Source organism: Hemicordylus capensis, chromosome 6 (assembly GCF_027244095.1).
Source record: "Hemicordylus capensis ecotype Gifberg chromosome 6, rHemCap1.1.pri, whole genome shotgun sequence".
Lineage (NCBI taxonomy): Eukaryota > Metazoa > Chordata > Lepidosauria > Squamata > Cordylidae > Hemicordylus > Hemicordylus capensis.
The window spans coordinates 47651837-48228552 of record NC_069662.1 but is presented as its reverse complement, the minus strand read 5'-3'; the positions used below and the strand labels follow the sequence as shown (position 1 = coordinate 48228552).

The window sequence follows — 576716 nt, the reverse complement described above, 5'->3', positions numbered from 1 at the left end:
GGAACTCACCGGTAAGTGGGAAGGGTCATCCAGTCAAAAGGGGAGTCTGTTCTTTTCCTTCACTTTGACATGGAAGCTTTCAAATTTTCTGCTTGCAAACACATCCCAAGTTTCACATTTGTTAATCTATATTAAATGAAATTATACCCCCTAGCCACCTCTGTTTTGTAAAATTTGCATGTTTCACTTGAGAGCTATCTTCTTACGCCCTGAACTCAATTTTTGTAAAACCTTTTGGCTTCCTACATTGTTATATTGCTACATTTATATCTCAGGAGTTCATTAACTGGCTGTAAGATATGGCATGCTTTTTACTTCCTACGATTTATGGAATTCCGTCCCTATAGGAACTGCAGTTAGGGAACGTTTTATATTAATATTGGGCAAAATTCCAACTAGTTAGTTATGACTGAACACTACTTAAAGTAATAAGACAAGTTAGTCATGACTCACTTGGTCCCATTAATTTCAGTGGGGCTTAGTCACTTAATCTTATAATGGATGTTGCCCATTGTATTTTTATCGGATTTATATTGAGGATTTTTAGAATTGTTAGCCCTGTGGGGTAAAAAGGAAAAACCTGAAGCAGAAATGGAACACGTTTTGGCAGGTATTTCTTCAGCAATGATGAGGACTAGAAACTTGTTCTCATTTTGTATTTAAAGAAAGACTGCCAAGACCCCGTGTAGCATTGAGGGTATTTCCACACATGGCATTTCTAATGCCATGTGTGAAAATGCCTTGATATGTGGTAAAGGTAAAGTGTGCTGTCAAGTTGATTTCGACTCCTGGCGCCCATAGAGCCCTGTGGTTTTCTTTGGTAGAATACAGGAGGGGTTTACCATTGCCTCCTCCCACGCAGTATGAGATGATGCCTTTCAGCATCTTCCTATATCACTGCTGCCCAGTATAGTACCCGCTGGTACGATATTGGGCAGCAGCGATATAGGAAGATGCTGAAAGGCATCATCTGCTTCTTAGTCAAGCATTTCCCCGCTGTGCCACTTAAGTTGGCTCCCTTGATATGTGACACCCCAGCATATACAAAACTGTTGTGGCTGTTAGATTTGCAAGGTTCACCCCTTTCCTCTCTCCATCTGCAGCAATCACTGTTTCCTGAAGTCATGGTCTCCAGCTGCCTGGATGCAGCCAACAAGGATATGTCGCACTCAGAACTCATACAGGTATGCACCTACTTCTTTATCCCTTCAGTGTTTCCCACCTTCCTGGTTCTGCTTTCATCCAGAAGGATAAAACAGTAACACTGTTCTTGGGTTGTCACCATATGATGCCGAGCACCATCTGCTGGGGACTGATTGAACTGGAGGCAGCCAGGAGATAATGCCATGGAATGCCACCTTGCCATAGACCTCATCCCCCTGTTGCTTCCCATCAGGAGCCAGGGAAAACTTAAATGGTTGATAAACAACAGGCAAACTATGATGGTCCCTTCCCCTATGGATGCATTGCATTATGTGTAGAAAAAGCTAAAGAGTTTGGGTCTCCTGTTTAGAAAAAAAATGCAGTCAAAGGTAAAATGTAATGGAGAAAAAATATGGAGAGGTTTCCCGCTGCCTCCTTTCTCTTGCAATAGTTGATTATTGACTGACTGCCATTCCAGGACAGACAAAATGGAGTATTTCTTAACACAAAGCATAATTAACTTATGAAATTCATAGCCACAAAGATCTGGTTATGGCCATTAGCACAGATGGCTTTAAAAAGCATTAGATAAATTTATGGGAGATAGGTCCAGGGATGGTAGTTTGGCATAATACGGGAACAGCATGGTCAGAGGTGGTATTTTATTTATTTTATTTATTTATCAAATTTGTATGCCACTTGAAACCTTAGTCTCTGGGCAGTTAACGATAACATAAAAACAAGTTAAAACCATACACAAAAACTTTTAATTTAAAATCAAATTATAGGGGCTGGCTCTTTCCATCATGTCTTGAAATGGTACCTTCCAGTTGCAAACAGAGTGTTCAGCTACATGGACCTTTAGTCTGATCTAGTAAGGCAGTTCTGACTTATTTCTCACATTTACAGGTGAAACTTGGAAAATTAGAATATCGTGCAAAAGTCCATTAATTTCAGTAATGCAAATTAAAAGGTGAAACTGATATATGAGACAGACGCATTACATGCAAAGCGAGATAAGTCAAGCCTTAATTTGTTATAATTGTGATGATCATGGCGTACAGCTCATGAAAACCCCAGATCCACAATCCCAGAAAATTAGAATATTACATGGAACCAAGAAGACAATGATTGTAGAATAGAACAATATCGGACCTCTGAAAAGTATACAGTGTACTGTGCTTGATTGGCCAGCAAACTCGCCTGACCTGACCCCATAGAGAATCTATGGGGCATTGCCAAGAGAAAGATGAGAGACATGAGACCAAACAATGCAGAAGAGCTGAAGGCCGCTAATGAAGCATCCTGGTCTTCCATAACACCTCATCAGTGCCACAGGCTGATAGCATCCATGCCACGCCACATTGAGGCAGTAATTGCTGCAAAAGGGGTCCAAACCAAGTACTGAATACATATGCATGCTTATACTTTTCAGAGGTCCGATATTGTTCTATTCTACAATCCTTGTCTTCTTGGTTCCATGTAATATTCTAATTTTCTGGGATTGTGGATTTGGGGTTTTCATGAGCTGTACGCCATGATCATCACAATTATAACAAATTAAGGCTTGACTTATCTCGCTTTGCATGTAATGCGTCTGTCTCATATATCAGTTTCACCTTTTAATTTGCATTACTGAAATTAATGGACTTTTGCACAATATTCTAATTTTCCGAGTTTCACCTGTATATCCTGCCCTTTCAGGGCAGGTATACAGAGGGTTTCCCCCCCTTTTTAGCCTTACAATAAACCTGCGGCAGATTAGACCGGTGTTCCTTCTAACAGGGATTCCCAGATGTTGTTCACTACAACTCCCAGCATCCCTAGCTGCAATGGCCTTTGGCTGGGTATTATGGTCAACAACATCTGGGAATCCCTGTTAGAAGGAACACTAGATTAGACTGAGAAGGAGTGATTGGCTCACGGTCTCATGGTCAGCCAGTGAACTTGATTGTTAAGCAGGGACCCATGCCTCCCTAATCCATGATCAAATCTAACACTGCTCTAACACATGATCAAATCTAACACACTAGTTCTTACATTCTTATGCATCAGCCACCAATCTGAGTGTGTTACCTTAAGTACAAGTACACCACATCTGCTGGGATGTATTCTTTGGACAATTCTTTAGTCTTTAGGACCCATGTGTATATGTTTTGTACCACCATATATTTTGTCTACCTGCTTCACATGCCCAATGAAAGCTTGCCTACAAAAGCTTAGATTGAAATCAGCGAATTAAGTCTCTAAGGTGCTAGCGGGGAGTGCAAGGGAATGTCGTATTATCCAGGCCTGCATCTCTGCAATTCGAAAGCATTACTCTAAAGCAAGTAGGGGAAGAGAATTGCTCTCAGAATAGACTGCTGGTGGAACGTCTAATTCGCTCTGCTTTCCTCATCATTTTTCTGTCTCTCTCTTTCAGAATGTGTTAAATTCAGGAAGCTGCCCTGAAATCCAAGGGTTCCTCCACCTTAAGGAAGTAGGGCGCAAAGTGTGGAAAAGGTTTTACTTTTCCCTGCGACGTTCTGGACTCTATTACTCAACCAAAGGCACATCAAAAGTAAGTTTTGGTGGAAGGACGCGGCAGCTCTGCATTTCCACCTTCCTGTTGGATAATGTGCCCGGCCACAATTGGGGGTGATTTCCCTGTGCCATATCATCAAGAAGAATCCCAGCAGCCAGACCTTCGGGAAGAATCAGTGCCCACGATCAGTGACACTCTATGCCTAGCCTTCCTCCTGACAACTGAACTGAGCAACAGTCTTAATGGTGACACGAAGCTCGAGGCCAAAGCCCAGTGGTTTAGAGCCTGTCATGTCAAAAGCCAAAAACATCATACAAAATGAAATGCTGGAAGCAGAAAAGCCGTGTGAAATTTTCTGGGGAAGGCTGAGAGATAAATATAATACTGAGAGATAAGTATAAGCCACCTAATGAATTCAAGGCTGTGGTGAGTTTTAAATAGCTGACTTCCTGACTCACAGTGCATGCTCTTACCACCTATGCTATACTAGTGTTTACGTAAGAAACATGCATATATTTGCTTGTTTTTATTCTCTGCTAAGGCAAAACAATTAAATTCCACTCCTTAGCCTCTGGAAGTCCAGTTGTGCTCAGTAGCCATATGGACCAGAAACTTGCTTTAAAAAAATTTTTAGGTAAGAGGTTATAACAACGATGAGATATGCATCTTCAAATCTCCACAAGCTTTCTGAAAGACCTCTTTAATGTGTAAAACCCCTCACCTAAAACAGACATTTCAAAGTTAGCAGACGTTTTGATGTGACACATCAGCTTCGGTGCTATACACTAGTGGCTGAAAATAAAAGAGAAGCTGAGATTCCTAAGGGTGTTGCCTTTTGCACCAGGTGCTACCTTCTAGGGATGCGCATGGAACTGGCGGGGGCCGGTTCGACGGCAGAGGATGGTGGTGCAGCTTTAGGGGTTAGGGAGGATGCACTCCCTGCCCCCCCGCCGCTGCATTTCTCTTGCCAGCACTCAGTTTCTTAAACATCCATTGAGGCAGCAGTGTACCTCCCTGCCACCCCCTTCACTATGTTTTCCGGAAGTAGCGGAAGCACCTACGCGTGACATGTGCAGGCGCATCTGGTACTTTTGGGTAAAGTAAAGTGTGCCGTCGAGTTGGTGTCGACTCCTGGCGACCACAGAGCCCTGTGGTTGTCTTTGGTAGAATACAGTTGGGGTTTACCATGGTCTCCTCCCGTGCAGTATGAGCTGATGTATTTCAGCATCTTCCTATATCGCTGCTGCTCAATATAGGTATGTATTTATAGGTATGTAATTTTACATGATCCCCACCGCACGTTAAGGTCATCTGGGGAGGTCCGTCTCCAGTTGTCACCGGTTCGTTTGGTGACGACTCAGAGGCGGGCCTTCTCTGTAGCTGCTCCTGGACTGTGGAATGCACTCCCAGCGGAAATTAGTAATCTTGATTCTTTACTGTCCTTCAAGAGAGCCCTTAAAACCTATCTGTTTGGCCTGGCCTTTCAGGGTTTTTAATCAGTTTTAATTGTTTTAATACCTGGTTTTCAGGGTTTTAATTGTTTTGATAGTTTAATTGTTTTTTAAGTTGTTTTAAATTGGTATTTATATTTGTATCTCTGTTTTAATTGTTTTTAATGTTTTCTGTTTTAATTGTAAACCGCCCTGAGCCATTTCGGAAGGGCGGTATATAAATCAAATAAATAAATATATAGTTTCAATAGAGTCTGGGAAACATACCAGCAGGGATTTGAACTGGCAACCTCTGGCTTGGTAGTCAAGTCATTTACTTCCGGAAAATGTAGCGAAGGGGTCAGCAGGGAGGTACACTGCTGCCCCGATGGATGTTTAAGAAACCGAGTGCCGGCGGGGAAAAAGTTGCGGGGGTGGGGGTAAGTGCATCCTTCCCCACCCTTAAAGCTGCGCGCGCGCACACACACACACACACTGTCGAACCGGTGGAACCACCCACCGTTCGAACCGGTTCGGGGGCCTATAAATGGCTTCCGAACTGGCTCCATGCACATCCCTCCTACCTTCTGCTCTTGGCCTAGATTGACCATGGACATACACTATATACTGGGCACCTATCAAGGCAGCTGAAAAGATAAAGGTGGGCTTGGATTTCATCCTGTGGGATGTAACCTCACACATTGTCCTTTCTTGGTCTTCCCAATGGCAGGATCCCCGGCATCTACAGTATTGTGTTGACATCAATGAGTCCAACATCTACTACATCACCCAAGGCAAAAAGCAATACAGCACCCCTACTGAGTTTGGCTTCTGCATCAAGGTAAGAAAGGTGGGAAAGCACTGCTGGATTGGTTCCCCTGTTAACCATACTTAAGAAAAGCATTGTCTGGTAATATAATGCAAGGATTTGGCGCCCTGTGAAGAATCAGGAAAGGATATGGGTCTTTAGGGCAGCTCCTTTCACCCCAGATTTCTGTACTCCTGTAAAGTTCAAGAGATTGTTCCACTTTTGGTCTGGTCTGGTCCATGCTCCCAGGTAATGCTCTGGATCCCTTTGATGTAAAACTCATGCATGGTGGGAAGAAATGCCCACAGTGCCTCTCTGCCATGGTTACCAAAGCTGGCCAATGTGCTGCCCTGGTTTTCTTCCCTGGGGGGGAGGCAGCACTCTTTCTTATGTTTCATTGTGCCAGTGCATTGAACTCCCCCCCCCTTTTTTTTGGCCTGAACTCCAGTGAGATATTGGTGCAATTGGCAGCTTCATAATTTGGACTGGCAATTTCCCAACTGGAATAAGAAATTACCAAAAGGAAGATGGCATCTGTTTTCAACTGAGCTTGGACACATATTGATGAATGCTAGAAGTTCAGCATCTGAACAAGTCCATCAGAGATGTAATAAATGAGCTGCAATGAATGCCCTTGACCTCAAATTCCCAACCCTCCAATCTGCAAATGGGCAGGGGGGAGGGCAGAGTATGTACTTTTTGCCGAAGAGCATTAGATCAAAAATGCCACAGAAAGCACAAGGATTGCCATAGATTTGCTTCCTCAGTGTACCTCACTACAATGCAGCTCTGCACTGCATAAAATAAACAAGTTCTAGTAAGAACTAATTGACTTACTTTCTTTCACTATCTCTACAACGGGACTAAATTTGGTCCAAACTGGTTAGGCAGTCCACAAATTAAACCACTTGTGCCTCAAACATTCATATACCTGCTATCTTGAATTAGGGTGGCTGACATCATCACAAACTATGCATTTGAGGTATCCCTATGTATCCCTACACCTGTAGCAAATTTGGTTCACAAGTTAGCCCAATTGTGCCTCAAATGTTCATGCATCGGCCATCTTGAATTGGGGTAGATGACATCATCACAAACCATGCCGTTGAGGTGTGTCACTCACTACAGCTGTACCAAATTTGGTCCAAATCGGTTAGGCAGTCCACAAGTTAGCCCTCTTGTGCCTCAGACATTTGCATGTCTGCCATCTTGAATTGGGGTGGATGACATCATCACAAACTACGCTGTTGAGGTGTCTAGTTCTCCCTGTCTCTCCCCCCATCTAATTCCATCTTCAACTCCAGTCCGTTCTCCCCCCCGCCGACTTCAGCCCCAGTCCGTTCTCCCCCGTTCTCCCCCTGCCCTTCAGTCCCAGTCCGTTCTCCCTCCACCGCCCTTCAGCCCCAGTCCATCTCAGTCCTGCTTGTGAACTCTCGCGAGAGCTGCCACACATGGGATTAGCGATGGGTATGCCTAAGAGAAATATATATAGAGAGATTGTTAATGTGATTTTTCTAATATAAAGGGTTTTAAAAGAAATATTTTTGGGGGGAAAGGAAATGTGTAGCCCTAAAAAGGTCTTTCCAAGTTACATAAAAAGGTTAATGTGTTCTTCCTAGGTTAATTAATGCTTAAAAATAAATAGTGCTTTGTCTGGGTTGCTTAAAACTGTTGCTGGCATTTTATTGGGCAAGCGGGTGGGGTACACGGTTACCCCAAATTACAACAGTGTTGTTTTATGGGGCACAAAGTCACACCACAGTGTTTTCATTTTCATGAGATCTGGTGGAAGTTAAAGATGGTGAAGGCGGTGGTGGTGGAGACTCTACCTGATTTTAACCCTCAGTAGACATCGGGGTGGATCATACCCCATTTGAGAAGGAAAACGTTCATAAAATGCTGTGTTTCATGTTCTGCAACTCCATCTTCTAGGTCAGGATCAAACTTAATGAGTTTAAATGCCCTGTGGTATTTCACCCAAATCACCTCCACCCCCGTAATACTGTCTAAATGTGCCCTTTTTATTAATACAGATATTGAGGTACTGAGAACTTCTACTGGATTGCATGGGGAAATGAAAATACTATGCACTTATGGTGATAGGGGTCAAAGAGACCCCACAAAATGTTGTTGTAGTACTGTAAGCATGCTTTATGTCGATAAAGGCTTAGACCAGAGCTGGTTCATTTCATGCCTTGTGGGAAAGAAGCATAGAGACCGAACACAAAATACCTTTGCTGTATTAATAATACCAATAATGCTGTGGGCTGACATGTACCCCGGTGCTTTCCTTGTTTCTCTGTTTCTTCCGATAAACAGTTAAATAGTTAATAAGATGTTCTTTTGTTTTTGTTTTTAATGGCTCAGTCTATCGCTAATGCTTCCAAGCACACCCTGGCATCTTTCAAAAATGATCGGGTGGGTAGTCGTGCACTGTCATTATGTGTGCATTCATATGAGACTTCTCTCTGCTCCACAGCCATACAAGGCACGCGGTGGGGCAAAAGGTTTGAAGCTCTTCTGCAGTGAAGATGAGCAAAGTCGCACATGCTGGATGGCTGCCTTTCGTCTCTTTAAGGTACAGGCCCCATTCACTGACCCACTGAATCTCCCCACTCTGCTGCTGTTTCAGCTTTGTCTCTCTTTTGTCCTGAACTCTCTGATAGAGGGCAGGGAGCTGCTTCCTTGTCCAATCAAAATACTCACACAATGGAGTCACAAAGCGGGGTACATTTAGAAGGCATCCTCCCTTACTACTATGCTTCCCCTCACTCTTTCAGAATTCTGGCTCTTGTTGGGTCTCAAAAATGAAGGGATGCCCATAAGAGAAGAACATTCCATGTAGGCACCAGCCCTCTCTGAGAAGTATGGTCCATCTATAGCCTATTGCCTTTGGATGGGGTGGTCTAGAAATGTGATGGATGGATGGATGGGTGGATAGATAGATAGATAGATAGATGGTAATTTTTACGTGTTTTTGTTCATGCATGCTGCTGCTTCTTCCCAAAAATATAGGTTTAGGGAGAGTTATTTTTATTTTTAATTTTCAAAAATGGTTCTAATTTTACAAAATTGCGCTTTAAATTCTTGACTCTAGCAAATATCAGAATCACTGCCTAGAAGGTCTGGCATGGTGGGCTGCCACACAGACACTAACAAGAATGGTTCTTTCCACAGTATGGCATACAGCTCTACAGGAACTACCAGCAGTGTCAGGCACGGCAAAGGGAACCAGCCTGGATTGGCACTGTGCCCCTGGTAAGTTCCCTGTGATAACAATTCAGAGGTTTCATATTGGAGGATGAAGGCCTTTGTGGTTAGGATGTACCCTCACTGCATCCCATCCAAAGGTACCTTTTCTCGCCAGGACAAGATCTGAGAAAGCTTTCCTGCAGCTTTTTGAATAGTTCAGTTTTGTGATGATAGGCAAATGCCATGGGTATCACCAATATACCTACCTTCTCAAATCCCTAGAACACAATTGCTAGAACACACTGTTTTTGAAATGTTTATGGGTTGTTTTTTTACAGGAAAATGTTAAAGCATAAATGAATAGACCACATATCTACTGTCTCTTTGTTGTTGTTGTTGAAGGTTAGTCCAGTTGAAGCTTGGGCTATCTTTGGCCAAACTGCTTTTACTTTTGGTGAAGAGCCTGTTGAAGCTGCAGTCTAAACGTTATATCCATCTGCACTCTGAGAAGGCTCGCTTACAAGATTTAATTTCTCTGCCTTCAAAGCTATGAGAAACTCAGTTGGTCAGCACTAAATCTGGACTGCTCAACTTGGGCCCTTCTGCAGATGTTGGCCTACAGTTCCCATAATCCCTAGCTATTGGCCGCTGTGGCTGGGGATTATGGGAGACCCTCGGCTCGAGGGCCTAAATTGAGCAGGCCTGCTTCAAATGTAGCCCCAGAGGATCACTATCTTTGTGGTCTTTAGGATCAACCAAGAGCAATCAATGATATCAACTCTGCACCAAGGCATGGCAACAAGAGCTGTCCCACAACCCTGCAGTATTCTCCCACTGGAGATCCACCTAACCTGAACATCTTTGGGAAGGATTGCAATCACTGTTGCCTCTAACAGGGATTCCCAGATGTCATTGACTACAACTCCCAGAATCCCCAACTGCAGTGGCTTTTGCATGGGGATTCTGGGAGTTGTAGTCAACAACACCTGGGAATCCCTGTTAGAGGGGACACTGATTGCCAGACTTTTCCACTGGAAATACTTTTGATTGGGATTTTAAGTTTATCTATTTCAGGTTGCATTAACTGAATTTTAACTGGGACTGTATATGTATTTTTAACTCTAACATTACCTCTCCCTGAGCTTTCAGGATTTCAGTAATAAATAAGAGTTTTTAAAAAACTGAATTGGGATTTGCAAGCAATCATTAGGAACAAATAATGTATTATGGGAGAGATTTGTTGCTGAATGCTTTTTAAAATCTCTTAGCGGAGTGTGTCTGATAACACCCTGGTGGCCATGGACTTCTCGGGTTGCACGGGCCGAGTGATTGAAAACCCCAACGAGGCTCTGACAGTAGCTCTGGAGGAGGCTCAGGCATGGCGGGTGAGTCTGCTGTTTGGCTTCTAAGTAGAGTTTGCAGAGAGCAGGGAGGTGAGTAATGGGAATCACTTTCAGTATGAATGTTTGCCACCCTGAGAGTCTTCAGGCAGTGGAGTCACATACACTCTTGACACCTACACCCATGTGGGAAACCAGTCATCTGTAGCTACTGACCACATGGCAAAGGCACCCATTATGGTCAGGGTGCTGGGTAGAAGCAAGGAATTGCAGAGTTGAGGTTCAGGATTGTCCTGGGAGAAACAGCTCTAGAAAATGGGCGGATACAGCCCAGATGCAGGATTGCCACCCCAGTCAGAACTAGACTCAGGTTCTAGAACTAGACTCAACACACACGGGCTGCCTTTGTGGTACACAATGCAAGTGATGAGCCAGCCTTGGCTCTTCTCTTGCATGTTCCTTAGCAAGGCTACAGTTCCCACCATGCGGGAGAGATTATGAGATTTCTTAATGTCATGGTCATGGGTATTATTATATTTCCTACTGTAACTAAGTTTAAGTACTTGTAACTGAAACATTCACATATTCTTCACCTGCTTACCCCATCGCCATTTCCATCCCCTTCCGCTGATGTTTCCCCTGTGTCCATATCTAGATTGTAATTCCCTTGGGGCAGGGGCCTTATTCTTTGTACAGTGGCATATTCATGGATAGCGTTATAAAAATAGATAAGTAATATGCTTTTCAAGCAACGAAAGTGACCCAAATTTATTTTGATGCTCATGTAGTTATGAGCACAACTTCGTTATGAGGATTACTAAGTATTTTTGTGAGGATAATTAAGCATTTTTTTAACCATATGGTACCGGCCAAACGAAATCTACATGTTGTATTGTTAGGTTTTATGATGATATTCATTTGTGAATATCATGCTACAATCTATGGTCTAGAGACAAAAAAAAACCAAACCAACAACAACCCACCAGAGTCTAATGGCATCAAAGAGTAACAGATTCATTGTGATATAACTAGAGCCCACTTCATTAGGAGCATCTGATGAAGCCAGTCCTGGCCACAAAAGCTTATGCCACAAGGAATCTGTTCTGATATTTGTGTTGCAACAGACGGACACAGCTACCCTTCAGGGCACTTTCCAGATTAGACCCTGCAACGGGGTCCACACTTCCTGCGTTGTGACACCGCAGTCCATACACGGACAGCAGGGTGACTTACATTCACATTTCCAATGCCTTGTTTTGAATTTAATCGCTGCGATATAGAATTAGGACATTTTATATCCAGCATAAGAAAGTTGCTGTTTTTTCAGGTTGTTAGTTTCAGCAAGACTGCTCCCCCTGCTGTTTACATTTCAAATGTGACTTGCCTGAATGGAGGCATTTTGCTGCTGTTGAGCAGCTAGTCTGGAAAGTGCCCTGGAATTTGCACAAATAAGCATGCTGTTAAAACGTTGTGGCAGTCCTGTATGGAGTTGGAAAATCATAATTAGCATGGCAAGCTTAACATAAACACTTCCAATAACCTCCAATATTTTTCTTTCCATGCTCCAGAAGAAGACAAGTCACCGATACAGCCTGCCAACCCCATTCCAGAGCTCTCCACTCAGTGCTGGTGAGTGTCTGTCACAGATCCTGGGATAATATTTATTTCTCCACATGCTTCTTGATTGGCAAATAGTGATGTGCATGAACCGGTCCGGAGGCCATTCTACAGGCCTCCAGACCGGTCCAGACATGGACGGTTCGGGGTTCGGGCGGATTGGGGTGGGGGTTCCTTTAAGGGTGGGGGGTTACTTACCCCTCCCTCTGCTTTCCCCCTCCAGTGCACGTATTTTAGTCAGTAATTGGGGCGGCAGGATACCTCCCTGCCACCCCTTCCCCCGCTCGGCTGCAAAAGGCTTCAGGAAGCCTTTTGCGCGTGCGCTTCACGTCTTTGCGATGTGCACGCGCGGCCACACACACACATGCACATCGTGGAGACGTGAAGCGTGCGTGCGACGTGCGCATGCTCAAAAGGCTTGCTGAAGCCTTTTGCAGCTGAGTGGGGGAAGGGGCGGCAGGGGGGTATCCTGCCGCCCCAATTACTTACTAAAATACGTGCGGTGGAGTGGGGAAAGTGGCGGGAGGGGTAAGTAAACTCTCCCCCCGCCCTTAAAGGAACCCCCACCCCAGTGCCGGACTGCAGCTCAGCGGTTCCGTGCACACCTCTATTGGCAAACATAGCATCATGTTGGGTGAGCAGCAGCAACAAGAAGTCGGGTGGGTGAAGCGTGTTCCCAGCGGTTAAATTAACACTGATCTATAGCAAGCTACTCACTTTGGGTCTTCCTATAAAGGAGTCCAGCTTTGCTGGACTTATTTGAAGCCTGAATATAACCAGTGTTTAGTCTTGGAGCCTTTTGTAACTTCCATGGCACAGCCTTGGAATGTAGGATAAGAGAGTGTCTCTGAACATGGGCAGACTGAAGGGGTTGATATGAGCCATGGATTAGCCATGGAGCCAGATTCCAGAGCCAAAAGCCACCATTGGCACATATTGAAGCTCTTCTCACGATCAGTGAGAAGAGCTTCTTCCGGGTCTGCGGGGAGAGTGGGCTTAGCCGGCTCTCCCTGCAGATGATCCAAAGGCAGCCCCGGGCGGCTGGACTGGCCACCCACACGACTGCAGGCTCCATCCTGGAGCTGGCGGGGGCTGCAGGGATCAGGGGCCGCGTAGCCCCTGGAAGTTCCAGGATATCCTGTGCGAGTGCGCAGGGCATCCTGGAGAGACCTCTGAGCCCCAGAGGCAGCTTGCAGCCTTCCAGTTGGGGATCTACTCATGTGTCACTGCGTGCCGCGGCAACGCACGAGCATAATGGAGCACTCGCTCCGTTAACCTCGTCTAAGGGGAGGGGTGTTTATGGGGGCTAGCTGCCGGGAGCCGCGTTGCTCCTGTTGCAGCACACCGTCATCCAAAAGCGGGCTAGGTTCCCTTAGCCCACTTTTGGGCAATCATAAGAATAGTCTCATTAAGTAATAATGGGGCAAGAAAAATTCTGAGGATCTGCAAACTGCCTTTCCCTGTCCTCCAAAAATCCTGGCCAGCTGCCCATTTCTCAAACATAGAGGTGGGTCATCCAGGCCCAGAATTTCTCACTGTAGGAATTAACAGCTGCAACAGGATATTCGAAACGTTTGAATCAGGCTGAGATTTCCTCAAACGGACTCTTCCCCCTTCCCCCTGCAGCCATCCACAGAACGCAGCCATGGTTCCACGGACACATTTCTAGAGAAGACACCCAGCGCCTTATAATCCAGCAGGGACTGGTGGACGGGTATGTTGCTTGCAGCAATCTCTTTCCAGATCATAGCATTCGTGTAGTCCAACCCTATGCGTACCTGCACAGAAATGTCTGGTTAGGTTCAGTGCGGCTTAGGTAAGTGTGCATGGGATTGCAGAGGAGAAGCCCATCTCTTTTTAATCTCTACCCCCAAGCCTAGAGGTTTCACCTGCCCCCAACCCTTCCCTATCGCTCAACCAAGCCATGCATCCAGACCATAATGTGTATAGCAAGAGATAGATGGTGGCGGACATATTGAGGAACATTACTCAAAGTAGTCCCGTTGAAATTAAAAGATTACTCATGCAGGTGAGCCAAGCCCACACAACAGAGGAAAGCAGTGCACACACAGGAGGCCACCAGCCGATCTGAGTTGGGGTCAGATTAGCTCCTTCCTCCCTTCCTCGGAATATGCTGATCAGCAAGAGCTTGTGTGCAAACCAAATCCAACCTGCAACGTTTTACTGAGTGCCATTCCATGCTGCCCAGACTTCTACCAATAACTGTGGCCATCCTTGATGCCTCAGAGATCCCCTGGAATTAAATATCCTTCCTAACCCCAGAACCTAGATGCAGTCCTGAAGCCAGATCTGTCCGAAACTCTGCCACCAAGGAATAAATAGGAAGATGTGCTTTCAATGAACGACACAAAGTCTTTTGCAGTTGGCTCAGGAAACGGAACTGGGGTGGGGCCGGGACTGAGCAGTGGTGATAGCGACATGGGTCTTGGGCCAGGAGAAAGCACCGCAGCAATGGAAATGTTGGGCGCAGAGGGCTAGGTTGGAGACAGCTGTTGCCTGCTGTCTTGGCACTCTGCGTCTCCTGGTGGGCGTCCGAGATGGTGCTGTGCCTGTGACACCCTCCCTGCGTCTTGTCACCTGCAGGGTCTTTCTGGTGCGAGAGAGCCAGCGGAACCCCAAAGGCTTTGTCTTGTCACTCTGTCACCTGCAGAAGGTGAAGCACTATCTTATCCTTCCGGTAAGTGGCCGTTGGCACCTAGGAAGCAGCCTTCTGTTGAGTCCCATCATTTGTCCACTTAGCACAGTACTGCCTACTCTGCCTGGCAGCCACTCTCCAGATTCTCAGGCAGGGTCCTCCCCCACACCCCCGCCCCGGAATACTGAGGTTTGAGCCTGGAGTCTGTGTAAGGCATATGCTCTTTCCTTGAGCTGAAGAGTGGTCCCTCACCCCACTTCTGCCAATCGCCATTGCCTATTCACCAGGCGTCTTGAACCCCCTTAGACTTATGGGGCAGGGAGAAGCTTCCTAGCTGGAGCTGGGGAAGGTGCATTGATTGTGATAGGAGTTAGAATCAGAGCTTCAGTAGATCCAGGCTGCAGCCCTGGGACCTCTTCAGTACACGAAGGTTCAAGCCTTGCAGATGTGTTAAGAATTAATGACTTGAGCATGCCAGACGTATATTTCCTTCACCATAGCCAGCCCACATACAACTAGGTATGGTGGAGAGAGATTCCTAATCAGAATGTGGCTGCCAGTCTTAAATTCCAATTCCTTTAAAAAAAATAATGAACTGTCTGGTACAAGACAGGAACAACTTCCCTGCAGTCCCCCTTCCTGTCAGCAACAGTCACCACTGGGGAAGTTATGCTGGCCTTGGGCCGAAATAAACAATAACACTGGGGAAGTTGAAGAGTCACCCAGTCAGGAAAGATCTCCTTTCCCAGTGCTTGGTTTTGAAAACAAAAGATGCCAGGGCTCAAGCCAGCCTGGAAACTTGACTCTTGAATATGTGTTTAAATTTCATTCCTTTCCCCCCCAAGGAATTCTGGGCACTAATTCTGTGAGGAGGACTAATTCTAACACAGAATTATTAGGATCTTTAGCATACTAAAGTTTTCAGGATTGTGTTGAAGAAGCCATGACCATCACATTGGTATAAAACAGATGCAGGTTTGTAGTGTGTATGGTCATTCACACAACCTGTGAGTGGGGCAGGGAGAGCAGGTGGGGAGAGGCAGGATCGCACCTACCTTCCCCGCCAGACAGTCCTCATTGTCTTCTTGGCAGCACCGCTTACACACCCACACGAGCAGAGCTGCCGGAAGAAGCACGGCAATCTAGAGGCTGAGGAAACGCAGCCTGCCCTCGAGAAATCCCACAGCGCATTGTGCAAGGAGTACAGTGCTTCGGCTCTGTGGGTGCTAGGGCTGCAGGCTACCCGAGCAGACACATGTCCAGGTTCTGGGGTAGACGGGCACGCTCGCGCCCCTCTACCTCGGTAATAACCCAAGTAAAAAGCTTGGGCGAGCCAGCAGGCAGCCCTACCCAGGTAGGGCTGTGCTAACCTGGGTAAGGCTGCTTGTGTGGACAGCATATGTAGCCTCAGTGCCTAGAACAGGGTTTCTTAACTTTGAGCCCCCAGATGTTGTTGGACTACATCATCCTCGGTCACAAAAGCCGTGTCTGGGGATGATGGGAGTTGTAGTCCAACAACATCTGGGGGCCCAAAGTTAAGAAACCCTGGCCTAGAACATAAGTTGAGAAGCAGCACAGGTCTCTGCTGCTACTACTTAACGTGTTCCAGAGACTGAACCCAGGCTCAACATCAGCCTTGCCCTGTTCTCTCTGCCCTGCCTCCATCCAATGACTCATGATCTTTTCTGGGTTTCAGAGTGAGGAAGAGGGGCGCCTCTACTACACCATGGATGATGGGCAGACTCGCTTTGCTGACTTGATCCAGCTGGTGGAATTTCACCAAATCAACCGTGGCATTTTGCCTTGCAAGCTGAAGCACTACTGCACGTGTGTTGCCTTGTGATCGGCTGTCTTCCCAACTGTGCTTCCCCACACCCCACCTTACAATTGGCTGTGGCCAGAGCCAGGGAACAGACCCTTTGAACTCTGCGCACCAGGACCGACTCTGAACTGTCAGCGGCTCCTTAACCCTGCCTTTGACCCACATTTACAGCAAATGACCAAAGATGGGCCTGGTTTGAACCCTTTCTTTCTGCCACCCTTAGAGAAGACTTGTGGTTCTTAGTGGACTCAAGAATGGATTTGGGGTCACTGTGATAGCAAGTCACTACATAGGAGAGCAATTTTCTGTTGTCCTGTGGCTTTCACTAAGGCCGGCATCCCTCTCCTCATTGAGTCTCCCTCTCCAGGGCGTTTTCCAGATTAGACCCTGCAACGGGGTCACATCGTCTCTCGGAAGTGTGCTTCCACACTTCCTGTGTTGTGACACCGCAGACCCTACGTGGACAGCAGGGTGCCGTTCACATTTCCAGTGCTTTGTTTCGAATTTAATCGCTTCGATATGGAACTAGGACGTCATATATCCGGTGTAAAGAAGTTGATGTTTTTTCTGGTTGTTCGTTTCTGTGAGACTGCTCCCCCTGCTGTTTACGTTTCGAATGCGACTTGCCTGAGCAGAGGCATTTTGCTGCTGTTGAGCAGCTAGTCTGGAAAGCGCCCTGTTCAGGGCTCTGTGTATATTTTGATTCCAGAGTTGGCTTTGTCACCACACTTGAGAGAGATTTTGCTGGTTCAGTCCCCGTATCCCCTTGCCCACAGTGGAATTCCAAAGTCCCCATTTTCTGGAAAAGGTCTGGCATTCCCAGTTTATACTTTGGCACAGAACATGCAAGTGTGGGGAACAATTTCAGAAGAAGGGAGGTCTGAGAGAGCAGGACATTTTCACACATTTTGATAATTGGGAAGCTGACAAGGTAGCAGACGTTCACGGGTTAAGGCCCAAATGGGTTAGGGTTCCATATAACAGGCTACTGTAAATGCTCCCATATCCATTCTGCATCTTGTCTAACAATCAGAAGACTAAGGCTGGAGACAGATGACAATTATTTCAGAGAACTGAAGGTGGCTCAGAAGCAGTACCAAAGCTGCTAATGGGGTATACTCTCAACCCACTAATATATCTGTAAATAAGTGTCTCCGGAAGGGGGGTGTTACTGTTTCAAAAATGTGTTTGATCAAAGGTGAGAGCAGAACGAAAGAAATATGATATACACCATGACAAGTAGTTCCTTTCTCCTACTACTTTCAGCTCCCCTAAAACCCATCGTCTGTCTCCAGCTAAGGATTCTGTGGTTGCTGCCACCTTTGTCAGACAAAGGAATCACTTTATTACTAAATCTCTTCCCCTGCTGCTGAGCATCATCACATTAAAATGGTGGTTCCCAGGTGAGATGTTGGGCAGTAGGCTGGATGGAGAGCATTAGGCAGAAATCTTTGGGACTGGAGCTCGATGGCATCTAGTATGAGCAAGAGTAATAGCTGGGGATGGAAGAAAAGGCCAAGCCCGTTCTTGACTAGGCAAACTAAGCGTATCCACAGAAAGATTCATAGCCTTGCCAGGTCAGGGGAGACTAATAGGCCGCCTATGTGAGCAAAGTCGCCTTTGAGGGGCTCAGTGGTCCATTGCGAGCAGCAAGCCATGCATCCAAAGGGAATGAGACTCTCCACACAAGCAGTGTGGAGAGCTAGATGGGGTTTGACAGGGAGAGTGGGCTTGGCCCGTTCTCCCTGCAAATGATCATGGAGCCCTCCCTGGGCAGCTGGATCGGCTGCCCGCATGATAACCAGCTCTGTCGTGGAGCTGGTCGGGGCTGCAGGGATCGGGGGCTGCCTGGCCCCCGGAAATCCCAGAATGCCCCACGCGAGTAGGGAGACCCCTGAGGCCAGGAGGCTTATGGTAGCCTCCCGGCTGGGGGTCTCCTCATGAGTCGCTGCGGCATGGAGCCACGCTGTGGCGACTCACAGTAAAAAATCTGGGGTTAGTGGAGTGTTTGCTCTGCTAACCTCATTTAAGGGGAGGGCTACTTTGGTGGGCTAGCCACCATTGAACCACTGGGCTCACCCGCAAGCCCGGTTGTTCTCACCATGGCGGAAAACTGGGCTGGGCTCCCTTAGCCCAGTTTTCCTCCATTGTGTGAATAGCCTTTATTAGTTCTAGTTCCAGTTGTTCCTTATACACACTACTAGCTCCCTCTTCTGACACACACACCCCACACACCCATGAGCACATAAGCCCAGAGATCTGTCCTCCCTGCCCCCTGCTTTCTTTGGGGGTATTTGGTGCAATAGGACTTATACCACTGTGCCATAATAATCTCCAGCTGTCTCCCACTTTGTGTCGGGCTTTCTTGTAGGTTGACGAATGCTATTGCATCTAAGCATCACAAATGAGGAATTGAGGTTGGAGGATTTGGTTTTCTCTCCTGCACAAAGGGGTTAAAATAATTTCCTGGGGGTGAGAGAAGTGGAGGCAAGAAGCCCCCACTGTTGTTGTACAAATCCGTGAGGCCAGTATAATTGTGATGAGTTGTGTGTATATATATACATGATGATAATAAATGTTATTTTTTTCATACCTTTGCTTCCGTTTTGTATGTAAATCAGCTGTGAGAGGAAAAAACAAATTAACAGCAACCACTAAAATGAATTGCAAATCTCATTCTGTAAATAATCAAAAGATTATTTTATTGCTCTATTTAACTAAGACACAAAACTTCTTACTCGTTTAAAATAAAAGTTTGTTTCATAACTCTCCTTGTTTCCCGATCCTCAGCAGCCCTTATGGCAGGGAATAAGGGTTAAGACAATAACCCTTTGTTGCTGCCCCTGACGTATCCATTTACCCTTTAACCCCTTGGTGCCACTCACCTTTGAACCTTGCCAAATGCCTGGAAGCGTCTGCTCAGCTATCATCGAAAAGATTACATCAAAACAGAGAATCTGGAAATTTGGTATGGCAGTCCTGAAAGCAAAGCATGATGAGTGATGTTCCTGGCAAGGCATTCTGGGAAATTTCATTTTCCTCTTCCCACACATTCTGCTAAGTCTCATGGTTCTGTTGATGCATCACGAGTGGCTGGGCCTGAAAGGGATTAGGCGGGATTCATTGTGCAAATCCCCTTGGGGTTTAGCAAGGGTGATTAAGGCCTTGGGTACTGGCCAATTAGGTCTCAAGCTGGCTGTTTTTAGGATCCTTGAAGAGGGACGCTCTGGGGAAGATGTGAGGGCGAAAGTCAGAGCTAAAAGAAGCCCACGGCCTTCTGAATTTGTGGAAGCTGGGCCACTGCCTCGTCCCTGGAGGTCACACTTTTCCTTCCTTGGGCTAGCACTTGGGCTAGCATGGCTCCTAAAATTGTATTGATAACAGGATGCTCATCTGGCATTGGGCTAGCTTTGGCTGTGAAGCTAGCACAGGACAAACAGAGGAGGTTCAAAGGTGAGGTCTTTAAATTGTGTTTTGTAATGAACAAAATGGGTTATTGCAATGTATATTATAGATAGCTGAAGAATAACAAAACAAATCAATTCGCTTTCTGTACCTGCCTACTTCTAGTTGGTGTAGTTTACTAAATTGGGCACAACAGCACAATCAGGAAGTTTGCACTCCCAGTTCCTTGTCATTGGGGCCTCTTTTAACTCTCATAATTAGCACAGATTATTTTGGCCACTGTGACCATATAGGTGATAAGACAATCGGTTCCAAAAGCACTGAATGCTTTTCATGGTGTTCAAACCCTCTGGGGGTCTTCAGGGTTTTTGCTTGCTTGTTTGTTTGTTTAAATACAAAGACCTGCCCAATCTGTTTGACAGTTGGCCAGAGGTGAAAGTGGGACCAGTGTGCACACCATCAGTGGCAATCCTTTCAAACAGCCTTCAGTTTTCCAACGAAAAAGCTTGTTTATCCCCATCCTGATGTTCTCAGTATAGGTCAGGCCAGTTGTTGTTTCACTCTGCTGGAACGGGGTGGGGCAATTATTAGGCCAAGTCCTGAAGGCTTGCTGGGACTCGGCCTTCTTCCTGGATGATTGCATATACCCTCAAGTAGAGTACAGGCTGCACAGGGACACCATTTTCGCTTTCTTGAAATAGGAGAGACTTAGAAAGATGGGGTAGGATTCAGCAAAGTCCAAATTCCTGTTCTTGGATTCTTGGAAAGCTTCATTGCAAAAACTAGCGTATCTTTACGACAGACACCTTTTAGTGGGGGGACAATGGAAACTGAGACGTGAGCAGTACTAGCTGCTGTAGGATTTTGGATGCTCTTGGATAAGGCATCTTAACCTGGAGGAGGCAAGATGTGCAAACTGAGGAATCTTGTCGAGTCCTGCATGGGCACCCCGATGAACGTTTTAACCTGCCTTGTTCTAAATTAGAGCTTTGGTCCATCTAGCCCTGTCCTGTCTATTCTTGACTGGCAGTGGCACTCTGGGGGTCTCAGGCAGGGTCTTTCTCATCACCTGCTCCTTGACCCTTTAATTAGAGGTAACAGGGATTGAAACTGGGACCTTCTATATGCACAGTGTATGTTCAAGCGCGATGGCCCCTCCCCTGCGTACCCACTAAACAGATGGCTTTAATTGTTTATAACAGTACTTCATATTTAGGCAGTGAGCTAGTCAGAAATTTGGGAGATCCTGAAGAATGATTGTATTAGGACTCATATGAAGTTGGGGATCAGAAGTATCCTCCCTAAACTGTGCACCAAAGCTGGATGATTTCTTTATGGCCTGTCTGGAATGAGCATTTGACTTTGGTTTTGAATATTTCATAGAGCTAGTGTGTTATTAAAACAGATGCCAGGGTCATTAGTCAACAGTCTAGCTACACACTTTTCAATTTGTTCCTGATAATATTTTGCTAGTGTTTAAATTTGATTCTGATGATAGTTTTAGCCTAGAAGCTTCTTAAGGGATAGAAATCTGTTGATGTATTCTGTTTCTTTCTATTTCTAGTTCCGGTTTTAGTTTTTCAATTCAGATTTCAAGCACATTTTGTTTGCTCAAAATGCCACTGATCTGCAATTTTGCCACTTTGAAACTCTGCACTTTGAAATGTCAAAAGAACAGGACTGAAATTTGGACCTGAATGTAGAGTTGCTAACTGGCCATTAAATGCAGAAATTAGCAAGTGATGCTTTCCATGGCATAAAGACATTATCACCTACCTTTCTCACATCTGTAGATCCAGCTGCTCAGGGGCCAGCTAAAAGAGTTGACAACCTTATAGCACTTGAGAGTTTAGAATGTCTTTCTTTTGCCCTTTTTGTAACCATGGTTTTGATTTCTGGAAACTGAGGAATTGGCAAAGCAAGAGGGGAAACTTCAGTGCCAATCTGGGCCTGTAGTGGTGCTTGGGATGGTTTAGTGAGAGCTGTGATCAAACTCTTGTGTTCCAGTGATTGCCACGATGAGGAACATAGCCAAGAAGGAAAAGCTGGAAGCAGCAGCAGGAGCTGCTCTCAACAGGACGCTGGAGATCAAACAGCTGGATGTTTGCGATGAGAAATCCATTATCAGCTGCATCAACAGCATCCCCAACCGGCATATTGACATCCTTAGTGAGTATCCAGATTGCTGCATTCCCTGTCTCCTAGAGCCAGGCTGACTGAAAGGGGAGGTACACATCAAACTCGGAAAGAGGTCCCTTTATAAGACCAACACTTTCCTAGAAAATGGTAATTTGTAGACAGTCCCTAGACAGACTCTTAAGGTCACTAAGGTCTACCAGCTAGCTGGAAGGTTTTGATCTAGTTCAGGGGTTCCCAACTTTTTAAAACAAATGTTTCCCTTCTGTTGCAAACCTTCAGCTCAGGTACCCTATAGAAATGTGTGTGTGTGTGCGCGCACACATGTGCGCGTACATGCGCACACACATGTTCCAGTTATGAGACTGGCTTACATCCAGGATAAATCAATCATGCGTATTCCCATTGAAATTATGGGACAAGTTCACTTGTCCTATTAGTTTCAATGGGAGTTCTCAGTGCTAATCTTCTGAAGCCTGAGTATGCTGGTTTTCAAAAATTGCATGCTCCCCATTTTTGATCATGTGTTGGATACAAACAAGGTTGGAAGCGGGGAGCTTGATCGTCTGTCAAGCCCCAGCTGGGTAGGACAAGTGCACCCTACCCAGTTTCCATCCCCAGCTTCTGACCGAGGTGGCAGGGAAATCATCCTACCCAGCTGGAGCTTGACTGGCAATCAAGCTCCCTGCCTCCAACCTTGTTTTTATCTAACATATGATCGAAAACTGGGAGCACTGCCAGTTCCTAAACTAGGGCCAGAAGCGTCTCCTACCTGTTCTTGATCATGAGATCTGCCCTATTTACTCTCCAATAGCCTGAACTTCAGAGTTAGGAACATAGGAGGCTGCCTTATGCCAGAAGCTGCCACCATACCATCGGTCCATCAGTATTGTCAATGTCTACACAGACTGGCAGCAACTTCTTCAAAATAGCTGGCAGGAGTCTTCCTCAGTCCTATCTTGGAGATGCTTCCAGGGAGGGAACTTGGATCCTAGATGCTCTTCCCAGAGCAGCCCCATCCTCTAAGGGGAATATCTCACATATTTTTCCCATTCAAATGCAAACCAGGGTGGACCCTGCTTAGCAAAGGGGACAATTCATGCTTGCCACCACAAGACGAGCTCTCCTCCCTGTTATTAATAGTAGCCAAGGTGGTGTGTGTTCTTTTGACTAAAGATGCACTAACAACATGTCATGGTTATGGACCGTTCAGAAGGATCCTCACTAGCTGAAGCTAGTGAGAATTTTTTGGAAGGGCGGTATATACATCAGATAGATAGATAGATAGATAGATAGATAGACAGACAGAAGCTGGCTGTGTGCCACAACGTGCCTTATGATTCATGCACATACATTTACAAGCATGTGCCCTGGAGACCAGATGCATTTTTCTCCAAAAATGTACCTGTTAGTGTTGTGTATTGTGGGAAATGTTAAAGACAAGGTTGCTTTAAGATAGGGCCTCGGCCTGCTTAGTAGTTGTTACACAGTGCTAGGAGGTGTTTAAGGGTTGTTGCTAGGCACCTGTTTAGTCTGCTAGATACAGGCTGAGAATTTGATAGGGACATGCCTAGTTAGAAATCCGGGGAGTGAGTTTGAGCCCCAAGGAAGACAAGTGTAATAGTTCGCACTAACAAAATGTTAATAAGCCATCTCCAAAGGGTAAACAGAGAGATAGCATAGCAGCTGGGACAGTGACTTTACAAAGGATAGCAACTAGAAAAAAGGGCTATCCCTTGTTAAATTGGGTCTGCTGGAGCATATGATTCCAGATGCTCTGAGTGGGATACCATGGTCAGGACTATCGGATGTGCAGGTCTGGGGGACAGGACAGAAGACAGCACAAATTTTGTACCAGGCCCAGGAGCTCCTGATGGCTAGGGTTAGGGCTCTGCCATTCTTCCCATGACATTGTAAACAGGATGAGCGCAACATGGCCAAGAAGAGATCAACTTCTCCCTCATGTCCCTGCTAATGGTGTCTTCTTCCTCACCGGCAGGGCTTTATTGGCAGGCAGCAATTAAACAAATTACACTTCTTCTCTCTTCCCTCCTCCAAAATAACGGAATACCTATGACTGGGAAAGGGTGTATCTGTGGATGTTTTCCCTCCAATCTGTTCCGACAGAAGAAGTCCTGAGCAAAAGCTAAGGGGGAGTCATTTGTGGTTGAGCAGAGGTGGAGTTCTTCACAACGTGAATAGGGCAGCAGGGAGATGGGAGGACGGGAGGAGCTTCATGGTGATGGTGAGAAGCAGTGTGGGGTCACAGGACTGGAACCTGCAGCAGGTCTTGAACTGGGGACCAGAGATGTCTCTGGTGGGAGTCAGTCTGTGCACTACCTGGTAAAGTAAAGGTAAAGTGTGCCATCGGGTCAGTGTTGTCGATTCCTGGAGACCACAGAGCCCTGTGGCTGTCTTTGGTAGAATACAGGAGGGGTTTACCATTGCCATGTCCCACGCAGTCTGAGATGATGCCTTTCAGCATCTTTCCGATATCGCTGCTGCCTGATATGGGAAACATGCCCGCAGGGATTCGAACTGGCAATCTCTGGCTTGCTCTGGCCAAAATTTGAAACTGCAGGGAGCTGAGTGACTCAATTTTCAGATTAAAATTGGCTGCAAATCTTCACATGTATGTTTACAATACATACACACACACACACCCGCACCATCTTGTTTTAGACAGTGAAATCTATATTTAAATTCATTCATTTATTTGATTTCTATACCGCCCTTCCAAAAAATGGCTCAGGGCAGTTTACATAGAGAAATAATAAATTAATAAGATGGATCCCTGCCCCCAGAGGGCTCACAATCTAAAATGAAACATAAGATATACACCAGCAACAGTCACTGGAGGTACTGTGCTGGGGGTGGATAGGGCCAGTTACTCTCCCCCTGCTAAATAAAGAGAATCACCACGTTAAAAGGTGCCCCTTTGCCAAGCTAGCAGGGATAATGTTGCTCCCCATCCCCTTGGCATCCTAGCCTGAAAATGTATATGGATTTGCTGAAGAGCATTTTTGCACAACGCACTAAAAGCACCTTTGAGCTTCAGTTGTGTGCAGTTATTTGGGTGCATGTGTGAATGCCAGACAGCAAGTGGGAAAGATTGGTTTTAATAGCTGTATACTTCTTCATGCAGCACATCTCTAGCGCATGGCATTCATTGCTACAAGATGTGGTGATGGCCACTAGCTAAGACAGAGGATTAGACAAATTCAGGGAGGAGAGATCAGAGAATCACAGAGCTGGAGGGGTCTTCTAAGCCATCTAGTCCAACTCCCTGACCCATGCAGGAAATGCAGAGCTAAAGCATCCCCAACAGCCGGCCGGCTGGCCTCTTACTGAAGACTTCCTCTGTGGATGAGCCCTCTACACCCCTAGGTAATTGGTCCATAGTTGAAATGCTATTAATGTTTCTAATGTCCAACCAAAATCTACCCTCCTGTAACTTAAGCCCCTTAGATCTAGTTCTGCCTCCTGAGGCCACAAGTAACAACTCTTTGCCAGGGCCGGACTGGGGGCACTGAGAGAGCGGTGGAATGTATGTGGGGAGGGTGCTGGGCTTTGAGCAGAATGGGTAATTAAGGGTGGGAGTTGGGGCGCAGGGGTGCTGCATGGGTAGGGTGCACCGGGAATATGCCCTGTTGCCCTGTGGGCCAGTCTGAGCCTGGTCTTTGCCCTCTTCTATGTGGCAGCCCTTCCGATATCGGAAGAGTGCTATCATGGCACTTTCCAGATTACCCACTGCAACCGCGGTAAAATGCTTTGACTTGGCAGGATCGAACTGAAGACGATCCCCAGGATCTACAACAGAAAATACAGCTACTTTTTTGCAACAGATATACAACCTTATAGCACTAAATTGCAGCAATAAAATCCAAAACAAGGCATCCAAAATGTGAACGGCAACAGCGTAGGGACTGCAGTGTCACAACACAGGAAGTATGGAAGCGCACTTAGCAGATACGTTGTGACACTGTTGTAGGGGTTAATCTGGAAAGCGCCCATGTCCCCCACGCAGTCTTCTCTCCAAGCTAGTTCATTCGTCCGTTCGTTTATTTACAGTCATTGACCAAAAATAAAGCCAGAAATTACAAAGGTTGCAATAGCAAAAAAACCCCAAATATCAGACGAACAAACAATATCACAATAGCTGAGTACTAACTAGCACCGTCCTAGATAGATTGTTGGTGCTTCTGTGTTCTTAAAACAGATGACATTCTAACAATGTCATCATAGTGGTAACACTGCATAGCATTATAAAGTGCTTTAGAATCGTCAAAGCACATTATTTACATTACCATGGTTCAGTGACAGAGCATATGGCCCCAATGTGTGTGTTTCTAACAGCTCTGGGACCCCTATAGGTAAAGAAGCCATTTAAACAAACAAACAACAACAACAATAATAATCATTGTTGTTGTTAAAAAAAACATAATGCTTTGCATGTTAAAGGTCCTGGTTTCCATCTTCAGCCCTCTCCAGTTGAAAGGGTCTGGAAAAGACCTGGATCACTTCTGCCAGTTTGAGCACAGTGTAGTGAGCTAAATGGAACAAACGGATGACTCTGCAGAAGTCAGCACTGAATGCTCATAATCCTTACAACAGTCTTGTAAAGTAGACCAAGATTCCTCTCATATTGCAAATGGGGGAACTAAGGCTGAGAGAGCGACTCTAAGGTCACCTGAGAGGGAGGTCATGGCAAAGGCCATGGTAAGGCTTCACATTCTCACATGACAGACCCAGGAAATGCAAAAGGTGCTTTTAGTGTCATGTGAAAACAAGCCTTGAGTGATCCTCGGTAATCCAGATCAGTTGCTAGCAACACTTTTGTTGCTCTTACAACCCCTGGACAGGTGGGGGGAGAGAGGACGCAGGCATTGCAATGCAGCCCTTCGGATTATTCTGATCTGAGAGGCCTATGTAGGTCAGGAATCTGTGCCTGGGAGGGAGTGCAGGGGGGATAAGCGTAGCACATGGGGGCTGTGGGGGTGGGTGGGGCTGCTTTCCTCTGAAATTATAGAACAATGGGGTCCAGTGTGAGAATGCTGCCCCTGTCTCCCATGCCAGGGCATTTATCCTGCTTGTGCTAAGCCACTTTACAATTTTCTGGATTGGATTAGGCTCGAAATGGCACAGCCAGGGCAAGAGTTGCTCAGGTCCTTGGCCAAAGGTTGCTGGCAGGGCATGAGCTACCCACTTACGGGTAGCTCTCTTGCTATTGGATTGTTTCTTCTGTGGATGGAAACATGTCTCTCCAGAAACCACATGGTAGCTGCTTGAAAGCTGACCATGACCTGGTTCACATGTGCATCGTTATCATGTGATGTGTGCACCTTCAAGGGATGACTTGTACATGTGAAAGGCCTTCAGAGGCCAAGCGGCACAGTTAGAATGTTCAGTTCACCCACCAGCTCAGTGCTTTTCCATGCAAGTCATTCCACATGTTGAGCTCATCATGTGTGAACCAGTCCTGAGAGCCACCTATAACCAGGTGGAAAGGAGACTGTGCAACCTCTGATGACTCATTAGGCCCAGTATTGTCAGCTCCCCCTTGCCCCCCCCCCCACGAGGCTGCTTCACACATACATGTGCATCACTTGATTGTGCTACACTTGCTTACTAGACTCTTGATACCTGGCAGCTGAATGTATGAATGTTAAAAAGCATTGCATCTGGGGTGAAGTGAAGCCATAATTATTCCACATTCAGCAAGCACTTTGCATCTGGGAAGCACGTCTGCTTTTTCCGGGGTGGGAGGGAGGGAAGGAGACTGGGAGACCACTTAACTCTTCCCATATTCATTGCTTTTCTACTGCAAATCTATGCTACTAACACTGCCTTGGCATCTGGGTGAAATCACAGGTCTGAAATCCTGCTTGGTGGAAAAGCAGTCAATGGGGAGTGAAAGGATTAACCATCCAGTTCTTTCCTGCTCCTTCTCCTCTGAAAACCACCTGCTGCCATCACTTTGCCTTGGCCAAGTGGCAACTGGTCTTCCCAAACATGTATGTCCACAAAACATGCAGGTCTAGCCTGTGGGGACATGAATCTCCTATGGGACTCAGTCTATATTTCGGATGGCCCACGTGCAAGCTATCATCTGATGTTGCAGTCTTCTAATGGTCTTGATGAGCTTGCATATGTGAACCAGTTCTCCATGTTTCTGAACAGCTGGGGAGAGCTGATCTTGTGGTAGCAAGCATGACATGTCCCCTTAGCTAAGCAGGGTCTGCCCTGGTTGCATATGAATGGGAGACTAGAAGTGTGAGCACTGTAAGTTCTTCCCCTCAGGGGATGGAGCCACTCTGGGAAGAGCAGAAGGTTTCAAGTTCCCTCCCTGGCTTCGCCAATGAATGAATCTTTATTACGGTCAATGACCCAAGGCTTCTCCAAGATAGGGCTGAGAGAGATTCCTGCCTGCAACCTTGGAGAAGCTGCTGCCAGTCTGTGAAGACAATACTGAGCTAGATAGACCAATGGTCTGACTCAGTATATGGCAGCTTCCTATGTTCCTAGGGGAAAGGGTAACATTAACCTTTCCATCTCTGGCCAGAGAGCTTTGCACCTCCACCACTAGAGCACTCATGGGGTATGCTTTTAGGGAGCTACTACAAGGGTTCCAACTGTTTCCTCTTGATACTTCCTGTCACTGGATGCTGAGGAGTGTTAACAGTTAGTTCTCTTGGCCACTTCTCATAGTCAACAACGCTGGGGTAGGCCTCATTGGTCCCATCGAGTGCCAGTCCATTGAGGAGATGAAGGCCATCATGGAGACCAACTTCTTTGGCGTGGTGCGGATGATTAAAGTGGTGCTCCCTGACATGAAGAAGAGGAAGAGTGGCCACATCGTGGTCATCAGCAGTGTTATGGGTTTGCAAGGTAAGATGGTTTTCCGGCATTCATGTGGCCTTGTTCACAACAGCTTTTTCCAGTCTCATTCAAACATCCATATTTTAACAAGCAATTTTCTTTCTCCATAGCATAAGATGGATGAATAGCATCATAAAAAGCCCAGCCAGTTTAACCTCAGACAACAAGGCTGGTATTCAAAGCAAGTTCAAAGCAAGGCTCCACCTGATAAGATATGAAGCTGCCTTATTACTGAGTCAGACAACTGGTCCTAAATTATTGTTAGCCTGTTTTCCTTAAGGAAAGTAAGATTATGAGATCACCCAGCTTTTTGTGTGCCTGTGTGTGTCCCTATCAACTTCGCAATGCCTGGACTGATTTGGACCAAATTTGATACCGTTGTAGTGAAACATAGGGGCACCTCAATGGTGTAGTTTGTGATGTCATGCACCCCAGTTCAAGATGGTGAACGCGTGAACATCTGAGGCACAAGTGGGTTAACTTGTGAACCAGCTAACCGATTTGAACCAAATTTGGTACGGTTGTGGGAACACATAGGGACACCTGAACAGCATAGTTCATGATGATGCCATCCACCCCAATTCAAGTTGGTAGATGTATGAACACTTGAGGTGCAAATAGGGGGCTTTGCCAGCCCTACTTGGAGATGCCAGGGATTGAACTTCGGCATGCAAAGCATAGCTCTACCACTCAATGATGACCTTATTCAAAGTGTACCTTTGACGTGTGTGGTGGTGATGGTGTCACCAGAAATGGCATTTCTTGAGGGCCAAGCTAGATGTGGTGTTAACCATTTTGTTTGGCCCTGTGTGTCTGGTGAATAAAAAAAAATGTAAACAGCCATGCAGGGGCTGTAGCTCACTAGCAGAGCATCTTCCTTGCATGCAGAAAAGGTCCTAGGTTCAATCCCTGGCATCTCTATGTAGGGCTGGAGGAAACTACCATCTAAGAGCCATGGCCAGTCAGTGTGGACAGTAGTTAGCTAGATGGACCAATGACCTGACAGCAGCTTCCTATGCTCCTATGGGCCATTCTGGACCAGGACCACGATGTGGGTGAAGGGTGCTTTCACCCCCTTGTTCCCACCATGGTCCCAGTCTGGAATGGGGACCCTTGCACCTGCTATTTACATGAAAACAATCACACAGGATCAAATGACATGATTACCATTATGTCCCCACTTGGCCCCCTGACACTCTGGACCTGAAGCTCAGAACCAGCACTTTTACAGAGCACTGGAAACAAATGGGGTCTGGTAAACGTGTTTCTGCACCAGTGTAAAATATTCCCTGGGGCTTGTGCCAGATTATAAATGCCCCACTGCAGTCTTTACGAACAGCCTCACACAGACCATGTTATAATAGTTTAGCTACACAGTGTTGCCATCAGAAAGAAAATTCTAGATGTCGTAAGAGATTTCATAACAACTTCTTAATAACCATTTCCCCCCATGAAGGCTATACTTAATCCCTTGGTTCTCATCCCCTGCTGAAACCAAGGCTAAGTATATGTAACTTCATTTGCCCTTATTTACCTATTACCTTTGCTTCTTCCCCCTCCTTTCCTTTTCCTCCCATTTTTAGGTTGCCTCCTTCACTGTCAACGTTTTGATTTAAGCCCCATTTAAGAAACATTTTGATTTAAGAGGCAGGGACTAGGCTTTTAAAGGTTACATTGCTCCAGAAAGTCCACTGTACAGTGATGATGCTAAATATAAGAATTTAGATCCGCTGCCCGCAAAGCACCAAATTGTTCTGGACTAGCCCTGAATATGGAGCCTATCTAATAGACCTGCAGAATTTCCACTCATTTTGTCCTTATCCTGCTTCCTGTTAATCTTTCCTCTTTGGCATGTCTCTCTCTCAGGCATTGTGTTCAACGACATCTATACAGCTTCAAAATTTGCCATTGAGGGTTTCTGTGAAAGCCTTGTCATCCAGACACTCAAGTTCAACATCTTGTGAGTGAGTGATAATGATGCTTTTAGACTCCCTTGAGTGTACCATTAGGACTGCCATATTTGTAGCAGGGCTCCTGCGGCTTCAATAGCCGTGTGACAGGTGGAAATTCAACAGAGCCAGTGAAGCAATATAGTGAAGGGTTGCTGGATTTCTAGAATAAAAAAGCATCAATCTATATAGAGCAGAGTGGCACCACCATTCATCAAATAGCATGTAACCATGAGCCAGACTAAATCCACTATGATTTGTGCAGCCTCTCTCTTCAGGTGCTCTAGCTATTCAGGATGTGGAAGTGGGCAACATAGAAATAAATCAAATTAACTGAGTGGTAATTTCTCTCAGTCTTAGACCCCTTCAACCTTACTTGGCTGATGAACCACATTTAATGCATCCAACTTCCCCCTGTTTACCACAAACAGGAGCTAAAGTTGTAGGCCTAATAATAAGGGCCAAAATAAGTGATTTTGAACTGAGTGTATTTAGGGTTGGCAACGAACATTTCTCTCTCTCCCAATATAAATGAAGCATCCACATTGTGTGCAGGAGCACACTAGTTTGCCCAGACAACTGTTGGTGTGCCATGAGATGTAATATAACTAAAGGCTTGTGTGAGTGAGACCAAACTGCCCGTCATTCAGGGAGAAGGCGCTTGCCCTGCTCTGGCCTTGTTTCCTATTATTCAGCCTGCTCTCTGCTGCCCTCAGAGGGGAGTTTGTCCATTGCTGCTCTGCACAAGTCACTATTCTAGCCTTACCGCCTTCCATTCAGGATGTATGCCTGGAGCACTGACTCATACAGAAACATAAAGGGTAATATCTATTGAGAATGGGTTTCTATCCCAAAGGGTTTCCTTTTGCAGTGTGTGAGAGTGAAATGTGCCTCCAGTCATAATTCAGAAATGAGTATGCCTCAGCTATCAAAAATTGTGAACCACACTTGGATAGCAGCTCTGTGCTTTTAACAGTTTGAATGATGATGAGCGGTACGTTTGAGAGGAAAGTGTTTGTGCCAGTATCAAGGGGCGATGTCGAGACAAACTTCACCTGCTGAGTCCCCGCCATTCCTTCTAAACCTGTGCTAGATCTGTGTGCTTGACTTGCAGCATCAGTTTGATAGAGCCGGGCCCAGTGGTGACTGAGTTTGAAATGAAGGTCTACGAAGATGCGGAAAAAGCTGACTATTCCCAAACAGATCCGGAGACCGCTGAGATATTCACTAAGGTCTACCTGAAGAATTCCAAGGCCATCTTCTCCAGCTTGGGTCAGACCCCTGAAGATATAGCTGAGGTGAAAATCCTAACATCTAGTTGGTTGGTTTGTATAAATGTGAGGAGGGCGGCCATTTTGTTTCCAAAACTGCACATTTACAATAATATTATTTGTTTGTTTATCTTAAGAATGTCTATCTTGTCTTTTAAGAATATGAACCCAAGATGACTAACAAAACCATAATTAAAACACAACGCACACAAAAACCAACATGAATATTAAAACAGCAGCTTAAACATCACAACCTGACTGAATAAAGCCGTAGACATATGGGTGCTGCTTCTGGGGGCTATATGCATGCCCAGATGCCCTCCTCCATATTAGCAGCATTTCACAGACTTGTGAAATAAATAAATAAACTCCTTCCCATGATTTAAAGCACCAACATCATTTGAAAATAACTGGAATATCTCACTGATATTCTGAAATATAACAACGTTCCAGTTACCTGTGAATGAGAAAGTCTTAATGAACATCCATCCACCTTCTCCTCCTGAACAATTTCTCCAGCGCAGGGAAAGATGGAATGTTAGAAAGGTGAGACAAAGGCAGCGGCAATAGACTATATTTTGGAAACCTGCAACCATACCCCCCATTTACTCACTCCCCCAGTTTGGAGAGCTATTTTTGGAGCTCCTCACAATCTGTTTTGGATTTCACATTGTTTAATGTCAGCTGCAAAAGAGCCACCGTGGTGTAGTGGTTAGAGTGCTGGACTAGGACTGGGGAGATCCAAGTTCAAATCCCCATTCAGCTGTGATACTTGCTGGGTGACTCTGGGCCAGTCACTTCTCTCTCAGCCAAACGCTCTGGGCTCCTTGGAGAAAGAGTGGGATATAACATGTAAATAAATAAATAAAATAAATAAAATAAAATAAAATAAAATTTGGCCACTTTGCTGCTTACCCCAATTTCTAAATCATTTATAAACAAGTTAAAGAGCACTGGTTCCAGTACAGATCCCTGGGGGACCCCACTTCTTACTTCCATCCATTGTGAAAACTGTCCATTTATTCCTTCCCTCTGTTCCCTGTCCTTCAACCAGTTACTGATCCACATATGACTCCTTATCCCATGACTGCTAAGTTTACTCAAGATCCTTGGGTGGGAAACTTTGTCAAAAGCTTTTTGGAAATCCAAGTATACAATACAAATACGAATATGATGAATATTTATATACTGCTTTTCAACAAACGTTGCCAAAGTGGTTTACATTGTTATATTAAAAAAATGGCTCCCTGCCCCCAAAGGGCTCACACTCTAAAAAAGAAACATAAGATAGACTCCAGAAACAGCCACTGGAGGAATGCTGTGTTTGAAATGGATAGGGCCAATTGCTCTCTCCCTGCTAAATAAAGAGAATTGCCACCTTAAAAAGTGGTGATTAGCAGGGGTAGCTTAGTTAGCTATGTCAACTGGATCACCTCTATCCACATGCCTGTTGACACTCTCAAAGAACTCCAACGGGTTAGTGAGGCAAGACTTGCCCTTGGCAGAAGCCATGCTGGTTCTCCTTCAACAGGGCCTGTTCTTCTATATGTTTAACAATTTTGTCCTTCAGTATGCTTTCCATCCATTTACCAGGCACAGAAATTAAGCTAACCAGCTTGTAATTTCCCAGATCCCCACTGGATCCCTTGTTGAACCAGTCCTCTGGTACAGAGCCTGATTGTAGGCACGTTACATATTTTTGCTAGGAGATCAGCAGTTTCACATTTGAGTTCCTTCAGTACTCTAGGGTGGATGCCATCTGACCCTGGTGATCTGTTAATTTTTAGTTTTTCAAGACAATTTAGAACATCTTCCCTCATCAGGGAGGGAAGTATCAACATTCAAGCTGAAAACCTTCCCGCTCTTTTGGCTGAAGGCCTGCTTCCCCCGCCTCCAAGCCACAGAGTTCCATTAACTCCACCCACCAGTTATTTGTCTGAGCTCATGAATATTCTGACCCATTGACTAACATGGGGCAGTTTTTGTTTGACCCCCTTAGATTCCACCACCCCACCTCACCCCCGCCTTCAGATTTTTGTGAAACCTGCAGGTCACCTTCAGTCTACCAATACCTCCCATTTGCCTGCAGGCACTCCAGTTCATTTCCATCTCTTTTGGAAATAGATATAAGAAGCATTGCTTTGGACGCTCTTGGAAGAGGGCAGAAAAAGAACCCCTGCATATATTATACAGTTTCCACACACACACACTCTGCCCCGGATCCACATTCCAACCCACATTCCCACCATATGGTGGGCATTCTGTTATAATCTTATTCATTCATTCATTCATTCATTCATTCATTCATTCATTCATTCATTCAATTTCTATACCGCCCTTCCAAAAATGGCTCAGGGCAGTTGCTTGTGTCAGTGAAGTCTCTCACGCAGTTGATTAGGGTGGGTTCATGAACACTCCAGTGCCAACAATCTTTGCAATCCACTATCTGTGAGTGAAGAGAAAATGTAATATTTGGGTGGAATTAACTCCTCCCGTCGGGTAGGGGCAGCTTGCTTTGGATATGTTGAAGACAAGAAAGAAATCCTAGGGATTAGGGAGGTTAAGGGGTAAGGAGCCAAAAGGGAAGTATCTGAGGAAAAGGTTCTGAGTAGACAGCAGGTAAAGGTAAAGTTGTGCCGTTGAGTCGGTGTCGACTCCTGGCGCCCACAGAGCCCTGTGGTTTTTCTTTGGTAGAATACAGGAGGAGTTTCCCATTGCCCTCTCCCACACAGTATGAGATTATGCCTTTCAGCATCTTCCTATATCGCTGCTGCCCGATATAGGTTTTTTCCCTTAGTCTGGGAAACATACCAGCATTCGAACCGGCAACCTCTTGCTCTCCAGGCAAGTTACATTTAGGTGGCTAGGCAACAGAGCCAGACATATAGAGCTAGACCATGAAGCAGAAGTGGGGTTGAGGAAAAGGGCAGAGGCGACAGGAGCTGAAATGGGGGGCGGGGGGGAGATGAAGGGGGTTGAATTTCACTTATTTATAAGAACTAACCAGCATATTATTTGGCTACAGGCTTCCAGTATTCTATAAGAACAGTAATAATGTATGCACATGTTGTATCCTATTAAGTTATCTTTTGCAGTTTCTTTGTTTGTTTGTTTGGACATTTGTCCCAAGGGGGGATCCTGTAGAGAGTGTGGGGAGGAGTCAGAAAGGAAAAGAGAGGGAAAAGAGAAGGAGAAAATTGAGCTGCAGCTGAAATCCACATAAGTTTTCCTTGTGTGTGGGGGAAGCAGCTATAAAACAGCAGACTATGCATTGGTTAGTGCCTCGTGCTTGAAGCTGTCCAGACAAACAAACACACGAGCCAAACCTTCATCTGAAAACATTCAGGTCAAGTCAACTCTGACAGTCAGGCAGCAGAAGAAACAAAAAGGTAACCACCACCACCACATCCTCTGTCCTTTTTCTTTCCCTTGCTGAAACCATTCTACATTAGTGTTATTATTTGCATTTAAGCTCCCATTTCCTTCCTCTGCTTATATCACTTTGTGTGTAATTTAATTAGTTCCATTAACAAATAATCCCTTGTAATCCAGTTCCAAAGCCTGTTAAGCCTCTGTGAGCTTTGCATTGTTGTTTGAGCTTTTGTTCTCTGTATACCCTCCCATCTGTAAACTAAGATGGGGGGCCCTGGTGGAGCTCTGGAGGCATCGCTCATGCTAGTAGGCAGCATACAGTAGATTAGCACAAAACCCATCATGCCGAGTGAGGGACTAAATCTGTTCTCCAATTACTGAGCACAGCTCTAGCCTGAGAGCTGTTTGTGGTAGAATTTGTCGACAAGAGAAGCGCTGGGAAAATGTGGACCAGGATGCCAAGAGCGCAAGGGGTGCTAAAGTGTGATACTGATTTGACCTGGCCAGCCAGATCTTGGGCTGCCGGTTTCTAGTCCGTGTGGAACAACAGTACTCACCATTTAAAAAGGCAGTAGCAGGTGCTGAAGAACTTTAGCAGGAGATACCAAAGCAAAAATATTAATGTGACATTCAATACATTCTTGAAAGGCAATAGCCATTACTCCAAGTACTCCCTGACACTAGTTGTTCTGGATTGCTTAGCACTATCAGTTTATCTTCTAGCAGCAACTAGCTTGGATTTAACATTTAGTTACGTCTGGGGAAGTGTCTAACCTACAGTAGAGAAGTCATTGGTGGTGGTTCAGCTGTGGCAGCTTCTGAGAAATCATCTTCTAGGAAAAGGCAGAGGGTGGAGAAGAGCTAAGCCATGACATGTGTGAAGTACCAACACAAGAAGCCGCTGATCATGTACAAACAATATTGAGTAACTTGTTGATGGACTGTAGCTCCCATCATCCCTGGCCACAGTGGTCAGAGGCTGGGGATGATGGGGGTTGTAGTCCAAAACCAAGTTACTGAAGACTCTGTACAAAGTATAGTGAATGTATTAGCTGAATTAAGTTTGTACAAGTTAAAACTTATTTTGATTACACACATGCCCCTGGTCAGTTGGGCAGCAGATTTTTTTTAAAAGTCTCTACTTTTAATACAAGTGCTGCCATAAACCACGGGTAATAGTAATTGTAGGAGCAGCATTCCCCAGTTCTTATGTTCTTAATTCCAAGATGTTGCCTGCTGTAACATGTGAATGCTTCAGCCAAAGACAAAAACAGTTTTGTCCTTCAGAATGGCTGGTTTTTCTCTTGTGCAGATTTATACATATTTGAGTCAATCAGTTAGAACTAATATGACTAATCAATTAAAATTTCTTTAATGGAGTGACAGCCCTAACAAAGTTCTTTTTGCTCACCAATGAGAAACCACAGCCAGCACCCACATCTAAGTTTAGAGGAGAAAGCCAAGATTGCCAGGCACCTTGGAGTTGTGACATGTCTAGTTGCAAAGCAATTAAACACAGACAAAGGATCAGATATCAGGATGAGCCAAAGTATCTCCCAGCAGAAAATATGAGGGCAAAATTGGGGCTTAGTGGGATGTGAAATACCTCTCTGAAAAAACAACAAATAGTTACCTTCAATCCATTCCCCCACCCCCTGCCGGTGACTATTTGCAGTCACAATTAGCACTGACATTTGCTGGAAGATTGGGAGAGAGATACCTATTTCCATGGGACACATGGGGACACTTTTTCCTGCCTTCTGCTGATGTACTCTACAGCACAGCAGAGGCAGAGAGGGAAGCATCCAGGCACTGCCTGGATAACTGGGCAATTCTCCTGACCTTCTAGAGCTGTGCCAGAAAACAAAATGGTGGTGAGCATTTTTTCTTTGGCTAAACGCAGCCACAATGAAACTTAAAAAGAAATGTTGGGAGGAGGATGTGTTTTGGCATATATAACAATAGGCCAATAGACAGAAGAATGAATCCCAAGGGGAGTTCTCCCTGCTGGAGAAGAACAGGGAGCAGAGGGGCTGTACCGTTTGGAAAGGGGCTGTAGTAGCTCAGTGATAGCCCTTGCTTTGCCTGTGAGAGGTCCCAGCTTCAGTCCCTAGCACCTCTTGAAATAGCTGGGAAAGACTCCTGCCTGAAACCCTGGGGACAGGTTTGTTGCTGGGAGTAGTGGTGTGCAAACCAGTTCGACGTCGAGCCAATTTGACATCGAGCCGGTTCAGTTTGGCGGTTCAAGGTCGAACCAAACCACTCCCTGTTCGGTCCAACCCCGGACCGAGCACCCCTGGACTGTTTGGGGGTTTGCCGAACTTTTTTCACCCCTCCTCAGAAAAGTGCCTTTTTAAGGCACTTACCAACTCTGGGGGAGTTGTTGGAGATGGGGGGGGGTGTCCGTGGAGGTTCCCCGTCCCCCCACCAGCCTCAATGCAGCCCAAACTGGCCCTTTGGGCTGGCTCTTTGGCCCATCTGGGCCTTCCCCCTCTGCATGGCAGCCATTTTGGAAGCTACTGAGCCTGCGCTATTGGCCTCTGAGAGGCAATTTTTTCTGAGGGGGGGGGAGGTCAGCAACTCCCCCCCCAGACTGGACCGAACCGGGGGGTTGCTGACCATTTTTGACCTCAAGTCCAGTCCAGACTCAAACTGAACTGGGCAAGCCGGTTCCGTGCACATCCCTAGCTGGGAGGGGCCTGAAAGGCCTACTCCTCCCAATTTTTATCTGCCTCCCTTAAAAAAAAAAAAGCAAGTATAAGTGCTCCAGAGTGCTTTCCAGATTAGCTGTTCATCATCAGCAAAATGCCTCCATTCAGGCAAGTTGCATTCGGGATGTAAACAGCAGGGGGAGCAGTCTTGCAGCAAATAACAACCTGAAAAACCAGCAACTTTCCCATGCCGGATATACGTCCTTGCTCCATATCACAGCGATTAAATTTGCAACAGGGCATTGGCAGGGGTGTATCTAGGGTGGGGCAGGCAGGGCACATGCCCCGGGCACCACTTGAAGGGGGTGCCATTTTTTAAAATAAAAATGGCTGCCAAAAACAAAATGGCCACCACACATGCTCAAGTGGCCTCTGTGAGGCTCTAGGCCATGCCAGGCCTCACAGAGGCCATTTGAGCATGAGCAGTGTCCATTTTGTTTTCAGTGGCCATTTTGCTTAAAAAATATTTTTTAAAATGGCCACCGCACATGCTCAAATGGTCCATGTGTGAGGCCCTAGAGGCCAGTGGGGGGAGGGGAACCTTTGCAGGCCCCCTGCCCAACGGCCTTTAGGAAGGTCCCCACCCGAAGGGACTACAGATTTTTTTTTTTTAATGTAATATAATCTAAGTCACTGTACACATATTCAGATATGTGACTTGTATGTGACCTTCAGACTTGTATTTTTCAGCTGATATAATGGTAAAGTTATCTGAAAGATGGGTGTCAGATGTTTGGACAGGGGGCGCAATTTCGGTGCTTGCCCTAGGCGCTGTTTTCCCTAGATACGCCTCTGGGCACTGGAAATCTGAACGGCACCCTGCTGTCCGCGTAGAGACTGCGGTGTCACAACGCAGGAAGTGTGGATTGGAAGCACATTTCCGAGGTTCGTCCTGACCCCGTTGTAGGGTCTAGTCTGGAAAGCGCCCAGGGCCTGCCTGGATTGCTGCTCTCTGTAAGTGTAGGCAATACTGAGCTAGATGTACCCCTGGCCTGACTCGGTAGAAGGCCGCTTCCTGTCTGCAAACCAGCGAGTTTGTTCCTAGGCTTCCTGACAGTCATACCTAGGCCTTTTGTTTTCTTTCAACAGCACACCCTGAAGGTCATCACCACAGCCAAGCCTCCCTTCCGTCACCAAACCAATGCCGTCTATACACCCATGACTGCTCTCAAGCATGCAGATCCAACGGGGGCTTTGATGACTGACTCCTTCTACAAGCTGGTCTTCAGATACGACACCCTTTTGCACGTCAGCTTGAAGGCCATCCGGATCCTTCGCTGGCAGGCCCACAAAATGAGGCAAGGCGCCAGGCTGCTGGGCTTCAGATGAGGCCCTCTGGAGTGAGAGCCAGGAATCGAGAGGCAGGAGCGTGACTAGGCAACTGACAGTCCTTCTTCTGACAAGCCAGCACTTCACAGATTAGTGTCACCTTTTCCAAACGTTCTGTTCACCCCTTTTAAAAGCTCCTTTCTGTTTGCCCACTTCTAACTCTCGATTTTGTTTGTGCTGCTTCCACTCCTTGGTGATTTTTTTTTTTTAAACTCACACCCCAGAGACCTGCTTTACATTTGATTGGAATGCTTTAACGCTTCACTTTCAATATCACATTTTAAAGATTTCCCCTTGTATTGCCCCAATGAGGGTCTGAAGGCCTGTGCTAAGGTTCAGCTGCAGAAGATGAGGGGGAAGGGGAAGAGGGAGAGGGAGATCTGATCCTAGGCAGTGCCGAGATAGGAGACCACCAGGGAACCTGGAGAGCAATGGTTCCATCGCCAGGGCTCCCCCACCCCCAGAGCAGGTTACATCCGGACTGGTGCTGTTGCTTCCCAGCACACCTCCTGGGGCAGGGCTCTTTCCACTCGAGCTCTCCACAAGCCCCTAAGGACAGCACGAGGGGCAGTGGCAGGAGGTACACCAGAGAGCTGGGGAGGTCATGTCCTCCAAGTCCTTCCAGCCTCTCTTTTAGTCGTCCACTAACATAATTGAATTGTATACTCTTTTTGTTATCCAGTTTGAATGTGACCTCATAGAAAAGCCGGATCTGATTAATAAATAACCTGCTTTGAACTCCTTGGAGGAGGGGCAGAATGTAAAAACAAGAGATAAGAAACTATTAACATCCTCTTAACCTCCTAATTTCCATATTCTTTTAACGTTCCAGTTTGTGTACTCCCCCACCACCACCACTACTTTAATTTGTACCCCTTTCAACCAGCCTTTTACTTGGACATCTTTATGCTCTCTTTTTGGTTTATAGTCTTTTTTTACCTACAACTCTTTAGGTTCATACCAATTTAACCTTTCTTTTATCAACCAACCAACCAACCATCCTTTGTTCCCACATTTATGGTTGTTAAAAGTGTGGGCTTTCTCCCCCACCAGCTTCTCGAAGCCTCACTGAGAGAGGGTGAGAACGCGCCAGTGTCGTGATTGGTTGTGGGTTTCACTTCACATTCTTGGCTGTTGTGGTGTACTGGCTCGAGTTTTGGACTTGGGTTCACATCCTCTCAGCCTTACTTAAGAGGATTTCAGGGTGTCATCATGCATGGTATCACAAAGCTGCTAAGAAGAGAAAATGGAGTAGCTCTGCAACTCCATGCCAGACCCCCTGAGCTCCTCAGAGGAAAGGCAGGAGAAAATGGAGATTTATAATTCAGAGAATTTTTGCCAGCAAAAGAGGCACAGGCATGATAAAGGGGATTGCAGCTATTAAGACTGCTGTCCACACTGAGTTTTGCATAGTCTTCTACAATAGAGGAGGCAACCTTTTTTAAGTCACCGAGGGAGAGCTTAGGCCCTTTAATCTCGAATCCCTTGTCTCCTACCCTCTTTGACCTTTGATCAAATTAAACAAGTAGATTTTTTTAAAAAGCCATTCAAAATGCTTGCATTCAATCAGATCCGTATTCCTTACAAAGGGCCCAAACAGGGTTGTTGCAAAGAATTTTGCTTTGACCTAGAATTGTGGTTTCAAACTGTTCTGTGGAAGTCTGGTATTCTTCAGAAGCTTATCAGAAGTTCCTTGATTAGCAATGATGGTGGATAAGCTTCTGTGAAAATCAGCTTGTTCACACCACCACGGATTCTTCCTCTGCAATGAGGGGAATGTTGATGGGGTCCATGGGTGCAATCTCGATTTACACAGGTTGACTGTGAGGCCCAGTGGGGCTTGCCAATCTGGGCCAGCGGCAAAGATTTTATCATCCTTGAGCCAAGATCCTAGTACCTCAGAATTCCCTGAGCTGCTCCTTACTACTTCATAGCCTTCCCTCTCCTCCTCTCAGAGGTAGGTGGGATTGATAGCTGCAGTTCCTTTCCCCTGACCCCTCTCTCTTGCATGACAAGGAGAAAGAGCCATCACCATTTTGCTCAAGAACCCTTCCAAACCAGAGCCAACACAGCCAGCATTTTGCATGCACTGAGTGTGCAGCTTAGTTCAGAGGTTCTTTTGGCAGACTCTTAGGGGTTTCTCCATTAACTGACACAAGGGTTCCAGAATGCAGGACATCTAAAACGCCCTGCTCTAGCAAGCTCAGCTGTTGGAACTGCTGTTCTCCCCCTCACCACAAAGCCCAGCTCTCTCTGCAGCACCTTTTCCAGCCATTGCCCATTGGTCGCTGGTGCTGGTGGAGGAGAAGGAGCATGCCGGGACCTGTGAGGTAACATCCCCCTCCCTCCTGGGCAGAGCTCTAGCAACATTGCCATCACTGTACTTGGGATTGTGAGCTCACAGGATAGAGTAGGCGATATAAATAAAAGTATGTTCTAGAAAATTCAGCCAAGATGCACCTGACCAGGACAATGGCACGACCAGACAAACTGTACAGACCCTTCCCCCTTTCCCCCCAAACAACGATGGAAAATAAACAAGATGTAAATGTGTGTGACTTGCTTCATTTCTAGAGGTAACAGGTCTCCTCGGCACAACATGTGGAGTAGCTGAATACAAAGTTGGCTTCTTTTAGCACAGTGAAGACCCACCAGGGAGCACCTGGCTGGAGGGTGCTACTTCCTGACCTAACCACTGAGAAATGAAGGTAAACCTCGGCATGGAAGCAGTGTGCAGTCCCTTTTCTCTTCATCCTTTGAGAGACTCTTGAAACAAGACTCATTTAATAGAAACTGGGATTGCATCTATATAAGCAGAACTGTACAACTTTGGCCCTCCTGCAGAAGTTTATATTATTTTATTTTATTTTATTTTATTTTATTTTATTTTATTTATAAACCACCCTTTCAAAGGTGGCTCAGGGTGTTTTACAATGAAATCAATAATACATAATTAAAATAAAAAACCAATTAAAAGCAGATTAAAATTACAGATTAAAACTAGATAATCTTAGAACTAGTTCAACAACAATGTGGAACGATGACGTTCAACATTGGCCACTGTGGCTGGAGATGATGGAGAGTTGTAGTCCAACACCGGCTGGAGGGCTAAAGTTGTGTAGCCTTGCATATGAGAATTCTTCAAGAGAACTGAATTCTTGAAACTGGGGGCTCTTTCAGCTTCAGTGAAAATTACTATGGGAGATAAAATGAGAAATCCACATGATGTTCAAGGACGTTACATAATATACTTAGCCCCAACTACTGACAACTTGCAGCAATCTGTAAAAAAGCCTTTTATTTTAACTTGGGGGTAAAACACAGCTTTTCCATGGATTGCTGCAGATTACCAGCAGATGGTGCTAAGAATATTATGTGATGCCCATGAATATCATGTGGATGTTTAGTTTTATGTCTCATCTTGATCTGCCTGCAGGTGCAATATATCACCATCTAGAAGAGCCCTGGAACTTGAGAATTTTGCAGTAGAATTATCGGCTGTGCTAACCATTAGCTAATGAATAAGTGGCCAAATGTGGACGTAATGTGAAAGCGGAGTTACATGGGGCAGAGGTTGGAACTCTGTTACATCTGAATGTGTGTGACTGTGGTTTCACGATGAAAGTGACCTGCAGTTTGCCTCGCCAAATTCCAGTTTGAACCTTCAGTTTGCAGTAAGGTTCACCACTGAGACCGGAGGTTTGGCCACTGAAGCATTATGTCTGAATGCATTATGTCTGAATACCACCGTAACTTCAGTTTTGTGCCACTGAAGCATTATGTCTGAATACCACCGTAAATGCGGTTTTGTGCCACTGAAGCATTATGTCTGAATACCACCGTAACTGTGGTTTTGTGCCAATTTTGAAACCGCAATCATAGAGATGGTGGAGACCCATCCAGGATTGTGCCTGCTCCATGCCTGTGGCACATTTTGCTTGTCACCTCTCTGAGAACCAGCCCCCCCCCATCCCTTCTGTTTCTAATGCAGCAATGCAGTTGCCCAGTAACAGGGACCCTGGCACATCCCATCCCAAGCTGCCAAAAGTCAGAGTCACAGAGGGGTATTTCCTCTTCCCTCTGTTTTCCTCCTGGCAAGCTGGAGGGAAAGGAGATGGGATGACAGGATGGGCATCAAGTGCTTTGCTCTCCAATAATAAAGCAACAATGGTGTATGTTCACAAGCACAACTCCAGGTGGCAACATAAGCAGGGTACCTCATTAGAGCACCGGGAAGGAAACGCATCCGGGAGAGGGGGTACCCAGGGTCAGGTTTAAAAGGCAGCACCAGCCAGGGATTCTTGAACAGCCAATTTCTATTTTTTTAACAACTATGTTGGGGAAGGGAGGGGCCCAGCCACTGCCCCTTGGGATGTATCTATGCGGTTCCTAGGCTTACTCATGAGAAGGGCTGGGCAACAGGAAAAGAACTGCCACCACTGAGAGGTGAGATTCCTCAAATGTGATGGCGATGGATGCTGATTCCAAGTGGACTGCTCACTCATGAGAATGTAGGGCCATGGGGACACCCCTTCACACCCCATGAGAAGAACTGTCAATGGAGACAGAGGTGTCGGGCAGAATTGCTAATAATGTGTGATGACAAAACAACCCCATGGACCACTCTTATGAGAGTGTAAGGCATAGGGGCTCTTTATTTAGCCGGGTTGCTCCATGCAGAAAAGCTGTAGGGATGGCAACTGCTCTTCCTGTCTCGGTAACTGCTGCCAAGTAGTTGTTAAAGGATGCCCCCTGCCCACCCAACCACCCATGTGGACATGTGCACCCTTTCTTGCGCCCCCTAAACAGTGACCTTGCTTTCCTGGGGTTGCTGAAAAGCGGGGCTGCCCTCTCCCATGATTCCTTGCAGTGGCAGATCTACATTCAGTGCAATGCTGGCCTGAAACCTGGAATTTTGAATGGGTGTAGAGATCCGTGACCACACCTGGTGGCCCCCCTGTCTGCACACGCAGCTAGAATCTGACACATAGAGCATCACAATCTCCTGTGGGTCCGTGCAAGGCTTCCCAGGGAGGAGGAGGCTACAGAGCAATGGTTCTGTTGTTAACCAGAGAGAGTAGGGGCCCCATGTAAGCATGGCCCCCTTTGTTAGCTCAACTTATGAGCATGCTGTCCAATTGAAGACTGAGGGTGTTTAACCCAATGGTCCTCCCCAGTAGACTGACCCTCTCGTGAGAGTTCTGGTCCACTGGCACCAAACTGTCAGGGGATCAGGAGTATGATTTGGTTTGCATGGACTGCTTTGCTGCAGTGAGCCCTCACAAGAGCATTCTAGGTCACAGCGGAACAGCCCTCCGGGGATTCTTTGCCTTCCCTCATATACATATCCCCTCCTAGGAAGTCATTTTGTTTCCTTCCCTTTCTTGAGCAAAAGGGAAATAGTGCCCCCAAGGATCTGACCCCCCCCCCATAATGCTTATACAGGACAGTTTTGTTGCGGGGCTCTTAGGAGGCGGATGGTGTAATCACTGTAAGAAGCATTTAAATGCCCTTTCCCTGCCAACAGCGGGCAGACTGTTCCAAAAAGGCACGATCGTGCTCGGCACACCCCCTTGAAGTTCATGTCCAATCACAGACATTCTGGTGATGTCCTGGCGCTTGGTCCACAGTCTGGCGATGCAAGCACTACATGGCTTGCTGGGATGCAGCCTCAGTGAACAAGGAAGAGGGAAGGGCTCCCCTCTCCTGAAACCGGAGGTTGGCGGACCACAGTTGGACAAATGTCCACGATGCGATTTACAGTTTAAACTTGAAACCACGGGTTTGTCAACCTTCAGTTTAATGTTACGTGCAAATGTGGCCAGTGTGTGTGAGGACACCTAGTGGTCTATGTAAGTAATTGACTCATCCAGCAAAAAGGTTTCCTAAATGTCACCTCATTTTGCTTTGTGGGAGAGCTACCTTAAGTGGCACAGTGGAGAAATGCTTGACAAACAAGCAGAAGGTTGCCGGTTCAACTCCCCACTGCCATGTTTCCCAGACTATGGGAAACACCTGTATTGGGCAGCAGCAATCTAGGAAGATGCTGAAAGGCATCATTTCATACTGCTACTAGTTTGTGACAAGTGAAAAATGATGCCTGACAAGTGGGGGTGGGGGGGAGTCCTGATGACCAGTGTACCAACATAGCTTGACGAGTAAAAAAAAATTTCTGGCTGATAAACTGAGCCAACATTTCTTTACCCCTGCTTATGGAGCTGGTGAGTGATTTGTCCAGAGGATGCAGTTGTACTAGATTTCTGTTTACCTTTCTGGTGAAATGGTCAATCTATAGATGGACGTATTTGCTATGGAGAGCCCCATCAATGCTGGTGCAAGACAGGAGTCTTGGGAGGAATTTGGAATAATAAGAATAAGAAGAATACAGTGATGAAGAAGTAATTGTACAGAAAAGGTAGCACTCAGAGACTAACTGAAAATATCATTTGATGGTTTGTTTGCATAAGCTTTCGTGGCTTAAATGTATGTATATATGTGTTTGTTCCCTTAATTTACATGGTACTTTGCAGAGTACATAAGCAAAACAATGGACAGGCCCCTGCCCTGAAGAACTTACAGTTTATTCTGGAGCAGTTCTAGAAATCAGTCACCACGTAAGGAAGTCAAAAACTTTAGCCATTGCTCAACATGATCACTAATATGAAGGGCTGCATATGTGGAAGCTCCCTCTTTGTAGGAGCCCTTGGTCATGGGGCAGGAAGGAGGAGCTGCGGTGGGGGGTGGGCGCAGTGTACTCCCATCGTGTTTATTGAGTCACATGATCCTGAAATAGACAGCCCATGACCAGTCTTAGGAGTTTCACTTCCCAGTCCCAGACAGAAATATCTCCAGTGAGCGGTGCTTATTAGACCCTGACTTGATATTTTTAGCCCGCTTGGGGGTTAAGCTGTAAAGAAATTACTTAGCAGTAACTAATTTCCTTTTTTATGATTGTGTGGCCTGAAATGGCGGATGTCCCACAGAGGGAGGGACCAGGGCATGCTGCTTGCAAGGCAGAGGGATCTTCTCTCTGAGCAGAATAGATTTTTTAAATGAGATCTCCAGATGGTGATGGAGTTGGTTTTTCTTTAAGCGATGCTTTGAAATGATATTTCAACGGGAACTCAGCTGTTTCACAGAATTCACATTCAGATGCAAAACCAGACTTGGTTTGCACAAACTGAACAGAAAAGAAAGGCGCCCAGCCCACTTTGTGCCCAGGGCATACGCACATGGTCCATACTGGCCAGAGGCGGTCTTTGTTTCCTGGTAACTTTCCCTGGGAAATCAACAGCCTTTGGGCACCTTAAATACTGCTCACAAGTGTGGCATAAGCTTTTGCGGACTGGAGCCTACCTGGTCAGATGCATTTTTCTGTGTCATTACATGGTATATTCCATCTTTCTTCCATCATAGAACTCAGGGTGGTGTACCTGGGGTTTTAGGCAGTCTCCGATGCAGGTACTGGCCTGATCCAGACCTGCTTAGACCCCTACTAGTTTTATGTCATTTTTTTCTCTGTGGTCATGTGTATGTGGGTGCCCTCCAACCTCAGCTGTAGGTTGCCTACAGGGTACTTCACGAGGCACCAACTGAGGACAAAACAGCTTGCTGAGATCCACTGAGGTGTGTTTTAGTTCTCTTGAAGTATGGTCTCCATTGACTTCTCCAAACAGGTGCCGACTGAGGACACAACATCATGCATTTGGGTGTGGACTCCGCAAATGCTTATGACGAATAAATCTGTCTGTTTTTAAGGTGCTGCAAGGTGTTTTTTTGCAAATGAGGGAACATGGTTCCCTCTGAAATGTGTTACTTGATAAATTACTGGCCCTATTTTGTCTTTGGAGGAGGCATTTTTAAAAACGTTGTTAGAATGCACAAGCTTCCCTTTGTTTGTTTGTTTGTTTGTTTGTTTGTTTTTACATTTATATACCGCTCTTCCTCCAAAGAGCACAGAGTGGTGTACTACATACTTGAGTTTCTCCTCACAACAACCCTGTGAAGTAGGTTAGGCTGAGAGAGAAGTGACTGGCCCAGAGTCACCCAGCAAGTCTCATGGCTGAATGGGGATTTGAACTCGGGTCTCCCCGGTCCTAGTCCAGCACTCTAACCATCCAAATAGTAAGTTGCTGAATATATTTTGAGTTGCAATTATTTTGTAGTAAGTACCACCTGATTCATTGTAGGAAAATAACATTCTTATTAAGCATTCTTAAGTAATTTATTTCTTTTTCTAAATACCAAACCTCATTACGGTCAGCTTACTAACACAGGAAAAAGGGAGTGGCACCCAGTCCAGCCACAAAGAAAGAGGCAAAGTGCATAAAATGCATAGAATTTAATGTGAAAACCATCTCTATAGAGCCAGTGTTTTTCAGCCAGTTATTTTCATCTGGGGCACCATAATAAACAATTTAATATGAATAACCATCGTAGAGTCTCAATGAACAATAAGAAAAATAATGGTGATTGAAGACTTGATTTTGCAGATCAAGATAGCTTTCATTCATCATTATTTTTATCTGTCATTGTTTAGAGAGAGCGGGTGATGGTTATTCATATTTAGTTGTTGTTTATTACAGTGCCCCATAAGTCAACTTGCCAATAAGTCAACTTGGGCCTTAGAGATATGGTGTCATGCATTATTTTCGCTACATTTCTCTACACCTTTTTGGAGTTGGCCTCCTCTTTCTTTCCACAGCTAATTAGCACAGCCTGCTTCAGAAGCCAGTGTAGGGCAAGTTCTTGTACTGCAAACTAATGGGGGCGTGGTGGGCATGGAAGGTCCTTCTGCCATGTGTGCTATAATAGGAGGCTTGAGGGGGTGATCTTTTGCATGACAACAGGGTGTTACAAGCAGGGGTACAGCCACAGGGCAGTGGGGACATTCCAGGCCTCTTCCCTGTATATTCAGTGTTGATTTGGCCTTCAGCAACACTTACAACCGGGATAGACAGCTATGGGAAGGCAGAAGGGAAGCTAGCACACTAATGCAAAGGGGGCGGCCCTTCCATGAGGCATGGTGAGAAAGCCACCGCAGGCCACGGATTATTGGGGCGCCAGCAGGGCGTTAGCATGCCTCCCACTCTCATCACTGGAGCTGTTCTCGGGGAGTGGTCTGACCCTTGTAAGATTTGTAAGGAGTGCATTTCCTCACACTACTAGCAAAGCTTGCAAGAAGCAGGAGGAGAGAAGAGGTGGCTGCTGGCAACCTTCCCTCCTCTCCTGCCCCTGTGCCACTTGGAAAGCTTGCAAGGGTTAGTTTAGAAAGGGGGCTGGTCCCCACCAGGGATATAAGGCAAGGCAACATCTCACACATTAACTCAGGCTCACCAATACCTTGCTCCACCCCTGGTCACATGCATGACATCGTATAGGTTCCTGAAGGTGTCATTTGCGTCAGTGGAGATTTTTTGGGGGGTGGGGGGTTCAGTGGGGAAATGGCATGGAAGTAAAGATCCATGCTGTGTTCCCATTCTGTGTGCTGTGTTCCCATTCTGGACCAAGTCCCTACAAAGCTGCTGTTCTTACTTTAAAAATCAACCTGAAACTAGACAATGACATATCTTAGCATCCCGTCTCGTTTTGGCTCCGAGAAAGTGGCTTGCTTAAGGCTACCTCATGAGTTAATTGTAGAGAAAAGATTTGAATCAGGGGCTTCCTGCTGGATAACTCAGACTCTCAGCCCCTGTGCAAGACTGGGGTCTAGGCTGGGGAAATGAGAGTGAGGCGTAGAGATGAATCTGCTCCACCTCCCTCCAATCTCTGGACTCTGCTGTGAGAACGTGCAGAAGAAGAGGGGGGTGGGAGGATGCGGAAGGTGGAGGCAGGGGCGTCGCAAGGCTGGAGTGGGGCCAGAGACAAGATTTTAAAATGCCCCCCCCTCACTGAAGCTCAGCTCATGAAGTAAAGAAATATTAAATGAGGCTGAATAGTGGTAACAAAAAGCAGAGTAAAATTTACATATATATATGTGCCACAATAGAACAGCATCCTAAATTATCTTTAAGAAGGTTTTGTAAATTGTGGACGATGCAAGTCATTTAAAGGTACTAGAGAAAGACAGGCTGTTCTGTTAGCTCCAGGTCTTAACACTCACATCAGTTTCGGAGGATGAATACAACGGAAGGAAGCCCGCCCCGCATGGGTGCGCGGCTGGGGGAGTCAGTCATGTGACTTGCCTCTGCGGGGCCACCCAAGGCTGTGGGCCCCCAGACAACTGTCTCTCCTTGCCCTATTATAGTTACTCCCCTGGATGGAGGCATGTCTCACAAATGTCCCTCTCATCCTACTGCTGGATCTCAACAACGTTTGGCCACTTAATTAAAACAACAACAACATTGAATGTAAATATGCCATGGACTATCAACAATTTCATGCTTTTCCTGAACCACCAGAGCAGACCTGCATTTCTTCCTTGTTGTTCTCTGCACCAAAGGTGCCCAGGAGGGGTTCGTCCTCCTTGCAGATGTTTATGGGTGCCTGGTACATCTTGCTTTTCAGAGAAGAGGCATAAAGCAAGGAGCATCCTCCTCCCCTGCACTGCAGTTAGCTCCCACCCCCACCCCCACCCGCTGCCACAGTAACAGGAAGCACACCTGCCGGATCCACAGTTCACATGTGTTCCTATCAAATGCCCTGAAAGACTCAGCCACCCCTGACTCTGTGGTTTCTGACAATTTGAATAAAACTTTCCTCTGCTGAGAAACATAGGGAGTGCAGGAGCCTAGATGTCCGATGAGAACCAATTCGAAAGAAAAAAATAGCAACAAGAGTGGGTGTGATGCAAGGGTGTGCCGAAATTTCCAATTGGAATCAATGAGATTCAAACATGCTTAGCATGAGCTGGATCACGCCTAGTATTTTCATGTAGGACGACCAAGCAGAGTTGCAGAGAAGTGTTAACATGTTCAGGTGGAGGCACGTGAGAGTGTATCCCGCCCCCACCCGAGAACTGGAGGGGCCTGACAGAGGCTTTGTTTTGGTTGATGTGTTCACTCATTGCTTTTATCCCTCTCGCATCTCTGGTCATGGATTTTTCAGGGTTTTGTAGTGCAGTAAACATTTCCAAAACATTTTCCACCAGAGCTAACAATAGGGCAAAAGGTGTGAGCTTGCCTGTCATGGGAAACACTGTCATGCCCTTTGAAAAAAGATTGGCTTTGCTCAACATTTACCCCGCAGCATGAAGCCATGTGAGAATAACTCCCTGGGCAAGTTGCTGATTGCAAGCCTGTGGCTAGCATTCCATGGTTCCCCCTACCATATCCTCCTGTTCCCACCATGAACAAAAGATAAAATGCATGTATCTACCCTTGATGCCATATTTGTTACTGATGAATCTCTACACATCTCATGACCCTGATGACATTTGCTCATTGGTCATCCTTTCCCACCCACTGCAGCTGCCCCCACCCCATTCTGCACAGGCTTATCTCCTGCCCACTCAATTTGGGCAAAGGCAGGTGATAGTTTGCCCCAAGAGAGTTGAAAGTGGTATGGCAGAGGCATTGTTAGCTGGGCTATACAAAATATTTTTTTTGTCCTGCTCATCAAACAGGTTCTGCAGGCTTTTGAAGCCCCACAAGAACATGCAAAATGGCTTTGACCACAGGTGACAGATGGGTGCACCAGGGCAATTTCCGTTGTACCTTCTTCAGCAAGCTGGAAAATCCTATTGTTTGAATTGAAGATAGTGACTGGCAGACCACACAAGGGTACACCAGCCCAGGGACATTGCATGCACTCAGTTGTGCAAATTGCCCCAATGCAAAAAGGGTGCAAATGATGATACACAAGAGTAAGCCCATCATTCCCAATTGGTTTGCTCTTATGCAACATCATTTGCACAACTTGCATGCATGCAATGTTACCGGTGTGACATACCCATGATAGAGGCACCGTTGCCCATGGTGTACACACGTATCCCACTGGTGTCTCTGGCAAACAGGTTGGCAGGCTCCTTTGGGACAAAGGAACAAGTGTGTACCCTACCAGTAATGCCTCTTTCAGAGCATCTTCAAGGGTTATCTTGAGGGGCGTTATCTGAGCGAACAGAAACACAATGGATGGAGGCAAATTTGTGCTAACCACTGGAGTGTTTCAAAACCTCTTTGACTAGAGACAATAGTGGGGCAAAATAAATTGCTGTGGATCCTACAAAGGTATGAAGCCGTTCTATACTGAGTCAGGTTACTGAGCCAAGGGCCATCTGCTCTATCAGGCAGCCGCTCCCCAAGATCTCAGGTGAAGGATTTCCCCAGCCTTGTGACCTGAGATGTGTTTAAATTGGAGGTACCCAGGGATCTGGGACCTTCAGCTTCCAAAGCCCTGTGGCTTATGAGCCTTCTCCACAAGCCATTATGTTTCTGTCTTACCACTCCCCACTTCCTTAAAAACTAGTAGGGACTTTTTGTATGTGGCGGTATAAGAAAGAAAGAAAGAAAGAACACACCCAGCTTCTAAAACTAAGTAGGACTTGTCTCCTATCCAATTTATGGTTGTGTGAACGGCCCTCTTGTCTGTCTCCAGCTTAAGAGCCAGCCTCAATGAGACTTTAAAAATGCCATTGTCTAATTTGGTATTTATTTTCACCTTCGAGATCAGGACTGTGGTGCAGAACCATCGAGATCAGGACTGTGGTGCCAAGGTAGGTGGTGTTTACCTTTGCACTGTTTTCCTGCCAAAACCCCCTCCCAAAGCTGCCACAGGCTTGCAAAGGTGACATTGGAACAAATAGCACCTTAGGGCAGGGGTTCCCAGATGTTGCTAGACTACAACACCCATCACCCCTTTGGCCATTGTGGATGGGGATGAGGAAAATTGTGGCTCAACAACATCTGGAGGCCCAAGGTGGGGAACTTGTGCCTTAGGGTAATCAAAGCAGCTTAAGATTTTTGGTGGGAATGGGAAAATGGTGCAGAGATAAACATCACTGACCTCTGCACCTTGATCTGGATTGGGTCCTCATACAATTGCTATTTTAAAGTGAAAATACACTCCAACTAGTCCAGGGGTAGGCAACCTTGACTCTCCAGTTGCTGAACTACAACTCCCATCATCCCAAGCAACAATAATTGGCACTCAGGATGATGGGACTTGTAGTTCAACAACAGTTGGAGAGCAAAGGTTGCCTACTCCTGAACTAGGCAACGACATGTTTGGCACCACATCAAGTTTGATCCTAAGAACACCATTGCCTCTTATGCTTAACATTTCATTTCCTTGGAGCTACAAAAAGTAGAAAGTTGAACTGAGTGAATGCTGGGAGACAAAGCTGGAGTGGTGGTGTTTTTTGTGTTGTTTTTTTTTAGAAATCCTCCTCCTACCCCCATGCTGTGAAAGTGTCTTCTAAGGGCTGCGAAACCCTCTTTAAAGGATATTAGAAGATACAAATAGAGCTTAAACTTCGCACCTCTTCAGTGGTTGCTTGCTCACTCAAGGTGGGAAAGGCTGTGTGGGTGGTTAAGGCAAAGCTTGAACCAAGATGGTTGGCAAGAAAGGAAGATGAGGAGGAGGAGAGAAAAAGGTGACAAGGCATATTCTCAAGGATGCCATGAGAATATGGGAAAGGAATAGCTGGGGTGGTGCCTGACAAGTTTTGTGAGTTCCTCCACAGCAGGGCTGTTAAAGTTAAGGCCCCCTCAAGCCTTCCCAGACTCTTGGCAATATGGGGTACCAGCTGGAAATGTTTTACACCCCATTTTTAGTTTGCATCTCCTCTGGAATGGAGGTGTGTGTTCACATACCATCCAAATTTACCCCAAAGTCCCTACAAGCTATTGGGGAGCACTTCACACACGATTCGGGTTTTTCATTGCACCTTAGCGTGTAGCCCGATTTATATCCAAGATAAATAAATCCACTTTTGGGTCAGCTTTTTGGGGCAACTTTGAACTTGCAGTAAAGCCTCACAGTAAACTTGTGGTAAAGCCTGCTGTCTGGTACAGCTCCTGACCCTGCCCAGCACTTCTGACTGGTGGTTTCTCTGCTTTTGAGTCGATCACCAGGGCGCTTTCCAGACTAGACCTTACAACGGGGTCAGGACATATCTCAGAAGTGTGCTTCCACACTTCCTGCGTCGTGACACTGCAGTCCCTACTGGGACAGCAGGGTGCCGTTCACATTCCCAATGCCTTGTTGCAAATGTAATAGCTGCAATGTAGAGCAAAGACGTTGTATATCCGGTAAGGAAAAGTTGCTGCTTTGGGGGGTTGTTAGTTGCTGCGAGACTGATCCCCCTGCTGTTTACGTTCCAAATGTGACTTGTCTGAACGAAGGCATTTTGCTGCTGTTCCAGTGGCTAGTCTGGGAAGCACCCCGAAAAGCAAATTCCCCTGATAAAAAAAAGTTTTGATTTTATTTCTTATAATTTGTTTTGCTTTACTTGATCTTAGCCAAAAGGCTGAGAAGCCTTTAGTTTGTTAAATGCAAAAATTAGTTAAATGTTTAAATGTTTAAAGTATGTTTGTTAAATGTTAAAAAAAGTTAAATGGTAAATCCCCAAATCCGTGTGCCTATTTTGCATATTATGTGAATTGGCTTGTAAATAATTTGCATATGCAAATTAGCAACTGCACTTTCCAGTTGCCTTGCATCTGGATCCAGCTAACATGGATCCAAATACAAAAAATATTTATCTAAAAATAGCATAGTTGTTTTTTTTTTTAAATGAAAGCTGAAATCCGGGCGAATCCGGGTGGGCTAAGCAATCAAGGTGAGATGCTTAAAATCTGGGTGATACCTGGAATTCCAGAGGGCATGGCAACCCAACTGCTAAGTGTACAGGCCCCAGAAGATAAGTAACAAAAAAAAATGGCCTTAATTTACATGTGTATAAGGGCATCAGAGACTGATGCCCACTGGAACTTTGTGATAAAAATCTTTCAGAATTTTGGACACTTTAAGATTAGTGTTAAGTTTCCTTAATAATTATTTCATATTAAAATATATGCATCATGGTATATCTTTATTGAAATAAAAAATTGTGTGACCCGTAGCTCAGGGACAACCCTTTCATGAGGCAGAGGTGGTCACTTCAGGCAAATATTTTCAGGATTTTAAAACTTTTTATTGTTTAACTTTGTTTTACAGTATTTTAAAATCTCTGTTTTAATTGTTGATTGATTTTAACTGTTTTTGTTTTATCTATAACCCCCCCCCCCCCGAGCCATTTTGGTAGGGCGATATAGAAATTGAATATAATAATAATAATAATAATAATAATAATAATAATAATAATGCATCATGACAAACAAACATCTGCCACACAATACACCAGATATCACTGTAGTCGAGAAGAAAGAAAAACAAGTCAAAATAATCGACATAGCAATACCAGGGGATAGCAGAATAGAAGAAAAAGGAATAGAAAAAATCACCAAATACAAAGATCTACAGATTGAAATTGAAAGGCTGTGGCAGAAAAAGACCAAAATAATCCCAGTGCTAATTGGCGCCCTGGGTGCAGTCCCAAAAGACCTTGAAGAGCACCTCAACACCGTAGGGGCCACAGAAATCACCATCAGCCAATTACAAAAAGCAGCTTTACTGGGAACAGCCTATATTCTGCGACGATATCTATAACCATTGACAATAAAATTCAGCCATCCCAGGTCCTTGGGAAGGATTCGATGTCTGGATAAAACAAACCAGTCAATAACACCTGTCTGACTGTGTAAACAAGAAATAATAAATGTATTTTAAAGGCTCCTCTTTGCATGACATAAGAAGCGCCCTTCTGAGTTCAGCCCCTGCCCCCAGTGAAAATGGATCTCTAAAGAAGGCCCTGTGCCTCCTCCTGGCTCAAGCATCCTGGTGGTCCTTGAAACCACCCCTCCCCACTCCATGCTCCTAAGCTCCACAGTCCTCTGAAAATGCATAGTGTTGCAGCCCTTCAATTTATTCATAAGTGTAAGATTTAAGATATTTATCCCAATGTATGAGTAGTACTTCATGTTATTCTCACTGTACCTGTAACTGTTGCATCTGGTGAGAGGCCATTTTCAAAGCTGAAATTGATTTTAAAAATTGCCTGCACTCTTCTGTGTCACATGAAGGCCTAGTCGGATTAGCAGCACTGATTTCAGCTGAACATAAAATTGGGAGAGGTTTGGATAACAGATTTCACGGAGGATTTTGCATCCAAGAAGGCTAAACAAAATTTAATTTCATTAAACAGTTTACTAGAGAATTGATTAATCAATATACGATTATTTATCAGTGAACTGACTACATTCATCATATGTCCTACCATGATATCATACAATATGCTTTAAAAAACTATTGTCTGTTTCTGTTTAAATAAGCGCATCACATATGGAGGTAACAGCATGTTGCTTTTTGTTTGACTTGAAATCATGTATTTGCAGTGTAATGTTGATATAATGTAGTATTCTCTACTCCAGTTGTAAAAAAAACTAGCCTAACCCGTGCAGAGCATCTGCGCGTTAGTACTTGATTGCTCCCCTCACCCCCTGCCACAGCCCCCCTCACCTCAGAGATCTCTCCACCCTCACCTGAGCCGCACTCCTGCTCCTCCTCTTCCATCCGGTTGCTTCCACCCCCCTCACCCCCTTGGTCATTCCTCCATCCCTTAACTCCATCCCCACACCCCTCTTGGTCACGGCTGCAGCGCTGCTGGCACCTATTAGCCAAGCTGCAGCCCCCTATCCCAAGAGACCTCCCCACCCTCACCCGAACCCCGCTCTTGCTCCTCCCCACAGGAGCAGCAGCAGCAGTTGATCGGGATCTTCCTCTCTGCTGCCACCACCATGGCCGCTCATTCCCCTCAGGCTGCTGACAGGCCTGGGCCCATCCCTTGCCTGCCTGCCTACCTCTGGCAATGGCCTTGGTAGCCCCAAACAGCAGCAGTGGTTGGCTGAGCCCTTCCTTGTTGCCAATAGGAGCCACCATAGGTGCTTGTTCTCCTCAGGCCGCTGACAGGCTCGGGCCCTTCCTTCTCTCTTCCCTTCCCTTCTTTTTCTCTCTTTCGCTCTCCTCCACTCGCTCTTCCCCTTTCTTCCCCTCCCTTTTTCTTCTTTCTTCCTTCCGTCTAGATCTTGTTCATCTTGTTTCCTCATCTAATTCACACAACAGCAGCCTCCTTCTCCTGAAAGGGCTCTTTCCTCCCTCACTCCTCTCTTTGCAGACCACTGCACACTATCTATCTGTCTATCTATCTATCTATTCCATCTCCTTGAATGCTGAAATGAATGAGTCCTAGTATTATGAACACAATTGTTATATTCAAAATTAAGTGAAAGGATATTAAGAAAATTGTTTATCCAGAGGCATAATTAGAAAGCTTGTTCTAAGAACTATTAGAAACTAGGAGGGGCAGCCAATTGTTAACTGGGCAAAGCCATTTTGTATATATCAGACTTATTGGAAAGTTCAAGAAATGAAATATATATAATAGGATATTTTTATTAATGTGCTTGTGAAAGGGAAGTTAAAAAACAGTTTTAAATGTGTTGGATTTCAACTTCAAACATTATTCATTTTATTGAATAATTATTATACATAGTAAATTTGAATCTGAGAAAGATCTGCTGCTTCTCTTTGGCATGATGTCATTTGTGAATTGTCGATCTGATTATTGAGTGTTAAAAGTCTGTAGAGTAGAATGACAGTTAAAAGATTATTATATTCGGTGTTTCTGCTAAAAAATAATTTTTAAAAATCAAACCTTTCACCCAGCATGTTCTGGAATAAAAAGTAGTTCATTCAGCTAATTTCAGTGGCAAGATTGTGTTTGCAGAATTTGGTATATGTAGGTAATCGGGAAGTATGACTTCTCGTCACACAAACACACCCACGAAGAAAACTCTTCAAAATATATGACTAGTAGGTGAGGCCCTTTTTTGTAGATGGGGCAAAGTCATTTTGTGTAACTTTTTAAAAAAAAACTTATTTACAGCTTTCCGCCAGCATATTTCAGTGTAAAAAGTAGTGCATTCAGCTAATTTCAGAGGCAGGTTTGCATATGCAAAATTTGGTATCTGTAGGTAATCGGGAAGTATGACTATTTGCACAAACAAACTCTTCAAAATATATGAGAGATTCTCAGCTCCCCTACCCTGATCCACAGGACCAGTAGCACACAGAGACATCTAGACTATGGGGGTGCCTAAACTGAAGGCAGATCATCCTGGAAAGAATCTATCTGTGTGGTTGCTAAGAGTCAACACCAACTTGACGGCATTTAGTCAATGGATTAAACTTATTTTTCCACACAAATTGCACTCGCTAGTTCAGGGTGTTGTTCTCCTGTTTAGTCCAGAAACCATGCTTTGTCTTCCCCTGTATTATCTGGATGAGGAACAAAAAGAGCCATACATTTGGAAATTGTATTAAAAATACAATTTATTGGAGCATATTGTATTAAAAATAAACCCATCCATTAACACTGAATAAAAAGCTTTTTAAACAAAACAAAACAAGCAGTCCCAACATACTTGATATCAAGTTCTCATCATCTAGCTAGGAAAAAAAGAGCTAAAGAATAAGAGTTAAACACCGTATTTAAAACAGAAACATCATGTCATTGCACCGGCTCATAGAAAGTCACAAATAGCTATTTAAAAGCAGCAATGTCCGCACAGAGCAATCTTCACAGGCAGTAGCAGAGTGCAATGGCATCCTCAGAAGATTGCTGTCAGAGCACTGATTATAGAACAACTGGGGAAATGCAGATCCTCCAACTAAGAATGATTTCGCTAATCTTAAGGAAACACTTCTTGCTTCCCTCAGCATTCCTTGGATGTTTCACCCTAGCAGGAACCTTCAAACTCACTTTGAAATGTCACTTTAGGCAATATGGTGGCAAGTTAAGAGATGTATGGGGTCTCTCCTCTCCAGGTTCACTGAGAGATTTCACTGGTCTTATTGAAATGCTTTCTGGCCCCTTACAATTTTGGCCATTTTATCCAAGCAGGAACCTCTGCAATTAGCTCAACTTTTGACTTCAGCTAAAATGTGGTGGCAACTATTAATTACAAATTATTTCCCAACACCTCCCCCCATAAACAAGATTTTATCTTTGGGGCAAAAGGCAGAGCGTGGACCTGCCTTCCTCTTGCTGTATCTTTAACAGTGGATTCCAGTTAGAACAGTTTATGTCCTCTCTCTTGCATTAATTGATGGCATTTAATCCTACTGCGGTGGTGTCTGAGGATACAGAAACTTGCTTAGGGCTGCTTCACACATTGCACAGCAGCAACAAATCTCAGTTTGCAATCAAGTGTACATTCAAGGATAAGCCATAGTCAATCCCAGCAATCTGACAAATGCATTTGTATGATTGACAAGTTTTCAGAAATCTCATATACATTTTAAGGTGTCTATCTGAAAGTATCATGTGCACGGAAGTCCTAGATTTCTCCTTTACAGGTATTTATTATGCATCCATTTGCTGTTCCTCCTACCTTTCCCTCTGTATCTCCCTGACCTCTGGTCTGAAATACCAAATTATGCTCAAGCTCAGCCTAGAACCAACTCTAAAGACTAGAAAAATCTGTGTGATGTAATACATTAACTCTCTTTTAGAAAGAGGATCCACACCTTTGGTCATTTAGCTTAACTGTTGCTTAGATCCCTGTCCTACCCCAGTCCAGCACCACCCCCGTCCCCTGCCCCACAAAGCCTACTGGCCTCCTTGACAGCACACTGCAATAAATTCCATAAGCCCTACATTAAAAGTGCATTTTATTACTGATAACCTTTTTCTCCTGGGTAGAATGGGCAATATTAGAACTTGCCCTGGGAGAGTTCAGCACTCATTCATGAATTATATTGCCACCCCTGATGGTAGCATTAATATGCAATTGTTATATTTTAGCTTCTTTGAAGTGGTAAGCCTACCAGAAAATGAGTTTATAGAGCCATCATTGCTCACAATGTGCAAAACATGTTTGCCTAGATGGACAAAAATTTAATGCATCACACCATAGGCTAGAGTGGCTGTCTCAGACCAACACTTCAAATTTCACTATGTCTACTGCACAAGCAGTGGCTCACGGGAAGCAAAAATTTCCCAGAGAGATAAAGACAGTATTTTTTCTAGCTTCTCAGTGGAGGGATGGGTGGGAGGAGTGACAAACACCTTAAGATAAAATGTAAGCAGCAATGGAGTAAGTGGATACCTGATGAAAGCTATAAATACTCAGGCTGTTGCGGGATAACTCAGGCCAGGGTATCAATTTCAGATTTCAGGAAAGAAGAGGAGAAAGATTGTAATATAGGGGAGCAAGATTAACTAAGATCCACTGGTCCACTCTTGAAGATACCCAAGGTTAAATTGCAAAAAGATGTCTGATAGCATTTGTTGTAACTATTGTTTAAAAACCTCATTATAACTATGGACAGGCTATCAACACAAGGCAAACAGATCTCCCTTCCCTCCCAGGCTCTTTTTGAAGCAAATGGATTTGTGGCTTTGACATGCACACGTCAGTCCACATCCATTTGATTCAGGAGCCTCGCAAGGCTTCTTCAGAGAGGCGCAAGGGGAGAGCAAAGAGCAAGTTGTCTCCCAGCCGGCAGGGACCCCTCCCTCAGAGGCCCAGGGACATTTGTCCCCTCCCTTTGTTCAGCTGTAGCTCTGCCCCTGATTTGACTGCTTATAACAGCCCTGATTTGCTTGTTTATAACAAAAACGGCTATTACACAGATGATAATTCATGCACAGAAAAACTTTGTTCTACCTGGGTTTGGGAGTTGTGTGTGCTCCCAATTTTTGGTTGAGTGGAAGCAAGGTAGGAGGAAAAGCTAGCCCAGACAGAACACAGTTTTTAATTGTGTGAATGACCTCAGCATTTTACTGATCCAGACAGTACTGAGGCCTGAAAAGGCAGTCCAGATTCTGTCATGCTGTACCCACAACCTGATAGGGATGTGCAAACAGGTTTGATGTCAAATAGGTTTAACACTGAACCAGTTCAACGGACCGGACCCTCCGCCCCTGGCCTTTTTTTGGGGGGGGGGGGTTGAATCTTAAAAAAAAATTTTTTTTTAACTCACCCCCTCTGGGGAGCTTCTCCGAGGCCACAGGGGTGTCTCAGGAGACTCCCCCTGCCCCTGCTGGCCTCTATAATGGTAAAAATCGCCTGGTCCAGGTGGGTCTTTGGCCCATTCCAGGTCTGTCGTGGCCAAAAACCACTCAGATTGGTTGAGTATTACCATTACTGAGGCCATCAGGAGGAAGAGGAAACTCTGGAGACACCCTCCCGTGGGCTTGGAGAAGCCTCTCAGAGGGGATGAGTAAAAAAATTATTTCTGTTTTTAACATTGTGAACCTCACCGAACTGAACCAAATGGAAGGGGGGGGGCGTTTCGAGGGCGTGTAGAACTGAACTGGCTTGGTCTCAGTCCAGTTCAAACACGAACCAAATCGGGCCAGCTGGTTTTGTACACACCCCTACTACCTGATGGATTCAGTGCTTACTTGCTGGGTTCCCTCAGACTACACCCCTGACTCACCCCATATTACACAGGAAGTTGCCTTATACAGAGTCAGACCACTGATCCATCTAGCTCAGTATTGTCTACAGATTGGCAGCGGCTTCTCCAGGGTTGCAGGCAGGAGTACCTCTCAGACCCTATCTTGGAGATGCCAGAGAGGGAACTTGGAACTTTGGAAATCCTCATTTGGCAAATGTGCAGAAGCAGTGAGTTAGCCAGAACCAGAGGCATTCATGAGGAATAATCACATACGATTTGAAACACAGGGAAGAGGGGGGCTGTACACACAAACATATATGTCGATGGGGATGCCACAGAATGACTGCTGCTAGCAGCATTTGCAGAAGCTTTACCAATGCTACAGGAACCAGGAAACACTTCAACTTTGCTACTGACTGGGAAACTGAAGTCACATCTCTGCTATAAACAAGCTGGTTTAATGGTAGTGGTTCCTCACCAAAGGACACTGGGAACTACAGTATTCTGAAAATTAACTGTACACAGATATATCACACACTGCAGCCAGGGACTAATTTGAGTCCAAGATTGAGCACAGTTCTCAGGCCCAGAACCTCTTCTTAATGCCATAGCCTAAGGCAGAACAAAATGATCAATCTTGAGCTGGTTCTCATGATCAAAAGCTGAGCGGAGGAGTTCCCAGCTAAGATTCGGAAGATGCAATACGAGCCAGTTGGTGCAGGCAGCCAACTTTGGTAATCTGGGTGGGATTTGAACTAGGGTGGGGGATGTTGGCTGTCTGAGCTGACCAACCAGTATTGCTCCCTGCAGTCACTTCCCAGACCTCCAACCAGTTTTTCCATCACCCACATGATATTTTATTGGGAGTGTGCACACCTTCTGAATCTCAGCTGGGAGGTCTTCTGCCTGGTTTCTTATAAAACCAGTCCCTTTTCTGGACTTCAGACAGCAGATGGGGGAAATCACCAGATTAAATGTTCTCCCATGTAAAATGCTCCTTACAAACTGAAGAAGTGTGATAGGGAGATGGGCTCTAGTCTAGCCTTCTGCCTGACATGCTGCTGTTCTATATGTTATGCCTGTGTGCAAGGCAAAGCATTCAGGCATGTAAAAATGCAGCTCCCCTGGATGCTTCCCAAAGGAAGTGATACAGTTCGGAGGGGGGGGGGAATGTTTTACTACTTCTTTCTGCAATGATTGTATAAACTGGCCTTCTGACTTGAAATATGTGAATGTTTCAACACGCCTGAGCATTCACAAAGTACTTTCCCATCACAGCAAGGTAAGCCGAGCCATCTTCTTCACCTACAATTAGGAAAGTCAGCCCTGACATGCTTCTCTTTTTCAATAATTAAGTATTATTGTGGGGGGAGCTGTGACCATTTAACCAGTTTCAGTGTGCAATGTAGGTGTGGCCTAACCCTTTTAGAACTGGGAGATACAATTTTTTGAAGCAATTTGTCTCAAGTAAAAATTAAAAATATTTGATTAAGATGTGACTAGGCTACAAGTGTAAAACAGTTTTAACCCAGTTTAACTTTCCTGGCTTTCAACCAAGGAGCCCCTTGGAAACTCTAGTTATATGAAGACTAGGAATCTTAAGAAAATATCCATGGCAGCCTCACAAAAGCTACGATTCCTAGGGTTGTTTGGCAGAAACCACAATGTTTAAACTGGTTCCAGGTGGTTTAGGTTTGCAGTCTAGACACGCACTAAATCTCCCAGAAACTGATGGAGTAGTTCAATTATCATTTCAGTCCCATTCTGTGCTCCCCACGGACTATGTGGGAGGAGAACTCATATTTGTCATGGCTCCTGTGGCCACACATATTACACTCAAAAGGGTCACGGAAGCCGTGGCATCCCATGTGGATAGTGAACATCACATAATCCAGGAAGAGAACACGACAGTGGTCACATCGGTAGACCCCAATGGGTTCACCTTCTTTGTTGAAGACATTCAAGACATCACGAGGACAAATGGCTGGTGGTCTGAATATGTCATATGACCTGGGGTGTTCCTTGAAGGTCAGAAGGCCATTACGGGTTTGCAAATGAGGAGGGACCACTTGGCTTTGATGGTAGGCATGATTCTGGTGCTCTTCTTGGTTGCTGTCTGAGTCTGTAGAATCTTGGCCACTGTTGTTTGGAGAAATACCTCTTTCAGAAGTTACAGTCTTCTCTCTTATCTGGGCATGGCGGGTTGCCTCCTGTGGGTTGCCATTGGGCATTTCAGCACAGGTGAGTGCAAGGGGGTATAAGCTGCTGATCACTGGCACCATTTCAGAAGTTGGGGCTGCTGGAGTCTGTACAAGTGGGCGCAGTGCTTCTGCACCAAGGTACCCGATGGCATTATTGATCGCTTGATCCATCATACACCCTTGCAGCATGACATCCCTCTCCTTCTCATACACAAAACTGGGGCTATAATTTACTTCAAAGCTGGGGCGTTTCTCACCTATGGGAAAAAGAAGGACACTTGAAGAGTTACAAAGTGAGGTTTCAAAACAATATTTCAGCTAGGGACCATTTCCCTTAAAACAGTAGATCAGGGGAGGCCAACTTGAGGCTCTTGAGTTGTCGTTATACTATAACTCCCATCATCCCCCAACCAACAACAAATATTTATATATCGCTTTTCAACAAAAGTTTCCAAAGCGGTTTACAGAGAGAAATAATAAATAAATAAACCACAGTTTATAGTGGCTAGGGATGATGGGAGTTGTAGTCCAATAACAGCTGGAGAACCTCAGGCTGGCCATCCCTGGTGCAGGCAGGCAGAGATGCTACTGAGAAAATTAATCTACTCAACCTGCAATTTTTCAAATGGGGTGTCTATCAGCAGAACTGGGTGCATTATGCACTAAAAGAATTAAAAGTCCTTGTCCAGTCAACTCATCTTCTGTTATATAAAAACTAAAACTGGGATGAATGTAAGTCATGCTGTGCTAAGGACCACTATGTTTTTTGCATGTGACCATATTTTATGGTCACCATCTGACAGGATGCTTGAAAAGTTTCCAAATTAAAACTCCTGCTGCAGTTGTCCTTTCATTAATGTAAAACTAACAGATCCTCTGTGGCCATGATGCAGAAAAGCTCAATGTGCAGATAAGTGAGAACTGTGCACACAGCCAGGAGATCTCTTTGAAGCTGCCACTGCAACTGTTTGTAATGATGAAGAGGCAAGTCACTTTTTAGCCATCCATTTGAAATTTCAACTGGAAGGTGGCTTGCTTCCTCCACATGGGAAGAAAGAAGTCCCCCAGCTCTTCAGCATTCACTTCTATTATTTTTACTGTGGATCCAGGAGCCACCTGAAAGTGCAACAGGAATCACTGGTGGCCACAGTTAATGTACAGCACAAGCCTTGTATATATATTTCTTTATATATAGCACTGTCTGTGCACGGTACATTAGAAAGACTTAAAGGATGGGTCCCTGTCCCAGTGAGCTTACATGATAAAAAACAAAGGAAACAACAGAGAAAGGAGAGACAAGCGGAGACAGACATACACTGGGAATATGTGACTAATTCATTTTCACATACTTACACTTTGTTACAAATTACAACAGGGTATGAGGACTAGGAAGAGAGGGGACAGAGACTTCACTGAAAAGGTGGGGTTTTAGCAAAGATTTAAAGAAAATGAGAGAGAATGTTTTGAGAGGCAGTTCCAGATATTTTAGTCACCGGATCACTCACAGCTCAAGAATACAGTCAACTGTGCAAGCAAATGCTGATTGTGCAACACCCTCTGTCCACACACAGCTACGCAAAAACATTTTTACGTCCTCAGAAGCAGGACTGTGCATACTCTCACTTTTAGGAAGAAAAGCAAATTCTACACCAGGATAACCTATCCTGCAAAAATAACTGAATTCCACAACCTGAATAATTTTTGGAAACTAAGGGGTCAATCCATTCTCATTGCTGGTTCAGCAACCTTGAGCGCTGATTCCCATAGGATCAGCTGCGTCCCATTTTCTGTCCCTCACAACAGGTCATTCTGAAGAATGGAAGATCTGTTGGCGCTTGATGGGAGAAGCAGAAACTGCTTTCCCATTCCCCACAATGGCGCATTGAGTGTGTGTGCACACACTGAGAGAGAGAAGGGGAGAAAGAGGGCTCTGTTGAGCCATATGGGAATCCTCTGACGCTGTGGATCAGAGTGCTGCACACATGCTTGGACAAGATTCTGGCCTTATTCATGGGATATTGATGATCCAGCCCTTACTACTGGGAATTCTCTTCATCCCCCGCCCCGTTTCACTAGCATTGTCCACCCAGACTTTTAAACCTATCTTAAGAATTAACAACTTGCTTTTACACAAAATGAAAGTAGAAATTCTCCAGTTGTTGAATTCTGCCCCCAAAACAATGGAATTCTGCTGACTTGGCCAACGTTTTCATGTGTATAAGACAACAGAGCCTTTTACATTCAGAGCCTCCAGGAGTAATAATAGAAACTTGAATGTCAAACCTTTGAGATCGTTATCACTGTGAATACTATATGACTCAAAGACCATGAAACTCGCCAGGTTGTACTGCGGGTGGGAGATTAAACTAACCACTCACGTTTCTTTAGTAGTGTGTCTGAGAGTGCGCTGAGAGTGCACCAATCTCGTGATCCATCTGATAGTTAAAAGGAATTTTAAAAAGATAAAAATCCCCGTGGCATGACATTTCTCTATGACTCATAATGCCAGTTCTAGAAAAGATGAATCAAAGACAATTCTTAGGCCAGTTTCTCAAGGGATACAAAGAGTTTTCAGTGTTTTGTTTTGAACTTGTGAATATGATTAACTAGCATAAGATAGTCAACTCAGGACACAGGGAGTCACCATCTATCCCTACCTAGACGATAGGCTCCTAGCATCAAAGGACATAAGCGGGTTACGTTCTCAGATCCGCTATGTATTATCAGTCCTCTATGTCTTCTCTGTCCAATCTAGTTAACAGGCGGTCGGAAAAGAACTGAGAAACATGGCGCCCAGCCCACTCTTAAATAGCATGCTCTGCTATATGAGTTTATGTCTCTATTTATATCATGTATATATTATTATATGTATGCTTTAAATTTTGGTCTATGACCATAAATAAACATGATTGACTGACTGGCATGCTCTGCGTGGGGGTGGGGCTTGGACGCCTCGACAAGCTGAGGCATGGCTACCACGAGGGTTCCTGCGCAGGTGCAGAACCCACTCTTATGGCTGTCGACGGATCTCGATCCAGATCCAAACCTGCCCCAGTTTACATAGCCCCATATTTGCATCTGTATAGCCCTGTTCTGGCTTTTGTTTTTTGGTCATGCATGAATGTGATGGAATGCTGGGAACTGGCTTTGTTGTGTATATTATGTAGTCATGGAAGCAGCTCCATAGTTTCAGGTGTCTTGGGTTTGCAGCATTCTACTATTGAAAAACCACCATATAGTCAAGATAAGTGCTTATTACATGAACATCTACATAATAGTACATGATAAGGGCTTATTACATGAACATTTTCAGCGGTTGCAGAAAGCAACAGGCATGCTTACTGCTTCCATGGCATTTAAAACCCTGCCAGAGTGGCTTGCTAAGACTCTGTGCCTACTAAGGAGTGTGTCCTTGTACTCCTGCTGTTGCCCTCATTATTCCCAATGGAGGTACCAGTGAGAGTAAGAGAATGCCCTTCTTAGCAAGAACAGAGCCTCTCCATCTTTGCAAACTGCTCTGGCAGGATTTTAAATGCTAGGGAAGCAGTAAGCATGCCTGTCGCTTAGACAGGTGACTCACTGCGTGATATGGGCCTTTTCGGTTGCCGCCCCCACTTCTCTGTAACTCTCTTCCCCTTCAGATTTGTTTAGCGTCTTCCTTACTGATTTTTAAATCTCTATTGAAGACTTTTCTTTTTCGCCAGGCTTTTGCCCTGTAGTTTACCTATTTGGTTTTTTCTTTTTTGTTAGTTACTTTAGTTTTTAATTTAGAATGTAATTTTAATGTTGTCTTGCTTTGCATGTTTTTGTACACTGCCCAGAGTCTTTGGTGTGGGTGGTATATTAAATGTTATAAACAAACAAACAAACAAACAAACAAACAAACAAACAAAAATATGTAATCCAGTACGTTTAAGTCTTATTAATATCAATGGCAGAGATGTAAGCAGGTACTTAACTCTTACACGGAAATCAAATGAACTCTTAAAAGCACTAAACTGTGGCTAGATAATGCCTTTCAGGTGTTTCAGGAGATATTCCACTCATCTTTGGAAGCTTCCCCCCTCCCCTTTTTCATTCTCCAAATCCAATTGGTGCACGTTTAGTGCAACCCTAACTGCAACACTGAAAACTGGTTCACACGATTATGAAAAGGGTAGGATAAGCATCCTACCCAAGTCTGGAAGCTGTGTGTGCTCCTTTTTTCTGCTCATGTGTGAGTTTAAAAAAAAGGTTGGAGGCGCCTGTAGTAATCATGCCAAGCAGCAACTGGGTCAAAGACTCCCTCCTACCCAGCAGTTGGACCCAGACCGTTAGCGAAGTAGGATGAAAAGCCCCTTGACTCAGCTGATGCTTAGCACACAATCCCTGCTGGCACCTCCAACCTTGTTTTTAATTCACACATCATGAGCGGAAAATAGGAGTGCACACAGCTCTGGAACTTGGATAGGATGTTTCTCTGCCCTATTTGTAATCACGAGAACAGCCCTTGAGTGTTGCCGCTTTAAATGCCTGGGTCCACCTAGATGACAGGAAACAAACTGAGGGAGGAGGAATATGCAGTACACCCACAGGGCCCACTCTGTCATCCACCACCTCAGCAATATCTCCATAAAGACAACTCTAATCTAGAAAAGGTCCAAATTAGGTATGTTTGCAGAAAAGTAGCAGGAAGGTAAAGGCTGAAGAGTTTCCACCCAGAGGCAAACCCCAAACTGGAAAGGACTGAGTCACCAAGTAAAACATAGGACATATAGGAATTACGGTTTCCATCTGCTCATTTGCACCCAGTCAGATTCACTTACTTGGGTAGCTGCAGCTGCACCCATGTGCATTAATCACAGGTGGCAAACCACAAGGTGACCCAGAAAACCTCGGTGCAATTTCAACTGCGATCAAAAACGTGGGTTTTGGTGTGTGTGTTTTAACCCTACGGTGCACATGTCTGTTGTGACATTATTTGGAGTGTGTGCATGCGTGTGCATGGTGTGTGTGTGTGTGTGCGTGCACATGTATAGTTATGATATATTTCCTTGCTCAATTAACCTTTTTCATTGGATTCAGGGGGCTCGGTGCAATTAGCCTATCTCTGTCTCTCCATCAGGGATGGTAAGGCTTGAACCAAGAACCTTGGCTTCTACCTTTTTCTTTGATGTGATCATTTATTACATGCAAGGACTTAAAAAGAAAAAGTGGTGGAGCAGCAGCAGGTGTACTGGGGAGAGGGCTCTAAAGAAATCTGCCCCCACCCCGCTGTCATACCCTCCTTTGCCACTCCCATTTTTGGGGAGCAGCAGATCCCCAGACTCTGTTTTATATCATCAACAGCACCTGATAGTCTTGATCTGTCATTGTGAGAGTAAGAAATATCATCTGCCCATACATCTGCTTTAATTATTGTGAACTGCTATGAGAACTATTATGGTTGAAAAGTGATATACAAATATTGTGAAATAAAAATTAAATAAAACGAGGCAGTGGAATTCTTTTTGGTTTGTTTGTTTCAGTCTACTCTCTCTGCCAATAGCTCAGGATGTTGCCACCTCTTTCCAACCTCCCTCTGCTGCAAGCGAAGAGCAGGCCCAATTCTTTGCCCCTGAATGTCAGCATTCCCCTGCATGGAGACTTGGAAAATATCTTGCAAAAAGAGTTACCCAGGCGAACCCTTGGCCGCATCATGCACATCCTGGAACCCAACCCTGGGGTTTGCTGGGGTTTTCTCCAGTAAAAACCCAGGGAGAGAGAAAACGGCTTCCCAACAAACTTCCACCGTCACCAGTTTTTCATTCCAGTACTTAACAATAAGTCAAGCTAAGATTAGACAGGGGCCATTTCCTAAGAAGCCAGAATCCTTCCTGCTGGGAATAACACAAGGTGTATCTCTACAACTAATTTAACATTTTTTATTTATGCTTCTACGGCAGCCAGAATTATATATGCACGGAAATGGAAGAGTAATGAACTGCCTTCAAAAGAAGACTGGCTGATAAAAATTTTGGAATATGCGAAGATGGCAAAACTTACAGCACTAATAAGAGACCAAAACTTGGAATGTTTTAAAGAAGACTGGAAACCATTCTTGTTTTATCTAAAGAATTACTTTCCTACTATGGACTTTACAGCAGGGTTTGAAATTTAGCAAAAAACTGCTGGTTGGGTAGATTAGCTATGTTTGTAAGGGTTTGAATTTATGTTTTGAATTATTATTATAGCAAGGGTAAATTTTATAGCTGATGATTCATGAAGAGATGTGTGCGGGAAGTCCACCTTTTTGTGTGTATTTGCAATGAATGATTGTTAAAATTAATAAAAATTGAATTTGGGGGAAAAAAAGATTAGACAGGGGCCAGCTGGAGTGTGCCTAGCAAAATAAAAAGTGAGTGAGTCACTCTTTTAGTTGTAATTTACACAAGATCACTACTCAGAGTGATTTTTTTAAAGTGCCAGAAAGCAATCAAATTCACTCTATTACCTCCTTCCTCACTTACTCCACCTTTTGCCAAGCTGCGTGGTTTAATTATTACAACCATTCTTGTTCTAGTAGGGCAGCCCTCAGCCCAGTTCAGTTCACGCTGCTGAATTTGCTCAGACAATTGTGTAGAAAGGTACACAAGCATGTGAAAAAAGAATATTCACATCATGTCCACGATCATAGCTGCTGAAAAAAGTGTACATGATAATATGGAGAAACCCAGCTGTGAAAACCGGCCCTTAGATGTACAGCTGCTTCACACAGAGCTATAGAAGGATGCTGCAGAAGCACAACATTCATACGCAAGAGATTTCCACTACACCAGCAGCTTGCGTTGCTGACTAGTGTTTCCACTTGTCGACTGTGATAGTGCAAGAAATAAACCAGCGTTAACACAGTGCACAACCTGTGCATTTGTACAAGAGCAGTTAGTTGTCCAGATGTGTTTGTGCAAGATAAGTTGCACAACTGTACTGCTTGCACATTTGGACACAATACAGCTACATCATCTTCTTGTGCTGTGCAGATTCCTGGCTTCAACAAGTGTAACATTGCACAACATGTTGGCCGATACATTTTCTGAGTGTACGCTAGTTGGCTCAGATTTGCTGACATTTGTGAAATGGTCCTTATTTTCTTAGTTGAACACTCCACTAATTTAATAGCCTCCCTGTCATAAAACTGGTCCACCCCCCTTGCCTGTATGGTTCTTTACTTGCTAATGCACACATATTACACAGTGGCAAATCTGAATTTGCTACCATGTATATATTTGTGGGAGAGCAATGTCCAGTTCTAGCTCCCCGGTGCTAATACAGGTGTTAATGTATAACACATGTTTGCAAACATGTGTTTGTTGTGACAGATTCTGGAGGGGTAGCTATATTAGTTTGGTGAAGGAGGAGGAGGAGGAGGAGTCTTATGCAACCTTAAACGATTCCTAGCCCTTCCCCTACAGAACTACACTTCTCACAGTTCCCTGGGTAGAGAGAATGTAAAACAAAGGGGCCATTCACAGGACCTACCAGGTGAGTGGGTGGAAGGCTTCCGAAACCTTGCCTTCCCCCCAGACAATCACTGTTTAGCTGATGGGAGCGCAGAGAGCACCCCCACATGATCAGCCCTGCTCCATGCAGTGTGGAGCAGGGCAGACTGATCTGAGGCTGGGTCTCATTGTCCCAGCCTCCATGAAGCCCACAATAAACCGTGCAGCATGCCCACTGCATTGGAGGATTCCCCCCAAGGATGGGCACTCTAGGCGCCCAACTTTGTGTGCAGCCAGGCTGGAAGCAGCCCATGCTTGCACAGGAGCAGGTAGCCGAGGGTAAGGAAGCGCTTGCTCCTTTAACCTCAGCTAACAGCTGGGCTTGAAAGTCAGGCTAGACGGTGCTGGCCCGCCGGGATTGGGCCCGATCCCGGCGGTTCTCATTCATCCCTAGCCTGGGTTAGGCTGCATGTGATAACAGCCTCAGCATGTACATATTACATGCTCTTCAAGTGGCTCATGCAATACTCCACCTACTTAGTTAAATCTCCCCTCCATTGCTCCACGTTGCCACCATATAGCTGTAATATTTACCTGCAGCTCTTCTGAAATGAAAATCCCTGCTATAGAGGAGGCAAAAACTAAAATAGGCTATTTATTAAAAACTCTTCTTACATGGAAAATTTCCACATACATGTTCATCACTTGACAGCAGCTTGAACTAGACATTTGAAAATATGAATGGACCACCACACAGACCAAATTTCTGTATTACAAACACCACTTGTTTCAACAGAATCAGCTCACACATTTAGCTGGCAATAATAAAAAATCAAGATAGATAGATAGATAGATAGAGTGAGAGATAGAGCGAGAGAGAGATACGTACATCCTAGGCGTACCCATCTCTAATCTTATGCGTGGCAGCTCTCGCAAGAAGCTGCTGGACTAGTGACGGGATGCAGAGAAAACGGCTGCTTGGATGAGGAGGCGGCGGGCCCGGCCCAGCCACCAGGATGAGGCGATGTCTGGGCCACCAGGAGGTGGTGGTGGCGGGCCCGGCCCGGCCGCTGGGATGAGGATGAGGCAGCGGCGGGTCTGGCCTGGATGCCGGGATGATGATGATGAGGCAGTGGCAGGCCCGGCGCAGCCACCGGGATAAGGAGGAGGAGGTGGCGGCAGGCCCCGCCCAGATGCCGGATTGAGGAGGTGGAGGAAGGAGGGGATGGGCTGGCTTGAAAGCAGGCCAGAAACCACGGGGCGGGGGGGAGAGAAGTGGGCCGGGCGGGCTGTCAGAGGTGCAGATGCTCTGCGCCCAGCCCAGCTAATATATATGAAATGGCCCATGAGGCCTCTTAGTGTCAGAATGAAATGGGGGGGAAACACATGTATACAAATAGAACAAACTAAATATGTTGATCGAGCAGGGCCAGGTCTAGGCATCCAAGTCCCTGCTTGGTCAAGATTTGTAACCCCTTCCCTTTCCATCCCCAAGATCTGTACCCTCATTCCTTACTCATGGACAGATAAGGGGATGAACTGCAGGGCCCAGAAGTGCACGGTCTGAGGGCAGAGACAGCAGTGGAGTAAAAAACAGTCACTGGTTGCTAGGCTTAACAACATCAAAGGGGAGCACCCAATTTAGATATTTTTTGGAGGGTCTTCACCCTCTTCAGCCCACTCCCTTCCTGTTACTCTTCTGCCCTTTAACTGACTGAACAGAAGTTGAACAGGCATTAGTAAGGGATGGAACATTCTAGTGGGTGGAGGGGTTCGCTGGGGTGAGGGAAATGGAAAGCAGGTGTGAAGAGATCTTCCTTCGGTGGGAGTTGTTGGGGCACAAATGAGGTTAAAGAGGGTTTTTTAAATGAATGACGCAGCCAAAGCACACTGATGACCTGAGCAGAACTTGGCAAGCACATGTTTTTCTTTCTTTATCTGTGGATCTCAGCAGTCTCGAATGGGTGTGGTAGTAGGGACATTTTCCCCAGGGGCAACCTGAGCAAGGGTGCAAATTATGCTTCAGAAGAGTATGTAATTAATTGATATTTATGAACATTAAAAAAAAATGGCCTCCCCACCCCCCACCCCCCCAAAAAATCACGTATACAATATTTACAGATTTGCAGAGGAAAAGCAGGCTTTTTTAAGGGAGGCTTAGTGAGAACAGGAACCAAGCATAATGGCACCACTGCAGCATTAGCCTGCAAATATGGAGTCCAACACAGTAAAGCAAATTCAGACACCAATCTACTGCATGTTATTCTTCCCCTCTTTTAATCCAGGGGTTCCCAACAAGGGGTACTAATACCCTTAGGGGTATTTGATGGTCTCCCAGGGGGTACTCAGAGTCCTCCTGCCTCCCTACATTGCAGCTGTGCTATTAGTAAACATAAGAACAGCCCTGCTGGATCAGGCCAAAGGCATCCTGTTTCACACAGTGGCCCACCAGATGCCTCTGAGAAGCCCACAGGCAAGAGGAGAGAGCATGCCCTCTCTCCTGCTGTCACTCCCCTGCAACTGGTATTTAGAGGCATCTTGCCTCTGAGTCTGGAGGTGGCCCATAGCCACCAGACTAGTAGCCACTGATAGACCTGTCCTCCATGAATTTGTCTAAACCCCTTTTAAAGCCATCAGAGCGAGTGGCCATCGCCACATCCTGTAGCAGAGAATTCCATAAATTATGTGCTGTGTGAAAAAGTACTTTAGTTGGTCCTAAATTTCCTGGCCTTCAGTTTCAAGGGATGACTCCTAGTTCTAGTGTTGTGAGAGAGGGAGAAAAATTTCTTTCTGTCCACTCTCTCTGCTCCATGCATACTTTTATACACCTCTTTCACGTTCCCCCATAGTTCCACACCTGCAGATTGCTGGTTTGAAGTTTGCATGTCCTCAGCAATATGTTTGCTGCAGAAGGGAAGGGAAGAAACCTCCTCTGCTCCTGATTGGCAAGCTACGTGCTGAAGTGTAGCACCCCTCCCCTCAGCCTGACTTAGACGCTTCAGAAAATTGGCACCGAGTACTCTAATTGAAATTAATAGGATTTGTCCCATTAATTGCAGTAATACTGCTTATAAGCAAATTCGTGTGGATATGAGCCAGTGACTATAGTAGCCTGTCTCCGTAACTATCTATATATTTATATCTCCTAGGCATACCCGTTGCTAAGCCCATGTGTGGCAGCTCTCGTGAGAGAGTCTGCGAACAGCTGCTGGACTGGTGATGGGGACAGGAAGAAAATGGCCGCCAGGATGAGGAGGTGGCGGGCCGGGCCGGGCCGGGCCGGCCACTGGGAGCAGGCAGTGGCGAGCAGGAGGAGGGGACTTGCTGGCTTGAAAGCCGGCCAGTAACCGCAACCAGGTGGGGCGGGGGGAAGCTGGCCGGGTGGGTGGGCCAGCAGAAGCGCAGATGCTCTGTGCCCGGCCCAGCTAGTAACACTTTAATTTGTGCTTTTATGTATATATGTGTATGCATATACAAAAATTTATATGTTATGAGATGGGCTACTCACTGGCTTACATTCATATTACATTGCTCATAAGCAGTCTTGTTGAAATTACCAGGATATGTTTACTTGTCCTATTAATTTCAATGGGAGTACACGAGTAACTTACTCTGGGTATGTCAGTGACTACAGTAGCCTGAAGGGGTACACTTGTTGAAATAGGTTGGGAGTCCCTGCTCTAATCTAAGAAATACATGGTGGTTCATGGCTTCTTTTTGTTTTATCCACAGTGTGAGGTAGATCAGGCTAAGAACTTAAGATCAGGCTAAAATGCCCAGAGACGCAAGTTCTGGGAGGTATAGAAATATTTTAAATCGTAGAGCCCAGGTTAGCAGAGCGCTCAACTTAAGGGAGGGCTCCATAAGCGGGTTAACCACTTGAGAGCAACTGGGCTCCCCTGCGAAGCCCTGTGGTTCTCATGGTCTCCAGAAAGCGGACTAGGCTCCCTTAGTCCACTTTTTGGTGATTGTGAGAATCACCTCAACATCATGCTTCTGAGACTCTGTCCTGGGTGTGCTTCCTGATTGGTAGAAGGCAAACTCAGGGCAAAGCCACATAAAGAGACACAACAGACAACCTCCTCTGAGGGTGAGCAACCCTGCTGTATCTCTGTATCAGGAGGGATTCCATGCAAGATCTAACACACACACCCCGTCATGTAACTGTGTCAGAATGTCACAGGGACCCCCACCAGTAGAGGCTGATAGGACAGAGGCAAGGGCAGATGAGTGAACAGGCACAGTGGGCAATCTCTTCAGATGGCAGGGGATTTGGGATAAAAGAAATATTTAATTTATTTTTGACAGCACACAATTTTCTGACATCCTTTATCTGGAGGCACTGGAGACTGAATGTAGGCAAGTGGCAAACCTGGGCAGAGTGGTTCCATCACAACTTCTCATTGGCTTTGTTCCTGCAGCCTAATACAGTTTTATACATTTATTCATTGAAAACTGCTAGAGGGGCAGGAGAAAACCTGCTTAGCAATACAAAAGCTCCCAGGTGATCTTTTCCAATATATATGGTCATAAGTGGCTGGGTGGAAGGATTAAACCCCTTAAGCTTCTAGTTAGGTCCTGAGGAGGAAGCCCAAACCCTGAAACTGCTGGTCAAACTCTGAAACTTGATAACCCTAGGAACAAACAAACATTGCTCACTATGTTTCTGTATTTGGCTGGTGCCACTAGTTAGTAATGTTAGAAAATAATCTTGTGCAGCAAAGTTGCATGAGTTGTAGATGGAAATATAGCTGGTGCAGGATTCCTATACAGAATCCTTCTAAAAGGTTACAAATAAGCACTGCTAGTTGATTTTGTGCAGGTGGCTGGCAGCTCTTCTTTGTGGCTATGGTGCTCCCCCTCTGCATTTGCAGAGTCTGGGGGAAAAATTAAGGTGAACTTTATGTTTGTTTGAGGCAACCATTAAGAGAGAGAGAGAGAGAGAGAGAGAGAGAGAGAGAGAGAGAGAATAGCAGTTAGTCACAGGATCTTCTTGCAAGATCAGATAAAAATGCAGTACTAGAGATCCACTTGTCAAAACTCTGGGAGGTGCCTGCCTATTGAATATGGGGTGGTGGAAGTGGCAGGCAGGGGGTGGGGTGGGGGGAGATGTCCAGCACTGGGTTTGGCATTTTTGCATTGAAGCTAAAAGTCTGCTCCGGGCTTATATTGTTGTTGTTATTGTTATATACACAATTTGAGAACAGAAAAATTTGAGTCCCTTCTGAGGTCTGGTGCAAAGAGCTACTGTTTCTTGGTAAGGCTTATTCTCAGAGAGTCTGGTCAAGAGACCAGCAGGATCCACTAGGGCTAAAACCTCAATTACGGTTGCTAACAAACCAGGAAAACTTCTGCATAGCCTGTTTTTGTATAACAACACTTCAAGTTGTAGAAATCAGTAGGTGAAGCTTTTCACAGCATGGAAATATACATGATAAGGCTCTCCACATGAGCAGTGTGGAGAGCCTGAACGGGGTTTGCGGGGAAATCGGGCTTGACCCGCTCTCCCTGCACACGAGCAGGAAGCCCTCCCTGGGAGGCCAGATAGGCAGCCCAGATGATTACCGCCTCTGTCATGGAGCCAGTTAGGGCAGCAGGGTTAGGGGGCCTCTCATCCCCCGGAAGTCCTGGAATGGCCCGCATGAGTGCATGGGGCATTCTGAGGAGCCCCCTGATGCCAGAAGGCTTGTTGTAGCCTCCCGGTTGTTGTAGCCACCCGGTTGGGGGGCTACTCGTGAGTCGCTACAGCACGGAGCCATGCTGCGGTGACACATGAGCAGATAATCCGCTTTTTGGGCACTCCTGTGCCCCAAACCTGGGTTAAGCAGTGGGCTACCCAAGAGGGTTTGCCGCTGCGCCGCCGGGAGCTGCATGGCTCCCAGCAGTTCTCACGTGCAGTGGGGACTGGGCTGGGCTCCCTTAGCCTGGTTCCCACTGCACGTGAGAATAGCCTCGATCACTTGCTAGCATTAACATGTTAAGCGGCTGCTAAAGCTGATGCTAAAGAAACAATTAGATAATTGGGTTGAAATGTTGGAAAATTGTTTAAACTGGTAGATTAAGACTTGGGGATTCCTAAGAAAGAAAGAAAGAAAGAAAGAAAGAAAGAAAGAAAGAAAGAAAGAAAGAAAGAAAGAAAGAAAGAAAGAAAGAAAGAATTTGGTCTTTTACTCTGATCAGGGTGGTGGTCCGTGGTTGGGGACTCCTGTCAACTCCCCATTGTCATGGACAGACCACCATCTGCAACCACAACCTACCTCTGTAGGGGTGAAGGACCTATTAGTAGGGATGTGCACGGAACCGGCAATGGCCGGTTCACCGGCGGCGGGGTTACCTTTAAAGAGCAGGGAGGGTCCTCTTACCCCCACCCACTGCCGTTTCCCCCGCCGGTGCTGTGTTTAAAAATGGTCCCGTGGGGTGGCAGCATACCTCCTTGCTGCCCTGGTGCATGTCAGTGCTCCTTAAAAGGTACCCGCCTCCCCCTAGCTGTTGAATTAGCCAAACTGCCGGACCTTTGAACCAGTTCAGAGGTCTGTAAAAGGGCCTCTGAACCGGTTCCTGCACATACCTACCTATTAGGTTAGTCTGCCCGAGAGGGTTATTTGATCCAATAGGATTCCAAGAAGCTTTGGAAGGGTTTAGATTTGGTTCTGCTAGTGATACTGTCGACGCTTTGGTGCAAACATGGAATAATGAACTCATTAGAGCAGTAGACACAATTGCTCCTAAGTGTCCTCTCTGACTTGTTTCAAAATTAACCCTGTGGTATTCGGAAGAATTACGGGAGGTGAAGCGGCAAAGTAGACTAGAGTGCAAGTGTAGGAAGACCCGGTGCGAATCTGACAGATCACAACGTAGAGTACATTTGAAGATGCTCTGGCTGTGCAGGCAGCAAGGAAGCCGTTCTTTTCTGTCCACATTGCCTCTGCAAATTCACAACCAGCAGGGTTATCTAGGGTTGTGAGAGAGCTAGTATGTACCCCCTCCCCATTGAATTTGAACTTGGAACCATTCGTCACTCGCTATGATGTTTTCAATTACTTTGTTTCAGATAAAATATCTCGTATTCGGGCTGAACTGGATTCCACAGCTACTGCAGAGTCTACTGTGGAGATGTCCAGCAACTCCTCTTATAGGATTAGACTGGATCACTTTCAGTTTGTGACTCCTGAGGATGTGGACAAACCGCTTCGGACTGTATGTCCTACAATCTGTTCTGTTGACCCTTGCCCAACTTGGCTTAATTTTATCTGATAACTATATTATCAAAGAGGGTCAGGTAAATATTATAAATGCTTCTCCGAGGCCTGGCAGAATGCTTTCATGTTGTATTATTAAATAAGGATGCCTCTTTATCTGAAGAAACCTGCATTGGATTCCTCAGAGTTAGCTAATTACAGACCCGTTTCCAATCTTCTATGGTTGGGCAAGGTGATTAAGCAGGTGGTGGCCTCTCAGCAGTTTTGGATGATACAGATTATCTAGACCAGGCCTGCTCAACTTTGGCCTACCAGCTGTTTTTGGCCTACAACTCCCATAATCCCCAGCCACAGTGGCCAATAGCCAGGGATTATGGGAGTTGTAGGCCAACATCTGCAGGAGGGCCGAAGCTGAGCAGCCCTGAAATTTCAAGCCAGCTTTCAAGGGGGCAATGGGGTTGAGACTGCCTTGGTTGGCCTGACTGATGAGCTCCAATTGGCTACTGACAGATAAAGTATGTCTCTGCTGATCCTTTTGGATCTCTTGGTGGCTTTCGATACCATTGACCGTGGTATTCTTCTCGGTCGCCTGAGGGAGATGGGATTAGGTGGCACTGTTTTACAGTGGTTCTGTTCCTACCTCTCTGGTAGATTTCAGATGATGTTGCCTGGAGACTGCTGCTCTGCAAAGTGAGAAATAAAGTATGGAATTCCACAAGGCTCCATACTATCTCCAATGCTTTTTAACATCTACATCAAACCACTGGGAGAGATCATCAGAAGATTTGGTGCAGGGTGTTATCAATATGCTTATAACACCCAAATCTATTTCTCCTTACCAAGAAATGGCATAACTTCCCTAAATGCCTGCCTGGAGGCGGTAATGGGCTAGATGAGGGATAACAATAAACTGAAGTTGAATCCAAATAAGATGAAGGTACTGACTGTGGAGGGTCAGGACCCGAGAGATGGTTTAGATATGCATGTTCTGGATGGGGTTACATTCCCTGTGAATGATCAGGTACGTAGCTTGGGAGTGCTCCTGGCTCCCAAACTCTCTCTGGTTTTTCAGGTTGAGGCAGTGGCCAGGAGCGCTTTTTATCAGCTTTGACTGATATATCAGCTACGCCCATTTCTGACGGTATATGATCTTAAAACAGTGGTACATATGCTGGCAACCTCAATGGTTGACTATTGTAATGTATTCAATGTGGTGCTGCCTTTGTACATAGTCCAGAAACTACAACTGGTACAGAATGCAGCATCCAGACTGGTCTCTGGGACAACCCAAATGGACCATATAATAGGTATGTGCACGGGACAGCATTTGCATTACATTCTGAGGTTGAGCCGATTGTTCCGATGGAACAAACCTGTTCCAGCTTGAAATGTTCTGAGCACCATTTTGGACTAAAAAATGTAGCTCTTCTGGCATCTGTGCATGTGTGCATCTGTGCATGCCATTTACTTGGTGGTGCTGACCGTGCATGTGCAGAGGCCAGAAGAGCACCATTTGGGAGTCCAAAATGGCACTCTGAACATTTCAAGTTTTCCGAGTCAAAACGGGGTTGCAATTCAGTAAATAATACAATAAAATATAGAAAAAATACCTGAAAAATCACCCCCTGACCCCTGAAAATCATCCCCTGACCCCAAAAAATCATGGGGGGGGGGACACAAACCCAAAATTGACAAAAAATCTTGCCAATCTGCGGATACTCGGATCATGGTTGCCACAATTTCCCAGTCACAGATACTCAAAACTGTAATTGGGAAACCCGCAGTTGGCAAGGGATGACTGTATATCCTATATAATAAAAGGCTAAGTGAGTGGCCATGGCTTTGGAATGTTGGGGATCTGCGTCCCTGCCTCCCTGGGCTGTTCTGGGCCTGCGCGAAGCACAGGCCCAGAAGAGCCCAAGGGACACAGGACCTCAGACACCAGTGTCCCACAGCCACGGGCGGCCATTAGCCGGTGTGTGGCGGCGGGGGAAAGTGGCCGAGGCGGCGGCAGAGCCGCCGCCTCGGCCATGAGCTGCGGCACGGCGAGAGGAGGCCGAGGCAACCAGAAGCGGCCGCCCTGAAAAAGGCGAGGGCAATGGCGGCGGGGGAAGACCGAGACGGGGGACAGGGAAGCTGGGCGAGGTGGCGGCGAAGCCGCCAACGAGGCCCCCGCCCGCTCACAGCCGTCGCCGCCGCCTGCTCACCCGCCCTCCCAGCTGCCCAAAATCACCTTCCCTGCTCCCCCCCAAAAAAGATTAAGGGCCAAAATGGCCCATGAGAAGGTTGCCGCCCCCGCCTATCGCCCTCCCAGCTGTTGAAGACCACCTTACCCGCTCCAGCCCGAGGGAAAAGAGAGGAGCTCACGAGCAGAGCTCCTCTCTGTGCTAAGTCACTGCTCAAACTGCCGCTATGGACGCAAAGGACGCCTATTGCGTCCATTGCGAAAGTATAGGCAGCAGCTTAACACAGAGAATAGCTCTGTTTCCGAGTTCCTCTCTTCTCCTTCGGGATGGAGCGGGTAAGGTGGGCTCCGGCAGCTGGGTGCGCGGGAGGGCGATAGGCGGGGGCGGCCACCTTCTCATGGGCCATTTTGGCCGTTATTCATCCACCCCCCCCCCAAAAAAGTAAAAGCAAAATAAGGAAGAACAAAAACAGAGAACAACAACAAAACAAAAAACAAAAAGAGAGAGGGGACAAGGGTGGGGGGAAGAGACAGAAAGAGAGAGAGAGACAGAAAAGACGGGATAGAAAGCTAGCGCCCGTTATCATAACGGGCTTAAAAATACTAGTTATTATATAAAGGAATAAAAAAAGATTGAAGATGTTCCTTTTCCTCTCAAAAAATGAATGGTAGCTTTTACTGATTAAATTGTTCAGTTTCTTTCACAGGCCCCTAAATTGAGGTTTGGGTAACAGGCAAATGTATGTACCTTTTAATACATAAAAGGAAAATTATTTATCAACATAAAAGTCAGATGATTTATCAATCAGTTGCACAACTGGATAGTTTTTCTCATTGCCTTTCACATATGTTTTGTTCTGCTCTTATAATTTGCAGTCTAAGGGCATAAGATCAGTCTGCTAATACAAACATAATATAATGATACTATTATACATATAAAATATCAATAATTTTAAAAACCCAATATAATGCTATTTATGCTACTGGTATAAATACTCTCTAAAATTTTATTAGCATATTTACTAATTATTCCAGGGATAACTTGGCAAAGTAATTAGTTCTATTGTAAAGAAAATGATCAGAAATAATTTGTGTAATTAGTATTGCATATTCAGAGTAAAAACAATCTGAAGGTACATGAAAGAATTTCTGTGAAGCGGTGTGTGTATGTGTGTGGGCATCTCAAACACACATGCACGCACACATGTTAATTTTGTTTCCCACCTGTGGAAATCCCTCCCTAAAGACATTTCGCTGATATCAAACCCAATATTACTGTTGGTGCCAGGAGTAAACATTTTCCTTTGCCCAGGCCTCATGGTTTGTTTTTATGCTGAAAATTCTAACTGCTTTTCTATTCTGCATTGTTGTATGTTATTGGTTGTGTTCTAAGAGCTTCATTGAAGAGTGGCTACCAATTATAATAAATAAAGTAAAAAAACTGCATTTACGCACACAGGCAGATATATGCATCTCCCACGCATTGCTGTTCTACATACAATTGCCACGAATCAGCAATCAATGTGCAAAAGATTCCAAGACTGCAAGCCCTGAACTAGCTGAAGAGTAATCTACTAAAGCTACACTACATTAATGGAGCTGGGGGCCATGTTTAATCAGTACAGGTGATTTTTAAAATGTGGGCCTTAGTTAATGACCCAATTGTTTATTCTTTTAAACACAATCTGGGTTGTGATATCTGACTTTAATAGGGAATTGGGAGCGGGGAGGAGAATTAAAGCTGCCCTTTCTTCCTCACAATGAATAGCATCTTTAGCTCATTAAGTTGCAAGTTATCTCACACTTCCTTCCACTTAAAAAAAAGTATGCTGAGGTTTTGGAAGTATGCACATTTATTTAAAAATTAATTAATTAACATGCAGTTAATACATCAACTAAAAATTATTTGAGTTGCTGACAACCCTAGCAAAACACATTTCCACAAGGCAGATCGGCCTTAAGGCTTAAAGTTGCCAATTCTGACTGAAGCTATTAATGGAGGTGCCCCCACCCCACCCCAGTTCCCCCAGACCCCATTATTTTTCACAATATCAAGTAATTAAAATCTTCAGGATTGCTTTCAACAGTTCCTTGAATAGTCCAGGCCAATCCTAGAGGGTTGGCTTGCTGCATAGGGGAACACAGTGCACAGTGGGGTAACAGATGCAGAATCCTATGCATTGCCCCACAGAGAGCTGCCTGTATGCATACCAGTGCATCCCGCCCCATTGTCTGTGTGTCTTCTGGATCACACTGTTCACTGAACCTGGGCAACTTACTTGGAATTAACTACAATGCAAATAAATCAAATTATCTTTTGCTGGCACTGGGCGTCAGTATATACCCCATGTGAATACAGCTTATCACTTACCTTCAAGAGCTTTCCTATTAAGTTCAACACAGAGAGCAAGTCTGCACGTGCTAAGGAATACACACAAAGCACATAAAGAGGGAAAAGTCAGGCACAAAGAGGCACCATGCACACATGCTTCAGGGCCAATATAGGATGTTGGATGTGGGAGAATGCAATTTCCTGTATGTGACACAATTTCTGCATCTGATAATTGCAAGCTTCTGAACTTATTTTTGAAGAAGAACCATGCAAAATTACCAATTCTTCTCATGGCTGTATCCAAATGAGAGTTTATTTTAAAAAACATTCTTACCAATAAATTTCTGGGGCATAGAACTTTTCCGTTTGGCCACATTGCTCGCTAAACGGTCCAGCACAAGGGCCCGTTCGGTTCCCATCTCGGTTTTGCTGTGCCTTCCCTCCACGTTTTCTAAATTGGGAAAAGAAAAGAGAAAAATTAACACCAAAGGAAAATAAATGCAGAAAAGGAAGCACAAACGGGCAGAACATGCAGTTGCCTACAACGGTTTAGCCAGGAGAGCTGAATGGAACATGCTGTCTGTTCTAATCCTTGTTCTCATACCTCTACTTCACCCCTGTGGTCAGCAGTTCTGGGGACAAAACACCACACTTCCAAACCCTGCAATTCTCAGGTTCATCAAGAACCTCAAAGAATTAACATCTTGATTGTACACTTCCTCTTGCTAATGAACAGTCTGGACCTGGTAGTTTGTGAAATGTAGAAAGAGACCTTGTCCCTCCCTTCCCCCGCCCAACTTTCCATTCGATTTTGAGTAAGATTGCAAGACACCTGCAAATAGGCCAAACACTTAAAAGGCAACTGCAAAAGAGAAACATCCAACCTTTTGATCATAGTAACACTGCTGTGCTAAGAAAAAGCAATTTAATGAATCCCTAACATCCTCCCGCATGAAGCATACTTTATTTATTATTATTCAAAATAATCAAGGTACACAGTGCTTCACAGTGTAACATAAGGAAAAGACAAGTATCTGCTTTGAGGTGTTTATGATAAAAATTATTTCAGAGTGGGAGACAACAGGGAAGGAAAGAAGGAAAGTGGAAACGGTAACAGGGGGGAAATATGTATGCAAAAAGTCCCACACAATCAGTCCTATTCATGTGCCTGAATGGGCACATAAATTCATGTGCATGGGGTTCATTCACAAACAAGCCCCATGCACCTGGGATCCCATCATGAAGAAGAGGCTCCCACTACAGCAGTGTGTGATGAGGGGACTTAGGCATTGTTATACGGGCTTAAGGGATTGGACCTAAAGATGTGAAGGGGCGGGGGCGGGGTATGGAAACATTAAAAAAAAACAACCACGCACGCACACACAAACACAAACCAGTTTTTTCCCCAAAGGGTTTTTCTGTCCCCGCCCTCCCCCCCAATGAAAAAATTGAGAATTATGATTTTTTAAAAAATTATGAATAAAATATTTTATAAAAGGTGTTTAAATATATTCATATAAGGAAAGGTGATCTGGCCTTTACCCCCCCAAGTTTCTTGCTTGCTTCAGATTCCTCCATCTTCTGCAGCATGTGAAATAAATTGGTCTGTGTTTGAAAATATACCAGTTCACGAAATAAATGAACACGTGAAAAGGTAGAGAGGCTTGTCTCAATCCAGCAATTCAGTTTTCATAAGTCATTATGATGATAAAAATGAAGGATCAGAAGAAGCAGAAACTGCTGATAGTGATAGCTCATAAAATGAGGCTGATCAGACAAAGTTTCATGATGAATATGCTCACCCCACTCTTCAGTTGGCAGGGTGCTACACTGTATGTAAACCATTTTTTTCTTTCTGTTTTCAACATTAACTTTTCGCCTGCTTCTCTTAAACTGTTTTTGACAGCTTGTGAAAAGCAGGCCAAAAGTTATTGTTGAAAATAGAAGAAACTGTCTGACAGAGGATTCTGGATTCCTTGGAGTTCATCAGATTGCAGTCCATTTGTAACAAAAATTACATAACATTTTAAAGGAAATTATTACATTTGGACTAATTGTCTGAATAAACTATATCTTTAAATGTAATATACCAAACATGGTCAATGTTATGAGCAAAGCAGGTTATACACAATAAATGCTCCTAAAGAAGCAATGTGACTTTAGACCTGTAAAAAGCACTTTAAAAGGGCACTCAATAAAAAGTATTGCATATATTTGAATTTCCCCCCAAATTTTCATTTCTTTCTGGGGGGAAATGGGGGAAATGGTTTTTTCATGACTTCAAAATTTCCGGAAATTTTACATCTCTTGGTGGGCCAAAGGAAGACAATACGAAAGGCTTCATGGAAGAGGCATGCTCTGAGGAAGGATTTCAAGGAAGTAAGAGAGAGAGGTAGCACTGCGTAGAGTGTTCTGGGAGGAGGATTCAAATATAAGAAGCAGCAAGTGAGAACCGATGGAGTTTATATGGAAATAAGAGACTTATTGGTTGAGAGTGGTTGTGTTGGAGGAGCAACACAGGCATAGATATATAATCATAACATCAGGGAGAAGGCAAAGTCAAGAAGGGCTTTGAATTTCAATTGAAAGCAAGGGGCCAGTGATTTATCTCTTTTTCAGTACTATATGCTTATTGGTTTACAAGGCTAACAATCTTCAAATAATCATATAAAAATAATTACAAATAATAACTGAAAGTAAAAAAAAAAGGTCAACATTGTCTTCCAAAGATAATATGGTTTACAAAAATCATATGAAGCTAGCATCATATCAACACAGTATCTAAACAGAAGCTTTTCAGGACAGGGAAATGTGTTTTGTCATCATATTTCATTGCTAGAGTACCATATAGCATGGTGTAGTGTTTAGAGTGTTGGACTAATTCTGGCGAGACCAAAGTTCAAATCTGAATTCGGCCATGAAACTCACTGTCACTTATTTCACAGGGTTGTTGTGAGGATAAACATAACCATGCACGCCACTCTGGGCTTCTTGGAGGAAGAGCGGGGTAAAAATGCAAAAATAAACAAAAAAAATTTAAATTACTCCATCATGACAGAAAGACAAATTATTCTATTAGAGGAGAGGTTCTCAACCACAGAGCCCAGTGCCCACACCTACAATGGTACAGACATTGTTGCTGGGGATTATAGAAACTGTAGTCCAAAAATATCTAGAGACTCAAGTTTGGGAAACCCTGTATTAGAGGCTGTATCTATTGAACTGATATACTGTACTTTAGATTCCATCAGTGAGTCTAGTCATATCAAATAAGGCTCACAAATCATATTTAACCAGTGCCAAAGTCATCTAGCACTGTGGTTTTCAGCCTGTGTTCCTAGGATTCCAAGGCTGGGGTTCTTGGAAGCTTAGCAGTAGCTCCTCAATGAGGTTGGTAATAACAGTCAATCTTTTGGAAAGGCAGCATGTCTTTAATGGATCCCCCCTCCCACCCAGTGCAAAGGTATGAGAGAGTGTTGGACATGTTCTAGGATACAGTTTGCATAGGTCAAAAGCAGGCCCCAACAGGCTTAACTACAGCCCCTATGACAAACAGAGGGGTCATCCTAGAATGTGCCTCAAAATGAAGCAAACACAAAAAGAGAATCTTGTGGCACCTTAAAGGCAAACATATTCATTGCGGTATAAGCTTTTGTGGGTCACAGCCTACTTCATCAGATACTCTCAGGGATCCTCAACGTTGGGCCCCCAGATGTTAGTGGACTTCAACTCCCATAATCCCAAGAACCAGTGGCCTTTGGTTGGGGATTATGGGAGATGAAGTCCAATAACATCTGGGGGCCCAACGTTGAGGATCCCTGCTCTAGTTCATGAAAGCTTCTGTTGCAGTGAATTTGTTAGATTTGTTTATCTGTCCATGTCCATTATTCATGCCCATTATTCAAGTCACTTCTCCCTTGGATGATCATTCCCATTGGGAGTACTGGTGGAAGTGTGATGATGTACTCTTTAGCAGGCGTAGAGCCTTCCCAGCTTTGGTAGCAGCTCCAGCAGGATTTAAAGTGCCACAGAAGCAGCAAGTTTATCTCTCCCTCGGATCAGCACCTCGCTGTATAGCATGTAAGCAACTGTAATTTATTTATTTATTTATTTATTTTATTATTATTATTATTTATAAATATTTATATACTGCTTTTTAACAAAAAAAGGTTATCAAAGCAGTTTATACAGAAAAATAAATAAGATGGTTCCCTCTTATTTGGTTCACAAAAGGCTCACAATCTAAACAGAAACATAAGATAGACACCAGGAACAATAACTAAAGGATGCTATGCTGGGTTGGATTGGATAGGGACAGTTTGTATATTCATAGTACATTCATAGTAGTAACAGACAATTGCTAAATATAAGAGAATTGCCAATTTTAAAAGGCGCCTCTTAGGGATGTGCACAAAATAGATCTTGTGTTCTGTCCTGAGCGCGGAATAGAATGCAGGATCCACACAACGTTCTGTTGGAACAACTGGTTGAGCTGGTTGTTCTAACAAAACAACCCCATTCCTTCGGAATGTTCCAAGAATGTTCCATTCTTCTGGTCTGTGCACACTCATGGTGGCCATTTGGGTGGTGATGCTTAACACACAAATCGCCGCTGCACATGCACAGAAGCCAGAAGAGCACCATTTTGGATTCCAAAATGGTGCTTTGGACGTTCCAAATGTTCCGAGCTCAGAATGGGGCTGTTCTATTCCATGCTCGGGACAGGGCCTTCATTTGAAGGGTGTACTGTTCCAGGCTTGAAACAGCCCAGTTCATGACTGGAACATTCTGACTGCGAACTGTTCTACACATCCCTAGTGCCTCTTTGCTTAGTTAGCAGGAGTAGCAACAGCAAATACTTAAAGTGACCCATTATACTATCTTCTATTAATATGAATTACGATTAATCTTCATTCTTCCAGCACAATTTCTCTATGGCAACAATTACGGGCACCACCAGCACTTTGCTGTATTTGCTGACAGAGACCATATCATTCAGAATCTGTGCTATTCCCTTGGAAAACCCCAATAATGAAGGAAACTTATATTTAAAAATAATACTGTATCAACCACAAAGACATAATATAGTATCACATATGAAAATTGCAAAGCTGTAAGTTAACCCCTTTGCTTGTTTTGACAACTCAATTTAAACTCCTCAGACTTATCTGAATTGGCACTGAAATTAGTCACTAAAAAAGACCTCAGGTAGGTTACTTAATTTGCTGGTTTGCACTTTACAAAGCATTTTGAAACTGAAGGCGAAGAGCCATCAAAGCACTTCTCTCCCAAATCACACTACAAAAATGAGTCAAAAAGTATGTGAGGGCAGGAACATGATTAACCACTGCAGTGGCTGTTTCACTTTTAGATTATCGTGAATTTAAAAGGTGGGTCCTGATACATAGAGCTATGCATATCCTGCAACTCTATGGAAATGCATAAAAATAGCAGAATGTGGTAGTGGGTACAGAATTCAGTTTCCTAAGAATCTCAGCTTTTGTTTTGTCTTTGTTTAAAAGCAAGTTTTTAGGTATGATGGCAGTGAACATGTGTTTGAAAGTGTATGGGAAATGCCTTCTGCAATCTCAAAATCCAAAGAGGTGGCTGAATAAGGCTTTTCATTATTGCGGGGCAGTGCTTTCCCCCTGAAAGCCTAGAAAAAGCCAGAATAAATTATGTGTTCATCTCTAGCCTTGGTCCTGAATGAGCTTTGCTTAAGGAGGTCAGCAATCTTGCTGAAATCTCATAGAAATAATAATGATGCCAACAACAATAACAACAGTAATAATACTAAATATTTGTATACATCTTTTCAGTGTCCAAAGCACTTCACATGTGTTATCTTGTAATCAGTTTTGTAATGTATTATTATCTATATTATTTCTGAGGGGGGTCTGAGGCTGAGAGGGTGTGGCTTGCCTCAGGGGTGCAGATCCCCCTGCCCAGCATTTGAGTTGTCCCCTCATTTTACTGAATTCTTCCCCTACAAAACCCAATAACCCATACCTTCAATCTCCAAAACATACTTCTCTCTCCCTCCAAAAAAATAAAGTGAGGAGTTGTTCCTCAAGCTTTCTCTCCGTTTGTACACCTGGCTTGCCTAAGACCACCTGGAGAGTTCATGGCAGAGGTGAGATTTCAACCGGGACTTCCTGATTTACATTTCACTCTCAAGTGTTCCTCCATCTGCCCCAACCTGCAGTGAAGTCTGTTACAGCCCAAAGTTACATAGATAGTTTGGCTACTACAACAAGAACTAGGCCTGACTGTTCCTCCCTATGGGGCATCAGCAGGCTGCCACTTCAGTAAGAATTAGGTCTCAGTCCCAGTATACATATACCCTCTGCAGTGCAATAGTCCTTAAAACCAAAGAACCAGTTCCATATGGCAAGGTGTTTACGTGAGGTGTGCTTGAGCAATTCCAGCAAGTGTCTGGTAACCTTGACACAAACCCTCCTTTTTGTGGTTTGCATTGTTGTGGCGGGGGTGGGGGGAGGATTGCCTAAACTGCATGGGGAATCACTTTCCCCATCGCCAGCTGAGCTGCCTTAGTCGTTACAGTTACTACTGGCTACTATGGCACAGAATGCACATGTAAACTAGGCCTACACCATACCGCAGCAATGCAAATAAGTGCACAGATGGGACTATCCCAGAGACATTAGTAATAGCCTTCCCGCCCTCAAATATCTTCGCTAGTCATTTGCAGCACACAGACAGAGAAAAAGAAGCAAACCTTTTTCAATTTCCAAAGGCTTTCCTGCCTGGGGTATTTCCAGATGGAGGATTTGGGTTTTTTTTTGTTTTTGTGGGAGGTTCACAAAATTGAATTGCTTGTGGGAGCATTTGCGCTGAGCAGGTCTTACACTAGTTCATCCCACTATTTTCTATTGCCACTAAGGCAGACGTTGCAGATTGCAGTCCCTCCCTCTTCCTCCCACTTTTCCTGCCCTGGAGATGCTTAATGTGCACATGAGCAGAAAGTAACAAATTTTAAAATGAAATTTCATTGTTGCTCAATAGTGTACTTCTGATTTACTGCACTCTTGGTTTACCAAACTTCTGCAACATATGTTGGAAGTTAAAGGACTTTGCGCTGTCTCTTGTCTCAGACAGTGGAGGACAGACTAGTGAGTCAGAGGGCTAGAGGGTCAAGACATTGGTCACCCCTTCTCCACTGCTCTGACACTATCCCTTTGAAATGTAGATTGGTACTCTTAGGGATTAACTTCCTTCCTCTCTCTCTTCCTTACCTGCCCTTCTACCTTGCAACATGGCAAGCCTCTCTCCCTGCACCATGTGTGCAGAGAAGATGCAGAATCCATCTGCATCCAGCTAGATAGATAGATTAGAGATCCTAACTCCTCACTTTCCTATCTAGAATGGAGTTCCTTAATAAATGCCTTATATATTGATTTGAAACTATGAATTGGCTCCAAGTTACTTTACTCTCAGCATACACGCATGCCTAACTAAATCCACTGTGTTGTGCCTCTGTGCACTCTGCTATAATGAGAAAGGGATTCTCTCACCACAGAGAATTTCCAACAACATATTCCATCTACCACATACTTCTCTTGAAACTCCTATAGAGCTTGGACTGAAAGAAATCAAGTGTCTCTTTGTTCTTTGGACTGCATTGCTGATATCTTAATACATTACTTCTTGAACATCCCACTGAATTCTTTCCCCTTTCTTCTGCCTGATCATCCCGCTCTAATGACTTGGCTACAATCCTATCCAAATGTTCCTGGAAGTAAGTCCCATTGAAGTTAATGGAACTAACTTCTGAGTTTAAATCATGCTGCAGAATTCATAATTCCATCTGTTTTCAAAACAACCTTAAATTGCTGCTCTTTCATTACTGGGACAGGAAGAATAAACAGCACAGTGTAAATACTGCTTATATTTTTTTAAACAATAAATGCTTGTGAGGGAAGGAACCGATAAATAAAGGAACTGAGGAGGATGAGGATCATTACACATTGCAACCTGAGGAAGACAGCATGGAGGCTGCTTCACGCAGCTGTCCTCACCGCTTTCCCCAATGTTTTAGCCATAGGGTAGAAGGGGCAGTCACTAAAATTGCTTAAAGCTGATTTATACCTTGTCAGAATGAGAAGAAAACCACATGCATAGGTAGACCCTTGTGAACCCATTAGATCATAGGAGTTTTGGACAGATAGCACAAATGGCAAATTTTGATTCAGGTGTGCTTTCAAGTTTTGAAACTTGATTTTGGGCCAATTAAATCTTTCCAATCCAACCTCTGCAATCTCAGATGAGTGGTGGGGGACACAGCAAAAAACAACTCCTTTGAAGTCTCCAAGACTGTCTCCTAGTTCTTTTCAACATTGTTGCTATTGCACTTGATTCAATCGTTTGAAAAGACACAACACAGAGAGAATTCATTCTTTCCCTAAAGAGAGTGCTACTGCACAAGAAAAGCAATACAAGTATTGCTGGTAAGAATTAATCCACCTACTTTCCTTTCATTATAATCTTAATTGATAATTACCATCTTCACAAGTTAGCCCACTTCTGCCTCAAACGTTTACGTGTCTGACATCTTGAACTGAGGTGGATGACATCAACACAAACTATGCCATTGAGGTGTCCCTATTTATCCCTACAACTGTACCAAATTTGGTCCAAATCAGTTAGGTGGTTCACAAGTTAGCCCGCTTGCACCTAAAATAGCAATAGCAATAGCAATAGCACTTACATTTATATACCGCTTTATAGCCGGAGCTCTCTAAGCGGTTTACAATGATTTAGCATATTGGCCCCAACATTCTGGGTACTCATTTTACCGACCTCGGAAGGATGGAAGGCTGAGTCAACCTTGAGCCCCTGGTCAGGATCGAACTTGTAACCTTCTGGTTACAGGGCGGCAGTTTTACCACTGCGCCACCAGGGGCTCAGGGGAAATGTTCATTCATCTGTCATCTTGAACTGGGGTGAATCACATCATCACAAACTACACAGCTGAGGTGCCTCTATGTGTCCTCTACAACTGTACCAAATTTGGTTCAAATCGGTCCAGGCATTGCAGACTTGATAGACACACACACAGATGCACACACACAAAGCTGGGTGATCTCATAAGTTTACTTTCCTTGAGAAAGGCTACAAAACATACAAAGAAAAAAAAATTAAAAGGAGAGAGCAATGATAGACCATAATATCAATCAACAATCAACTGACCTGGGGGTGAGAAATGAACAGCACAAAGTGAGAACCAGAAAATTAATGTGCTCAGGTGCAGAAGTGAGGAAGCATGCAAGGTGTACTCTGGGCAGCCAATACTCCTGTACACCAGTACCTTCGCACAGGTAACTTACTCATGTACAGGCTGAGCTATGGCCATCAATTCCTTTTCCTCCTTGCACAAAATGCTGCACCATGCTTTCAAGTTAGAGAAAATGTAGTAATAAAAATACTCCTTTTTTCATAAATTATGTTGTCTGAATCCTCAGCCTCATCAGCCATAGAAATCAGTTAACAAGATAAAATATATCACTGTCTGGAAAGATCCCTGGTCAATCAGAAGTATGTCTTCCTTGCCACAGACAAGCAGGGAAGTGGCTGTTTACAAATCTGCTGCAGCATGCCCAACAGGACTAAGTGACTGCTCGCAAGGTTACCAACCATGCTAACAGAAGCAGAGGAAGCTGTTTCTGGCTCACTTAAGCCCAGTCAACTGGAAGAGACATACTACTTGTTGACCTATATACCACAGAAGTTCTGGGTCACTTGCAAATGTCAGTCTCCGCGTTTGTCATATCCATTTATAAATATTGTTCCTACAGCTACAGTGGCAATTATGCTGCTCTTAATGAAAGGTTTGTCATTCACACAATAACCTTGGAAAATGCCAACCAAATGACTCTCTCCAAATTTGTTCTGTAGAACATAACCACAGCAGAAATTCAACATTTTCCATTGATGAATAGGTTCAAGAGGAGGCGGTTAATCAATGAATCTACGAGACTGAAATACATACCACACAGCAAAATAGTTTGTGTCCCTAAATCTCAGCCCCATCAATTAAAAGGGCTCTACTGATATATTTTAATTGATTAATCTATACTAATGAAACCAACTAAAGTTTGCAGCCCTAATATTTTTATATATGATATTAGCCTGAAAAGACCCTCATACCTCTCCAGTCAATTACTGAAGTATTGCTGTGTTGAACAAGATGTTCAAGAATGAGCAAACTGTGGAGTAGGAAAAAGAGAGTCATTGAGTTCGTTCACATGATTGTTTCGGCGCGGGAGGGCAGGGGGGGAAGGTAGGGTTGAACCTACCTAACCCCCAGATGATCACAGATGTGTGGTGTAGTGCAGGGCTCACGTGCCAGGAAAGTGAAGCCCGGCCTCCACAAATCCCTTAATACACTGCACAAGAAGCATGGTGCATTGAGAGATTTCCACTCAAGCTTGGTATCTTGGTGCTCTAGGTATCCAGCTCTCTGTCTGCTAGGGCTGCCTGAAGCCCCAGCAGACAAAAAACCCTGGACCTGGGTAAAAGGGGTACTCATGCCCTTTTACCTAGGTAAAAGGACAAGTAAAAAGCTCGGACTACCTGGGGAGGCAGCCCTGGGATTGGGCCAGGATTGGCCCCTATCCCAGCGCTTCACTGAATTGTAAGAATCAGTACAGAAACTGTGAGGGAAGGAAAAGGTTGGTTAGGTGGGGCTGGAGTAGGGGTTTAGGGACAGGACAGGGGCGTAGCTAGGGGAGAGGGGGCCCGTGTTCATCCCTCTCTTGGGCGGCCCCCCAGAGTGAGGGAGACAATGAAGAAAATAGGGAGGGATGGAGCTGGAGGGCCCTCAGGAGCTGTGGGCCCGTGTTCTTTGAACCCTTTCGTTCAATTATAGCTACGCCCCTGGGACAGGAGCTGCTGTGTGCTGCAAAAAGGTCAAGAAGGGAGATGAAGAGAGCCAAATGTGATCCTCATTCCCTAACTTCTAATTGAGAATTTTCTTTTTTTCTTTCCTCTCTGTAACCTTTGATCTATCCTAGCAGTGTCACAATTGTGAGCCTTACTAGGAAGTAATTAAAACTGTTCCCAACATGTGACTTCTGTCACCCCAAGCCCACAGCTTCACATTTTTCAGAGCGAGAGAGTATGGTTAACAAAACCTCAAAAGTGCTAAGTGAGACCTGAATGAACGGCATTGCTTCCTGTCACGCCAAATGATGTGGTCACTAATAGAATGGAGGACGGAACAAGACAACAGGTTAATAACCTGATAAGAATCTTTGTGCAGGCATGGGAGTCACATTGAATGATATGTTGCATGCAGTTTCCCCCCCACCCCTCTTCCCAGCCATGTGGTCACAAATCTTAACCTTTTCACCAGTGACAAATTCCAGAGGAGTAGTCAAGTGGGCTAACTCAGAGAAAACAAGCACTATACAAAATCCTCACCCTCTCTCCTCCAAGTAATCAATCTAGATTCTGTACACCAATAGGGCTACCCTGCTCACAGCAGCCATGATTTCCCCCTCCACCTTTTAGTCACCTAAAAAAAACCCTTAAAAATACAGTTCCACATTTTCATTTGTTTATAATTCTAATAATGCTATTTTTTCTGTCATGATCAAGTTGTATTAAGGTGTTTTTACTGGTGCTGAAATGAACACTGGCAAATATTTGAAATGTATCTCCTGCAAAATGTCACATTCTGACAAAATTCAAGGGTGAAATTTGAAATGTTGAATACGAAATTATACGCCAACATTCAAATGCTTAAGTTTGCTGGAATCTCTTGATTGTTTTGATATGTGGTCGTTAAATATGAAGTGAAGTGTCAAAAGCTGCAAACTACCAAATACTTGTCAACTATTATGTACAGTCAAATATCAAATTCTGAAAACAAATACAATCATATGTTATCTGGACTGCAGAAGCCACAGAATAGACTGTGCCAAACCACTGCAATCAAACCCTTGAATAGGGTTACCAGACCCACACCTGAAGATCCTGGCAGTCCCTTTAAATGCCTCAAGACAGCCATTGTGCTTTCTATCTCATTTCTCCATGGATACCTTTGGTCCACCCTTCTCCATCTGTCTGCTGTGGGGTAAAACAAAGAGATCAGCTTGCTATAGCAGACAGGACAGGTTTGAACTGGCCAAGGGGGACAGTGATTCAGTGAACATATCTTTCCTATTTTGGAGATGGAGTTTCAGTGCATCAGCCTTTCGCACCAACTATTCTAATGACCACGAGGGGAATTGAGAGTAGAAGTAGTTAGTGAGGATCCCCTTACCTGTCCCTACTTTGGCTCTACTCTATGAAACCTGCCTCGAGTCCTCAGGTATTTCCTGTAGCGAGTCAGTTCTACTTCCTTTAGCATCTCTCCCCTCATATTCATAATGTAGCTAATAGTTAGGATAGGTCTTTCCTATCTCAAATGTACTTAACCTAATAAATCTTATTTACTTTATACTGCACTACAATCACCATGCTTGTTTTTTTATTAATTGCAACAATAAGGCTCTGCCCTACTTCATAACTGGAGTGGGCAGCTTGCTTCCTCTTGGTGCTTTGCTAAACAATCACAAATTGCAACACCCCACCATCTCAAGGGGGCATCTCTGTATAAGGCTGTGATAGCCTGTTGTTCGATTATGCACTTTGAGTCTGAACTGGCTCCTGGAAGTTTTACACACGAGGCTTTTAAAGCCCTTTAACTCACATCTCCTCCAAAATGGAGGGGGTGCATTCACATATCGGCCAGATTTACCCTGAAGTCCCTGCAGATTATAGGGAAGCAATTCACACACAATTCGGGATTTTCACTGTGTGTTATAGTGTAGCCCAATTTATATCCAGGGTAAAAAAATCCACTTTTTGTGGCAGATTTTTTGGACAACTTCGAGTTCGCAGTAAAGCCTCCCAGTAAACTCATGGTAAAGCCTGCTGTGTGTAAAATTCCCTGGGAATTATTCGCACATGGCTCCATGCTTTGGGGTAAATGTTGAGCGAAGCCACTTCGAACTACACTCACAGCATTGAGGGAAGCAGCCCCTCCCCTCTGCTCTCGGATTTTGTTTTGAAACAAGTTCACATGGCATGCTCTGTGTTTTCCTTCTAGCTAATGGGGGTGGGTGGGGCAGGGGGAGAGTGAGGGCTTCCTTAAGAGCGATATCTTCGTTTTTAAAGAGAGTATCCCTGTTATCATGCTAATAATTCTATGGCAGTTCCTCTCTCTATTTGCTCCAGCATTTTCAGAAAAAGTAGCTTAAAACCAGCATTTTAGAAATCTGGAAATACATTGAGATAAGCTAGAATTTGCATCACAAAGCCTGATTTGTGTGTGGAGTGGGTCCAAGAATCTCGACGGGACTTTGGGGTAAATTTGGCTGGTGTGTGAAAGCACACACTCTCCTCTGAAGTAGATTTGGAGTAGAAGCCCTGTGTGTAAATCCTCCTGGTGTTATGAGTGTTTGTAGCCATTAACTTGTGCCATTTTTAAAATTTCCCCAGCATCCCTAAAGAGCTTCACAGATGCCACACCTTCCCTCAACAAGAAAGGGAGTTAATTCCTTATGGGGCTGTGTTCCTTCATCTTCCTATCAGCACTGATTTAATTCAGAATTGTCTGTATCTAATGGCTTTTGAGAAGCTCACCAGCTTCACTGAGGCCAGCATTCTGCAAATAAGTCCGGCATCTCTCTTTGTGTTCTTCCAACGAGCTCCTTTGCTTATAGCTCCGTCCACAGAATTCACACTTGAATGGCTTCTCCACTGAAAGAATAAAGGCATAAACCAAAGGCTCAATATGTTCAGTTTATTCATTATGGACATTTATATCCTGCCTCTCTGTTATCAAAACAACACCCAAGATGGCTTACAGAAGCATTGGCTTACAATAACAAAAATAGAGTCATTTAAAAAAAATGAGACAGCAGTTAATGAAAAAACATGCAGCAATAAAAGCAGCAAACATCAATCAAATTACAATATAAAAACGAGGAACAGGAATAAAAAGAAAGTAAAACAATACTCTTATTAATCACTTTACATTTCTCTTTTAACAAATAAAGTGCTTAAAATCTTGATCTTGTTCATGCTACCCTAGAACAAGTCCTGCAAAGTAAATCACATTTGCACCAAGGACTGGAAAAATCCCAGGTGCCCAACTGAGGAATTAAAACTATTCCCACCCTGCCAACACACACACACGCCTGGATGTACCCCTTTTACAGATGGAGTTGGTGAAGAAAGAAGTGCCTTGCATGGGTTACCAAGAGAGTTCATGCCTAACAAGAACATCATTGTGTATGCCCCATAGTCCTCCAAACCTTCCTTGCCTGCCCACTTCCTTCATCCGAACAGTGCACAGCTCCTTTTGTCCCTTGGGTCTACAGCAGGTTTTGCCCCAATCCATTTTAAAAAAAATATTATTTAACATATTTGTATACCGCCCAAAACACAAGTCTAAATGCAGTCCTAGGCTTCTCCTTCCTTCTGTTCCTTGGTTACACCACCCGTTCCACCCTTTTTATCCATTGTTCTATCCTGTCCCACTTTCTTTAGCTTTCCTCCACCAGCCTCACTTGCAGTCTTGTGTTCCTCCCCACCTTTCAGGTCCCCTCCTGGTCACACACTGTGAAATTTAATTAGAGCCCCCTTTTGCCTCAGTTCCTTGTCTCCTCTGCCCTTTCTCTCAAGCCTCCTCTTAACCTTCTTCAGCTTCCTGTTTCTAAAGTCATTGCCTTCTTTGCACACTACTTTCAGCCATTATGCTTCTGCACTCCTTGCTCCTTACTTTCCTTATCTCCGAAGACCTCTTTTCAATCTTCGGTATGTGTCAAAAGCTACTTCTGTTCCTACTGTCTCTGTGAAATTTCAATTCAGATCAAACTGACACCCTTCACTTCTCCCACAGAAGCTGGACTGGAAACGTTTTCATCATTTTGTTCCCTGTGAGGCCAGAATGTTAAATTGACACTGACTGACATCTTGCCTAACAAAGCACTAGGGTAATGAGCAAAGTTGCATTGGCCCAAGAAGATCACATAGTTGCGCTAAAAAATATTTTTGCAATTGCAACTGCACACTTGCTCAAAAGTGCAATTTAAAACAAATGAGATGTGTTGCAGTTGTGCATTGTTGCACAAGCGGAGGCATGCTTGTGGTAGCACAATACTAGTCTGCAGTGCAGCTTTGCACTAGTGCAACGTCTTTCCGCAACCATTACATCAATCAGGATGCCAGCCAGTGCTTTCTACATAGCTATATAAGAATAATGTATTAACATTCTCTATCATCACAGCAGCTCAGCCAATCAGTGTCAGAGGTTTCACTTCCACAAGCACAATGCAGTATAGATTATTGGTTGCTATGACTAGTCATCAATTCTTTTTGCTTACAGCAAAAAAGAGGTTTGCATAGTCACAGTCTCCGGTACGAGTGGAACACATCCGCATCAGCATTTTGATCAGCTTGTGTGGTTATCTGACTCTCACGCAGTCTCTGGGTACAAAAATGATTACTCATAGCCATGGGATGATATAAGGTTTGGAAAACAGACAGTAAGAAAAGAGGCTGAAAGAACTGGGTCCATTCAGCCTAGGGGGAAAACATGATGGTTTTGAAGTCACTTACCAGAATGTGTCCTTAAGTGGCCGGTGAGTGCATCTCTCCTTTGACAAGCATAGCTGCAAAGGTGGCATTTGAATGGCTTTTCCCCAGTGTGAAGTTTAACATGGCGGAGAAGGTTGCCCTTTTGAGTAAAGGAGGCTCCACACTGGTTACAATGGAAAGGGCGCTCACCTTAAAAACAGCATGCATAAGGGGAAGGAAAAGGCATGGCTATCAATAATGTATACTCTTTGCTAATGCCCTCCCTTAACCCATACATTCAAACACTTTTGCTTTAAGAGACCTTAGGGATATGAGAGAGAGCTTCAGCCTGTCTGCCATTACCTATTTCTGGCCAAGGGAGAGAAAGGTATGGCGACCTAATAGAACTGGGAGGGGGGGGGGGCCCGGCTGGAACTGCCATATTTCTGATAGCTGAGCCACATTTTTTTCCTGAATTAAAATTAGTGGCATACAGTTCACTCGTATAGCCAGAAAACATTTACTATTTGTGTGTAAGATTAATGGTTACCCAATCTCAGAGGAGCCCATTACTGTGCTTCTGTGTGAGTTACTGTTTTGTGTGTACCTCCTGACCGGCAGGGCTTCACTTGCTCTGCTTCTGCCTCATTAGTCATCTTGCCCCCACACTCACTTGAACATGTGTGGGTGGCAGCTGGAAATTTACTGGGCTGTTACTGGTTATGGGAACACCATCACTTCAAATCCTGTCAAAATGGACCTTGCCTTGGGATGGTCTAAAAGTAATTACCAGTATGGCTGCGCTTGTGAACCATCAAAACATTAAGGCTGATGCAGGGCAGTCCACAAATGTCGCAACTCAGTTTTCCACTAGTTGGTCTCATGAGGTCGTAGGGCCCAGAATGTCTCTCAAGCTCAATGCTTTCGTACTCTCTGTACTCCCGCCGACAGTTATAAAGGATCCCAGGCTCTCCTCGATTTCCCATTGGCTCAGGATTCAAAACTCCTTCATTCTTTTCAGGGAATTCACCTTTGACTTTCAGCAAGCCATCTTCTGGGGAGAGGACAGGGATAGGGAAGACATAACTCAAAAGTGAGGAGATTGGTATTAAAAAAATCCAAAGAAACATTAATTGCTATAGCAAACTGCAAATTTTCCCCCTAAGAAACAGCATGTACAATAATTCAACTTAATTTTCTTAGCTTTCCTATTTTAGCCAGGCTTACATATTTTGGATGAATAGGGCTAAAGGGCTGAATGCTCATAGAGATTTTTGGCAACTTCTAACCTGTTTGAGATAGAAAATGGGCAACAGCATTGTTGCATTTACAGCTTTCTCTATGTTATAACCCCTTCTTTATCCCCCTACAACCAAACGATTAGGGCAGAACTGCAGTCATTTTTGCACAGAGCAAAGGGTTAGGTTTGGGGTAGGGTAACAATGAACAAATTGTGTACTCTCCATGGAGTAATCTCATTTCCAGCATTGACAGACAACAGTGCTAAAATTTTATAGTAGCTTTTGTGATTTAAAAACTTTAGAAAGCTTTTAAGATACTGTCGCAAATTTGGCCACTACAAGCCCAATAGTCAGGACAATAAAAACACAATAGCACACTGAAAGCTGAAAGTATTGCAATGCTATCATGATGTCTATGCAGCCTTACCGCTAGGTATATAGATCTTTTAAAAATCACAGTGAGCATTTGTCCCCCTAGATGGTACCAACCATGCCAGCTGGATCATGTACGATTTGATGCTTCTACATCTCCTTTTTAAAACACTGAACAAATTTGTACTGGTTTTTTTAAAAAAAGAAGAAGGTAGAAGTCAAATATGAGGCGCCATTCAAGCCATTTAAATCACTTTGGAATACCTACCCTCTTCTAACTCAACCCTTCCTAATCTACAACCGGCAATGAGAGAAAAAAGAGTGAGAAAAGAAGAAGAAAATTAAAAGAAAGAGAAAAGAGGTAAAGCTGAGGATAGAGAAGAAAAAATGGTGACACTAAGATAAGATGAATCTTTTTAGGCTTTGGAGTCTAACATCTGAGATATTTAGAGCTGCAACATGGAAGTGTTTCAAGCTAAGGTCATAGATGACAAGAGTATTTCATTTATTTTACACTATTGTTTTATTGATGCCTAATTCTAAAATTTATTCTACCCATTGATTAATCCATATCTCCTTTAACACTAAGTGACGCTGAAGCCTTGTGGTCAACTGAGGTCAGGAGGGTTCTGAATTCCTGAGTGGCTACAGGACGAAGATAACTGCATGCAGCCAGAAGCTACCAAAGCCAGCTGTCCATGGTATTAGAGCCACCAGGCCGATTTAAGTATGTGGTTATCCAATTCTAACAACTGCTTCAGAAGTTGGAAAAATGGGATGAGTTATCGATACTGAGAGTTTTGTCATACATTCTTAAAAGCAGAGACTTCATTGGGTACTGCACAGTTAGGACTAAGTAAGTCTTGTTTACCTTAATTAGACCACATATATGGATATATGGCCATCTTGAAATAATTATAAAAACATTAATTAAAATAGTACTAACATGCTCCAGGCTTTGTGAAGTCAGTAGATGCACCAAGACTCCAGGGGAGCACAGAAAGGCAACATTGTTCTACACAAATGGGTGTAATGAAGCCCTGGTGGATTTTTATTTATTTTTTAAAAAACATTTTTTTATAAAAGGAGGCTGTAATTTTGAACAGAAGAATTGAGAGGATAGTGCTAGAGAGGAGGGCGCTTAACCCTTTCTCAGCCAGTCTTTTTTGGCTTTTGTTTGCTAAAAATCACCCATGTTTACCCCTGTAGCCCTGCATCTGGAACCCAGAATGAGGAAAAGCAAGAAGGAAGAGCGATGTTGAATGGGAAAATGGCTAGCAGGAAAAGGTTAAGCACACCCACACATGGTTTCTCCAGTCAAAATTGCAGGCTGCTCCTGGGGCTGCTTTTCAGTGGAAACAAACAAATTGCTGGGACTTCTCCACACACATTTGTTTCTAATAAGTAGTTTGCTTCTAAAAGGTTCACGTTTCCCCCCAGTTCCTATACTTGAAAATATAATACTTGAAAATGTGCAGGCAATGGCTGCCAACTTCTAAGAAGCCAGGAAAAGAGTGACTGGGCAAGATTTCCAGGAGGGTGGAATTTCACTAACCTGCATAGTTCCATGCCCCTCTCTATAGCTAGCAGCAATACAAAAATAGTAAAAATGGCACAATATGTTTTGCAAATTTACATCATCTATACAGAATTTTGTTTCTTTTGAGATTTTTTAAGCATAAAATTACACACAACTCTGTCTATAACTGCACACATTCATAAGAATGCCTCTTCCACACGGTCCTTGGTTTATGCCTGATTTTTTTAAAAAAATATTACCAGCTTAGAATATGTATAGTACTTTCAAGTGTTCCAAAAACTTCACACACATTAACTTATTGTAATCCTTACAACTTGGTTAAGAGGTTAATATAGAAATATATTCCTATTACTATTCCTGTATTGCAAATGCAGGGAGATGGTCCTTCAGGCGGAGGGCTTTTTTGCCCTTACTTTTTTAACTCTCGGCACCAAACTACATGTGAAAGACTGAAAGTGACTTTCCCAAGTCCACCTAATGAGCTTGGGGCAGAGGCAATATTCGAAATTGGGGCTTCTTGATTTGTGATTCAGAAGGCTGTTCACACAAGCAGCCCAACCGCAGCATTGGGCAGCCCTACCTGTGTAGGGCTGCTCATGTGATGCACCAGGATCAGCCTTGATCCTGGTGCTGCCCTCCCGGGTAGCCCAGGTTTCTTACCTGACCATTTACCTAGATAGAAGGGCACAAGCGCAAGCGCGCCCTTCTACCTAGGTAAACAGTTGCATGACTGCTCAGGCTGCACACAGCCCAAGCAGACACAGAGCTGCGAGCCTAGAGCGTGACTCGTGTGGTGCATTGTGGGATTTCTGGAGGCTGGACAGCATTTCTCCAGCCTCCAGAATGCCGCATGGCTTACCAGTCTGCAGTAGCCATTGTTGTGTGGCGGAGCAGCAACAGCAGCAAGACAAACATGTGGGGGAAGGTACGTATACTCCTGCCCTCCCTAGCCACCAGGGATATTGTTCATCTGAATGGCCTTAGATTCTTACTTACAATGCTGCACCAGCTCTATTGCTAGTCACCCTGAGATGTCATGACTGGGCAGGATAAAACCTAGATAAAATAAGTACAAAACAGGGGGGAATTTGGCTAGGGTTGGACACCATAGAGAAGGATCAAGGGATTATAAACAAATTGAATCGATATATGACTCAACAATGCAAGTGATGAGTCAAAGGAAAAAATTATTTGGGGTTGTTCTGTATGTACAAACTGGTAGGTCTAATTTACCATTCAGTAGTTCAGATTAAAATTTGCTCTCAAAAATTTCTCAAGGTTTTTTTTTCTATGGCTATTGATGATGAATATTTGTCAAATATTCATAGAAGCCCAGCAGAGAGGAAGGGGGAAAGTCCATACAATTTCCACCCGGTGCTGCCTAGAGTGAGAGACCAGATGGTTGCTGGGGTTCCTTCTGCTGTTGCCTGCCTGCTTCTGCTTCCCCTGTAGGGCTGCAGCCTCAGGGTAACATCTGTGGGAAGTTTGGGCAGGATTGGGACCAGCCCCTGAGTGCATCAGCTGTTCCTTGGGTCACCTGCTCAGTTTTGGGCTTTATAGGAAAACTCCTTGTGGTGGCAGGCCCACCCCTTTGGGGGAGCCACATTGGGGGTGGGTGGGGGCCTCTGTTTAATTAATTTTAAGATGTTTTGGACTTAGGTTGAAGTTATTGTAATGTGTTTGGGTTCATCTTGAGGGGGGCGGGACGGAGATGCCTTTGACTATGGGGCAGCTATCCTGGTGGTGGTGGAGAATAGAAGAAGTAATGTTGTCAGGTCAGCAGGCCATTCCAGGGGAAGGGTAGTCAGAAATTTAATACAGTAGCTGTCTCCCCTTCCAGCTGTCCTGGCAGCTCTTTGACCTCAGGGAGCACTGCCAACAACCCACATAGCCTTACCCTGCTCCTCTGTAATGCCAGGTCGGTCCAAAATAAACCTGAACTCATCCATGTTTTGATCATGGATGAAGGGACCGACCTGGTATGTGTTACTGAGACTTAGTTGGGGGAGGCTAGTGGTCCAGTCTGGTCCCCGCTTCTTCCTCCAGGGTATTCTGTAGAGGAGCAGGTGAGGGGACGTGGGTGGAGAGGTAGAGTGGCTGTGGTCTATAAGGATAACATCTCCCTTACCAGGGTCCCTGTTAGGGTATCAGACCATATTGAATGTGTGTACTTGAGTTTGGGGACCAGGGGTAGATTGGGACTTCTGTTGGTTTACCGATCGCCCCACTACCCAGCAGAATCCCTTACTGAGCTTGTGGACTTGGTCGCGGAACTCACGTTGGAGTCTCCCAGACTCTTGGTGCTGGGGGCCTTCAATGTTCGTTTCAGGACCAATCTGTCCAGGGCAGCTCAGTTCATAGTGGCCATGACAACTATGGGCCTATCCCAAGTGGTCTCTGGACCGACGCATATTGCAGGTCACACGTTTGATTTGGTCTTTTACTCAGATCAGGGTGGTGTTCCATGGGTGGAGACCCATGTGATTTCATTGTCATGGACGGACCACCATCTAGTTAAGGCTGGACTTACAACCACTTCCCACCTCTGCACGGGTGAGGGGCCTATTAGAATGGTCCGCCCAAAGAGGTTATTGGATCCAGTAGGATTCCAAGAAGCCTTGGAGGGATTCAATGTTGGCTTTGCCAGAGATCCTGTTGATGCCCTGGTTAAGAATTGGAACAACTTGTTCACCAGAGCAGTAGACACGATTGCTCCCAAGCAACCCCTCCAACCCGCTTCAAAATTGGCCCCTTGGTATACGGAATATCTACGGGGGCTGAAGCAGCAAGGTACGCGACTGGAATGCAAGTGGAGAAAGACTCGACTCAAATCCGACAGATTGTGACATAGAGGACATCTAAAGATCTATGCTCAGGCAATACATGTGGCAGAGATGATTCTTTTCTGCCTGTATTGCCTCTGTGAGTTCACGTCACGTTCAGGGTTGTGAGGGAACTAGTATCTGCTCCCCCTCCCTTGAACCAGAATTTGGAGTCATCGGTTACCCGCTGCGATGTGTTTAAAGAGTTTTTTGCAGATAAAATCTCTCGGATTCGGGCTGACCTAGATGGAGACCACACAATTAATTTGATGTCTGGACTGGAGGTGCCCAACAATAGCTCTTATGTGATTTGACTGGATCGGTTTCAGTTTGTGACTCCTGAGGATGTGGACAAGCTGCTTGGAGCAGTGAGGCCTACCACTTGTTCTCTTGACCCTTGTCCAACATGGCTTGTTCTATCTAGTAGGGAGGCTGTTGTAGGCGGCCTGGTGGAAATCATAAATGCTTCTCTGAGGGAGGGCAGGATGCCTCCTTGTCTTAAGGAGGCAATCATTAGACCTCTTCTAAAGAAGCCTGCATTAGATCCCTAAGAGTTGAGCAATTATAGGCCTGTTTCCAACCTCCCATGGATGGACAAGGTAATCGAGAGGGTGGTGGCCTCTCAGCTCCAGGCGGTCTTGGAGGAAACTGATTATCTAGACCCATTTCAAACTAGTATTCGGGTGGGCTATAGGGTGGAGACTGCCTTGGTCGGCCTGATGGATGATCACCAATTGGGAATTGACAGAGGAAGTGTGACTCTGTTGGTCCTTTTGGATCTCTTGGCGGCTTTCGATACTATCAACCATAGTATCTTTCTGGAACGTCTGAGGGTGTTGGGAGGCACTGTTTTACAGTGGTTCCGCTCCTACCTCTCGGATAGATTCAAAATGGTGTTGATTGGAGATTGTTACTCTTTGAAATCTGAGCTTAAGTATGGTGTCCCTCAAGGCTCTGTACTTTCCCCAATGCTTTTTAACATCTACATGAAACCGCTGGGAAAGATCATCAGGGGATTTGGAGCTGGGTGTTACCAGTACACTGATGACGCCCAGATCTACTTCTCCATGTCAACTTCTTCAGGAGCTGGCATATCCTCCCTAAATGCCTGCCTGGAAGCAGTAATGGGCTGGATGAGGGAGAATAAACTGAATCCAGATAAGACGGAGGTACTTTTTGTGCGGGGTCAGAAATCTAGAGTCCGTTTTGATCTACCTGTTCTAGACAGGGTCACACTTCCCCAAAAGGAACAGATTTGCAGTCTGGGAGTACTTCTGGATTCATACCTCTCCCTGGTTTCTCGGGTTGAGGTGGTGGCCAGGGGTGCTTTCTATCAGCTCCAGCTGATACACCCATTTCTTGAGATCAATGGCCTCAAAACAGTGGTACATCTGTTGGTAACCTCCAGACTTGACTTCTGTAATGCACTCTACGTGGGGCTGCCTTTGAACACAGTCCGGAAACTTCAGTTGGTTCAGAATGCGGCAGCCAGGTTGGTCTCTGGGTCATCTCGGAGAGACGACGTTACTCCTTGACTGATGGAGCTACACTGGCTGCCAATAAGTTTCCGGACAAAAACCAAAGTGCTAGTTAGTAAACGGCTTAGGACCTGGGTATCTAAGAGAGCGTCTTCTTCACTATGAGCCCCACTGCTCATTGAGGTCATCTGAGGTGGTCCATCTCCAGTTACCCCTGACTCATTTGGTGGCTACACAGAGATGGGCCTTCTTGGTCGCTGCCCCAAGTTTGTGGAATGCACTCTCTGCTGAGATATGATCCTCCCCATCTCTGTCAATTTTCAAAAAACACCTGAAAACCCATCTTTTTGCCCAAGCTTTCTCAGCTTTCTCAAAAAAAAATTTAGGTTTTAATCTCTGGTTTGTTTTTAAATTGTTAAATTGTATATGTTTTTAACTTGTTTATGCTATTGTTAACCGCCCAGAGACGAAAGTTTGGGGCGGTATACAAATTTGATAGATAAATAAATAAATAAACTCAGAATATTAAAATATGCACAGAATATTTGATATCTTAATTTGATATCCTATAGTATTTGATACTTGGCCATTGATATGATTGCATACAACATTATTTCATCTTAACTTACATCAATACTATTATACTATAGACTGCATTTGATGGTTGACATGCAGTGGTATTTAGTAATTTGACAGATATGACAGAAAACATGCAATGGTACAATGTATTTTATAGCAGACCTCTTATGAGATTTCATATTTCAAGCCAAAATCAAAACAAGTGATGTTAACGTCTAAAGCACTGGAATGTCCACATCTAAAATAAACATTTCCATTCAAAACTAAACTTCAACTTTGAATTTTTTTGATTCAATAGTTAGATGGAGAAAGTACACATTTCAACCATTTTCAAATATTGATGAGTATTAATTGGAGTTGTACCTTAAGTGATTTTGTGGGGTTTTTTCCCTTTGAGTGTGCTGCACCTGAGGATCTCCCATTATTTCTCCTGGGTTTGCCAAGTGAGCTACCAGCTGATTGGTGCATATTACCCATGGATTACATGTATCTTGCAAGGATCAGATAAGCAGCATCAGTAAATGAGAATCTTCCAAATAAACTCTGTCGAGGTAGCCAACAGACAGCAGAATGGCTGGCTAGTTGTTTCAGAGACCAAGCATGTTGGGATGCTCAGGCACCTGGACACCTCCTGCTCAGTGGCAGAGATGACCTGGGAAAATCACAGCCTTTCATCCATGGTGGAAGACATACAATTGTTTGTATCACAGTCCCTAATTCAAATGTTTGGCAGGGTTTTGCATGAAGAAAACAAAACAAAACTGCAAAACCAGTTTGACCAGGGATAATGGTTGGGGGTAGGGGTGGATAATAATGCCTGTATACACCATGGAAAGTGATGCTTCTCTTAACTTTTTTTTTTTTTTTTTTGGAAATTTTATTTTCAACAAATACAGCACATGTGTAAAAACTGTGCAGCAATGGAAAAAAAAACAATAAAAACTCAAATATAAGCCAGAAATTAATAGCCATTTTAAATTATTTTGAGCTAATGGTGTCACTATTCCCTGCGATATTATACAAATGTATCCAGTTCATCATGATTTGCTGAATTATGAATCAGAAGTTCGTCTTGGTTTGAAATGTTAGATGAGATTCTGTGCATGCATGAAAAGCATTCATTAACCCCATCCTCTTGATGAAACTCGAATGCCGTGAACTATCGATCTAACCAAGCAGCCTTTAAAAAAATCTAATTAGGTAAATTGTTCCTAGCAAATATTTTATGTGTATTTTTGTCATCCACCCAGATCTAAAAATTTCTCTTTTTCTCAGGGGTGCGTGTGATTGAATTTGCAAGTGGTTCTCCACCACAGCTGTGGAATGGGTGCAAGGCAGGTGAACCAAGCCACAGGGGCCTACAATTATGTGCATGCATGCAGCACCATCAACAAAATGCACCAACATTATGAATCAGGGAGAACTCTCAGAAAACACACAAGCTTCTTCCAAGGGCTTGCCACAGAGGCTCACAAATGCTGAACCAATTATGAATTGAACTGAGGGAGGCTTTCAACCCTCCCAAAAAATAAGTATCTGGCTGTAGTCCAGGAGCTGTGAAGGGCTGTAGTTATTTTAGTGAAAGGAATGTACTCTGCACAACCCAGTGCAGTAATATTCTTTTTTACCATTACTAAGCAAAGATGTACCTTTTATTTGGGGGCACCTTTTATTTCCCTTTCTTTTTTATTTTTTTAGATACACATTTTGGGACACGGAACCATTTTCTGTTTGTTTGTTTGTTTGTTTGCTGTGTCAACTGTGTTGAGCATTTTGTTGAAAAGCAGTGTATAAATATTTGTAGCAATAAATAATAAAAATAATAATAAATATAGGTTCTAGGACTGAGCACCAGCTCAAAAGATAACTTAGGTCTGGTGACCTGGAGCTTTTCCAGATAGCAGGCTTTACTACAGCTTTACTGTGAGTTTGAATTTGCCCCAAAAACCCGATACAAAAAGATGATTTTTTTACCTCTGACATAAATTGGTCCAGGCTGTAACACCCAATAAAAAGCCCAACTCATGTGTGAAGTGCTCCCCAATATCTCTCACAGATATTGGTGCGAAAATGGATGATGTACGAACACACACTCTCCATTCCCATGGAGAAGCGAACTAAAAACCCCATCTGAGAATGTTCCTGGGAACTGCTGCCACCAGGCACTGGCCATTTTGAAACTAGGTGCATTGTATCCATTGCTACCACTGTTTTGGAACATTTAGTAAGCAGTGGAGGTTCTCATGGCCTTTGGCATAAACTAATAAATCACAAGATGATCAGATGAAATTTCAAGACTGGAATTTAAATATTTAAGGGACTCAAAAGCAAAATAAAATTCCGAGAAGAATCATGAAAAGAAGCAATGATCAAATAGGACATACAGCATACACGGGCTGACATCCAGACTTAACACAAACATGTTGCACTAGTGTAAGGATGTTGAGCTAGCTAATTTTGTTCAGTTGTAAGCTTGTGCTCCAGATTAGTGTTGCGTTGGCACAACAGGTTGTGCAATCTTATATGTCCCAGAGAAGGTTGTTGCTAATGCAACATCACAGAACACCAAAACCTCATGCAGCTCCGCAAACTTAAGTGTGTGCAAGCGTCCTCATTGTGCTAGTGCAGCACTAGTAAGGCTGTCAGTCACTGTTCTGCTATGTGTATTGCACAAGCGCAACACTTGGACAAAATTGAAATTAAATTGTAATGTATCTATTGTAAGATGCTTTGAGTATTAAAAAAAAGTGGGTAAAAGTGCTCCAATTTCAAAATTCTAAAGTATGTCACACCTATATTTGTGAAGCTCTGTACAATGATTTTCTCTGAAGGCTTTTGTGCAGTTTGCTAGCTTAAGAAGCATTCAAGGCCTTGACAGCAAAAGACTCCAGGCTGCTAAACAGCACACCACACCTGTTTGGGTGGGGTCAAAGCAGCAGCAGTTTGGCAGTTGGAAGTAATCAGTGAAGGAGAAAACAGTCTGAATGTTTGCAGCTGGCAAGCAAAAAGGATCCTTAAGGGGGAAAACAGACTCAAAAGGTGTGCTGTTCCTTTTAGGAAACTGCTGCTGCTTTATAGACCACTAGTAACAGTCTGTCTGGATGCTTGACTGCTTGAATACTGTAAATACAAGGGATGCTACAAAGCACACCAAAAGTCTCCAGTACAATCTCTCATCTCAAGAAAACTGCCTGTGTAAAAGGTTGCCCCTGGAACCTTTTTGCCACTTGAGGAGCAAGTAGAACATAAGAACAGCCCTGCTGGATCAGGCCCAAGGCCCATCTAGTCCAGCATCCTGTTTCAAACAGTGGCCCACCAGATGCCGCTGGAAGCCCACAGGCAGGAGTTGAGGGCATGCCCTCTCTCCTGCTGTTATTCTCCAGCAACTGGTGCTCAGAGGCATCCTGAGAACCAGAACAGAACAACAATATTCTCCTATTTTGGGAGTTTGCTAGAAACCTTTACAGAGGTGTCATTTGTTCTGCAAGTCCTTCTAAAGTTCCGCCACAGGTGTGTGGGGGGACCCCACCAACTTCTGATAGGAACTGAAAGGATGCATCTGAGTCCTCCTGACTGATGCCTCCATCATACTTTAGCTATCGAAATGTTTCCCCCAAACAAAAGCTTGAGCAGTTTTCAGTTTGCATGGAGGTGCTTTTCAAAAATAAACTCAACAGAAAACATGCTGACTGACATGTACTAGAGACAGAAAGCAGAAGCTGTGAGAAAAGAGGTCCATCTGATCATCAGCAACAGCATGGTATCCCATACTTTCTTAATTGACTGGCAGGGAGAGGAAGGGGGAATAACCGTGCCTTGCTCAGTGTTCATTTCTCAAAAATAAAGAGAAGGCAGGGCTCAAGTCTGCCTGGAAGAGTATCCTCTGCTCTGGAAGTCTAGAACTAGTGATTCCCAACCTGGGTTCCTCCAGATATTGCTGAACTACAACTCCCAGCATCCCCAGCCACAATAGATTTTAGCTGGGGATGATGGGAGTTGTACTTCAACAACATCTGGATGAACTCAGGTTGGAAACCACTGCTCTAGAGCCTGGCAACATGTTACATTCACCACGTGACAAAGAAAGCCGGAGGAGTCACACAAAATGAAGGGGGAACTGTTGGCTGTCTTTCTCCTTAGCAACTAATTGTCCCTGGTCCTCCCCCTCCCAACTCCTAGGGAAGATTAGCTTCTGAGAAGAGAAGTAAAAGGAGATAACAGCTGTTCACCCCTCCCCTCCTTTTACATCTGACTAGAAATTCTTTTTATCTCAGGAGGAGTGCACAACAGTCTCTTTTAAACCTGAAAATAACATAGTGTCTGTTACTGAGTACACTGATGAACATGTCTGCACTGCAGATGCTGGGAAAGCACACAAGCTTCAACAGGGTTGTGTGTGGGATTTTATTATTCTCTCCATGTTTGCACCCATACGCAAACACACCGATGTGGCTCTTTGGATTGTACTCTTAAGTTTGCAAGCAATATAGCTTAATAACTGCAGAAAGCTCAACTTAGATGAAATTCAGCAAAGAATAAAAAAGCCGGTTGTATAGAGTCATCTAGATAACAAAGGAATTTAATCATCATAATGTGACGAGTTAACAACATATCTGATTTGCTAGACCAATTCAGAGATAAAGAGACCTCATCCTTGCAGATGTTCAACCAGCCAGGCCGCCCCCCACCCCCCACAATATATATGATATATATAGTAACTTAATTTGTCTGTTGTCTTGCCTTAACTACCCAATTTAAAAAAATTGTGAGCATAGCTAAATAGCTTAACAATGTTTCGACAGCAGCTAATTAGATTTAGAAGCTTAGAGCAGTAAAGGCCCAAACGAAAACAATCTATAGAGAGAGAGCAAATTAGGAATACACTGCAGGCAGGCAGATGTTCAGCCCTAACACAATCTATAGAATGTTTGCTAGCTTAGATTTTTAGGGTGTATGCATATGTGACACTAAAAGTACATCATATTTGAGCCTCTTTTGCATTATTCACTAAGGATGACTCAAAGGGGTAGCAGGTGCCCCCCCTCCAAAAAAAATTTCCCACTCCCCCATGCAGCAGACTGGAAGTATCAGACAATGCAGTCATCAAGGCTATTCTCATGAGCAGCCTAACCCAGGCTAGGGCAGCCCAGTCTGGGCTGGGTTGCTTGTGTGCAGCACCAGGATCGGATCCTAACCCTACTTTAGCCCCTGCCTTTAGCCAGGATTAATTGTGTGAGCGCACCCTTAATCCCAGCACTGGAGTCATGTGTACACTCAGGCAGTATGCAGCCTGAGCATACACAGAGTCAGGCAGCAAGAGCACCCAGCTGAGGGAGGATCCCTCAACGCACTGCGCTACTGTCACGATGCACTGAGGGATGCCAGAGGACTTCATCCTCCGGCTCCCTGCTCTGCTGATCGCCATGGTGCCACTCATGTACCACTCGAATGGCATCACTTGAGTCTGCCACTCGAGTGGCAGAACCTGGATGGGGCTGGAGATCGTGTGCAGGGAGGCAGGCCTGCCTCTCCGCCAGCCGGCCTGCCTCCCCGCCAGCCCTTTGTCCTGCCAGCAAAAATGGTTGTATGAGTGACTTTATAGTATATTACATTCTTATAGCTTCTAGAATTAATTATTTTTAAAGGCCTCTGTTGTTTAAAGACGCCTCATTCACTCATTCCTTTACCTCAGAACAAGCAGAGGAAGCCAGGGTAGCCAGGTAGGTAGGACTCCTCCAGTCCCCAGAAGCCAGGCCCCTTAGCTTCCTTCCTGGCTAGGAACTGGGTTAGCTGAGACCATGCATGCAGGGTTATCAGTCAGTCAGTCTTTATTGTTACAGTCACTGACCAGAACCAGAAATCAGCAAATAAAAATTTAAAATTAGTTAAGATACAATGTATCAATAACAATAAAATAGATATTATAAATTAGATTAAAACAATACAATTCCCTTATTAATCATCCGCCGACGAGTATTAATGGCAGCAGCACAGTATCTAGCAACTCTAGATGTAACAGCAGACTCCGCGTCGGAGAGCAACAAAGAGCAATAATATTAGGCTTGAGCCCGAAACATTTCGGCGGCCATTGAAAAGGCCGCCGAAACGTTTCGGGTGGTGGGGGCGATTCGGCGTTTCGGCGCCGGCGGGGGTAGGGCTTTAAGGGCGGGGGAGAGTGTACTCACCCCCCCCGCCGCATTTCCCCCGCCGGCGCTCTCGGAATTAGAAGCCCCTCGGGACGGCAGCGTTCCTCCCTGCCGTCCCGTTGCCCCCGTCGGCCGGAAGTGGCCGGAAGTCCCGTTTGCGCGTGCGCCCGTCGTGCGCGCGCGCGCGGCCGTACGCGCGCGCATGACGGGCGCACGCGCAAACGGGACTTCCGGCCACTTCCGGCCGACGGGGGCAACGGGACGGCAGGGAGGAACGCTGCCGTCCCGAGGGGCTTCTAATTCCGAGAGCGCCGGCGGGGGAAATGCGGCGGGGGGGGTGAGTACACTCTCCCCCGCCCTTAAAGCCCTACCCCCGCCGTGCCGAACAACCTTTCGTGCACATCCCTAAATAATATTGATCCTGTCGACCTGGAAATTTACATAATAGAGGTGTGATAAAAAGTTCAAAAATATCCTTATAAAACAAGCAAAATAGTAAAACATGTTCAGTGGTTTCAACCTGGTCCAGCCCACAAGGGCAAAGCCTCTCTGAAAATGGAACTCCTTTATAGCGACCTTCAAGTACTGCTGAAGGTAAACTGTGACAGCGAGCTAAAGTAAGAGCTTTTCTGTACCTCGGGATTTCTAGCCTAATGAAATAACTCATTGCAGAAACTATATATCTACGCTCCTCTGCAATATAAAAGTTAGACACCTTACTGAGATCATTTTGCCACTCAGAATCTAAAACTCGCTGTCTAATCAGCGACTTTGCATGGTCATAACCCACAGTGGACAAGATTGTAGCAGAGAGGCCGAGTGTAGCTATTTTAGCCTCAATATTCTGAGACCATCTAGATCGATGGTCATCTTGTAAAATCAAAGGGGCTAGGCCAACTGGCTGGTAAATTAATCTAAGCCAGTAGCATAATATGGTAATCCAAACATTTGCTTCAACCTTAATCAGGCCTGCCTCCAGACAGATGACAGTATTGGAAACAGATCTTGGAACACAAAGTGCAGTTCTCAAAAATTTTGACTGCACACGTTCTAGGGCATGCAGGGTTATCTCCCCTGTAGGTTTCAGTTGTCTTGTACTGACCTTTCTCTGCATCCCTCGCTTTTCTGTCACATTGTCCTGGGCAGGAAAAGAAAACTAGCCTGGAAAGCAGACTGTAAGGTTTGACCTAATCCAAAAACACAGTGAGGCTGTTCTCACATAGCCTAACCCAAACCAGGGATGCTCAGCCTGGGTTAGGCTGCGTGAGAGAACCGCCAGGATCGGGCCTGATACCAGTGGGGCAGCGCCGCCTAGTCCCGCCATTTACCCCGGCTGTTAGCTGAGGTTAAGAGAGTGAGTGCTCCCTTACCCCCAGTTCCTTGTTTGTGTGCGCGCATGGGCTGCTTCCAGCCCAGTCGCATACAGATAGGCATCTAGAGTGCCTGTCTCTTGGGGGAATCCCCCAATGCAGCACGCCTGTTGCGCTCTCTGTTGTGGGAATCAGGGAGACTGGGACAATGAGTCAGATCAATCCGCCCAGATCAGCCTCAGATCAATCTGCCCTGCTTCACAGTGCATGGAGCAGGGCTGACTGTGTGAGAACACGGAGCGTGCTCCCACCAACAAAACAACAATCATCAGCGGGGGAAGGCAAGTTTTGGGAAACCTTACCCCCACTCGCCCATGGAGTGTCATGTGAATGACCTCAGTATTTTCTAAGAGGAATCTGGCCCATTCTGAATGTTTGAAATATCAATCAAGCTTCATAAGATAAATAAACTAACATCATTAATTACCTTACCTGCATAAGTGCTTAATGTATAGCAAACTCCTACTCCCCTAGTAATGTTCTTTGCCACCCTTTTGCTCCCTCAAACCAGTTGTTCTAGAGTCACCCCTGCCATATTGGGTGATCCATACTGTCCCCTGCCATGGCACTGCTGTATCCTACAAGAACACTGCATCCTGGTGCAGAATGGGTATGAAAAATAGCATCCATAAGAAGGAAACATCATATTGGAGCTCCAGGAGGCTTTACACACAGGGCTTCTACCCCAAATCTACTTCAGAGGAGAGTGTGTGCATTCACAAACTTACCCTGAAGTCCCTTTGAAATCCTTGGGCCCACTCCACACACAAGTCAGGGTTTGTGATGCGAATTCTAGCTTATCTCGCCATATTTCCGGATTCTAAAATGCTGGTTTTAAGCTACTTTTTCTGAAAACACCAGAGCAAATAGGGAGAGGCACTGATGTAAAATCATTAACATGATAAGAGGGATGTTCTCTTTAGAAATGCAGGTATTGCTCTTAAGGAAGCTCTCACTCCACGCCCCCATTGGCTAGAAGGAAAACACAGAGCTTGCCCTGTGAACTTGTTTAAAACAAATTCTGAGAGCAGAGGGGAGGGGCTGCTTACCTCAATGCTGCGAGTGTAGTTTGAAGTGGCTTAGCTCAACAACATTTACCCCGAAGCATGAAGCCGTATGTGAATAACTCCCCGCAGAGATCTATAGTAAGGGCTTATTTATTTCCCCCACTTAAAAAATAATCCCATGAAAACAAATGGCAATGAAGGAGGGTCCCAAAAGCAGATCCTGCATATGTTTCGAGTGATGACCACCACTATGAAAACATTACACTGCCCCATGGTGACACTGCATCCCGTGGCAGAATTTATATTAAAGATAGTGCCCAACAGAGCGCTACATATTGAAGTTCCTATAGGGAGTTTCCGTTACAACTACTTTAGCTCCACCCCACCAAATGTTGTTATGAAAACAAATTGGGACCCTGCAATGGGTCCCAAAACAAATTGAAAGGGGCCAAAATGAAAATAACTGAAGCTTCAAAAAGGGGGGGGGAATCACATGCACACCCTTATTGGAAGCAAAAATAAAATTTAAAAATAACATGCCCCTGCTCTTGATAAGCTTGATGCAGAATTCATCCATACACAGATGCATATCACTTGATTGTTCTAAACTTGAATACTAAATACTTGGAGTTGGTTCACTCATGAATTTTACACAAAGAAGGTAAGTAGTTGAGCAGTTTCTAACAGACCTGCTCAACTACTTGCGTTTTTTGTGTAGTCTAGAACCTGTCTAGAACCAGTGATTTCAGTTTTCTAAAACTGAAAGTTATAATCTCATAATACCTTTACTATGGCTAATCATAATGACCCCCTATCTATCTTCCTTATAGATAGGAAGTTTTTCAGTTTGAGAACTCTGTATCAAGCTTCATTTTAGTACTTCATGACTGCAACATCAAAACATCATGACTGGCTACTATCTGTGCTCCATCGCAGATATGAAAGTTCTCATATCACCTCTTCTTTAAATGGCATCAGATAATGTATGCAGCTGCAGTAGTAAGTTGATATACATATATGAATCAGGTCTTGATGACTTGAAGCTGAATGCGTGGACTGGTTCCACTGAAAAGCAGTATGTTTCAGTGACATTGGACAATATTCAATCCTGTGTGGTGTGAGGTCTGAAGCGACTCATTACACATGCTAACCATTGTTTGATTTTGTCAAAATCAAGGGATGAGTATGCATGTGTGAACCATCTCTATGACATTACACTGGAGGCAAGAAAATGGGATTCCTCTGGAATTTGCTGTCTGAAGTGACTGCTTTATGGTAAAGTCTGGGTGGATTTAAATTACAAGTAGCTTCATAGGAAGCTGGTCAGGGGTACAGCTCACCATGTGCAACTGCTGACCTTCACCACTGGGATTACCAACCAGCCCAGTTTTTCATTAGTTGTCGGAATGCTTGATGTCAAAGCTAGAACCTAAAGGGCATGCCCCGCAGCCCTGTCCCCCCACCACACACATTTGCTTGCTTGTGTGTACAAAATATGTGTGTGCAGTATATATGTACACATATGCTACATGTGTATATGTATGCTGTTGCAGTGATCATGCAACAAAGAGCATTTCAGTTTGTTAGGGTTTCTCTGCTCCATTCTTAGGTTACTACAAATGCTTGAATTCTTGCATAATATGCCATCAAATCACCAGCATTATAATGGCACAGTTTTCATAGGAAGCACACAGAGGCAGCCATCACCATTTCTAATCACATAATCCAAGGCATATGTTTGTCGCTAGTGCTTCAATGAAAGCACAGGCCAGGCAATGCTGACAATCAGGCAGGGGATCAAATGTCTGCAGCTTCTTGCCAGAAGCAGTATTTTGGGGTCACACAGAAGAGCACCCCTCTCTATCTTTTAACTCGCAGGCTGAGTAGCTTCAGTGAACTTTTCACCTCGTGCTGCTCAACCATCTTGGCATGGATGGGTTGTTGGTGAAGGCAGAGTTTGGCTGCATGCCTCCAGGTTAAAGAGTCAACAAACCGCAAAAAGACATGGCTGGTCCCTCCTTTATGGAGGTAAGCCTTAGTAGACCCATCAAAAGGAAATTGTCATAGGTGAGATACTCCCCAAAATATACCACTTGGAATGCTCAGCAGGATGAGCAAGTGCACCCATCTCCCTTCTTGTTAGGTTTAATGAAGTGGCAGGTAAAGATAAGGGAGGAGTCACTTGTAGTAAACAACACTATTTGCACTTTTGCAAATGGAATGTCTTTGTCCGAGAAGGCAGGCAAACATAGAGTTATTCTCACCATAAGCTTGAACGTTTATATAGCCTACACACTCGCCTTTGTCCAAAAGGACGTATTTGCACTGACTCAGTCCATCTAGCAATGACTACTATTGTTTTGCAAGAGTCACCCTGCCCTACAGGGAGGGATGACCCACCTGACTGAATCACAAACTGCCTCAGGGTATGTTTTCAAGTATAACTCCTCTACACAAGCCACATGGTTCAGAGCTGTAGAGGACCCAAATCCTGTTTGGATCCTACCATCCTACGGACTCTCACACTGCGAGCTGCGGCTGCTACCCCTTGCCTCTCATCCCCACTGCAGCCCGCTCTACCCCTGAGGAGGCACCTGGCCCAACCGTCATGAAGAGAATGCACCTGGGAAAGATAGATAATACTAACATCTCCAGCCCATTTCTCTCTCTCTCTCTCTCTCTCTCTCTCTCTCTCCAAGTTTCCTTGCCTCTTTCTTTGCTTCCCTTCCTGCTCTCCAGGCACTTTTCTGTATTAGAAACTTCTAAGTAGACTCTCTTTTTAGAAACACTAGCCAAATTATTGACCTTTTTAACCAAACTCTTTTGCCTTCTGTAAGTCTCCATTTCCCCCCTAAATAAAGCTTTGGAACTAAGAGGGAGAGCTGTTCTTGTGGTAGCAAGCATGACTTGTCCCCATAGCTAAGCAGGGTCTGCCCTGGTTGCATATGAATGGGAGACTTGATGTGTGAACACTGCAAGATATTCCCCTCAGGGGATGAAGCCGCTCTGGGAAGAGCAGAAGGTTTCAAGTTCCCTCCCTGGCTTCTCCAAGATAGGGCTGAGAGAGATTCCTGCCTGCAACCTTGGAGAAGCCACTGCCAGTCTGTGAAGACATTACTGAGCTAGATAGACCTATGGTCTGACTCAGTATATGGCAGTTTCCTAACTATAAGTACATCTCCTCATTCTTTCCAGTACACCAGACTTGCTTAAATTCATGCTGTGTCAGAACTGTACTCTAATTTGAGTTAGTTTCCCCACTTTAGCCCCAAACAGCCTAAAGCCTTTGGAGTCAGGCAGTATACAAATTAATTAAATTAATTTTTTTTAAGCATAGCTGGAGCACCTAACCAGTCGCTCCTGTACAGTTCTTGTAACAGCCTGCCTACCTAACAAGGTACCACCCTGACATTATCCAGAGAGCCAAATGTTTTGAAATCAGAAGTTGGCAGTCCTACCCATCATGTCACAAACTTACAGGAGGAGTGGATGGCAGTGGCATAGAGAGAGAAATCTCAATGGACGACATCATCTCATTAAGTGCATATATCAACACTACATACTTACAGTTGGTTTATACTCTCATGGCTTCCCAGAAAGAATCCTGAGAACTTTAGGCTGAAATTATTTCTTAGAGATCTCTAGCCCTTATTAATATAACTCTTGACCCAGGTCTCTCTACAGAGAAAGAAGCTCTTCTCACAATCTCTGGAAAGTTTAGCCTGCTTTCCAGGGATCGTGGGAACCACTGGGCTCACAGGCGAGCCTGGTGTTCCCAAGGCGGCTAGCCTGCTTAATTCCCCCTCTCCTTAAATGAGGTTAACAGAGCAAGCGCTCCATTAACTTCATTTGGTTGCTCATGTGTCGCCACAGCACACGACGACACATGGGTAGATCCCCAACCCGGAGGCTGCGGGCTCGGGTTTTTTCCCCAGGATGTCCCGCATGCTTGCTGCCCAGGGTTGCCCAGGGCCCGCTTTCCCCACAGACCCAGAAGAAGCTCTTCTCACCGATTGTGCTAAATAAAGAGAATCACAACTTTTAAAAGGTGCCTCTTCGCTCAGTTAGTTTGCTATTTTTAGCTTGCTCTAGCTTTACATTACACCAGGGATTCCCAAATAGGGGCTTGTGTGCCCTTGGGGGGTACTTGAGGGCTTTCCTTGGGAGACCTTGTAGTTCCCTATAGGCCAGCTGCTATCTGCTCCAGGCTTCTATTTTGCCTGTTGCTTAACTGCTGAGGTGAAACATCATTGCTCAAAGACTTTTTTGTTGTTGGGGGCACTTGCAATTGTCTGAGGTCTCAGCATGGGTATGCTACCCCTCAAGGGTTGGGGATCACTGGATTAGATTGTAAACATAAGCAGGCTCAGACTATTGAGAATAATATTAACCCCCAGAAAGGTAGAAAAGGACCATAGAACTGCTGGACACAATTTCCCATGAGTTGCTTTTTTCTGCTTTATTTATCTCTTTTTAGCATCTAATTGTCCCAATTTTCCCTTTCCATCCTAACCCCTAGGGGAAATTAGCCACTTAAGAAGAGATAAGATAAACAATGGAGAAAAGCAGCCAATGGCTTCATAACTCCCTCCAGCTTTTTCTGCCTTAGGGAGCCTGGGCCTTTAGAATTCTAAATGCTCATAGCCTTGGCTTACAAGTTGCTACTTTTTACATGAGAAATGTAGTGTGTTTAGCCAGGCTCTCAGGTCCAGATCACACATTGCCACAGCACCAAAGGAGCCACTTCCCCATGGCTTCTTCCTATATACTCCATACAAACACCAATTTGTCAGAACCATGTCATTCACCCCATACAGAACCATGTCATTCACTGGGGCAACATGGAAATAAATTACAGGCAACCAGTTCCAACGCTGCCATGGTAGGGTGAAATTTAGGCCACACTCTTGCTTGAGCTGCCTCAACTTTTCCCAAAGGGGTGTGCTTCCAGTTTACTGATATACTGATGAGGAGCGGTGAGGGTTACTTTAGGGCTTTTCTTCTTTTATTTAAATAATTCATTTCTAGGGTGATGCCTCAATGAACCCAAACACCCAGTGAGCACCTGGTGGAAATTTCACATACTAAGAACAGCAACAGAACTTTCCAAATTCCCTATCAAGCATGAATGCATATTGCTAATTAGTTCCCCTACCTGCAACACACACACACTTCAGGTAACATAATAATAAAAACAAACAAACCAGATCAGGGTAAAGTATTTGGGAAAAGAATTCAAGAGTCTTCATTGTGGAAGGTCTGGAGGTACCTGAATTCAGGTCTCAGAGAATGTGACTAAATACTGTTTTCTACTTTCAGGAAACTTTTTTTGCATTAACATGCCTGCTGATGTTCCCCTGCATGTTATAGAGTTCCCCAAAGTTCATGTGGAGTGCTCTCCTCTCCAGGTCCGTTGGGAATTATTGCATCAAGAGAAGTATGCAAATATCCCAGAATGCATCCAAAGACGGCAGCTGTCTCTTAGCAAAATTTGTCCACTGTTACTGAGTTTGTCCTTGAAGAACCCCTGATCAGCTTACAAGGAGCCCTGAAATGTAGTTTGAAAAGCACTGTACAACTGTTTTAAACTGTCACTGCTCTTGAACAAGGAACCCTAGGAACTATTGTTCTATACAAAGGGACTAAGGAACTCTACTACAGGAAGTGGTAGGCATACATGAGAGACCATAGCTCTATGAAGCACATGCTTTGCTTCATAAGGTTCCAAGTTCAGTCCCCAGCATCTCCAGTTGAAGGGATTTCAAGTCACAGGGCTGGGAAAGACCTCTGCATGAGACATCTGGAAAACCAATGCCAGTCAGGGTAGACAGCATTTGGCTAGATGGGCCAGTATAAGGCAGTTTCATAGGATGACATGTTTTGCATTGTATAAGGTCCCAGATTTAATCTACATAGTACATACACACAGAGAGGCAAAGGTAGAGTAAAAAAATTAAATTCATTGCAATGTTGCCTCTCCCACTTCTCCCCTTTATTATCTCCCCCAGGGGTGTAGCTAGGGGAGATGGGGCTCGTGTTTGCCCCTCTTCCCAGCAGCCCCTCAAAGTGAGGGAGATCATAAAGAAAATAGGGAAGGGTGGAGCTGGGGGCCCCTCTCAGAAGCTGGGGGCCCCGGGTTCTTTGAACCCATCCGCTCAGTTATAGCTACACCCCTGATCTCCCTTGACAACAAAAATTGAGATTGTAAACTCCTTGGAGACAGGGACATATCTGCTGTAGTACTGTAGAAACAAACAATAATTACTTACAACTTCTAATGGCACAGAATTTTGGTTTCCTTGGTTCAAAACTTAAATGAAACAAAGCAAAATGGAGAATACAGAGCCCTGGCTATGAGTTTAAGATCTGCAACCACAATCTAAGGAAGGCAGTGCTAGCACACACAGCTCAAGTTCCAAAGCCTTTTTGTGTTTTTTGAATCCTTCATGAAATCCTCTCTTAAGCGAACCTCTGCAGAAAAGCACTGCTGAGGTTGCTAGATAAGCCCCACTCCCCCACAACTTTGTCCCACTAGCAGGACGATGCAAGAGATGTACTATTCTGATTAAAAAAAACACGGCACTTCCTTTACAAGCACAGCCACACGGCTTCTAAGGCGATAGCAGCTGGAACCTCAACATAGCACCTGAGAGAGCTTCTGGCAGATTTTCCCACCTTGCTCCAGCCTTTTGTCCGCCCCTCTTTTACACTCTTAGAAAACAACAGCACATCAATTAGCTTAAATAAAACACCAAAGCATGGATGTTTCAATTGTACACCTTTTCCTGTCTTGCACACACAAAATCTAGGGTAGCAAACAAACTTGTAACACTGACAAGCCTCTAACTAAAGAGATTTTTTTAAAAGACCTGCTGCCAGAGTTTTGCTTACTCTGAGGCGATATATGAAATTTGGCTTTCCTCACTTCTCTTGTATCTCTTTCTAGTTTCTACCACAGTGCACAACTCCTAGGTCTGGTGTTGTTTTTCTGCACCCCACATCCTGATCTACTTGCTGCTATGAGTCTGGACTGGAGCTCTATGTGATCCCAAACCATCCTTTCTTTCAAAGCCGTGTGTGTGTGTGTGTGTGTGTGTGTGTGTGTGTGTGTGTGTGAAGCCCCCACATGAGTGGCCATAGGTGTTTGAAAGTCCCATCAAGCCAAGTCTTGGCATGATACCTTGGCATGATTCTCTGTGCTTGAGAAGTGAGTGGTGTGGTCTTGTAAGGGAAGGAACAGATCTACTACTTCTATGCAGTTCTTGCTTGGGGTTCACAAAAACCTAGAGCTGCACTAATATCTTCCCACTCAATTTCCCTTTTGCCTCATTTCCCCCTCTTCATTTCTAGGTTCCCATTTTCAACATTCCCTCTGAAAGAAATGTTTTTGTACAAACCATGCCATAACCTCACAGCAGCTCAGCCAACTAGAAAAAGCTCACACACACATGCAACAGTTTACACTGTTATCCTTTCATAGAAGATGCTCATTTACTCACTGAAGGGGCTTTCAAAATGTTTAACATATTCCTTCCCACAACAAACAGAAAACAGAAATTTGGTACACATAACCCACAATAATCTAGAAAAGTCTGAACACTGAAAACATTGTAACCTCTCTCCCTAAAACCATGCAGTCTTCCTTGAAACAGCAATCAGCAAGCCAAGCTACAGATGAGAAGAAAGGAAAGTACCAAAGGCAAGGACAAAAGAGGAAGAGACCAGAAGCTGCAGAGAAGATAATTGTTACCCAACACATCTTGAGTATTGTCACTCGTCTTCAGGGGCAATTCTTCATTCAGTTCTTTCAAGGAGAGACCAGACGGTCTTCCACACCATCTCAAAATTACAATACTTAAAATGAACTGGGCAACAAATGGCCTTCTCTGTACCTTGGGGGCTCTTCCCCATTTGTTCCTAAGGCAATGTCAAGGCAGACTTAGATGGGGTGGGGGGGCAGACTTGCAATGGTAGCCAGGAACACAAGTCTGAATATGGGACACACCACAACAGTTGTTCTATGATCCAGGTGAGTTCAGTTATGGCAAAGCCTTTGAAAAGATGGCAAAGCAGAAGCTGGAGTTTTGTATGTGTGCCCTCCTCATACGGTTCATGCAAATAGTCCACTTCTGTGCACTGCTAAATGCATGTTAGAACCTATTTATAAAGACATAGATTGGTCCCAATTCTTCTTGGAACCATCTTCGGTGAAACAAAACAGCACTTGTTGCTTTTTAGTTTGAGCCTTGTTTCTGAAAGACAGTGATGTCACTCAGATCTACTGCAGCAGGGGGCATAAAGAGGAAGTTCATGGCCTTCCCCATTATCTCCTTAACCACTTATCTCTTCTCTTGGTGCAGACAGTTACTGTCCTGTTAACTCCACTGATACAAGAAAGATAAAGTCATCTTTTCCAGACCAACTTCTATTGGCACAAGAAAAGAGTTTGTTGGCACTAAGAACGGCAAACAAACTGGGCTAAAAGAAGGTGATGAAAGATGGCAGCTCGTGTTCACCCTACGTTCTATGCTAAGATCGATGACCAGATGGAAAGATATACAAGGTTCCTGTACCTTTAAGTTATGTGTAGAAGAAGGCGTTTTAGTGGGTACGGCATGTCATATGCAGGACTTGAACCACTGCATCTACCAAAACACTGTTTTTTAATTCAACTAAAAATTTCCAATTCCGAAACCCTGGGCTAGTTTGCACTGAGATGGTAAACCTTCATCTAATAGTACCACTTCAAACTATAGGTGAGAACTCCAAGGACAAAATGTTTTTCCATACAGGAAAATGCCCCTCATATAGAAAACTAGCATGTCAGGGAGAACTCTAGTTTATAACTTTTCTTCTTGATACGCTACTTTTCTATGTGAAGAGAATTTTCCTGTATGGAGAAGCATTCAGTCATATGACCCCTCCTGAAGCTTGAAGCGGTACAGAGAAGTCAGAGGTTTAGTGAGAACCAGGTTTTTTGCTTTAGGGCTGACTGGAGACAGTTTAGTACCTGAGGCAAAAAATGCAATGGCTAAGCTAGTTTTCAACTTGTAGGGAGGATTGTTGTGACCATTTATACATGGAAGGACATTCAAACAGGAATCCGCTGTCTACAATCTGAAGCAATACAAGCCATTCTACCACTTCAGCATCCTCCCTTCTCCTCCCCACCAGACATGTGAAAACCAGGCCCTGGTCAATTAAAGGACTTTTCCCCTTGCCAAGTCAACTTTCCCAAGAGTTTTGAACTTCCCTGCCTTTCCTCCTTCTGCATCCTGTCAGCTAAGCAAGGTTGAAGGGTTAGGGAAACAGCAAAACAGCAGGTGCCCATATGGGGGGAGGGGGAGGGAAGGAAGGAGAGAGAGAGAGAGAGGAGAGAGAGATTACTTTTTCTAAAATTGTGACATGTATTTAATCATGTGGAAGGTCTTCCATCAATTAGTTGTTTCCATTAATCAAAGAAGTGGCAGCCTTAGACAGTGTTTGTTGTTTTATAAAATTATTAATGACACAGTTTCTACTTTACCTTCTCTCCCTCCTCCATTAGTCAGAGGATATTCCTTCGTGTCTTCACTGTTGTCAACGTTTTCCATTTCATGGGATGTGTTAGAATTGCCATCATTCGAAACATCTTGAACTTCTGGAAATATATATGTTTTTAAATGATGATGTTAAATCACGTAGGCAGCATTTTTTAATGTGTTTCACGACCTTTAACTCATTTACGTATTCCACCAGCAAAGGGTTCTGAGTTCAACACGGTTTCAATATTCTCATTTTACAGACAAGAGAAACTGAGGCTGAGAGACACTTGACCAAGGCCATCCGGGCAAGCTTCTATACAGCCAAGTTGAAATTTGAACCCTGGTCTTCCAGTTTCAAATCCAAAGCAGTAGCTTTAAAAATATAATTAAAATGCCTTGTCGGCAGCATCCAATTATTAAAGTCTTCCAGATTCTTAGGAATCAGCCCTGTGTTGTGAAAGAATACTGGAGAGATATAAACTTCGCATTTAGGCATTCTAGAACAAGCTGCTAGTACAGTCACTTGTGCTGAATATGTATCACCTCCAGGTGACCAAGCCAAAGAAACTTTCTTAGCTTGAAAAAAGTTGGAGTGATTTTTCCTTTCAATGTACCACAAGTGACTTATATAGATAGGTGAAGTCAGGCAGGAAAGTGGGACAGGGGGCAAGAATTGGTGGCCTAGTAATATTTGTGGGTATACTTGCAAAGTTGGAGTATACATCTAAGATTTTTCCAGTCCTGGTCATACCTAAGCACCCCAGCACCCACTCTTCTTCTCAAGCAACAATCCCTTCACCTGCAAAAATCAGGTAACACATTTAAAAACATATTTCTGTTTAAAAATAGACATTTTAAACCCTTCTAAAGGTAGGGAGTGGAAAGAAGCATTGTGACGTAGTACCTGTAGGCTCTGGCTGTTCCCGACAATGGCTGAGGTCCATGCCAGCTGGTGAATCTGGAAGACACCACCAAAGAAAAATTTAAGCATTTAAACATTGTATACGATCAATGAAAAATTCTGTGAGGGGATCAGAAGGGCTGAAGTTGGTCCAAAGAACATGTAGTCCAACCTTATCTCAAACATAATCCTTATCCCAAACTGAAACATTGCTTACGTTTGTGTACTTGTATTTGCATATATCCACTATATATATAGTGGATATATATCTCCCATTAACATGTCTTTCCCTTTCCTGCCTCTGTGGTTTCCTCAATGTCAAAATTTAGACTGTAGTATCCTTGAGGCGAAGACCTGTCTTTTGCTTATGTTACTCTCTAAGACACAATACACACTGATGACGCTACAGGGCTGCTCAACTTTGGCCCTCCTACAAATGTTGGCCTGCAGCTCACATAATCCTTGGCTATTGGCCACTGTGGTTGGAGATCATGGGAGTTATAATCCAAAACCCGCTTGGGGGTGGGATGTTGAGCAGGCCTGCAAAATAACGACAAAAATTAATAACAAACGAAGAAAAGTAATTAGGAAAAAAACCAACATACTACATTTATATAATGCTATTGGCTCTTGAGTGAGGCTCATGGCAATATTGTCCTTTCAAGATTATGTGAAAAGCTTTTATCACTCCTTGTTCTCCCTTCTTGCTCTGTCCCACAAAAACCCATCTCCCATAAGCTCCTTTTATCTCATATTCACTCTCCAGTCTGCACCATTTGCAAAATCTGGAACAGTTCTTTTCTACTCTTCAAGTCCCTGCTTAAAACCATCTTCTTCTGTAAAACGTTCTGGAATCCATCCACCCATCAGTGCAAACATTTTTATTCCTCTCTCAACACCCCTACCTATTCATCTGTCTCTGATCTCTCTCCCAGTTTGCCGATCTACTGCAGATTTTAAGTCATGAGGACCGGGCCTGCATTGTGTGTGCCTAGCACACTAAAGAAGCTGTTAAGTAGCATCATGCAAAGTTAATACTTTCACCCTTAAATGTGTCCAACACAGTTTTAATAATGTATGTATGTTTTTATTTATAAATCATACTTCTATACCACCTGACATAGTCATTTCTAGGTGGTGTACAAAGTGAAAACATAGTGAATATAAAACAATATAAATCAGTTAAAATTCACAAAACAAGTAAAAACAATCTCAAAAGATAAAAACATTTCAATTTCAGAATTTCGGATAAAAGCCTGGTAAAAGAGGTACGTCTTGAGGTTCTTCCTAAAAACAAGCAAGGAAGATGCTCTTATTTCAAGAGGGAGTGCATTCCAGAGCCCTGCGGATGCAACAGAGAAGGCCCGGTCACGGGTTGCCACCGAACGAGCTGGTGGCAACCATAACTGGACCTCTCCAAATGATCTTAATAGGCGACAGGGATCATGACAGAGAAGGCGCTCTCTTAAGTACTCTGGACCCAAGCCATTAAAGGCTTTATAGGTAATAACCAGCACTTTGTATTTCATTCAGAAAAATATTGGCAGCCAGTGCAATTATTTTAAAATCGGTGTTACAGTATATGGTCCCTCGGGTTGACCCAGAGATTAATTTGGCTGCCACATTCTTTACCAATTGTAGTTTCCTGACTACGTACAAAGGCAGCCCAACGTAGAGTGCATTATAGTAGTCAAACCTAGAGGATACCAGCATATGTACTACTGTTTTAAAATCATTTACCTCTAGAAATGGACATTGCTGGCATATCAGCCGAAGCTGATAAAAGGCACTCCTGGCCACTGCCTCAACCTGAGAAACCATAGAGTTTGGAATCCAGGCGCATTCCCAGACTACATACCTGATCTTTCAGGGGGAGTGTAACCCCATCCAAAACAGGCACATCTAAACCATCTCTTGGGTTCCAATCCCCTACAGTCAGTACCTCCATCTTATCTGGATTCAACTTCAGTTTGTTATCCCTCATCCAACCCATTATCGCCTCCAGGCAGGCATTTGGGGGGATTGGGGTTATGCCATTTCCTGATGAAATTGGTATGGAGAAATAGATCTGAGTGCCATCAGCATATTGATTACACCCTGTACCAAACCTTCTGATGATCTCTCCCAGTGAATTCATGAAGATGTTAAAAAACACTGGAGACAGTATGAGAGTATAATAACAAAGATATATGATCCTAGGTTATGCTAAGGTAGTAATGTTCAAACTTCCTGTCTTCAGGGAACCCTTTTCACTTCAACTTATCCCTCAAGGAACCATCATGCATTGCAGAGGATTCTGGGATATGGTTTTTAGACTCACGCAGATTCTGGCCACCCATTTTAGGCTTCACCATTATGTTTGTTGAATCTTGACTATCATTTCAGTCTCCACACAGGTGTTGATAGTGTAACAGGTCTATTAAACAGGGTTATGTACAACTCTTTAGCGGAGCTCTAAACACAGATCTGCAACAGAGCTCCCTTCAAACACAGGTGTGTTTGCAGCCTGATCCCCAAACACACTTACTCAGAAGTATGACCTTACTCACTGAGAGAGTTTTCAAAATAAGTCTGGGCTTATCCCCATATCAGTGTGCACAGGACTGTAGCCTTGGGATTACAGCGCACCTCAGTGCTGTCGCTTTTTGCAAACTCAGCCCAGATGTACAGTCCAAATCCAAGACTCCTGACCTGGGACTCGAGTACATGCTTTGGCTGGGATTTGGGGATGGCAGCTATTTTGAACAAGATTGATCTATGACAGGCCTGCTCAACTTTGCCCCCCCCCACCTGTTTTTTGACTACAGCTCCCCTAATCTCCAGCCACAGTGGCCAATGGCCAGGGATTATGGGAGTTGTAGGCCAACATCTGCAGGAGGGCCGAAGTTGAGCAGCCCTGATCTATAAGAAAGGTCCATGGGGATCAGTGGTAGAAAGAGCTTGCTCAACCCAGCCCAGCCCAGCCCAGCCCCCTAAGGCACAGCTCCTCTCAACTAAGGACAGTGTTTTGGAAGAATAATTCACTCTAGTCTATGGCCAGGGTCTAAAAATGGGTTGAGCAGTACATTTTGAGTGAATAACGGGGTAGGGTTTTTTGGGGATTGCTTATGACCCTAGTAGAATTATTAGCCATGCTGGCCTTTGATAATGAGTAGCTTTCACAGCCCCGCCCCTTCAACCCAGCTTATTGTGTAAAAAATAGCTTTAAAATACTTCACAAGCAACAGTGACCATATGATGGCCCAAAAACATTACTAATCCAACATTTTCCACCTGAAGTAACAGATTGGGGCCATTCACACAACCTACTGGTCAGGTGGGTGGGGAAAAGACTTCCCAAGCTTTGCCTTCCCCTTAGATCAGGGGTGTCAAACTGTGGCCCTCCAGATGTTGCTAGCCTACAACTCCCATCATCCCTGGCTACTGGCCATGGTGACTGGGGATGATGGGAGTTGTAGGCCAACAACAGCTGGAGGGCCACAGTTTGACACCCCTGCCTTAGAGAATCAATGTTCTACTGATGGGAGCGCACTGTGAGCTCCCACATGGTCAGTTCTGCTGTCTGCTCTGTGCAGCTCTGAGGCTGGGACTCGTTGTCCTGGACCCCAGAAATCCCAAAATGTACTTTGTGGGGATCCACTCAGTGACTGGTCCTGACACACTGTTGATCAAATGGGGTTAAGGGAGTGCTCACTCCCTTAACCTTGTTTAAAAGCCCAGCTTCTTAGCTGGGTTTGCCGAGGCACTGCTGGGAGGTGCGCACCTCCTGGCGATTCCCACACAGGAGTGTATCTAGGGTGGGGCATGCAGGGCACGTGCCCCAGGTGCCACTTTAAGGGGGGCACCATTCTTAAAAAAATTTAAAAATGGCTACCAAAAACAAAATGGCCACCATGCATGCTCAAATGGCCTCTGTGAGGCCCTAGGCCATGCCAGGCCTTGAAGAGGCCATTTGAGCATGTTCAGTGGCCATTTTGTTTTCAGTGGCCATTTAAAAAAAATTATTATTTTTAAAAATGGCCACCACACATGCTCAAATGGTCCCTGAAAGGCCCTAAAGGCCAGCGGGGGGAGGGGGAACCTTTGCAGACCACCCCCCACATGGCCTTTAGGATGCCCCCCTGAATGGGCTACAGGTAATTTTTAAAATATATATATATATAATATAAATCACTGTACACATTTAGTTTGGCACTTAGTACAGAGAATCAGGGCTTGTGAATACTGAGCTGAAGCTTATGAGCTAGGGTTGTATTCATTTGCTCTTACTTTGCTTCTTGTGATAAGTGAGTTAAATGTGATGTCTTAATAATATGGCTATTAATGGTGAGTTTGTCTTTGAATCAGTGTGAAATCCTTAGTATTAAGGCCCACTGGGAGTTTCTTGCTCTCTTGCTGTCATTTTAACTGTCTTTCTGAAATACTAGAATATATTCCAAGCAGTGACACAGTTTACTCTGCATATCCTTTAATTATTTTCAGAGTATCTGGGAAAAGTCAAATTCTCCATTTATTTTTAAAACTTATGTAATAGCTATGCTACAATGCATAATAGAGAATTAGACAGGCACTTCTGTTTAGTTTTCCAAGTACACCTCCACATAGTATTTGGGTATTTCATGAGCCCCAGCATACTGAAATTTGTAGTTTCCCAGCATTTTTTGGTCTGGCTACATCCACTGCTAAATAGTTTTTGAAAGATTAAAAGATTAAAGAGCTTGACTTTTATTTTTCAGCTGATATTATGGTAAAGTTATCTCAAAGATGGGTGTCAGATGTTTGGACAGGGGGTGCAATTTCAGTGCTTGCCCTAGGCTCTATTTTCCCTAGATACGCCTCTGTTCCCACAGGCAACCAAGCCCGAGCTTAGCTGCCCTAGCCTGGTCTTGGCTGCTCACAAGAATAGCCTCACTGACAGGTAAACATGAAAAAGAAAGTTTTCCTATGGCAATATTTATTATTTTATTACTATTTTGAAAGCATTAATCTATAGAAAACACTGTAGGAAACTGCAAAGTTTTCAATAAAGTTCTTTTAGATGATCATAAAAGTCATCCACATCTTTGTCAGCATGGTTGTCACTTTGCTCTACATGGCATATTGCCGTGCATGTCAAACCATTCTTCATACAGCTACACATGAGCACAGCACCAGACTGTAAATGCAAGACAATAGTTCAAGAACAGAAATCAGGAGCTGGTTTCCCAGCCATCCACTGAATCGTAAGTACCTCTTACTATTCTTCCATCCATAGCTGTCTGGACTGGGGATTTCTGGAAACTGGATCAGGCAGTTTTTCCAAATAAATCTTGGTAATTCACATTGTGAATTTGTTTGTTTGTTTGATTTCTATACTGCCCTTCCAAAAATGGCTCAGGGTGGTTTACATTAAAATGTTCTGTTGTGGGGAGTCATGACAAGGTGGCTGCTGATGTGATTCTGCTACACTGGGGGTAGGCAACCTTAGCTCTCTAGCTGTTATTGAACTGTCGTAGTAGTAGTTGAGACTGATGGGAGTTGTAGTTCAACAACAGCTGGAGAGCCAAGGTTGACTACCCATACACTATACCCTTTCTTGCACAGAAGTTTATGTAGCATAACTCATTTATGTTTTCTGTGTTCTTATACAAATAACATGTGAAATGTTCAAGACACTGAAAGAGTTCTGATGGTACATCTACAGTCTCTCCAATTTGTCACATTGCTCAAATGCCACTTGAAATTATTTGCTAGCCTATACAAGTCAAGGTGCAGAAAGTCTGCCACAACCAGCAAGGGTACTGACTTTGCTTCTGTTATGTGGCCAGGTTTTCATAGTAACCTAATATAGATCCTGTTGCATCAACTGGAGGCTTTATGCCCGATTATTAGCAGTTGGGACTGGGTTTAATATTCAGGTGAGAAGTGATATTGATGTGATGTGATGCCAGACAATGTAGGGTCCCATCCTAGAGTTGATGTTCCTTTAAAGATATTTTTAATAAGCTGGAGTGTGTGCATGTGTGTGTGTGTTTGGTGAAAGCTATTCATTATCAAAGGCCATCATGGCTATAAGACTACCAGGGTCATAAGCAATCAAAAAAACACTACCCCGTTTATTCACTCGAAATATACGGATCAACCCTTCTGGCCCATAGACTACTCTAACCTGTGAATACGTTTGAGGCTAGCCCATTTGACCCTTGCCAAAAAGGCAACCACTGTAGCAATGTGTGCCATGACACCACTCAGTATGATTAAAATCAGTCAACTGCTTATTTTCTATTTTTAAAATTACCATAATTGTATTGTTGAATGCCAGCATAAATGGGTTCTTTTAATACAGTATAAATAACCTGGCTGTTAAAAGTTAATGGGAGGGGGAACAGTAGGAGCTTTGCTCCAACAATCACAATTTCTACCAGTCCCAGGAATCCTCGTTTCTCTTGAACCATAACAAGGCCAGTGATCAAATACAGTGTGCAGAGAGGGCAACCTCCACTTATTTCCCTCTATTTTTTATCACAGCGGTCACAGGTCCATCAGCCTCTGCTTTCACCAACTGCTCCCGCTACAAGATCTGGTGCATTGCTTGCTGGCAATCAAGCACTGTTAAAAAGTATTGAGGGAAAGAACTCTTATTGTTAGCACAGCCAGGCCATGTCAGCAATTATTTCACAGACTCCTTGTCTTCTGCCAGGTGTCTCAATAGCGCTATACCTGCCTACACAGGCACTGCCGAAAATCTCCACGAATTCAACTGGAAAACACAGAGGATGACGACTCTGAAAATGCTGGAAAGCAATTAGTCTCCAAACAATATAAAAAGGGAATGACCAAAGGATAGCAGCTCCAGAGAAAAGGCCTAGTATGGAAGCAATTAGAGAACATAGGCTTGTTGCCATGAACTTGGGTAGGAGGCTTCTCCTACCCAAGTTCAGGAGCCATGTGCGCTCCCATTTTCTGATTGTGTGTGAGTTAAAAACAAGGTAGGAGGCAGGGAGCTTGATCATTTGCTAAGCCCCCGTTGAGTAGGACAGTTTTTCCTCTTACCTTGTTCTGAAGTTGGGGATGGAATCTGGGTAGGGTATGCTCATCCTACCCAGCTAGGGCTTAGCAAACGGTCAGGTTTCCCGCCTCCTGCCTTGTTTTTAACTCAGACACAATTAGAAAATGGGAGCACATGCAGCTCCCGAATTTGGGTAGTAGGCTTCCCCTACCCAAGTTCTGATCGCGAGAACCAGCTAGCTGCATGTCTTAGAATGAATCAAACCCATTTCTGTGGTTGCATTTAGGGTTAGAGTAATATGAAAGATCAGGGATAAGTACAATATAATCCTAGGTTAATATATATATATATTCATAAAATAAAAATATAAATGGATATTTTAATAGTAAAAGTTGATGGTACTTAATCCATAAAAATCATTAACAGGTACTTAGGGAAAAAACATTAGATGAAAAGTTATTTACATGTAAGTCAACAATAAATATGCTAAAAATATTGAAAATACGAGTGCATGCAACAGTTAATAGGCCACAATTACTCTCATAGATGTCGTTAGTATCCAAAAATGTCCTCAAACATATATTGACTAGGTCATTGATTCTTATGATTCCTGCTCAAGTCATAGTATACAAAAAGTCCTCAAACATATGTTGACTGAGTCATTGATTCTTGTGTCATAAAAGTCCTCAAACATATGTTTACTGAATCATTAATTCTTGTGGCTCCTGGTGACAGATTAAAAAAATATATGGCTGGCTGACTCCGTTAACCTACAGACCCTTTGCAAGGAGTTTGAATTTTAAGCTTCTGATGGATAAGTCCACTATATATTGATAAGTGGCTCTATCATTTTTTTACCTTTTATAATAAGGCTTTAATATCTTACAGAAGAAAGGTGTGTAAGTTGATTACTAAGAGAGACCTTGGAGAAACTGTGAAAACTTCTTTGGATTAGGAGGAACTTGGAGATTTTTGACCTTGTAAGCACTATATGAAAACAGTCAACTGAGGAAGACCATAGGTCAACACACGTCTGACTTAACTAGGAACTACAAGAATTTGACTTCACCAGGAACTGCAAGAATCAATGAGCCCTTTCTCACAACCAGTGAGAAAGGGCAATAGGGTTTGTGGAGAGGAAGCCCTGAAGAGTTTACATCCCTGCAGACGAGCAGTTCTCCTTCCATGGGTGGGCGGATCACCCACCCAGACAAGCACAGCTGCTGCCAGTAGCTCCAAGAGTTGGGGTGCTGGGACATGTTGCCCCCTGTCACCCAGTTCCCCAGAGCTCTAACAACACACCTCATGAGTGTGCAGTGCATTATGGGGATCCCTCCGCCTTCCCCCAAGAGTGCTAGGGTCTGCTAGCTGCAGCTTCTTGCAGCCATAGCTGCAGGGGCGTAGCTAGGGGAGAGGGGACCCGTGTTCATCCCTCTCTCGGGCGGCCCCCCAGAGTGAGGGAGACAATGAAGAAAATAGGGAGGGATGGAGCTGGAGGGCCCTCAGGAGCTGGGTGCCCGTGTTCTTTGAACCCTTTCGTTCAACTATAGCTAAGCCCCTGCATAGCTGACAGACGATAACAAAAATGCGGTTAAGGTAGTACCAGTTACTCTCCCCCTGCTAAATAAAGAGAATCACCATGTTTAAAAGGTGCCTCTTTGCCTAATTAGCAGCTTCAAAACAACAAAAACTCCAGCCAGGCCATCTCCCCCCTCTCCCCGGTCAGTTGGTAGCCCTAATTGCTCATTGCAGGGTAAGATCAGTAATGGTGGGCAGGCTGGCTTCCAGGAAGTTGATCTGCCATTACTGATGTTCTTATAATCTTCCCTGATAAACTGAGGAATCAGACTGAAAACTGCTCTTTGAGGGAGATTAATAAAGTATTCATCTTTTTTAATGGCGATGCCTTGGTCTCACTGCTTCATTCTCTTTCTGTCTGTTTCTTCCTTTCTCCCCTCCTTTAATCTCCTTATCAGAAAATCTGATGTCTGTTTAAAAAAAAACCAGAAAAAGAAGAAGAAAAACCTGGTCCTGGCTGTTACATAACTGCAAAACTTAGCTCATATGAAGCGGCAGGAAAGTGTTAACCGCTTCCCTTGCTTCACCACCAAGGTTTATGGAACATATATGGGGCCTCTGCAACATCCGAATTATAAGAACTTTGATAACTGAAGACCTTTCCAAACCACTACTCTCTGTGTTGTTTTTTCATGGGCACCAAGATATTGCTTTTCTAGATCCAACACTAGTAGCACAATATTTTGTCCCATGCAACAAACTGGTTGGGGAAGGTGAAAAATAGTCTTGTTGCTGTTCAGCAGTTGTGTAACCCAGTTTTCTTGCTTTCTGGCTAGTTGCTAGAAGAGGAAGGGGTAAGCCTGCCCCCAGGCTTGCTAGAAACAGGTGAACTTTGTCCCCAGACCGTCCAGGGACTTTTACACACAGCAGGCTTTACCATGAGTTTACTGGGAGGCTTTACTGCAAACTCGAAGTTGTCCCAAAAAACCAATGCAAATTGTAGATTGTTTTTACCCCAGATATAAAACGGGCTGCATTCTAACATGTGGTCAAAACCCGAATGTGTGACAGCAGTTGGCTACCAGATGCCCATTTCTGTCTCAAATAACCAACCTGAGTCTTCCTTGCCTGTAATTCATTGAGCATAAGAAGCATAGTTTGAGTCAGGACTCACAGGGGTTTAGCTCCCAAAGTGGTTCTGAATGTGATTGCTTAGTTCTGGAACGTGAGACACAGCAGTATAGACGCACATGCATAGAGTGCTTTTTCCACACCTCTGCATTACCACACCCAGACATCTTTTGCCACACATCTGGGACTGGGTTTCGAGGTAAGAGGGTGTGGTTTCTGAATGCCCTGCTACACTTACTTTAGAAATTAAGCATTAAGTGTTTTCTTTTCATCATTAAAAGAACCAACATATAAATAACAAGGGAGACTCTTTTGAAGTGCGGGGTGGGGAGAGATTAAAACACTGTGATTTGAGAAAGAAGGGCTTCAGTTGCTCTCCACAAGCAGATATTTTTAAAATTAAAACCAAGACTCCCATGAAAGACCCCTGTTTTCATACCAATGATCACTCCTTGCATGGACTCCTCCCATGACTACAATGGCTGGAGGGTCTTCTGAGCTTGCCATACAGGCTGTCCTCAACTTTAAAGTTAAGACCAATGGCACTTAAGACATTTGTAATTTGCCACCTTGTTCCAATGTTACAACTGTGTTTCAACTTTACAACACCTGCCACAGATAGGGAGACACTGCTGGACGGCTGCTGGTGCATGGGCTAAAGGAGGCAACAGTGGAAGCTCGGGCTCACATTGTCATTGAGACTGGGAGTTTTGGTGGCTGCTGCTGCTGCTTCTGAGGCTGCAGGGGGATTGGCTGGTTTGCCCATCCAAGATGCTCTAGCCACTGCCCCCGTTGTTTTTTCAGGCCCCCTCCAGGCTCAGCTGCTGTGCTGTGACAGCAAGAGAGAAAGAGCCTGGCCCGTCCCCAGCCCACATGCTGCTTCCTGCTCACTTGCCTTCTTTCCTAGCAAAAGAGCCAAGAAAGGACTTGGAAGGGAGTGGGTGGCAAAGGTGACAACTTCTGACTCTTCACCATCTACTTCTGTGCTGTTTGTCGGCACATTTATGACTGGCACACCACCAGCTTTGACAGCAACAGAAATAAATAGGATATCTAGTCTTGGTTCAGGAACATTTGACAATGTTTTCAGGAACCAACTGAGGCGAGTCTCACAATCAGTGAGACTCGCCTTTAGGGGGTTTGCAGGGAGAGCGGGCTTAGCCCGCTCTCCCTGCAGATGATCGCTCATGGAGCCCTGGGCGGTCGGATCAGCCGCCCACACAACTGCCTGCTCCGTCATGGAGCTGGTGGGGGCTGCGGGGATCGGGGGCCGTGTGGCCCCTAGTAGTTCCAGGATGCCCCACGTGATTGCGCGGGGCATCCTGGAGAGACCCCCAGGGCCAGGAGGCTGGTTTCAGCCTCCCGCTGGGCATCTCCCTGTGTGTTGCCGTGGCACGGAGCCGCGGCACAGCAGTACACGATCAGGAAGAAGAGGTTAATGGAGTGCTCGCTCCGTTAACCTCGGCTAACGGGAGGGGGAATTAGGCCGGTTAGGTGCCGGAAGCTGCGTGGCTCCCGTGGCAGCACACAACCGCCAAAAAGCAGGCTAGGCTCCCTTAGCCCACTTTTTGGCAATCATGAGAATCGGTTCATTGTGTTGTAAGTCTGAGGACTTGCTATATTAATTTACTCTGCAACAGTACTGGCTTCTGAAGCAGGCCAAGAGAGAAAATTGACTAGAAGAGTTGTCTTTAAAAACAACAACATAACATCCTAGAGAATATTTACTGTCACAATGGACCTGGCTGTACTTACAGACACACTGCAACTTAAACGTATTCAGCAATATTTTACTTGTAAGACTTTCACCCCACCCTTCCCAAGCCCAGGGAAGGCTCTTCTTTCCCTACATTATACATGGCTCTCCTTTCCCCTCATCATACGACCACCTTGAGAGGTAAGCTAGTCTGACAGTGGTGACTGGCTCAAGGTAACTCAGTAAACTTCATATGGCTGAGTGGGGATTTGAATGTGGGTTGCCCCATGTCTTGCCTGCCACACTAATTTCTGCACTACCCTGGCTCCTCATTACTACCCTGTTTCCCTGAAAGTAAGACCTACCCCGAAAGTAAGACCTAGCAGTAATTTCTGATGTACCGCTAATTGCCCTAGTGCATTTTTGGGGGCTAAAATTAATATAAGACACTGTCTTATTTTCGGGGAAACACGGTATCTAGATACTCAGTTATGGAAGAGGGAGTGGAAGGAATGCACTGGTAGTTGGTGTCTGTGCAAATAATGTCTGCACACTAAAATGAAGACGCATCCCATACAGACTCACACACCACTGCTCTCCAAGCAGCAAACAGGGACATTTATTTACCAGAGATAGACAACTGTCAATAGGGACTGTCCCTGATAAATAGAAATAGTTGGAGAAATGTTTGAGATGACAGCCTTGCATGGAAAGCAAGTTTGTTTCAGAAGGGTTTGTAGGCAACGTATATCATGAACAGATATTTCTATCACTGTCTGCAAATATTGGCATTAAGAATATGTTAAGGGAGAACATTTAGTCAGTTCATACCCCCCCCCATCCAGAGATTGTCACCTTTTTTTTCTGACAGAGCTCCTATGCCTTCAAAAGCTGCACCCTAGGTTTCCTAGGGTTGGAATTAGGGTGATACACAAATCTCTCCTTGTTGATGTTCTGGCTGATATGGAATTGTCAAAGGTATAACAGGAAAACAAGAAAAACATGGAAATCCCACTCTGATGGAAGGACCAACCTAGACATTTGGCAGAAGATTCAGGTCTGGGAATCCCAGTCCCTGCTGAACATCTAAAAAGTCATGGGGCACAGGAACAACAATTGTTAACAAAGGAGCGGAGGAAGTAAAAAGCAGCTAGGGGAAACCCATGGGGCAAACCTGCTAGCAGTGCTGGCCTTTGACATTTTGCTGGAGCAAGAAACAGCATTCTTTCCCCCACTTCTCTTTCTCTGTTTTTCTCCCCCAATTTTTCTTTTTCAAATCTCTCCCCCCCACCCACCCCCAAAAGAAAATAAAAGGAAGAAAGGAGGTGAGAAAATGCAGCCTGGTACCATTTCACCTTCCTTCATATGCAGGTCATCTACAGGGAGGGTGATGAGTGGGCTACCGTGCTGCCCCTGAGAACTGGCCCACAATCTGCCACCTGAAGTGGTCCACCTCATCCTGATTAATGGTAGTGCCAGCCCTGCCCACTGGGTGAATTCAGAACCCCATGGGGGGGGGGTGAAAAACAGTTGGGGAACAATTCTGAGTGGAAAAACAGTGAGCACAGTGAGAATTAAGAACCCCTTCTACCTGCCCGGCTATTCTTCCTAGTCATTTGTTTCACTCTCAGCCTCCTGAGGTTGCTTTCAATTAAAACAATGTTAAAACTTCAAAACACATATTGGCACATAATTTGTAGTTTGTTCCTCTCAAATTTTGTGCAATATCACGCAGAAAAAACTAAGCAAATGTCAGAGTAGCCATTTCAGTTTTCAGCTGTGGGGGCAACAAAGAGGTATGGGGAAGAGGTTCACAGAAAGGTTCAAAAACCTGCAAATATTACACTGCGATAAAACTATGGCTGAAATCCAGAGCTGCATCCCTGCAAAGAGACACTGTTCTTAACTTAGCTAGTCTTTCCGAGCAACAGAGCATGAGCAGGGTGAGGGAAGCAATTTTCACTGCTCTCTCATGCCTCCATAAGTGCTCTTTGCCTTCCAAAAATATGTCCCTGAGGGTCACACAGCCCTCAGGGACATATTTTTTGGAAGGCAAGGAGCAATTATGGAAGCAAGGGAGAGCAATTAAAATCACACCTCCCATATGTGGCTGCTTGGGAAGACTCTGGCTGAGTTAAAAGCAGCCTCTTTGCACAGGGACACAGCTCTGCCCCATCCCCAGATAGCTGCTCTAGATGTCAGCCAGTTTTAACAACATATATGCCTTTCTTGAGAAGGCAGATCTGGCCACAGTTACCCATGCCTTAGTCATGTCACGGCTGGATTACTGTAATGGGCTCTATGTGGGGCTGCCCTTAAAGAATACTTAGAAACTGCAGCTACTGCAAAATGCAGCAGCTAGGATTTTATCTGGAGCTGCCCATTGGGATCACATCACACCCATTTTGAAAGAGCTGCACTGGCTACCATTTTGTTTCAGGGTTCAATTAAAGGTGCTGGTTTTGACCTTTAAAGCCCTTAGTGGTTTGGGCCCAGGATACCTGAGGGACCGCCTGCTCCCAAGGCTTGCCCGCTTGATGAGGTCATCTGAGGGGGCTCTGCTCCGGGTGCCGACAATGCGGGATGTTCGGCTGTCTTGCACATGGGACAGGGTGTTCTCTGTTGTTGCCCCCAGACTCTGGAATGCTCTCCCGGTGGCTATTCGCTCCTAGGTCTCCATCACAGTTTTTAGAAAGCATGTGAAATCTTGGCTTTTTACCCAGGCTTTTATATGATTGTTTCTACTGCTGCTTCTTTGTATTTTGTACAGTTCTTGTCAGAGGCATAACTATAGGGGGGGCAGGGGGGGCACGTGCCCCGGGCGCCATCTTTTCTGGTCACGTGGGGGGCGCCGCCATGACAAAAAAATTTTTTTTAATTTTTTTTTAAAAAAATTTTGTTAATACAAATGTTTCCTGCTCAGTGCAGCAGCGCTGCAGCAGTCAAGGGAGCGCGTCGGTGCCCCCACGAGCGGTCCCTTCCGCGCCGCCCGCGCCCCCCCATTGCTTTGCTGGCGCCTGGCGGCCAGTCAGTGGCCTGGCTTGGCGGCGGTGGCGGGCGCTTGTGAGGAAAAACCTAAGTATAATGTAGTATGTTGGGGGGGCAGGGCGCGGGGGGGCACAATTTCAGTGCTTGCCCCGGGCACCATTTTCCCTAGTTACGCCTCTGGTTCTTGTGCTTGTATTTTAAATCTTTTTAGTCAGATTTGTTTTATATTTTAGCTTAATATTTTAATTGTGTCATTTTTATAGTCTTGTTTTTAATTTTTGTGTGAACCGCCTTGGGATTGTTTTAATGAAAGGCAGTATACAAATTTAACAATAAATAAAATAAAACAAAATAAAATAAATATTATAATAAGCTGTAAATGCACATCAGTCACCATCACCATTTCTATTTCTTTGAAGCAAAAACAAGCTTCTGGCATACATAGCCAATACATTGTTTATTATAGCTGTATACAAAACTAGCAAATAGACCAGAAATGTAGATGATCCTGAGGAATAATCCCATGTATTCTGATACAGTGGGTCAGGTCCCTTCTGTCTTCCTTTAATAATGGCATCCCTGGGAAACAGGGCAGTACTTGAGTCATGAGTTGAAATAAAGGTCATTCCTAATCATTCCAAATTCTTCTTCACATGTTCAGAAAGAGAAATAAATTGATAATTTAATGCTAGACCAATTGTTAGCTAACTATCAGCAAGAGAATATGGTTTTAAAAGAAATTCCCTTGCATCTTACATTTAAAAAAACCACAGAGAAATTTGGTAGTGCTATTTTGCCATCTCAAACTATATTTTGAAAAGAAATTATGCACGAGAAATGTGACATTTGAAAGAAGCAGAAGTATCAATTCTTTATTCCCTGGCAATACAATGAAAATATCAAATCCTTCTGTGCATCTCATTTCAGTTGTATATCCCTGTCTCATGGAAGCCCAACAAATAAAAGAGTTATCTGCAGGGGTATAGTGGAGAAGGGATCCGCAGGGATGGAGCGCCAGTTCTCCTTGGCTTCTCTGGCTGTTGGGGTGGGCATGGCCATGGGGCCTGTCATGGAGAGTGCTTGCACTTCTGAGTTTGCACCTACATCACTGGTTATCTGTTTTGTTTTTGTAGTGTGAAAGCCATGTGGAGGCAAGGATCTTGACCCTTCTCCGTAAAGCACTTACCATCATGGTTTGGCACTAAACAAACATTGACTGATCTATAGTAAAGGTCATAATAAAGTTTACTCAGAGAACTCACTCATTTACTTCCGAGGAAGCACATGTAGGATTGAAGCACCCATAAGGAGAAGTAACTAATTCCCTAAGACCATATTTTTCAACACTGAATGAAATTTCACTGATTAAATCAAAAATAAAATCAATCAGGAGGTGGGTTTTCAGAGACAGAAATTAAAGAGAATCAAAATTTCAGTCCCTTGTGCTACATTAAAGGGTAGATGGTAAATCAGAATCTACTAACTACATGCTAAATATAGAGTTATTTGGAAACCACAATCCTGAACATGAACAGAAGTTAAACTAATGAGAGATAACTGCTATACCAATTTAATCTCTTGGGACAAGCTGGCAAACTGCTCTGAACACCGGACAACATTAAACTGTAAGGTTAACATTTCAAAGATAAGTGTCATTCTTGCAATTTTGCATCTGACATTAATTAATATCCACAGTTCAGTGGGGAATATAGAGACAAACATTTTTAAAAGTAAAATAAGCGGAGAGCTCATGGAATCATTAGTGCACATGCAGCTCCATCCCATGAATGCTTACTGAGTTCATTAGGATTTACTCCCAAGTGTGCATAGGATTACAACTGAGTTCACTCTGTATACTAATTCCCATAAATTTGAAAGTTTTGACCTATGAAAACTGACTTTTGTTGGGTATATGTATACACTTTTGTTTGTGTGTGCATACGCACACGTGCATGTGCACGCATGCAAAGAGAAACCAAAACACTTTATTTTTTAAAAAGGAAAATGTGAAAGGGAGAAAGTAATTTCTACATTATAGCTAACAATCAACATGTGTTGCAAATTTACCTCATTTTGTACAGGTAATAAACCCAGAAGGAGTTAAATTCAATTGTCTCCCTGGAAAAGTCTTTTACAGGATGTGTTTGAATATATTTTATAATATTGCCTGTTACTCCAGAAATTCACAACATGTTCGTAGCCTGGTATTGAGGTGAGAGTAGATGGCTCTTTGTAAACACCGTGGAGGGAATTTTATCTTCTTACATATCTTTAAGAGTTCAGTGTTATATTTTACATATTTTGTCTTGAATTGCAGCAGAATAATAGTTGAAGTCAGTAGGCAGGAGGAAAGGAGAGACGAAAACCTAAGCGTACTTTTAAAAGTGAACGCAGTGGATTTTCCCATCATTTCATAGAATGGATGACCTGCTTTAATAAAAATCCAGCTTCTCTCCTAAAGCCCCTCATTCTTTAAATTCTGTCCTGACAAAGTTAACGTTGTGGTGGTAGGAACTTTGGAGATGGGGGTGGGTGGGAAGGAACTATACTTAAGAAAAAAAGGAGATGAACTTTGAAATAAAATCACACGTTAGTAATGGAGGGAATGATCAAAGTACTACTTGAGCAGAAGAAAAGAAAAGAAAGTAAAGACACAAAGGAAATGTGAGTTTTGCTAAACACAAAGTCCCCCAGAATTCCATTAAATCTCTCACCTTCCATTGTAGTCTGTAGCAGTTACTCCAGATACTTCTCTTTTGGAGTTGAGAATTCCTCTGAACTTCAGAAAAAAAGTAAGATTCCCAGCCAGACAGAGATCTGCTTCAAAAGGAGATGGCTTGCATCACAGACAGTGTCATCCAAGCTCATAAATGACAGGAAGCGGCTGTGTGTTGAATAGAAACAGAGCGCCCTCCAGTGGTGGGGGGAGGTGGCAGATTTGGTGCAAAATTACTCTTAAGACACAATAATTTCACAGTTGTTAATTTATTACTAATTTTTTGGGTGCTAGAATCCAGCCATGTTAGACAACATTTCTGTTACAGGGAACATCACTTCTCCAGCACTCAAAACATTTCCCATTTTGGTTTATTTGTAGAAAAAGGAATACTGGCTGGGGTTCTAGTCAGTCAGAAACACCACCTTCTACTCTGGGAGCTCTTTACTCTAATTTTTGGTGGTGCCAGTGGGAGGGGGGCCTTTTGGTGACATTCAACTCATTTAAGAAATAAGAATCAGTGCAGTATAGTGGTCAGAGTGCCAGATTAGGAGTGTGGAGATCCAGGTTCAAATCCTCACTCACACACCTTGGGCCTGTCCCTATCTATCAGCCTAACCTACCTCACAAGGTTGTTTTGACAATAAAATGGAGGTGGAAAGAATAATGTACACTGCCCTGAGCTCCTTGGAGGAAGGGCAGGTTATATAGTTAATAAATAAGGGGGGGAAATGCAATGAGGCAATTGGAATGGCAGCCGCTTTGGGAACATTTGTTGAAAAGCGCTATCTAAACCTTCGCCGTTAGTTTGTTCGTTCTAAATAAGTGTGGTGCTGGACTGTGGATCAAACATGTTCTGAGGCCCACAGTCAGTTAATGCCTGGGTGCCCCTCTGTGGACTGAGAGGGTCACCTAAAACAACACAGCCCATGTTCCCCTCAGCTGCACATTGCAAGGAGCCAGCATGGTATAGTGGTTAGAGTACTGGACTAGGAGAGGGGAGACCTGAGTTCAAATCCCCATTCTGTTGGGAATTCTCTTTGGTTTTTCATTATAGCAGAGTGCACAGAGGCACAACACAGCGGAATTTAGTTAGGCATGTGTGTATGCTGAGAGTAAAGTAACTTGGGGGCAGTTCATAGTTTCAAATCAATATAAATGATATTTATTAGAGAACTCCATTCTAGATAGGAAAGTGAGGAGTTAGGATCTCTAATCTAACTATCTAGCTGGATGCAGATGGATTCTGCATCTCTGCACACATGGTGCAGGGGAGAGGAGCTTGCATGTTGCAAGGTAGAAGGAAGGGAAGAGGAAGGGAAAGCAGGAAGGAAGGAAGTTAGTCCCTAAGAGTAGCAATCTACATTCCAAAAGGATAGTGTCAGAGCAGTGGAGAAAGGATAACCAATGTCTTGACCCTCTAGCCCTCTGACTCTAGTCTGTCCTCCACTGTCACTGAGACAAGAGACAGCGCAAAGTCCTTCACTTCCAACACATTGAGCCATGATACTAGCTGGGTGACTCTGAGCCAGTCGCTTCTCTCTCAGCCTAACCTACTTCACAGGGCTGTTGTGAGGAGAAACTTAAGTATGTAGTACACTGAACTGAGCTCCTTGGAGGAAGAGCGGGATATAAAATGTAAACAATAACAACAACAACAAGTGTGTGTGTGTGTGTGTGTGTGTGTGTGTGTGTGTGTGTGTGTGTAAGCTGTCTTGTCCACCATTACTACTTCATTGACAAGCCTCCAAGAAGTCCCCAAGTCCCCGGGGATACAGACTATGTACACCATGGAGGCAGGAAGGTCGTCATAGTAACCTAAGAGCATGTTGAGCAGACTGTTGGTGTGACAGTTGGAAGTTCCGCTGGATGGGGGGGGGGGATGCCTCTCATTCTCTTTCTCCTCCCCTCCCCCTATGGACAGAAGGCTGAGTGGGTCTGAGCAAGGGGGAAAGGATGGGCTCTCTGTTGCACCATGCAAGGGGGCAGTGGTTGGCTGTCCCTTCCCCTGTGCATCGCCCCCCACCTCCTCCTCTTCAAAGTGTGGGTTATGCTGAATGCTGCCATGGTCCTGACCCAAGGTAACAGGAATCCATCTTACGAATTCAGCACACTGAGGCAGTAGCTCTATAACACACACATGCACCCGCTGCAGGACCAGTCTTTAATTTCAAAAAAAGAGAGGCATGGAAGGTTAAGCTCTGGCCTGGGAGTCACAGCTCCCCTGTAACTAAGGAACCGTTCCTGTTAGCACAGGTCCATGTGAGGGCGTGTTGTGGTTTCTTATCCCATGAATTCTGTAGATGCTCAAAGATGTTCTTTTCTTTAATATCTCTTCACATCCACCAAAGGTTCAGAGTGGAGTTTGCTGAGGGAAACTGCGGGCCGCTTCCCCCCCACAAACTCCAAGTATGTATTAGTATCCCCCTTTTACTACCTTTTCAAGTGGCGATTCTGTTATATTTAGCAGGGGGAGAGCAACTGTTCCTTTCCAGCCCCAGCACAGCATCCCTCCAGTGGCTGGCTGTTGCTGGTGTCTACTTTGTTTCTTTTTAGATTGTGAGGCGATTCTCACGATCACCCGAAAGCGGGCTAAGGAAGCCTAGTCCGCTTTCGAGCAATCGTGTACTGCAACGGGAGCCACATGGCTCCCGGCAGCTAGCCCTCTTAAGTACTCCTCTCCTTAGCCCAGGTTAGCAGAGTGAGCGCTCCGCCAACCCGGGCTTCCGGATTGTGTGTGTGCTGCCACGGTGTGGCTCCACACCACGCTTGTGTGGGGCATTCAGCGAGTCTCACTGATCGTGAGACTCGCCTCTGTGAGTCCTTTGGGAACAGGGAGCCATCTTCAGTTATTACTGTGTTTATATGTAAACCACTTTGATAACCTTTGTCAAAAAGCTGTATATAAATATTTACTACTAGTAGTAATAGTAATAGTAGTTCCACCAGATGGTTATTAGGACCTGTTAACTAGCAATAGCTTTTTAGTTAGTTCCTCTTTTCTTTTGCTTTTTACTTTTTTACTTTACTCTTTTACTTTTAGATGAGTTTTCATCCATTTTATTGCTGGTTTTTAGATGACAAGTATTTTTAAAGGTGTATACACACACACACACACACACACCTTTAATTCATTTGTTGTATGTTGCTTTAGTTACCCTGGAAAGGCATCTAATTAATCTCATAAATGAATAATATAATAAATGGCTCCAGAATGGTGAGATGACAGCTGCACTGATTTCACATTGGCTTAAATTTATGGCCTAAATGTGCTTGAGCAGCTCATGTACATTTTATCACCATTAATTAACACACACACTGTGCCTACCATATGCAAGATAGCAGGTCCCCAGCCAAACTACAACTTGCTGCTTAAATGCCCTCTGGTCTCCTGTGTCTGAGGGTATCAATTTGTTATTTCTCACATTTATATCTCACTCTTTCTCTAAGGAACTTAGGCTAGCAAATATGAAAGCAACTCTTTTTTTATCCTCACAACAACCCTGTGAGGTAGGGTGACAATAAAGGGAATTGACTAGCCCAAGGACACCCAGTCAACTATGTGAGGAGGGATTTGACTTCAGATCCTTGGACCAATTCCAACACTCAAAACATACATACATTATGCATACATAAACATACATTTATTATGCTGAACTAAATTACTTTTATTTTCTCTGCAGTAGAAAATGGAGCAGATGAGGCACAGTATTCTGTTAAGTTAATTAAAAAGAATTACATTTACGGCAACACCACCCACAAAGGTAACATTTATTTTTCATTTCAAGATTATGCAGGGAAGATTTATATATGTTACACAGAATTACCAAGGAGAAGAACACAGATAATTCATAGAAGTCCAGTGAAAGCAACTCATACTCATCCAGTTTTTAAAAAGTGGCATTTTATGGATCAAAATGGTGGCATTTTGGGGGGCCCTGCTCCAGTAGGGTGAGCAGGGCCCCCCTCCATTTTGGGGGGCCCTGCTCACCCTACTTGTCAACAGCAAGATATTAAGTGCCTTTTTATGTAGGAATCTTGTGCTTGTACAGCAGATCCAGGACTACTTGTGAATCCTGAGCAGTGGGCCATCAGCAGCTTGTGGCTGGCTCCAGAGTATGGCAGTTCTCTGAGAGCTGAAAGCCACAGGATCCCACTTGGAATATCCGGGGCGCTTTCCAGACTAGACCCTACAACGGGGTCAGGACAAATCTCCGAAGTGTACATTGTGACACCACAGTCCCTGTGTGGAGTGCAGGGTGCAGTTCACATTTCCAGTGCTTTGTGAATTTAATCGCTGCAGTATAGAGCTAGGATGTCATCTATCCAGCGTGAAAAAGTTGCTGTTTTTTAGGGTTGTTGTTAGCTGCTGCCAGACTGCTCCCCCTGCTGTTTACGGCCCAAATGGAGGCATTTTGCTGCTAATGAGCAGCTAGTCTGGAAAGTTCCCAGAAGAAACTGGATATAATACCTTTTAGCAAAATAATGCTGTTGTCTTTTATTTTCCTTTTGACCATTTATTTTCCTTTTGACCATTGAAGTAGTAAATTTAAATTGAGTGTGTCATCTGAACCCGCCCAAGTCCCATTCCTGCACAGTGTTACTGAGATTCTCCCAGCTCCCACCCAACTTCTGTAACCAAGGTTTGAAGTTGGGTGGAAGAAGTCAGGAGCATCTCAGTAATGCAGCAAAGGAATAAAATTTTGGGGACTTGAATGGCATGCCAGTTGGGAGCACACACTCTCCAGGAACCTTTGGTTGCTAGCTTATCAATTTTCAGGTGGTTGTAAGATGTCCTATATTTGGGTTGTCCTAATTCAGACTGCATGGAGGGGAGGGGATTGAATGAATGCTCCTCCATACAAAAAGTAAAAATAAAAATCCCTGCACCTAGAAAACTGGCACATCATAGAAAAGGTTAGGTTATAACTCTTCTCCCTGACTGTACCTAATCATTTTGTTTGAAAGCTGTGGAAATTGTGTCTTCTCCTTGTATTACAGTGGATGTCTATGTTAAAGTGCACAAAAATAGCCCTTTTCTAGTCTGCATGGACTTGACTCTTTCACAAAGTGATGTCGTAGATCCCAGCTACCTATGGATAGGGCCAGATGGACAGAATCTAAAAGGTGAGGGGTTTTTTTTGTTTGTGTGTTTGTTTGTTGGTAATAGAATCAGAAATGGAAAGAAGCAAGAAGCTATCTAGCTTAATTCACTGCCACAAAGCCTGACCATAAATTTACCTTCTCCCCACAAAGCTCAGCCTACAAAATGTGGACCATAATGTGCCACAATCAGAGAGCAAGTGCACCACCAAAATTAGAAACATACATGCTGGTATTTAAAGAAGCTCAAAACTAATGCCGAGGTGAATATTAGGTTTCTGTTTCTCAAACAGCAGCTTCCTTGCAAGAAGACAAATTACTTTTGAAACTGAATGGACTTTCAAAAGCAGTTTACAATATGGCATGGCGGTCTGCTATTTAAATGGGAAGAATAAAAAATGGTAGTGGTCATGCTTAAAGTAGCTTTTTGGATCCTGGTCAGAAATAATAACTTCAGATTGATCAAGTTAACAAGCCCAGACACTGGCTACAGGGGAAAGCCAATTGGTTTCAGTCTCAAACAGGATCAGAGATCAAATCTGAACTTGATCAGTCCCCAGCTATTGAATAGGATGCTGGGCTATTCGCAGTGTAGGAGTGGATGAGATGACTCGCCATAGCCCTAACTTGATTGGAAGCTTTTAGTCTTACTATGTCAGGGAGAACCAACCGGCTCTCTACATGGGTGGAATCATCCTGGAGCTTGAAAGATGTCATAGCCCTGGGAACCTTTCACTTTGTAGTCCTGAATAGCTAATTACAAGGAGCAGCAGAGGATCCCACCTCTAAGACTCAACAGCTCCCAGCATCATCCAGTGTTTTTGTTCTCAAGATGCTTGCAGACCTCCCTTACGCCTCCCAGCAAAAAGGATGATCAGTTCCTTTGTACCCCTGCAGCTGCTCTAGAGCCCAGGATCTCCAGGAGGTTTTACAGACAGGGCTCCCCCCCCCGCCCCACCGAATCTACTCCTGATTGGAGTGTGCCAGTCCACATATTTGCTGGATTTAACCTGACCTCCCTGCGGGCCAGGACAGATAGGGCTTTGTTCCCCACCCCACCCCGAAGGGAGGCTGTGAATTCTGGCTTAGTCCGAGGTATGTCCAACTTAAAATAATCCTCTATTTCCAGCGGCTTTTGAAAAAAACCTTGATGTTTCTGCTAAGCTCCAACACTTGTCTTTGATGTGTGTAGGGGAGCAGCCGAGGGCTATGTGAATGCTCCAGCTAATCCCCCAGATTAAACTGTCTCGAATCTGCTGCGAAGTAGATTAGCTCCTCAGATACCCCACAGCATAAAGCCCTGTTTGTAAAACCTCCAGGCCATGCTGTGTATCTGTTGACCTGACTTCACATTTCTGTTTTAGGTGCAAACAATGTGAATCTCACAGCAACTGGAAAGCTGATGGTGCTGAATTTTAAAGAGCGCATGTCTGGATCTTATACTTGCACGCTTACTTACAGAATGATCCGAGCTGACATGCAAGAAGAACTAGAAAGATTCAAGACATATAAATTTATGGTTTATGGTAAGAGAAACAAATATTGTCCCTCCCCCGCAGCCCCTACTCTAGGCCATGTCTAATAGTGAGGGTCACAGATAGGACTGAATCAGTCTATTTAAGCTTCAAGCCCAAATCCAAAAACTGACAAACAAAATAATTTTGGGATTCAGAAATACACAGCCACATAATTATTCTGCCATCTTCCCTCCCAGTCTCCTTAAAAGAGATCTTTAGGTAGAAGCTATGTGAATCACCTGGCAACTGGAAAGGTAGCCATTTTAAATATATGGGTAGGCACTGGGTTTAGAAGATGAGTGACAGAGGTTTATAGTAAAGGCACAGATATTTATGAAGGGGAGAGGTATGAGGACCCAGCATGTTTCCTCTCATGGATAGAAAAGTAGTTGGGGATAAATAGGAAGGGTGCTATGAACCGAAGGCAGAAAACAATTGAGTGTGCAAGAGGTTTCAGACCTTTGAGATCCAGGGTCAATTAGACATGACATGAGAGATACAGAGGGTCATTCCAGATGTTGATATATTCCAACATCCGTGCAAATTACCATGGGGGGCGGGGAGACGAGACACGGGGAATTGGCATGAGAGAGGTTGTGTTATATTCACATAGTGCCATCTGCTGGCAATCTGTAGCATTCTGTGAAAGAACTGTGAAAGCACTGCCTTTTTTCAAGTTATAATAATTTCAGTTCCATGGATTGTCAGCAAATGGTGCTAAGACTACAACACAACCTGTTTCTTACTATGGATTTCCTGTGTTTTTCCCTATGGTAGTTTGCACTGATGTTGGAATATATCTTGAAGGACCCCATCTCTTTTTTTAAAAACCCCAAAAATACTTCAGTGAACTTGTTATGGGCTCTGAATTTAATTAGCATGGGGGAAGGTACTTAACTCTTTCTTTATAGGCCTTCCTTCGGAGGATAGGAAATAGTACATAAAACCCACACTGCATGGTTTTTTCCTTCTTTTCTTTCTGTACATCATGCTGCTTCCCTGTACTCAGTGACAAAGGATATAAATATTAAAAAATAAAATTTAAAAAATGATAGCACCACTAGTCTGAGCCATGTGTGGTCGAATTGCAAACAATTTGTAGATCACCCACAACTTACCAGTTGGTCTAAAATACTGATGGAAGCTAGAAAACAGGAATTATCTTTGATTATAAATCTGAGAGTGGGGTCGGTGGCTGACATACTGTGCAATGCTACGTGTGTGTTGCAATGTAAAGTTTGCGATGTGCAAAAGCGCTGCCATTTTAAGCACAAGTATTGAGCAAACACAGTTGTGTAATTGACGGCCACTGGAAATAATGGCCATCATTTTGCACAACCGCATGAGCATTCTGTTGCACCATACACATAATGGTGCACAGTATGTCCATCTTTATGTAAAATTAATAATTATTGCAGTATTATAAAGTATGATTAACAATAGCAGCATATTATATAGGAGATATTTAAATTCATACACATTTCCTCCCCTTGTCTTTTAAAAAGCATATCGGGAACCAGACTACACCTATCGAATATCTGTTCACTATACGACCAAAGACTGCAACCTAGCAGCAAACAAACAATTCTTCCTAGAGCTAATAAAAATCTTGAACAATCTGATTTCTTACCTGACTTGCCACATCATAGAGCCAGCGTACAGGTGTTACTCTGTCAAGCGACCGCAACAGAGATTGGAAGATGAGCTGTTTGTGATTTTTCAAGGTAACAGATTATGGACAGTTCTGTTTTGCCATCATGGCCTTTGGCCATTAGGAGATAGTGGTAGAATCCATGTGGGGCTGGATTGTCTTTGGAGGGAAAATAGCTCAATAGCTTCACACATACTTTGCATGCAGAAGGTCCCAGTTTCCATTCTTGGCATTTCTACATAGGACTAAGACCCTGAGGCTATTCACACAATGGGAGAAAATTGGGCTAGTGGAGACTAGCCCAATTTTCTCCCATAATGAGAACCACAGGGCTCAGCTGCGAGCCCGGTGGTTCCTAAGTGGGTAGCCCGCTAAACTACCCCTGCCCTAAACCCAGGTTTGTGGAGTGAGCACTCCGCAAAGCCGGTTTTTTGAATTGTGTGTTGCCGTGGTGTGGCTCCGCGTCATGGCAACTCATGAGTAGACCCCCGACCAGGAGGCTTAAAAGCAGCCTCCCAGCTCGGGGGTCTCTCCAGCATGCCCTGCGCACTCGCGCAGGGCATGCTGGGCCGCGTGGCCCCCGATCATCCCAGCCCCCGCCGGCTCCGTAACAGAGCCGGCAGTTGTGTGGGCGGCCGCTTTGGCCGCTTGGAGCAGACAGTCTGCTCGTGTGCGAGAAGAGTGGGCTAAGCCTGCTCTCCCCGCTAACCCTACCCAGGCGGCTCCCACTGATCATGGGAACCACCTCCTTTTCTGAAATCCTGAGAGCTACTGCCAATATGCCGACAATATAGAGCTAGATAGATCAAGAAACTGACTCATCATAACACAATTTCATATGTTAATAAAAAGTCCCATAGCACTTAGCGATAGCAATAGCACTTACATTTATATACCGCACTATAGCCGAAGCTCTCTAAGCGGTTTACAATGATTTAGCATATTGCCCCCAACATTCTGGGTACTCATTTTACCGACCTCGGAAGGATGGAAGGCTGAGTCAACCTTGAGCCCCTGGTCAGGATCGAACTTGTAACCTTCTGGTTACAGGGCGGCAGTTTTACCACTGCACCACCAGCAACACTTCCGTGCTCTCAATGGCTCAGTTACTGATGATGTGGCTTCAATCCCCTTAGATAATTCAGTTTCATGCGGCTAAAATGGTATGACCATTGCAGAAGTCAGTACATGAAAATGCTCAAAGTACACAACTGTACAAAAAATAAGATAAATATGGCATGTGTAAAGCCATGTTTTATATAGGAATTGATTGTGCACTGACATACTATAAAAGGAAAACATTCTCAAACAACCTATCTGCAGTTGTTCACTCATAGTAATTGCCTATAGTAAAGTACATAATACAAGAATCACCACAGTCTTGACTGCCATACAAAAGACCTGGAAATTTGTTCTATACTTCTGGTAGTCCTCCCATTTTGATAAACTTCTTCATGTACTTAGAGCAGTGTCTGTAGGTCCATCCATAACTATATGACATTCATGACTATTACTGCAATATCTGAGCAAGTGATGAAGTCAGGAAGTTACCATCTATATATTAGCCTCTGGTTTATAGCATAGACTACTAAATGGAGCAAGGGGCAATTATATTGTCTGAAAAACTTACAAGAGATCTCTGTGAAAAATACGACTTTCTTACCTGAAGCAAACTATTTGGAAAGGAGAAAGAAAGGAATATTTTTCACAGAGATCTCTCATAAGATTTTCAAACAATATAACTGCCCCCAAAGAGAGCCTTTTTGTCCAGAACAAGCTGGGATTTCTATAAAATATATACTATCTTACATTTACAAACATCTTGAGATATTTTCTCTTTTTTTGTTGGCATTTTAGCAGATGCTTTCCAGTTTTTTAATGCTTTCTAAATGGTGTAAGCTCACATAAATGAAGATGTCTATTTGCAATTCAGCTTTGGAGTTATGAATGGAGCTATGGAATCTGCTCTAAGAATCTGAAGAACTGGTTCATTGAAAACAAAGGGCTACTGGATGACCGTACCTACAGAACAACTTCCCAGAGTCTTTTGCGTGCCTATATCACATTTTTTAGGGCTCTTTGGCAATCACAATTGTGGTGATTCTTTCTACCATTGGGTATGATACCAGGGGCAATTACTATTTGTCAGTGAGCAATTGCGGATATCTCACCTGAGAATTGTTTCCTTTTATACCTTATCAGAAGATAATCAATTTTTATATCAAACGGTGTTTTGTACATACTATGCTACAACTTGTATGGGAGGGATAGGAGATAAGTTTCCTTGAAAAAGAGCTTGTTCTCCATTAGAGATCTTCCCCTGCAATGTTCAACACAATCATGGGATGTGTTATGGAATGCACTCTCAGTTCATGTGAGATGGGTACAGCGCCCTACCTAGAATTGTGCTTTGCACCACCTAGTTTTTTTAAAAAAAAAAAAATTTGGCTTTTTAATTTGTTACATGCCAGTGATAGTTTCCAATTTAAAGAATGACAGTTTGTTTCATTCAGAATTCAGGAACTGTAGTTTTTAAAAAATGGTAAGTGCTTCTGGTGCTCCCTCCAAAAGTGCAGTAGTAGGACTCCAAAAGTCTGCTCATTCAAGATTTCCCCTGATTCAGGCTGGACTTTTCATTATCACAATCACTCTATAATTAGTGAAGTGATCAATAAAAAAACACTGGGTGGCATGCACCCTCACGAGGGTGGAGCAAGAGCTTTGCCCTTGCAAGGACTGAACTAGTTACCCTGAAGGACTGTCTCACAAGGTAGCTTGTGGGGAGGGAAATTCAGATGCAATTTTTACTTCTCTCCCCTCCCCACAAAAGTCTCATTCACATGTAGAAATGTGTCCCTGAGGGCTGCTGAGTGATGGGGAGGATTGATGCCTTTCCCTTCACATCCTCCTCTGGCAGTAAGGTGGGGATTGGGAATTCAACTGGCTGCCCCACCTAATGACAAAAGCTGGCTACAGGGCTGGAGAGGCCAACCAGCAGTGCTGGATTTAGGCACAACCTAAGTAAGCTACAGCTTAGGGCCTCACATTATGAGGGGCTTAATACTAAATGCAATACTAAATTTCACATTTTACATAATAAAATTTCATTTAACAGCATTTCTAATGCAAATAGGCTTATTGAAAGATAACTGTTTTTGTTAGCTTATTAGTTTTTTGTTGCATCTTTGCCAAGTAAAAATAAAGCTTTATTATTTCTATTTCCCTTGTCTTTTTTGATAGAATAATATTTCTGTAATGTTCTGGGGCCTTTTAAACTTGACATAGTTTAGGATTTCCACATTTCGTAATCCAGCCCTTCCAACGAGGCCTGGCCACCGCACCCTGTGAATGGAGTGTGTGCTGCGGTTTATGCCCCAGAATACTCTGCAGTGCACAAGGTGGTAGTAGTAGTAGTAGGAGGAGGAGGAGGAGGAGGAGGAGGAGGAGGTTTCCATGGCAGAGAAATCAAGGTGGCAGGTATTCCCTCCTGGTGGAAAGCAACTATCTTAGATGAAGAAAATTCCTTCAGTTGCTGTCCATGGTACTCAGGTATGGTAAAACTAGAATGAAACATTCCCTCATCTGTCACTAGTTGATTCCCTTCTCCCTTTAGGAGTTTGTATTTTTTCTTCTTCTTGTTGACCCAAAGATGGAGCTACAAGTCAGGATATGCATCTCTTGTATTCCTCATCCTTAGTTACACTTCTACAGAGGGCTGAGAGAGCATAGCCTAGAGCAGGGATTCTCAAAGTTGGGTCCCCAGATGTTATTGGACTTCAACTCCCATAATTCCCAACCAAAGGCCACTGGGACTAGGGATTATGGGAGTTGGTCCAAAAACATCTGGGGACCCAACTTTGAGAATCCCTGGGCTAGAGGGAGCTCTTATACCTTTAAGGTTGCATTCCTAAGGATACTTACCTGGAAGTCAGTCCTATTTCAAACAATGGCTCTTAAGTTTAAAAAGCCTTAGGACTGCATGCAAAAATTCCAGCCCTGACCACTGCTAATTTGGCAAAGAGGCACCTTTTAATGTGGTGATTCTCTTTATTTAGCAGGGGGAGAGTAACTGGCTCTATCCACCCCCAGCACAGTACTTCCAGTGACTGTTGCTGGTGTCTATCTTATGTTTCTTTTTAGATTTTGAGCCCTTTGGGTACCACCCTGAGCCATTTTAGGAAGGGCAGTATAGGAAATAAATAAATAAATAAATAAATAAATAAATAAATAAATAATTTAGTAACTTTGGGCAGCAACTGAATTTCTTTCTGCATCAATGCTTGTTTTCTTTTGCCTCTTTAAGTCAACCCATTTGCTCCTGGCTGGGAAACTATTTGCCACATGCTTGCCAATGACTGTGAAGATGTGACCAATAACCGTGTTCAAAAGGTCAGAGATTCCCCCAAATGTGCACATAAATATTTGCATGCCTCAAAATACCCAATAGATAATTGAGGGGGGAAAGGCATCCCTTCATAATTAGCACATACCTTCCTACACACAGAAGATTCATAATTGCAGTGCTACTAAATTAGATTTGTTTGGGAGGACAAGCCCTCCCAAATGCTTTTCTGAGGTCAACACCTGTTCCATGCAGCTGCTGAATCAACAGGTTTCCATACTGTGCATGCAAGTACATGCATATTATTACAAGGAAGCAGGGGTCCTGGGACTAGAGCACTGGTACCCATGATAATCTACTAAACATGGAGGTGGGCAGTGGTAATAGGAAAAGCAGGGGATAAGGGAGGCCAGACAGAGAGACTTATTGAGCCCTAAAGTGACCAGATGCAAGACTCCTATACCTTTAATGGTTGTCTAGAAGGCACATGTGTATATGTGAGTGGGCACGTCTTTCTTATATCACTATGCTGCAGAGAAGAGAAAACCTGCATCTGTCACACTGTTAGCTACTAAAAGAACAGGGAGCTGGAAGCTTAAATGAAGCATAGAAACTCCATGTCTGCAGGAATCTCTTGCAGGTACATCCAAATATGTATGTACAACTCACAGGGACTAGAAACTTGCTCATTTGTAAACGAAACACTTGGGGAAATGGGACAAATGCTATATAAATCTATTGACAATGACAAAATAGGGTGAAGGATCAAATCCGTCTCTTATGCACACATATTTAAATAAAATCAGGAAACTAAAACAATGATGTATCCTGATGGTATAACATGAAAACAGTTATTTTTTTGACTTGGTTGCCTGTATGTTTTAGGCCCGCTGGCTCATTGAAGAATTTTTCCTCAAGCAAGAGTACATCCTGATGCATGAGTTTCAGAATGTCCCTGCAATCCATTATATAGACCATAGTTTCCAAGTCACTCGCCTGGACAGCTGTCATCCAGGGTTCGGGAAAGATGTCGTTACCCATGGTGACTGTGCAAATTGCTGTGGTATTTATTCATTTGCTTATTTATCTCATTTTCTCCAAAAAGCTCAATATACATAGGTGTCTTGCTCCTAATTTATGCTCACAACAACCCTGTGAAGGTTAGGCTGAGAGCCAGGGCCAGCCCCAAGATCACCCAGTAATCATTCCCCACTTAGGTATCCACTCGGCTAGTCTGTTAAAGCAAGCAAAATGAGGGTGGGCATTTAGCTCTGCCTACTGGCCAGGCCGCGGCAGGCCAGCTAGAGGCACAGATGCTCTGTGCCCGGGCCCACTAGTTATAATTATTATACTAACTTGAGACCCAATTACAGAGGGATATAAATGTGCCAAATAAATAAATATAGTCCTTAAACAATACATGGCTATGTACAAACATTTATAATAGTTTAATTATTTTGTTAATTATCGTATAATACAATCCTACTAGCTTACCCGCACAGAGCATCTGTGTGCTATTTGGGGCCGGCTGTTCTCCCCTCCCTCCTGCCCCCTCTCTCTTTTCCACTCACCCCCTTTCCAGTCTCTCCACTGCTTCCCTGGGCTTTGCCGCCCCATTGGCCAGGCCAGGCTTTGCTGCTGCCTCCCCCTTACTCGGGACGGCCAGGCCTGCCATCCCGCCGCTGCCTCCCGCCCCAGCAGCCAGGCCGAGCTTTTCTGCCGCCGCTGCCACTGCCTCCCTGTTACCCGGGACGGTCTGCCGTCCCACCGCCGCCTCCCGCCCCCAGCGGACAGGCCAGGCTTTGCCGCCACCACCTCCCCGTTGTCCGGGACGGCTAGGCCTGCCATCCCGCCGGCAGCAGCCAGTCGAGGCTGCATCCTCAGGCTGTTTTGTGGCCCTCCTCCACCATTTTTCCCTGAACTTTCGCCCAATGTCAAGAGCTCTCGCAAGAGTTTCACCACCAAATTCAGGACACGCATGCCAGCTAGGAGAATTAAATATATAGATGCATGTTTACTCAGAAATAAGTCCCATTGAGCTCAAATGATAAGCATGCATAGGATTACATTAGTCTATGAGATGTAAGAGACCACAAGAGACATAAGTTTGGGGTGGTATAAAATATGTTAAATAAAATAAAATAAAATAAAATTTATTATGTTTACTTGCACCAGGTTCTGCATGCCCAAGAGAATTTTGGGTTGGCATTTCTTAAACAGCAGCACATCATAAAATTTGTCAAACCTCTTCTGATTCAAAGGGGACTTCCAAAAGCGGATTGTGACATGGCAAGGGAACCTGCTGTTCAGACAAAACAAAAATCCCACTGGGCATGCCTAAAGTAGTTGTCTGGAACCCTGCTTTTGTATGAATGACTGCAACCAGACCCTAACTGTCTGAAAGATCAGGAACGAGCCATAGGCTCCAGCATTCCCTCTTTCCCCTTCTTCCCTTCTCCCTTAATCTATGCAGCTTAAACATTTACTTCCTGGTCTAATCGAACCATAGATTATTATTATTATGTCTGAACCAGCAAACTATGGTTGGAGTGAGCCCTCCCAACCAGCAATGCAAACCAGAATCAGACAATGGTTTACAATCCTGGTTTGGAAGGCTTGCTCAAACCATAGTTTGCTGGTTCAGACATAATCATAAACTACGGTTTGATTAGACTAGGAAGTAATTAAGTCATGCACGAGGGAAATGCTTGAGCCTATGGCTAATTCCTAATGCCCAAGTTAAGCCATTCAGTTTTACTTTTTTATTAATCAGATTAGACATGTGCCCCCATGCAGCCACATGCAAACAGAAGCAGACTGTTGCATGAATATCCCTATGTGAAAGAGGAGCTAAATATGCAAATGAGTGCTGTGCATAGGGTTCCTCTCCTAGATTCAACTGCTAGGTCTGTACAGCCACACACAGCCCTCTTCTAAAAGTAGTAATTGCATCTATCAGATGTTTAGGGAGTAGATGAGGTGACTCCCCATATAGCTGACTGATGTGATTACAGCTCTTAAAAGTGGGCTCTATTCATACAGCCCAAACTGCTGCCTGTGCACTCAGCTAAATCAAGTTCTTGATTATATTTGTGATTTAATCTTGTGAATCTGGTGTGCTACCCATTGTCACTGTTATGATGATTTGCTATTGCAAACTCTTGGAGTGTATCCATGATATATTGAAATAAACACTGGCAGTAACACCCTTCCCCCAATAAGATGGAATAAATGCATTACCACAAGATATGGGAACCACCACGAGCTGAGATGGCTTTAAAAAGGGCTCCACTACAAAGGATTATCTTCTTCCAATGCAAAGATTAGACAAATGCTTTGCAATGTTTTTGTATATGGCCCTATAAATATATGCACATGTGTCTTGTTTCATCTTCTGCTTCTCAGTTGTTGCAACAATGACAAGTACCCCTTGCTTGACTTTACCTTTCCAATCTGACATAGTGTCTGTTTGCCCATTTGGTTTGCAGTGGCCTGTAACCCTGGAACCTACAGCCCAAGTTATGAAGTTGTTTGCCAGCCATGTACAAACATTCGGATTCAATACTACGGAGCAACATCTTGCTAAATAAAAGCAGAATGGAAAAGTAGAGAGTAGTTGCAAAATGCCTTGTGTTTTTCCATCATTTCCCACTTCAATTCTGGGGTCAAAGTATATGTTACACTAAATGCAGGTCTGCCACCAAAAGCAGTAGTGATGTATTTAGCTGCCCCCTGCCCCACCCTGGTAACATGTAGTAGCAGTTATCTGTGCCCTGATACCCTAATGTTTTAAATTCCTCCATTCCCACTCCACATCTGTGGCTGCTGATTGCATGGCCAAGAAAAGAAATGAATGCCACTGAGATGTCAGGATACAGGTCAGTCTCCTGCTAGTTCACTTGGAAGGAGAGGGGGAGCAAAATGCACTGCTGCCATTTGCACCGGTAGCAGGTGTGCATTTAGCATAACGTCTAGTCAGGCCCAATGGCCCCAGGAGCCAGATCTTTTATGCATTAAGCAAACCACCCTTCCTTCCATGTCTCTCAACTTATTGTCAGGCTGGATTTTTGCAGGGCATGGCTGGGGAGGGCAACTGAAAGTGCCCAGCGAGTGGATGGGCAGATGGGATGGATTTGGGAGGAAGAAGACAGGCATGAAAGAATAGCTGAGCAGCTTCCCTAGATAATCTATTTGCTCAGACTGAAGAGCAATCACATACTTTATATAAGAGGAAGTGGATGATCCCGCTTGAATCTATCTAGTTAGGTCAAGTCAACTCTGCCTAGAAGTTTCTCCTTACTGATTTGCTGGGCCTCCCTCTGACCAACTGTCCTAGTGGCACAGTGAGTGAGAAGTTGGTGCCTGACTCCCTTGTAGCCCTGTGGCGCCTGATGCTTCCTTTGTGTCTTATACTATTCCAGTTTATATGCTACCTGCACTCATAGTTTCTCTCTCTATTTTCCATCTTCTGCTATGTTTCAAGCCTCCCCCTCCCTACTGGCCAAGACAGTCCATCTCCCTCCATTGTCAAAGGGGGGCAATCGGGTGCCGGGTGGAATACATTACATGTGTCCCTGGGTGCCATGAGCATGGGAGGACTTTCAATAGAGCTCCTGGCCTTTCAGAAGTCATTTTAATTGCAGTCACTATATACCCCACAAAAGCTATTAGCTAAATATTTTTGCTAATAGTAGGACCGCCTGTTTTATGCTAGTGTTCCTCCCACCCATACCCAATCTCCTCTCTTCCAGTTTTGGATGATTAAACTATCAAGCTCACATAGAAATTGACGAAGAATGATGGTTACATTTAAAAAGTGTGCATTTGCAGTGCGGAGGGTGGGGACCAGAATGCATATTGCTTCCACGACTTGCAGTCTGGATGAGTGAAGTTTAAACAAAGAGCAGGGTAAACAGGCTATGCTTCAGATGATGCATCTTGATTTATAAGAGGTAGATCACTAAAGCAGAAGAAGCTAGGAAGAAGTGCCCCCTGACCTTCCCCCACCCCCACATGGAGGTGGCAGAGGGTGCCTTTTTTGCTTTCTGTATGAAATTAAACCTGGATTAGAAGAACAGCAGCTGTTGATTGTAGACTGAATGGAGATAACTGCTGGATAAAAAACCAGGGAATACTGTCAGCAATTAAAGATGGAAATTCAGAAATTCTATTTGGAGGATTTTTGATTATGACATCATGCAAAAGCCTTGCCTGCCTGCAGTGACTTTCAAGACTGATTTGTGGTTGCTTTTCCATATTTCAGGCCTTCACTTTCTGCAAGGAAAATTCATGTAGGCCATTTTCAGCAGAGCGTTATGATTAATGAACGACCTTCTGCACACAGTATACTGCATACCCAGAATTGTCAATTCAGAGGAGGAATCTGTTGCAGTCTAGGGGCTGAGCTGAGACATCCATGCATAGTGGGGCGGGGGAAAGGATGCAGGCAGGCACTGGGAGTAAGACTAGTGAGCCACACAAACAAGACCAGAGTTTGGTTGTTGCCCAGATAAAAACGCAGCCCTGACCCAGAACCTGGACAACTACATTAGGTTAAGAGAGTCCAATAAACTGGGGGGCGGGGGTGGGGAGAAGTTGAGCTATGCTGAGATGTGAAAGGACAGTACTGTTCTTCTTCCATTCTTGTTAGGGTTTGCTGGGGTTAAGCGTCCTAAGCAATAATAGATTCAAGGCCACAAGATCAGGTGGAAGAAGCTAGCTATGGGCCAGAAGCAAGGAGCATAGCCAAAGATACATGTAAACACATTTAATGGTTAGGAGTGGCAGCTATTGGGTTGACAGGCCAAAGGCAAGCTGCCTTATCTGAGCCAAGTAAACTGTCAGGTTCCAGAGGTGGTACCCAATATGAGTGAGGGTGGAGAGCAGCTTCTCAGACTGGCAGAGTCTTCTCATTAGAAGCCAAGTTGCTCAGACTGAAGTACAGGCCCCTGGGCTGAGGCTCTATAGAGACAAATGTAGCACTATTTGTTTGCTGCTGCCCCTGACCTGGTATTGAGTCAAATGGTGGGGCTTATAGCACAGCTTGTGGTGCTTCTGGGTAGCATGATTCAGCCTGCAAGTCCTACCACAGGCATCAGCATCTCAGGAGGTTAAGGCACTGGAGTCTGGCTGCCAGAATCCCAATTTGAGACCCCTAGCACCTTATACCTCTGTGGCCACAGAAGGGCCACCAGGGCATAAACTCCTGGCTTGAATTCCCACTGATCTTGATATTGCAGCTCTTTTTCTGTGGCCACACCACCTTGAACGTGCCTGATCTCAGAAGTTTAGGAGAGTTAGGCCCAGTCTTCTCTCTATTTTTTTCTTCTTCTGTGTGTGCAATGAGTTTTGTTCTGGTTGACAGTAGCAAGGCAGTGTGTGTGCACATGCATTCAGAGTGGAGCCTTCCTAATTCAACCTGAGCGGGATCTAAAATTAATTGAGCGGACATCAAAAGGTTTGTGAGCACTCACACGTATGCATGCCTTAGAGCACGGATTCTCAACATTGGGTCCCCAGATGTTATTGGACTTCAACTCCCATAATCCCCAGCCCCAGTGGACTTTGGTCCATAAAGCAACTGTTTAGATAAGGATGGAGTGCCCTGCTGACAATCACTATCACAGAGGATTTTAGCTCTACTGATTCAAGAAACAAATTTATAAATAATCCCTTTAAAAATGAACATTGCACAGAACACACAACAGAGACTAATCACAAGCCTCATCAATTTACTGCACCTGAGATAAGAGGCAGTGGGTCTTTTTTTCATTTTAGGCAAGTGTCATTACATTTTTGCATCCATTCTCTTACAAGTCCAGGGCACATGAGACCATGTTGTGCTGTCCACATTTCAACAGGAGCTTTCCCAGACAGCTGCCTTTACTGTGGGTTTACTGCAAGGCCGTTATGCGAGTTTGAAGCTGCCCAAAAAAACCAATGCAAAAAGTGGATTTCTTTACCCTGGATATAAATTGGGCTGCACTCTAACACGCAGTGAAAAACCCGAATTGTGTGTGAAGTGCTCCCTGATAGCTCACAGATACTTCGGGCAAAAAGTCAGATGTGGCAAACTCCCAGGAAATGTGTTAAACAGCAGCAACTTCCAAATGTGAATGATGGTACATGACCATTACACAAACATCCTTCCTGATAATGATTGCCAAGGAGAAGGTTCTTGCTACTTTACATGTCTTGGAGACATCTGCTGTCAAGTCATCTGCAAGAACTCTGCACGTGATTATTTTAGAATCTGACTTGGAATCGAGTGAAGCATCTGGGCTGTGTGGATGCAACTCTCACAGATGTAACAGCAGATGGAGAACTCCAGAAACAAGGCTACAGCAACTACCATGTGATTAAAATCACTCCCTAGTACTTGTGGTCTTCTGATCACTCCATTCCAACTGAGAAGTAGGAAGCATCAGCCAGTCTCGAACGGAATGTGTGCAAAAGGGCAGAAGCAATATGTACTGGTGTCTTTTACAACTTAGTCAGTTCCACAGTCCAAGTGACCCCTTGCAACAGGCAATGTCTTTTTTTCAGGATTTGTTTTAGTTCCTACTTCATTCACTTAGGATATGCAGCGCGTACAAGCTGGAGTACAGAGCAGCCAGTTCTGAACGTGGTTTGCTGTTCCACAGATAGGTAATGGAGTCTTTCCCTGTTTCTGAGACCAGCCCACAAGTTTGCAACATCTCAGTGGTTAGCTCAGTGTCTTCATTCATCAGGGGATGGTCTGGACTAGTGAAAACACTACCTTCATCACCAGAAAGAATCCACTCCAAAATGCTATCCATCTTTTGATATCAAGAAAGAATAAGAGACAGCATGAAAAAGGAGGGTTCATACATCCCATTACCTTTCACACATGAACATTCCCAGACATCCCTAGGTACACAGTTGCTTGGGATCTGGACAGTCACAGATACAACTGGCGGCACTTCCTGTGATCATGGAAATTACTGCTAGCTTTAAAGAAAATGGACCAGGGACTATGACCATTCTCCACTCCAAATAGGTGTTCTAGTCCAGGTTCTAGATCTGGAAATGTATGCAACAGAAGAGGAGTCTAGGGAGAGTGGTAGAAACCTCCTTCCTGAACTATTTCAGGTAACAACAAAAAAGGAGCCCTCTCCTACATAGGCCTCCACAGACAATCAAGGAGAAGAATCCCTCCCTCTCTCCTTTATTTATCTAGAATAAGCCCCCTCCCTCCCTCTTTTATTTATTTATTTATTACATTTTATATCCCGCTCTTCCTCCAAGGAGCCCAGAGTGGTGTACTACATACTTAAGTTTCTCCTCACAACAACCCTGTGAAGTAGGTTAAGCTGAGAGAGAAGTGACTGGCCCAAAGTCACCCAGCAAGTCTCATGGCTGAATGGGGATTTGAACTTGGGTTTCCCCGGTCCTAGTCCAGCACTCTAGTCACTACACCACACTGGCTCATTTGAGCCTGGAAGCATCATCTTACCAATATCCTCAGATGATACTTCTCCAGAATCCCCTTTAACTCCTAGCATCCCAGGAGTTACACACATCAGCACTGTGCACATATAAGGAGGACCTTGATATTTGCAGGGGTTCCGTTGCATGGTTGTACCACGGATACAGAAACTGTGAATATGAAGGCATTGAGTGACTGGGGAATTGGGGGTTAGTTTCCCAGTCGCCAGGAAAATACCGATGTTTGGCAAAAATGGGGGGGGACGCTGGGGGAAGGTCCTTACCATGCTTTGCTGCTCCCCCCACATCACACTGTGCCCCCAGAATGCCACCAAACCAGCCAAAAGTTGCTGCTTTGGGGGTATTTTTAAAAAATGGGAGCCATTTTGTGGCTCCAAGAAACAAAATGGTGTCTGGAAATGAGCTCTGTGGTCATTTCCAGCCACCTGACCCACGGATACACGAGGTCGACGTGTTTTTGTTTGTTTGTTTCCGCATATGCCAAGCTCAGGTGTATTTTTCCTGACTGCGGATACGCAAATCCACAGATATTAAATCCATGTAAAATGAGGTTTGCCTGTACTTAGCATAACATGTAGTTTGGCCCTAAGCATCTAAGATATGTTGACATTCTCCCCCCCACCCCCAATTTTATTGAAACATAAGCAAAATAAAAGAAAAACAGTGTCATGATATTTCTTTAAGTAAGTACTAGTAAGAAAACATTCTGTTTTCTGAAAATTCAGCAGCAATGATCAACATTTGATTACATCTGATCAACACGTGGTTGCATAAAGCTGGGTACATAAAGCTTCACAAATCAAATCTAGACAATGGGAACAAATGATGTCCTTGTCAGATATTAAAGTTTATAAAGGGATCCCAAATTGACATAAATGACTCAGTTGAGAATTCATTCATATAAGCTGAAACTTTAGAAATTGAGCCATAATCCCATAATTTCAAAAACCAGTCATTTAAAGAGGGGGCTTCAGAAACACGCCAATTATCAGCGTATAAAATCCTGGCTGCAGTAATCATATATAAATACAGCTCATTACATTTAGAAGGAATATAAAGTTTTGTCATACTTAAAAGAAATATTTCTGGTAAAAAAGGAAATTTAATCTCTAGAATTTGTTCCATTTTCTCATGAATTTGCTTCCATGAATTATCTATCTTATTAATTGTCAGGGGAGTCATGTACCATCTGAAAAAACATCTTATACCAGTTTTTCCTTAGGTTATTACACATTGTAAATTTAATGTTTCTTTTCCACTGGTATTCCCAGTCAGAAAAGTCAATCGTCCTGTTGAAATTCTGCATCCACTTTAGATATGTTGACATTCTTAAGGGACACGTGTTTTATAATGGGTAAAGGAAGAACAAATTAATACCTCCAATAGCTACCATACTTACATCACAGGAGAATACATGTCCCTTAATGGCAGGGGTATAGCTAGGGGAGAGGGGGCCCATGTTCGCCCCTCTTCCCAGTAGACCCTTGGAGTGAGGGAATGAAGAAAGTAAGGAGGGGTGGTGCTGGGGAACCTTAGGAGCTGGGGGGCTTGGGTTCTTTGAACCCATCTGTTCAATTATAGCTACACCCCTGCTTAAGGGTTTTTAACATATCTTAAGCGACTGGCTTAAACTGATTTTTTTTTCCCATTGACCTTGTCATAAACTACATGGAAGGAGATAAGCTAGAAGGGCCTCACCATTTCTAGTTGCTGAGCTGCATTTTTCTTCTCCAACACGATCTCCAGTAGAGGCAGTGTCTCATAGTCTAAGTCTGTGAACACAATTTCCAAAAATTGGAGAGGTTTGTTTATTTATTCAAAGTATTTCTATTCCAGCCTTTCTGCATCCCTAGGGGTGACTAACAACAACAGCTTAAAAACAATGTAAGCTTTAAACAATAAAACACAAGCAGTAGATAAATATTTCAAAACGTCAGGAAGCCAGACAAATAAGACTTCATATAAGTCAGAGTCTGCTGGAACAGATACATTTTTAGTGGCAGTGGAATGCCATCAAAGTGGGCATCAGATGGATCTCGTGGCATAGGGAGTTCCACAGCTGGAGTGCCACAACACAGAAAACCCTCTCCTGCATTACTGCCAACCACATCTCAGATGGTCACAGGTTGAGCAGAAGAACCTCTCAGCTGAATGGATGAACAGGATTGTGTAGAAGAACATAGTATCACAGAATTTGAGAGCTTGGAGATCTTCTAATCCAACCTGTTGCTCAGGGGCATAGCAAGGTTGTAGTGGGCCCAGAGACAAGGTTTTAAAATGCCCCCCCCCCATGGAAGCTCCGTTCATGAAGTAAAGAAATCTTAAATGAGGCTGAATAGTGGTAACAAAAAGCATAGTAAAGTGTGTGTGTGTGTGTGTGTGTGTGTGTGTGTGTGTGTGTGTGTGTGTATAACCTATGTGCCACAATAGAACATCATCTTAAATTATTTTTTAAAGGTTTTGTAAATTGTGGACGATGCAAGTCATTTAATGGTACTAGAGAAAGACATGCTGTTCTGGTAGCTCCAGGTCTTAACACTCACATCAATTTCGGAGGATGAATACAACTGAAGGAAGCCCGGGCAGGTGCGCGACTGGGAGAGTCAGTCATGTGACTTGCCTCTGGGGGGGCCCAAGGCAGTGGGCCCCCAGACAACTGTTTCGCCTTGCCCTATTATAGTTATAGCAGTTTTAAGGTGGTTTGACAGTGGTGGATTCTTCTGGTTGGTTTTGATCATAGTTACATACATCTGCCTTCCCCCAGAAGCTGAGTGAAGAAGGATACTATGGATGACTGACTGCTATGAATGAATGAGCCACCCCATGATGGGTCTAGCAAGAAGCACATTGGACCCACCTGACAGGAGGGGCTGAAGATGACGTCATTCTGGCCCCCTTGCCCCCTCCCCTGCTAGGTCTGTGTGGGTTAAGCCAGTGTGTGAAAAGAGCAGGCAAGCTGCTAGATGGGAGAGCCTGAAGGAAGGATTTCAGAGAGAGCCCACAGTGGAGCATTCAAGGCAGGGAGCTGTAGCATATCTCAGGATGCAGGGTTTGGCCTCTCTAAGGTAATCTATTGCCGTTGCTGACTTTTAAGAATGATCTTAATTTTATCCAATGCTCAACTTGTATATTTGTGTAAATACAGCAAAAATTACACAAAGACACCATAAGTCTGCATACATATTTATGAAACGAAACCAGAATGCAAGTAGTGCTGTGACCCCTTGGAATGTCTCACCACTCAGTTTAACAGTATTTTCTCATGTCAGATCAAAATTTTAAAATTTTGATCTGATTTTAACTGATTTTAAAGAATGTTTATAAAATTGTTTTGTATTGTATTTTGTATTTTCTCTCCCCAACCCCCACCCCGGTCCTTCATGGTCTGTTATTATTTAATGTGTTGCATGTTTTTATCTTATGTTTTAACATTGTGTTGTAAGCTTCCCAGAAAACAATTTGTTATGGGGCAGCTAACCAATTAAGTTTATCATCATCATCGTTGCATTCCACTAACTTACGCTATCACACCATTGTGCTCCATACTAATTTATATGAACTAAAAAAAAAAACCCTCCAGATTCCTGGGCCCTAGGTTAAGAGACTTCACTTCCTCTATAAGCATGCTCTGAAAAGGTAACTAAATAACATTGTCTATGCTATTGTTGTAAGCTGACCCGAGCAGAATTGCACTGGAGGGGCAGGGTATACATATTTTAAATAAATAATAATAAATAAATAAATCTGAAAGTTGACCCCTGCTAACTGAGCAAAGAAGCACCTTTTAAAGTGGCGCTTCTCTTATATTTAGCAGGGGGAGAGTAACTGTCCCTATCCAGCCCCGGCACAGCATCCCTCCAGTATTTCTTGCTGGTGTCTACCTTAACGTTTCTTTTTTTATTGTGAATCCTTGGGGAACAGGGAGCCATCTTTAGTTATTACTGTTTTTCTATACAAACCGCTTTGAGAACTTTTCCCGAAAAGCAGTATATAAATATTTGTTGTTGTAGTAGTAAATCTCAAAGTGCAGGCAATAGCTCTCCCTCAATTACATAATGTAGCAGGTGCCCACAAAATGTTGGCACCCCAGCCAGTCAATTGCCTAGTTTGCCTCAATGGTTGCCCACCTACACTTCCAGGTCTGGCCTTGCTCTTCCTTCCAGCTGGGTTTCTGCCATGCCTACACTCACCAGATGTTTCATTTGGGTCCTAAGGCCCACTTGCTTTCCCTCCACTCACCCACTATTATGTGTACCTACTGTTGCTGTTTCCTGCCAAAAGTGGCACAGCTGCCAAATCCTTCTGATCCATCCACTCCCTAAGTGCCTTGAGAAAGAAACTAGGATGTACAGTCACCACATGGTGTTCTCCATACCATCTATAGAAGAGCAGAGAAAGTGCACTGGTCCACAGAGATCTTGGTTGTCTCTTTTCTCGGTTTCTTCAAAAATCCCTATGAGGGAAAGCAGCTTTTCCACTGGAGGTCGGAGCTCCTCATTCAGTGACTCCAACATGGAGCGGTCAACACTGTCCCCTGTCTGCGCAAGCTCCAACTGGTGAAAAATATCAGTCAATCAACAGGGGTGAAAATAAAGAGTAGCCACTTAAAACACGGCCCTCAGCTCCTAAAGCCTTCCCCCCACTCCCAGAGCTGGAATAAACATTTGCTGCTGAGTACCAGTCAAGGGCTGTTAGGGAACATAAGCCACGTGGCTAGATTAAAGGTTGTTTAGGGAAGTTTGAGTAGGGGCAAGATGTGAAACTCAGGGCAGAAAGGAAGTGCTCACTAAACAGGCAGGGAGCAAGAAGAAGGCTATGCTTCTTCAGTTAGCAATTGCTTTCTGGGAAAAATGTTCACACTAAAATTAAGCTGGGCATGTTTCAGTGTGTATATAAATGTAGGTTGGGTATACACATGAAGTGGCAGAGTTCTGAGAGGGTAGGATGGATTGTGCCACTTCAGACAGCAGGCGAGGAGGGATCCCATACAGGAAAACTTTAGGTAAAACTCTCCTTGCAAGTAGAAGACAGGCACAGAAGGGGCTAGAACCTTTCTCTCCCTGTTGTGCATGTTTTCTCTTAGTATGCAGAATGACCCAGGTTCCATTCTTGGCATCTCTAATTTTAAAAGGATCTCAGCTCATTGGTCCTGTGAGAGACCTCTGCCCAGAGCTTAGAGAGCGGCTGCCAGACATAGTAGGTAGTAACTGGCCTAAACAGACCAATGATCACTCCGTATGTAGCCACTTCATTGTACTTGTTGTTGGTTGTACGGTCAAGTCAGTGATGACTCCTGGCAACCAAAGAGCCATGTGATCTTCTTGGTAGAATACAGGAGGGGTTTACCATTGCCATCTCCCATGCTGTATGACATGATGACTTTCAGCACCTTCCTGTATTGCTGCTGCCCGATATAGGAGTTTCTCATATTCTGGGAAACACACCAGCGGGGATTCAAACCAACAGCCTCCTGCTCTCTAGGCAGGTTACTTCCCTGCTGCACCATTAGATGACTCCATTGTACTTGCAGGATGATTTTTATTTGGGGGGGGGGCATTGAAATGTTGTGTCCTCCACTTGCAGTCTGAACTGGTACAGTCCATTCTGCTACCTCAGGGCTCTCTTCCACCTTCTTCCGTTGCATGTATAGATCTAGCATCTCCCCCCAATCAGTGCTCAAAGAGGAAGGGAAGGTTGGGCTTGAAGGTGGAGTGGGGGGGACTGGGAAAGATGTTGTAAAATACAAAATGTCAAAAAAAAAACATTACATAAGAAAAGAAAAGAAAAGAAAAGAAAAGAAAAGAAAGGGGAGTGGGCAGAGCTAGGAAAGAGAAGAAGAAACAAACAAACAAACAAACAAACAAAAAACCACACACACAATGGACAGATTCAGAGATATAGTTACAGGACACAGTGCCACTATCAAGGGTATAAACTATTGACCAGCTGAGAAAGGGCACATACCATTGACTGAACAGTGACTGCAACATCTCCATCCTGCAGGAAAATTCCTAAGGATTCCAGAAGTAGCCTCTTCAAGGTCTGACTCAGGGACATCAGCGGCTCATATGCCTCTTTCACTGTGTCTTTTACTTGCTGGACAGCTAAAGGTTGTTAAGATTATTCGCATCATTTCTACATCACTTTTAACAATATGCAAACATGCGAAAAAGTACATTGTGATATTTTCTTATTGTATTGAATTAATTGATTGATTGATTGATTGATTACATGTATATACCACCCAATCCAAATGGCTCTGGGTGGTGCACAACAAAAACAAAACCCTCAAAGCGGTCATTTAAAAAATAATCAATACAAATTTTATATATATATATATATATACACACACACACACACACACACACACGAGGAGAATCATGTATTACAGTTCTTGCTGGACAGCATCACTTTCAACAGCACGGAGAAGGTAAAGGCAAAATGTGCCATTGAGTCGGTGTCAACTCCTGGCAACCACAGAGCCCTGTGGTTGTCTTTGGTAGGATACAGGACGGGTTTACCATTGACTCCTCCCATGCAGTATGAGATAATGACTTTCAGCATCTTCCTATATCGCTGCTGCCCAATATAGGTGTTTCCCATAGTCTGGGAAACATACAGTGGGGATTTGAACCAGCAACCTCTGGCTTGCTAGTCAAGTCATTTCCCCGCTGTGCCATTAGGTGGCACTAATAATAATAATAATAATAATAATTATTATTATTATTATTCAATTTCTATACTGCCCTTCCAAAAATGGCACAGGCCGGTTTACTCAGAGAAATAACAAACAAATAAGATGGCTCCCTGTCCCCAAAGGGCTCACATTCTAAAAAGAAACATAAGATAGGCACCAGCAACAGTCATTGGAGGTACTGTGCTAGAGGTGGATAGGGCCAGTTATTCTCTCTCTGTTAAATAAAGAGAATCACCACTTTTAAAAGGTGCCTCTTTGCCCAGTTAGCAGGGGTTTTGCCAGGGGCGTGGCCAGCCCGCCGGCAGCCCGTGTGCGGCTGGCGGCCGCCCCAATAGCCCCGCCCCCACATCTGACGTCAGATGCAGGGGGTAGCCACGCCCCCGCATCAGACGCGGGGGCGTGGTCTGGCTCCCGAACGGAGCCTTGAGGCTCTGTTCAGGAGTTGCTTGCAGTTTAACTGCTGAAGGGGCCGCGTGGCCCCTTCGGCAGTTAAACGAAGGCTGGAGCTGCCTTCGCAGCACAGCCCAGGAGCGGCTCTTCCCTGCAGGGAAGCGCCGCTCCTGGGCTACGTTGCAAAGGCAGCGCCAGTCTTAGCTCCTGAAGGGGCCCCCCTTTGGGTGCTAGTTAGGCTGGGGCTGCGTTTGCAGCGCGCAGCCAGGGGCGACTCTTCCCTGCCTTTGCAGGGAAGAGCCGCTCCTGGCTGGCGCTGCAAATGCAGCGCCAGCCTTAGTTTAGCTCCCGAAGGGGCTGCACGGGCCCCACTCGGGAGCTAAACTACCACCCCCGCATCTGACGTCAGACGCTGGGGGCGTGTCAGGGCCGCTAATGGCAGCTCCTGATTGGCCACCGGCCCGGGTTCTTTGAACCTGTTGGCCCAATAGTGGCTCCGCCCCTGGGTTTTGCCCAGTTAGCATTAGGTGGAAGGAAGCATGTGTCAATAGTTCTCCATACAAATTACCTCTCTACAGAGGTAGGCTTTATATAGACGAAAGGGCTGAGCTAATATTCTGCATCGTGACATGCTAGTTTTTCTGTGTGTCATGGTTTTTAACTAACATGGGTAGAGGAAACCATAAGTTACAGAGGAAGCTGCCTTATATTGAGTCAGACCATTGACCCAATGTACTGTCTACACTGACTGGCAGCGGCTCTCCAAGGTTCCAGACAGGTATTTCCCAGCCCTACCTGGAGATGCCAAGGGTTGGACCTGGCACCTTCTGCATGTAAAGCAGGTGCTCTTTCACTGAACTACAGTGCTTCCTCTAGGAGCGATGCTACCTCTTGATCTGGCAACTCAAGCCCCACCCTACCCCCACCCCACCCCCACCCCACACACTTTTACATGCCATTGTGTGAACCCACACCACTAAGGAAGATGTGTCAATTAAGGAAGCAACCATGTGGGTGGGGCTGATCACAGGGGTTTCTTTCTCACCCAAATGGCACTTTGCTAGGAGGGAACAGGTGCACGGTTAGGGGTGATGGAATTCACAGGTGACTACTGACCTGTAAATGAGGAGCCCATGTCATCCTGGAATGCTAAAGCAAAAACAGAAAATAATGAAATTATGCTCAAGCAGAAACATTTAATGTTCCCTCTGAAACAATGAGTCAAGCTCCCTTGCTCGTATCAAGAAAACATAGCACTGAGCATTTATCCCCAGGGCCGGCTCTAGGATAAATAGTGCCTTCGGCATCTCTCCCAGGGTTATTTTATCCGGAATTTTTCTCCCTAATTCACTGCAGACAGTACATTCAAGCAATAGCAAGCCACCAAGCTCAGTTTGATGCTCCCTTCAGATGGCCACCCAGGGCAACTGCCCCCAGCTGGCCCACTTAAGGCCAGCCCTACTTCTCCACTTTCGCCTTTTATTTTGCCAGTTAAAGGTTTTTAAAAAGCAGAAATTTCCCCACTCTTTCAATCCATGTTTCTGTGCAGGGCCCAAGCATGGCGAGTAGGAAGGGGACACATTTTCCACAGGCTCAGAGGCCCAAAGGGGCTTTGCCTGGCCTGTAAGCCCATTACTGTGAGGGAATAAATCAGGCTAAGCTGTAGGTTATGGGGTATCCAGATCCTGTAAGGTCTTGTGAGATTTGTTAGAGTCAAACAGAAGCCAGAGCCAGGGTTAGAACGGAAAAAGCAACTGTGAGCTGCCGGCAACATACACAGAGAAAAGCCTTCCTTAGACCTTATCCCTGTGTTCAGGCTGAATGCAGAGAAAGCAGGGGGGATGAGAGTGCTTTGGCCACCATGCCCCCACCCTGACACACTCTGTCCCCACCCGTGGCCGTGCTGCCAGCTTTCCCAGAGTCGCTGCCAGCTCTCACAGAACACTTGTCTGCAGGGGCAAGCACTGAACCAGGGAGAGTGGGTTGTGGGGCTAGCTGGCGTGCTCTCTCCACCACACAGACAGACTGGTCTACAGAGAGAACTTGTACAAGAAACTCTAGGATATGTTCTTGAAGCAGGCAGAGAGATGTGTGCCTTGTGCCACTCTATGGGGCATGTGCGCTCTCAAGAATGACAAGCCCCAGGAATTCCTTTGTTCCGGCTGTCACTTGCTAGGAGCAAGTGACCAAGGTGCGGCAACTGAAGAGAGGGGCAAATGCCATAGCGTAGTGGTTAGAGTGTTGGACTAGGGCCAGAAAGACCCGAATTAAAATCCCCATTCTACTAGGAGGCTCACTGGGTGACTTTGGGCCAGTCATGTATCTTTCAGCCCAACCTACCTCACAGGGTTGTTGTGGGGCTAAACATAACCATGTACACCACTCTGAGCTCCTCGGAGGAAAAGTGGGATATAAATGTTTTTTAAAAATTAAATTAAATTAAATTAATAAGGACAATGGCTGATATTCAGTGCAGTATCATGAGGGTGGCGTTGGTCCACCCACACTGCTGCAAGCTTGCCGTGGAGCGCCAGCACACCGGAAGTGCTAGTTAAACAGAAACATGTCATTGACCGTCAGGCAATGGATTTCTGACCTAATTAGTGCTCCCAGAGTGCAGGTATGCTACTCGAAGCATTTGTGCTCTTACGCAAAAGCACAAGGCTGCTGGCATTTCACTGTCAGCCCGCAGCAGCACAGATGGAGCAACCCAGCCCATGTTACGTGTCATCATCGAGATGCCAGGGTCAGTGGGGAGCTAGAGCTGCTGATACAATTCACAGGCCTTGCGCAACACATGTGAGGCAATGAGTTAGATCTCTGGTTTTCAGAGTGCATAGAAGGACTGACATTCGCTCTGAGGAACAAGGAACAGCATCTAAAGGGTATTTGACACTTATGTATAATTGACATACAAATATGCCAGACTGCCATGTCCGGCTATAAATATCAATCCGACAGCCAGAAGTGGAAGGAACTTAAAACAGAGGAGGCTGAAGCAGCGAAAGGGCAGCAATCAATCCTCCAACTTTTCAAAGCAGACCAGGCCTTTCACGACAGAGGGAGAAGGGAGCCTGCCTACTGTTTATGCGTGGAGAAGGGTCTTAAATTCACACTTGCCAAACAAGTGGAAACAAGACAAAGGCAGATATAGTCGTAGTGGTAGTAGCATGTTGTTGCTAAGCAATGCAGCAGCCATTCCATACTGTCCATCTCTAACTGCTGCTGGTTGCTGGAAGTTTTTCACCTGGGGCTTTTAAAGCCCTTTAACTTGCATCTCCTCCGGAATGGAGGGTGTGTGTCACATATCGGCCAGATTTACCCCCAAAGTCCCTGTGAGTTATCAGGGAGCAGTTCACACACAATTTGGGGTTTTCACTGCACTTTAGAGTGTAGCCCGATTTATATCCCGGGTAAAAAAAAAATCCATTATTTGTGTCCGTTTTTAGGGACAACTTCGAGTTCGCAGTAAAGCCTCCCAGCAAACTCTCAATAAAGCCTGCTGTGTGTAAAAAGTCCACTCGTCAAGCTAGAAGGGTCGACAGGCCTTTTCATGGATTCTGATAATGTGGGTTTTCTTTTCATTCACTCCTTATTGTTATATACAGCCCAATCCTATCCATGCTTTCTTAAAAGGAAGTCTCATGAGTTAAACAGGATTTACTCCCTAGAGAGTGTATTTAGGACTGTGGTCTTAGTCTAGAGGCTCCCATTTAAAACTTGCTTTAGGTTTCCATGGCTGAAGCCCCTCAAAGAGTCCAGGGGCATCATAAAGAAATACAAACGTATTGTGGCATAAGGTTTTGTAGACTCAAGCTCAGTTTGTCAGTGTGTTCAGTATCTGAAGTTTATCTGATGAATTGGGCACTAGGCCATGAAGGTTTACACCACAATAACTGTCAGTCTTTAAGGTGCTACAAAATTCTTCATTGTTTTTGCTGCTAGATAGTAACACAGCTACTCCACCGGGATTAATTTTATCCTAGTTTATTTGGCCTTCTATTCTTTCTACCGTTTTGTTTTCTCCCCCCGCCCTCACTGTTGAGAGTCACATTGTAAGATCCTCAGGGCAGAACATAACCCTGTCTTTCCTTTCCATGTTACTTGATAAAGTGCCATCTGCAGTGATAGTAGTATGCATATAGGTAGAAAACAATAAAATAAATATACCATCATAGGTGAGTGAGGAAATCGACTTTCTTCGAGTCTTCTGGAAGAGTAAAGCTGAAAAGAAAAAATGAAAAGCAGATACATTACAAGGAAATAAAGACAGAACAGAGACTTTCAGGTCTTTTGAGTGGAACCTCAGTTTTTTTCAGAGGATCCATAATGTTGGAGGTCAACTTGGGGCTACTTAACCAACAGGTGAGTAGTATACACATACAGTTATGGCCAGATGGAAGGCATGCATGTGGCAAGCCATCCCTGTGCTTACTGGGATCCACATGCTGATTGGATGGTTTCCTCACACTCCTGCAACCTCCCCGCCGTCCCCAACACACACACTTCCGAAAACTATAAGTTATTGCTTTTAAAGTATTGGTTTTTAACTGGACGTATTGTAAATTGTTTTATTTTGGGATGTAAGCTGCCTTGACAACTTTGCACTAGAAAGACTTTAAATCAATAAAGGCTGACATGCAGTGATGTGGTGGTGGTGGTGGTGGTGGTGGTGCGGCTATGGGGAAAAGGCAATCTTCATCAGTCTCCCATTCCTTCTGAATAGAGCCCTGTGCTGCCCCTCCTGAGTAGCACCAGTGAAGTATTAGCAGCACCAGTGCTTTGTTAGTCTGGATATCAGCCAAAGTGTAGCGGAAACTACCCAATCCATCCAGTGATCAACAAGCCACTGCACACCAACATGGGGATATTTAAAATGGCCTCTAATATCAAGCCAGCATCTAGCTCAAGGGCTGCACAACGTTGGCTCTCCCGCAGATAGGGAGAATGCCCATCATCCCAACTATTTGCCATTGTGGCTGTAGATGCTGGGATCTGTAGTCCAACCACAGCTGGAGGGCTGAAGTTGTGCAGCCCTGATCTAACTGACTAGTGCCACTGGCTCTTCAAGGTCTCAGAGGTTGCTCCCAGTCCTACAACCTAAAATCTTTTAACTGGAGATGCCAAGAACCTTCTACATGTAAAGCACATGCTCTATCCCTGAGCTAAGGGACCCCCTAAGGCAGGGCTGGGCAAATCTGGTCCTCCAGCTGTTATTGAACTACAACTCCCATCATCCCCAGCCACAAGATGGGAGTTGTAGTTCAAGAACAGCTGAAGGGCCAGGTTTGCCCACCCCTGCCCTAAGGTGTGCACCAGACTTGAGCTACCTTTCCTAGCAGTTTATTTCATTATTTGTGAAAAAATTCCTTCTGTTTCCCTAATACGACCAAAGCAGCTAACAATAAGATAAGATCAAATAGACCCGAGTTGCATTGTTCAGAGACTTTCCCTAAACATGGTCACCAAAATTCAAAACAAGTTCTGGCACTGAGCCTCAGTTTCGGGGCTGCCCAACTTCGGCCCTCCTGCAGATGTCGGCCTACGACTCCCACAATCCCTGGCTGTGACTGTCACTGTGACTGGGGATTGTGGGAATTGTAGTCCAAAAGCAGCTGGGGGGGGTCTAAGCTGAGCAGACCAAACAACGCTTGCCAGTCTTTGATCAATAAAGCTCAAGCAGACTCGTAGATCTTACAATAATTTTTGGAGATATTTAGACTCAAACTCTAGCAAATTTCCAGATGCAAGAGGGATGGTTTCTCTCTTGCTTTCCTGTTTTTGTCTGTGCACTAACTAGCTTAAAATCAGCAGTCCTTGGTTCCCAAGTCTCTCTCTACTTGCTCTTGCCCAGATTGCTCATACACCAGCCCCTTTACACATGAGAACTGCCCTGCCTTTAGATGTTTCCATATCCCTAGTGAAAGACATACTCATTCCAAAAGGTATGCACAACTGTTTTCACTCACTCAGATCTTCCTTGGGACTGCGAAGCTTCTCAACCACATAGGCAAACACTGTGCCACGGGGGATCTGTGCACACTTCTTTTTCATTCTTACGGCCAGACCCTGGAGATTTGAGCACAGCTTATTAAAGATCTGGTAAGGTGTTTAGAATTGACCATCAATTGTAAAGGATCCAGCAGTCAAGAAATACGTTGCAGACTAGCACTTGCTAGGGTTGCAGTGAAGGCCTTGGAAAGGATATTTAGATGCCATGCCATGTCTACACCTACAAAGATTAGAATTGTTTGGACAATGGTTTTCCCTGAAACACTCTATGGATGCGAAAGCTAGACTTTGAAGAACAAGATAGAAAAAGCATTGACGCTTTTGAACTTTGATTCTGGAGAAGACTTTTGAGGATACCATGGACAGCCAGGAAAACAAATAAATGGATTATAGAACAAATCAATCCAGAATTTTCACTTGAGGCACAAATGACCAGGTTCAAACTCTCATACTTGGGACACATTATGCGAAGACCCAGCTCCCTTGAGAAGTCTATAATGCTGGGGAAAGTTGAAGGAAAGAGAAGAAGAGGACAACCAGTGGCAAGGTGGATGGACTCGACTGCGACAGGAATGAACGCACCACTGAGAGACCTTAAAGGCCAAGTTGAAGACAGATCATCCTGGAGAGAATCTTTCTATGCAGTTGCTAAGAGTCGACACCGACTTGACGGCACTTAATCAATCAATCAATCAAGGTGTTTATACCAATTCATAGAGTCTTTCCAGATTATTATTAGTAGTTTAGATGTAAAGGAGAAGTGCATGTACTGTATATCCATCTAGTCTAGCCACACGCTATATCGGCAACCCCAGAGTAGGGGATGGCATTGTAGCTACCTACAAGAAAGAAAAATGCCTTTCTGAGGAGTGAATGAGGAGTGCTCCCCTTCCAGCGAAGGAATGGGCAATTCTTCATAAGCACACAAGAAGAGCCCCGCTGGATCAAATCAAAAGTCCAGCATCCTGTTTCTGGGAGTGGCAAGCCAAGTTCCCATTCCAGCTGAGAAACAAACAGTACTCCCTTTGCTCTCCCCTTCCAGTCACGAAACAAACAGTGCCCGCCCCCAGCCCCGCAGAACAGGAAGTACTCCCCCTTCCACCCAATGCGTCCCCTTGACTCCAGGAGCAACACATGGCCCCTTGATGCAAACAACAAGCAGATGCTTCCCAACACACACACCCCTTGCATTTCAAATCAACATGGCAAGTGTGCAACAATCCTGCAGAATTCTTTGGGCCCAATCCCACAGTGCTTCTTGTGCCCATTGTGTGGCAAAAGCCTACATTATTTATTTACTTTTTTGTAATTTACAGTTTCAAACAATAATGGCCAAGCCAAAGGCCACAAACCTGTATTTTAATGATCTCCACTGCAGCAACTTCTCCCTTGCCTCCTCCTTGGACAGTCTCCTCGATTAGCACTGGCTCCATTATCTCAAAAACTTCAACCACAACATAGAAACTGAGCTTAGGGTAGATTTCCTGGATCAAGTCGAGGGACGTCTCGATTTTCCTAAAGATGACATGAAGGAATGCAGCAGTTGTGGAAGGGGAGACTGTTTGGAAAGTCCATTCCTTTTCTTCACACCTAAGATAATTGCTCCCTAAACAAACTTATGTAGTGGTTGAAATATTGGGGCATTTATTTTCCCATATGTAATTCCTCCCATTTGCTAGTTTATCAAGATAATTTGATCATCATTTTATATGAAAACCAGTTAATGTCTAAGTTGTATTCCTAGGAACCCTAGAATAACTCGGAAGCTTATCAAGAAGTTCTTCAGTGAATTAGGAATGGTGGACAAGCTTCCCTAAGGAACAAGTTATGCGCCATCACCAACCTTCTTTTGCAATATGCAGTTGCAGGGGAGTGTAGGGTGCAATCTAGAAGGCTGGCTTAAGACATCTTGATGCAGAAGGAGGAAAATCCAAATGGTACTCCCTTCTCCCACTAATGAATATATGGGCGCAGAGTGGTCTCAGCTATCCACTCTGCTGCTCTTCATACTGCCCGAGGCAGCTGTCTCACTTTGCCTCATTGTAGAGTTACCTAGAATTCTAACGCATTCCCAATTTTGCATAAATCAATGGCAAAACCCACAAGATTGGCTGGCATCCTGCATGAGCTGAGAGTGTAACTGGGAATATATCCCAGAATCCTTTGCAGTATTCAAGGGTTCCATAGCAGACAAATAATTGTGGAAAGCGCTCCTTGAGGGTAAGAAGTCTGGAATCCACCAATGTAGCAAACCAACATAGTTCTCTGGTTCTCAACAAATCAGAGAGGTTATTTCTGCCTTCTGGGAGGTTGCCACAGTTTCCCCAATCCTGATTTCCCAGATGTGGTATTTGTGGAGTTTCCTTTAATACTCCCAAATTGCTTGGCTGCTTCTCATCATCACCATCCTACTCCTGCCCTTCCAGGTTCTTACTAAGGTTCTTACTAAAGGTTCTTACTAAGACACAAGGCTTTCCCCAACCAATACCATATCCTTAGCCACTGAAGCTATTAATGCCCTAGAAGAAGAAGGGGGGGGATGTTGGGAGGGGACCCTTCCTAGAACTCAAAAACAATAAATAATTGAAGCACCAGAATGTAATCTCCATGAGCCTTAAAAAACTACAACAATCTAAGCTCTAGAAATCACCACTACCGCTTGAAGTTATGAAATCCACATATAAGGTAATCATATGAAATAGATACTTCCTTACATAGGAAGCTGCCATATACTGAGTCAGATCATAGGTCTATCTAGCTCAGTATTGACTACACAGACTGGCAGCGGCTTCTCCAAGGTCGCAGGCAGGAATCTCTCTCAGCCCTATCTTGGAGATGCCAGGGAGGGAACTTGGAACCTTCTGCTCTTCCCAGAGCAGCTCCATCCCCTAAGGGGAATATCTTACAGAGCTCACACATCAAGTCTCCCATTCATATGTAATCAGGGCAGACTCTGCTTAGCTAAGGGGACAAGTCATGCTTGTTACCACAAGACCAGCTCTCCTCTTGTCAGTCTTGAACCAACTGCCAATCAATTTCATTGGATGGCCCCAAGTTACCTTACTTCTTGTAATACAGGAGATGGTTTTCTCTTCTCATTCACTCCATGCCACTCATGAATTAATACTAATCACTATCACATTCACTATTGAATTAATCCCATAAGACTCTCTGTTCTTGCCAACTTTGCTTTGAAATCAGTGAGGGTTCTTTGTTTGTTTGTTTGTTTGTTTGTTTGTTTGTTTGTTTGTTTGTTTGATCCAGCAAGCATTCTACAAAGAGCAGGGAGAAAACATTTCCTTCTGTTCTGCCTCCCCTTCCCACACCATGTAGCAACAATCTGGGAAACCAATGCTCACCACAGCTCCTTGGGGTCCACATAGGTTTTCCTCACAGACACTGGAGAAGCAGACAAGCATGCTGAGCCCAAGCCACCAATGTCCACCTCTGTGGACTGTATCTTAAGGTTCAGCCTTGCTCCAGATTTGTGGTACATGTTTGCAGAAATCAGGAGCTGCTCAGAGTGTTTCAGCTCTGGGAAAGTGCAAGACAAAACAAAATCTACGTTCAAAACACCTTTATCCAGTTCAGACATCACAGCCAAGCTGAACTGTGCTTTGGACTTATGCACTTCCTGCTTCCCCTACCTTTGCGATTTAGCAGTAATGCACCATCGTTAGGCAAATTATGGTGACCACAGACTATAACCTGCCTCCAAACCAGAATTGGGGGTCACAGTTTGTACAGGACTGGATGCATCAGCCTCAGGCATGGTCCCAGGGGCGTAACTATAATAGGGCAAGGGGAGACAGTTGTCTGGAGGCCCACTGCCTTGGGGGACCCCCCCCACCCGAGGCAAGTAACATGACTGACTTCCCCAGCCGCGCACCTGCCCGGGCTTCAGTTGTATTCATCCTCTGAAACTGATGTGAGTGTTAAGACCTGGAGCTACTAGAACAGCATGTCTTTCTCTAGTACCATTAAGTGACTTGCATCGTCCACAATTTACAAAACCTTTTAAGAAATAATTTAGGATGTTGTTCTATTGTGGCACATAGGATATCTATCTATCTATCTATCTATCTATCTATCTATCTATCACTATGCTTTTTGTTACCACTATTCAGCTTCATTTAAGATTTCTTTACTTCATGAGCTGAGCTTCATTGGGGGGGCATTTAAAAATCTTGACTCTGGGCCCACTACGACCTTGCTACGCCCCTGCATGGTCCCAACAGCTAAACCATGGTTTGTCCTTGAGGTTCGATCTCAGTTACAACATCAGATACCCCAAAATCTAATTCCCTTTCATTGGATTTGTTTCTTTGAAGTTTCAGTGCCAACTAAAGGCCACTTCAACCATTTCTTCACAAGAAAAACACACCTTGAAATGTGTGTGGTTTTGTAGACTCCACTTACACAGCTTGTGACTCATCATCAAGTCAAATGGAGGAGCACACAATCCAAGTTTTGGCATTTGCAGCCCTGGTGTAGCCTATCAGGGGCTTTTGCTGCCTATCTGAGACTGCAAACCCATGTGGGTTGTCAAGCATTTGACAACCTATGGTGCCCTGAGCTATCCAGGAAGGGACTAAGCTCACTCACTAAGGAATATGGGCACAATGTTTCTTCTGGAGCTTAAACACCCCGCTTTTGGAGCTGACTCAAAGCAAGTCAGCACAGCACTCTGGCCAGTGTCCTGCAGCTGTCCCAGACTGTTTGGGAAATGCTGGTCTTATTCTTTTCAAAATCAATCTGAACTATAGAGGCCACCACCATTTCTTGTGGTAATGAATGCTATGTAAGCTATTTTGAGAAAAATTTCATTGCGAAGTAGTAAGTTAATATTTTTAATAAGAATAATAATTATGTACATAAAGGTCCAGTTCAGATACAACACAGATACTCAGTTGAATTAGAGCAGGACTGAACTTTGCTCCTACCCGCCAGCTGGTTTTGGACTACAATTCCCATAATCCCCAGCCATAGTGGCCAATAACCAGGGACCATGGGAGTTGTAGGCCAACATCTGCAGGAGTGTTGAAGTTGAGCAGGCCTAAATTAGAGCATTCTCTGTTTGCTTTTCTGTCTGACTGCACCTCCCTAATTGAATTCAACTGTGGTGCAATGTGGCCAAGCAAACCTAGCTTTGAAACCAAGGTGTGTAGTTGGCTTTTTTTAAGCATGGACGAATCTGCCTTCATGTTGCATTCAAACCGACCCCTGGGCTTTATCCTCAGCTTGTTGCAAGAGGCTCTGCACAGAGCAGCAGAGAAACAGCTGCGGATTGGGCAAATGGAGCAGGGAGGAGCCAGAGAAACCACCCAGCAGCAAAACAAACCACACATCTGGGGAGGGAATTCTCTGCTTGTTTCGGAAGCTTGGTTAGAAGCTTCCGTGACACCATGTTATGTCTGACAGGGCCAAAAGTATGTGTTGTGTGAATCAGGTACTTCCTTTGAGCATCGGAGCCCATTGACAATTTCATTAGATGGCCCCAGATTCTAATATTATATGAGATAGTTCTCTCTACAACCTCTCACCATGCCATTTATGATTTTATAGGCCTCTATCATGTTCTCTCTTTCTTAGTTCCCACAGAACTATAAGTTCTTGCCCAGATTTACTGTGGGCATTACAGTCATCCCTCACCAACTGCGGTTTCCCAGTTAGGGTTAGGAATTGAGTATCCACGACTGCGAAATTGTGACCGGTCTCAATAACCGCAACCCAAGTATCTGCTGTTTGGTGAGATTCATTCGTGATTTTGGGGAAGGGTGTTTCTGCAATGTGTGCGGGTTTGGAGGTTCAATCTACTCATTCCTCTTGCTTACCCTGCCAACTCCTCATGATTTAAAGTGATTTTGAGTGGTATTTGGGGGGTTAGAACTGCTTTGGGGCAATTGGGTTTTTTCCCCCAAAATTTTCCAGAATTCAGTTCCCTAATTCTAGATGGTGATCATGTGAACATTTGAGGTGGAAGTGGGCTAACTTGTGAAGTTGATGTTTATCAATTAAGATTATAGTGACAGGAAAGTAAGCAGATTACTATATCCTGCTCTTCCTCCAAGGAGTCTAGAGCTGTTTATGTGGCTATGCTTATCCTCACAACAAACCTCTGAGAATTTCCAGAGGTTCAGTTTGCTTACTCCTCTTGCTTATTCTTGGTGATTTTAAGGGATTCTAGGTGATTTTTGGCAAAAAAAATTGGTATGTATTCTTTTATTTTTCAGTCTTTTTGCAACCGCAGTTCCCCTAAGACCCTGATTCCCATTGATTTCAATTGCTCACCAGCTGTGAATCTGCCAACAGCGAGGTTTTGCCAGAATGGAACCTTCATGGTTGGCAAGGGATGACTGTATTACCTTCCCTGTGTTCTCTCAAGACAGAACGAGAGGATTTGACTTGGCTTCACCTATGGATCCTGCTCCTGGCTTTCCCATAGCAGTTACTGAACTGATACATAGAGACACTTCAACAGCATAGTTTGTGATGATGTCATCCACCTAATTCAAGATGGTGGTCATGTGAATATTTGAGGTGGAAGTGGGCTAACTTGTGAAAATGGTGTTTATCAATTAAGATTATAGTGAAAGGAAAGTAGGCAGATTACGTATTGTTTATTATTTATGTTTACATCTATATCCTGCTTTTCCTCCCAGGAGTCTAGAGTTGTTTATGTGGTTATGCTTATCCTCACAACAACCCTGTGAGATAGGTTAGGCTGAGAGATAAGTGGCTGGCCCAGAGTCACCCAGTGAGTTTCAAGACTGAATGGGGATGTGATCTAGGGTCTTCCCAATCCTTATCCATGGTGTAGTGCTCTAAGCACTACATCATGCTAGCATATAATAATGAAAAAAACATACCTATTTCCATCGTTGCTCCTTCCTGAAGTATATCTGACAGCTTGAAAGGGATTGGGGAATACTTTGGGGCATGCCAAGGCCACCTTGATTGCTCTTTTGTCACCAGAGAGAGAGGTCGAAAGCTGTTGGTGCGTGCCAGGCTAGTCATAGGAATTAGTCTCCCATCCGAGTCCAGCTCTTGTATAAGCTGCTTGGCCAGTCTCTTAAACATCTTCCAATTATAGGCAAAAGGGGCAGGAAAGAGGGTCAGCAAAAAGATGGTTAGCAACCAACAACCTGCAGGAAGAAACTGACAGAGTTAAATAGATGTGAACCTGATGCATCTGGGGAGTTTGGGGAGATCAGTTATTTAAAAACAGAGATAAAATCCCATATGGGGGGATGCCCCCAAATCTACAATAAAATCTCCTGAACAGAATAACCTTGGCCACTGAAGTCATGAGTCTTACTAGGGCAGGCCCAAGCATCTGGTTGCCCCACACAGTTGTACTGCATACTCTGAGGGCATAGCTATGCTACAGATTTAAGCTGATTTAATAATAATCCATTACCTCTTCCCTAAGGAACCTTGGGAAGGTAGTCTGGGAGAAGTGGAGACAAGACCTATCTCAGTGACCTCAACAAAATATGTTCCCCAAGATTCTTTAGGGGAAGCCATGACAGATAAAGAAGTCTACAACTGATATCAATTTGTAGTGTGGATACCCGGAATCTCCATGCAGTGTCACAGAAGGTGCTACAGTGCTGCACAACTCCTGGGTTGTGGGGTACACTTCTCAGATCACATTTGTTTCAGCAGCACATCTAATATCCAGGCCCCAAGCAACTGTTTGAGATTGCTTGTGCACTTTTGGATCTTCCAGTGCTTCCAAAAAAGTACTTTCCCTACTGGCTGGGGATTGAGGGAGCATAACGCTAACAGCCCAATGAAACATTTCTCAAACAATGTCAAATATTAAAATGTATTAAAAGAGCTATAATATGACATCTGAGTCTGATGCAATGTGGGCTTTCCTGTGGTTTCAGCTGTTTTGGGTAGAGTTTTAGTTAAAGAAAGCTAACCACTTCCCTGCTGACGTGAGCTCCCTCTTGCACACACAGAAGGAAAACAAAAATCTATGGCTGGTAAGACTGAAAGAATTCCAGGTATGTACATGTGGCTGTTGATTTCAGCTGTCTTGCTTTTATCTGAGTGATCGCTCAGTTGGACTTCAACTGATGGATCATGACCTGACTTAAATTGCTCATCAGCAGTATCGCCACAACCAAGTTTTGAGGGCAAAGGGAGAGTCTCTAGTTATAAGAATCTTATATCTGGGTTTCATTTTGCAAATTATCTATCTATCTATCTATCTATCTATCTATCTATCTATCTATCTATCTATCTATCTATCTGTCTATCCATCCATCTATCTATCTATCATATTTTTATACTGCTGATATATACATCTCTAGGTGGTGTACAAAACTTAAAACACAATATAAAGCAGAGTAAAAACAGTTAACATTTTACAAAATACAGTAAAAACAATCTGATAAAAAGAAATTTAAAAGCATGACATTGAGTGATTTGATTTCAGTTAAAAGCCTGTGAAAACAGGTGTGGGCCTTCCTAAAAGAAAGCTGAGAAGGAGATGCTCTTATTTCAGCATGAAGCATATTCCAAAGCCCTGGGGCAGCCACAGAGAAGGCCTGGTCCCGAGTTGCCCCCAAACGAGCCAGTGGCAACCACAACTGGACCTCTCCATCAGATCATAATAGGTGGCAGGGTTCATGATAAAGAAGGCACTCTCTTAAGTACCAGAACAGAAAGGAACACAAACTGTGGCAAAAGAAATGCAAGGTGACAATAAGGGAGGCAAAAAGAGAGTTTGAGGAACATTTAGCCAAAAGCATCAAGGGGAATATCAAAAACTTCTTTAAATACATCAGAAGCAGGAAACCTGCCAGGGAGGTGGTTGGACCATTAGACAATGAGGGAGTGAAAGGGATTATTAAGGAGGATATGGAGGTTGCAGAGAAGCTGAATGAGTTCTTTGTGTCCATCTTCACAGCAGAGGATACTGAGCTTATATATCTGTTCCTGAACCAGACTTTTTAGGGATGGAGGCTAGAGAGCTGAGTCAAATAGAAGTGACAAGAGATGATGTTCTAAACTGTCTGGAAAAACTGAAAACTAGCAAATCACCAGAACCGGATGGCATCCATCCATGAGTCCTCAAAGAACTCAAATGTGAAATTGCCGAACTCCTTGAAAGAATATATAACTTATCCCTGAAATTGGGCTCTGTACCAGAGGACTGGAGAGTAGCAAATGTAACACCAATTTTCAAAAAGGGATCCAGGGGCGATCCGGGAAATTACAGGCCGGGTAGCCTAATTTGCCGTTCCAGGCAAATTGATGGAAAGCATCCTCAAGGATAGAAGTCTAAAGCACCTAGAAGAACAGGCCCTGCTGGGAGTGAGCCAGCATGGCTTCCGCAAAGGTAAATCTTGCCTCACCAACCTTTTGGAGTTCTTTGAGAGTGTCAACAAGTGTGTGGATCAAGGTGATCCAGTTGACATAGTATACATGGACTTCCAAAAAGCTTTTGACAAAGTTCCTCATCAAAGACTCCTGAGGAAACTTAGCAGTCATGGGATAAGGGGACAAGTACATGAGTGGATTGCTAACTGGCTGAAAGACAGGAAACAGAGGGTAGGTATAAATGGGGAGTTTTCAAAATGGAGGGAAGTAAGGTCCCCCAGGGATCTGTACTGGGACTGGTGCTTTTTAATTTATTCATAAATGATCTAGAAGTAGGGGTAAGCAGCGAGGTGGCCAAATTTGCAGATGATACCAAACTCTTCTGGGTAGTGAAATCCAAAACGGATTGTGAGAAGCTCCAAAAGGATCTCTCCAAACTGGGGGAGTGGGTGACAAAATGGCAAATGCGGTTCAATGTTAGCAAGTGTAAGGTGATGCACATTGGGACGAAAAATCCCAACTTCAATTATATGCTGATGGGATCTAAGCTGTCGGTGACTGACCAGGAGAGGGATCTTGGGGTCGTGGTGGACAGCTCATTGAAAGTGTCAACTCAATGTGCGGCAGCTGTGAAAAAGGCCAATTCCATGCTAGGGATCATTAGGAAGGGAACTGAAAATAATACAGCTAATATTATAATGCCCTTATACAAAACTATGGTGCGACCACACTTTGAGTACTGCGTACAAGGTTGCAGGGAGGAATCTCTCTCAGCCCTATCTTGGAGAAGCCAGGGAGGGAACAGGGCTGCGTGGCCCCATTTGGGAGCAAAATAACACCCAGTCCACATATTCGTGTGGATTTAATCCGACCTCCCTGCAGGCTATCAGAGACCAGGACAGACAAGGCTTTGCTTTTCTCCGAAGGGAGGCTGAGAATTCTGGCTTAGCCCAAGTTATGTCCAGGGTAAAAAAATATTCTATTTCCAGCAGCTTTTGAGAAAAACTCCAGGGCTTCTGCTTACTCTGAAGGTGTTGATGGAGGTGCTGATGGTTATTCAAAGGAGATGCTGATAACTATGTGAATGGTCCATCTAATCCCTCAAATTAAAATGCCTCAAATATGCTGTGAAGCAGATTCGCTCTTCAGATAACCCGAGGCGTAGAGCCATGTGTGAAAAACCTCCTGGCAGGCATTTAGGGAAGTTATGCCATTTCCTGATGAAGCTGACATGTAGAAATAAACCTGGGTGTCATCAGCATATTAATAACACCCTGCACCAAACCTCTTGAAGGTCTCTCAGGAGTTGGGGTTGAAGTGGGTTCCTCCTGTGCTTTGGAAGTTTGAAAGTGTAGGCACAGAGAAAATAACAAAAAGGAAAAGTGAAAGAAGGGAAAGGAAGGGGCTTGTAAACAGCCTCTCATCTAATCATCTGAGATAAGGCTAACAACTATATGATTGCCATATGGAAAAGAGGGCAGGTCTCTTGTACTTTTAATAGATATACAGAAGAGGGAATTTCACCAGGTGCAGCTTTTCTTTCCCCTGCCCTGCATGAGGAACTACACCTGCTGAAATTCCCTCTTCTGGGCACTTTCCAGATTAGCCACTCAAAAGCGGCTAAATGCCTTATTGCCTTGTTCAGGCAAATCGCAGTCAAAATGTAAAACCTGCAGGGGGAGCAGACTTGCAAAAACTAACAACCTGGAAAAACAACAGCTTTTTTACGCCAGATAAATGATGTCATCATAGCACTAAATCACAGCAATTAAATTCAAAATAAAGCATCTGACAAATGAACGGCGCCCTGTGGTCAACGTCGGAACTGCAGTGTCACAACATAGGAAGTGTGGAAGCACACTTCAGAGATATGTCCTGACCCCATTGTAGGGTCTAATCTGGAAAGTGCCCTGTGCATTTCTTAAAGGTACAGGAGACCAGTCCTCTTTTCCATACAGTAGCCCTAGGCTAGCAGAAATGTGTGTGGGTCAGTAATATTTTTGGAGGCTGATCTAAACAACAAGTTAAAGTCTGACTGGAATTCTGTACAGTATTCACAACTAGGGTTGTGACTTTTTTTTCCTAGCAGGACTCACTTGCCTTTAACAAACCCATCAATCAGTCACTGAACAGGTGCAGCTTTTCTTAGCATTTTAAAATGGTAGGGGAAAGCTCATTTGTTGAATTTCTGCCTGCTGTGCAACTCTGGCAGGTATAAAAGATCCATTACAGGTCAAAAGACACGATGGCACTCAAGGAGGACTGGGTTTTTTAAAAAAAAAATTCCTTGAAAAGACTGAAACTACATTTCTGCCAGCTTCACATCAAAATAAAAAACATGTTAGCATAGGGAAGTAAGCTTGGCAGAGAAAAGAGCAGAATGAAAATGTGCAACTATTGACTTCTTGTTCTTTCAAATTGGGAGGGAATGGGTTGGGAATGAAGATCAAAGTGTTCTAGTAAAAAGTTTCATTTATTCAATGCGAAAACCAAGCAGATTGCTGCTAAAGGATTTCCTGACCAGCTGGGTTATACTACATCAATACCTTTATAATTAGTAATGATTTGTACAGCACTTTCAAAGCTACAAAGAACTTGCCTGTCTTTGTTTTACTCTCATACAGAGGTGCTCCTACCATGCATGAAGGTGAGGCGGCAGATTTTGGGGTGCTATAAAGTGAGAGGCAAAGTCTACACAGGATGCAATCCACCAGGAAATTCTCCTGTGCAATCCTCATTCAAAAGAACAGGAGCAAGAGAAACACAATACTCTTGAACAGCTCCCATTTATTTCAGTGGTGTTTGCTCAGGAGAACTTCGTTTTGGATTGTGCCTCATGCTAGTGTGTGTCTGTGTGTGCACGCACAAATACACAGGGAGGGCTAATTTGAATTTTTTTGGCGGGGCCAGCTCCACACCCACAGTTACAAGACAGGCTAATAGGATCCACACTTTACAGGCAGGAAACAGACAGACTAGTCTACACATACAACAGAATGAGATGATAGAATCTGGAGGTGGTAGACTGGACTATATCACTTTAGACTGCAGGTGGCGGAGAAGAATGCTTTGTTATGCTCCTCCACAAAGATAAAATTATCTGCAAGTAAAAAATTAACACATCAAGGAAAGGCCTTATTGTGCTGTGATAATTTTCTACTTGCAGGGAGAGGTTTTGTTTGGAGTGTAGCAGCACTTCATTCCTCTGACCAAACCTGAGAGGGATGGTGATATCTCCACCACACCACACAATAAGATCGTTCACACGACCAGCCAAAGCTGGGTAGGAGTGGAAAAACCAGGGTAGAAAGGCTCATGTGGCACCTTGGGACCCACTCCTACTCAGCTACTCAGGGGCGTAGCAAGGTTGGAGTGGGCCCAGAGACAAGATTTTAAAATGGGCTCCTCCCTTCACTGAAGCTCAGCTCATGAAGTAAAATCTTAAATGAGGCTGAATAGTGGTAACAAAAAGCAGAGTAAAATTTGATCAGAGTATATATGTGTGTGTGTGTGTGCCACAATAGAACATCATCCTAAATTATTTTTTAAAGGTTTTGTAAATTGTGGACGATGCAAGTCATTTAATGGTACTAGAGAAAGGTAGCTCCAGGTCTTAAAACTCACATCAGTTTCAGAGGATAAATACAACTGAAGGAAGCCCGGGTGGGCATGCGGCTGGGAGAGTCAGTCATGTGACTTGCCTCTGCGGGGGACCCCAAGGCAGTGGGCCCCCAGACAACTGTCTCCCCTTGCCCTATTATAGTTACACCCCTGCAGCTACTCCAGAGCAGGGCTACTTCATAGTTTTTTTACCTTGATGTTTAACATGTCTATCACACCGATCATGTGGGCGCACGGCGGAGCACAGGTGAGCCTTTGGTTGAGTGTGGGAAGGCAGGTTATGCCCTGCCTTTCCCCCAGCCCTCCCCAGCCCTGACATTTTCGGTCATGTGAATGACCTTAATGTATCCATAGTACAGTTAGGATCTGAATCAAGGTCTCCCAGATCTAGTTCAACTTTTCTCCCTACTAAATCACACTAGCTGGAGACAGGAGTTGGTTTTCTCTTCAAGTTGTTATGCCCACACACACAAAGGGCTGTTTTAGCCTTTGCACTGGAGCTTTCCCTCACAGGAAGCTTCACTCTACCAGCTCGTTAGCACCTGGCTACTTTCCAGACTGTTTGAGATTTGTGGAAGAAGGCAAAAACTATTTTCACAAGTGACTCCAAGAACCGCTTTTAGTCTGGACTGCATGCCCTGAGAATGCTGTTAAGGCAAGATAGAAAGTGGGAGACAGTTGTTCTCAGTCAAATTCTGCTCTATTATTATTATTATTATTATAAATAATAAATAATAATTCATATCATCCAGCTGTAGGAATGAGAGGCATAATTTGGTGTGCCTGCACATCCCACTATTGCCTTTGACACTCAGGTTTTGCAGGCATTTATAGAGCTTTATTATGTTTCATCCTTTTTATATAATATAGTATCTGGATTTTTTAGGTGCATAAATAATAATAATAAATATTCATCAAAAACTTGCCAACCTTGACCAGAGACATCAGTGGGACAAAAGAAATGTGTGAGTATGCCCAGGGAACAACATCACTTTTGGACCACTTTGAGCACCCGTAGAAGCAATTGTATGTATGTCTCCAGAAGGATTTTCACACATGGCTCTATGCCTCAGAGTATCTGAAGACTGAATCTGCTTCGTAGCATCGAGGCATTTTAATTTGAAGGATTAGATGGACCATTCGCATAGCCATCAGCACCTCCATCAACACCTTCACCCTGGAGGTTTTTCAAAGGGCTGAGCCAGAATTCGCAGCCTCCCTTCAGAGAAAAACAAAGCCCTGTATGTCCTGGTCCCTGAAAGCCTGCAAGGAGGTCAGGTGAAATCCAGTGAATAAGTGGACTGGCACACTCCAATCAGGAGTGTATTTGGGTGGTTGGGATCCCTGTCTGTGAAACCTCCAGGCCTTGGCACTTGAAGGACTAGGAGCAGGACTAAGAATAGGAAACCAGTCTTTGATTTACCTGAACTCTCAGACTTTGAGGTTTCTTCTAAGATAATCAACTTCTCTTTCGTTGACAATGGCAATCCTGAACCCAACAGACGGCAGCACCTTCTCTTCAGATGAGCTTTCCAATCACAAATGCAAATACTTTGTGAAAAGGAAACACCAAACTTTTGTTTCTTTCCAGTAAAGGGAAGTTAATTCTCAGACATCCCCTTGTTCAGTTCCCACCCCTTTTCTCATGACTCACCACTTGCCAGTAGCTCCATCCTTCAGTAGGCTAGAGTGCAGGCTGTGATGTCTTTTGCTCATTGAAAGGTGAGAGAGTTCAAGCATGCGAGTGTCCCTCCCAGCCCGCCCTGATCATAACCTCTGATCTGGAAATCTGTCTCCCTATCAGTAGTCCCAACTGAGATGGGGAAAAGGAAAACCCTGCACAAAAATGATTACTGTTGTTATTACAATTATTGGAATTTCTGCAGCTCAGCCCTGTGTTCATGTTGAAATTCTGGGTGTAATGGGCCTTCCTTCCTAATTAGTTTGCTTAGGACCGCAGACTTTATCTGCAAAGTGTTGTTCTGTATTTCCCTTATTTCCCCCCATACAACATTGTAAGGTAGGTCACTTTGACCACCAGTTCAGAAATAGGAGGGGCAAAAAATAGCTGCCCAATTAATTATTGATTGAGCTGGTAATTTAAATCCAGGGCGCTTTCCAGATTACCCGCTCAACAGTGGTAAGATGCTTCAGTGTTGGGCATAGCACATTGAAACTGTAAATAAAGGCTGTTGTGCAAAGCCACCAGCAGGGGGAGCCGTCTTGTGTAAACTCCACAACTGGGAAATACAGCTCTTTATTTGCGCAGCACATGCAATGTTATAAGACTGTAACGTGGCAATAAAATCCGAAAGAAGGCATTGGAAATGTAAACGGCACCTTGCGGTCAGCGCAGGGATTACAGTGTCACAACACAGGAAGTACACAAGCACACTTTGCAGATCCATAGTGACACTGTGGTAAGGATTGATCTGGAAAGTGCCCAGGACTCCCATGTCTTACATTCAACTCATTATTCAAATCCCCATTCAGCCATGAAACTAGCTGGGTGACTCTGGGCCAGTCACTTCTCTCTCAGCCTAACCTACTTCACAGGGTTGTTGTGAAAGAGAAACTCAAGTATGTAGTACACCGCTCTGGGCTCCTTGGAGGAAGAGCGGGATATAAATGTAATAATAATTATTATTATTATTATTATTCAAGGGGGCCACAAGGGCTCTCACAATTTTGACAGACACCACTGTTTAAGAAAGTTGAAGGAGAAGCATAATCCCCTCCCATGGTATACAGTACACATACATTTATTTTGGACCACTCTCTTCTCAACAGTTAAACAGGATTTCTGAGAACCTCTGAGCAGAGATGATAAGCAGGATGAGTCTCTCTCTGAGGGGAAAAACCCTCTGTTTTCTGCTAGAAGAGATTTTACCTTAGAGAGTTGAATGACAAACCCTTTGCTGACATACATACAGCAAGGATGCACCAGTGCAGCAAGAAAGCAGCATAACAGAACCAGTGCAGTGGAGAAGTGGCAATTTGTGACACCCTCCCCTTCCCCATATATGCAGCCCTTGGGGACATATATTTAGGTGGCACAGAGGGTTTCCTGCAGGAAGGGAGGGCGTTAGAATGGCTACTTCCCTGCTGTAAGTCCTTGCTACTAAACAGAGTCTTTCTAAGGACATTTTTGTTTATATATGTTCATATTTAGTTCATTGTTCATTTATTTACTTACTTCATTTACTTAGTTGCTTGCTTATTTGTTTCCTGTCTTACAAGGGTCGCTTGACATCCAGAAGGAACATACTTTGCCTTGAAACCCTAGTGATTATAGCCATAGTATTACATTATGCAAAATGCCACCCTTGGATCCCAAACACACATCAGTATCTGCCATGCAGCCACCTCAGTGACTGCATGGTAGGGAATACCCTATGTTGCTTGGCAGGTTTCTCAAAACGACACAGAGAGGCACCCCTTTGGCTTCTTGATCCTGCATTCTAACATATTTCCCATTATATTTTTTTATTTGTTTGTTTGTTTGTTTGTTTGTTTTTGTTACATTTATATCCCGCTCTTCCTCTGAGGAGCTCAGAGCGGTGTACATGCTTATTTTTATCCTCACAACAATCTTGTGAGGTAGGTTAGGCTGAGGGATACATGACTGGCCCAGAGCCACCCAGTGAGTGTAATACTTTCCGTATTAAAATTTTAAACAGTGGGATATAGAACACTGAAGTGGACCAGGGGCGTAGCAAGGTTGGAGTGGGCCCAGAGACAAGATTTTAAAATGGGCCCCACCTCACTGAAGCTCAGCTCATGAAGTAAAGAAATCTTAAATGAGGCTGACCAGTGGTAACAAAAAGCATAGTGTGAGATATCTATCTCTATCTACCTATCTCCTATGTGCCACAATAGAACATCATCCTAAATTATTTTTTTAAAGGTTTTGTAAATTGTGGACAATGCAAGTCATTGAATGGTACCAGAGAAAGACATGCTGTTCTGGTAGCTCCAGGTCTTAACACTCACATCAGTTTCGGAGGATGAATACAACTGAAGGAAGCCTGGGCGGGTGCATGGCTGGGGGAGTCAGTCATGTGACTTACCTCGGGGGGTCCCCCAAGGCAGTGGGCCCCCAGACAATGGTCTCCCCTTGCCCTATTATAGTTACGCCCCTGAAGTGGACGTATATATGCCAAGACATCTTTTCTTTGTTGCAGTTCCCTCTTTCTATGTTTTAATTTATGCAGTTAAAGGTCTGGAGAGAAGTACTGTATGAAAGCCAGAAAATGGCAAGTGGAGCTTGCAGACCAACTCTGCACCCACCTTGTCCGATCAGCCTCCATATTACAGAGACACCTGTGTGGCTCCCTTTCCCCACTGTAATGAACTCAACATACTTAGGATTGTGAAAGTCTATTAAAAAAACTCAGCTGAACACATGTAAAGGTTAGAAGCAGAGAGGATGATTCAACAGGGTCACTGCACAGGAAACACTCGTGCAACCAAACAGAAAGCAGCCTTTCCTTTCCATGATGCAAAGACTCTTGCAACTTGCTCGGTTCTGCAGCTGACTTCCTGGTTCACTCCAACCTGGCACAGTCCAAGTTCATGTCCATCACTTCCGAGAACCCACAACTGCTTGGGGGATGTGGAGAACATATTACAATGAGAGCACAAGAGCAGGGTCTGGAGGTATATGAAGCTAAGCAGGTCTGAGGGTTGCGTCTGCCATGGGTCTAGCTCTTTTCCCCACCCTTCCTCTCTCAACCTAAATAATAATAAATTAATAAATAATAATTAATGAACCTGTACATGAATTAATGAAGGAACTAGCTGACATCTGAAGAATGGCATCTAGTAAACCACTGTTAAAATCTCCCCCCCACACACACACAATTTTTCCAAATTACAGAACAGGGTCAATATGAATATATGACGTTGCCTTATACTATACTGCATCAGTCTATTGTGTGCATTAGCACATCAGCCGGATTCACACCAAAGTCCATGCCAGATATTGGGGAGCACTTCACACACGATTCAGGTTTTTCATTGCGCTAGAACATTTTCCACTGCACATTACCCCTGCTAACTGAGCAAAGAGGCACCTTTTAAAATGGCAGTTATCTTATATTTAGCAGCGAGAGAACAACTGGCCCTATCCAGCCCCAGCACAGCATCCCTCCAATGGCTGTTGCTGGAGTCTAACTTACGTTTCTTTTTAGATTGTGAACCTTTTGGGGACAGGAGACCATCTTATTTACGTATTTACTTTTCTATGTAAACCACTTTGAGAACTTTGGTTGGAGAGGAGTATATAAATACCAGTAGTAGTAGTAGTAGTAGTAGTAGCAGCAGCAGCAGCAGCAGAAGCAGAGCATAGGGATGTGTATGAACCTGTTTAGAGGCCCTTTTACGGGCCTCTGAACAAGTTCGAACACTGGGTGGTTTGGAGGCTCGAAGGCGGGGAGCAGGGGTGTAACTATTATAGGGCAAGGGAAGACAGTTGTCTGGGGGCCCACTGCCTTGGGGGGCCCCCAGAGGCAAGTCACATTACTGACTCCCCCAGCCGCGCACCCATGCAGGGCGGGCTTCCTTCCGTTGTATTCATCCTCCAAAATTGATGTGAGTATTAAGACCTGGAGCTACCAGAACAGCATGTCTTTCTCTAGTACCATTAAATTACTTGCATCGTCCACCATTTACAAAACCTTCTTAAAAATAATTTAGGATGCTGTTCTATTGTGGCACATAGCTCATATTATATATGCTTTTTGTTACCACTATTCAGCCTCATTTAAGATTTCTTTACTTCATGAGCTGAGCTTCAGTGACGGGGAGGCATTTTGAAATCTTGTCTCTGGGCCCACTCCAACCTTGCTGCGCCCCTGGGGACAACTTTAAGGCAGGAGAGGGTACACTTACCCCTCCCTCCACTTCCCCCCCACCAGCGCTGGGTTTGTGAAGACTCCATCGAGGTGGCAGTATACCTCCCTGCCACCCCGTTCCCTCCTAGGCTGGAAGTAGCCGGAGGACCAGTCTCTGCCTGACTCAGTCAAGGGGCGCAGAACAGAGCGCGAGCAGCTGGGCTGAGCGGAGGGGCCCAAAGGCTGGAAGAGAAGTGGGGCCAGACCGGCTGGGGGGGGGGCAAGCCTGGCAGAAGCGGCAGTTGAGTGGCCTGGGGGCTGCCCCTGTGCTGGCTGGATCTATAGAGAGCCATGCTTGCCTGGGCTGGCCCTGTATTCCGGGACTAGGATGCTCCTGCTCATCCCCCAGCAATGGCTCAGCAGCGGGTAGGGCATCAGCCACTACGGCGGCGGTGGCAAGAACAGGACCAGTCCCGAGCAAGCAGCACCCTGGTGAGAAACAGGGAGGGGAAGGCTTGGGTGGGTTTGGTTGCCCTGCCCCCTTGCGTCTGAAATCAGATGCAGGGGGCATGGCTTGGGGCGCTGGGAAGTGCATGCGCAAAGGAGGCCCCCTGGCTGGACTTTGTCCCCCGGCCCCCGGTAAGCTCACTATGCCCCTGAACCCCTCCTGTATTCTGCCAAAGAAAACCACATGGCTCTGTGGTCACCGGGAGATGAAACCGACTTGATGGTGCAACTTTACTTTATTTTAGCACAAGACCAGCACTATAGTTCCCTGGGCAGAAGTTGAGTGGGCAGGGCCTGTCTCCTAGTTGGTCTCTGGCTTGCTTTCCTCCTCATCCTCTTCCCAGCACACTCTTTCTCTACCCCTCCCTGTGCTCGATGTGCTCTGTTATTGTTGCGGCTGCTCAGGAGCCTTCAACCTGGTTTCTCCCTGACCCCAAACAGGAAATGTGGTGCACATCACAGTTAGCCAGGTTGGATGTGGAGAGAAGCTCCTTACAGTGCTGTTAGAAGCTGCCTCTCTGGCAGACATCATGAGGCTAAAACAAGCCTCCCGGCCTCAGGGGTCTCCCCAGAATGCCCCATGCACTCGCCTGGGGCATCTTGGGACTTCCGGGGGCCAGGTGGCCCCCAATCCCTGCAGTCCCTACTGGCTCTGTGACAGGGCTGGTAGTCGTGTGGGTGGCCGATTCAGCAGCCCTGGGCTCCGTGGGTGATTGTCTGTGTGGGTGATACCACTTTCCAACAAAAAGAGGCTCTACATATGAGCGAGGTATAGAGCCTCTTTTTGTTGAAAAGTGGTATATAACTATTCGTCATCATTGTAATAAGCAGCCTGTACAGCTCAAGTTAAAGTCCGGCTCTGCACATCTCAGCTGGGGGGCACCAAAGCCAGTCTTTGCCTAGGGCACCCAAAACCCCAGGGCCAGCACTGGATGGGATACAGCTGCTGCAGTGGGAGCCATGTTTTGCGGTTGGTGGCAGTGGGGACAGGGAGACTCTAGGCAGAAATATCTGTTCTGCTGCTACTGATGAAATTTCCCCAATTGCCCCTCCTCAAGGATGGCTTCAGACAAAGCCAGACCATTCCTCTAACTGCCAGGCTTTGCCCCGTACCACAGTGCTCTGCTCCTTGATGTGCAAACTCCTAGGCTTCATCTCAGGGTCTGGGACCTCAGCAGGGGTGTGTCTGTGTCTGTGTGTGTGCTTGGCACACTTGCTTGGTTTGGGTTTGTTTTGGAATCCATGTTTTATTTCTACTGTTATTTTCCTGGCACAGATTGTAAATCTAAATGACAAAGATAAATAAGGCTGCCATTCCCAGCTTCTCTCTCTCTCTCTCTCTCTCTCTCTCTCTCTCTCTCTGATATGCCTCTAAATAATGCATGCAATTAATGTAGTGTTTATATATGTATTGCAAATCATACAATTGCGCAGAACTCGGGTCCACCCTTTGCTTGCATTCTGTCATGCATGGGACGTGTGGAAGGGACATGCCAGCCCTTTGTTGGTCCTACCTCTGGCCTCCTTGCATCATGAGGTACCTCAGAATGCTGAAGGAAGGGGCTGTCCAATCACCCTGTTTCCTGATTCTGACCAGTTCCCCCTCCTGGAGAACTCCGGCCCCATTCCCTGAGAGCAGCCCTCATCATCAACTGCCTCAAGTCTAAATAACCCTATGCAGAACTGGCAGGGCTCAAAAACTCCCCTAGACTCTGCCCCTTTCCAGTTCTCTCTTCCTGCTTCCTGTCTTTCCAGTCTCGCGATACTAATGGCGTCGCCATTGGCAGCTCATAGGAACATAGGAAGCTTCCATATACTGAGTCAGACCATTGGTCCATCTAGCTCAGTATTGTCTACACAGACTGGCAGCGGCTTCTCCAAGGTTGCAGGCAGGAGTCTCTCTCAGCCCCATCTTGGAGATGCTAAGGAGGGAACTTGGAACCTTCTGCATGCAAATATGCAGGTGCTCTTCCAAGAGCAGCCCCAATCCCTGAGGGCACGAGCGAAGTCACCATTGCGCAAACAGGTTCAAAGAACCCAGGCCCTGCACTTCAGGGGCTGCACCTCATGCCCCAGACACACTCCTGCATCTGACATCAGACGCAGGTGTGTTATTTCGCTCGCAAACGGAGCCCCATCCTTGGCCGTGCAGGGCGCCTGCAGGACTGGCTGTGGGGCCACAAGGGCATTCCGGCAATGTGGCACCTTGACACGTTCTCTTACTTTCAATAAATACCTACCCCTCTTTTTTTCAGAAATTATTGGCTCTGTGCCCCCCTCTGTGCCCCCTCCCTGCCACGGTATGGGCCAATCTATTCAAGTCTTTTACATCCCATAGTCTAGCCTGCTATCGTTCATTTGTGGGCAGATTATGATAATGGCTATTTCTGTTCTAACTGCAGTAAGTGTATTTGCAATAAATTCTGTGTCAAGACTCCTGCCTCCCCTGCCTACTAGCTCCCAAAATTGCCAAATAACCATGCAGTAGGATTCTTAGGGCCATATATGTCCTTGAATAACCTTTGAACAAACTGGCCCAGTCTGCTTGAATCAGCCAAAGCTCCAAGGTGCCAGACATCAAAATATATGTTGCAATGCCCTTACACTTTCATGCATGAATCACAGCCTGCACACCACTGCCTCCACACTTACTCACTGCTGAATGCTCTTCTCCTTTTGCTGCTCTCTGCATTAATTCATGAAGTGACTTCTGAGGTAGTGGGCAACATCCCAACTAAGTTACTCATGTGACTAAATTCCATTGAAATGAATGGGAGTTATGTTAGCCATGATTAACTTCTCTCATCAGTTTCAGTGGTACTTAATCATGGCTAACTAGTCTGGATGTTGCTAAATATGTATTAGTATCCTCCTTTTGGTACTTTTTCAAGTGGTGATTCTCTTATATTTAATGGGGGCAGCAGCTGTCTCTATCTAGCACTGTTATAGCATACCTCAAGTGGTTGATGCTCATGTCTGCTTTATATTATGTTGCTTTTTAGATTGTGAGTTGTTTTGGGACAGGGGAACCATCTTATGTATTTATTATTTTTCTATGTGAACTGCTTTAAGAACTTTTGTTGAAAAGCAATATAGAAATATTAGTAGTAGTAGTAGTAGTAGTAGTAGTAGTAGTAGACGCCGACTAGGGCACTGGTTTGTAGCAATTTTCTTTTCTTTTTTACAACAAACCCAAAGCAGCTTTACAACAAACCCAAAGTCTAATTTCACTGTTTGTGATAGCTAGTTGTACTTATGAGATAGCTGCACCTCCCAACACATTCAGTAAGACTAGCCGACGCTGCGCGCTCTTTGGAGCCGGCGGTTACCTCTTCCCCCCACCTTCTGCCCCAGTGTCCACTTCCAGGACCACCCACCTCTCCTCCCCACCACCAGTTCTGCCCCCCATTTCTCCCCTCCACCACTCCTGGGTCTTGGCTCTGGAGCCAGGCCGGCTGCTGCCGCAGCAACCTATCCTCCTGGGAGCACCGCAGCCAATCAGGCCCGTCCGCCGCCCAACCAATCAGCTGGGCGCTGGGATGCACATTCCAAGCCACACCCAGGAGAATTAATATAATAGATTATTATTGTTTCATGCAGTGCTGTCTTCTTGCACCATACTTCACTCAAAGAAACAAATGAAGATTTAGTAAACTCCTGCTCTTTATGTATAGAATGCCTCTGCAGCTAATACAGCTACTGCGCGCTCTTTCTTTAAATCTCCTGAACTATTCACTCTGTCCCTTCACTTCCTGACCCTGTTCCTCCTCTAAACTCCACCTCCCTGTTGCTGCTTCTAATACAACATTTTTTTAAAAAAAAAATAAAATTATATCCCGTTCTTCCTCCAAGGAGCCCAGAGCGGTGTACTACATACTTGAGTTTCTCTTTCACAACAACCCTGTGAAGTAGGTTAGGCTGAGAGAGAAGCGACTGACCCAGAGTCACCCAGCTAGTTTCATGGCTGAATGGGGATTTGAACTCGGGTCTCCCCAGTCCTAGTCTGGCACTCTAGCCACTACACCACACTGGTGTATTGCTGCAATTATGTTACACCCAATCCCACTATCTATGTGGTTGCTAAGAGTCGACACTGACTTGACAGCACTTAATCAATCAATCAGTCAGTCAGGCAGTCAGTCAATCCCACTCCTCTAAGCGGTGAGAAGTTCTAGGGGCTTCAACCTCAAGTGCTTCAGTGGTCCTCCTAGAGTTTGCATTCCCGCCTCCAGAAACCTTGTCTCTCCCCTGGCCAGTCTGTCAGCTACATCTCTTTCACTCACTACACACAGACACCTCTGGCTGGGGATGGGGAAGGAAAGAGATGACGTAACCTGACATTTACCCATCAGTCCCTTCCTGGCCAGAGTCTTGATGGCTCCTTTCCTTTAGGGCAGTGGTTCCCAACCTCCAGATCAGGGCTGTTTGGCCCTCCTGGAGGTTTTACGCACAGCAGATTTTGCACCCAGACCCAAGGCAGATTTTACTGCGAGTTTCTGGAGGCTTTACTGCGAACTTAAAGCTGTCTCAAAAAACCGCTGAAACTAGTGGAATTTTTTACTCTGGAAATAAATCGGGCTACTCTCGGGCACTGTGGTAAACCCAAATTGCATGTGTGGACTGATCCCCGATAAGGGACTTCGGGGAAAATCTGGTCAATATGTGTGCTTGCACCCTCCATTCTGGAGGAGATGCGAGCTAAAAGCAAAAACCTTGTGGTAAAACTGCTGTGCATAAAACGCTCTGCAGATGTTGGCCTACAGCTCCCATAATCCCTGGTTATTGGCCACTGTGTCTGGGAATTATGGGAGCTTTAGTTCAACAGTTGCTTTAAGTGGCGCAGTGGGGAAATGCTTGACTAACAAGCAGAAGGTTCCCGGTTTGAATCCCCTCTGGTACTATATCGAGCAGCAGCGATATAGGAAGATGCTGAAAGGCATAATCAGTTGCACGGGGGAAAACAATGGTAAACCCCTCCTGTGTTCTACCAAAGAAAACCACAGGGCTCTGTGGGTGCCAGGAGTCGAAATCAATTTGACTGCTCACTTTACCTTTAGTTCAAAAACAGCTGAAGGGGCAAAGATGCTGGGTGGTGCTGATAGTTGCAGTTCAGCAACATCTGGAGGAACACTGGTTGGGAACCAGCTCTTTAGGGTGATCTGAACATCAGGTTTTCGAAACTATTGGCCAGTGATTCTGCTTGACAGAAGAGTTGGCCAGCTGGCATACATAAATGCAAACCTGTTATGATAGTTACTATCTGGAAAGGAGGCAATGAGAGGAGAGATGCAATGGAAGCTCTGCATTTCACGTCCTTGTGTAAGCCGTTACATGCATGTGCACCAGAAAGAAACCTCTGTGTCCCATGGAGAGATTTAACTTCAAGAGATCTAGGGAGGGGTGAAACCTGGAGAACTCTGGTGAACATGTAAACACATTAATAATTTTTTTAAAAACAGGCATCCTAGATACATCAAAAAGCAAAAATGAGACAGTGATTTAACAAGGGTAACTTCCAGAAAATAAGGCAAGTTAGAGCATCTGCATATATGGATATTAATCTCGTTGACTGAACAAACACTTGAGTCTTCTAACATGATTCCAACACATATTTCAGTTTGTTTCACCATCATTACCTGATTTCAAGGCCGTAATGTGATCTCAGTGGCTCTGATAATGACCTGGTTCTTTTGTTCACAGAAGCCCAGTGGTGGCTGATGTTTTATTCATTCAGGGATAAGGTAGGATTACACACTCTTGCCCACAAGCAGGATTACACTACAGTGTCTTGTTTCTCAAACCTTTGTCCTCTGAACTCAGCAAAAGTGAGAAGCTAGGGATGGCTTTAGCACAACAGAACTGTGAGAGGTTTTATCGGGGGAGTTAGAAACAAACAAATCCTGAAGCAGCTTTCAGAAAGTAGGTTTCCCCTTTTGCTTTGACAGGGATGAAAAAAGATGGAAATTCAGTTATAATGGTTGGTTCTTGGGTTAGTCCATTTTGGGATCATACAAATATTCTACTACTCCCCCGTTGTGTAGGGTAGCACAACATAAATTGTTTATAATGGTCCCATTCCAGAGAAAGGTAGTAAAGGTAGTCGCTTATTGAATATGACTCAGTTATCTCATTGATGTCAATGGTGCTTAAATGTGATGAACTTTGTCTGGATGGGACCACAGAGTATTCTCACACATGATAATTAAATGTGTCATTAAATCTGTTTGTGGCCAAGTGTGAAAGAGCCAGCATGGTATAGTGGTTAGAGTGCTGGACTAGGACCGGGAAGATACAAATTCCAGTCCCCATTCAGCCATGATACTTGCTGGGTGACTCTGGGCCAGTCACTTCTCTCTCAGCCTAGCCTACTTCACAGGGTTGTTGTGAGAGGAAACTTAAGTATGTAGTACACTGCTCTAGGCTCCTTGGAGGAAGAGTGGGATATAAATGTAATGATAATGATGATGATGATGATGATGATGATGATGATGATTGCTGACCCTCTGGCCAGTGCAAGCTTTACTTTGACTTAGAGACCAATTGAAGTGTCATGTATAAAAACACCTTCAGACTCCCAGCTTAAGCTGGACAGAAAACCAGCTGATGGAGAGATTCCGAGGCATGGTCCAAAAGGCACATGGGACAGCCACTTGTTTGTTTCTTTGTTTGTTTGTTTAACACATTTGTATACTGCCCAAAACACAAGTCTTCGTTGAAGCTAAGCAGATAAGGGTCTGGTAAGTGCCTCAGTGGGAGACCACCTGAGGGCCAGTTGTAGCTGCTGTGAGTTAAATGGAAGAAAGGCAGGGGAGACAACTGAATAAAGAAGTAGAGAGGAGTTGAGGGATTCATTTGTCAAAACAAGAGGAGTGGGGTGCTGGCTTTCACATCAGCCTAGAGATTGGAAGCCTCCCCTTCAATCCCAGACATGTGTGCGTTGGATGTCAGTTGGCATCTTGGTGGAGCAGCACTTTGCATATGTTCAGAGGCATGCTTATTTTATATTATAAAACAAAGTGAGATCTGGCAGCAAAGACAAATTATCTAGGGCTACATCCCAGCTCAAACGAAGTGCTGGAGGAATCTCACACTTCATATAGGGGAGGAAATAGTTTTTCCAGGTTCCACACCCTGATCATATACAGCCATCTTCAAATGGCCAAGGGTCACGCACAAGGCAACCCCTTTCCCTCCTGGCCTCTGCTTTTTCTTCTCCCACAGGTCTCTTACCATATTATGGCCCCATGCCTGCAGTACTCTCATTACAAAGGGGATAAAGGGGATTTAGTCCCCTCACCTTTGGCTTTTGCTCTCTTGGCTGCTGTTTTTAGAAGGTCCCAGGGTGGCGGGGGGGGTAATCCCATGATTTGGCTAAAATTAAGGGGAGTCAGGGATGGGGCTGGTGGATTTAATTAAGGGCTCCCTTACCTTCCCCCCCCCTGTAATTTGAGCACATACTCCCTACACACGATCACAAGACCATTTATCTTATCTTCAAGCTTACCATGCATCTCTCAGGCTCCATTGAAGGAAGAGGTATCAGAGAGAGAGAGGTTCCCACTTGAGGGGCTCCTTCTTATAATGTATTTTGACTTGCTTGCTTTCTTCAGCTGTCCCAGAGGCACATCAAAATATAAAGACCCATATGAGGCACACTTTGGTCACATCTGTTTTACACAATCATCAGCCTCTTTTGGATAAAGCTTTCTCTATATCCAGGGAGTGGAGACTAGAGGCCCAACTTAGACAAATTCATGGAAGACAGGTCTATCAATGGCTACCAGTCTGATGGCTATAGGCCACCTCCAGCCTCAGAAGCAAGATGCCTCTAAATACCAGTTGCAGGGGAGCGACAGCAAGAGAGAGGGCTTGCCCTCGCCTCTTGCCTGTGGGCTTCTCAGAGGCATCACTGTGTGAAACAGGATTCTTGTCTAGATGGGCTTTAGGCCTGATCCAGCAGGGCTGTTCTTATGTTAACCGGCCATATACAAATTTTGGGGGAAAAATTTTATATAAAGTCACTGCTATGTTGGCCCAAAAAGAAACATTAAAAAATGGTGATGGCCAACTGGGTTCAAACAAATAGTCTAGTTTTAAAAAGTGGTTCATTTAGCCCAGTACCTAGTAGGAGGCAGCACAGCATACACAAGTGCTGGAAATGTGGAGGACCAGAAATGCAATACTCATCATTGAACCTGGGCTTTTAGGGTAAAATCTATGGGGTAAAAACACACACACTTCCTGATGGACTGTGTCCATTTTTGGGAGAACAAAAAGATTTGGGCCTCTTTATTTCAGAAAAGAAAGTGGGCAAGTAAGTGAGGGACATGATAGAGATGTATAAAATTATGCCAGGGATGGATCAAGTAGATAGAACATCTCTCTCTCTCTCTCTCTCTCTCTCTCTCTCTCTCTCTCTCTCTCTCTCTCATAATATTAGAACCCGGGGTCATCAGTTGAAGCTCAATGCTGGGAGATTCACAACAAAAATAAATACTTAACATACCACGTAATTAAACTATGGAATTTTCTACCACTGGATGTGATGATGGCCACCAGTCTAGATGGCTTTTTAAAAGGATTAGATAAATTAGGAGCATAGGAAGCCGCCATATACTGAGTCAGACTATTGGTCTATCTAGCTCAGTATTGTCTTCACAGACTGGCAGTGACTTCTCCAAGGTTTCAGGCAGGAGTCTCTCTCAGCCCTATCTTGGAGAAGCCAGGGAGGGAACTTGAAACCTTCTGCTCTTCCCAGAGCGGCTCCATCCCCTGAGGGGAATATTTTACAGTGCTCACACTTCTAATCTCCCATTCATATGCAACCAGGATAGACCCTGCTTAGCTATGGGGACATGTCATGCTTGCTACCACAAGATCAGCTCTCCTATTCATGGAGGATAGGACTACCAATGGCTACTAGCCTTGGTAGCTGTATATTTGAATGAGGATCAGATGTGGCATGCCCCTGGACAACCAGCTGCTATGGAACACCACCAGGAAGGAGGACTTGCCTTCTTTTCCCTGCTTGCGGGATTCCCAGATGCACCTGGCCAGCCACTGCATGAAGCAGGGAGCTGACTGGATGGACCTTTGGCCTAATCCAGCAGTGCTTTTCTTATATGAACTATTACTAGAAGGAAGGGAATGTCATCTGGATTTTCCAGGTTGGGCACCAAAATGCCTTGCCTTGGTCCTGCACAGATCAGCTGTGGATCCCTTGCATGCCAACAACCTGGATGGCTTTAAGAGGGGTTTAGATGAATTCATAGAGGACAGGTCTATCAAATGGCTACTAGTCTGAGGCCTATAGGCCACCTCCAGCCTCAGAGGCACGATGCCTCTAAATACCAGTTGCAGGGGAGTAGCCGTTGGAGAGAGGACATGCCCTCAACTCCTGCCTGTGGGCTTCCCAGAGTCATCTGGCAGGCCACTGTGTGAAGCAGGAGGCTAGACTAGAGGGGCCTTAGGCCTGAGCCAGCTGAGCCGTTCTTGTATTCGTGGAAAATCTGATTTAAAAGATACAAAAAACAGAAAGGCACTTTCCACTAAAACCAGTTGAATTTTTTGTTTATTTGTCATGGGAAAAGTTAAATAAATAACATTTGAAAAACAGGAAAGAGTTTATTACCAAGGTGGTTCCCCCCCCCTTTGTGCGCGTGTATAGGTTTTCAGTAACCATTTTGGTTTCTCAGTGTTTTCTCTGAATGCAGCTCTGGTTGCTGCCAACACTGCGATGGAGGAGTCCCGCTGCATACTGGGAATGTAGAGAAGAGGTACTGAGTTTGAAGAGCTCAAGGCATAAGGCTGCTTATCAACAGAGAAAGAGAGCGTGTGCATTCGGGTCTTTCTTCTCATATCCTGTGTTCCCTCGGTACATGGTCACAGTGGAAGGTCAGCTGACTTCTGCATCCTTAAATTCAACATACGGTGACCAATGCCCCTTTAGTCTGACGGTAGATTGTTGCGGTGCGTTCTCTTTCTTCAAAAGAAGGCTTTTCGGCTTTTATTGGTAAGGAAACAGAAGAAGGAACCTCTTGAAGAACAAGGGGAGCATTTTGCTACAAAGTAGGTAGGACTTGCAAAAATGTCCACCCACAGAAAGCCCTGCCCTGGAACACCAGACGATCAAGCTCTGGAGGAAGATGTCTCTCAGTTAAAGGGCACTTGAGAGTATGGCAGGTGGGTGTAGTCTCTATCGCCTGCCCTTCTTGGGTCAGAGCAGAGTATCATATGGTCTAGAAACCTGGCAGGGCATAGTTCCCCCAAGTAGGAACCAGGTAGGCACATGAGGAATACAGGTGGACATCCAGGTCACATCTGCAGTTTTGGGTGTGCCACAGATGTGCTCCTTGGCCACAGCTCCATCTCCAGTTTGAACACCCTCAAGGGTTGGAGTGAGTAGAAATACCTTCCCAAGCCCAGCGTACCTCCTTAAGGTCCTCCATACATGCTTCTTCCTGTGGTTGAAAAAATCTTGACAAAACAACCCTTTTGTGTGGCACATTGGTGTATAAAGGTGGTGCAATGTTGGATAGCAAGAGATTGGATGATGCTTTTCCGTTGGCCTTACATATCACCTGGGGCTTTTGCAGGCTTCTTCCTTCACTCCCAGGAATGGTCTACTCAATGCGAGCAGTGCAATGTGTGAACTTCGATCTTGTGGGTCTCAGCTATGGCAACTTCTGCTACCTGTAAAGTAGACTTCAGACCTTTGGAGACCATGGAAATTGTCACAGCTGAGATCTGAGAGCTTTTGGCTCACAATGATGAAAAGCGGAAGAAGGAACAGGCAGCTGCAGAGTCCCAGCAAAACCATTACAGCAAGGGTGTGAACTTGAGGCTCTCCAGCTGTTCTTGCACTACAACTCCCATCATCTTCAGCCACAACTTGTGGTTTATGAGAAGCAGACCACTTCTGTGAGTTAAGAAAGTAATGGCCAGCTACATGTGAACTGCACCCTGCCTTCGTTTTGCAGGTTCATATTTCTAAATGGAAAGAAAACAATACACTTTTGGAACCCGGATGAGTTCTTTTCAAATTTGGGTCTAAAACTGTTTTCATTTTTCAAAAAGTCTCAAAGGACATGACCCTGTTATTCTATTTGATACCTTACATGTAGATGTGTCTTCTATATCGCATGTCTTACTAATTTTCCAATTATTTATACTATTAATCCATAGATGCATATGCATTTCATTCTGATCACTATTATGGATAGAAGTGAAGCATTCCAGCAAAATGGATATCCGGCTATTGCTACAGTACGTATAAAAAATTGATCCATTTTGAAAACCAATGAAATTATATGTTCGTGGGTTTTTTTTTAAAGTCCAGGAACTTTAGCAAAAGAAAGTTGCAGTCTTCCCCGTGAAAAATGTTGATAGATACTATACATTTCTTGGTAATGTGATATTTTGCCTATAAGTGCCCATACAAATATTCTCAGCTACTAGTTCATGATTTCAGATCAGGAATTATTCCGTGTCTTTAAAAGTTACTTTATCAAAGTGATAAATATCTGTGAATCATGGAGATTTTTGGAGTCCTGTATTACTACTGAAAGGATGACGCAGTCACTTGCATGAAGAGAAAACACTTAAACACAATCACCTCGATCCAGCGAATGCAATCGACGTGTAGAAATTGGTTTTCAGGTGTGAGTCTGCCCAAGTCAATTGCAGAAAAGGCTGTTGCATGGGGGACAACAGACCTCATCCAGCAATGTGCTGACCCATGCATGTGGGTCATGTGCTACTCCTTTAGAGGCCCCCGTGCACCAGCCTCTGTACATGCTTGAGAGCTGGGCAGCGCCTGTCGATGGACATACATGCTGTGTGCAGCCTTCTGCTGTTCCTGCTGTTTTCTGGATCAGGGTGCTTGTGCATGTTTTCCATGTATTTTTTTTTATTCCTTAAGAGTCAATGTGAGCATGAAATTTTTCTACATTGCTTTAGCTAATTAAGATTTTCCATCTCCCAGCAGGTTCAAGAAACAGCCTTAACAGCCGCAAGAACTGTGAGAGCATGGCTTAAAAGTTCAGAGCATTGATTTCCCCTCTCCTAATGGATTCCTGCAAAGAAGAAAAAGATTTTGAAGCGGGGGGGGGGAGAGGAGAACCCTTCTAATCTGAAATATTGGAGGGGAGGGGAAATGTTGGAGCTGGTAACGTGTGTTCAAAGCGAATATTCAGCTTTAATGGGATGGTGTAATTTGTTAACTCTAATCTTATACATTAATAATTGGCTCAGAAGCCTCCCAGCACTTGGTAATTACTTCAGATTGTTTTGGGACTCTTGTACTTCAGGCCTTGAAATAACCTTGAGGGCTGCAATCCAATGCACACTGACTTGAGAGTAATTCCCACTGAACACATTGGGAGTTACTACTTTGAGTAAACATACACAGGATCCGGCTGCCCACCCGCTGGATTTCCCTTAAGCCTGAATTTGAGTAAATCTCTTCCTGGGAAACACAAAGCACAGCAAAATCATCACCCCGCTCCCAATTCTTTTTTATCTCTGGAACAGTGCATGATGGGAACTTATCCCAAGATGCACATCATCAGGATGTTGATACCATGCATTGAGAGAAAGAGGGGTTTGTAAAGTCTGTGTGTAATAGAGTCCCTGCTGTAGGCCTGGAAAATCTGGCATTCATTCCAATTTTTAAGGATGCCACAGAACTGAACCATGGCCCTGACTTTGACATGATTCTTGTTATTCATTGCTCAGGAATAAATACGAAGGGAGACCCTTTTTCTATATAAATAAGGCCCTACCTCCCAAAGTCTTTTTCTTTGTTTGTTTAATAACAGTCTCTTTAGCCATTGTGCATTCCAGCATCTGGTGGACATGAACCACTGGAAGTAGATGTAGAATATTTCCATCTACTCCAGCAGACCTATGATGTTTTGAGGACGCGGGTGAGAGGGTTTGTTTCTTTTCCTTTTTTTGGTCACACCACAGTGCTAATTGTAGAAGATTCTTCAGACTTCTTCTGTTTGCTGGGCAAGGACTTGAGATATTCTAGATGCCGTCGGGCATCTTCTTGGTTCTGCCGGACGTAATAGATCAAGTAGGAGATCACCATGGCGAACCAGCCAAACATGGTGACTAACATGGCAATGTCGGTGGTCTTTTTGTAGATGTTGCAGAAATCTATGTCCCCAACTAGCTGTAGGAAAGGCTTGCCGATATGCTCCTTTCGTGCAGAGGCATCACACACAATCCCATCAGAGGTACCGGCAACCAGCTCTACTCTCTCAATGAGCTGCTGGAGTATACAGTCACACAGCCAAGGGTTGCTGGATAAGTTGGCTTTGGCTTTGAGTGTGTTAAAGACGTCCTTGTTAACCGACACCAGTTTGTTAGAAGATAAGTCCAAAGAGTGTAGATTTTCTGACAAGCCCCGGAAGGCTCCGACTTCCACCCGGCTGATGACGTTGTGGGACAAGTCCAGTTCCATTAGAAGTGGCAAATTTTGAAAGGCGTCATTGGGCAGGAAAGAAATCTGGTTATAATCCAGATACAATTTGTTGGTATCGTTGGGTATATCTTTAGGGATAACTGTGAGCTGAGCTTTGCTGCATCTGAACGTTTTGAAGCCATCTTCATGGGAGGGGTAGCAGCCCTTGGGAAAAGTGGTGGCTGAGTGGAAGCAAAAGGCCATGAGAACAAAACTCTGAAGGAGCAGCCACATGGCAACTGAGTGGTAAAGGAACCAGTCCAGGAAAGGCATGGCAGGGCATCTGGATAACTGTTCGTCCACTCAATCATAGGCTACCTCTTGTACTTTCTCTGCCTCTTAAGGAACCTTGGAGACCGTTGGTTGGTGAGCACTACCTGTGAAAGACAGAATCAGGGGAAAACAAACACTGAAGCAAAGTTTTGTCATTTGAATGATATTTCAGAACAGGGGCTAAGATCCTGATTAACAAAGTGAGGATGTTCTTAATGGAAGGCAGCAGTGGAAGGCTGCTCTTAATACAGCCAGAGGCTTCTCCACTACCAGCATGTATGCATGCAGAGGATGGATTTTCACTTATCTCCCCAGCCTCCAGAAGTCCTCTGTGACTTCCAAAAAAATGTCCTTGAGTGCTGTGCAACCTCTATTTTTGGAAGACACAGAGCACTTCTGGAGGCAGGGAAGATGAGCAAAAATTGTCCCTCCTTCCCCACATGCTCATGCTCCTGTAGTGGAGAAGCTTCTGGCTGCGAGGACCCAGCCTTCCACTGCATCCTCACTTCATGAGTCGAAATCTCAGCCGATATTTTCAATGGGAAGATACCCTGGTTCTTATTTATTTCATTTTTAATCACTGGCTTATATACTACAGTGTCTATTGCCATTTAAAGTGCCATTGCATCTCACTTAGGACGACAATAGTATACATGGTTCCACCACCCCCTGCCCCCACCTCCTGCAGCCGAATACTTATTATAAACCAAGTTAACTTGGACTAAAGATAAATGAGAACCATGTTCTCATTTAGAGATCCGTCTAGAGATGTACATCACTACAGCACCGCCTAGAGATGTACATATCAGGTAGTATAGAAATATGATTGATAGACAAACAAATAAACAAATAAATCCCAGTTACTTTTCCTAAATGAATATGCTATCTTCTCCTTCACTTACAGCACTCATCTTAACATTGCCCTAACAGCCAGAAAGCACAAACCATCTATTTCCTGCATATCTGCACTGCAGGCTTCACATGGTTTCCCCTCTTCCTAAGGAATGCTGACACTTTGTGAGGGAAGCTAGGGATCTCTATCAGATAATTCTCAGCTCCCTCACTGAACTACAGTTCCCAGGATTCTTTGAGGAAATACATGGTGGTTGTCATTAGGCAGGAAAGAAATCTGGTTCTAAATCCAGGTACAATTTGTTGGTATCACTGGGTATATCTAGGGATAACTGTGAGCTGAGCTTTGCTGTACCAGAAGGTATAAAAGCAATATATTGTTACTGATGGATGCTGGCCAGTAGTCAGGCTGGATGAGCTGATATTTCCTGAATGGAAGCGAAGATCTTCTATTCTTAGTGAAGATTTCCTAAATGGTCAATATAGCTGCAGGGAGAGGATCTGAGACCAGTACTCTGCAAGGAAGATTTGAGAGAGTTTATACTTTGAATTTGGGCAAAGGCAGACAACAAAAGCTGAGAGCTGTTAGATGAAGTGGCTTAAAACTAAGGCATTAGTCACTTTAGTAACCTGATGCAGGACTAGTGGTTGTGCTAGCAGCTACAATACAGATCCATTTGTTTCTGCTTGTATATTATACTATGATAAATGGTTACAACAATAAATAAATTTACTTACTTACTATTAGTAAATAAAGAAACATTACACAAGACAACACCACAAGTATTTTGAGCTCTTTAATCCAGAGGCTATTACCTCCATTAGTCAATTAGGACAGGGAAGCAGGAAACATATAACAATAAGTAATTACTGTAGTATAGATACAGTATAACCTGAAGCCATGCCCCTTTTAACACATTTTTGAGAGACTGTTTTACATTTGCCACTGGCTGCTCCAATACTGCTGCACTGATATGGACCCTTTGCCTGTGGGCTTAGAGGCATCTGGTGGGCTACTGTGGGAAACAGGATGTTGGACCAGATAGGCCTTGGGCCTGATCCAGCAGGGCTGTTCTTATGACTGCCAATAAAAGCCAGTTCACATATCTTTGAATAGTTGGTGGTACTCCTAGGACATTCAGGTTTTCAAAATTCCTAGTTCCAAAGAATGGTTCGAGCAGAGGCATGAACTCTCAGATGTTGGCCTGATTTAAGCATAACACTGGATATGTAAATAAAATTTACCTGCGCAGAATTCCAAACGGCTGCCAGTATGCTATCTGTGCATTCAGGTGACTGTACACATGTACATGTTGCGCGCATGTTGTGTACATGTATTCATCTTAACAGTGAATATGTACATGTATTCATCTTAAAAGTGAATCTGGGAACAGACCTTCTCATATATAAGAAGGATACCGCTGTACGTGTGTTTAACATAACATGTGAATAACTGCCCATATGTACAGATACATGTCTATACTTTGCTCAGATTGTACGTGTTGAATATAACATGTGAATAGGGCTCACGTTTAAGTTGTTACGCACAAAGCATCGGAATGGCAGCATGGCATACACCTGGGCCACAGACCTCTAGTGTGCAAATGCTCCACACAACAGGTGTTGGTGAATGGCCCAATTTAAAAATGATGCCCAGGCACCCAGAACCCCACATCAGTTTGCTTATTCATTTTACATGTCCAGTGTCCCACTTGAATTAAGCCTGAGAACCTGGCAAATCTCCAACATCCTCTTTTTTTTTTTAAGGAAGCAAGAAATAAAAGGATCTTGATCACAACAGGAAGTTAAAGCAACAATGAATTGTTTTCTAAAAACAAAACTCTTGCAAGATCGTCAGAACTAAGTTCCATGGCAGAGCATCAAATTCCACCACTTAGCAGATGACAAACTCTGTCCTGGTTGTTGATGAAACAGAAATAGCAGCTCAGATGACTGAACCAGGAACTCAGAAAGTGACACCAGTCAGCAATTGCTTGCCACTGATGCTCTGTGGTAAGACATACTCTAAAGCAGTGGTTCTTCTCAGCCTTTTAAGTAGCAAGTGCCCCCTAACTTCTGCAAAATTCAGGAGTACCTCTGGATTGTACATCTATAGTCATGTGTGCCATATATCGGAAAGAGGGCTGTGTATATCGGGAGCGATGTGACAGGGGTCTGATCTAGTGTGGGTAGGGTGGCCACCTTATACACCAGAGGTGCCTAGCTCACGTATGTAGCTGGGCTCGAGGATATGGTGGGCCAGAGCGAGGGAGGCTGAATTGCCACACAAAGTGTGGCATGCTAAATTATTGCTGGGAACTACAAAGTGCTCTGCATGGCATGGCAGGCCAACAAATTTCCCCGTGATTTTGAGAGGAGGAAGGGGCAAGACAGGAAAAGTGGGAAGGAGCGAGAGGGAGAGAGGCGGGTGTGGGGTGGAGGACTAATTCTAGGCAGTAACCAGCAACATAGACAAAGTAGCAAAGACAAGCGAACACTCTTCTCTCCATCATCCTCCATGAGCTTTCCCCCTTTCCTCCTTATCCCGTACCTTCTGCCTGCACCCCACATATCTCCAGGGATACTTGTACCCCATGCTGAGAAACTATGCTGTAAAAAGGCTCAATGTATGGCTGGAGGAACTATTCCTCACTGGCCTGAAGCAAGCATAGGGCCTGGCTGGCAGCCAATCAAAATAGCCAAAGGAAATGTTACACGTAACCTCTGCTCTCTTAATGTGTTTGCAAAATACACTGACTGTAGTGATGGCCAAGATCCAGAGAACTATGCAGTCAGCTCCATGTGCCTAGCAGGGCTTCGGAGACCTCCCAAAAGCAGCTCCCTCGCTGTGCCACCTAGGAAGCTGCCATATACTGAGTCAGACCATAGGTCCATCTAGCTCAGTATTGTCTACACAGACTGGCAGAGGCTTCTCCAAGGTTGCAGGCAGGGATCTCTCTCAGCCCTATCTTGGAGATTCCAGGGAGGGAACTTGGAACCTTCTGCTCTTCCCAGAGTGGCTCCATCCCCTGAAGGGAATATCTTACAGTGCTCACATATGGTCTCCCATTCAAATGCAACCAGGGCGGACTCTGCTTAGCTAAGGGGACAAGTCATGCTTGCTACCACAAGACCAGCTCTCTTCCCATTATTACCTAAACTGCCCCTGAAACTTGTGGGGGTTGGCGGAGATTCACAACTATCCTCCACGGCAGCATGAGGAGCTGCTGCTATCAAGAAGAAGTGTTATACCCACTCTGTGTTTGCTTAGCCCTTGAATTGCCTTTTGTATCTCCACAGATGAACCTGAGGTTGCCCACCCACAGGAGGACTTGTACACGCTACAGTATTGCAACAACTCTTGAGCAAATTATTTCTAGTTGACTATCGAAGTAGGATATGGGTCACATGGAGAGATTGCCCAGGCTTAGGGGCTCTTCAGGGCCAACCAAGCCAGTGCAAAAGCATGCCAATGTTTCTCTTGTTCAGTCTGACTAACTGCCAACATGGGATGCAGTGTCAGAAAGTTGAGGTCACCCATGCAAAGAGTTGTAATTGTGTTCTCCACCCAATGTTTCTTGTTTTAAAATAAACCCCAACCGGAAAAAGGCGTCAGCAGGGGGAGAAAAATTAACAGAGAAAGGAAGCCTGCTAGAAGTAGGTTCCAGCCATGATGGAACCAGATAAGCTCCTTGTGAAATGTATCCCCACAACAACAGCATCTTTTGCCCTGCAGAGAAACAGCCACTGGGTTTTTCATTCACTAGGAAACATCTTCATGCTAAAATTAACACAAGATGTAACTGACATAGAACTGTTTGTTCATCTCATGACTGTCTGCATGGATGTCCATTTCCTGACAAGTCTGGATACAGCCTAGGCATGGTGGAGGAGCAGTATCACAGCCATTCAACCTGTTCTAAGAACAGCCCTCCTGGATCAGGCCCAAGGCCTATCTAGTCCAGCATCTGTTTCTCACAGTGGCCCACTAGATGCCTCTGAGAAACCCACAGGCAAGAGATGATGGCATGCACTCTTTCCTGCTGTTGCTCCCCTGCAACTGGTATTTAGGGGCCTCTTACCTCTGAGCCTGGAGGTGGCCTCTAGCCTCCATACTAATAGCCATTGATAGACCTGTCCTCTAAGCCTCTTTTAAAGTCATCCATGCTAGTGGCCATCACCACATGTGTTGAATATAACTTGAGTGTTGGGCAGGGCTGCACAACTATGGCCCTGCAGCTATTGTTGGACTACAACTCCCACCATCCCCAGCCACAGTGGCCAATAATCAGGGATTATGGGAGCTGTAGTCCAGCATCTGCAAGAGGGTCGAATTGTGCAGACCTGGTGTAGGGTCTTCATAGGACCAAGTCAGGCAAACATTTCCCAGATTTTTCAAGAGCTGAGCTGACCATTTCAGTTTCAATCCTATGTAAACATCCAAAGTGTGGGTATCTAACAGACCTGGTGGTGGCATAGATGAGCCTGATGGGTAGGGTGTGTGCATGTGCGATCTCATTCCTCTTCCATGCATTACTGGAACCAGATCACTGTTGGAGGGTTTCTGGGAAACCACACAAGTTGCTCAAAAACGTGGACTTTTGCTACATTATATTGAGAGCTAAAAGTGTGATTTATTATGCTGTTTCTTGCGAGTATGTATGTTTTACTAAGTATTGGTCTATGACCGCAATAAAGAATGAAAGAAAGAGAGCTAAAACAAATTCAGGGCAGGGCGGGGGGGTTGGGGCCACAAATACTCAAATGCTTATCTTGTAGTGAGAAGCCTTTTAAATAAAGGCTTTGCTGAAAGCATCCCGCAAAGTCTAATTCCAAAAACAAAACGCAAAGGCATCCAAAATCCAAAAGGCTGAATTTTAATTCTGAAATGCCACTGATCTTGGTGTGAAATTCCTTTTCCAGCTGTAGTTTCTTTCACACTACTTTATTACACTGATGTTTTTCTTAAATGACCCCCAGGCTATCCTTATGATTAGACCCTTGCCTGGGCCAAATGAAACCAGAGCTGCTGTTCCCTGTAATTGCTGCTCTGCAAGGGGCTCTCTGGCCAAGCAGGAATATAGAACTGAACATGTACGACCCAGAATGACAGAATCTGCTAGGGATTTGATGGAGTACAAGCAATCCCCCCCTCCCCTCCAACAGTGGCTTCCACTCGGCTTGGCTGAGGGTCCGGGAAAGCACTCTCCTCCCAGGGGCGAACATAGGAACATAGGGAGCTGCCATATACTGAGTCAGACCATTGGTCTATCTTGCTCAGTTTTGTCTTCACAGACTGGCAGCAGCTTCTCCAAGGTTGCAGGCAGGAATCTCTCTAAGCCCTATCTTGGAGATGCCAGAGAGGGAACTTGGAACCTTCTACTCTTCTCAGAGTGGCTCCATCCCCTGAGGGGAAGAACTTAGTGCTCACACGTCTAGTCTCCCTTTCATATGCAATCAGGGCGGACCCTGCTTAGCTAAGGGGTCAAGTCATGCTTGCTACCACAAGACTAGCTCTCCTCATACTAAAGAGTGTGTGTGTAGAGTGGGGGCAGACCCTCCACCCCAAATTTTCTCTTCCCCCCGCCACTCGCCAAGTTTTTACAAACAGTTTTAAAACTGCTATATGGTAATATAATGGAGAGCAACTAAAGTGGTAAAACCAGCTCCCCCCCCCCTTTTTTTTTTTTGCACCTTCCCTAAACCTTTAGGCCGGCTACAGACCTGCCCCCCAACCCCCACCTTCAGTTTTGCACCAAAAAGAGAACAATTTTCACATGTAAAGATCACCTGTAAAGCACTGGTGGGTTTTGAACCAGGGGCGCCAGCAGCAAGATTTAGGATTCTTAGGAGTGCAGTTTTCACACATTATGGTGTACATACATACAGGTGTCTGTATACATGGTACATCTTTTTGTGTGAATGGCATGCCTTCATTTTTAAAGGGTCTGGATCCCTCAAATGTGGGGCACAGGTTGTGTGTATGCCATATGAGCATTAAACCTAGGCTGCCAACTCTTATTGAAGCTATTCCTGGAGATATTTCCTCCAATACTTTTTACAATATCAAGCCATGAAAGGATTGCTTTCAGGAGTCACCTGGAGAATAATGCTGATCCCTAGAGATTACAGGTCACTCCTGGAGGGTGGGCAACCCTCTTTGAATATAATATGTGAATAACACGCATACAGATCATCAGTCTTCACATGTTGGACACAGAGAGTCCTTCCTCACGGCTGGTCTTTTCTCATGACTGAGGGTTGGGGTGCCAGGACATGCCACTGCCCCGCCCCCTGGAGCGCCAATAATGCATGATGCAAGTGCGCAGTGCATTATGGGGGTCCCCCCTCCCCTCCCCGAGTCTGCCACACAATCACGGAAACGGAGGGTTTTCAACCCCGTTTTCAAGGGGGGCTTCATAAACGGGTTTGCGGCCATGATGCTGCCAGGATCAGCCTGATCCCAGCAGTTCCCACATGCGTGCAAAACTGGGTTGGGCTCCCTTAGCAAGGTTTTGCACTTGTGTGTGTGAATAGCCTCTGCTTGTATATGTATACAGCAAATATGTGAATAACCCTCAAAACTCTCTGCATCACCTTGGCAACTTGCTGGAGGAAGAAACCGCTGGCCCACTGTCAGGGATGCCACAGGCCCACCACAAGAGTTGGCCAAGGGATGGTATTGCAGACCAGTGGGGATCAAGCGATACCAAGAGCTAACAGGGCAGGGATTCTCAACGTGTGGGTCCCCAGATGTAATTAGACTTCAACTCCCATAATTCCCAACCAAAGGCCACTGGGGCTGGGGATTATGGGAGTTGAAGTCCAATAACATCTGGGGACCCACACGTTGCGAAACCCTGCAATAGGGTCTCACTCTGACTAGTCCTCCAAGGCTGCAGACTCTGGCTGAGTTCATACAATTTGTTACTCGGGCATAGGCTGAGCTGTTCATCCCTGCTCGCTTTTAGAGAACCAGCTCGTTTTCAAAGGTAGTGTCAGGACAAGGCTAATGGTCTAGAGGTAAACAAGGACGAAACGGCCTGAGAATACTTGGGAGTGTGAATGGGATTTATTATAAACGTGGGCTTTTTAAAATAACAATAGCATCACAGCTGTTTCTGCATGGCAGGTCCCTCTGTACGCGTTGGAATAGATCCTCATTTTTCCTCTGAATACTGGACAGGGAATAGTTGCAATGGAAGAGGGCCAAGAGCTTTGCGAAGTTGCCAGAGTTCCTCTATGCCATCAAACAGCGGCTTCCAAGCCTTCACCAGGCACTGCATTTTCACAGGGAGTGAATATAACCAGGAAGCAAAATTCTGCTCCGAATACAAAATTCCATTCATGCTCTGAGGAAAACTCTGCAACGGGAGAGAAAGTCCTCCCTGAACTAGCACCAATAGGTCTCTGCCCACTGAGAAACCCAATTACTCCCTTCAGATAATTGTCCTCTGGCTCTTTGAAACTATACAAGGCTTTGAGCCTGTGTGTTTTAGGAAGGTGATTTGATCCAGATTTCCATGAAATGAGCCAAGCAAAGTTGTTTGGGGCTTTCCTCCCTCTCAAGCAAATGGGTGTTTGCCAGCAAGGCAATCCCATTAAATGGTGAGAGGGATTCACTGAGTGTTTCCAGTCTTTGCAAATGATGAGTTGCTTTATCTAACGGTGCCAAGAAGGATGGGAAAACCCTACCTACAATAGAGCAGCCAATTCAAGAGTCAAACTGCTCCTGAAGTGGCTGCTCTGGAACAAGCCCCTCTGAAATAAATAGCAAATGATGAAACCAGAACGCTCAGACATTGTGTGGGGAGGGTTTGTCGGCTAGGAAATGACGTCAGCCTTTGGATCAAAAGTGTCATCCACATTGTATTTCCTGCCTGTTGCAGTTTCACGGTCATTCCCAGTCTCGCAGCAATGCACAGGTCGGGCTTGTAAGTATCCACTCATCTGATCGCCTGTGGCGAGTCAGAATCACTTCCAGGTGACCCAGCAGGAACTTTTTGTGAACTGGAAGAGTCAGTTCTGGTCAGGACTTCAGTGTGTGAGAAATGGTGATTAAAAGGTATGTGTTTAGGCAGATGAGTTAGGAAAAAACATTGCAGGTTAGCAATATCTGTGGATTTATTTGGAAGGTGGAAGAAAAAAGTACAATGGCCAAAAACTGCTTTTTAAAAAAACATAAGAGGTACAGATGTTGCAGGAGTGGCACTGTGCATTGTGGGAGTTACCTGCAACTCCTGCCCACACACCCAGTTCTCCCTCCCATTCCTGCAAATAACACCAATCCACAGTCACTCAGCACCATTTAAACATGAGATAAGGTGGGCAGCAGCCCCACATGGGGGAACTGTGGCAGCCAGCCAGGGTCCCAGTGGCAGTGCTCTGAGAGCACAGCAGTTTTGTAAGTGTGGACATGAAGCTGTCGATTAGTTTTCATTTTGAATAGTTGACTGTATAAAAGCAATGGGGAATGCCCATCTATTTTTATTTTTATTTTATTTATTTATTGGTCAAAGTTATCTGGGGTTGGTGAGGCAAAATGAGCAGAATGGGAGTATTTGTGGACAGCCTACAGGTCTTTTGGAGGTATCCCTGCCAAGAGGAAAAATCAGGTGACAGACATTTAACTAACACAGACACACCCTAGTGGTAGATAAACAGCCGAGCTGTGTGTATTCCACAGTTGTGCCACACAAGCAAAGAATTCTGTGTCGGAACAGAGTTCAGCATCCAGAGAAGATCAGCATTCCATCCCATCCCTACTTTTTAGCCTACTTTCCTGTAGGCTTATGAGATCACCTGGCATTCCCCGTGTGTGTCTGTGTCCATGTGTGTGTCCCCCACGATCAACTTTGCAGCGCCTGGACCAATATGAACCAAATTGCATATAGTTGTAGGGACACATAGGGACACCTCAACGGCATAGTATGTGATGATGTCATCCACCCCAATTAAAGACGACGGACGCATAAACATTTGAGGCGCAAGTGGGCTAACTTGTGAATCACCTGATTTGAACCAAATTTGCTACAGCTGTAGGGACACATGGGGATGCTCCAATGGTGTGGTCTGTTATGATGTCATCCACCCCGATTCAAGATGGTGGACATGTGAAAATGTGAGATACAAATGGGCTAACTTGTGGATTGTCTAACCGATTTAAACCAAATTAGGTACCGTTGTGAGTGAAACACAGGGACACCTCAATGGCATCGTTTGTGATGATGTCATCCACCCCAGTTAAAGATGGCAGATGCATAAACTTTTGTGGCACAAGTGGTTTAACTTGTGAACCGCCTAACCGATCTGAACCAAATTTGCTACAGCTGTAGGGACACATAGGGCTACCTCAGTGGCACAGTCTGTGATGATATAATCCACCCTGATTTAAGATGTCAGCTGCGTAAACATTGAGGAGCAACTGGGCTAACTTTTGGACTATCTAACCAATTTGAACCAAATTTGGTACAGTTGTAGTGAGTGACACACAGGGATACCTCAATAGTGTAGTTTATAATGATGTCATCCGGGGTTCCGTCTAAGGTGTGCACGTGTGCAAGCACTCACAAGTTTTTTGATGTCCGCTCAGTTAATTTTAGATCCTGCTCAGGTTGAATCAGAGAGGGCCCACTCTGAATAAATGTGCACACATATTGCTTTGATACTGCCACCCATAACAAAACTGATTCCACACACAGACAAAAAGAAATAGAGATAACACTGATTTAATCCACCCTGATCCAAGATGGTGGACACATGAACATTTGAGGTTCAAGAGGTCTAACTTGTGGACCACCTAACCGATTTAAACTGAATTTAGTCCAGCTGTAGGGATAGTGAAAGGAAATCAGGCAGATTAATTCTTACTAGAACAACTTATTTATAAGTACGTTTATAGCCCTTAAGGCTACAAAGACATGTCTGCAAGTATGCAGGCAGCAAGAGGAGATGGAGAGAGGGTAGTGCTGGCATACGAGCCCCTCCACCCATTGAGGTCATCTGAGGAGGTCCATCTCCAGTTACTGCCAACTCGTTTGGTGGCTACACAGAGACGGGCCTTCTCGGTCGCTGCCTCGAGATTTTGGAATGCGCTCCCTGCTGAGATACGATCCTCCCCATCTCTGGCAATTTTCAAAAAACACCTGAAAATCCATCTTTTCGCCCAAGCTTTCTCAGCTTCCTAAAAAAGATTAGGTTTTAATCTCGGGTTTATTTTTTAAATTGTTAAATTGTTTTAAGTTTTTGGTATATGTTTTTAACTTGTTTTATGCTACTGTTAACCGCCCAGAGATGAAGGTTTGGGGCGGTGTACAAATTAGATAGATAGATAGATAGATAGATAGATAGATAGATAGATAGATAGATAGATAGATAAGGTCACTGGGGACTCTGGGGCAAAGCCCTGCACTGGACCCTCCATGGCACACTGCACTTGGCACCCTCCTCTTTCCACACAAGCTTCCCAGTGGCAGTACTTCCCTTCCCCTTCAGAGCATGGGGAGAATCTTAGGTAGTGGCAGCTTCTCTCCTCCTGCCCTGGCAGGGTAGGAGGAGTAGTAGCAGACGCATCCTCCCCTCGTTTGCTAAAAGATAGGGAGGGTGCAAAAAGTCAGGGGCCTTTGGGAAGAAGTACACTGGTCAGTGGGGAGGGGGAGGAAGAGGAGGAGCAGGAGCTGTGATGCAGATTTCTGAGATCTCTGACCAAAGGGACTTCTGCCACCGCTCCTTCTCCTACCCTCCTCATAGGAACATAGGAAGCTGCCATATACTGAGTAAGACCTTTGGTCCATCTAGCTTAGTATTGTCTTCACAGACTGGCAGCGGCTTCTCCAAGGTTGCAGGCAGGAATCTCTCTAAGCCCTGTCTTTGGGATGGCCAGGGAAGGAATTTGGAGCCTTCTGCTCTTCCCAGAGCAGCTCCATCCCCTGAGGGGAATACCTTACAGTGCTCACACTCTAGTCTCCCTTTCATATGCAACCAGGGTGGACCCTGCTTAGCTAAGGGGACAAGTCATGCTTGCCACACAAGACCAGCTCTCTTCATTGGCCAACAGGAGCAATGGGCAGGGGCGGCCAACCTGAGACTCTCCAGCTGTTGTTGGACGACATCATCTCCAGCCACAAATGTTGCTGTGTCTCAGATTGGCCATCCTTGGCCTAGGATGCACGGTGTGATGGTGCAGGGTGTGATGATGCAGGGCCCTCTGGAGGGGGTGGAGACAGTTCCATTTGTAAATGGGGTGCCGGCTGTAGCAGTGGCACAAGTCTCTCAGCCAACTCCCACCCTTACTGGGTTCTGGGGGTGGGTGCACTGGGGGTGGGTGGGCTCAGGGGTCAGTCTGGCTGCCTGGGCCCTCTAATGGGCATGGGTCTTCAACTGGCACCCGACCTGGCACTGCCCCGCTGAGTAGGGTTTTAGTGGTCAAAGAGCAAGGCTCCACTGTCTGCCCTCATTAATAGCAGAAACAGAACAAGAGACCCAAAATGTGCAACTTTGTATAATATCCTTGATTTGTACAAGCTGCCTGATTAACGTTGCTTGGTGCGTATTAACTCTGGGTTCTTTCCCCCTATCTTTTTTTGAATAGTGCAGGGTACAGGTGCCCACCAATGAAACAGGGTCAATCCGAAGTCACAAGCGAGGTCCTGGTTCCCATTCCCCCAACCCTGAGCTGCTCAATGGACCTTCAGCTTCAAACTCCATCCTCCTGTGGAACAGTATACGGCCTACCAAAGCCCAAACATATGCCACTGAAAGGCCTGCCTTGGAAATGCACTGCTGTTTAGTCTGACACTGAACACATGGCTGGCTAAATGGAAGAGCTATTAGTGGAGGAGGTCATCGTTTTCCAAACTGTCTTCTGGAAAACCCTGGAATTCCTCAGAAGTTTCTGGATAGGGCTGCCAATTCTCCAGAATGGACTCGGAATTGGCTTCAGTCACTAGTTAACTATTCCTGGGCGTTTTTCACACAGGGTTTTTTAGCTCACATCTCCTCTGGAATGGAGGGTGTACACTCATATATCGGCCAGATTTACCCCAAAGTCCCTGTGAGTTATTGGGGAGCTCTTCACACATGATTCAGGTTTTTCATTGTGTGTTAAGAGTGTAGCCTGATTTATGTCTGGGGTTAAAAAAAATCCACTTTTTGCATCAGCTTTTGGGGGCAACTTCAAATTCACAGTAAACTCATAGTAAAGCCTGTTGTATAAAAAATGCCCTGGTGGTTTTAATGGTTTCATGATGTAAAAAAATATTGTGGGGAGAGAATTTCCAGGAATCACTTCTGTCAGAGTTGACAGAACTCTGACAGAACCTTATTCTAGGGGTTTTGTCATTATTTATTTACTACATTTATTTACTACTTTTATATCCCGCTTTTCCTCCAAGGAGTCCAATGCAATGTACAGAGCTATGTTTTATCCTCACAACAGCCCTATGAGGTAGGTTAAGCTGAGAGATAAGTGACTGGCCCAGTCACTTGGTGAGTTTCATGGCTGAATGGGGATTGGACTCAGGTCTCCCCAGACCTAGGCCAACACTCTAACCACTACACCAAGGAGTAGTGTAGTGTTTTCCAATCTTCTTGCTCAAAGAAGACAGCCTCCCCCACAAGCTGCAGTTGTGGGAGGAGATTGGATGTGTTTAAGGTCACCCTTTCAATTCACACAGATGGACTTTGAGGCCCATGAGACTCAGCGAATATGTTCCATGAATGGTTTCTGTGCCTCAAAACATGCCTCAGAGAATCCTCTGCAACATGTAAGGTGGTTCCTCCGGAACATAGACATGGAAAGGATTCCCTGAAGGCAGTTTTTAAAATATAAAATCCTCTGGGCATAAGGTACATAGCTGTTGAGCTTACTCAAGAGTGCACGGAGTAATTTCAGCTCATAACCAGTTTCGGGATAACTGCAGTGCAGCTCATGAGGATTCTACTGGACGACAGAATTTCCCTAGACCCCAACTCACCTGATGTCTCTAACAAGCACCAGGTAACTTAAAGAAGACCAAGTCAGCTTTGACCAATAGGCCCAAGGTCACCTCTGAGATACAAACACGCAAAATCCATGTCATCTCTGCCAACGTGGGAATTAGGACAAGTGTGTCCATTTCCCAGAGAAGGCATGTATTCTGCAAAAACCTCAGAGACAGCCTGGAGAATGCCCACACTACCTGCAGCATGACACCTTCCCCCGACAATATTTTACAGGCATCTTCAGACTGCAGCACGCATACCTCTGCCTTTAAAAAAACTAACTTCAGAGGACACACTAACCTCAGGTTGTAGCTAACTGAAAAGGACCTGCCTCTCCACACACCCCTTTTTTCATTGCTGCCACCGCTGCTATCACATTTCACGCAGCAGACATAATGTCCTGATAAATTCATTTTCCATGAAGAAGAGGGGAGGAGAAAGATTATTTTATTTTATTTTATTAACAAAACCCAAAAATAATAATGATACTGTTTTCTATGAAAGTGTATGCAAATTGTGATGGCCCATCTTTCGGAGAACCACACGAATGAGGAAAAGAACTCTGACAGATGTGCGTGTCAAAAATTGGAATCAGGTTTGCACCATATGATGGTACAAAATGTATCAAACTGAGCTGTGATCAAACTCCGGAGGCAGCTAATCGCACAGATATTTCATAGGGGGTCTATAGCTATCATGTCCGGATTGCTGATTCTTGCTGTTTCATCCATTCTTATTTGGGGAGGGGTGTTCTGGCATCCTGATTTAGAGCCATAGCATATGGATACAAAGGTAAGATCTGCAACAAGATGTCGAGCGACAAATCAGCAAAGGAAAATCCTTCTTGAACAGTGGGACATCAAGCCTCCAGAAATATGAAAATGCCATTTAGCAATTCTTCTGGAAATTACCTCTAACCCACCCTGGAAAACATACATTTGCTGCAAAGATTTGCATTCAAGAAGATCCACTGGCTTGGAGACAGGCAAATCTCTCTGCCATCAAAGTCAGCAGCTCCCCACACCTTCTTTAAACTTACAATTTAAAGAATTGTATTCTCTTTTCTATACATTGTCGGCATGTACAACATGTTATTTTATAAAATGGGGAACCACAAGAGGGCACCAAATCAGTTCAGAGATAACAGCAGACTCTTTTCATTTGAAGCACATACACACGGACACAAAACCTGATGTAATGATGAGAGAATCAACCCTCTGCTGATAAGAGAACAGTATTCGACATTGCTCCTAGGTGCCAAAACAAAAGTGAAGCACTGTGAGCTTCTGGACGGAAGATTTAAGGTGGACCTTGCTTAGTCTCTGAGCTCTGGGCTCTGTAGATGAATGTCTTACCTGGAAGTTGAGGAGTGGCAGGGATGACCACACACACACACACACCCTTTCCGTCTCTTCCGAAAATCCAGCCATTCCGAAAATCTCTTGCCTCTCTCTCTCTCACACACACACACACACAGACCACACCACATTATTTTTTTAAAGAGCTCTGGAATTCCCTTTCAAACGAGCATTGCTTTGCATCTACCCCACGAATGCCTACCTCTTGAATAGTATTTAGATCTCTGTGTGTGTAGTAAATGGGGTGTAAGCAGCCGGCTGCCAATGATCCTCTGCACACTTTGCTGGGAGAAAGCCGCCCTGGACAGCGTGGGGCTTGCTTGCGAGTAAAGGTGCATAGGAACGGGCTGCACTGCTGCTTTCAGGCGGGGGGCGCCGGGGCAGGGGGGAGAGCGGATCCGACGCAACTTTCAGGGATGCAGACAAAGTTGCACCAAATCTCCAGTCCAGGCAAGGAAGCCTCCCCTTCGCCCTTTTCTCCCGCTCCGTGGCAAAGCAATGGCTGAGCCCTTCCCCACTCGCCTCCCGCTCTTCTGCTCTCGCGGGCTGGGGGATCTCGGACTCACCTTTCGCCACCTGCCTCCAGTAGCCGCTGGCTGTCGCCTTCCTCCGGAGCCCTGCTGCAGCCCGAGGGGGGAAAGGCGATCTGGGGGCAGCAGAGCCGAACAAATCCGCCACGACCCCCTTCCAAGCAACAGGCATTGCGGCTCTTTCTCCAGCCACCACCGCCACCCCCCCTTTTCCCGCCTAGCCCTTTAATCCGCAGGCTCCAGAGCCTCTCGGAATCCGAAGCAGGAGATCCCGACCTTTAGCCAGAGCTCCCATCATGGCAGGGGCAGGCAGCGTGAAGTTTGCCAGCCTCCAGCCACGCGGGCGAGGGAGGGCGGCGTGTGCGCACCGGCGGCGGGTCACCTCTCCCAGCCTCTGCTCCGCTTGGAAGAGATCGCAGCAGGCAAGGAAGTCACACCGATCCGGAGGGGGCGGGGGGGGCACACGAGGAGAGGGACTCCTGCTCTTTGTAGTGTGTGTGGTGTGTGTGCGCCGCGCCTGCCCCCATGTGCCTTTGAGCGAGCCAGGGAGCGAGCGAGCGAGGGTGTCCCCCCCCCCTTCACTGAGAATGAGCTCTCTCCTTTGGGGATCGAAAAACCCCGCCTGGAAGGAGAGAGCGGCGCACAAGTCCGCATGCAGCCCTGCACTCGATTAGTTGGGAGTCAGGCAGAGAAACTGGCAGCTACTTTGTTGGCCTTTCTCTTCCCAAGGGCCATCTTTCCACCCAGGACACGTCGCAAGCCCTCTTCATCACAGAAAACGCCTCGGGAGAAGCCTTGCTGGCCGAATAGGAAACATTCGAGATCGGGGGGGGGGGGCTTGGATGTGTACCAACCTAAATGAGAAATCACGAAGAACCCCCAGAAATTGTGAGGTACTTGTTCACACACCAATCTGTGGAATTCGCTGCCACAAGATGTGTTGATGGCCACTAGGCTAGATAGTTGTAAAAAGACATTAGGAGGACAAATGCATAGAGGTGAGGCTAGCAATGGCTGTTAGTCTTGATGGCTGTATGCTGGCTTGCAGGATAAGTGTGCAACTTACCTTATTACGATAACTTATAAGGGTAAGTGTGCCCCTGAACACCGTTTGCAGGGAAGCAACAGATGGAGACGGCAGTTACCTTTATCTCCTGCTGGTAGGGTTCCCAGTGGCATCCAGCTGGCGTGGGAAACAGGATGCTGGATTGGACAGATCTTTTGTTTGATTCAGCAAGATTCTGCTTATATTCTCATGCTTTAAGCAGTCCACCAGCACTCTTCTTCAGGGTGCGTGGGTGAGCGTTATGCAAAATGGGGAGAAAAACCACACAGCAGCAGGGAAGAGAAAGGTACAGGAGAGATGTCCAGAGGTGAGCAGAAAACCAGGTCCATTCCAAGTGACTCTTTGTATATGGCAAGAGCGTTATGTTTCTCCACCATGCTCATAAGTCATCTACATTGTTTGTACATAGTTTTTAACCCCACTGTAACCTTGATTTTGATTTTAATTGTTTTGGATTTTTTATTTTAGTGTAAACCGCCCTGAGCCAATTTTGGAAGGGTGGTATATAAATCAAATAAATAACCTTTTTGGAAGACAGTTTAGAACATCATCTCTTGTCACTTCTATCTGACTCAGTTCTTTAGCCTCCATCCCCAAAAAGCCTGGTATATGCTCGGTATCCTCTGCCATGAAGACAGATGCAAAGAATTATTATGTGTACTGTATGTATGCCATGATTCTACTAGAGAACAGAAAAGCTTCTGTTTCCCAAATATACTCTGAGGACACATGATACAGTAACCTTGCTGAAGTTTCACATAAGCCAGTCTCAGTCTGATCAACTGCCTGGGAACTAGGGATGTTCCCAGGCAGAGAGAAAAGCTGGTCTTGTGGTAGCAAGCATTACTTGTCCTCTGCTTGCATATGTCTGGGAGACTAGATGTGTGAGCACTCTACGATATTCCCCTCAGGGGATGGAGCCGCTCTGGGAAGAGCAGAAGGTTTCAAGTTCCCTCCCTGGCTTCTCCAAGATAGAGCTGAGAAAGAGTCCTGCCTGCAACCTTGGAGAAGCCGCTGCCAGTCTATGTAGACACCACTGACCTAGGTGGACCTATGGTCTGACTAAGTATATGGCAGCTTCCTATGTTCCTATGATGTACAGAACGTTGCGATGTTGAAATATTTTGACTCAAAATGGGCCGTTTTGAGCTCAAAACAATGCTCTAAAAAAGGGCCTGTTTTGATGTTTTGAGCACCATTTTGGAGGCCTGTTTTCCCCTTGCTGATTGGTTTTCTGGCACTGGGTTCTGATTGAGGAAAGCTCGTCTTGTGGTAACAAGCATGACTTGTCCCCATAGCTAAGCAGGGTCTGCCCTGGTTGCATATGAATGGGAGACTTGATGTGTGAGCACTGCAAGATATTCCCCTCAGGGGATGAAGCCGCTCTGGGAAGAGCAGAAGGTTTCAAGTTCCCTCCCTGGCTTCTCCAAGATAGGGCTGAGAGAGATTCCTGCCTGCAACCTTGGAGAAGCCGCTGCCAGTCTGTGAAGACAATACTGAGCTAGATAGACCAATGGTCTGACTCAGTATATGGCAGCTTCCTATGTTCCTATGATTGGTTTTCCATCTCCTTGCTTTGTGGTTTCCTTATCATACATTTCTCTCTCTCTCTCTCTCTCTCTCTCTCTCTCTCTCTCTCTCTCCATCCATATATTCTTCAAATTTGTAGACTGTCCCAAACTTCCGTCTCTGGGCAGTTTACAACATAAAACAGATTAAAAATGAAAACCTTAAAACAATTTAAAACCATAGTCAAGTTTAAAAGCTTGGGTGAAAAAATAAGTCTTTAGAGACTTTTAAAAAAGTTGTCAGAGACGGGGATGCTCTTATTTCAGCAAGAAGCGCATTCCAGAGTCTCGGAGCAGCAACAGAGAAGGCCCGTCCCTGCGTAGACAAGCTGGTGGCAATTTCTGACGAACCTTGATTATCTCAATGGGCGTTGGGGATCATGGAGAAGAACATGTTCTTTTAATATCCAGAACCCAAGCTGTTTAGGGCTTTATAGGTTATAACCAGCACCTTGTATTTTGCCAGGAAACCGAACGGGAGCCAATGTAGCTCTTTTAGTAAAGGTGTAATATGGTCTCTCCAAGTTGACCCAGAGGCCAAACTAGCTGCCACATTCTGTACCAACTGCAATTTCTGGATGATGTACAAAGGCAGCCCCACACAGAGAGCATTGCAGTGGTCAAATCTGGAGGTTACCAGCATATGTACCATGGTTCTGAGGTCATTTGTCTTAAGAAATGGACACTGCTAGCATATCAGCTGAAGCTGATAGAAAGCACCTCTGGCCCTTAAGCACCTTAACCTGGGACACCAGAGAGAGGTTTGGAGCCAGAAGCACTCCCAGACTGCATACCTGTTCCTTCTGGGGAAGTGTGACCCCATATAGAACCGGCAGATCAAAATAATCTCCTGAGTTCCGATCCCGCACAATAAATACTTTTGTCTTATATGAATTCTGTCTGTTTGTTATCCCTCATCCAGCCAACCACTGCCTCCAGGCAGGCATTTAGGGAGGTTATGCCCTCTCCTGATGATGCTGACATGGAGAAAAAGATTTGGGTGTCATCAGCACACTGATTACAGCCTGTACCAAGTCTCCTGATGATCTCTCCCAGCAATTTCATGTAGATGTTTAAAATCATTGGAGACAATATGGAGCCCTGGGGAACACCATATAAAAGTTCAGATTTTGAAGAGCAACCGTCTCCAAGGGGCATCATCTGGAATCTGCCCGAGAGGTAGGAGTGGAACCACTGCAAAGCAGGGCCTCCCATCCCCAACCCCCTCAGACGTTCCAGAAGAATACTATGGTCAAAAGTATCAAAAGCCACCAAGAGGTCTAAAAGGACCAGCAGAGTCACACTCCCTCTGTCAGTTCCTAATTGGAGAAAGGAAGGGAGAGAGGGAGGTACGTTTGATTTTGTGGTCATCTCAGCACTGAGAAAAATATGCTGTGCTATTGCTGCTATTACTATCCAGTTTTGCTGGATCTCAGATTGACAAAGGCAGAACTTGGGTACCTGCCTGCCTTGAGTTGTGGTTTGTTTGGTTTGTGAGACAGTGAGCCGGGTTTCACGATCAGTGAGACCCGGTTTGGAAGCTCAGCAGGGACCCGCTCACCCCGCAGACGATCAGGACGGGAGCCCTGGGCGGCCAGGGCGGCCACCCACACGATGGCCGGCTCTGTGACGGAGCTGGTGGGGGCTGGGGAGTTTGAGGGCCGCGTGGCCCCCGGAAGCACCAGTATGCTCTGCGCGAGCACGCAGGGCATATGGGGGAGACCCCCGAGCCGGGAGGCTCCTTTTCAGCCTCCCGCCGGAGGTCTACTCATGAGTAACAGTGGCGCGGAGCCGCATCACAGCTACTCACAATTTTTAAAAACCCGGTTTGCGGAGCGCTCGCTCCACAAACCCAGTTTAAGGGGCGGGCTGCTTGAGTGGGTTATCCACTCAAGAACCAACAGGCTCGCAGCCGAGCCTGATGGTTCTCACGACTGTAGAAAATCGGGCTAGCGGAGGCTAGCCCAATTTTCTACAATCGTGAGAATAGCCTCAGTGAGGCGGTTCCCACGATCAGTGGGAGCCACCTGGAGAGGGTTAGCAGGGAGAGCAGGCTTAGCCCGCTCTCCCCTCAGATGAGCAGTCAGTCTGCTCCAGGAGGCTGCAGCGGCTGCCCACACGACGGTCAGTTCCGTCATGGAGCCAGCGGGGGCTTCAGAGTTTTGGGGGCGTGTGGCCCCCAGAAGCTCCAGCATGCCCTGCACAAGTGCGCAGGGCATGCTGGAGAGACCCCCCCAAGCCAGGAGGCGGCTTTTCACCTCCCCTCTGGGGGTCTCCTCATGAGGAGCTTCAGTGAGGAGCCATGCCATGGCTTCTCACATTGGCCAAAACCAGGTTTGCAGAGCTCTCTGCTCTGCAAACCTAGTTTAAGCACCGGGCTACTTAAGTGGGTCACCCGCTTAAGTACCACTGGGCTCGCAGCCTAGCCCAGTGGTTCTCACGATGGGAGAAAATTGGGCTAGCCTCTGCTAGCCCGAATTTCTCCCATCATGTGAATAGCCTCAGTATTGTGGTGAGAAATGGACAGAGGCAGCTCTCTCTCTCTCTCTCTCTCTCTCTCTCTCTGTGTGTGTGTAATATTTCTTGGTGATTGCTGTGATGGGCTCCATGTCTGGCCTTGAGATTAGCTTGTGCTTCACTCACTGCTCTGGTCTGCTCTGCAATCTGCAGTACAAGGTGTACTCAGTCAAAATGTGGCTGAGGACATTGCTGTAGTTGAGCTTATGGCTATGCTTGCTGCTAAGGGTGCTGCTGTGGCAGCTGTTGCAATGCTAGGAAGTAAGAAGTCATGATTTTGTGTGAAAGAGCAACTTGTGCCAATGATGTTGCCCTAGGTGATTTTAAACATTTTTTAACCTTTTCCCCCAAACCCCCATAGGATCCTATGGGGGGTTGGGGGAAAGGTTAAAAACAAATTAATTTGCCCACTTGCCCATTTCTTATGTGGATTGGTGGTAGGTAGCACCCATCATGACCTACAACCCAACAGACCTTGGTGTCCCTGGGAGCTACCCATGAGGAAAAATTGGGTGTTTCATATGGCTGAAACACTCAAAACATTTCGAGTTTTGTTTTGTCAAAACAGCCAGGTTGACCACTGTTTCAACTAAATGTTTTGACCATTTGCATTTCAATTTGAGCTCAAAAACCCCTGTACTCTGCCTTGTGTTCTAGGGTGGAATAAAAATGGAATATAAATAAAATACATTTAAATAACTGAACATTATATAAGGTGCAGAATTCTGCTCTTTAGTAATCTTTGCTTTTAAAAAAAAAAAAAAAAGCAAGTTTCTTGCCCATATGACTGTGGAAATATGATTGAAAGTGTGAAGGCCATGACAGGTGAACTATCAGAAAATAGTGGGGTGGCTGAAAATTAGATATCCAGTGATTGGGGCTCTGCATAGCTCCTTCCTCCTTTACATGACTAGCAAAATTAAGATAAATTATACAGAATGAGCGAAGTATGGAAATTGTCTCAATGTACATAATTTATAGAAAATGAATAGCCTGGAAGCAGCCTTAAAAAAAATAAAAAATCTTGAGTGTGGAATACAACACCCAGCTCTGCTAATACCTAATCCAGGGGGATTGAACAAAAGGATTTCTCCGAGTTATGAAGGTCTTTTGCTTTCCACCATAGAGCTGATGGTGGAATGACAGAACTGTGGAAGAGGGTTACCCATCATTAGGTGTGTGAATTGGTGGGGTGGGGGCATGAGGGCTTTGGAGGCAGAATTCCACTGTAGACTGACAGTCATCAGAAGCAAAACTGCCGCCATCAGAAATGCTGCCACTTGCAGGCTCTTGTGAGTCAGACCTTCGCCAGAAAGGCTGATACCATAGAGAACATATAGAGGCAGCTGACAGGTCCCTTTTGGAAAAGCAATGCCTGGCAATTGATGGCCATTTCTGCAAGGAATGAAATGAGCATGCACATCTTGTGAGGCTATAATTGATAGCAAAGCATCTGTGCACAGATGAACACATCTATAGGTGGCACTGGCACAGCTTAGTTTTAAAGGGTCATAGTCAAGGAGGGAGGTGGGATAGATCAGGCAGCAGTGAGTTCAGGGGCATAGGGTCCATTGGACAAGGGGATGCAATTACACACCAGGCCCAGAGGCTCAAGGCTCTAAAGACCTATGGCCAGGGTGTGACGTTGCCCCCCAAACATTTCTCTCCCTCCATCCCAGTCCAGCTGTGTGACTCCCAATCATGGCCAGTGAGCTGTTTCTCTTTTTTCAGGCAGGAGGGTGATGGCTGCTGAGAAAGGAAAGGGTTAAACAAGCCCATGGATTGGTCCTCCTTGAGTTGTGCTCCTCCCCGCTCGGCAGTTCAATGCAGAATTGGAGAGGGAGCAGGGAGAAAGCATGGCCACAAGGAAAGCTGAAAAGGAAAGTCAAACAAACAAACTAACAACCCTTATCTGTTTTTTTTCCTGTGAATGTGATTTCTTCCCTCAGAAGCCAATGTCTGTTTTTCTCCTTCCCACATTCATGAACCGTGTGTGTGTGTGTGTGTGTGTGTGTGTGTGTGAGAGAGAGAGAGAGAGAGAGAGAGAGAGAGAGAGAGAGAGATCCCATCCCCTACTGAAAGCCTCCCTTGGTGTGCCTCTTCCCTATCCTCAAGTCCTTGTTTCTAGGCTTGTGCATTTCTATTCGGCCACAAAACATTTTGACATTTTGTACACAAATCAAAATGAGAAAATTAAAATCAAAAATTTTTGTAATCGAATCGAAATGAACCTATTAGACCCGAAAGTTTTGTTTTTCAGAAAAACTTCAGACCTCCATTTCAGCATTGCATGAAAATTGTCCTTTTGGTCGCTCCACTCCAGCAACTGAGTGTTTGTCAAAAGGATTAGCAGAAGATGAGATATGTAAAAAGCGCACACAGCTTCCCTGAGGCCAGACATTTCCTTTGGCATGAATAATTTAGTTAAGAATGTATTGTATTGTAATGCAATTGTGTACTAAGGAATTCTGATTAACCTGAAGAGTAGCCATTGCCAACTTAAGCTTCCACTCTGTGCTGCTTGCTCTGATAATGTCGAAGAAGTTGCAAGGGTGGGGGGAGGGTTCGAAGGAGGGAGTGGAAGACCAGGATGCTTCATTAGCGGCCTTCAGCTCTTCTGCATTGTTTGGTCTCATGTCTCTCATCCTTCTCTTGGCAATGCCCCATAGATTCTCTATGGGGTCAGGTCAGGTGGGTTTGCTGGCCAATCAAGCACAGTACACTGTATACTTTTCAGAGGTCCGATATTGTTCTATTCTACAATCCTTGTCTTCTTGGTTCCATGTAATATTCTAATTTTCTGGGATTGTGGATTTGGGGTTTTCATGAGCTGTACGCCATGATCATCACAATTATAACAAATTAAGGCTTGACTTATCTCGCTTTGCATGTAATGCGTCTGTCTCATATATCACTTTCACCTTTTAATTTGCATTACTGAAATTAATGGACTTTTGCACGATATTCTAATTTTCCGAGTTTCACCTGTATATATTATGCAATTTAAATGCCTTCCTAGGATAGTTTGCTGTTGTACTGTATTTTTGGACCTCATGGATTTGCATCCTGGTGGTTCTCTCTCTCTCTCTCTCTCTCTCTCTCTCTCTCTCTCTCTCTCTCTCCTTCTTCTTTGCATTGAAGACTGGGTCATATTGTGACTTCTAGCATCCTGATCATTTTTATTCAAACTAGATCAAATAGGTTATGTGGTGCCACAGGCTCCAACCTGTTGCAGGAAAGTCAAAGAATGTGCCAAAAGTTGTGTGCAATTGTAGTCAGGATCATCACTCTTCTACTTGGGTAGGTGGGAGGAGGGCCAAACCTGGCTGTTCCACTGGCAGAATGTTGCTGTTGTTTGCACCCTTTCTTGCTTAACTCGCTTTTATGGCTGGGTGCCACAGATGTAGCTATGTCTCTGTTGCTTGTGGACAAAAGATGCTTGTGGGAGGGAGGGCGGGGTGCTGTTGTTGGCCCTAGGGCCTATTCTGCTGCATCTGTGTGATCTTGCTTTGGAAACCTAGTTTCCAGCAAAGCTCTGCTGTTGTTGATTATGTATACTGTTATGTTCTTTGGGACAGATTTGGGGCAGAAAGGGGGCTTTGGGGGTGGAAGAGTGGGTCAGGTGGTAGTGCTCCCATGGGTGCCTGATTTCAAAGGAATTGGGCAAAGGGCTGATTTTTTGTGATTTGTTGAAGTTTGAGTGTCTTTAAGCTCCCCCCCCCCAGGGAATAATGGTGGTTTCAGCAGCCCCATAACTGCACTTGGGGGGTGCTGGGGTGGCCCAGAGTGGTGTAGTGCACAGAGGGTGCCAACCACCCCCCATGGATTGCTAACCCATTGGGGTACTGGGTTTTGTTGTTTCTGAGGTGCTGAGTGTAGATTATCTGGTAGCATATGAGATTTTCAATAACAAACCATGAATCCACTCTCATATGCTACCAGGGAATCTACACTCAGAACATCTCTAGAACAACAAAATCTTGTACTTCATGGTTGGCACCTTATGTGCACTACACCATCACTTGCTCTGGGCCACCCCAGTGCCCCATAAGCACAGTTATGGGGCTGCTGAAACCTCCATTATTCCCTATGGGGGGGGATCTTAAACTTCATTGATTCTTTAAAAATCAGCCCTTTGCCCAATTCCTTTGAAATAATTGTGGTAGCTTCCTTGCCCCCATTGGGCACTACCAACAACCACACTCCCCTCTGGGCCACCCCTTTCCCCCTGAGGGAAGCTATACTTTTGCTGAAACCTCCATTATTTGCTATGGGAAAAATCTGAAAGACTCACAAACTTCAAAAATTCACCAAAAATCATCCCTTTGCCTAATTCCTTTGAAATTTTTGTGGTAGCTTCTGCTCATTGGGCATTACAACATTCATCCACTCTTTTGGCCACCTGACCCATTTTTAAATCCAAATTAATTCAGATTCAGATTCGGATTAATTCAGATTCAAATCGAAATTGAGGTGTTTTGGAAGGCTTATTTTCGGACAGAATCCGAATTGGGGGTGTTTCAGATTCAGTCCAAATCAAAACACAGAAAATACAAAACGCACAACCCTACTTGTTTCTGCTTGTGTGAGAGATTTTTTAACTTTTTAAAAATGATTTAATATGACTGAGTTCTTCCCAATAAGTCCTGACGCATGTGATCTTCCCCTCGGAACTTGCAATGAGTTGTTTTCCTCTCCATGGAAAGGAAAGCAGAAAGTAAGAAAGAGAGTGAGGGGGTTGGAGTTTATTGGCTGGCCTGTGGTGGTGGTGGTGAAATATATATTCAATTTTTTTTACAACCAAAAGAGAGAGAGAGATTTTAAACTTTAAAAAATAATTTCAAAGCAGCACAACAAGGTGCCAAATGTAAGCCAAAACTATTCTAATACAAACTCCCCAACCCAATAGTATACCTTCTTGTGAGGAAATTAGTCACTACAAAAAGTATTTAAAGCTTTAAAAATAATAAGAGGGAAGAAAAATGCTCTGATGACATAGATCTTTTCCTGTTTTTTCCCTGATGGGGAGCAAGAGGGCCCATCTTCACTTTTTATCCCTAAGCCCACTCCAACTTTGCTATGCCCCTGAGTAAGTTCAAGGGTAGGAGACCAAATCTTTCTTTCTTGGGGCTCCTTACTCACTTCTAGACCTGTAGCTGGGTGGGCTAGGGCAGGCCTGCCCCCCAAGTTTTTCTCTCCCCCCCCCCCATAATTTTTACAAACAAATAACTTTTAAATAACGGGATATTGCCTGAATTTAGAACTGACAAGGGCCAGATAAGCTGACCCCCTGCTTTTTTTTTTTAACGCCCAACTTTTAGGCCGGCTACCAACCTGCTCACTTGCCACTAGAAGCACATCCATCGCTTGAACGTACCAGACCAGTTCATTGCCTTTCCAAGCAGCAGGAGTGAGACAGCAGGGAATTGAGTCTGCTTCATTCTAACAACATCCTCTTACTATCTCCCCTTCTCCCTCAAGGCACCTGTGAAGAGGTTGGTTCAGGCAAAAAGGCACATAGGTGGCTCCCTTACACTGAGTCACACCTTTGGTCCATTTCAGGGTTTCTTAACCTTGGGCCCCCATATGTTGTTGGACTACAACTTCCAGAATCCCCAAGCAAAAGACGTTGTAGCAGAGGATTCTGGGAGTTGTAGTCCAACAACATCTGGGGACCCAAGGTTAAGAAAACCTGGTCCGTCTAGTTCAAAACTTTTCCAGATGGAGGTTGGGGTGTGTGTGTGTGTGTGTGTGTGTGTGTTTGCAGGAAGTTCAGTAAACTTTTGCAATTAATTCTAGTTAGAGTCAATGGGAGGCGTTCACACTACTGTATTTCTTTGGTATTTTCCCCTCTTCTTTCAATCCACAATAGAGTTATGTGTTATGAAATACTCCTGGTTTTGGTCTCCCCCAAATTATCTTCAAATTATCTTTCACAAATCCCATACACCATTGTCTTTCCTCTTTTGATTCTCGTTCACTGTTTCTGCCCATATTTCCAGTTTGTTATACACCACCTGATATATACATCTCTAGATGGTTACATAAAATAGTTAGATGGGTGCATAGGCATCACAAATATCAATGCAAAACTTAAGAAACAGAAGAGTTAAAATAATTAAAGTGCCATGTTTTTTAAATATAAATTTTATTTTTCTCCATAGTGCTCTTGTGTACTGCTGAGATATTTTTTGCAACTGCTATGCTGGTGGTCTGCCACTATTTTTGCTGGTAAAGCAGTTTAGAGCATGACAGAGGATGTTATGCTTCTACTACACAGACACTTTCTACTCTTCTGAAGGCACCGCTGAATGCTTATGCCACGATCCCCCTGTTGTGTGTATTTGGTTGTGATTTAAGCACTTGCACTACGCTATTTTTGGTGCCTCCTACTTTCAGTGTGAGGATACCTGCTGCTTTTCTTTGAACTGGATTGTCTGTTCTGTTCCACCTTGGATTGATTCATTGCTGATAGAGCAAAGGTCATTGAAGTGCTTGAGTGAGAGTTATCAAGCACCCTGTCTACTCTGACTTACAGCGGCTTCTCCAGGGTTACAGGTAGGAGTCTTTCCCAGCCCTACCTGGAGATGCAATGGGTTGAACCTGGGATCTTCTGCATGCAAAGCAAATGCTCTTCCACTGAGCTAGGGCCCCATCACCCATTTAACCACAAGAAATACATAACTCTGGACAGTTATCCCAGGATCAGACGTGGCCTGATGATGGGTAAGAACCAATGTGCAATAGTAGTGCATAAAGAGTATTGGACTTCCACTGAAGAGTCCAGGGTTCAGGTATTAAGTCTTCTGATGCGGACCCTGCTTAGCAAAGGGGACAAGTTGTGATCCCAATGTTTGATCGTGTCAGGTGCGGAGCCAGACCGCCAGCGGCCTGTGTCTGGCCATGACGGTAGCCCCGCTCACCCTGCGTCTGACGTCAGACATGGGGGGCATGGTCTGGCTCCCGAATGGAGCCACATGGCTCCATTCAGGAGTTAGAATCCAGCTGTCAAGCAAGGGACATGTATTGTGTCCCAGTTAATTTGTGAATGGTCAAGAAGCTACATGAATCCGTTACGGGGAGTGTAGTCTTTGGCAGGGGAGACATATGCACTCTGGCCCAGATCTATGGGTTTGTGGTGAATAATCAAGAAGATGTATGGAACCTTTGGGGTTTGTGTAGTCTTCCCCTGCCCCACCCCAATGCTCTCTGGTCCAAGACCTGTGGGTTTGTGGTGAAATGTATATATACAGAGAGGATGCTTATTTTGCGGGGTGGAGTGGAAGCTCATCATGTCCAGGGTTCATAATTGCCTAGTTGCACCCCTGAAAAAAGCATGAAGACAGAGGGAAACTTTGAGGAATCACCTCAACATGTGGTGGGGCGGGGGGCAGAGGAAAGACATTTGAGGGGAAATATGTTTTGAGGATTGAAGACATGAGTTATTAACCTAATAAGTTATTAGGTTTGGCAGGTGAGTTCAGTAAAATAAGGCGGGGTGTGTGTCTTGTATGTGTGTATGTGGGGGGTTGCTAAAAAATAAAAATAAAATCACTTGGTCTCCAGAGCTTTGGCTTTGAGTCTCCACAGAAACTCAAGTCCTTGGCCAGTGGGAGATCCCACTTCATTAATCCACACTTCAGTTTAAGTGGCAAATTGCAGAAGCTGCTGAACCCAGATTCACCCAACAAGATGGCCTGGGGCATCCGGCGGATGGATGCAAAAGCAAAATGGGTACTCAGAGCCCTGGAGCATTTAAAAATAGCCGGTTGCCGAATGCCATTTTGACAGGTCTTCCATTTAGATCACATATCCTGTTTCCTTGAAACTACCTTGGAACTAACTATACCTGAGGGACCCATCTTGAGCTCATCTTCCAGTCTAGCTGGCAAAGGAAGGAGGCTCTTCTGAAGCAAGTTGTTTTGGCAGCAGCCACAGAAATGAATATACATCGATCGTAGGAGACAAGGTTATGGGACTGGAGCACAACGGTTGGAAAAGTCATTTTCCAAAATGTGCCCGCAGTAGCAGTTTTGCCAGGCACCTTTGCAACAGCAGAGCTTCATTAAAGCTAAACATCAGGCATGGTAAACTGCCCAGAGTGGAGACGTGTGTGTCGCAGTGCTGTCATTGAGCACTCCAGTATCAACCATTACCCCGGTGTTCTGACATCCATGCTGGCTCCCTGTAGTGTCCCCTGCTAACAGAGCAAAGAGGCACCTTTTTAAAGTGGTGTTTCTCTTTATTTAGCAGGGGGAGAGCAATTGGTCCGATCCATCCCCAACACAGCATCCCTCCAGTGGTTGTTGCTGGTGTCTATCTTATGTTTCTTATTAAGATTGTGAGCCCTTTGGGGGCCAGGGAGGCATTTTTATTTATTTATATCTTTATCAACAGCTTGGGGAACTTTTGTTGAAATGCAGTATATAAATATCTGTCGTATTCATATTCCGGTAATGTTCCCAGCTTAAGTAAAAGCGCTTGCTTTATCTCACACAAAGAGATGTCCCCAGCAGGCACTCCCCAGCTTTGAAACACCTAGACCATCTCCTCTGGAAGCAATGCCAGGCTTTAGAAACAACAATAATAATAATAATTCTGATGTGACTGACCCCAAGTCTAGGATCTAAAAGCGGGGTGGGGGGGAAGGAACATGATGGCCTGGTTCACACAGTTGTTCGAATTTAGGTTTGATGTGGACTACTGACATTAGCATGATTGTGTGAACCTGAGCTGGTCTTGTGGTAGCAAACATGTATTGTCCCCTTTGCTAAGCAGGATCCACCCTGATTTGCATTTGAATGGGAGACTACATATGAGCACTGTGAGATATCCCCCTTAGGGTATGGGACCACTTCTACTTGCATGCAGGTTCCAAGTTCCCTCCCTGGCACCTCCAGGACAGGGCTGAGAGAGATTCCTGCCTGCAACCTTGGAGAAGCCACTGCCAGTCTGTGTAGACAATACTGAGCTAGATGGACCAATGGTCTGACTCGGTAGAAGATAGCTTCCTATGTCTCTTTGTTCAAGCCAAGGTGGTTTATGGTCCGAGATGAACCTGAGATTCCCACCTTGGTGTGGATTTTATACAATCAGGCTAATGTTGGCAATTCACATCAAAGCTAGATTTGAACCAATATGTGAATAAAGCCAAGCTTGTATCAGAGCTGGTTCCAGATTGGTGGGGACCCTTGGCTAAGGGCCTTAGTTTGCAAGTCTCCCTTAGTAGTGTGGAGGAAGCAGCTGCAATTGCAGCAATGGCAAGGTGGGGGCACTGTCTTTGAGGAAAAGGAAGATGGCAATCACCAGTGTGACTGCTGCAGAGTGCTTTAAGTTGCTGCCACCGACACCACCATAAAGGGTTTGAGGGAAGCTCACCTTGGTGGTAGCAGCAGCAACTTGGAGCACTTCTGAGGGGCTGCTATGGCAGCAGCCCTCCCCTCCCCTCCTCCACCCACTAGACTCCCAGAAATGGCCGTGGGCCCTCCTCAGTCAGTGTTTGAGCTGGCAGACCCCTGATGCTGGCCCTGCTTATTCTTAAGCAGGTACGAAGGCCCATCCCTTGCGGAATGCAGAACAGATGCAGAAATGGGTGAGCCAGGTACTGAAATCAGGCGGGAAGGGATTCGTAATCATGTTGTTTTCCTGGCTCTTTGCCAGTAGAGTTGCCATGTCCTCCAGAATTTCGGGTTTCACCCGGAATTTAAGCATCTCATCCAGATTGTTAGCCCACCCAGATTTGCCCGGATTTCAGCTTTAATGTAAAAAAAAACAAAGAAAGAAAGCTAAGCTCTAGCCCTTGTAGAAGCGGAGTTATGGAGCAAAATGTGCAGTTGCTATTCTGCTCAAAAAACATTTTCAAGCCAATTTACATAATATGCAAATTAGGTACCCGGATTTAGAAAGCCAGAATATGGCAACCCTATTTGCCAAGGAAGGAGAAAAACAAACCCAACCTCTAACACCCATTAGTGGGTGTTAACATGTATTTAGCCTGCACATGTGAGTATCCGGGTAGTCATCTTTGATATTGACCAGGTCTTTGTTCTATGCATAGAATCATTGTTTAATTTTACATCTTTGATTGTAATTATTGTTAATACAGCAATGGAGTCTGATGGAAAATGCTCCTGAGGAAGCGTTCAGCAAAACGGCCATCTATCCCAGGGCGGCTGTCGTGCTTTTCCAAGTTTCTCCTAGCGTTCAGCCAGCAGACAGAACAGCGTGTGTCGTTTTCCCTTCTCCGGTCCTGAGGTTTTGAGCAGAACTGAATGTATTTACAATCACTGTTCTCAGCTAGCAGACATAACAGAGTGTGTTGGCTTCCCTTCTCCGGTCCTGAGGTCTCTGAGCAGAACTGTATGTATGTACAAACACCGGCGATATATCTAGAGATCATCATCAAATTGTTGGCATCCCTCTGAACTATCCTGGACTTGGTCCTTATAAGAAGAGCTGCAGTTGGGAACTTTGAGCCACTTTGGAGCTCTATATTGTTGCCAATTTTGGCTGTTGGAGTTATCTCCTTGCCTCTAAAAGACCTTGGGTTCTTTAATGGAGTTTACAATTAAACGTCTTCATATGTGTATTGCATTTTATTGTTTATACATGTTGGTTACAGATGTCTGGCTGGTTGATTTTTCTGTATAGGATGTTTCCAGTCATACAGTTTACTGCATGTGTACTGGTTTTTGGTTACACAGTGGTTGTTTTGATTAAACTTTACATTAAGTTTAGTATATAGTTCAATGATACTTTTATTATTAATGCAATTTGCCAGCCAGGCTCCATCCCTTGAGCAGCCGTGATACAAGATCCATCCATTTAGTGTAGCAAGATGAGGATGCTCTTAGCTAAAGAGGTGATAGGCAGGGGGCATTCCTGATACTGTCAGCATGGGAATCCCAATCGTAGGAAAGGCGAGCAGAGCCAGAGTCCTTGCATCTTGGCTGTGGTAGCCCCAGCACTACCTTTAGTTGTCCCCAATGGATGAGGTGGGCTAAGAAACACCAGGTTGAGAAAGGATCTGCTGTGAGCCACAGAGCAGAGCTGGTCTTGTGGTAGCAAGCATGACTTGTCCCCTTAGCTAAGCAGGGTCTGCCCTGGTTGTATATGAATGGGAGACTAGAAATGTGAGCACTGTAAGATATTCCCCTCAGGGGATGGAGCTGCTCTGGGAAGAGCAGAAGGTTTCAAGTTCCCTCCCTGGCATCTCCAAGATAGGGCTGGGAGAGATTCCTGCCTGCAACCTTGGAGAAGCCACTGTCTGTCTGTGAAGACAATTCTGAGCTAGATGGACCAATGGTCTGACTCAGTATATGGCAACTTCCTATGTTCCTACCCTGAGTGCCTCATATTGGGGCAGACAGGTGGGATTAAAATGTGTTTGATCAGGGTAAATAGAGACAAAAGAGAAGCTGCCACACAATCACAGTGTGGATATTAGTCGATACAAGTGACCAAAATGAGAAAGCATCCACAACAGTCTTCAGTACCCAAGTCACCTCTTGTGTCTGAGATGTTTTATTAGTCTGGAACTCTCTGTGAAAGAGAAAACTAGCGCCTCATGTTCAAGAGATCCACTAATCAGTCTCTCTTCAGTCTAATGGTGACATATGTCAGGAAAGTTGGGCTATAAAAACATACGTATAACAAACAAAATTAATAGTAATGGTGTGCCGTTGAAAGCAAAGACAAATACTAGCAGATAGGTTACAAAGAAGAGGTTATGGTCTGTAGCAGTGTTCCCTGTAACAGGGATTCCCAGATGTTGTTGACTACAACTCCCAGCACCCTCAGCTGCATTTGCCTTTGATTGGGGACTATGGGAATTGTAGCCAACAACATCTGGGAACCCCTGTTACAGGGAACACTGGTCTATAGACTGCATATTATCAACTATCCTTTGGCTTAATGTATTTATTTTCTTATTTATTGATTTTTTTATTTTTACATTTATATCCTGCTTTTCCTCCAAGGAATCCAGAGCAGTGCACATGGTTATGTTTATCCGCACAACAGCCCTGTGAAGTAGGTTAGACTGAGAGATAAGTGACTGGCCCAGAGTCACTCAGTGAGTTTCACAGCTGAAAGGGGATTTGAATGTATTATGTACAGGTCTCCCCGGTCCTAGTCCAACACTCTAACCCAGGGGTTTCCAACAAAGGTTCCTTCAGATGTTGCTGAATTACAAATCCCAGCATCCCCAGCCACAATAAATTGTAGCTGGGAATGCTGGGAGTTGTAGTTCAGCAACATCTGGAGGAATCCTGGTTGGGAACCACTGCTCTAACCACTACACCATCACAGCACTGGTCAAACAAAGGGGGAAAGGAGTGTGTAGTTACTAGAATTGCCAACCCTCAAGGATTGGTCTGGAATCTCCATGAATTAGTCTCAAGGTGACCACTGAAAGCAATCCTGAATGTTTTAATTGCTTGATATTGTGAAAAATCTTGGGGGAAAATAGTGAGGAGGAAAAGTCTGCAGGAATAGCTTCAGTCCAGAATTGGCAGCCCTAATGGTTGCAAGTTTTACTTTCAGGATGTAGGTTCTTATTGAATATGCCACAACAGTAACACACAATAGACCATTCCTGATCATTCAACTGCTTATTGTTAACAACTCACTGGAAAAGCCCAGGGCATATCACTTGGACTGATGGAAGAAAAAACAAAAACAAGCATAACTGATCTGTGGACTGTCTCTAGTTTCTAGTTCATCAAGAACTGTTCCGGTCTCTAAGACTATAGAGGCTCAATCATTCACATAGGCTTCTGCACCAAAAACTGAAACTGTCCCCACTGTTCTCTTGTATGGCCTCCTCATCCATCTCAGGGCCTTCTGAGCTTGCTTCTAAAAGAAGCAGCAGTGCACAACCATTCTCATTAGGTTTCATTTCAACATCATCATCCACAGATCACAATTCACTTATTCATCAACTTGGCATATCCAATTTAAATCCGCAAACAATTGCCACAGATGTTTGGGGGTGGGGTGGGTGCTAAAATGGGGATTCCTGAAAAATGTGACCTATTTTCAGAGAAATGGTCAAATATTCGTGGAATAAGAACCTGGAAAATGTCCTTCCTTTTCTACTTTTATTCTCCAGCAATGGCCAAATGAAGGATATCAAACCATGGAAGTGGCAGATTTACTCCCCTCGCACATAAAAGGGAAGGTTGAGAGCTTGAGCCCAAAGCTCATGATGACAACACAAACCATGACTTAATCATGATTTATCATAGTCGATTGCTGAGCACCTGTTTCAGGCTCTGCTTCTTTGGGCTTTTGGGTACTGCCCTTTTCTTTTTCCTGATTAACCTACTCTCAGCTCAAATCCATGCACATCTCACACCTCAGCAGCTGCTTTTAAGCAAACAGATATCCCACAATTTGTCTAATCTGACCTTCAGGTGTCTTTTATTTAAAGAACTAACCAGACAAAGGACCACAGGAAGTGTTCTTATGCAAGAAGACCATTGGTCCATCTAGCTCAGTGTGGGCTGTACTGACTGGCAGTGACGTTCCAAGGTTCCTGGCAGACGTCTCTCCCAGCCATACCTGAAGATGTCAGCGATTCAGCCAGAGACTTTATGCAGGCAAACCTGCATAAGGGAGGTGCTTCAGGCCCCTGATCATCTTGGTTGCCCTCTTCTGCACCTTTTCCAGTTCTACAATATCATTCTTAAGCTATGGTAACCAGAACTGAACACAGTACTCAAAATGTGGCCACACCAGAGATTTGTATAAGCACATTATAAAGTTAGCATTTTTATTTTCAACACCCTTCCTAATGATCCCTAGCATGGAATTTGCCTTTTTCACAGCTGCTGCACATGGAGTCAACACTTTCAACAAGCAGTCCACCACAACCCCAAGATCCCTTTCCTGGTCAATCACCAACAGCTCAGATCCTATTCATGAATATGTGAAGTTGGGCGGGGGGGTTGCCCCAAGATGCATCACTTCACACTTGCTTACACTGAGCCACATTTTCCATTTTGTCACCCACTCCCCCAGTTTGGAGAGGTCTTTTTGGAGCTTCTCATAATCTGTTTTGGATTTAACTACCCTAAATAGTTTAGTGTCATCTAAGATTTTGGCCACTTCGCTGTTTACCCCAACTTCTAGATCATTTATGAACAAGTTAAAGAGCACTGGTCCCAGTACTCCCACTGGTCATTGGGGGACTTCTTACTTTCCTCCATTGTGAAAACTGTCTATTTATTCCCACCTTCTGTTTCCGGTCCAATGAATTATAAGGCCCATGTCACTTATACCCTTTGTTAGGGTTGCCATCTTTTTTCCAGCAAGTTTCCTGTGCCCTTCATAGCTGCATAACAGGCAAGGATTCAACCACTGGGGCTTTCCCCATCACTGCTTCTTCACTGTGGATAGCTAACCGGTTGAATTTCTGCTATCAGGCATATGTAAGGCAAAGGGTCCCTTGCTAGAAAAAGAGGTGGCCTTTCTATTCTTTGTGTGACTGTGGACATCAACTGAGGTCCAGATCCACCCCGATTAATTTAAGGCCTCTTCTTAACATCAGTACCTGTCTGCACCAACTGGAGATCTGGCCCCTGGAGATTAAATGGGTTAGTTTTGCATTCACCTGCTGAGAGCATCTGCTCCTTAATTAAGCCTCATGTAGATGCACTGCAGAAACAGATGAGGGCTCTCACCACAAGCAGCCTCTATTATGGTGCAAGACATGTCTTCTTAAATTACACTGCTAGGTTTGTGTAGACAGCAGAATCAAGGCTCTCTGTTCAACTAGCCTCATTACCATACAGATTATATACGGGCCCAGTGATTGTTTTGGGAGCATTTGATGCTGTAGCATTGTTGAAGCTGAGCGGCAGGTTGGAGGCCACCGGGAGCTCCATGCAAGATGCTCTCAGCATTCCAAAGGAAAAGTGGGACAGAACTACATGAACTGAAACATAAATGCATAGTGATGTATACATAAATAATAATCAGATACTCAGTACATGCATTTTAGGGTTCTGCTTCATGAACAACGAGGCCTTTTCATTGTGCAGCTTCTACTGTGAGCCTGTCAAGGCACACAGAGGTGAGCATTCCTTTCATCCCAAGATGCCAGGGACTGAACCTGGGGCCTTCTGCATGCAAAGCAGATGCTCTACCATGAAACTGCAGCCTCATCCCCAAGGAAACATTTTACATCTTCCAAAAGCCGTCTTGAGTCCTCGGATGGAGGATAAACGAGAAGATTTGCTTTGCACAGGCCACAACTAAAGGTTGTGCTGTCGAGTCGATGTTGACTCCTGGAGACCACAGAACCATGTGGTTTTCTTGGTAGAATACAGGAGGGGTTTACCATTGCCTTCTCCCAGGCCATGACTAAGCCCCATTGAAATCAATGAGACAAGTGAGTAATGATGCACTTAAGTCCCTTTCATTTCAAGTATGGATCCTGCCTTTTGAGGACAAAAAGGAATGAGGACAGTGCAGATGAACAAGGTGATTTGTTAAAAGGTATTTCTGAGCCACAAACTATTTTCTGCTGGAATGGAAGAACACCCTTTGCCTTTACTGTTGTAGTATAAGGCAGTAATAACCTTTGTCTTGAGCTGTTTCATCCAGATAGAAAACTGGATGTTGGGAAGAGGGTAAAGCTAAAACATAAGACGAGCCTGCTGGATCAGAGCAAAGGCCTATCTAGTTCAACACACTCTTTCCTACAGTGTGTGGTGTTTTTGGTTAATCTACTCCTTGACCCAAGCCAGCTTTCGAATGGGGCTTTAGTATTCCAGTCCTGGAGTAGAGGCGAGGCTAACAAACAGCCAGCAGCAAGCGCACTGAAGGCAGACTGCACCAGCTTCTCTGTACATAATATCGATTTCATTAAACTATTAATATTCCTGATTCCACATCACTGCCTTGTCCTTATATACCACAACTCTTTCCTTTGGATTCTTCGCATCGCAGTGGTCAACTAGATGCCTCTGGCTTGCCCACAGGGACATGGATGGAAAGACTCCTCTCCTGCAACTGGTATTCAGAGGTATACTGTCTTTGTACTTGAAAGTAGCATATAACCATCAAGTCTAGTAGCCACTGACAGACTTGTCTTCCATAATTTATCTAGTCCCCTGTGGAAGCCATCTAAGCTAGTGGAAATCAGACCATTACCACAACCAGTCAGAATCCAGATATACTCGTTTTCTATGTGCATGGAACTGTTTGGTATGGAGGAGTATTCAGTCACGTGAGCTCTCACCTGCCGTCCCAAGCGGTATAGCCCAGACACAGACTGACCACCTCAGTGAGCACAAGGCCATACGCAACAGCGGTGGCTGAGCTGGTACCAAAATGAGAAAGGATACCATGGAGTGCTCTAACTAACTTCCAGGCCAGCTCTAAGGCTGCAATCCTAAAACATATACTCCCAGCAGTCCTAAGGAGTGAGCCCCACTGAAGACAGCGGGACTTGCTTCTTCCACATAAACAGGCATAGGGTTGCACTGCGCAGCTGGGGTGCTTTTTAAAAGCACCTTCTCACAAGATGCTGAACATGCCTTTACGTGTAGAATCTGTGCACACATGTGAAGGATGTTAATGCAGGATTGAAAGCTGGTGGGTGTGTCCAAAAAAAATTTGAAAATGTAGAACCCACACTGTCTAGATCTATGTCCAAAGTACAGGAATTGCAGGAAAGCTTTGAGAGAGAGAGAAAACCAACCATCAGTTCAGGTCCAGACTGGGGGCATTGAGAGGGCGGTGGAATGTATGTGGGGAGGGTGCCGAGTTTTGAGCAGAATGGGTAATTAAGGGTGGGAGTTGGGGCACAGGGGCACCTCATGGGTGAGGCGCACCGGGAATATGCCCATGTTGCCCTGTGGGCCAGTCTGAGCCTGCATCAGTTTAAATGTCATTGAACAAAAACCAGCTTAAGCCTTCTTAAAACTGGAAGAGTTTTCCCTGATGGAATGACAATGAAACAAAAAGAGAGCCGTTTCAGTTCACTGCTCAGATCTATCTCACCTACAGGTACAGGATTCAAAGCAAACAAACAGAAGTACAGCTTTGCAGGCCTCTGGGGTGCATTTAGCTCCCCAAAGGAGAGACCTCAAAGAAATAAGCTTCTTATAGAAAATCCCACTGATCACCAGAATCAGGAGAAAGGAAACAGGTATATCCTAAGTCATACAGCTATGCACTGTGAACTGACTTGGTGATGGGCTGGCTGCTGCTGTGTTTTTTGGCTGAATCAAGAAACAAAGCATGTGCAAGGGCTCAGGGAGGGACCACCCACATCTCAGGAAAAACAATAAAGAGCCCTGTGACACCTTACAAACTACATTTATTGTAGGGTAAGCTTTTGCGGACCACAGTTCACTTCATAAGATGTACAAAGTGTTGCCAGGGGTGTGTATGTGTGCACACACACAAACACACACGTATAGGGAGGGGCTGTAAACAGTGAGGCCAAACATCAATGAAATGCCAGAGTGAAAGAGGCAATTCTCACGACTGGCCGAAACTGGGCTAAGGGAGTCCAATTGCTAAGTCCCAGTCCCATTTCTTCTGGTTGTGTGCTGCAACAGGAGCCATGTGGCTCCTAGCAGCAAGCCAGCTTAAATGCCCCCCATAAACGAAGTTAGTGGAGTGCATGCTCCGCTAACCCCGTTTTACTGATCGTGTGTCTGCCGCAGCTGCTTCAAGTTGCGGCAGACGCACCTGGGGAAGGGGGAGGGGTACCCCAGGAATGCACTGGGGCTCCGGGGGGTGGGGTGCCATACGGCAGTGCTTCCCTTCGCCCGACCCCTGGAGCTGCTGACGGCAGGAGAGCCACCGCTCGTCCGCACTACCAATCCACCCATGCGGGGAACCCCCTCAAATCGTCTACAGGGGAGATAAGGTAAACCCTCCTTCCCTGCAATTAACCCTGGCAGCTCTCCTCACTGATCGTGAGGAGAGTTGCATTGTCTTCCTAGGGAAGCCTACTTCAGAGCTGAAGAACCACACAGCCCTAGGCTGAAGGTGTTTCCAGAAGACAGACATCGGCCCATCCGTTCCTTAGAAGAACGTTCAACAACCTCCTCTCCTTTGTGCTGCTCCCAGAATTTCAAAGTTCTCTTTTTGATGTTTCAGAAATTGACACTTTCGTGTTCCCTGGCCACCCAGATGAATTCTATGTAAGCTATCTTTTATCTGATAGCGATGGCAAAGTTATTTACGCAGTTGCCAAGTTCTGTCTCATTGCCATTAGAATTCAGACTTAGAGTGTATCTGTATAGCAGGACTCTCATGAAATCTACAAATAGCTGGATTAGCTATTGTTACTGTTTGAGCTGTAGGTATATATTTCTCTGGTCAATGACCATAAACAAACTGAACTGACCTGACATTTTCATGTCTTACACAGAATGCTTCATAGTCAAAATGGGACTAAAAATGTTATAAATAATAAGCAGGAACATGCAAAAAATTGTGGAGGGGAGGAAGGGGGTAAATGACCCTCTCAAATTCCTTTGCCTTCTTTCTGCCCCACTCCCAAGCAATTAACTGATCCTGGGGGGAAGGGTGTTGGATTTATTTATTTATAATTTATAACAACCTTTTTATCCCATCTTTCAGTGCAGCTCACAACAGTTTAAAAAATAATAAAACATTCTAAATGCCAACCAGCTTAAGCACAGGGCACTAAAAACACTGATCAGTCAAACCAAATGTCTTCCAAAATAGTAAAGCCCTCAACTGTCATCCAAATGGTAATAAAGAAGGAACCAGACAGTTCTCCTGGGGCAGAGATTTCTACAGCCTAGGCACCCCAACAGAGAATGTTCTCTTGTGTGTCCCCATCAACCATACCTCAGATGGAGACAGGATATGCAAGAGGGATGTTCTTTTAGGCTGGGCTCAGAGAAAGTTTCCTCGGAGTCAAAACCCCACTCCCTTGTGATCTCGTTGTCAATGAGGAGAGAAAGCTTTGCTCCATTATGGACGTGACCCTCATGAGAGAGAAGTTCTACACAGCCATTTAATTTTTCCTCTTGCCATTCTTCATACCTCCTAGAGATGCTCACACATCTCCTCTGAATCCCCCACCTTCCAGTTTGTCAATATCCTTTCTGAACTGTGGTGTATACATACAAAGCATAGTAAGATATGACGGGCGGGGGTGTAGCTAGGGAAGAAGGGGCCCGTGTTCACCCTTCTCCCCAGTGGCCCCTCAGAGTGCAGGAGATAATGGAGAAAATAGGGAGGGGTGAGCTGGAGGGCCCTCAGGAGCTGGGGGCCCCAGATTCTTTGAACCCATTCACTCAATTAGAGCTACACCCCTGATGTAGGGTCAGCACTGACCTTAGAGAGCCCTCGTGGAGTGCAGTGCCTGGGGCAAATCAGCCAGTGTGGGGCCTCCTTCCAGTTAATTTTGATGGGGGTTAAAAGAGCAGGGCCTGGGGCAGTTGCCTTGCTTACTCTGCCCTAAGGACAGCCCTGTGTAGAGTACTACTGGCTAGGCAGCAGATCTTGGGGTTCAGGTGGACAGCTCATTGAAAGTGTGGACAAATTCATGGAGAACAGGTCTATCAATGGCTACTGGTCTGGTGGCTGTGGGCCACCTCCAGCCTCAGAGGCACGATGCCTCTCAAGACCAGTTGCCGGGCAGCAACAGCAGGAGAGAGGGCATGCACATACCTCTTGCCTGTGGGCTCCGCAGAGGCATCTGGTGGGCCACTGTGTGAAAAAGGATGCTGGACTAGATGGGCCTTGGGCCTGAACCAGCAGGGCTGTTCTTATATTCTTGCTTCTGAGAAAGATTCAAGGGTTGAAAAACAAACTCAGCACAAGTGAACAATAAGGTAGTTCACACGACCCACTTACCCTGGTGTGAGGAAGGCTGGCAGGGAGACAGGCTCCTACCCCGCACACTGTCATGCCCTCGTTCTCAGATAGCAAGGAGGAAGGGGAAGCTGACAGCCCTTCAGCCAGGGGCGTAACTACCATTAGGCAAGGGGAGGCAGCTGCCTGGGGGCCCCCACGCCTCGAGGGGCCCCCCAGTGGCAAGTCACATGTGAAGTGAGTGTGTGTGTATCAGCAAGGGGCCCATTTTAAAATTTTGTCTCTGGGCCCACTCCAGCTTCGTTACGCCCCTGCCTTCAGCCGATGCAGGGGTGCCTGAGGGGCAGAGCCCGGCTGTCAGTTCCCAAGAGATGGCTGAGGCAGGTCTGGCTGATGTTTCAGAGCAGGCACAGCAATCTGAGGCAGCAGAGATAGTGACAGAAGAACTGGAGGATGAGCTGTGCAGGCAACCCCCACTGACTCCACAGCAGAGGCGCATCACAAGATGGCAGACGCAGCTGGAAACTGTCAGGAGAAGTAAGTGCCTCTTGCAGAGGGCTGATAAGCCTTGAATCCCTGCCAGCTGAGAATTATCAGCTTGGACTATAAAGCACATCTACAGCTTGCAGTTAGTTGCTAGAAGACAACATTTGTCATCCCTGATGTTGACAGCTTTCAGCCTGGGTCAGAGAGAGAGAAATATTTCCGAGCCATGTCTCGCTTCTGCAACCCAGTTTGGTCTTTTGGTGAACTATCATCCTAGACTTCCCTACAGGGTGGCCAGATTGCTGACACACACAATTCTGCCATTCCCTGTCGCTCTGCTGCTTGCATGCCCACACGAGTGGTGCTGCGGTGAGCAGCAGAGTCCAGAGCCGGAGGCATCCCACAATGCACCACACCAGGAGCAGAGAGCATTGGGGGGATTTTCCCCTGCCAAGTGCTCCTACCGCCTGGGCTCTGTGGGGCTACAGGCAGACGGAGCAGCCACACCATTGGGGAGTGGGGTAGAAGGGCATTCCTTCACCCTTCTAGCTCACTGTTAGCTGGGTGGGGTACCACCATGCAGAGCTACCACCATGCAGAGCACCACCATGCTACCACCATGCAGAGCACCAGGATTGGGACCTATCCTGACATTCCACATGACCAGCCCTATCCAGGTAGGACTGTCCAAACCTGGGTAGGGCTGGTCATGCGAACAATCTCAATGTCCGAAGCTCAAAAGGCTAGGGCCATTTTTGGTTATATCAACAGGAACATTTTTGAGCACCTAAGGATTTATAATATCCTGCTCTGGGAAGATCTCATGTGGAGTACCAGATTCGGTTCTGGGCCCAGCTGTTCTAGAAGGCTCTTTACAAGGATTCAGAGAGGAGAGTTACAAAGATCATCAAAGGTCTAACACACAGGTGAAATTTCTAAAACAATTTAGGTATATTCAGAATAGTGTATATTTTGCCGTCTGCAGCCCTGGATATCTGAAGGACCACCTGCTCCCTTGACAAAATCATTGGAGGGGGTTCTGCTCTACTTGCCAGCAGTGAGGGAGGCTCAGCTGTTGAGCATGTGGGACAGGGCCTTTTCGGTTATTGCCCCCAGGCTTTGGAAAGCTCTCCTGGCTGGCACCCACACCTCAGTTTCCATCACAGTTTTTAGGAAACAAGTAAAAATGTGGGTCTTTGCCCCGGTTTTTATATGAGAGAGTGTCTTTAAATGAGATAACTGTTTTTTGCTGTTGCTGCTCTGTGTTTTGCTTTGCTGTTTAATGTAGGTTTTTTAATTTTTAAAATAAGAGGTGTATTTTTATATTTAAATTTAATATTTATTTATTTATTTATTTATTTATTAAATTTAATATTTATTTATTTATAATATATTTAAATTTAATATTAAATTTAATATTAATATACTATTAATAATAATAGTATTGTGTATCCCCTGCTAACTTGGCAAAGCGGCACCTTTTAATGTGGTGATTCTCTTTATTTAGCAGGGGGAGAGTAACTGGCCCTATCCACCCCCAGCACAGTACCTCCAGTGACTGTTGCTGGTGTCTATCTTATGTTTCTTTTAGATTGTGAGCCCTTTGGGGACAGGGATCCATCTTATTTATTTATTATTTCTCTGTGTAAACCACCCTGAGCTATTTTTGGAAGGGCGGTATAGAAATTGAATGAATGAATGAATGTTTTAACTGTGTATTTTAATTATACATGGGATTATTTTAACAAAAAGTGATATCTAAATGAATAAATAAATAAAATAAACAGAGGAGTGGAGTTTGAGGAAGGCAGTCAGGGCCAAGAGATATAAAAGGACTCAGCTGGAGCTAAGATAGGGCTTTTACAAGCTGCAGTTTAACACTGGAATAAGCTACTGAAGGAGGCTATGGTGTGGAGCCTCTTTCCTTTGAAAAGAAACCCATACTGACACTTGAAGGATACCAGATATTTCTTCACTTGAGAGAAGGAACTAGGCTAAACTTTGAGACAACAAGGAGATTAATTATATTGGGTTTTCTAGTCCAGTTTGAGATTGGCCTAGATAACCGAGTAGGTCAATTCCAACTCTATGATTCGATTCTGAATTTGCAACAAACTATCCTCTCTAATAAAATGCTTGGTGTCCGTCCGTGGACGGACACCAAGCGTGCGTTCGTGCCTGGCCTGTTCTGGGCATGCCCAGAACAGGGCAAGGGAGGCACGAACGGCAGGACCCGGCGGCCATGTTGGGGCCGGGAGAAGGAGAAGTGGCCGCCGCCTACGCCAGGAGGAGAGCGCGGGAGAGGCGGCGGCGCAGCCGTGGCCACGGCCAGAGGTGGCGGTGGCCGCGACGGGGCAACTGGCGGCGGGAGTGCGGGTGAGGCGGCGGCAGGGCCAGAAGCGGCCGCCGCAAATAAAGGAGAGAGGCGCCGGGGGAAGAGGTGGCGGGGAAGCTGGCCAAGGTGGCGGCGGAGCCGCCGCCGAGGCCTGGCACCGCCAGTAAAGCCGGGCGGGGGGGGAAACCTTGGGGCCCTATCCCACCATTCCCGTCCCCCCGCCAAATTACTAAGGGCCAAATTGGCCCTGAAAAATGCCACCGCCGAACCGCCCTCCCAGCTGCCCGATCCCACCATTTGTACAGGAAAGAGGAGCTCGCTAGCAGAGCTCCTCTTTCTGCAAAGGCTCTTCTCAAACTGGCGCTTTGAGCGGAAAGGGCGTCCTTTCCGCTCAAAGTGCCAGTTTGAGAAGAGCCTTTGCAGAAAGAGGAGCTCTGCTGGCGAGCTCCTCTTTCCTGTACAAATGGTGGGATCGGGCAGCTGGGAGGGTGGTTCGGCGGCGGGGGCCGAAAGCATTACTAGCGCCCGTTTTTCAACGGGCTAAAATTCACTTGTGGTTTATATTACCTCTAGAGGCGCTTCACACGATCCGTGTGCTGCACCAGACAGGTTTGGCGGGGAGAGTGCGCTTAGCCCGCTCTCCCCGCAGACGATCACCCGCAGAGCCCTGGGCGGCCACATCAGCCACCCACATGACTACCGGCTCTCTCAAGGAGCCGGTAGGGGCGGCAGGGATCGAGGGCCACCTGGGCCCCGGAAGTCCCAGGATGCCCCGCGAGTGCACAGGGCATTCTGGGAAGACCCCTCAAGGCCGGGAGGCTGCTTGTAGCCTCCCAGTTGGGGGTCTACTTCTGTGTCACTGCGCGCTGCAGCGGCACACAATAAAAAAACCAAGGTTAACGGAGCGCTCACTCAACTTCATTTAAGGGGAGGGGGAATTAGGTAGGCTAGCCGCCGTGGAACCACTGGTCTCACCTGCGAGCCAAGTGGTTCCGACGATCACTAGAAAGCGAGCTAGGCTGCCTTAGCCCGCTTTCTTGTGATCGTGGGAATAGGTTCCTAGTTTAGAACCCGAACCATGGTTTGAGTTCCCAAACCTACAGGAAAACCATGGTTTAGAACCAATGTCTGCTTTATGATTCAGGGGCATCTGGAGGCAGAGCAATAACTGTAACTATTGTTTGTCGGTTGAGACATCACACCAGATCATAAGCCAGCTCAAACCATGTTTTATATACCCACTTCCGATCATGGTTTCTAATTCCACTTTGCTAGCTGACTGCAAACCATGGTCCATCAGTTCAGACATCACTCCATACTATAGATAAGTTTCTTCAGCCATGGTTTGGTGTAGCATCTGATTTAAGTCTCCAATGTTATCCTATAAGCAAGAATGAAAACCAAGCAAACTGTCAATGGAGAATTCTACCTGGATCAAAAGTCCACAAACTCTTCCACTAACATAAGCTAGCCCAATATAAAAGGCTATATAATCATGTTACCAATTTGGGATCTCTCATTCTTTGCTGTACAAAGAACTTGTATAATAAACCTTGACAGGTGCTGTAGAGTCAGCATTGTTGTGATCATTTATATGGGAGGGGGAACTTAAGGGTTGTTAGGACAGGCGGCAAACAAAGAATGCCTTCCTTGTTTGTCCCAAACATTCTGCAGTTGTTTTTCAATAAAAGGATGAATGCAATTCACAACAAACAATGGAATTCAACAGTCACTCTGTTGAAACAAGAGGGTGCATCCTTAATGGGGTTCTATAGAATAAAAGCTGACCATTGTATTGTACTTAAAGAACAGATGTATATTTTCACTAGAGTTCATGTGCCCCAATGTAACATTTCAGAGAAAGGAAGACAAGCTACCCCACACCTCAGATTTCATTTTTCAGTTATTTGCTGGACCCACACAGATGTGCACAAAGTTGGGGGATGGGGAGATGTAGGGTCTGTAAAAGGCCTCCAGGGGTCAGCATGCTTCAAGCTGCAGCTGCCAGCTATCCCAAAAGAGCTGTTCTCCTACATTACCCTGCCGTAGGTAGCCAAGTGCACCCTACCCTCTGCTTGCACAATGATTGTGAGACCAATGAGAATCAAGCTAGGTGAGGTCACTGAACCAAGAACAAAACCCAAGATGGCTAAGAGGGCGAAAACTTAGGGAGAAAAGAAGTGGAAAGTGGGCTTCGTTTGAGCAAGTGATCACTAGGGACTAGCATGTCTTTACAATTCCAGGGCTCAGCCCCAGAATGTGTGAATTTATCAGAAAGTTAGGTGGCCTCTGGGCATGTGCAGAATGCCTCCCCTCACGCACATAGAACCATAGCCAGCCCCTCCATATCTCAAATGTCTGGGCAACACAAGGCTTCCAGGCAGAGAAGGTGGCTTTAAGGTAGCCTTGAGCTACCAAGGCTTCTCTTTGGAGAACTCACCACTGCCATCCCAGATTGATCACTACCATGTAACTCCTCATTTGCTCCCTGGTTCTACAGCAGGCGAGCCCCTGCTACTCTAACCAACCTAGACAGGATTGTCAGGTTTCAAGGGTTTCACTTTCTTCTCCCCTTTCACTGATCAGCTTTTATCCTCTACTCCTCAACACTAGGCTCCCTGCCATCCCACCCAGTCCCATCTTGGCTTGGCCAGGCACCATCTCTTAGCTCCCAAGCCCCACCTCCTGCATCTCAGAGGACACAGCAACCCAAACTCAGGTGTTTTCTAGCCCGCCCGCCCCCCAAATAAATAAATGCTGGCATAGATTGGAAAGATCTGATGGACATTACTTTCTGCCCTTAAGTGGCTGCCTGGAAGATACAAGCTAAGGGAAGTTTGGTTGCATAGTTTGGACCTTGCCCTTCCTTGTAATGGCTTCTCACGATGACTTTTGCCTGGATCCGACAAAACACACTTCAGGATCCAGGATGCTTTGTTAATACATTTCCCTGGAATGAGGAGTCTGATCAAAGCTGACACATCACCCTCCTTTCCAACCTCCCAATCAAAGGGGTGAGCTAAGTGAAAAAGAGGAACAGCCAACAGACTGGTTTGTTGACATTAGACTAAAGCAGCCAGGCAAAAAGCTAGCAGAACCTTTTAGAGTGCAGTCTTCTTTGCTCTTTGGCAAACTGATGTAACCTGTTGCTGATTTATGGGGATGCTCTGCTACCTTCAACTCCATCAAACTGAAAGCTTAACTTGTAAATAAATCACATATTACAAATACATCATTTGTCTCCTGTAATCTCTTCTTCAAAGGAAGCCAGGATCCAAGTAGCATTGGACCCCTAGTACTTCTGACTGCTCAGTGGGGTTGGAGGGCATGCACAACGGCATATTCTGTTAGCTGCTTTCCTCTCTCTAAGCAGTTTCAATTGGTTTAAAAACTTTATGTATCTTACAAAAACCACTAACTAGAGCAGTGGTTCCCAACCTGGGGGCCTCTAGATGTAGCTGAACTACAACATCATCAGCTACAATTTATTGTGGCTGGGGATGATGGGAGTTGTAGTTTTATTTTATTCAAAGTGGCTCATGGTGGTTTACATTAAAATAAAACACACATAATAAAACAATTAAAATTAAAAAAATTAAATCAGATTAAAATTAAAACTATTTTTCATTAAAAGCCAAGCTAAAAAGATGGGTCATTAAGGCTCTCCTAGGAGTTATTCGCACTTGGCTTCAGGCTTCGAGGTAAACGTTGAGCAAAACCACTTCGACTCACACTCACAGCATTGAGGAAGCAGCCCCTCCCTTCTGCTCTCGGTTTTCTTCTGAAACAAGTCCATATGGCATGCTCTGTGTTTTCCTTCTAGCCAATGGGTGGGAGGAGTGTAACCTCCTCCAGAACAGGAAGTTCTATCCTGTCTTGCAGTTTATGACTCCCAACAACGAGCACCTCTGTCTTGCTTGGATTCAGCTTCAGTTTATGATTCCTCTCCAGCCCATTACTGCCTATAGGCAAGCATTTAAGGGGCTAATGCCATTTCCTGATATAGATGACAAGGAGAAATAGATTTGGGTGTCATCAGTATACTGATAACACCCAGCACTAAATGCCCTGATGACCTCACCCAGCAATTTCATGTCGATGTTGAAAAGCACTGGTGACAGAATGGGGCCCTGACGGACTCCCTATAGTAGCTCCTGTTTTGAAGAGCAACTGTCACCAAGCACCACCATCTGAAATCTACCCAAGACATCAGAGTGGAACCACTGTAAAACAGTGCCTCCTATCCCCAAATTCCCCAGGTGATCCAGAAGGATGCCATGGTCAATGGTATCAAAAGCCACTGAGGGGTCAAAAAGAACCAACAGAGTCATATTGCCTCTGTCAATTCCCTGGCAAACGTCTTTTATCAGGCCAACCAAGGACGTTTCAACCCCATGGCCCGCACTGAATCCAGTTTGAAATGGGTCTAGATAATCTGTTTCCTCCAAGAACATTTGGAGCTGATCAGCCACCACCCTCCCAATCATCTTATCCAACCATGGGAGGTTGGAGATGGACTTATAATTATCTATTACCAGGGGATCCAAAGTGGACTTCTTAATAAGAGGTCTAACCACTGCCTCCTACAAACAAGGCATCCTGCCCACCCTCAGTATTAATGATGTCAACTAGGCCAGCTCCAACAACTTCCCTGCAAGATGAAATCAGCCATGTTGGACAAGGATCCAAAGAACAGGTGGTAGGTCGTGCCACTCCAAGCAGCTTGTCCACATCCTCAGGAGTCACAAGCCAAAACTGATCCATCTAATCTTGTAAGAGGGATTGCTGGACACCTCTCTAACTGGCCCTGCAGAAACACTGAATTCCAGATCAGCCCAAATGCGAGAGATCTTATCTGCAAAGAACTCATTGAATGTGTCACGGTGAGACACTGTTTCCAGAAACAGATTTGAAACAGATTTGACTCTGGGCCAGTCACTTCTTTCTCAGCCTAACCTACTTCACAGGGTTGTTGTGAGGAGAAACCTAAGTATGTAGTACACCGCTCTGTAAATGTAAATAAAATAAAATAAAACAAGATACTGGAACAGCTCAGCTGGATGATCACTTGCAGATGCAAAGTGTGCAGAATAAAATAGCCTCCTTGCTGCACACATTGCCACAGCATAGGCCTTCAAATGGACTCTATGCTGTGTCTTATCAAATTCAAGATGAGTCCTCCTCCATTTGTGCTTGTCATCTTGCCCTTTAGCTCCCGAAGCTTTTCCATATACCATTGAGCTGATTTTGAAGTGGGTCAGAGAGAATGCTTAGGAGCAATCGTGTCTACTGCCTCAGGTAAATTTCCTGTCCCAGGTATCCACCAGGGCATCGACAAAATCACCGACAGAACCAACTCCAAAACCCTCCAAGGCCCTTTGGAATCCTACTGGATCAACAGCCTTTTGGGGTAGATCACTCTAATATGTTCACGACCCCTGCAAGGGTCAGACGTGACTGTGATACCAACCTTAAGCAGGAAGTGGTCCATCCATGACAATGAGAAAACTACAGGAAACCCCACTGTTGTTAGCAGTGCTTTTTCTACAGGCTCCCAGAAGCCTCTCTGCTTATGTTTGAGACTGCAGGCGAATGGGTCTCACTTTTGACATGCTCAAGAGACTCACAGCATCGAGAGCTCTCCATTTGTTGGCATATTGGGGAACAGTAACTCAGTAGGCAGTGGGACAGTTACCCCTAGATTTAGCAGCTGCAAAATTGAAAGGGAGCTTGCCTTGCGCCTTCCCCATGCTGGAATACCTGAGCAGACTCACCAAGTTAACTTGCAACAGTTAACTTTCCGTTCAAGGTCTCTGCATGATTGACCCTTCGTTGGTTTATCTCCCCAACTCAGGTGCCACAAATGAGCTAAAAACCTATTATCTCAGCAGGGAAGACAGATTAGGCTCTGTGAATGTGCATTCCCTCCTTATCACAAGAAGGCTGGAGTGGGCAATCAGAATCCAGAAATGCACCCATGCTGATTAGTTCACTAGGTGTTTCCGACTGAAAAGAGTTCCTGTGTTTGCACGTGTAGTCACTCCATTTGCATCATCCTATTCAATCATTGTGTTATAGTGCAGCACAGCAGACACAAGCAATGGGATCTTTTGAGATTCCCCGGAACAACCTTAGTCAAGAAATAGGTCGATTGGAATGTTGCCCCAGGACATGTTCTTAGGTATATCAAATCCCAGTTCCATGATCCAGTGTGTTCCTTTGCAAGCAACACACACTTTGGAATTACCAGCAGCTTGGGTGATCTCACACGCCATCACACCAGGTTGTACCCAGCTTTCCGTGCCAATTTCCAGCTCTGTTCTCTGGCCGAACCTGATTTGCCCAGTCGTCCTTGCCAACATAGGATGCTGGTTTCATGGAGGAGGCATCTTTATGGATTCCCCTCTGTCATCAACCCTGCTCCAGCCTTCTCATCCCTGCTTCTGACTGTCCCTGAAGAACAAGGTCCCTCAGTTGTTCGGGCAGCCCCACGGTTTCTGTGCCAGTAGAAGCTGAAGTAATATGAATGTTTGCCCCTCACTGGACCCATCTCTATCCCTGCTCCTTTTTCTAAAATCCAGCTGCCTCCTTCTCTAAGCTTCTTTCTCTAGCCTGCCTGGGAATTCATACAATGAGAACTTTAAGCTAAAACACCTCTTTGCAATTGAACGTACCTTTAATAGGATTGTTTTAACCACACATTTCTTTCCACTGTACCCCTCCCTTCAATAAACCCCTTTTGATTTTTGAAACTTCAACCTTGCCACAGTGCAGTTATTTCCTGGGTCCACAATTTTGTGTAAATGTAATCTGATATGGAACTGTCCTACCCAGAGCTAATTTCCTCACACAAAGCCTGAACGCAATTTTGGGGATGTTTACCAATCACCTGGGGGAAATTCCATGGATACTACCTACAGAACACCCCCTTGATCTGCACAAAAGACCAAGGGGCAATTCTCACAACCAACAAAAATCAGGCTAGGAGAGCCTAGCCCGATTTTTGTTGGTTGTAAGAACCACCGGGCTTGCAGCCGAGCCCGGTGGTTCTTGAGTGGGTAATCCGCTCGAGAACCCCTGCTAAAAAGCAGGTTTGCGGAGCGAGCGCTCCAGAAAACCTGCTTTTTAGGCTCTTGAGTAGCTGCGGCGTGGCTTCGCACCATGCCTACTCATGAGTAGACCCCCGGCCAGGAGGCGAAAAGCCACCTCCCGGCTTGGGTGTCTCCCCAGTATGCCCTGCGCACTCACGCAGGGCATACTGGGGCTTGCGGGGGCCGTGCGGCCCCCGCTCCCCCCACCGGCTCCGTCACGGGGCCGGCCATCGTGTGGGCGGCCGATCCGGCCGCCCAGGGCTCCCTGCCCACTCGTCTGTGGAGAGAGCGGGCTTAGCCCGCTCTCCCCGCAGTTTTAACAAAAGCGGGTCTCACGGATCGTGAGACCCACCTCCAAATCTAGCATGTGACCAGCAATATGCGTAGGTCCTAGGACTAACTGAGATAGGTCCATAGTTGTCATGACCGACATAAACTCCTGGGCAGTACCAAACAAGCCAGTCCCAAAGAGGATGTTGAAATTTCCCAGCATCAAAAACCTGGGCAATTCCAACATGAACTCAGCGACCAGCTCTGCCAGCTCAGTTAGGGAGTCTGTTAGGCAGTGGGGTGGATGGTACACCAAGAGAACCCTCAATCTATCCCAAGTCCCCACACACTCAGATAAATCAATTATCTCACAGGGATCCTGGTAAGAGAGATGTTATTCTTATGGACCACAGCCACTCCACACACCCCCGCCCACTTCCCCATACCTGCTCAGAAACAGAGGACCCTGGGGGAAGATGTTGGGCCCACACAGGACCACTAGCCCCCACCACCACCACCACCACCACCAGGTCTCATTTATACAAGCCAGGTTGGCTTTTGATCCAACCTGGTATTACAAAGGAGCATGGTTAGGTTCAGTGGGAAGTTGGAACTACTTCCTGAAGCCTGAGAGCAGGCAGGGCAGCCGGAAGGGGAAACAGTAATGAAGTTACTAGACTCCCTTCCCCTAATGGCATGCTGGCCTTCTAATGCCTAATACCCTATTCCCCACCACTACTGGAACAGCCGGCCCAATCTCATTGAATGCGTCCCCTGCTCCCAGCGATGCTCTTACCCCTGGACTTTGGGGCCAAAGTCCAGGGCCTCCACATCCCTTGGGGGCCTCCAAATCCTCTTTAGTCTGCCCTGGGTGGTGTGGTCACGGTGCCATGCTGTGGGCCTGTACTGTGCTGTGCGGCTGAGTGCCATTGTGATCTGTGCTGGGCCATTCTTTTAGAGATAGAGGGGGCAGTGGGGAAAGTGTTAAGTTGCATGCTAAAATGTTTCTGGTAATGCATATTTGCATAAATAGACCTGTTTTATATTCTTACATACTTGTGAGTTCAATTGAGGTTCGTGCCCTCAGAAACCCATGTGTTAAAAATAATGTGTCACAGTGTGTGTGTAGTGGGGGTGCAGCTTAACTTGTGGGGGGGGCTCCAATGGGGGAGGGGCTCCAATGGGGGAGGGGCTCCAAAGGCCTTTAGGTCCAGGCTCCAAAATTACCTAGGTGTACCTCTTGCTGCTCCATCCCTAACAAGAGAGCCCAGACTCCTCCTGGTGGGCAGTGGCACAAACCACTATAACAATAAACCAAAACTAAAGTTGGAGGACCTTGCGCATAACTTCCCCTCAGACCTCAGTCCCACACCAAAGGCCCGGCACCAAAGTCGGCACCTTTGGCGGCCTGCAGTGGCAGCCGTAACTCTGGCTTGGCCCAGTCCTTTTAGGCCAAGCTCTCCAGACCCCACCTCTCATGTGGACTCTGGAGCCTGGATGATGGAACTAGCCCTCGCAGCTGCAGCTCGTCGGGGCAATCAGGACAGAGGCTGAAGCTGGCAGAAGGAATTCCAACAGCAGGTCTTCTCTGCTGGTCAAGGCCGAAGGGAGGAGGCAGGACTGGCTCGGCAATCCTCCCGGCTCAGGCCAGAGAGAATCAAGTGGGAAAAGAGTGCCTGGCCTCTCGGCTAGCCCTCCACTCTTCCTCGCTGCCTCTAGCAATCCTTTTAAGCCAAACTCCCCAGACCTCATCTCTCACATGTCCTCTGGAGCCTGGCTGATGAAACTGGGCCTTGCAGTTCAGCACCATCTTGAGGCCACCTAGAGCAGGGATTCTCAGTGTTGGGTACCCAGATGTTATTGGACTTCAGCTCCCATAATCCTCAACCAAAAGCCACTGGGGCTGGGGATTATGGGAGTTGAAGTCCAATAACATTTGGGGACCCAACGTTGAGAATCCCTGACCTAGGGGATCTTAAAGCCAGCGCTGTCCCTTGGGGGGGTGCGGGGCGAAGGGGCCCGCCCCCTGCATCTGATGTCAGCAGCGTCTGATGTCAAACACCACAGGGGGTGGGGCCTCGCTCTGAAACGGTCTGAAGCACATGCAGCATGGCCGGTATTTGCTCTGAAATGGAGCGTGCGGCCCCATTTCAGACCGAAGCCGTCAGGCACAGGGGGGGCAGCCGCAGCCAAGAGCCGAGCGTGCAGGCAGTCTGCGAGGCTGCCCGCCACTCGCTGGCACAGCAGGGCCCCTCCAAACGTGGGGCCCGGGGCTACCACCCCTGTCACCCCACCCTAAGTTCGGGCCTGCTTAAAGCCAATCTACCCATTCAGAATAGGCACATGCTACCGTCCTGTTATGACCGTACCACTTCAGATTGCAGAGGAGGACTTCATGTTTAAATGTTTTCAAGTGCTGTTTGTTTTTTAAAGATCCCAGAACTTAGACAACTGGTGCACCAGGAAGAAAGACTCTAGAATAGCTTTGTCTCTGCTTTCTAAATTCAGGGTGCTGTATTTTTGCCTATGGCAGTATTGAAGCACACAACACCCCCTCCCCATATCTGAAATAGTGTATTCCAGATGTATAGATTAGATCTTAGTCATATCAAAATTAACAGGAGTTGCTGAGAAGGCTCTTCTTCATCCCAGAACATCGTGATGCAAGCTAACATTGTATAACCGTAGCGAGGTGGAACATGGTAATTACATTTATTTTATGGGTTTCTAAAAGTACAAATGCAAGCCAGGCATATTTGTATGCCCTTTGGCTGCACTAAGGCGCTAACCTATTTACTGGCCATCTGGCTGGGATCTTGCCTCAATTAAGAAGAACAAAATGTGACATTTTGAAAAAGACTAAAGCGAAGGTCAGTTCTGGGGAAGGAAGGACCTTTCTTGTTATGTCTGCCTTGGACAGGCTTCAGTCTCTGTAAAATGTGCTCATCTTTCAGACCAGGAAGCAGTCAGCTGGAGGGGTTCAAGGTGGACAGCATGGGCCACGGCAGGTACAAGTCATTTTTTAGCGATAGCAGTCAAAGAGGTCCAAGGCAGGCAAAGTTCACATACCGAGGGCAGCACCATAAGTCCAAAGGACCAGAGACAGGAGATCCTGAGGCCGTTCTCACGAGCAGACTGGCCCAGGCTAGGGCAGGCTGGGCTAGGCTGCTCGTGTGGAGCGCTGGCATCCATGCAGATCTCAACACTCCCGCTCAGCCGAACCCTGCTCCTAAGCCCAGCTCTCAGCCGAGGTTAAGGGAGCAAGCGCTGGCTGCACACAGCCCGAGGAGACACAGAGAAGGGCGCCTAGAGCGCCCATCTGACAGGGGATCCTGCCAATGTACCACACTCATGGTGCGGTGCATCGTGGGATACCTGGAGGCTTGGAAGTATCGTCCAGGCCTCTGGAGCTCTGCGCTGCGTGGCACAGCATGGATCGTCTGGGAGCGCAGTCTGCACTCTCAGTAGCATTTTTGTGCTCATCTGGGGGGGGGAATGAGTTTGAGCAGCCTTCCCTCCTGCCTGCTCACCTGGTCGTGTGAACGGCCCCATTGTTTGTTGTCTGCTGACTGTAAGGCACATTTTGTGTCCAACAGGTTGCTCAGACTGAGGCAACAACTACAATATACTACCAACTACCAGCCAGGCCTCTATTGGCTGCTCAGATCACGTGGTTCTGTCGGGCTGACAAGGTGCCGTGCTCCTCTTGGCCATTAACTGGATACTGCAGGGCAAATGTTCTCAGTGCCTGAGTGGCACAAGCAATAAGGTACCTGAGCGCTGCTGCTAGATTCTTTCAGCTGAGCCCCCTAATGTCTTACAGGCCCCTCAGGTTCAAATCCTCCTAGTCTCATTGAGGCTGTGATACTATATATACTCACTTTGGAGTCAGCCTCACTGAACACAGTGAGGCTCTCCATACGAGCAGTGTGGAGAGCCTACAAGGGTTCTTCTGCAGGGAGAGCGGGCTTGGCCCACTCTTCCCGCAGATGATTGGGCAGCTAGCCCTGGGCGGCCAGATTGGCTGCCTGGCTCAGTCATGGAGCCAGTAGTGGCGGCAGGGATAAGGGGGCCGCCTGGCCACCCAGAATCCCAGCATGCTCCGCACAAGTGCATGGGGCTTTCTGGGGAGACTCCCATGCCAGGAGGCTTGTTGTAGCCTCCCGGTCGGGGGTCTCCTTGTCAGTCGCGCTGCACCAACCCACGATAGAAAAAACACATTCGCGGAGTGCACGCTCCGCTAACCTCATTTAACGGGGGGCGGTATTTAGAGAGGCTTCCTGCTGGGAGCTGCATGGCTCCTGTTGCAGCACATGATCTCCCAAAACTGGGCAAGGCTCCTTTAGCCTAGTTTGGGGAGGTCGTGAGGATAGCCTCAATGTATCCAAGTAAATATACTTATGCAATTAGCATCAGATTGGGTGGGATTGGGCTGTATGGCTGTTTTCATGTGTGAGATTAAAGCAGTTCTTTCCCCTTTAAATGTATTTGTACTGTGATTTTGATTAAACTACAGGTAGACCTCAGTATTTATGGGGGCTCCATTCTCCACAATTACTGCAGATAGCAAAACCATGGCTCCTGAGTCATTAAAAGTCTATGGGATTGAGGGGGTTAGGTTCCTGGAGGCCCCAAAATCTCATTAAAAATGGCAAAAAAATGGGGAGGAAACATAAAGTAAAGTGCACTACCATACACTGTGGTCCTCCAGCAGTCCAGCAGTCCTCCCCCCACCCCCAAGACTGAATTTTGCCATTATTCTGTGATTTTTTTGCGGGGAAAGGTTTTTAAAAAAACTAAATGACCCACAAAATGGCTCCCACACACAAAATGGCAACTGGAAATGACCTCCTAGGTCATTTTGGGGCCCAGCCACCCCTCTGACCCACGGATACACAAATTTAACCCTTTCCCCCCTTTCCCCACATATGCAAAGGTCGACTGTCAGTTCTCTGGCCACAGATATGCGAAACAGTGTATGCTGGATAATGAGGTTCGTCTCTACTGTTATTTATAACTTTCCTTTCAGTTTAAAACCTCTCTAAGGTAGCTTTAACAAATGTTTAAAATGATACAAAATTAACACATATTTTAACAAATGAAACTAAATAAATTTGCCACTCCACCCCCCAAAACACAACTAACTTTCTAGTCAGCAATAAAAAAAAAAAAGCATATCAGTACCCCATTCTCCCTGAGGAGAATATCTCATAAAACTGGGGTCTCACCATTGAGGCCCAGGTCTTCACTGGAAGCAGAATGAGGTGATACAATGGACTGTATCACTTCAGACTGCAGGTAGGAGATGCCTGAAAAAAAAAATGCTACTCCACATAAAAACTCTCTTTAAAAGAGAAACAGCAGGATACTAATAAGAAAGCTTTTAGCCCAGGCTTCTCCCTTGCTGTGCTAGTTTTCTGCTTGCATTGAGTAGTTTTGTTTTTGTTTTGTTTTTTTAACATCGGGCAACATTGAAAAATGTGATCCCCCCCATCTGCAATCTTAAGTTGTACAGTGCATTCCACCATCTCAGAATTCTGCTGCCTCATTGTAGTAGACTAGGCTTGGGAACCTGCTACCTTCAGTTGCCACCAGTGTTCCCTCTAAGGCGTGTGCACATGTGCACGCTCACAAGTTTTTCAATCTCCGCTCAGTTCATTTTAGATCCCGCTCAGGTTGAATCAGGAAGGTCCCATTCTGAATGCACATGTGCACACACTGCCTTGATACTGCCACCCAGAACCAAACTCACTCTGCACACAGATGAAAAAAATTAGAGAGAACACTGGTTGCCACCTCATCAAACCACAGGCAGGGACCATAGGGGGAGCATCTACTTTGCATGCAGAAGGTCCTATTCATCAATCCTTGGCATCTCCAGGCAGGAGCTGAGAAATACCCATCTGAAACCCATGCGAGCTGCTGCCAGTCAGTGCAGACAATACTGAGTTGGATGGATCAATGGTCAGACTCAGTATAAGGCAGCTTCTTATGTAACGGAAGACGGAGGCACCTGGAATCTGACCTCAGAGATCTCAACGAATGAGCAGATTCATATGGGAGCAGGAGGTTCTTAAAAATTTAATGAAAATTAGCAGCACAATGCCCTGCATGTACCAGTAATAACAGTCTCCTATCAAGGGGCACATATTGTACATTCGATACTTATTTTTAGTTTCAACTAAATTTGAAGCAATGACAGCCCCAGGTGTTTCCTTTCCGGAACCTCATTAGGATTTCCCTCCATTCAGGCACTCAGTGCTTTCCCACCAGCAGCTATTTTTAGCACTTTCTGGTAGTGGTAAGGCTGGCATGTGTGGAGGGGGGAGGCAAGAGGGGAAGGGCAAGTGCTTGAGGTTGTAGAGGGAGAGGCAAGAAGCAAAGTCATTAGGGAGAAGCATGAAAAGCCTGTTTGATCTCCTCTTGCAAATCCCCCGTTTCCAGGCAACAGGGAAACTGCATCCCAATTAAATGCTACATGCTTTTTAAAACGAAGACGCAGTGGAGCAACTTTTGAGGAAAATTGTCTAACCAATTTAGAATAATACAGAGTCCTAAAAGTGAGTGAAGTGCACCCTTGTTGTGTAGCTCTGGTGCTTCCCGAATAGCTTTCACCAAGTCTGTTTTGGGATGTACACCACTCTGAGATATTGTGTGTCCCAAGTACGTCACCAAGCGTGTGCAAAACTGACAGTTCTCTGCAGAGATAGTAAGTCTGTGTTGTCAGAGACTTCAGCCAGTTTAGCATTATGCTCCTCAATGGTTTTGCCATACACTAAAATGTCATCCAGGAAGTAAGTGATGCCATCCAGAGTCCCAAAAATTGCATGCATTGTTATTTGAAATACCGCAGCTGCAGAGACTAATCCAAATGGCAGTCTTTTGAATTGAAAAAGACCCTCTGGGGTAATGAAGCCTGTGTATTTGCAAGAATGTTTGAGCAGAGGAATTTGACAATAGGGCGGAGACAAGTCCAAAGTTGTGAACACTGAGGCTTCTTTCAGAGTAAGCAGCACTTCATTTATATTGGGTAATGGATGAAAATTCACTACCATGTTGGAGTTTACTCTCTTAAATCTATGCACATCATACTGTAGTCTTAAAAGCTCCTATAGGTTGGTGCAATGTTATGTGTACATTCCTCACTTTGTGTTGTTCGGGTATTACATTTGCCTTCATCTGAATTTTATGTTCGATATGTATGGCAGCGCCAGGAGTATAAGCAAAAACGTCTGAGGAATCAGCAATCATATCAGCATCTAGATGCTCTATCATCTGTAATACAAGTTCAATGCTATTTGGGTCTAACACTATTCGTAGATCTTTCTGATGTTTCCATCCCAATATTGAGACTCCTTTTTGTGACATATACACTTTTCCTTCGGCAGTATGTCCTTTGTATTCCAAGACAGCAGTGAAGTATCAATTTATGGCAATAGGAAAACCTCCATATCTCCATGGGTGGATGTCTGAAGGCTGCAGGTGCAGATCTGATTTAGTAAGGAATTTCTTGTAAATCAGATGGGAAATGACAGTTTACGGAGAACCAGAATCAGCCAGCATCCACACTTAATGGCCATTAAGTTTTATTTGACAATGTGGAGAAGCAGGCTCTGATTCTGTCACATTTAAAGTGCTGCCAGAAAGTAGTTTATCTGCCTCATCTGTATCATATAGTGAGTCAGTAACGGAATGGACAGCAGACCTCCAAACCTTAGCAAGGTGTCCCCCTTTTTTTTTGCATCTGTTGCAAGTTACCATCTGTGCAGGACAGCGAGCAGAATTGGTATCCGGCAAGGTTGGCTGTCCTTACCTCCGAGGATGGAGTGGTGATGGAGGAGGAGCAGAGCCCTGAAAAGGCCAAAGGGGAGGCGTGGGAGGATAACAGCAGCACACCTCCCGAAGGGAGGGGGTCTGAGCAGGAGGAGGGAGATGCATTGGCAACAGCTGTAAAGAGCAGTCAATTACAAGGAATAAAGAGAGGCATTGGCCTCGTAATTGGGGGTGGTTGATGCATAGCCTGTGAGGAGGCATATCGGGAGCTGGCTGGGGATTAGAGGCTGGCTGGTGGAGAGTGTCAGGGGCCCACCGAGAGGGGCAGACACAGGGAGCAAGCAGCCTGGTGGTACAAAGGAGGCACAGGGTGATGCTCAATCCCCTCCCCGCCCCTGCTCTGAGGCCAGACCCAATAAGCCTAGCCAGGCTTAGTAAAGGGGACAGGGATGTGTAGCCGGACAACTGGCTTTGTGGACAGAGTCTCTACATCTGTAGCATTGGTATCTCTTTCCTTTCTTCCACTGCCACTTTCTGGGACAGTGCCATATGAGAAGATTGTGTTTGGAAGAATTTAGACAGAACAGCCTGGATTTCAGGAGTTTGGGTTTCGGGTACCAAAGATAGCAATTTGGCACAGGGAAGAGCATTTCCCACCCTCCTAGCCATCTCTATAACCTTTTCCAAGGAAGGTTTCCCTCCCAGCAGCAGTTTTCCACACAGTATGGAGCAGTTTGTTTTCATAACAATCTGATCCCAGATCATTTCATCAGTAAAGTTAGCAAACTCACACTCAAACTCACACTCACTCAAGGCACGCAATGCTGTGATACTGGGCAGTTGGGATCTAAAATAGAATTTGTAACGTCCAACAACCACATTCAAAGTAGGGTTGAATCTAAGGCTTAAAGAGCAGCTTCATAAGAACTGACATCCGCTTACAAGTTGGCAGGACAGGGCATATGATTATATATTCTTTGACCTTCAGGGCCCAGGCAGTGAGGCAATATAGCTGTCTGCTTTGCTGGAGTAAAATCACAGGACCTCCATTGTTTCCAGAGAAGAGCAGGTTCTCCTGGTGGGGTGGGGGCAGGGGGACAAAAAAGTGGTGGTGGGATCTGAGCCATGCTGCAGTGGGCATCCAGTGAACAACAAAGTTTGGGATTGATAAGGAAAAAGTACCTTCAGGGGTTGTGCAGAAGAGCTGATTGTGAGAAGAGCTTCATGGACTTTTCTTTAGCGAGCCCTGTAGTTTCTGGGGTTGGGAGGGAGAATCCCTGCACTATAAAAAGAGAAGGGAAGATCCAGTGAGCTTTGCTGCTTGGAAGGAGAAGGCTAGATGATTATATATTGACTCATATAATCAAGAAATAGTTCTCAGTGCTAGTGTGCCAAATGGGGTGCCTGGTGGTGGAAAATCCAAATGGCATCCCCCCAAAACACACTAATTAACACAGAGCATGATCCACTGGAAATTTCTAATGCACAGTCATACGATCAGGGAGCTGTGCAAGAGCTCAGCTATGCCACATGGGTCACATTGGTCTGATCAGTGAGGAAGGAAAAGAGGGTTAGTGAGGAGGAAACCTCAAAAGGTTACCTCCCTGCAGACAAGCAGGTACTACCTTCTGGGTGGCCGCATCACCCGCCCAGATAATTACTGGCTGCTGCCGGTTGCTCCAAGGGTTGGGAGTGCCAGATGCTTTGCCCCGTGTGTCACACACACACACACACACACACACACACACACACACACACACCTGGAGCTCCCATAATGCACTGTACAAGTGCACAGCCACGGCTGGCAGACAATCGAAAAAACGGGGTTAGTAGAGCGCTCACTCTCCTAACCTAATTTCAAAGGGAGGCTCTGTGAGTGGGCTTGCCGCTGCGGTGCTGCTGGGATTGGGCCCGATCCTGGCAGCACATACGCAAGTGCTATACCGGGCCGGGCTTCCTTGGCCTGGTTTTGCACGTGTGTGTGAATAGTTTCACTGATTGGCTAATATCCTCCACAAATTTGTCTAATCTTTTTTCAAAGCCATCTGAGCTAGTGGCCATCATCACAACTTGTGGAAGTGCATTTCCTATCAAAATACAAAATTTTTATTTTATATATATAAATATATATGTATGTATGTATGTGTGTGTGTATATATATATATATATATATATATATATATATATATATATATATATAGGTAAAGTCGTATTTGATCAAAGATCGCAATAAACTGAACTGAACTTAAAAGGCAAAGTGTACCGTCGAATTGGTTTCGACTCCTGGAGACCACAGAGTCCTGTGGTTGTCTTTGGTAGCATACAGGAGGGGTTTACCAATGCCTCCTCCTGCGCAGTATGAGATGAGGCCTTTCAACATCTTTCTATATCGCTGTTGCCCGATATAGGTACCAGTGGAGATTCAAACTGGCAACCCCTGGCTTACTAATTTCCCTGCTGAGCCATTAGGTGGCTTATATACATTTATTACCTGAGAGTAAGTCCCCTTCAAAACAAAGTAACACTTAACTTCAGCAACCATGCACAGAATTGGGTTGCACACTGATTATGCAGTGTGTGAATAAATACTTTATTTTATCAGTCTTGTATCTACTGCAGATCAGTTTCATTGTGTGACCCTGAGCAGTGGTCACATGTATCATTTCGCTAGATGTAGTGCAAACTTATAACAAAGGCTTCATCTCCCCCCAACACACAAAAGTCACATTTCGAAATACTGGAATATCAATTGGTGTCTTTCAGCTGCTTTAGGTCCCTTCACTTAAGCTTCTTGCATTTCTGGCTGCCAAATTTGTATTTATAGTGAGACATGAGAGTATTTACATACCTCCAACTTTTCACCAATGAGAACAGGGACATGCCTGTGAATGTGTAGGGGGCATGCCCAAGCAACCTGGGAGGTGTGGCATATATGTCTGATTACAAGCATAGCACAAATGGAAAGCAGGTGATAAAGTGCATGCAGAGAACATGATTACCAAAGCAGATAAGCCAAGCCCATACCCTCCAACATTTCACGGATGAAATTGTAACAGCCAGTTCTCATCCCAAGGATTATTGCCCAAGCCCCTCACTCACTATTACACATGGCTGAAGAATGGATTCCACCTGCTACATGCTGTGCAATGCATAGTGCCTTAGAGTTGGACACCCACTGACAGGCAGGTGCACTAGAGCAGGGATTCTCAACCTTGAGTCTCCAGGTGGTATTGGACTTCAACTCCCATAATCTCCAGCCCCAATGGCCTTAGACAGGGGATTATGGGAGGTGAAGTCCAACAGCATTGGGGGACCCAAGGTTGAGAATAAGAAGATAAGAACATAAGAACAGCCCTGCTGGATCAGGCCCAAGGCCCATCTAGGCCAGCATCCTGTTTCGCACAGTGGCCCACCAGATGCCGCTGGAAGCCACAGACAGGAGTTGAGGGCATGCCCTCTCTTCTGTCATTACTCCCCTGCAACTGGTACTCAGAGGCACCCTGCCCTTGAGGCTGGAGGTGGCCCACAGCCCTCTGACTAGTAGCCATTGATAGACCTCTCCTCCATGAAGTAATCCAAACCCCTCTTAAAGCCATCAAGGTTGTTGGCTGTCACCACATCCTGTGGCAGAGAGTTCCACAAGTGGATCACGTGTTGTGTGAAAAAGTACTTCCGTTTGTTGGTCCTAGACCTCCTGGTAATCAATTTCATGGAGTGACCCCTGGTTCTAGTGTTGTGCGAGGGGGAAAAAGACTCTCTCTCTCTCCACTTTCTCCACACCATGCATGACCTTATAGACCTCTATCATGTCTCCCCGCAGTCGTCTTCTTTCTAAACTAAAAAGCCCCAGATGTTGTAGTCTTGCCTCATAAGAAAGGTGCTCTAGGCCGCTGAGGTGCTCTAGGCCCCTGAATCTCTGCACTAGAGACACGATTCCTCCCCCTACACACACACACACACACACACACACACACACACACCCTGAGACTTATTTTCTAGAGATTAGTCTGAGGAAGGAGCAGAATTCTGAAGAATAACAACTCCAGCAATATATGTAAAAAATGGAATAAGTTATCCCAAAGAGACAAACACAGGAGCAAAATGGGACAGTGGTTTTCCAGGGGACAAATTCCAGAACTACCCCGAGCTCTTCTATGAACCACTTTCACTCCGTCTTCCCTCCACTCTGGCAGGGCAGCTCGACTCCCGTCCCCAACTACCCCAGCAGGAATGGCAGAGGTCCCACTCACCCTGACAAGGCTTCCTCCTCACCCCCACCCACCCCATGGGGACCCCTTGCTCTTGACTCACCTGATGGTAACTACTGCTTCTGTCGCCACCCTCCTCCTCTTCTGCTCCCAGCTCTGGCTCTTCAAAGGAGTACTCCTGGATCCACTCCTCTCCTTGGTATCTCAGGTTGAGGCGGTGGCCAGAGGGGCTTTCTATCGGCTTCGGTTGATACTCCAGCTGCGTCTGTTTCTTGAGAGGAATGACCTCAAAACAGTGGTACATATATTGGGAACCTCCAGACTTGACTTCTGCAATGCGCTTTATGTGGGGCTGCCTTTGTACGTAGTCCAGAAGCTTCAGTTGGTACAAAATGTGGTGGCCATGTTGGTCTCTGGGTCATCTCAGAGAGACCACATCACACTTTTGTTGATAGAGTTACACTAGCTGCCAATAGGTTTCCGGGCAAAATACAAAGTGCTAGTTATAGCTTATAAAGCCCTAAATGGTTTAGGCCCTGGGTATCTAAGAGAACGTCTTCTTCATTATGATCCCCACTGCCCATTGAGGTCGTCCGGAGAGATCCGTCTCCAGCTGCCGCCAGCTCGGCTGGTGGCCACACGGATACTGGCTTTCTTGGTTGCTACTCCAAGACTGTAGAATGCGCTCTCTACTGAGATATGATCCTCCCCATCTCTGACAATTTTTAGAAAGCATTTGAAAACCCACCTCTTCACCAAAGCTTTTTCAGTTCTTTAAAATCTTAAGGTTTAAATGTGTAGGTGATTTCTAAATCGTTAAATTCTTTTAAGTTTTTGTATATTTTTTAATTTGTTTTATGCTATTGCTAACCGCCCAGAGACGAAAGTTTAGGGTGGTGTACAAATCTGATTAATAAATAATAAATAAAAGCCAAAGGAAGAGAGCAGAAAGGGAAGTGAATAGAGTAGAAGAGGGCAACCAAGATGATCAAGGGCCTAGAGCACCTTTCTTATGAGGCAAGGCTTTTTAGTTTAGAAAAAAGATGACTGTGGCTGGGGAGACATGATAGAGGTCTATAAAATCATGCATGGTATGGAGAAAATGGATAGAGAGAAATTTCTCTCTCCCGCGCGCAACACTAGAACCAGGGGTCATACCATGAAATTGATTGCCAAGAAATTTAGGACCAAAAAAATGAAGTACTTTTTCATGCAATGCATATCAACTTGTGCAATTCTCTGCCACAAGATGTGGTGACAGCAAACAACCTAGATGGCTTTAAGGGGGGGTTGGATAACTTCATGGAGGAGAGGTCTATCAACGGCTAATAGTCTGAGGGCTACAGACCACCTCCAGCCTCAGAGACAAGATGCCTCTGAATACCAGTTGCAGGGGAGTAACAGCAGGAAAGAGGGCACACCCTCAGCTCCTGCCTGAGGGCTTCCTAGCAGCATCTGGTGGGCCACTGTGTGAAACACGATGCTGGACTTGGGCCTGATCCAGCAGGGCTGTTCCTACGTTCTTATGTAGAGTGTTGGCCTAGAGCAGGGGTAGACAACCTTGCCTTCCAGTTATTGTTGAACTACAACTCCCATCATTCCCAACCACAATTTTGTAGCTGGAGATGATAGGAGTTGTTGTTCAACATCAGCTAGAGAGCCAAGGTTGCCTACCCCTGACCTAGAGCAACACTCTGATCTCCTTACTTCCTCTTCTACTCCCTTTCCTTGGCTTTTGAAAAGCCAGAGGCAGGAGCAGGTTATCATGATGGCTCACACTGCCATCAGTTGAGGTTTGGAGGAGGCAGTGGGCAGGTGGAAGCAGCCAGCAGGCAATCTGCTTGCCTCTGACAATCTGCCTCCTGAAGCAGCTGCCTCACCCAGCCTCATTAGTGGGCCACCAGCCATACTTAAAACCTTATCAGCAGTTCTGGCTCCCAAAGTCCTGACTGATTATGATGGGTGTCTCTGTTTATTACCCCTGCGAACCGGGCAAAAAGGCACCTTTTTATTGTGGTGATTCTCTTTATTTAGAAGGGGGAGTGCAACTGGCCCTATCCATCCCCAGCACAGTACCCCTGCAGTGACTGTTGCCGGTGTCTGTCTTATGTTTCTTTTTAGATTGTGAGCCTTTAGGGGACAGGGAATCCATCTTATTAATTAAATCATTCATTCATTCATTCATTCATTCTTCTTTATATAAGCCGCTTTGGGAACGTTTGTTGAAACGCAGTATATAAGTATTTGTTGTTGTATTACAATGCTTGTACCTTCATCCTGTGACCAGTCAAATGCCACACATTTTTGTCTTCTTCTGCCTAGGCCATGCTAGCAGGAACTCTGAGACTTGTACTTTTGGGGATACCAAGGAGAGCATCTCACATAGGGAGGCACACTTCTCTCTGCCTCTCAAAGTTACCTCTACGGGATCTCTCTCCCACCCAGCCACAATTCCCTTCCTGAAAAGAGGGCCTGAGCCTGCAGCTCAGCAAATCTGAAAAGATCTGGGCATCCCATATAGAGTCATAGTTACAAGAGAACAAGCTTGCATACACATTGTCAGTCATGAACTACAATTTAGCCTCATTCCCCCCCCCCCATGGTAATGGGATTACAGCCTAGACAGGACCCAGAGGTTGCATGTTACCAGGAACCTCTGGGCCTTAATAACATATCCTTTTTGTGCCTCATGCTTTGGTCCTGCTAATTTTACTAAAATTTTAATATTACTAATTTTATGACCAAGGGAGAAATAAATCCTTCTCTCTCCACAGCTTTTATAATTTGATGAATTTTGAAGGTGTGAAGAGGATAAACTGAAATACTCTGGATGGCTGCAGTGTTCTCTGAAGGCCAAAATATATTTGTGGTCCTAAAAGACATGCAGACAAAAAAATTGTTGCTTGAGGTTAAGCACTGTGAATGAACCAATCCACATGCAGCAGCTGTGACAGGATCATTTGAGCACAACCGGTTAGAAATTATGAACCCTACTGCAGTCCTTTAGAATGGAGAATGGTCTGAAGCAGGCAGACACAACTTAGAATGCACCAAGTGGAATGCACCAGCTTGGCTTTTGGCCCGAGAGGTGCTTGAGATACGCATACAAACCTGCACCCCATTTCTGAAGTCCCAGGGAAAGGCAGCAGCAATAACAGGAGGGCCTTTGATGGACAGGTGGACCACTGTATGTGCCTGTTGGGCTGTGTTTTGCTCAGTGGATCAGAAGACCTAGTCTGAAAGCTTTCCTTTCTCAAAAAGTAAAGGTAACCTCTCTCATGATACTCACTTGGAATGTCCTCAATGCTTTCTTCAGCAAGGAGTCCCTGTTCTTATGAAACAAGGAGGCATTGGAAGGAAGGTATTTCCGTGAGAATACAGTGCTGTTCCCTCTGTGGACACAGTAGCGAGACATAAGAGGAAAAGGGTAAAATCTGCCCCCAGAGGTCACAGGAAAAGATCTTGCCCAAACACTTCTGTGATCCAACAGGAGAATGCCAGGAAAAAGGAGGTAAGAACCGTCATGCCCCTGCTGACGTGAGCTCAGACTTCCTTTAATGACCGAGATGGTGGGAGTCAAAGAGTAGTGTTATGTAACTCTTGGTCCCCAGAAAGGGCAACATGGGCTGGTTATCCAAACAGGAGACCATACAGGAAATCCCTTGAAGACGTTGTAGTGGGGTTCTGGGTGACAGTCACTTTCCCCTTTGAAGTCATAGAGGCAGTGCCATTTTCCAAAGAGACCTAAAATAGCCACCAGGGTTATCTGCAAGAACAAAATAACAAAGCTGGATGGTACCCAACAGCACATTTAAGGCACAACGTAACTATTTTAAAAATTAATAATTAATTTTCTCATAGTTTGTCACGTAAACTGATTTAAGAGTATTTTTTGGTTCAACGTTGGAATATAAATATGCGTGCAAAGATGGTATGCAGTGGATTTAAGGGCAGTTTAATGTGTCCAAGGTCAGGGGCAGCCCTAGGTATTGTGGTGCCCAAGGCCAGGCACTAGATGCTGCCTTGCCTCAAGGCTTTGGTAGGGGCCAGCTCCCTTCCAAACTCAACCACTGCAAGCTTTGAAAGTAGCATAGCAGAAAAGGAGGGAAGTTGTCAGCAGTCTCCTCTTCTCTCTCCATGCTTCCTGCAAGCTTTTCAAGGAGTATGAGGAGAAGTTCTCCTTGCAAAGTTTTCAAGGGTCAGATCTGTCCCAAAGAGCTACTCTAATGACCACAAAAGAGGACATCTTGCCGCCCCAATGATCTGCCATCTGAGGCAACCACCTCACCTTGCCTCATGAGAGGACCACCCCTATGTGAAAGTGTATTGCTCATCACTGGAATAGCAGAAGGGACTATTTGCTCCAACTTCCCCCTTATAGGTTTCAGTTCCTGGGCCAATATTGCTTTTACTAGTGGTCTTCTTTAAGCTCTACACAATTCTCTTTTAATACGTGACAGAAGATTAATGGTGCGGTTCCAGAGAAAGTCTGAGGAGGTTGGAATTATTGCAGACTTAACTGGAACACTGAGGGTCTCTTGATGCCACTTTTCCCTGCAGCTTTCCTTCCATTTTGCTCTGCACACATCCACCAAGTACTTAATCATGCATCTCTAGATAGCAATTCGTAAGAAGATATCCCAACTGCGTCTGCCTGCATCCATCAATTGATTCATAAGGCCAGAAATGCAAAGCTATCGTCTGAATTTCTGTTTCCTTGGACTGCTTTCTTCTGTCAGGCTTGAATTTCTCTCCCTCCAAAGGCAATTTTATCATTTGCTCTGTCCCCTCCACACGTCCTTATGTTTGCATCACCCTTCCCCTACCTGTTAATTACAGTGAGCTAAAAGCATCCGCTTTCCTCGATGACCACCTTCTTTATGGAGCTCAGGAAGCCCTCTGCAGCCACCCACAGATAAATCAGTCTCCCCCTTTCCTTCCCCTCCCACCCCCGCCAAGCAAGGCTGCAGTGCGGTATGATTGTGCCGCACACCTTTCCCAGCAGCTGAGGAGTCCCCTCATTCTGCATTCAGACAGGGTGGGAGTGTGTGGGAGGCTGGCAGGGAGGTTTATAAATAGTCGATGTCGCTGAAGCAGCTCCGGCTAAATATAGAAACGAATATTGACCCAGACTACAAAGCAGCAGCTGAAGCAGCAGTGACCTTTAGGGCAGGGGGCTGAGGGGTGGGCAAGAAAGCATGCAGGGAGAAAAACAACGGGCCTTCCTGTAAGGGAGGGCTTGAGGAACTGGGAGATGCTGATCAAGTGGTGAGAAATCTGCAATGTCACTGCAAGGATTGGCACAAGGGCCTTCTTTTCATTGTCATTTCTGCCTGGGGCGGCCCTTCTATGGGGCAAGGTGAGGCAGTTGCCTCAAGCAGCAGATTATTGGGGCACCAGTTAGACAGCAAGATGTCCTCCTCCTGCCCCCACTTTAAAAAGAGAGAGAAAGAGGGTAAGGAGAGTGTGTGAAAGAGGGGTGGTATTTGGCATCTTACCTCAGACACACAGAAGTCTTGGACTACCACCATTTCTGCCACAAATTTCCTGAGTGGCCTTGGGCAAGTTTCTGGGTCTCAGTATTCCTCCATACATTGTATTCCTCCATACCTCTGTATTCCTCCATACTTCCATACCTTGTTCTATAACAGAAGACAAATCAGTCTTGTAAGGATGGCCAACCCTTGCTGTCATTATGTTTTCATAACTGGGTTTGCAAAGCTTTGTTATTTTATGTCACCAAATGTTTGGCAAGCAAGTGAGATTTTTGCTAAGTTGCACACACCTGAGTGGGATGGGTGGATAGAATTTTATTGTAATATAACAGTTTGCCATTATACAAAATTGGGCATATAATAAAAATCAAATCTTACATACTAAGGAGAGGAAAAACCCATACAAACACAACTTGTTAATATTTTAGATCAGGACGATCAATAGATGATTGGGGCTGTCACCTAGTTTTAAAAGTTCTAATTGCATGAGTTCTAATTAATCAATTGTTTAAATCTGAATATATTTATATATGAATAAGGCAACAGTAGTTCTGGAGAAGAGAGCTTTCTTTGTTGGTTTTTAGATTATGCATGTTTGCTATAGCAGGTGCCATCTTTTAGAAAAAATGTTCCGGGATGTGTGTGAGAAATGGGAGACTTGGGAGGAAAGCTGGTCTTGTGGTAGCAAGAATGAATTGTCCCCTTTGCTAAGTAGAGTCTGCTCTGGTTTACATTTGTATGGAAGGCATATGAGAGCACTGTAAGATATTCCCCTCAGAGGAAGGGGCCGCTCTGGGCAGAAGGTTCCAAGTTTCCTCCCTGGCATCTCCAAGATAGGACTTAGAAAGACTTCTGCCTGCAACCTTGGAGAAGCCACTGCTAAGGTTGTGCAAACCAGCTCAAGCTCAAGCTGGTTCATCACTGAACCGGGCCTGTTCAATGGCTCACCCTCAAGCCCAACAGGGCCTGGTTCAGTTCGGTTAGGCTGAACTTCGAGCCAATTTCCCCAGGCCAGCTTGGGGGTTCTAGTTTTGTTTTTGTTGTTTAAATTAAACTTACCACCCAGTCCGGCAGCCTCCAGGGGGGTGCTGCCATGATCGCAGGGGAGTCTCCAACAGTCCCCGCGCCCCCCCCCCGCTGGCCTCTCCCTGGTCTTTTTAGGGTGGTTCGGCCCATTTACGGGCCTTTCCAGCCCTCTGCCTCTTCACAGTGGCCATTTTGAAGGCTGCCACACTTGTGCACTGGCCATTTGCATGCCTGGGTTGTGACTGGGGCCCAGGTCAATATGCACGAAACCGAACTGGGCCCGAGTCTTGTTCTGTTCAAACCAAACCGGGCTTCCTGGTTCCATGCACACCCCTAGCCGCTGCCAGTCTGTGTGGACAATACTGAGCTAGATGGACCAATGGTCTGATTTGGTATAAGGGAAGTTCCTATGTTCCTATAATGGCATCTGCCACCTGAAGTGTTGATAAGTACTTGAATTGCAAACTTAAAAAAAAAAAAAAACTTAAATTGTTAAAAAACATGGGGGCCAATTTTTAATCAGTTTAGCTGATTAAGCAACTTCCAATCACATGCATATTTATGCAGTGCTAACTGGCCTTCTACGCTCCATGGGGCTTACACCCTAAGTAAGTAAGTACAGCATTGCATCCTAAGGTTGCAGTCCCTATGTACCCTTACTAGGGAATAAGCCACATTGAATTCTATGATACTTAAATTCTGAGTATGCATCCTTACGTGGTGCACATGCAACCTGAAGGAGAAATAACATTCTTATGATCCTTTCCAGTCCATCCTTATTCTTATTTGTGCACATGATGCTTTACAGAGTTCCCTAAGCAGAAAGGTCCCTGCTCCCAAGGTCCTTACAATTGAAGATTGGCAGTACATAGGAAGCTACCATGGGTCCATCTTGCTCATTAATGACTACAGCTCTCCAGGGCTTCAGACAGGAGTTTCCCCCCAGGCTATGCTGGCAATGTCAGGGATTGAAACTTTGACCTTCTCCTTCTGCATGCAAAGCAAATGCTCTGCCTCTGAGCGATGGCCCTATCATGCCCTTGTATTACTATGACAATATGAAGCTGCCTTATGCTGAGTCAGACCATTGGTCCCTCTAGCTCACTACTCCCTACACTGATTTAACAGCAGCCACCTAATGGCGCAGTGGGGGAGCAACCAGCCTAGAGAGCAGGAGGCTGTTGGTTCGAATCCCTGCTGGTGTGTTTCCCAGAATATGGGAAACTCCTACATCGGGCAGCAGCAATACCGTATATGAAGGTGCTGAAAGGCATCATCTCATACTGTGCAGGAGAAGGCAATGGTAAACCACTCCTGTATTCTACCAAGAAAACCACACGGTTCTGTGGTCGCCAGGAGTCAACACCGACTCAATAGCACAACCAACCTTCCTAGGCAGGCATCGTTCATAGCGGCTAGGAATCGAACCTGAGCCTTTCTGTATGCTAAGCTTCTATTCTTCCACTGGGCTACAGCGAGGAGAGGAGTCAGGATGCTGCCTGAGTGAAGGGAAATGAACCAAAAGCTTTGTATCATCTTCTCCTTCCTCGAAAGAGCTGGGGATGTCAGAGCAAAGAGAATAGCAGCCCCCTCCCTCCTTTTGATAGCAAGTGTTAACAGAAATCCCGGCATCCCCCATCCACTCCCTCCTCCTCCACCACTGCCTGGTTTCCTACACAGAAAAAAAAAAAAAAGGCTGCCTGCCTGAAGGAGATGAATATTTATGGGGGTTGAAAATAGCTCCGGCATTCGGTTTCCCCCTCACGTGCTGAGCCAGCAGGGATACTGCTAAATTGGATGTCAGCAAGGAGAAGGGATTCTGCTCATTCAGGCAGGAGAGCGGATAAAAATAGACTGTGTGTGTGTGTGTGCTGTGGGTATGTCTCCTGAGTGAAAGACTCCTTGAAAAGCCCTCCCTTCTGCTTAGCAATAGGCAGCATCCGGAGGTCCCTGGATCGTTGCGTGTTTGCAGGCTTTTCCCATTCCATCATTCCTTCTGCACAACCCACCCATCCCCCCCCCGCTTTCACTACACACACACACTCCTCCTCCCCTTCCCCACACCTGAACGGTAGTCCAACTGTGCACTCAGTTCCCAAGACAAGCCAGACAAAGAGGTTAGATAGCAAATGAATGAATGAAATGGGGGTGGGGGGCGGAACCCCTGCAAAACTAGGGAGAGGATAGCTATGCTTTAAGATAGGAATACTACACACACACACACACACACACACACACACACACAGAGCGCTCCCCCCCCCTTCTCTGGGACCCAATAGTCCTGGCTCCTAGGTCCTGTTTTCGCTCTCTACAAACAAGGAATAATGGATCCTCATCCCCTTCCTTGAACCCATCTTTGCCTTTCAGAATCCAAACAGAGTCCAAGACATCCATTTCTTGGACTCCTAATTCCCACCCCCAGAATGATTTCATTTTCCTTGCCATTATAGGTTAGCTCTTGCACACAGCACCAGGGACTGTGTTCCATGAGGCAAGGCGAGGCAGCCACCTCAGGCATCAGATCATTGGGGCATTGCCAGCAAGACGGCAGGATGCCCTTCTTCCCCCTGGGGTTTTTTTTTGGGGGGGGAGAGGGTGACCACTGTCTGCTGTGAGGTGTTCCCCTTAAGGGATGGAGCCATAGCGCAGTGGTAGAACATCTGTTTTGCATGCAGGTGGTCCTCGGTTCATACCCTGGCATTTCCAGGTAGGGCTGAAAAGGATTCCTGCCTGAAACCTTGGAGAGCCACTGCCAGTCAGTGTAGACAATCCTGAGCTCCATAAGCCAATGGGCTGACTCAGTATAAGGCAGCTTCTCATGTTTCTATAAAACAACAAGATTGCACAGAATGAGCTGTGGATTTGCAGTACAATGGAGGAAGGGGTCAGAGTTAGGCCCCAGAGTCCATATGTTTGCATCACAATCGCTAGTATTTCTCATTACAAAGGATTGTAGTATGGCTGGGAAAGACTCCTTCCCGAGACCCCACAGTAATGGGTTTGAGATCTGCTGCCAGGCAGGTCAACAGTGCAATGCTAGATGGATTTAAGGTGGCTCCTTAACTTCTGTATCAATGACAAAAGCAAAGCGGGAGCAGCCATTCAAGGATGTGATGCAGGCCCCATAGCACCCTCTATGATGAGTTCCCAGCTGGAACTCTTTGGTATCTTGGAACAGATAAATCTAATAATCTGGCAGCTCTCTGGCTCTAACAGTTGCCAACGGCTGCTGCGAGGAAATCCCTACCGGAAATCCCTACCGGAGGGACCCTCTCTGCACTGGGATAAGATGACGTAAGCCCAACACTTAATAAATGAACAATATACCATAGCAGCTTCACCAGCTCACAACATGACAAAAATTGGTAGGATGTAATGCCACCTATTGGTGAACATGGGAATATATGGTTGAATTAATTTGCTTGTCTTCTGAGGGCTGGTTCACCCTTTATGGAACCAGGAGGATTTTCTCCATTTATACCAAAGGGGAACAGGGTTGTGAACTTTGACTGAAGCTAATCCTGGGGACTTCTTTCCCAAATATTTTTTCACAATACCAAGCCATCAAAATATCCAGGAATGCTTTCAATAGTCTCCTGGAGATCGATACTGATTCCTGGAGACCATCCTGGAAGGTTAATGACACGAGTGAGAAACTTGTAAAGTATGAGAAAGGGGAGATGTGCACTTCCAGACATGAGTAGATTGGGGTAGTTCAAACTTGAACCACCCCAAGGTAGTTCAGCCTTGGATCTCCAGCTGTTGTTGAACTACAACTCCCATCATGCCCAATCACAATATATAGCTGAGGATTAAGGGAGTTGTAGTTCAACAGCTGGAGAGCCAAGGTTGCCTACCCCTGCAGTAGATAAACACAAGGAAGCTGTAACAATGCACCATCTCTGCTTCATACTTCTTGCAACGAATTCCCACAATCCAAGGAGCACCATTGTGAACATTGGGTGACATACAGAGAGACTATTCTCACAATGGGGGAAAACAGGGCTAAGGGAGCACAGTCCGGATTTCCCCCATTGTGAGAACTACCAGGCTCACCCGCAAGCCCAGTGGTTCAATGGTGGCTAGCCTGCCAAAAGTAGCCCTCCTCTAAAGTGAGGTTAGCGGAGCGAGTGCTCCACTAACCCTGGTTTTTCGATCATGAGACGGCGTGGCGACTATGGTTGCCAACTGTCCCTCATTATGCAGGATGCCCTTCATTTCAGGGGTGAAATGTTGGTCCCTATAGGGACAGCATTTGTCCCTCATTTGTCCCTCATTTTTTCAATAGCATATAATTCAATCACATATACATCAATGATACTCAGGCTCTTGATTACCACAGCATACACCTCCCAGCCCCACCACCCCCAGCCAGCCCCCACAAACTTGTGTCCCTCCTTCTGGCAATGAAATGTTGGCAACCCTAGCGGTGACTTGCATGTAGAACCCCAAGCAGGAGGCTGCAGCAAGCCTCCCGGAGTCGGGGGTCCCCCCAGAATATCCTGCACACTCGTGTGGGGCATGCTGGGACTTCCAGGGGCCAGACAGCCCCTGATCCCCACCGTCCTCCCTACCAGTAATCGTATGGGCAGCCAATCTGGCCGCCCAGGGAGGGCAGAATGCTCGTGTGCAGGGATTAGCAGGTCAAGTCCACTCTCCCCGCACAAGCCCTGCAGGTTCTTCATACTGCTCATGTGGAGAGCCTCAGAGTTTTCCTTACTCAATAACAACTTAGAACTCTTACTCCAAAGCAAGACTCATTGTTCCAGATTAAAGAAAACTGTGTATGTCACCCACTTCTTAGAGTGCATGTATCGGCATATCCAGTCTGAGACAAACATGAGGTGAACCAAGATACTGGATTTTTCCATGGCAAAAATGCCAGAGAATATCTGTTCACAGGAATAAGAAAGCATTCATCTACCAGGGGCGTAACTACTATTAGGCAAGGGGAGGCGGCTGCCTGGGGGCCCCCACACCTCGAGGGGGCCCCCAGAGGCAAGTCACATGACTGTATATTGTGAAGTGTGTGTGTATCAGTGAGGGGCCCATTTTAAAATTTTTTCTCTGGGCCCACTCCAGCCTTGTTACGCCCCTGACCTGACCATTCAACTCCAAAGCTATCTTTCTAGAGACAATCCCTCAGAGGGAAAAAGATAGCAATTTCCTGCCCACTGAACTAGTACACACACTCCTTGCCTAAAAATGCAGCAACACCACAATACAGACAAAACTCCATTAGCATCCTTCTTTGCATCATCTCTGCAATCAGCATTTAAATTCTGCCATTATCCAGGCCAGTTCACAAGACCAAATTTGCACACTGGGGATGCAGACTGAGTGGATCCATCTGTGCAGTTTGGCCTATGTTGAGGACTAGCATATGTCTGCTTCAACACCCGACCAGCGCTCTGCTGAACTCACATTTAGCGTGCCCCCAGCACTGATTTACTTAACCAGCAGCAGTCATGCTTGGCAGTTTTTCACCCCTGTCCTTAGCCACCTACAAGTATAGTGGGCAGGTCACCTGAATTGTCTCCTACAAGCACAAGCCAAGGCTTTCCACATTGCTGTTTAAGTCACACCTGGCAAGCAAAGTGGCAATTGGTGCTCATGGTGAATAATTCAGAAAGCCCGTGAGCAGGAGCAGAAGGGGGGGAAAGTTCTCATACCTAGCTCTTACCAAGATCCCAGAGATGACTACAAGGGGTAGTGGGTACTCCCCACAAAATGTTTTCTACTCCCCTTTTCGCAGCCTCATCCAGACTGAAACTGTACAGCAAAGTGTTACACAGTGCAGTCATGGTATATAATGGCCCTATAGTTTGAACTAATTATTTAAAATGCCCTCCGTTGTTTAAAGAAACATCATTCACTCACTCCTCTACCCAGAGGTGTGAAGAGCTTCCTGGTGGCTGCCTGGGAGACAAAGTGCAGCCAGGGGGCTTCCATCACACATGCAAAGCTCACTCACCCCAGGCCACGCCCCCTGCATCTGATGTCAGATGCAAGGGGCGGGGCAACCTAACCCCCCCCAACACCCCCCCCCCCGTTTTTCACCACAGGGCCAGTCCCAGTCTTATTTATTTATTTATTTAGCAAATTTATTGACTGCCTTTTCATAAATTAAAACAACAGTGAAGACAAGAGAAGAAGGGGGGAAGAAAAAAAGAAAGAAAAAGACATACACCCCCAACACACACACACACAAATTAAAAGCCTGGCAAAATAGATAGGTTTTCAAGAGCTTCTTTTTAAAAATATATCTTTTTTATTATTTTCCAACAAAATAACAGAAATAGAAAAGAGACATCGAAAGGGGAAAAAAGATAAAAGTAACATAATAATTAGCAGTTCTTAGTCATCTCATAATTAAATACATCAATTGGGAGGTTCAGCAGCTCTCTGTTCTCCACCTTCCGAAAAACACCCACCCACACAAAACCATCCTTGCCAAGAATTGTAAAACAAACAACCAAATAAACAAACATTAAACAAACAAACAAACACAGAAATGCCACTTTAATTCACCGTGTATTCTAGAAAGAAAAAACAAATCTTGGATGAGGGTGTGCTAAATTGTAAATTATGAAAGGCTCCCAAATAGAAATGTTTTATCTGAAGTATTCTGTAAATAAGCAGTAACCTTAGCCATAGAGGCATATTCCCATAATTTTAATAACCACTCATCTACCGTAAGGATTAAGGAGCTTCTTAAAGGACAGAAGAGAGGGGGCATTACGAATCTCAGGAGGCAGAGTGTTCCATAAGGAGGGAGTGCAACAGAGAAGGCCCTCCCACGAGCCTGGGCCCCACATACCTCCTCTGGGCCCAGAACTCTGAGAAGGCTCACCTGAGACAACCTCACAGGGTGGGTTGAAGTTGAATAGGAGAGGCGGTCCTGAAGGTACACAGGTGCCAAACCCTGAAGGGTTTTATAGGTGACTAGTATTTTTAAGCCCGTTAAAATATCAGGCGCTACTTCCTTTGTTGTTGTTGTTGTTGTTGTTGTCCTTTATTCCTTCTCCCTTTCTCTTGCCCTCCTTTTCTCTCTCTCTCTCTTCCTCTCTTTCCTTTCCTTCCTTTTCTCTCTCTCCCTCTCTCTCTTTTCCTTCCTTTCTTCCACCTTTTTTCACTTCTTTCTGTCTTTTTTCTTTCTCTTGCCTTTTGTTGTGTGGAGTGGGGTATTGTTTTCTTTATTCCTTCTCCCTCTCTCTCGCCCTCCTTTCCTTTTTTTTTTTTTTTTGTCGGGCAGCCGGGCGGAGAGTTCCGCTGCCACTGCCGCCCAGAGTTCTCCCCGGTTCCCGCTTTGCCGCTTGCTCGTCACTGTGGGCGGCCGGGCGGAGAGTTCCGCTGCCTCCGCCACCCAAAGTTCTCCCCGGTTCCTGTTTTGCCGCTTCCCGCCATTGCCGTCTCTGCTCTCCCGGTCCCCCCACAGGCCCGTCTTTTTACTCTTTACTTTTCTCCCTGCCGGGGTTTTTTTTTTTTGTTCCCCGCTGCTCTCCCGGTTCCCCCGCTGCCGCCTCAGCCCTCCCGGTTCCCCCGCTGCCGCCTCTGTCCTCCCGGTCCCCCTGCTGTTGCTCAACATGGCCACCTGTGTCTGGACGGCCGTATCTTTCTCGGCCATTCTGGGCAGAACAGCCAAGAAAGACAAGGGCCGGAAAAGGACACGGGATCACGCTCAAGGCTTTTATTATAGAGGATAACCAGCACGTTGAATTGGACCTGGAAGTGAACTGGCAGCCAATGCAGTGACCTCAGCAAAGGTGAAACATGATTATATTTTCTGCTGCCCATAAGCAGCCAGACCATGGCATTGATGACCCCCAAGTCATGCGCCTGCTCTTTCAAGAGGAGCACAACCCCATCCAGGGAGCAACAACTTTCTCCAAAACCTTCCCCAAAAAGGGAAGGTTAGAGCTAGGTCTAAAATTATCTAATATCTCTGGGTCCAGGGAAGAAGACTTCAGGAGAGGGTGGACCACTGCTTCTTTCAAAGCTAGGGGAACCTCTCCCTCCCTGAGTGATGAATTCACTAGCTCCTGGACCCAGGACCTCACCCCCTCCCGGTCAAACAAATCAACCAGGAAGGGCAAGGATCAAATGAACAAGACGCCGAAATCATACCACAGAGAACCCTATCCACATCATCACAAGACATTACCTCCGTCACCTCAATGGGCATAGCACAATCAGAGTCCAACAGAGTCCATTCTTGCAGCCACTGCCACCATGGTGGCTGTTGCCCGCCACCGAGCCGTTCCTGGCGGGGAGGGGGCACTGAGGTTTGGTGAAGAGCGGGATCTGCAGGGTGGCTGCCACTGTGGCCAGCAGCGGCACTGACTCATTGTTGCAGAACTGGGTGCAGCGCCACTGGGAGTCACCATCCTCTTCCACCGGGGGCTGTGGTGGATCAGGGGCGGGCAGCCACTCCTCCAGTGGCTCTCACATGGCTGCGGCAGCCAGTGGGAGGAGCAGTGGCAAGGGCGGCAAGGGGCAGTCCACTGTGGCCATCCTCCTGGGAGGAGGAAGCGTTGTGGGGGAGGAAGGAAGCCCCAGCCTGCTTCATCTCATCACACGCACGCACCCCAGCTGCAGGGCACCAGCACCACCCAGCACTGAAAGGGCAGTGGTGGCAGGGCGCACCCTGAGCCTTATGGGCCCCTTGACCCTCTGGGCCTGGGGACAAATGCCCCCCCTTGTCCAATGAATGCTACGCCCATGCCTCTACCCCAGAACAAGTAGCAGAATTCTGTGAGTGCAGCTAGGTAGGTAGGAGACTCTTTCAGCCTCCAAGGAGCCAGGCTGAACTGTAAGCTTCCTTCCTGGCCAGAATGGGCTGGGTGAAACCATGTGTGCAGGGTCATCTCCCCTGAAAATTTCAGCTGACCCATTCCAGTCTTTCCAGCCACATGATCTTGGACAGGAAGAGAAAACTAGCCTGGAAAGCAGACTGGAAGGTTTGACAATCCAAAAAGACAGATTCTTAAGAGGAATCTGGCCCATTTTCTGAATAAGTGTGAAAATGTCAAGCAAGCTTCATTAATAAGATAAATAAACTCTCTCTCTTTTCATGTTCCTTCTCCAAATGGGGGATTGGCGACCAGCAAAAGCCATAGATGGTGGTCCCTAGAATCATGGATGATATCTTCTGTGTCCATTTCTAGCCATTCTTTCAGGTCATCCATCCATCCCTTCTTCCTCCTTCCTCTTGAACGTTTTCCTGCTAGCTTTCCTTCTAGAGTTAGTTGTGGTATTTGATAATTGACTCCTCTGAGGATATGTCCACAATACTCTAGTTTACATCTCTTGATTGTCTGTATTATTTGTTTATGTGTTTTTGCTATTTGAAGTACTTCTTCATTTGTTGTTCTGCTGCCTGGTGCATTTAATCTTGAGTATTCTTATAAATAAACTAGCAACATTAATACCTCTTTAAGTATTTAATTTATAGCACACTCCTTACTCCCCTCTAATGGCCTTTGCCACCCCTTTGTTTCCCCAGACTAGTTGTCCCCCCAGAACTAGTCACTCCTGCAAGATCCTGGGCAAAAGAGCCAAAAGAAATAAGGCCCACACAACTGTGTGGCAGAGAACAGCAATGAATTTTTTTCCCCCAGGATCATAAATTATATTTTTATCCTTGTATTTCTGTTGGTTGGTTGCAACCTGTAATAAAGACTGTAACTGTGGTGGCGACTCAGAGGCGGGCCTTCTCTGTCGCTGCTCCTGGGCTGTGGAATGCGCTCCCTGCAGAAACCCGTAATTTGAACTCTTTATTGCCCTTCAGGAGGGCCCTTAAGACTTATCTGTTTGGCCTGGCCTTCCAGGGCTTTTAAATAGTTGTAAGGGGTTTTTAATGTACTGGGTTTTTTTAGGGTTTTAAAATTGTTTTTTAACTGATTGTTTTATGGTATTTTAAAATTTTGTTTTTATTGTTGATGATTTTAACTGTTTTTGTTTTGCTTGTAAACTGCCCTGAGCCAAATTAGGAAGGGCGGTATAAAAATTAATAAATAAATTAAGTCAATCTCAGTATTTGTTACTCAGACCTTGGAGTAAGCCTAACCAGAAGCTTTTACAGGGGTCAGGAGTTATCACCACCTGCTCTAACCTATTGCTGTTAGAGGGTTCTTTGCTGGTCTGGCTATCCTGTATTGAACTCACTGCAGGCATGAATCCTTACAAAAAACATCAAATCATGAGCAGAACTCAGACTGGTTATTGCTTTTGGTAGCCAAGCATGTGTTCAAGAAATCGCATGATCATTTCAACATGCGCTGAACTGTGCTAAGAATCCACACAACCCACACTTGCAATACATCAATATGGGCATGTCAATTGGCCTTATTTCACCTACTAGCTATTAGTGGATGTTTAATTGCTCAAGCTCAGGAAGACAGGAGAATTATGTAGAAGCAAACAAGCACTTAAGAACATTGGCTGTAATTAAATCTTCATGTTGCTGGAATTAAGCATGCAATCATATACAGACACACCTGTTTCTTGCGAAGAAACATGCCTGTTAAACAAGCAGTCATATGCACCTCCAAGCCCTTTCAAAATCTCCATGCAGATGTATCCTAGATCAATACAAGGTTAAATTAAAAAAAAAAAGAATTGGACCACATTTCCCACATTCAAATTTCGCTAACAATTAGATCTCTGCTGCACCATTTCCTGTTTACATACATTCCTTGATATTATACCTGTTCAATGTCCTCCTGTCTAGTTAGATGGTCCAACCAGATAGGGCATGCAACAGATATAAAGCAGGTTTCATATGGAGGGGTTGAATGGGATAGAGTGTCTAATCCTTCCACCACTTGAGTCCCTCGCTTCCAGCTGCTATTTTCCTGGCTGGGCTCTAAGAAAGTTCCCATGGGGGAGAAAAGTGTCTGTTGGAAGGTGTCTTCCAGAAAACATGAGCAGAGGAAGGATTTAGCACCACCCTCTCATCTGCCCTCCGCACCCACTTTAATATCTTCCAGATTCAACCCAGTTTGTAACAAATGAGGTGATTGATACCACTATGTTAGAGCCTGTGTTGCACAATGCAAACGGGCTCCCATAAAGACACAACAAATTCCTCTGCACACACACACACTTAATGAATAATTTCTAATCAGCAGATGTGTATATTTCAGTCCAGAGCATTAGGCTCCTATTAATTCAGATGATGACCTAGACACCAGAAGGAAGGAAGCCCCCAGGGGCTAGCCACAATCCTGCTCAGTATGAAAGGAGAATGAAATGTCAGAGAGCAGCTGGGATGATCGCAGGGGGCACACCTTGTTTCTAGGAAGACCCCAGGAATCCTCAGCTGCTCTTGTCCAAAACACAGTGGGGCTGGTATCCTCCCTACATTAATTCCTGTAAATGAAAGCCAGGGTTCTCTGAGGCATGACATAGCATTAAGAACCGAAAATACATTCTCAGCTGGAACTGCATCCTCTTCAGGAATGAGAGTGGTGTGAAGGGGAAAAAGTTGCTGTATCAGGCCTATGAGAAGAGCCAAGAAAAACTTCAGTTCTCTTTACTTAGCAGCATCTGTAGCTGACTGAAAGGGTCCCCCTCTGTTTGGCTCCATCAGACTGTACACTTGAGCTCTATCAGGCAAAAAACTTTCTGGGATGTCCTGAAACACCTGAGGAGCTTGGCAGGCACCGGGATGCCAGCTGACCTGGTGGGGGCGGGGGGAACAACCTTGTCTATTACTGTGCCCTTCATATCAGCTTGTTTAGCAGGTGAAGTTTTCCACAATATTGCTGCCTACTGCTAATGTTTGCAGATATGTGGTCTGTTAAAGGTATCGGAGCAAGGATGGGTAAAAGAGTTACAGTGCTATTAGGTCCCACACTCTGAGAATGAGCAATTTGAGAAAAACAGGTAGTGGCTCTGGAGCGTTATCTTAAAACTGCTGTTTTGTGTTGATACATAATGTTGTGAGGTTGGGCAATGCTTACTGGTTTGCCAACTCTTTTTGTTACACAGATTACTAAACAAGTCTGTGTGAGAACCAGCAGCTGAAGGCATAGGGCCTCTCTCTCTGTGTCTCTCTGGGAAACTGATGTGACCTTTTGCTGGCTTGTAGAAGTGTACTGCTGTTTGTCTCCAGCTGATGCTCAATCTGCATATTTATAAATGAACCAAAGACTGCAAGATACTATAAGCTTCCAGTGATTTCACCTCCAAAGGAAGCCAAAATCCAATAAAGCTGCCCTAGGGCTGCCATATATGGATAAGAGGACAAGTTTCCTGCACCTTTAATAGAAGCACAGAAGAGGGAATTTCAGCAGGTGCAGGTTGTCATGCAGGTAGAAGAAAAGCTTATCAGAGTGGTGGGACTTCTCACCACTCAGGAAAGTGAGGCACATGCAACAATAGGGTGGAAATAGATGGCGTGGATGCTCTGTACTCCCAGGTCAGCTAAAGTAAAAGTGTGCTGTTGAGTTGGTATCGATTCCTGGTGACCACAGAGCCCTGTGGTTGTCTTTGGTAGAATACAGGAGGGGTTTACCATTGCCTCCTCCCACGCACTATGAGATGATGCTTTTCAGCATCTTCCTATATACTGCTGCCCGATATAAGTGCTTCCCATAGTCTGGGAAACATGCCAGCGGGGATTCGAACTGGTGACCTCTGGCTTGCTAGTCAAGTCATTTTCCCGCTGCACCATTAGGTGGCTTCCCAGGTCAGCTACCTCCTGTGTAAAAAGTTGTGCATCTTAAAGAAGCACATGTTGTATCAGTATTCACCAGGACCCACAATACCATGCAGCAAACTACCTGTTTAAGCAACGGCATGCTCACTACTTCTGCCAGGGGCAGAGCCACAATTGGGCGAATGGGTACAAAGAACCCGGGCCACCGCCCCTCGGGGCCACACCTCACAGCCCCGACATGCGACCCGCCTTTAAGGCAGAGAAGAGTCGCTCCTGGCCGTGCTGTGAGCACAGTGCCGGCCTGACTCTAACTCCCGAAAAGGGCCGTGCAGCCCTGTTCGGGAGCCAGACCCTGCATCTGACGTCTGATGCGGGGGTGTGGCTATCCCGTGTCTGACGTCAGATGCGGGGGGCAGGGTGAGCATAGCCACTCCCGCGGCCGGGCACGGGCAGCTCGCTGTCTGGCTCCGCCACTGACTTCTGCGGCATTTTAAAGCCCACTGGTGCAGCTTGTGAAGGAAGCACTCGTTAGCAGGCACAGAGTTTCCTCACCTTTGCAAGTTGCACCAGCAGGCTTTGAAGTGCTGCAGGAGCAGCGGGTACGCCTGTTGCTTAAACAGGCGGCTCTCTGCCCAGTATGTGAGTCTAGGTTCCTAGACTCATTTTTGCCACAATAACATAACTGCAGGGATAAGAGGTGTTTTTAAGGGGAAGGAAGGCACAATGTGCTTAATCTCTCCCACACTCTCTGGTTCTCTCCTGCAAATCTACCCACTTGGCTTGAAGTATAAGCCTTGGAGCTGTCTATGAATTATGTGAGATTAACAAGTTGTTCTAGTAAGAACTAACCAGCCTACTTTCCTTTCACTGTCTCTACAAATAGACTAAATTTGGTTCAAATCGAGGAGCACAAGTTAAATCTCTTGCACCTCAAATGTTCATGTGTCCACCATCTTGGATCGGGGTGGATGACATCATTACAAACTACACCATTGAGATGTCCCTGTGTGTCAAGTACTACAACTGTATCAAATTTGGTTCAAATCAAACAGTCCTCAAGTTAGTGCACTTGTGCCTCAAAAATTCACATGTCCACCATCTTGGATCGAGGTGGATGACATTATCACAAACTACACCATTGGGGCATCCCTGTATGCCCAGACAATTTTGCACAAATTTGGTGCAAATCAGTTAGACTGTCCACAAATTAGTGCACTTGCACCTCAAAAGTTCACATGTCTGCCATCTTGAATTGGGTTGGATGACATTGTCACAATCTACGCCACTGAGGGGTCCCTATGTGTCCCTACAGCGGTACCAAATTTGGTTCAAATCAGTTAAGCGGTTTACAAGTTAGCCCACTTGCGCCTCAAAGATTTACGCATCCACCATTTTGAATTGGGGTGGATGACATCATCACAAACTATGCCATTGAGGTGCCCCTGTGTGTCACTCACTGCAACTATACCCAATTTGGTTCAAATGGGTTAGGCAATCCACAAATTAGCCAGCTTGTGCCTCAGACGTTCACGTGACCACCATTTTGAATTGGAGTGGATGACATCATCACACACCACACTATTAGGGCATCCCTATGTGTCCCTACAGCTGTAGCAAATTTGGTTCAAATTGGTTACGTGGTTCACAAGTTAGCCCATGTGCGCCGCAAAGGTTTACGAATCCTCCATCTTGAATCAGTGTGAATGGCATCATTGCAAACTATGCTGTTGAGGTGACCCTGTGTGTTATTCACTGCAATTGTACCTAATTTGGTTTAAATTGGTTAATCTACAAATTAGCCCTCTTGTGCCTCAGATGTTCACGCAGCCGCCATCTTGAATTGGAGTGGATGACATCATCACACACCATGCCATTTGGGCATCCCTATGTGTCTCTACAGCTGTGGCAAGTTTGGTTCAAATCGGTTAGGCGATTCACAAGTTATCCCACTTGTGCCTCAAAAGTTAACGCGTCTGCCATCTTGGATCAGGGTGCATGACATCATCACAAACTACACCATTGAGGTGTCCCTACAACTGTACCCAGTTTGGTTCATATTGATCCAGGCACTGCGAAGTTGATGGGGGGGCGGGACACACGGACACACACAGAGAAAGCTGAGTGATCTCATAAGCCTACTGGAAAGTAGGTTAAAAATGGCACAAGTGGGACATTAGCAGAAAAGAACTGACAGGCAGAGAGAGATGGGTTAGGCATCTCCTCCTTGTCCACCAATCAGGGCTGGCAAGCCTAGGTTAGCGACTGCCAAGGGTCCAGGGCCCACTGTTAATCTCTGAGGCCACCACGGTGCCCAAAGCCTTCATTTGTCTGCCCTGCAAACTGGGCAAAGAGGCAACTTTCAAAGGGTTGGCCTCTCTTATTAGCAGGGAGATAGCAACTGTCTCAATTCAGCCCAGCATAGCATCCTTTGCAGTGGGTGTGGCTGGTGTCTCTCTCCTGTTTCTCTTTAGATTGTGACTCTTTTAGGACAGAGAGCCCTCTCCTCATTCTTTTTCTCATTTTCTCGTTCTTTTTGCTACGTAGGCTGCTTTGTGAACTTTTGGTGGAAAAGCAGCATAAACAGTCTTGATAGAGTTCACCCAGGTGGGAGGGGGCCCATGGAGAGCAGTTGCCAAGGGCCCTCTGGAACTTGAAGCCAGCACCAACTGGGTTTTTAAAAAATGCTTATTTGTATGGTTTTTAAGCTAGTTGTACATCACCCAGAGCCTCTGGATGGGGCAGTTTATAAAAGTAATAATACATGTAATAAATAAATAATAAATAATTGTCTTAGATGAGTGGCTTCCTTGCCCCTGTTATACAGAACTGGGCTTTCTTTATAACACATAGTTGTAGCACAACACTGCAGTTTACCTTCACAAAACTAACTACAGCACAACTCTGTAAGCCAATGTTGGCAAAGACCAAGAAGTTTTTCACACCAGGCTTTTAGTTCGCATCTCCTCCGGAATGGAGGATGTGTGTTCACATATCGGCCAGATTTAGCCCAATGTCCCTGCGAGCTTTCAGGGAACACTTCACACTCAATTCGGGTTTTTCATTGAGCATTAGAGTGCAGCCCAATTTATATCCGGGTTTTTAAAAATCAACTTTTTGTGTTGGTTTTGGGAGGCAACTTCAAACTCACAGTAAAGCCTTGCAGTAAACCTGTGGGACGCTTTGTATATTACACGCTACAACAGGGATAAAATGCTTCGGCTTGGCAGGATCATATTGAAAACAACCCCCAGAATCTCAAACTCCTACAACGGGAAAATTCAGCTATTTTTCTGCAACGGACTCGCAATATTGTTGCACTATAACACAAAGATAAAATCCAAAATAAAGCATCGTAAATGTGAATGGCACCTTGCTGTCAGCGAAGGGATTGCGGTGTCACAACACAGGAAATACGGAAGCACACTTAGCAGATCTGTAGTGACAACGGTAGGGTTTAATCTGGAAAGAGCCCGGTAAAGCCTGCTGTCTGGGAAAGCTCCAAGGGCCAGTTTGGACGATATTATCACTGCCAACATGATTAGGAAGGGGACATGATGTGAGAGAGACTGTGCATTTCAGGACATCCTCCACAGATGCCCTCACCCACTCCTGACACATCCCTTTATTGTGGGTGTGTGGGTGGGGGGAGGGCTGTTAATCTGAATGGCCCCTCTACACACACTCCAAACAGGGGCCATTTGGATGAACAACCCCCTATGCAATAAGGGATGTGCCAGCAAGATATCAGGATATCCACTAGAGCAGGGATTCTCAACATTGGGTCCCCAGATGTTATTGGACTTCAAGCCCCAAGTTGGGGATTTTGGGAGTCCAATAACATTTGAGGACCAATAACATTTGAGTCCAATAACATTTGAGGACCCAATGTTGAGAATCCCTGCACTAGAAGACATCTTAATAGGTGTGTGCTTGACACATCCCCTTCCTAATCATGTGGGCAAGTATGGTATCATCCAAATTGGCCCAAAGTTTTCTCTGAGGTGGCAAAATTTGTGTCTGGGCTGCACCATTTCAGGCAGCAGCAGGTGGTGGGGCTCACATGGTAGAATGCTTCTCCATGCACCATAAAATAAAATAATAATAATTAAAAAATAAAATAAAAACATCCCTATGCATAGAAAACTAGCATGTCAGGGGAAAAGACTAAACTAGAACCTTTCTTCCTGAAATCTTAGTCTTTCAGGACTAAGGGAATGTTTTTATATGAAAGAGCACTGGATCTTGTAAGCCAGCAGCAACTGAACTGGTACAGCCCCCCAGACACAGAGATACTATCTCCGTGAGGACTCATATCGGCTGACAGAAGCTCACACAGCTAGGAAGAGGAGAAAAACGCTTGTCTGTTGTTAAAATACCTTTCAAGAAATGTGGGCGTCTCAGCCTCTGCCTTGGAAACTACATTTCCCAACATCCCTCACTGGCGGCTGCTGATGATGTATGTGGACGGGAGGTGTTGCAAAAGCTGCTTGCTATGTTGTCAGCCTCTGGGAGAGAAGTCTAAGCTGCGGGGGTCTCTCCAGGAAGAGAAAGACCACCACCACCACTGCTCTTCCAGGAGTCTAGATCGGGCAAAGAGGAAAGTTTGATTGTCGTCTACATTGCAAGGTAAGTGGGTGCGTGGGAGCTGCGGGGGTGGAGAAGAGAAAGTCTGCGCCTGGCTGAAAGCTAGCAAAAAAGCACAGCTGGGAGCTGTGAGTGTTGTGTAGAGAACGTGTCAGGACAGGAGAGGCTGGCAGGCAGGAGTGCAAGAGAAAGAGGTTTGCAAGCTGGATCTCGGGGAGGAGAGGCAGCATCTGAGGGGGAAGGGGTGCAAAAACGTGGCAAGGAGAACCCTGCCTCACTCTTCCTGAGAAGGGGTATATGCATTAAGAAAAGCTGCTGAGGGGAGAAAAGTGCGTGTGGAAATGGAATGTGTGCCAATGCCTAGAGTATAAATGCTATTCCGAGAAACTGGTGGGTGACTTAAAGTGTGTGTGGGGGGGCGGGGGGTGAACTGGTGGGTGACTTGGGGGGGGTGATGACAGGATCTCAGCCTTGGGAGTGAAGTGTGAGCCTTTTATGTCCCTTCTTGGGCTGTGGGAGCCAGTAAATAGTAGAGGAGTGTGGAATTCAGCCAAGCATAGGCAAGCCTGAACGTTGTGGCCTAGGGGGAAAGAAGAGAAACCTTTGCAAAGGTTGTGGTGTTCATCACCACCTCACTTCTGTGTGTCAGAACCAATGACTTAATTTAGAGCTTGGGAATTGTGAGTCATTTTCCTTAAGACTGCAGAATTACACTTTGTCACTGGAATTTGGTGTGTGCCTGACTGATCTCAGACTAAAAAAAAAACAGGAAGTGAGCAGGACAGAACAACAACAAATATTTCTATACTGCTTTTCAACAAAGGTTTTCCAAGCAGTTTACATAGAGAAATAACAAATAAATAAATAAGAAGGATCCTTGTCCCCAAAGGGCTCACAATCTAAAAAGAAACATAAGATAGACACCAGCAACAGTCCCTGGAGGTACTGTGCTGGGGGTGGGTAGGGCCAGTTACTCCCCCCCGCCCGCTAAATAAAGAGAATCACCATGTTAAAAAGGTGCCTCTTTGTCCAGTTAGCTTCAATATTGAAGCTCCCCCAAAAGGTGTGAGGCATTGATGCTAGAATGAGTGGGAAGTCTCCAGGGGTATGATGAGAAACAAAGTTTCACTTATGGCAGTGGGAAGAAAGGGCATCCTCTGCTGGAACCCACACAACAGGGGGCTTGAGTGCCCCAGATTTAGAGAGGTTGAGGTGACAGAAAATATGGTATGTTGCATGGGGTGTGTGTGTGTGTGTGTGTGTGTGTGTGTGCAATATCCTTGCACCATCCAGCCTTGGTTTATGTGGAATGGGAAGAAGGTGACTGAGTGGTCACAGCACTGCTGCGCTTTGACTCTTCTGTGTCTCTGATGTGTTACTGGAGCTAAAGATCCTTGAAGAAGCTGCCAGCCCAACTGGCCTGTGTGTATATGTCCATCCGAACTCAAAGTTTCAGACTTCAAGTGATGGAACTGAATGGATGGTGCCTCTAATGGCCCGCCCGACAGGTTAGGACGGCTAGCCCCAAAACTACCCCTTTTCTACAACTGTGTGCCCCGAACATCTAGGCCGTGGGGAGTTTGGGGATTAGACAAACTAAACATAGACTGGGGGGCGCTGCCAACCATAGGAGCTAGAGCTTTACTGTCAGTGAGTGCCAGAATTTAATTACAGTAAACCTCAAGGCAAAAAGTCCACTCCCCCCACTTTTACTCTGATGTTGATGTAACTGTTCAAAAACCTCCTGCGGTGTTATTGGATAAAATTAAACGGCCTGCCCAGAGTCAACTGGTGCCTCCTTTCCCCATAATGCTTTTCTACAGCAGTATATAGTGGAGCATGATGGATGTTGTACTATCATCAGTAGTCCCTCTAAGGTGTGTGCATGTGTGTGTGCTCACACATTTTTTTGATGTTCGCTCAGTTAATTTTAGATCCCGCTCAGGTTGAATCAGGAAAGCCCCACCCTGAATGCATGCGCTTGATACTGCCACCCAGAACAAATCTAAACCCGCACACAGATGAAAAAGGTTAGAGAGAGCACTGTCTGCTATGTTCTTTTGTGTCCTCCAAGAGTGAATGCAGACCAAAATAATCTGTAGGCTAGCACTGAAGAGGTTAAGGGGACAAGATGTGGGAGGAGGCAGGGTGGCTGTCCAAAAAGGATTGGAATCTGAAGCATAGTGTGGGAGGAGAAACTAGAGGCTGACCTTGCAACTGTGCAAAAATGTTAACCCCCAAAGCCCTGAGTAATAAAAGGTGTGTGTAGGGGGGGGAGCATTCGTGAAGCTGCAAAAGAGCTTCACTGCAGATTCATGACTGCTTAGTTGCATTACATGACAAAAGTTAGCTAAGACAGAAATGTCATTCTGGGAACTATTTGCTGGAGTTTCATAAACAAGAGATTGGCCACTATCATTCTTGCCCTGCCCTACTTGGGTCACACCTCAGCTGGAACTGTGCATAAAGCTTTCAAACCACTGCCCTTATAAAGTGACATGGAGGGTGGGTTTGGGCAAAGAGTGCCCCTCCCCAATAAAAGGCTACAGCTGCAGTCACTGGACAGTGCTGGGGAGGAGTCAGCTGTCATGGCGCACGTTGGCACCAACAATGTTGGGAAATGCGGCGATGTTGGGAGTTCCTGGAAGCCAAGTTTAGGCTGCTAGGTAGCATACTGAAGTCCAGCACCGCCAGGGTAGCGTTCTCTGAAGTGCTACCTGTTCCATGCACAGGGACAGCAAGACAGGTGGAGCTGAGGTGTCTCAATGCGTGAATGAGACGGTGGTGCTGGGAGGAGGGGTGTAGATTCGTTAGGCACTGGGATACATTTTGGGGGAAACGAAGCCTGTGCAAAGGGACAGGCTCCAGTTGAACCAAAATGGAACCAGATTGCTGTTGCTTAAAATCAAGAATGTCGCAGAGCAGCTTTTAAAATGACACCTGGGGGATTGCCAGCGGGAACAGGGTGGTATCTGCTTCAGCTGGCAAAAACCCCTAAGGTGTGAGGGTGAACATGTTTCAGATAAACCAGAAGGGGACAGAGTAGAGCCAGGAGTTGAGCAGAAGGAAACACAGGACAGCTTTCCAAATAGGTCAAATGATGGCAAGGGGGCTAGCATACGCCAACACCAGGTGAGGGACCCGGCATTTAAGTGTCTGTATACCAATGCCAGAAGTCTCCGAGCCAAGATGGGTGAGCTGGAGTACTGGGTTACTAATGAAAACATAGATATAGTAGGTGTAACAGAAACCTGGTGGAATGGTGAGAACCAATGGGACACGATTATTCCTGGATATAAACTCTATAGAAGGGACAGGGAGGGGAGGGTTAGGGGAGGAGTGGTGCTGTATATCAAAGAAGGGATATATTCCAATAAGCTAGAAAACCTAGGTGGACCAGAGTTCTCCACAGAATCACTTTGACTGAAACTATAAGCCCTATTCAGTTGTGTTCCAAAGAGTGGGTGCTGTACCCAGGTATAGTGTTCGTGAAAGCACCAGCAAGCTCCCTGTCCACATTCTTTGTCGCTTATGCTGTCCATAAGTGCAGTATCTTCCTGATCATGAGGAGAATCTTTTCTCGGACAAACACTTCTCTTGAGGATAATGTGTGGGACAGGCCTATGGACCACATCAGCATTGGAATGGGGCCTGTGGTGCGCTTTCATGAATGCTGTATCTGAGTACAGGGTCGATGCTTTGGAACATGACTGAATAGGGCCATACATGTGGCAGAATAAGGTGGTGGAATGGAGTGTACCACATCTGACTGTAGGTGGGGAGTCGGCCTTTGAATGCTTCTCTACATTAAAAAATGCCTAAATAGAAAACTAGCAAGCAGGGACTGGGCTGGGCTAGAACCTTTATCTATTATGTACTCGTGTGTTTTTTACTTGGAGGAAAGGTTTCTTCCATGGGTCAGCAAAAAAAAATGGCAGCCACCACCTGCAGCCTAAAGTGTTATCCACTGTACTGCCTCAGAATTCTACCACCCCATTCTGATCATAGGCAAACGAGGTCAAAGAAGTGGGAACTGGGTGAGACAGAAGAGTTTAAACTCACCATCACCGCTTGGGCAAGCTAGAGTTTGGGGTAGATTTTTTGATAGTTTGTAACAAGTGGTAGCTGAGGATTCCATTGCTTGTTGGATTCTTTCACACAACCTACTTCCACTTGATAAAAGTCAGTGCATATTGTGAACAAACTTGTTAATCTTGAAAAAAGAAGATGGGACAAGGTTTGGAAATGAAAACCTAAAAAGGTTGGTTGGAAGGAGGAAACCTTTTCCTGGATGTTAAAGAATTATCCTAATTTATTATATAAGTTCTAGTTCTAAATTCATTGTGTTCCCTTCCCAAACTCGTTGCTACTGTAAAGTTAATAAATATATCTGCTTATATCTGTTTATCCGGACGTTTTGGGTACTCTCCTATGACCCAGCTGGATGACCAGTGTCATACTTTAAAAGGTCATTTAGAAAGAGCCAAGTCAAAGTCCAAAGTAAGCCACCAGGGCCACAATCAAGGCTGTAGTTACAGAATTGTAGATCAGCAGAGTGGGAAGAGATCTTAACAGCCCAGTGCCGTGAAACACTGTGTAAGAAGGAAAACCACTAGGTACACAGTCTTCGTACCAAATCCTGTGTAAGTAGGTCTAGTTGTGCTTATAGCAGCTGCAGCTTGGGAGGTTGCAACTATTGTTGTGCAAATGCTTGCATGAGTTGTTGTTGTTGTTGTTGTTTTTACATTTATATCCCGCTCTTCCTCCAAGGAGCCCAGAGTGGTGTACTACATACTTGAGTTTTCTCTTTCACAACAACCCTGTGAAGCAGGTTAGGCTGAGAGAGAAGTGACTGGCCCAGAGTCACCCAGCTAGTTTCATGGCTGAATGGGGATTTGAACTCGGGCCTCCCCGGTCCTAGCCCAGCACTCTAACCACTACACCACGCTGGCTCAGCAGTGGTAGCAGGACCAGGACAGGGGTAGAAAATGTGAGGGAGGAACACAGTTGTAAAGCCACATCATATGTCAGATTATTGATTCATCTAGCCCCAGATTGCTTAATTCGACTTGTAGTGCTTTTCTAGAGTCCCTCCCAGCCTTGCTATCCAAAGTCCTTTGGGACCTCCCACATGCAAAGCCTGTGCTCTGCCACTGAGCCAAATTTAAAATGTGCTCAAGTTCAGGCTCCTGCATAGCCCTCCATAGACACACACTGATAAGGGAAACTGCAGTGGGTGGGTTGAGGCTGGTGTTTTCTAAAACACTTAACTGACGTTTTGCACTTTGGATACTTCTGCAGTAATATGGTCAGTTTTTTGAATGAAGAAACTCTCCTTATTTAGAAAAGGCAACAATCCATCTTTCCTTGTTTTAATATATATCCTGACTTCCAGTGAGCATGTTCAAGGTGGCCAATACAGTTGTAAAAACTGTTAACACTAAATCAGTACAAAACATTGCACTTCCCGAGTAAGGCTGCCATATTTGCTACCTCCAACAAAAACTAGAGTTTAGAAATCAGGGTTGGTTCTTTCTCAAAATAGCTTGCTGAGCAAATAAAATGTTAGATTTGAAAGTTTCAGTTTCTAGATGAGATAAGCTGTCCAGTATGCAGTCTGGGTACTCTTGTCTGTTGCTGAAAGTAGCTAGAATGCAGCTTGTACAATTTAACTCTGGAATCTCAGTGGCCTGAGTGAAAACAAGATGCTTCTAATAGGAACACAGGAGAACCGCTCAAATCAGTTTCTGGCTCAGGGGTGCCATTTAGGGAGGCTGCTTTGGGGGGGAGATACCTCGCCCCCACTCTCTGTGTTTCAGACAACATGTGATTATGTATTAGATTAATTTGATGGATTACATTAATGTAACTATTATGCCTCTCGGGCACTTACATGTCTTCCTAACTCATAGGAACATAGGAAACTGCCTTATACCGGGTCAGACCATTGGTCGATTCTAGCACAGGCCTACTCAGCTTAGCCCCCCCCCAAGCTGTTTTTGGACTACAACTCCCATAATCCCCAACCACAGTGGCCACATGAAAGGGATTATGGGAGCTGTAGGCCAGCATCTGCAGGAGGGCTGAAGTTGAGGGGCCCTGATCTAGCGCAATATTGTCTACATGGATTGGCAGTAGTTCTGCAAGGTTTCACACAGGAGTCTTTCCCAGCCCACCTGGAGATGCCAGGGATTGAATTTAGGACTTCCTGTGTACAAGCAAATGCTCTTCCACTGAGCTAGGGCTCCACCCCCTAAGTGGAATATCTTACAGCAGAAAGTGCTCACATGTAGACACCCATGCAAATGCAAACCAGCTCAAACCTTGCTTAGCAAAGTGGACTATTCATGCTCTCTACCACAAGACTAGCTTAATCTCCTAATTGGCTCTACACACTACATCAGTTTGGATGTCGCACAGAGCCAGGATTGAATCCTGATTTTGCACATTGCCTCCTAGCCTTGTGCATATACACTCCCTTCTTCTGCACACAAGGGATACTCAGCTTCAGGTCCCGGTTTATTTGCAGATTTTGGCTAGAATAACCAGGATCTCCCAGTTCAGACATCATGAAAGTTCCAGGTTTGCTCTAAGCCAGGGTTGGATGTGGAATCATCTTGTATGCGAAGGGCAGAGATTGAGAATGCTCACACTATAGTTATAGAAAAGGCATGAAAAGTAACCGCTTTGCAACTTATCTCTTGGGTTTATAGTTTCATACATAATTGTGTATCTGTATACGCACATGCAATATATAAAAGAATATATGTATATACAGTACTTGAAACATTGCTAAGATTCAGCATTGCCTGTCATCGTTTTATGCTTCCATACAAAGTTAATAAATTCCCTGTATCATCTGACCTTGTATTTCCTGGTTAATGTAACTTTAGACAAGAGCCCATTCATCAAATGTACTTCTCAGGCGCCACCTGAGTGTTTTGTTTTGTTGCTGTGCTCTGTACAATTAGCTTCACTATTCTAGTGGTTTCTAACAACTCCTCTTTCTTAGACGAAATTGCTTTTGTTTTCCAGTGCCTTGCATGTGCAAGTCGTGCTGATACCAGAAACTTGAACAATACCACTGGTTTTATTTATGCCTTGCAACATAGACCTTAAAAAGTAACCATACAAAATGCTCTTAAAAGACACTGGGCAGCAGTGTTCCCTGTAACAGGGATTCCCTGACTACAACTCCCATCATCCTCAGCTGAAATGCCCTTTGGCTGGGGATGAGGAGGAGAACTGGTCTTATGGCAGCAAGCATGAATTGTTCCATTTGCTAAGCAGAGTCTGCCATGGTTTGCATTTGAATGAGAAACTACCTGTGTGAGCACTGTAAGATATTCTCCTTAAGGGATGGGGCCAATCTGAGAAGATCATCTGCATGTCTGCAAGGAGAAGGTTCCAAGTTCCCTCCCTGGCATCTCCAAGATAGGGCTAAGAAAGACTCCTGCCTGCAACCTTAGAGAAGTTGCTGCCAGCCTGTGTAGGCAATACTGAGCTAGTTGGACCAATGGTCTGACTTGATATAAGGCCACTTCCTGTTTTTCTATGTTTCTGTGATGGGAGTAGTAGTAGTAGTAGTCAACAACATCTGGAAATCTCTGTTACAGGGAGCATTGCTGGACAGCATCCATGCTAAGTTAGTCCCACTATAATGGGACGTGTGCAGACACTAATTCTGGATACTTCCAGTAGATGAAGCAAAGGGGGCGGTACGCTGCCAACCCAGGGGATGTTTAAGGAACTGAGCACTGGCAGTGGGCAATGCGGTGGGTGTGGGGGTAAGTGTATCCTCCCCTGCCCTTAAAACTGCACCACCGGCTACCATCCAAAGGGCCTCCGAACCGGTTCCGTGCACATGCCTAGTAATTAATCCTTACTAACTTAGCCTGGAATAAGGACCCAGCTCTAGTAATTTTACAGTGGTGAAGCTCTTGGGGCCAAATTATGTGCAATGTGCAGCTGTGTGCAACTTTACCCCAGCTTTTTAAAAAAAAACATAAGAAACAGCCACTCCAGGTTTCAATCTTGGGGGTGTGGGGGCTAATTAACCCTTTCTCCTCATACAGATTTCCCTCTCAAAATCAATCAGCATTGCTGCTTTCCTCATGGTGGAGAGAGGTTTATTTCTCATATATTTCCTCATGGTGGAGAGAGGTTTATTTCTCATATATTTTTCCGTCAAAGCGGTTGGGCATGATTTTGAGTAGAAAAATGGGCTGAGGGGAAAGGGTTCAGCAGCAGTAGTTTTTTACTCAAGATTGCAGGCTTTTGTGGCTGCTTTTCATTTTAAAAAACAAACCACTCGTCTGGGCACCACATGTAGTTTGGCCCTCAGCTACTGGCACTTAAAATACTTCAGGACAAGGTGATATCACAGATGTTGTATGGTGTTGAGAGCTGGGGGTGGGATGAGGAGGTTGTTGCTCAGTTGGAAATAGTCCAGAACAACTTTCTAAGGAAGATTTGGGGCCTCCCCCAGGACATTCCTGCTGCCTACCTAAGAATGGAGGTAGGGCTATCTTCAATCTCTGTCAGAGTTCATTGAGCATTGCTTAGGTACTTCAAGAAATTAGACAGCCTCCCGGAACATCATTTAGTCGAATCCTATTTATATTATATGGACGGGAATCAATAGACTAAATTTCTGTCTTATATTCAACAGTTGTATTCCTTGCCCTCAGTGGGGGGACTCAGATCCTAGAGCAGAGAAAACATCCTTGAACGGGATGCTTATAGAGATGCCGTTGTGGTACAGCTCTCAAGGTTTTCATTATGATACTGCTTAAAAAACATAAAGATTTCTCGCAGTACATGGTTGGTTTTCCTCGTGTATCACTGAGAAAGGCTTTTACAACTTCATGCTTTCAAACTATGCCCATGGCATATCTCTAAGGGAGATTCCAGTGGAACGGCACCTTTGTCCTGTGACATGCGCAGCAGCAGCTTCCGGCTACTTCCAGTCTGAGGAGGCACCAGGGTGGCAAGGAGGTACGCTGCCACCCTGCCGGACCCGTTCTAAAAGGCAGTGCTGGCAGGGGAAATACAGCGGGAGGGGTAAGAGCACCCTCCCCCATCCTTAAAGAGACCCCACACACCTTTGAACTGGCAGGGAACGGTTCCATGCACACCACTAATAGCAGTTGATGGGTTTACCTATCTACCTGCTGCAAACAAAGGAGGTAAACCAAGTCATGTACTATAAGGAAAGGCATAAAATAAAACCCACCAAACCCCAGTGTCTCTGGCCAATTTGAGGAAGGGTCCTTCCCAACCCCAAATATGGTTGTTGGATCCTAGGGTTTTCTAGAAGAAAAATTGGGGAAATAGCTATTCATGCCTGCCCTTTACATCTTGTCCATCACTGTAGCAGACCTTTTTATCTTAGAGGGATTCTTAACCCCAGACATGACACCCCACCCCAGATCCTAAAGTATTACCCAAGGGCCCCCACCTCAGTTATAGAATATTCTCCAGTAAAAATTAGAGGATGAAAAATAAGTACTCTGGATACTTTTAAAAAATCACTTTATTCTGGCTCACTAGGAAACAAATTAAATTCAGTGCAGCAAAGATTTTCCACAGACCACCTGCACCTACCCCGTGGATCCCAGGTTAAGAATCCCGTCCTAGAGCGGGGAAAGAAAAGCCAAAATCGCTTCCCAGAATCATGCGTCTTTATCTTTCAGATGCTCCAGCTCTCCAAATATGGATGGAGTTCTTTGCCTTGGCCCATTTCATTTGACAGGCAGGCTGCAGCATCCGTAGGAGTACTGGGCATGAAGGCATGTAACCTTTAGAGGGAAGGCATGTGTGACATTAGCCATGCAGTTTGCCTGTTGCTTCTCCTCCCTAAAAGCTGGCTCAGCCCATATGCTTTGGCTGCTGTGATTAATTAGGGCATATTGATGTGGACAGAACCATAAATTACATTGCACAACCAACTGTGTTAATCCTGCTTTCCAAGTCTCTTATAATCCCTACAGCTGCTCCAGATGCTTGTGAAAAATCAATGATGGCATTTTTTTTTTAACCCAAAGGGGACCAGTTAAAACAGGGTCGCTTGAATCATCTTGTTTTGTTTGTTAATGTTTCAGAAGCTAGCGGCCAAAGGTCACTGTTAGATTTCAAAACTAGTGGCATGAATGACGGCCAAGAATGAACATATAAAAGTGTGGGGGAGGCGGGATTTGGAGAAGAGTGCATAAAATGGGTGTATGTTGGGGAACAGGGGCAGTCTTACACATTTCAGTGCTTGAAGTGAAAAACCAGAATCTCCTGTGACGGAGGTATCTTTCTGGTTACCAGCAAATGGTGGTAGATGGTTTCAAACTGAGGCCAAGAACTCGCAGGCTTTCGAGGTGCAGAAAGGTCTCTGTTGGAAAAGGGACTTGCACATGTCCATAATGCAGTGCTGCTTGCAGAGAAATTCTTTTCTGAAACCTTGGAGAGCCTTGGCCAGTCAGTGTAGACAATAGTGAGCTAGAGGGACCAATGGTCTGACTAGGTAAGGCAGCTTCCTACGTTCCTGTGAAATCTGACACATGCTTTTTTTCAGGAGCAACCCCCTCACTCTTCCTCTTTGTAACTTTGGTTCTGCTCTAAAACAGACCTTTTTCTTGGCCTGCCTTTTCACCACTAGCCCCCACCCACCACTGCTTGGCACTTCTGTTTGTTTGTTTTTCAAATTTGTAGACCGCCCCAAACTACCGTCTCTGGGCGGTTTACAACAACATAAAACAAATTAAGACAAAAATAAAAACTTTAAAACAATTTAAAACCACAGTCAAGTTTAAAAGCTTGGATGAAAATATAAGTCTTTACGGACTTTTTAAAAATTGTCAGAGATGGGGAGGCTCTTACTTCATCAGGGAGCACATTCCAGAGTCTCGGGGCAGCGACAGAGAAGGCCCATCCCTGCTTAGCCACCGGACGAGCTGGTGGCAACTGCAGATGAACTTCTCCGGATGATCTCAACGGGCAATGGGGCTCATGGTGGCTGACTTCTTTAAAATGTGGGATAGAGATGGGAGCTGCTCCAACATCTGTCCTGACTTCCCTGTTATCTTCTGGGCATAGCTCAATATCTAGGAAAGAAATGTAGCTCCTGGGTTTGCATGTGTGAAATGCCTAGTTCAGTGCCCTGCATCTCCAGCAGTATCTGATCTGGAAAAGACTTGTGTCTGGGTGTTTTGGAGACCCAGTAACTGGAGAGTTACTGCCACTGCCAGTCAGAGCAGCTAACACTGGCCTAAGTGGACCTTGGTCAGACTCCTCATAGAGTAGCTTCTGTATCTCATCTAATGATCCTTCTATACATTCACCCAAATTGGCGCAAAGACATCTTCTGATTTTATTGTAGGTGGACGATATAGTTCTGCTGTCTCAGGCCCTAATCGGGCTGAGGCGGGGACTTGCCTTATTAAGTTCCTATTGTGTTGGCGAGGCCTTAGAAGTAAATTATCAGAAAAAGAAGGTCCTGGTCTTTGCAAAATAACCAAAGTCTTATGTGTGGCACTTGAATGGCCACAACACAGCATAAGTGAAAACATTCAAATATCTTGGTGTCGTTTTTCATTCATCTGGTGGCCAAAGAGCCCACTTAAACCTTATAACTCAAAATGCCCAATAATCGGCAAATTCAATTAAATCCTTCCACTATAATAATAATAATAATAATAATAATAATAATACCCCCAGTGAGGCACTACCTTGGCGTGGCCTTCGATTCATTGCCTTCGATTCATTGCCTCACACATGGATACTAAAATGTTTAGAAACAACTGGTGTCAGCAAAAACATTCAGATATTTATTAAAAAAGCAATGAGCAGGTGGAGTACACAGTTAACAATCAATGGCGAGGCACTTGAACAGGTTAGCATTAGAAGAGGCATTTTCCAAGGGGACTCACTATCCCCTCTATTGTTTGTAATCGCCATGACCCCACTTTCACAAATACTAAACAAAACAGGCCTCGGATACCAAACATCTAAAACATCAAGTAAAATCAAGCATCTGCTGTACATGGACGATCTGAAGTTGTATGGAAAGTCCCAGTCAGAAATCGAATCACTGCTAAACACTGTCGGTATATTCAGTAGCAATATAGCAGTGGAGTTTGGACTGGACAAGTGTGCTGCATTAATAATGAAAAGAGGAAAAATAACAAAAACAGAAGGAATAGAACTGCCCAATGGAAGTAAGATCAAGAACCTGGAAAAGAAAGGACGTTACAAATACTTGGGCATTCTCCAGGCTGATAACATCGCACACACTGAAGTTAAAAGAAAAATTGGAAGTGAATACATCAGTAGAGTTAGAAAAATCCTCAAGTCCAAACTCAATGGCGGGAACACCATACAAGCCATAAACACCTGGGCTATACCTGTTATCAGATACACTGCAGGAATAATAGACTGGACCCAGGCAGAGCTAGAGACGCTAGATCGTAAGACCAGGAAAATCATGACCATCAATCATGCTCTGCACCCCCGCAGTGATGTAGATAGGCTCTACCTCCCTCGCAGCTCAGGTGGAAGAGGAATGCTGCAAGTCCATCAAACAGTAGAGGAGGAGAAAAGAGGCTTTGAAGAATATATCAAGGACAGTGAAGAAGATGCACTTAAAATGGTCAAGAACGAGAAACTGTTCAACACCAATGAAACAAAGCAGGCCTATAAGAAAGAACAAGTCAAGAACCGAGCAGAAAAATGGAGAAATAAGCCCCTGCATGGTCAATATTTGCACAATATAAGTGGAAAATCAGACATCACCAAGACCTGGCAATGGCTTAAGAATGGCAACTAGAAGAAAGAAACAGAGGGTTTAATAGTGGCTGCACAAGAACAGGCACTAAGAACAAATGCAATAAGAGCAAAAGTAGAAAAATCCACAACAAACAGCAAGTGCCGCCTTTGTAAAGAAGCAGATGAAACCGTGGACCACCTGATCAGCTGTTGTAAGAAGATCGCGCAGACTGACTACAAACAAAGGCATGACAGGGTAGCAGGGATGATACACTGGAACATCTGCAAAAAATACAAGCTACCTGTAGCCAAGAATTGGTGGGACCATAAAATTGAAAAAGTTGAAGAAAATGAAGATGTAAAAATATTATGGGACTTCCGACTACAAACAGACAAACATCTGCCACACAATACACCAGATATAACTGTAGTCGAGAAGAAAGAAAAACAAGTCAAAATAATCGACATAGCAATACCAGGGGATAGCAGAATAAAGGAAAAAGAAATAGAAAAAATCACAAAATACAAAGATCTACCAATTGAAATTGAAAGGCTGTGGCAGAAAAAGACCAAAATAATCCCAGTGGTAATTGGCGCCCTGGGTGCAGTCCCAAAAGACCTTGAAGAGCACCTCAACACCATAGGGGCCACAGAAATCACCACCAGCCAATTACAAAAAGCAGCTTTACTGGGAACAGCCTATATTTTGCGACGATATCTATAATAACCAACAGTATTGATGATAAAATTCAGCCATCCTAGCTCCTTGGGAAGGACTCGATGTCTGGATACAACAAACCAGTCAGTAACACCTGTCTGACTGTGTAAACAAGAATAATAATAATTCGATTTCCATACTGCCCTTCCAAAAATGGCTCAGGGCGGTTCACAAAGAGAAATAACAAACAAATAAGATGGCTCCCTGTCCCCAAAGGGCTCACATTCTAAAAAGAAACATAAGACACACACCAGCAACAGTCACTGGAAGTACTGTGCTGGGGGTGGATGGGGCCAGTTACTCTCCCCCTGCTAAATAAAGAGAATCACCCTGGTAAAAGGTGCCTCTTTGCCCAGTTACAAGGGGTGCCTTCTTTATACCTGCTTCCATTAAACGTTTTGTAGCAAGTCTATCCGCAGCTCCTGTATGGAGCCCAGTTGGGCCCATTTGATAATTTCACCTCGTTGGAAGTTGTCCAAACAAAATTTCTTAGATCAGTTTTCCAAGTTCCTTGCTGTGTGCCAAACACTGTCCTCAGACAGGAGGCAGGTGTCACTGGGATGGAAACAAGTCTTTGGCGGAGCATTATCATTTTTGGGTTGAAATTGAACTTTTCCCAGGTAAGTCTGGCTCCTTTAACATTGGCTGACAGTTTCACCTCGCAGTGGAAGGTGATGGTAGAAATTAAACTCCAGTATTATGGTCTCCCTCAGGGACAACTTATTAGGCTGGGGTTCGACCAAGCCACGAGGGCTATCAAACAGCGTATTCTAGACATTGAACTGCAAGAGGAAGCAGCTAAGTTATTGAGAGGCTTGCATATTGGCAACCAGCTTCTAAATTTTAGACCTGCTGATTATTTACATAATCTTACAATTGCAAAATTCAGGCAAGCAAGGACTCTTGCCCGTTTCAACACACTTCCTACTGCAGTCTTGGAGAGGAAGTTCAAAGGGACTCCATATTCTTCTCGATCATGTCCATGCAGCTCAGGTGCCATTGAAACTACTGCCCATGTAATTCTCTATTGGGACATTTACAAGGATACTCATTTAAAATTTATTTCCCCTTTATTGAAGAATTTTCCTGGCCACACGGATGATTTTTATCTCGACTATTTGCTGTCCAGTTTTAATGTAACGGTTACTAGTACAGTGGCCAAGTTCTATTATATTGTATGTAACTCTCGCAATGAATTTATTTGATGTTACTGTCTACTGGTCAGTGACCGAAATAAAGAGACTCGGATAGCAGCTTCTGTCTACATGCTAGTTTAGGCTGATAAAGACCTAAACAGCCTTATGGAGCTGAGACCATCTTCTCCTTCATATTCTGTCATGGTCTTTATAATAGCTGAGTGCGCCCTTCACTATGCCATTTCTTTGTATTGATGGAGTAAACTCTGCTGGTCAACCTCAGAATAAGCTCTGTTTATCCTAAGTCCAATTCCAAGCAAAATTGGGCCCCTGCCATACCCTTGGTGATGTCATTGAGAGGGCCCAATCCCTTCTCCAAACTCCGTGGGCCAGACCCCTCTCTTCCATTCACCTGTTTACCTGGCTTGCTGCTTTGGGTGGCAGTAGTGTTGTGGAAACTACATTTCCTAGCACTTTTGGTGCCTTGCTCACAGCTGTAGCGGCATGCCAGCCAGCAAAGCTCGGAGTGGAGGGGCAGTTCCCCCATGAGGAAAAGTGAGACAACCCTTTCAGGCAGTGAGTGTCTCACAGAGCAGTGAGTGCAGGGACCCCCTCACTGTGGGTGTTGCCTGCCTACCTAACATCTACATAAAACCACTGGGAGAGACCATCAGGAGATGTGGTGCAGGTTATTATCAATATGCTGATGACACCCAAATCTATTTCTCCATGTCAGCATCATCAGGAGAAGGTATAACCTCCCTAAATGCCTGCCTGGAGGGGGTGACGGGCTGGATGAGATATAACAACTGAGACTGAATCCAGATAAGACAGAGTTACTTATTGTGCAGGGTCGAACCTCAGGAGATGATTTTGATTTGCCAGTTCTGGATGGGGTCACGCTTCCCCAGAAGGAACAGGTACGCAGTCTGGGAGTGCTTCTGGACACAAACCTCTCCCTGGTGTCCCAGGCTGAGGCAGTGGCCAGAGGTGCCTTTTATCAGCTTCGGCTGATACTCCAGCTGCATCTGTTTCTTGAAATAAATGACCTCAGAACAGTAGTACATCTGCTGGTCACCTCCAGACTTAACTACCGTAATGTGCTCTGTTTGAGACTACCTTTGTACATAGTCCGGAAACTGCAGTTTGTCCAGAATGCGGCAGCCAGGTTGGTCTCTGGGTCATCTCGGAGATCCTATCTTAAAAGTTCTACACAGGTTGCCGATACATTTCCTGGCAAAATACAAGGTCTTGGTTATTTTATTTTTATTTATTTATTTATTGTTAAATTTGTATACTGCTTTTCATTAAAACAATCCTAAGGTGGTTCACAGAGAAAAATTAAAACAAGACTATAAAAATTACACAATTAACATTTTAAGCTAGAATATAAAAACATAAATCTGACTAAAGATTTAAAATACAAGCATAAGAACTGTACAAAATACAAAGAGGCAGCAGTAGAGACAATCGTATAAAAGCCTGGGTAAAAAGCCAAGATTTCAAACGCTTTCTAAAAACTGTGATGGAGACCCAGGAGTGAATAGCCACTTGGAGAGCATTCCAGAGTCTGGGGGCAGCAACAGAGAAGGCCCTGTCCCGTGTGCACGACAGCTGAGCTTCCCTCATTGTTGGTACCCGGAGCAGAGCCCTCTCCGATGACCTTGCTAAACGGGCAGTAACTCTTGGGAGCAGGTGGTCCCTCAGGTATCCCGGGCCCAAACTGTTAAGGGCTTTAAAGGTCAAAACCAGCACCTTGAATTGGACCCAGAAACAAACTGGCAGCCAATGCAGTTCTTTCAAAATGGGTGTGATGTGATGTCAGCGGGCAGCTTCACTCTGTCCTCTTTCTGGGGCTGGCATGCATCAGCGCTTCTTCCTTTCTGTATTGTGCAGCACCAGGGGCATAGATGTCTCAATGTCCTGGACGAGGGAGCACATGGAAGGAGAGGTCTTGTGGTAGCAAGCATGAATTCTTCCTTTTGCTAAGCAGGTTCCACCCTGGTCTGCATTTGAATGAGAGACTACATGTGAGCAGCACTGCAAAATATTCTCCTTAGGGGATGGGGCCACTCTGGGAAGAGCACCTGCCTGCTTACCTGCAGAAGGTTCCAAGTTCCCTCCTTGGCATCTCCAAGATAGGGCTGAGATACACTCCTGCCTGCAACTTTGGAGAAGCCGCTGCCAGTCTGTGTAGAAAATATTGAGTGAGATGGACCAAGGGGTCTGACTCTGTTTAGGGCAGCATCAGGACATCTGATTGTAAGGAACCTCCTTTTGCTGTGCTACACCATGGGAGTACAAGCCACATGTGGAACAGCTTACTCTATACCTCATATACACAAGTTTAACTCCTTTGAAGCTTAGGACTCCCATTGAAGCATTTTGGGACTTTTCAATATGTATATTTACAGATATTTTAAACAAACTCCCAGGCTCATCCTCCGATAGAGCTGACACCAGTCTCCTATAAGACAAAACTAACATTAAAACCTTCCATGTGCTATCTAGAACCAGGGTAAAATATAGCCCAAATGCCTTAAAACCTCTTTAAAGACTGTGTAGCCAGAGCAGGCATGTAGGGAGACAGAACGGAGCATATTTCCAGCCAGGTTGAGTTTAAAACAATCAAAAGTTAGTTTAAAGGTATATATTTAAAATAGGACAGTTTACAGGCAGGCAGACAAATCAAAATGGTTAAAATGCACAAGTGAGATACCATTTTTTTCTGGTTTGATGTTAGACATGAGGCTCAGTAGCTCTTAGGTCTTAAGCTGCAGGTCAGAAAACAAAAGTTTGCATTGCGGTGAAGTCTGCACAGTCCCAGGAGCCATGCAGCTTCATCTCAGCTAACAAAGCTAACCTTACACTAAAGTAACATGTTGGAAACAACAAACTCAAGAGTTCCTCCCCTCACCTCTTTCCTTTAGCTGGCTGGCTTGCAAATTTAATGTCTGGAGAGGAAAGAGGTAAAGCTAGCTAGAGGTTACAGTCTTCCTCTTGGAGGTAGGCAAAACAGTCAAAAGCTTAATGTTTCTCCCTCAAAGTAGCAGGTTTCCAAACAATAGGAGCAAGATTCCTAACAAACAATTGAGAGATGAGAAATCCACAAAGGAACACCAAGGCCAGGCCAACATTGGCTTTGGAATTGAGGGAAGTTTTGATATGAAACCGGAATGCGTTTTTAATCCGAACAAAGGCCCATTCCGTCACATCCTCCCCCTCCAACTTGTACCACTGGGGAAAGTGTTATGCTGGACACTTCTGAAAATGGGACAACATCCAAAAGGTCAGGTGGCTTAAACATCCCCAGTGAGTTTCAGGGAATACTAGACTCTAACTCAACATGTAGACTACATAGCCTATGGTGCATACTAGGAATAGCACAACAGAGTACAAAACCTATACAAGATCAGAACAAACGTGGTCCCCAACCACTTCCCATAAAATGAACATGCATTTTCAGTAATCTAGCATGACAGATGTAAGCATTTCCCTTATTCTTACAAGGTTTTATTCAGCCACACCTCTAGGCCACTTCTAGCCTCAGAGGTAAGATGCCTCCAAATACCAGTTGCAGGGGAGCAACTGCAAGAGGGAGGGCATGTCCTCACCTCTTGCCTGTGGGCTTCCCAAAGGCATCTGGTAGGCCACTGTATGAAACAGAATGCTGGACTGGAGGGGCCTTGGGATCCAGCAGGGCTCTTCTTATATTCTTAATCAAAAGGTAATATAGCATTTTTACAGTACTCTTATCATGGTTTCAGTACTTGAAAACATTATTGTAAATACTATTATTCACCATACTGAACATCAGTTAAAGCCCTCTTCAGACATTCATTTAAAGGTGTTCTACTCGTGTAGAAGTAGAACAGAGCGGATGGAGCCACTCTGGGAAGAGCAGAAGGTTTCAAGTTCCCTCCCTGGCAGCATCTCCAAGATAGGGCTGAGAGAGATTCCTGCCTGCAACCTTGGAGAAGCCGCTGCCAGTCTGTAAAGACAATACTGAGCTAGATAGACCAATGGTCTGACTCAGTGTATGGCAGCTTCCTATGTGTAGGGCTAGAGTCTCTTCTACAGACTATACAGACATCGGCAACACAGCCTCCCATTCCCTTCAAACGAAACCGCAAAGAACTACAACAAACACACAAACACAGATCCAAGCATCTAAACAAAAATAACTTCCCTGACTTTGATTTCCAAGTCCAGCAGGCCAGCCCAGAGCCCAAAGTGTTTTTTGCTACTTTAAAAAGCTAAAATAATTATTTACCTTATGTTTTCCTGTACTTTAGCTGTGCCTTGCTATAGGGAAGGACAGTGCGTAGACCAGGCAATCTTAATTACTCCACATGGCTGGAATCCCTTCCACGTTCCATAAGGAGGGAGGAAACATGGGGGGAATTTGCATCCCAAGGCAGGTGTTCATTGATCATGGAAAGACATTCACCTGATCATTTCAGACTAGTCAGGCCACCTACGATTAGCTTTTCTCCTTGCTATACTATTTCTAATCGGAGAATCACAAGAGTGAAAGGACCCTGAGAGGCAGCGTGTCTCCTAAGAACTTGCTGAGCTGCTTCAAGGACAGACTTGACAGAATGAGAGCTTGCTGATGCTACCTGGCAGTGGGGAGGGGGGTGGCATTGCCTCCCCCAGGAAACTGGGAAGGGGCTGAGCCTCGCCAACCCCACTTGGCAGCCGGTGGGGGGGGCATTGCCCACTCCTGGAAATCTGGTGGGATGGGGGGGTTGAGCCCTGACACCCTCACAAAGTTTATGCCCTTGGGCAGCACTGCCTCTAGTTCCTCTCTGCCCTCCAGCACCCGAAGTGGACAAGCTTGGTGCTGGCACAGAGAGCGTGGCTGCAGTGAGAGACATGCTCTGGGGAAACGGGAGTTGCCTGATACAGCAAGGAACAAGCCACACGTGCTCTGCCCTCATCCCGGGGCCAGTGTGCCCCATTGTGCTTGCGCTATAAGGCAGTGTGCGCTGCTTCTGGTTTTGCCGCCCCCCCCCCCCCCGCCGAACCAAGCTCCCTCACTTTGGTGCTGGAGAGGAGAGCGCAGCAGCTGCTGCTGCTGCAAGAGGCAGGCGGAACTGGTGGCCGTGCATGCTGGGCACCCTTGGCCCCAGGGCGAGGACGGAGTGCACGCCCAGAAAACAAGATGGAAGAGGATCAGCATCAACATGGCCTCTGGCCTGGCAGGTGGAGTCAGAGAGGAAGGGACAGAGCTGCTGGGCTCACCTGGGGGGTGGGGTTGGTGACGGGAGGATGAGGCAGTGCATCAGAAATCGCCCAAGTGGGGGGAGGCAGGGAGCCTCCTCTGGGCTGGGCGGTGGGGTTGAGACCAGCCACCACTGAATCAGCAAGGAACACGGGTGGGTAGGGACTTGGAGGTGAGTGTATGTAACTCCATGCTGACGTCGCAAATGGCCTCTGTGCATGCATCCCCAGCACAGCATCCCTCCAGTGGCTGTTGCTGGGGTCTTTTTTAGATTATGAGCCCTTTGGGGACAAGGGGCCATTTCATTTATTTATCTCTATGGGAACTTTTGTCGAAAAGCAAAATACAACTATTCCTCTTCGTCTTCTATTACCTTGCTGTATTTATAGTTCCCTCTTAAAAATTCAGCTGAGCTTTTTAAAATTGGATCTGGGGCGACTATATATGTGCACGGTATTCTGTGTATGGCCATGTCGCAGATTTACATAATGGCGTTCTGCCTGCTGCTCTTTGCTACTGGAAGAGGCAAAAAGGTTCAAACAACCACTGGAAAAAGCTAAAATTGTGTGTTCTATTTTTGCTGAGCAAACCAGTGCAGAGAGGTATTCAGAGGCGATTCTCGCGATCGCCAAAAAGTGGGCTAAGGGAGCCTAGCCGATCGTGTGCTGCCATGGGTGCCGTGTGACTCCCAGCAGCAAACCGCCAAAACGACCCCTCCCCGTAGCTGAGGTTAACGGAGTGAGCGCTCTGTTAACCTCGGCGTTCTGCTCGTGTGTTGCCGTGGCGCGTGGCGACACACAAGTAGACCCCTGACCGGGAGGCTGCAAGCAGCCTCCCAGGCTCGGGGGTCTCTCCAGAATGCCTCACGTGCTCGCGTAGGGCATCCTGGAACTTCTGGGGGCCGCGCGGCCCCCGATCCCCGCAGCCCCCGCCGGTTCCATGACGGAGCCTGCGGTCGTGTGGGCGGCAGATCCAGGATTGATCGTCTGCCGGGAGAGCGGGCTGAGTCCGCTCTCCCCGCAAACCCCCTTCCGGCAAGTCTCACTGATTGCGAGACTTGCCTCATAGTCTTTTTAGTGGCTAAGCACGATGGACAGAATTGTGGAGAATGTAGTGCAAACAGCACATTGGCAGTAGGAGGAATATACCTTTTTTTCAGTTACATATTTATCATCCTGTTAATGATATACAGTTACATTGCATTTACCATGCATAGGCATATATATTAACCCAAGCTTACACAACTTGTGACCAACCAAAGCAAATGCAGCCCACTGGCTGATAAGAGCATTGGCAGGGCCAAGGCACTGTTGATTTGGCCCTCTTTCATCCTGGGATAAGCACCCATGTAACCAAAAGTAGGATTGTTGTTTCTGGTGGGCAAAGCACAAACTTCCCACTACAAAGAACAAGCTGCAAATTGCCCAAGGTCACCTGCAAGGGAGTTTACACTGGAGTTCCTTGTTCGTTCGGTGACGACCTCTTCTGTCTGTCTGTCTGTCTGTTTGGTTTGTTTGTTTATGAAGCAAGGGCGAAGGTAGATGTAATGGCAGCAGTTCCATGTTTGTGGAAGGATGGAGTTTCTACAATAAATGTAGTAGAGATGGTTTGGAGTAGGGCTCCAATTTTAAAAGCAAAAGGTGGGAGAAGGTGAAGGGTGCTATATCCCCCCCCAACATTCTCTCTCTCTCTCTCTCTCTCTCACACACACACTCACACTCACACTCACACACACACACACATCTGCCATGTGTAGCCTACTCACTGTAGCCTAGGAGGCTTTTCTCATGATTGCAGAAAATCGTGAGAACCACCGGGCTTGGCTGCGAGACTGGTGGTTCTAGAGCGGGTAACCTGCTCAAGTACCCCTCCCCTCTCCTAAAACCAGGTTTGCGGAGTGAGTGCTCCGCAAACCTGGTTTTCAAGATTGTGAGTAGGCGCGGCTCTGCGCCGCGCCTACTCAAGAGGAGACCCCCAGAGGGGAGGCGAAAAGCCGGCTCCAGGGGTCTCGCCAGTATGCCCTGCGCGCTTGCGCAGGGCATACTGGAGCTTCCGGGGGCCACGCGGCCCCCACGCTCCCCAGCCCCCGCCAACTCCATCACGGAGCCAGCAATCATGTGGGCGGCCAATCTGGCCGCCCAGGGCTCCCGCTCTGCTCGTGTGTGGGGAGAGCGGGCTTAGCCCGCTCTCCGTGCTCACCCTGCTAAACCGGGTCTCACTGATTGTGAGACCCAGCTCTTTCTCTGTGTCCCCAAACACTGTTTCTTCAGCTGAGATCAGTTCCAGTAGCTGAGTTTGGCTGAGGAGAAAAACTCTCTTGTGGGGAAGAAGCTGGCAGGGGTGGGGAAGAGGGTTCTGTGCTTTTTGGCCACATGCCTCTTTGGCTTTTAAAATCTTGTCATTTCCCTCCCCCCACCTCTGTTTTGTTTAAGCACAAGGACCAGCTTCCGTTCTTCACATCTTGTTTGGCCCTGATCCTCTTGTTCTGCCCTGCTGGAGAGGTAAGCAAAGATTCGAGAAGTAATGAAACCCTCACATCATTTGCATAGGTCCTTGGCTGGCTGTAGCAGAAGACCAGAGCAGTTGAGCCTCTGTCAGAAATCCATCCCACTGTGTCTGTCTCTTATACCCAGAAAATCAATAGTCTGAACTTTGGTCTCCACTGCAATGCATGCTTCTCAGCATTATATGCAATTCTGAAATCCCAGACTGGAGAAAACATTTGAGCTTTCTGTGCTCCTGAGGCTTAGTTACAGAGTTTAGAAAGTTTGGGCCTGGAAGCTAAGCAGCATGTAAAGTGTGCCATCAAGTTGATTTCGACTCCTGGTGCCCACAGAGCCCTGTGGTTTTCTTTGGTAGAATACAGGAGGGGCTTACCATTGCCTCCTCCTGCACAGTATGAGACGATGCCTTTCAGCATCTTCCTATATCGCTGCTGCCTGATGTAGGTGATACCAGTGGGGATTCGAACTGACAACCTTCTGCTTGCTAGTCAAGCATTTCCCCGCTGCACCACTTAAGGTGGTAAGCAGCATGTACCTCCTCTGTATATACTTGCCAGTGCAAGAATTTCGTGTGTTTGCATTGTGTTGCACTCATTAGTTAAGCAAAAATTCCACTTGTCAATTTTAAAAAGCCTCAAATAATCCTTTGCTGAAAGAGGTTTTTAACTTGTATAGCTTGGCCTCTCTCTGTTGTTAGTTTAAATATATAGCCTTTTAAACAAATCTCCAAGGGCTCAAAGAATTCCAGGATGATATCAGGAGAATCTGCAAAGCAGCTGCTCATGATTAAGGAGCTCTTGGATAAATAGATTGACTGAGATTGCCCTTTTAATTGTCTGATTCATGCACCAGGTTCAGATAGGACAGGTGCATAAAGACATGGTCTTGGTGGTTATTGTGCACTGTTGAATTCTCTCCCTGTGAAGACATGCCCACAGGCAGAGGCACTCTTTCCCCTGGACTTCCGGGCCAAAGTCCAGGGCCTCCACACACCCCGAGGGCCCCCAAATCATTTTTTGTCTGTCTCAGGTAATACTGGGTGGGTGGGTGGGGAGCCTCCAAAAGCCTATAGGTCCAGGCTCCAAAATTACCTAGATGCACCTCTGCCCACAGGTACCATGTTGCAAGCAAACCAGTCTCTCTGGCCACCCACACCTGGCTATAGAACCCCTTAACTTCCACATCACAATGACAGGAATTCATGAACATGTTATCCAGCTGTTCACTGCATAAGAATGGGGAAACCTCAATAAGCTAGCCAGAGACCTGGAACAGGGAGGCAATATTGACTATTTGTTAAATTGAGAGCACCATTCCAAGACCGAAAATATTAACTAGTGATGGACCAGAGCCCTAGAAAAACTTGCAGAACAGATGCATGTAAACTGGTGGCTGGGGCGGGTGGCGGGGGAGCATGGGTTGTCCCTACTGTTGGGCAGGCTGATCCATGGACGTGGGTAAAAGAGTCTTGCTGGGTAAACCCAGCCTAACTTTCTGTTAGCTCAGAACAGGAGGATCTATAAATAGCTGCCGCAATTGTGCCTGCCTTGCAGCCCAGCTGTGTAGATAGCAGACAGGCCAGATGTTTGGTATCTGAGATTACATGAAGCTTGAAGGACAGAGCAGCTGCAGCAGCAAGAAAGCAAGCCCACAATCTCTCTCTTTCTCTCTCGATAAAATGGCTAAGACTATCCAGGAGGCGGAACTAAATTCCCAAACAGTTGAGGGCCCAGGTCTAGGTTTGTTTGATTATGAACATCTGATGGCCATGTTGCCAGGTGATGCAAAAGATCTCACTGTAACCTGCCTTGATGTTAGGACTCCTTGACTGTAGCGGGGATATTCTCCCTTTTGAAAATGGGAGCCATGGGAAATGCTTCCTTTGTGTGAGAGGAAGACCTGTGCAGTGCACACATACCAGGAGTGAATGCCAGCTGCAATTTGCGTATAAACCTCATGAATGGGGGTGTGTGATGGTGATGATGTTGATGATACTGACCTCACTTATAGGGATCTTAAAAGGATCACTGAGAATAATGAATGTGAAGCGCTTTAAAGTTTCTAAAGTGTTATATAAATGCTGAGTGGTGTTAGTGAAAGGGCAGCAACAGGGACCTGCAATGGGTTTTATATGCACCAACCATCCATACTTAGCAGGGACGTCCATGTTTTCCTCTGCATAGGAACATAGGAAGCTGCCTTATACTGAGTCAGACCATTGTCCCATCTAACTCAGTATTGTCTACACCAGGGGTTCTCAACATTGGCTCCCCGGATGTTGTTGGACTACAGCTCCCATCACCCTCAGCTCCCATCACCCTCAGCCACAATGGCCAGAAATGGGGATGATGGGAGTTGTAGTCCAGCATCATCAGGGGACCTAAGGTTGAGAACTTCTAGTCTGACAGCGGCTCTCCAAAGTTTCAGGCAGGAGTCTCTCCCAGAATGAAATAGAGGATCGATAACAGCTGAGATGGTACCACAAACCATATAAAAGCAGCTGGGAACTGTATATTTCCAACTCATTTTAAATAGAATCTTAAGGAATGTCTATAAACAGAAAAATATACAAAAAACAAAACCTCTGCACGTGTGTGTGTGTGTGTGTGTGTGTGTGTGTGTGTGTGTATAAAAAACTATAAACTTAGTGATAATATCAGAATAAGCAAAATATACTAAAGGACAATACCATATATTCCTTAAAATGCATATATCTTAAACTGAACTTTAAAAATTCAAAACAGTTAAATAAACACACACACCCAAAAATAGGATTTATACCATCAAACCTTACAGATCTTATATAAAAGTAAGTGACAGACTCTCAGTCCTTACTTCTGCCTGACTGTCCGGAAGAGGTGTGAATTCTTACACAAGCCCTAGGCAGATTGTAGAAAGTATCTCTCCAAAAAGATGCTATATAAACCCTTCCGCTGACACAGCTGTCTCTAGTCTCTAAAAAAACTTAAATCCAAATGTCAGCTATAATGATGGTATGTATGGCAGAAAAATCCAATGCCTGTTATGGCTTGAGTAAGAATTCACACCTCTTCCAGGAAAAACACTGTCTCTATTTCCTGCTAGGAAGACAGTAGGGATGCCTTTTTAGAAATGTTAGTTGTGTGCACACATATGCAGTGCAGTGTCGGCCCTCTGGGCTCGGTCTTATGGTGTGTATGAACAGCTTGACTCTTGCATACATGTATGTAAAAGCACACACAGCCCATTCACACATTATGTTCAATATTCATATGACGAGTGTGCAGTGTACACTGGTACAGTCTTTCACATGTTACGTTGAAGACAGGTATAGAAGTATACTTCCTATCTATACCATGCATTTGAGGGACCTGTAGCAATTTCACTTTTAAAATGAACATGGGTACATTCATTCACATACACACATATACGAGTATACAGACATCTGTACACTTGTACAGCATAATGTCTGAATCGCTCTATAGACCACAATGTAAGTGCACTGGTTACCTTCCACAACCACCTTTCTAGTAAATATTGCTGACTGTGTTTTGAGTTGCAGCCATTGTACAATTAAGTGTTGCCAAATTCATTGTCTAAGTAAACCTTCTGCCCTGGTCTGTTTACTAACACACCCTTCTCCAGAAGTCAGTCCAAGATGGGATGTTGCAAAGTAAATGAATACAGATTACAGCAGGTGGTGCAATGTTGAACACTAGGTAGGGATGAGGTGGCATGGGTAGGGCTCAAGTAATGATCCTGGGGGTGAGAACAGTGGGTGTTACAATTACACAAGAATGCCCTTATTCTCATTTTCTGTGTAATGTTGAAGGGTATGGAGTCCTAAAACTGAGCAGGGGCATTGGGTAGAGATTTAACTTGTGTAACACTCCCACATGCTGGTCAAAAGGGGGAACTACAAGACCATCCAGACACACAAGAAGCCTCTTGAGCTGAGCTGCACAACTTCATCCCTCCTACAGATGTTGGCCTACAACTCCCATCATCCCTGACTATTGGCCACTGTGGCTGGTGATGATGGGGGTTGTAGTCCAACAGCAGCTGCAGAGCCAATGTTGTGCAGTCGTGCTCTTAAGCACTGGTATGGTCTGAACCCTCACCATCTTCCCCTGCCCTTTAGTTTGAGCGTCAAAGGCTGCAGTCCTGTGCACACTTACCTGGGAGTAAGTTCTGTTGAGCACAGTGGCCTACATCCAAACTAAGAGTTGTGTGCAGCTAATGCTTCTGTGCGAACGTGGAGGGAAGGGTGATTTTTGGTGATCCCCTCCCCCTTTCCTCTGCAGCTGTCTGTGCCTCCTGAAAATATGTCCCTAAGGGTTGTGGGACCGTTGGAGACATATTTTGGGGAAGCACAGGCGGCTGCAGAGGGAAGGGACGCTGCCAAAAATTGCCCCTCTAGTCTGTGCACGTACGGAAGCATTCTCTGCATACAACTCATAGTTTGGATCTTCACCAGTGGGATTTGCTTCCTAGTAAACATGGATAGGTTTGTGCTGAAAGAGACTTAGCTTGCTCCCATTTCCTGTCATGGACATGCTTAAGACCTTTTGCTTTTCCTCCTCTGTGTTTAGCTGTGTCCAGCCTTGATCCCTGTACCTCGCTATCCTGACTTGGCAGTGATTGGGACTGATGATGCTTGGAGCTACGCTATGCGCATGCTCCAATTAAATAATTCAAAATTGTGCACCAAGACAATACAGCTACACACACATTGTGCAAATACGTGGATTTTACTTGTTTTGTGTGTGCTAGTCATGGGAAGGAACAAGGAGCTTTGCTGAACAACTGAATCTTTGCCCTCTGCCCAGTGGAAATCATACTTGATCCCTTTGGGGTTTTCTAAGATTTCACCAGGCATTTGTCCTCATTTTCAAGCCTAACTTCGCAGCCATAAGTGCTAGGAAATCAATTTTTTAACGCAATTGGAAATACAAAGATATCAAATTAGTTCTCAGTACGAAATGATATACTTGCATCCCCAAATGCAAATATCTCTGCTTAGCCCAGTTGCTGAGGACTAGGAACCCCAGGCTAGTCGTGGAGCTGAAAATTGAGATCAGGAGGGCAGTTCCTGCATCAGTTGATTGGAGTCAGAAACTGTGGCCTACCTAGCATTACCCCCAAATTCTCCTCTTGGCTCTCACTGACAGAACAAATCTACCTTATCCAGGGAATGAATGAGGGAGACAGGTTGATGGTCCTCTTCATTTATTCATAACTGCTTTGGTTTCCTTATGAGAAAGATGGGGTGCAATTTGGCTTGCAAGGGCATAGGGCGCAGCCACTTTGCTGAAGCTAAGCAGGTCTCAGTCTGGTCAGTGCCTGGATGGGTGACTTTCTGGGAATCCCATGTACTCTGCCTTGGGTTCCATGATGGAAATAAGATGGGATATAAATAAATGTGTGTGTGAGAAAAAGAGAGAGCACCCTTTTTGACACTAGTTGAGTTGTGAGTGCTCCTAACTTGGCTTTGTCATTTTGTTCTATTCCAGGGCTGCCAAGCAGGAGAAATGAATGTGGGCACAGCTCACAGTGAAGTGAACCCCAACACCCGGGTCATGAACAGCCGTGGCATTTGGCTCTCCTACGTCTTGTGGATCGGCCTACTGCATGTGATTCTCCTCAGCATCCCCTTCTTCAGCGTCCCAGTGGTCTGGACTCTCACCAACATTATTCACAACATGGTACAAAAGCCACTCTTGGAAGTGTTGGGGTCTGATGTTGTAGGTTGATGGTTCTTCAACAGGCAGGAGGAAGTCTCTTAAAGTCTCTGCAGAAGAGGGTAACCAAGATGGTACCTCTTCTGCAGAAAAGGGTAACCTCTGAGTACCAGTTGCAGGGGAGTAACAGCAGGAGAGAGGGCATGCCCTCAACTCCTTCCAATGGCTTCCAGCGGCATCTGGTGGGCCACTGTGCGAAACAGGATGCTGGACTAGATGGGCTTTGGGCCTGATCCAGCAGGGCTGTTCTTATATTCTTTTGTTCTTAAGATGATCAGGGGGCTAAAGCACTTTCATTATGAGGCAAGGCTACAACACCTGGGGCTTTTTACTCTAGAAAAAAGACAGCTGCGAGGAGACATGATAGATGTCTATTAAATCATGCATGGTGTGGAGAAAGTGGATTGAGATAATTTTTTCTCCCTCTCACATAACACTAGAACCAAGGGTCATCCCATGAAACTGATTGCCAAGAAATTTAGGACCGACAAAAGGAAAGTACTTTTTTCACACAACATATAATCAACTTGTGGAATTCTCTGCCACAAGATGTGATGACAGCTAACAACCTGGATGGCTTTAAGAGGGGCTTGGATAACTTCATGGAGGAGAGGTCTATCAACAGCTACCAGTCTGAGAGTTATAGGCCACCTCCAGCCTCAGAGACAAGATGCCTCTAAATAGCAGTTGCAGGGGAGCAACAGCAAGAGAGATGGCATGCACATACCTCTTGCCTGTGGGCTTCCCAGGCCTGGTGGGCTACTGTGTGAAACAGGACGCTGGACTAGATGGGCCTTGGGCCTGATCCAACAGGGCTGTTCTTATGAACTTATATTAACTAATGACCAAGAACTGGGGTTGATACGTTGAAGACTGAAATCCAGTTGAAATCTAGACTCATGGTTGACGTGTTTTCCTTCTGGAACCAACTTCATCAATCTGATTGGTTGCTTTAATACCCCTACCTCACATTTCACATACTTCCATATCACCTCATGGAGGCAACAGATGGCCTCCTCCCAGGTTTACACGCCACAGCACCTTTCAGCCAAGTGGTTGCTTCTCATGGCTTCTGTTCTGGAGAAGATTTAACTATCCCCAAACACTTGTTTTCCTTCAATCTAAGGGCTGGTTCAAATTATATCATCCCCGTCCACCACCACCACCAAACTGGCCTGTGCCATGATAATGGGGATGTGCCAAGATCGCACATGCCCTTTCATCTTCCTTTCCTGTCCTGACATCTTCCCAGCAGGTTCCCTTAGCCTGACACACACCCCCCCGAGCAGTCGAGCGAGGCATGGGCGGCCCGCAGGAGAGCCGCCACTCGTCTGGGCAGGCAATCCACCCACCCAGCAACAGCTAAGGGATTGTCTGCGGGGAGGCTTGGAAAAACCCGCTCTGTGATGCATGCGAATGTGGAACTGCGGGCTGCGTTCCCTGTAACCAGAGTTGAGGGAAGAAGCTCCTCCCTCTCTCCAGCAGTGATTGGCTGTGTGGGCTAAGCTTCATGCAGGAGGGAAGCCCACACAGCAAGTTCCTCCTCCTCCTCTCTGCAGTCTCCCTGACTGCAGAGAGCCCACTCCCTTGCATCCTAATTCAGACAGAAGAACTGGGGGGCAGTGGCGGCAGAACCTGGGTTCTGCGTTACATGCTAATACGGCCAATGAGACAATTTTGTCATTACTAACTTAGGTCCCATTAATTTCAGTGGGAATTAGTCATGACTAAATTAATCTGGATGTTGTTCCTTAACTGTCTTATTTTCTCATTCACATACATGCATGCACCTGAGTGCTAAGGAATCATGGCAGTAAAGAAGGCTGCAATGGCAATAGGGAAAGAGGCAGTTTGACAGTCTTTATAGGCCTGATATGATTTCTAGATCCATCTTATCTAGAACAGGGATAGAAAATCTAGTCCATGTTATATGCATGTGAGAAACTGAATCAAAGGGGACAGGCCTTCCTTCAAGTCTGAAAGAAAATTAAAAGACACTGTTGCCTCCCAGAATTTTGATGGTGTTCATTACGCGCACACACACCCCTGTGGGGAAAGCTAATATTGTATGTATGGCCAGCACATTAAAATTCCAAAACGTATGAGGCATGTTAGAGCTGTACAGTTTTAATTTCCATAGAAATTAAGATGGTGAAACTTTCTTTTTTTCTTTTATGTAAATGTGTAAACCACAGTGAGAACTTCATGCTGAAAAGCAGTATATATGTTAAAAAGCAGGTGAAATATTCTTAATAATATTCCACCTGTATGCATTTACTGAAAGGTGAGAAAAATCCATACATTGTTATTTTTATTATGTATTTATTTGCCACAAATATTTATACACTGCCTTGCAACAAAAGAGTTCAAAAAGCAGTTTACATAAGAAGAACAATAAGATGGTTCACTGTCTCAAAATTGCTCGCAAAGAAAGACAAGGTTGACACCAGCAACAACCACTGGAAAAACATGATGCTGGGGTTGGATAGGACCAGTTGCTCTCCCCCTGCTAAATAGAAAAGAGTTGCCACTTTAAAAGGTGCTTCTTTGCCCAGTTAGTACAGCAGGGCTATTGAGAAACATTAAGGTTGGAGAAACTGGTTGAGAAGTATCTCCTCTCTCTTGAGGACAGCTGATCTTGTGGTAGCAAGCATGACTTGTCCCCTTAGCTAAGCAGGATCCATCCTGTTTGCATATGAATGGGAGACTTGATGTGTGAGCACTGTAAGATATTCCCCTCAGGGGATGAAGCCGCTCTGGGAAGAGCAACTAAGTTCCAAGTTCCCTCCCTGGCAGCATCTCCAAGATAAGGCTGAGAGAGACTCCTGCCTGCAACCTTGGAGGAGCCGCTGCCAGTCTGTGAAGACAATACTGAGTTAGATGGACCTATGGTCTGACTCAGTATATGGCAGCTTCCTATGCAAGGGACACTGATACATAATGAATGTTCAGGTTTGCACCCCTGTGGATTTTTTCTTCCTGTAAAAGTATTATTATACCAGTAGTATTATTCTTATACTAGTAAAACAGACTTGCAGTTTGCAAGCATTCCTTCAGTGTAGGGTGGCGAGGGCAGAGGGAAATACCTATACAGCATCCTGCGGGGAGGCCCCACCACCACCACTCAGCTGGACTCCGCGAATGTGCAGCAGCCATTTGAGTGATCACCATGGCAGTCAAGTGCTGTGCCGGCCTTTCAAATGGCTGCCACATCTCTGTGATTCTAGTCATTTTGTATCTCTATGAGGTATCATAGAGGTATCTCTATATGAGAGAGAGAGAAAGAGAGACTGACTGACTGTCTGTGTGTCGATAACAGAGAAACCCTTCAAAATATGGAACCCTGAACAGGCTACTCTTAGGGCAGGCCTGCCCAACTCGTGACTGCCAAGCCACATGCAGCTTACTGGTCATGTATGGTGGCCCACCTGAATAAATTTCCCATTCTGAATTACCTGCCTGGGATGGCAAAAAGCAGGGTAGAATGAAAAGGCCCCCTCCCTATAACAATAAATTCCCCTTCCTAACCTGAGATTTTCAGCCAACAAGAGGAAGGGACGGAAGGTGAACACATAGCAACAAAAACATTAGGCTGCCTGAACAGCCATGTATTTTTGTGTTTTCCTACAGAGCATGTACATTTTCTTACACACCGTGAAAGGAACACCTTTTGAGACCCCAGATCAGGGGAAGGCCCGGCTACTCACTCACTGGGAGCAGATGGACTACGGTGTGCAATTCACAGCCTCCCGCAAGTTCCTGACCATCACACCCATTGTACTGTGAGTACCAAAGTGTGCCTAGGACTGAGCAGTGATGTTCTCTGAGGCCATTGTGCATCTCATGCCATTGTTTGCTCTGAGATAAAAAGGGAAAAACTCTGGGCCTTTGACAAGGTTCTGTGAACAGACAGGAAAAAAGACAGAGAGAGTCCTAAAACCTAGCCGCGAACTAGCCAAACTGCAACCACCCAGCTTCTCCAGGAGAACCTCTTTCTTCCCTTTTCGGGGAGAATGAGATGATAAAATTTAGAGGGGGTTATTGACAGATGAAGCTAAAGGAAGAGGCCACAAATAATATTTCAGCTGCCACCCACTTCAGTTTGTTCTTCTTTCTTCATCCACTTAGAGGGGGAACCGGAATCCATGGGTTGGCTGTAATTGCATGGAGAGACTGTTGTTTGTAGGCCCTGGTTATGCAGTAAGCCCAGTTCCTCCACCACCACCACTTTCACAGCAGCTGCAGCAGAGGGACAGTGATGCCGGGCTTTCTGCATGTCTGGAAGCCACCAACAGCCCTTTAGCTGCTATATGCAGAACCTTTAGCAACTTCCCTCCTGTCCTCAGCTGTCAGGTCCCAGGACATGGATCTAAGAGCACATGGAACAGTTACCTTGCTGAACCTAAGCAAGCAGGCCTGGGTGTGGTCACTGCCTAGGAACCCCATGTAAGCCACCTAGAATTCCATGATGGAAAAAGGCAGGGTGTGTGTGTGTGTGGGTGTGTGTGTGTGTGTGTGTGTGTGTGTGTGTGTGTGTGTGTGTACACACACACAAACACAAAGTAGAACCTTGCTATTCGCAGTTCCGCATATCTCCAGGGTATCTTATTGTCACCTGTTTTCAGTATCCGTGGATACGAAAGGGTTAAAACCCACATATCCACAATTCCTAGAGGGCTGAGCACATGGAGTATGGGTACAGTACAAAATTGGGGGGGCGCGTTTAGTGCCCCCCACACACACACACACTTTTAAGCACTTTTCCTCCACCCTGGAACCTAACCCCCTGTTTCCCATAGGAGTAATGCCTTGTTACTCATGGTTCCATTACTCATGGTAGTAGGCAAGGAACACAAATAACAAGGTGTGTGTGTGCGTGCGTGTGTGCGTGCACACACATGCGTGTATTTACACAGAGAGAGAGTATATCCCTATAGAGAAAGAGAACCATTGTGGTTTGAATATTGGACTAGGACAGGAGACACCTCAGTTTAGATCCCCATTCAGCCATGAAACGCACGGGAGCAGTCGCATACCTCTCAGCCTAACCTCCCTCAAAGAGTTGTCGTGGGGGGATAAACATAACCATGTAGACTGCTCTGAGCTCCTTAGAAGAACAGGATATAAAAGTAAATAAAGATCTGTTTCCATCTTCAACTGGATTTGTTGAGGAAGAGAAGGACGAGTCATTCACTTCTCTCCTTTTTCTTCCTTCACAGTTATTTCCTCACCAGCTTTTACACTAAATATGACCGGATACATTTCATCATCAACACTATCTCCTTGATGAGCGTCTTGATCCCCAAACTACCCCAGCTGCATGGAGTCCGCATCTTTGGGATCAACAAGTACTGAGCTCAGTTTGGTTTTCTTTCTTTTTTAAAGTGAGCTGTGGGAGTCCAGTGTGAAACCCCAATTTCCTTGGCTTCGGCTGCCTCTTCGGGATACAGTTCTATGACGGCTCTTTGTCAATGGGCACATCTTGCACAGGATGCCAGGATCTGACAAAACTCAACTAGCTCCAGTGGTGCTTGAATCCTGGACAGAGTTTAGCTTACAGAGAGACCAAGGGGAGCTAAAATGTATTTATTTTTCCTCTCAAGAATCTGAAAGTAGATGCGAACAACACTGATTTTAAAAGGTACTTTTAGCTTATTTTCTGGGTATGGAAGAGATCCAGCCCAGAAAACTAAGCAGGTGTAGAAAGGTAAGAGCCTGTAACAAGGTAATGTTTAGGATTATAGCAAATGCACTTTAACATAAAGCTGTCCCTTTGGGGGGCATTTTGACTTGCTTATTGAAAAGGGCTATATCAGAATTTTTAAGATGTGCATTAGGATTAGGGTAGGGAGATTTCCCATGATTTAGAAACTGTCATTGATCACTTATAGACACCTTTGATTTCTTGATAGGCAGGTAGGAGAGAATCTCATTCCTTCTGTAGGGTCATGAACTGCTTTTCAGTTCTGTAGCAATGCTATTCAGAAATCTCTTCAGAAAGAGATTCCATTATTTTAAATGAGCTTTTTTTGCCTTCTGAAGGCTTGGGAAGTAGGTTACTCAGTAGGGGAAGTGGTTACATATTAAAACACGACTGTGGCCAGCAGGAGGACAAAGTGGATGAAATACATGGCACTTGTGTAGATATGCAGAAAATGTCCCAGTGGGTACAACAGTTTTATAGTTGCAGTTGCCTCCCCTTCTGAGGTGTCCTTGCTGGATGGAGAGCCAAAAGCTGGTGGTAGTTCCCCATCCTCTGGGGCAGTGGTTCCCAACGAGGGTTCCTCCAGATGCTGTAAATTGTGGCTAGGGGTGCTGGGAGTTGTAGTTCAGCAACATCTGGAGGAACCCAGTTTGGGAACCACTGCTCTGGGGACTTCCATTCCAGAGTGGATAATGGCGAGTCTCTTGAAACATGATGACTTGCTATGGACACTACACAATGGCAGAGGCGGCCAGGGATCCCAGGCGTTCTTTCACATCTCTCGCTTTCCCCACCCCTGCCCTGAAAATCCAATCTAAGCAAGCCCATTGACAAAGACTGGAAATCCAACCTTAGCAAGCCCATGAACAGTCTTATAGAGTATCACTAATTCATGCCAGCACTGGGGTTCAAAGACAGCTGCTCCTTATCGTTCTTTGTGAAGTCAAACTAAGATGGCACATTTGTTTCCTCCATACCTGTCTGTTTTTCACAAATATGTCATTAAGGCAGTTCACATGCTGATTAACAGGGTCAGAGAAGCATCCTACCCATCTTTGGGGACTGTGTTTTCTGCTGGTGTGTGAGTAACAAACAAGGTTGGAGGCACTGATGGTGACTGTCTGCTAAGTGGTTTTCCTCCTTCCTCCACGGTACCCAGATACCGTACCAGCTGGGTACAGCAGCTGGATAGGAGGCACCCTTCTACTCAGCTGTCACTTGACAGACAATTGCTATCAGTGCCTCAAACCTTGTTTTTTACTCGCGCATGAGCAGAAAACAGGAGTGTGCACAGCTCCAGGACTTGAGTAGGATGCTTCTCCTAACCTGTTTATCAGCATGTGTCAGAAGACAGTTTGTCCTGCTCTCCATCACCCAGATAATGTATGATGTACCTCACTGGGAAGTGTAGCTACCTGCTAGTCTGCTTTTTAAACAGCTTTGGGGCTCCACATTGCAAGAAAGAGGATTCTCTTCTGCTTGTTCACCACTAGGTGGACCATTTCCTCCTGCAACTTTGAAGGGGGGGAAAGACAATAGTAAAAAACAAAACCCAACTCCAGCCACTGAGTATGTTCTGACATATGCAAGCAACCGCTCTGAAAAATGCAGACTGCCATTTAATCATCAGAACATCAAGGAAGAGATTTACTTAAAATATTGATGACCAAGATTTTGCATATACAAGATTGTATCTTTGTGAAGGATACAGCCTAGTAAGAAAAGTGTGAAAATGAATGCCCTCCCATGTAAAAAAACACAAAGCAATTTCTATGTAAAGGGGGAGTTTCATAAAAGGATTAATCAGGGCTGAGTATTTCCTACTCCTATTTCTTCGCAGGAGCACCTAAAAATCTGATTCTCTCCCTCCCTTACCACTGTACTGAGGTGGTATGCAAACATTGGATGTTGGTGCCAAGAAATCAGAAATGCTTTTCCAGCCCTAGAACTGAACACTTAGATATTTTTTCAGAAAGTAGCACCTCTACTTTCAACTCCCAGTGCTGCTCTCTGCTTTTGGATGTTTTTCTACGAGTTTAATTTTCTTTGTCCCATTATGTTCTGGTAGCAAAGCTATCATCACACTTTGTAGCAACTTGGAAAAAGAAAGGGCCGTGGTCACTGATCCCTGTTGGGTAAGTGGCATCTTAAAGGTGCATCTACACTGTGTCTTTTTTGCATAAGTTGTTTTATTAAATATCATTAGTACCATGAGCAGTCTGCATCCAACACTGTTGTCCTATCCCAATCTGCTCTCTTTTTCTGAGTTTGCAACACTTGCATTTCCCCAAATGGGCACTAACTTTGCCACATTGGCCCTTAGGAATCATAGTTTGGAGAAATGTTTGCAACTCTTCTCCTTTAAAACCATCCCTTTCTCAGTTTTCTTTCCTATTCACTGGCATATTTTCATCAGGGGGTGATGGAATATGATTTTTTAAAAATATGATTGTGTACACATCTACCTAGTCAGCAGTCTTCACAAGAAAAGACTATTCTACCTTTTTTGATGTTTGCATAAATATATAGAATAACTCCATTCTCTCTCCCTTCGTCTGTTAAAGATTTTTGTGCATCTCAACAAAATTAGAAGACTCTAAGGCATTGTGCCTATCTAAGAAGAGTCTGAGGGAGATTTAGAAAAATCTAAGGGAGTTTGCCAGTTGTGCACAAAAGTTGGCACAACTTGTAACAAAAAAATCTACTCCAAAATTAAAAAGGAAAGATGTACTATACTGAGAGGAAATACATACTATCCTAGGCTTCTGAGAGTGTGCTACATGGAGACAAGCAGTATTGTGGTGGGGGGAAGATGTTAAAAGCAACAGCAGAACTGCACTGGCACAGCTACAGCCTAGCCAACAGATCATTTCAAACCTCCCTGTATATTTCAAAACGACTTATATCACAGTGGGAGGACCTGGAGTTTGGACCAGGAAGCTTGAAATCGAAAGGCCAAATGGCACGTTCTATAAAGCACACGCCTGGCAGTTGCCTGCTTCTTTTGCTTGCCCTTAAATAGCAGGTGCAGGAAGGCCTCATTCGGATCAGGGAGCACCAAAGCGAACTTCCCTCCCAGAGTGAATTGCAGCTGCTGGCAGAGGAGCCAGTTCAGCACCACCACCACACACACACACACACAGGGGTGGTGGGGAGCAAGCATGCAATTGTTAAGCATATGCTGTACATAATATATAGGGCAGGTTCACACCTAACGCAGAACTTGCTTGCAATGTCGGTAACTGGCTTATCTGTGACTGAACCCATGTCAAGGCAGGAACTGGAGCTTCACTTGGGGCCTCAAACCGAGATTTGTATCCAAGATTTGAAGTTGGTCTGCCAAACCCACTGAGGTGCGAGTTATGTCTGAATAACCTAACCAAGAGGTTCACGCCCTTCATGACCCTGCAGTGTCAACTTCAGGCTCCCTCCATATCGTGGGCTGGGGGAACCTCAGGTTCTGCATTATGTAGGAACCCACCCATAGTTTGATTCTTAGGCTGGAACCTAGCCCAGTGAGCTACCCAGGACTGTGTCTACTTGGATCTCTGTCCTCCGGGCACAGCAGGGAATAGGGACGCCCAACATCTGGCCCTGCTATGGGCAGGCATTAAGGAAAGCAGTAGCAGCTTTAAAATTACAAGCAGACAATGTACTAGTGATGACGGTTCTCGATCAGAACTTGTCATCTAAGCACAGCGAGGGAGGCAGGACCTCCCCAGTGTAATTCTTCTCTGAGAGAAGCAAGTGACCTTTCCCCAGTTCAGTACACCTATTTGTAAAATGGCAATGAGGGTTAACATTATAAGCTACTCTCCAAAACACTAGCACAGTTAAGGTTTTAGGCTGCTGTTGACTCTTAAAAAAATTCCTTTTTAAGGCATCTTAAAGGTGATACTTTTCATTATATTCATGAAAAGTGAAGATAATGAGTATGAACTGACTGTGAAATATACAGAGGAGGAGGAGGACGGGTGAAGCCCTAGGGTAATTCAGTTTTAAAAGAAGAAGCTGACAAGTTTTAAAAGTTTTAATTTATTTGATGGGGGGATAGGGGAAATGTTGCTGATATGGAAGTTCTGCTTCAGTGAAGTACAATTGTTACTTTCTCCCACTGCTAAAGCTTCCTTCTTCTCATCCTCCTTTTCTTCCTTCCACTGAACAAAAGGTACTAAGATGTCAAAACTGCAGTGAAGGGCTGGCACCCCCTCCCAGGTTTCATTGACATGGGATGCTCAGTGTAAGCACGTATGAAAAGTTGCATTTCAGTACTAGTAGTAAGAAATGAATGAACGCACAACTTAACACCAGTCTTGCTTTGAGGACAAAGCAAAATGACTGGAGGAAAAAATCCATTTTGGTGGTACTGTTTGATCTGTGCTATGCATGGCTCACAAGATATTTAACACAAGATAATTTACTTAAAGGGCTTCTACATTTCTTAGCATTATTCCAGATAGATGTTGAAGGCCTTAAACACAGCTCTAAGCTGCACTATTCTGACACAGAGTTGACTAATGTTCTCTATTCAAGGGAATAAATAGTATGAAGGCTAATTCAGGCTAAACCAGACAGTTTTCACATGGTTTCTATGCAGGCATCTGCCTCTCGCTACTCCTTTCTCCCCTCTGTCCTTCTAGTCATTGTAAGAGGCATTGCTTAGCATCCTTTTCACCAGCCATAGTTCATTGACACTCCAGGCCAAGGGTTCCCAACCTTGGGTCTCCAGGCGTTGTTGGACTAAAACTCCCATCATCTCCAGCCACAGTGGCCTTTCATCATTGTGGCTGGAGGTGATGGGAATTGTAGTCCAACACCTGGGATCCCAAGGTTGGGAACCCCTGCTCTAGTCAATGCCTCTCATTCTCTAAAGACAGTGGCAGCCCAGCTTAAGTTCTCCTTGTGTAGGAGGTGCAACATGCTGCCCCCTCACCGTTTTCCAGTGTCAGTGGCAATAGCTGCCACTTGATTTCATGTGTCCCCTTATGCTCATGAGCACACATCTGCCACCTCCTCCATCACCACATGACATGCAGTGCATGCGCCCTCCTCTCCCTAGAGAGCATCTCCATCACACCAAAGCCCGTTCCTGATGTCCTCTTCTGCTTTCTCCCCCTTTTCATTATTGGGCCAGCAGCAGATGAGGTAGGAGGCTGCAAAGAGGAGATGGTGGCAGTGGTGAGAAGCAGCTCTTTGCCTACTGTTGTCTGTGCCACTGCTTGACAAAGAGCTGCTCGGATGGCAGAGGGAGGTGGCCGGAGGCATCTTGCTGCCCTGCTGGTGCGCCAATGATTCACTGGCTAAGGTGACTGCCTCGCCTCACCCCATGGCTTCTTCTCCACCGCTATGTGGAGCTGTTGAAGTTCTTGATGCTGCCATTACCATTACGTTGGTGGCAGCAGAGGGGAAGAGGTCATCTCTATGAGAATTTTTTAAAAAAATTAAAAGTCTTTTTAAAAAATCCTTTATGCCACAGAACTGCCAGCTCACACCAGTGGCAGAAGTAATGGCTAGTAGAAACCTGAACTCTAAAGAAGGTTGTTTCAGAGAGCATGTGGCTGAGTAGCTTAGCTTTTACATCAGCCAGATCAAGGCAATAGGAAGATTATGTGGACATGTTTGTTCCTTCATTGGAAGGTAAAGGTTTAAATATTCCATAAATTGTTTTATAATGGGTAGAGGAAAGACTGGCTATCTTGTGGTCTATTCCACATGCTCATGTGCTGAGCAATTACTTGAACTAACTTTGTCAAGCAGAACAAGACTGCTATTATAGCATCTAGCATACCATTTTCCATATTCCAACCATCTTGATTAACATATGAACCTGCTTATACTGAATCAGACTCCTGGTCCACCTAGGACAGTATGGCTCACAGCAACTGGTAGTAGCACTCCAGAATCCCAAACAGAGGTATTTCCCAGCCCTACCTGGAGATGCCAGGGACTGAACCTGGGACCTTCTACATACAAAGCATGGGCTTTATCATGGAGCTGTGGTCCTTCCCCAAAGCTGCTTGATGAAACTGCTCCTTGATCTTGACATGCCTGAGTTCATACAATTTGCTTGACAACATCCTCCTATGACTGTATAAACCTGAAAGAGCTTTTTGATGCAGTCTGGGTCCTCCCTTCCTCAAGGGGGCAGGATTCTCCATGCTGTCAGATTTAGTCACAGCAGGCTTGGATGAAACACATAACTGTTCTGCATGGACAACCAATCTGAATGTAATGGGAGGAGCACCACCTTACCACTTGAAAACTATTAATAAAGTGGGTTCCACAAACAATTTGAGTCCTTAATGGGATATGGTTGGTAGCAGAGAGTAGTGAGCACATGCTAACTATAATGGTTATGCTCCCCCAGGGAGCATAATTGTGTCAGCTGAGTTTGGATTAGCCAACACAATTATGCTGAGACATGGCACATCCTTTGACCTGCCAAAGCCCCAAAATCTGAGTCCCAAATCTTCCTCCTCAGTAATCAGGAGCAAAGGGAACCTCTCTTCCTCCCCATAACAACAGCTCCAGGGTTGAAGAGAGGTTAAGTGCTCTCTCCCCCTCCAAAGTGGCTTTTAGAGGGGGTTAGATCTCTACTACAAATTTTGCATGCTGGACATGGGTGCCTTGAATAATGTTGAGCATTATGACTGCTTTATCCAGTCTGGTGTCTTCAAGGCACAATGCTCTTAGTGAGCCTGGCTGTTCTCTGTGGCAGTGAAAAGATAACTGAGTAGAATGGTCAATGGCCACTCATGGTGCTCAGAGAGCTTTCTAGAATGTTCCAGTGCTAGAGCCAGTACATGCAGCATTGGGAATGTGGGGTTCTAGGGCACAGAGATAACTTGGAGATTACCCAAATTGCTTTTCGTGGTTGTTTTTTTAAAATGGTCCTATCAATGGGAACTAGGCATGCCCAGGCCAGAGCCCAGAACTGTAGAGCTTTAGAGAGGAAAAGAGGCACACTCTCACCTCTGTCAGTCTAGAATCTTCTCATTTAGTGTGCTAATGCTATGGGGCAGTGCAAGTGTTTTCTTGCCAAGTGCTGGCAAGAACCTAGAGCAAACAGGCAGGCGATCAGGCAAATGGAGGTGCAGAAGGATCACCTATGGGTCTGTCTCACTGATGTATTATCCAGACTGAGCAAGTGAAGAGATCTGGGAGCTTTATAGCAGAAGGTGGTTATCCCAGAGAGCCAATCTGATTTTCGGGATCAGGAGGAGTCTCGACTGTGGCCTCAGTATCCAGTTCAAACAGCCTACCAGAGATGGCACCAAAGGTTTGGATTGCTTAGCAATCCCCGAGACTGGTCCCTCTGTGCCTATAGCTTTCATGTCATGGTGGCAGAGTAACTCCTTTGGGGTCTACCTAGGTAAGAGGGGGTCGATAGAGGGCAGTTTCCCAAGGGTCTGAATTTTCTTTCTGACCCAGTAAAGTCAAATTTTTCACTGGAAGAAGGGGATAGAATTTACACAAGGGTCCACTCAAGCATGAGAAGATAAACCAGGTTTCAATGTATCCATTTTAATGAGGATATCCAGGCTTAGGACTATGAATGATCTGCTCACTACCAAATTGGAGGGGCTTAGCTACCTGGTAAAACAGTCACAGACTCCACACAATCTGATGGCACAGAGAGCAAATCAAAAGAATAACAGGCCACTGTCAAAAGGTCATGTAGCACTTCTGCAATCCTAGAACAGAGAGAAAAATGCCAAATCTTTGCTTAGGTAATACCCAGAGCAACATGCTGTTTACTGCAAGAGCGAACACTTTTGTGTTTAATTGACAGGTCATAATCACTTGACTAGCTGTTGGGGGTCTGGGTTTTCCTTTCGCTTCAGGCTAGTTACTTCACAAGAGTTTAATTTTAAAAACAAAAATAATCCAACTGTTTTAAAAGTATGGTAGTAAGCTATTTAGGAGGTATGAATAGCTGTGTTGCTATTGGAAATAGAATGTTATGACATGTCTTTGGATTGTTCTTTAAATTGTAGCAAGTTAACCTGTTGCATTGATTTATCATCTGTGAAATATAAATTTTAGAAAGCATGTATGTATGTCATTTTCAGTGAACTTCTTCAGTTTTACTTGGAACATCCTTGTTGGATATAGAATCTGTTTGGTTTCTTTCATTCTTTTTTCCTTATTTTCTGATTTGCTCCTTCTTTTGTTGTGTACACATCTTTCATCTGGAAAACTTTCTAAGACAAAGTGTGAATATTATTTTTATGAGTCCTTTCTACAGTATTCCAGACAAACTAATAAAAAGTCAGTATTCATGTAGGATCTTGTGTGTGTTTGTGCTTCTTGAGGCTGTGGTTTTGAAAGAAACTAAGAGCCTTCCCAGTATCCTGTTTCTGACAGTGGCCAGCCAGATGCTTCTGGGAGGCCCACAAACAGAACATGAAGGCAACAGCCCTTCTCTGCTATTTGTACTCCACCAACTAGTATTCGGATATCTGTTGCCTCTGACCATGGAGGTTCCATTTAGCTAACAGAACTAATCACCAATGATAGGCTTAACCTCCATACATTTGCCTTATGCACAGCCATCTCAAGTAGTGGCCATTGTGCTGGCTCCTGAACCAGGGTGAAACTAGTGAGGGGAGCCAGGGAACCAATTGCCAGGGGCATAATAAGGTTGCTGGTGACCTTGGAACAAGTTTGCTGGCTGACTATAGAAAACAAAGGAGGAACACAGGATTTGATAGCATAGCTGTGAGTGGGCACTCACGTGGTTCTCCCCTATGCAGGCTGGGGCAGAGAGGGAGGAGCAGAAGGCAAAGTATGCCTTTTAACAATTGGTAAAAGCTCCTGCTGCCACTGCCTGGCATCCTGCCCCACTGCAACCCCACCCCCTGCCCTGGCTGCACAACTGGCCAATAAGTGGGTGAGGGGCACACGGTGGCCAGCTTGGCAGCTGGAGCATGGCGCAGTGGGGCAGGATGCCCGATGGCAATGGTGGGAGTGTGTCTTACCAAACAACCCAGACCAGCTGGGATAGGTTCTTTTTAAGGATCTGGAGACAATAAGCACACAGGTGGATAGAGAGAAATCACACTTTATTAAATAACTTAAACACAAATGAAAAGCAGTAACACACCAAAGCAAGATCTTCAATCTCCATTCAGCTATCAGGAGCCCAGGTGATAGCGGAGAACCCCAAGGCCAGCAACACCCAGCACTAGGTCTGTGTCAAGCTCATCGAATGCCCAACATCCTGCTCCTTTTATCCCTTGTTGGATGTGGGTTCTTAATTAACTGATTAATTACACCTGGCTTTCAACCCCTTATTTCTGGGATGCAAGCCATTGGCAGAGATAACATTAATCTGTGAGCTACTCCCCACCTGGGTGTACTTCTTCATTACAAAGCATGTTTTCCTTAAAGTATGCTAAATCATAATGAATCAGCGATTTACAGTAAATTAACCCCAGCTTGGGAGAATGCAAGGAAACAAAGCATGTCACTAACTCCTCAAAATCACAATTGCCTTCTGCAATGTCAACCACTACAGAGTGTTCACCACAACTCCACCTTCTGCTCCATCCTACCTGTCCCAGCCTCCACCAGCCACTACTGAGACACCTGTAGAACTGCCACCAAATTGTGCTGAAAAAGAAATGTCAAGCTAAATTTGGAGGATCTTCCTCAGACAGAAGCTGAACATCTGGGAGAACCAAACAACAGTTTGGGTGAAACTAGTGACATTGCCCAGAAGGGTTTTGCTGGTCAGAAGTCACACGACACAGATCTGCTATTGAGGTTAAGCAAGCCTTGCTCAGTGTAGGAATTTAGGGGGAAGTTCCACTGCACCACCTCCATGGGATGGTCCTGAAGGAAATGGGGGACTGACTTGAGGGGTGAACTGAAGCGGAAACAGAAGCTCTGCCATGGAGGTGCAGGCCCCAGCCACGGCTTCCTGGCCAGCTGTCCACAGAGAAGGAGAGCTACTGGCACTATGGTCTGGAGTACTCCACCTCTCCAGCTAGGAGCAGCCACCACAGCTTGCTTGGGACCTAACAATGAGTAGGAAGTTGAGCGTTCCATGCCAACACTTCACAGGTGAAAACAGGCACATGCTTATATCCCCTCCTTTTTTCATAACAAGGATCACTGGCAGAAGTGTAGAGGAGACAGGCCACTGCCACTTGCCTCTGTGGTGCTCCCTTGCCACGCACGCACTGCATGACAGCCACACCCCTTGTGCTAGTGTCAGAAGCACACTGACGCAGGAGTTCATCTACAAAGTCCAGAATGTTAACCTTCTGAGGGGTCTCTTCCCCGGTCCCACTGAAGACGAATTAGCTCCAATAGCCCTCAAACAGCCCTTCCATAGACAAGTTCGGTGGGGGGATCTGAGGACTGGGTGGGGCACCGCTGTGTAAGCAAAGAAGAGCTGTAGCAACACCTGCTCCCAATTGTCCACTAGGGTCACCACATACTGTTTTCTCCTAGGTGTCTTGGGTTGGATGGGACCCAGGATATCCACTGCCACTCTCCGGAATGGGGCCTCAATGATGGGTTAGGGTTGCAGTCTTTACCTCGTCTCTGCTGTTCCCCACTCGTTGACAGACATCACAGGTCTGGACATACTTTGTCACATCCCAGCCATATCCAGTCCAATTGCAGTTTTCTCCTACTCTCTCCATTTGGGTGGCCGTGTGCCAGGCTGAGAATGTGCAGGCGATATTTGCTAGGCACCACTAGTTGCCTTTGGGGTTCACACCCCTCCCTATGGCCCTTTGGAAGATATTCCCTATAGAGAAGGCCTTTCCAGGTGATGAACCGGGAATTGTGGGCCTGGCTGAGGACTCTGGTCCTCCACCTGTTCTCTTTGGAACTGCTCCGCCTCTGGGAATCTTCTCTGGGAATCTCTGGGAATCTTCTCTGGTGAGTCCTGATGTGGGGAAAATCCCACCTGTGATCAGTTCAATGAGTGGAGGCCTTTACACCATTTGCTGGAAATTCAGAGAAGAACTTCATTTGTTTAACGACGTCAGGAACTCCCTAAAATGGAGACACCCTGGAAAAGGAAGCTACAAGGCTGATATAATAATACTGACATCATTAGGCAAACAACCGCAGGAGATGTAGTTTGTCCAATCACAGCATAGCATCAGTGGCCAAACAGAGAACTAGTAACAGTTTCATTGAATACAGCAACATATTAACCGTGTGCAAAAGGAATAACCCAAATATGGTTATTTCATTCATTACAGCATTTCCATTAATCTAACTAGTACGTGAATAGGCCAGGACCCGCCAAAACCTGTTTTTCCCTCATCAGTCCTCATCTTCAAACCCTTTTGCTGGACTTAGATATGACTGCATTTCCCCTTTGCTGGTACTTTTGATGATGGGACCTGGGTCTGTGTATTGCCGCCGGTGGCCAGCAGGTTGTCTGGGATTCAAAGACAATAGGCTCAGACCAATGTGATGGCTAGCAGAGGTTTTATTAAGCCAAGCTCAATAATAGTTTAAAGAAGATACAGAAAAACATGACCCCAGGCACCCCCTTGGTGTGCAGCGTTGGCCATGGCTTCCTTGACCTACACAGAACTCCATAGTTAGGGTATCTGTGTGCCTTTTTTATATCTTTGAACGGCCCTTAGAAAAGGCTGTAGGCCCCTTTCCTCATCAATTGTGTGTGTGTAAAGTTGGGTACGTCATTCCTTTCATCTAACAGGAAAGGAAGGGAGAGATAGGCCTCCTTATCAGCAAGCGTGTGATTGGGTGCCTAGTGCATCTCAATCCTGGGCACAGCCTAATTCATCTTCCCTAGATGTTTTGGGAAGCACTATCTGTGTGTTGGGCAAAGCCTCTGATCCTTCCTAAATATTTGGAGAAATATCGCTGGGGTCTAGCTGTACTACTTGGCCAGATACAAACATCTAGTCTGCACCTGGTTTGTGAGAGGCAGGGCCATTCATCGTTCATGCCTTCCAGGAAAAGCCCAAGGAGAAAGGCCTAGAATTGATCCTAAGCAATATATGCGGAAATGTATAACTATAAGCAATATATCATGTGTAGAGGGCAGAAATGGTTTATACCATTAACTCCTCACCAATCTTCTGCGGTGCCACTACAGTCTGGCACTGTTGCCTCGGCTGTTCCTCCAGAATGCACCTCAGCTGGATAACTTGAGGCAAGTGGTCCTTCTCCCCTGGATGTGTGGCCACCCATACATGGTCAGCCTGGTCTTCTCCGATTAGCATGGAATAAGGACAGTCTTCCATCACTGCGAACTTCCATTCTGCTTTCCAGTTTCCCCACTGAAAGGTAACTTGACTAGTGTTGTGTCCTCTTGACCTTTGGCACACACCATATGCACCTGGGTGGTCTTGGCAAGGTGTTTTTCTTCAACAAGGAAGGCATGGACGGTGGAGATGGTGGCTCCTGTGTCTCAGGCCACCCTGGGCTGATCATCCACTCTCATGCTCACTCGTCACTTGGGAGGAATAGCCTCCACATTGAATTTGGGAGTGTCCATCCTGGAGACTTCAGTCTGCTCAGGCTCTTTGAGTCAATCTGACTGGCTTGGGCTTGGGCTTTGGCACAGTCCCTTTCCTCACCTCACCGCACTTGAAACATCTGGGAGCGAGTTTGTCAGGAAGTCTGCCCGTAGTGGTAGATCAGGGGTTGCAGGTGTGATGGAGTCCCCATCCAGCCCTGGTTGGGTGAGGCTCCTCCCACCATGGGGATAGTTTGGAATATTCTCTGGTGTATGTCTTGGAGTCTGCAAACTTCTGTGCCAGCGTTCCTGCTTTTTCAGTGGTCTTTGCGGCTTGATTGAAAACTTGCTCGTAGAGGTAATCTAGGAGCTGCATCAAGAACTGCTCAACCCAAAATAGTTCTGTAATGTCTTCAGCTGTCTTGGTAGCTGCTCATGCTAGCCAGGTGTCTAGTGCTCTCTTTATCTTGTGTGTGAAGGTCTGGTGTGATTCAGCAAACTGTTTCTGGAGATTGAGAGACCTCTGCCTGGCATTCTCAGGGGTAAGACCCAGCTGAGATGTCACCATGTCCTTGAACAGCTCATAGTCCTCCATGTCGTTAACTGCCATCTCAGAGGACATTGCCAATAGGGATCCAGACAAGCAGGGTCTCAGATGGCACATGTACTGCCTCTCCACAATCCAATAGCCTTGGCAGCTCCTCTCAAAGTTGGAGAAGTCATCTGGATCTTTGCCCTCTCTATACTTGGCAGCTTCCTGGATTCCAGCTGCCTAGAGCTTGGCAGTTTCCTAGATTCCATCTCCCTAGAGCTGCCTGCTCAGGGCTATATAGGGTTCTGCCAGTGACTTCAGCCCCACAGAAGCTTGCAGGAGAGAGGAGAGACAACATCTGCTCCTAGGTAGACCCCAGGGTGAGAGACTGGGTGCCTGCCTGTTTGCTCCTCATGCTGCCCCCCTGTCTGTTATCTGCCCCCCAAGACTGGCTACTGTGCTGAGGTGAGGCCTTGCAGGACTGGGGCCCGGGGAGGAGGGTGACTTGGCAGTTTCCTGGATTCCATCTGCCTAGAGCTGCCGGCTCAGGGTTATATGGGGTTCTGCCAGTGGCGGCAGGCCCACCACCGGTGGGGTCACTGCCGGGCGGGGGGTGGTGATGGCGGGGGGGTTGCCCCCTTGGGGGAGCCACCTCGGGGACAGCAAGGGCGAGATCCAGGTCTCCTGGCCCAGGTATTTGTATGTGGGGGGCCATTTAATAGTGGGGCTTCTGTTTTAATTTGTCCTGGGTAAGATAGTCTTAGGATGTGTCTGGGCTTACCTGGAGATGGGGAGACAGGGGTGTGTCCACTGACTGTGGGGCAGCCATTCTGGTGTGGTGGGGGGAACAGAAGAAGTAACACTGGCAGGTCAGCGGGCTCTTACAGGGGAAGGGGACTTGGAAATCTAATAGCTGTTTCCCCTTCTGGCTGTCCTGCCAGCTCTTTGAACTTGGGGAGCAGTGCCAACCACCCTTGGAACCTCACCTTGCTCCTCTGTAATGCCAGGTCGGTCCAGAATAAATAAGAAACCATCCATGATTTGATTCTGGATGAAGGTGCTGACCTGGTATGTATTACAGAGACCTGGCTGGGGGAGGCTGGGAGCCCAGTGTGGTCCTAGCTTCTCCCTCCAGGGTACTCTGTTGAGGAGCGGGTGAGGGTTCGTGGGTGGGGAGGTGGAGTGGCTGTGGTCTATAAGAATAACCTTTCCCTTACCACGATCCCTGTTAGAGTGTCATACCATATCGAATGTGTGTACTTAAGTCTGGGGACTAGGGATAGACTGGGACTTCTGTTGGTGTACTGATCGCCCCGCTGCTCAACGGAGCCCCAAACTGAGCTGATGGACTTGGTCTCGGACTTGGTGTTGGAGTCCCCCAGGCTTGTGGTGCTGGGGGACTTCAATGTTCACTTTGGAACCGATTTGTCCAGGGCGGCTCAGGAGTTCATAGTAGCCATGGCGACTATGGGCCTATCCCAAGTGGTCTCGGGGCCGACACACATTGCTGGTCACACACTTGATTTGGTCTTTCACTCGGATCAGGGTGGTGTTCCGTGGGTGGGGAATCCTGTGATTTCCCCATTGTCATGGACAAACCACCATCTGTTTAAGGTTGGACTCACAATCACTTCCCACCTTCGCAGGGGTGAGGAACCTATTAGGATGGTCCGCCCAAGAAAGTTATTCGATCCAATAGGATTTCAAGAAGCCTTGGAAGGATTTAGTGTTGGGTCTGCTGGTGATCCTATTGATGCCCTGGTGGAGAATTGGAACAGCAAACTCATCGGGCCAGTAGACATGATTGCTACTAAGCGTTCTCTCCGACCCGCTTCAAAAATGGCCCCTTGGTATACGGAAGAACTACGGGGGTTGAAGCGGCGAGGTAGACCACTGGAGCGCAAGTGGAGAAAGACTTGGCTTGAATCCGACAGATTGCAACACAGAGCTTGTTTGAAGACCTATGCTCAGGCGATACGTGCAGCAAATAAGCAATTCTTTTCTGCCCGTATTGCATCCGCAAGTTCACATCCAGTGGAGTTGTCCAGGGTTGTGAGAGGGCTAGTATGTGCCCCTCCTCCCTTGAATCGGAATCTGGAATCATTGATTACCCGCTGTGATGTGTTTAATGAATTCTTTGTGGAAAAAGTCTCTTGTATTTGGGCCAACTTAGACTCCATCTCCACAATTACTTCAGCGTCTGATGTGGAGCTGTCCAGCAACTCCTCTTGTGTGGTTAGGTTGGATCAGTTCCAGTTTGTGACTCCTGAGGATGTGGACAAGCTGATTGGAATGGTGCGGCCTACCACCTATTCTCTTGACCCTTGCCCGACGTGGCTTATACTATCTAGCAGGGCGGTTGTTGTAGAAGGCCTAGTAAAGATTATAAATGCATCTCTGAGGGAAGGTAGGATGCCTCCTAGTCTTAAGGAGGCAATTATTAGACCGCTTCTGAAGAAGCCTACCTTGGATCCCTCAGAGCTGAGTAACTACAGGCCTGTCTCCAAACTTCCGTGGTTGGGCAAGGTAATTGAGAGGGTGGTGGCCTCCCAGCTCCAGAAAGTCTTGGAGGAAACGGATTATCTAGACCCATTTCAAACTGGCTTCCGGGCTGGCTATGGGGTAGAGACTGCCTTGGTCGGCCTGATGGATGATCTCCAACTGGGAATTGACAGAGGAAGTGTAACTCTGTAACTCTGTTGGTCCTTTTGGACCTCTCAGCGGCTTTCGATACTATCGACCATAGTATCCTTCTGGAGAGTCTGAGGGGGTTAGGAGTGAGAGGCACTGCTTTGCGGTGGTTCCACTCCTACCTCTCGGGCAGGTTCCAGATGGTGTCGATTGGAGACTGTTGTTCTTCAAAATCTGAACTTTTGTATGGTGTCCCTCAGGGCTCCGTATTGTCTCCAGTGTTGTTTAACATCTACATGAAACCACTGGGAGAGATCATCAGATTTGGTGCAAGGTGCTATCAGTATGCTGATGACACCCAAATCTATTTCTTCATGTCAGCTTCATCGGGAGAGGGCATAACCTCCCTAAATGCCTGTCTGGAGTCGGTAATGGGCTGGATGAGGGATAACAAACGGAGACTGAATCTAGATAAGACGGAGGTACTCATTGTGTGGGGTCGAAACGCGGGAGACAATTTTGATCTGCCTGTTCTGGATGGGGTCGCACTTCCCCAGAAAGAACAGGTACACAGTCTGGGGGTGCTTCTGGATCCAAGTCTCTCCCTGGTGTCCCAGATTGAGGCAGTGGCCAGAGGTGCCTTCTATCAGCTTTGGCTGATACGCCAGCTGTGTCCGTTTCTTGAGATAGATGACCTCAGAACTGTGGTACATCTGCTAGTAACCTCCAGACTGGATTACTGTAATGCGCTCTATGTTGGGCTGCCCTTGTACATTGTCCAGAAACTACAGTTGGTTCAGAATGTGGCAGCCAGGCTGGTCTCTGGGTCATCTAGGAGAGACCATATTACTCCTGTTTTGAAGGAGTTACACTGGCTGCCGATATGTTTCTGGGCAAAATACAAGGTGTTAGTTATCCTCTATAATAAAGCCATAAGTGAGTGTCCGTGCCTTGGAACATTGGGGATCTGCGTCCCTGTCTCCCTGGGTTGTTCTGGGCCTGCGCGAAGCGCAGGCCCAGAACAGTCCAAGGGAGACACGACCGCCGACACCAGGCGGCCATGCTGACCAGTTCTACCGCTGCCGGCCGGGTGGGCAGCAATCTGGCTGGGAAAGACGGCAGGGTCGGCGGCAGCAATCTGGCCGGCACTCTGGGAGGCGGGAGGGAAGAGGACACCGGGGCCGGGCGGGCACCAAACTAGCCGGCGGGAACGGCACTCTGGGCGCCACTCTGGGAGGCGGGAGGGATGAGAACACCGGGGCCGGCGGCAGCGGGGCCGGCGGCAGCGGGTCCAGCCCGGCCACGGAGAGCCCAGAGGCAGCAATGGGGCGTCCAACCCGGCGCCCAAGCACACCCCGCCCCCAAACCAAATAAAGCTATAGCAATGGAGCACTGCAACCCTATACTCCGGCTGAGAAAAGCAATCTGCCTGGGCGGGCTGCGAAGCTGCTCTTTATATGCTCAGGGAGCGGACCACGTTGAGAACAACAACAGGGAGCTACAAGGCAAGCTCCAAGTTGTGCTTTTAGGGGCCCCTTTGCTGGGGTTTCTCTCTCCGGTGCCCTGCGCCCTAGAGACGGCGTACCACTGCCATTCCCTGCTCCCGGCGGTGCCTGATCGAGCTGCCAGGGTGCCACAGCTCTCTAGCGCTGGGAAAGGCCCCGCAGAAGCGATTTTAAGGGCGCACCCTATGCTGGAGAGAGATGGAGGATAGGGGCGCCCTGTATAGAGGGCTCTGTCTCCACCAAGCAGAGGCGCTTGCGAAAGCCAATGCATGGATCGGGTAGAGAAGAGGGAGGGAGACAGGACAATAGAAAGATAGAAAGAAGGAAGGAGACAAAAGAGAGAGAAAGGAAGGAAACGGACAAAAGAAACAAGGAGGGAGGGAGGGAAAGCAGGAAACAAAGAAGTAAGAAAGGAAGGAAAAAGAAAGAAATAGAAGAAAAGAATGAAGGGAAAAGGACAAAAAAAAAAGACAGAAAAAAGGGAGGAGCAGCCAACTGCAAAGAGCGAGCCCGTAAAATAAAGAAAAGAGGAAAATAAAAATAAAAAAGAACGATGGGAGTGAGAAGAGGTGGAAGAAAGGAAGGAAAGGAGAGAGGAGGAGAGAAGAAAGGAAGGAAAGGAAACAGAGGAAGAGGGAGAGAAAAGGAAGGAGTGAAAGAGAGAGAGAGAAAGAAAAAAGAAGAGGAGGGCGAAAGAGAGAGGGAGAAGGAATAAAGGAAGCAACAACACCAAAAGAAAAAAGGTTCGAGCGCCCGTTATTTTAACGGGCTTAAAAATACTAGTAACCTATAAAGCCCTAAACAGCTTGGGCCCTGGGTATTTAAGAGGATGTCTTCTTCATTATAAACCCCACCGCCCATTGAGATCATCAGGAGAGGTCTATCTGCATTTGCCACCGGCTCGTCTGGTGGCTACTCAGGGATGGGCCTTCTCCGTTGCTGCCCTCAGGCTTTGGAATGCGCTCCCTAGTGAAATAAGAGCCTCCCCATCTCTGACAATTTTTAAAAAGTCTTTAAAGACGCATTTTTTCACCCAGGCTTTTAACTGATATTGTTTTGATTGTTTTTAACGTTGTTTTAGAATACTGTTTTAAAATTTTTAAATTGTTGTGTTTTAAATTTCTTGTTTTTGTTTTTAATTAATGTTTTAATGTTTTATCTTGTTGTAAACCACCCAGAGACGTAGGTTTTGGGTGGTATAAAAATATGTAAAATAATAATAATATTAAAAATAATAATGTACTCCTGGAACTTATATTTTTCCACAGTAGCTGTAGGGAATGGTGGATTAGCTGGTGTAGAGGGAGTTGCCAGCCTTAATTTCTCTATAGCTAATGAGCACACTCCTCTCTTTCCCTCAAGTTCTAGTCATTTTAGGGCAAGACTCTCTTCCCTCCTGGCCTCAAGCTCCAGCCATTTCAGGGCTTCTTATTTCTGAGCCTGTAGCTCCAGCCTCTTTATTTCTAGCTGTTCTGCCAGCCCCGCTGGAGTGGGATGTCCTGTTGGGTTGAAATCAGGTGAGGATATCTCTGGATCCAACATTTTGCTCTCTGGGACCCACTTTGCAAAGCTGACATTCAGGGACTCTTTGGAACTCCTCAATAACATGCAGTTTGCTCTGCTTCCTAGCTCTACCCCTGACTATCCGTCATTCCTGGTAGCTAAAAATAATAATAAACTGTGTGCCTCTGGTACTCCTCTGACTTGGGGGGGGGGGATTCTGCTCTACCCAGCTACCAATATTAGGCCTTTTGCCTTCCAGACAGGGGGATATAAACTTTCCCTCAAAAAATCTGAGTGCTCCGGGACTCTGGGTTGGCCCCTAGTGTCCCTTGATCCCATCTGTTGCCAACATGTGGTGGGGGTTGGTGTTCAGACCCCCCAGAACTTTCTGGGTGTACCCTGACTAGTATACTGCTGCTACCACCTGTTCACAACCTGGGAAGGTTTTTCTGACCCTTCCCCCTAGGACATACCAGACTGGATCAAACAGGATTCCCAGTCTCCCTCACAGTTTCTCCAAAGACCTGAAACCGTACAATGATCAATTGCGGGGGTGGAGGATTAGATAATTGTGGCCCAGGGGCATCACTATAATAAGGCAAGAGGAGACAGTTGTCTGGGGGCCCTTTGCCTTGCCCCCCACCAAAGGCAAGTCACATGACTGACTCCCCCACCCACGCACCTGCCCGGGCTTCCTTCAGTTGTGTTCATCCTCTGAAACTGATGTGAGTGTTAAGACCTGGAGCTACCAGAACAGCATGTCTTTCTCTAGTACCATTAAATGACTTGCATCGTCCACATTTTAAAAAATTATTTAGTAATTGGTCTGGTTTATTGACAAAGTCTTTAATAACTTTATGTTATGGCTTTTTCTTGTCCCTGAATCTTTTTATTTTATTTTTACAGCGTTACCAATTGGCTTGGTTTATCAATGACATTTTTGATAAAAGGCCCTTTTTTTATTCCATCATAGATTATTACATTGTTCTAGTTTATTAGTTTTCCTTTGCCTATTAGGAAATAAGTTTCTTATACTTACTAACTTGAACACTTTTGTTACTTTTCTGCTCTGGTATTTTTTATTTCCAACTAATCTGATTGGCTTCTAAACAAAGTTTTTGACACATTTTTGGTAGTCTTACTTATTTTTTAAATTAAATTGACTAGAGAAAAACTGTATTTAATTACAGATTACTTCATTCCACTGCTTTCCTTTATCTTTTCTTCTTCTTCTTCTTTTTCTTTTCAGTTTGCCTTGATGCAATCATTCAATACCTTTTGGTAGATAATATGCTGGATACCTGAATAATATAAAAACCAGTGAGATTCAGGTTTAATTTGAAGCTCATAATTGACAGAATGGCCATTTTCCTGATAGCATACCTTTCCCTTTGGACTTTGCTTAAAAAGTACATTTGGTCGGATCAGATAACTCTGATGATAAGATTGTACTTTATTTGTGGATAAGTTTGCAAAATAAGTATGCAAAACTGTTTTTATTTGTGGATATTGTAAGTTTGGATCTGTGTCCTATTCTTTTGATCTTATATTATTTCCATTTTCTTTTTCCTTACTTTTGTATCTTTGTATTCTGAAAACCAATAAAATCTATTAAAAATAATAATATAGGATGATGTTCTATTGTGGCACATAGGTTTTATATATATATAAACTTTGCTTTTTGTTACCACTATTCAGCCTCATTTAAGGTTTCTTTACTTCATGAGCTGAGCTTCGGGGGGGGGGGGGGGCATTTTAAAATCTTGTCTCTGGGCCCACTCCAACCTTGCTATGCCCGTTGTGGCCCTTTCAGCCTAAGGCTTGGGAGACATGTGACTGGGGGCCCACCTTTCCCCACAGAGCACTCATGAAACAGTATTAACAGCTCAAAAGGCCTTATTGTTACAATGGGACATGAATTAGAGCTGGGAGTGGGGGGAAATAGAAAAGAAGGCCTCAGCCCTATTAAGACACCCAGGCAACACACAGAGAGAGGAGAAGAACAAGCTAACACATACTGACTACAAGTACTATCCCTACAATACATTTTGTCCTGTGTCCTTGGGGCTGTTATGCTCCACAGGCCTCTCCTTGGCTCAAGCTGAGTAAGGCCTCCGAGAGAGAGAGAGACAGAGAGGCACTTTACCACCTTCTCTTCTCTCCCTCCTCACATCAAGGGCTCTAAAAACCCTTTGAGGAGAGGAGACACACAAAATAAAAAGAAAACCTCTCCTCCCAAAAAGTGGGGTGGGGGGAGCCAACTTTCAAATCCATTGGTTCCCCTGTGGGAGACCACAGCCAATCACAGGGCTGGTTCATGCTCTGTCCCTGATATCACCCATCCCAGCAACCAGGTCCAGAGTCTATGAACTTCTTGCTCACCACACCAGTTTAAGAGTAAATCAAAGGCAATTGTTGCTTCAAGCCCGTAAACTTTTGGGATTTGGAGAATTTTTTCAGAAAAGTCATCATTCAAGGACAGAGAGGTAAGAGGTTGTTTGTGTTAGGAGCTTGTAGTAAGCAGTGAGTGGGGAGCTGACTTTTCATATTTGTTTCTGAGCAGCTTCTTTCTCCTTTCCACTAATTAAAAGATCTCTTAGAGTCAGTGTGGTGTAGTGGTTAGTAGGCTTGTGCATTTCGATTCGGGTACAAAACGTTTTGTACCCGAAAATGGCAATTTCTGAGGTTTTGTAACCAAAACAAAATCAAGAATTTAAAAACAGAAATTTTTGTTTCCAAATTGAAATGACTGTGTTTCGGACAGAATGCTTTGTTCTTCAGAAAAGCATTGCAATTCAAATTGACTTCTCTGACTCTCTCCACTCCAGCTGAGGCACTGAGTGATTAGCAGAAGATAAGATATTCAAAAAGCTGTTGAGCATGAATAGTTTAGTTAAGTATGTGTTGTATTCAGTGTGACATATTACATATGTTACATATACTTGTTAAGAGATCAGCAATTTCACATTTGAGATCTTTAAGAACTCCTTGGTTGATATCATCTAGTCCAGGCAATTTGTTTATTTTTAATTTGTCAATAAGACCTAGAATTTCATCTCGTCCCTTCTATTTGCCTCCATTCTTCAGATTCTCTTCCTGAAATGGCCTTTCAGGCACACAAGCATATGCCCTTGATCTTCAGTAGTTAAGAGAGATGCAAAGAATTTATTCAGCTTCACTGCATTCTCCTTATCCACCTTTAGCACAACTCCATCCTCCTCTCTGGCCAGTTTCTTGCTTCTACTGTACTTAAAGAACTTTTTTTATTGTTGTCAATATTTTTAGCCATATGCTTCTCAGAGTATGCGTTTGCATTTCTTATTGTCTGCCTCTGCTTGCATTTCTTTTGCCAGAGTTCCTTTTTGTTCTCATTTGTACAAGACCTCTATCTATCTATCCATCGAGTGTGTGTGTGTGTGTGTGTGTGTGTGTGTACACACACCCTATCTGATAAGTGTATCCCTAGGCTGTGTACATAATTTAAAACACAGCAGATGTAAAATAAAAATAAAAAAATATTTAAAATTTTACAGAATAAAAACAAACAATTTAAAATTAAATTTGACTACAAGTCTGAGAAAACAGGTTCATCTTGAGGGCCTTTTAAAAAGCAGTCAGAGATGGAGAAGATCTTATTTTGACAGAGAGCCCTGGGGTAGACACAGAGAAAGCCTAGTCCCAAGTCGCCACTAAACAAGCCGTGGCAACCATGACTGGACCTCTCCAGATGATCTTAATAGGTGGCAGGGTTCATAACAAAGGAGGTGCTCTCTCAAATACCTTGGATCCAAGCCATTAAGGGCTTTATAAGTAATAACCAGCACTTAGTATTTTGCTTTGAAACCTATTGACAGCCCATGCAGGTTTTTAAAAAAATCAGTGTTATATGATCTCTTTGGGTTGTCCCAGAAACCAATCTAACCACTGCATTCAGCACCAATTGTACTTTCTGAACTTCGTACAAAGGCAGCCCAATATAGAGTGCATTACAGTTGTCAAGCCTGATGGTTACCAGCATATGTACCACTGGTTTAAGGTCATTTGCCTCCAGAAATTGGGGTAGTTGACATATCAGCTGAAGCTAATAAACAGAGCTCCTGGCCACTACCTCACCCTGAGAAACCAGAGTGAGTTTTGGATCCAGGATTACTCTCAGGCTACACATGTACTTTCTGGGGGAGTGTAACCATGTAACCCCATCCAGAACAGGCAGATCTAAACCCATCTCTTGCATCCTGACCCCCACCCCCACAATCAGTACCTCCGTCTTATTAGATTTAACTTTAGTTTACTATCCCTCATCCAACCCATTTCCGCCTTCAGGCAGCCATTTAGGGAAGTTATGCCATTTCCTGATGACGTTGACATGGAGAAATAGATCTGGGTGTCATTTTGATAACACCCTGTACTAAATATCTTGATGATCTCTCCCAGCAGTTTCATGTAGATATTAAAAAGCGTTGGAGACAGTATGGAGTCTTGCTTTTAAGTTTCCTTGGCCTTGCTAGTTAACTATGCCGGCATCCTCTTGAATGATGTGATGGTATCTTTTCTGACCGGAGGTATACGTTGTACTCGAGCTTCTATTATTATGGTTTTGAATTACCTCCAATCACTCTGGAGAATTGGAGAGGCTCTGGTGGTTTGCTTGACCTTCCCTTTCAACTTCCTTTTTATCAGTCCCATTCCCCTTTCATTTTTTGTGAAAGTTCCTCTTTGGAAATCCAACCTTGGCAATGTTCCACGTACATATATGCTGACTTTGATTGCGTTGTGTTAACTATTTCCAGTCACTCTTCAATGACACTTAAATCTCCTTTCACCTATCTGGGCTTCTATAGTGCTCTGCTAATTAACTGGGGGTAAAAATTACAACCCCCTACAATAACTCTCAGGGACTTTGGGGTGAATCTGGCCGATATGTGAACGAACCCCCTCCATTCTGGAAGATATTCAAGTTAAAGGGCTTTAAAAGCCCTATGTGAAAAACTTCCTGGTGATTTAAATAATGATTTAAATCAATCCACCCTGTGAAAATAACTTGCATTTCCCAATGCAGTATTTTTCTGTCTGGAAAATACTCTGCCTATACATGAATTAAAAAGCTACTTGAATACTGTTCTGAGCAACTGGGAGGAAAGATAGGATATAATTCTATTCAGTCTGCTGAATTTAAGCAAAACAAGACAAAACACATTTCTGACACCACATGCCTAGGAAGTTAGGCAACATTTTTCAAGAACAGCAGTGCGAAGAGCTAAAGAATTCAGCTGCAAAAATGAAAGCAGCACAGAGTGAATCTCTTGACACAGGAAGAGAGCAATCACTTATTCCCCTTTTCCCTGCTAAAGACCTGAAAGCACGAGAGATTACACGGTTGAGAAGACAAAATTTCTTAAAGCCAGAGAAACTTTTCAGAAAAGTAATCAAGAGAGGTAAGAGGTTACCTCTTACAAGAGAGGTAAGAGGTTACTTGTGTTGAGGGTTTGTACAAGTAAGCGGTGAGTGGGGAGGCTGGCTTTTCATATTTGTTTCTGAGTGGTTTTTTTCCTCTTCCAGCTGCCTTAGGAGGAATCTCTGCATGTCTAATAGTAATCAGTAGGCCATGTAAGAGCAGAAATTATGTTTCTTCAAAACAGCCCCAAACTAACACATTTGTGTGCCCCTCTCGTCATTATACAACCCCAGATTAGGAAGGCCATTTAAAAGGATGCAAAAAATATAAAAGGTGGTGTTTTTTTAAAGACAGGCTATGGCTAACATGAAATTTATAACAAGTATAAAATGTAGGAATCAATTTGACAGGACTTTTTAAAAGAATTCAGAACTGCACAGTGGTATGTGAGTGTAATGCACATGTGTAGCAAGCACCGCTATAACACCCATCTGTGTAGCTTCCTTTTCTGTGCACACATACTGTCTCGAGTCACATTCCATGACATTTAGAAGCCTAGATAGAGTGAGAGGGAATCCTCAGAACTGGGAATTTAACAGCATGTGCAGACAGGTTTTATGGTCATTGGTGAAGACTCTGTAAGGAGCAACAGGGGCATAGCTAGGGGAGAGGGGGCTTGTGTTTGCCCCTCTCTCCAGCAGCTCCTTGGAGTGAGGGAGAGAATGAAGGAAATAGGGAGGAATGAGCCAGGCAGTTCTCAGGAGCAGGGATGTGCATGAGCTGTTTGTGCTCCCTGGCAGGGCGGGGAGGGGTACCTATAAAATGCAGGTAAGGAGCTCCTTACCTGCTCACCCCCACCCTGCCGCTTTCCCCCCACCGGCACTCACTTTAGAAACATACAATGCTGACCACACAAATGACTCTGTGCGTCCATGTGCATACCAACGGCCATGTGCATACCGACGCCGTGCAGCGGCTGCAGGAAGCAGTGCTGCAGCCCTACATGGCCGTTTCTAAAGTGAGCGCGAAGTGAGTTTTCTTTCTGCCAGTAAGGAAATGCTCCTTACCTGCATTTTAAAGGTACCCCTCTCCGCCCGTTGAGCCGGCTCAAATGCCAGTGCTTGAGCTGGTTCACTGCTTCAAAAAGGAAGTGCCAGACCGGCTCATGCACGTCCCTACGCAGGACCCGGGGGGCCCGGGTTCTGTGAACCCATCCGCTCAATTATAGCTATGCCACCTAGGAGTAACCATGGTGTCTGCAGGGACCCCTTTGGAAGGGGAGGAGAAATGGGTATGCTTGATAAGGGTCTGGGTTCTAGAGGAGCCTGGACAACTCATTTTATTTCCCTTATTGTCAGTCATTTTTTAACATCAACGTATTCGAACATAATACAACTTTTGCATGACTTGAATTTTTGAACTGCTCAAACGTTCTTTTAGAACTGCACTTTTTAAAAACGGTATGTTTTGTGTCTGCTTGCACATTTTTAAAGCCCTACATTTTTTATTAAGATTCTTCAACCTGAGAAAAAGAAGTATCCGTTTTGTTATTTAGAGTAACGTTTTAAAAACTCATAATCACATTTGGGAGGAAGGAGATGGTGTTTCTAGGCAATGTTTGGCTGTACAGGTGGCTCTCCTTATTCACGGGGTTCCATTCTCACCAATAATCACGAATATGGAAACCGTGAATAAAGAAACCCTACCCCTACGGGAATCCAGGGATTGTTTCCCTCATAAACATGAAGAAGTCTTAACTTAGTTTAACTAAGATGTTATTCAGAAACAACTCAATTTTTCTCCTTCTCTTTTCCTTCCCTTTTCTTTCTGACTCCACCCCCCCACACTCGCTACAGGATCCCCACTGGAACTAACTTCTAAAATTACAAAATATAAAAGACTACTAGATAGAATACAACAGCTCCTCACTCAGGGTGAGGGCCAAAAAAGCAGGAAGGGAGCAGAAATAAAGGCAGTAAAGAACAGTACACTGCTCTCTTGGAGTGCCCCCCAAATTCTCTGATTTTTTCACTTTAAAAATTGGGGGTTTTGAACAAAGTAGCCACAAAATGGCTCTGTGCTTCAGAACAGTGACCAGAAATGATGTCAGTAGTCATTTCTGGCTACTCAGGAAACATGGATAGGTGAAATTTGCCTTTATTTCCTGCCACAGATAAAGAAACTGGGTTTCTAAGACCCATCCACAGATAGAGGAAACCACGATCAGCAAAACCACTGATAACAAGGGTCTCCTGTATGCCTTTCAGGCTCAGGCCTGAGGCTACATTCTAATTACAATTAAATATTCAGTGGATTAAACCACTAATTCAAGCTAGCAATTCCAGCTGTGACCAAATCAGTGTGACACACTGCTGCTCCCTGTCTGCACACTGTTGAGATTTGCTGCAGATATTAAAGTTGGATTCTTGTTCAATTATTTCTAGAGAATAAGTAATTACTCTGCAACACACACACCTAAGAGGGGGCACAGTCAGGACTTGTCCACACAACCACTTCTACTTTCAATTAAGTGCCTTGTTCCAGTCAGTATCGACTCTTAGCAAGCACATGGACAGATTCTCTCCAGGATGATCTGTCTTCAGCTTGGCCTTTAAGGTCTCTCAGTGGTGCATTCATTGCTGTCGTAATCAAGTCTATCCACCTTGCTGCTGGCTGTCCTCTTCTTCTCTTTCCTTCAACTTTTCCCAGCATTATAGACTTCTCAAGAGAGCTGGGTTTTCGCATAATGTGTCTAAAGTTTGATAGTTTGAGCCTGGTCATTTGTGCCTCAAGTGAAAATTCTGGATTGATTTGTTCCATGATCCATTTGTTTGTCTTCCTGGCTGTCCATGGTATCTTCAAAAGTCTTCTCCAGCACCAAAGTTCAAAAGAATCAATACTTTTTCATTCTCACTTCTTCAAAGTCCAGTTTTTGCATTTGAATTGAATTGAATCAATTTATTACAGCCATAGGCCATACAGAGAACATACAAAGATTAAAACAAGATTAAAAGCAAAATATGCCAGCAGTAATAATTATCAGGACAAAACAATAGCTCCTAAGAATTAGATCTTAAACAGGATCTTAGTCTAATAGCGACATAAAAGAATTTCGCCACCACCTTAGTAACCTCATTATCTTGATCCTCAAGACAAAAATTCAAATAAAAGGAGTCAGCTCTTCCTGGGAATTGCTATAATAGAGGGAATATGAGTTTTTCCTAGTATCAGAGTACAGGGAGCAATATAACAGCACATGAGAAACTGTTTCAGGGAGGCCTGTACCACAAGGGCATAGGCCAAAATCTGACGATCCCTTATTAAATCTTTTTTCCAAAAGGGCTGAAGGCAGCACATTCATACAGGCCCTAGTGAAAGCTATCCTAAACTTTAAAAAGTGTAGGGAAGTTAAATATTTAGCACCTCTATTCCCCGAAGGGAGCATGATACCAAAAAATAGAGGAGAGCAGGTCCTATTTCCCCTAGAAACAAGATTCTGGTGCTCAATGTCATGAAGGCGTTGCATAAGTGTAACCTTCGCCTTCTCATTTCCCATGAGTAAAATTTCAGAAGGAGATAGACCCATTTGCAATATTTTGTTGTTGACATATGACAGCCAAGGGCTAGGAAAGGAGTCTCTCCATAGAAACAAAAAATAGGAGGGCTCCTGAATATCCAAGCAAAGTTTGATCCATCTGGTGAAAGTAAGTTCCCATGCTTTAAAAAAAATAGTAAGGGATCCAGTTCCAAACATAATGCTGAGTAAGGTACACATCTGGGTACTCCAAAGATAGCCCTAAGAAATAATGACTGAACCGTTTCCATCTCTGATGTTACTCCCTGAATCCAAAGTGGGATGCCATAAAGTAATTGAGCTACAATCTTTGCTCGAAAAACCTGGAGAGCCATAGGTATATACTGGCCTCCTTTGGAATAGTAGAATCGCAGAAGAGCATTGAGAGTTTTACGAGCAATAGAGATAGAATACAATCTTTGAGATTTCCAGTTAAGATTATATTGGAAATGTATACCAAGGTATTTGAATTTATAAACCTGCTCGATATTTTCCTTATTTACCACCCACTTATAAAGTTTCCTAGCTTTAGTGAAAACCAGGACCTTAGATTTCTCATCCTCTCTAATAAAAGCCTTGGTGTCCGTCCGTGGACGGACACCAAGGCGTGCGTTCGTGCCTCCCTGGGCTGTTCTGGGCATGCGCAAAGCGCATGCCCAGAACAGGGCAAGGGAGACACAACCGCCAGCACCCAGTGGCCATCTTGGGCGGCCAGAAACAGCTGCCCCGAAGAAGCCGGGTATGCAGCGGCGGGGGGAACTGGCCGAGGTGGCGGCGATGCCGCCGCCTCGGCCAGAGGGCGCAGCGCGGCCGAGGCCTGGCCACGCGGCCGAAGCCGAGCAGGGGGAAGAGGCGGCAGGGAAAGCCGGCCGAGGTGGTGGCAGAGCCGCCGCTGAGGCCTGGCGGCGCCGCCAGAGCCAAGCGGGAGGGAGAATTTGGGGCCCTTGCCCGGCCCGGCCGGAGACGGCCTGGCCAGAGACTGGGTCGTGGGGAGGGGGAAAGAGGCAGTGGTGGGCCCGGCCCGGCTGCGGAGGCCACATGCGGAGCGCACAACTCTCCTAGCGCCCGTTAATTTAACGGGCCTAAAAAAAACTAGTAGTTAATAAATAAGTTATTGTCATTGCAATAATGGGCAAAGGCTGCCAGCAATCTAAGGAGACCAAGACGGGTCTGGGACAATAACACTGCATCATCCGCATATAGTACACTGGCACATGAATGTCGGCCAATTTCGGGGCGTGTGAATCTACCATTTCTAAACACTGCGCTAAATCATTGATAAAAAGATTAAACAATGAAGGGGCCAGAACACAACCCTGCCTGACCCCACGAGTGGCAGGGATTGAATCAGTTAGAGCCCCATTGGGAGCATATCTGACTCGGATAGAAGAATTGACATGGAACTGCATAATCAGGAACAACAAACTTTTGTCCATCGAGGATTTCCCAAGCTTAGACCACAATAATTCCCTAGGAATTAGATGAAACGCAGCTTTTAAATCCATAAAAGCTGCGAAAAGTCTACCCTTGGGAGCACTAGAGTATTTACATGCAAGATGGTTCAGAATCATACAGTGGTCAAGTGTAGAGAGACCTGCTCTGAAGCCTGCCTGTTCGGTCCCTAGGATCTGCTGATCAGAAATCCATGATTCAAGTTTGGATAACAAATAAAGGGCATATACTTTGCCCACTACCGAAAGCAGGCTAATGGGCCCTTAATTAGACGGGTCAAGACGGGAACCCCGTTTGAAGACCGGGACCACTATTGCTATTCTCCACTTAGCAGGGGAAGATACCTGTACTGTTTATTGAAGTAAACCAATTAGCTAAGACTGGGGCCCACCAATCCACATTGGCTATCAAAACCTCTGGAAGAATAGCATCAGGACCTGGAGCTTTACCAGTTTTGAGACGGCTAAGTAAATCAGCTATTTCACCTGACATAACCGGAGGCCATAAGGGTAACACCTCAAATGAAGGTGGCACAGAGAGTTGCGTGGGTTGAGCATCATTATAGAGAGCATAAAAGTGGGATTCCCATGTTCTAGCTGGAATCCTGCATAACATATTAGAATGGTTTGCCACTGAAACAATTTTCCAAAAAGCATGGCTGTCTTTTTGGTTCCCAGCTATACTACTGGAAAATCCCTTCACCTATGAGTTGTACCTATACACTTATTCAGTGGGTTTATAAATTTAATTATCACAACCAGAGCCAGTGTTGGAACTTCACAGAGGTTTCCACCAGTGCTCCCTCTAACAGATTCCCAGATGTTTGTTTGTTTGTTTGTTTGTTTAACATATTTTTATACTGCCCAAAACTCACGTCTCTGGGTGGTGGTGGTTGGCCACAACTCCCATAATCCCCAGATGAAGGCCATTGTAGCCAAGGATGCTAGGATTTGTAGTCAACTACATCTGGGAGTCACTGTTACAGGGAACTCTGGTTGGAAGCAGTGTGGCAAGATGCCATCCTCCCCCTTACACAGTGTCTTGCCATGCCAGATGATGCCATCCCGTACTCTCTCTTTCCCAGGCAGTGCACGCCTTCCCTTTTTTGAGCAGCCTATTAGCACCGCTGCTGCTGCTTCTACTCCCCAGATTTGTTTGTTTTTTTAAAGGAGAGGGGTGTGAATGAAACAGAAGAGGAAGTGTGTGGCAGAGAGTAGCCTACTTCCTGCACACACTTCTGCTCATTTCTTTCTGACCTTTAAAAAACCAGAGAGCAGAATAAGAAGAGGCGAAGAGTGGCCAGGCTGGGTAAGGGGAGCACCAGGGAGTGGAGAGTGGCCAATAGCAGTAGGCAGAGGCAGCAGGTGCAGGCAAAGTAAGAGGAGAACTAGGGGTTGGAGGCCATCTAACAGAGGCAGGTGGGTGCGGAGATGCCCCCCCCCACTAATTCTCTACCCAGTAGCGGCCGGTGAGAGCGCCGGTGGAAGGGCAATGAAAGGCACCTTTAAGAGTAAAAGAATAGGTGCTTACCTCCACTCTCGCCGCACTTGAATGCTGCTCGGAGAAGCAGCGTGCCATCCAGCACCCCCTGTGGCAGGGGATCGCCTCCGCCACTCACCTGGCTTCCACGGAGCCAATCCCCCACCCACGGCCAGGTGAGTGGCGGTGGCGGAGGCAGAGGGGCGTAACTATAATAGGGCAAGGGGAGACAGTTGTCTGGGGGCCCACTGCCATGCCCCCCCCCAGAGGCAAGTCACATGACTGACTCCCCCAGCCACGCACCTGCCCGGGCTTCCTTCAGTTGTATTCATCCTCCGAAATTGATGTGAGTGTTAAGACCTGGAGCTACCAGAACAGCATGTCTTTCTCTAGTACCGTTACATGACTTGCATCGTCCACAATTTACAAAACCTTTTAAAAAATAATTTAGGATGATGTTCTATTGTGGTACATAGGATATATATATAATTTTTTACTATGCTTCTTGTTACCACTATTCAGCCTCATTTAAGATTTCTTTACTTCATGAGCTGAGCTTCAGTGCGGGGGTGGGCGGGCATTTTAAAATCTTGTCTCTGGGCCCACTCCAACCTTGCTACACCCCTGGCTGGGCAGCATGCTGCTTCTCCAAGCAGCGTTCAGGTGCAGCAAGAGCAGAGGTAAGCACCTATTCTTTTCCTCTTAAAGGTGCCTCTCACTGCCCCTCCACCAGCACCCTCACCAGCCGCTACTACCTCTGCCTCCAGCAATCTACTGTCTGAGGCAGCTGCCTCACTCTGCCTCATTAGTGGGCCAGTCACTAGGTGACCTCCCTCAAGGCCAAACTGTAAGTTTTGCTTTTGTGTAGGAAGAATGTTCCATAAGGCAACCCAATCATTGACCAAGCAACTGGACCCAGATGGAGGATTCAAACCAGTACGCAGCCTTGTAGATGAAAAGCATTTCCGGCCTCTGTGCTTGGTCCAAAAGAAGAAAAAGAATGCATGGTGGCAGAAGTGCCCTTACCATAAAACGGAATTCAGGCTGCAAGATGTGCTGATATCTGGAGACAACACTCCAAAACTAGGTAATCTTCCAGACTCATTGTTTTTCACACATCATTTGCAGAGCTGTGTGCATGCCATGATGCCCATGATTAGGAGAGCCCTTAAAACCTATCTGTTTGGCCTGGCCTTCCAGGCTTTTTAAATTGTTGTAAAGGGTTTTAATGTACCTGGTTTTTCAGGGTTTTTAAACTGTTTTTATTGTTTAACTATTGTTTTATGGCATTTTAAAATCTTTGTTTTAATTGTTGATTGATTTTAACTGTTTCATTTTATTTGTAAACCACCCTGAGCCATTTTGGAAGGGCGGTATAAAAACTGAATAAATACGTAAATAGAATAATAATAAATAAAATTCTGCAGGAACACAGAGAAATGCAGCACGTAGCATGAGGTGCAGAATTCAGCTTTCTGAGCATTTTCGCTTTCTAGAAGTAAGCTTCTAGCCCTTGCAGCAGCAAAGATATACTTCAAAGTACAAGCTGCTTCAAAATACCGGCTGAAATCTCAGAAAGCAAAGATCAACAAAATTTTCAGTCATTGCCAGTGGGACTTCAGTATCCTTGCTCTTCACCCCTTGACTAGGTACATTAGCAAACATTCTGCAAAACAGCAGAAATGTTGCAGACATGCACAACTTTAATAATGTATACCAGTCATAGATTTATTTATTTATTTAATACATTTCTATACTGCCCAAAACGCATGTTCTCTGAATTTAGCATTTCTTGGCACAGAATTTGGACTGCCTGGGCAAAAAATTATTATTTTTAATACATGCAAAGACAGACACACACACATACACACTTGTTTTATTAGGTACTTCATTATTACAGATTTTTCTCACTTTTTTATCCCTAGATGTCCAAGATTCAGGCCAGTTCACCATTGTGGACCAGCTAGATGGAAAAGTGGAAGGGGATTTTAGTGGCACTATTGATCTAGCTACCATAGAACTGAAAGGCACTGGCAGTATATTCCATGCAAGGTCTGTGAAAGTGAAAAAAATACACATCTGCTCCCAACGGCTTCATTCTATAATAGAAGAAGGGTAAGACTGGAAGGAAAAGCAACTATATGGATATCCACCTCACATACCCAACTGAAGAACTCTGCAAAATTGTACATTTGCAATTTTAATCCATGTGTGCTCAGCTTCCAAAGCAACTACTGTATAATCAACTTTCCAATTCCAGTTTCCAGATATTTTCCATTTAGCCACTTTAATCCAAATGTATGAGAGGAAAAGCCAATATTATAGGGCTGTACACTGTAAAAACATTTCAAATGAAAATGCATTTATTAGATTATAGGTACACAGGAAGCTGTCTTACACCAACTCAAGACCATGGTTCATCTAGCTTAGTACTGTCTACTCTGACTGGCAGTGGCTCTCCAAGGTTCAGGCAGGACCCTTTCCCAGCCCTACCTGGAGATGTCAGGGATTGAACCTGGGACCTTCTCTATACAAGGCAGATGCTCTTCCACTGAGCTACAGCCCTATCCCATTATAGATCATTACACACTATAGCTCATTAATAATGTATTTAGCTTTTAAAGACATTGGCTGACATCTGGACTAAGCATGCATCAGTGTGCCGGGAAAATGTGCTCATGATGCTGAGAGCTTCTTTAGCTCTGCAGTGCCAAGAGCACAGGGCGGCAATTTTCACCAATAATTCCTTCCTCTGAAAGTACCTGGTACCACCTGAAAATATGTCCCTGAGGGTTGTGCAGGCCTCTGGGACACATTGTTGAGTGATGAAAGTGGCAAAATCACACACGCACACACTCACCCCTGTTCATCACACTGTGGTAGCCCAGAAGCTTTCCACAAGCGTGAGCATTTCTTTCTGGTGCACTCGCACACACTTAGTCATGTCATTGCAATTTTATACAATCTGGTCTATGGTTTATATGGATTCATATATCCCACTTTAGGAAAGTCAACATGTGTCATGACTTCATTAAACAATCAAAGAAGTTCCAAAGGGACCTATATGTGATCACTGAGGCAATAGAGACTATGGAAGAAACAAAGTTTGAGGAATCCAGCCAAGCAGAAGGAAGCATCTTTTCTGAAGTCTATATCAAACTGAGAGCAACGGTTAGATTTTAATTTTGACTGAGCATAAAACAGAAGAGGACAGAACCAAAATCCCTTCTTCCCCTGTTTTCTTGTTTGTTTGTTTGTTTGTTTGTTTGTTTGTTTGCTAGCCAACCCCGCACAGAGCATCTGTGCGCTCTTGGGGGCCGGCGGTTACCTCTTCCCCCCCACCTTCTGCCCTAGTCTCCACTTCCAGGCCCAGCCACCTCTCCTCCCCACCGCCACTTCTGCCCCCCCTTCTCCCCCACCCCCCGGGCCTTGCCTCCATGGCTGGACTGGGCCCACCGCTGCCTCTGGCCTATTGCGGCCAGACCTGCTGCTGCCACGGCGACCAAACCTCCTGGGTGCACCTCAGCCAATCAGGCCCGTCCGCCACCCAGCCAATCAGCTGGGCGCTGGGACGCACATTCCAAGGCACACCCAGGAGAATTATATATATAGATCACATTTATACCCCGCCCAAACTTACGTCTCTGGGCGGCGGCTGTTGTTCTCTAGTTCTATAGTCTCTGGGCGGCTGTTGTTGTTCTATTGTTGATTCAAGTCTTGCTTTTGCATTCTAGGGTAGAAGAGATATTAAGAAAACAATTAGTATCCCAAAAGGCTCTATTCTGGCATTCAGAACCAAGCGACTATTAATCAGAGAGGGATACTTAGGTAAGATACTCTTTCCATTAGAAGTCTATACACATTAGCTGACATCCTGACTAAGCACACGTTGGGTGCTTCTGCGAAGAAGCACCCAAGCTGAGGAAGGCTTCCAGACAGTGGAAAGCGTAGGAGGACAGGCAATTTCACCTTCCCCCAGAAATGCCCTGCATCACCTGATTACTACAGGTGATGTTGCTGAGAGTTCAAACGATGAAGACTCTCTCTCCAGTTTTTTGACCACAATTAGGCATTCAGTTCATGGTGTGGGTGGGGGAGAAGATTTTTTATTTCTAACATAAACATGCAATGAAAAATCTTGTGCAAGGAGGAAAAGGGGTGGATAGCCATAGCATAACCTGTGGAGGAGTGGTAGGTGGTGACATATATGGGGGGCTGTTGATCCCCAAAGGTACACCCTGCATGCTCCTCACTTCTACACCTGAGTGCACTTTTCTTCCGGTCCTTACCTTATGCAGTCCTTTCCCTGCCCAGACCAGTTGATCAATATTATGACCTTCACCTCCTTTAATTTTTTTAATATAGTTGTTCTTGTGCAATAGTCTTTACAGAAAGAAGCTTTCTCCCCATCCCCACCACTTATTCTTTTGCAGTAAACCAGAAGTGCAACAACATTTCAATTTTTAAAAAATAAACAGGATGTGTTGCTTTCTCTACATACATTTTAGGATGTGGTGAAAGTGAGAGGGGCAGTGGGAATGACTGAGAGGGACCACGACCCACAATGCCATTTTGGTGCGGACAGAAAATAGCAGGATGAACCAGTGCAATAACTGCTATGTGCAGATGCCCAAATATAATTCCCATCGGCAGTTCTTCTGCAAGCACACTGAACCTCCTGTCAAAAAACACCTCTGTCTGGAAACACCCAATATCTTGAAACAGAATGCTAACTGAAGCAGAGGCTTTGCAGGATCAGGGAGAGTTTCAAAGGAAGGCAGATGTTGATGTAATAAGGCCCATAGCTTGGCCAAGGCCTCACGTCCCCCAGCAGAGTCTGTCCCCTCGTGTTAAGTTGCTGGGAACTTAAAAATGATGGTGCTGGTGCTGGTGCTGGTGCTCTAGCCTGAAACCTCATGTTATGATGCTCCTGAATGGCTTCTGACTGTGCCCTCTGCCTTTCCCACTGGGAACTCCTGGTGGGGTGTGGGTGGGAATAGCCTTGGGTGATGGCTGCATCACTTGGACTCCAAAAGGTCTGAGCTGCCCCACCCAGACTCAGAGTCTAGTAACTCGTTCTCCTCTTTGGGGTAATCTTTGAGGGCAAGGGACCACTACAGTCTCCAGACTTGGTGAATTCAGGGGACCTCCCAGGCTGATGATCCTAGTTCAAGGGTCAGAATATGAGGAATTATTGACAAGAGGGTCCAGAAACCAGGTCAGTACACCCTGATGCAGGCCTGCTCAACTTGGGCCCCCCAGCTGTTTTTGAACTACAATTCCCATAATCCTCAGCCACAGTGGCCAATAACCAAGGATTATTGGAGTTGAAGGCCAACATCTGCAGGAGAGCCAAAGTTGAGCAGCCCTGACCTAATGCTTATGGTCCCACCCATCCAGTTCTTCTTGAACACTATGGTGGGATTTAAATCAATGCTTAACTCATTCTAAATTGGCAAATGTTGTGATTAACATTTCAGTGCCGAGCCAGTCTATGTGAAGGACAAGATTAGAAGCACAGCATGGTGGCAAAAGACCAGAGCAATTATGGGTTTCTGAGGACCCAGGGGAAACCACCAAGAGGTGGAGATGTGGTAGAAGCACAACTGGAAGGGAAGTATGGGTTGCAACAGGAAGAGAAAAACAGAAGGACAGAAGAGGGAGATGCAGGCATTGGTGTGATGAGTCACTGTCTTGTGTGGGGCAGTGGTTTTAAAGAGGAGGGGGATGAGGATGTTGTGGGCCAGTTCACACAAACACCCTAGCTATAGCTATTTTTGCTTTCTTACTGTCCAGAGGTACTTTCAAGGGGAGGAGCTATGAGTAACTGGTGAGAGTGTGGCACAGCCTTGGAATACATCAGTGGCTAAAACATGCTTAATTTACTCTGGGTAGTGCTTAGATGATCTCTCAAAATGTAAATATTAAAAACATCTCCAAAAACGTTCACAGATCTGACCCTTTAAATAAATTAGTTACTACTATTATTATTCCCCTTTATGCAAAATATAACTTTGATCTGTTTTTGCAGGCATTTCCCACTATCCAGATGACAAAACAGCAACCTTTCGTAAGCACATTTTAGTATTTTCATTTGACTTTTTAAATGAACACTCAGTGATAGAGGTGGTTTGCTGACACTGTTGCTGCACTCAAAAATGCAAATGGCTGACCCAAATATTGTTCACGCCTGAGGTGATGTTTAGGGGGGAAACCAGACATTTCTGCTGGCCTTTGACAGTTCAGTTTGAATCAGGGGAAAGCTGGTTATGATAGACCGAATCCTATTGGCCTAACACTCATGTTATTACAAACAAGTCCTTGCCCTCTGGCAATCTGCCAAACAGCTTTGAAATTATTTTTAAAATATCTGATTTGGGACAGGCAATGGTAAAGTGAAGGACTAATTTGACCTTTTAAATGAACACTCAATGGTTCATTTGGTGGCTTGCTAGCAATAAATGACCACAGTTTGATGAATGTGAACGGTCCCATTGGAAAAATCTTACTTAGGCATTACTAAGGTATCAATTACTGTAATAAAATCAGATTTCCTAAGGAAGGGCGATAGCTCACACCGCAAAAGGAGTTGGTGGAAGGTGCTTTGAAATACAAAGTCATTTGGGCCTCCATATCTAAGGAAATGTTTGACTAACAAGCAGAAGGTTGCCAGTTCGAATCCTCACTGGTACTATATCGGGCAACAGTAATATAGGAAGATCCTGAAAGGCAACATCTCATACTCCGCGGGAGGAGGCGATGGTAAACGCCTCCTGTATTCTGCCAAAGAAGACCACAGGGCTCTGTGGGCGCCAGGAGTCGAAATCGACTCGACGGCACACTTTACTTTATCTAAGGCTGAAACCAATAACACCCCCAAGCTGCAAACCTGATCCTTTAACAGGAGGGTTTTGTCTTCTTAATAGATGTTTCAGAAGGAAAGGCGAAAATATGTCTTAAGGATTGCATGCTATGAATTCCTACTCTTAAAGAAATTGTGTAATTGTAAACGGTATTTACAATAGTACAAAATATAGCAAATCCTATCAAACAGAAATATAGTGTATTGTATGCAGAGAGCAGGCAAGGAAGCAGGCAGACAGGCAGGTCATTCACAGAGGTCATATGATGCAGCAGCAGGGAGGAAACACACTTAACCAACATCTCACACTACTTGTATTAGCAGTGCTTCATATTCTCCGTCCAACATCTCTTATTTTTTTCATTTCAGAAAGCTTAGACTTTTGTGCTGATAGAGGTAACCCTTTTTTTGTTTTGTTTTTTATGTCCCTACTTGACTTCAGGGTTCAATTTCATCAGTTCAATATCAGCTAAAGATAGACTATTTAAAAAAAAATACAACCACCAGCAACTGACTTTTTAGGATGAAGAAAGGTGCTTGTGTTTACAAACACTGAAGGTGGCATGATTAAGTCATTGTTACACATGTTATAACAATGATGTGTGCACACAATGTTAATTTCTGAGTGGACAGGTTTTTCATGTTTTATACACTTCAGAAATCTGCAAAACATGTTCAGACAGGAATAGGAGCAAGAAAAAAAGTGGGTGCACACTATGAGCAGTGACGGATCTATCTTGCCACTTCTAGCTCTTTTATGATGTGTACAGATGTCAGTTTAAAGGCGGATGCACAACAGTTTTTCCTCCAGGGGAGCAAGCCTAGTTCCTCCCTGCCTTCAGAAAGCATTCAACAGACATATCGGTGATTAGAAAGCTGATCTCAGCCATTTAACTTGCTCCTTCAATCAAATCTAAAGGCAAACTGTATACACATTGTTAAAGTGTAGCATACATATTTATTCATTTAAAAATGTGTTTGTTTATTATTATTATTATTATTATGTTTTAATTGATTATAAAAAAACCTATTTTAAGTAGTAGTAAATGTATTATGGTCCTTAGACCAGCTTAATATTTAAAATTATAATTCACAACATATTCAAATTGCTAATACAAGCTCTATGAAGTTTGGATGCAACAAGACAAAACTTGGCCACATTAATAGAGGTAACAGATTTAAAATTTGACAGCAAAAAATCCAGGTAAAATTGATCCGTATGGCCAGGATGATTCTTTAAGAGAGGAGCAATAAACTTAATACGAGCATCCCTATAAAAATGACAATACAGAATAACATAAACAACTGACTCTATATCCCCTGAGCCACAAGGGCAATGACGCAGTGCATAAGGGACTCGTTTATACTTCCCTGTCTAAGAGTGCAGAAGGAAGGGCATTCAAACGTGCAAGGGTCAATGCTCTCCTAAACTTAGGTAAAAACATACAATAAAGAAAAACCTATTTTGAAAGAGCGAGAAACCACACTGGATGTGGGGGGGAGTGTTGTGACCTAACAAGGGGACAGTTTGTCAATGCTGCACCCAGCTACTTTCCTCTGTAACGGGCAGAACTGGCCCCGGAGGTGCTTCCCGCTGACTTAGCTATTTAAACAATGTACATCTATATCTGCCTCTCCAAACTATTTTCTCTAGCTATCACATCTTACAATATACCAGCAGTAACACATCTCTCTCTGCAACTTTTCTAGTGGTGCAGGATGGAATTCCCATTGAAGGACAAGGTAGGCCCTGTGAACCATTTGGGGATGGATTGTAACTTATGCACAGCACAGTGCACATGGGCCCTAGCCTAGGTTTTCTTTAGTGGAGCTTTTGGATTTATGAGTTTACCTTCTAAAGCTAAACTCCCCAACTGGTTGCTGTTCTTCAGCTATGGGTTTAAACGCACCTGTTTATTAATGGTGACAATGAAGAGATGAGCACGGGTCATTCACAGTATCAGCAGTGCTAAAGAGAGCCGGTGTAGAGGTTAGAGTGCTGGACTAGGGCTGGGGAGACCTGAGTTTAAATCCCCTTTCAGCCATGGAATTCACTGGGTGCCTCTGAGCCAGTCACCTAACTCTCAGCCTAACCTCCCTCACAGGGTTGTTGTGAGGATAAAATGTACTTTGGGCTCCTTGCAGGAAGGGTGGGATATAAATGTTAAAATAAATAAAATATAAAAACAGCTTCCATAATCATTGACGTGATTGGGTTAGGCAGTTTCCTTTCAGCTATGGGATTTCCCTTTGTTCTACCAAGGATATTATCAGGAGCAGAAGAAGATTCTGTCCCACATGGCTTGTGGTTTTTTTTAGAGCTCAAAGGGAAGAGCTCTGGTCCAGCACATCTGAGGCAAGAAACCATCAAGTGTGACTAGGACTTGATTTGTTTTCTGCTGCTGGGCCTTCCCAGATATAATCCCAATGCAGAGTGTTCAGAAATTAAATGAATTTTTCACCTATGGAGTCCTCAGAAATTTGGACCACCTCTTAGACACAAGTGTTCTCCCATAAATCCATATGACAAATATTTTATTTATTTATTTATTACATTTTATATCCCGCTCTTCCTCCAAAGAGCCCAGAGTGGTGTACTACATACTTAAGTTTCTCTTCACAACAACCCTGTGAAGTAGGTTAGGCTGAGAGAGAAGTGACTGGCCCAGTCACCCAGCAAGTATCATGGCTGAATGGGGATTTGAACTCAGGTCTCCCAGGTCCTAGTCCAGCACTCTAACCACTACACCATGCTGGCTTTGATCGCCATAGGATATGGGGGAGATCAAAGCAAAGAACTTACAAGTGTGTGCACCATGCAAAATAGATGCATATTAATTTCACTAAGTGCCCACTGGTACTTGTACCATGCACTGATAACCCTCTATGTTGGGCTCACATAGATTTGTAGATTTGTTTCAGTACCATAAAATAATGAAAATGTCCAAATTGTGAGAGCTATAATTTGTCCCTTCATGAACTGGATAGAGAGCAACAAACCCAGGCTTATAGCCAGAAATGTTGTGGTGTGAGGGCCTAGGAAGGCAGAGAATCTTTGCAGTACAACCAGAACATAACATAGGTGTTAGAGATGGAGTTCCAGTGCATCGACCTTTTGCACCAACTATCCTAATGACCACTAGGGGCAGTGGGAGTAGAGGTAGTTAGGGTCTCCTTACCTGTCCCTGCTTGCCACTACTCTATGACCCCTGCCTTGACTCCTCAGGTACTTCCTGTAGTGAGTCAGTCCTCTTCCCTTTCTCTTAGAGAGCAGATGGAAAAATATCTCTCTCTCCCTACCTATTCATTATGTAGCTAATAGATATGATAGGTCTTTCCTATCTCAAATGTATTTCACTAAGAAACCTATTTAGTTTAGACTCTGCAGTGATCTCCATGCGTGTTCCTTAAATAGCTGCAACAAACTAGTTTAGACTCTGCAGTGATCTCCATGCGTGTTCCTTAAGTAGCTGCAACAACTAAACTCTGCACTCTGTAACTGGAGTGGTAGCTTCCTTGGTGCTTTGCTAAATAATCACAAACCCCAACAGTAGGTAACCTAATATGTTTAAAGAGATGTGACTGTATTAGTGAGCAATGAATAAAATTCTGCCTGCAGACTTCTGCTTATACCTCCAAACGTGAAGGGGTGAGAGAGTTTGTGAAATGAAAGCTGAAAAATAGAGGGAAGGCCCAGGAATGTCCTCCAAGAGGGTGAGGTCCTCACAGTCCCCATCCCTAAGCAGACCCTGATTTCTAACTACTCCAATTCTGTCTACAGGGCCAGAGGTCTTGGAAAACAAGTGGCAAGCCCTTCAGAGGGAAGTGAAAAAGGAATGTGCTACATTCTCTCACTTGTCTGCAGATCTGTGTGGCAAGTTTTTAAAGGCCTTTGTGGCTCTAATGAGAGAGAACGACCTCTTGCAAGAACTGGAGTTCCAAGTAAGGATCTTTGTATTATGGTTGGAGCATATAACTTCCTTTGGGCCTTGTGGTTCTTTCATTTCAGCAATGTCACCTTAAGTGGCGCAGTGGGGAAATGCTTGACTAACAAGCAAAAGGTTGCCGGTTCGAATCCCCACTGGTATGTTTCCCAGACACCTATGTTGGGCAGCAGCGATATAGGAAAATGCTGAAAGGCATCCGCTCATACGGCGCAGGAGGAGGCAATGGTAAACCCCTCCTGAATTCTATCAAAAGAAAACCACAGGGTTCTGTGGGTGCCAGGAGTCGAAATTGGCTTGACGGCACACTTTACCTATACAGTCTAGCCATCACTGCCCTCCCATAGCAAGACAACTCCCAGATGGACGTGATGGGCCTCTCCCATTACTCTCTTCCACACTCATTAATACACTGTAACAAGAAAGGACCAGATTCTTCTGCTGCTGTTGGACAACATGGAGTAAAAAAGATTTCCTTTCTTTCACTTGTTCGCTCATTCACCCCTGTGACAAGGTCCTCAAGTCCGGCACTGACCTGCCAGGCAGTTTAAGCTCTCAGTGTTCCTCCTCCACCAGCATTCTGGGGAAGTCACTGCACAAGGATATCCTGCAGGCAGGCAGGGAAAAGCCAGGCTCCCAGCAGCCTCTGGCATGTCATCTTGAAGGCCAAAGTTAAGTTGCTGGGAATTTAAAAATGACAGTGCTCGAGCCTGAAATGTTACAATGATCCTGAATGACTTCAGACTGTGCCCTCTGCCTTTCCAGCCCTGATCAACTAACATTATAAAACCTTTTAAATGATAGAAGGGCAAAAGGAGCAACACTTTTTTCAACATTACTCCCCATTTTTCCTCAGTGTCTTACATTTCCATTTCATGGGATCAAAAGGAAAAAAAATTCTCCTAAAATAACTAGGCTTTGTAGAAAAGGAAGACTTCTAAATCTGAATAAAAATGGACAAATGGCCCAAATTCCTGGCATTCCCCAATATTTACAAATAAAGCTATTCTGAGTCAAGTCTCACCATGTAGCAACCTTTCCTTTCACAGCTGTACAACCAAACTCCAGATCATAAGCTACTATAACAAGTTGGTATTAACACCTTTTGCTCTCACTCAAACCCTTAGCTGGAACAGGCTCGTGAAAGTACCGATCAAGCCAGACTGATGGCTGACAGACCAGAGCTGAAAGATCTGATAGAGAATTTACAATATTCCAGTGGAGCTGTCACCATTCCCATTGTTGAGTCAGTCCTCTATTTCCTTCAGGCCCTAGATGGTAAGAAATATCCCTTTTGGACACAATCGGGGGAGGCAAGTGTTACACTAAATAAGCTTATAAGCATTTGCAGTTACGCTACCGAAAATGTCTAGTTAAGATGGTGTTCAATTCCTGACTGCACACCTATCTCTTGTAAAAGCCTTCAGTAAAAAGTTCAATTATATTTGAAAACTGTTGTTCATGTCTTTTGTTGGCATGTCTGTAGAAGGTAGTTGAGAGAGCTAACCTCTAATTCAGGGTGGTCAGGCTGGACAGGTGCTGGTGTAGATGGACGGAGGAAAGGACAAACAAGGATAACTGGAGATAAGTCATGGAGAGGAGCTATATCTGGTGGATTTATCAGCTGGCAAGCATGAAATTGTTAGGCTATTCCATTAGAGATGCCTGCCACATGCAGGCATCCTTGTGTGTGTGTGTAAGCGCATACACACACAAAACGTACTTGCAGGATGCACAATCACTCATCAACAGAAAGGACCCTTCAGGGCTGCTACACAATTCCAAAGACAGCCCTAATGGTGCAGCAACAGAGCTGCTGCAGTATGTCTAAAGATCGATTCCAGAAGCAGTGCAGCGCAACTACCATTGTTTCCAATAAAAAGCGTGCTGTGCTGCTACCCAGAAGCAGTTTGTAGGCATTCCACAGCAACCCCATTACTACGCCGTCAGGGCTGCCAAGTTGCACAGCAACCCCCAAATATCTTTTCCATCAACAGGAAGCCGAGCATCATGTAATCAAGAGAGAGAGAGAGAGTGTGTGTGTGTGTGTGTGTGTGTGTGTGTGTGTGTGTGTGTGTGTACAGTAAAGTTGCTAGAAGAATATCACCAAATGTTCCCACATTTATCAAGCTGCTGCTGAAACACCACTGAGATATCCAGAACTCGGTTAATGTAAACTATTCAGTGGCCTCTCAGTGTAAGAGGTCACTGAATACTGGTCATGTTCCTTTCAATATCCTAGCTAGCCAAGAACAAATAATGGTTAGTGCTACTGTTATTTCTGACAAGAGACTTGTCATTCTTTGCTTCTATCATGCATCTCCTAGAATGAGACCCTTTCCTCAAACTGACTGTTTTTCTCACTTTCCCAGAACTGACTGACAACCAGTTGACACTCCTGGCAGAATCTGTGGAGAAAAAGATTGTATCAAAACAACTGGCACTGGTAAGGGGGGAAAGTCCATTCAAACAAGGCTTATGCTTTTCAGGGTGCTCAGCTTTAAAAAAAAAAAAGGAATCTCAGAACATGTTTATTTATTTATTTAGTATGAATTATATTTGTACACCACCCCAGACTTCCATCTCTGGGCAGTTCCCAGAAACTTAAAACAAATTTAAAATCACAAGTCTAGTTAAAAAGCTTGGATGAATAAATGTGCTTTTAGAGACTTTTTTAAAGTTGTCAGAGATGGGGAGGGTCTCAGGGCAGCAACAGAGAAGACCCATCCCAGTGTAGCCACCAGACAAGCTGGTAGCAGCTGCTGATGAAAGTTAATTCAAGTTGAGGAAGTTAAATTCTTTCTTGTTGAAGAAAGGCAACATACCACAACTGTAAATTTTCACAAGTCCAAGGGCTACAATTCATGCACGTTCTTATCTTGTGGATCAGACTAGAACATATGACCCTCTATATAGCTGTGCCCCTTCTAGAAAACTTCCCAATAAATATTTGTGGCCACTAACCAAACTGAGGGGTATTATGTTTGATGCTGCAATCCTATGCATACTAACTGGGAAATAAGCCTTGATGAAGTTTGAAGGACTTGCTTCCAAATAAACATGGGATCAGTTTCACACATTATATTCCAATGATAATAGCAATAAGTTGCCACACACAAAAACCAACATGGTACCTCTGTCATTAATTTGATGTCAGTTAGTTGTTTTCAAACGCTTTAGTGCTGCTATTACAGATTAGAAAGTTTCAATTTTGCTTTTTTTCCCCTTGAAAGGCTGAATGCATCATAGTTAATGGCTCCAGCAACAAAACATGGGAATTTACTGTGGATGCCCATACCTTCACTGAAGATGAACTAAACATAACTGGAAAAATGTTTGTAATAAGCGGAGTGACAGTGCAAGAAAATGGAACCAAACTTGCTGGAACTGGAAATTTTGCTGCTTTGTCAGCTCTCAGTGCATTGTATGTGGCTTTGTATGCACTGAGTGCTCTCTCCACATCATAGAATGGCTCAAAAATCTTCAGGCCTAACTCATCCATTCATTCATTTGATTGCTATACTGCCCTTTCAAAAATGGCTCAGGGCGGTTTACACAGAGAAATAATAAATAAATAAGATGGATCCCTGTCCCCAAAGGGTTCACAATCTAAAATGAAACATAAGATAGACACCAGCAGCAGTCACTGGAGGTACTGTGCTGGGGGTGGATAGGGCCAGTTACTCTCCCCCTACTAAATAAAAGACAATCACCACGTTAAAAGTGCCTCTTTGCCAAGTTAGCAGTTAGCTTCAACATTGAAGCTAAACAGGTTTTGCTAACCCTGGGTGGTTTTTTTGGCTCAAAAGTAATCTTTATTGCCTGCTACTTGGTTTACTTTGCAATTTATAGCCTTTTTCTAAATCACATTTCTGATCCTCTAAAATCCTACAGTAAGCAGCATCTCACCTGACAGGGGCTTCACCCATCCCACACTGCAACACCCTTTCAATAATTGCATTGGCAATTGGTGCTGCTGCTGGAAAAGAGGAGCATTCCATGATCTATTTGCCAAGATGGAGAGATGTGGCATAACAATCTGAGAACATTCTCCAAAATGTCTACTAGGGAGGAACCTCTGAAATTCAGAGAAAATTTCAGTTTCTCCTTGAGGGAACTCTGAAAACCTTTAAATTTGTAGAGAATTTTGATTTTGGAGAATTTTTAAAAAATCCTATTCAACAAATAGATATTTAGCAGGTGGCTGTCTTCTGAAAGTCCTGCCCTGTTGACGGTTATTTGGACTAGTTATCTATGGTACAATATGGATGAACTGTTTTCAAACAGACCAAACCATTATGTTTTTATACACAATTGTTAACATTTATAAAACCTGTTCTGAACCCCCAAGGCAGTGAGATATAAATCAAATAAATATTGAGGGCTAACTGATAATTATGTCTGGTGGATTCATGGTTGGAAAACCATTGGAAAACCGTACTCAAAAAGTGCTCTTCAGTGGCTCATCAAACTGGAGGGAGTTTCAAGTAGAGTGCCACAGGGCTCTGTCCTGGGCTGGGTACCAGTGTTGCCTCTAACAGGGATTCCCAGATGTTGTTGACTATACCTCCCATAATCCCCAAGCAAAAGCCATTGCAGATGGCCTACAAAGCCCCACTACGGTGTGAGTCCATGAAATACACCCTTAGAACTGGGGACTTCCTGTTTTACAGCTCAAGCTCTTAGCTACTGCACTTCACTAACATACAGATGCACGTTTATTATCAAAACAGATTCTTATCACAGACATTTAGCTAATATACTTAAAGAAAAAGATAAAAGGTGGTTTTCCAACAAGTTGGTGTATGATTTCCAACATATAAAAAGGTCCCATCATGAGTTTCTTGCAGGTCAATAAGAACATGTTGTAACATTCCCTCTGAAACATTACCGCACTACATTCTACATCAAAGCGGATGTATTATGGAGAAAAAACTGATGCCTTCCTGCTGATTAAACAGAAATTGTGGCAACACTATCTTTGTCACATGGATATTTTCCAACCTAAGGGACAAAATGTAATGGAAAAGCAAGCAGTGCTTCCCGCCCCATCCAAATTATCTGCTCTATCACCTCCAATTCCAACTGTTCCTCCTTCAAATGTTCAAAACAAAACTCACAAGCCACCACTATTCCGGCTGTTCAGGCTACCAGAAAATGTCTAAAAAATTCCTTCTAAAAAGGACCAAGATATGATTTACATATCACTCTGGTATGTGTGAGCCACAGAGGTAATACACAGAATGAGGAGGAAAATTAAGATGCACTATTATAATTTAAAAGTAAAATTGCATTTTTTTAAAAAAAAATAACCCAGGAGGCAAAAGTCCAGACTGGGCCTTGGGATAGTGGTAAAAGCAGAACGCAGTGGTTTTTGACTGGTCCTGTACAAGGACCCAGAACAATACCTGTTTATTTACTTAAAGTATATAATTTAAAAGGGGGGAAAGCTGGGGAGGGACACCCAGCCTTGTTTTTAGCTTTTAGCAATTAGCTCAAAAGGGGAGAGGGACACCCATCCAATTCCCCACTCACCCGCCCTGATTGATTGGCAACCCTGTATGGAGGCTCTCTACTGTGAGTCATGTAACTAAGAGGTAGGGCCATCCAAATTAATAAGAGACAAACAATTACATTACTAAGAGATAGGGTCATCCAAATAAATAAGAGATGTATTAATCAGACATGTTACTAAGAAGACCATCCAAATAAACAAGACATCTTCCTAGGAGTCAGAACCTAGGAAGAGAACAATGAGAGTCATAGGGGTGTCCAGTTTCAAATGGAGACTAAAAAGAACATAGGAACATAGGAAGCTACCATATACTGGGTCAGACCATAGGTCCATTTAGCTCAGTATGGTCTACACAGATTGGCAGCGGCTTCTCCAAGGTTGCAGGCAGGAATCTCTCTCAGCACTATCTTGGAGATGCCAAACTAATTTGAATACTTTCCTTTCACTAATTGATAATTACCATCTCCACAAGTTAGCCCACTTGTGTCTCAAACATTCAGGTATCCGCCATCTTGAATTGGAGTGGATGACATTGTCACAAACTCTACTGTTGTGGTGTCCCTATGTGACCCTACAACTGTACCAAATTTGATCAAAATCAGGCAGTTCACAAGTTAGCCCACTTCCAGCTCAAATGTTCACATATCCACCATCTTGGACTAAGATCACAAACTGCACAGTTGAGGGGTCCCTATGTGTCCCTACAAATGTTCCAAATTTGGTTCAAATCAGTTAGGCAGTTCAAAGTTAGTGCACTTGTGCCTCAAAGATTCACATGTCCGCCATGTGAACGTTGACTTGGGGTGGATGACATCATCACAAACTACGCTGTTGAGGTGCCTCTGTTTCCCTGCAACTGTACCAAATTTGGTTCAAATTGGGCCAGGCACTGCAAAGTTGACAGAGGGATGGATGCACCAACAGACACACAATCTGATAAGCTTAAGGAATTTTCTTAAAGAAAGTAGGCTCTAGAATCCAGCAGCTTTCATTGAGCTTTTCAAACATTGTTTGACTGTTGCAGTTTCTCACTGGATAAAGATAACTTCTACAATCAAATTTAGCACAGCATGCTTTGCTTATTATTGCTTCTGTAATTTTCATTAGATCAAACTTATTTTTAAAACCATATTTGAGAGTTTAAGATTTAAAAAATATTACTTTAAAGACTGATTTAATTACTAGATATACTTATTTTTTATTCCGTGTATATGGATATGGCATTAAAGTAAGTTGATTAGTATGTATTATTTATGTGCATCACCAGATCAACTTTTTATAGGTTTTCAACATTGTTTTTAATGTTGGCTTATAGTAAAACTGATTAAGTTAGTATGTGAAGGGGATATTTATTTATTTATTTATTTATTTATATACCAGCCAATCCAAATGGCCCAAGGCAGTTAACATCCAATGTCTTGCACATTCAGTTCTTAGAATCCCATAGAACTACAGCTCCCAGGATTCTTGAAAGAGGCATAACATTAAGTCAATTTTAACCAGATTTAAAATGTGTAACGCTGGATACTCCTTTCCCCCCAATTATTTCTGTAACAGAGAATCCAAGAGCCTATGAAGCACCATAAGTATCACTTCAGTTTTATTTCTATCCTACTATCGTGGTTAATTTCTAGTGAGTGGGGAGGAATGTCAGAGCAAGAAACTAACTATCAGTCAGTCAGTCAGTCTGTCTTTATTAATACAGCCAATGGCCAGAATTACAAAAATAAAATCATTTAGAATTAACAACTTCATTCCGAATAACACCACAAATATAACAGAATTTAGCAACATTGAGTAAGTTCTCCTCTTTACAATCCTTTAAAATTAAATTTAAATAATCAGTTTCAGTTAATCCTGGAAACAGGATAAGTTGAGGTGAAATGTATTTCTTCCTAATATCACTGTAAAATTGGCAATACAAAAGAACATGAGCCGTCGTCTCAACTTCTCCCGATCCACACGGACAAACACGGCAATGATAAGGAATATTTTGGAATCTCCCCTGCAGCACAGCTGTATTCAAGGCGTTACAACGGGCCAAAGTTAAAGCCCTACGAAATTTAGGTACTGTAAGAAGAGATATATATCTGGCTGGGGAATAGCTTACAGTTTCGACATTCAGGAAAACACCCCTAGGAATTAAACTCCTGTCAATCTGAGATTCCATATCGAGAATCCTTTCCTTAAGTGTGCCCCTAGCCTCCTCATAAGGCAAACTAAGGATGGCTGCAGGTGAAAATCCATAGTACTGCAATCTCGCTTCAATAGCTTCCAACCAGGCTGAGCGATAAGAATCTTGAAAAATCAATGAGACAATACCAATAGGCCTAAACATCAATTTGAGCCAATAGCTCAAAATGAAAAGCCATGCCCAGGCTTCAACTTTAATCAATCCTGCCTCAAGGCGCAGCACTACTCTGGGCACACAGCCAGGTACTTGAAAGATGTTTTTCAGAAAGGTTGATTGTATTGCCTCAACTTTCTCGAAATTGGAGTATAGCCCCAACTGAACACCATACAGTAGTTGAGCCCTTACCTTTGCATTAAATAGTTGGATGGCTGCTGGGACATACTGAGCACCTCTAGAGCGGAAAAAGGACTGGATCAAATTAGCACTTCTTCTTCCACTCTGGATAACATAATCTCTGTGCAGTAGTCGTGATCCAGTAGCAGAAAAAACAATCCCGAGATATTTAAATTGTTTCACTTGTTCAAGTTGGACTCCATTAAAAAACCAGCGATGTAAAATAGGGCGTCTTGCAAATACCACAATTTTAGTTTTGGAACAATTAACTTCCAGCAGATTCAACTTACAATAATCATCAAGGGCACGCATAGCTCTCCTTAAACCCACTTGAGTTCTAGATAAAATTACCGCATCATCAGCATAAAGCAAAATGGACAAATGTCTTGTGCCTAACTTAGGTGGATGGTGATGCAGTTGATTCAAGTGAGCGATCAATGAATTAATATATAGGTTAAACAGCAAGGGAGCCAAAATGCATCCCTGTCTAACTCCTCTAGATACCAGTACTTCCTTAGTAAGATGCCCAACTCTAGAACAACGAACTCTGATCCGAGAATTATTATGAAGCTTGCGAATGAGGCATAGAAGATGACGATCAATTGTGGATTCAGACAGCTTAGACCATAATTTATCACGCGGGATCAGGTCAAATGCAGCCCTAAAATCGATAAAGGCGGCAAAAAGAGCAGCCTTCTGAGCAAGCACATATTTCCCAACAAGATGTTGAAGGATTAAAGCCGGATCCAAAACTGATCGATCCACTCTAAATCCAAATTGCTCATCCGATAGAATGTTTTCTCTATCGCACCAATCCACCAATTTGCCATACAGATGCCTAGCATAGAGTTTAGCAATAGTACTAAGTAAACTAATTGGGCGATAGTTCTCTGGGAGTCTCCTATCTCCCTTTTTGTAGATAGGAATAATGATTGCTATGCCCCAATCACTCGGGATCTGAGTGGTTCGGTCTATAAAAGTGAATAGGGAAGCTAAAACAGGAGACCACCAAGCCATGTTACTCTTAAGTATCTCTGCGGTAATATGGTCAATACCTGGGGCTTTGAAGAAACTAACTAGGAAACCTACAAACCCTTCTCCACAACCCAAGGGTCAAGCAAAAACTGTTGCAAGGGCATAGCTAGGGGCGGGGGGCCGTGTTTGGAGCGGGGGCCCCAGGTTCTTTGAACCCATCCGCTCAATTACAGCTACACCATGGTTACTCTGAAGGAAACGCATTTTATACCTATATGGTTAGAACTTCCCATCTATTCCTACTTCAGATAATCCAATGTTTAGTCCAGTGTCTGAAAACAGAGGCCGGGGCTGCGGCAACAGTCGCCTGTTATTCTGTGTTTAAGCAGCACACTATCGAGGCTTTAAAAATATCTTCATATTATTATTAAGAAAATTTCTTCACTCCCTTTTAATCAGAGCCACCACCAGAAGCCCGCTCAAAAGTTGTTGTTGCTTCCTTCGAACATGTCTCTTTTGGCAACACATTCGGCTCAAACACACACACGACCAAAAAACAACCACCACCACCAACCCGGAAAAGTGAAAAGAACACCGTCACCGGCGCGAACAACGACGAAAATCCCCGAACGATGACGGGTAAACTCAGCCCACTTCCGGAAATTGTCGAAGGTTAATCAAGATGAGTCAGGAGCGAGCGAGTTCCACTTCATAAAGTGGTAGACTTGCACTTCCTTTGTCTGGAAAAGGAACTTCCTGGTTACCTCTGACGCCTTCCGCCACCCTCGTTAGCGAGGTAAAAGTGGTACCTGTTCATACGCGTCAATAGAGAAACCAAGACTTTTTTGCACCAGTGATTTAAAAGCAGGGTATCGTCACCCCCTCAGGAGTTTATGCTATTCTAATTTAGGTCTTATTCTGTAGAGTAATTTGAATGAATAGATCGCTTTATTACGATCATTAATGTTGGTGGCTTTAATACATACAAACAATACTACATTCAGATAAGAATTCAGTCATACAGAGTACACCAACATAGAAGCCTGGAGTAATTTATATATTTCCTTTTAATATTTAAAATTGCCCTGGAAAATCCAGTAAATTCTAATGTCTATACTGAAGCCGGGGAAAGTGGTTTGCAAGAACCTTGCAATATAATCCACACCATATTGTAGATGGGACGGGCAGTGCTCAGTGGTTAATGACGCCTTGAACATTTTAATGGGAAGGCGAATTATATTAAACCAGACAACTCTGTAATGAAGCCCACTGTTAGCATTGCCGGATGAGAATGGGTCGCTGAAACTTAAGAGAGTGGCTTACGACAGCCCTGCAGTGTAGTCCAGTGTCTATGTAGGAACTTCAAACCATCTAGTACATAGTGGCCTTTTACTTTGTACAGCACTGGCAGTTAAATAGCGCTTTGAAATATAAATAACCCCATCCCCGTTCACTTGAGGTTAGCGTCTTTTAAAACTCGATTGCAGCTACTCAAAATTCCTGTTGTATCCCAGAAAAATGCCATAAAAACCAAAGCCACAGCGCACTCTAGCCTTCCTAGCTCTAGGAAGAGGAAGAATCATTACTTGGGTCTCCGTTCCGCCCCCGCCCACTTCCTCCCTCGGCGCTCGGCTAGCCGAGACTGTTCCAGTTTTCCCGTCGTCCCCCGCGATTGTTGCTCTGTCACGGCCGTACCGGTCTGTGGTGGAAGGTGAAACCATGAAGCAGGAAGGCGGCGCTCGTCGCCGCGCCGGGTCTGAGAAGGCCAAGCCCGCGCCCGCAGATCCCCCTCAGCCTCCCCCACCGCCCGCCGATGTCGAGATGCACGAGGAGACGGCTCCGGCCGAGCCCGCCTCGGGCGAGAAATCCCAGCGCGAGCTGGATGCCGTCACGCTCGAAGGTGAGAAGGGAGGCAGCGCGAGGCCTGGGGGAAGGGGGGTAGAATCTGCAGCTTGGAATTGGGGCCCTGTTCCAAGGGGGCGGGGCTCCAGCCCCCCCTTAAGGGTCCCCCTTTGAGCCGAGCGAGCGAGAGCGAAACGAGCCTCTTTTAAAGGCCGTCGCGTGGGGGGTGGAACGCTCGCGAGGGTTCCCATTGGCTGGCCGGGTGGAGATGGAGCAGAACAGGCAGGGGCCAAACCTCAGGAGGCCTTCTCCTAACGGCGGGGCCCCTACCTGGCTGAGGAGGCGGGGCTAAGCGGCGGCGGCGGCGGCGGCTTATGTTTATTATGTATATTACGCCGCAGCAGCGGTTCATAGACGGAGCCTTGCACCAGAGGCTGTAGTAGTGTTTTCTTAGGAGTGGCTACTCTAGATCAAATTATCACCCAGCTGTGAAGCTTATAGAGTGTAGTCACTCTGGGGATGTGCTTATTTCTTGCAGTCACCTAAAACATGGAAGTAAAATAATGTGATTTATACAAGGGGAACGTCAGCTAGTCACATTTCCCAGATGTCTGTTTTACTTATGTATGTATATGTGTGTATAAAAAGGTGTATACATCCACATTTTACATGTTTGCTATGGAAAACACCAGGTAATACAACTTCAGCAAATATTTATATACTGCTTTTCAACAAAAGTTCCCAAGGCCTGTTACATAGGTATAAATAAATATAAAATGGCTCCCTGTCCCCAAAGGACTCACAATCTTAAAAAGAAACACAAGATAGAGACTAGCAACAGCCACTGGAGGGATGCTGTGCTTGTGATGGAGAGGGCCAGTTGCTCTCCCCCTGCTAAATAAAGGGAATCACCCCTTTTAAAAGGTGCCTCTTTGCTCAGTTAGCACCATAATAATGTGTAGCCTTGTCCTGAATGATCTTGGGTAACTCACTAATGTATCCAGCCCAAACCTGCTCATGTACATGAAAGAAAATTCCAGTTTAAAATGGTTAGACCTACCAGCTTAGTGTGTGTTGACCCTGTGCTCTTCATGCTCACTTACTTAAAAGTGAGCCCCTTAAATCCTTCAGAGTTCACATCTGAATACTTGTGCATAGATGGGATCAGTTTACACAAACACGACCATGAGCTCCTTGGCGAAAGACCAGAATGGACCCACACAATGTGTATTTAGATGAAAGATGACATCTTACTCCAGAGTCCATCTTCCTGTGAAGTTATGTCAATGAAGACATAAAGCAAGTCTCCTGAGTATGTCACTGTTGCTCTGAAATTCCTTCCCTAAAGAAACCTTCTGAAGTCATTGAACTGTTATTGAAAACAAAATGGTTTATATTGAAATGTGAGGAAGAAGTCTTTGATGTCAGATGCCAGTTTTGTAACATAATATCTATTTATAGTATTCATTTGATTCTGTTATGTTAAATACTTTTGTTTGTTATGTTGGCATAAATCTTTTGAGTAGGTTATCTCTTTGTAAACAATGTAACGCAAGTAGGCCACAGGAAAGTGTTGTGAAGATAGAAAGAAGACTAGTAATTAGATCAATTTCTTTTAAGGGAGTGACCGTGAATGACCCTCTCTGCAGATGTACAGTAAAGCACTTTTTTTAATTCTGGTCTATGGACCACAATAAATCAATTGACAATGATTACGTAAAGCACTTTTGTAGTCTAGAAATTAGTTTCATACCTGTGGTGTACTAACTAGACTCTGTAGAGCAGGGCTTGACAAATCCCAGGCACCAGTGAGCCATGGCACCTGGAAACTTAACCATGGTGCCTAGACAAGGATATTCAGAGGTAGAATTATTTAATAAGTTCTTTATTTGTCCCAGGCAGCCTGTTTCTGTTCTAAGTATGTTACTTGTAAAGGGGGTAAAGAGAAAACCATTTACCCTCCCCCTCCACAATGTCCAACACTAAGTCTGGTAATTTTCTCAAAGGTCCATTATCTGGTTTCTAAATTTTTGGCTGACTCTTAGATTCAAACAAAACTTGTCAAGGCCTGCTGTAAAGCAAGTGTGGACTGACTTCACTCTTGTGTTATCATCTTTTTAAAAATTAGAAACCCCGTGGTCTTAGCTTGTATTAAATTTTAAAAGGAATACATACTTGGGAATAGGGATGTGCACGGAACCGCGGAGCTGCAGTCCAACGCCGGTGGGGATGGCTCTTTAAGGGCAGGGGAGAGTGCACTTACCCCTCCCGCCACTTTTTCCCCACTGGCGCTCTGTTAATTTCCCAAAATCCATGGTGCAGCAGTGTACCTCCCTGCCGCCCCTTCCCCCGTTGTTGGCTGGAAATAAGGAAGTACCATGTGTGCGTGTGCCGGCTGTCACATGCGCATGTCACGTGTGCACATCAGGCACACGTGCACACAGTAGTTCCTTATTTCTGGCCAATAACAGGGGAAGGGGCGGCAGGGAGATATGCTGCCGCCCCATGGATTTGGGGAAATTAACGGCGCGCCAGCGGGGGGGAAAGCGGCAGGAGGGGTAAGTGCACCCTCCCCCGCCCTTAAACAGCCACCCCCACCAGCGTCGGACCGGCGGAACCACCGGTTCTTTGAACCAGTTCAGAGGCCCATAAAGGGCCTCCGTACCAGTTCCATGCACATCCCTACTTGGGAATTCTCATCTTTGCTAAAAAGAACAGAGAAACAGCACTGTGCTACCCCTAGAGAGCTTGCCAAACATATTAAGTGGAAGACTATGCTTTTAAATAATAATTGTAAAAGATGGAGAAGACTGGGAAGATATTTTGCAAATGGTGGAGGCAGAAGTGAGTCAGGAACTGACCGTCAGGAGCGTCAAACTGGCAATGGGGAGGCAGGTAATGTGAGTCTGCCCACTCAGAGAAATTCAGTACAGATGAATCTACTGCTTTAAAATCAAGTTCTTTAGCAACTTAAATTAGTTCATTCCTCATGGCACAAGAGTTTGTTGAACATTTTGGCAGATAACTTGTCTCATCCCTCATCAGGGACACAAAATTACCTGGAACTCTAGACATAGGTTCACATTCTTGTATTTTGTAACAATCCAGTGACCATCTTCTAGTTCTTTAGCATTAACATGACCTACAGTTCACCCACAAGCATTCACTGAGATGGCAGGAAAATAATTCGTTCGTTATCTATCCAGTCATTACTGGTTGGTTAAAAGGTGTAAAGAAGTAACCAAATTGACATCTTGTATCTATTTTCAAAAGATCTGGAAATGCTATCCTTATGGACACACAACTGGAGCACCAGCAGGCCTGCAAATATGTTGATTTTACAAAAATCTGAATTAAAACACCTAAGGGACCAAAACAAACAAACAAACCCAACACACACCCAACAACATGCAACTCAATGAAGCAGAACATTTGTGGACTCAGAGGGCACATAACAGACAACCAGGTGGGCAGAGCTAATGAAACTCAGTGGTGAGGATGGGGAGAAGTTGGGCTTGAACAAAAAGAGCAGGAAGTTTCTCAGCTTGAAGAATACTCCCTCAAGACAGTCACAATCCCTTCTGCTTCTGAAAGGTGCCTAAAACTTTCAACATGCTCAGGCACCAGGGATATACTGCAACATTTTGTTGTGGGTGCATACTTGTTAATCTTCAGTGTGTAGCCCTAAGAAAGGCCTTGCCACGTTAAACCAGGTGTTCTCTAAAGTGCTGCAGCGTACTCTGTTGTATTTCAAGCTGCCCATCGCTGCTCTGCCAACGTCTCAAGCAGCTGCTGGAGACTGCTGTGCCTCCAGCGCAACAGTCAAAGAGCTCTGACCTCAGCTTTTTCTCTGCTAATTAATCAGAGAGCAGCTGAAGAGGAAGTTCCCTACACTCAGATACATCCTTTCTTGAGACTGGTAGAAAATATACCTCATTCAGGATATCCAATAAAGTCCTGTTAATGAGGTCTTACAAAGCGAAGTTGAAGCAATCAAAGAACTACCAAAGATTTGTTTAGCATGTCCCCAGTTCAGCTAAAGTTGATTTTGACTAAGTCCCAACTAAAAGTGATGGGACTTGATCTTGACTAACTTTTTCCACTGGTTTTGGGAGACAGAAGTCTACAAATACAGTTGCTAGGTGACAGACAAATGTTTCCATAACTGCTGGCCTCAGGAGCATGGAGGGGATCTGTGACGTGGTAGAGATAGACCATTTGCTCCATCAGATTCTCTGGCACAGGGGAAGAGTCAGCCTTGGACTTGGTAACAGGTTTTGCAGATGATGCTTCTGCAGGAGAGCTGGTCTTGTGGCCGCAAGCATAACTTGTCCCCTTAGCTAAGCAGGGTCTGCCCTGGTTGCATTTGAATTGAAGACTTGATGTGTAAGCACTGTAAGATATTCCCCTTAGGAGATGGAGCCACTCTGGGAAGAGCAGAAGGTTCCAAGTTTCCTCCCTGGCATTTCTAAGATAGGGTTGAGTGAGATTCCTGCCTGCAACCTTGGAGAAGCCGCTGCCAGTCTGTGTAGTCAATACTGAGCTAGATGGACCTATGGTCTAACCCAGTATATGGCAGCTTCCCGTGTTCCTATGTTTTCAAAGCCCATCCTAATGTGAAAGGCTAACCCTGTGCCAAAGCATTTGGAAACGGGTGAAGTCTTGTGTTTGGACAACAAATAATGGCTGGTTGTTGAGTCCAGCCAAAATTTGTGAACCCTATGCAACAGAAAATGCATCAGAACAGCTCTTCTCTTCTTACTATAGGACCTCTTTTGTGAATGGTTTGTCCTGGAGTACCTCTCATGGCTATTTGCTTGTATTTGCTTTGTGCCAGTCAAGTGGAGACTGGTCCTGTGGAAGTGAAGAGGTTTCTTCCTCCCACAGAGAATGATGGAAGGATCCATGGTTTTAAACAAACTTCTCTTTGTATTTTACTGCTAGGTACTATAGTAGTGTCATTAGTGCCGCAGTTTTTGGGATGGAGCAAGTTGTAAATCTAAATAAATAAGCAACACAAACACTGCTGTAGTGTCACCTAGTGACAGGAAAAAAGGATTACAATACAACTTTTAATACACCTGACGGAACACCTACATAGAACACTTGAAGATACTTCAAGTCTGCAACAGAAGTCTGCATCTTAACCCAGACAGAAACACATCCTCACTTAACTCTTCCCCCCCCCCCCAATGCCTTGCATAGTGAATAGCTTGCTTTCTTCATGGACTTGAAGTAAACTTGCTGTTGCTTCTTTTAGAGCCCATTTGTTCCTGATATAACTGCACGACTCCTTCAGGTTTTGTGGTTTTGGTTTAATTTTGTTTAAGGGGTTTTGGTCAAGCTGATGTCCAGATGTTCCTTTATCCTAGCCAGTGGTGGAAATTCACCCACATTGCATTGCTCAGCCTGTTTCTCTGTTGAGCTATGACAGCTTTGCCCTTCTTTTTTGTCCATTTCAGACATCAAGGAGCATGTGAAGCAGCTGGAGAAAGCCGTCTCTGGGAAAGAACCTCGCTACGTCCTGCGTGCCCTGAGAGCGTTGCCCTCCACCTCCCGCCGTCTCAACCCCAATGTGCTCCAGAAAGCCACCAATGGCTTTTTCACATCTAACAGTGCTGTGCGGGACTTCCTTATCGGCTTCCTGGAGGAGGCAAGTCTGAAAAGAATTTATGGGCAGGCTGGGTATTCTCACTGAGGCTGTCAGTATTTAGGAAGATGGGAAACTGCCTTATACCATATCAGAGCATTGGTCCATCTAGCTCAGTCTTGCCTGTACTGTCTGGCTTTGGCTTCTCCAAAGTTTCAGGCTCTCCCAAGCCTACCTGGAGATGCCAGGGGTTGAACCTGGGACCTTCAGCGAGCAAAGCAGATGCTGTATCACGGAGTTATGGCCCCATCCCCAGAAAATTCTTCTTTTGCCCCCTATATGGCTCTTTGGGGCCTACTTAAACATTGCCCTGGGGTGCACCGGCCTGTTCTGTTTTGCTACTCACTATCATTTGTTTAAATCCAAGGTTACTAACTGAAAGAATCTTATCATAGGTGGGCAACACATGATCCCAAAGACACAGATGTGTTCAACCTTTTATAAAAACAAGGAGGTAAGAGTCTTCTGCTGATTTGATGCACAACTCTCCCCCATCTCTTTGTAGCCAATGGACACAGAAGCTGACCTGCAGTTCCGGCCCCGCACAGGAAAGGCCGCCTCCACTCCTCTCCTGCCAGAGGTAGAAACATATCTCCAGCTGCTCCTGGTTATCTACCTGATGAATAGCAAACGCTACCAAGAGGTAATGTACTACAGCCCCACGTGTCTTGAACTCCAGCTGAAAGCAGAGAGTTGCCTTTTGTTGGACACAGCCCTGGAAGAAGGATGGGTGGAGAAATAAACCTGCAGAATTATTATTAATGTGTATATATACCACTTTTCAACATATAAGTTCTATGTAAAACAGTTTTACATAGGAAAAGGGATGAGATCATGAATTAAGCACTCCTCTCCACATAAGCTCAGGTAGATTAAGTTTGAAAACCAAGTCTGAATATTAGCATGGGGTGGGGGATGTAAAGGACGGGTGCAACTTCCACAGGTGCTCCCAGCCCCTCTGCCAGCTCTTTGTCTTCTGATACATGTATTGCTCCAAGTGTTGTGTGAACTCTCTTTCACAAGCCCAACATTCACACACACCCTGCCGTGCAAATGCCCAGCCCGCAGTCACTTATTTTATAACCAGAACCAAGCATGCTATGAAGTGCTGACTAAAATGATTAGAACAGTGGGAACAAGAAACCACAGCCACCACGATGCACTTGTCTGAGCTCTGCTTGGAAATTAACAAGCAGTCCCCTATGCCTGATCCAGCGATACCTGGCAGCCTGCTTTCTCTCCACTAAAACTACCTTAGACAAATTCATGGAGGACAGGTCTATCAATGGCTACTAGTCTGGTGACTATAGGCTACCTCCATTCTCAGAAGCAAGATGCCTCTGAGAGGGGGCATGCCTTCATCTCTTGCCTGTGGGCTTCCCAGAGGCATCTGGTGGGCCACTGTGTGAAACAGGATGGTGGACCAGATGGGCCTTGAGCCTGGTCCAGCAGGGCTGTTCTTATGTTCTTACCTGTGAGTGTCACTAGGATCAGGAAACCCAAGACTTAAATACTACATTTAAAACAGATGTAAGCAAAAGTTGCCCTAAGTAGTGCTGTTCAGAACCCCTCTGTGCAGCCGTGCAGGATCGCCACCTGAAGTGTCTTTTTTCTTTCTCCCAGGCTCAAAAGGTGTCTGATGATCTGATGCAAAAGATCAGTCCCCAGAACCGCCGGGCCCTTGATCTGGTGGTGGCCAAATGTTACTACTACCACGCTCGCATCTATGAATTCTTGAACAAGCTGGATGTGGTCAGAAGGTAAATCTGGAGGCATTTCGAAATCGTCTTCCCCCCCCCCTTTTAGTATTCTTTCTGGTGACACAGCCTTTCTTCTCCTTTCAAAGTTTCCTTCATGCCCGCTTAAGGACGGCAACCCTCCGCCACGATGCAGATGGCCAGGCCACTCTCCTGAATCTGCTGCTGAGGAACTACCTTCACTATGATCTCTATGACCAGGCCGAAAAGCTGGTCTCCAAGTCAGTGTTCCCTGAGCAGGCAAACAACAACGAGTGGGCCAGGTACCTCTACTACACAGGTGAGAAGCAGCAGGGGTGACAGCATCTTTATACTCTGGTTGAAATCTTGTGACTTGGAACATTCACCTGAATATGAGATATTCTGTCCTTTGTCATAGTTCTTGCCCAAGAAAAGCAAAATATCAGGACCTGAATAACTTAGGAACGTTAGGCATCTTTTTATTCTGCTTCTTCGAGCCAAGAGGAAGGAAAACGTTTTCTATGCAGAGCACTGAAACCCCTCTCTGTAAACACTGGAAGTCTTGTTCAGTGCCTATCGAACTGAAATCCTCTTGCTCATATGTTTTCAAGCTTACTTCTACAACTGTACAGTCTAAAAAGACCCTGCTTTTTAAAGAATTTAAAAAGCTGAGATTCTCAGGATATCAGATTCAGCACCAGATGCTGAATTCCACATGTGTATGTTCCTGTCACAATACACAGCACTACCAAGCAAACTTTGATTTGGGGTTAGTTGGATGAAGGCCCTGATGACAGAGAAATTGCCAACATAAATTCCCAGCTTCTTAAGGATTTAGGGAGCAGAGGAATTTGCCCCTGTCAATTCCTTTATCTGTGTCTAACCTTTGAAAAGGCTGCTTGCAAATAATATTTTTTTAAAATTTATTTATTTATTTATTTATTTATTTATTTATTTATTTAATTGTGGAACTCAAAGCAAGTTACAATAAAAACATAACACAACAAATATTAAATAATTCAACCCTAAGCATACATGTGGGGGCAGCAGCCCCAGCTGTGTAAACTTATTTTGGGGGAGAGAAAGAGAACCAGAACCATTGCCTGTATTCCTAGAGGGAGGTGCACAGAGATAGCATAACAACTCTTCCACTGGGTTGATGTCCCATGCCCTTCAGGGGTCAGTCCTGAGAGCTTTCAGATCTCCCTTCAGCTGCTTAGAGAGGGAGGAAGTAAAGAAATGACAGACCTAAAACAATGAAAATAAAAGAATAGATCACATTCGAGTACTGTTTCACATGCTGCTGTTATAGGAAGACACAAGGTGGAGAGGGTGAAGAAGCTCTTGAATTTTTAGGGTGGGGGGGGGAAACACTTGAACCAGATGTGCCCAGAACATTCCACATTTGCCAATGTACACCCGCCCATGACCTCGACTAGACCTCATTAAGAATGCCTTGTCGTCCTTTGCATACTGAAATCTTCCATGATACAATGCACCCGACAACCACAAGCCACACAGGGACTAAGAGTTAACAAGATCAGCATGAGTGGCATAATGCCTCAGAGTGATAGTAGCACAAAACCCTCGTTCTGATTAGTACCTTTTCCTTGAGGCATCTCCTGTTCTGTTCCTTATCCCTAGCCTCCAGTTTAGCTCTGCAGGGCAAAATCGAACAAACAGCCTTAAGTCTGTTATGGCCATGCCAGTCTCCCCTGACACAGATCTGCTCTTCCTTTCCAGGCCGCATCAAGGCCATCCAGCTGGAATATTCTGAAGCCCGAAGAACCATGACAAATGCCCTGAGGAAAGCACCACAGCACACAGCCGTTGGCTTCAAACAGACGGTGAGTGGGAGCTGGCTCCTCCAAGTGGTCCTGAGGGCTGGTGATGAGACTGCACTTGCCATCCATGCAGAATTCTGTGAGTTCGTGGTTAGCAACAGGACAAATGAATTGCATCTACTCACTAGGTCCATAAGCTGCTGATTGTGGTGGAGCTGCTACTAGGTGAGATCCCAGACAGGCTGCAGTTTCGGCAACCATCTCTGAAAAGGTCACTCATGCCCTACTTTCTTTTGACACAAGGTAAGTTGCATGGCTGGGATCTTCCGTGGCTTGGTGAAAGCAAAGAGCAATGATACTGCGGTGTTAGAATCTCAAACAACCTGGAATAAATAGTCTTTAATGAAGCAATTTTTCTATAGAAGTTATTTCAGAATCTTGCACAAGACAGTCCACTTGAAATATCACTCAAATATTATTTTTCTCCATATAGTTAGTAATCTGATCCAATTTGGAAGGTGTTTGGCCAAATGACCGTCTTTTGTTTTAATATCTGATATAAGAAGCAAAGGCATAATACTTGGAGCGTAAATAGAGTACAGTACATTTATTTTAGTGGAACAAAGCCTTTGCTGTGTATACTTCTTTTTGTTCCACTTCCACATCCCCAAAACTGGTGGGACAGTCTATGTACAGAAATATCCAGTCTAATATTAATTAATTAATTAATTAACTTGGAGTAGGAGTGGTAGTTTGCTTGGGCCCATATCACACACATGTCCTTGTATTGTTTTGTATCAACATATGCTTAAGAGAGACCAAAATGTTTGATATGTTCTCAATTTATTTTCAAAGGAACACTTAAAACATTCTACTATACACTTTTCAATACTTAATACACTTTTTTTTAAAACATGAAATAAGTAGAATATCTTTCTAAGCATTATTGTCTCTCTGAACCTTTTTGATATGATACTTGAAATACTGCCCACAGAGTTGCCTAAATACTTAACTAATTAGGTTTCCAATTAGTCATGTGTTAAATCCAAGAGAACCATTCTCTTTAGGAACCATCAACAGCTTCTCCAAAACAGCTTGACTACACACTGGCTATTTCTACCACAAACACTGGTTATTTTCCAGGTTGCTGTGTGAGGTTTCTGGAATTTTAGCATTTTGTTGAAACGATTTTGTAGGGTGATGTTAGGCACCACAAGTTACAAAGGAATCTCTAGCAACACCCGCACTTACTTGTTTGCTCATATCAGAAGCCAGAGACTTTTTGCCACTTAATGGCTGTGTCTTTGAAGAACATTACAGGACTTGAGTCTGAAGAACAGCCTTCCCCTATGACACAGCTGGGGCCCCCTGTACCCACTGAGAGGGTAGCGACACGGGGGAAGGCAAGCCACCAATACCAGCAGCAGACCAGCCTGCTGAGGGTAAGCAGCTATTAGGACCCAGAGGAGCTGCCGGAGCTGCCAGCCCACCTCTGTGACAGCTGGAAGAGCTGCACCTGGACTGAGGGTGGGGCTCTCAAAGTATTGCCTGTAAGCAAGAAATTACCCCCCCCCCCCGAGGGGAGGGAGCCCAAGGAGGTGTTTCAGTCTTCTGGAGAAAGACAGCTCTATAGTTGTGGTAGTTAGGCAGAAATGCCAGGTGTCGCTCCCCAGGCTGGAGAACTTCTCTGAGAGCCTGAGATGCCACTTGGAGGTGAAAGGGGCTGTGGGGCAACAAGGCACGACCAAGTCGTGGAGAGAGGGGGCAGAAGCTACAGAGACTTCATTATCTCATCTCATTCTTGTCAATAAACCTGATTATTGTGTGGCAAGAGCTATCCGGTCATGGTCTTTGACTGAACGTGGCTTTTTCTACACCTTATGATGTCAAGCCTCCCTGCCCTCTGGGGTGATGTAGTTGACAACCACACAACATGCAAACACTGTAAAAGAAACTACAAAGGGTTTTCTGAAGAACATCCAAGACGATGTCTCCTCTAATCATAATATTTGATTGAACCCCCAAGCAAGCTTTTCATTGCTGTAGCCATTCAATAAAGCAAAATTATTGGCTTGCATAGTATGCAAACCCTATGGGTAAGTGGTCGGATGCTAGAAGTGTGCCTAATGCAAACAGAGTGTCACGTGTGAGCCTCAAAGTGATTTTACACACCAGAGTCACCGTATGCCTTTTGAGAGTCCAAATGTTTGGCTGATAATGGAGGCTGTAACCTTGCATGTTTTATGGACCCTCATGAAGCGTGCTCCTTCATTCTCCACCTGTTAACCTTGCTATTTCAAAATACTGGCAAGGAGGGCAATATATTGTAGTAAAGAAGGGAGAATTGAAACTTCCAGTCTGCCATTTTATTTGTACACACACGCCTCTCTTCACCTCTGTCGGGTTCTCACATCTCTTCCCTCTCTTCTCACAGCTGTTCGAACAGGGAACCTGGCCAAGTTCAACCAGGTCTTGGATCAGTTTAGTGATAAGTTCCAGGCAGATGGAACCTACACCCTAATCATCCGGCTGAGGCACAATGTAATTAAGACAGGTGAGAGAGACTGTGGGTCTCCCAAAGTTGTGATATTCAACCCTATTGCAGCCATGGAGTAGTGTGCAAAATCCCAGCTCAGCCATTGTTTTCCCTTCTCTTCTCCTACCTCTTTTCTGCGGTGTGGGTGGCCAGCAAAGTGTTCCTGCAGAAGCCTCTCCCACCCTTGAGCAGAGAAGATCACTGTGCTATCTAGTGGGTGTCCCTATGTAAAGGATAAAGTATGCTGTCGAATCACTGTTGACTCCTCGCGACCTCAGAGCCCTGTGGTTGTCTTTGGTAGAATACAGAAGGGGTGTACCATTGCCATCTCCCATGTAGTGTGAGACGATGCCTTTCCGCATCTTTCCTATATCGCTGCTGCCCGATATGGGAAACATACCAGCAGGGATTCAAACCGACAGCCTCTGGCTTGCTAATCAAGTCATTTCTCTGATGCACCATCCACTCTATTCTATGCTTTGTTTGGGCTAGGGATGTGCATGGAACTGGCAGGAGCCAGTTCTAAGCCGGGGGGGGGGGCACAACTTTAATAGAGGGTGCACTTACACCCCCCCTCCACTTTTCCCACGCACACGTGCTCAGGCACACCTAGCACTTCCGGCCAAAGAGAGCACAGGGCAGCAGGGAGGTATGCTGACAACCCAACGGGGACTTTACAAATGAAGCACCAGCAGGGGGGAAACGGAGGGAGGGCTAAGTACACCCTCCCCCGCCTTTAAAGTTGTCCCCTCCCCACCTTAAATAAAGGGCCTCCAAGCTGGTTCCGTGCACATCCCTAGTTTGGGCTACCCTTCTGTCTCTCTTGCAGGTGTTCGTATGATCAGCCTCTCCTACTCGCGCATCTCCTTGGCCGACATAGCCCAGAAGTTGCAGCTGGATAGCCCAGAGGATGCTGAATTCATTGTTGCCAAGGTGAGTGACTGCAGTGAAGTTCCTGCTGCAGAGCTAAATGGGGATTCCTCCTCTCTTCCTCTCACTCAAAGCTAGTGAAGCCCCATGACCATCTGGGTCTTATACAAATGCTCTTCATCTGCCAAGCCATTAGGGAGCTTATCCTTCTGTGTCTCTCAAGAGCTGTAAAATATCAGGATTTGGGCCACCATAATCCAGATAACTGTCCCCCTTCAAGCTCTGATTTCCTGACACAGGATACTCAGGCTCTAAATCTGTTGACAGGAATCTGAGGGACCTTTTTGAGTTGCTGTTGGCAGTAGATGTTGTGTCAGATAAAGTCTTATTTGCTGCCTCATCCAACCCTGTTTGCCGCATTCTATTTCCAGATGCACTGAACAGTAAATAGGGTGAAGCCCCCTTTGAGAGCATCCTTGTACCAGCGTTGGCAATAGCACTGAGGGAGGTCCTTCACAGATCCAAGTTAAAAGGTTCAGTGGGTGGGGGTGGGGGGACGTAGAAAACAGTGCTGAGATCCCTGAATTTGCTGCTTTTTAAAAAATGCCTTGTGCAAGATTATTACACTAGTTAAAATAGTGCTTCTGAACATGTGGGTAATGTCTTTGCCTTTCGCTCTGCAAATAACCCTAGATTGCCACCATACATCTGGAATGATTGGCATGGTTCACAGGAACACTTGAGTCCCACCACCCCTCTCTAGGAATGTGACCTTGGTGCCAAAGCAGTGTCTTTGCTAGCCTTCCTGTACTTTGGTCCTGTGGCTCTTACCGCCAGAGGACAACTGACCTTGTGATTGTCTGGTTCCCAGGCCATCCGGGATGGTGTGATCGAAGCCAGCATCAACCATGAGAAGGGCTACGTCCAGTCCAAGGAGATGACTGACATCTACTCCACACGGGAACCCCAGCTGGCCTTCCACCAGCGTATCTCCTTTTGCCTCGATATTCACAATATGTCTGTCAAGGTAAGAGAGCAAATGAACATCAGTGCCCCACTGGGTTATTCCTAGGCATGACCTGTATTTCCACTGTGGGGGGAAGGGGGCAGGCCTTGATCCTACAGTTAGAACTCTTAGCAACCATCCTCTGCTTCAAGGCAGCTTTGCCTTTCAGAAATGATCAAATTAAAGTTGCTGAGGCCACAGTTTGTTTCTTCCTCTACGAATGCATATGGTTCAATACCTAGTGACTTTCAGCAATTAAAGCAGGATAAGCTGGGAATGAGATCCTTCTGTGCCTTCTTCAGGGATCACAGGGGGATCGGTATTGAGAGGATTGGCTAGAAGTTCCATTGTGCAAGTGCAGACACACTTTTCAGAGTAGTTGCACAGCTCTGTTCTTGCTCAACTCCACTGGAGCTAGAATTTACATGTGCAGCAGCCCTGCCAAAGAGAAACACTGGCATTAGGCTATGTATCACATTGGCCAGTAATCTCTGATTACTGAGATAATTGTGTGAAGTGCTATGCACTCTAAAGTACCATAGATCCTAAATATTTTTCCTTTTTATCACAAAAGATTTAGGGAGTGTGGAACTCTGCAGTTCTGGGAAGGGAATATGGACATATCAGTGGTTTCAGAAAGAGGTCCTGGGAGGTGGGACTTAATGATTTGACTCCTGGTGCCAAAGATGGAGGGGGGAGAGATGCATGGTGGAGCTTGCCCATCAAGCAGAGAAATCTTCCCTGTAAAACTCTTATTTTAGAGGCCTGTACCTCTACTGTAGAAGGGCTTTTTGTTGAGATGACACTCCTAATTCACGGTTGGCTGCTTCCACTCATTCCCTCCTCTGTTTCTAGGCTATGAGGTTCCCTCCGAAGTCTTATAACAAGGACCTGGAGTCTGCAGAGGTGAGGTTCCTCTAACAACCACTGAGAAAGCTAATTGGGGTGGGGCACAGATTTCCACTAGCCTGTGGGTCTAGGGGTCCTGTTTCTCAATAAGTGCTCCACAAGCTTGTCAAGATCAATAGTCCTCTTCATGTCTATCCCCATCACCCTTATCTCCTGCTATTTTCACCGCATCTCTTAGTAACTGTCCACACTCCATTTCCAGAGACCATAAGGTTGTTCATACGACATGAGCTTTCTGGGGTAACTCGGGAAGCTCATGTCATCTGGAGCATCGGGAGCCCTCTGGTCCCTGAGCAGCCTGACTTTTCTACCCACCTCTTTACCAAGGTAGAACAAACCAATGGTTCATTCTACCTTGGCAGGCAATCGTGTGCGATCACCCCAGGTAGCTGGGCTTCCCAGGATGCAGGAGGATTTCCTCCTTCCACTCCCACCTCAGGACTTTGTCGCCACACCAATCTGTAGGCGTGTGGCATGGTGGAGTCCAAGGGAGCTGTTGCTCGTGTGGGAGGAAGGCAGGTAAGCGCCTTCCTTATCTCCAGCCCCACAACTAAGGTCACATAAACAACCCTCATGGTTGTCCAAGATGCTGCACAGGCAGAAGATGATGCATGGTCCCAGAATGGCTGTGAGCACTGTAAGGGATTCCCCTCAGGGGATGGAGCCGCTCTGGAAAGAGTAGAAAGTTCCAAGTTCCCTCTCTGGCATCTCCAAGATAGGGCTGAAAGGGACTCCTGCCTGCAACCTTGGAGATGCCGCTGCCAGTCTGTGAAGGCAATACTGAGCTAGATAGACCAATGTTCGGACTCAGTATATGGCGGCTTCCAATCTCCCTAGGTCTAATAAGAGGTGTGTGCACCATGGCTGCACACATCCTCCCCACTCCTGGCAAGCAAGGGTACCATTTGTTAGTTGCAGTGGCAGGGAGCTGTTTAGATTAATCCCCCGCATTCATTTAACAAATAGTGCCCTGCGTACCAAAAGCAGGAGGTGGGGGAAGACGTGTGTGCTCACAGCATTTGTCTTTATCTCATGGAGTCGGTTCAGCTGACAAAGTATTGTCCAAACTGGCTCTAAATTTAATAGCAATGTTTTAGGAACATAAATCTATTAAATAGGTGCTGTATTTCTATACCCCAGGCTATTTGTACTGCACACTAAAAATAAAATTCTGTGCCCAGAAAATCTGGATTCTGTGATCCATATAAACCGCATATTGCATTATGGTTTTGCTAGTTACAAAAATGGCAAGGACACTGAAGCCCCGGCTGTACCCCGGCCACTGGACATCTTCTTTAGCCACCGCTCTGGCTTCTGAGAGAATTGACCGACTTTGCTCCCATACTTCCAAGCACATCTGCACAGAAATGTTCACTTTTAAAAAATTGCTATCAGAAGTTGTCAGCACTTTTTACAAATACTAGAGGGGGAGGTTTGTCTTGCTGCAAATTCAGATGCCTTTTTATTTGCTTGGGCTTACATTTCCTGTTTTATTAAAATAAGATTGAGATTTATTTTTAAATAAAATTAATAAGAAAACAATCTTTTGGCTGTTTTGCAGGAGGCCCTTAAATTAGCTCTTGCATACATTGCCTCTGTAAGGACACTGCACCTGTCTGCTTTATGCCTGTTCGAATGTGAACACTTGTTTCTGCTTTTAATAATATTATGACTACTGGTTTCTAGTGTGGGGCAGGCTACAGCTTTGGGCTTGAATGCTATTTCTCTGTGGCTATAATGGCAGGCATACAGTGCACATCTTCAAGACAGAAACAGAAATAGGAAAATACATCCTTCGAACACATCATTCTGATGAAATAGCCCCAGAAATTTCACTGTCATTCAGTTTTTAAAATAGCCTTCCCCCATAACACACTACCCCAGTCATATAAACAATTTTAAAAGGAGAGAAAATGCATTCTCAGCGTGCTTGTAAACCTATTTTCTGGGAAGTAGCTGTCAAAGTGTGGCATGAGAAGCCTCCTGTTAGATTTTGGGGAAATGATCATAATGGCAACTTGCAGAATTCCTGTTCACAAGCCCAGTGTCACTCCATTATACCAGCTAAGTTGTGCTAAATTGCATTGTTGACTTGGCTTTGCAGGAGCGCCGGGAGCGCGAGCAGCAGGACCTAGAATTTGCCAAGGAAATGGCAGAGGATGACGATGACGGTTTCCCTTGATGCTCTGGGGACAGCTGCATTTATTTCTATTTTTGTTTTGTTTTTGTTTCCTGCCCAATACAGACCGTTGTCTACTGGCTGAAACCCGGAACTTGCCTTTCTTTCTATATTCTGCATGTTGGGGGCGGAACAGAAAAAACACACATCCTCTAGCTGTGGCAGAGGAAACAGCACCCCAGAGGAAAGGGGTGGTTCCCCTGCCCCTCTAAACTAAAGGTCGCTTTGTGGTGTTCAGTCATGGATGCCCCCCCACAAGGGGCTAAATGAATCCACTGTCGTCCTTGCCAGTTTTTAGGTGAACACAGGGAGGGAAGGGTGGGTGACAGATCTGGTGGCACAGTGAACACCTCTTCGGCTCCAGCTGGCGGAGTCACTTCAGTTGGAGACTTGTCAAACTTTGTTTAGGGCTTTTAAATAAAAGTTTTGGAAAAACAGTATCCCCTTTGTCCAGAACATTATGTGAAGCAGCAGTGTCTAATGTGATGGGCAGGTGCTTGGGAAAGTGGTAGTGAGGTCTGTCTCTTTTATCCCAAAGAAGAGTGGAGGCTTCACTGGACACACTCGTTAAGTTCCAGGTCCCCAACGGGAACAAAATTCAGCCTCCTGCTGGCAGATATAAAGTTGGCACTGTCTTGGTTTTCTGTCTAAATCCTGAAGAACCCTCACTGAAGGAGCTGGTTACGCTTTTGGTTTGGACAAAAATGAGACTGCTCTTGAATAATCTCTTCTTCCATGAGAAGTTATATTGAGGAGGATGGGTGGGTATCAGTTCTCTTTGTTAGCTATGGGCAAAAAAAAAAAAGGCTAGCTTCAAATTGCAACTTCAGGGAGTTTGGCTGGATGTTTGGCAGGATGAGTGGGAAAAACTGCTTGCAGTTGTGTTGAAACCTTCGTTCCTTTAACAGCAAGATAGAAAAGCAGCTGCTTGGATTGGCTCAGATGTGTTCAGGGCTGGAGGTGAGCTTTTTGGCAAGGACAAGTTTCTATATATATAATTCTCCTGGGTGTGCCCAGGAAAAATGCGTCCCGGCAGCCCAGCTGATTGGCTGGGCTGCGTGGGCACCTGATTGGTCCTGGCGGCACACCCAGGGGAACGGCGGTGGCGGCCATGGCTGCTGGTGGGCCCGGCCTGGCAGCGATGGGGACAAGCCGAGGCACCAGGCCTGGCCGGGCGAGGAGAGGAGGCGGCAGGGGAAGCCGGGCGAGGCGGCGGTGGGCCCGGGCAGGCAGCAGGCCCGGCCAGAGCCATGGGCGCTGGGACCGGCCGGAAGGAGGCGGCGGGCCCAGCTGGAGGAGGCGGCGGGGGAAGCCGGGCGAGGCGGCGGCGGGCCCGGCCAGAGCCGCGGGCGGCGGTGATGGGCCCAGGCAGAGCCCAACTAGAGGCACAGATGCTCTGTGCCCGGGCCCACTAGTGGGTAGAATTTTTGCAGCAGACAATGGGGCAGAGTCATTGGCCCATAATTAATCTCCCTCATATTTTCAATGGGAGACCACATGAGGGAGCCATTTCACTAAGATAATGCATTCCCATTGCTAACAGGATTCTGTATAATTTGAAAATGTGGAAGTAAAAAAGCTAAGTGTGGCCACTTTTAATAGATATAGTAGTACCAGTAGCAGGCACAATCCAGCAAAAGTTAGTCACAGCTAGACTCCATTTGAAGTCAGTTCCATTGATGCCAAACTTCATTACAAACTTCTACTACACGGTATCACATTATTGACTTTACATCAAGTCCATACCACAGAGATATGTACAAGTGCCTTATCTATGGATTTGCCACCATAATGAAATTGCTTCCCTCTGGAAGCACGCCAGAGTTCGATGGTTGTTTATTAAAATTCTACTCTGCCTTATCAGATATAGCCTTAAGGCAACTTATAGTATAAAACTGAAATAAAAGATGAAACCAACAACAATAAAAGCAGCAGAAGACACTAAAAATCAGAAACGTTTTGGTTTGGTAAAACCAAAACAGCAAAAGCAATTAAAAGGGTCCAAAGATAGTAACTGATACACCGCACAACCAGCAGCACATCCAAGAGGCATGAGGGCTGGCTGCTTCTGGGCCAGCCAGGAACCTGTGCACCTTGCAAAGGCAGAGGCTACGCTGCCTCTGAAGCTGCGCGTCATTGCAGCTGCAACCCATCCCAATCCTTCCCAATGATGGTTGGTTACTGCTGTGATGCGACACAGTTTCTGAGGTAGGGAGCAGCCTCTGCAAGATGTGTACACATCCCCCTTGGATATGTGACTGTACAGTATGTTAGCCAGTGTCATTAAAGGCACAAGAGAACAGGACAGATCTTTGTGTGGTGCCTACAAGATAACAAAAGATGCCACGGAGTTCTGCAGTTTGGGAACCATCCTTGTAAAGGTCTTCAGTAGCCACCTGCCTGCCCTCAAATGATAGGGTCACTCCGAAACGGACCCCTGACATAAATCTTAACAGCTGGACAAATTCATGAGACCTGGCTCCCGAACCATGCAGAGCTTTAAAGGTTAATACTAGAGTTTTTAACTGAGCCCAGCACGCAGTACTGATGTAAGATGGCCTCCATACACAACACCAGTTAACAATACAACCTTTGCAGCCTCAGCTCAAGGCCTATGACAGGGACGTGTGTGTGTACATGTGTGCGCAGGGAGTACATTGTACCCAGGCCCGGGGACCAAAAGGGGGCCCGGGAGCCAAAATATTAACTGTAACCTATATTACATGTTATTGCAACAGTTCATAGCTTATCTATAGAACTTTTGTGGCCTAATGATAACTATGATTGCCAGCTTGGCTAAGCCTATTCAAAAGATCAGGCATCACATCTATCTATTATATTAATTCTCCTGGGTGTGCCTTGGAATGTGCGTCCCAGAGCCCAGCTAATTGGCTGAGCGGCAGACACGCCTGATTAGCTGAGGCACACCCGGGAGGATCGGTTGCCTCGGCAGCGGCAGGCCTGGCTGCAGAGGCCAGAGGTGGCAGTGGGCCCAGCCCAGTCGTGGAGGCAAGAAAGAACATGCTACAAAGAAACTTAAGTAGGTATGCTATGCTAAATAGGTATGAAAATACAACAGCGCACAAACAAAAATACAAGAACAACTAGCCAATCCCGCACCCACCACCTTCTGCCCAAGTCTCTGCTTCTGGGCCCAGCCACCTCTTCTCCCCACTGCCACTTCTGCCCCACTTTATTTCCCCCCTCCTGGGCTTTTCCTCCATGGCCGGGCCCACCGCGGTGGCTTGCCTCTGTGGCCGGACCCACCGCCACCTCTGTCCTCCGCGTCCTGGGTGTGCCTCAGCCAATCAGATGCATCTGCCGCCCAGCCAATCAGCTGGGCGCCCGGACGCACATTCCAAGACATACCCAGGAGAATTATATATATACTAGTTATTTTAGGCCCGTTAAATTAACGGGCGCTAGGAGAGTTGTGTGCTCCGGGCCCCCCGCCGCCATTTCCCCTCCCGCAGCCGCCAGCCTCCATGCCACGACTGGTCTCCCCCAGCCCGCCGGCCTCCCCTTTCCGGCTTCCCCTGCCACCTTCTCACCCCATCCGGCCGCGGCCGCAGCTCTGCCGCTGCCTCACCCGGCTTCTTCCTCTGCCTCTGGTGGGGGGGGTCCTCTTCCCCCCGCCTGGCTTTGGCGGCGCCGCCGCCAGGCCTCGGCCGCAGCTTCGCTTCCGCCTCGCCCGGCTTCTTCCTCTGCCTCTGGTGGGGGGGTCCTCTTCCCCCCGCCCGGCTTCGGCGGCGCAGCCAGGCCTCGGCTCTGCCGCCGCCTCGGCCAGCTTCCCCCACCGCCTCTTCCCCCCGCCCGGCTTCGTGGCGGCCGCTTCTCCTCCTCCAACATGGCCGCCGTGTCTCTGCAGCTGTATCTTTCTCAGCCGTTCTGGGCATGCGCTCTGCGCATGCCCAGAACGGCCGAGAAAGACACGGGCGCAGAGACACGGGATCACACTTTAGCATTTTATTATAGAGGACTAGCCGACCCCACACAGAGCAGCTGTGCGCTCTTTGGGCCAGCGGTTACCACTCCTCCCCACCCTTTCTGCCCCAGTCTCTGCTTCCGGGCCCAGCCACCTCTCCGCCCTACTGCTACTTCTCCCCACCACCACTTTCTTTCCCCCCTCCTGGGCCTTGCCTCCGGGCTGGGCCCGCCACCTCTGGCCTCCATGGCTGGGCCGCCACCGTGGCAACCAATCCTCCTGGGTGTGCCTCAGCCAATCAGGCGCATCCACCGCCCAGCCAATCAGCTGGGCTCTGGCACACACATTCCAAGGCACACCCAGGAGAATTAATATAATAGATAGATGCTCAACAGCAATTTTTTTACTTTGTGGTTGTCACACACTCAACTTATGTGGAAATGATGCTGCTGAATGCATTCCTGAAGCAATAATATTTTTTGGAACAATTCAAACAGTGTATCACCTGTTCAGTTCCAGTCCTAAGTGGTGGGAATTACTACAAAACCGTATTGGTTGTTCTCTTCATGGTATATCTGAAACAAGATAGTCAGATCGTGTTGAATATTTAAAGCCTTTTGCAGCTCACTTGCCTGGCATTAAATTGGAACTAAATTTGACGGCCAAAACAAGAAATGAATTCCATGGAGCTTTATTATATGTGACACATTTTGCCTGTGTGTTAATGTCAGCTGTATGGTACAAAATATTAGCTGGCATAGATATTTGCAACAAGGTCATCCAAGCTAAAAATGCCGCACTGGATGCTGAAGTAGCAAACATAGAAACTCTCCTCACAGATCTGACAAAACTTCGAAACAACTGGAAATGCATGTGGAATGAAGCCAAATTGGTTGTGTCAAACCTAAAGATAGAAATAAAACTCTCCCGTAGATGTGGTGGAGCTAGGCGCAAGAGGGCAAGGCCACATGATGACAGCACACCTGTTGCTAACTTGGAGCAAATGAATGACACAGATGATACGCCAGAAGAGGCCTACTTCAGAAACTGTGTGTTTTACATTTTGGTAGACAATGTTATAGCAGGATTAACTGTCCACTTTAATGTTAAGCAGTTGGCAGAAAAATTTAATTTCTTGTGGAAATATCTCACCATGTCTGAAAGTGATGTGGAGAGAAAAGCTTTATCTTTATCAGAACAATATCCTGCTGACCTTAACAGTGATGATTTTGGAAAAGAAATGCAACATTTACCCTCAGTACATAAAGCAAATTTTGTAAATGCACAGTTAAAGTCATTAAATCTGTTGAACTTGTTACAGAGTACAGACTTGGTGACCTGTTTCCAAATGTTTGTGTTAGCTTAAGAATACTATTAACAATTCCAGCAACAGTTGCTTCTGCAGAGAGGTCATTTAGCAAACTCAAGCTGATTAAGAATTATTTAAGGTCTACAATGTCTCAGGAACGTCTTGTGGATTTGGCCAGGCTAAGTATTGAATCAAACATTGCCAGAACAATTAATTTTCATGCTGTGATTCAAAATTGTTCACCAAAAAAAGGCCCAGGAAAGCTCTTTTTTAAAAAAATACTAAGCCTAACTACCTTTAAAAAAAAATCTTTCTACTAATATTTATGTCTTCTGATGATCTGATCTGCATTGCAATGTAAAAGGCTCTTTCAATGTGAATTCTTTCTCCTTTTCTGTATTGTAGCATAAACAAAGATGTTCAAATCAAATGTGTTTTCTTCTCTCTGATCCTCTTTTATTTATTTTATTTATATTTATCATGGAGGGAGTATAGGCGCATAAGGCCTCAAATGCAGAAAATCAACAGAGCTCTCCATTTTTACCCCTCTCTCATCTTCCATACCCTCTTTGGCCTTACAGGCTACAGCTCATGGCATAAAACCATAGTGGATAAAAACTGGATGACTCATGGAGAAGGGAAGGGGGCCCAAAAGAAACTTTGTACTCCCTGATAAAATTCCTCTCAGAGGCCCTGCCTCAGTTAACGGCAGTTTCCCAACGCTTCAAAGGCAGCCCTATGTATCCTATATTACAGTAATCCAGTAGCCCTCTTCAGATATTTGGTGCTCACCGTTAAGAGTGCTGCTGATAGTGGGGAGAAAGTCCTTCCTCATCACTGTCACTCACCCCCTCCCACTGGTTGCTCATAGTTACTGCTCAGTTTGTCTGTAGGAGGAAGCACTATAACCTAGGGATGTGCACAGAACTGCAGCAGGGTGATTCGAAGGCGGTGTGGGTGCCGCTTTAAGAGCAAGGGGGGTGCATTTACCCCTCCTGCCACTTCTCCCCCGCCGGCGTCCTTCAGTAAGACAGCTGATCGGGGTGGCAGCATACCTCCCTGCCACTCCGTTGGGCGGAAGTCCCTGATGCGCCTGCATGTGCACGTCGCCCACATGTGCCAGTGTGTGCAGGTGTGTCAGGGACCCAGCCAATGGGGCAGCAGGGAGGTATGCTGCTGCCCTGATCAGCTGTCTTACTGAATTACACCAGCAGGGGTCCCATAAAGGGCCTCCAAACTGGTTCCGTGCACATCCCTACTACCGTGTTTCCCTGAAAATAAGACCTACCTGAAAATAAGACCTAGGCGGGAGGCGGGGGTTCGCAGCCGCACGCTGGCCGCAGGGATCGAGAACGGCAGGAGACGGGGTTGAAACTTGGGGCACTACCTCGGAGTAAGTTGTTCTGTGCTTGCCTGCCGTGGCAGGGGAGGTGTGTGCAAAATAAGACCTACCCAAAAATAAGCCCTAGTGCATTTTTTTGGGCCTAAAATTAATATAAGACACTGTCTTATTTTCGGGGAAACACGGTATAACCACAATGGCCAGCACTTCCATGAGCGGTTGCAGCTCACAGCAGCACCAGCCATCACAGTTAGAGCACCTCCCCTTCAGACAAATAGAACCATAACCATGAGTAGTCGGGGTGGTGGTGGTTAGTGACAGCATCAGGGGGTGGAACTTCCTCTCTGCCTTTGGAGTCGTACGCATGAGTGCTACTTGTGCTCGTACATCTGAATAAGGCTAGTCTCGATGTTGGTTAGAACCTGAAAATCTTGGAGCACTCTACAACACTACCCTTTTGTTCTAATTTTCTCTTTAGACTTAAGTATTCGCTCCATTTTAGTCTAAAAAGGTGCTGTGTCAACCCAAAACTACTTTTTTCATTGCAATGTTTTATTACAAGAAATAGTCTTATGTAATATACAAAATGAAAATGCATGGAATATTACAGCATCCTGAAATAAGTGTCTAGCAGTTATTGAGACTCATCAACTTAAGTCTGCAAAATTCTTCCTGCAAAAACTCATAAAGTGTAGGCTCTGGAGCTCTGCTCTCATGCCCAGACTTTTTCCTTACCCCAGCCTATCCCCATTATTTTTGCTTAACATTCAGGCTGATGATGAAGAGCTCTGGAGAACCTGAAAATGATCCCCTTGCTAAATATAATCAGGGGGCTGCGGTTGTTTCTTTTTAGAGTGTGCGTTCCTTTAGGACAGGAACCATTTTCTCATTCATTTTGCTATGTAAACCACTTTCAGTACTTATTATTATTGAAAAGCAGTATATAAATAATGATGATGTATTTAATGGCATGTGTGCTTTGATTATCAGCCTTCATTTCTTAACAAAGCAACTTCCTAGCCCTGCTTCTAGATCAGTATTTGGAGTGGGCAATGCCTACAGAAATGTCACAAGCCAGAGAACTGGTGGATGTTTTCATTGGTTGGTTCTTCAGTGTCCTGCAGGAATCCTTGCTCCTAACTAGCAAAACCAGAATAAAATTTGCAAAACAGAAAGAATTACATAGAATCATGCTGGAGTGCGGGGGTGGGATGAAGATTTGCTCAATATACATAATTCCTACAAGGCTGCAGAATTCATCTTTCCTAGGCTGAATTTAGATTGCCTGAGTGCAAACACATGGAGACTAGCCAGCCCTGTTAAAATACATCCCAGACATGTGGGGATGGGGATGGAGATGAATTATGTTGCGAAGACTCAACTAGCAAGGGAAGGCAAGCTGCTCAAAGAGTATACTTTGATACTATTACCTAATATGTTCTAGGTTTCAGCCTTACATTGAAAATAGGTCTAGGGCTGAGCCATGGTAACTCAAATTAGCCCCTAGAGAAAGTGGGCTAATTTGCTGCACACCATTCAGATGTCTTTTCTTAAGGCAGCACTTCTGTTATCAGATATTGCATTATCAGATATTGCATGCTGGGAGCCATGTGCGTTCTTATGCTCAGCCAAGCTCAGGCTTGGCTTCCTTATCTCCGGTCTTGGCTGTTTGGGAGAACAGCCTCACTAAGCTAAGGTGGGGGTGGAGGCCCTGGACTTCGGCCCCAAAGTCCAGGAATAAGAGCACCTCTGCTCCTGATGTTATATGTATTAATCCCTGAGTGGGTTGAATAAACTCTGTTAACTTCATCTCAGAGGCAGCAAGATCTCTTCCGTTGTAAAGGCTAGAGAAACTGGCAGTACAGTTACAACCCTGGAAAGTGGAGTCCTTTTCGGAATCCCTTGCATAGAGCTCTGTGGGGGGAATGCCAGGAAAGACTCCACTTCCCAGTGGTCCATGCACAGTTTCCCAGACATTGCTGGGGCTTGGCAGGGTGGCTCCCTTTCTCTTTAAGAGGTGCCAGTGGCACTGACAACAGCACAGCAGAGTGCCAAGGTGAGCAGCAGGAAGGTTGCCTCTGCACAGGGCCAGTGAGGCTATGCAGATTATTCAGCTTCCGCTGTTCAGAGCTGAATATATGCATACGCTTAGTGACCATTATCACATATGCACTAGCTGGGAGGAGAAAAAATATAACCTTTTCCTGGTGAAACTATATTGCACTTTGAGTGCTAGGGAGATTCAATAGTCCATGAAATGGAAGCATCACCTTGAGGAAATGTGTCAGAGCTTTGCCCCAACAAATTTTTCACCAATTGTGCATTTGTTATGCTACAAATTGATAATCGGGAAAAGCCTGATGTGAGTGGAGAGTCCTTCTATATCCTGTGATCATTCCATCTTGGGAAATCCAGGACATTCTAACCTTTCTCTCCTGCCAGGATGCATGCAGGATTGCGAGCAGAGCAATAAATTGTGTGACACATCAGGTTTTGCTCTAAAAAGCTGACAGCATAATGGAGTTTGGGGATGTGTAGAAACCGCATGAGAAATGTTGTTTGTCTTATGGAGGAAACTCTTTTTTTCTTTTCTTTCAAATTTATTGAAACATAAGCAAAAGAAAAACAGTGTCAGGATATCTCTTATGGAGGAAACTCATTTGACTTCCCTAGAAAATGTTCATGTTTCATCATGGAAGAACCTTGAAATTTATCTCAAATTTCAAAAAAAAAATTTTTTTTTAATTGACAACAGCCCTATCCCACTGGAGAAATGTATAATGATGTCAAAGCATGTGATGGGCTGAGATTAAGAAAAGTTGGAGTCTCTTGATTCCTCTGGAAGCAGAGGAATTTCTGCTATGAGGTCATCTTATTGTCTGTGTTACCAGCTATAATGTGCTATGATCCTGCAAGTCCCTTTCCAGGAGGCTTTACAGACAGGGCTTCTACCTCGAATCTCCTTCGGAAGAGAGTGTGCGCGTTCACACACCGGTCAAACCTAGCCCAAAGTCCCTTTGAGATTCTTGGACCCACTCTACACACAAATTGTGCTTTGTCTTGCAAAGTCTAGCTTATTTCGACGTATTTCCGGGTTTTTAAAATGCTGGTTTTAAGTGATTTTTTCTGAAAACACTGGAGCAAATATGGAGAGGCAATGATGTAGAATCATTAGCTTGATAAGAGGGATATACTCTCCTTAGAAATACAGATGTAGCTCTTTTGAATTCTCTCTCTCCCCCCTCCCATTGGCTAGAAGGAAAACATGGAGGCATGTGATGTCAACTGGACCAAACAAAAAACAAAAAACACCCAACCACAAGAGCAGAGGGGAGCGGCTTCTTCCCTCAGTGCCGTGAGTGTACTTCAAAGTGGCTTCACTCAACATTTTACTCCACAGCATGAAGCCGTGTGCAAATAACTCTCAGGGACAGTCAGGGATGGGCAGAAGTATGATCCATGAAGACTTGTTGGGATCTCCAAAACAAAAGAGTTGTAGCCTGCCAAAAACATGGGAATGGATTGTGGACTCTGGAATAAATTCAGCAATCAATTTTGGTTTCTGAAGGCACATGGTCTGCCATCAAATCCTTGACATGCTGGAGGCTTGGAGCATTCATGGTGAGGCCCTAAGATCTCACCAGGCCTTAATACACTACTGGGGTGCCAATCCTCCAGGCCTGACCTGAAGACGCCAAGATTTGAGATCACTCTCCAGGTGACTATTGAAAGCAATTCGGGAGAACTGCAAATATTGTGAAAAATATGAGCAGGGGCGGGCGGGAAAGAGTAGAAAAAAATATCTAGGAATAGCTTCAGTTTGGGTTGACAACTCTGCATTGCACATGCTTAAGGCTGCCAACGTTTTAAACAACCAGCCCATGTTGTTTCCCAGGTTTTGCTCTTCTGTCTATAATACTTGCTTTATCTGCAGACAGTAGCATCTGGATATACTTCTGTCTCCAGAGAAGAGCAACGTGGCAGTAGAGCAGGAGTGGTGGTGGAGTCAGCTGTGCTACTCGTCACTAAGGATGAAACTTTATTTTTATAAATACATTTTTGACTAGTATGTAATTAGTGATGAATGACACAGCTGACCTCCAGGAGCACCCATTAGGTGCCCATGCTGTGATCAGCACCATTCCACATGGTAATCACAATAGCAAGGAGTAAGTTATGAGGGCTGGGGAGGAATTGCATTTCCCCAAGTGCAAGTTATTGTTTGGGAAAATGCAATATCTGATAACAGAAGTGCTGCCTTAAGAAAAGACATCTGAATGGTGTGCAGCAAATTAGCCCACTTTCTCTAGGGGCTAATTTGAGTTACCATGGCTCAGCCCTAGACCTATTTTCAATGCAAGGCTGAAACCTAGAACATATTAGGTAATAGTATCAAAGTATACTCTTTGAGCAGCTTGCCTTCCCTTGCTAGTTGAGTCTTCGCAACATAATTCATCTCCATCCCCATCCCCACATGTCTGGGATGTATTTTAACAGGGCTGGCTAGTCTCCATGTGTTTGCACTCAGGCAATCTAAATTCAGCCTAGGAAAGATGAATTCTGCAGCCTTGTAGGAATTATGTATATTGAGCAAATCTTCATCCCACCCCCGCACTCCAGCATGATTCTATGTAATTCTTTCTGTTTTGCAAATTTTATTCTGGTTTTGCTAGTTAGGAGCAAGGATTCCTGCAGGACACTGAAGAACCAACCAATGAAAACATTCACCAGTTCTCTGGCTTGTGACATTTCTGTAGGCATTGCCCACTCCAAATACTGATCTAGAAGCAGGGCTAGTTAACCTGCAGCTAACCCATCTAGGAAGCCCACCTCATAAACAATGTTAAAGGAGCAAACAAGCACTCCCTTAACCACATGCCCCTGGCTTCTTGCAGCCAGCATGAAACACCGACAGTCACCCACCTATCGCTGTGGGTTCCCCACAATGCAACATGTGGTGGATTGGGGGGAGGGGTTGGAACAATGCATCCTGGCCCCTGTGCTTCCGCACTCCCTGGGGCAGCTGCAGACCATCTGGCTGTACTCTCCAGGTACCCAGATAATCCTCAGAGATCGTCTATGGGGAAGGGGGGGAATTCTGCAGCCTTCGCCACACTGCCCGCCTAGTCGTGAGAACGACCTTTAGTGTATTTTTTAATATCTCAAACAGTGCACATGTGTTTTCTATAGATATTTTTTGTGTGTGTTTTTAAATTTTACTTTAAGCCCCCATGAATTCTCCCTGCCCCCTGATCTTTTCCAGCCTATACTAGTATTCTAAATCAAAAGGAGACATTTTGGTGTTACGTTTTATTATGTACATATCTCAGGATGTAAATGGTGACCGTGACAAGGCTCAAGCATGTAAGCCTTAAACCCTAGTGCCAGTTTTGTAGGTTCAGTAGTAGAATTTAGTGGTGATGAAGATGCACTCAGCACTGTTCCTCAGCATAAGATTTGAATTTGTATCTTAAAAATCCTTTTAGTCAGATTCATGTTTATTTTAGCTTAATATTTTAATTGTGTATTTTTATAGTCTTGTTTTAATTTGTCTGTGTGAACCACCTTGGGATTGTTTTAATGAAAGGTGGTATATATATTTTACAATAAACAAACAAAAACAAACATAACAGCCCTGCCGGATCAGGCCCAAGGCCCATCTAGTCCAGCATCCTGTTTCACATGGTGGCCCACCAGATGCCTCTGGGGAGCCCAAAGGCAAGAGGTGAGGACATGTCCCCTCTCCTGCTGTTGCTCCTCTGCAACTAGTATTGAGAGGCATCGTGCCTCTGAGGCTGGAGGTGGCCCACAGCCACTAGACTAGTAGCCATTAATAGACCTGTCCTCCATGAATTTGTCTAAGCCCCTTTTAAAGCCATCCAAGCTGGTGACCATCAAAATGTCATAGATTTAATTAGGTGCTGTGTTCAAATTTCCCAACCTTTGGTTTCATGGGGTGACCCCTGATTCTAGTGTTGTGAGAGAGGGAGAAACATTTCTCTCTGTCCACTCTCTCCACTCCATGCATAATTTTATAACCTTGATCATGTCTCCCATTAGTCGCCTCTTTTCCAAGGTAAAGAGCCCCAGATTCTGTATCCACCTTGGTTGTCCTCTTCTGCACCTTTTCCAGTTCTAAAATATCCTTCTTAAGATACAGTGACTGAAGCTTTGCCAATAAATGGCATATTTAAACCAATATTCATGTATTGGAAAATGGAGTGGAGTAGCATTCTGAAGTTGGTGAGAAATCCATGACAGCACTACACACAGCTAATAAAAGGTACAGTGTGCCGTCGAGTCAGTGTCAACTCCTGGCGACCATAGAGCCCTGTAGTTGTCTTTGGTAGAATACAGGAGGGTTTACCATTACCATCTCCTGCACAGTATGAGATGATGCATTTTGGCATCTTCCTATATCGCTGCTGCCCGACATAAGTGTTTCCCATAGTCTGGGAAACATACCAGCAGGGATTCGAACCAGCAACCTCTGGCTTGCTAGTAAAGTAATTTCCCCGCTGCACCATTAGGTTGCTATACACACAGCTAATAGACAAGGTTAAAAACTGAACTTGTATATTAGAAAGTGTTGGAATATAAAGTCTGGGTTTTCAGTGCTCAGGTAAATGGATCCTCCCCAATTATTGTTGGTATATATCCAGAGCAAGTACAAGTCAACTGGACAATTCATCAGTTAATTTGCAGGCTAATTTGCATAACATGCAAAATAGGGTGCTCAGATTTGGAGAGCTTGAATATGGCTACCCCAACTGGTCAAAAGCCCCTCCTACAACTTTCAGTTCCCACAGTTCAGATATATATACTTTACGATGCTGAAAGGCATAATCTCATACTGCAGTGGTAAACCCCTCCTGTATTTTACCAAAGACAACCACAGGGCTCTGTGGTCACCACGAGTCGACACTGATTCATGGCACACTTTACCTTTACACCCAGCAATCTCTATGTGCTTTCCCAGATGCTGAGGATCAGCAGGGCTCCATTTCTTTTTAAGGGCCTCCACCAGCAATGGAAGTGGAAACAACAGAGCATTGTATGGAGGTGAGTGGTGGGAATGATCATCTGCACAGATGCCAGGAGTATTTGTAGCCAAGTATTTGCACAGGCCTAATGATCATTCTATCTTTTAGATATACATCTAAGGAAGTCTATGCTGGAAAATTTAACCTGCAAATTTTTTAATGTCTTTGGCATTATTTTTATACCACTCGATATATACATTTCTGGGTGGTTTACACATTAAAACCAATTTAAAACAACCAGTAATAATAAAACATTAAAATGATTCAAAATCTCAATATAGACTTTAAAACTTAACTAAAAGGCCTGATTAAAAAGGTATGACTTCAGCTGTTTCTTAAAAACCAGTAGAGACACTGATTTTATTTGGGAGCATGTTCTAGAGCCCTAGAGAAGGCCTGGTTCCATCACCACCAAATGGTGGGGGTGGCGGCGGCAGCAACCACAAACTGACCTCCCCTGATCATCTTAACAGCAGAATACAACAAGCACATATTTGCAAACATGTATACTATGTTGGCATGTTGTCAGGGAGGCATGAGTTGCCGCAGCTCCTATAGAATGTCCACTGAATGACAAACACTTATTTGCCTCTCTGCACAGTGCGAGGTAGCTCTTACTGCGGTAGTTCAGTTGAGTTTATTTACCGTCACTGACCAGAGAAATATATACATACAGCTCAAACAGTAACAATAGCTAATCCAGCTATTCGTAGACCTTATGGGAGTCCAGCTATACAGATACACTTGTACTTTGAATTCTAATGGCAATGAGACAGATCTTAGCAACTGCATAAGTAATTTTGTCATCACTATCAGATAAAAGATAGCTAACATCAGGGGCGTAACTATAATAGGGCAAGGGGAGACAGTTGTCTGGGGGCCCACTACCTTGGGGGACCCCCCCAGAGGCAAGTCACATGACTGACTCTCCCAGCCATGCACCCACCTGGGGCGGGCTTCCTTCAGTTGTATACATCCTCCGAAATTGATGTAAGTGTTAAGACCTGGAGCTACCAGAACAGCATGTCTTTCTCTAGTACCATTAAATGGCTAACAGAGAATTCATCTGGGCAACAAGGGTAATTTGCTAGGAGGGGCACTATTAGTTCATAGTCTTACTGTGGTATGGGTTGGGTTTGTGTGAGCAGCACCTATTGGCTAATATCCGCACACTCCTGATGACAAGTGGCACAACTCCACACCACCATGCCTGCAACATTTGGTAAGATATTTTTTTTAGATTTTAGATTTTTAAAAAAATATAATTTAGATGCTAACTACTGCCCTGCCCTGCTATTCAAGTATGGACATACTGGCCCCTTTAAAAACTGGCAGACTCACATAAGGCTATGCCCCACTGCAATAATGCCCCTCCATTATATTATTTATTATTATTATTATTATTATTATTATTATTATTATTATTATTATGCTTGCTCTCTTCCTTTTAAACAAAGCATACTTCCTTATTGCAGCATCAAAGCACATCTTCCACTATTTAGAATTCTTTGCCTAGGCAGATTGCATGAATACCATAACCTTGCTACAGCAAGGTTTCCTCCTGCAATCTATTATGTACGAATGAGGATGCTATTACTGCCACAAAATCAAGGCTACTACAATTTTAATGAAGAGCCAGTGATTGATTGATTGATTGATTGATTAAGTGCCATCAAGTTGGTGTCAACCCTTAGTGACCACATAGATTATAGATTCTCACCAGGATGGTCTGTCTTCAACTTGGCCTTTAAGGTCTCTCAGTGGTGCATTCATTGCTGTCGTAATTGAGTCCATCCACCATCTCTGGGTGGTTTACAGTTAAAATCATTTAAAAGATTAAAAACATTTAAAACCCAGTATTAAAATTATTTAAAACTATAAATCTAATTAAAAGCCTGGATGAATAAATGTGTCTTCAGTGCCTTTTTAAAAGTTGCCAGAGATAATTCTGTAGCGATTCCATCAATTCCTGTAGTCTTCCAACTTCGTAATGACCAGAGTGTTGATCTAGCTTCATCTTCCCGTACTAGAGGTTCTTGCAATTAGGGAATATAAGAGTATCTTGGATGCTGACATTCTTCCTGTGCTGTACAGATTTTCAGTATACTCCTTCCGTCTCTGTTTGATCTTCTCTGAATCAGTTACTATCCATCCTTTGAGCCCCTTGAACCTTGAGCCCCTGGTGGCGCAGTGGTAAAACTGCACGCCTGCGCAGTTGGGAGACGACGCCGGGCCAGGAGAAGCCTCGGCGTCGCTCTGCCGTGCACTCTGCCTGCACTCCTCCCCGCCGCTTCGGCCGCGTGTGCTACAGACCATCGGGTTACATGGAACGCGGGATCCTTCAACATGCTTCTTAAATTAATACAGTTTAGTTGTGTCTTAACGAGTCATCCTGAGTATGCACTTTTCACTTGTACACTGAAATCACAGCAGAGTGAGGACCGTGTGCGTGTGTCGCGAAAGAGAGAGAGAGAATACCAGAGTTTCAAAAGTTAAAAAGGGCCAGGAGGAGCCTCGGCATTGCTCTGCCGTGCACTCTGCCTGCACTCCTCCCTGCCGCTCGGGCCGCGCGTGCTACATACCATTGCTGCAGCGCCACACCGCCAGCCACCGCCGTACTCGGCGGGCCGCGGGCGACCCGTAGCCGAATCGCTGCCACCGCCGGCGATTTGCCACCTGGGGGGCGCCGCCACGCCCTCACAGGTATGTGGGGGCCAGGGGGGTGGAGGGGGCCGGGGGGGTGCCATTTCAGGGCTTGCCCTGGGTGCTGTTTCCCCCCAGTACGCCACTGACCACAACAGATATTGTAATTTATAAAAGGTTCCCAGACAGACATGAATGATTCAGTAGACAAGCCATGTACATAAGCCGAGACTTTCGAAATAGAAGCATAATCCCACACTTTCAAAAACCAATCGTTTAAGGAAGGAATTTCCAAAATATGCCAATTAGATGCATATATAATCCTAGCCGCTGTAATCATATATAAACACAATTGGTTTGATTTAGCAGGAATATAAGGTTTTATCATACTTAAAAGGAAAATTTCTGGAAGAAAGGGAATCTTAACTTCTAAGATTTGTTCAGTTTTCATATGAATTTTTTTCCAAAACTGTTGAGCTTTATTGCAACTCCACCACATATGATAGAATGAACCTAAGTGTGAATTACATTTCCAACATTTCTTGGAGAAAGAATCATCTATTTTTGTTAATAAAGTTATATATCATCTAAAGAACATCTTATACCAATTTTCCCTTAGATTGGTACACAAAGTAAATTTCACATTCTTTTCCCATTGGTATTCCCAGTCAGAGAGATCAATCAATCTATTAAAGTTCTGCATCCATTTTATCATACATTCTTTTATCTGCTCAGTCCTCCAGCACATCTTGCTTGCATGATCAGACAATATCAGACTGAACTTGAGCATTACACTCATCAATGTCCACTTCTTCTGCATCAGTCGTTGGGGCATAGACTTTAAGAACTGTCACGTTAAAGGGTTGTCCATGAAATCTAATTGATATTAGTCGGTCACTGACCACATTGTACCCAAGTACTGTCATTGCTATATCCTTCCTTACTATGAAAGCAACACCGTTCTTTGTTTTTCGTGTCCTGAGTAGTAAACAGTATGATTTTAACTGAAAGTGTCCCATTCCAGTTCATTTTAATTCACTGATGCCTAAGATGTCAATCTCTAGTCGATTCATTTCATCTTTCACTGTGTCGAGCTTTCCCATATTCACGCTTCTTACGTTCCACGTTCCCACTGTAATTCTGTCTTTGCAGCTTCAGATTTTCTTTTCCTGTACGGCAACATCAGGTTCTACATGTCCAAAAGGCTTTAGTCTAACCACGTCATAAACACCATCTGAGAGATCCTCAGCTCTTCCTCAGTAGTATGTTGACTACCATCTGACCTGAGGGGCCCATCATCTGGCACTACATCGACAATCATTCCATTTTGTCTATCCATGTGGTTTTCTTGGTAAAATACAGGAGTGGTTTACTGTTGCCTTCTCCCGCACAGTATAAAATTGTGTCGTTGTTACTGAAGTCATCGTCTGCCTCCAGCACCTTCCTATATCGCTGCTGCCCAATATAGGTGCCTGCTTGCTTTAGTTGGGCAGCTGGGATTACCTTAACGCTTTGGGTGACCCTACTAGGAGTATATCTCCTGGTGTACGTTGCTCATCCCTCCGAGGAACACACATACACACACTGCCATGATGAGGCAACATAGCAGGACTTGGGCGGGGGGTGGGGGGGGAGAGCCAGTGAGGGAGAACATAAGAACAGCCCTGCTGGATCAGGCCCACAGCCCAACCAGTCCAGCACTCTGTTTCACACAGTGCCCACCAGATCACTCCGGGAAGCCCACAGGCAAGAGCTGAGGGCATGCCCTCGCTCCTGCTGTTACTCCCGTGCAATTTGTATTTAGGGGCTTCTTGCCTCTGAGGTGGCCCTCAGACTAATAGTCATTGATAGACCTGTCCTCCATGAATTTATTTAAACCCCTCTTAAAGCCATCCAGGCTGTTGGCTGTCATCACATCTTGTGGCAGAGAATTCCATAGGTTAATTGTGTATTGTGTGAAAAAGTACTTTGTTTTGTTGGTCCAAAATTTCTTGGCAGTTTCCTGGGATGACCCCCTGTTTCTAGTGTTATGTGAGAAGGAGAAAAATTTCGATCAACATTCTCCACATCATGCATGATTTTATAGACCTCTATCATGTCTCCCCACAGTTGTCTTTTTTCTAAACTAAAAAGCCCCAAGTATTGTAGCCTTGCCTCATAAGAAAGGTGCTCTAGGCCCTTGATCATCTTGGTTGCCCTCTTCTGCACATTTTCCAGTTCTGCAATGTGCCTCTTAAGATCTGGTGACCAGAACTGTACACAGTACTCCAAATGTGGTCACACCATAGTTTTGTATACAGGCATTATAATATTAGAAGTTTTATTTTCAATCCCCTTCCTAATTATTCCAATGGAATTGGCTTTTTTCATAGCTGCCACACACTGAGTTGACACTTTCAACGGGCTGAGCACCACAACCCCAAGATCCCTCTCCTGGTCAGTCACCGACAGCTCAGACCCCGTAAGCGTATATGTGAGGTCTGAAGTTGAGGTTTTTTGCCCCAAAATGTGTCACTTTATACTTCCTAAAATGGAACCACATTTGCCATTTTCTCACCCACTCCCAAATTGGAGAGATCCTTTTAGAGCTCCTCACAATCTTTCAGATTTCACTAACCTAAATAGTTTGGTGTCATCCACAAGTTTTGCCACCTCACTGCTTACCCCAATTTCTAGGTCATTTATAAATAAGTTTAAAAGCACCGATCCCAGTACAAATCCCTGGGGGTCCTCACTTCTTACTTCCCTCCGTTGTGAAAACTATCAGTTTATTCCTACCCTCTGTTTCCTGTCCTTCAACCAGTTAACGATCCACACATGAACCTGTCCCCTTATCCCATGACTGCTAAGTTTACTCAAGAGTCTTTGATGAAAAACTTTGTCAAAAGCTTTTTGAAAGTCCAGGTATGCTATGCCAACTGGATTACCTTTATCCACACAACAGTTAACACTCTCAAAGAACTCCAAAAGGTTGGTGAGGCAAGACTGACCTTTGCAGAAGCCATGCTGGTTCTCCTTTGAACCCAGGGAGACCTGGATTCAAATCCCCACTCAGCCATAACACCCACCAGATGACCATGCAGGGGTGAAGCTTTAATTGAGCAAATGGGTTCAAAGAACCCGGCACCCCCCGCCCAGCTCTGCCCCCCCCAGCTCTACCCCTCCCTATTTTCTTCATTATCTCCCTCACTCCGAGGGGCTGCCAGGGAGAGGGGTGAATATGGGCCCCCTTCCCCTTAGCTACATCCCTGTAACCATGGACTGCTTACTATCCCAATCTACCTCACAGGGTCATTGTGGAAATTTTTTTTAAAAGATGAGGTTGCCTATGTATATTACTCTGAGCTCACTGGAGGATGTGAGGGATAAGAATGCAATCAATTGGTCAATAACGCTAAAGATAAACGGTATGATCTAAACGGAAGCCCCTCTGCACAAGGTTCTTTGAAATGAATGGAAGCTTAGCAAGATCCCAATTCAGATAAGCAAATGAGGACAATGTATTCACTGACCACATTCTTCCAGCTTGCACATTACCACCTAAGACAATGCATGCTTCTGCGTGCAGAAGACTCGTGCCATCTGAATATGATGGGAGCCTGAAAGTTCATTAAACTCTCTGCCATGCTCATGACTGGTTTGGGGTGACGGAGGTAATTGGCAGTGGTATCCTTTCCCACGGAAAACATCCCACACTGACGACTGTCAAGTACACAGGTCCCCATAAACTACTACAATTGAATAGGAATTGCTTTCTTCCAGGGAAACTGATTTGCTGAAGTCAGGTCTTTACACTTCTCTGTAACCCCCATATTTGTTACTTAACCACTGCAAGTTCCTTACCAGGAAAGGGACCCCATCCCCAGCATTCTGAATAATTCTATAGTATTAATATTAACCCCACTTCCTCCAGAAGCTTCTCTGAATGACTCACATATACTGCTGCCATTTGTCCCCTTCACTAATGGGTGTATGTGTGTGTGTCTCTCATTCTGCCATCTAGCAAATTTGTAAAAATATACGTATTTGTCACATTTTGCAATCACAGCAGTTCCTTCAGTCTCCCAACTCATTACTTCCCTAAGGGTTCAGGAAATCCAGGCCATAAGAATGACAGCAGTTCTTGCTTCAGTTGGTTTATGATCTGCATTTGCCAGAATGCTCATTCACATGACAAATGCCACTTTTTGTTTTGAACAAATAAAGAGCCATTCACATAAATCCCATGGGAGATCTGAATCTCATATGTGAAAACACCCTCAGTTTGAAAATAGCCACTAATGCAAAACTGATAAAACTAAAGCACTTTCCCCAAAAATTGCAATTTTAAAAGTACAGAATAAACCATTAGTTTCCATTATCATTACAAGTATTTCAGCAACACATTTTAAAGGGCAGCATTCAAACTAGTTAATCATTACTAGGCACCCCTGAATTCAATGAGACAAGTTAGTAATGGCTAACTGTTGTATTCTATCTAGTTATCTTTTATGTTTTGTTGTTTAGAAGGATCCCAGTGTGGATTCTGTAGAGAGTGTGGGGAGGGGAGTCAGAAGGAAAAGGGAGGGGAAGGAGAAGGAGAAAATGGAGTTGTTGCTGAATAAACCTTTAGTTAAATCTCTCTAGTTCTCTTTGTGTGTAATGAGGGAAGCAGCTATAGAACATGTGGTGATGAGATTCTGAACCAGCTATGTGTATGAGCCTGCAAAGGTTGTGAAAGTTCCTGTATCTTCCTTCCATTGCATTGATTGGCCGACATTCCTGAACTGCTTTCTACTATCACTGCTGCCGATTGTTTCTCTAGCTTCCTGACCTGCACAACCCTCAAAGCTACTTTTTCTTTATCAATCCTGAACTCTGTTGCTCAATGGATGCCCACTGCAGCATGGCTCAGATCCCACCACCACCTTTTTTTGTGTGTTCACCCCACCATCCCTGCAGGTGAACCTGCTCTTCCCTGGAAACAATGGAGGTCCTATTTCTGCAATTACCTCCTCACCATACAGAGCCCTGATTTTACACCAGCAAAGCAGAAGGCTATATTGCTTCATAGCCTGGGCACTGAAGACCAAATAATATCTAATAATTTGCCCTTTCTGGCCACCTTGGATGCCAATTCTTATGAAGCTGCACTTCAAGCCTTAGATGATCATTTCAACCCTACTTTGAATGTGATTGCTGAACATTACAAGTTCTATTCTAGATCCTGACTGCTCGGTATCAGTGGGAAATGCTCTTCCCTGTGCCAAATTGCTATCTTTGGTACCCAAAACCCAACCTCCTGAAATCCAGGCTGTTCCATCTAAATCTTTCCAAACACAATCTTCTCATATGGCCCAGAAAGTGACAGTACAAGAAAGGAAGAGATACCAATGAATGCTACAGATGTAGAGACTCAATCAACAAAGCCAATTCTGCTCACTGTCCTGCACAGAAAGTCACTTGCAACAGGTGCAAAAAAGGGGACACTTTGCTAAGGTTTGCAAATCTGCCATCTAGTCCATTACTGATTCACTATATATGAAAAGGACGAGGCAGATGAACCACTTCCTGACAGCATTTTAAGTGTGACAGAATCAGAGCTTGCTTCTCCACATTGTCAAGTAAAACTTAATGGCCATGAAATACCTATTGCTGGCTGATTCTGGTTCTCCATACACTATCATTTCTCATCTGCTTTGCAACAAACTCCTCACTACATCAGATCTGCTTCTGCAGCCTTCAGACATCCACCCATGAGGATACAGAGGATCCCCTATTGCCAAAAATGGATGTCCTGGAATACAAAGGACAGACTGCAGAAGGAAAAGTGTATGTGTCACAAAAAGAAGTCTCAACATTGGACTGGAAACATCAGAAAGATCTACAGATAGCGTTAGACCGATAGCGTTAGATATGACTGCTGATTTCCTGGATGTTTTTGCTGATAATCCTGGCACTGCCATACATTTCAAACATAAATTTTGGATGCAGGCAAATGCAAAACTTCTACAACACAAAGTGAGGAATATACCCATAGCATTGTGCCAACCACTTAGAGAGGAGCTCTTAAGACCTCAGCATGCTTCAGGGCTGCTCAACTTCGGCCCTCCTGCAGATGTTGGCCTACAACTCCCATAATCCCTGGCTATTGGTCACTGTGGCTGGAGGTTATGGGAGTTGTAGTCCAAAAACAGCTAGGGGGCCAAAGTTGAGCAGTCCTGTATAGAGCCTGTTGATTCATCAGAATGGGTCTCTTTTTTTTTTTTCTGCAATTTTTCTTGTGCAGAAATCAAATGGTACATTTTGAATATGCGTAGATTTAAGAGATGTGAACTCCAACATGGTAGTGGATTGTCATCCATTATCCAATAACAATGAAATGCTGCTTACTCTGAAAGAGGCCTCCGTGTTCACAACTTTGGATTTGTCTTTGGCCTATTCTCAAATTCCACTGTTTAAACATTCTCGCAAATACACAGCCTTTATTACCCCCAGAGGGTCTTTTCCGATACAAAAGACTGCCCTTTGGATTAGCCTCTGCAGCTTTGATATCTCAATGAACACATGGAATTTTTGAGACTATGGATGGCATCACTTACTTTCAGGATGACAAAACCATTGAGGAGCATGATGCTAAACTGACAGAAGTCTTAAGAAAACTCTGACAACATGGACTTACTATCTCTGCAGAGAAACACCAGTTTTGTACACACTCAGTGACGTACTTGGAACACACAATATCTCAGAGTGGCGTACATCCCAAAACAGACTTGGTGAAAGCTATTTGGGAAGCACCAGAGCCACACAACAAGGATTCACTTCAATCATTTTTAGGACTCTGTAAGTATTACTCTAAAATTGTTAGAGAGTTTGCCTCAAAAGGTTGTTCCATTGCATCTTCTTTTTAAAAAGAATGTAGGATGTATTAACTGGGATGTATCCTGCAAGGCTAGTTTTCAGACTATCAAATTGGGCATTGCTGAAAGCCCTGCTCTCACTTCTTTTGACATCGACAGGCACACAATGGTAAACATTGATGCTTCTGAATATGGTTGGTTGCTGTCTTGACCCAGCAAAAAGGGGACAGGGAAGTCACATTTGCCTTTGCTTCCAAAGTGCTTACTACTTCAGAGAAGATGTATTCTGTCATTGAAAAATAAGCTCTAGCAAGTTTCTGGGTGGTGAGGCACTTCAGTACTTACTTGTGGGACAGAAAATGCACTTTGTGGTCAGACTATACACACCCTTAGCCAACAGGAGATCCTGAATGACAAGGATGAATAATTGTGCAAATAGCTTCATCCACTCATGGAGTGATCACGTCTTCTGAATGGAAAGCAGCCCTCAATGTTGCTCAAGTGCTTATTGCACTTAAACCTTCCCTAACTAATGGCTGGCCTTGCAGAAATAAGGTACCTGACTATCTTCAATCATACACACACATAGCGACTGAGCTGTCCCTTCTCAATGAGCTGGTGCTGAGGACTGATCGTTTGATGGTGCCAATCTCCTTATGAGCAAAAGTGATCAAAATTATCTATGAAGGTCACCTGGGCATAAGCTTGACTAAAAGATGAATCAGAGAAAGCTTTTGGTGACCAGATATGGATGAACACATTGAAAATGTAATCCGGCACTTTATGTCATGTGCTGTATCTGACAAATCACAGAAAATTTTTACCACCCTCTTGACTCCAGGAGAGTATCCCAATGGCCCTGGGAAAAACTTACTCTGGATATAATGGGGCCTTTTTATAACCTCTTTATAATCTTTTTATAACAAAGATTTGTTATAGTGATGGTGAACTACTAGTCCAGGTGACCAGAAGTTTCATTTGCTGACAAAATTACCACAAACAAGGTGATCCAGTACATGGCTGCAGTTTTTGCAAGGGAAGGTTTTCCTACAGAACTCGTGACTGACAACACAACACAGCTTACCTCATTTGAAATGGAGAAATCTTTGCATAACCATGGAATAAAACACAAGGTTCTTTCCTTGTACCATCCTCAAGGGAATGCCTTAGTAGAAAGAATGAAGAGATTAGTGAAAGAAAGTTTACAACTGGCTACTATGTAACACCAGCTCTGGAAGGAGGGTCCCTTATCAAACTACTCCTCATTCTACTACTCGAAAATCACCTTTTGAACTGCTGAGGGGGCACAAAGCTACCACCAAACGTATTCAATGGCAATAACCTTCCCTACCATCTCACCTTGAGGTGCAGAGATTTGAGATAGGGTAAGGGAGAAGCAACAACAATATAAACTGTATGCAGGTCAGAAATGGGGTGGGTGCGAAACAGCAAACATTTGAGGTGGGGGACTTTGTTCTAGTACGGCTGCCTTATAAAGAGAGAAAGGTATGTTCCCGATATTCTGGACCAAAACAAATAATTGAAAGCTGAGGAGATTCTGACATATTGGATGATGGAAAGAAATGGAATAGTTCGAGACTTTCCAGCATGCATGCTACGAGACAAGAGGACAGGGAGTTTGATGGTGGAAGTGATGGACAATCCTCAGTACCAGAAGAACAAACAGCTCCTATGCCAGAGAACCCGACTTAGGAGAAGTGTGCATAACAGGAGGAGACCACCTAAAAATCTTCAAGACTGTGTTACTAAATTTTAAATTAATTCAATTTTTGTTATAAAGGGGAGGAATGTGTTGTATTCTATCTAGTTCAGGGCTGCTCAGCTTTGGCCCTCCTGCAGATGTTGGCCTACAACTCCCATAACCCCTGGCTATTGGCTACTGTGGCAGGGGATTGTGGGAGTTGTAGTCCAAAATCAGCCGGGGGCCTAAGCTGAGCAGGCCTGATTAGTTTTTTGTTGTTTGGATGTTGGTCCCAGTGGGACATTGTAGGGGGTGGGGCTTGAGCCGGAAAAGGAAAGAGGAAGGGAAGGAGGAGAAAAGTGAGTTATTGCTGAACAAACCTTATGTTAAATCTATCTAGTTTTCTTTGTGTATATGAGAGAAGCAGCTATAAAACACCAACTTAAATCACATTAATTTAAGTGGGACTTAGTCATGACTAACCTAGTCTGGATACTGCCCAAAATGTTTAATGGAATTACATTCTATTATTATATCTATTTTGAATTAAATGATATCAAAAAAATTAATAGAAAAACATTAAAACATTTGAATATAATTCAAGCAATGGCCTATGAATTTCTAGATATTCACATTCAATACTGTAAATATCAGCAAATTTGGGTTACAACAGTTAATTAATGCCTTGGCTTGACTAATTAATTGAATTAATCTTTATTATGAGCCCAGTCAGCTATTGAGATCATCTGGGGAGGTCTATCTGCACTGCAGTTGCCACCAGCTCATCTGGTGGCTACGCAGAGACAGGCCTTCTTCTCTGTTGCCACCCCAAAATTCTGGAATACCTCTCTGCTGAAATAAAGAGTCTCCCCATCAGTGGCATAGAGAGGACACTGGTGGCTCCTGTCCAGGCTGCCGCTGCTGGCTCAATTTTTAAGAGGTTTTGGCCAGCGACTGTTTTTGGGAGATTTCAGCTGGCTCTGGACTCCCAACCTGGCTGGCAATGCCTCTCCCTGCCTTTGCAAGCAGGGAGAAGCCATCCCAGGAACCATGCTGAGAGCCCAGCGCTTGCTGGATTTTACTTCCATACGTGGTGCGTGGCCCCATTTGCTAACATTGCCACACACCCTGCATCTGACCTCAGACGCAGGAGCATGGGGGGAGCACCAGGCACAGCCCCTGGGGCATGGTGGCTTGGGTTCTTTGAACCCATTTGCACAGTGGATGCTATGCCCCTGCTCCCCATCTCTGACAGCTTTCAAAAAGTCTCTCAAGACACATTTATTCATCCAAGCTTTTAATTTGAATTTGTTTTTAAACAGTTTTAATTTTATGTTTTATTTGTTATATAAGTTTAGGGCAGTATACAAATATACCAAAGAAATAAATAAAGCTCTCTTGATGAATTAAAAAGATGCCAGCAGTTAGAAAGGATTTTAAGGCATGGTATGTTTCCCAGACTATGGGAAACACTTATATCAGGAAGCAGCAATATAGGAAAATGCTGAAAGGCATCATCTCATACTGCGCGGGAGATGGCAATGGGAAACCCCTCCTGCATTCTACCAAAGAAAACCACAGGGCTCTGTGGGTGCCAGAAGTCGACATCAACTCCACGGTACACTTTACCTTTACCTAATACAAATACAAAAACTGTGGATGGAAGATGCCAAATTAAAAGAAGCATCCTCCCACTTCACCCCCACACAGGAAGGGATACCTCTTCTAAACGTCATCTGCTTGGCACACACAGGAATCCTCATCTGAAAACAAAAAAAGCATGCTTCTTTCATCAAAATAATTATGTTTACACAAATGCAGATGCATTTAGATATAACTGATTCATGACTCAGTTAAACGTTATACAATTAATTGACAAAGATTTTAATTGGGTGATCTTTCGAGTGGCTTTCGGTATAATAGACTTCGTAGAGGTGGCCCTGCTCACAGGCCTGGCTAACTTTTAAAGCAAATCAAGCATGCACCCTAGAAAATGGACCAGTATCCTCTGAATTGTGCTATGGTTCCTTGGATTCCTCAGGAATCCCGAGGCAAGGGTTTGCTGATGGTAGAAACTGCCCTAACGGTAAGGGGTTTCAGGAACAGGCTTCTACAGGGCAGCTGAGTTTCCACTGAACAGAGATTAATGGAGATCTGTGATTTAGCTGCAGCTGCGGGGGTGGGGGGAGTTGTATGTTAAAAATGTGGTTATAACACCTGTATATTTATACAAAATCCTAGAGAGAGCACTTCTTCACTTTGTGAGACAGGATCACGTGCCTCAAAATGTCCCACAGAGAAAGTGTGTTCTTCATTCCTCTGCTTCTGCACGATGGGGGGCATAAATCTTACCTGCAATGAGTCTCCTGAACTTCAGGCGACAATTGGAGCTCACAGGGACTGCAAGCAACTACACCGCCCTGCCAGTTGTCCTTGCTCCTCACCCCAGCCTGCACAGTTCTTGCTGTGCAGGAATGAACTCACCTTTAGGATATAAATCCCAATTAATCCCTTTACCAGGCATTGTGCTTATCCCTTTTATGTTTCCTTTTCTTTTTATGTAAAATATGCTGTTCCATTTTCATCTGCTGGGAATTGCTCTTAGATTGTTTCCTCCTTCCCCTTGGAGGCATGATTTCAAACATGCTGAGAATTTCCCAGCCAACTCTAGCTGTAAATCACTCTTTGCCAGTGGGCACTGTGCCCACCTGTGGCCTTCTGGTGAACCCTCTGTGATAACAGGAGCCGTCTACAGAAGCCTTGCCTCCCTCTGCTTGGAGAGAAGTTGACTGGCAGGTGGCAGGCAATGATAATAGTAATTATTTAACAATGACAAGATGTCAACATGGTTTGGGAAATTTATCTCCACCACATCTGATCAATATCCAGTGTGTAATGCAAAATGTGTTTTTAAATTATGGTGATGATAATTATTTCACAACTGTTTCTAAGGCCTAGTTCTCACTGAGGTGATAAACCTGTATCTGTAAAGTACCACTTCAGACTAGAGATGTAGCAGAAATTCCCCGGGTTCTGTGACAGAGATTGACACCAACGGTGAGAGAAAACAGATTTCTTTATTTGCCAGCAAATGATCCCAGCGGAATAATTTCCAAAGGCTGAGACCCTGATTACACTGCGGGCTCACCTTTTATACACATAACAATTTACATACAGTGGATACAATTCTCATTAGTAAGCATCATCATCTTACAATTATTACCAATCAGACAATTTCCCCTACTAACTATAACTATGCATCTTCCCCCTCCTTCTTTCTGCATATTGCTAAAACTATTTTCACTCCCTACAGATGTGGCCTTGAGCAAGTGCTGGCCAGCAGTTTGTTATCTACAGATAGCAAGGGGGCCTCCTGTCTACAAGAGTTATTATGCTGTTAGCAAGTTGCAATTAGAGCCGCTTGGTTTATGCAGACTTTCTTTAACCATTTCTTGACCATAAAACTGAGTCTGCCTCAGAGGTAAGTGGACTGGAACATAGGAAGCTGCCATTTACTGAGTCAGACCATTGGTCCATCTAGTCCAGTATAGTCTACACTGACTGGCAGGGGCTCTTCAAGATTCCAGGCAGGAGTCTTTGCCAAGGAGTGACCTTGGGACCTTCTGCATGCAAAGCAGATAATCTACCACTGAACTATGGTCCCATCCCCTAAGGGGAATATCTTACAGCAGACAGCACTCATACACTGCCTCAGCACACCCATCCAAATGCAAACCAGGGCAGATGCTGCTTAGCAGAGGGGGCTATTCATTCTCACCACCTCATGACCAGCTCTCCTCCCCTAAACACTGGAACATAGGACTGAATGCTCCTCCAAGCTTATATGTGTGTGTGTGTCTGTCTCTGTCAGTGTCAGTCAGTCAGACACACAAACACACAGACCCCTCCCCCCTCTCTCCAAGCCCCTCCATCACACCTCTATTTTCTTTCACCAAGTTCTCCTCTCTCCAAGACTTACCATCCAACTCCCCTTTCCCTCTCTCTCAGCCCCTCCCTGCCACAGGGAAAACAGATCTAATAACAGCCAGTGACCTCTCCCAAGCTGAGAGCTTCCTCCAACCCCTTCCCACCTCCCCACTCCATTTCCTGTTTTGCTTTTATTGGCTGGAACAGCCTGCTCATCAAGCTGCTCCAGCCAGTCTGATTGTTAGGGGGCACCAGCCTGGCCTTACCCCACACAAAGGCAGTAAAAATGGGTGAAAAAACATACAGTTCCTTTAGCTTCCGGTGTTGTATTTTCAACCTGATTTTTACTTCCTAGTGTGGGTGATGCCAGGTGTCACCCACTAGGGATTAAAAGCTGGAGCAGCTTTATTAGCAGCTGCTTCAGCTAGGAAGTTACAGGGACAGAAAGGAAGAACTGGAGAAAACTCCTTGTTTTAGAGAGATTGCTGGCAAGTATGATATTCTGCTGGTGGGTGGGGTTTTTTTGGGGGGGGGTATACCCCCTGTCCTTACCTGCCAGCCACCCTTGGAGAATAGCCACACCATTTTTAATCTCTCTCTCTGCTTTTGTTTTTTCTCCCATTAATATCTCCCTAGTTTCATCTCCCACAAAGCAGCCCCTCTTTTGCTCCCTTCTAGTACTGCAGCAAAACTCTTCTGGAACACAACAGTTTTGATGTCAAAATCCCTTATTCTGTTAATGTCCTTTTTTTTTTTTGGTACAAGCCACCATTTTTTGACTGGCTCCACCTCCCCAAGCTATTTCTTGCTGGTAGTTTCCAAAGTTCCCAGAGCCAAAAAAAAGTAGCTCCTGAAAGCCTTCTGTTTGCCTACCCCTGGAATAGGTTGTACTATATCACTTCAGGCTAAAAATATTATCCTGTATTAGAACAACAACAAAACACCACCTCTCTGCAAGTGGGGAAAATAGCATGCTTCTAGCATATTAGGGAGAGAGGTTGTAGCCCAGTTTCCCTTTTGCTGTGTCAGATTTCTACTTCTATTTTCCAGAGCTAGATAGAAACCTATGCATTCAGTACACCTGTATTTGATTTAATTGCTTACCTACTGTCTGAAGTAGAACAGTCCACTCTGGGTCATGCTGTTGACCCGGCCGAATTCATAGGCAGAGAGATCCACGGGCTGGAAGGGTGCCAGAAAAAGCTAACCTAATTCTGTCATTGTTCTTCAAGCAAGTTCATGTTGGAGATGCAGCTCCTGATGGCATCAACGTGTAGCACCAGCAGTCCTATTGACTACTACGCAGGGCTGTCCCTAGGGGTGTGTTGTGCTGGCAGCAGATCAGCATGTGTGGGGCCTCCTTAACGTTTCATATCCTTACAGAATCATACTGACTGATGACATACTGTGTAAATAGTGTGAGTGAGTGAGGTTTTTGGACATGTTCAAGCAACTTGGACATTGTGCATTTGTAAGGTGAGGGGAATAATAACAGCACAACATGTGCTTCACGGTTCTCACTCAGACCTTATGGATTGCAAGCCAACTTGAGCATAGTGCATTTATACATATTATAGATAGATAGATCCAGAAGTGTTTGTAATTTTCTGCCATGAAACAAGCCACTTACAGGACTTTGTGTTTTAAAAATATATTTAAAAATCAACAATTTGTCCAATCCACTTTAAATATACATAGTCCTCCCACCTTGCCCTACATCTGTGCTCAATACCAAAGCCCTGTGCCAAGTCATTCCAGGTGATCTAAAGGCTGGGGCAGAAAGGGGAGTATCTTGCCATTGTTTTATGAAGGCAAAGGGCAATACATATGGAGGTGGGATGATCTAAGTGGGGGCTTCAGTTCCAGACATTTTTGTAATTTTCTGCCATGAAACAAGCCACATAGGATTTTTTTGGATGTGTTTTATTTTATATATATTTTTAAAGATATTAAAAATCAACAAATTGAAATTGATTGGGCAAACTAAATATGGAATTAAACATTCACTCTGTTCCCCCACCCCACCACCTTTTAAAATCTCTTTTCCATTCTGGTGCTTTTAGAGAACTTGGTGCTGGCTTCTCCGTAGCCTGCACTGCTTTCAGAGTATCCCAGTTGTCTGCCCCTTCTTACCTCAAGCATAATTCTGTATCACTGAGTTACACAGGTTATATTCTTGTGGAATTGCCCTCCATGGGATGTTGGAAGTGAAGGACTTTGCTCTGTTTCATGTCTCAATTACAGAGGGGAACAGACTAGTGAGTCAGAGGGCTAGAGAGGTCAAGACATTGGTCGTTCCTTCTCTACTGCTCTGACACTATCCCTTTGGTATGTAGATTGCTATTCTTAGGGACTTCCTGCCTGCCTGCCTGGCCACTTCCTCTTCCTTCTCTTTACTTTCTTCTCCCTTGGAACATGCAAGCTCCTCTCTTCCTGCACCATGTGTGCAGAGATGCATCCATGTACATCCAGCTAGCATGCTAGATTAGAGATCCTATCTCTCCACTTTATTATCTAGAATGGAGTTCACTAATAAATACTCCTATATTGATTTGAAACTATGAACTGGCTCCAAGTTATTGTACTCTCAGCATACACTCATGCCTGGGCAGACTCCTCTGTGTTTTGCCTCTCTGCACTCTGCTGTATTAGAAAAGTATCTCTTACCAGAGAGAATTCCAAACAGTAAAAGGCTCAGTTTCATCCCAAGAACACTGTGATCAGAAGGATCGTTCCTAGCCATAGGACCTTCTATTTGCAAAGCAGGTACTCTGCCACTGAGTTACAGCCCTGTCCTTAATTAGGCAATGAAGATACAGTATGTGGATGCATTCTCAAGATTTTCAGTGCCTGTTTAAAATCACAGGGAAGACTCTATTCTGCATTCATGACTTGTGGGTCTAGACTCAAGGGCTGCTGCTTATTCCATCCAGATCCATCAATACAGATCATGAGTCTGCTGCCAAGTTTTTTCCAGGGGATAGATGATCTCAGTTCCCCTTATCTGTCTCGCCATACATTGGCAGAGGTCTTCGCAAAGGGAATATGGTATGGACCGAGACATTATTGTCATTAAAACTGGCTTAAGAACCTTGTCTAGGTTCTAAGGCAAGGGTCTCAAACAGTAGCCCTCCTGCAGATTTTGGCCTACAACTCGCATCATCCCTGGCTCCTGGCTATTGTGACTGGGGGGGATGGCAGGAGTTCTAGCCCAAGCAACAGCCAGGGGGCTACAACTTGAGACCCCTGTTCTGCCTTTACCTTGGCTCTGCTCCTTACCATGCACATGTCAGGAATGAATGACAGGCAGGGCCAACTCAACCTAACAGGCAGCTGCACAGGGTGGCACAGTGCTACGGACTCCTGTATAATTGGGAAATCCTTACAGGAAAGTATATTCATCATAAACTGAGCCAGACAGTTGGGACAACAGGATGTGAGGCAGGGCAATTGTGTTGCCTCACTGGTTTTCCTGCTTGCAGCCCCTTTGCCCTGCTCCAGAACAATGGATGGAGTGAAATGGTCCATTCCAAGAATTAGTCTAATATACATCTAGGTATAGTTTGTGCAGTACCCCCCCCAAAAAGTGTGCATTGGAAACTAAGTGTTTGTGCCAAGCCTATGGAGTTTAATAAGGAAGTAGGTTAGGAACATAGGAAACTGCCATATAGTGAGTCAGACCGTTGGTCTATCTAGCTCAGTATTGTCTTCACAGACTGGCAGCAGCTTCTCCAAGGTTGCAGGCAGGAATCTCTCTCAGCCTTGGCAAAGTACTGTATGCTTTGGTAGTTTGTTGGTTCCAAAAAAATAATAATCTTGTCCTATGAAAAAATCTTGTCCTATCTTGGAGAAGCAAGGGAGGTTGTTTCTTAATGAGAAAAAAGACATGGAAAATAAAGATGAAAAGGGTTGCATGACTGTCCACATCCCAGGGGCATAGCGGGCCTGTCAGTGGCCCAGACTGCCACTCGTCCATGCTAGCCACTCCCTCTGCATTGGTGTCAGACCGATGCAGAGGGCGTGGCCAGCTCCAGGAATGGGGGATACATGGTCCCTCACCCGCTGCTTCATTTGCCAGCTGGAGGCTTTCTTTCTGTCCCTTGCACTTTGTGCTCCCAGCAGGCAGGACTTTGTCCCAGCTGGATGCGGGGGGGGGTGCCCCAGGAGAAGGCCAAGGGGTCATCAAGGTGGCCTCCAGACCCTGGTGGCCCAGGGACATACCCCTGTGTTGTCCAGTGGTGGCTATGCCACTGTCACAGCCTTATACAAAAAAGTATCAGAGCCTTCTGACTCTCTCCCAGTCTTTGCAAGGCACCTCCATTTTCCTTATTTCCGACCTGTTTTCCCCTTCTTACCTTCCTTCCCTTGTTTTTTCCCTTCTTCTGTTCATTCTGATTTTGGCTTCCATCTTCCTTCTTTCCTTTATCTTATAAAATCCTGAAGTAAGGGGCTGCTTATGGAAGGGGGAGAGCTGTACCCACCACCTGTGCAGTACAAAACTAGTGATACTTGGAGTAAGCCTTGATCCATTCGCTTCTAGGGATTGGAAGAAAGGGAATCTTCCTTTCCCCCTCCATCTGCGACTGCCACCCTTGAATACAACAAAATTCAGGGAGAGGAAGGAAAGCACAAACATGATCTTTCCCCAAGGCAGTAATGTGGTTTAAGTCGCCCCTGGTGATAGCATGGGAGGGCATGGATTTTAGGGCCAGCCCTGCTACCATTAAGTGGGGGAAGCAGCAGCAGCCCAGCAGCCCACCCAGCAATCCTTCTATGGATGGTGGACTGCAGAGGAAAGAAAGCAGAATGACACTATGCTTATTTCCTGCTTCCCTTCATAACAAAATAAACCAACCCACACGAGGGAGATGTGTGAAGAAAGCTGGGGGTTGGGGATGATTTTGGTGAGGGAAATGGAGGTGCCTGGCAAAGAATGGGAGAGTATCGGAGCAGGCTCTAATAAACATTTTGTATAAGGTGGTGACAGTGGTGTGGCCACTATTGACAAAGGGGGGCAAGGGACAAATGTCCCTGAGCCACTGGGGTTTGGGGGCCACCTTGGTGCCCCCTCAGACTTCCCCCAAGGCACTTCCACGCACCCACCCCACTGCACAGCTGGCGAACAAAGTGTTTGCCAGCCAGGAGTGCGAGGCATAAAAGAGAAAGCATCCAGCTGCACACGAAGCACCACCTACTAGCTTAAAAAAAGGGGGTGCCATTTGTTGCTCTGCTTCAGGCAGCAAAATGCCGTGTGCTTCCTGCATGGAATCAGTGTTGGGACATAAAAGAGCAATAATCAGGGACCCTTTCTAGCTGATTCCTGTGCTAGAAGAGTTGTGCTGTACCAATATCCCATTTGCAAATGTATACGTTGGTAGTTCTTGCTTTATCTTACTAAGTTTTAAAGACTAAACATATCCATATTCTTGAACACCAATGACAGCAGAGAGGGCAAAGTAATTATACAGTAGGCTCGTAGACACAGCCACCGAGAAGGTAGGAAAAGCACCCAGCCTGGATAGGAGAGCGAGACATGCTCCCGATCAGTGTTTGCAGACATCATGGTAGGAGACAGGGAACAGGATCGGGTGTCGGGTGGTAGCTGGATTGGACGGCTCTTCCTCCTACCTTGTAAAATGCTGGGTATGATGCAGCGAGGAAATAACTTGACTGGCAAGCCAGAGGTTGCTGGTTCGAATCCCTGCTGGTATATTTCCCAGACTATGGGAAACACTTATAGTGGGAGATCTTCCCACATGTACTATCTTCCCACATAGTCTGGGAAACACTTCCCAGACTATGGGGAACACCTATATCGGGCAGCAGTGATATAGGAAGATGCTGAAAGGCATCATCTCATACTGCATGGGAGGAGGCAATGGTAAACTCCTCCTGTATTCTACCAAAGACAACCACAGGGCTCTGTGATCACCAGGAGTTGACACCAACTCGACAGCACAACTTTACCTTTAGGGCAGGCCTGCTCAACTTTGGCCCCACCAGCTGTTTTTGTACTACAACTCCCATAATCCCCAGCCACAGTGGCCAATAGCCAGGGATTAGAGGAGTTGTAGGCCAACATCTGCAGGAGGGCCAAAGTTGAGCAGCCCTGGGATAGGGCATGCTTGACCTCCCCAGCTACCTCATTATTATTATTACATTTATATCCCGCTCTTCCTCCAAGGAGCCCAGAGTGGTGTACTACATCCTTGAGTTTCTCTTTCACAACAACCCTGTGAAGTAGGTTAGGCTGAGAGAGAAGTAACTGGCCCAGAGTCACCCAGCTAGGTTAATGGCTGAATGGGGATTTGAACTCGGGTCTCCCCGGTCCTAGTCCAGCACTCTAACCACCACACCATGCTGGCTCTCCTTGAACACGATCCTTCTTCCCTCCTCCAACCTTGATATTTGGCAGTTATGTGTTTGCAGTCAGGAGCACACCTAGCACTCCCAAAGGCGCAGGGGAGGGCATAGGTGGCCCATCTTCTCATGGGAAGCCTCCCCCATGGGAGTAGCTCACCCCCTACCCTGGTGGTGGCACGCTTGATGGCGACAACGGCATGTGGTGGCCTTACCCCAGCGACTGTGTGCTTCTGCCCCATGGGGCCCTCTTGGAGAAGGGAAGCAGTGGTGGGCTGGAGGAATGTGTTGCTAGGCATGGCGCTGTGGGTTAAAAGTTCTGTGGGTGGGTCAGCCAGCCAGCCAGCCCTGGAGGCAGGGTCCTGTGGGTTCTTGGAACCCATGTGCCCTATTACAGCTCTGCCCAATGATCACTCCTATCCAGACTTCTCCTACCCTGCCGGCAATTGGGTGAGCGAGCCTAGTATAGATCAGGAGTGGCCAACCTGAGGGCCTCCAGCTCTAGTTGGACTACAGTTCCCATCATCCCCAGCCACAGTAGAGGAACATAGGAAGCTGCCATATACTGGGTCAGACCATTGGTCCATCTAGCTCAGTATTGTCTACCCAGACTGGCAGCGGTTTCTCCAAGGTTACAGGCAGGAGTCGCTCTCAGCCCTATCCTGGAGATGCCAGGGAGGGGACCTGGAACCTTCTGCTCTTCTCAGAGCAGCTCCCTCCATCCCCTGAGGGGAATATCTTGCAGTGCTCACACGTCAGGTCTCCCATCCATATGCAACCAGGGCAGACCCTGCTTAGCTAAGGGGACAAGTCATGCTTGCTACCACAAGGCCTCTACAGAGTATAGGTGGTGAGTACAGATGGTGGCTGACATGATGAGCAACCCTAATGGCAGTGGTGGGACTTGATGCTGTGCACCCAGAAGCAATGGTGCCTCGGTAGAGAACTGGCAATTGTGCTAGCAGCGTTACCACAGGTTTTCCTGTTTGTGACCAATGGGCATAAATAACAAGAAAGCTGCAGACATAGCCACTAGTTCTCTACTGGTGGCGCAGTGGTAAAAGCTGCCGCCCTGTAACCAGAGGGTTACAAGTTCGATCCTGACCAGGGGCTCAAGGTTGACTCAGCCTTCCATCCTTTTGGGTTGACTCAGCCTTCCATCCTTCCGAGGTCGGTAAAATGAGTACCCAGAATGTTGGGGGCAATATGCTAAATCATTGTAAACTGCTTAGAGAGCTCCGGCTCTGGCTATAGAGCTCCGGCTATAGAGCGGTATATAAATGTAAGTGCTATTGCTATTGCTACAGTAGTGCTGCTGCTTCCAGGTCCACTGCAAGTCCCACCATTACTTTTAGAATTGTGCACCATGTTGGCTGTTGATTGGAAAAAGTTAATCCATACAATCCATACAATCCCCATGTTCAACATGCAGATTTCTGAAGTATTTCAGTCTGTCCCAAAAGAAAGCATTACATTTCCCCCCCACCCCTCCCAGGCATTCACACTTCAACTTCATCCTAAAAGTTGCTCAACTTTTGTTCTATTCGTAAAGCTCTCCAGATTTCCACAAACAGTTCTGTTGCTCAATCGTCTTTAAGAACAGGAAGGATTTCCTGAGATCCATCAGCATCAGACTGCTTTGCTGCAGTTTCTTCAGCTTGTTGCCTCCTAGCCTTCTCCAGATGGCCCTTAAAGATATCGGTGCTTTCTTTTTTTACTGATCTGGCTTTTTTGAAATCACCCTTTGCATTAGAAATCTTGTAGTGATTCGCAGTTTTGCAAAGGGCTCTGCAATATTTCTTGTGTTTGCCCTTCGCAGCAGTCTTATGATCTCTACTATTATTTAAAAGTGAGCAAAGTGGAACTCAGGAATATTGAATGGCCAAGGCCACACTGTGAGAGCCCTTGGTAGGGATTTGAGTACAGGATGCCCATGTACACTAGTGTGTGGTGTACATTGCCCACTGAACCATTAGGGTTTAACATTTTTTAAAAAGTAATGAACATTATACAAGTCAAAGCATATTAGGATTACCGTTAGGGTGTCAAACTGAACCTGGATCCAAAAACCAAATCAGAGAGCTCTTTTTAGTTAGCCACTGTTGAACCTGAACGCAAAATCTCTTAGTTGCCTTGAACCCAAATCAGGATCAAACTCCTAAACGCCATGTTGTGGAAACTAGTTCACAATAAGTGGTTCAACTTAAAAAAAAAAAACCCACTCTGATTGCAATGTATCATCTTTTATTCCCCCCCCCGCTTTTTAATCCTACATGTTTTGTCTGTAAAATCATTTTTAAATAACTAAAAACAGTTTTAAAAAACTAATGAATAGCATCCAGCCGCGAGTTAGTCATAACTAAGACCCACTGAAATTAATAGGATTTGTGCTAGTGATGACCAGCTGTGGTTCTCCTATGAGGCAAAGTCAGCAGCCTGAGGCATGGAGTGGTGAATGTGGGCATTGCCCCGCCTGCCTGCTGCCAGGGCCTCTGCCTCCTCTCCAGGCCTGTAACCAGCCTCAAAAATTGGGTGGTGGCGGGGAGAGATTGCAGAAGTCAGGCGAGGCAGGTTATAAAATGTTCAGTGAAAACTGTCAGTGAGGCTGGGGAGGAAAGTTGATTTTTGGTGTGCCAGGTAGTTACTCACCATGCCGCCAGCTGGCTATGGGCCTGCTGTCTCATAGATTCCAGTGGTCCTTAGTTATTACTAACAGTACTCTGGATGATCTCCAATACTCTTTTCTCACATTAAATAGCCATCACTATATCCATGTTATAGAGTTAGTTATTACACCGCAAGCAAAAGTGCAGCAGAGATTGTATCTATTCATGCTTGAAGTTGGGAACTGATTCCCAAACCACTTTTTAAAGTTAGTATCTGAAACGGAACTGGAGAGTTAAAAAAATATATTGACAAACCTGAACCAGAACAGAGTCCAAATTGTTAATGGTTTGACTCCCTGATAACAATCAAGAAGAAAGATGGCTATTTCTGCTTGAAGATTGTCTTCTGAAACACTGAACTTCCTGTCAGCAAATCTATATTTGAATGTGTCTGGAGGTACTTTGATCTTTTCCCCCCAAACCACCTTCTCCTCATTATTTTAAACTGGTCAAAGACATTTCAAAAGAGTAGAGAAAACTGGAGGAGCAGGAGATACGAGTCTCTCTCCAAAAAAAACCCCAGACAAACCCTACACACTTTCAGTATACTTTCTTCCTTGCTCCCAGCTTTCTCAATCAGCAGTAATTGTCAAATGGCTAAATAACTGCCAAATGCCAAATCTTTCCTTATATCAGGGAAATTCACAAGTGTATTTACATAGGTGATAAGACAAGGTACAGTAGATTGTGTTTGTTCTAGATATATTTATAGACTATGATATTCACTAGTCATTCAGTAGCTGCAGGTTTAAGTAATTAAAAGAATATCAGTGTCAGAGGAATTGTGAATGACTTGATAGGTGCTTGTAAGATGTGAGGTTATTGTATAAATGTCCATTGTGGGTTATTACTCTGTTTTGTCTGGGTCATAAGGACAAAATGTAGTTGGAGTTATATTATGTGCTGTATGTTAAGATTAAAACAATCTTAAAAATTATAAATCTTTACTTCTAAAATATTCAACTTTATGGCCTGTCAGCAAATTAATTTTTTAATTTTGGCTAGTGGTGCTTTAATAATCTGACCTTTCTTTTTAAAAAATTACCTACTCCTGCTTATTATGACTAACTGAAGGCAGATCAAAATAAGTTTTGGGCAGTATAGAGAAAGGTTTGGGGATAATAATAATAATAATATACAATTTTATTACATAAAAGAGAAAAAAGGAAATGGGGGAACATACCAACAGGGGGAAAAAGTAAGACCTACATTTCTAAAATATGTCGAAAAATATTTTCTATGCAGAAAATACATAGAAATGTGCATATTTCCCCCTTCTCAGTTAGTAATAATTGTCAAATTGCAAAATAATTACAAAAAATGACACGCTTCTAATTAGATCATGGGAATTCCCAGAACAAGTCCAGCGCCCTATAACTACCCCTAATGGCTAAGGAGATTCACTTCACAGTGGCCACTGGGCTGGTGTGCTCTACTCCAGCTTGTACAGACAAGTTGACATCATCTAGGCAAAGGGAGAAAAAGTGGGAGGAGCACAGAAGCAAAGAGACCCAGAGCTTCCACAAGCATGATCTCAGTACGAAGTAAGTAGGACTTTGGTCACTTTCCTTCTAGCCACAAACCTCTGCCTGGTCTGACAGAGCACTGGTAAGTTCCATGCAGACTTCTCTTTGGAAGAGATATATTTGCCTATATTTGTACAATTGCATCTGGATTTCTGATCTTCTTAGATATATCTACTGTTCGCTTTATATTATCTATAAAAGAAGAGAGATTTATTTTCCTCCCTCTCCTTTAAAATCAGTTTGATAAACTGGAGCAGGAGGAGAGTTTTGAGTTAAAGGGATTCTTCCACCTAGAAACCAAGCAATAAAAACCAAACTATATAATGGGAAAAGGGGTGAGTTCTTTTTCAAGCAGGTTAGATAAACCTCTCGTTGCTGGTTTAAAGGATAATCCATTTTAGAGTTGTTCATTTGCTTAGTTTTTCTGTGCAAGGTGCTGGCCTCTTGTCAGCAGAAAGGAAAATTCATCTGGAGCATTTCCAGATGGGGCTTTTAGCTCTCCTCTCCTCTGGAATGGAGGGTGTGCGTTCACATATCAGCCCGAAGGTTTTTCATTGCACGTTGAGTGTAGCCCGATTATTATATCCAGGGTTAAAAAAACCCCCACATTTGCGTCTCTTCTCGGGGTGGGCAGCGCAACTTTGAACTCGCAGTAAAGCCTCACAGTAAACTCATGGCAAAACCTGCTGACTGGAAGCTCTTAGTGTCTAGTCAGATTTGCAGCCTCTGGAACTTACTGCCACATGACAGTATGAAGGATAGAGGCATCTCTAATATTTCCTTATCCCCACTTTGTTTTGAAATGTTTTGTTTTATATCTCAAATATTGTAAGATAGCTTTAGGGTTTATGAGTCCAAGCAGTATCTGATTTAGTACAAGCTAAGAAGCTACAGCTTAGAAGCTCACATTATGAGGTCCTCTGAATACCAAAAAACGATTAATGATCAAGCTTTACATAATTGGTTGAAAAATAAAGAAGAAGAAAAAAACACGAAAACAGACATCATTCTGATAAGACAAAAATATGTATATGGCTACACAATTCTTTATCGCACTGAGTTCATAAATTGTGCAGAAATTACTGAGAATTATATTGAAATGTTATTAGACCAGGGCCCAGTTTAGACCATCACCCGCCATCATGGTTATAGGCAATGTTTACTTCTTTAGACAAGCACTGCTGTGACTGTGGGTGGGTGAATCGCTGGGGTGGGACCCATTTTGTAATGCTCTGGAGCCTTTTAAGTTTGACATAGCTTCGAGTCTCAGCATATCATAATCCAGCCCTGAGTCCAAGGCCACATAGACCCCTGCTTGCTGCCCCTGTGCCCCTCCCCACACCTGTGCCTGCAGCAACCACCTCTACCTGCCTCCTGGAAGAGCCACCCCTGAAAGGCTCTTCCTAAACCACTGAAATCTCACCCTAGCTGTGCCTTCCTTCATGGGCGCTGCTCTCAACTGGTGGCTGTCTGTGTCTTCACCTTCTTGTTTGCCAAATGTGCGAATGTGAAAGAGACTGCATTGCTCTTAAAATGGGATGCACACAGATAATCCATTTTAATGCAGAATCTGTGGCTTTGTGGTTAAAGTCTGTCTGATGTCCTAAGGCCTCTAGCCAGAAAGTGTCATGGGGGGTATGCCTAAAGGTGCAATGAAGAATGGGATGCAAACTGATCTTGTTTTGATTTGGGGGTGCAGGAGCCACAGTGGTGTTTCATATTTAAGAAAATCAAATAGCTTTAAAAGTCCTCACCATTCTCTGTCCTCTCCTCCCCTTCTCTCCCAGGTGGTGCTTTTTGTCTGATCAGTCTTGTGTGGTGTTGGTCAATGTGTTCAGCTGCACCTGTGATGGAGTTTTCATCTGGGGACCCAGAACTCCAGGAATTCTTCCGGAAAAACCGGGAATTTGCCTTCAAGATAAAGAACGATGTCGCTCGCATGAAGGGTATTCTGGTGAGTTGCAAGTAGGAATAAACGGAAGAGGGTGGAATATCTTCAGAGGGCGTATAGTGCTTGTATAAAACATGTCTGTTTAAAGAAGGAGTGTGCAACTTTGACACTCCAGCAATTGTTGGACTACAGTGCCTATCATCCCTGACTATTGGCCACTGTGGCTGGAGATGATGGGAGTCGTGGTCCAACAGCTGGAAGGCCAAAGTTGTGCACCCCCAGTCTAAAGCCTCAGTCTTATGCACCTTTGAGAGTAACCTCTGTTGAATTTTATGAGGCTTGCTTCTAAGTATGCGTGCACAGTATTGGGCTGCTCACACCGTTCCAAAGGGGAGTACAAGAAAATTGATACTCCAGGCTGCTTCTAGGGAATAATTGAGTAAAAGTTTGCACAAATTGCATCTACCCTTTTCCAAAGAGCAAAAGGGTATATTATTGCTGGGCTCTGGCATTCTAGTTTTTCACTAGATCTAACTAAATTACCTGTGCTGTATCCACCCAGCATCCAGATTAAGTTAAACTGGAATAAGACGCAGCTGGGATAGTACCTAGTCTCGGCAACTAACATCCAGATTAAATCACTCCTGATTAATCCTATTGAAATCAAGTAGAGTGTTAGAGTAACTCCTGAGTAGTACAATCAAGGAACGTGATCTGGATGGTCAGCCAATATTCATAGCCCCCCACCCCATCTGTGGATCCCAAAGGACATCCCAACATATTGCCAATTTTGGCTGAAGTGAGCTCAAGGCCCAATCCTGCAAAAACTCCACCTTCCTCACTTATCCTGCCAAATCTTTTCTCCCTACACAACACAATGGCTGCGAAAGTAATTGTGCCCTGGAAAGGTCTGTCGGAATTAGTCTAGAGCTGCACATTTTGTGCCTTGGCAAACTAAAGATAAAATAACAATTTTTCCAGGCTGAGTTCTGGGATAAACAAAATAGTTGGCAAGCCATTCTGATATGGGACTCTTCTTCTGAGTATTTCCTGTAAATAGCAATTGGCCCCTCTACAGACTCTTAACCCCATGTGGGGTAGAGCTTTCCCTCTTTCCTTTTCTTAGCGTCCTGAGAAGGTGCCAGAGACCCCACTTAATCTGCGCAAAGGCATTGGTCTCGCCTTTCCCAGCATCTGCAAGGGCGTGCCAACCTGGAAAGGTCACTTAATGACAAAGGAGAAAATGTTTGCAGAGCAATTGGCAAAGATTTGATATTTGCTTTAGCTTCCTCCTGGAGGTTAGTTAACTTTGGCTGCCAAACTAAAACCCAGGTGCATTTCCTCCTGCTCCTATCCACATTTGATTGGGGGGGGGGGAGACACACTGCAACGCATGCCAATGCTTGCTACTCATTTGCACCTCCAACAACAACGAAGAATCAACTGTTTCCCCAGGTAGGCTTTTAACAAAGATCTATGAACAAAATCAAATCTCTTTATTTCGGTCAGCAACCAGCATATGAACAAAATGCTTTAAAAAAAAAGTAGTTCAAATAATTATCTAAATTCTAAAGAAAATCTAGATTCTACAAATTGAATAGACTTGCATAATTCATTCAATAGTTTTACTGCCTTGCATAACTTAGCTTGACTTTGGTAGTTATGTCGAAGGGTAAGGCAGGGGTGTAACAAGGTTGGAGTGGGCCCTGCGACACAAAGTAAAGATGGGTCCCTCCCCCCACTACTGCTTTTACTGCTACTACAAATATTTATATACTGCTTTTCAACAAAAGTGTTCAAACCAGTTTGCCTAGCAAAAGAACTAAGATGGTTCCCTGTCCCAAAAGGGCTCACAACCGAAAAGGAAATATGGACACCAGCAGCAACCACTGGAAGGATGCTGAGCTGGGGTTGGATAGGGTCGGTTGCTCTCCTCCTGCGCAATAGAAAAGAATCAAATGCCTCTTTGCTCAGTTAGCATGGGTTACCGCCTCCCATCTCCCCACCTTCCTCAGAGAGCAAGAGGGGGAGAGGGAGGAGCAAGCCCAACTGGCAGGCCTGCTCTTCCTTAGGGGCCCAGGGCCATTTGGCCCCCACCAGTGTTCCCTCTAAGGCGTGTGCACGTGCATGCGCTCACAAGCTTCTTGATGTCCACTCAGTTAATTTTAGATCCCACTCAGGTTGAATCACTCTGAATGCATGTGCGTGCACACTGCCTTGATACTGCGACCCAGAACAAAAGTCATTCCGCACACAGCTGAAAAAAATCAGAGAGAACACTGGCCCCCACCATCTTGTTCCATTATAGCTACATTCCTAGGGCGAGGAGATATACAGGATTCTGCAGCTTTGGATGTCCTATTCATCTGGCTTCTCAGACTTCAGCAGGCATTATCCATACACTCTGAAGTATAGCCTTAGGGACTAGACACTTTTTTTAAAAGAGGGAGGGGCTGTAAGATGACTAATTCTGCACTGGTTACCATTCTGCACTCTTTCTGTGTTCTTTCAGAACTGTGGCATATATACTTAACCCAGTTCCTCTCTTCTATGAAAGAGAGGAACTTTCCACTCCAAAAGACACCCTAGAATGAGATTGGTCACTTGGCATGATCTCTGTTATGATTAACTATTTTCTAACGAGAGAATTAGGTTCTGAGGAGCAAGGCAGACTCTGATAACTGAAAATACTCCCCTCCCCTGCCCCTGTATCTGTTCACTTAGCTGCTGCTAGAATTGGGAGCAGGATGGAATAAGAGAGGACAAGTAATCAGGGGAGGGAGGATTTGCTTACACTTCCCTATAAATCCACCAGTGCCTTGTTCTGCATTGCAAAAACTACAGAGGAGAGTAATTCATGTGTTGTCAATAAGAGGCTGGGGGAGGGTGGAAATCAGTCACTGGTAGAGGGAAGGTGGTTTGATGTTGCATATCTGCACCAGAGAACTGTCTTTGCTCAACACTTTCTTTCCTTCCACCCTTCTCCGCCAATCCTTAGCGTAACATCATCAAGGTTGCCGGCGAGGATCAGTTGCAGTTGATCAAGGAACAGCTGGGGATTGAGCAAGTCAACCTTCTGCAGTGCCACAACAACCCTTATGACTTGGTAAGTAGGCATCATCTACCAAGGACCTGTCCCACCATTTCCATCCCAAAAGTTCCAAGACAACTCTTATATTTCTTTGTATCTGCATTTCTGTGCCACGCTTTGTCTGAATGAACAATCACAAAATTTCAGTTAAAAGCTCCTTGAAATAAAACAGACACAACTACAACCACTAAAAGGAGAGCTGGGGGCTACTCATTTGATTAAAAGGGCAGTTTTCAACCTCCTCTGAAGAAATCAGAGAGAGGGAGCCATGTGGATCTCAACCGAGAGCAAGTTTCGTAGCCTGGGGGCAAGCACCAAGAAGTCCCCGTCCCGCGTGCTCAACAAATAAGCTTCAGCAGGTGTCTGCAGAGCCCTCCCAGCCAACTAGTCAAGTGGGTAGATTCAGCTGGGAGCAGGTAGCCCTTAAGGAACCCAGGGCAAAAACCATTTACTATAACAGCATAACATTTCTTTGTGTGGTTAGAAACTTGTGATCTTGTACTATATTTAGGAATAATGTAGACCTAGCAGGTAGCAGTAAGCAGGTGCAGGCAATACTAGTCCTAAGCCAGCATCAGCATCCATCAAAGCAAAAGGAGACCCTCAAGCAGCTTTTTGCTAGCCAACAACATAAACTCGTTCAGGTCCCCTCTCACACTAGTTTTCACTCCCAACATGGCAGGAGAGTGTCGCCTGCATACCAGGTTTTTGGAACCTCAACTGGTTGTCTATTCAAGATTAAGTTGTACAAAAATCAACAGAAATGGGGCCACCTCTTTGTGGACAACAGAATGGCCAGTAATAATGCTGTGTCTGCTATTCTGTGGTCATGGTTTCTCCTCTTCCTGGACATGTTGATTCTGAATCACACTTTCTGTTCCATTGACCTCTACACATGCCTATCAAGTGCCCAGTGCAATCAGTCCAGTGCAATCAAGTGTCTACTTTCCCCTCCCCAAACTTCTCGTGAGGTTTAATGTAGAAGCTGGCAACTGGTGGCCCTTGGCTGAAATCCATCTCCTGATGTCAATTGACCCTCCCCCCCACCCCCGTGCCAGACTTAAAAGGCAGGAGGCATGTGGTTGAACAGCATCTGTAGCAGCAGGCCATTTAGAAAAGGGGTGGGAGCGCACAGGAAGCTGACTTATACCGAGTCCGCTCACTGGTCAATCTAGCTTGGTATTGTCTGCCCTGACAACCAGCAACTCTACAGGATTTCAGAATGGGATTTTTCCCAGCGCTACCTGGAGATGCCAGGAAGTGAACCGGGGACCTTCTGCATGCAAAGCAGACGCTCTACCACTGAGTTGCAGCCCCTTCCTTGTATGACACCTTAGTAGGGCCACGCCTTTCCTTTCCTTCTCCAGCAAAAGCAGAATTGCAGACTAGGTTTCAAGACAGTGAAACTTGAATAGGAAGGAGGCATTGGCCGCCTTATCACATAGCTGCGGGTTGATGAACCTGAGGTTAATCCCTGAAGCCTTGAGTCATCCCACAGACTATCTTGGTTTCAGAGCAAAGGAGCCCTTCCCTCTTCCTTGTCTGCGGAGGCCACATCCCAGCAAGCTCCACAGCTTCCGTATTGCCAGACTGCAGGCAAGATGTCAGCAGGGCAGCAGCCATTGGCCATGAGCTTCAAGGGGGCGTGCCTGGTGCCATTGTGCCTTTTGGCGTTATGTGGTTAGCCTGGTCTCTTAACTCGTTTAACTTTATTAATCTTTTACGTTACATAGTATCTGTTTTGTTGATGTTGTGAGCCGCCCCGAGCAGTAGTGTTCTGGAGGGGTGGGGTATAAATAAGTAATACAAAGATATTCATGGCTAATGGGGATTTCTCTTCCACCCAAGCTTCCCTCAAACCAAATACCTTAAGCAGGTCTGCACAACTTTGGTCCCCTCCCCACCCCACTGTTGTTGGATTATAACTACAACTCCCGGAGAGCTGGTCTTGTGGTAGCAAGCATGACTTGATGCCTATGCTAAGCAGGCTCCACCCTGGTTGCATATGAATGGGAGACTGCATGTGTGAGCACTGTAAGATATTCCCCTTAAGGGATGGAGCAGCTCTGGGAAGAGCATCAGGAGGTTCCAAGTTCCCTCCCTGGCATCTCCAAGATGGGGGGCTGAGAGAGACTCCTGCCTGCAACCTTGGAGAAGCTGCTGCCAGTCTGTGTAGACAATACTGAGCTAGATGGACCAATGGTCTGACTCGGTAGAAGGCAGCTTCCTGTGTTCCCATAATCCCCAGCCACAGTGACCAATATTCAGGGATTATGGGAGTTGCAGTCCAACCACAGTTAGAGGACCGAAGTTGTGCAGCCCTGATCTTACGGAACATCAGTCGTCCCTGTCGGGTGCTGTTGTCCCAACTACCCTTTGGGGTAAAGGAGTGGTCTTGGGTTAGTGAATGTAATCCATTGCATAATTTTGCAATCCTGGCTCAGCACTGTTGAGAATTAGGCAATGAGTTAGTAAGGTAAGGGTGAAGAGCACTCTACTTGAAAGTGATAACATTATTATTTTATTATTTATTATTATTTTTATATTTTCTATCCTGCTCTGCCTCCAAGGAGCCCAGAGCGGTGTACTACATACTTAGGTTTCTCCTCACAACAACCCTGTGAAGTAGGTTAGGCTGAGAGAGAAGTGACTGGCCCAGAGTCACCCAGCAAGTCTCATGGATGAATGGGGATTTGAACTCGGGTCTCCCTGGTCCTAGTCCAGCATTCTAGCCACAAGATAGCACAGCAAGAGGCTGGATCTACATCTACATTTTCCATTTTGGTCTGATTACAAGAGACAGGGTGTACAAAGAACATAACTTTAGGAGCCTTGAGGTGATATAGACACAGCTATGTAGTACGCCTGCAGTGTTTAGTTGATAGACTAATCTGGGTAGTCTAATCCTCTACCTTGCCTGTTTGCTCTAGACTAGAGATCAAAGTCTTCTTAACCCCTTTCCTCTCTCATCTTGTTCTTGCAGGAAGCTTGCTTCAACCAGATACTAGCAGGCCTCCACACCTACCGTGGCTACCTCACCCACATGAGCCAGACTCTGACAACTCAAGCTAGCCAACTGAACCTTATTAAACACGACGTCTCCAACTTGTCTGACAACATCCAACAAGAGGTAAGAAGGGAAGCTGACCTACAGCTTGCTCTGATTAAATTGGGGAGAGGAAGGGCAAGATGGAGATGCATAGCTTACTTGAAGGATAGAGCCCCTTTGTGCCTGCATCAAGCTGTGGGGGAGCCGTGATATCTCACTGCAGGGAGCATGTGAGAATCCTGTTGCCATGTGAGTGGGGACAGAATTTTCTGGCTCTTTAGCATCACATTGATATTTTCTCTCCTGGCCTGGTATCGACTGGGTGGGTATCAACACATGATAGGCCCTTGCCCATTTGAAATGGCTGCAATGTGCACAGTTCAGCCTTCGCATTAGCCCCTGCCACAGAGAAGCAGTTCCTATAAGGGTCCGTGCACATGCGAAGAGGGCCTAATCAGCCATCGGCAATGGCTAAATGGACAGGCTTTTTCTCTCTCCTAGAGGTACTAAGACTACTCATGTTGTCAAGTTACACCCCGGTCAGTTCCTGTAGTTTCACAAGGAGCCTATCTGTCAAAAAGCAGGGTACAAAGTTTAGACGAAAACAAAAACTCTCCACTGACACATAGGAAGCTGCCATATACCGAGTCAGACCCTTGGTCCATCTAGCTCAGCATTGTCTACACAGATTGGCAGCAGCTTCTCCAAGGCTGCAGGCAGGAATCTCTCTCAGCCCTGCCTTGGAAATGCCAGGGAGGGAACTTGGAACCTTCTGCATGCAGGTGCTCTTCCCAGAGCAGCTCCATCCCCTAAGGGTTGCTGCAGTCGTGCACCAGGCCGGTAGTCTTATCCTGGGCTCACTATTATTTCTGACATTGTTGGAGCTGTGGTCGGGTATGGCTTAGCCCGGCTGCCCCGACTTCAGCTCCTCTTTCTGCAGCCACAATTATTGCCTTGTCCAGACAGCTTGTAGAGGAACTAGACAAGGAAAAGCTGCTGCAGCAGAAAGTTGCTCTCAACAGCGGTTTCACTTTATTGCTTTTCTTGGCCCATTCCCTCTTGAAATGTTGGCTGGTGTGTTATGGTGCCTGCCAAGTCATCTCTATCTGTCCTGCTCATAATATCCTTTTTGTTTTTAAAAGTGTGTGGTGATGGTTAAAAAACTTTCCTTTTTTCCTTCCTATGGGAAATTATGATTCATAAATCTCCCCCATGTAACACACTCTCTTTTAACTGCTAGTTCTCTCCTTGGCCCAATGACCCCCATCTTGCACAAAGGTCTAGAGTTCCTCCTATTTCACCCTTATTTAAAGGTCCTTTGAGCCCTATTTAGAGAGCTTCTCTCCTGCTGAAGTCCAGGGACTGCAAGATTTGGCTGGGTCAACTTGCTTTCATTATTAAAGTATTTGTGCCCTGCACTCTTTGTCTCACATGTGGGACATTCAAGGCAGCTAAACCATGAAATAAAAACAGTACAATGAACATATATTGGAATTAGCCCACAACAATGCCAAAATACTACTTTGGAGGAATAAGGCAAAAATTGAATTCAGCTCTCTAGGCCAATTGCAGATGAAAACAGGAGGGACACACCAGTTCATCTTCAGCCTTCAGGGATGATGGATCCTCTCTATCAGGCCTGCTCAACTTTGGCCCCCTAGCTGTTTTTGGACTCCAACTCCCATAATCCCCAGCCACCATGGCCAATAGTCAGGGATTATGGGAGTTGTAGGCCAACATCTGCAGGAGGGCCGAAGTTGAGCAGCTCTGCTCTGTGTGCTTAGCTGATGTACTCAGTCACTAATGGATCTTTCCCCACCCTGTCCTCCAGATGAAAGACTGCGGGTTGACCACTGTCACCTACCCCCCGGAAGAAAACCAGACAACTCCTGCTTTCTTGCAAAACCCATTAATTGGAAGCTACCTTATCCTTGCCAACTTCCAGAGATTCCTGGAGACGACTCTTCGGGCACTGAGACCCTGGAGTGCATAAATGTGATTGGAGGCTTCCTTCCCAAGCTGTGCATCCTGCAAAGAGTATAATATGGTGCTTCATCCAGACTGAAGGAAGGTCATTTGTTTTCTCACTGGCCTGCTCTTTGATCTACAGAATTCTGGCTTCCTAATCTAGTGGTTTTTTGCCACCTTTTGGCATTCTGTCACTATTTCCCATCAAAGGAAAACTCCTGGATGACACGTTTGCTACTTAATTCATTTCTACTCTTCCAAGCATAGCCAAAAGTCAGTACTGAAGATCTTATCTGAAGATCTTATCTTATCAGATCATTAGTGATCTGAAGTTCAAGTGCCTTTTAACAAGTATTGCTCAACTAAGTAAATGGTTTTTAACATGCAAAACGAAGCTTCCTACTCTTGGAAGATTTAAACCCTTGATTTCTTTAGGGGCTGTTACATGGAATCTTCTGGAACTGGTTTTAACAATGGAATGTTGACCCAAGAACCACCATTAGCAAACAATTGACATGGTGGCCATCAAGATGCCATTTCTTTGGAACTGCTGTCTCAAATTTTTTGAAATGTCACCTTAAGCTTTGTAAAAGTATGACATTTTAGATGTGACATTGTAGAGTTTCACTTTGCTGGAAAGCTCACATTTGCACAGGAATACCTTAATTTTATTTTCCTTCCTTGCTCTCCTAGTGAAATATCCATGATCAGTTCCTAACTTTTTGTATTTACTGGGCTTATTTATTTTATTTATATTTAAAAACCTTATCTTTGGTCCTTAGTTTTTATCAGCCTCAAATGAATGATTATTTAGGATATGTATCCATTATTTTATTTAATATTTATACCTGTCTTGCTGTATTAATTGTATGATGGAACTGTTAATGCAGAAGACAACAGTCTCTGGGTGTTCACTCATTTGCATAGCATTTGCTGTAGCACATATGCTGAGATACAAACAGTGGGCAGAATCCAGACTAAGTTAGTAATGACTAGCCCATTGAAATGTATAGGACTTATTAGTCAAGACTAACTTGTCATAGTTCACTGGTGCTTAATCATGACTAAACTAGTCTAGGTCCTACCCGCGGTTGATTACTGTTTAATATTTAAACAGTGTTTTGGCCATATTGGTAGCTGGATCAAAGTGCAGGTGGTGAACCAGGGGAGTGTAGAAACCCCTTGGATATACTGTACAGTGCACTTTATTGTTTTTACCAATGGTGTATATGACATTACTTGGACTTCTGATGCATATTGTGACAGGGTCAGTAGAGAATTCTGTAACCACTTCTATAAAATTGGAGCAAATACTAGCAATTAATCAACAGACCCCTTTCCATATATGCCTACCTAACCGTTAAATCCTGAGGTGTGTAGCTCATGCCTCCAAGAAACATGACTTACTTTTTTTACATGATGATCACAGAAATAGAATCTATAATATACAATGCTAATTTATTTAACTTATAATTTAAATATAATTTATAAGATAGCCAGTGTAGTATATTGGTTAGTCTAGGAATATGTGTGAGGGATTTGATTTTAAATTATTGTTCAGTCATTACGTTCACTGTGTGAGCTTGGATCAGCCACTCTCTTAGCCTAACCTACCTCACAGGGTTGTTGTGAGGATAAAAGGAGGAGGGGAGAACTACATACACCACCCTGAGCTCCTTGATGGAAGGGTGGCATAAATGCCATAAATAACATTTGTGTGATCCATCTTAATTCAAACAATTTGTTACTGATCTGTACAGGATTTCGTTCTATTTTGCTCAATGTCTCTCTTATTTATTTGATCATGGCTTTCAAACTAACAAAGCTAACTGTTCTGCCCTCAGAGTCTGTGGAACCTACAAATTCTCCCACCACAAACATGTACAACAGATTCCTTGAGTGCTTTTACTTGTGATACTGGAAATGCAGTGAGGCAGTTGCACACTTTACCTTTTTAACTGAGCAAAATTCCAGGTATTTCTCAACCAACTGTATATGCAACTGTTAAATGTTATGGTTATAGAGTGAACATGGCAGTTCTGATGTTTGTAGCATCAAATACATGTGGGAATTTATCCATGAGTTAGGAATAGAAACAGATATGAGAGGAAACCAAGTATTGTAGTTAAAGGTACTATAACAGTGGTTGAGTGAGCTTGGAATCCCCCAGTTCGAATGAGATCCTAACACTAGTTTCAAACAGCTGGCCAATCTCTGATTTGTTTCACCTTTTTCAGAAGAGGACATTTTATAAGAAAAGGGGGATGTTCCAGATAAGTTACCCAGAAGCAGCCTTTGAACACCTTAAATTTGAAAGATGCTGCTATTTAGATGGCACCTCCTCCTCCCTAAATACATGTTTGGAGGCAGTAATGGACTGGATGAGGGATAACAAACTCAGACTGAACCCAAATAAGACAGAGGTACTTATTGTGTGGAGTCGGCTCTTGAGACAATTTTGCTCTGCCAGTTCTGCATAGGGTCACACTTCCCCACAAGGAACAGGTATGCAGTCTGGGATTGCTTCTGGATCCAAACCTCTCCCTGGTGTCCCTGGTTGAGGCAGTGGCCAGAGGTGCTTTCTATCAGCTTTGGCAGATATGCCCTCTGTGTCCGTTGCTTGAGATAAACAACCTCAGAACAGCGGTACTTATGTTGGTAACATTGAGATTTGACTACTGCAATGTGCTCTGTGTGAGGCTGCCTCTGTTCGTAGTCTGGAAACTACAGTTGGTACAGAATGCAGCAGCCAGGTTGGTCTCTAGGTCATCTAGAAGAGACCATGTTACTACTATTTTAAAAGAATTACACTGGCTACCAGTAAGTTTCTGGGCAAAATACAAGGTGCTGGTTATAACCTATAGAGCCCCAAACAGCTTAGGCCCAGGGTATTTAATAGAATGTCCTCCTCTTTATGAGCCCTATCGCCCATTGAGATCATCCAGGGAGGTTCATCTGCGGTTGCCACCAGCTCATCTGGTGGCTACACAAGGACAGGCCTTCTCTGTTGCTGCCCCAAGACAGAAGCAGAATAACTTGGGAATAAGAACCTCCACAACATTTATTTAACCAAGTTTTTTAACGACTTGTGGCTTTAAATTGTTTTAAGATTTAAATTTGTTTTAATCTGTTGCTGTAAACTGCCCAGAGATAGAAGTTTGGAGTGGTGCACAAATATAATAAATAAATGTTTGTGCATTTAATAGAATTTAAGGCTGTCACTATGTTGAAGGCATCAAGTGTTAGGAATCTTCCCCTGTCTAAATAATTTACTATCACAGATTGATAAAACCCAAGATGCTTGACAGCAAACGCTATTATTGCAAAGTAACAGAAATATAACTGTGCTGGTATCAGAATAGATGAGAAACTTGTTTCTTCCTTCTCACATAGGAATCAAATAATTTGAATCTTTTGTTGAATACCAGAATGCTTATGGTTAAATACTTTTCTATGGTAATATGTCTATGTGCAGGAACACATAGGCAAAAGTTTCTTTTATTGTAATATTCAGTGGAAAGGAAAATGTTTACAACTAAGTAAAACTGTGGAAAAAACAGAAGGCTGAAGATTGTGTTGAAAGCTACTGCTCCAGAACATGATAAATAAAATCAGTTTTTCTATACATCTGTCTGTTTTCTGAAACAACAAAACTGAGATCTGATGAGTTAATAAATTGCCCATATTATTTCAAAGCAATCTGATTCTGATTGCTTTGAATCTGTAAGAGCCTTTTTCTGCCTCATAGCAATAGATATTTGGGCTGTTGTTGATGTACTTAATATCTGGCCTAAATTGGCTATCAACATTTATTTCTAACAAAAAAGGCCAAATACCACATTACCTTAAGAGGCATTATTCTAACACACAATCACCGTGGGAGAAGTTTTATTTTCTTTATGTATACCTTGCTTTTCATTAAAAATACTATAGTGGCTTACAAACAAAAATATGAATAGAAATAAACATAATAGCAGCAGATTAGCAGCATGCAGTCTGTGAGGAGTAAGATACAATTAAGTATATAGGTACAGTATTTATTATTTTAAAGGTGCCATACCAGACAGGGCTGCATGAAGGACTCACAAGAGAGTTATTCAAAGGTAAGCTTTTTGAATATATAAATGCCAGGTTATTTAATTACTATTTCCTACAGCACCGTCAGAAATGGGTGCCTAAGTACTGCACAAACACCCAGCAGTTTATGGGTTAAGGCTGGCTATTGATTAGTGGAAGAGGTAGGAAGGGAAGAAATAGGTAGCTGTGAGTGAAAATAAACAAGGTGGATGAAGCAGAGTCTCCTTAAGGTCTCTCAAAGTTTGGAGGAGCCAAGGGTAAGAAGAGGCCACTAAGACATATGGGAGAAGAGTAAGAGATTTGTTTGACAGGAAGGGCCAACAGCAGAACTTGTCTGGGACAGAAAGGGATGAAGATGGGTGGTGGGGTCATGGGTGCATTAGTAATTTTGGCAAGCAGGTGTGGTTGGGTCAGTGGCATCCACATAAGGTTTAGCAGTCTAGCATCATAACGGTACACTTCCTCTGTGGTCACCTGAGCAAGTCCTGGCCATGTTTTTTCTCTAGTCTACAGATTAATCTTTTGTTTAAAAATGGGACTTACCAAAGGCAGGAGGAGACAACGCTAAACAGATGGTGGTAGAAAAGAAAGGACAGGTATAGATGAGGTGTTTATGTATGGTGGTAGGGACAGATTTTGTTTTCCTGTTGAACACCATATATGATCATGACCTGATGGCTAATATGAAGTAGGAAGTCCACAGGTGGAATAACCACCACATCCTCAACACCTTAGAGCAGTGGTTCTCAAACTGGGATCCTCCAAATGTTGCTGATCTACTGCTCCCATCAGCCCCAACCACAATAAATTGTAGCTGGGGCTGATGGGTGTTGTAGTTCAGCAATATCTGGAGGGCCCTAGTTTGGAGCCTTAGAGCAAGGGTCTCAAACTGCATACCTCCAGTTATCCTTGGACTACAACTCCCATCATCCTCAATGACCGGTAGCCAGGCCAACATACTGCATGCCGGCGGTCATTTAAGACCCCTCTTGTTAGAAAGAGCTTCTCATATCTCCCAAACCATTTTAAAATTAGGCAGTTGGTACCAGCATGCATTGAGCATGCCATACAGTTCCAGCATGGAATGCTTAATCCAGGCTCAGTTTAATCCATGCTGCCATCTATGACACATCTGCTTTGGGCCACAGAGAAATGCCTTGCATGTGCAAACTGCTTTTAGTATATGCTTCTCCCTTCCCTCTTCAATCAATTTCCCCTTATGAACAAGAAGCTCATCTAGATGGTGGTCTGCTTCAGTGCAAATTGCAGTATAGATAAAATGAAAAATCCACACAACATACAAGGATGTCACACAATATTTTTAGCACCATCTGCTGGCAATCTGCAGTAATTCATTAATAAACGGTGCCTTATCAAATTCCTTTTATTCCATCTAAAAAACCCACCACCCATACCTTATTTGCTGATTGTGGATAGGAAACTGCCATATACTGAGTCAGACCATTGGTCCATCTAGCTCAGTATTGTCTACACAGACTGGCAGCAGTTTCTCCAAGGTTGCAGGCAGGCAGGAATCTCTCTCAGCCCTACCTTGGAGATGCACAAGAGGAAACTTAGAACGCATATGCTCTTCCCAGAGCGGCCCCATCCCCTAAGAGGAATATCTCACACATCAAGTCTCCCATCCATATGCAACCTGGGTGGACCCTGCTTAGCTACGGGGACAAGTCATGCTTGCGACCACACAGCCAGCTCTCCTCTCCTCATCATGTTTGTCTCTGCAAACATGATAAGCCAGCAAGGGAAGAGTAATTTAGAGCAAGCATGGCATTTTGTTCAAAGGTGGGTTGATGTTTGGGGATCAGACTCCCCACTTCGGCCTTGCACTCAGATACTGGTCTTGGGCAAGTCACGTCTCCAGCTATTTAGTATTTTTACATGGATAGACCACTCTTTTTTCATATGCCTCTGGGAATCTTGAAAGGAGAGCAAAAAAAACCCATGAACAAAAAAATAAATGAACCAACTCTCAACACACTGAAGACAATCAACTGATATGGAATAGACTGATGTGAAATATGTAATAAAGATCGTTTTCATGAAATTGACAAAGCCGTCTGGCCAAATATAGACACTCAAGACACAGAAATTAAATAACTGATTTCAACATAGAAATGCAGCATACAGAACCAATAAATCTACAGGACAACAACAATATGAAAAACGGATAAATGGTATATATAGGTGTCCAGGCAGAGTTCAAGATGTTTTCCGGATAAGGAAATGTGATAAGTACATACAGTTCAGGTCACGAGTCCTTGAATTAAAAAAAAGCAAGCAAAACACGCGCGAAAGGCTTCCTAGAAGCCATTTGCAGCCCAGCCGGCAAAGGAGAAGGGGACGGCAGAGAGTTCTCCTGCCGTCCTCTTGTAACGGGGGGATATTTGGCAAGAAGGGGGAGGCAGGGGACCTTTGGAGAGCTGCAGGGGGCGGCCGCCAGCCGAGCGGGGCTTAGCTTGAAGGGGGCGGCAGGGACTGGGAGCGATCCTGCCGCCCGATTATGTGTACACATGGAGGAGCCGTGCCAAGCGGAGATTGAAGCGGGCGGCACCCTGCCGCCCGATTAATACAAAAAATATGGTGACTTTAAAGGAAGGGGTGAGTAAAGCCCCCCCTGTTTTATTGGAACCCCCCACCCGAACCAAAACCATCCCGTGTCCGGACGGGTCTGGAGGCCTTTAGAATGGCCTCCGAACCGGTCCATGCACATGACTAAGCATAAGTCCTTAAATCATCGTAAGTCCTTAATACAGGAAAAAGCAAGTGACATGCTCTGTGATGACTGATGGTGGATGGCAAGTCAAATAGGGGAGAGCACACTACATCCACCCCGGGATAAGTAGCTGTTTCGCAAGGCAGGGGCTGTTTCCCATTGATACAAGCTGAAATAATGATATAAAATACATGAAACAGTATATATTACCGTTATAAACAATATATATAAGAGTTATCTAAGAGAGCGCCTTCTTTTACATGATCCCCACTGCACGTTAAGGTCATCTGAGGAGGTCCGTCTCCAGTTGCCACCAGTTCGTCTGGTGGCGACACAGAGGCGGGCCTTCTCTGTAGCTGTTCCTAGGCTATGGAATGCACTCCCGGCAGAAATTCATAATTTGAGATCATTGCTGTCCTTCAAGAGAGCCCTTAAAACGTACTTATTTGGCCTGGCCTTCCAGAGTTTTAAATGATTAGTTGTTTTAAACTGTTTTAAACTGTTGCCCTGATTTTGAGGGCTTTTAGCTGTTTTATTGGTTTTATTGTGTTTTAATAGTTTTATTTTAATTGTTAATTTGTTTTAATTGTTTTTATCATGTTGTGAACCTCCCTGAGCCATTTTGGAAGGGCGGTATATAAATCAAATCAAATCAAATCAATAAATAAAGATTAAACAGTGAAACGTTACTAGTAAAGACCACAAAGGAATAAACATGAAGGCACTCACATGAAGGTTGAGTAATTACTATACATTCAAACTTTATCAAACATATTGAAGCCTCAGGGTTCACCTTACTGATGAGAACTCTTCACAGGTTATAAACAGAAAGGGTAATTAGCCAAAGAGGCTTTACAGCTGTTATAAAGAAACCACAAACTTAACTTAAAGGTGCAGCCTATCATAAATGCAAGGAGACTAACCCCAAACTATACCACATTGCTCATGAAGCTTAAAATGCGAATACTACCTGTGAGTCATCCTTTCAGTTATACAAGCCCATAGACAAAGTACAAAATGTATGCCATACCTTAGGGAGACCTAAAGTAACAGGTAAAAATTACAGAGCCTCACAGAACTTCAGGGGAACCACAACACCCCAAAACTAATGAATGTTGCAACCCTGGGCAAAGAGCTGAATGTCCCATGGACTGTAACAATAGCAAAAAGAAAGAAAGAACCCGCAAATAAACCTCCATATACTATACTTCTTGTAATGACGGAGAGATGGCTAAAAAAGACCTCAAAAGGGATCTATGGAATAGAACACTGTAAAACAGTGAAACGGGTCCTAGAGGTGGCACAGCTGGGAGGAAGGGCTTCCACAAGGCAAGGCCAGAGCAGGCAGGCACATCTTTGAGAGTAGAAGGAAAGTAAGGTGGGAGTGGCTTAGCAAGGTGCATGACACTTGTGATACCATCTGCACCTGAACGTGTCCCACATTATAGTAGATAGTCAAACCAAACAAAAGTCAGCCGGGTCCATTTGCCAATCTGATAGGGGGATGGAATTCTTTCCTGCCACCAAATATTATTGACAGTCAAAGCTGAAGCATGATTCCTCTGAAATCTTCCCCAAAGGGGCTTTTTTTTACTGCAGTGCAAGAAAAACAGAAGGAACACACTTCTCAGTAAAATAGCATCAGGGGTGAGGTAGAGAATACAGTTGTAGCATTTTGGTGAGGTTGGCTGGCTTTGGCCTCTTCATAAAATGTTTGATTGCGTTGTGGAAGTGCGCTTGATAAAGGGTACTATCCAAAACACTTTGGGCCTATTATAGACAATGGTGTATAGGAGGGTCCTCTCTCGTTTTTGTCTCCTGGCTGCTGCCTTCACCCTTCTCATTCCCATGAGGTAGAGAATGTCAGACAGAGGTGGCTCCAAATACTAAGAACAGCAGACGAAAAGGTAGCTACGTCAACAAGGAGCATTATTCTACAGCCCTTCCAAAATTGGCTCAGGGCGGTTTACACAGAGAAATAACAAATAAATAAGATGGATCCCTGTCCCCAAAGGGCTCACAGTCTAAAAGAAACATAAGACAGACACCAGCAACAGTCACTGGAGGTACTGTGCTGGGGGTGAATAGGGCCATTTACTCTCCCCCTGCTAAAAAAAAGAGAATCACCACGTTAAAAGGCGCCTCTTTGCCAAGTTAGCAGGGGTTAACTTATTGTAATTGTAATTTTATTTACAGTCATTGACCAAACAGAGAGTAAAAACTAATAGACATTAAAATGTATATACATATATATGTACAGTTTAGAATTAGGATGATATCCCATTATACCTCTTAAAAGCAATATAACTAAACTTAGCTACAGAAATAGAGATTGAAGCATCTTTATCTGAGAGCAGATGTTTTACAAGATTATCATCAGATTGATCTGCCAGTTTACATATTAAAGGAGCAATAAGTCATTCTCTAGGATATAAATGGAATTTACAGTGGAGAAGAATGTGTGCAACAGTTTCTGTATCTCCTGACCCACAATGTCATTCTTCTTCAACTACAATGTCGTTCTTCTAAAGGCACACCCTGAAACCTCCCAGCTAGAAGTGCAGATGGAAAGGAGTTAACCCTTACTCTCGTAAATATCCATCGAAACTTAGAGAAAGTGATTGTCAACAGATATTTTGCGGGGGAAAGGTCCATCTTAGTTCTTATTACTCTATAAAACTCTGGAATTACAGCCCAGTTCTCTTGGATCTCAATATCAACAAGGCGTTGTCTCACTACTCTTTTCGCATTCGCTAGACCCAGTTCCAGCAATTGAGCTGGATCTAAGCCTAGAAAGGTGAGTTTATTACTTACTGTAGCACACCATAGTGACTGGGGACTAGCTGAGAGAAACTCAGGAATTAAACCAACTGGTCAGGGGTTAACTTAATTAGCATGAAGGCCCGATAGCTCCTGGCAGCAAACATAGGTCTGGGGCCTTTTAGTGCTACCCAAACAAGAATTTTCAGCCGAACTTCCATAGAATAGTAGGTGAAGTTCTCTTTCTGTCAGGTATATCTGTTATGTTCCATCCGCAGCACTGAGTGTAACATAGGAGGGTGGGCAGCACTCAAGTAAAATTGTCCCCTCCCGCTTGCCAACCCAATGTTTGCCCTGTCCTGGCCATGCACAGAAGCAGCAGTTATACCTGTGTGTAACGCCTGGCATTTCTAAACCTGCACACCATGTTACCTGTTATGCAGTAACAAAATATCACCCCATGTCATTTTTTTTTTAAAGTTGCTACAGTGTGCTCTTAAGTTGCACCAGCTGCTGAACTTCAGCTATTGTTTGTCAGGCTCTATGGGGAACATACGCAACATGTACGTAACCAGTTTTTGCAGGGAACAAATTTTTGCAGCAAAATACAGGGAGACAGCTGATGACCTGAACCAGTGTTTGGAGGCCCTTCTGGCTTGGATGGGGGCGAGCAGAAACTGCATATAAGACAGAGGTGCTTTGGGTCAGTAAAACTGATAATCTGTGGCAAGGTGAATCTGGTTCTGGTTGAAGTCACACTCCTTGTGAACGACCAAGTCCATAGCTTGGGGTTTTTCCTGAACTCAGCATTACCCCTAGAGGCTCAGGTGGCAATTGTGTCCAGGTGGGGGGGAGGTGGCTCTTGACCCTACTTGGAGAAACCAGATCTGACCTCTCCACTGGTGACATCCAGATTGGACTACTGCAATGCACTCTACATGGGACTGCCTTTGAAGGCCATTTGGAAGCTTCAGCTGGTCCAGAATGCTGCTGCAAGGATGCTCATGGGTGTGATGGCTACATCCTGCCCCCGTTTTACTGGATGCCAATTTGCTTCCAGGCTAGATTCTCAGTGCCGTATACGGCTTGGGACTATAACCACATTTGCCTATATGAATCAGCCAGGGCTTTCAGAACATCAAATTGAGCAGATTTCTGCCATCAACATGGATTCAGCTGGCAGGATCCAGGCACAGAGCTTTTTCAGTAGTAAAGGTAAAGTGTGCCGTCAAGTCGATTTCAACTCCTGGCGCCGACAGAGCCCTGTGGTTTTCTTTGGTAGAATGCAGGAGGGGTTTACCATTGCCTCCTCCCCAGCAGTCTGAGATGATGCCTTTCAGAATCTTCCTATATCGCTGCTGCCCGATATAGTACCAGTGGGAAATTCGAACCAGCAACCTTCTGCTGTTAAGCATTTCCCCGCTGTGCCAATTAAGGTGGTTTTTTCAATAGTAGCCCCTATCTTTTGGAATGATCTCTCAGAGAAGCTTCATGAGTCCACCTTTGACTAGTTCTAAAATATGTTTTAAAACCCTCCTACTTAAAGAAACTTTAAAAAACATTGGCTATAATAGAATTCTTGGTTTTAATCCATTTTGGCCCTGACTGCCATTGTAGATTATCTATTAGTTATTTTATTTTGCTGCCATTTGGTGTGTTTTATGTCTTTTATTGTAGACTAGTGTTTTCAGGCCCGTTGAAATAACGGGCGCTAGTAGGGGAGAGTTTCTTCCCCCTGCCCCACTCCTTGGCCAGAGGAGACGGAGACCGGGACTGGGGGCAAAGTGGAGGCCGTTAAAAAAAAATATGAAAAATTGCTGCTGCGGTCGCCGCCGCCGCCCGCCCTCCCTCCCAACTTCCGAGACCTCCTTACCCCGGGCCGCGTCAGTCGGGTGATGAAAGTTCTTAATTTAAGAGGGAGAGAGGAGCTCGCAAGCAGAGCTCCTCTCTCTGCAAAGCCTCTTCCCGAAATGGCGCTTTGGGCGCAAAGGACACCTATTGCGTCCTTTGCATCCATAGTGCCAGTTCGGGCAGAGCCTTTGCATAGAAAGGAGCTCTGTTCACGAGCTCCTCTCTCCCTCTTAAATTAAGGACTTTCTTCACCCGACTGATGTGGGCCGGGGTAAGGAGGTCTCGGCAGTTGGTAGGGAGGGAGGGAGGGCGGGCAGCAGCAGCTTTTTTTTTTTTTTTTTTACGGCCTCCGCTTCGCCCCCGGTCCCGGTCTCCGTCTCCTCTGGGTGAGCCAATTTCCCCTGCCGCCTCTTCCCCGGCTTCACGGCGGCCGCTTCTGGCCTTTCCGCGGCCGGGCGAAGCGACCAACATGGCTGCCTGGTTCCTGTCTCTGTTTCTGCCTCGGCCTGTTCTGGGCATGCACTCCGCGCATGCCCAGAACGGCCAAGGGAGGCACGGACACACGCCTTGGTGTGTCCACGGACGGACACCAAGGCTTTTATTAGAGAGGACTAGCTTAAAGTGCCTGGCGTTGCTCGGGCTTATGGTGCAAGTTTCTCTTTGTTATTAAATCTATATCCATTTTGTGGCTATGCCCACCCGGCATTGCTCGCGCAACCTGGTGTTGCTCTTTGTTTTGTGGTTATCCCCGCTGTATATCTGTCTGTCTGCGCAAGGCAGTCATCAGGGTTCCCAGCAGTGACTGCAAAGTTTGGAACAAAGGCATTTGTTCTTTGTTTTGCGGCTATCCCTGCTATATATCCACTGGCCTGTCTGCACAGGGTAGTTGTCGGGGTTCCTGGGTACCCTATATTACTCGTAGGGTCCCAGGCAGTCACTGTACAAAGTTTGGTCCCAATAGCTCAAAGGGTGTGGGAATGCACAGGACATTTCAACGAGAATGAGAGAAAGAAAGAGACTAGTTTCGTGGGTTTTATTGTAAGCTCCCCGAGCAGCAGTATGCTGGAAGAGCAGGATATACATATTTTAAATAAATAGAAGAAGAATTAGGAAGGATTAAATCAATCCACAGGCAGCCTCCGTCAGAGGGTAGCAACAAGGGAGGGATAAAATGTTGGTTAAAATGGGGCAGGAAGTGACAAGAGGTGCGTATGTGCATTACAAAGCCCTTAGAAAGTGCAATACTTTGTGGACGGTACATGAAGCCAAGGAACATCCACACTGGGATTAACAACTGACACCTGGCCAAGCATGCAAGGAGGACTCAGCCTTGAGTTGACTTGCCAGTCACAAGCACAGGACCCTGTCTAAACGTGTTGGTTCTCATCCCCTCCACCACTCCCGCAGGCAGCCTGCCCTGACAGAGAAGAAGCCCATAACAAAACATGCTGTCGTAAAGACCGAGTGCTATTATTCATCAGGCAAGCTCGAAAGCTCTCCAAAATTGCTACATTTCTACCGGTAGTACTTCCTGTTTGGCTCTGCTATCCAACAAGACTACAAAGACATGCCATGCCCGAAAGGAAAGGTAGAGAAATTTAAAAAGCCCCGAGTTGCAAAGAGTAAACTTCCTGGAATTATTCAGGATAACTCAGCAGTTTGTTTAAATCCAGTCTTTCAAGATATACAAGGAATACAAGGAATTCCTTTTAAATTTATTCTCCAATGGTAAATTTGAAATTAACCATTCCCCCATCAGTACCTGTACACAGAGGGTAAGCCGGGCCTGCTCAACTTTGTCACCACCCCCCGTTGTTTCTGGACTAAAACTCCCATAATCCCCAGGCACAGTGGCCGATAGCCAGGGAGTATGGGAGTTGTAGGAGGGCCAAAGTTGAGCAGCCCTGGAGTAAGCCCTCCCTGGCATCTCCAAGATAGGGCTGAGAGACTCCTGCTGCCTGCCATCTTTGAGAGGTCCAGGCCTGCTCAACTTAGGCCCCCCAGCTGTTTTTGAACTACAACTCTCATAATCTCCAGCCACAGTAGCCAATAGCCAGGGATTCTGGGAATTGTAGGCCAACAGCTGCAGAAGGGGCGAAGTTGAGCAGCCCTGGTTGTAGACGATACACAGACAATACACTATTCCAATCTGTGTAGACAATACTGAGCTAGATGGACCACTGGTCTGATTCGGTAGAAGGCAGCTTCCTATGTTCCTATATAAATTTAGACCCTGAAGGTTTCTCAAACCCCCAAATAAAAGAGCTTACATCTGGAGCTAATTTCTTACTATTAAGATTTTAGCAACTGATAAGCAAAATGTAGCTTCCACTGGGAAGTATTTCCCATTCCCATAAGGAATCCAATTGAAACCATCACAGGATCTAAAAGCAACAATACACTTAACGTTTTCCTATATCTCAAGGTGGTCATGACTCCCGTATTGACAGAGCTGTCGATTCCACAGAATTACCACCACGATTACTTCTTTGGAATGAAGTAGGATCAGTTATGGAATGTGTAGTGCTGCCTATGAAGGGAGATCAGTTTGGCAGGACTGCGTTGAGACAGAAGGGTTGTGTTCTTATTGGTGGGGCTGAATTTCCCAGATATGATTCAAAAAAATAACCAGCCTGGGTTAGACGCAGCAGAAAAGAGGATAGTACAGCCATGGCACCACCTCCTTCATTTCTTCCGGCTCGAAAACTGCTGTATTGTGGCTGTTCCCACTGAAGAAGTGCTGACATCTTTGGTGCCACACGAAATTCTTAGAAAGCAAACTGGATATCCTTCTGCTTTCTACAGCATCAGAGGGCTCTGTGGAAACTGCATTCCCCGACTGCATTTCTCAAGGTGGGTTGGGTGCATGAGCCATCCCTTGACAAACACTAGCAGGCCAGTTAAGAGGTGAAAAATCTGAATTGCATAAAGCTGCACTTCCCCATAGGACAGCTTTCCCGCAACCTAACGTTGCTTTTGGTTTGTCACAGATCACTAGGACAGGCTTAGGATTCTGACCATGCCTTTAGAAAGGAAAATGTGAGTTGTGGCAGTGGAGTAATGAAAGCAATTACATGTTTTCTGCAAGTTCCACACTATGTTTCAATACTCCATAGCCTTCTGTTCCTGCTTATGTAGAACATTTGTGGGATAAAAGGTACCATAAGGCTGCAACTGTTGGGACTAAAACTCAAACTATCCAGAACAAAATGGAGAGGGACCCCTTTACCCTAAGAGGGACTCATAATTTACATGCACTTCAACAGGAGATTACTATCAAACCTTATTTATATTTTGCTCCATGCCTTAGGCTCAGAGCATCTTACACGTGTGTGTGTGTGTATGAATATGAGAGAGAGAGGGGGAGAGAGAATATGATGATGTTGTCTCGAGTTCTGCCTAGGAGGGAGGTCGATGTTACCTTTCACCTTCTGGAAAATCCCAGTTGCCCCCAGCTGAAGGCCAGACCACACATGACAGTGGCAGACTCATGCAAAAAACTGCATCACTGCAGGCTTAATATACATTGGAATGAGTAGAAGGCTGGAGCAGTTCACTTCTTCTCCCTGCCCACGGTTCTCTCCCCTTCCCCTGTGTCAAAGCTGTTTTGGGTGCAGAACTCAATGGTAGCCCCTGCCAGGAGAAAAACAGTGGGAGTAACGCTAGTTATTGGGGCGGACAGTTCAGCTTTCTCGATGCTGCCCTTTAAAATTGCCCCCTCCTTTATATTAAACTGAATACTCACGTTGGCTCTTTCCACCATTATGCCTTGTTGTGTCCTGATATCCATGGTACGAAAGCTTGCACATACAGAATCTTCAGCTATATTCCTCATGGCAGCATTTATCAAATGTTTTGAAATATGATGAAAAAGCCACACTTTTTACATCAGCCTTCTGAACAAGTCACTGCGATGTAATGGAGAGACTCAGACTGGGGAGATATGGTCAGCCATGAAGTTTAGTGGTGACCTTCGACACTCACTCACTCCCAGCCTAACCCGCCTCACTGGATTGTTGTGAGGTATACTAGGATAACTCTAATTATGGCACCCTGAGGCCACTGGAGGAAGGACGGGATATAAAGAGGCACCTTTTAACGTAGTGATTCTCTGAAACCCTAACAACTATTTTCCAGTTCACAAGTTCCTATGCTGGGTCATCCAGAGGAGATTCTTCCCTACCAGACCAGACAAGCAGTTACTCATTTGGTCACCCAATTAAAGCAATCTTGGCATTTCCATCATTCAGTCCATTTCTTTAGCATATCAGGCACTGGGACATTGGTAAACAGCTGCAAATACTTGAGACCTGCACTCCCCCCTCCAGAAGGCAGTTTTTACTTTAATGCAGGGTTTCTTAACCTTGGGCCCCCAGATGTTGTTGGGACTACAACTCCCAGAATCCCCAGCCACAAAGGCCATGTCTGAGGATTCTGGGAGTTGTCGTCCAACAACATCTGGGGGACAAAGGTTAGGAAATCCTGCTTCTAATGTGCATTACACATTTTATAAACTGATAAAAATGGACAAATCATATGGGAGATTATCCAAGTCCCCTCAATAACTAAGAAAATAGGCTTGACCTTCTAATCTCAAAGGCCTTTGAGCTATTTCCAACAACAACAACAACAACAACACCACGATGGATAGGCTATGAGACTATAGTGCTACAGCCAAAACCTTGCTATGAATAAAAAACATCTGCAGAACTGATTGGAGATCAAATGAAACCAGCTTCTCAAGTGAGGGAACGCATTGATCTGCTCCACCACATATGCCATGGTTTAATATAATAATAAATTAAAACATTAGAAAAACAGCCCAACACTTTGAATCAATGAATATACAAGTCCATTGTCCATGCAACAACCAGCAAGAGGTATCTCATCTGATTATGCAGTGCCATTATAGGTGTTAAGATAGGAAGCTGCCTAATCCAGAGTCAGACCGTTGGTCTATCTAGCACAGTGTTGTCTACACTGACTAACAGTGGCTTCTTCTGGGTTTCAGATATGGCTTTTTCCCAGACCTACCGGGGAGATGCCAGGGATTGAACCAGGGACCTTGTGCATGCAAAGCAGATATTCTGCCATCCCAAAGGGAATCTCTTACAGCAGACAGTGCTCACATCACTATCACCCATCTAAATGGGAACAAAGGCAGATCCTGTTTAGCAAAGGGAACAATTCATGCTGTCAGAAGACCAGCTCTCCTTCCCACTGCATTCCTGAACAGGGGCGTGGTGGTGATGGTGGTGGGGACACTCAGGAATTCTGAAAGGCTTGCTAGGTAATGTCCCCTTCACATTCTATCATGCCCTGAAGCCTAGATTCTGCAGTTGAACTTTCCACATGCCAAAGACCTTCATTATATCCCACTCCCCAGTTTTACAACTCTGGCTTCTTTCTCTCTTTCCCCTAAATGACGTCAGGCAACTGTTCTCTCAGATGACAATCCTTGAACATCCCCTGCGTGATCTACAGCCCTGCCAACTCCAGGAGCTGATGTTACACAAGCATTCTTGCTATCTTCATCTTTCATAAGCAGGAGAAGGAAGCCCAAGGAAGATATAAAAAAGCATTTTTCATATGTATGGTCCAGCCACCTTGAGTCAGTCTGAAATGACTGCATGTGTAACTCTCCAGTGCAAGAGCCTGACAACGCTGTTGACCCTGTTTTGCGCAATGACTTGGGCCTTTCTCATGCAGCCAAAGAGGAAGGAAGCACAACTCGAGTGCCAAGAGCAGGGTGCTCTTCATGTCCACTGGAAGACCTTTACATATTTCAATGAAGCCAACCAGGCAAAAGGATATCATTCCCCTCAAGCCTGGATCACAATTTCCGCCAACTGCCTCATCTGGCCAATACATCAGCAGCATCCCGTTTGCAGGGCTGACTGGCTGACTGCCCGTCTCTTGGAGATGTGGAGAGATGTTGCCATGCGCCAGAGAAACAAACAGTCTGGAATCTGATTGGAAATGCTGCAAATTCCCAATTTATCTTTAGCGTCCTCTCAGTCCATCACAAACAATTCCAAGAGAGGATGCAGAGGGATTTCCCCACCCTATGCCTAGGTTAGGTGCTTTGTCATGTTCAGAATGCCTCAGGTCTTGAACTAAGTGGAGAACGGGAGTCATCATTCATACAGGGAAGGGGGGTTGACTCAAATGTCCAAGGGATGTCACGACACCCAACATGTCCTGAACAGGCTTGTTTTAGGGATTTACCTGCTGATTACACTCATACATTACTGGTACAGCAATTGTAGCCCATTGAGGGGTTAGTAAGGGTTTATCCATCCAACCTAAGAGAATGTATCCCCACTTCCTTCTGAGACAATCAGGGACTTCTTCAACTACAGACGGGCTACTGAAAGAAGTAGGCTCAGCCCCAATAGTTTCCTTTGGGAAGGCTCAGAGCAAGTTTAGAAATTATGCTGGGGGGAATTTTGTCAGGAAATGGGGGGAACAAAATGCAAACGTGACTCATGTATCTTCATATCATGTTTCTGATTATTGTCCAAAGCAAGAACTTGGCATCTCAGCTGTGGGAATATCTGCAAGTTTGGGATGTGCATCTAACTCAGGCTCACTCTGTACATGCAACATGTGAGTTGATAGAATGAATTTTGCCACTTCAGACTACAGCTGGGAATGGCATTTTCAATGTTCCCTATTTAATCTAACTAATCTATGGAATATGAAACTCAGCTCTTTGGACATTCCCTGAAGTGTCAGAAGAGAATTCACAAGTCACTCATGTTCTCATTTTAGTACTCCTGAATAATGCCCAATGACCCGATAAGGAGTTATTTTAATGTCTTTATGATGCTGCCCTTAACTGGCTCATGGTATGTATGACTGATCACCACATTTGTGATCGGGAAGGAATTCTGTTCCCTGCCCCCAATCAATCTCCTCCCATCCCCTTTGTAATAAGAGGAGAGTTGGTCTTGTTGGTCTTGCAAGCATGAATTGTCTCCTTTATTAAGCAGGGTCCACTCGAGTTTGCATTTGAATGGAAGACACTATGTGTGAGTACTGTAAGATATTTCCCTTAGGGGATGGGGCTGCACTGTGGCAGAGCACCCGCCTCCTTGCATGCAAAAGGTTCCAAGTTCCCTTCCTGGCATCCTTAAGATAGGACCGAGAGAGACTACTGTCTGCAACCTTGGAGAAGCCTCTGCCAGTCTGTGTAGACAATACTGAGCTGGAACATAGGAAGCTGCCATATACTGAGTCAGACCATTGGTCTATCTAGCTCAGTATTGTCTTCACAGACTGGCAGCGGCTTCTCCAAGGTTGGAGGCAGGAATCTCTCGCAGCCCTATCTTGGAGAAGCCAGGGAGGGAACTTGGGACTTTCTGCTCTTCCCAGCTGGATGGACCAATGATCTGACTCGGTAGAAGGCAGCTTCCTATGTTCTATGCTATGTTCTAGACTATGTAATCAACATGGGCTTTCACTTACCTCCCCTATGACTGGATTAATTTCAGCAATTTATTTACTTGCTTGGCACAGTTATCATGATTCAATACAGGCTCAGTAATATAGGTCCAGCATTATAGCCAAGTACAAGATGGCCTTCAAATCCAACTTGATAATCACATCTTCTTGGATGACACATGCACCATCTGCTGCTGCTCTGACCTAACAAGAAGTAAAAAGAAGGGCTGCAAAATCCACTAGATCTAAAAGCCAGGAAGGGCACTAGTATGGGTGATCCCAGAAAGATGGCATTCCCAACCCCTTGCAAATACTGCCACAGTGACTACTGGTGACATTGTACCTCTCTGCAGCTCATACCATAGACGAGCTGCCCATTGGAACACAGTCAATGAACACACAAAGGCTGCATTTTAAATCCCAAAGTCAAGTGCATGTTGCAAGGTTCTGATTAAGACACAGTAGGCAGGAAAAAGTGGTTTTTAGGATACACTGCAACTAAACTGTTTACTGATTACAAAAAGGAGGTTAATTACATAGAATTATTTCTGTCCCTTAAAACGGGACGGATAGAAATGTATGATCTTCAAGGTTCGTTTTACAGTTTTCTTTTTTCTCTTACTTTTAATATTTAGGTTTTGCTGTGATAGATTCTTTGATATTTAATTATGTGAAGTACTAAAAGATGTAGATTGTTTTAGACTTGTTCTATGATATTTACTGTACAAATCAAGTTTATTGTATTATCTTAATTATGTTATTTATGTATTGACTTGGGCTATGAAATAAAGTAAAATCATGAAGTTTGTTATAATTGTTTTCATAGTTTGCTGTAGCTGAGGTGGAAAACATTGGAATGTCAATTAAACACAAAAGCATCACTTTTCCAGACACCTCATCACAAGACACATTACCTGGGAATTCAGTTTTTTTCAATAATTAAAAAAAGGCGGGGGGATGTTTGTAAAATAAGACAAACCAAAGAGGAGAGCAGTCCACAAAAACTGATGAATGTGTTCAGCCAAGTTGTTGGCACTGATAAATGGTAATATAACTGGAAAGAGGACAAATCCTTGCAACAGTTTGGAGCAGCAAGCATGGTACTTCCAAGGCTGCCAGCAGCACACTCTGAAAATGCACTGGAGACCAATCTCACACTTTCTTCCATATTCTCTTGTCGCTCCAATGTCTGTTTCTGTGCAGTACTTGCACAGATCAAAGAAGTCCTCTGGTTGCTTTGGAACACAGGATCCATTCAGATGGAACACAGAATCAGCAGCACAGAATCCTGGTTTCATTTTCTGGTTTGTAAGCCTAAACTTACAAACCAGGCTTGGAAGACACCCATAGCTGTGCTTTAACCAACCAGGATTCTTGAATCACAGTTCTGTATCCAAGGCACAGAGGAAATGGGAGAAGGAACTGTGTAGGCTCGGTGCTTGTTCAGGCTTTGTTCACCATCCAACAAACCATGCTTGTCTGAAATGAGCTCCATTATCCTTCCTTCGTTGACTTTGCCTTTGCCCACAGCATGTGGGATGCTCACAAGGCAGCAATGGCTTTGGCAGCAACCCTGCGACCCAGAGGCAAGCTGAGATCTGTGATGGCCAGAACAATTTTAGGGCTAGACATGGTGGATGCTTTCACCAACTCTGAGACCTGCCCAGAGGAAGAGAAGAGGAACAAAGTTGAGCAGACACAGATGCAACAAGCAGACACTAGCAGAAGAGACAAGAAGAAAAAAAAAACTTTATTATGATAGGGGTTCTCTTTTAAGGACTCCTTAATTTCCCTCCATTGCAAAGCAATCAAAGCAATAAACCAGAGAAGCCACCTGCTTGTAGCACTTGATCAGATATACTGTCAAATTGGCATTTCATGCCATTTATATGACCCTCTGTCCCACCCTGCTCCAGAATCTGAAGGCTGATAAAGAAAAATAAAAGGGGTAAATGATGCAGTGGAGAAATGTTGGCCTTGTACATGAGGGCTCGTTTTGGTAATGGAGAGGATGATAATGATAACAACAACAACAAAATACAAAGATCTACAAATTGAAATTGAAAGGCTGTGGCAGAAAAAGTCCAAAATAATCCCAGTGGTAATTGGCACCCTGGGTGCAGTTCCAAATGTCCTTGAAGAGCACCTCAGCACCATAGGGGCCACAGAAATCAACATCAGCCAATTACAAAAAGCAGCTTTACTGGGAACAGCCTATATTCTGCAACGATATCTATAACAACAGCAACAACATTGACAATAAAATTCAGCCATCCCAGGTCCTTGGGAAGGACTCGATGTCTGGATAAAACATACCAGTCAATAACATCTGTCTGACTGTGTTAATAAATAATAATAATAATAATAATAATAATTCAATTTCTATACTGCCCTTCCAATAACTTGTGATAATGTATATCCAACAAAATATTCCAGCCTAGGCAGCCCCATTATTAATCCCATAAACAAATTATAGGATTAATAGAAGCTGAGTAAGTATTGGGACCTGGTTGCTTATTCCCATCATGGAGCTGCCTAGACCATAAGATTGTATTCTTTTATTGGGTCTGAAGTGTCACAGCATGCCAGCAGTTTATAACAGAGAAATGGGAGGAGGGGGAAGGACACACGAATTCTGTTGTATAAAATACCTTATCTTACAACTAAGACCAATTTATATTCTTTCCTCAGCTGCTCCTCTACAAGTGTGAACATTATTGCTGTTTCAAAACAAAAAAGCAAAAAGCAAGCAAACCCTATCTGATCACTTCAAGGCAGATTGATTTCTATTACTATTTTGGGAGTCAAATGGAAATAAAGTTCTGTCTTGATAGTCCCAAAGTTGCAAGTGTTTGCTATTTTTTTTCTTCCTGTTGCTACTACTACACAACTACATATAAATATGGGTCTGCTTTTCATCTGAGTTATTACACCAAACTGCAGGAGGAACATGGAGATTGATTCAGAGTGAAAATGTGTAACATTCAGCTTTTGCTATCAACTTTCTGTTATCATGCAAAGACTTAGACAAGAAGCATCAACTAAATCAACTTCCTTTGCACACAACTCCATCAAACATGGTGAACTTTTTCTCTCCTCTGTGGACCTTCAGATTTTTACAAAATTGACATCTTTAGTTTCTTCTTCAAAGTTGAAAACATGTGAGAGAGACAGAGTAAGAGAGAACAACATTCCTCCACCATATTATGCTCCTTTTGTTTTGTTTTTTTAAATAGCAGTTGGGGAATTATAATGTAAAGTTTGTCCCTAAATGATTGCTCCACAGTTGCTCCTCTGTAACTGCCTTTGTTGCTTCCATTTCCTGTCAACTGGCTCCCTCTAGTGTCAAGAAACTCAAAGAGCTGAGGAGCAAAGAACCTCATCCTCTCATGGTTGATTTGGATGGTCTACTCCAAGGGTTCCCAACTTTTGGAACTCCAGATGTTGCTGAACTACAACTCCCATAATCCCCAGCCACAATATATTGTAGCTGGGGATTATGGAAGTTGTAGTTCAGGAACACCTGGAGTACCAAAGGTTGGGAACCCCTGGCCTACTATTTACTAGCAAGTAGCAAATGGAAGAATTGTTCATGCTTTTCAGGACTGTGTTGCGTGGGCAGCCATTTTTTCACATCCCATAAAGTGGCACTCTTTTGTTCTTGCTCACTGAGAACAGTTGAACATAAGAACAGCCCTGCTGAATCAGGCCTAAGGCCGATCTAGTCCAGCATCCTGTTTCACAGTGGCCCACCAGATGCCTCTGGTGAGCCCACAGTCAAGGGGTGAGGGCATGCCCTCTCTCATGTTGTTGCTCCCCTGCAACTGGTATTGAGAGGCATTGTGCCTCTGAGGCTGTACAAAAAGCTCGGCTCACCTGTTTTCAATATAATTGCTTATCCACTTCAGAAACAATGCCTCTGCCATTACATGGGTCTCACCCTTGGATCTCTGTCCTAACATTAGAACAGGGCAGTAAGGTTGGGAAAGTGCTTCTATCTGAAAAATTGTTCCTCCCTTCCCAGGGCAGAATAGTCTTGATGGCACTGGAATGTGGCCATGACTGGAACTGCAGGAGTTGAATGAGCAGATTGGGGGTTTTTTCTTTCTTTTTTGCCTCCTTGCAAACAAGCCCTGGAGCAACGGAGGTAGCAGGGAGAGAAATGTTTATTGCTCAGGAAGACAGCCTGCACCCTTTTAAGTCCCCGCTACCACCACCATGTGTTTAAAAAACCAGTATTACCTACAGGTTCTTGGTGTGAAAATACGGTATTTATTTTATTTACATTATAGAGGGCTACAAACAAAAGTCAATAACCCTTCTAGAATAGTGACCACACAAGGATCTCTGGAGAGAAGCCAGGCCCCCCAAAGTAATACTAAAAACCAGAAGAGGAACTATAGAAATCTTCAGTGGTAGAAGAATGTGAGTTACTCACCATAGTGAAGGGCATAAACTGCAGGATGCTGCCACGGCTCCCCTGTTCCAAGCAGTCCACACACTCCTCCATGAACCACTGGACGAACTGGGTGTGTGTTCCAGCTGTCTTGGCTCCCAAGATGGACGAGATCAGCAGAAAGAGATTGGCTGGGGAGCACAAGAACCAAGTATGGCCTCACAACCCCAAAGAGCATGGCAAGAGAGCTACTTCACAGTCTCAGTTTTTAAACAGAAACAACTGTGCCTAAATTGTTGCAGTAATACTTGAACTCTGCAAGGTAGGTCACCTTTCTCATCCCTATACTGCAGTGGAGGACTGAGACTGAGAGGTCATGGCTTGTTTAAGAACACCTTGCTGCAGCCTTTTTCATCTGAAACATAAAACATAAAAATTGGGGCACACTGTCGCCCCACAACCTTTTTTGGTTGCTGGTTGGTTTTTTCCAGTGGCAAAGCCACCACACATACATGCTTTCTTCTCCAGCCTCTTATTCCTCCTGAACACATCCCTCCTGGTACCAAAGGGAAAGCAGGGAGTTTACAATCAACAGGCTGGGAAATACCTGCCCTACAGTTCATGGCAAAGTCCAAACTTAAACCCGGACTTCCTGGCTTGCAGCTCAGTCCCTTAGCCACTACACTAGATTAATATCACCATCTAATATTGCTTTTTAGCCACTAGCCTTGTGTAGGTCTGTAAAAAAGTCAAAAAATTTCTAGGTGCCAGCATAACATGTTTAGGGACACAAGCAACCATAAATCTGGGATTCTCCAGCTCCGAGAGACAAGCTTTTGCTTTATTTGCCTCTTCTCTAAGAGACAAGTCTCTCTTGCTGATGTGCAACCATGGGTATAATTGTGTGTGTGGGGGGGGGAGCCAGGGCACATGCCCTAGGCACCACTGAGGGGGGCACCATGCCAGTGCCTGCCCCCCCACCCCATTGTCCACCTGCCCAGCCCCAGGGTCCCTCAGCCACTTGCCATCCTGCTTGCCTTGTCCTCCGGCCTAGGATCCGCCTACAAACTGCAGAGCTCTTCTCTCCCCACCTCTCAGCTGATCGGTGGGTGGGCAGGGCTTACAGAGAGGCTTCTGTGCAGGCTACCCTGAAGCCTGAACTCAGCAGACCCCATAAGCAAGCAAGGAGGAAGGGCGGCAAGGCAGGCAGATTTCTCTGCAGCAGAAGACCCTCTGCCCAGACCATCCAGCACAGCTTTTGTCAGGTAGAATGAGAATTTCTTTTTGTGGTTACCCCACCCACCCACCCACCCCATATATAGGGATCTGCTTGCCATAGGCCTTTGATATGGGGTGTGTGGGGGAGACTGAGAAGCCTCTGGATATTTAATTTAAAACAGATTGGAAAATTTGCTGGATTTAAAAACAAAAACTGTCTAAAAAGGCCTGTAAGTGGCAGAAAATTACAAAAACTTCTGGAACAATATTATATTATATTTATTTATTTATTTATTCATTCATTCATTCATTCATAAATGCACTTATGTTCAAGTTGTTTTGCAATCCAGAAGGTCTGAGTGAGAACTATGAAGCATGTGTTGTGCTTTAATTTAATTTCATTTTATTTTTCTTGTGTGTGAACTGCTCCCCAATAACTCGCAGGGACTTCAGGGTAAATCTGGCCAACATGTGAATGTAGCACCTCCATTCTAGAGGAGATGTGTGTTAAAGAGCTTTAAAAGCCTTGTGTGAAAAACCTTCTGGAATCAAACTTTACTGAATTTGTTCAGAATTCTGAGAATAGGCTCACACTGCATGGTTGAAAGTCTCCTTTGCTAATCTGCAGCGAGGGGGCTATTTTAATAATTAGTGTTTCTAGTGTGTTCTAGGCATTAAAAGTAGCACAAATATATAGTACTCAATGTATATCATTATATATTGTGAAGTGTGCATGTGTGTATTCAGTGAAATGTATTCCCAGGCCGCATACTTATTTTGAAATATCAGACTTAAATCCTTGGGGGCCTGGGGTGTGTAGAGGCCCTGGACTTTGAGGGGCTGGGGGCCCATTTTAATATCTTGTCTCTCGGCCCATTCCAACCTTGCTGTGCCCCTGGCAGAATAGATACTACACATGGGTTTCTGCACAACACCTGCACAGAAGAAACTTCCATGTAGAAAATGTGTCTCTTGTAAACTGACCCTGAATTTTCCATCTGTGACTGGGATATCTGAGAGTTAGAGTCAATAATAAAAGAACAGCACACTGCTTGTGACAGGAAGGGGCAAATTACAATGATTTCTTAGTCTGGCAGAGGCTGGTTTTGGCCCTGGCAGAACTTGGCTGTCTGCTCCTGTTGCAAATTCCTCTGTCTAGTGTGGCAAACTAATGTATCCTCCTCCCTCCTGGTGTCAAAGTAAGCACTAGAATGGTGAATGCACATATACCCCATCATGAGCCAACAGTCATTACAAGACAAAGGCTGGCAGAAATCATTCACTGGTTTATAGACTCCATCCGCCCCGCCACCTTCTTCTTCCCCAATTTTGCTAGTGGCTATTTGGGCAGGTGATCCTCTGGGACAAGTCATGTTTTTTTAAAAGCATGATATGAGACAGAGAAAATGACACTTGGAATCCTCACATAACTCCTGACTGTTGTTCTAAGTCTTTAACAGAGATGGCTCATGTTTTCAGGTGCGGATCAACAACCATGTCTAGATGGTACAGTGTTCCTTTTAACAGGGATTTCCAGATATTGTTGACTACAAGTCCCATCATCCCTGTCTGGATAGGGGCGCAATTTCAGTGCTTGCCCTAGGCGCTATTTTCCCTAGATACGCCTCTGTGGAACAAGTATGATTCAAGCTGTGGCCCTACTAGCAGCCAGAAAAAATATGATCAACCTAGTATTTCCACTTACACCCCAGGGGAGCTGAAAAGGAAAGTTTAGTATATAAACTGATGCCAGTGGTTAATACCCAGAAGAAGCAAGATGGGCTAGGAGGCTACACTATCATACATCATATTCCCCTATCCTTAATTCAAGGTGCAGCTTAAGAGCTTTAGTTACTTTTGATGACAGAATGGTAGGTCTTCACATGCTTAAAGACACATCTGTTTATTTACAGTTCCAAGACCAACATGGTATATCCAAACACAGGTTGCATGGCTGAGCTCCTCATGAACCCTAAAACAAAAATAAAGCCCTTCATAATTTGGGCCAGGGCATGCAATGAGTCAGCCAGACCAAGGGGGCCTTTGGTCTGGTTCTAGAATATTCTCTACAGTTTGACTGGAATTGGAGAGGCTTACCTAGGACTCTGTTGAGGGGGTCTCTCATGCTGACTGTGTGGAGCTGCGAGGCCGACAGTGAACTGCTCATAGTGCGGTCTGCTAAAATAAGGGGGGGAGACTCGTTTAGTGACTAGTAACTCATCTTGGGAGGCCAAGATGAGTCCCAATCAAGAAATGCCCGCAACTAGCTCATCTTCCCCATGTGTGGTGATCACATGAAGGAGCTGGAACAGCAAGAGGAGGAAGGTGATTCTCCCCCCCCCCCCGCCGTTTGCCAGCAATAGTCATTTCAATTTGATGGTGTGGGTGCTCGTATTAATGTTTGACAACATTATTCTATTTCAACAATGTAGATGTTAAACTATAGTTCTTATATAGCACATTTCAAGTACTCAAAGCATCTCACATATATTTTCTCCTTAATCTTCACAACAAAGTTAGGCCACTATTATATTGCAGAGGACTGAGACACACACAGAGAGAGAGAGAGAGAGAGAGAGAGAGAGAGAGAGAGAGAGAGAGAGAGAGAGAGAGAGAGAGAGAGAGAGAGGGGCTTATCTAAGACCATCCAATGTATTCATAGCAAAGGTTGAGATTCAAACTAAAATAAAAGGCACCCTGAAAGAAGCCCAGCCACACTAAGGAAAGCTTGAGGTTGCTAGGATAACTGCATGGTGCCTTTTCTGGGTCAGGAAAAGAGTGCTGGAACAGGGGGTTGGGGCTACGTGAATCAGCTCTCCTGCTCTCAAACCCAATTTAAGCAGCACTGTCTCAGGACTCAAGCTGACTGCTAATCTTGAATTTGTGAACTGGATGGTCTCAAGCAGGGATTCAGTCTGTGTGCCACCACCTGGCCAAACAAGGAAACAGCAGGGAGATCAGCTACACCAATGAAGGAGGCCTCTCTCCACCAACAGACTAAAAGATGGCAAATGAAATTTGCTAGGCCTGTGCGAATATTGAGCTCTGAACAGCCAAAGCGCAATAAATCACACAGCCTCCCATGGACTGCACAGAGGTGACTGATTCCACTGCTCACCTCTGTGCAATGCTGGGCTTTTCCTAGGGCCAGTGGAGCCCCGCCAGCCCCTGCTTGAAAAATGACTCTGCTTCCCAGTGCTCCCTTCCCAGACATTGCTGGGGCTGGCAGGGCTCCATTTCTCTTCAAGTGGCCCCACCAGTGCTGGGAAAAGCACCGCATGGCATGGAGGAGAGTGGTGGGAACAGTCGCTTCCACATGGCGCCAGACTGCGGAAGTGAGAGACGTGCTGATTATTTGGCTTTGGATATTCAGAGACAAATATTTGCATAGGCCTGATATTTGCTGACATCATACGTTTCAGATGAGGCTCATTCCCTGGTCTGACAGTTAGGTGACTTGCTCCTGCATATAAGACTACTTTTGTCTCTCTCCACCCACAACTACACAGGTGTTAGGTACAACACAGCAGTATACAGACAAACTAAGAGTGGCATGCCAGGAGAGGAGAGCTGGTCTTGTGGTAGCAAGCATGACGTGTCCCCTTAGCTAAGCAGGATCCAATCTGGTTCCACATAAATGGGAGACTAGAAGTGTGAGCACTGTAAGATATTCCCCTTCAGGGGATGGAGCTGCTCTGGGAAGAGCAGAAGGTTCTAAGTTCCCTCCCTGGCTTCTCCAAGAGAGGGATGAGAGAGACAGACTAGTGGTCTGACTCAGTTTATGGAAGCTTCCTATGTTCCTATGATCCTAACACTTCCTTGTGCACATGGAGAGGAGGGGTGGTTTTCAGTGATCCTCCCCTCCCTCTACAGCTGCCTGTGCATGTCCTCAGGGACAGATCTTTGGGAGGCACAGAGGGCTGCAGGGCAGGGCAGGGTTGCCCTTTATGATCAAGAGGATGGATTTGTTGACCTTTTACATCTTTTCATCTCCACAATCCTGCAGTGGAATTACCCTAGGAACGCAATCAGATGCAACCAACCGGAAGGAAGTTAAATGCCATCACTCCCTCTGATTCATGGTTAGATCAAGGCTTTGTTTTTCTTTTATATTGCTTGCTATAAATCATCCTTGTGTAGATCCCAGCAATGATAAAGGAAACAGGCACTGCCGACTCACTACTGCAATGCAAGAAATTCACGAAAGAAAAGTCCCAAATTTCATTAAGGAAGGAAAATGCAAAACCACAACAAATGGAATTAGGGAAAATGCCTTGAGTACAATGGAAGGCATGCAAATAGAAAGGATCTCTGAATCACTGGGCACAAATCCAACTGATGAGTACCAATGGTCTCCATCCCCATAAATCACGGGTCAATACTGGAGGGGGGAAATGGCCACACTCTAAAGTTACAGGGAGCAGTCATGTTTTTTTAAAAAGTAATGCCCCAATGTGATGTTTCTTCCTCCCCTGGTACATTGTGGGAAGAGTGCTGGGGAGGTGGCATTTTAAAGCACTGCTGCCAGCAGCTTTCCGGCCAGAAAAGGAGTTTGCCAGTCTGATTAAGGTAAGCCCCCTCAACCCACCCTAATGATGTTAAATATGAAACTGTATCATTTTATCAGACCATATCTGATGTGATGCAAGCTTTATCACCAGATATGGTCTGATAAAATGATACAATTCCATATTTAACTGTGAAGTGGATGAAAGCCTGCTGTGACCATTCTTCAGATACTCCATCTATTGCCACCCTGACACAAGCCAAGTAACCCTTTGTTCGTTTTCCCTTCACTGTTTATACCAATTCATTCTCCTGGAGGAAGGGCAAGTCCAATAATGTGCTGTTTTTTTTAGAGAGAGGAGTTGTGTTGACATTATTTTTAAAAAGGTGGCGGGGGGGGCGATTTTAGCCAGATCAGAATCGGGGGGCTAGAATGGGACTTTTGCCACTGGGATTGGCCAGTCTCTTCCACGAAACATGTTGGGGCCCACATTAATTTCAGGAAAGGTTCCTCACCATGATTCCACTTACTGGGGCTGGACAGGATGCTGGTGTCTTCTTCATTAGAGCTAAGCAGGCGCATGAGTTTGGATGGCTGGGTATCATCTAATGGGAAAAGACTGATGTAATCCTGGGAGAGGGACCAAAAGGAAAGCAAAATTCAATTGTGGTTAATGACAGACACAGGGCAAGTCAACATTCATGTCTCAGTCTTGCCAGTTGTGCACAGGCTTGAAATCCAACCAGCCTCCTGGCTCAGCCTCCCAACTCAAATAACCAGGTGAAAGATTATTCACGTGCATTTCTTTACTCCCTTCACGTATTTCCTTTTCAGTTCCCCTACCTCTCTGCGCAGAAGGGAAATGTTTGACTAACAAGCAGAAGGTTGCCTGGTTCAAATCCCTGCTGCTACTATATCAGGCAGCAGCAATATAGGAAGATGCTGAAAGGTATCATCTCATACTGTGCGGGAGGAGGCAATGGTAAACCCCTCCTGTATTCTACCAAAGACAACCACAGGGCTCTGTGGGCGCCAGGAGTCAAAATGGACTTGACGGCACACTTCACCTCTCTAAAAAGGATGCAGAGAAATGAAGCAGAAGTCCTGTGTGGTTCTCTGTGTTAAGTAACTTATAAACCACAAGTCCCTAGTTCAAATTTTGCTTCTGTGAGTGGCCTTAGGCAAGCAACTTTCTCTCAACCACTTCATCCTATTTCCTTTCTTTTTTGGATGGAGGTAATAATACTCACCTAACTTACAAGGTTGCTGCAAGGATATAAGGTATGTCAGTGTTCTTCACTGCAAGGCCCAGAAGCTGGTGGAGACCCATCACCCCTTAGGGCAGCTCCCTGTCTAATTGTGGAGGCAAATGCTTTGAGCAGCCCCCACTCCCCAGTACAACACGGAGGTCACTCTGCCCATCGTGCAGTGGTGTGCTTTGCCCAGTGCGGGTGGGATTCCTATAAAGGAAACGGAGCCTTCTCAAACCCCAATGCCATCTTGGAAGGCAGGCATGGAAGGCTGGGAAGTGGTACCTTTCCCCAGTGCTTTCCCCATGGAGCTCTATGGGGAAAGCGCTGGGAAGAACGACACTTTCCAGTGCTCCATGCCTTCCTTCCAAGATGGTGCTGGGTTTGACAGGGTTCTGTTTCTCTTGAAGCCCCACCCACACCCACCCCAGAAAACACTCAGCACTGTGTGAAGGTCAGGACACTGAGAAACAACTTGTTGCACTGGAGGGTTTTTGTTTTTTTTTTTGCCAAAGTGGCCTGTGAAGACCACTGTCATATGTGAGTCTCTCTGCAGTGCTATATAAAGACTAAATACGATCAATCCCCGTGTTTGTAAAGTGGGTGTCCTGCATGACAAGTGTGCTGGGCAGTAACACAGAAAAGGCGCAGGCTGGAAGTGGGATGGCAGGGAAATCCTGCTCTGTCAAGACCCACAAACCAGTGGGACCAAGGACTGTGTGCACGTGCTGCCCTCGTGCTACTGGCAAACATCAGCAACATGGAGCAGCACAGAGTGGGGAGCCCTCACTTGCAGGAGTTAAGCCAAAGAGAGGCAAGCCACTTGCCCCTCGGTAACGCCAATGCCTACCTTCAACAATATGACATCTTTTAAATCTGGGCTGTACTACTTTGGCCCTCCAACTGCTGTAGGGACTACAGCTCCCATCAACCCCAGCCACAGTGGCCAACAATCAGGGATAATGGGAGTTGTAGTCCAACAACAGCTAGAGGGCTGAAGTTCTGCATTCCTGGTTTAAATCAGTATGTATTTTTGTGCTTACTAGTCAGGTAGAACACCACCACACACACACACACACACTTGCTATGCACAGTTCACCTCAGGCTGAGTGAGATCATCATTAGCTGTTTCTTATTTTTTTTAAAGTTTAGACAAATTCATGGAGGATAAATCAATGGTTTTTTACCATGCTAGTTAAACGGAACCTCCATGTACAGAGGCAGTATACCTCAATGCCAGATTTTTCTGGGACTAACGACAGGAGAAAGATGCCACCTTCTTGCCCTGCTTGTGAGCTTCCTAGAGGCACCTGACCAGCTGCTGATGGAAACAGAATGCTAGAGCAGATGGGCCCTTGATCCAGAAAGGCAGCTTTTATAATCTCAAGACAAGACAAGATGGTTTCACCATGAGACTGCCAAAGTCTCAAACTCATGTCTGACCACTTTTGACATGACAAAGGTGTCAGACCCAGCATTCATTTCCAGCTGCTTTAAAAAAATAATAATAAATGCCACATCCAAAGTGGTCAAAAGGTTCCTACTCTGTCCCAACAGATCTTTTCCATCCACTCATCAGTTTCACCTCATTAGGTTCACGCACTCCAACTGGCCATATTAATTCCATCGGGTCAGTTTTCCTTCTTCCCAATATCTTTGTGGAGGACTTAAGTGGGAACAACAGCATACCTCGATATCTTCTCGGTGTCTCTTGCGCTGCCAGGCAGAGGCCTGCCCCTTGTTGTGGGAAGAGTAGGAGCTGGAGGCACACCATACGGACAGCCTGGTGGAAAGGAAGGAACATCAGCCTGAAGGATTTAGACTGGACCTCCGTCCTGACCCTTTCCCACCACTGGGTGTAGGTCCCTCAATCCACACATTCTCAGAGAGTGTAAGAGAAACAGGACGTCCCACATAGTACTGACAATGGAGAGCAACAATCCCAGAATGTCTCCTTGTGTTCAAGTCAGGAAGGGCATTCTTTTGCCTCCACTCCAAGCCTGGACCCTGAGGCCAACAGGGTCTGCTAACTGGGCAAAGAGGCACCTTTTACCGTGGTGATTCTCTTTATTTAGCAGGGGGAGAGTAACTGGCCCTATCCACCCCCAGCACAGTACTTCCAGTGACTGTTGCTGGTGTCTATCTCATGTTTCTTTTTAGATTGTGAGCCCTTTGGGGACAGGGAGCCATCTTATTTGTTTGTTATTTCTTGTGTAAACCGCCCTGAGCCATTTCTGGAAGGGTGGTATAGAAACAACAACAACAACAACAACAACAGCCACCGCCACCACTGGTACTACAGAAGACAAAGCAGCTGCACTGAGAACAGAAGAGAGTGTCTTAACAGAGGAGAACAGCAGCCCGCGCCCCCCACCCCCGGAATCCACTGACAGCCCTCTGAAGGAAATTATGCTAAGGGTTTAAAAAGCAGGGAATGGGGACCTGGACAGTTGGGTTTGTGCTGTGAGTTTTTTAATGCTTCTTTAATATGACGAGTATTTATATACCACTTTTCAACAAAGGTTCCCAAAGCAATTTACGTAGATATAAAAAATAAACAAATAAAATGGCTCCCTGTCCCCAAAGGGCTCACAATCTAAAAAAAAAACGTAAGATATGCACCAGCAACAGCCACTGGAGGGATGCTGTGCCGGGGATGGATAGGGCCAGTTGCTCTCCCTCTGCTAAATAAAGTGAATTACCACTTTTAAAAGGTGTCTCTTTGCTCATTTAGCAGGGGAATATGTTTTATTTTAATGTATAAAGGCAAAGACAAAGTTTCAAGGCATACTGACGGGCGAAGTAGCAATCCTTCTCATCTATGTTAGCACTTTGTGATCTCTGGGAACCAGTCCCAGTGCTAAGACAGTCCGGGGGATGGTATAGAAGAAGAAAAAGAATAGGACAAAGTACTTCTCAGTTGCTGGGGTCAAGGACATCACATGTGCTCCTAGGCAGGACTTTGTAACTAGTTTGAAAAACAGACCTCTCCAGTTTTTCTCCGACTACCTCCTAATATCTGCCTTTTTTCTTGAAATCTTTCCTCAATTTCTGTTAGATACCTTCATACCTACACACATACACACACACACACTCCTCCATTTGGGTTCCCTCAGCATTTTTTCCTCCGTCTCTGTCTCTCTCTCCCCTTCTCTCTATTCCCCGGCCATGGAGCGCACAGGGAAGGAGAGGAGTATTAGTGTGCTGAGGGGAAAGGGCAAGGTGGCTTTCCAAATGCCACAAGAGCAACCAGAACGCCTCCCCCGAAAGCACTGAAGCCGGCCCCTCCCAGGCTGTCCAGCGAAGCACCACAGGATGCCGTGAGACCCGCAGTAGCGTGGCAAGGAACCCCTGGGGGGAGAAGGCAGACAGCGCAGAGTCTTTCTTGCCGCCCTCCCATCTCACCGCCACGCTGTGACGGGCGGCGGCAAGCCCCCTAGCGATGCAACCACCAATGTGGGGAAAGTTGAGGGCGTGGGCAGCTGGATTGGGCCATTCCCGGGTGACCTCAATGGCGGCAGAGCACGAGCTCCAAAATGGCAGCTGCATTGAAAAGGGCGCGAAAATGCTCAGCTCCTCAGGAGGAATATGGAGGACCCCGTTAAGCTGCACCAGGGACTAGGACCGGGACCAGGGACACCCAGGATTGCCGGTGAGACCTCTCCTTGCTGAGAACAGCCCCAAGCGGGTCCCTCAATGCCAGTCCCTAGCTTTCCGAAGGTGGTTCCCACAGAGTGGGAGGCTTGTTTAGAAATGCCATCATTGATACTGTTCAACAGCTTAAGCCTCATATTAAGACTAAAAAATCCAAAAAGCAAAGCAGAGTTCCTCTTCATCTGGGGAATCTACCTCAAGGTCATCTAGCCCAACCCCCAAGAAAGCAACAAAAAAAGAGAAAACATACAAAACATTCTAAGGGATTAGAGATTTTAAACACAGATCCAGAGAACAACATTCCTCAGATCAGTCAGGTCCAGATTCAGGGGACCCTAACACACTGAACCCCAGACTCATTCTCCCTGATAAGCGTAAAATGCCAGTTACCCCATTAATCAACTTGGAAGCTGACCCTGAAGGGGAACCAGATGAGAGAAATCAGGACCAGGCCATGGTACCTGACAAGGAAGAAGGGGAATGGTCAGGTGGGGAGAAGATCAGGACTCAAATCATGTTTCTCAACGTCTGTTCGTGTCCGAGGACTTAACCTGCTAATGACCAGGGTCATAGCAACTACTGATCTACAATCTAAGGCAGCGCCAGAGTCTACCCACAGAGAAAAGGGGGACCTGGTATTTCCCAAAGCGAAGCCTAGGGATATTTTGCTGCCAATGCCTGAATGCTTTACTGAGGCAATAAAACAAGAATGGCTCCTACCAGTGGCAAACAAAAAGCCGATGGCTGTGGCAAATAGTTGTTATTCTTTTTTACAGGAGTCATCAGACTTACTAAAAATGCCTAATACAGATGCCCCAGTGGCACAATTGGTGTCTGGATCCTTACTCCCACGGGATAGGGAGGCAACATAAAGGGATCCTTCTGATAAAAAAGCAGAAATATCATTTAGAAGAGTGCATGATAACTCTTCTTTGGCAACACGCTCCTCCACAGCAGCGTCATTGGTGGCCAGGACATCCTTGCTATGGGTTGATGACTTGCTCAGTGATCCCCCATCAGATCCATTTAAAATGAGACAACAACTCCTTAAAATTCAAAAGGCTCAAGCCTTCGTGGCAGATGCCATGTTAGATACGATAAAATTTGCTACACGGGCATCCGCCGCTTCTGTGGTGGGCAGGACACACCTCTGGCTAGAAAGCTAGCAGGTGGATGCAAATTCCAAAATTAACCGGACTGCCGTGCCCTATGATATCACTAAGCTGTTCGAGGAGGAGGCACTGAAGGAGGTCCTTGTAGAATCCAGGGATACAAGAAAAACCATGCCTTCAGCACCAAGAAAACCTGATAAGCCAATGTCTAAACAACCTTTCCAGCCTTTTCGGAGCTACCGCCCCTCTTTCAGGGGGCAGGATAGGGATTTCAGGCCTCAGCGTGGAAACTGGAACCATCAACGCTTCCAGAACAGAAGCTTTGGAAGCAACAGACAAACCTTTAACCAGAGCAAGCAAGCTAAGCGACAACCGTGATTCAGACAACCACGGCTGCGGGGCCACCTGTCAGAATTTCTCCAGGCTTGGAAACATTCCATAATGGAAAGGTGGGTTCTCACCATAATTCAACACGGCTACAAGACAGAACTGGAAGCCCCTCCTTCCCACAGGTTCCTCCCAACTCCAAGATCCCGCTCTATTTCCAAGCACTTAGAATTGCAAAAAGAAATTTTAGTTCTAAAGGAAATAGGTGCGGTGGAACCAGTACCACCAAACCAGGAGGGGAGGGGAATCTATTTCATCATGTTTACTGTCCCCAACAAGGATGGTTCCAGAAGAGCAGTACTAGATTTAAAGTACTTGAACAGTGGGTCAGGCACGAAGAGCTCCGGATGGAATCTCTAAGATCAGTAGCAGAGAACCTACACCACCTGGATTTCCTCTCCTCTGTGGACCTAAAGGAGGCGTATCTTAATATTCTGATATACCCCAGCAGCCAACACTTCCTCAAGTTAAAATATTCAGGAAAACACTACCAATACACAGCACTCCCATTCAGTCTTTCATCAGCCCCCAGGGTCTTCACAAAGGCCTTAGCACTCCCAATGGCTCATCTCCGCCTCCAGGGGGTTCAGATCTTTGCTTATCCAGACGATCTTTTGATCCAGTCATTGTCCAGGTAAGTAGCAGAAAACGATCTACAGAGTACACTACAAGCCTTACAGGAACATAGGTTCCTGGTGAACCTCAAGAAAAGCCAACTGTCTCCCATCACACAAGCTACAGCACTTGGGGGTGGTGATAGACACAGTCTAAGATCGTTTGTTCTTGCCACAGGACAGATATACGATGATCATCGCGGAGGTCAAAGAGGCACTGGCAACTCCTTCAGTACCACTACACTCATTGGCAAGACTCCTGGAAGTGATGGTGGCAGCGTTGGAGGCAGTCCCATGGGTGAAACTACACCTCAGGGAACTCCAATCGTTTATCCTTCCTTTTCAAAGGGCTATTGAGAACAAAAAGCGTGTGCTATTGACACTATCTCCTCAGGTGCATCACTCTCTCCAGTGGTGGCTATCACCGCAAAATCTACTGAGCGGAAAGCAACTTTGGACCCCCCAAAAATTATAGTAACAACAGACACCAGCAACAGGGGCTGGGGGGAACATTGCCTTCAACACTCTGCACAAGGGAGGTTGACAGTAAGTGAACAGCAGCACAGTATAAACTGGCTGGAATTAAGAGCTATTCGCTTCACTCTAAGCACGTTTCATCAGGAACTGCAGGGGCACGATATACTGGTCCAGACAGACAATACGACAGCCAAGGCTCATGTAAACAGGCAAGGGGGCATGCGGTTAAAAGCCTTGCACGTGAAAGCAGTTCTTCTAATTTCCTGGGCAGAACTACACCTTGTCTCACTAGCGGCACACCATGTGAAAGGAGACGTGAACCAACTGGCTGACTGGCTCAGCTGAGAGGACCTGATGCCAAGTGAATGGGCCTTGAACTGCAGAGTATTTCATCAGTTAGCCCAACAATGGGCGAGCCCAGTGTTGGGTCTGTTTGCTACTCCACAAAATGCCCAACTTCCAAGGTTCATATCCAGGTTTCCATGTGAACAAGCGGACAGCATGGATGCCCTGTCAGCAGATTGGCCAGAGGGCGTTCTATATGGATTCCAACCAACTCCACTGCTAGCCAGGGTGCTGAGTCATATCAGGATGCTACAAGCAGAAGTGATACTGGTGGCTCTGTTCTGGCCAAGGAGACCATGGTTCACGGAACTTTTACACCTGGCCATTGCAGAACCATGGTTTCTTCCAATCACACCAGATGTACTCCTACAGGGGCCAGTTCAACACCCAAACCCAAGCTGGTTTCGGCTTGCTGCTTGGAGACTGAGTGGAGATTGTTGGAACACCAAGGTTACTCAAACAAGGTGTCTGAAACCATCCTGGCATCCCAAAGGCCTTCCACGAACCGGGTGTACCAGTGCACATGGAGAGCATTTTTAAGGTGGTCAGCACGCCACAAAGTGTCCCAAGGGGAGGCTTCGATTCAACACCTACTACAATTCCTACAAGAAGGCCTTGATATGGGATTGAAACCTAATACCCTGAAAAGACAAGCAGCGTCACTAGTAGGTCTAATCTCGGGTGTTTCGACAAGAACTATGACTTCACAGCCACACCTGAAACGGTTCCTCAAGGGAACTACTCTCCTGTCTCCACTGATGGCACACCGTTTTCCCTCTTGGAACTTGGGCACAGTATTGGAGGCTTTACAATTTTCACCCTTTGAACCGATTAAGTCTATCCCGATAAGACTTATTTAAGCTAGCATTTCTGGTAGCAATTACCTTGGCGAGACGCATTTCAGAACTGCAGGCTTTATCTGTACATAGGTCATATTGCATATTCACTAAGGACTCTGTACATCTTATACCTGATCTTTTTGTTCACCCTAAGATTGCTTCTCCCTTCCATCAATCACAGGATGTTTTTTTCCCGTCATTCTGCCCGCATCCAAATCATCAAAGGGAAAAAGTATGGCACAAACTGGATGTTAGACGATGCCTTAAGTCCTATATAAACTGGACAGCATCTTTTCGCACTACAGACTCCATGTTTGTATCCTTTCTACCAGCATCAATGAGAAGGCCAGCGTCTTCATTGACCATTACGAGATAGATCAAAACATGCATAACAGCGCCGTAGACACATCTCATACATCATCATCATCAGAGCCAGCATGGTGTAGTGGTTAGAGTGCTGGACTAGGACTGGGGAGACCAGAGTTCAAATCCCCATTCAGCCATGATACTAGCTGGGTGACTCTGGGCCAGTCACTTCTCTCTCAGCCCAACCTACTTCACAGGGTTGTTGTGAGGAGAAACTCAAGTACGTAGTACACCGCTCTGGGCTCCTTGGAAGAAGAGCGGGATATAAACGTAAAAATCATCATCATCTTCATCCACCTACGAAAATTATGACGTACTCTACAAGGGCGGCAGCAACATCAGCCGTCTTCTCCACAAATGCACCACTACAGGAAATTTGTAAGGCGGCTATGTGGAAGAATCCATCAACCTTCACGAGGCATTTAAAAATGTACATGTATGTCTCTGCCCAGGCAGCCTTCAGAAGAAGGTTGCTCCAGCAGGTGCTTCCCTAGGAGTAGACAAGCGCTCCCTCTCTAGGTGACTCACAAGCTATGGTATGTCCCATCGTGATGTCCTTGACCCCAGCAACTGAGAATGGAGCATTGGTTCACTTACCGTGAAGGCTTCTTCTTGTTGCTGGAATCAAGGACATCACGACCCTCCCGGCTTAACGCACCTCTCTACTCCTTGTCAGACCCTCGATTACTTATGGTCATGACATATTATTCACAATTGACTCGATGTTATGCGGCAAGAATCTTAACAGACTACTTGGAGGAAAGTTACCATGTACCTCCTTTATTATGAGACACAGTTTCTCTTCTGTTAGTTATTTGTTTTTTGCCTCTATTCTGTTTATATATTCTTGGTACACGTTGTTTACAGTCATACCTTTAAACTTGGCCTGAAAGAACTAGGGGCAGAGTCATCCCCCTCAGGCTCTAGAGGCTTCTGTTTTTCAAACGAGTTACAAAGTCCTACCTAGGAGCACGTGAGGCGGATAACCCATCATGATGTCCTTGACTCCAGCAACAAGAAGCAGCCTTCACGGTAAGTGAACCAATGCTCAATTCTTTACACAATGCATGATTTATGAAATTCATTGCCAAGGGACATGGTAATGGCCACGAGATTTGATGGCTTCAAAAGGGGATTAGACAAATTCATGGAGAAAAAGGCTAACATCAGCTATCCGTCACAATGACTATATGGAACTTCCATGTTCAGAGGCTGTATACCTCTAAATACCAGTGGCTGAGGGAAACAATAGCAGGGAAGGATTACTGCCTTGATGCTCTGCTTGTGAGCATATTGGCCACTGTGAGAAACAGAATGCTGGATCAGACAGAACTTTGGTCTCATCTAGCAGGGCTCTTCTCATGTTTTTAACTCCTGAGGTTTCCCTCCCAAATTCTGCCACTAACCAAGTTCGCACATCTTGCCCATCTTTCTCGCTTCCATGTCCCAAAGCTTCCTTTCTCTTGATGAACATGCTTTTGACTATCACAATTCAACATTTTAAGTCCCTAGAGCGTGATCATTTGAAGAGGGGGAAAAGAAAGTTTATAAGCACTCATGGTTTTAAATGAGATACTCTAATAATAAATACCTGGTGAACTCTCAGAAAGCTGAGAGAGGACCTGGGCAGGATTTCCAGTGGGCAGCGGCCAGAATCTCAGTGCTCTGCACAACATTTTGCCCCTTTCCATGACTACCAGTAAGTCAGTCTCTCTCTCTCTCTCTCTCTCTCTCTCTCTCTCTCTCTCTCTCTCTCTCTCTCACACACACACACACACACACACACACACACACACACACACACACACACAGAGCTTAATTTCCATGAGTTGTAAGTTGCAGACTCCCACCTTTCTGGCACAGAATTTAGATTCATGGGTGCTTCTGTCCATCACTTACTTGGCGAGGGCCTTGCCTGGTGGGTCCATCAGCATATGCCACTTAGAGGAGTCTGTGAGCAGATTGGGCAGGATGTGCCCCAGGAGGGTGAGTGTCAGTTGCTGCATGTCCAGGCAGAAGATGGAGTACAGCAGCTCCACAGCCCGCACTGCATGCTCTTTTCGTGTCTCCTTCAATAACTCCTAAGAGAAGAGACAGAAACGGATGGAACACGGCAGAGGAGGGACAGACAGTGAGCTTTGCTCCTTGCTGAATACCCATGGAGGCTGAGCTGCTCTGGGAGGCTATGACACCCTAGTGCCATGTGCAAAACTCAAAACCGTCAGCCTATCAAGCAGTTGCCAAGTATTGCTGAAACAAAGAAAGTAGGGAGTTGAACCAAACCTGAACCAAAAACTGGCTCACTGAGAGGTTCTCTCAGTGAACCAGAACTAAATCTGAATCTAAAATTTCCCCTAAACACAGAGTGGTACTGGTTCAAAAAACATGGTGCAATAATCAGGCATTCAGCTTTTAATTTCAGAATTAATGTTTTATTTTCCCTTTAAAAAACAACCCCTGCTATCAGCGTTCCCTCTAAGGCAGGGTTTCTTAACCTTGGGCCCCCAGATGTTGTTGGACTACAACTCCCAGAATCCCCAGCCACAAAGGCCATGTTTGGGGATTCTGAGAGTTGTAGTCCAACAACATCTGGGGGCCCAAGGTTAAGAAACCCTGCTCTAAGGCAAGCACATGTGCACACGCTCAAACATTTATTGATATCTGCTCAGTTAATTTTAGATCTTGCTCAGGAAGGCCCCATTCTGAATGCACATGCGTGCACACTGCCTTGATACTGCTGCTGAGAACAAAACTCATACTGAATACATATGAAAAAAATTAGAGGGAACTCTGCCTGCTATATGTATTTTGTTTGTAAAAATCTTTAACGATTCAAAAATAATAAAAAAATATTATTATAAAGTTAAATAGCATTATATTCATTATAATGACCGGACTCCCTAATGTAAAGCACTTTGAACCTTTAGGAAAAGCATTATATAAATATTATAATCAAGCCTATTCCATATATTTATTTAATCATTTATAAGCCACATTCTCTGCTGAAGAATGAGCAGAAAATCGTGGAAAAGCCAGTTTGCACCCACAAAGGTTTTTACCCCTTTGCTACCTGAAAACCTTGTTCCAATTTCCATTGTACATGTGTTCAATGCATCAATATTAACAGGATCTGTAGTACTGGTGAAAAAGTGTCTTAGTCCCCTCCCCTGTACCTTGACAAGGTTGTTGCAGAACCAATAGACTCCACCCATGTGCAGAAGGGTGTCGAAGATGTGGATGGAACGGCTGTCCACCCAACCCTTCTCTAACACCTTGGAGAAGACGCCCATCAGCACCTCCTTGATAGGTTTCTTGGCAGGGAGGAGGTTCCAGTAGGGCATGGTCTCCACACCGGTGGCAGGAAACTTGATTTGTGCAGCCGTCTGCTGCAGGACATCAGCACACATGTGCTCAAGGATCGAACTCATGATCACAACTCTGGATAGCAGCGGGGAGGAGGGAAAGAAGAGAAAAATCAATGATGTGGTTTCCTGAGTTGGTCTACTTGTCAAGGCTAATTATGGTACAGGAGAACCCCATTATCCGTGGGGATTGCATTCTGCGGGGGGTAGGGGGCACGGAGAGTGAAACCACAAATAAAGGGCATTAGGGCAATGGAAATTGGGGGAATAGGATCCTGAGGCAATGGTCCATAACGGCTGGTGAAAATGGCATAAAAATGGCCTGAAAGTGGGGGAAATGAGTGAGGGTGCCCTACCATGCTCAGTCTTTCCCCAGCTGTACAACAATGCCCCCCAAAATGTTGAAATTTTCTTTTTTCTTTTGGTGAAAAATCACGCCCCCACCCCCCACGTTTCCTTTAACAAAAGTGAGCCAGAAAATGGCTCCCTTACACAAAACAGTGAGCAGAAATGTCCTCAGAGGTCATTTCTACCCAGCTCGACCCATGGATATGTGAAAATTAACAATTTTTTGCTGGTTCCCCCCCCCCAAGTATACTGATGTTGAGTGTAAATTACCCAACCACGGATACACGAAACCAAAGATATCAGCTCCGAAGATAATGGGGTTCCCCTGCACACCCAAAGTATGCAGGAATTCTTGCAAAAGGAAGCAGGGAGCAGCTATTAGAAGGCTACTGCCAATGAGGGTTGGGGTAACCTAATCAACTGTCCTCATTTCCAGATGTAGCTGGTGGAAGCCCTGATCAGCTCTTTGCTGGCTTCATGGCTGGCCCACGAGTCTCTCTCACACCACTTTTCTGGACCTTACAATTATCCTTGGTCTTTTCACATTCTGAATTCGGTGAACTAATGAACTAAATAAACAATAAATAAATGAATATACAAGCAGGATATCCTACCCTGCAGATGCAGCTTTGTCCAGCGTCCAGTTTCTCTGTCCCCAAGAGGACTCACAACCACCACTCACCTTTCACTATAGAACTGAAGGGTGTTCTCGCCATACAGGGGTGTTGCCAACTGGCGGATCATCTGTAGCGACTTCTCCCGCTCATCCAAGCCCAGCATGCGGACATGGGCCACCAGCCAGGCCACGGCACACACAGCCATGCTACACACCTTCCCCTTGATGTTATCTGTGATTTTCTGGTGTGGGGGGAAGGGGAGGAAAAAGAAGCAAGGTGGTAGTTAGTAGTTTAACACAACTGGGACATGCTGTTATACACAAAGGGGAAAACTGTTATACACAAAGGTGAGAACTTTCCACAACATGCCTCCTCGCCTCTTGCCTTGATCTAGGATACGCAAGCTGATGGATATGGGGATCTTATGGATGTAGGACTCTGCCGTGCAGCTGGCTTTTCGATTAGGAAAAACAGCTCTTTTTATTCTATATATCCTACATCTGCAAAGCCAGCCGGAGGCCTGACTTGGGGAGGAGAGCTGCTGTGGTAGTGAGTATGAATTGTCCCCTTTTGCTAAGCAGGTTCCACTTTGGATTGCATTTGGATGGGTGACTACATGTCACTAAGATATTTCCCTTACGGGTGGGGCCAGAGCTCAATGGAAGAGCACCTGCATGCTTGCATGCAAAAGATTCAGAGTTCACTCCCTGGCATCTACAGGTAGGACTGCCTGAAACCTTGGAGAGCCGCTGGCAGTCAGTGTAGACAATACTGAGCTAAATGGATCAATGATCTGACTCTGTATAAAGAAAGCTTTCTATCTTCCTAACTTTTGTAGTCACATCCTTGACCTTTTCAAACACTTCTGCTAGGAACTTGGCAGGAGTAGGTGTACTCAAAGATGAGTCAGGATCCTGAAATATGCTGGAGCACCAGGTACTACAGATCATTAGTTGCTCAAGTAGATTACAGATTTCCCCCCCTGAAGATTTCAGAGACCTTTGAAAAAGAACACTCCTTGCATCCCTTAGAAAGGATATTTTACCTTTTCAGGGGTGTGAGTGCTAGGTAATACAAGACTCTTCAGCAAGGCCAAATATTTGCAGATACAATTTTGCAATCCCAAGGCAGATGGGAGCCCCTGGCAGTACAAACGTTCTTTTTAAAAAAAGAGGCATGGCCTTAAAGTGTCTGCTGTGGTCCCTGGTTTTTTTGTTTTTTAAAAAAACATTTATATCCCGCTCTTCCTCCAAGGAGCCTAGAGCGGTGTACTCCATACTTAAGTTTCTTCTCACAACAACCCTGTGAAGTAGGTTAGGCTGAGAGCGAAGTGACTGGCCCAGAGTTACCCAGCAAGTATTTGGCTGAATGGGGATTTGAACTTGGGTCTCCCCGGTCCTAGTCCAGCACTCTAACCACTACACCACGCTGGCTCTCTGCTGGTTCTGCTGCTCCTCCATCTCTTACACACAAACATGCACTGCTTGTTTCAGGAGCAAGAAACTCCTGAACAGCAAGAGCACGTCAATGGAACCACTCACCTAGGAGTGCTGTAGCTCTCCCTTGCTCAAAGTCTTCAAGCAGAGATTTGTACGGGCCACATTAGCTCTGGACTTCCTGCATCAGGCAGGAGAAGACTTGCAAGACCTCCTCCAACTCTATGATTTGATAGGGGCTGTGCTGTGCCTTTGAGCTGTGGCTCCTCCCTTCCTTACACATAAACATACCCTGATGTTGTCTCTTTTAGTTGAAAGAGGACCAGAAGAACTGCTGTTCTCATAGCACGCCACCCATTCCCATTTGCTGCCGCTCAAGCTGTTGCTGTTCAGACGGCAGGTGAAGGGAATGCATGCCTGAACACTTCTCCCCATATAAAACCACTCTTGGCCCCTAAGGAATTGGTGTGTGGGGGAGACGGCAAAGTTAGACAAGCTCTCCATGACGTATATATTTGGGGAGAGTATTCAAACATGTGGTCCTCCCCTGCAGTCTGAAGTGGTACAGCCCAGCACAAGCTGCACCACATGGTTCTCCTGATCAAGCATTATTTATTTAAAATATTTATACCCTGCCCCTCCAGTACACTACTGTTCGGGGTGGCTCACAACATTAATAAAAAGATACAATATAAAGTAAGACTAATAAAGTTAAACGAATTTAAGTTAAACAAGTTAAAAGACCAGGCTAAAACCACATTTAAAATTACAATTTTTAAAAAAGTTTAAAACAAAAAGTTATTTTAAAAGCTAAAAACTGAGAAATACAAAAAGTAAATAACCTACCAGATATAAACAGAAATGAAGCTTTTAGCTTTAACTGCCCTGTGCTTTAAGAAAGATAACCAGTGATACAGCTCCAATGTTTACAGTTTGTTGGAGAACGTAGCTGCTTTGCATTTACCTGGACTGATTCGGAGGTGAGAACCCCATTTTCCCAGGCATTCAGAATCTCCAAGATGGCAGCAGAGATGCTCAGACATGCTTCTTGCCACTTCATCTGCCTGTTCAGATGCAGGGACATGTGGGGAAGCAAAGAAACAAAAGGGAAAACCTGATCAGAAACACAGGAGATTGAGGTATTTGCACATCTGTCTGTTAGCAAGCACGGAGTTTAGTAACAGGTGCCAACTTCTGCATCCATAAACAGTAACCACTGATTTTTAAAAACAGATTTCTAGCCTCATGTTTTGAAAATGATATGATATGATAAATAAAATGTATTGAGATGCCTGTTGAACACTCAAAAAATTTTAATGAGTTTTTTGTGGATAAAATTCTCTCCTGTTCAGGCCAACTTAGACCCAGACCCCATAATTCCTACAGTGGCCGACGTGGAAGCGTCCAGCAACTCCTCTTTTGTTGTTAGACTGGATCAGTTTCAGTTTATGACTTCTGAGGATGTGGACAAGCTGCTTGGAATGGTGAGGCCTACCACTATCGAGATCATCTAGAGAGGTTCGTCTGCAGTTGCCCTCAACTCGTTTGGTGGCTACACAGGGACGGGCCTTCTCTGTTGCTGCCCTTAGGACTCTGGAATGTGCCCCTTGCTGAAACAAGAGTCTTCCCATCTCTGAAAACTCTTTTAAAGTCCTTAAAGACTTGTTTTTTCACCCAAGCTTTCAAACTTGATTGTGGTTTTTAATTGTTTTGAGGTTTTATTTTTGTCTCAATTTCTTTTATGTTTATTTGTTTTACGCCCCGAGACAGAAGTTTGGGGCAGTCTACAAATTTGAAGGAAGGAAGGAAGGAAGGAAGGAAGGAAGGAAGGAAGGAAGGAAGGAAGGAAGGGGCTGAGCAAGATTTCCAAAGCTGGGTCGAGTGTCCTGAATAGCAACTCACTCCTCGGCATGACTAGGTAGAATAAATTATACACTATGAAGAAATGTATTCCATTTTGCATAATGTAAACACTGACTTTCAGCTTCTCTTCCCACATAGTTCAACCGCATTAGCACACATTAGTACCTGCATATGGCTGAGTAGAGCTCAAAAGCACATGCAGAGAACAGAAATCCCACACCTTAAATACTGGAGGCCTTTGCAGACCCTGCCAGTCATGCTGTCAACCATGAGGACTAGAAGCCTGCTTAAACAAAAAAAAGCTAAGGAATCTAAATTCTGTGACATGGAATTCTGGGTAGACAGAAAAGACCGTGATGAGCATCACAGCATGAACAAGAATGACAAATTGCTTCCTTTCTTGAGCACAGTCAAAAATAAATCTGACTTTTTAGTCAACATGACAGAAATCTTAAGATACTGGTTCCTCACTAGAACCATCATACTGATACAACAACTTACACCAATTTCATTTCTGAGGAGTTATTGAGTAAAGCTACTAGTGATTCCACCTTGGTGGAATCGGGTCGGAAGCAAGGGTGGTCAGGGTTCAGGATCTTCCCTTCTTCAGGCATGCAGGTCTGCATCCAGGTCTCAAAGAAAGGCACCTCTCCAGGAGGACCAGCTTCTGAAAGGATTACCTGAAAGAGAAGTCAAGCCAAAGAGTCTCACCATGAGAACCCTAGGTCAAGGCAACAGCGACTCCTAGGGAGCAGCCTGGGTAATCACAGTGTAATCCTGAATGCATGGCTCACAAGACACTCATATAGTTTTCAAATACACTGTTGGAAAAGAAGAAAACTCTATCTAGATCTGAAAAAGAGGAAGTGCCTCAAGGCTCAGCAACACATGTGGGCTCCTCCAAATACCACAATTTGTTACAGTAATTTGTGGCTAAAATACATGCAACAATTATGGTAGTTGGTGATATGCTGGTTTGCAAACATGCTATTGCTACAGAACTTATTGTTTTAATGGTTTCAATCATTGTACTACTATAGCACTACACACTGCTTCAATCAATTGGCTTGGAAAAATGATTCATAAAATAAAAATACCAAGCCAACCCCCCAACCCGCATACACACACACACACACACACACACACACAGGCAACATTTTGATGAGTAGCACTTTGCAGGTTGCAAACAGCTGTACCAGCCTTGGGGGAAAGTCCATAGAAGGTGCTAGCCCACAGAATATTTTAAATAGCCAGCCTGCCAATGTGTACCAATAGAAGTCATATAGGCACATCAATTGCCTGAAAAGGACTCAATTTTCTCATCTTACAAAAAGTTTTCCAACTTGGCTCACCTGGAGGCAATTCTCATTCATCGTGGGCAAGTAGCCATTTGCAAGCCTGCCTTTTTCTACTGCTTTTGCGACTGGTAATCACAACCATCCCAGGATGCAGAACGTGTCATTTCCACTATACAGATGGGCAACTGAGAGGCAGGCAACTCTCAGTGATCCATCTAGCCCAGATGGCAATACTACTTCAGAGGAAGGATTACAACCTCCATCCTAGATTCAAGAGCAAACGCTTTGTGCGCAAATGGTCTGGATGCAATCCCTTCGGTCTCCATCTCCAAGGATTTCACAGAGTAGGGCTGCAAAAGCTTTCCACCAGAGGAGAGCTGCCTGCCACATTGCGAAGAATACAAAATAAAATCTAAAGTCATAGGGACACAGGATGCTGCCTTAGACTGAGCCAGACCTTCAGTCCATTTAGCTCCGTATGGGCCCCCCAATGATGTTGGACTACAACTCCCATCATCCCCAGCCATGGTCTTTGAGGCTGGGGATGATGGGAGTTGTAGTCCAACATCATCTGGGGACCCAAGGTTATGGAACCCTGGTCTAGACTGATGGGACAGCAGTGGCTCTCCTGTCTGAAACCCTGGAGCCTTTCCAAGCCCCATCTGGAGAGGCCAGGGAATGAACCTGGGACCTTCTGCTTGGAAAGAGGTAATCCACCACTGAGCTACAGCTCCTCCCCAAATCAAATTCCTCACCACTGAACACTCCCCCTACCCTCCACCCTATAATATGGAGGGGCCAGGGAGAGCCTACCTCAGAGCCATAAGTCTGGGCAACGTGACACAGCATGAGGAAGGAAATGTCGAAGAGAAGCGCTCTGACCGAAGCTGCTTTGGCTAGAAAGTGGGGAAAGGCAAAGCAATTAGCTCCCATAACCAAGAGAGAATGCTGTTGGGGTTTATTACTACCCTTAATCATGTTGCATGTGCAAGAGGTGCTTTGCAATCCTCGTCTCATTCATCCTCCAAGCACTAGAAAGAGGAGGCTTGTGACCGCTGCTGTGTATACACCGTGGGGTTTTGTTTTTTTAAGTTTCATGCTTTAGGGTCAAGGGATCCCGATTCTTCACCAAGAAATCAGAATTCTGCAAACTGGTGCACTGCTAGAGCAAACTGTATCAGTAAGTTACCTGCTTTCTAAGGGTGCAGGTTTTGTTCTCCTCTTTGGGCTGGTTTGGACAACAACGTCTGGCTGAACCACCCATCCTGTGAAGAGAAGCATGCGCATGCAGGTCTTCCCTCCAGTCGGCACACTGTTCCATTCTTGCATAGTCCCATTGCCAGGGGGTGGGCGAGAGACAATCAAGCTACCCACCACCACGTGGTTAGAATACAGCTTTGGATGTAGTATTTTTACTAACTGCGTGAGGGGGAGGAACAATCTGGACAGTCCATCCTCCAAATGACTATGCGGAAACAGACCGGCGCACGGGATAGGGAGATGTGCTCTTCCTCATGCAGTGGGCAGCATGGTCTGGCCCAGCCGCTTCTTCTGCTCCCGGCTGCATTAATTATGCAAGTTAAACTCAAACCTGCATCTATTTCCTTCTTTGGCATCATTTACCATCCTAGAAATTATAGTAAGGTCAGAGCGACCTACAGCACTAAAGGCCCGACGCAGTGACAATGTTGAAATCCTGCTTAGCCTCCCTCTCTGGCTCTTGAATTTTTATCAGGTCATTGTGGGGATGAATGAGGTTAACAATTATTAAGCACTCTACACATTTAGACTAATTAGCTATCATCATCATCATCATCATCATCATCGTATTATTCATTTAAATAAGCTCAGATGCCTGGGAGCTCCCTTTCCCATGTGTCCAGTGGATGGTCAGATGGCCTTTGCGTGTCTAATCACAAGCAAAAATATTCAGAATCCTTATCTTGGGGGGGTGGCACTCCAACATCACTCCATCCAAAGGACTTGTGCTCTATGGGTGCTGGGAGGCAAAACAATTTCCTTTGGAAGGGCAAGGGTGGGGGTGGGGAAGTCAGAGAGCAGGCTCACAGCTGCACGTTAACCCTTTCTTTCCCCGGGTGGAGATCCCCACCCAACAGTACAGATTAACTATTCTTGGGAGGATGGTGGGGGAGAGGATGCACGTGGCAGCCAAAAAGACAAAGAGACCCCAGTCATAACTTCAATACCCCCTTGTTGCACTGGGAATGCCGTGCTGGCGCTGCCTCCTCTGCCCGGCACCATGGCTTGCTTTCAATGCTTCCCTTCCCCGCCAACAGAACTTTCCAGTTAACCCATGAAAGCCTGGAGTCTCATGAGGAGCAACAGCAACTATTGGTTCCCCCGCCCCCGCCCCCCCCCGCAACAAACCAAAAAAGAATGTTAAGAGAACAAAGACTTACAGCCTTCACCACTGATATGCTTGGTAAATTCATTGAGCCTAAATGAGAGGACAAGGAAAGGAAAGGAAAAGAAAAGAGCAAGCATTTTTGTCAGTGGAGAGCAAATCAAATCTCATAACTGCCTCCGCTTTTGGAAGATCATTTTAATGTGCAAAGCAATCTAAAAGGATCAGGCAAGTCACAATTATACCCATTTTACAGATGAGGAAAAACCAAGACAAAAGGCTGAATACACAATTTAGATGGGACTTCAATCTTGGCATTGCCCCAACGCAGTAATCCTCTGCTCTTCATACCAATCCAATTCGGACATAACCTTTCGAATCCCTACATCCATCGGTCCTCTCTTAGTTCACTGCTTTTTTCCCTTTAAAAAAAAAATCCAGCTCTTTGTGCTGAAGCTTTTCCACCCAGCTATGACCCCTTTTGGCTGCTCTGTGGAAAGAGACATATCGACATGGCAAGCAAGGCATCCAACAGCAAACCAAAATCCCATGATGAGTCCCAACCACATAAAGTTATGTTTATCACACTTGCATAACAGAGTGGCTAATGTCTCCAGTTGAAATCGCAACCAATCTACAATAGGATAATACTGCCCAGTAAGGCTGCAATATGACCGCTCTGCATGACAGATCAGCAAGCACTACCAGGATAACGCACGCGAAATACTCTGAACACTCCCGAGGAGGGCTGTGCAACTTCAGCCCTCCAAATGGACTACAACTTCCATCATCCCTGTATTCTGGCCACTGTGGCTTAGGTTGATGGGCATCGTAGTCCAACAGCAGCCGGAGGCTGAACTTGTGCTGCCCTACTCTGAAGTGTTATACAAATGTCGAGTATCACTCTGTCTGTAGCAGAGTGGCTGCCCTATGTGCAGACATGCTACACATCCCAAAACAGGGAAGATGTGGGGTGGGAATTCCCTACAAATGGGAAGCGGCTTAAATTACAAAAGCCTCACCGACTCACCCACCTACCCCCCAGCCAGCAGGCCACAGGCTGTACATGCTGCCATGCCATCAGTAGGGGGCAGTGCACAGGCAGGAACCACCATCCACCAGAACTGAGAGGCATCAAAGTAATTTGTAATTCTGCACCCAGGTAGCCCAGTTTCTCTCCTAAGAGCAGCTGAACACTGGATCACACCTAAATAATGCAGTTGTGTTGATTTAAATGTTTTCCAACGCTGTCTTTTCCACTCCATGCAAAATGCCCAAGGTAGTTCACAACATTAAACGACTGTTTCCAAGCAGCGTGAGGCACTGAAGCCCCACTCCATTAAGATCTCATCGTGTCCCCTCCTGTTCAGAGTTCTGAGAATTCACCTGACACTGCCCAACAACTTACAAGGCTACCGCTAAGCTTAAGGGCTGGAAACGTGCTCAAGGGGAAAGGAGAAGGCTGCTGCTCTCAGTGTGCAGCCAGGACCACACTCTGCCCTTGCACGGCACCTTCTGTGGAAGACACACAGCCATTGCTACATTCCAGCGCTAGCTCTGGCGAGCTTGTAGCGTCTATGGAGTGGGCCAATTCAGAACCTTGCAACAGAAATACAGCACACCATCACATGGCTTTGAAGATTTTGCAGCACTCTTCAGCTTCTTCTCCTAGCTACGGGATCAAAAATAAATATATACTCATCCTATAGGAAAAAATGTTTGCTCAGAACGAGAGGTAGGAGCGGAGGCCTCCATCTTGCCTGATATGCTCAAGAACGACTAGGCCTGAGCATGCCTGTAAATTAGTCATTTTGGGGAGGTTTAATAGCCCCACGAGAGCACTCTTTCCAAACCCAGTCAAAAAAAGAAGGGTTTTTTAAAATTTGCACCCACCCCAACTTTGACAGCTGCTTCCCAGGATTCTCTTCAACAAACATGGCAGCCCTAATGTCAGATCACACATTTTGCTTTATGAGAAGTTACAGGGAGAGGAGATCATAATGCAGGGCTACTGTTTTTGCTTTCTGCAATGGTTAGACCCAGCCTAAAATACTTCTGAGGCTTGGGCTTTACAGCCACACAATTCATGAAATTGTGCAAAGGTGAACACAAAAACAAGACAGCGGCCACCAGTAGACCACAGCGCCATTTGAAAGACCAATGACTGGGGGTGCTTTGGTCTTGTGCATTGGCTCACCGCTAAATTATGCCTGGAAGAAAAGATGTTGATCTGGACCTATACACAGTGTGAGCCTTACACAGACTGGGGGAAGAGGAGTGTCATTCAGCATCCTGAGCTAAAGTAACTATATTTTAGACTTTGTGCAAAAAAATCTTGCAAACTAATTTTGAATGGCAACAGCACAAAATCCCATCTCCCAGATCACTGGGGAAGCCTTGCAAACATACCGTTTGCTCTTTTAAGAAATAAAAATAAATCTGAACAGTTGTGCACTCCAGGACCAGAGAAGAGAAGCACACAGCCTTCAAGCACATTAAAAAACATTAATCATAAAACCCTTCCTACCCTTCCTAATCTTAGCAAAAATTTGACCTCTCAGCTTTGAGAGGTGATAGGGGCCAATCACACACGCACTCACTTGATAAATTTCCGAGCAAAGGATTTCAGCTTCCCTGTAGCTGCTGCAGCTGCCAGCAACAGATCCAAACTCTTCCCAGACAGCATATGTCCCAAGACACCCAGCAGCCCTTCTGGAGATTTTGAGTGGTCTGAATCCATCGTCTGGAGTGGCAAAGAAATAAAGCAAGAGAGGAATATAGCTGCGACAGGTTCCTGACTGTTTGCATGCAGTGTTGCACAGAACATCAGGGACACAACTGTGGAGATCTGAAGAAGGGGATGTGAATGGTTAGCCTCTCAGCAACATGGTGGTGTGTAACTGTCACCTCAGGAGAAAAAGAATCTGGGACCCAATACAGAGTACACATAAGAACATAAGAACAGCCCTGCCCGATCAGGACCAAGGAAGCCCATCTAGTCAAATGCGGTTCAATGTTAGCAAGTGTAAAGTGTGGTTGCACCACAGTTTTGTATAAGGGCATTATAATATTAGCCGTTTTATTTTCAGTCCCCTTCCTAATGATCTCTAGAATGGAACTGGCCTTTTTCACAGCTGCCACACATTGAGTTTACACTTTCAATGAGCTGTCCACCATGACCCCAAGATCCCTCTCCTGGTCAGTCACCGACAGCTCAGATCCCATCAGCATATACTTGAAGTTGGGGGTTTTCGTCCCAATGTGCATCATCTTACACTTGCTAACATTGAACCGCATTTGCCACTTTGTCGCCCACTCCCCCACTGGAGAGATCCTTTTGGAGCTCCTCACAATTCATTTTAGATTTCACTACCCAGAAGAGTTTGGTATCATCTGCAAATATGGCCACCTCACTGCTTACCCCTGCTTCTAGTTCATTTATGAACAAATTAAAAAGCAATGGTCCCAGGACAGATCCCTGGGGGACCCCACTTCTTACTTTCCTCCATTATGAAAACTCTCCATTTATCCCTACCCTCTGTTTCCTGTCTTTCAACCAGTTAGCAATCCACACATGTACTTGTCCCTTTATCCTATGACTGCTAAGTTTCCTCAGGAGTCTTTGATGAGGAATTTTGTCAAAAGCTTTTTGGAAGTCCAGGTATACTATGTCAATTGGATCACCTTGATCCACACACTTGTTGACATTATCAAAGAAGTCCAAAAGGTTGGTGAGGCAAGATTTACCTTTGCGGAAGCCATGCTGGCTCACTCCCAGCAGGGCCTGTTCTTCTAGGTGCTTTACACTTTTATCCTTGAGGATGCTTTCCATCAATTTGCCTGGAACGGACGTTAGGCTAACCGGCCTGTAATTTCCCGGATCGCCCCTGGATCCCTTTTTGAAAATCGGTGTTACATTTGCTACTCTCCAGTCCTCTGGTACAGAGCCCGATTGCAGGGATAGGTTATTTATTTTTGCAAGTAGGTCAGCAATTTCCCATTTGAGTTCTTTGAGGACTCTTGGATGAATGCCATCCGGCCCTGGTGATTTGTTAGCTTTCAGTTTTTCCAGACAGTTTAGAACATCATCTCTTGTCACTTCTATTTGACTCAGCTCTCTAGTCTCCATCCCTAAAAAGCCTGCTTCAGGTATATACTCAGTATCCTCTGCCGTGAAGACAGACACAAAGAACTCTAATGCTAATGTATTGGATGTAATCCAATACATCCTTTGTAAGGATATGAAGGATATCATTAAACCTGGCCACTTTCCATCCTGCCTGCCTTATTGAAATTGTGAAATCCTGGATGAAGGATGTTAACTCATGCCCTGAGTTTAACTTTTCCTGGGGGATAGAAAACATCTGGTTTCAGTAATTTTTAAAGGACATTAGCTTTCTAGTTTTTTCTAGACATTAGCTTCTTTTCTAGACATTAGCTTCTTTTCTAGACATTAGCTTCTCTGCAACCTCCATATCCTCCTTAATAATCCCTTTCACTCCCTCATTGTCTAATGGTCCAACCGCCTCCCTGTTAGGTTTCCTGCTTCTGGTGTAATTAAAGAAATTTTTGTTATTCCCCTTGATGCTTTTAGCTGAATGTTCCTCAAACTCTTTTTTTGCTTCCCTTATTGTCACCTTGCACTTCTTTTGCCAGAGTTTGTGTTCCTTTCTGTCTTCTTCATTTGGACAGGCCTTCCAATTTTGGAAGGAAGTCTTCTTCCCTTTTATGGCTTCCTTGACAGTACCCGTTAGCCACGCTGGCATCCTCCTGGACTTAGTGGTACCTTTCCTCCTTTTGGGTATACAATCTAACTGGGCTTCTAGTATTGTGGTTTTGAGTAAACTCCATGCACTCTGGAGCGAAGTGACTCTCCTGATTTTCTCTTTCAGCTTTCTTTTCACCATACTCCTCATTTTGGATAAGTTTCCTCTTCTGAAATTCAAAATGTCCATGTTAGACTTCCTTGGTGATTCTCTTCCCACATGTATGCTGAATTTGATGGCACTATGGTCACTGTTTCCTAGAGGGTCGATGACACTGACATCACACACCAGGTCCTGGGTGCCACTCAGAATTAGGTCCAAGGTCGCCTTCTCTCTGGTTGGTTCCAAGACCAACTGTTCTAGGGCACAGTCATTTAGCGTATCTAGAAATTTGACCTCTTTGTCTTTACCTGACTGTGAATTTACCCAGTCTATGTGTGGGTAATTGAAGTCAACCATAATTACAGCCCTGCCTGTCCTTGACGCCTCCCTGATTTCCTCCTGCAACTCCCAGTCACTGTCGGCGTTTTGATCCGGAGGGCGATAGCACATCCCCAGTAGCACGTTCCCTTTCAGGCCTTGTATTGTCACCCACAGGATTTCTGTGGAGGACTCCAGTCCACCTAGGTTTTCTAGCTTGTTAGATTCTATCCCGTCTTTAACATACATTGCTACCCCTCCTCCAAGGTGCCCCTCCCTGTCTTTTCTATAGAGTTTATACCCAGGGATAACAGTGTCCCTCTGGTTCTCACTGTTCCACCATTATGTTCTGTTATGCCCACTATATCTATTTCTGTGTTAGCAACCAAGCACTCCAGCTCACCCATCTTGGCTCGGAGGCTTCTGGCATTGGCATATAAGCACCTATACGCTGAGTCTTTCACCTGATGTATGCTATTCTTTTGACTCTTTGACCTGCTGGCACCGGCTCCCGTCTGCTCTTTATGCGGCTCTGCTCTGTCCCTTTCTGTTTTATCTGAATTCTTTGCACCCTCACACTTTAAAGGATGGTTTTTGCCACACAGGATACTGCCCAGCTCCCACTGGCTGTTCCTCAGGTGTCATTTTAAAAGCTGCTCTGCAACCTTTTTGATTTTAAGCACCAGCAGTCTGGTTCCATCTTGGTTCAAGTGCAGCCCATCCCTTTTGTGCAGGCCTTGCTTTCCCCAAAATGTATCCTAGTGCCTAACAAATCTAAACTCCATATTTCAGTGCCCAGTGCCCAACAAATCTAAACCCCATATTACATAAAGAAATATGAAGGTTTTGGAAACAAAATTATGATGGAAGCTTGTCTCTGGCTTCATTCTGACATCACATAAAACTACTGTTAAGGAAGCTAGGGTATGGTAGCAGGGAATCAAACGACTTTAAAAAAAAATTGGATATCACTATGGTTCAGGTTCAATACATATTTTTTACCTTCTGGTTAAAAAAAGACTTCAGTCATATAACTGAAAGCCAAGTGCCTGATTACTGAACCACATATGTTGAACTGGTTATTACTTTTCATGTTTAGGGGTTCAGTTCTGGTTCCATTCCAGTTCACTGCAAAACTTCTGGACTGGTTTCTGAATTCAAGTTTAGGTTAGACTCCCTGGAGCAGTGTCTGAATTATTTGCAAGTGGCCAGCAAACCAGAATCCGAAGTCACAGGTTAAAGTGTATTTGCAGAAGACTGTTTGGAATAATGTCTGAATGAACAAGCTATAGTTATGGCTACTGTTCTGCCTACAGAGCTGCTGCATCACAGAGACCAGGGTAGTTATGAAAGTAAATACTAAGAAGATGGGAAAAGAGAAAGAGAGAGATGTCTGCTCCAACAAGTGGTATGCCTGTATGTCTGGAACCAGAACTTGGCTTGGGATGAACTAAGCACAGCTTTTTCACATGTGCACAAAAGGCATAAATGTTTAATATATATCAACAAACACGTATAATGCAGCACTCGCGCTCTTACTCGCTCTGTGTTTTGGTTCATAATGACAGATTGTGTCCCCTCCTAGCCCCCCACCCTGCTCCGCAAAACCATATAACAGAATTGCTAAAAATCCAACAAAACATCTTCATGCCAGCAAGCATCATCATCATCATCAAATAATGAAGCCAAACAGACAGGCTGCCACTTTCAAGGAGGCTGTGTGCCCTACAGTAGTTAAAGTGCTGAGCTTCCATAAGGGTAAAGCTGGTCCAAATCCCCACTCAGCCATGTCACTCATGTTTTGGCCTTTAGCAAGTCACTTTCTCTCCTCCTAACTTATACTGCAATCGTAACCAAGTTTACTCAGAAGTGAAGTCCTACCAAGTTTAATGGGACTTCTTCTTTGGTAAGCATGTTTAGGATTGCAGCTCTAGTCTCACAAGCACCCTGTGAGTAAAACGTTGCCCTAGGATCTTTAGAGGAAGCTAGGGAGGGAACATAATGGTTATAGTAGTTCTGGAAAGATTAGCATTCTGCGTTCAGGATGTCATCACTAGAACAGCACCTACTTTCAGGATATTGGTGACAGTGGGCTCCGCTCGCAGGATGAGGCCTGGGTTGGGCTGAATGTTAGCATTCTCAGCAGACTTTAAACGTGGTGCATGTTCTCGGTCAGCAGTCCTGAGTGAGGCGGGAGGAAGACAATCAAGGTTGCAATTAGAGGATGGAGAACTGCTTAGCCTTCGTCATGTCTTACTCATGTGTATGGCTTTCTACTCCCAAGTAGTCCCATTGGTTACACTGGATGGCCCCTCAACTTTTGTAGATCGCAGAACCTATAATGATTTAATATTTCACTTCAGGGGAGTGAAGTGGTGACCCCCACACTCCAAGCATAGCAACCTGTGTGACTGCACAATCCACTGAGAATGGGAATGGTCAGCTAAGAAAAACGAACATTTCAAAACCTACACTAATGAATCCATGCTTCAGCATCTCTGTTCTCAGCATTTCAGCTGAAAGGACTCACTGTAAACGACTCATCACAGGTTCGGTAGCTGGTCAAGTGCAATCTACAAGCCAGGCTCCCATGATTGTCACATCTTTTGTTTGGTTTCTTGTCAGCTATCCTTGGACACAAGCTTCTTGTATATACATATAAAACCCATGTCTTCTGTCCATCTAAGCCAAACGCAGATGACAATGGTTCCCTTTGTAAATATAGTTGCATCTGTGGGGGAATGTGGGTGCATCTCTGGCTTCTTGGGTCTCATAGTGTCTACCTACATTGGTCAACTCCTTGCTCAAAAGAGCGTCTGCCAGTTGGGAAAATAGTTATTCCCCACCACACTCTGTACTTGCGATAACATCAGGGCCACAGAACGAAGCCCCTTTTTGGGGCTGTGTCCGATTAGGAGAAATGGGAAATGACCAGAGATGTACTGTGGATAGTTGATCCACTGATGCCAGGCTTATTGAGGCTGACATGTTATGGTTTCTGCTGTTGTGATGCTTTTGGTTTTGTTCTGGTGGCAAAAGTCCCTTCCTCTGCAAGGTCAGATGCTTCTGAATTATTTACTCATTCCAAACACTAGGTCTGACACTGGGGGAGGGAGAGAGACTGGTTTCATCTGCCATAACTCAGGAGCATAGAACTATGCAGTGCCTCAGACTATTTTTCAGACTCTATCCTCTTTCAAGGTCAATTGAGCTTGCAAGGAGAGACAAAACTGAAGTTTCCAAAGAGAAACAGGGTGCTCTCTCCTATCCCTTAAAGTGGGAATGGGCTAGAAAGTCCATTCATTTCTGGGGTAGTTTTTCTCCCAATTGACTTAACAGGGGAATGGGATAGAAACCACCCTACCATAAGGAGTCCATCCATTTGGGGGCAGTTTTTTATTCTGTATCAAACTTGTAGTAAAATAAATATTATGACAAGTGAGTGTACCAGAGTATAACAATAAGAACACAGCTGAGAGTGCAGTAGTTTGCCTATTTATGCACATTTATGCAGCGGAGGAGAGGGTAGAAATCTACCCCTAAATCCGGATGAGGGTTTTAATGAAGGTACAACACTATTTTATGATGGTCCCTCATTTACTCCTCTATACCTCATGAACAAAATTAAATCCTGGTCCTACCACCTTTTGATGAAAATTCAGAACAATTCAGAACAATGAACTTTACACAGAGGTCTTGGCTCTTAACTTTGAGGACAAGTAATCTGGCACAGATTTTCAGCTCTCAGGGTTTTAGGGTTCACTTGAACAAAAACTAAGTTAATTTCAAGTTCTCAGGGTCATAGAGAAACTGGGGCAGGGGGGATAAAGGTTACTGGAGGAGTTGAAAATGTAAGAGTGGTAGGCTATTATTAATTCTCTCTAACCAACACACATTTTGACCAAGGTCTGCAGACAGCAGTCCACACACTGATTTTTGAAAATGCCCATGGACCGTTTTCCCCTGCTCGTGGTCCACACATTTACTTATTTTTAAACACAAAGTTAGATAAGCCTACCTTTTAGCTACAAGGTTGTTCATGTTGGCTTCAGACAGCAGGCCCTGCTTGCTACATTCCTGAAGGAGAAGGCTTGTGCAGTCACAGCTGGAACACCACAAAAAAACACATGTACAAATATCAGAAGGAATGTGGCAAATAATGGGGGTCAAGGGAGAAGACCAATCTCTAGTGGGACATTTAGGCAAAGAACACTAGATGGCATATAGTAAGTTAAGAAGGGGATGATACAAGTCCTGCTCAAGGAGAAAGAGAAAATGCATGGTTTGAAATGCAGAGCATAAAGAATCCTAAGTAGTTATTTTGTTTTAAAGATTTATGTCTGAATGTGTGTTAAGTCCATTTGACACTGCTGCTGTAGATTGATCTGCTCTACAGTACAACACTTGCACAATATTCTTATGGGTGCCAATGTGGACCCCAACATATGTTCTTGCCATAGAGGTTTGCCTAGTGCCAACTTTGTCATTTTTTTTTAATCAAGTAAAAAGCCTATTTTTCCAGGCCTTTCAATGCCCTGCTTAAGCCCTGCTGAAATTAGCGATGCTCTTTTTATCTGCTGCTTTGTTTTTTCTTGTAATTATTTGGTTGTATTTTCAACTTTGTATGTGCTGCTCACTCTGGAAAACATTTATTTTAATGGCAAAATATAATATTTTAAAATAAAGTGTACATTTGTACACTTGTCAAAAGTCACTCAATTCCTGCTCAATTCCAGAGCTCCAGAGAGTTGGTTCTATTTTTCCTGTTAGTTCCCACAAATTATTGATACAAGTACATGTCAGCAGGTACATAAAATAAATATCTTTATGGGCTAGTACATTTTGCAGCCTTATTTGCAAGGCTGTATGTTCAGACCATGCACCTATCCCCCTTCATCACTCCAATCCCTGTCCTCCAGTTAACTGAAGCCTTCATTCAATTCTAAGAATACACAATTCAAACTGCACTTCCTCTGTATGCATTTCAAACCTGCATTCACATGCCTCCTCTTATCTGCAACATCAAGCAGCACATCCTCGTGGAAGAGGGAGAGAAAAACCAAGGCCCTACTTCCAATAAAATAGGTGGCAAGACCACTGCCTGCTTCGTTTCATGCATTAGACATATGCAGCAAACAAGGAGTGCAGAGCAGAGTGTGCTGCTATATGAGTCGAACTATTATATGTACTGTATTACATAAATGACTGCTCTAGACAAAGATCTGCTCATGTCTTCCTTTTGACGTATTAAGATTGTAGTTTAAATTCAGGCTATTGTTCATCTTCATTATGCTAATATCCTCCTTCTTGGGCTCTGAATGTTTTATCCTTCTCTGTTTATTTCAACCTTCATTATCCAACTTGCCCTGTTTTCCTATCTGGTCATTCTAACCATAAGCTTGTATTCTGAACAGATTTGAATGTTAGAATACAAGTTTGAGAAAAGATTATCAATTTAGAGATTGTTCAAGAAAAGAAGAAAGGGTGGAACCTGCATTTTCAGCCACCCACCCCCAAGTTTATTTTTTATCAAAATCATAGACTGGTAGATTTTTAGTACTAAAGAGTATGGATCTACATAATCATGTTCAAATTTCCCCAAAAATGTTTTTGCTCCTAGTCCCCAATTTAACTGCTGCAAGCTCTAAAGGGGGCAGAGAGCAAAGAAAAGAGGCTACTGGCAGGCATCCATCCACACCCGCTTTCAACGCTTGCAAAGATCGGGTCCAACCTCTGCATACTTTAAGAGGGATGCAGGGCAACGAGAGAAGGCTGCTGGAAGAAGATAGCTCTCTCTCATTGTTGTCCCCCAGCAACTGATATTCAGAGGCATATAGCTTCAGCACATGGAAGTAGCATACCGCCAACAAAACTGAAAAGACTCATCTTCCGTGGATATCTCTACCCCCCTTTTAAGGCCATCTAAGCTGGTGGCCATCACTAAAACTTGTGGATGTGGATTCTGAAAATTACATGTGGGGGTAATACTTCTTCTTGTGTCTTGCCAATCATTTCACTGATGAGCCTGGGTTCTGATGCCAACTGTCAGGGTTGGAAGGGGTTGTTACAAAAACACAATGACCAACGCTCCTTCTCCTGTAAAAAAAACAAAACCCTTGCTGGACAGCCGGTACAGAAGAGTAGGGATGTGCATGGAACTGGTTCAGAGGCCCTTTATGGGCCTCCGAACCGGTTCAAACGGTGGGTGGTTCTGCCGGTTTGAAGGCAGGGGCTGCTGCTTTAAGGGTGGGGGAGGGTGCACTTACCTCTCCCACCATTCTTCCCCCTGCTGGCACTCCGTTTTTAGAAAGTCCATCAGGGCAGCAGCGTACCTCCCTGCTGTCCCATTTGCCCCTTTTACCAGAACTAACCAGAAGTATCTGACACGCCTGCACGTGGCGGGTGCACACACAGCGGGCATGTGCGTGCGCCCACACCAACGTGCACAGGCACATCAGATACTTCCAGTTAGTTCCAGTAAAGGGGGAAAACAGGGTGGCAGGGAGGTACGCTGCCACCCCAATGAACTTTCTAAAAACGGAGCACCAGCAGGGGAAGAGTGGTGGGAGAGGTAAGTGTACCCTCCCCCGCCCTTAGAGCCTCCCCTGCCCAGTTCCATGCACATCCCTAAAGAAGAGACACTTATTTTGTCTTTATGGAGCAGGAAACCTGAGCCTCACCAACAACGGGAAACCATGGCTGGCTATCAAGCTAGTCAAAATCTGTGTACTCTTGAGACTACCTCCTTCCCCAGGTTCCACTACAATCCCCTATGAATGATCAAAGGCATGTTGCAGGCAAGAGCTTGCATGCAACTTGACAAGTGCAGGAGAGCCCTCAGATACTCTGGATGGTACTTAGAGTGCTGGACTAGGACCGGGGAGACCTGAGTTCAAATCCCCATTCAGCCATGAAACTAGCTGGGTGACTCTGGGCCAGTCATTTCTTTCTCAGCCTAACCTACTTCACAGGGTTGTTGTGAAAGAGATACTCAAGTATGTAGTACACTGCTCTGGGCTCCTTGGAGGAAGAGCGGGATATAAATGTAAAAATAATAATAATAAAATTGCTAAGCAGCTGTATACCTATATGGGTCTTTGGAGAAGGACTTCCAGCAGGTGACGTGTCGGATATGCCTTAGGTTGTATAAAATCCAAGTTGTATCTACCATACCTGTAGCCCTGCTGCCCCTCCAAGCATGGACGACATGGGAGTTATGCCATTTTACACTTTTAAAAAGCATATTTCAAATGCTGTGGTATTACTACTACTAAGTACTTTAGGTAAAAGAAGAATATGGGGAGTTTTAAGCATGGCATTCCACAATACAGATGTCTAGTTTGGGCTCTCACCGGATATATCCTGCACTTGTACAGCAAGATCACAGGAGCATGAAACATACATAGTCCAGGAGTGACTCTATTCCTCCCCAAGCTTCCTTTCTAAAGAACTTGTCTTATGTATTTAGCACAGGAGTATACCCAGCCCTGGCAAAAAGATTAAGCATTTAAAAAGTGCCACCCAGGCCTGTGTTTATGTCTCTGCAACAGAACAAAGTGTTCAAGTGCTGGGCACAAGAAAATTGGACCCAATTGATTTGAAATGCTATTTTATGCAAGAGCACCATTGACTGCTTCATGCATTGGGGAGTTTTGGTCTTAATCTAACATGCAGAACAAACAGTTCTAGTTGCAACGTCAGCAGCAAATCAGTGCACAGTAGATTCTGTTTACAAGGTTGGTTGTTCCCTGAATCCGATCATTTGCGGTGTCCCACCGAGGCCGGATGGGGGGGGGATGCCTCAGTGATGTGCTTTCAAAGATCCCAATTTCATAACAAACAGAGCTAATTTCTGCTTTTCTGTTGTCTGCTATTGGCCAGTCTGGGGTGAGTTGTGAAGAACCTGGTTTAAACCCCTGCTGAACCACCACAATGCTCAGTGGAAGTTGCTCATCAAGTCCTGCCCTCCACCCCCCCGCTCCCGCAACAAATCTAAGAGAACAGGTCACTGCATTTGAGCCTCCCAAAAGATTAACTGCAGAGGCCCTTTCTTCTGTCCACAAGCCAAAACAGCACACAATCTAGTGCAAGGTACAGCAGAGGCTGCTGCCTAACTTCTGAGCCTGCACTCTTGAGACTTCATTCCTTTCCTTGGAAATGCTGAGGAGGTGACAAAAATCCTGAAACGTCAAGTCAGACCCACAGATCTCATAACCCTACATCCCATACCTAAACGCTACACTCGCCTGACAAGCAGAGTCCAGACACCAGTCACAAGAGAGCCACAAGGAAGGGGAACCTACTTGCAACGTTGATCAGCCTTGTCCAACAGTGGCGTCAGCTTCAGTAGGAACTCAAAAGCGCAATTCACATCTTCTGTGAAATCCTGCAATTTGCACAAGAGGACAGGATTTCCTTCCTTAGATGTAAAGAGTCTATGAATTCTTTACTGGACCTCACTCCCATATAAGAACAAGCCAAAATTCTGTTTCTCATATGGCACTATATAAATTGGCTCTCACTGTCTATTTTGCATACTATGTTGTATTAAATTATTGGCATTAATGGGGCAAAAAAGTAACTGTCTCCCATGTTTGATAAACTGATAAACATATAGGGCTAACTTGCCCTTGTGTGGAGAATGAGGCAATTTGATTAAATTGCTTCATTTGCCATAAGCAAAGAAAAATGTAACATTTCACCGGTGTGCCTCTAGGCACACCGGTGAAGTGTTACTTTTTCTTTTTCTTTTTTCTTTTGCTTATGGCATATTGTGGTCTGGGCAACAGATGGGAGGATGAACCAATAAATTGAAGATATCCCCTTGACTAATAGGATTTAAAACTGAAGACATAGGAAGCTGCCAAGACTGGCAGCGGCTTCTCCAAGGTTGCAGGCAGGAGTCTCCCTCAGCCCTATCTTGGAGATGCCAAGGAGGGAACTTGGAACTTTCTGCATGCAAGTAGGCAGGTGCTCTTCCCAGAGCGGCCCCATCCCGAGGGGAATATCTTACAGTATTCACACATGTAGTCTCCCATTCAAATGCAACCAGAATAGACCCTGACTAGCAAAGGGACAAGTCATGCTTGCTACCACAAGACCAGCAATCCGGCCCATTCCAGATTATGTGGAATTTAGAGCTTTATGCTTTTCTTTTAAATATATAAATATAAATAAATATAAATATATTTATATATATTTGAACGTTTGAAAGGGAAAATTTCAACAAGTAATAAAAACAAAACCGGGGTGTGTGTATGTGTGACATCACAAACTTCAAGCCTGATTCATTTGTACCTAGCTCTCTTAAAGACCACCATAAATGGCCTTTAGGTTGAACTGGAAATACTTTAGCCATAAACTCACTGGGTGGCCTTTTCTAAACAGACCAAAGGGCCATTTAGTTCAGCACACTGTCTCCAACCTATCTCTGGGAAACTCACAGCATGGTGGAGACAGGTGTGCCTTTTTGTTGGTCCTCAGAACCTGGAAATCAGAGGCATCCTGCCTCTGAATGTGGCGGTTTGATTCTTAGCTTTCATAACTAATAGCCAAACAGCTCTCTCTGAATTTGCCAGTTCCTATGATTGCCCTTAACTTTAGCACTCAACTGTAGCATCAGCACTAGGACAACTTGCCTCAGTTTTAAATCCCCCATTAAATATGTTGGATTGTTTAATCAATGCAGCTGGATTGTTTAATCAATGGATCCCTGGAATAGTTTTACCTTTTCTCCTTGGGGATATTTTTTCAGCTTCACCAGTACTTGCGGAATCTGAAAAACAAAATTTTAAAAACGGGTTATATTTTATTTTCACTTTATTCAACAAAAACCCCTCAAACACAGCTGATAGCAGAACATGAACACCATCAGAAAACAAAGCAAAAAAAAAAAGTCAAGAACAAAATACAGAAATAGCATCTAAAATATGAAAATTCAGCAGAATATTAAAAAAACATGAGTGGTTTAAAAAAAACCACACCAGCCAATTGTTCAGCAGAGGCAGACAAAAGTGATCACTGGAAAGTCTCAAAGCAAAGCAGTAGTGGAAAAAACCCAGGCAAGTAAACCTAAAGGACTGCCAAGGAAGTCAGGTTTTAATTTTATAATAAAACAAGCTCAGGGTGAGGCCAGGCAGGCTTCCCTGAGGAGAGAATTCCACAGAGCCGGAGCTACAGTTAAAAAGGCCCTGCCCCTTGAACTCGCCCACTACACCTTAGTTGGCAGGAAAAAATCCCTTGATCCCTCCAACTTGGAAAACTATAGACTGGTCTCTAACCTGCCCTTTTTGGGCAAGGTGATAGAGCGTGTGGTGGCATCCCAGCTGCAGAGGGTCTTGGATGCTACAGATTATCTGGACCCTTTTCAATCTGGCTTCCGCCCCGGGTATGGGACTGAGACTCCCTTGGTCGCTCTAGTGGATGACCTACTCCGGGAACTAGACGGGGGAGTGCGTCCCTGTTGGTTCTGCTGGACCTCTCAGCGGCGTTCAATACCATCGACCATGGTATCCTTCTGGGCCACCTCTCTAGTATGGGAGTCGGAGGTACTGCGTTGCAGTGGTTCCGGTCCTTTCTTGAGGGGAGGGTCCAGAAGGTGGTGCTGAGGGCTACTGCTCGGCTCCATGGCCATTGGCCTGTGAGGTCCTGCAGGGTTCGGTCTTGTCCCCCATGCTATTTAACATCTACATGAAACCGCTGGGAGAGGTCATCCAGGGACTTGGACTGAGTTGTCAGCAATATGCAGATGACACTCAGCTCTATCTGTCCTTGTCATCTGATCCTAGGGAGGTGGTGGATGTCCTGAATCGGGGGCTGGAGGCCGTGATGAGTTGGATGTGGGCTAATAAACTGAAATTGAATCCAGACAAGATGGAGGTACTGTTGGTCAGTAGGAGAGCCAATCGGGATGAGGAGATTTTACCGGTTCTGCTAAGGTTTTATCCAGAGCTGCCCGACGGGAGTACATCACATCCATTCTGAAAGTGTTGCACTGGCTGCCAGTTCGTTTCCGGGTCCAATTCTAGGTGCTGGTTTTGACCTTTAAAGCCCTTAACGGTTTGGGCCCTGGGCCCGGGGTATTTGAGGGACCACCTGCTCCCAGGGGTTGCTGCCCACTTGACGAGGTCATCTGAAGGGGCTCTGCTCCAGGTGCCGACAATGAGGGAGGCTTGGCTGCCGTACACTCGGGACAGGGCCTTCTCTGTTGTTGCCCCCAGACTTTGGAATGCTCTCCCAGTGGCCATTCGCTCCTCAGACTCCATCACAGCTTTTAGAAAGCTTGTTAAATCTTGGCTTTTTATCCAGGCTTTTACATGATTGTTTTTATTGCTGCTTCTATGTGTTTTTACCCGTGTATAGTTTTTATGCTTGTATTTTATAGATTTTAAATTTGGTTTGTTTTTATATTTTTAGCTTAATATTCTTATTGACATTTTATTGTATGTTTTTTTAACTTTTGTAAACCGCCTTGAGATTGTTTTTAATGAAAGGCAGTATATAAATCCAACAATAAATTAATAAAAAATAAAAAGGCAGAGTAGGACCTCTGATGTTAATGAGAATACACCGGAGGGAAGTTGTAAGTAAGTAAGCAAGCAATTTTTTATTTCAGTAATTGACCAGCAAATACAGAAGAGCAAAAGTAAAAAGAAAAATGCATAAAATTCCTAAACGTTCCTAGAAACATTTAAATATATTAGTGGGAAACACCAGCATCGTTTATGGGGAAGCAAGCGGGGTGGGGAGACCAAGATTCACAAAAACCAACTCAATTTATAACTGCTGACATCAATATATAGTGATACTTAGTTGTTCAGGTACATAAAATGGTCTTATGAATTCTGCTAGCAATTAGGCAAAACCTTGCAACTGCATAGTACTGGGGTTCCTTCTGCTATTGCCTGCTTGCTTCTGCTTCCCCATGGGGCTGCAGCCTCAGGGTAACTTCTGTGGGAAGTGTGGGCAGGATTGGGACCAGCTCCTGAGTGACTCAGCAGTTCCTCGGGTCATCTGCTCAGTTTTGGGCTTTATAGGAAGGCTGCCTCTGGCGGTGTGCCCACCAGCGGTGGGGAGACACCAAAGGGGGTCACCCATTGGGGGAGCCACTTTGGGGGAGAAAGAGGGCGAGAGCTAGAGGGCTTCTCTTTAGTCAGTTTTAAGCTGTTTTGGACTTAGATTGAAGTTGTTGTAATGTGTTTGGGTTCGACTGGAGATAGGGGGACAGGGGGTGCCTTTGTTGACTATGGGGCAGCTATCCTGGGGAATAGAAGAAGTAACGTTGGCAGGTCAGCAGGCTGTTCCAGGGGAAGGGTAATCAGAAATTTAATAGCTGTCTCCCTTTCCGGCTGTCCTGCCAGCTCTTTGACTTCGGGGAGCACTGCCAACAACCCACATAGCCTTACCCTGCTCCTCTGCAATGCCAGTCAGTCCAAAATAAACCCGAACTCATCCATTATTTGATCATGGACGAAGGGGCCAACCTGGTACGTATTAACTGAGACTTGGTTGGGGAAGGCTAGTGGTCCAGTTTGGTCCCAGCTTCTCCCTCCAGGATATTCTGTAGAGGAGCAGGTGAGGGGATGTGGGCGGTGAGGTGGAGTGGCTGTGGTCTATAAGGATAACATCTCCCTTACCAGGGTCCCTGTCAGGGTTTTGGACCATACTGAATGTGTGTACTTGAGTTTGGGAGCCAGGGATAGACTGGGACTTCTGTTGGTGTACCGATTGCCCTGCTGCCCAGCGGAATCCCTTACTGAGGTCACGGACTTGGTCGCGGAACCCGTGTTGGAATCTCCCAGACTCTTGGTGCTGGGAGACTTCAATGTTCGTTTCAGGACCACTCTGTCCGGGGCAGCTCAGGAGTTCATAGTGGCCATGACAACTATGGGCCTATCCCAAATGGTCTCTAGACCGACGCATATTGCAGGTCACACACTTGATTTGGTCTTTTACTCTGATCAGGGTGGTGTTCAGTGCATGGGGACTCCTGTGATTTCCCCACTGTCATGGATGGACCACCGTCTGGTTAAGGTTGGACTTACAGCCACTTCCCACCTCCGCAGGGGTGAGGGGCCTATTAGAATGGTCCACCCAAAGAGGTTATTGGATCCAGTAGGATTCCGAGAAGCCTTGGAGGGATTCAGTGTTGGCTTTGCCGGTGATCCTGTTGATGCCCTGGTTGAGAATTGGAACAACTTGCTCACCAGGGCAGTAGACACGATTGCTCCCAAGCAACCCCTCCGACCTGCTTCAAAATTGGCCCCTTGGTATACGGAAGATCTATGGGGGCTGAAGCAGCAAGGCAGGCGACTGGAGAGCAAGTGGAGAAAGATTCTACTCAAATCCAACAGAATGCGACATAGAGCACATTTAAAGATCTATGCTCAGGCAATACATGTGGCAAAGAAGTGGTTCTTTTCTGCCCGTATTGCCTCTGCGAATTCACGTCCAGCGGAGTTGTTCAGGGTTGTGAAGGGACTAGTATCTTCCCCCCACCCCCACCTTGAACCAGAATTTGGAGTCATCAGTTATCCGCTGTGATGTGTTTAAAGAGTTTTTCGCAGATAAAATCTCTCGGATTTGGACCGACTTAGATGGAGACTCCACAATTAACTTGATGTCTGAACTGGAGGTGCCAACAACTCCTCTTATGTGATTCGACTGGGTCGGTTTCAGTCTGTGACTCCTGAGGATGTGGACAAGCTGCTTGGAGCAGTGAGTCCTACCACTTGTTCCCTTGACCCTTGTCCAGCATGGCTTGTTCTATCTAGCAGGGAGGCTGTTGTAGGCGGCCTGGTGGAAATCATAAATGCTTCTCTGAGGGAGGGCAGGATGCCTCCATGTCTTAAGGAGGCAATCATTTGACCTCTTCTAAAGAAGCCTGCATTAGATCCCTCAGAGTTGAGCAATTATAGGCCTGTTTCCAACCTCCCATGGCTGGGCAAGGTAATTGAGAGGGTGGTTGCCTCTCAGCTCCAGGCTCCAGGTGGTTGCCTCTCCACTGATTATCTAGATCCATTTCAAACTGGTTTTCGGGTGGGCTATGGGGTGGAGACTGCCTTGGTCGGCCTGATGGATGATCTCCAATTGGGAATTGACAGAGGAAGTGTGACTATGTTGGTCCTTTTGGATCTCTCGGTGGCTTTCGATACTATCGACCATAGTATCTTTCTGGAACGTCTGAGGGTGTTGGGGGTGGGAGGCACTGTTTTACAGTGGTTCCGCTCCTACCTCTTAGACAGATTCCAGATGGTGTCGATTGGAGATTGTTGCTCTTCGAAACCTGAGCTTAAGTATGGTGTTCCTCAAGGCTCCATACTTTCTCCAATGCTTTTTAACATCTACATGAAACCGCTGAGAGAGATCATCAGGGGATTTGGAGCTGGGCGTTACCAGTACACTGATGACAGCCAGATCTACATCTCCATTTCAACCTCTCCAGGAGCTGGCATATCCTCCCTAAATGCCTGCCTGGAAGCAGTAATGGGCTGGATGAGGGAGAATAAACTGAAGCTGAATCCAGATAAGACGGAGGTACTTATTGTGCGGGGTCAGAACTCTAGAGACAATTTTGATCTCCCTGTTCTAGACGGGGTCACACTTCCTCAAAAGGAACAGGTTCGCAGTCTGGGAGTACTTCTGGATTCACACCTCTCCCTGGTTTCTCAGGTTGAGGCGGTGGCCAGGGATGCTTTCTATCAGCTGCGCTCGTTTCTTGAGATCAATGACCCCAAAACAGTGGTACATTTGTTGGTAATCTCCAGACTTTACTTCTCTAATGTGTTCTACGTGGGGCTGCCTTTGTACGTAGTCCGGAAACTTCAGTTGGTTCAGAATGCAGCAGCCAGGTTGGTCTCTAGGTCATCTTGGAGAGACCACATTACTCCTTTACTGATGGAGCTACACTGTCTGCCAATAGGTTTCTGGACAAAATACATAGTGCTAGTTATAACTTATGAAGCCCCAAATGGCTTAGGTCCTGGGTATTGAAGAGAGCGTCTTCTTTACTACAAGCCCCACTGCCCATTGAGGTCATCTGAGGAGGTCCGTCTCCAGTTACCGCCAACTCGTTTGGTGGCTACACAGAAATGGGCCTTCTCGGTCACTGCCCCGAGATTGTGGAATGCGCTCCCTGCTGAGATACGATCCTCCCCACCTCTGGCAATTTTTTAAAAACACCTGAAAACCCATCTTTTCAACCACAAGCTTTCTCACCTTTTAAAAATTGTCCGTTTTAATTTTACGGTTGTTTTAAAACTGTTGATTTGTTTTAACTTTTATGTGTGTTAATTGTTTTATTTTAACCACCCAGAGACAAAAGTTTGGGCAGTACATAAGTTTTTAAAATAAATAAATAAAATAAATAAGAGATCTTGTAATCGTGATCTGATAAAAGATAACATATGTCGAAATCATCAGAGCATGATGGGCTTTCTCGAGAAGGCAGAACTGGCCGCAGTTACCTACACCCTAGTCATGCCGTGGCTGTAGAGTGTAACACACTCTACAAGGGGCTGCCCTTGAAGAATAATCAGAAACTGCAGCTAGGGCAAAATGTGGCAGCTAGGATTGTATCCGGAGCTGCCCATAGGGACCATGTTACAACCACTGGGAACGAGATGCACTGGCTACCAATTTGTTTTCGGGTCCAATTCAAGGTACTGGTTTTGACCTTTAAAACCCTTAATGGTTTGGGCCCTGGATATCTGAAGGACTGCCTCCTCCAAAAGGTTTCTGCCTGCTTGACCAGATCATCAGTGGGGGCTCTGCTCCACGTGCTGACCATGAGAGGCTTGGTTGTTGAGCACACAGGACAGGGCCTTCTCAGTCATTGCCCCCAGGCTTTGGAATACTCTCCCAGTTGAAATCCACTCCTCAGTCTCCTTGACAGTTTTTAAGAAAAAAGTAAAGACATGGCTCTTCACCCAGGCTTTTGAATAAGAGTATTGTTTTTTTACTGCTGATGCTTTGTGATATTTATTATCATTAGTTTATGGGTTATTAAATTTTTATATAGAAATTATTTTTATATTTATATTATCTGTACTTTTGTATTATGTATTTTGATTTTGGGGATCATCTGTACCTTTGTATTTTAATTATGCATTGTTTTAATTATATTGTAAACTGCTTTGAGATTATTTTAATGAAAAGCGGTATATACATTGAACAATAAATAAATATAAATAAAAACAACCAGAGATGGGGAGGTTCTGATTGCATGTGGGAGCATGTTCTGAGCCCTGGCAACCCTAGAGACGGCCTAGTTTTTGGCCATCACCAAACGAGCCGGTGGTAACCACAACCAGACCTCCCCGATGATCTTAATAGGAGGTGGGCTTCATGAAGGCGGTGTTGGCGGCGCTCTCTTAAATACCCCGGGCCCAAGCCATTCAGGGTTTTATAGGTAATAACCAGCACTTTGCATTTTGCCCAGAAACTAATTGGCAGCCAGTGTAGTAATGTAGTCTCTTCAGGTAGCCCTGGATACCAGCCTGGCTTCCACATTCTGCACCAATTACAGTTTCTGTATGAAGACTATATAAAAAGGCACCCCAACATAAAGTGCATTGCAGTGGTCAAGGCTAGATGTTATCAGCATATGCACAGTTATTTTAAGGTCATTTATCTTGAGAAATAGGTAGGTAATGAAGTTTGGTTTTTTAAAGTACAAAAATAATATTGCTCTACATAGCCAGTCCCAAACAGAATTCTAGTGACCATATTTTGGAGTGTGAAATTTGTGGACACTTTTAAAGCAAAAGCCCCATATAATCCAGACTTGAGATTACTAACATATGAATTATTGTAGCAGATTCATGATTTAAACCAACTCTGAACCCTAAAATCAACATGTCTTCTGTCTCACTGTCCCTCTTGGCCCAATAGGTCTTATGTCCTGGACACCCAAAACTCTGACTTTTTCACTTTCTTCCTAATAGTACACATCTTTTCTTCAGCCTCTTTTCTCCTTAGCTCCACCTTTGCTCAATTCCCTGCCTCCTCCACTGGCTCCTCCACCTGGTTCTATTTCTCAACTCACTGGTTGCCCTGTCCTGTTTTTCCAACCATCTTGATTTATAAAGACCACTGCGCCTGAGCAATCCTTCCCCCAGCCCTCTTCACACCAAGCTCCTCTGCTTCTGTTCACTTGTTCTTCCTTCCTAACACATAGCCCCTTCTGTCCTCAGGCTCCATGTGAAGGTTTTCCCTTTAACCTGGAGAAGTTAGAATATTTACGAACATTCCATGACATCAAATTAACCCAACCAATCGCTCAGGAGGGCCACGCCAACAGTCTAGACATTGTTTTGCATTCACTTATCATATGAGGCAAAGCTATAAATTAGCCTTATTTGTTCCAATTACAAACTCAAGAGGGAGTTTTCTCACAAAACAGAAACAGTGCAGTGGAGTGTACTGGCTTTGAAGGTGAGAGGTTCAAATTCCTACCCTGCTATGAAATTGATTGGATGGCGCTGAGCAAGTCAGTTTCTCTCAGCCTAAACTTGCTTTTTAAACAAGAGTTGTAAAAAAAACACTTAAGTACAACATTTACATAAAGGATTAGACACCTCTGACCTTCACACTATCACACAGTAATATGTTCCAATGGTTAACTGTTTGTTGTGTCTTTTTATTTTGTTCTACAACATTCTAGCCTGATTAGTTTGTGCTTGCACATGTCCATCTGTCTGATACTTCTTAATTTATTCTTCTCTGCATGGACGATAGGTTACATGATGTACTTTAGCTGGCACGGAGATTTACTGAACAGGCAGGGAATGCTAAGTTGCAATTTGTTGAGTCTCTTTTGGGGAATCTAGCAGCGTCAGAGTGTGTTTACCAAGAGAGCCAGGGAGAAGAAAGACAGAGCCATCTGGCTTATGTTTACATTTAAAAAAAGCTGGGGGGGGGGATTATATAGCCAAATGCAGAAACTCCTCCAGGCTCTGCCAAGGATGACAACCCAGCAGGAAAGAATGCAAGAAGAGCTTGGGAAGATTCATACATGCTTTGTGTCACTTCAAGTGGCAGCTAGTGGCATCAGTCCCCCATAGCAAAGAGATCTGGGAACTTTGTACAGAGGGAATACCATGTTTAGGATGGATAAGAATTTGAATGTATTAACACCACAGTGTGTAGGAAAACCCCACAGACAAAAATCTTTGTAGCTTCTGCAACATCTGGGGGTTCTCTGCCTTTTTATTTTAAAGCAAGTTCCTAAACTCAGCTAAATTGGGCCAGTGAAGGCCATAGCTAAGTCCAGAACAGGAGTGTTTTCTCCATGCCACAGTCCCCGAGGTCAGTAGCTGAAGCTGGGGAATGCAGTAAAGCAGACAGAAGATAGTGCTCTCTTGACCAGACAAGGGCAGAAGGCCAAGCTCCAAGGATTTACACCAGGCCTGGCCAAACCTGAGGCTTCATACTGCTTGCCTGCCAATCACAGGGACTGACGTTGCACACACCTGTGGCTCTTCATGACTGAAGGGGACTCTGAGCCCTGAATGCACACAGCCTCAGGTCCATTAGATCATGTGGTTTCTGGTCAAAGCCCCAGAGTTCTTTGTATATTGGCAGCCTCTGAGGAAAAGTTTAGAAGCTCTACGGGGGCATTCAGGGGTCATGTACTTGAGACAGTCTCCATCCCTATCTCACCTAATAGGTTTCAGGCCATTGCAGCTTCTCAGAAAACAGGACAACCTTGTAAATACGGTCACAGTTTTTGCTAAAAGAAGAGAAAGAAATGACTGAACTCTCCACACACAGGTCACATGTTATTCTCTCCGACTAGAGAGAAACTAGGGCTAGAAACCTTCTCAAGAATCAAGCAAATACAGAGGGGGGAAACTGCAAGCAGAGTCTGAGCCATGCCTCAGTGTGAGCTGGAGCAACAGAAATATTGTCTACAGCTGGCTAGTCTGTGGGCTTTCAGAGCATCTGGGGAGTGTTTAAAGCCTGGGCAGTGCCTGGAAACAGAAGAGAAAACTTAACACAGGAGAGGAGGGGGGAAAGCAAATGCTTATGAAGTCAAACTTGCTAGGGGGGTATGCAAAGACCTATGAGGAGCCCCTTCTCCTCATCTAAGCCAGTTTTATGGAACTTTGTACAGGGGGCTAAGGCCATATTAGCTAAATCTTGTGACAGATGAGCAGTTCCAAGGACAAGGGCACCAGCAGTCACATTTGCCAGGGTACACAATGTTGTAGGTTTGCAATGATGACAAACCTAGTCAGCCTCTTCAGTCTCCTTTACTCAGCAAGCTCATAAACTCAAATGGTACCTTTCTAAGGAAAGAACCCAAATGTCTCTCCCTAGTGCAAGGACCAGGAGCACCTTACCTTGAGGAAAGTGAAGGCTGTCCACTTCAGCTCCTCTGTCCCTTCAGGAGACTCAATGAGGCCCACAAAGCAAGCTTTCCAGATTTCCAGGATAAAAAGTGGGGATGGAATACGCTAGTGGGGAGAAATGAAACCAAGACCAGGCCTTAGGAATTTACACAGGACACACAATTTAAACACAGTGAGGTCTCAACCTTCATTATAGGCTGGGGAGGAAATCTGTAGCACATCTGTGGGCCTATCATGAAGTCTCCCTTGCCCCCAGTTGTCCCATTCCACCATCACCCATTGACCACAAACCTCTCATAAGAAATATAGCCTCCCACTCTCTCCTGAGATGCTTGCTGACCATGCACCCTTGCCCAATTCATCCCTGTGAGCAGGGGCTAGAAGCCCAGTCGGAGTTTGGCTGAGAGAGGAGAGCTGACATCAATACATGTCAGCTGAACAATCCTAATTTAACAACAGGCATCTACAAATCCACTTGCCGGTTCGCAAGTGGCAAGTGCCCCCAGTCTTCAGGTGAGCAGGACACCCGGCACCACATCAATCTCTTCACCAGAGGTCTCACTTCCACTGCCATTTTTGAGAAGGTAAGAAACAGCAGGAATCCTTTCTGAGCGGTAGGAGAGGGCTCCCCCTCCTTCTTACCATCTCCATCTCCCAGTGCAAATGACAGAAGGCTCACTTCTCTCCTAAGACCACTGCCTTTGTGCCAGAAAAGGATCTGAGGGAAGAGAAGGGATTGGTGGCAACCACCAATTTTTTATTTTTAAAAAACGTTGGCTTATGGGCTAAGCCTAGCTTTGTGGATCCCTGTTTAACAACTTCAGATCTGGTTCCTAATAAGGGTGGGACAAGGCAAAGTGAAGACACACCACAGTCAGCTACAAGCAGCAAAAACAGTCTCCTCCTAGATGTTCAAGCTAGCAAGCAAGCCAGGTCTGAAAGTTATCTCCTGGCCTACACTGGCCTAACTGTGTTAAGAGGCTTCTTTTCTGGTCCTCCCTAGAAATCCTTCCCTTAGCCAGAACTGGGTAGCAACACACAAGCTGGATTCCTCAACCAACATCTTGGGCTCAGGACCCTTGCAGGTCTGAGTTCCTACAAAGAGTTCATACTAACATGTCTTTGATTAAAAAGAGATCTGAAAGGCCTTCATTATCTGCCAATGGCAGCAGCCAGAGGCAAGCCACTGATGAGAAATGTCAGCAGTTTGCACGATAGGAGGCAGGAGGAGGGTTTTGTCACAGAAATACTTGGGCTTTGGCTGACAGCCAAGGCTGCTGTGGGTTTGGGAAGGCAAGGAATCAAGAATTATGCTGGTGCACTCCCTATAGAATAGGGGAGCTTCCAACTCTCTGAAGTTCACTGCAGTCGTGCACAGCCAAGAGCACAGGAAAGGTTTCCAGGAAAAGGCAGGTATACCTTCTCTCTCCCCGTAATCCCAGACTCAAACTTATCACAGGAAGCTAGCAATGTATAGCCTGTGGACATCTCCATCTACTGCTCAAGCCTCCTTACACTTCCATTATTTTAACTCTCATTTTGGGAGAGAGGCACAGCAGATGCCCAGCATAGAAAAACAGCTCAGTATAAGGCAAAACCGATCCTGGGCTGTACCACTTTAGGTACAGTTCAGGCAGATCACATGAGTGAATACCCCCTGCTCTACCCATAAAAATAGGAGACTAGAGGTCAGGGAGTAGGGTTTTAGCCTAGTCTTTCCTTGATATGCAAGCTATCTATTTAAAGGGTGGAGGCGGGGGGGGAGGGGTTGGTGGTTTGCTTTGCTAATGGTGAGCATTCAGACATGCAATATGGACCAGCAATCTGTACCAGAACAGTTTCACCATGTGATGAGCTGTTTGTTTAGGCTAGAGTAGTGGGAAAGACACAAGACAGGCCATCTCTTCCCTAGTCCCGCCGTACCTGCATCCTTTTGACCATCATGAGCTGCTCCACCAGCGGCTGCGGCTCCCCAGTCAGATTCATTGTTCCCTCCAGCAGCACCACAGCGTGGATGGTGGGGAAGCCAGTTTTGTTGAGCTGTTCCGAATGTACAGACAGCATGGTGGGGACACTGTGAAGGAGATTGGGGGCGGGGTGGAGAAGAGGAGATACTAAGGTCCAGTTTCATTTGCACTTGGAGAGAAGACTATTCATTCCTCAAACTTCAGCTTCTCCTTGCCTACCTCTTGACAAGGCCGATGCACTCCTCTGCCTGGCTCCGCAACAGGTTGTTGCTGATGTGCCCCAAACCCTCTCCTAGTTTGGCAAGGGACTGTTCAACTGCACTCCAGGAAGCTAGTGAGGAAAAACAGGGGGTTGATTTCCAACCAGGTAGGGTCCTCCATTCAGCTGAGACACACCTTGAACAGGTAGAGATGACTACCCCAAAGGTTGTACAAGGCTCTTCCAGCAGCTCTCCATTGCCAGACCCTTCAGCTACTTCACACACACACACCCCCCACTTTAACATTAAGAAAAGCATTTAACAGATTGAAACCTGGAAGGAAGAAATAGATCCCAAAATGCTTTCACCCACAAGCAATACTACGCTGAATTGGAAGCAAGGGTGAGAGTTACTACCAAGGAACATAGGAAGCTGTTTTATACCAAGTCTGACCATTAGCCCATCTAGTTTGGTACCGTCAACACTAACTGGCACTGGCTCTCCAAAGTTACAGGCAGGAGTCTCTCTCCACCCTATCTGGAGATGCCATTCTGCATGCAAGCAGATGCTCTACCACTGAGCTACAGCCTCATCCCCCAAGGGGAATATCTTACAGCAAACAGCATTCACATAGGCAAACACGAACCAAGCGTTCACTCATCCAAATACAAACCAAGGTGGACCCTACTTAGCATGGGAGACAATTCAAGCTTGCTACCACAAGATCAGCTCTCCTCCAATTTTCTACTCCATCACCATCCTCACCTGTCCAAGACACAAATGTAAACTCGGTTGGATTTTAAGGATAAAAGGATCTGTCTTTTATCGATTCAGATCACCGATTCATCTGGCCTAGCACTGTCAAATCTGAATCAGTAGTAGCTTTACAATGTCTTAGGCAAAGATCTTTCCCAACCCTGCTTCCCAAGATCCTTTAACTAGAAATCAAAGGGGTTGAACACAGGACCTTCAACATGCAAAGTATGTCTTCTGCCTCTACGGTATGGCCCCTCCTCAAACTGAGGCTTCCATCAAGATTCAGTGCAACCACAGTTATTAACATGTGTGATCGCACCTCATTCTTTAAGTATGCTATTTCCATCTTGAAGCTAAAAGAGAGAGAGTACAGAAATACTTGTAAAGATTAGTTATTTTGGAAAACAGTCAGGAGAGTGAAGGCTTGCCTTGCAAGGAAGTAGCAATCCCATCCCATGCAGGCAAAAGAGAAGAATCGTGGACACTGGAAGCTCTGGCAAAAAGAGGCTGGTGTCCTGCCTCAGAGCTTCTGAACGGCCTTTTCATACACTGTTTGCCCACACAAGTGTCCTCTTAGAATGATTCCCAATGAAGACATACAGGCAAGTCCTGGGCACAAGCCCTGCAGAAGGTCCCAGGTTCAATCCCTGGCATCTCCCGGTGAGGCTGGGAAAGACTCTTGTCTGAAACCTTTGAGAGCTGCTGCCAGTCATTATAAACAATACCAAGCTAAATGGATCAATGGTCAGCCTTGGTAGAAGGCAGCTTCCTATGTTCATTCATATATATCTTCTCTCTCTCTCTCTCTCTCTCTCTCTCACACACACACACACACACGAGCCTGGCTAAATCAATAAGGCTATATGAATAAGAGCCACATACGTGTCTCTTCCAGCTTGGCTATATGAATAAGGGCCCGGTTCTTGGTACTGCCCAGGACCTTCTCCAGTCGCTTCAGACACATCTCAAGCTGCTTCTCAGCAGCTCCCTGCTCCAGCGGCTCCTTTAGCTTCTCTGTGTAGAACGCGGCACAGCGCAGCATCCAGTTGAGGGAACTCATCAAGGCACGGCAGAGGCCAATGCATTCTTCTGCCTTGCCGTGGCAACTGAAGAAAAAGAACACAAAGGGCAAAATATGAATGCGAAGGGGCCACTGTCAGCAATGAGACCTCCCTTCACTCAGCCCCACCTCAACTCAGCAGGCTCTTTAGGAGCTCCACTGTAAACCCCCCTCAAAACGTTCCCTCTCTCATTTGTACACTTCAAACCCTCACCATTCATGGGCAGAGCTTGGAGTGTAGGTACCATCACACCCATGACAGAGATTTTTAGGAACAAGACTTTAAAATAAACTGCTGATACTGTAATGATTTGATAACCATGTACAGAATAGTCACACTTGAAATACTATGTACAGTTTTGGTTGTTCTATCTCAAAACAGCAGGTTGCAGAGCTGGAAAAAATGTAGAAGAGAGCAATTAAAAAACTGGAGCACCTTTCCTACAAAGAAAGGCTAAACTATTGGGTGTTTTTTTAATTCAGAAAAAGGTGACAAAAGTGGAATATTATGGAAGTACATAAAATTGTGGTGTGGAGAACATGGATAGAATTCTTCTCACTCTCTCATAATATCAGAACTCAGTGACCTGCAGTGGTCAGCAGAAATTTCAGGAGAGACAAAATACAAGTGCTTCTTCACACAACAAATAATGTATGGAGTTCACTGCCACAAGAGGTGGTGATGGCCAGTGGCCGCCAGCTAAGATGGCTCTAAAAGGGGATTAGACAAATCCATGGAGGGCTACTAGGCATATTGGAAATATGGGAAGTCCAGGTTCAGAGGCAGCATTCCAACAGCTGCTGAAGAGCAACAGCGGGAGAAGGCTACAGCTTGCATGTCCTGCTTGTAGACTTTCCAAAGGAACCTAGTTGGCCATTTTAGGAAACAAGATACTGGTCCTGATGGACCTTTGGTCTGATCCAGCAGGGATCTTCTTATGTTCTTGCTGAGCTGTGACCCAGAAGTCCCTGTTCCAAATCAGATCTCTGTCATTAACGCAGCAGAGAGCTTACACAGCCTCAGCCCTCCATCTGCAACAGGAGAAATACTCACCCATCCTACGGGATTGTTTTAAGGATTACTGAGATAACATATGTAGAGTCATTTGAACAGTAAAGCTCAAGATAATGTGATGTATTAGTATTGCCATCACAACAGTACCTGCAACAGGCTCAGGGAAAGCTAATGCCCAACTTCCTGAGGCTAGGAATAATTTATGTCCACTCCTTTCTTATTGGTGTTTCAGAGCAAATCCAGGAAGGGACAAAACAATGGGAGATTTCTCCTATCAGCCTGGGAAACCAAAATCTATGACTGGAAGAAATTGAGCGTCTGGGGCTTGCACCCTGTGGCACTGCTGTGTACACTGTTGCATTCACAATCACACAGTACTTGCCTTTGTTTAAATAAATTAAAAAGGGGAAAGGAAAATTATCCAAGCCTATGATTAAAATGGTTTGCTCAGAAAGCCAATGAGGATTGAGGAAGGAACCCTTTCAATGGGACAAGCACTACCACAACCAGCACAAATAATCCCAGACCTGAAGGGTTTTGATCAAATTAAAAACCAGAAGATTGAATTAACGAGAGAGAGGATTAAATAGTGGGCTTTGCATTTGGCTGAGAACAGCTGTTTATCAGCATTCTAGTGACAGGTTAATATTCATTGTTTCTATTTTCCTACAGGAAGGAAGAGAGAGTTCCTATTTCCACCCATTTTAATCTGCACCAACACACTCATCTGTTAGATCTAAAGGGTTCTAAAGCTATAAGTTTTGTCAGATTTTAGAAAGGTCTGACCTTTGATGGATTTTGCTCTTTAAAATAAAATGACAAAGCCGGAGATAAATAAGTTACATATAAGGCTGGGAATCTCCTGAAAGTCTCTGTAGTGCCCAGCACAGAATCAGGATTCCTGACAATTCCCATTTTCCTACTTGTTAAATCAAATTCCTTTTTGTTAATTAAAAAGAACAGGTTTCTAGTCCTCATGGGTCATAAAGATAACATTTGTGAAATCAGACACTGAATGTAACCTAGGTACATGTAGTGACATTACTTCTTTCTTGGCTCTTTTTGTACAAGAGGCTCTTCTTCCCCAAACACCAAGATACGCTACGGATAGGGTTTTTTTTGTATCCTACAGATATAGTCTCTTTGTTGCTATGGCCAACGGCCAAGGCATCCAATGCATAACAAAACAGAAGGCAGTTACCACAGATAAAAGAGTGGGCTTTTCTAGGTTCCCTATCATTTTCCAGCACAATTCAAGTTGCTGATTTTAAGCTATAAAGACCTTAATGGCTTGGGCTCAAATACCTAAGGAATCACATTCACTCCAGCATCATGATCACCAGGAATGACTGACTGCACATTCTAAGAAGCATCCAGTCGTGTGGCAGCAGTAACTGCTTACATCAGGAGTGGGCCAATTTCAGGCTTCTGTAATCCTTTATTTATTTTACCTAGAATCTCTATGGTCCATCAATTGGTTTGAAAAGTACAATGCTTACAGTCAAAGAATACATACGCAACATCTCTTAACAATTAAGGCAAAACTATTACGTGACTTTGAGTATATGCTCTTATGTCTGCAACATAAGGAGTATCCTGCTGGATCATGCCAAGGCCCACCTAGTCCAGCATTCTTCTCAAGAATCCTAGAAACCACAGACATTTGGTAGCCCATCAGCTAACTGCAACCTTCCTTCTGCCCACTCCAGCTGACATGACGCAACGTGTGCAAGCACAGAGATATTGCTCATTCCCTACCTGAGCCGGTCACAGAACATATCCATGATTTGCAGCAGTGATTGGACACAGAGCTCTCGAGAGAAGTCATCAAACTGAAACAGGGGAGAAACCCCAAAAAGAAAGAGCTGGTCTCAAAAGTAATAAAAGAAACATGGAACTAGACTTCATACAAGGCAAACTTCTTACGTCGATGTGGTTTCACACATGTATATAATATTGTACAGACCATACTCTGTGCCCTTGCTCTGCATCTGAACTGCTTGCAAGCGTTAGTGATTTGTTAAATATCGCCAAGAGCCAACACCATCCTCATTATATTCAACCGAAATATATCTTATAATACATTTCTTAAGATCTCAGCGCAAACATAATCCTTCCCAGTCTCTTAATGACAGTTAATCAAGAGCATCCCTCAGGCTCCCTCTTCCACTCAAAGTTTCCCTTCCAATCCCCTTTCAATGCCAACATCTTCCCTGAAGTTGATGCCAACCATGAGATTTTTGACCAGGGTTTGCAAATTAGCATTAAACCCTGGCTCCAAACTATGTAAAGTTAATCATGCTTGGTGTTAACCTGGGTGTACACCAGTGTTCCCTAACACATTTCTATGACCATTCAGTCAATTTTATATCCCACTCAGGTCGCATCAGGAAGGCCCCACTCTGAATGCACATATGAACACTGCCTTGATACTGCTGCCCAGAACAAGACTCATTCCACACACAGATGAAAACAATTAGAAAGAAGACTGGTGTACACATAATATTAAGCATCATTAGCACTGAAAGGAAAAAGGAAGAGCAGAAAAAGAAATGCGGAAAGGAAGATGAGAACATATTGATCTTAAGACAGGCCTTGACAAATTTTCTTTGGACCTAGGAGCCAGCCCAAAAATTTAGGAGCCAGAAAATGGATACTTGACAAAATTACTAGATTTGGTGATGGACACTAGGGGTGTGTATGTGTGTGTGTGTGTGTGTGTGTGTGTGTGTGTGTGTGTGTGTGTGTGTGTGTAAATGGGCTTCTCTTTATCTCATTAACAAGTAACATACTTAGAACAGAAACAGGCCTGCCAGGGGCAAAAAGATTTTATTAAATAACTCTGCCTCCGAATATCCTAGTCTAAGTACCACTGTTAAATTTCCAGGCACCATGACTTCCTGGTGCCAGCAATTTGTCACACCCTGACTTCATCAAAAATGAAGAATCAAAGCATATATATATATATCAAAGAGGTAGTTGGAGATGCAGAATTAGATGAAGGGAGAAACTTTTGAGATAGAGTGATGAAGCTGGGCATCATTAGCATATGGATGGTACTGAAGACCATGGGATTTGATGACGCCACTCAAGAACAGTGGGTAGAGAAAGGATAGCAAGGAACCAAGAACAGAGCCCTGAAAATTCCGTGGCATTCTGAATGGTATTCAAGCCTCTGCTGGAGGAATAGGGTAACAATTTTAAGACCTTACAGTAATCTAGCTCTAATGGTACGAGAGCATTGATAATTTTAGCAAGGCTCCCTCGATCAAGAAGGGGTCACATCCAATACACCAGTCGCAGCTGGTGAAAGGTGTTTTGTGCTATGGATCCAATCTGAGCATCCAAAATAAGGGCCAGATCAAACTGCACTCCCCAGGCAACAAACCTGTTCCTTATTATGGGAGCTCAGCTCCATTAAGAGTTCATAGAACACTACTCCCCAAGTCCATGAACTACCCCCAGGTCAACTGAACTGCCATCTAACAGCGCCTTTCTCTTGTCTAGATTGGATTGTACTCTGGCTGTCAATGAAAAGATACCAAGGAGTATTTCTTAATGCAGAATGTGGGGAGGAGAAGACTGGTACATTGTGAGCAGTCTTGCACGTAGCTCTTTCTAGCATACGTTTTGAACTAGGACCTGTTTGCAAATTCCTTAGTAACTACCAAAGGAAAGACTGAAAAGAAATGCTAAAGAAAAACTTCATTTATTTCTTGTACCATCTGGATTTTTGCTGACCTGTGCACGTCAGCTTCCACCCAGGCTCCATTTAGAAAGCAGGATTCAAAGCCCGTCAGTGAAATACACTTTTACATATGAAATTCTAAGTTCAGCTTCTGGTGTCTTTAGCTAAAAGGAGCTCAACAAGGGGGTGGGTCAAAGTTACAATGACTGTGACTCTGGAGAGCTGAGCTGAGTTGATTTGCTGCCAGCTAAGGTTCGGACTGCTGGCCTACATGGACACTTTTTTCAAACCAGTATAAGCAAGGGCTCTTTCAAGTCCCAATTCTACAAATATTCCTAGATTCCAGAATTAAATCAAATCGCAAATTGGGCACACCCCTTTCCTTAATTTCCTACTGAAATCATGCTTTTAATGAAAGATTAGTAAAGAAACTAAAGCATCTGAGAAAGAGATAGGGTTGGAAAATCAAGCACACATAAATAGGGAGGACTGGTAATGCTACCAAATGAATAACCCCATGCCCTCTGTGAAGGATTGAAAATAGTCCTCCATTTTGTGTTCTATTGTGGTTATATTGTATGTTTTAAAATGGCTGCCTGGTTGAAAATAAATAATTTTTTAATTTAGACAATTACAGGATACAATACAAAGTGCTAGTTATTATTACCTATAAATCCCAGGAAATCAGTCATAAGCTAAGGTCAAAAGGTTAGCCCAGGTAATGGTAACCAGAGAGAAATAAAACAAACGAAGTCCTGGCAGAACAGGAACCAAGAATGCAAAATCTGCTCTCCTAAATGGCTGCTTTAGAGGGGCGGGGAGCAGTTTTCAGGTATAAAAGAAGGAGTTTGAAGAGGGGTTTCAGCTGGAGATTGCAAGAAGGATCCAGAGGAGGAAACTAGAGAAGGAGGAGTTGCCAGAAGAAGAAAGCTGGATGAGAAAGCTGTTTGAAAGACTGAGTACTTGGTAAGCTGGCTGAAACAGGGCACAGTTTTGACAGAATAGCTGGATGCATTTATCCGACTTTGTTTTCTTATTTTTTGCTTATATGGTGTTTTTTAAAGAAAATATTCAGAAATTTTTTAAAGAATAAACAATTAGATGAATGCTTTGGGTTTTTAATTCTAATTAAAGACATAGCTTTGTTCAGATCTCTTGTGGTCTCTGAATTTTGTTCCCCACACCATGCTTGATAGCTATGGTTTTCTACCTGAGTTACTGAAAACTGGGAGATACTGTGAGCAGTTTGGTGGAGGCAACTAGATTTTTAAAAAGACTTCCACTTGGTGGCAATAGTAAAGTCCAAAAGGTGGGTGAAGCAAAGAGGTTGGTTTGCCTGCTTTCCCCATATTCATAGGGTTGGCTACTGTCAGATTGTGACACCCTTCAGTTTCGATGTTTGGCAAAAGCCTGCCAGTTTGTATATTTAAACAAGGACAAAAAAATGTTGTGAGAGCTTGGACATAACCAAGAGGACAAGAAACAAGCTATCACTTTAGATGATGCCAGAAGTTTCCCCAAGTTTACAAAAGCTGTTAGGTTGTGCATCAGAGGCTGGGTGCCATGCTCTGCAAGACGGTTCCCACCGTCCCCAAATATAAATCCATCCCTTCTTGCGGGGGACACAAGGAAAGAAGCCAGTGATCAAGGTTTAGGTAAGGAGGACAAATAAATGTTCAAATGCTACCTTGCTGATGGCCATCAATACAGTAGAATATGACACCATCTGTAAACAAAACAAAAAGAGAAAATGTTACAAACCATAGCTAACATTTGAACAAAAACAAAACAAGAACTGCCCCAACAAACCCTGCCATTTCAATTGCCAAAGGGAGGCGACAAGGTCACTTAACAGCGACGCAGCTTGTTGCTCAAGCACTGGTCTGGCACAAATTTAAACAGACATTTTTAGGTGATGGCATATTTGCTTCACATCAACTTTATAGTGAGCAGCTAGAGAAGGAAAAGGAAAAAGCAACCAAAAAGCTTCTCTCCATGGCAAGATCTTTCAAGAATCTACATGCACACAGCCCAGCACCACTGGTAGCAATGAAAGAGGGAGGAAATACCACTTCTCCTCCTTTGGGAAGACACTACATGGGGGGGGGACCATCATCTTAATCTGTTTGACAGAGGGTGAATAAGAAATCCAAGCTTCTCTTTCTGACACACAGATACTTAATAATACTGCTATTGAAAATATTCATTGACTTGAATTTCTAATCTGTCTATTCCAAGGGCTTGCAACAATCCTCTAATAAAGACACAAAATAAAGAACTGGCACCTTCTGCAATACTGCAGAAGCACAGAATATGGCACTGGCCACAGAATTCTGCTTCCTGAGAATCATAGCTTTTACTTTATAAAAATAACAAGTTCTTAGCTCCTATGGTTAGAACAAGATGCTTGAAAGTATATCTGCTGATAGCTTCAGTGCCCTGAGCAGCACTTTGCCCTTCTCTATGCCTAGCAAAACCAGAATAAATTTTGCACAAGGATAAGAAGTGCAGAATTATGCAAACACAAAAGAAACTACACAAACGGCGAAGCATTTCAGAGAAGAAAAGGCCAATTCTACAGGAAACCTTGCTTAGTGTTATTTAGGTTTGGATTCTTGGTTCAAAAAAAAATTTTTTTTAAGAGGATAAATACCTTAACTGAAAGCAACCATTCACCCCATTAGCATCCGTTAATACTGTGTGAAGATGAAAGAATCTATGATGGGATTATTACCTGGGAACTAATGGCATATTTCAGGTAGGACAGGAGTAGAGGGTTTGGAGATGGGCCAATCATGGCTTGTTCAAGAAGCGCTTCTGCAATTTAAACAAAACAAAAAAACAAGGAGAAAGGAAGAATTTCAATCTGAGAAATGTGCATACACTCTCATAAAGAAGAATGAAGACCACCATGGGACTTGCAAAGGTCTCACATGAAATTTAGGGTGCTTTCAGGAACTGTCAAGGTCCTATAATTTTGTGTCCTCTGCCAATGTAAGAAGAGTAAATAATTCAAAGAAGGATATAGCTAGTCCATCATTTCCTAAGGAATTCTGGGTAGAAAAATGACCCACCCATCCCCATAAGTGGAATTTCCTTCAATCAATGCGCATGACCTCTGTATGACCTCTGGAGCATCAGATGGAACAGAATGTGCACACATGCTTTTTTTTTTAGACATTGCCTTTTCCTAACCGGCAGCCTGTGCAGACGCTTCCTGAGATTGAGGCAAGGAGGTGTTACAGTAAGGAAGACTTCTGAGGATTAGCACACAGGATGTCTCAGTAGAATACCCACCAAAGGCTGGCACACACACTGCCCAATGGCAGCCTGCCAACAGGCCAGATCTGGCAAGGAGGAAAGGGACAGTGTACGTCCTATATGCTCAGTCAAGCTTTTAATTGACCGTTTGAATGACCACAAATGAGCAGAGAGAGCGGGGAGGGGGGCATTTTTCAAGGCAGTCTCCTATTTTTCAGTCATTTCAATTGTGTGTGCGTGTGTGTCTATATATCTATCTCACTCACACCCACACCCATCTTTATAATCAGACCAAAAAACAGACCATAATCCTTTGTTGCAAGGTTGGACCATTCATCCATGAACACCAACCATCCCACAATGTGCCTGAAGGTAATGATTGTTAAATAATTTACAAAGTGCCCAAGAAAAGTGTGCTCTATAAATCACCACCAAAGAGCCTCTGTCAGAAGCAGCTGGCCGACTACCTATTACACAGCATCAGTTAACCATGCCCCCAAGCAATTACTTAGCAGAGGTGCTCTTCACAGTAACAACTGTCCTCATTATTCCTGGTCCCAGCCATTAAATGCTTCCACAGTCAACAACCGCTGGGCCTAATCAGTGGTGCGTCCTTAGCAACCACTCAGCCTACCTACAATTCCAGTGCTTACATCACTTCACTGTTGTTATCTGTATTCTGGAGTTGCCTCTAGCAACAGGTACAACCAATATCAGTGCACACTCTAAGGTTGGCCAAAGAACTCATCAAAGCCAATTTACTACAGGGTCTTCGATATGCCCTTTCTGGGGTTGCCCTAGCAACCACTAGGCCTACTCAATCCACTATAGCTCTCCACAACTACTCAAGCATCATCAAGACTGCCACTGACTACAGTTGACTACAGCTTTCAATATTCACAACACCATCAGGGCCTTCCCTCAGTATGGTAATCAATAGGCAGACCCCTTTCACACACACCCATCTATTATATAGCCCTTGGGAATTTTCCCTGTCAACTCCAGGGTATATTCTAATACTGAAGCTAGTAAGCTACCCACAAAGACACCAATAAAGTCACCCAATAACCTTCACAGCTATTCAGGTCCTCTTCAGAGTCCATAGTTTTCATAGCCTATGCAGACAAAATTGCCATATCTAAATAATGAGCGAAAATCTTTCCTCAAACTCAGCCAGAAAACTGCAGCAGTCAAGCAGGAGTATTAATAATGATCACTGTTGTTTATATTCTATCATTAATCCACATGGTATGTTACGAAATTAAACAGAACAGACCCCTGCTTTAAAAGTTTTATGGGCTTAAAGTGCTGAGCAAACTTAAAATTCCACAGCTTGTACCATGCAAGAAATGATACTAAGATTACCATAAATGTGTCATCTTGTTTTTAAAATAAGATTATCTAGTAAAACAGGAAAAAAAGAGGTATGCAAACACTAGACAATTGGCAGAGAACTCAAGAAATCTACAGGACAGAAAACAGAATTCAACAACATGCAGCACTGCAAGCATCACAGACTCCCCCCGCCCCACTAAAGAGCACGTTTTTAGTCCTCATGACCAAGGATAAAAGTATAACCATCTGTGGGCAGTAATCAATGTAAGTCTCAAAATCTAGAAGGAAACATTATGAGGGCTTCAAATGGTTTGAAGGTACATTCATACTAGAAAATTAAGCCAGTTTGAAATAGTTTGTTTTTTGTTTCTCCTAAATAACCTTGAGAATAGTAGTTTTATGAGAAAGTTCAGTTCTTTGGCAAAAGAAAATAAATCTTACTTTCTTAACAGAACTGCACATTTCCCAATGTTCCCTACTTGAGAGCCATGACAGCAGAACAGGTCTGAAATAAGTTTATTTCTGAAGTATGGGCATGCCCTCAGTATGACTTGGAACCCTATACAGATCATTGTTCCTTTCCACAGAGCCTCTCACATGCATCACTTAACTCTAAGTATTATCTTTCTTACTTTTTCTCCATCACTATAGCCTGAGCCATCCAAAAAGACCCTTTGTGACAGACTTTTGTAGAGAACATGAAGAACCCTGGAATAGTTCAATAGGTTTATTCTCCTTGGTTTCCTTTGACAGAACACTGTGTATTTTGGAAAGGGACAATGCTTATCAGTGACCTATCTGAAGATGTTATTTCAGGAAGAAAAACTGTATTAATTGAACATATTCACAGATAACTATTTCTTATCCACCACACCCCATAACACCCAATGAGTATATACTCCCCTGTAACAGACAATAGCCTTCATTTGTACAGGTGGTCCTTGTTATCTGCAGGAGTCTCGTTCTGGTCTACAACTGTGGATAACGAGACCTTGAGTCAATGGGGATTGGGGAGTTAGGTTCCTTAAGGTTAAAAAAGGACTTAAAGGTTTAAAAAGAGGCAGAAATAAGTGCAACAAGTCACTGTACCATGCTCTGCAGGTCTCCAGCAATGCCCCCATAAACCCCCAATTCCTTCCATTTTCCACAAAAAATCATGGGGGGGTTGTTTTTGTTTTTTTAAAGAGCCACAAAATGGCTCAGACCTGCAAAATGGTGGCCAGAAATGATATTGGAAGTCATTTCTGGCCACCCAGGAACTGCAGATAGGCAAATTTTGCCTATTTTTAGAACCACTGATAACAAGGCCAGGTATCCATTGCCCAACTGCAGATATGTGAAACTGCAGATGCCGGAACCACGGATAATGAGGGCCACTTGTATTCACAATCAAGTTGGCAAAAGAGTGGATTCACTCCCTCCACATAAACTCATGAAAGTCATGCTTCTAGACAAGGTGAGATCTTTAATTATAAGAGATATGCTTAATGAGGGCCACCTGTACTCACAATCAGGTTGGCAAGAGTGGATTAATTTATTTTATTCATTTAATGAATGTGTTCAAATCCGTTTCAAAATCACAGCGAGTTAGCAATCAAAGCCAAGAACTGAGTACAACCTGCTGAAATCTCATCTAACAACCTTTCAGAAACAGAAGAGTCTTAATCAAATGTTCCAAAGCCAGCACCAAGCCAGACAAATACACTTCAGTTTAATCAGTTGATTCATCAACTAAAGCTGTAGTTGGTTTATTAGTGTATTTCATCTGCAAGAACAAATTTTAACCAAAAGGGCTAAGAATGAAGAATTCCCTTCTGATTCAATTTTGGTTCTACTATGCTCCTGTAATAGGGAATAACAAAGGCAAGAGTTAATAAATATGACTGCCGCATGGTGGTTCTTATCTATATATATAATTCTCCTGGGTGTGCCTTGGTATGTGTGTCCCAGCGCCCAGCTGATTGGCTGGGTGGCAGATGCGCCTGATTGGCCGAGGCGCACCCAGGAGGATTGGTTGCCACCTCCGTGGCCCAGCTGTGGAGGCCAGAGGTGGCGGGCCCGGCCTGGTCACTTAGGCAAGGCCCAGGAGGGGGAAAAGAAAGTGGGGGGAGGGCACAGAAGTGGCGGTGGGGAGGAGAAGCGGCTGGTCTCAGAAGCAGAGACTGGGGCAGAAGGGGAGAGAGGTAACTGCCGGCCCCAAAGAGCGCACAGATGCTCTTTGCGGGGTCGGCTAGTATATTAAATTGTAGGCACCTCCTTTTGAGGCTTTGGTATGTAAACATTTATTTATATTTAAACAACTAATGAACTGTTAAAAGAAAACTGTTTAATCCAATTAAACAATCTAATCAATTGACAGTCCTATTAATAATCCATTGTAAGCAGTGTTCCCTCCAACAGGGATTCCCAGATGTTATTGACTACAACTCCCATAATCCCAAATCAAAGGCCATTGCAGCTGGGGATGCCGGGAATTGTAGTCAACAACATCTGGGATTCTGGGAATCCCTGTTAGAGGGAACAGTGATTGTAAGGATAGTTCCAACACTTTTTTTACTTACATTCTAAAAATATGTAGGGATGCAAACACAAGCCAGGGACAAACACATCTGGCAAAGCAGTAGGAAGCTTATTTGTTTATTTATTCGATTTTTATACTGCCCTTCCAAAATGGAAGGTCTGTGCATCTCGGATTTGCTGATCATTTGCATATTACAAAGACATGCAATTTCATCTATTTTCTTGCCATTTTTCTCCACACATTTTCAAAATAAGTAGGCAAAAGCAACATCATATGCAGCACACATCGACTGCAAATACAGGTCCAAGAAGTAACAAGTCATTCTAGAGAGCAGAGCGCAGAAGTGGACTGTGTCATTTGGTGCATGTGGAGTATTCATTGAGAAGCTTCTGGCCTGCCTTTCTCAAAAAATGACCCAAAATGGCCCACGACATGAACATAAAAATGCAAAATATACTCAGTTGCAAGTTATCTAGTTAAAGATAATCAAATTAAAGTCCAGCTTTCTCTTTTGTAGCATTAAGATGCACAAATCTCATCCAATTTCTGATTCAGTTGTTCCTGCTGCCCTCGTCTGACTAATACATTGCAGATATTGAGAAAAACATAAACGCTACCCCTTATTCCTTAGCAGGAAGCACAGTGTAAGGGGCAAGAGATGAGGCATTTGAAAAGGATGCATTATCCAATTATTCTTGTTTACCTGTTTTCATAATTTGCTGTTGTCAAAATAATCTATGCAGAAAGACAGATAAAGAGAGAACAATGGTTTATTTAATAATAGATATTCTGAATCCCCAGCATGCTCTGCATTAAAAATTATGCAGACAGTGTTGGGGATTCAGAGTTGACCCTTACACAGTGCTTCCTGCTAAGGAATAAGGGGTAGTTTCTATGTTTTTCTCAATATATACTATGTATTAGTCAGTTAATTTGAGTCCCCAGCACTATCTGCATAATTTTAATACAAAACACTTGAAACCACTGATGAATCTTCCTGCAATAACTACACTTGATTTAACATCAAACTGTGAGAACCAGAAACCATCATGGAGCTTTCAGTAGCCAAGCACTAGTCAAGTGCTGAGATATATACTGTAAATAGAGAGAATACTGTAATTGGTTGCACAAAAGGATGCACAGTTTAAGAGTAGACCACACATAATCAACACAAACTAAGATCCAGACCTGCTAAATTCAGAATGTCCCATGTAGTTCCCTTGGGGAAAAATTTCTTCATGTTTATAGCCCACTGATAATCACTCCATCTTTCCTTCCAAGCCTGGAGGATGGCCTGTTTGAGGTTGACCACTTTCATCATGTTTCTATACTGAAATGAAAGGAGAAAGATGAACTGTGGCTGATTCGGCACTCAAATCATGCACCCTATCCACCAGTCTAACAGACTATTATAATACAAATCTATAACACTTCTCAGCATACAAAAAGCTTCAACATTCCTATATTTTTCAAGCCAAGAGATAGTACTTTCCCAGTACCACCCATATATTTCATGGCTACACAAGGATTTGAATTTGGATCTTCCACGGCTAAGCATAGTGCTCTGTCCCCTGCAGGATGCTTTATGCTGGTTCCATCTTGTCCGAGCACTTGGCCAAGAACAAGCTGCCTCCCTCAAGAAGCTACACTTGACATTCAAAACATGAGAAAGAGCCCCACACCGATCTTGTTCATCTGGTCTAGCATCCCTGAAGAAGCAACTCTTTCCATTACTGCTTCTCAAAATTATATGGAGAAGTAGGCCGGGGGTGGGTAGGGGCAGAATTCCCACTGCCTCTCCCTCATTCACAAATGCCTGTGTTTCATACACACAATCATTTCTCAGAACCAACTCTATTTCTGACCAATTCACTGACTTTACATATTGAGTGACTACTGTCTCAAATAATTAAATGGTAAGCAATGCCAAAGGCATAGACTTCCCGCTCCTTCAAAATGCTCTTGAAATATGGCACATTGCTATTTTGCAATTTAATTTTGAATAGAACCAAAAGCAGGTCTTTGAACCCTACATACACCAACTAATCTGAAATGGCATTTCTGGGACTAGTAGGTCTAGTGTTAGCAAGCATGCATTGTTCCCTTTGCTAAGCAGGGTCTGCCCTGGTTTGCATTTGAATGGGAGACTACATGTGAGCACTGTAAGATATTCCCCTTAGGGAATGGGGCCGCTCTGGGAAGAGCATCTGCATGCTTGTATGCAGAAGATTCCAAGTTCCCTCCCTGGCATTTCCAAGATAGGGCTGAGAGAGACTCCTGCCTGCAACCTTGAAGAAGCCGCTGCCAGTCTGTGTAGACAATACTGAGCAGATGGACCAATGGTCTGACTCAGTAGAAGGCAGCTTCCTATGTTTCCAGGTCCTGCATTCTGCCTTCTTTGCATAAGGGAGCAATGTAGTAGGTAGATGGCAGGCAAAGCTGGGCACCTGAATTTCTGGTTTGGACCAATGGTGTGACTCTGTATAAGGCAGCTTCCTATGCAATTCTATATAAACCAGGAAAGAAATCTTGATGTTGTGGTGGCGCATAGCTCAATGGAAGAGCATGTGCTTTTCAGGCAGAAAGTCCCAGGTTCAGTCCCTGGCATCTCCAGGTAAGACTGGGGAAATACTCCAGACAAGAAAAAAGTCAACTCAGTGCAAGACAGCTTTGAAAAATGCAGAATTCCATGCTAAAAGTTATGGGGGGGGGGATAAAACTGACAGTATTGTAAGATAAGCATGATACTATCACATTTAGAATACTGTGTATGATCCTGTAAAACCCATTGCTAAAAGGAGCTGGAAAAGGTGCAGAAAAGGGCAACCAAAATTATTAAAGAACTGAAGCACATTCTCCGAGGAAAGGCTAAAACATCTGGGATTTTTAATTTAGAGAAAAGACAAGAAAGTGGGGACATGATAGAGCTTTACAGAATTGTCTAGTGTGAACAGAGAGAACATATTCTCCCTTGCCCATGATTTTAGAACTTGGGTTCATCCAGTTAAACCAACTAGAACTACTTCTTTACACAAAGCATAATTAAGTTATTGAATCCATTGCTCCAAAATGTGGTGAGACACACTCATTTGGATGGCTTTAAAAGAGGATTAAACAAATTTATGGAAGATACATGTTTAAGTGAGGAGTAGTTTTATTGGAATCTTCTAAATAAACAAAATAGGTCTATGAGGAGTGTTACCCACAGTGGCTAAATGAACCATCAGGTTCAGAAGAAATATACCACTGAATGCTGGTTGTGAGGCAGTGGAAGTCAGCTTGTGGGTCTGCTGGAGGCATCTGGTTAGCCATTGTGGAAAACAGGATGCTAGACTAGACAGCCCTTTTGGTCTGATCTACAGTGGCAGATTAACCGAGAGGCGGAGCAGGCATTTGCCTATGGCGTCAAATTTTGCCTCCCTCTCTGAGGGTGGGGGCGGCTGCAGCAAGGGTGGGGGAGCAAGGAGAAAGTCCCCCCCCATTTTACCTTTTTAAAAATCCGCCACTGCAGAGCAGCGGCAATAGCTGGGGGGGGGGCGCGAGGGGAAGGTTAACCCTTTAGCCCCGTAAGTACACCGCTGCTGGCGGTGGGATGGGGTATGGCGGCTGCAGGGAGTGGAGATGTAAGGAGGGGAGAGTTCCCCCTTTTAGCTTTGAGAAGGCTGCTGCACAGTGGGATGGGGGGGTGAGCTCTTTCCAGCTCCCCTCCTCCCAAGGGACTGCACGGCCTCTCTGCTGTGCAGCCCGTTTTTGTCCTTTCTCCGAAAACGGGCTGCACAGCAGAGAAGCCATGCAGTCCCTTGGGAGGAGGAAAGCTGGAAAGAGCTCACCCCTGCCCGATTCGGAGACCTTTATAGGCCTCTGAACCAGTTCAAATGACCGGCGGTTCCGCCGATTCGAAGGCGGGGGGATTTTAAGGGCAGGGGAAGGTACACTCACCCCTCTCACCGCTTCCCCCCCCCGCTGGCGCTCCATTGTAAATTGGTCCGGTGGGGCAGCAGCATACCTCCCTGCCACCCCAACCCCTCATCGGACTGGAAGTGGAAGTACCTGGCGCACATGCACCCTCCCCTGCCCTTAAAGTCACCCCTCCGCCTTCAAACTTCCCTGCACTGGTTCTGTGTACATCCCTACTCCCCATCCTGCTGCGCAACAGCCTTCTCAAAGGTAAAAGGGGGAACTCTCCCCTCCTCGCCCCCCACCCACCCAGGTTTTTGTCTGTAGTTGACAAAAAGCTTAATCTACCCCTACTGATCTAACAAAGTTCTTCTTAGGATTCTTGTTGATATAGCCTGCAGTTTATTAGGACAACAGTAGAGTTGGCAGAAAGTGTGTTTCGTATTTAAGAGGATCATCAGCACTAGCTGCCCATATAGGGCACAGATCCTTGGATATAGAGCAAGCAAAAGTGTATGCACACTTCAGGTTACATCTACTAAGTCTCTGAAAGTAAGGGCCCTAAAACACATTATACAGTAGGGAACCCGGGTTTGCTGCTGAAAGTACAAACAAAGGTTAGGTAAAGTGTGCCATCAAGTCGATTTCGACTCCTGGCGCCCACAGAGCCCTGTGGTTTTCTTTGGTAGAATACAGGAGAGATTTACCATTGCCTCCTCCTGCGCAGCATGAGATGATGCCTTTCAGCATCTTCCTGTATTGCTGCTGTCCGATATAGTACTAGTTGGGATTCGAACCTGCAACCTTCTGCTTGTTAGTCAAGCATTTCCTCACTGCACCACAAACAAAGAGCCACTACTAATTCTGGCTCCTGATACACATGCTTGAAAACAAGTTAGCCTCCTACTTGTTGACAGTTTACATTTTCACACATTTAATACCTCTTGAGAACCCACTCTCTACTCTCAATTTTCACTAATGTGTTAATTACTCCCAAGCAACAGGGATTAGTTATTGCAGAGTTACCTTCCAATTAACTGAAACCTTGGATAAGTTAAATAAAATGAAGTGCCTTTCTCTCCCTTCTGAATAACCATAGCCAACTATTCCTTATGTATCCCCCTTAGGTATCTGGAAAACTAAGGTCCTGACACTTCGATTTTCTGCACGCACACACAAATATAAAGGTAGACCACTGGGCAATCTCTGGGCAACCATCTTGTGCTTGCTGTGACTCCTGCAAAAATATTAGGCTATGTAAACTTTAGTCTGATCCGGTGAAGCACTTATGCTCTCAAGTGAGTGCACACTCAGGTTCACTCAAGGCAGGCTATCTATGCCTTTATAGTTATGAGATCCTGAGTAAGCACCTATAAACTTTTAAATTTAACAGCACATCGGTGGGCCACGGGGATTGTAGGGCGGGGACCAATTCGTGCCAGAATTAGCTCATCCCTGGACTAGAACAAAGACAGGGAGGCGAGGGTTCCTAGGTTCTGCGACCAGCTCGTAGAGCGGGGGAGACGATTCTAGTCGCCTAAAGGTTCCTTCATTTGATTCCCTAAACGGAGGGAATGCTCACCTAACACCCTACTTACCAGCTCCCTTTCCTGTACCAAAGAAACACGCTCCTTTTAGTTCCTGTATTCCACCATCTTGGCACCTAAAAAATAACTTCGTCCGGATTGGCAGGGACCAATACTTTAGCCGCACAGGCTCCTGGGAGTTGTAGTTTTTCTGTTATTGGTTGACTTTGAAAGGCTTTAGGACCGTGAAATTCCTGTAATGAACAATGCAAAAGATACGGAATGACCGACAGTCATTATTACTCTCGCACATCTCTCAGGATTTTTTTTTAATGATTCATTTCAACCAACTGAAATCTAGGCATTCGCATAAAAGATGCTCTTAAACAGGAAAGTTATACCTGTTTAATTCATGCTTGTCATTACGTACATATTAAAGTACACGTAAAGATGCACAGATCGGAGCCCTGAAAGGGGTAGGGTTGGGGGATACGGCATTGTCAGCCTCTTTCCAGCCCAAAAGGAATTAAGATCTAAATTATAAATAGCTACAGCACTAAAGAGACACCTTTAAAAGTGGCGGCTCTCTAAGCAGGGAGAAAGCAACTGACCCTATCCAACCCCAGCAAAGTATCCCTCCAGGTGCTGGTTTCCACAAGATGCTGGTTTCCACCTTGTGTTTCTTTTGAGATTGTGAGCCCCATCTTCTTATTGCTGTTTTTTCTATAAATTGCTTTGATCGCTTTTTTGGTTGAAAACTGGTAGAGTTGCCAGTTTCTCAATAAATCCTACTCCTGTTGCTATAACAGCAGTTGAGAATATAAGAAGTACACAATTGGATCAGACAGACCAACAGGCCATTAAGTTCAGTATCTTATTACCAACACTATGCAGATGACCCTGGGAAGCTTACAAGCAGCATGTGTAGTTGATGGACTTCTAGTGTTGTTTCCCCACCCCACCCCACCCTCACACCCGATGTTCAGAAGTATACTGCCTCTGAACATAGAGGTTCAATTTAGCTATCATGGCCAGTACCCATTGACAGATCTTACAATCATCAAATTGACTTGATCTGCAGACACTAGCAAATGATTTTTATCCATGCTGTGAAAGTCTTATCTCACTGTTGATTGTTGCAAATCAAGCACAGGTGCAAAATAGGCACTTTTCTGCCCATTTGGTCTAACCCTACTGGAAAATCCAAGGAATTATTAATTCGAGATCAATACACTATAAGTGATTTGAATAAAAACTACAAAGCATTTTTAAAATGAAAAAGTACTACAGGACAAGTGCAAGGATGATCATGTTCCACTTGCTCTGATTTTTAGAAAGTAAGTACGTAGCCCGCCCTTCTGTGGTAAATAGAAACTGAGAATCCTGGGAAGGAAATCCAGGCCTGCTTTTATAAGAACATTAATATGAGGAAATATCTATAAACATAGTCATAATATTTCCTCATATTAATGTTCTTAATGTTATAAATAAACTGCCATTAGGACCTATTTTGAGTCAAAAGCCAGGTAGAAAATACCATTAAAGCACTTAATACCAGGTTTGGCTTATGACAGTTTTCTTCCTTTTGAGTCTACCAAGCAAACTGCCTTAGGCTGTACCTATCCACTTGGCTTTGACAATATATAATTTTTTTGTTCTTGTTGTTGTTCTTGAACCTTCTGCTTGAGATCTGGATCTTGTGTGGGTTCCCCCTAGCTGCTCCTATTCCCCCTAGCTACTTCCATTCCTAGCTGCTACGGAGATATTGAAGTTAACTGCAACAATAATGAATTTTCTTATGGATAGTGTTAACTGATCCATAACACTAATTAACTTGTGTTAACTAGCAAACTGATTAAACCCATTATTATACCTTGTTATGAAGGATAAGCTTGCTTATCCTTGGCTGTTTTAGATGGCAGATTTCATAACATCCCATATAGGAATAGACTCTACCCATGTGGTAATCTGGAAGTTGAATCAGTGGACCATGTCCTTTTGCACTGTCAGTTTTATCAGGATATTCGTCAATAATGTATCATTCCTGTTCTGCATAAGTATCCAGGTAGATCTAATTACTTGTATGTTGTTCTCCTCCTTTCAGACCAAAAATCTAAAATGTCACTTAAAGTTGCTAGCTTCTGTGTGGCTGCCTGCAAAATTCAGAAGAGATGCACTGATCAGTCAACATATTAATATGTTAATGTGTTAGTTCTCTGGTTCTGTCGATAACTTGTTAATAATACCAATAAACAGGTCGCTGACATATTGATTTTTCTTGATTAGCTGTCTAGGAGTAGACTCTTTTTAGGTTATTGTTTTACTAGTTGTATAATGGATGTGAACTGAAGTTTCTGGACTACGTACAAAGGCAGCCCCATGTAGAGCACATTACAGAAGTCAAGTCTGGAGGTCACCAACAGATGTACCACTGTTTTGAGGTCACTGATCTCAAGAAACGGGCACAGCTGGCGTATCAGCCGGAGCTGATAGAAAGCACCCCTGGCCACCGCCTCAACCTGAGAAACCAGGGAGAGGTGTGAATCCAGAAGTACTCCCAGACTGCGAACCTGTTCCTTTTGGGGAAGTGTGACCTCATCTAGAACAGGTAGATCAAAATCATCTCTAGAGTTCTGACCCTGCAAAATAAGTACCTCCATCTTATCTAGATTCAGCTTCAGTTTATTCTCCCTCATCCAGTTCATTACTGCTTCTAGGCAGGCATTTAGGGAGGATATGCCAGCTCCTGAAGTTGACATGGAGAAGTAGATCTGGGTGTCATCAGCGTACTGGTAACGCCCAGCTCCAAATCCCCTGATGATCTCTCCCAGCGGTTTCATGTAGATGTTAAAAAGCATTGGAGAAAGTATGGAGCCTTGAGGGACACCATACTTAAGCTCAGGTTTCAAAGAGCAACAGTCTCCAATCGACACCATCTGGAATCTGTCCAAGAGGTAGGAGTGGAACTACTGTAAAACAGTGCCTCCCACCCTCAACACTCTGAGACGTTCCAGAAGGATACTATGTCCGATAGTATCGAAAGTCGCCAAGAGATCCAAAAGGACCAACATAGTCACACTTCCTCTGTCAATTCCCAATTGGAGATCATCCATCAGGCTGACCAAGGCAGTCTCCGCCCCATAGCCCACCCAAAACCAGTTTGAAATGGGTCTAGATAATCAGTTTCCTCCAAGACTGCCTAGAGCTAAGAGGCCACCACTCTCTCAATTACCTTGCCCAGACATGGGAGTTTGGAAACAGGCCTATAATTATATTGTATTTCCATTGTATGTTTATAACTACTTTTAGTCTGGTTGCTGACTGTAATAAAATGACTGACTATACTATACCTTGCAATGTCAGGGAAGTCTTTCTTTCTTGGAACCTTTATGCCTCACAAATTCAACTTCCAGTTTCCATTCACTTACAGTAGTATTTTCTAAACTTCTCTTAGTGGAGGCACACTCTTTTCCAAGCCAAAGTAGGAAACAAACTTCACTCTTGTACTCCAAAATACGCACTTACTAGCTGAAGTGGCACAGAGCATCTGCGCCCCTAGTCCTCCCTGTCTCTCCTCCCTCCCTTCAGCCCCAGTCAATTCTCCTCCCCCCCCACCTTCAGCCTTCAGCCCTCCCAGTCTGCTTTCCCTTCCTTCCCCACCCGCTGGCCTTGCCAGCCCCGGGTGCTCTCCTTCCCCTGACAGGTGGTGGCACTCTCCCTCCCTGCCTGCCCGGCGGTGGTGCTTTCACCCGCCGACCAGCCTGGCGGCGGTGCTTTCCCTCGCAGCATATCCATGGCTATCTGGCAGCTGCTCACAAACTCTCACGAGCGATGCCACGGATGGGATTAGCCACAGGTATGCCTTAGAGAATTAAATATATAGATAGATAGTGTAAAGGAAAGAACTGAGGGTACATGATACAGCCATCTTGCTGAAGCTAAGCCAGTCAGGTCTGTGCATATATTAGGGTGTCTATGTGTTCTACTTTGTAGAGGAGAGTCCTCTATTTGAAGGGTTGTCCTCTGTACAACTCCAGACTGTCCTCTGTTTTAAAGGGTGACCAGGTCCATGCCCAAGACCTCTTGCTGCCTGAGGCAGAACAGCAAATAACACCCACCCCCTTCCCTGGACACTTGCCAGGCCAGACACTGGCTCCATTTCTATTTAATCATTTCTAAAATTCCATCATATGTGAATTAGTACATGCACATTTTATGTAAGAACATAAGAACAGCCCTGCTGAATAAGGTCCAAGGAAGATCAACTAGTCCAGCATCCTGTTTCACACAATGGCCCACCAGATGCCACTGGAAGCCTACAGGCAGGAGTTGAGGGCATGCCCTTCCTCCTGCTCTTACTCCCCTGCAACTGGTATTCAGAGGCATCCTGCCTTTGAGGCTGGAGGTGACCTATAGCCCTCTGACTAGTAGCTGTTGATAGATCTCCATGAAGTTATCCAAACCCTGCTTAAAGCCATCCAAGTTGGTGGCTGTCACCACATCTTGTGGCAAAGAATTCCACAAGTTGATTATGTGTTATGTGAAAAAGTACTTCCATTCACTGGTCCTAAATTTCCTGCCAATCAATTACATAGGATGACCCCTGGTTTTAGTGTTATGTGAGAGGGAGAAGAATTTCTCTCTATCCACTTTCTCTACACCATACATGATTTTATAGACCTCTATCATGTCTCCTTTTCTAAACTAAATAGCTCCAGGTGTCGTAGCCTTGCCTCATAAGAAAGGCGCTCCAGGCCCCTGATCATCTTGGTTGCCTTCTTACCTTTTCCAGTTCTACAATGTCCTTTTTTTAGATGTAGTGACCAGAATTTTATGCAGCACTCCAGGTGTGGCTGCACCATAGTTTTGTATAGGGGCATAATAATATTAACTGCTTTATTTTCAATCCCCTTCCTAATGATCCCTAGCATGGAATTGGCCTTTTCCACAGCTGCCACACATTGAGTCGACACTTTCAACGAGCTGTCCACCACAACCCCAAGATCCCTCTCTTGGTCAGTCACCGACAGCTCAGATCCCATCAGCGTATACTTGAAGTTGGAGTTTTTCGTCCCGATGTGCATCACTTTACACTCCTCGCAATCCGTTTTGGATTTCACTACCCAAAAGAGTTTGGTATCATCTGCAAATCTGGCCACATCACTGCTTACCCCTGCTTCTAGATCATTTATGAATAAATTAAAAAGCACTGGTCCCAGGACAGATCCCTGGGGGACCCCACTTCTTACTTCCCTCCATTATGAAAAAACTCCATTTATCCCTACCCTCTGTTTCCTGTCTTTCAACCAGTTAGCAATCCACACATGTACTTGTCCCCTTATCCCATGACTGCTAAGTTTCCTCAGGAGTCTTTGATGAGGAACTTTGTCAAAAGCTTTTTGGAAGTCCAGGTATACTATGTCAATTGGATCACCTTGATCTACACACTTGTTGACACTCTCAAAGAACTCCAAAAGGTTGGTGAGGCAAGATTTACTTTTGCAGAAGCCATGTTGGTTCTCTCCCAGCAGAGCCTGTTCTTCTATGTGCTTTACAATTTTATCTTTGAGGATGCTTTCCATCAATTTGCCTGGAACAGACGTTAAGCTAACTGGCCTGTAATTTCCCAGATCGTCCCTAGATCCCTTTTTGAAAATCAGTGTTACATTTGCTACTTTCCGTCCTCCAGTACAGAGCCTGATTGCAGGGATAAGTTATATATTTTAGCAAGGAGGTTGGCAATTTCACATTTGAGTTCTTTGAGGACTCTTGGATGGATGCCAACTGGCCCTGGCGATTTGCTGGTTTTCAGTTTTTCCAGACAGTTTAGAACAAGGGTGGGGAACCTTCACCCTCCAGCTTTTTTTGAAATACAACTCCCATCATCCCCAGCCAAAATTAGGCTGGGGATGGTGGGAGTTGTAGTTCAAAAACAGCTGGAGGGCCAAGGTTCCCCACCCCTGGTTTAGAACATCATCTCTTGTTACTTCTATCTGACTCAGTTCTTTAGCCTCCATCCCTGAAAAATCTGGTTCAGGAACAGGTATATAAGCTCAGTATCCTCTGCTGTGAAGATGGACACAAAGAACTCATTTAGCTTCTCTGCAACCTCCATATCCTCCTTAATAATCCCTTTCACTCCCTCATTCTCTAAAGGTCCAACCGCCTCCCTGGCAGGTTTCCTGCTTCTGATGTATTTAAATTAGTTTTTGTTATCCCCCTTGATGCAGTTAGCTAAATGTTCCTCAAACTCTCTTTCCGCCTCCCTTATTGTCACCTTGCATTTCTTTTGCCAGAGTTTGTGTTCCTTTCTGTTCTCTTCATTTCGACAGGCCTTCCAATTCCAGAAAGAAGTCTTCTTCCCTTTTATGGCTTCCTTGACACTACCTGTTAGCCATGCTGGCATCCTCCTGGACTTAGTAGTACCTTTCCTCCTTTTGGGTATACAATCTAACTGGGCTCCTAGTATAGTGGATTTGAGTAAACTCCATACATTCTGGAGTGAAGTGACTCTCCTGATTTTCCCTTTCAGCTTTCTTTTCACAATACTCCTCATTTTGGAGAAGTTTCCTCTTCTAAAATTCAGTGTGTCTGTGTTAGACATCCTTGGTGATTCTCTCCCGCATATGTGCTGAATTTGATCGCACTGTGGTCACTGTTCCCTAAACGGTTGATGACAGGTCCTGGGTGCCACTCAGAATTAGGTCCAAGGTCACCTTCTTTCTGGTTGGTTCCAAGACCAACTATTCTAGGGCACAGTCATTCAGCGTATCTAGAAATCTGACTTCTTTGTCATTACCTGACTTTGAATTTACCCAGTCTGTGTGTGAATAATTGAAGTCACCCATTATTTATTTAAAATATTTATACCCCGCCCCTCCAGTGCACTACGGCTTGGGGCAGCTCACAACAATAAGACAGACAGAGATACAATAAAAGTAATAAAATTAACTAAATTTAAAAGAGAGAGAGAGAGATTAAAAACCACAATTATTAGGTTCAAATTAAAACTGAAAATTATAAAAAGCTAAAGAATCTACCAGATATAACAAAATAATAATGGAGCATGAAAAAGCCTCCTTAAAAAGGTGTATTTTGAGATGTTTTTTAAAAACACTGAGGGAGAGAGCATGGCAAAGCTCTTCAGGGAGGGCATTCCAAAGCCGAGGGGCCACAACCAAAAAGGCCCTGTCTCTAGTCCCTGCCAATCAGATCTCTGTTAGTACAGGGCCTGCGACAATGAGCGGAGAGCCCTGGCAGATTCATACGGGTGAATGCGGTCCAACAGGTACCCTGGCCCCAAGCTATGTAGGGCTTTAAAGGTCAATACCAGCACCTTGAATGTAGCCCGGAAGTGGACCAGTAGCCGATGAAGCTGACGCAGGATGGGTGTAATACTCGTGAAGCAACTTGCACCCACTAGCATCCTTCCAGCAGCATTCTGAACCAGCTGAAGCTTCTGAACAGTCTTCAAGGGCAGCCCCACATAGCGTGCATTGCAGTAGTCCAGTCTGGATGTTACCAATGCATGAGTGACTGAGGTCAGGTCCAACTTCTCCAGGTAGGGTTGCCGCTGGCATACCAGCCGTAGTTGGTAAAAGGCACTTCTGCACAACACCCTACTACATTTCCCCACATCACTGGTGCGGACATGCACCACGACAGCTGTTTTTTCCCCAGCACTGCCTAACAGCCTATTTAGATGCTATGTTATGTCCGCAACCTTCGCGCCAGGCAGGAGACTGTGCGGTTCACACACGGGTCACAAACTAATCTCTCTATACCTCTAATGATTGAATCACCCAGTACAAGGAGGCCTCCAGCCCCTGGAAGAGTATCCCCTGTGTGAGAGAATATGGGCTCATCTTCCACGGAAGGGGTCCCTTCTAAAGGAGCATTTTCCTCTTCTTCAGACTGATGTCCTCCTTCCCCAAGACCTTCATTCTGCCTGACAGCAGAGGAGCTATCAGCCCTGGAGTGGGATGCCTCTACCATGTCCCTGAAGGTCTCATCTGCATGCCTCTCTGAGCTTCTCCAGATCTGCCACCTTGGTCTCGAGGTAACGAACTTGTTCCCTGAGAGCCAGGAGCTTCATACACTCACACACACACACACACACACACACACACACACACACACACACTTATCCCTTAAAGAGAAACCAGCCCCTCAAAATCTCCCCTCCTCCTGTTAGTTAGGTTGAAGGGGGTAAAGGCTAGATGTTGTTCTGTTTAGAAAACCTTGCTCACCTCCTGAAGCTACTTCTGCTCTTCCCGGAGTAGGCTTCAAACTCTACACATGTAGATTTATATCCTCTTTTATCCTCTTTTTTAAGATTATGAATGCCCTCTTCTTTTTTGGCAATGTGTAAATGGCCACCCCTAGCTGTATGGGTAATGACCTGGGAATCCCATGTATACTACTTGAGTTCTATGATGTAAAAATTAAATAAGACCCTAAGCCTTGTAAATGTGCCGATGAATCACTTTTCTGGGTATACCCTCTGACTGGAAAAGAGCAATCCTGCAGATATGAAGATAGGAAGATAGATAGATAGGACTGTATTACAGTCATCCCTTGCCAACCGTGAGGGTTCTCTTCTAGGAAAACCTAGTGGTTGCCAGATTCGCAGTAGATGAGCCATTGAAATCAATGGCAAACAGCAGGTATGGGGAATTGCAGTCACAAAAAGACCAAAAAATACAGTAAGAAATAGGACAAAAATCCCCACAAATCACTAGGAGTGAGTAAGAAGAGTGAAGGGATCCCCTAGAAATGACCCCTGAAAATGACCCCCTGACCCCTCAAAATCACAAAAAAAACCAAATCGCCAAAAAATCTCAGCAAACTATGGATACTCAGGTCGTGGTTGGCGAGACCTGCCACAATTTCCAGGTCACGAATACTTAAAGCTGTGAATGGGAAGCCTGTGGTTGGCTAGGAATGACTGTACAGTATTTTTTCACCAGTACATATGAATACAGCAGTTTCTTCTGTGAGCAGGCTGTTTTGCATTGAGTTTAACTGCATCATTCAGTCCAATTGAATGTGGCAGAAATACCCACCCTGGAAAACAGGTGACTGGAAGGAAGCAAGGTCAGCGACTAGCAACTAATGCATAGACACAGCAGGAAACTTCCTCCATCCCCCACCTTTCAAAATATTTTGATATTATAATATGTAACAAACCATTAAGCAAAACATCCAATATACATACAAGATACCAATACAATGCAATCGTTGTAGATTTCCCCCAAGCCCAACTTCTACCACAGGAGATCTGCCAGGAAAAAAAGTTATAACCCCAGATCTCATCCTTTTCTATTAATTTCTTAGGTTCCCCAATAAAGTATGTTGTTGAAGGCACATTCTGGGGCTAAACCCTGGTGAATGTTTGCCATGATTCAAACAAAAAAATGCTCTGACAACAACCAGTGTTCTAACATTTTTTATCTGTGTGTGGAATGAGTTTTGTTCTGGTTGGTAGTATTAAGGCAGTGTGCGCGCACATATATTCAGAGTGGGACCTTCTTGATTCAATCTGAGTGGAAACTACAATTAACTGAGCGGACATTAAAAAACTTGTGTGTGTGTGTGTGCACCCGTGCATGCCTTAGAAAGAACACTGCTGACAACTGAAAAGCATCAGTTTAAGAGTCCTGAATCTGGAGGTTGAAATAGATGGAGTAAAGGGTTCAGTCTGCCACCATCACTAAACTCAGGCTAAAAAGGGAAACTACAGAATATCCATAATCTCTATGCCCAGCAATGAGCTAGAGCAGATCATGTGCTATAAGGACTGACTCGGCCCCCACCTAACAACACGTAAGATTGAGCAAGGAGGGGATTCTTTATGTAGCTGGTCCCTATCAGAATGACAATGCTGGGCTAAGTCTGATCCAGCAAGATCGTTCTTATCACTTTCTTTGTGCCTCTGACTTGGCATGAGGTGGGTCTTGTGCCTTGTAGCAGCCTGATATGCACATATCTGACAAGTAAAACCCTTCTCACCACCTGTCCCCATGCCAGGAAAATTCTTCACCTGCTTAATTTTCAGGAGTCAGGCTGCTTTTAAAGAAACAGGAGCAGAACTAGTGGGCTAAAAAGGTGACATCACATCCCTACTAGGTCAGCCTGCTGAAGCTCATGAGAGTTGCAACCCCCAGTAATCAGACTTGCTTTTCTCAGCCAGCAATTTGATGCAAAGAACATCCACCTTTCTCCTTTCATCCTTCCTGCATTCCCAGAAAGCCACATTTCCCCTGCCCCTGCTCTCACTGTTTCGGGCCATTCCAGCATCTGTCTCTGTCACATGCCATTCCGCTTGCAGTGAAGGACTCTGCAGTGTTTGCCATCTGCCTGGGAAAACTAGGGAGTGACGTGGAAATGAACTTGAGGAGGAGGAGACTGAGTCTAGAAATGCATTAAATAAATAAATAAATTCACCAGCAGTGCAATCCTGCTGAGCGGTCATCTTCCTTGCAGAAGGAATGGATGTTGCCACAGATGTGAATTGGGCTTAGTTTAAGTATCAGCCACATGGTGGAATAGCTTTCAGTTCAATGCTAGAGGCACCAAAAAGCCACATAGTTCAATCCCCTGTCCAAAAAGTAGGGCTATGTGTAAACTGCAGTTCATGGGAGAGCAGAAGAAGTGCCGGATATGGTACCGGATACAGAATACAGCTTCCCAAGAATCTTAGTTTTGATCTGAAGACAAGACCACCCTTCCCCCCCCCAATAGTTCTTATGTTCATGGAAATATGCTTGAATATGAGCTATATTTAAACAACTTCAGAACCAAAGGGAGAGAATACTTGGTTGGCATGGGGACCTTTCATCTCCAAAGCATTCTTTGCCCATACCTGTGACTAGCAGAAGGAAATCATGTTTAAAAATGCAGAATAAATTATGTAGAATAAGAAAAACTCTGCAAATCTTTAATGTGCCTAATTTATATACTGTAGGCAGCAGAATTCAGCTTTTTTTGACTCCAGGATTTACACATTGGCATCTATATTCCTGTAGAGGGGATGTGTGGGGATGTTGCAAGCTCCGCCCCTGCTGCAGCCGTGACCAATGGCGGACCCAGAGGGGACCACACGTGCAAGGGCAGGAGGGAGGAGCGGTTGGGGCGGTGGGAGAAGCCTCATCGCCCTGAGGAAGAGGGTGAGAGGACAACAGGCAGCGGGAGGAGGATGGGCAGCGGGTGAACCCCCGCCGCCCCGAGGACAAGGACGGCAAGGCAGAGGGAGGTGGCTGCGCCGCCCTGAGGAGGAGGGTGAGAGGACGATGGGTGGCGGGAGGTCAGGCAGCGGGTGAAGCCCCACCACCCTGAGGAGGACGGTGGCGAGGCAGAGGGAGGCAGCAGCGCTGCCCTGAGGAGGAGTACGGCAAGGCGGAAGGAGGCGGCGGAGGGATGGCCTGGCCCTGGCCCCCCGGGGTGAGATGGTGGCGGCAGCATGGGGGGGATGGCTGGGCCCAACTAGAGGCGCAGATGCTCTGCACCCGGGTCCACTAGTCGAATGTTATTTATAGTCATTGTTGTTAAAATGCCTAATATTACACAATATATATATATATATATATATATATATATATATATATATATATATATATGGCATGGCCTACTATATATATAGAGAGAGAGAGAGAGAGAGAGAGAGAGAGAGAGAGAGAGAGAGAGAGCCAGCGTGGTGTAGTGGTTAGAGTGCTGGACTAGGACTGGGGAGACCTGAGTTCAAATCCCCATTCAGCTTGCTGGGTGACTCTGGGCCAGTCACTTCTCACTCAGCCTAACCTACTTAACAGGGTTGTTGTGAGGAGAAAGTTAAGTATGTAGTACACTGCTCTGGGCTCCTTGGAGGAAGAGTGGGATATAAAATGAAATAAATAAATAAACAAACAAACAAACAAACAAACATCCCTGCCAAAAGATGAGACCAGAGTATAGTCATTGTGACTTTCCCCCCAAATATATGGAAATCTCTGAGAACTTTTTCCTTAGCTTGCAAGATGCCTTGCATGTCAGATTGTCTCTCTTCTCTTTGAGCCTTGCTCCTGTACCTTTAACAGTGGCTTGACATTTAGAAACTTTAGTGACTACACTGCTGTGTGTTAGGCTGCTATAAAAGGCACAGAAGCAAGGCTGCAAAAGAAAGCTGGTAACTCCTTCATGAAGCAAATCTAGCTGATACCCACCATCCATATATGGATTATACTGTTATTCAGTACACACTCCTTGCTTCCTCAATTAAGATACATCCAGGGGTACAGTGCTTCTCAGATTCTGACTTCCTTTGGAGGAGATATCACAGGAGGCTTATAGTGTATTTGAGATATTTCTAAACTAGCTTAACCCGCGCAGAGCATCAGCACGCTAGTACTTGATTGCTCCCCCTCACCCCTTGCCAAAGCCCCCCTCACCTCAGAGATCTCTCCACCCTCACCTGAGCCGCACTCCTGCTGCTCCTCCTGGTTGCTTCCATCCCCCTCACCCCTTCTGGTCACTCCTTCATCCCTTTACTCCAACCCCTTCACCCCTCTTGGTTGTCACTAAAGCATTGCTGGCACCTACTGGCCAAGCTGCAGCCCCCTTTCTTCACAGACTGCAGCCCACTATCATTTTATAGATAGACTAGTGTTATCAGGCCCGTTGTAATAACGGGCGCTAGCACCTTCCCCACCTCCCACCTTCCTCCCCCCCCCACCGACTTGCCTCCGTGTCTGGCCCCCGCAACCACCAATTGTCACCGCCGCCGCCAGGCTCCATGCTGCGGACGGTTTCCCCAGCCGGGCAAGGTCCCCAAATTCTCCCCCCCCGCCCGGCTCTGGCGGCGCCGCCAGGCCTTGGCGGTGGCTCCGCCGCCACCTCGGCCGGCTTCCCCCGCCGCCTCTTCCCGGCTTTCGCCGCGGTTTCTCATATTCTTAAAGTGCCGCCTCTACACTCTTCATGGCGGTCCTGGAGCCGTCACTTCCGCCTCTGACTCCCAGCGGCTCTCGCAGCCGCTTGGCTGCTCCGCTGAATGTTTTGGAAATGCCGCCCACGGGTGTTTGGGTTCCGCCACTACCTCTGTCTTCAAGCGGCTGCTGAAGCCGCATCTGTCCTTGCTGCCTGCGGGTGATCTAGTCCTGCCGCCGCCTCTGTCTCCAAGCGGCTGCTGAAGCCGCATCTGCCCTCCCCACGGCCGGACAGAGTCAAAAACATGGCCGCCTTTTATCTGTCTCCGTTCTGCCTCGGCCGTTCTGGGTATGCGCTCTGCGCATGCCCAGAACGGCCGAGGGAGGCACGGAAACACGCTTGGTTGTCCACGGACGGACACCAAGCATTTTATTAGAGAGGATTCATCTCCTCTACAATCAAGAGCATCTTCCGACTAGTAACAGTTGCATTCCAACTGACCTTAACCATCACAGGCTCCTCCCCCCTATCTGCATATGGAATCTCCACTGCCCAATTACCACGGTGCTTCTGCTCAACTCTCGGGAGAGCTGCCATGCACAGGATTAGCCACGGGTATGCCTTAGATAATTATATACATAGAAGATAGCTATACAAGTTGAGTGTTAGATTATTTTGCTGACCTTGAAACTGCATGATTTGGCAGAATAGAAATGTGAGATATATATGATAGTTTAAATAGCAGAGCACTCCTACGAACAGCAATAGATTACATCAGATTCCCAGAGAGAAAACTTTGTACACTTCGGTACTTCAGCTTTCTACCCAGCTTCTTCATTCCAGCCTCTCCCAAATTCAGTCTATTTCTTTCTATGTCACACAGAAGCTATCTAAACATTCTGTTTCTTTTCAGTGCCCCCCACCACCACCGCCTACATACACTGCGTGGCTGCAGGGCAGAGGGGAGGAGGAGACAGCTTGCATTCTCACATAAATCCCTCCCTGTCCAGTGTATGTGGGTATGCACCATTTTACAAGGCTCTGATGGCTTTCCCCATGAGGGTCATTTACACTCCATTCAGAAACATCCTCTGGCCTCCTGGATTATCAGCCAATGATCTGCCTGGATCTGCTTCACAAAAGAGTAGGCAAGCTAGTAGTCTTTACTGTAACCCCACATTGATTGATTAAGTGCAGTCAAGTAGATAGATTCTTTCCAGGATGATTTGTCTTCCACTTGGCCTTTAAGTTCTCTCAGTGGTGCCTTCATTGCTGTTGTAATCAACCCCACATTAGGTACAATATAATGGCTAACTGTCAAGGATTGCAGATGGTCTGGTCCTAAGTTGGATCAGGATCAGAGCCTGCAAGGCAGAACTTCATGCAGTTCCAGATGGTGGTAGGTGGAAGTCTGTAATCAAGGCAGCTAGTAGACTGAAACCAGGTGAGCATTCCACTAGGGATGTGGACGAACCTGTTCGGAGGCCCTTTTACGGACCCCTGAACAGGTCTGAACATGGGGCCGGTTCAAAGTTCGACGCCGGCAGGGTTCCGCTTTAAGGGCGGGGGAGGGTGCACTTACCCCTCCCGCCGCTTTTCCCCCGCCGGCACTCATTACCGGTAAAAACCTTCGGGGCAGCAGCATACCTCCCTGCCGCCCCTTCCCCCTCCTCGGCTGGAAGTGGCCAGAAGCCCCGGGTGCGCATGCAGAGGTATGCTGCTGCCCCAAAGGTTTTTACCGGTAATGAGCACCGGTGGGGTGGAGCGGGTGGAGTGGCGGGAGAGGTACATGTAACCTCCCCCGCCCTTAAAGCGGCACCCTCGCCGGCATCAAACCTCCCAGCCGTGGTTCTGTGCACATCCCTAGATTCCACAGAGACAATATAAGGCAGGGGGTGAGCAGATGGGCACAGGCATGCAATAAAATGTACAGGTAGGAAGTTAAACAGCAGCATAGCCTTCATCAATTTGATTAGTTGCGCTGGACTAAACTCATAACACTTAAGGCATGGGAGTCATGCCTCTAGCTTCCACCTCCTTCTCCACATGTCTATGTTTCCTCACAAGCAACAGCTAATGATGCAGACTGACAGGAAAGACAGATCATTATGATGTTCAGAGACAGCTACATTTCCATAGATGTTATAGAAGAGGAGGGGGGGGGAGACACCTAAATGTGTGGCTTGTGTTTACAACAACAGCTGTACACTTAGCCTCACATCCAGTTGGGCCATGCAGCTAAATTTGTAGAGCAGCTTTTAGAGTTTATAATGTGCAAAGTGAAGTTCTGGTGGTTGCTAAGGTCACCTGACAGAATGCCAAGGGCTCTCCCAGTGATAATGGGTAGCATCAGTCTTATGGAGAGATACAGTACTACTTTTTTGGCCACTTAGCATGGTGGTGCTCAGGAGCAGCAGATAGTTTGGCGTGCCAGTGACTCAATCTTCCATCCTGCAAAGATTACCTTGAACTTTCTACTACCTGAGAGTGTGCATATTGCATAGGGAGAACAATATAATAGTGTTTCCAGCTTTCAACAGTAGATTAATCAACTGGAGCCTTAGTTGACTAGTCAAGGACAATTTTAATAAACGATGACAAGTTATTCTGGTTCAGATGTATTATGGTAATTAATAAGGAAGATATTTGATCCCTGAATGGTAATTTTTACTGAACTGTAGATTATGTTATACTTCTTTCAATATCTCCAAAAGGCTCTTATGAGGATTCAAAAGCTTTTAAAATTATTTTAAATAAAGGGATTAAGAATATTATTTATTTAAAAGGCAAGTCACCTCATCTTCCAAAAATCTTTCAGCATTTGACAGCCCAGAAAACATTAATTTAATACCTGGGGAGTGGCTATTTCCCATCTTTATCCCCCAGAGACCTCATAGGTCATTTGGGAGCTGCAGACTGCCCAGGTGAGAAAATGCAGTACCCCCTAGGGACAGAAACATCTTGTGCTAAATGATCCACGTTTGCTAAATAGCTTGGGGTGGGGTTGACTACTCTCTCTGGTCTCCATAGAACCTACAGAGAGCAGTAACTGAAAGGGCTATAGCAGCAGTAGATGTAATACCTGTGGCCTGGTGAGTAGACATTTTGCATAATTGTCATCCCCAGAGGCTTTTTGTTTTATTTTTGCTAAGTTATGCTTATTGTGTATTTATTGTAATTGTCTTACTGTCGGCCACCTTGGGTGCCTGTTCAGGCAGAAAAGCAGGATAGACATCTATGTAAATAACTATTCTCTCACACACATTATGTGGGAGGGACATCCAACCATCCTACCTGCCCAGGTTGGCTTCTGGTGATGCTTTTCCTATAAAACATCCCCCCTCCTCTCACTTTCTGCCCTGCAAGCCCCAAAATGCAAGCAATATCCCAAACAACTGGGCAGCACAAAACACATTCTGCAGACTCAGAGCATGAATTAGCAGGAGAAAACAAATGGGGATGGTGGGGAATAATGTCCTAGCTGAAGCTTAAGGAAAAATGTGTAATATGTTTACTCAGTTGCAACTTCATGATGGGATTAAAAAAGAGAAAAACAACAATAAAAAATGAAAAATATGGGAGGCCTTGATATGTCTCCAGAAAAACTGCAGGAGGTCTTCTGTTCTTAATAGAACAAGGATGGAGCAGCCATTGTCATATGGATGAAAAAGATCTCCCAAGGATCATGGGAGGGGAAAAATAACTGGATGAGATGGAGAACCAAGCAGGCACTTGCGTCATGAAGAAATAACGCACAATAAACAGAAGACTTTATTTATTATCTCTAGAGTGCTTTTCCATGGCAAAACTTAATTTGAGTCAGGGTAGGGGTCCTGGAACTGGTTTTCTATGCTACACTCTGTGACATGCTCAGCCCTGGAACATGTGCAACAACTGTAATAATGAAAACCAGGAAGAGGGAACAGCTCCACACTGCAAGGTTCAAGCCCTCGCACCTCCAATTTCAAAGGATCTCAGGCAACAGAGGACTGAACAGGCAAACACTTTTTTCTGGGCCCTTCCAGATGGTGAACTTACCTGTGTTTACTTCTTCAGGTTTCCATATTGAACTGCATGCAGAAGAGAAACAGAGCTTCCACACGCAGCAACAGTTCTCACTCTTATTTTATATACTCATGACACTATTTTCCATCCACATAAGGAGGGGGACAATGTCAGTTGGTTGTCTTTCCCTCCTCCATCCTTCCTCTGCTTCCCACTGTCCTCACTGGGACCTCAAAATTAAATTATATTGCCATTCACTTCCAGTTTATCAAACTGCTGTAGCATTTGCCACGCTTCTGCTAGGACTCCTGTGAAGACTTAGAGTGGAAGGAACAAAATAAACAAGGCTTGGTATGGTTGTAGATGTCTCCTGGTTCTTTGGACATTTTAACTTAATTAATCACTTCCTGAAATCCCATGCATCAGTCTCCTTTCCTTCTGCCAGATTGTTCTTTAATTATTTGGCTGCAGTGCTATCCACACTTTCCTAGGAGTAAGCCCAAGTGAACACAGTAGAACTTTCTTCTACGTAAACATGCAAAAACTGTTGAGACCACCATTTCATCCCTTTTGTTTTTCTACATTTTATGTTAAATTGTTGTTCTTGTGCCCTTTAAATTACTTTGGTGGGGTGGAATAAGCAATATTGCGCAAGATCATTGTAATACTGATAAAATTATCTTCACTAAAATGTTTCTCTAGAATAAGAAATCACTAAAATGCCTATAACCTGTTTATTTCTAGACAGAATTGAATGAACATTTCAGGTATAATGCCTTCTTTTGAAGGCATTATACCATCAAATTTTCAGGCAGACAGGTGTGAGGGTTTCTTTAAAGATGGCTCTTAAAGTCTGTGGTAAGCCCATCCCATAATGTTTTTACATTTTCTTTTGTAGAATGGGATGAAACCTGTATGCATGGTAGAACCTTCTGAGACCATGATATCTGACATGTAAGAGGAATAGCTCTTACATGTTCTGTGCAGCCACACTCTAAAGTTTTAAGTGTTGAGACTTGACTTTTTGCCATTTAAATCACAATCAGAGCACTCCAGAGGGGAATAACGTTTTTGATGCTAGTTCTTTCCCCCAAACTCCTTCCTTTATTGTGAGAAAGTCCCATTAACAATGGTGAGGTTTACATCTGAGTAAACATGAAAGGGAACAGGCGTTTATTTTTAAAAATAAAAATGATTAAAGATTGTAACAGTGATGTGTTTAATGTGTTATCTATTATGATTTTTATCTTTATGAATTATAAATGTTTATATTTTGTATTATGTTTTTAATTCTGTACACTGCCTAGATATTTTATATTAGGCAGTATATAAATTCAATAAATACATAAAACTAGCCTTACCAAAAAAGAAAAAAGAAAGAAAGAAAAGAATTGCAAAAGGCAATTAATGAAAGTAAAGTGGCATAGTGATAAAGGCACTTAGGTGTGGGTGGGATGGGGTGTGCCGTGCCCTTAAGAGCCAGACCTCAGATACATCAACACCTACAAAGAAAACCACTCTTGCTCACATTGCTCCATGGTCTGTCTACACCTTTCCTTATTGTATAAGTTGTTCCACTAGTGTTTTCAAGTCACAAATGAGGTCTGAAAAGACATTGATGTTTTATGGGAGTATTGCAAATCGCTCACAGGATGTAATCTGGATCCTCCATAAAATTCCCACAACAAGAAGGGTTTCTTGATGAAAAACCGTCAGGAAATGCCCAGGGACCTTGGAGAGTCCTTGGCAATCAGAGTAGGTAATACTGGGCTGGAAAACCCTCAATGGGTCCAACTCTGTATAAGACAGCTTCATATGCTCAGTAATGGGATTGTCCCAAGCATATGCAGAGTGACTACACCAAGAAAAGTTTGGTTTTATCAAACTGCCACAACATTTTCCTCATCTTCTGCCAAGACTCCCCTGCAGCTTGGAATGAAAGAAATAATATTTGATATTCAGCTATTCCAAGCATGGGGAAAGCTTAATCTGTTGCTCTTAAACACCTGAGCTAATCAACCCAACACCTCTGTAGCATCTCTTGTGTTAATAAAACCAAACAAATTATTTACTAGTTTCAACATATATTCTTCAAAATATACAACCACATTCAGAAGTGAACAAGCAAATCATAGTTGGTATGGAGAGAAGTCAAGAGAGCAGCATTTGGTTTTCCTACCTGTACTGCACAACAAGTTTAAATTAAATAGGTGCTGCATTTGGGATGCAGATGCAGTAATAGGAGCACTTCAGCTGCTGAATAGCTGCCTCTCTTGCATCTGTTAATGGCCTGAAAGAAAGAGCAGATGATGGGCTTATCCCCCACTGGATAACTGGCCATGTCCACATCCAGATAGCTTAAGAGCATTTACTGGTGTAACTTTCTACCCTCTGAAGTGTAAAAAAACATCTTAACAAAATCTCCTCAGTCCCCACCCCCACAAACTCTGGTGCTTTCAAAACCTGCATAAGAGGCAGAATTTTAGCAGGTAAAGATTTGTTCCTGCATTGCTATGCCAGAAAAAGTTAAGCTGCTGGATTTCTGACTGACACGAAGTTGTTAAAGCCACAGAAAGCTTGCCAGGAGCAAAACTGGCAATGATATTCCCCCACCCTCCCTGCTCCCCATTCATAAGAGAGCCTGGGAAAACATAAGCTCTGCTCCAGGTGAATAGATTGAATCCAGGCCAGGAATTCTAGAGGCCTTACCTTAGCAGGTGGCGGGTGGGGGGGAAGCCTCATCAGCAGGAATTAGAGAGTGAGAGAGACCAGACCCCACCCAATGCCTTGAGGCCTGATACCCTTCATTTTATTGGAAAAAAGCCAGGTAACTTGGACTGGACAGGGTGGGAGGTTGAAGAAAGAAAGAAAGAAAGAAAGAAAGAAAGAAAGAAAGAAAGAAAGAAAGAAAGAAAGAAAGAAAGAAAGAAAGAAAGACTGTAAAGCAGCACACCCAGGATGGCTTTGCTTATTTCTCAACTGACCTTACCCCAAGGGAAAGGAGATAGTGGAAAGAGGTACTTGCCATTGCAAGTCCTTCCACAGCCCTTCTGCCATGCCTTGCATCCCTCTCTTTATTCATTACAAGCAAAACATCCCAATATGGTAGGCAGAGTGTGTGTGAAGCGAGGGTGTACATACTGCAAGGGCCTAGACTAGGATTAGTCACCTTAAGTGGCGCAGTAGTCACCTTAAGTAGCGCAGTAGGATTACTCACCTTAAGTGGGAAATGCTTAACTAACAAGTGGAAAGTTGCTGGTTTAAATCCCCTCTGGTACTATATTGGACAGCAGTGATATAGGAAGATGCTGAAAAGCATCATCTCACACTGCGCGGAAGGAGGCAATGGGAAACCCTTCCTGTATTCTACCAAAAGAAAACCACGGGGCTCTGTGGGCACCAGGAGTCTAAATCGACTTGACGGCACACTTTACCTTTACTTTAGACTAGGATTGCCTACCCTCCAGGATTGCTTGGGAGCTTCTAGGAATTGGCAATGTGGAATAATTCCCAAGAGTTGTCAGGGGAAACATGGGAGTTGCCCAATGCTCTAAAGAGTGCTAACAAACTTTAAAACAAAAAACAGGGACTCAGAGTGGCCACTAGGCACAATCCTGGGGCCCCGGCAACTGCCTGAGGATGACGTATAGTGCTGCTGGGCCAGGACTGGAATCAGAACATGCACTGAGTGACTATTGGCCTTTGCAATACTGCGAGATAACTCAGAGATAGGGACATAGGAAGCTGCCATACACTGAGTCAGACCATAGGTCCATCTTGCTCAGTATTGTCTACACAGACCAGCAGCAGCATCTCCAAGGTTGCAGGCAGGAATCTCTCTCAGCCCTACCTTGGAGATGCCAGGGAAGGAACTTGGAACCTAGATGCTCTTCCCAGAGCGGCTCCATCCCCTAAGGGGAATATCTTTACAGTGCTCAAACATCAAGTCTCCCATTAATATGCAACCAGGGCAGACCCTGTTTAGCTAAGGGGACAAGTCATGCTTGCTACCACAAGACCAGCTCTCATCTCCTCTTCACCAGAGATGGCAAAGCCAAGAAATGACCAGGAGATAGCATTCCCTTATGTCTCCTCCTCCTTAACCAGGGCTGCACAACTTTGGCCAGCCAGCTTTTGTTGGACTATAACTTCCATGATCCCATCATTCTCAGTCACAGTGGCCTGTGATGAGAGATGATGGGAGTTGCAGTCCAACAACAGTTGGAGGGATGACGTTGTGCAGTCCTGCCTAAACTGCAGGGGCGTATCTAGGGTAGGGCAGGAAGGGCACGTGCCCCGGGCGCCACTTGAAGGGGAGCACCATTTTTAAAAATTAAAAAAAAATGGCCACTAGAAACAAAATGGCCATTGCATATGCTCAAATGGCCTCTGTGAGGCCCTAGGCCATGCCAGGCCTCACAGAGGACATTTGAGCATGCACGGTGGCCATTTTGTTTTCAGCGGCCATTTAAAAAAAATTATTTTAAAAAATGGCCACCACACATGCTCAAATGGTCCCTGCGAGGCCCTAGAGGCCAGCAGGGGGAGGGGGAACCTTTGCAGACCCCCCCACACACACATGGCCTTTAGGAAGCCCCCCGAAGGGGCTATATGTAATTTAAAAATATATATAATATAAGTCACTGTACACATATTTAGTTTGGCACTATGTACAGAGAATCAGGGCTTGTGAATACTGAGCTGAAGCTTATGAGCTAGGATTGTATCAATTTGCTCTTACTTTGCTTCTTGTGATAAGTGAGTTAAATGTGATATCTTCATAATATAGCCATTAATGGTGAGTTTGTCTCTGAATCAGTGTGAAATCCTTAGTATTTAGGCCCACTGGGAGTTTCTTGCTCTCTTTCTCTCATTTTAACTGTCTTCCTGAAATACTAGAATATATTCCAAGCAGTGACACAGTTTACTCATGGAGGAGAGGTCTATCAATGGCTACCAGTCGCAGGGCTGTGGGCCACCTCCAGCCTCAAAGTCAGGATGCCTCTGAGTACCAGTTGCAGGGGAGTAATGGCAGGAGAGAGGGCACGCCCTCAACTCCTGCCTGTGGCTTCCAGCAGCATCTGGTGGGCCACTGTGCGAAACAGGATGCTGGACTAGATAGGCCTTGGGCCTGATCCAGCCGGGCTGTTCTTATGTTCTTACTCTGCATATCCTTTAATTATTTTCAGAGTATCTGGGAAAAGCCAAATTCTCCATTTATTTTTAAAACTTATGTAATAGTGATGCTACAATGCATAGTAGAGAATTAGACAGACACTTCTGTTTAGTTTTCCAAGTACACCTCCACATAGTATTTGAGTGTTTCATGATCCCCAGCATACTGAAATTTGTAGTTTTCCAGCATATTTTGGTCTGGCTACATCCACTGCTAAATAGTTTTTGAAATATTAAAAGATTAACGAGCTTGACTTGTATTTTTGAGCTGATATTATGGTAAAGTTATCTGAAAGATGGGTGTCAGATGTTTGAACAGGGGGTGCAATTTCAGTGCTTGCCCTAGGCGGTATTTTCCCTAGATATGCCTCTGCTAAACTGTAAGTCTTGTATGGGAGTGCAAGATTTTGGCAGAGAGGGAATTGGTAATCCACAATTCAAGATGATATTCATCACACCCCCTTGCACTCTCCTTTAGCAAGTAGCTAACCTTGTCCCCTCAAGGCTCGTGGTTATTGTTTGTGCTGGGAATTGGGGCTGCCAGCCCCTGGCACTGGATGCACAGCTGGTTGTGAAAGTCACCCTGTCCTTCCTCTCTCAGACGCAGGAGGCAAGAGCAGCAGCCGCTGATATGCCAGCCAAAGGGTGAACAATGCAGGGTTTTGACACTGGGAATGCATGCGTTAATTAAGAGTGTTTGGCATCTATGATTCCAAAGAAGAAGAGTGTGATAGGACCATATTTGTAAGAAGTGATATAATATTCTATGAATCCACATGCTGTGTCTGTCTGAAGTGGAATCGTACATCCTTTGAATATAAGCTTTCAGTTTGGGTTACAAACAAGTTTCTAGTCCTTGTGGGTGCACCAGAAGTGTGAAAATATCTTCTGTGTAAAAAGTGGTGTGTTTTTTTTAACTGAGCATTAATTATGCAGATGTAAAGCAAGTGAATTAAATGGCATAATAAATGCTGATGGCCAAATTATGGCTCCCTGGCGTTTGAATTCAGATTATTTTGGAGTGGAATACAAGAATTCTGGCACAAGGGCTGGAATAATATGTCAAAATGCCTTTGCAGAAGCTCTGCACAGAATTAGTTTGCTAGGATGCCAACACAAACTATTTTAATATCTGGGCAACTGCTTGCCTATTTCCCTAACCAAAGATATTTCCAGATGGTATTTAGAGAAAGAAGCCTTCTCCTCCTCCTAGTCTTTTCATTTTCTCTCTGTCCCTTCAAAAGATTAATTGATCTTGATGCAAAAGTTGCAAGCAGGAGAACACTCTCTAACCAGGAGGATATCAAAGGGGCACTGGAAATGTTGTTTCTTTTCACTACTCTGAGCAGAAGTGCACCTAGGTAATTATGGAGCCAAGAGTAATTATGGACCCAGAGGCCATTGCACTAGGGATGTGCAAGAACCGGTTCAGCACTCCTTTTCTGGAACACCAAACCAGTTCAGAAGTCGCACGTTCAAGCCGGTTCGGAGGCGGGGATCCTTTAAGGGGCAGGGAGGGTGTCCTTACTGCCCTGCTGCCTTCTCCCCACCGGCGCTCTCCCCAAAAGTGTCAGTGCGGGGCTGCAGTATACCTGCTTGCAGCCCCAATGAATGTAGTACTGGAAATGGCCAAAGCACTGCGTGCCATACGTACACGCATTGACCATTTCCAGTACAATGTTCACCGGGACGGGGCTGCAAGCAGGTACGCTGCACGAACGCTTTTGGGGAGAGTGCCAGCAGGGGGAAAGTAGCAGGGCAGGTAAGGGCATCTCCCCACCACCTCCCGGGAGTGCACAAACCAGTTCGTGCACATCCCTACTTTGCTCATCCACCCTGCAAGTTAAGCATCATCCCCCTACACAGACATACACCATGACACATGCAGTATTTTTAACACATGGGTATCTTGAGAGCCCCAACAGCAACTGAACTCACATGAATGTAAGGATGTAAAACAAGTATATTTATGCAAATATGCATTAGGAGAAACATTTCAACATGCAACTTAACATATTCCCATCCCACATGCTGTGGCACACCTAGGTAATTTTGGAGCACGGACCTGAAGGGCTTGGGGGGGGGCAAGATAAATATTTTATTTAAAATAATTTTCAGCCACTGCTGTGCAGAGAGGATGTGGGAAAAGGGCACGGCCGGCAGGGTGCAGACTGAGGTGGGGGAGGCGGCAAGAGAAGGGAGGCAGCAAGAGAAGGGAGGCAGCAAGAGAAGGTGGCAAGAGCTCCTTCCCTGAGTCCACCTGCAGCCCAAATGTCAGGTCAGCCCATTTTCGGCTTATTTCGGGCCTCTGCGCGCATGCACAGAGAGCCCCTAAAGGCGCTGAAAATGGCCCGACCTATCATTTGGGTGGCAGGCAGTCTCAGGGAAGGAGCTCTTGCCTCCGCCTCCCCCGCCTTGGTCCATACCCCGCCATCCACCCCGTTTCTGCTACCATGCCCGTCACGCAGAGGTGGTTGAAAAACGTTTTTCAGAGAGCTGGTCTATGGGAAGAGAGCTGGTCTTGTGGTAGCAAACATGACTTGTCCCCTTAAGCTAAGCAGGATCCGCCCTGGTTGCATACGAAAGGGAGACCAGAAGTGTGAGAGCTGTAAGATATTCCCAGGGGCGTAGCTATAATTGAGCGAAAGGGTTCAAAGAACACGGGCCCCCAGCTCCTGAGGGCCCTCTAGCTCCATCCCTCCCTATTTTCTTCATTATCTCCCTCACTCTGGGGGGCCGCCAGAGAGAGGGATGAACACGGGCCCCTTCTCCCCTAGCTATGCCCCTGGATATTCCCCTTAGGGGATGGAGCCGCTCTGGAAAGAGCATCTAGGCTCCATGTTCCTTCCCTGGCATCTCCAAGATAGGGCTGAGAGAGATTCCTGCCTGCAACCTTGGAGAAGCCACTGCCAGTCTGTGAAGACAATACTGAGCTAGATGGAACTATCATCTGACTCAGTATATGGCAGCTTCCTATGTTCCTATGTTCTAAAAGATTTAACTTGCCCTCACCCTCATGCAGGCAGTGGTGGGGCAGGCATTGGCCAGTGGTGGGGCTCTGGGGAGGCCCCCCCAGAACATCTGGAGGCCCCCAGAGACAGGAGGCCATGGACAAGATCCCCAAGGTCCGTGGCAACGTGCACCTCTGCCCACGTTTCTGGGAAGGGCACCCCTGCCCAGCAGCACCACACTCTCTTGCTCTCTCACACCTCCCACACCCACTCCAAGACCCCAACCCACCACAGCATAACACGAGAACTCAGTTGACTCCATTTATTTGTTGTTTGGTTGTTTGGTTGGATCTATATCTGCCACCCTTCCAAAAATGGCTCAGGGTGGTTTACATCAAAATAAAAACAATTAAAATAAACTAACCATTAAAATCAAAACTAAATCAATTTACCTGTTGTTCTTCTCACCACTGTTCTCTCTAAGGCATGCGCCCATGCATGCACTCACAAATTTTCTGATGTCCGCTCAGTTAATTTTAGATCCCGCTGAGGCACAAATGTACTTCGGACACATTATGCGAAGACACAGCTCCCTTGAGAAGTCCATAATGCTGGGAAAAGTTGAAGGAAAGAGAAGAAGAGGATGACCAGCAGCAAGGTGGATGGACTCGATGATGACAGCAATGAATGCATGCACCACTGGAAGACCTTAAAGGCCAAGTTGAAGACAAATTATCCTGGAGATAATCTATATTTGTGGTCACTAACAGTCGACACTAACTGGACTGCACTTATTTATTTAACATATTTTTATACCGCCCAAAACTAACATCTCTGGGCGGTTTACATAATCAATCAATGGGGTTGAGATGGCCTTGATTGGCCTGATAGATGACCTTCACCAGGGAATGACAGAGGAAGTGTGACTCTGTTGGTTCTTTTGGATCTCTCTGTGGCTTTTGATACCATCAACCATGGTATCAGCCTGAGGGATTTGGGGATGGGAGGCACTGTTTTACAGTGATTCCACTCCTATGTCTCAGGTAGATTTCAAATGGGGACACCTGACAGACAGTTGCTCTTCAAAATGGGAGCTATTGTGGAGTCCCCCAGGGCTTTTTAACATCTACAAGAAACCGCTGCGTGAGGTCAATGGGGGATTTGGTGCTTGGTGTTATCAGGATGCTGATGACACCCAAATCTATTTCTCCTTGTCAACATTAGAAAATGGTGCCAACTGGTAACCACCAGGTCAGACTACTGAAATGCACTCTATGTAGGGCTGCCTTTGTACATATTTTGGAAACTTCAGCTAGTCCAAAATGCAGCACTCAGACTGGTCTCTGGGGTATCCTGACCAATCTTAAACAGTTACACTAGCTGCCGATATGTTTCTGGGCAAAGTACAAAGTGCTGGTTATTACCTTAAAATCCCTGAATGGCTTAGGTCCGGGTTACCTGAGAGAGCGCCTTTCTCTACAAGATCCTCACCACTCATTGAGATCATCAAGAGGGGTCTGACTTTGGATGCATCTGGTGGTGACCTGGGATGGGGCCTTCTCTGTTGTTGCCCCTAGGTTGTGGAACACGCTCCCCCCCAGATATGAATGGATTATCTTTCTTGGAAGCCTTCAGGAGAGCCTTAAAGACCCATCTTTTTAGCCTGGCTTTTAATGAAATGTCCCCCCGCCGGCGCTCCCTTTTTCTGGAATGATTTTGAGGCGGCAGCATTCCTCCTTGCCTTACTCCCATGCAACGTTCCTCCCGCGCAACGTGTGATGTGTGCGGCGCGTGTGCAGCAGTGAACGCGTATGCACTTGTGACTTCCAGTATTTCCGGCTAACAACGAGGGCAGGGGCAGCAGGGAGGAATGCTGCCGCCCCAAAATCATTTTGGAAAAAGGGAGCGCCGGCAGGGGAAAAGTGGCAGGAGGGGTAAGTGCAACCCCCCCATCCTTAAAGAGAGACCCCCGCTGGCACCGGAACGTGCCTCCGCGGTTCCATGCACATCCCTATTGCCTTTGACCTATCCACAGTGGCTAATGGCAAATGGGTCATTTAACAGGTTTGTGCCGTGGTAGCTGCTGGCCCTGCCAATCCCTTGTACCAGTTATGCCAGTCAGAAGTTGGGGGCAGGGGAGAAGCCACCTAATGGCGCAGCAGGAAATGACTTGACTAGCAAGCCAGAGGTTGCCGGTTCGAATCCTCGCTGGTATGTTTCTCAGGCTGTGGGAAACACCTATATCGGGAGGCAGAGATATAGGAAGATGCTGAAAGGCATCATCTCATACTGCATGGGAGGAGGCAATGGTAAAGTGTGCCGTTGAGTTGGTATTGACTCCTGGAGACCACAGAGGCCTATGGTTGTCTTTTGGTAGAATACAGGAGGGGTTTACCATTGCCATCTCCCGCGCAGTATGAGATGATGCCTTTCAGCATCTTCCTATATCGCTGCTGCCCGATATAGGTGTTCCCCATAGCCTGAGAAACATACCAGCAGGGATTCAAACCGGCAACCTCTGGCTTGCTAGTCAAGCCATTTCCTTGCTGCACCATTAGGAGGCTTAACAATGGTAAACCCCTCCTGTATTCTACCAAAGGTAACCACAGGGCTCTGTGGTCACCAGGAGTCGACACCAACTCGACAGCACAACTTTACCTTTACACCTGCCCAACCAAATCACAGAGCTTGGTTTCTCCCTGCTGTATTTCTTAACGATGACGGGCAGAGTACATGGGCTTGGCTTTGTCACAAAGATAATCAGAAACATGCCTTTCCCTTGCCTCCGTTATAATAACCATGGCCAGTACTATTATCCAGCAACATGCTGCAGCTAGGGCCCCGGGGTGTCTGAAGGGTCCTCAGAGCCGCATTCAAGGTCCAGTACAATCCTTAATCAGCTCTTCCCCAAGCTTTTCTAGTGCACAGGGAACTAAGGATCGTAGAAGTGGGACAAATGTTTGCTGAGAAATAAGCCCATCGTCCGGAAGCACCACTTAACATCTAAGTAGCAGGTTTCCTTGTGCACAAATTAAACATTTCCATTCTGGCATGATCCCCACCCTATTCCAGCCTCACTGAAGCTGTCAGCACTCTGAAAACCAGAAGAGAGATGGAATGAAAAAGCATGACAGGACTGATGAGTAACACTGTTTCTCTAGAGGAGGGGCAAGTATTTTGCCTGGAGCAGGATATTGCTGGTGTCTTGCCCAGAGTCCCACAAAATGGTCCAGAGACATATAACACAGTTCTGCTGCTGAAAAATGTAAACCAGTCTGGCACCATAACCTGCCTGGATCAGAAAACACCTGGGAACGGCATGTAAGCCACTCTGAGCTTTTCAGAGCAAGAGTCAGATATGAGTGTTGTTTAAAATAAAACTATCCCAGGATGGCCCTATGAGCCTGATAACACTTTAGAATCATTAGATGTTCAAAGCTAAAAGGAGAACATTCACTCAGAGTTAACTGAATAGGCTGTTCAGTCTCCTCACAACCAAAATATATTTATACATCTGAAAAGGCCATCTAACCTCCTGAACCTTTTTGGTACCTCAGTACATTTCAGGACAAGCAATGCCAGTTCTAGTCACCTTAAGTGGCGCAGCAGGGAAATGCTTGACTAACAAGCAGAAGGTTGCCGGTTCAAATCTTCTCCAGTATGTTTCCTAGACTCTATATCAGGCAGCAGTGATATAGCAGGATGCTGAAAGGCATCATCTCATACTGCGCGGGAGGAGGCAATGGTAAACCTCTCCTGTATTCTACTAAAAGAAAACCACAGGGCTCTGTGGGTGCCAGGAGTCGAAATCGACTTGTCGGCACACTTTATCTTTAATGCCAGTTCTAGCATTTTGATGGACCTCAGGTAAGACTCCTTCTGTGGGCTCTCTGAACTTAAAGAGGTGAGGGGGATACAAACTAATAATTATCTCATGCTGCCAAATCAGACCCAATGATAGTAGCTACATTTCTTTAATCACATGTCTGATTTGTTTACAAATGAAGAGGGGAATCAGGTCTAACGTTAACATGAAAATGAGTAAGTGGGTGAGGGCAGCTGTACCTTCCCATCTCCTTGTGGTCTGTTATACTGGAGCCAAACTGAGAGAGAAAGGAGTTTGGGTGGTGGACCACAGTGAAGGGTTCAGCTCCCTTCACCAGCATGCCCTTTTGAAATTAAAATTAGACCCACCGCGCCCCTGTCCTTTATTAACAAGGCAGACAGGTTATTAAACAAGTTGTTCTGTTAAGAACTAATCTGCCTACTTTCCCTTCACTGTAATCTTAACTGACAATTACCATGTCCACAAGTTAGCCCACTTCAGCCCTAAACGTTAACACGTCCACCATCTTGAATTGGGGTGGATTATATCTTAGCAAACTATGCCACTGAGGTGTCCCTTTACGTCACTCACTACAACTGCACCAAATTTGGTCAAAATTGGTTAGGCAGTCCACAAGTTAGCCTACCTGCGCCTCAAACATTCATGCATCTGCCATCTTGAATCGGGGGTGAATGACATCATTACAAACTACACCTTTGAACATAGGAAGCTGTGTCCCTATGTGTCCCTACAGCTGTAGCAAATTTTGTTCAAATAAGTTAGGTGGTTCACGTCAGCCCAATTATGCCTCAAATGTTCATGCGTCCGCCATCTTGAATTGAGGTGGATGACATCAACACAAACTACACCATTGAGGTGTCCCTATGAGTCACTCAATACAACTATAGGAAATTTGGTTCAAATCAGTTAGACAGTCCACAAGTTAGCCTACTTGCTCCTCAGACATTCACGCATCTGCCACCTTGAATTGGGGTGAATGACATCATTACAAACTATGTCATTGAAGCATCTCTGTGTATCCCTTCAGCTGTAGCAAATTTAATTCAAATCGGTTAGGTGGTTCACAAGTTAGCCCACTTGCGCCTCAAACGTTCATGTGTCCGCTGTCTTGAATCTGGGTAGATTACATCATCAAAATACACCATTGGGGTGTCCTTATGTGTCCCTACAACTGTACCAAATTTGGTTCATATTGGTCCATGCATTGCAAAGCTGATGTGGGTGGGGGGAACTCACGCAATACGGGGTGATCTCATAACCTTACTTTCCTTAAGCAAAGTTGGCTAAACATGGCTGCCAGTTATGTCCAGCTTGGCCCTGCCTCTAGCCTTACTGGGTGTTCTGTCACCACTCTACAGTGATGGCACAGCTGCACCTGTGGGCCTTTTGCCGATCCTGGTACCCCAGTAAATATATTATTATTATTATTATTATTATTATTATTATTATTATTATTATTATTATTATTATTATTACATTTTATATCCCGCTTTTCCTCCAAGGAGCCCAGAGCGGTGTACTACATACTTGCGTTTTCTCCTCACAACAACCCTGTGAAGTAGGTTGGGCTGAGACAGAAGTTACTGGCCCAGAGTCACCCAGCTAGTATCATGGCTGAATGGGGATTTGAACTCAGGTCTCCCTGGTCCTAGTCCAGCACTCTAACCACTACAGATATCAAATATCTGACCGCACCACTTTCTGGAGCCAGCCCAGGAAGAATAGCACAACATTGTTCCTTGCAAGTTGTCACTCTTCCCTAAATATTAAGACTGAGCTTTGACACTGTCACTTGTGTGCAATTTTCTTTGGGTTTTTTTGTTGTCTTGGGAGAGTTAACGTGAGGGGATTTGGAAAGTGGCAGCAGAAAGGATCAGGAAGGTGTGGGGGAAGGGACAAGGCAGCAGTATGACTGGAGGAAATCTAATAAGGCTTCATTCACTGGAAGCCCCAGCTTGCCTCTGGTGTGGAACTGGGTTACGACTCCACCCGGCAGGGTGACCGTGGTTCAGTTCCAAGCCAAGAACGATGCTATGCCCCCTGCAATGAGGTCATTTAGCTGCCGCCTCGCCAATTTTGTCTTCCGGGGAGGCTCTGACCCTGTGGAGACCCTTGTGCTGCTCCAGTTTTTTATTGCGCCGTGACTGGGGGTGGGGGGTGGGATGAGGAAAGCTTGGCAGGCAGCATTTCAATGGAATCAAGGGGAAGCTGGGGAGGGGCCGCTGTCTCTTGTCAGCCCTAATCCACAAGGCTTGAGGAGAAACCTTTCAAATTCCCTAAAAGCTAACATCAGATATTCAGGAGTCAAACCTTCTTTACATTAATCCATGAACATATTTAGCTATGTGTAGGAAATATTTATGCTTTTGTACTCTGCCCTGCCAACTCACAACATGGCACATACAAGACAGAGCTATAGGAGTTCTTTTTCTTTTTCTCTGTGTTTTTATCCCCTTGCAGAAGTTAACAGCTGGCCATGCTAACATTCACAATATCTCATTATCTGTCTGTAGCAAAGCTGGCTGACTTCTGTATTCCAAGGGATCATTCTATTCTCCAGACCATGGTCTGGGATTGGAGGGGTCAGAATTAATATTTTACCACCCAGTCTTACCTCCATTATGTCCAGGTTCTTATATTGAAGGGTGTAGCTATACCACAAATGTAAACTGCTTCAGTAGTCATGCCTGCTTCTCTTGTGGAATCCTGGGATGTAGTTTTGCAAGGTGGAGCTAAGAATCCCTAATGAAGTTCTTACTAGTATACTCATCAAACTATTCTTAGGAAACTTTGCAGGATGACATGACAGCTAAACAGGTATAAAGCTAATTAAAGATTGCATGTAGATCTACCCTGTGTTGCAGTTACAGAGCACATGCTTTTGAGTATGGCCAAGGAATAAAGTACATAAAAAGCTCAAAGAGAGAAACAACATTTGATCGTGGAATACCTCTCACTCAACACTTTGTGTGTCTGTGTGTGTGTGGGGGGGGAATATTCCATACTAACATTTAATAGAGCTATAGGCTTCCAGTCGGTCAACCCTGGTCTCTCACTGATTAATAAATAAATATACACATTTCCAATCTGCCTCATCTTGATGTTTCGAGTCAGGTATACTACTTTGAAAGATTTTTTATAAAACACATCCTGAAATGAGGCTAATTATCCTTTCTGAATGTGAGTGGTCCCTCCTCTTAGGTAGATACAGACATACATACAGATCAGAGTCGGAGTCTTTTTCTCCCATAGCACAAGCCCACCCCCACTTCACAACTCATTTGACACACTGACCAGCAAATCGAATGCTGATTTTTCAAGCACTATATGTACCTTTCTTCTGTTAAATGTTAATTCAAGTCTCTTACTTTAAAAACAAAAAAGTTAGTTTGAAAAGATTTTGCTTTTGTTGTTTTTAATGTTTAAAACTGGTCCAGGAAGGCGAAGAGATGTGGGTTAGTGACTTAATGAGTTCCTAGCCAATCAGTGCTGTGCACAACATTTTCTGCTGCAAACAGAAAGAATGAGTTTCTCCTGGTCTAAATTAGAATAAAATACTGTACATTTTATCAAAGTGTGATGGCTTCACATCCACAGCAGATTTACCGATAACATTATATACAGATTCACCCTTAATGGTTGTTCTAGAACCTGATTAGTAATAGCAAAGGCTTTTATATTCTATAAACAAAATCTCAGAAAAAGTCTGCACCAAATGAAGCAAATTTCTGGCCTAAAACAAGCTACATTCTACAACCTCAGTACAATTTAAATTCTATCGCTGTAGTTGTAGTTACACCAGTTTGTTTATGGATGCACTAGTCATCGGTTCTCTTCCGATCACAATTCAATATGCTGCTTATAACCGACAAACCCTAAACATTAAGGCCCAGCAAACATGTTTACTCTGAGATAAGCAAGTTCCACCATGTTCAGTGGAGTTTATTCCCAGGTAAATGTGCACAGTATTGCAGCCTTCAAGACCGGTCATCTCCGTTCCTCTATCCAAATCTCTAAGATCCACCAGGGGGTGCCCTTTTAATATCTTCTATGCATCAAATTCAACCAGCAAGAGCCTGCAGAGAGGCGTTCTTGGTGGGTGCCCACCACCAATAGTGGAACTCCCTCCCACTGTAGACTCACTAAAGTCCAATACAAGTCTTAGGAACTTTTTGAAGCATTATAAGCACTGCCTGTTTTAGCTAGCCTTTGGGGTTGTCAGGAAAGGATAGGAAATCTTAATGATAAAAGAATAGAGAAACAGAATAAAATCTGTTTACTGTTGTTATCCTGAGCTTTTGGGAAGGCGCGGGTTACATTGCACAAATTAACCAAGTATGCATATATCTGTGCACAAGTTGACTTTGCTTAATGTAAAGGTAAAGTGTGCTCTTGATTAGGTGTCTACCACAGAGCCCCATGGTTGTCTTTGGTAGAATACAGGAGGGGTTTACCATTGCCTCCTCCCGCGCAGTATGAGATGATGCCTTTCAGCTTCTTCCTCTATCGCTGTTGCCCAATATAGAACATATAGGATATATTGCCCGATATAGAGCCAGCATAGTGTAGTGGTTAGAGTGTTGGACTAGGACCAAGAAGACCTGAGTTTGAATCCCCATTCAACCATGAAACTCACTGGGTGACTCTGGGCCAGTCATGTATCTCTCGGCCTAACCTACCTCACAGGGTTGTTGTGAGAATAAAAATAACCATGTACACCGCTTTGAGCTCCTCAGAGGAAAAGCAGGATATAAGTGTAAAAGAAAAATAAATAAATAGGTGATACCATTGGGGATTTCAACTGGCAACCTCTGGCTTGCTAATCAAGTCATTTCCCCGCTGCACCATTGCTGTAGTGGCACTCCTGCTGTGGATCATGTGCGAATTCAAATTCCACCGCTGCTATAAATCCATTGGGTGATCTGCAGCAAGTTGCTGCAAACCCCAGTCTCTGCCTCACTTTCCTGAATCCATAGAATGGGAAGAATAATATTGGCTTTCCTGAAGATGAGAAAAACCAC

General features: G+C 45.0%; 11 protein-coding genes and 3 long non-coding RNA genes across 53 annotated transcripts in view; 8 read left to right on the top strand and 6 right to left on the bottom strand.

The window, feature by feature from the left end:
* GRB7 (growth factor receptor bound protein 7) overlaps window positions 1-19124 on the top strand; it is a 97686-nt gene extending 78562 nt beyond the window's left edge. For all 12 annotated transcript variants that reach the window (XM_053261150.1, XM_053261151.1, XM_053261148.1 and 9 more), the window contains 11 exons: window positions 1-11; window positions 1104-1184; window positions 3566-3703; window positions 5828-5938; window positions 8385-8483; window positions 9083-9163; window positions 10366-10482; window positions 12006-12066; window positions 13681-13768; window positions 14659-14752; window positions 16407-19124. The exon at window positions 1-11 is cut by the window's left edge and continues 111 nt beyond it. In XM_053261150.1, the coding sequence (XP_053117125.1) occupies window positions 1-11; window positions 1104-1184; window positions 3566-3703; window positions 5828-5938; window positions 8385-8483; window positions 9083-9163; window positions 10366-10482; window positions 12006-12066; window positions 13681-13768; window positions 14659-14752; window positions 16407-16553 (1028 nt within the window). In that variant the 3' untranslated portion in view covers window positions 16554-19124. The remainder of the gene's footprint in view (window positions 12-1103; window positions 1185-3565; window positions 3704-5827; window positions 5939-8384; window positions 8484-9082; window positions 9164-10365; window positions 10483-12005; window positions 12067-13680; window positions 13769-14658; window positions 14753-16406) is intronic.
* Window positions 19125-19607: 483 nt separating this feature from the next.
* LOC128329631 (retinol dehydrogenase 8-like) lies at window positions 19608-42142 on the top strand. 2 transcript variants are annotated; one of them, XM_053261161.1, is made up of 6 exons: window positions 19608-19985; window positions 21945-22106; window positions 28782-28961; window positions 30819-30912; window positions 32016-32199; window positions 39345-42142. In XM_053261161.1, exons 1-6 carry the CDS (start codon window positions 19889-19891, stop codon window positions 39582-39584), a joined length of 957 nt encoding a protein of 318 aa, XP_053117136.1. In that variant the 5' UTR covers window positions 19608-19888; the 3' UTR covers window positions 39585-42142. The 2 variants fall into 2 exon arrangements, with proteins under 2 accessions (XP_053117136.1, XP_053117137.1); XM_053261162.1 differs by lacking the exon at window positions 19608-19985 and adding an exon at window positions 20382-20476.
* Window positions 42143-57933: 15791 nt separating this feature from the next.
* On the bottom strand, window positions 57934-144676 carry IKZF3 (IKAROS family zinc finger 3). Of its 6 annotated transcripts, XM_053262955.1 has the most exons (10): window positions 144445-144676; window positions 142006-142202; window positions 124974-125027; window positions 124072-124185; window positions 98781-99044; window positions 98033-98200; window positions 96053-96169; window positions 94391-94492; window positions 82737-82853; window positions 57934-63486 (listed from the first exon to the last, which is right to left on the bottom strand). In XM_053262955.1, exons 2-10 carry the CDS (start codon window positions 142010-142012, stop codon window positions 62777-62779), a joined length of 1653 nt encoding a protein of 550 aa, XP_053118930.1. In that variant the 5' UTR covers window positions 142013-142202; window positions 144445-144676; the 3' UTR covers window positions 57934-62776. The 6 variants fall into 6 exon arrangements, with proteins under 6 accessions (XP_053118930.1, XP_053118929.1, XP_053118931.1 ...); XM_053262954.1 differs by lacking the exon at window positions 144445-144676 and having other exon boundaries at window positions 142006-143859; XM_053262956.1 differs by lacking the exon at window positions 144445-144676 and having other exon boundaries at window positions 94391-94489; window positions 142006-143859.
* Window positions 143863-158228, top strand: ZPBP2 (zona pellucida binding protein 2). 2 transcript variants are annotated; one of them, XM_053262962.1, is made up of 8 exons: window positions 143863-144088; window positions 145694-145771; window positions 147009-147134; window positions 148475-148636; window positions 150133-150351; window positions 154582-154667; window positions 155506-155683; window positions 158109-158228. In XM_053262962.1, exons 1-8 carry the CDS (start codon window positions 143983-143985, stop codon window positions 158204-158206), a joined length of 1053 nt encoding a protein of 350 aa, XP_053118937.1. In that variant the 5' UTR covers window positions 143863-143982; the 3' UTR covers window positions 158207-158228. The 2 variants fall into 2 exon arrangements, with proteins under 2 accessions (XP_053118937.1, XP_053118935.1); XM_053262960.1 differs by having other exon boundaries at window positions 143865-144088; window positions 145691-145771.
* Window positions 158229-161259: 3031 nt separating this feature from the next.
* LOC128331611 (gasdermin-D-like) lies at window positions 161260-190758 on the bottom strand. Of its 2 annotated transcripts, none has more exons than XM_053265218.1 (11): window positions 190569-190758; window positions 183058-183346; window positions 179548-179722; window positions 177541-177703; window positions 176146-176245; window positions 174347-174400; window positions 171293-171325; window positions 169054-169193; window positions 167465-167642; window positions 164788-164861; window positions 161260-162419 (listed from the first exon to the last, which is right to left on the bottom strand). In XM_053265218.1, exons 2-11 carry the CDS (start codon window positions 183266-183268, stop codon window positions 162186-162188), a joined length of 1362 nt encoding a protein of 453 aa, XP_053121193.1. In that variant the 5' UTR covers window positions 183269-183346; window positions 190569-190758; the 3' UTR covers window positions 161260-162185. The 2 variants fall into 2 exon arrangements, with proteins under 2 accessions (XP_053121193.1, XP_053121192.1); XM_053265217.1 differs by having other exon boundaries at window positions 183058-183268.
* A 14281-nt stretch (window positions 190759-205039) lies between these two features.
* On the bottom strand, window positions 205040-225436 carry LRRC3C (leucine rich repeat containing 3C). 2 transcript variants are annotated; one of them, XR_008309485.1, is made up of 3 exons: window positions 224985-225436; window positions 208269-209331; window positions 205040-207560 (listed from the first exon to the last, which is right to left on the bottom strand). XR_008309485.1 is itself a non-coding variant. In XM_053259298.1 (2 exons), exon 2 carries the CDS (start codon window positions 209225-209227, stop codon window positions 208445-208447), a length of 783 nt encoding a protein of 260 aa, XP_053115273.1. In that variant the 5' UTR covers window positions 209228-209331; window positions 224985-225436; the 3' UTR covers window positions 205040-208444. The 2 variants fall into 2 exon arrangements, 1 of the variants encoding a protein (XP_053115273.1); XM_053259298.1 differs by having other exon boundaries at window positions 205040-209331.
* Window positions 225437-253872: 28436 nt separating this feature from the next.
* LOC128330421 (uncharacterized) lies at window positions 253873-272315 on the bottom strand. The gene is made up of 3 exons (XR_008310080.1): window positions 272178-272315; window positions 269049-269148; window positions 253873-254113 (listed from the first exon to the last, which is right to left on the bottom strand). It is a non-coding gene; the product is annotated as an uncharacterized LOC128330421 (long non-coding RNA).
* Window positions 272316-275065: 2750 nt separating this feature from the next.
* On the bottom strand, window positions 275066-285835 carry LOC128330420 (uncharacterized). 2 transcript variants are annotated; one of them, XR_008310078.1, is made up of 3 exons: window positions 285449-285835; window positions 277573-277716; window positions 275066-275840 (listed from the first exon to the last, which is right to left on the bottom strand). It is a non-coding gene; the product is annotated as an uncharacterized LOC128330420 (long non-coding RNA). The 2 variants fall into 2 exon arrangements; XR_008310079.1 differs by lacking the exon at window positions 285449-285835 and adding an exon at window positions 284476-284552.
* Window positions 285836-295730: 9895 nt separating this feature from the next.
* ORMDL3 (ORMDL sphingolipid biosynthesis regulator 3) lies at window positions 295731-337892 on the top strand. 2 transcript variants are annotated; one of them, XM_053263291.1, is made up of 5 exons: window positions 295731-295885; window positions 318110-318178; window positions 323674-323865; window positions 327532-327683; window positions 329121-337892. In XM_053263291.1, exons 3-5 carry the CDS (start codon window positions 323692-323694, stop codon window positions 329254-329256), a joined length of 462 nt encoding a protein of 153 aa, XP_053119266.1. In that variant the 5' UTR covers window positions 295731-295885; window positions 318110-318178; window positions 323674-323691; the 3' UTR covers window positions 329257-337892. The 2 variants fall into 2 exon arrangements, with proteins under 2 accessions (XP_053119266.1, XP_053119265.1); XM_053263290.1 differs by lacking the exon at window positions 318110-318178.
* Window positions 337893-342929: 5037 nt separating this feature from the next.
* On the top strand, window positions 342930-377739 carry GSDMA (gasdermin A). 11 transcript variants are annotated; one of them, XM_053259107.1, is made up of 14 exons: window positions 342940-343059; window positions 348700-348958; window positions 349483-349642; window positions 361002-361220; window positions 362059-362248; window positions 363139-363304; window positions 363868-363961; window positions 366165-366203; window positions 367365-367391; window positions 368706-368738; window positions 370777-370937; window positions 372067-372217; window positions 373312-373385; window positions 374173-377739. In XM_053259107.1, exons 4-14 carry the CDS (start codon window positions 361007-361009, stop codon window positions 374404-374406), a joined length of 1383 nt encoding a protein of 460 aa, XP_053115082.1. In that variant the 5' UTR covers window positions 342940-343059; window positions 348700-348958; window positions 349483-349642; window positions 361002-361006; the 3' UTR covers window positions 374407-377739. The 11 variants fall into 11 exon arrangements, with proteins under 11 accessions (XP_053115081.1, XP_053115087.1, XP_053115088.1 ...); XM_053259111.1 differs by lacking the exon at window positions 348700-348958 and adding an exon at window positions 348093-348247; XM_053259112.1 differs by lacking the exon at window positions 348700-348958 and having other exon boundaries at window positions 342931-343059.
* Window positions 377740-381675: 3936 nt separating this feature from the next.
* PSMD3 (proteasome 26S subunit, non-ATPase 3) lies at window positions 381676-398890 on the top strand. The gene is made up of 12 exons (XM_053259114.1): window positions 381676-381856; window positions 387261-387451; window positions 387954-388091; window positions 389072-389208; window positions 389295-389485; window positions 390910-391013; window positions 391139-391253; window positions 393385-393504; window positions 394316-394419; window positions 395228-395383; window positions 396218-396268; window positions 398376-398890. Exons 1-12 carry the CDS (start codon window positions 381676-381678, stop codon window positions 398451-398453), a joined length of 1566 nt encoding a protein of 521 aa, XP_053115089.1. The 3' UTR covers window positions 398454-398890.
* On the bottom strand, window positions 390078-544709 carry MED24 (mediator complex subunit 24). Of its 7 annotated transcripts, none has more exons than XM_053259100.1 (32): window positions 544691-544709; window positions 542890-543071; window positions 538583-538724; window positions 533012-533094; window positions 531965-532003; window positions 528348-528421; window positions 525397-525620; window positions 523778-523889; window positions 523515-523665; window positions 521583-521696; window positions 511967-512014; window positions 510543-510625; window positions 506258-506344; window positions 504309-504420; window positions 499654-499796; window positions 497109-497146; window positions 495502-495584; window positions 493892-494070; window positions 492492-492591; window positions 490157-490332; window positions 488938-489202; window positions 487664-487845; window positions 479660-479753; window positions 477251-477350; window positions 474311-474388; window positions 471038-471186; window positions 466624-468258; window positions 424974-425016; window positions 422636-422716; window positions 395206-395375; window positions 390770-391333; window positions 390078-390414 (listed from the first exon to the last, which is right to left on the bottom strand). In XM_053259100.1, exons 3-27 carry the CDS (start codon window positions 538713-538715, stop codon window positions 468142-468144), a joined length of 2964 nt encoding a protein of 987 aa, XP_053115075.1. In that variant the 5' UTR covers window positions 538716-538724; window positions 542890-543071; window positions 544691-544709; the 3' UTR covers window positions 390078-390414; window positions 390770-391333; window positions 395206-395375; window positions 422636-422716; window positions 424974-425016; window positions 466624-468141. The 7 variants fall into 7 exon arrangements, with proteins under 7 accessions (XP_053115075.1, XP_053115073.1, XP_053115072.1 ...); XM_053259098.1 differs by having other exon boundaries at window positions 474311-474391; window positions 544691-544707; XM_053259097.1 differs by lacking the exon at window positions 544691-544709 and having other exon boundaries at window positions 474311-474391; window positions 477236-477350.
* Window positions 437734-451356, top strand: LOC128328904 (myelomonocytic growth factor-like). Its single transcript, XM_053259124.1, has 5 exons — window positions 437734-437814; window positions 439520-439686; window positions 442622-442729; window positions 445698-445844; window positions 447595-451356. The coding sequence occupies exons 2-5, from the start codon at window positions 439561-439563 to the stop codon at window positions 447754-447756; spliced, it is 543 nt and encodes a 180-aa protein (XP_053115099.1). The 5' UTR covers window positions 437734-437814; window positions 439520-439560; the 3' UTR covers window positions 447757-451356.
* Window positions 533382-545099, top strand: LOC128328905 (uncharacterized). 2 transcript variants are annotated; one of them, XR_008309441.1, is made up of 4 exons: window positions 533382-533910; window positions 534935-535137; window positions 542419-542478; window positions 544922-545099. It is a non-coding gene; the product is annotated as an uncharacterized LOC128328905 (long non-coding RNA). The 2 variants fall into 2 exon arrangements; XR_008309440.1 differs by lacking the exon at window positions 534935-535137.
* Window positions 545100-576716: the final 31617 nt, after the last annotated feature.

Coding starts and splice junctions, on each gene's coding strand:
- LOC128329631 (XM_053261161.1), top strand. CDS start 19,889: ATGGCTCCTAAAATTGTATTGATAACAGGATGCTCATCTGGCATTGGG. Junction 19,986..21,944: donor CAAACAGAGGAGGTTCAAAG/GTGAGGTCTTTA, acceptor CTTGTGTTCCAG/TGATTGCCACGATGAGGAAC. Junction 30,913..32,015: donor ACACTCAAGTTCAACATCTT/GTGAGTGAGTGA, acceptor CTTGACTTGCAG/CATCAGTTTGATAGAGCCGG.
- IKZF3 (XM_053262955.1), bottom strand. Junction 124,186..124,973: donor GGAACAGCCAGAGCCTACAG/GTACTACGTCAC, acceptor ATATATTTCCAG/AAGTTCAAGATGTTTCGAAT. Junction 82,854..94,390: donor GGGACTGCCAGGATCTTCAG/GTGTGGGTCTGG, acceptor TTCCCAATTTAG/AAAACGTGGAGGGAAGGCAC.
- ZPBP2 (XM_053262960.1), top strand. CDS start 143,983: ATGCAAGGGGGCAGTGGTTGGCTGTCCCTTCCCCTGTGCATCGCCCCC. Junction 145,772..147,008: donor CGGCAACACCACCCACAAAG/GTAACATTTATT, acceptor CTTGTATTACAG/TGGATGTCTATGTTAAAGTG. Junction 154,668..155,505: donor CCAATAACCGTGTTCAAAAG/GTCAGAGATTCC, acceptor TGTATGTTTTAG/GCCCGCTGGCTCATTGAAGA.
- LOC128331611 (XM_053265218.1), bottom strand. CDS start 183,268: ATGTTTAAGAGACTGGCCAAGCAGCTTATACAAGAGCTGGACTCGGAT. Junction 167,643..169,053: donor CAGTCACTGTTCAGTCAATG/GTATGTGCCCTT, acceptor ATTTTTCACCAG/TTGGAGCTTGCGCAGACAGG. Junction 162,420..164,787: donor CAGCTCAGCAACTAGAAATG/GTGAGGCCCTTC, acceptor TGATATCAAAAG/ATGGATAGCATTTTGGAGTG.
- LRRC3C (XM_053259298.1), bottom strand. CDS start 209,227: ATGCCTTTCCTGGACTGGTTCCTTTACCACTCAGTTGCCATGTGGCTG.
- ORMDL3 (XM_053263290.1), top strand. CDS start 323,692: ATGAATGTGGGCACAGCTCACAGTGAAGTGAACCCCAACACCCGGGTC. Junction 323,866..327,531: donor CCAACATTATTCACAACATG/GTACAAAAGCCA, acceptor GTTTTCCTACAG/AGCATGTACATTTTCTTACA. Junction 327,684..329,120: donor ACCATCACACCCATTGTACT/GTGAGTACCAAA, acceptor CTTCCTTCACAG/TTATTTCCTCACCAGCTTTT.
- GSDMA (XM_053259102.1), top strand. CDS start 353,443: ATGCCTAGGAAGTTAGGCAACATTTTTCAAGAACAGCAGTGCGAAGAG. Junction 361,221..362,058: donor AGACAACACTCCAAAACTAG/GTAATCTTCCAG, acceptor TTTTATCCCTAG/ATGTCCAAGATTCAGGCCAG. Junction 372,218..373,311: donor TTTCCTTCAGGCCCTAGATG/GTAAGAAATATC, acceptor TCACTTTCCCAG/AACTGACTGACAACCAGTTG.
- PSMD3 (XM_053259114.1), top strand. CDS start 381,676: ATGAAGCAGGAAGGCGGCGCTCGTCGCCGCGCCGGGTCTGAGAAGGCC. Junction 391,254..393,384: donor CTACTTTCTTTTGACACAAG/GTAAGTTGCATG, acceptor CTCTTCTCACAG/CTGTTCGAACAGGGAACCTG. Junction 395,384..396,217: donor TTCACAATATGTCTGTCAAG/GTAAGAGAGCAA, acceptor CTCTGTTTCTAG/GCTATGAGGTTCCCTCCGAA.
- LOC128328904 (XM_053259124.1), top strand. CDS start 439,561: ATGTGTTCAGCTGCACCTGTGATGGAGTTTTCATCTGGGGACCCAGAA. Junction 439,687..442,621: donor CTCGCATGAAGGGTATTCTG/GTGAGTTGCAAG, acceptor GCCAATCCTTAG/CGTAACATCATCAAGGTTGC. Junction 445,845..447,594: donor CTGACAACATCCAACAAGAG/GTAAGAAGGGAA, acceptor CCTGTCCTCCAG/ATGAAAGACTGCGGGTTGAC.
- MED24 (XM_053259096.1), bottom strand. CDS start 533,074: ATGATTGGCCCATCTCCAAACCCTCTACTCCTGTCCTACCTGAAATAT. Junction 523,890..525,396: donor AGCCAAGCTGGAAGAGACAC/GTATGTGGCTCT, acceptor TTTCCTCACTAG/CTTCCTGGAGTGCAGTTGAA. Junction 523,666..523,777: donor TGCATCGGCCTTGTCAAGAG/GTAGGCAAGGAG, acceptor TCTCCTTCACAG/TGTCCCCACCATGCTGTCTG.